At 44.6% G+C, this 450000-nt stretch overlaps 3 protein-coding genes across 8 annotated transcripts; 1 reads left to right on the top strand and 2 right to left on the bottom strand.

Annotated features, from left to right (window-relative positions):
* Positions 1 to 43194: 43194 nt before the first annotated feature.
* sec22c (SEC22 homolog C, vesicle trafficking protein) lies at positions 43195 to 78962 on the bottom strand. Of its 2 annotated transcripts, XM_080213539.1 has the most exons (7): positions 78634 to 78962; positions 73740 to 73951; positions 69187 to 69350; positions 63440 to 63619; positions 58030 to 58148; positions 54498 to 54563; positions 43195 to 52639 (listed from the first exon to the last, which is right to left on the bottom strand). In XM_080213539.1, the coding sequence occupies exons 2-7, from the start codon at positions 73919 to 73921 to the stop codon at positions 52439 to 52441; spliced, it is 912 nt and encodes a 303-aa protein (XP_080069665.1). In that variant the 5' UTR covers positions 73922 to 73951; positions 78634 to 78962; the 3' UTR covers positions 43195 to 52438. The 2 variants fall into 2 exon arrangements, with proteins under 2 accessions (XP_080069665.1, XP_080069674.1); XM_080213548.1 differs by lacking the exon at positions 54498 to 54563.
* A 111765-nt stretch (positions 78963 to 190727) lies between these two features.
* Positions 190728 to 427141, top strand: nktr (natural killer cell triggering receptor). Of its 5 annotated transcripts, XM_080213503.1 has the most exons (18): positions 190738 to 190765; positions 244797 to 244957; positions 310285 to 310365; positions 347908 to 347982; positions 351515 to 351622; positions 359475 to 359519; positions 360267 to 360354; positions 388902 to 388931; positions 389545 to 389690; positions 392225 to 392444; positions 396841 to 396990; positions 402871 to 402958; positions 405242 to 405390; positions 406632 to 409595; positions 412914 to 413006; positions 420583 to 420642; positions 422089 to 422163; positions 426656 to 427141. In XM_080213503.1, exons 3-18 carry the CDS (start codon positions 310308 to 310310, stop codon positions 426753 to 426755), a joined length of 4449 nt encoding a protein of 1482 aa, XP_080069629.1. In that variant the 5' UTR covers positions 190738 to 190765; positions 244797 to 244957; positions 310285 to 310307; the 3' UTR covers positions 426756 to 427141. The 5 variants fall into 5 exon arrangements, with proteins under 5 accessions (XP_080069637.1, XP_080069619.1, XP_080069644.1 ...); XM_080213511.1 differs by lacking the exon at positions 244797 to 244957 and having other exon boundaries at positions 190728 to 190765; positions 420586 to 420642; XM_080213493.1 differs by lacking the exon at positions 244797 to 244957 and having other exon boundaries at positions 190728 to 190765.
* Positions 253437 to 255038, bottom strand: LOC145361718 (5-beta-cholestane-3-alpha,7-alpha-diol 12-alpha-hydroxylase-like). The gene is given in 1 exon segment (XM_080217645.1): positions 253437 to 255038. A coding segment is annotated over 1 exon segment (1530 nt). The 5' UTR covers positions 254994 to 255038; the 3' UTR covers positions 253437 to 253463.
* Positions 427142 to 450000: the final 22859 nt, after the last annotated feature.

Genomic DNA, 450000 nt, shown 5'->3' with positions numbered 1-450000 from the left:
TCACCATCTCTGTGGAGTTTGCACGTTCTCCCCATGTCTGCATGGGTTTCCTCCCACAGTCTGAAAGACGCGCTGGTTAGGGTGCATTGGCCGTGCTAAATTCTCCCTCAGTGTACCCGAACAGGCACCAAAGTGTGGCGACTCAGGGATTCATAGAACCCTACAGTGCAGAACGAGGCCCTTCGGCCCATCGAGCCTGCACCGAACACAATCCCATCCAGGCCCTACCCCCATATCCCTACATATTTTACCCACTAATCCCCTCTAACCTACACATCCCTGGACACTAAGGGGCAATTTCTTAGCATGGCCAATCAACCTAACCCGCACGTCTTTGGACTGTGGGAGGAAACCGGAGCACCCGGAGGAAACCCACGCAGACACGAGGAGAATGTGCAAACTCCGCACAGACAGTGACCCGAGCCAGGAATCGAACCCAGGACTCTGGGGCTGTGAAGCAGCAGTGCTAACCCACTGTGCTACCATGCCGCTCACACAATAACTTCATTACAATGTTAATGTAAGCTTACTTGTGACTAATAAATAAAAGTTTAAAAATGTTAAACAAAATAAGTCTATTTTATCACAGATGAAATCTTCGAGGAAAGGGAAATTGTAGTCTTACTTCAGCCTAATGTTTAGGGCACTGTCTGGTGATTGGGCAGCACAGTGGCACAGTGGTTAGCACTGCGGCCTCCCAGTGCCAGGGACCTGGGTTCAATTCCAGCCTCGGGTGACTGGGTGGAGTTTGCATGTTCTTCCCATATCTCTGTGGGTTTCCTCCCACAGTCCAAAAGATGTGCGGGTTAGGTGGATTGGCCATGCTAAATTGTACCTTGCTGTCAGGGGACGGAGCAGGGTAAATATGGAGAGTTACGGGGATAGGGGCTGGGTGGGATTGTAGTCGGTGTAGGCTCGATGGGCCAAATGTCCTCCTTCTTCACTGTAGGGATTTGATGATGTGTGTGAAACCTTGCAGTTTCTGATTCAATCCTAGCTCAGTGTTTAACTGACAGTCAGAATGTTCCAGGTTTTGTAATTAAGCTGCAGAGAGGAGATTGCTAATTGCCGATCATTTTAGTAAAGGAGTGTCAATATGGATACGATGTGAGAGCCAAGAGTCAGCTTGACATGTCATGTCCCCTGTAGACCTCTAAGCTGCCTGCCCAAGCCTTTTATAGCTGCTTGGCACAATGGTTCCTGCTGCCAATGCAACCATGTGTGGGCACATCAGTCAGGATAGGACAGGACGCTAAAGTCTCAACTCCGATTGGTGCGTAGCATTCTCAAACTCGGAGTCAACAGTTTGTGGGTTCAAGTCCTGCTCTCGGCTAACCTCAAGACTGAGGAGAGGGGGGAAATGGAAGGGGAGGGAGGAGGAAGGGGAGGAGGGGGAAGGAGTGGGATTTGATCTAATTGATTATTGATGTGAAGATCTGGTCTGACCTGGTGTTGTGAGACTTCTTACTGATTTATTATTGTCACGTGTGCTGGGATACAGTGAAAAGTATTGCTTATTGCGCGCCATACAGACAAAGCATACCATTCATAGAGTACATAGGGGAGAAGGAAAGGAGATGGTGCAGAATGTAGTGTTGCAGTTACCAATAGGGTGAAGAGAAAGATCAGCTTAATATACGATTGGATAGAAGGGGGAAGTGGAGGGGGAGGGAAGAAGGGGAAGAAGTGGAGGGTGAGGAGGATGGAGGGGGAGTGGAAAGGGGAGAAGGGGGGAAGGAAAGAAGAGGGGGGGACTGGAGACTGGGGAGGGGAGATGGAGGGGGAGGAGGAGGATGGATGGGGAGGGGGAGCAGGGGGAGGAATGAAGTTGGGGAGGAGGAGGAGGATTGGGGAGGATGGAGAAGTTGGAGGGGGAGGAGGGAGAGAGTGGGGAGGGTGGGGCTGCACTGTCAGAGATGCCAGCTATGGGATGGGGCATCAAAGCTGCCCTCTCGTGAATGTGAAAGATCACTTGTCTTATGTTCTAGTGGCTAGCTGGGGAAATTCTCCCTGCTGTCTGGGACAACATTCGACCCTTAGTCACTGTCACTGTCAAGTTATTACCGTATTGTTAATAGTGGAAGTTTGCAGACCGCAAAATAACTGGCATGTTTTCTGAAATATTACGGTGACTACACTTCGTAAATATTGTGGGTTTTTTGGTTCAACATAGAAACATAGAAGATAGGACTAGGAGGAGGCCCTTCGAGTGTGTTCCGCCATTCACTCCAATCATGGTTACTCATCAATAGCCTAATCCTGCTTCCTCCCCATAACCTGGAGAACCTTAATTTTTCCCCATAATTAAGTCCCGGGTATCACTGCCAACTGCCTGCCTTACAGTTCAGGACTATGCGTGAGTCTCTGTCTCAGCCACTCTGAACCCAACCACTCTGATAAAATCCTGATCACCAGCGAGAGAGTCAACATCTTTTCCCAAAGGTAGGGGAAGTCTAAAACTAGAGAGAATAGGCTTAGGATGAGAAGGGAGAGATACAAAAGTGTCCAGAGGGACAATTTTTTTCACACAGAGGGCGGTGAGTGTCTGGAACAAGCTGCCAGAGGCAGTAGTAGAGGCGGGTACAATTTTATCTTTTAAAGAGCATTTAGACATGGGTAAGATGGATATAGAGGGATATGTGCCAACTGCAGGCAATTGAGATTAGCTTCTGGGTTTTTAGAAATAAAGGGTGGCATGGACGAGTTGGGCCGAAGGGCCTGTTTCCATGCTGTAAACTTCTGTGACCTCTGTAACAGTAGACAGTCCGAGACACATTCCTGAGACTGTCAGACGCTCTTAATGCAGCTAAAAAGCGAAATAAAGTGGAGGGTGAAATGAATGATCAGTCATTGTTAATTTTCCCCACACAATTGCCCATCGAGAGCAGCAACTTATCTGAAAGTGGATTAGCGGCAGCGATAAGCGATGATTTCCACCGCGAACGCAACCCAATTTTCTCACATCTGCTGCATTCCTTTTTCATGCCTTAATCCCTATTGTAGGAGTGCCTCCCAAGAGAGTTTGTCGATTAAAGGAACTCAAGCCTTTGTTGGATCGCAGGGACAGCAGTGAACAATGGCTGCCTCAGTTGAACCGGCTGTCACAAGATTGAGGCCACTGCTCAGAAAGGTGCCGGGGTACAGTTTATAAAATAAAAACCACAAAGCAATCAGCAGATTGGCAATTTCTTTTAAATTCTTCCATGAGGCATAAACGTCACTGGCAAGGACTGCATTCACCGTGAAAGAATGGCAATATAATGTGGAATGTGTCTCAGAGGGGGAGCTTGGTGGCGTTCCCATTCACTGGGATGCTACTGGGACCTGATGGATTGAGTTATAAGGAGAGGCCGGATAGACTGAGATTTTTCTCCCTGGAGCGTAGGAGGCTGAGGGGTGACCTTATAGAGGTCTATAAAATAATGAAGGGCACAGATCAGCTAGATAGTCCATATCTTTTCCCAAAGGTAGGGGAGTCTAAAACTAGAGCGCTAGGTTTATGGTGAGAGGGGAGAGATACAAAAGGATCCAGAGGGGCAATCTTTTCATACAGAAGGTGGTAAGCGACTGGAACAAGCTGCTAGTGGTAGTAGTAGAGGCGGGTACAATTTTATCTTTTAAAAAGCATTTAGATAGTTACGTGGGTACGATGGGTATAGAGGGATATGGGCCAAATGAGGGCAACTGGGATTAGCTTGAGGGTTTAAAAAAGAGGGAGGCATGGACAAGTTGGGCCAAAGGGCCTGTTTCCATGCTGTAAACCTCTATGCTTCTGCTGCCCTTGTCCTTCTGGGTACTCGGGGTAGTGGGAGGATACCGAGAGGTGCAAGGGAAGTTGCCGACCTTGGAATTCATTACCACAGGAAGTAGTTGATGCCAAAACATTGAATGTATTGAAGAGGCGGCTGGATATAGCACTTGGGGCGAATGGGATCAAAGGTTATGGGGAGAAAACGGGATTCGGCTACCTAAGGATGTGCAGGTTAGGTGAATCAGCCATGCTAAATTGCCCCTTAGTGTCCCAGGATGTGTAGGTTAGAGGGATTAGCAGAGTGAATGTGTGGGGTTTTGGGGATAGGGCCTGGGGTGGGATTGTGGTCGGTGCAGACTCCGTGGGCTGAATGGCCTCCTTCTTCACCGTAGGGATTCTATGGGATTGGATGATCGTAATGAATGGTGGGGCAGGGTTGAAGGGCCAAATGGCCACTTCCTGCTGCTATGTTTCTATGTTGGAGTAAGTGTCCACAGATCCCTGAAGGTAGCAGGACAGGTGGATAAGATGGTTAAGAAGGCATCATGGTGGCACTGCTGCCTCACAGCGCTAGGGACCCGGGTTCAATTCCAGCCTCGGGTCATTGTGGTGGCGACATGTTCTCCCCACGTCTGTGTGAGATTCCTCTGGGTGCTCCAGTTTCCTCCCACAGTCTCAAAGACGTGTGGGTTACGTTGAATGGCCATGCTAAAGTTCTTTAAGTTTATTTGTTCGCGTCACAAGTAGGCTGACATTAACACTGCAATGAAGTTGCTGTGAAAATCCCCTAGTTGCCACGTTCCGGCGCCTGTTTGGGTACACTGAGAGAGAATTTAGCATGACCAATGCACCTAGAAAGCACGTTTTTCGGACTGTGGGAGGAAATAGGAGCACCGAGAAGAAACCCACGCAGTCATGGGGAGAATGTGCAGATTCCACACAGAGATACCAGGGCCGGGAATTGAACCCGGGTCCCTGGTGCTGTGAGGCAGTAGTGCCAACCACTGTATCACCATGCCTAAAAAGTAAGTTTCTCCCCATCAGGGGATTGAACCCCGGTCTCCTATGTGACAGGCGGGGATACTAACCACTACACCAATGAAGAACAAATTGCTCATAAGTTTAAGATGGATTAGCAGAGTTAAAACGTGGGCTTACAGGGATTGTTGTTGATGCAGACTCGCTGGGCCAATGGGCCTCGTTCTGCACCGTACGGAGTCTGTGATTAGTCGAGGCATAGGATATAAAACATTATATAAAACTCAAACCAGGCCACAACTTGAGCACTTGAGTTCTGGTCACCTCATTACAGAAAGGATGTCACTGTGTTAGAGAGCAGATTTACAAGGATGTTGCAAAAATTGCAGCAATGAGGAAAGATTGGAGAGGCTGAGATTGTTGAGTTGAGAGGGTTGGCTTACGAGGAGAGACTGAGTAGACTAGGGCTATTCTCACTGGAATTTAGAAGAATGAGGGGAGATCTTACAGAAACATATAAGATTCTGAATGGAATAGACAAGGTAGAAGCAGGGAAGTTGTTTCCACTGGCGGGTGAAACTAGAACTAGGGGGAATAGCCTCAAAATAAGGGGGAGCAGATTTAGGACTGAGTTGAGGAGGAACTTCTTCACACAAAGGGTTGTGAATCTGTGGAATTCCCTGCCCAGTTGAGGCTCCCTCACTGAATGTTTTTAAGGATAGATAGATTTTTGAACAGTAAAGGAATTAAGGGTTATGGTGAGCGGGTGGGTAAGTGGAACCAAGTCCACAAAAAGATCAGCCATGATCGTACCGAATGGCGGGGCAGGCTCGAGGGGCCGGATGGCCTACTCCTGCTCCTAGTTCTTATGTTCTTGTTATTCTCCTTGGAGCAGAGGAGACTGAGGAGAGATTAGATAGAGATGGACAGAATAGGGAGGGGCCTGGATAGGGTGGGTAGGAAGGGCCTGTTTACTTTAGCACCACGGTCAGTGACTGGGAGGGCAAAGATTTAAAGTGATTGGGAGAGAGATTAGAGGAGAGATAGGAAAAAGATTTTTTTTACCCAGAGGGTTGTTTGTGTGTGGGAAGGTCTGGAACACATTAGCTGAAAGGGTAGCAGGACAGGCAGAAACTATCAACTCATTTCTCTGAATTTATACCTCGAGTTCTGTAACCAGCAGAAATATGAGGTTAGAACATAAGAACATAAGAAATAGGAGCAGGAGTAGGCCATCTAGCCCTTCGAGCCTGCCCCGCCATTCAATAAGATCATGGCTGATCTGTCGTGGCTCAGTTCCACATTCCCGCCTTCTCCCCATAACCCTTAATCCCCTCTCTCATCAAAAACCCATCAACCCGCGTCTTAAAAATATTTAGCGAGGCAGCCTCCACCACTTCAACGGGCAGAGAATTCCAGAGATTCACCACCCTTTGAGTGAAGAAGTTCCTCCTCAACTCCATTCTAAACCGCCCCCCCTTTATCTTGAGGCTGTGCCCCCTAGTCCTGCTGTCCTTTCTGAGCAGGAAGAGTCTCTCCACCTCTATCCTATCCATCCCATTCATCATCTTATACGTCTCAATGAGATCTCCCCTCATTCTTCTAAACTCTAACGAGTACAAGCCTAGTTTAGGTTAGGCCCATTTCTCAGCCGAAGCTGACATGATGGGCCGAGTGGCCTCCTTCGGTTCCGTAACATTCTATGATTCTCTGTTGCAGGTTTGGAAAATGCTGTCAGCAGAACCTTCCGGCAGTGCATCTAGCAGAGAAGGTTCACTGGGTTCATAGAACCCTACAGTGCTGAAGGAGGCCATTTGGCCCATCATGTCTACAGTGACCACAATCCCACCCCAGGCCCTACCCCCATAACCCCATGTATTTACCCTAGCTAATCCCCCCGACACTAAGGGACAATTTAACATGGCCAATCCATCTAACCCGCACATCTTTGGACTGTGGGAGGAAACCGGAGCACCCGGGGGGAAACCCACACAGACACGGGGAGAATGTGCAAACTCCACACAGACAGTGACCCGAGGTGGGAATTGAACCCGGCTCCCTGGCACTGTGAGACAGCAGTGCTAACCATAGTCCCGCCCAAGGTTGATCCCAGGAATGGAGGGGTTTTCTTATGAGGGAAGGTGGAGTGAAATTAAAGTTGCCAAAGTCCCAGATGAGCATAGGCTGCTCTTTCTTTTTTGAGAGAGAGGTGTGACTGGTGGCGATTTAACCTGAGGATCAGGCGAGGAGCAAGGTCGAGAAGGAGGGGCCTTCATGAATAACCTCAGCCGGTGTTGGAATTGAACCCACGCTGTTGACGTCGCTCCGCCTCACCAGCCAGTGGTCCAGCCAATTGAGCTAACCGACCCCCTAGAGGTTGGTCCTGTACGTATCGGAGCTTAGGAGAATGAGAGGCGACCTTATTGAGGCATATACGATTCTGAGGGGGTTTTGACAGGGTCAATGCTGAGAGGCTGTTACCCCTTGTGGGAGAGTCTCGGACCAGAGGGCACAATCTCAGAGTAAGGGGTAGCATTGCAGACAGAGATGAGGAGGAATTTCTTCTCTCAGACGATAGTGAGTCTGTGGAATTCTTTACCACAGAGGGCCGGAGCGATTGGGTCGTTAATTATCTTGAAGGTTGAAATAGATGATGGAATTCTCCCGCCCCGCCCGCCACTGAAATCATAGCGGGCAGACGTGGAACATGCAAGTGTCTTCATTCTAATAAAAGCCAGAATTTGACTACAAGTTACAAACTGTTCAAATGAGGTGTACTTTGGAAGTTTCTTCATTGCCGCTGGGTCAAAATACGGGGAACTCCCTTCCTAACAGCACCCTGGGTGTACCTACGCCACAGGGACTGCAGCGATTCAAGAAGGCAGCTCACCACCGCCTTCTCAATTCGGGATGGGATTAGAGTAGATAGGGACTTGATGGTTGGCGCAGACATGATGGGCCAAAGGGCCTCTTGACATGCTGTCCGAGTGCGTGGTGGTGGGTGCAATAAATGCTGGCCCGGACAGTGAGACCCGATCCAAAGAACGAGTGGAATAGCGGGTGATATGTGCAGTGATGGAGGATAATGTACGACGTGGTAAGGTGTCACTTAGCACTTAAAAAAACCAACCAAGGTAGTCAGTTTGTCAATGAGGGTATCAACATGTCACTTACAATCACCCTGAGGAGAATTAGATTTGGACATTACGTAACTGAGGAGGGGATGTGCCACAGTTATTGGAAATAGTTTAGTCGTCGAGCGAAATCTCACCCAAAAAAATGGCAAGAGTATTGGTTCCGGTGAGAAAACCGGTGTGTTTCCCTGCTGAGAAACTTATCCCGATTCTACCACATTCTGCCAAAAAGAAACCAAGGGGGTTGGTGGGGGGGGGGGGTGTGATTTACAGTGTTATACAGAGGGGTGGGGGCTGTGCGGAGATCGAGGCGCCATCTTTAGACAGTGCCCCCATCAGAACCTGAGTGAACCACCCCCCCCATCCCACCACAAAGGCTTCAGGGCCTCACTCCCAATCGGAGTTGGCACTTCTCACCCACCTCCCCCCCCCCACACCCACCCTCCGCCACCCCCGCCCACCTCCACACCCACAGTCTGAGCTGGCACCCACTCGGACAGCATGGCAAGAGGCCCTTCGGCCCATCATGTCTGCGCCAACCATCAAGCCCCTATCTACTCTAATCCCATTTTCCAGAACTTGGTCCATAGCCTTGTATACTATGGCGTTTAGCTCATCTAAATGCTTCTTGACTGTTGTAAGTGTTCCTGCCTCTACCATCTGTTCCGGCAGAGAGTTCCAGATTCCCTCCTTCTCAACCTTTGAGTGAAAAAGATTTTCCTCAAATCCCCTCGAAATCTCCCGCTCCTTCCCTTAAATCTATGCCCCTTGGTTACTGACCCCTCTACAAAGGAGAAAAGTTTCTTCCTGTCTACCCTATCTATGCCCCTCATAATTTTGTTTGAAGTTTAACTTTATTTTATTAGTGTCGCAAGTAGGCTTACATTAACACGGCAATGAAGTTACTGTGAAAATCCCCTAGTTGCCACACTCCGGCACCGGTTCGGGTTACACTGAGGGAGAATTTAGCACGGCCAATACACCCTAGCCAGCACGTCTTTCAGTCTGTGGGAGGAAACTGGAGCACCCGAAGGAAACCCACGCAGACACGGGGAGAATGTGCAAAATCCATACAGACAGTGACCCGAGCCAAGGATCGAACCCGGGTCCCTGGTGATGTGAGGCAGCAGTGCTAATCCACTGTGCCAACCTAAAAACAAAAATATCTGGAATTAAAAATCTACTGATTACCATGAAACCATTGTCAATTGTTAGAAAATCCCATCTGGTTCACTAATGTCCTTTTGGGGAAGGAAATCTGCCGTCCTTACCTGGTCTGGCCTACATGTGACTCCAGAGCCACAGCAATGTGGTTGACTCTCAACTGCCCTCTGAAATGGCCTAGCAAGTCACTCAGTTCAAGGGCAACTAGGGATGGGCAACAAATGTTGATCTAGCCAGCAATGCCCATGTCACACGAATGAATGAAAATAAACTGGGCAGCGCCCCTGCCTCTGAGCCAGAAGCTCTGGGTTCAAGTCCCACCCCAGGGTTTGATGGCCAAGGAAAGTGAGTTCATAATGCACCAAACAGGTTGAGTGTCAACTTGGAAATCCTTCCAAATACGCCAATGACTGGCGATAGGAGCAGGAGGGACTCCTGGTTAGCTTGATGTGGAGTGGCGCCCCTTCAAGAAACAAGTTCCTGGCAACAGACTAGCGACCTGTTCTGGGAATTACTAACTCCGGGAACAGATGAAAGTCTGCCTTAGTGCACCACTCGGTGCGGGAAGAGAGTTGGAACTGGAAGTTTAAAATGGGGGTGGATGAGGAGGGATGTCTTGGGGTTGGGGTTGTAACTCATCAGTGTCCTCTTCCCAGTAGAGCGGTGGAGGTTGGGCCATTGAGGTTGAGTGAGATAGATCAATGACCTACATGGGAGCCAAGGGTTCTGAGAAGGGAAGGGGAGCAAGGACGTGGTGTTAAAGCCAAGGTCAGTAATGATCATATTAAATGATGCAGCAAACTCGAGGGGCCAAATGGTCTACACTTGCTCCTGTTTCTCATGCTCTTAAGTTCTTGAGAAAAATGCTTAGAGGACTGAGCTAACTCTTCCTAATCACAAAATCCTCACAATGCAGAAGAAGGCCATTTGACCCAACAACCAACCACAATCCCACCCAGACCCTATACCTATATCCCCACGTAATTACCCTGCTAACCTCCCTGACACTAAGTGGCAAATTAGTATGTCCAGTCAACATAACCTGCACACCTTTGGACTGTGGGAGGAAACCGGGGCACCCGGAGGAAACCCACGCAGAGACAGGGAGAATGTGCAGACTCCACACGGACAGTGACCCAAGCCGGGAATCGAACCCGGGTCCCTGGCGTTGTGAGGCAGCAGCGCTAACCACCGTGCCACCGCTGTTGGTGTATAACAGTTTATGCCTGAAATAGGGGCTTGTTAACATGCAGGAAAGACATTATGTCTGTCCTAGGCTAGAGACTATGTCAAGAAGCCAGTTTGGTCAGGAAAGTGAGTCTGCAATATTAGAATTCAAATTTCTCTTTAAGCTCTAGTTTACATGTAAATATATGGTGATAATAAAACAGAGTCAGGTACTTATTGCTATATTATACCCAGGTCCCATAAATGCTGTTATACAGTGATCCATTAACACTTAGGCACCATCTTTATCTTTGATTTTCGCATTAATCGCAATAAATTATAGTTAAACAAAGCTACGTTGAAGTGACACTGGAATTACAACACATATCCGACAAAAATGCACTTAACCCTTCTGATCCTTTTTTATTACCTCGGTTATATTGCCCTCCACTCACTTTATTGCTTTCAAACAAACTATTGTATTACAGGCCAGCAAAGACACAGCTGAGTGTTTCTCACACACGCCATCGGGGCAGACAACCTTGCCTCAGAGCCACAGGAACACTACAAGTGCAGAATGAGGCCATTCAGCCCATCGTGTCTGACCCAGCCATAAAAGGGGAAATGGAAACTAGCTGCTCATTTCAATTGCCCTTTTCCAGCGCCAATTCCATGGCCTCGCAGGTTCCAGCACTTCAGAAACATAGAAGATAGGAGGAGGAGGAGGCCATTTGGCCCTTCGAGCCTGCTCCGCCATTCATCACGATCATGGCTGATCATCCAACTCAATAGCCTCATCCTGCTTTCTCCCCATAACCTTTGATCCCATTCACCCCAATATCCAGCCGCCTCTTGAATACATTCAATGTTTTGGCATCAGCTACTTCCTGTAGTAATGAATTCCACCGGGTGAAGAAATGTCTCCTCATCTCCGTCCTAAATGGTCTACCCCCAATCCTCAGACTGTGACCCCCTGGTTCTGGACTCCCCCCACCCTCAGGGACATCCTCCCTGCGTCTACCCTGTCTAGTCCTGTTAGAATTTTATAAATCTCTATGAGATTTCCCCTCATTCATCTGAATTCTAGCAAAAACAATCCTAACCTAGTCAATCTCTCCTCATACATCAGTCCCCCCGGAATCAGTCTGGTAAACCTACGCCGCACTCCCTCGAGAGCAAGAACATCCTTCCTCAGAAAAGGAGATCAAAACTGTACACAATACTCTAGGTGTGGCCTCACCAAGACCCTGTGTAATTCCAATAACACATCCCCGCTCCTGTACTCGAAACCTCTCACAATGAAGGCTAACATACCATCTGCCTTCTTTACTGCCTGCTGTACCTGCATGTTTACCTTCAGCGACTGGTGCACAAGGACACCCAGGTCCCTCTGCACCCTCCCCTCTCCCAATTTACAGACACTCAGGAAGTAATCTGCCTTCTTGTTTTTGCTTCCAAAGTGAATAACCTCACATTTCGGATACAGATCCAGGAGCCTTTTTAAGGTTTTCTTTATTAGTGTCACAAGTACGCTTACATTAACACTGCAATGAAGTTATCGTTAAAAACCCCCTTGTCGTCACACTCCGGTGCCTATTTAGATAGACTGAGGGGGAATTTAGCATGGTTAATGCACCTAACCAGCACGCATTTCAGACTGTGGGAGGAAACCAGAGCACCCGGAGGAAACCCACGCAGACACAGGGAGGACGTGCAGACTCCACACAGAGAGTGACCCAAGCCTGGAATCGAACCCGGGTCCCTGGCACTGTGAGGCAGCAGTGCTAACCCACTGTGGCACCGTGACTTAATGATTCAGCCTCAGCCACCAACTGAGCCAGTCAATTCCAGGCACCCACCACCCTCTGGGCAACAAGGTTATCCTCATGCTCCCTCTAATGTTTTACCAATCACCTCAAGTCTCTGCCCCCTGGTATTTGTCTCCTCAGCTAGGGGATATAAGTCTTTCCTGTCTACCCTGTCTAGACCCCTCGTCATTTTGTACACCTTAATTAAGCCTCCCCATCCCCCCCCAAGCCCCCCAACCTCTCCTCAACCTCCTCCGTTCTAAGAAAACATGCCCAGCCTTTCCAATCTCCCCCCCCCCCCCCCCCAACCTCCCCCGCATTGCTGCAATTTTCTAGTCCTGGCAACATTCCTGTAAATCTCCCCCACACTCCCTCCAGAGCAATTATGTCCTCCCTGGAACGTGGTGCCCAAAACAACACACAATACTCCAGCTGGCGCCTCCCCAGGGCTTTTTTACGCAGCTCTATCATTGCATCCCTGCTTGTGCCTCAGATTGTTTTATGTGATACCTCCTCGCTCAGCGGAAGAGGCTCCTTTCACTCGTTGTGCGCTGCTTTCACAGGTAACCCAGGACGTTGGGGTACTCAGACTGAGGGCGGGCTGCCAATCCCGCAGGCAGTAATATTGGGAGTAATCTGGGAGTAAAACAGGGCAGACTGAAGGAATCTGAGTGCAGTGGGCAGAGTGATCCAGACGTAGTGAGTACAAACACAGAGAGAAACACTGGCATTAATATGATGCTTTTTACAATGTCTCAACAAGCCAGCATGTTTTATAGCTAAGAAGTGGCAGATGGAATACACTGTGGGGAAGTGTAAGGAAGAATAGCAGACTGTTTTCTAAAGGGCGAAAGGCTCCAGGAATCTGAAGCACGAAGGGATTTGGGAGTTCTGGTTCAAGACTCTCTTCAGGTTAACATGCAGGTTCAGTTGGCAGTTAGGAAGACAAATGCAACGTTAGCGTTCATTTCTAGAGGGCTAGAATACAAAGAACAAAGAACAGTCCAGCACAGGAACAGAGCCTTCGCCCCCTCTAAGTCTGCACCAATCATGATCCTGCCTAAACTAAAACCGTACGCACTTACGGAGTCCGAATCCTTCCATTCCCGTCCTATTCATGTATTAGCCTATTTGCCCTTTAAGTGCCAGTATCGTACCTACTCCCACCTCCTCCTTGGGCAGTGCGTCCCAGACATTCAACACCCTCTGTTTAAAATACCTACCTCGCACATCTCCTCTAAACTTCTCCCCCCGCACCTTAACCCTATGTCCCCGAGTACTTGACTCTTCTACCCTAGGAAAGAGTAACTGACTATCCACTCTGTCCATGCCTCTCATAATCTCGTAAACCTCTATCAGCTTGCCCTTCAATCTAGTGAGATCAAACCGAGTTTCTCCAACCTCTCCTCAAATCTAATACCCTCCAGACCAGGCAACATCCTCTTCTGTACCCTCTCCAAAGCATCCACGTCCTTCTGGTAGTGTGGCAACCAGAATTGTACACAACATTCTAAATGAGGCCAAAATAAGGTTCTGTACACTTGCAGCATGACCCACCAATCTTTATACTCAATGCCTTGACCGATGAACGCCTGAATGCCTTCTTCACTACCTTATCCACCTGCGTTGCTACTTTCAGTGATCGGTGGATGTGTACGCCCAGATCTCTCTGCCTGTCAATACTCCTAAGGGTTCTACCGTTTATGGATAATTCCTACATGCATTGGACCTTCCACAATGCATTATCTCACACTTATTCAGATTAAACTCCATCTGCCAGTTCTCTGCCCAAGTCCCCAACCAATCGATATCTTACTGGTTTCCTCTGACAATCTTCTTCACTATCCGCAACTCCACCAATTTCTTTGATGTCCGTGAACTTACTAATCAGACCAGCTACATTTTCCTCCAAATCGTTTATTTTTGCTACGAAGGTCCCAGAACTGATTGCTGTGAAACACCATTATTCATAGCCCTTCATTCAGAAAAGCACCCCTCTACTGCTACCCTCTGTCTTCTATGGCCAAGCCAGTTCTGTGTCCACCTTAGAATCATAGAAACCGTACAGTACAGAAAGAGGCCATTCGGCCCATCGAGTGTGCACCGACCACAGTACCACCCAGGCCCTGCTCCCATATCTCTACATATTTACGCACAAATCCCTCCAACCTACATCTCTCAGGACACTTAGGGCAATTTTTTTTTTAGCCTGGCCAATCAACCTAACCTGCACATCTTTGGATTGTGGGAGGAAACCGGAGCACCCGGAGGAAACCCACGCAGACACGAGGAGAATGTGCAAACTCCACACAGCCAGTTACCCGAGCCGGGAATCGAACCCAGGACCCTGGAGTTGTGAAGCAGCAGTGCTAACCACTGAGCTACCATGCCACCCAGTGAGAAGAGATCTTGAGAAGAGACCTTGCCAGCTCTCTTCTGATCCTGTGTGAGCTCACCTTTCGGACCAGTCTATCATGAGGTACCTTATCAAAGGCTTTATTGAAGTCCATGTATACAACATCCACTGCCTTTCCCTCATCATCACCTTCATCACTTCCATAAAAAAGAGTAGGGATGTACTTCTGGGGCTGTATAAGGCTCTGGTCAGACCCCATTTGGAGCATTGTGAGCAGTTCTGGGCCTCATATCTAAGGAAGGATGTGCTTGGAAAAGATCCAGAGGAGGTCCACTAGAATGATCCTAGGAATGAAGAGCTTGTCATATGAGGAGTGGTTGAGGAGTCTGGGCCTATACTCGATGGAGTTTAGAAGGATGAGGGGAGGGATCTAATTAGAATTTACAGAATACGGAGATGTCTGGAGAGAGTGGACGTGGAGAGGATGTTTCTACTAGTGGGAGAGACTAGAACCAGAGGGCACAATCTAAGAGAGAAGGGATGATCCTTTAAAACAGAGATGAGGAGGAATTTCTCCAGCCAGAGAGTGGTGAATCTGTGGAACTCTTTGCCGCAGAAGGCTGTGGAGGCCAGGTCAGTGAGTGTCTTTAAGACAGAAATAGATAGGTTCTTGATCAATAAGGGGATCGGGGGTTATGGGGAGGAGGCAGGGGAATGAGGATGAGAAAAATATCAGCCATGATTGAATGGTGGAGCAGACTCGATGGGCCGAATGGCCTAATTCTGCCCCTATATCTTATGGTCTGATGGAAATACTTTAAAACGTGGTTTCACTGTTGCAATGTAGGGCATACAGCAGCCAACCTGACAATTTCTTTATGGGAATAGGGTGTCGAAGGGTCATCCAGACTTGAAACGTTGGCTCTATCCTCTCCCCACGGACACTGTCAGACCAGCTGAGATTTTCCAACATTTTCTGCTTTCGTTTCAGATTCCAACATCTGCAGTACGTTGCCTTTAACCCGCACATCTTCAGACTGTGGGATAGAAACCGGGGCACCCGGAGGAAACCCAGGCAGACACGGGGAGAACGTGCAGAACTCCGCACAGACAGCGACCCAAGCCGGGAATCGAACCTGGGCCCCTGGCGCTGTGAGGCAGCAGTGCTAACCACTGGGCCACCGTGCCGATGGTATCCACAGATGGTTCTATTGTGATTGAGTTTCCTGAATGAATCTGAGGCATGGCTGGTTGCACCATCAAACACCTTTCTAACAGAGTTCGGCTGGCCAACTTGTTCAGATAGATTCTAAAGCTCTTCTCTCGCATTGTCCAATCCATACATGGGGAGAAAGCAGCCACTGATTCCATTCTCGCTGCTGCTGTCAGGTAACACTGGGTGACCGAGACTACTTAATTGCTGCACCCTTAGCGACAACACATAAAGGACACAGCAGAGGCAGCTGCGTCCCACAACCACAAAAATAGAACTGTGTTGACAGCCAGTTTCCAGGAAATGGAGGCTCTCGCCACCTCTCAAGCTCCAAATCCAGAAATTTGAGCTCATTATCTTGTCTTAATGCAGCACTGAGGGAGCATCATCTGTAAGCATCATCTTCCTGATAAGACGTTCAACCACCCTTCCCCTACCCCTGCCTCACCCATCCCCTGGGGTGTGGGGGGGTGGGGGGGTGAAAGATCCCACAGACACTATTCGCGGAAGAGCAGAGGGGATCTCCTTGCTCGCTCCGGCTAACGTTCCACCTTGCATTCAAAAATGAACGCTATCAGGTCGCCCACTTCGTGGACATTTGTGGGATCTTGCTGTGCGCAAGCGACTGTCTCATTTCGGACTTAGCCAAAACGACGACACTTGGAAAGCGATGCTCGTGAAGCGCTCTGGGACGTCCTGCGGGCACGATTGGTGGTCTACAGTGCGAAGAGGGGTGGGTGGGAGCATGAATCGGGAGGGCTGAATGGCCCGCTATAAACCCTGTGCGGATCTACAGAGTCCACATTATGTCTGGAAGAGCAAAAGGGCCAGAGGGTGGAAATGGGAATCAGAATAGTTTCAGTATTTTCCTGCCGGGTTACTGGGATAAAGTCAGAGTAGTACAGGGCAGACTGGGGGTTATGTTTTCACAAATTGGTATCCAATGAAAATACAGAAGAGAATTGCACTTTACAGCTAATTAATCGCTTTTTACCAGCCTCCCGTCCATTGTCTACACCTCCCGCTGCCTTGGAAAAGCAGCAGCACCCTCGCTGGACCCCACGCACCCCGGACATTCTCTCTTCCACCTTCTTCCGTTGGGAAAAAGGTACAAAAGTCTGAGGTCGCGTACCAACCGACTCAAGAACAGCTTCTTCCCTGCTGCTGTCAGACTTTTGAATGGACCTACCTCGCATTAAGTTGATCTTTCTCTACACCCTAGCTACGACTACAGCACCACACTCTTCACTGTCTCCTCTCCTTCTCTATGAGCGGTACGTTTTGCCTGCATAGCGCGCAAGAAACTTTTCACTGTATACTAATACATGTGACAATAATAAATCAAATCAAATCAAATTTTTAAGTATTTTCACTGCTCTAGTATCGGGTCCAATTTGTGCACAGCAAGTTCCCACAAAAACTGACATGATAATTGACAAGACCATTTGCTTTAGTACAGCTTCATAGCTCCTTGAAAGTTTTGTCACAGGTGGACACGGTGGTGAAAAAGGCATTTGTCGTGCTTAGTTTCATTGGTCAGAACACTGAATACAGGAGTTGGGACATCTTGTTGAAGTTGTGCAAGACATTGGTAAGGCCACCCTTGGAATACTGTGTGCAATTCTGGCCACCCTATTATAGAAAGGATATTATTAAACTAGAAAGAGTGCAGAAAAGATTTACTAGGATGCTACCAGGACTTGATGGATTGAGTTATAGGGAGAGGCTGAACAGACTGGAACTTTTTCTCTGGAGCGTAGGAGGCTGAGGGGTGATCTTATAGAGGTCTATAAAATAATGAGGGGCATAGACAAGGTAGATAGTCAATATATTTCCCCAGAGGTAGGGGAGTCTAAAACTAGAGGTTTAAGGTGAAAGGGGAGAAATACAAAAGTGTCCAGAGGGGCAATTTTTTCACACACAGGGTGGTGTCTGGAACGAGCTGCCAGAGGTAGTAGTAGAGGCGGGTACAAATTTATCTTTTAGAAAGCATGTAGACAGTTACACGGATGAGATAGGTATAGAGGGATATGCAGGCAATTGGGATTAGCTTAGGGGTAAATACTGGATGGCATGGATAAGTTGGGCAGAAGGGCCTGTTTCCAGGTTGTAAACCTCTATGACTCTGTGTCATGCTGGTTGACAAAAACAACTAGCAATCCAGAGACCCAGGTTCAAATCCCACCTCAGCAGGATGGTGAAATTTGAATTCAATATAGTCTGGAACTAAAAGTCTAATGGTGAAGATGAAAGCAGTATCAATTGTTATAAAAACCCACCTGGTTCACTAATGTCCTTTAGGGAAGGAAATCTGCTGTCCTTACTGGGTCTGCTCTACATGTAGTGATGGGTGGTGGTGTTCTGAAATCATAGATCATAGAACCCTACAGTGCAGAAAGAGCCTTTCAGCCCATCGAGTCTGCACCAAACACAATCCCACCCAGGCCCTACCCCTACATATTATACCCACTAATCCCTCTAACCTACACATCCCTGGACACTAAGGGGCAATTTCTTAGCACGGCCAATCAACCTATCCCGCACATCTTTGGACTGTGGGAGGAAACTGGAGCACCCGGAGGAAACCCACGCAGACACGAGGAGAATGTGCAAACTCCACACAGACGGTGACCCAAGCCGGGAATCGAACCCAGGACCCTGGAGCTGTGAAGCAGCAGTGCTAACCCACTGTGCCACTGTGCCGCCCCAGAATGTGCTGTCTGGGAGGGTGGTAGAGGCAGATTGTCTCAAATCCTTGAAAAAGTATCTGGATGAGCACTTGGCACATCATAGCATTCAGGACTATGGGATTACATAAGAACATAAGAAATAGGAGCAGGAGTAGGCCATCTAGCCCTTCGAGCCTGCCCCGCCATTCAATAAGATCATGGCTGATCTGTCGTGGCTCAGTTCCACATTCCCGCCCTCTCCCCATAACCCTTAATTCCCTTGTCTATCAGAAACCTATCTACCCGCGTCTTAAAAATATTTAGCGAGGCAGCCTCCACTACTTCAACGGGCAGAGAATTCCAGAGATTCACCACCCTTTGAGTGAAGAAGTTCCTCCTCAACTCCGTTCTAAACCGCCCCCCCTTTATCCTGAGGCTGTGCCCCCTAGTCCTACTGTCCTTTCTGAGCGGGAAGAGTCTCTTCACCTCTATCCTATCCATCCCATTCATCATCTTATACGTCTCAATGAGATCTCCTCTCATTCTTCTAAACTCTAACGAGTACAAACCTAATTTATTCAGCCTCTCCTCATAGCTCAACCCCCTCAACTCCGGCATCAGCCTAGTAAACCTCCTCTGCACTCCCTCCAAGGCCAAAATATCCTTGCGTAAGTACGGCACCCAAAACTGCACACAGTACTCCAGCTGCGGCCTCACCAATGCCCTATACAGCTGCAGATTGGAGTTCAGGTGTTTTTAACATGTCGGTGCAGACTCAATGGGCCGAAGGGCCTGTTCTGTACTCTATGGTTCTCTGACGTGACTCCAGGCCCACAGCAATGTCGAATCTCAAATCCTCTGAAATGGAGGGCGATTAGGGATGGGCAATAGAAGCCAGCGATTCCCACTTCCGCTAAAATGAATACATCCTCTGGCTCCGGAAGAATTAAAATCGTGGGATCTTCTACATCCACTGAGTGGTCAATGTCACATCGTGTCCAAAAAAACTGATCCCCCAACCGTGCTGCACTCCCTCAGGCCTGCACTGAAACAGCAGCCTAGGTTCTGTGCCCCGTGGAGCCGGCGTAAGATTTGAACCCACACCTACCGGCACACACAGAGAGGTGGGGGAGGAAATCAGAAAGAAATATTGTTCACTGAGCCACAGCTGACAGCGAGGCACAAGCGTGGGATCTTTCACATCCTTCTGGGGAGGCCGGCAGGGCCACAGTTAGGGCTAACCTGGCAATGAGCGGGGTCCGCTTTTGCGCATGACCCCTGACCTGGAAGCGTATCGCCATTCCTCCGCCACCACTGGGTACTCGCGATGGAAGCGGTTCAGGGAAGGCCCATCCAGCTGATTCCTGAGATGAGGTGTTTGTCTTACCAGGAAAGGTTGGACAGGTTGGGCCCAAAGCCATTAGAGTTTAGAGGAACGAGAGAATGGAACCTAGAATGGGGAGTGGGGGGGTGGGGGGGGACACAGTTTCAAAATGAGGCAACTCCCATTTAAGATTAGGGAGGCGGCGGTGTAATGGTATTGTCACTAATGATCCCGAGACCCCAGGGTAATGCTCTGGGGACCTGTGTTCGAATCCCACCACGGCAGATGGTGAGATTAGTCAGAATTTGGAATTAAAAGTCTAAGGATGCCTGTGAAACCATTGTCGATTGTCGTAAAAACCCATCTGGTTCACCAATGTCCTTTAGGGAAGGAAATCTGCCGTCCTTACCCAGTCTGGCCTACATGTAACTCCAGAGCCACAGCAGTGTGGTTGACTCTTAAAAGCCCTCGGGGATGGGCAATAAATGTTGGCCCAGCCAGCGGCATCCACATCCCATGAGTGAATTAAAGAAACGGTAGAGATGGAGAGGAATTTTCTTCTCAGAAGGCGGTTAATGTTTGGAATTGTCTTGCTCAGAGAGAGTGGGGGCTGGGTCACTGAGGATATGAGAGGCTGAGTTTAGATAGAGGTTGGATTAACAAGGGAATGGAGGGTTCTGGAGTTACGGACGCAAGTAGATCAGGAATAGTCAGATTGATTGGAGGGGCAGGATTGAAGGGCAGAACGGCCTACTCCTGCTCCTATTTTAATGTGTTCTTAGGTTCTAACAGCACTGTGGGTGTTTCTACACCACATGGATTGTGATGGCTTAAAAAGGCACCACCTTCTCAAGGGCAATTAGGGGTGGATAATAAATGCTGGCCTTGTCAGTGACCCCCACCTCGCAGCTTTTGTTTCCCACTCTTTGGCTGTGAAGGGTTTTGGGATGTCGTGAGATTGCTAAAGGTGCTACTGAAAATGCACATCATTATTTCTTTTCTATTTACAAACCGATTCAAGGAGAATCAAAGCAGACGTCAACTGAGTAAGAGCATGGGTGAGACAAGAGAATAGCTGAGACAAGACTGGAATGGAGTAAGCTTGCCTCAACTGGGTTAGGGACAAGACATCAGTTTTATGCATGGTTCTGTTTCAAAGTCCTTTCCCATTTGGACAAGGACAGCAAGGGTTGTGGGGGGCAGACAGGACAATGGAGTTGAGACCACAATCAGATCAGCCATAATCTCATCACATCTGCTTCACTAATGTCCTTTAGGGAAGGAAATCTGCCATCTTTAGCCAGTCTGGCCTACACGTGACTCCAGAGCCACAGCAATGTGGTTAACTCTCAACTGAATCCAGAACAAGGGCAACTAGGGATGGGCAACAAATGTTGGCCAGCAGTGATGCCTGTGCCCCACGAATTAATTTTAAAAAGTACTAGGCTTGAAGGGCCAAATGGCCTATTCCTGCTCCCAAGTCTTATGTTCTGATGTAATTCAACCAGCACACACCTAGTTCCCTAATATGAATCAATTTGACTGTACAAATACTGAAGGTTACCACCTTGAATAGTACCATTTAGTTACTGACAAGGATGGCAATCATTAACCGAAATAGCTACTGGAGTTATCTTTCCTTTCGTTCCGTAACGTGCAAAAATACACAGTGCGTGTGGAAAGATAAAGTTTTGCATACCGGGCTGTAATGGTATCTGTGGTCAAAACGAGGAAATATCCCACTGGAAAATGTGAAGTCCGATTTTCCCAGATGAATTGGAACTTGCGACTGCGAAAGGTCTGGCTTCATTTCCCTGCGTTTGTTTAATTTAGCATACTGGCATCACATGTCTTGCTTCAACAGAAAGAAAGAATGTGTATTTATATAACGCCTTTCATGGCCTCAGTGTGATGTTTACAGCAAGTGGAGCTGCGGTGTTGTAATGAGGCAGCCAATTTGAGCACCACAAACGGGGCTCGTGGTAAACACCAGATAATCTGGTTTTGTGATGTTGGTTTGATGGGATAAATATTGATGTGGAGATGCTGGACCGGGGTAAACACAGTAGGTGTGAGACTTCTTACTGGAAAAATATTGGCCAGGGCAGCATGGAGAATTCGCCTGCCCATCTTCAAATAATGGCACAGAATCAGTTAAGCCCACTTAAGGCCCCACGTGGAGTCTCGTTTTAAGGTCTCATCTTCAAAGATGGCACCTCCAACATAGCTTCAAATTAAGGGGTGGTAATTATAGGACAGATGTCAGAGGTAGGTTCTTTACTCAGAGGGTAGTAAGGGCGTGGAATGCCCTGCCTGCAGCAGTTGTGGACTCGCCAACTTTAAGGGCGTTCAAATGGTCAGTGGATAGGCATATGGATAACATTGGAATAGTTTAGGTTAGAGGGCCATTAGATTGGTTCCACTGGTTGGCGCAACATCGAGGGCCGAAGGGCCTGTACTGTTCTACGTTCTATGTTTTGACAGTCCCTCAGGACTGCACTGGAGTTTTTATATTCATTCATGGGGCATGGGCGTTAATGGCTGGCCATCCCTCATTGCCAAAGACCAGTCAACCACACTGCTGTGACTCTGGATTCAAACATAGGCCAGACCAAATAAGGACGGCAGATTTCCTTCCCGAAAGAACATTAGTGAACCAGATGGGACAATCAACAATGGTTTCATGGTCATCAGTAGATTCTTAACTCTAGATATTTTTATTGAATGCAAATTGCCGTGGCGGGATTCGAACCCGGGTCCCCAGAACGTTAGCTGAGTTTCTGGATTGATAGTCAAGCGATAATACCACCAGGCCATCAGTGTCAGCCTAGATTCTGGAATGGATCTTGAACACAAACCGGAAGCCGGAGGCGAGAGTGCTAACTGCTGGGTCACAGCTGACACTAAGGCTGGAATTTTACTGACATGCCAGCCCCGATTCCGGGATCAGGCTCGTCTCGGGGAACGGCATTCTCCGTTGGCCTCGGGCGGGATCATACAAAACTTGAGCGGTTGTGCTGGTAAAATTCTGCCCTAAGTGTTGTTGGGGAGGGTTTGTGTAAGATCTTTCCCCATTGCTGTTATAATATTAAAACAGAAGATCATCCTTTGCCAACAATGATCGGATTTTGTGGACGATTCCTAATGCTGTGATTGGCTAGCTGACTGGTCAGTTGTAGATAATTGTTTTGGTGTAGACCCGCACCCCCTCTCCCTTTCCTACAGCACCGTTCTATGGAAGTAGGGCAGATGTAACAGATGCACCTTCTCCAGTCCCAAACACCCTATCCAGAGAAAGGCGCATTTGCACTCACAGTCTCAGAATCACAAGGGTGGATTTTCAAGTGAATCTACCTCCACCACATCCCCATGCCAACACTATAGTTAAGAAAGCCCACCAACGCCTCTACTTTCTCAGAAGACTAAGGAAATTTGGCATGTCTGCTACGACTCTCACCAACTTTTACAGATGCTCCATAGAAAGCATTCTTCCTGGTTGTATCACAGCTTGGTATGGGCTCCTGCTCTGCCCAAGACCGCAAGGAACTACAAAAGGTTGTGAATGTAGCCCAATCCATCATGCAAACAAGCCTCCATTGACTCTGTCTACACTTCCTGCTGCCTTGGCAAAGCAGCCAGCGTAATTAAGGACCCCACGCACCCCGGACATTCTCTCTTCCACCTTCTTCCATCAGGAAAAAGATACAAAAATCTAAGGTCACGTACCAACTGACTCAAGAACAGCTTCTTCCCCGCTGCTGTCAGACTTTTGAATGGACCTACCTCCCACTAAGTTGATCTTTCTCTACACCCTAGCGATGACTGTAACACTACATTCTGCACTCCCTCCCTTCCTTCTCTATGAACAGTATGGTATTTCTGTGTAGCACGTAAGAAACAATACTTTTCACTGTATGTTAATACATGTGACAATAATAAATCAAATCAAATCAAATGAAGAAGTGCATTCCAGACCTTAACTGTGGGAGATGGTGACCTGGTGGTAATGTCACTGTACTAATAATCCAGAGGCCCAGACGTGGGCTTAACTCCCAACATGGCAGCTGATGCAATTTAAATTAACAATTAATTGTTGTAAAAACCCATCAGTTCACTGATGTCCCTTTAGGGAAGGAAATCTGCTGTCCTTACCCAGTCTGGCCTACATGTGACCCGGAGCCACAGCGATGTGGTTAACCTTCTAAAATGGCTGAGTAAGCAGCTCAGTTCAAGAGCAATTCGGGATGTGCAACAAGTGCCGGCCTTGTCAGTGACATCCATATCCCACAAAAGAATAAATAAAAACAACACTTTTGTGTGCAAAAGTCAGTCCCTCCTTCCCTTCCTTCTCTTCCTCCCTCCCACCTTTCTCATTTCATTTCTCCTTGCATCTTCCCTTCCTCTCTCCCTCCTCCCTCCCTTCCTCCTCCCTCCCTTCCTCCTCCCTCGCTCCTCCCTCCCCCTCTCCCTCCCTCCCTTCCGTCCTCCTTTCCCCACGCATTCTCCTCCATTCCTTCCTTTCTCGTGCCTCTCAGCGCCAGGGATCCCGGGTTCGATTCCCAGCTTGGGTCACGGTCGGGGTGGAGTCTGCATGTCTTCTCCATGACTGCGTTGGATTCCTTCCGGGCGCTCCGGTTTCCTTCCACACTCCAAAGATTGCTGGTTAGGTTGATTGGCCATGCTAAATTGCCCTTTAGTGTCAAGGGGATTAGCTGGGATAAGTATGTGGGGTTATGGGGATGAGTGGAATCATAGAATCATAAAACCCTACTGATGCAGGCTTTGATGGCCTGAAGGATTCTAGTCTGGTCTACTCTATCCATTGGTGGCAGCAGGCTGTTTTGGGGTTGAGGTGACAGAGCGGTGGTGGGTGGAGAACTTCTGCATGGACCTGAGTTTCCAATTACTTGAAACTTTAATCCGCCATCCCACACTGACCTCCCTGTCCCAGGCCTCCTGCGCTCCAAAGCAGCTGAACCTCAGCTCAAAGAACAATGCCTTTCAATTCAGTATCCTACACCTGTCCAAACACAGCGTTGAGCTAAACAATGACAGATTATAAGCAGCACTCCCACTGGTGAGCAAGTCTGGGTGGTAATGCTGTGTGTTGCCATCCACACCTACTCGAGACATTACACGTTCATTACTGATCCCACTGTCACCAAACATCAACCTCGCCACTTAATCTTTCCGGGCTTCCATACTATCACATTGATTTGATTTGATTTGTTATTGTCACATGTATTAACATACACAGGTTCATAGCTCCTTGAAAGTGGAGTCACAGGTGGACAGAGTGGTGAAGAAGGCGTTTGGCATGCTTGGTTTCATCGGTCAGAACATTGAATACAGGATTGGGACGTCTTGTTGAAGTTGTACCAGACATTGATAAGGCCACACTTGGAATACTGTGTACAGTCCTGGTCACCCTATTATAGAAAAGATATTATTTAAACTAGAAAGAGTGCAGAAAAAATTTACGAGGATACTACCAGGACTTGATGGTTTGAGTTATAAGGAGAGGCTGGATAGACTGGGATTTTATTCTCTGGAGCGTAGGAGGCTGAGGGGTGATCTTATAGAGGTCTATAAAATGATGGGGGGCACAGATCAGCTAGATAGTCAATTTCTTTTCCCAAAGGTAGGGGAGTCTAAAACTAGAGGGTATAGGTTTAAGGTGAGAGGGGAGGGATACAAAAGTATTTAGAGGGGCAATTTATTCACACAGAGGGTGGTGAGTGTCTGGAACAAGCTACCAGAGGTAGTAGTAGAGACAGGTACAATTTTGTCTTTTAAGAATCATTTAGACAGTTACTTGGGTAAGATGGGTATAGAGGGATATGGACCAAATGCGGGCAATTGGGATTAGCTTAGGGGTTTAAAAAAAAACGGCAGCATGGACAAGCTGGGCCAAAGGGCCTGTTTCCATGATGTAAACCACTATGACTCTATGACTCAATGTATTAATATACAAATGTGAGGTAATGCATTTTGTAAGGTCTAATATAGATAGGAAATATACAGTAAATGGCAGAACCCTTAAGAGTATTGATAGGGGTCTGGGTGTACAGGTACCCAGGTCACTGAAAGTGGCAATGCAGGTGGAGAAGGCAGTCAAGAAAGCATATAGCGTGCTTGCCTTCATTGACTAGGGCATTAAGTTTAAAAATTGGCAAGTCATGTCGCAGCTTTATAGAACTTTAGTTAGGCCGCACTTGGAATATAGTGTTCAATTCTGGTCGCCACACTACCAGAAGGATGTGGAGGCTTTGGAGAGGGTGAAAAATCAACTACTAGGGGGCACAGGTTTAAGGTGCGAGGGGCAAGGTTTAAAGGAGATGTACGAGGTAGATTTTTTACACAGAGAGTAGTGGGTGTCTGGAACTCGTTGTCGGCGGAAGCGGATAGGGTCGTGACTTTTAAGAAGCATCTTGCCAAGTACATGAATAGGATGGGAATAGAGCTACGTTCCCCAGAAGGGTAGGGGGTTTTAGTTCAGTCGGGCAGCATGGTCTGAGCTGACTTGGAGGGCCAAAGAGCCTATTCCTGTGCTGTAATTTTCTTTGCTTTTTTGTTCTTTGTTCTTTGGTAGTGTAAGGTATTGTTTCTTGTGTGCTATAAAGACAAAACATACCGTACATAGAGAAGGAGAGGAGAGGGTGCAGAATGAAAGTTTCACAGTCGTAGTTAGGGTGTAGAGAAAGGTCAGCTTAATGCGAGGTAAGTCCATTCAGAAGTCCGACAGCAGCAGGGAAGAAGCTGTTCTTGAGTCAGTTGGTACGTGACCTCAGACTCTTGTATCTTTTTCCTGACCAAAGAAGGTAGAAGAGAGAATGTCCAGGATGTGTGAGGTCCTTAATTATACTGGCTGCTTTGCCGAGGCAGCAAGATGTGTAGACAGAGTCGATGGATGGGAGGCTGGTTTGCGTGATGGACTGGGCTACCTTACACAATGCTTTGTAGTTCCTTGCGGTCTTGGGCAGAGCTGGAACCATACCAAGCTGTGATACATCTGTAAAAGTTGGGGAGAGTCGTAGTGGACGTACTGACTTTCCTTAGCCTCCTGAGAAAGTAAAGGCGTTGGTAAGCTTTCTTAGTGAAAGTGTTGCCATGGAGGGACCAGGACAGGTTGTTGGTGGTCTGGACATCTAGAAATTTGAAGGTCTTGACCATTTCCACTTCATCCCATTGCTGTAGACAGGGGCATGTTCTTCCTGAAGGTAATGACTATCTCCTTTGTTTTAATGTCGTTGAGGGAGAGATTATTGTTACTGCACTATTCCCTTCCATTCTTTCCTCATCTCTTATTGAAACTTGTTACATCTCTAATTTCTCCCAATTCTGATGAAAGTCAGTGATCTGAAATAGTAATAGAGGTTTACAGCATGGAAACAGGCCCTTTGGCCCAACTTGTCCATGCTGCCCTTTTTTTAAACCCCTAAGCTAGTCCCAATTGCCTGCATTGTTTAATTAAAGTTTAAAGTTTATTTATTAGTGTCACAAGTTAGGTTTACATTAACACTGCAATGAAGTTACTGTGAAAATCCCCTAGTCGCCACACTCCAGCGCCTGTTCGGGTACACTGAGGGAGAATTTAGCACGGCCAACGTATCTAACCAGCACGTCTTTCAGACTGCGGGAGGAATCCGGAGCACCCGGAGGAAACCCACGCAGACACTGGGAGAATGTGTAAACTTCGCACAGACAGTGACCCAAGCCGGGAATCGAACCCAGGTCCCTGGCGCTGTGAGGCAGCAGTGCTAACCACTGTGCCGCCCCGCAACTCTCCTCCTCCTCACTGTTTCCAGCGCATGGGAACACCACCACCTAGAGGTTCCCATCCAAGTCGCTCACCATCCTGAATATATCGGCCGTTCCTCACTGTGCCTGGGTCAAAATCCTGGAACTCCCTCCCTAACAGCGCTGCGGGTATACCTACACCACGGGAGGTCGGGGGGGGGGGGGCGGATACAGGGGGGTTCAAGAAGGCAGCTCACCACCACCTCCTCAAGGGGCAATTAGGGATGGGCAATGAATGCTGGCCCAGCCAGCGACCCCCACATTCTGTAAATGAATATAAAAAGCTTCCTGTTTTTATTTCAGATTTCCACGCGTTTTTTTGTTTTTGGCTTTTTAGATCTTTTGACTTGTTGGTGACAGGAGTTTTGACAAAGCCGGAATGTATTGACGAAGTTAATGGCTTCGTATTCCGAGGTGCCGTTAAGACCTTTAGCTGCTTCTCTCTGTCAATCTCTTACCTCTGTTTCCAGTTTCCAAAATAACCGGCTCGCCGAAGGCAGCTCTCATATCGTTTGAGAAATGTACTGGCAAGAAAGGAGCCTTTGAATCTTCCTTTCATCAAAATTCCCCAGACAGTCGCTCCATTATATATTCATTACAGGCAACCTGATACTGTGTGAAGATGAGGAGGAATTTCTTCAGTCGAGGGTGGGTGGAGGGGGATAGAATCTGCAATTCTCTACTGCAGTGGAAGATCAGTCACCGAGTGTGTTCAAGACAGAGATCGATGGATTTCTAGATGTCAAAGACATCAGGGAATTGGGGGATAGCGCAGGATGCTGGCAGAGGATCAGCCATGATCGCCAGCAACCTGTCCTGGTCCCCCCACGCCGACACTATAGTTAAGAAGTCCCACCAGCACCTCTACGTTCTCAGGAGGCTAAGGAAATTTGGCACGTCCGCTTAGACTCTCATCAACTTTTACAGATGCGCCACAGAAAGCTGCGATTTCTGGTTGTACCACAGCTTGTTATGTCTCCTGCTGTGCCCCAGACCCACAAGGAACGACAAAGGGTTGTGAGCGTAGCCCAGTCCATCACGCAAACCAGCCTCCCATCCATTGACTCTGTCTACACTTCCCGCTGCCTCGGGAAAGTAGCCTGGGCAGCACGGCACCACAGTGGTTAGCACTGCTGCTTCACAGCCCCAGGGTCCTGGGGTCAATTCTCAGCTCAGGTCACTGTGTAGAGTTTGCATGTTCTCCTTGTGTCTGCATGGGCCTCTTTCTGCACTGTAGGGTTCTATGATCTATAATCTAAAAGCTGCCAGCATAATTAAGGACCCCATGCACTCCAAATATTCTCCTTTCCGCCTTCTTCCGTTGGGATAAAGATATAAAAGTCTGAGGACATGTACCAACTGTCTCAAGAATAGCTTCTTCCCTGCTGCCATCAGACTTTCAAATGGACCTACCTTGTATTAAGTTGATCTTTCTCTACACCCTAGCTATGACTGTAACACTACATTCTGCACTCTCTCCTTTCCTTCTCTATGTACAGTATGCTTTGACTGTAAAGCACGCAAGAAACAATACTTTTCGCTGCGTACGAATACATGTGACAATAATAAATCAAACCAAAATGATCTAGTTAAACAGCAGAGCAGGGTCGATGGGCCGAATGGCCTATTCCTGCTCCTGTGTTCCCAGTATAATCAAGGATCCCACACACTGTCGGCATGCTCTCTTCCACCTTCTTCCGACAGGAAAAAGTCTGAGGTTGTTTCATCACATTTCTACCCCTCTTCAACTCGAAGCACCAACTCTGTTTCTCTCTCCCGGGATGGATTAGTCATTTTTAGTTGAGAAATGCCAACATTCCTTCATTCGAAAGGCAGTATCATGACCCTTTCTAATCAAGAACATCTACCCAGACAAACAAAGAGCATTCTTTCTAACTCCAAATCTTTCCAGAGGCGTATTACTTTAGTGTATTTTTGTCCTCTCTGTGAGCTCACAAACTAAGTTAAATCAATTGGTGATACGAGAGCTTTCTCTTGCAAAATAGTCACAGCTGGGGCAGGATGTGTTGAAGAGGACCTTGGGCATTATTCCTTTCTCATTCCCGTCACCCAGGGCTAGTGACGTATTCATCTTGCTATTTTTGTTCAGAACCAATTTCCTTTCTACAGCTATTGAATCATCTGATCTACATTCTCCCCTGTACACCTCCACTCTCAATCCCACCATCACCTACACAACCCAGGTGAAGTATGTCCTTCAACTCTCCTCTGCAGCCCTTCACAATTCACCCCTTGGTTCACTGATTAACTTGTTCCACCATCCCTTCACCTTCCCTTTACACTTTGCGGCAATGGCCTTTTGCTGTGGCTTGCAGAAGTGACAGACCAGCGAGATGTCAATGAGCGAGCCACACCTATATGAGGCCGTGCGTCACCCATAGCCATCTCGCCTCATGGCAACCAAGTACTTTTGGAATGTGGACACTGTGGGAGTCAGGGCAGCCAACCTGCACACATCACAGGCCAAGCGGCACCATGGCACAGCGGTTGGCACCGCTGCCTCACAGTATCAGGGACCCAGGTTCAATTCCCAGCTTGGATCACTGTCAGTGCAGAGTCTGCACATTCTCCTCGTGTCTACATGGGTTTCCTCCGGGTGCTCCGGTTTCCTCCCACAGTCCGAAAGATGCGCTGGTTAGATGCGTTGCCCATGATAAAATTCTCCCTCAGTGTACCCGAACAGGTGCCGGAGTGTGGCAACTAGGGGATTTTCACAGTAACTTCATTGCAGGATTAATGTAAGCCTACTTATGATACTAATAAATAAACCTTAAACGAACAGCAACACAATTCTTAATTTAGACTCATAGAATCCCTACAGTGCAGAAGGAGGCCATTCAGCCCATCAAGTCCACACCGACAACAATCCCACCCAGACCCTGCCCCTGTTACCCTACATATTTATCCTGCTAGTCCCTCTAACCTGAGCATCTAAGGGGCAATTTAGCCCAGTCTGACCTGCTCTTGGAGCCACTGTGTTTATGTGGTGAGTCCTGTTGAGTTTCTGGACAATGGTAACCCCAAGGATGTTGACTGTGGGGGATTCAGTGATGGTTACACCATTGAATGTCAAGTAGAGGTGATGACAGTGTCTCTTATTGGTGATGGTCACTGCCTGGTATTTGTGTGGCGCGAACGTTACTTGCCATTTATTAGCCCAAGCCTTATCAGGGTTAGACATCATCTGTCACCACTCTGCCCATCTCGCTGAGGTAAAGGCGTTGCTGCCGAATTTTCTTTCAGATTATGAGTATTTATCTTAGAGGACACAATTCCAGAGGTTCTGTGACTCAAGTGGATAAGTACCCCTGTCCTGCAACAAACGATTCTGGGTTCAAATCCTCCAAAGATTCTTGCTGGCTGTTGGAAGTGTGTTTGTGATTGAGGTCAGTGGGCTGATTACACCTCCCCACTAGTTTGTAGTTTATTTATTTAGTAGTCACAAGTAGGCTTACATTAACACTGCAATGAAGTTGCTGTGAAATTCCCCTTGTCGCCACACTCCGGCGCCTGTTCAGGCCAGTGCACCCTAACCAGCGCGTCTTTCAGACTGCGGGAGGAAACCGGAGCACCCAGAGGAAGCCCACGCAGACACGGGGAGAACATACAAACTCCACGCAAACAGTGACCCCAAGCCAGGAATCGAACCTGTGAGGCAGCAGTGTTAACCACTGTGCTGCCCCCGTACCTTTCCATATGCGATGATACAAAACAAACGATTCCGCAGCAGTTTTGCAATTAAAATATTAAAAGTGCCTCGATCCAAGAGGGCAGCACAGTGGCACAGTGGTTAGCACTGCTGCCTCACAGTGCCAGGGACCTGGGTTCAATTCCGGATAGGGTCACTGCCTGTGTGGAGTTTGCACATTCTCCCTGCGTGGGTTTACTCCGGTTTTCTCCCACAGTCTGAAAGGCATGCTGGTTAGGTGGATTGACCATCCTAAATTGCCCCTTTTGTCAGAGGGGCTAGCTAGGGTAAACATGTGGGGTTACAGTGATGGGGCCTGGGTGGGACTGTGGTGGGTGCAGACTCGATGGGCCGAATGGCTTCTTTCGGCACTGTAGGGATTCTATGATCATCCCGGAAAATGGAGTTAGATCAGAGAATGTACTGTAAATGGGTTAAAGACCCACACCACTGTCAGACTCAAGGCAGTGGATTGAGACTGGAGGGAAGCCACAATGGGGAATGGTGCGGGGTGGGGGGGGGGGGGGGGGGGAGTGATCTGTTTTTTTTCATTGACAGCACAGTGGCACAATGGTTAACACTGCTGTCTCACAGCGCCAGGGACCCGGGTTCGCTTCCCGGCTCGGGTCACCGTCTGAATGGAGTCTGCACATTCCCCCCGTGTCTGCGTGGGTTTCCTCCGGGTGCTCCGGTTTCCTCCCACACTCCAAAGATATGCGGGTTAGGTGGATTGGCCATGCTACATTGCCCCTTAATGTCCCAAGATGTGTAGATCAGGGGGATCAGCGGGGCAAATACTTGGAGTTATGAGGATAGGATCTGGATGGGGCCCAGTGTCGGAGAGTCAGTGCAGGCTCGATGGGCTGAATGGCCTCCTTCTGCACTGTAGGGATTCTGTGAGACAACCTGCCCCCTGGTGGCCTTGTTGAAAGGTTCAGGACGGAGCACAGCCGGCGGCTTTGAGTCAGGCATGTCTGAGAGCCAAAGTCTCCTCTGACAGACACAATCTCCCTGAGCTTCTGCAGCAAGTGTCTCCTTTACACAGCCATTTACCCGCCACGGGGGAATCTCACTCGAAATACAATCCTTTCACTCACTAAACTGAACAAAAAACCAGGATACCAGTGACCGAGGCCACAGGATTTCATTTCACAAATGGTTACGTGCGAGATAGTTGCTGCAATCACTTTCTTTCCTTTTAGAATTTTTGTCCACACCTCCTGTGGAAATGCGACATTCAGACAGGATGGCCCCCAATTTTAACCCTTCACTTGGGGAGAGTGGTGTAAGGGACTGAGATTACGTGAAGTCTGCATAGTAATTTGAGGTCATAAGAACATAAGTAGTAGGAACAGGAGTAGGCCATCTAGCCCTTCGAGCCTGCCCCGCCATTCAATAAGATCATGGCTGGTCTGAAGTGGATCAGTTCCACTTTCCTGCTTTCTCCCCATAACCCTTAATTCCCTTGCCTACCAAAAACCTATCTACCCGTGAATTAAAAATATTTAGCGAGGCAGCCTCCACCACTTCAACGGGCAGAGAATTCCAGAGATTCACCAACCTTTGAGTGAAGAAGTTCCTCCTCAACGCCGTTCTAAACTGCACCCCCCCTTATCTTGAGGCTGTGCCCTCTAGTCCTCCTGTCCTTTCTGAGCGGGAAGAATCTCTCTACCTCTACCCTATCCATCCCCTTCATTATCTTATATGTCTCTATAAGATCCTCCCCTCAGCCTTCTAAACTCCGAGTACAGACCCAGTCTATTCAGCCTCTCTTCATAGTCCAACCCCCTCAACTCCGGTATCAGCCTAGTGAACCTCCTCTGCACTCCCTCCAAGGCCAAAATATCCTTGTGCAAGTGCGGCGACCAAAACTGCACACAGTACTCCAGCTGCAGCCTCACCAGTGCCCTGTACAGTTGCAGCAAGACCTCCTTACTTTTATATTCAATCCCCCTCGCTATAAAGGCCAGCATCCCATTCGCCTTCCTGACCACCTGCTGCACCTGCAAGCTGGGTTTTTGCGACTCATGCACAAGGACCCCCAGGTCCCTCTGCACCATAGCATGCTGCAGCTTTTCTCCCTTTAAATAGTAATCCCTCCTACTATTATTCCTGCCAAAGTGGATAACCTCACACTTGCTAACATTGTACTCCATCTGCCAGGTCCTCACCCACTCGTTTAGCCTATCCAGATCCCTGTGCAGACTTTCCACACCCTCCGCACAATTTGCTTTTCCACTCATCTTTGTGTCATCAGCAAATTTTGACACCCTACACTCAGCCCCCTCCTCCAGATCATCTATATAAATGGTAAATAGTTGAGGCCCCAGCACTGATCCCTGGAGCACTCCACCAGTCACCAACCGCCAATCCGAATAGCACCCATTGATACCAACTCTCTGCCTCCTATTAGGCAACCAATCCTCTATCCACGCTAACACATTACTGCCAACTCCATGCCCCCTAACCTTCTGAAGCAACCTTTTGTGCGGCACCTTTTCAAACGCCTTCTGAAAATCGAGAAACACCACATCCACCAGTTCCCCTCTGTCTACCGCACTAGTCACTTCTCATCACCAGCCTTCAAAGCAACTGAGGCTCCCACCCATGTTGTGTTCAACTGTTCGATTGTCCTGTTTTTGATTACGTTAATCTGGTAACAGATTGATGTGAATATTCTGGAATTTTAACTGGTGTGTGAGTCACCTCAGCTCAGTTTAGCTGTATTTAAAGAGGGGATTTTGGAAGAGCATGGATATTGAGCCTGCACAGGACCAGTGGGAGAGACTCATCCGGTGTGAGACACAGCCAGAGTGAGGGTGAGGCTATCAGGAGCTGAATGGGAATTCAGCACTGAAGGAAGCTTTTTCTCCTTGCTTTCTGACCCTAGGTGTAGCCTTGCACTGCTGCAGCAGCAGAGGACACTAGCTGATCAGTAACTAGTGGCTAAGGTTGCATAAGTATTTATCATTTTTATCACTTATAATCTCAGAGGACGGTTTTATGATTTATAGTTTGTAAAAGACCAACATCCCAGGTGTCCATCAGCTCTCATGGAAGAGATCATAGAATCCCTACAATGCAGAAGGAGGCCATTCAGCCCATCGAGTCTGCACCGACAACAATCCCATCCAGGCCCTATCCCCATAACCCCACACATTTACCCCGCTAATTTACGCATCCTGGGACATTAAGGGGCAATTTAGCATGGCCAACGCACCTAACCTGCACATCTTTGGGCTGTGGGAGGAAACCGGAGCATCTGGAGGAAACCCACTGAGGCACGGGGAGAATGTGCAGACTCCGCACAGAGAGTGACCCAAACCAGGAATCGAACCCGGGTCCCTGGCGCTGTGAGGCAGCAGTGCTAACCACTGTGCCACCCTCCCATCTCCTCCCTACCCTGAATCTGCGTGGTCTTTTTGCCGTCGCAGAGCTTGAAATACTGTCTCTCGACTAGACAGTTCGACAGCTTTTCGCACTGTTAGAATTCTCCCCATGGCTCCAATCGCTAATTTAAACCCTTACTGGAAAATTATGCTCAGCGTAATTGGCGAGACGTTAATTCTTCCTGGGTTTTAAATTGAACCCAGTACCTGAAGGCACAGAGTGTGTGCCAGCCAGTAATAGCCTCGAGGTGCTTTCCAAGTGGATCCACAACACACAGACTGATGTGGGAATTGTGTCAGTCACTGCTTACCTGTGTCAGCACTTTTGCCTTGGTTGATGTCTCAAGTCTGTGCTCGACTGAAAGGAAGGACACGATGTGCAGTGTTCAGTTACATTCGCAATTCCTCAGGTGATGAAGGAGTCCGTTCCCGCAAGTCCTGGGCAACACTCAGACTTGATCGGACAAGTGGCAGTAACGTCTGGAGAACACAAATGCTGGACAAATGACCATCCCCAACAAGAGAGAATATAACTGTTTATGATGGCCACGGGGGTTCGGCAATAGATGTGGGTCTCACGGGGTACGGATTCCCCCGACTGAGTGAACAGACAGTCCCCAATAAGAAAGGAGCAGCAGGAGATTAAAACCAGCCGTCTCCAGGGCTTTTCATCGAGCCGTAGAATCCCTACAGTACAGAAAGAGGCCATTCTGCCCATCGGGTCTGTGCTGACCACATCACACCCAGGTCCTATTCCCATAACCCCACACATTTGCCCTGCTATTCCCCCCCCGACACGGAGCTCATGACCAATCGGCCTAATCCTCCCACATCTTTAGGGTGTGGGAGGAAACCGGAGCACCCGGAGGAAACCCGCACAGACACGGGGAGACTCCACACGGGCAGTGATCCGAGGCCAGGATTGAACCCGGGTCCCTCAGTTACTGATGTTCTGTAGCTGCGGAAGCCGCGCTTTATTCATTGTGTAAGTGAAGGGTGTCGGTGACAGAAGGCTGGCCTCACCGAGATTATTACATTGGCGACGAGGAGTAAAACAAGTTTCTTCATCACTCTGGACAACCTTCATCAAAACAAGTCATTCTCCTCCGGTTAAAAAAACTGCCTGTCTTCAGTAAACCTCAAACCTAGTGTAGAAGATTGGACCCATTACCTCTTCTGGGCTAATAATATTGAGGGAGGTGAAAAGCAAAAATTAACCCAGTTGAGGGTATGCGGGATCTTGACATTCAACACAATATAAGTCTGACCTATCCAGATGCCCTGACTCAAAAACCTTTAATGAGTTAGTAGATTTGGTAAAAGATTACAAAGATTGGGAGCGCTCTATGATACTCCAGCGATGTCACTTTAACACAGCCCGATGAACCCCTGGGGAATTTGTCACTGAAGTTTTGACCAGGTTGTGAAAATTGGCAGGCCACTGTGAATTCAGACCACCCTGAATGACACGTTGTGAGACAGATTGGTATTAACAATGTGGCGGTTCAAAAATTGGTCAAACTCAATCTGGTCCTCAAGAAGGTCACTGAGATAGCTGGATCACCGGAGAACCTAGAGACAGGAGCTCAAGAACTATAAGGGGCTGCAGTGTCCTCCCGTTAGCGGGAGGGACCTCGTTCCTCAAGTATCAGAGAATCCATTACAACGGTGGAGCCCAAGTCACATCACCCAGGCAGCCAAGGAAAGGGAGGGAGGGTCTTAAGACTACCAGGGAACATGTTCCAGAAATTTGTAGATGCCAGACAATGCAAGCAGTGCAAAAGGCCACAACCAAGGCAAAGTTATAGGGACACATAAAACACATGCTATTTGGGAAAGAGGCCAAGGCCAGTACCAGGCTGTGCCTTGCAGGTATATCTACTACCAGATACAGGGGCAATGCAACTAAACCACATCTACAAAGAACAACAAACAGTAAACCAATTGCATCAAAGAACAGTACACCTCAGGAACAGGCCCTTCGGCCCATCAAGTCTGTGCTGACACGGATGCCTCTCTAATCTAATATTTTCTTGCCTCTATTGGTCCATATCCCTCTATTCCCGGCCTATTCATGTATCTATCCAGATGCCTCTTGAACATTGTTATAGAATCAGCTTCCACCACCTCCTCCGGCAGCGCGTTCCAGACATTCACCACCCTCTGTGTGAAAAACTTGCCCCTTAGGTCTCTTTTAAACTTTCCCCCTCTCACTTTCAACCTTTGCCCCCAAGTAATTGACCCTTCAATCCTGGGAAATAGACTCTGACTATCCACTCTATCCAAGCCTGTCATAATCTTGTAAACCTCGATCAGGTCCCCCCTCATCCTCCGACGCTCCAATGAAAACAATCCAAGTTTGTTCAATCTTTCTTCATAGTCCATATCCTCCAAACCAGGTAACATCCTGGGAAATCTCTTCTGCACCCTTTCCAATGCATCAACATCCTTCCGGTAGTGTGGCGACGAGAATTGTACACAGTACTCCAAATGCGGCCTAACCAAAGTCTTATACAGCTGCAACATCATTTTCCAATTCTGATACTCAACGCCCCAACCAATGGAGGCCAACATGCCGTACGCCTTCTTGACCACCTTGTCCACCTGGGTTGCCACCTTCAGGGAACTGTGGATCCGTATGTCTAAATCCCTCTGTATGCTAATATTTCTAAGGGCTCTATCATTTATTGTACACTTTCCTTCTGCAGTAGACCATCCAAATCACATCACCTCACATTTGTTGGGTTAAATACCATCTGCCATCTTTCGGCCCAGGTCTCCAGCTGATTTATATCCTGCTGTATTTGTACAGGGCGTTGGTGAGGCCACACCTGGAGTATTGTGTGCAGTTTTGGTTTCCTTCTTTGAAGAAGGATGTCCTTGCTATAGAGGGAGCACAGCGAAGGTTTACCAGGCTGATTCCTGGGATGGCAGGTCTGTCATATGAGGAGAGACTAAGTTGGTGAGGATTATATTCACTGGAGTTTAGAATAGTGAGAGGGGATCTCATAGAAACTTATAAAATTCTAACAGGGTTAGACAGGGTAGATTCAGAAAGATTGTTCCTGATGGTGGGGGAGTCCAGAACGAGGGGGTCATAGTTTGAGGATAAGGGGGTAAACCTTTTAGAACTGAGGGTGAGGAGAAATTTCTTCACCCAGAGGGTGGTGAATGTGTGGAATTCACTCCCACAGAATGGAGTTGAGGCCAAAACATTGTGTGATTTCAAGAAGAAATTAGATTTAGCTCTTGGGGCTAAAGGGATCGAGGGATATGGGAGGAAGGGAGGGGGTCAGGATATTGGATTTGATGAACAGCCATGATCACAATGAATGGAGGAGCAGGCTCGAAGGGCCAAATGGCCTACTCCTGCTTCTATTTTGCATGTATGTTTCGATGTGTAATTTATTGCGTTTAGTAGTTTGGTATCAGCTGATGGATTTAATATTCGAAATGCACACAAGGTTTGTGCACACTAACACTCTGTCTCCCCCAAGGTGGAAACTGCAGGAGCTTCTGAGTAGAGAGAAAAAAACCACATTGGACAAAGCGGGGGAAGAGATTTGTGCCTTTATACAGCAACTTACCACATCCCTTTGGAATGTTGCAACACATTTCATGCACAAAGTTGTTACCTGTTGCATTATCTCTCTTACTGAATGGTCAGGAGGTGTGGGCCCACCTCCCTCAGGTCCAGAGCAGACACAGGGGAGAGGAATGGGGGAGGTGGGGGAATATTATCCAAGGCTCCTTCAGCATCTGCCAAACCCGCAGCCTCTTCCCACATAGGAGGCAGCAGATGTACGGAATACCTCCACCAAGCCACACACCGTCCGGATTTAAAATACATCGGCCGTTGCTTCATTGTCGCTGGGTCAAAATCCTGGAACGCCCTCCCTAACAGCACTGTGGGTGTACCTACACCACATGGACTGCGGTCGTTTCCCAAAGGCAGCTCACTACCACCTTCTAAAGGGGTGGCACGGCGGCACAGTGGTCAGCGCTATAGCCTCGCAGCGCCAGGGACCCAGGTTCGATTCCTGGGTCACTGTCTGTGTGGAGTCTGCACGTGGGTTTCCTCCGGGTGCTCCGGTTTCCGCCCACAGTCCAAAGATGTACGGGTAAGGTGGATTGGCCACGGTAAATTGATCCTTAGCATCAGGATGCCAAGCAGGACAGATACGTGGGGTTACAGGGATACGACCTGGGTCAGATTGTTGTCAGTGCAGGCTCGATGGGCCAAGTGGCCTCTTCCTGCATACTAGGGATTCTGTGATTCCATGAATTCGATATTGGGCAATATATCCTGGCCCAGCCAGTGACGTTCTTCAGGTTTCTGGGTATCCAGATCACCAACAACCTGTCCTGGTCCCCCCACACCAATGCTATACTTAAGAAAAGCCACCAATGCCTCTACTTTCTCAGGAGGCTAAGGAAATTTGGCATGTCCTCTACAACTCTCAGCGACTTTTACAGATGCCCCACAGAAAGCATTCTTTCTGGCTGTATCACAGCTTGGTATGGGCTCCTGCTCTGTCGCAAGAAGCTACAAAGGACAAAGAACGAAGCCCAATCCATCACACAAACCAGCCTCCCATCCATTGACTCTGTCTACACTTCCCGCTGCCTCGGGAAAAGCAGCCAGCATAATTAAGGGCTCCACGCACCCCGGACATTCTCTCTTCCACCTTCTTCCAGCGGGGAAAAAGATACAAAAGTCTGAGGACACGTACCAGCCAACTCAAGAAAGCTTCTGCGGTCAGACTTTTGAATGGACCTGCCTCGCATTAAGTTGATCTTTCTCTATGCCCTGGCTACATCTGTAACACTAACATTCTGCACTCTCTCCTTTCCTTCTCTATGAACGGTATGCTTTGTATCGCACTCAAGAAACAATACTTTTCACTGTACACTAATACATGTGACAATAATAAATCAGATCAAATCAAAACAAAACCCTATGAAAAAATTGTAAAAATTCCCGATTTGGACTGGATGAGGCCCTGATCTCACAGGTGAAAGGGGAGCATGCCTACTGAATCCTCCAGGCATTCACTCATTTGTATCCTAAATAAACTGTATCCTAAATATCCAAAACAAACTGGAATTGTTCACTGAAAATACTGAGAATATCTGTGAGCCTGCAGAATTGATCTCCAACAATGGTACTGCAGCATCCTCAAGTGGCAACACTTAGTAACTACATCTTGTTGGCTTCCACTCTCAGCAAGCAATCAGGATGTGGATGTGCCGGCGTTGGACTGGGGTAAACACAGTAAAAAGTCTGACAACGCCAGGTTTTAGTCCAACCGATTTATTTGATGGTAAACTCACAAGCTTTCGAGGGGACTCCCTCTTCGTCAGGTGAATGGAGAGTTCTGGCCTCGGACAGAGCATATAAAGCACAGACAGTTTAGAGATTACTGATTAGAATGCGAATCTTTACACCTAACCTGCTGTTCAAGTCCTAAAGTGGCCGACAATGTGTGTGGAAGGAGCACTGATCACAGTTTAAAGAGATGTGTATTGTCTCCAGACAGTACAGTAAGTGAGGTTTTGCAAACCCAGACAAGTCACGGGGGTTACAGATAGTGCGACATGAACCCAAGCAATCAGCAACATGGGTCTTTTCCCAAAGGTAGGGGAGTCTTAAACTAGAGCATAGGTTTAAGGTGAGAGGGGAGAGATGCAAAAGGGTCCACAGGGACAATTTTTTCACACAGAGGGTGGTGAGTGTCTGAAATCAGCAAAAGGTCGCTTGAGATTAATTAATTTGAATTCTTAGTCAGTAAATAGAGCACTGATTTAAGACTCTGACTTTATAGTTCAAACCTATAATATGTCTCAGGAACTGCATTATTTTATAAGGTTTATACAGGTCGGCACGGTGGCACAGTGGTTAGCACTGCTGCCTCACAGTGCCAGGCACTTGGGTTCGATTTCCAGCTTTGGGTCACTGGAGTCTGCACGTTCTCCCTGTGTCTGCATGGGTTTCCTCTGGGTGCTCCGGTTTCCTCCCACAGTCCAAATGACATGCTGGTTAGCTGCATTGGTCATGCTAAATTCTCCCTCAGTGTATCCAAACAGGCACCAGAGTGTGGCGACTAGGGGATTTTCACAGTAACTTCATTGCAGTGTTAACGTAAGCCTACTTGTGACACTAATAAATAAACTTTAAAACTTTAAGAATCCCTACTGTGTAGAAGTAGTCCATTTGACCCATCGGTTTTGCACCGACAAGGAGAACATAAGAACTAGGAGCAGGAGGAGGCCATCTGGCTCCTCGAGCCTGCTCCACCATTCAGTACGATCATGGCTGATCTCTTTGTGAACTCAGCTCCACTTTCCCGCTCACCAAAACCCTTAATTCCTTTACTGTTCAAAAATTTATCTATCCTTGCCTTAAAAACATTCAGTGAGGTAGCCTCAACTGCTTCACTGGGCGTGGAATTCCACAGATTCACAACCCTTTGTGTAAAGAAGTTTCTCCTCAACTCAGGCCTAAATCTACTTCTCCTTATTTTGAGGCCATGCCCCCTAGTTCTAGTTTCATCCGCCAGTGGAAACAACTTCCCTGCTTCTATCTTATCTATTCCCTTCATAATCTTATATGTTTCTATAAGATCTCCCCTCATTTTTCTGAATTCCAATGAGTATAACCCCAGTCTACTCAGTGTCTCCTCTTAAGCCAATCCTCTCAACTCCGGCATCAACCTAGTGAATCTCCTCTGCACTCCCTCCAGTGCCAGTATATCCTTTCTCAAGTAAGGAGACCAAAACTATACACATTATTCCAGGTGTGGCCTCACCAGCACCTTATACAGCTGCAACATAATCTCGCTGTTTTTAAACTCCATCCCTCTAGCAATGACGGACAAAATTCCATTTGCCTTCTTAATTACCTGCTGTACCTGCAAACCAACTCTTTGAGATTCTTGCACAAGGACACCCAGATCCCTCTGCACAGCAGCATACTGCATTTTGTTACTATTTGCTTCTTCTATTTATTAGAAAGTTCACCAGGCTGATATCGGAGATGAGGGGGTTAGCCTATGAGGAGAAATTAATTAGACTGGGTCAGTACTCGTCAGAGTTTAGAAGGCTGAGGGGGGATCTTATAGAGACTTACAAGATAACGAAGGGGCTAGATAGGGTAGAGGTAGAGAGATTCTTCCCGCTCAGAAAGGATAGCAGGACTAGAGGGCATAGTCTCAAAATAAGTCAGGGGTTGCGGGGGGTGTGGGGGGGGAGCAGTTTAGAACGGAGTTGAGGAGGAACTTCTTCACTCAAAGGGTGGTGAATCTCTGGAATTCTCTGCCCGTCGAAGTGGTGGACGGTACCTCGCTGAATATATTTAAGTCACGGGTAGATAGGTTTCTGATAGACAAGGGGATTAAGGGTTATGGGGAGAAAGCGGGAAAGTGGAACTGATCCACTTCAGATCAGCCATGATCTTATTGAATGGCGGGGCAGGCTCGAAGGGCTAGATGGCCTACTCCTGCTCCTATTTCTTATGCTCTTCTGTATTTAAATAATAGTCCATTTTGCTGTTATTCCTACCAAAATGGATGATCCCACATTTACCCACAGTAATAACTAGAATGGGCAGCTTGTCTTATGAGGAAAGGCTGGACGCTCTTGGCTTGTACCTGCTGGGGTTTAGAAGATTGAAACATACAAGATCTTGTGAGGTCTTGACAAGGTGGATGTGGAGAGGGTGTTGGCTGGACTAAAAGCAGAAAATGCTGGATAAACCCAACCAGTCTGGCAGCATCTGTGGAGTGAGAAAGAGTTAACATTGAGTCCAAACGACCCTGCCGTAGAATTGGCTGGAGGCAGGACTCGAGCCCCTCACTCGGGAGGGAGTCCCATCTCAGAGCTGCCGGACAATCAGACTGGCCAAAGCTGTCAAGTCCCTGCAGCGCCAGAGGTTGCTGTGGACAGGACTGGGACTGCAAGCCAAGCCCACAACCAGGGGCAGATTGGGATCTTAGGACAGAATGGGAGGTGGTGGAGGGGTGAATCACAAGGGGGATTGGGGAACTTTTGGAGGGATGAGTCTCAGAGGAGACTGGTGGAGATGAGCCACAGGGGTAGTTTGGGAGAGAGATGAGCCACAGGGGTGTTGAAGTGAGTCACTGTGGGGCTGGGGAATTGGGGTATTGAGTCAGAAGGTGTGTTGATGGTGAGACTGGACAGGGCACAGGAGACCTGCAGAGATCAGTCCATTTTTTTCGGGGTGGTGGGATTCTGGTAAATGAGGCTGCTGATGGTGGTACCAGCTCTCTCCTGTTCCCTGCCCGAGGCTAATGATTAGTTCTCCAGTTTCCCCCTTACCCCGAAACAACTCCTGCCAGCCTGAAAATGGAGGCTGGATGAGGAAACATCCCTTAAGTGAGCTCAATTGGGGCATGTTCCAGTGTAAAATTGCAGATGGCAGGAGCAAAGTGGGAAGGCCAGCTGAGAAGTCCTTCATCCACTTTCCTACCCACAAACCTGCCAGCGAGGTAAAGTCTTGCTGCTTGTTACTAAAGTCCCCAAATAGCTGAACATTGGAATAGACCCAATCCCAGTAGCAGCTGATTTGGAAGGTTTGTAGTGGGTTTATAAGCAAAACTAGAGAGCCATTATTCTCTGCATCCTGGCAATCAAGTTGTCTTTTTAATTTATTTATTATTGTCACAAGTATGCTTACATTAACACCGCAGTGAAGTTACTGTGAAAATCCACAAGTCGCCACACTCCAGCGCCTGTTTGGGCACACTGAGGGAGAATTTAGGACAGCCAATTCAGCAAACCAGCATGTCTTTCAGGCTGTGGAGTGTGGATTTCCTCCCACAGTCCAAGAGATACTGGGAGAACGTGTAGACTTGGCACAGTGACCCAAGCTGGGAATCGAACCCTGGTCCGTGGCGCTGTGATGCAGCAGTGCTAACCACTGTGCCGCCCATGTGTGTTGTTGTGTTCTTTTCAGACTTCAACTGAGATCAGCTATTCTTGTGCTTTGCTTTGGGTAACTTAAGAGTCACAGAGTCATACAGTAGCAGAAAGGCTCTTCGGTCCATCAACTTGGACCAAAATAAGAAGACGTTTGCAGAATAGATCTTTATTTTTCAGTAATTCCTTTGACAATGCATAAAGAAATTTTAGTTTGACATGCAATGTAAATGAGACGGATGGGAAACAAAGCATATAAAATATCAAGAAAGAATTCCCTTCAGTTATTGCAGGACAGTGCAAAATTAATTGTTTTGAAAGCTACACCTTTCCACGCAAGGAGAAAGTTTATAAATATACTTCAAAACAGATTTAACTGTGCCTATCTGTACAGTTTTAAGCTGTAAGATTGTACACGTACCTATGACTGCCACATAAATATCATTTTATTTTACAAACTTTGACCTAGTCCAGAGGTAACTTTGAAAAGACAGCCTTCTGTAACTCTCGTAATACTCAAAAAAGCAGGAGAGAATTTGATGATCCCAGACCCCCTCTGTTTTCTAAACTCAGGCCTCTGCCCCAGATCCTTTCAGTGACTGGTTTCCCTGCTGAGATAAATAGCCTTACACCTTGTCAGCTTCGCTGAATAACCATTGTCCTTGCCGTATAAGCTTTTAAAAAGGAGCGGGGGGGAAGTGGGCAGGCAATTCGACCACCCAGAAAGATTTCAAATGCCACTCCTCGTCATTTTAGAATGAGCCATCTGTGGGTCAGTATGGAACTAGTTTCTGGGTGTCAGTGAGTAGAGGCATGGACTTTGTGTATGCAGTGTTCTAGTGAGTCTGGCTAGGGAGGGGCAGCAGGGTGGCACAGTGATTAGCACTGCTGCCTCACAGCACCAGGGATCCAGGTTCAATTCCAGCCTCAGATCAGTGTGTGTGGAGTCTGCACGTTCTCGCAGTGTCTGCGTGGGTTTCCTCCGGGTGCTCCTCTTTCCTCCCACAGGTCAAAGATGTGCGGGTTAGGTGGATTGGCTATGCTAAATTGCCCCTACTGTCAAAGAGATTGACAGGGTAAACGCAGGCTCGATGGGCTGAATGGCCTTCTTCTGCACTGTAAGGATTCTATGATGGTAAATAATGTCCACATCAGTTTCTTCCACATCGATATATAGCTTGTACTCAGCCATCACTGGAACTGAAGAAGGATCATCCAGATTCGAAACGCTGGCTCTATTCTCTCGCCACAGCTGCTGTCTGACCTGCTGAGTATCTCCGGCGTTTTCTGTTTCTGTGAACCCGATGACTGTACGTTCATTAAACATGACAAACTCCACAGGTCAATGCAACTTCCCAAAAGATACCCACCAGTCAGCCAGCCAATGTGCAAAGCAAGAGCTGGTAAACTGCGGAGATTGAACAAAAGCCCCTATTGCTGTTTTCAAGTCAATAAAAAGGCTGAGCAAATGGAGTAATGTTTTAAGTTTTTTAAAGAAAAACTTTCCGCATTTGGTGAGATTTGCAGCAATAATCAGCCATGAAGCCCCACTGGTGTGTCGCAATATTCCTTCACTTCATCTGTATCTCATCCTCACTATCCTCACTTGAGGCAGATCCCTCCCCACCACCCCAGCAAACCTCCTGAACTCCAGAGAATTTGGGACAATGTACAAACTACACAATGTATGTACTAGTTTAAGTAACATGCCAACTCGCCAATCCAGTAGTGAGATCCACCACACACGCACACAAACAAACACGGGCCCAGGCACGCACGCACACAAACAAACATGGGCCGAGACACGCACACATACACGCACAAACAGGGGCCCAGACACGCACGCACACATGCACAAACAGGGGCCCAGACACACACGCACACACAGGGGCCCAGTCCCAGACACACAGACGCACAGACACACACACACACGAACAGGGGCCCAGACACGCATGCACACACACACATACAGGCCCAGACACGCACGCACACACACAGGGGCCCACACATGCACATAAACATGGGACCAAACACACATGCACACAAACACGGGCCCAAATACACACAATGCAGGGACTGAGGGAGCAACAAGTAGCTGATGCACAAAAATAGAGACATGTTGGTGCTTTCCTATATTTAAAAGTTCTAGTGCTCCCACACATTGCAAAACTTTCCCAGCTCCCTGTAACCCAACTATTCTGCTCTCATGGATACAGGCGGAGGCATCACTAGACACAGGCATGCGGGGCTCCTAACTGGCTGAGCCTGACCTCAGCCACATGCAGCGCTCTTGCTGGAAGCAAGCTGGATCTTCTGCTGCTCCCTTTCTATCACATTTCCTGGAAAATAATTGCAAACTTTCACTTGTCAGCTTGATGAAGACGGCAAAGAAAAACCTGGGTTAAGTTGGAGTCTGGGCGGTAGTGTCAAGAGGTCAAATATCGATTCCTCTGCCTGTCACAGGACACTCCCACTGAAGATAATGGGAATGGGAGCAAGCCTGTCTACTGGGCTGGTTCTGCCATTCAATTAGATCAATGAAAATGGGGAACGCTGTGCTGAGAATCACCCCCTTTATTGTACAAAGTCAAAACCAACCTTCATTCCAATGTCAACAATCCCACGGGGTAAACCTCCACCATACGAACAGCTGCGCTTTCCAATCTACCCCAAAATAGCACCATTCCCCATCGGGTCAATTTTTACAAAGCTTTAGACAAGTCAACAGGTATAAAACCAGGATGCCCTCGTATTTCTCTTACTGCAGTCACTGATGAGCAATTACCTTCCACATGTACTGAGGGTTTGCGTGCTGCTTATCTTCCTATCTAACGCAAGTCAATATAATTTCACACAAATAATTTAAAATCTTATAAAGTTTATAACAAAGAATGATACAAAATGCAGCCTTCGTCAGTGACGAGGCTAGCAAGGATCAGCACTGCTGCCTCGCAGTGCCAGGGACCCGGGTTCAACTCCGGCCTTGGGTCACTGTCTCTGCACGTTCTCCCCGTGTCTATACAGGATTCCTCCAGGTGCTCCAGTTTCCTTCCACGATCCAACGATGTGCAGGTTAGATGGATTGGCCATGCTAAATTCCCTTTAGTGTCAGAGAAACTAACTCAGGTAAATGTATGGGGTTCTGGGGATTGTGGTCATAGATTATAGAACCCCACAGTGCAGAAAGAGGCCCTTTGGCCCATCGAGTCTGCACCGAACACAATCCCACACCCATATCCCTACATATTATACCCACTAATCCCTCTAACCCATGCATCCCTAGACACTAAGGGGCAATGTCTTAGCATGGCCAATCAACCTAACCCACACATCTTTGGACTGTGGGAGGAAACCAGAGTACCCGGAGGAAACCCACGCAGACACGAGGAGAATGTGCAAACTCCACAGTACAGGCTCTGCTCTGTAGGGGATTCTATGATTCTAAGCGTTCGCAGGACAGGAACTTCATGGACTTATTTTTAAAATCAGTGCACAGAACGCGTTTCATAAAATCTACAGTGCAGAAGGAGGCTATTCGGCCCATTGAGATTACACCGAAACAATCCCATCTAGGCCCTATCCCTGTAATCCCACACATTTACCCTCCTCATCCCTCTGACACCAAAGGGCAATTTAGCATGGCCAATCAACCTAACCTGCACATCTTTGGGCTGCAGGAGGAAACCAGAGCACCTGGAGAAAAGCCATGCAGACACGGGGAGAATGTGCAAATTCCACAAGACAGTGACCCAAGCCGGGAATCGAACCTGGGCCCCTGGCACTGTGAGGCAGCAGTGCTAACCACCGTGCCACCATGTTCATTAAGGTCACTTCTGCCCTCAGTATTGCCACGTAGCCACTGCTCACAATTGAGCAGTGATCCAGACTGATTCAGAACCACACTTGCATGATGCTTCACTAACCCAGTCCCCTGAATAAAAACTCTTCAAACCCTACACAATTCCAGATGAACAGCTAGGAGGCAGCACTGGCCAGTTTGGAGATCATTTGGAGTCCATCATTCAAACCAACCTCCCATCCACTGACTCCGTCTACACTTCCCACTGCCTCGGGAAAGCAGCCAGCATAATTAAGAACCCCACGCACCCCGGAATTCTCTCTTCCACCTTCTTCCGTCGGGAAAAAGATACAGAAGTCTGAGGTCACATACCAACCGACTTAAGAACAGCTTCTTCCCTGCTGCTATCAGACTTTTGAATGGGCCTACCTCGCAATAAGTTGACCTTTCTCTACACCCTAGCTATGACTGTAACACTTCAATCTGCACCCTCTCCTTTCCTTCTCTATGAATGGTACGCTTTGTCTGTATAGCATGCAAGAAACAATACTTTTCACTGTGTACTAATACATGTGACAATAATAAATCAGATCAAAATTTACCAGGTAACGAGAGTCCTGGTGCATTATCTGAAGTGGATCTATGGTTAAAACCTAGTCAGATGGTTCAATAACCAGAGGACACTGACGAAGGGCAAAAGACGAAGTGAAGGAAGAACTGAACGCAATGCCTGATAGTTTGGTGGAGTCACGTTCAACGATGGCTTTCAAAAGGAAACTGGATAAACACCTGGAAATAAAACACTTGCAAAGATATAGAAAAAGAACAGGGGGAGTGGGACTAGATTAAATTGCTCTTGTAGAGAACTAGCAGAGGTTAGATGGGCCAACTAGGCTCTTTATGTGCTGTAAATTATACCGTGCATTAGGTTTGAGCAGGTCCCTTTAGCTACGCATCAGCCTGCTATTTAAATTTTAAGTTTCTTAGTGCAGAATCAAGTTGTCACTATTTAACTAGTGCATCACAAAAAATAATCACTCTTGCTCCAAAATCTCTGTTCAAGTTTGGTGATGCTAGAACACCAATGACATCATCCACAGTACCAAATTTATACTAAATTGTTAGCCAAGGCATTACACTTGAAATAAATAAAATGTATAGTAAAAAACTTCTCTCAATAATATGTGTTGTAAAATATTAAAATCCCGCTTGACACCCTGTGCATCAAAACTGAAGTAAGCAGGATTGTTAATCGGATAATTTAACTGCAAAATCACGTTGGGTAAAATCATTTCTTCGTTGTCGCTGTGCCCAAATTTCCAGAAAGCTTTATCTCATCGTGTTTCTTTTAAACAACTGGGCTGCAGTGGTTCAGGAAGATTCACAGAAACTAGAAGCAGGAGTAGGCCCTTTGAGTCTGCTCCGCCATTCATTATGATCATGACTGATCATCAAATTCAATACCCTGATCCCATCACCTTGAGGGTCACTAGGTAAATGCCAGCCTTGCCAGCTATGTCAAATTGGAAATAAATAAACCTCTCTCATTACACAGGTCGTGCTTCTGCAATTTCCCCGACAGATTCTGCTCCCACTACACTTGCGGGATCACATGATGGTCGAAGGATTGGCATTGCTTGATTTAGCAGAACCTGGGTGATACAATAAAAATGGTTTAATTAGTTCGTGGGACATGGGTGTCGCTGGCTGGCTGGCCAGCATTTACTGTTCACCCCTAGTTGCCCTTGGAGGGCAGTTGAGAGTCAACCACATTGCTGTGGCTCTGCAGTCATGTGGGCCAGACCAGGTAAGGACAGCAGATTTCCTTCCCTAAAGGACATTAATGAACCAGATGGCTTTTCTGACAATTGACAATTGTTTCATGGCAATCAGTAGACTTAAAACTGACAACACCCTACAATGGCAGATGATTAATGTGAAGCACCTTTGTAGGCTAGCTAGTGACACCATCATTACAATCACCGCCCATTGGGATCAATGCAACCACGGTGGCACAGTGGTTAGCACTGCTGTCTCACAGCGCCTAGCACTGCTGTCTCACAGCGCCAGGGACCGGGCTCGATTCCCGGTTTGGACCACTGTCTGTGGAGTTTGCATGTTTTCCTCGTGTCTGCATGGGTTTTGTCTGGCTCCCACACTCCAAAGATGTGCTGATGGATTCAGCCATGCCAAATTACCCCTTAGTGTTCTAAAATGTGTAGATTGGGGGATTAGCCTTGGGAAATGTTTGGAGTGACAGGGATAGTAGGGTGTGGGGAGACGGTGTAGGTAAAACACTCCTTTAGACAGTTGATGCAGACTCAATGGGTCAAATGGCCTCCTATTGTGCTGTACGAATGCTATGAAAGATGCATGGCTAGCAATAGTCACAATTCTACCTTTCAAACTGCATTTGCAACGTTGCGCAGCTGTAGCATAAACAAGACAGATTTACCAACTGTTAGGTGTCATCTGAATATCTATGATTTAAACATCGACACGAGATTTCCATTCACGTTCTCAGATGCCAAAGGACTGCCACTGATTAAACATTTTAGAAGATGCCCAATTCATCAAATCCCAGGCCACCCAAAGAATATAACCTTCCCTTTGAAACCTGCTCCATCCTGAGGCATGTGTGCCATCTTGGGTGGAAAGTGAGCTGTAATCCATTGGATCGTGCACCGGACAGGCAGTACCATCCTGGGGCTGAAAAATCTGTCTTTTGGAAGCCAGTGATTGTAACAAGTTGCACTGAATCACTGTGACTGTATCCGAATGGAAAGGTGGCATTCCAGTTTTAGATGATGGAAGGTTTAATGTTTAGAGGCTGAGGAGAGTGCAGGACATGCAGGAAGAATCAAAGAATCACAGAATCCTTACAGTGCAGAAGGAGGCAATTCAGCCCATCGAGTCTGCACTGACCACAATCCCACCCATGCTCTATCTCCGTAACCCCAAGTATTTACCCTGTTAATCCCCCTGATACTAAGGGACACTTTAGCATGGCCAACCCACCTAACCTGCACTGATGACGTTATAATCGGACCTTTCCCCACAGCAGGAGCTCGGGTTTTGATAATATAACATAGGAGATAAACAAAGAACAAAGAACAACCCAGCACGGGAAACAGGCCCTTCGGCCCAACGAGCCCGCGCCGCCGCATCCTCCTACACCTACCCTGCCCTGCGTGTCTGCGAGTGGAACCCCTAACTTAGCCAGATTCAGGGGAGAATAGTGTGAATTTGGTATACCAATCAGCCTAAGAGCACATCTTTGGGGTGTGGGAGGAAACCGGAGCACCCGGAGGAAACCCACGCAGACACGGGGAGAACATGCAGACTCTGCGCAGACAGTCACCTAAGGCCAGAATTGAACCCGGGCCCCTGGCGCTGTGAGACAGCAGTGCTAACTACTGTGCTGCCTGTGTTGCCCATTGAAGGCAGTGACAAAAGGGCAGGTAACCTTTTGGGACTGTGCTGATCGAGAAAGGTCTGGGACAGTCTGGCTTTGAAACATAGGAAGATAGTAGCTCTGACTAGTTCCTTAAAGCAGGTTCCCAAACACTCCAGCCCCACAAACCTAAATGACAAGACAAGAAATAAGCAACTGAAGAGGTGGACACGGCAAACAATGCTGAAGTATTCACAGCACCTGAAAAATATATCTAGTGGTGCAACAGTAAAGAAAATAGTTAGCAACTGGATCAAGATCTAAGAATATCTGACACTTATTTCTAAGGTTTTGCAGAGCACAAACAACATGGGTTTAAATAACTTGGGTGTACTTACGGCAGGAGAAAGGTTTGAGTAGTTTGGTTATAAATACAGGCTCAAAATATCCTCTCCGCACTATTAAATGAAAAACAAAAGCTCCTGTGCCAGATGAGATCTAGAGAAATAACGCTACGTCCTCCCAAAACGGTATAATTATTATTTGAAAATGTGAATTACTGGACTAAATTCCGATATTTTATCTCCTGACCTTGCCCATTAATAAACGCTAATCTATTTTTAAAAAGTCATGATCAAAGTCACACGCACACATATACATACCAACAGGTAATACAGGGCTTCTTCCCTTATTCAAAAACCTTGGGCCAATTTTTGCGCTTGTCAAGGGATGTGTTGTCTTCGTCGGGCATCCGTTCAGGAGACTCAGTGTTGAGCAGTTCCAGGCCAGGCCACAATCTAATACAGTGACAAACTCCCTCTCTGCTGTCCCATCCACTCTCAACTGCATGAAAGAAGACCTCCCTCCCCACCAACATGCAGAAGTATCACTGGATAACATTTTCACATCCCTGCATCAAATTCCTAGTGGCTTACCTAAAATGACAATCCCAATATAATGCAGGAAGTTACGTATAAAGGTCTGGGTCGCAAAACTCCATGCAAAAGATCTCAGGAAATTGCCCCATCAACGAATATGAATCCTGCACAAGGTATGCATGGTGAAAGATCTTAAGACCCAGTCGCCTGAGCAAGGGATTTTTAATTTAACATACAATGTGTTAAAGTCACCTTTGTGTGTTATATAAAGCTATCGCTGATTCATTAGTAGTACTTTATATTTGTAAGTAAAACACACTTCTTATCACCTTTTCCCATTACAAGTTGCTCCATCCACGTTTAGAATGGAACCTGGCCACGTAACCCCGTCACCTTGCAATTACGTCCTCCCCACAGCGGGGGGCACTGCAGGACCAATACAGGCAAAGGTCGTATGACAGTGAGGCACGTTTACACAGCCAATTGCCTTCTTAAACATTGAAGGAGCAATTTATAATGGAGATAATAAAAATAAAGCTAGAATGTGTGACTTGAAGGTAAGGATTGAGTACATCTGCACTTCCCCTGTCCAGTTCTCTCCTTCCCTCCATACCTTGAAAGCTAACTCTTGGTTTCAACTCTCCCTGCACAGCGCCAGAGGACTTTGATCTAGTTGCCTCCGTGGTTTTAGTTTCCCACACTGAACTAGCAGATTAGTGTTAAGCATTTGGAAGGTCGCACACTGCAACTGAGTCATCACCTTCCTCCCCAGCCAAGGAAAGTCCATTTCTCGGTTGATGGGGCTTGCATTTTGGGAACATGTTCCCTCAATGAAGTCTTGAAGGGTTTGGTCTCCGAGGTGAAGGTGACATTATCATTGAACAATATTGAAGGCACATTGGAGGACACTCAGTCACCGATCCTCTCCGGCAGCAAGTGTGATGGTTGGTCTCGGCTGCCCTGGGGTGTCAGACTCCACAGTCATGCAGTCTCTCTGTCAGCTTTCTGGCCAAGATCTGGTGAGTGGACAGGGAAGCCACCCCTATGTGGAAGAAGATCTGCCAAAAGTTCCTCAGGCCAAATAAGTAAGAATTGCATATACAAATGAGAATCAGCGCGCCAGCCGCCTTGATTATTCTCGCTGAGACGTAGAACAGGTACAGGTAACACTAGAAAAGAAATAAAATCAACCGTTAGAAAAAACCCAGTCTTTTGAGTTGATGAACAAAACCATGCTTTATTCATACAAGGCAGTTGAGGTGTAGCTCAAACAATGACCGCCATTGGAACCACTGTCCAGAGATGTGCGGGGTTAGGTGGATTGGCCATGTTAAATTGCCCCTTTGTGTCAGGGGCACTAGCTAGGGTAAATACATGGGATCATGGGGATAGGGCCTGGTTGGGATTATGGTCGGTGCAGGCTCAAAGAGCCGAATGGCCTCCTTCTGCACTGTGGGGTTCTATGATTTATGATTCTATGAAACAGGAAGGCAGGGTAAACACAAATCAAAAACTGTTTGATGTAGAATCATAGAATCCCTACAGTGCAGAAGGAGGCCATTCAACCCATGGAGTCTGCACCAACCACAATCCCACCTAGGCCCTATTCCCATAACCCCATGTATTTACCTTGTGTTACCTTACTTAGTAATCCTTGGCAAGCTTAAACATGAATAAGAACAGGAGGCCATTTAGCCCCTCAAGCTTCTACCATCATTGTCTCAGATCCCAACTGCTCCGTATCTCAACTCCACTTTACCTGCCTTTGATACCCTTACTTAATAAAAAATCTACCAATCTCAGTCCTGAACACTTTAACTGTTCCAGCGTCCACAGCTTTTAGAGGGAGGGGTGTTCCAGATTTCCAAAACCTCTTTTTATGAAGTTGTGGTGGGTAGAAGGCCCTCAGTGCCTCATCGAGGGACCCAGAATCAGAAAGTGACAACTCCGCTGAGAGCTATTAGGAACATCGGAAGTAGGAGCAAGAGTCGGCAATTCAGCCCTTTGAGCTCTGTTATTCTATATCATCATAGCCGATCTCCATCTCATCGTGCCCCTGCTTCCCTGCCTTTTCCCCATAGTTCTTTATTCCGCTTGATCCAACGTTTATCTGTCTCTTTCTTGAATCCACTGATTGATTCTGCATCCACTGCACTCTGAGGCAGTGAGTTCCATAGATGGAAACATAAAAGACAGGAGCAGGAGGAAGCCATTCGGCCCTTTGAGCCTGTTCCGCCATTCATCATGATCATGGTTGGTCATCCAACTCAATAGCCTAATCCTGCTTTCTCCCGTTTGCCCCTAAGTGCTATATCCAGCCACTTCTTGAATACATTTAATGTTTTGGCATCAACTACTTCCTATGATAATGAATTCCACAGGCTCACCACTCTTTGGGTGAAGAAATGTCTCCTCACCTCCGTCCTAAACGGTCTACCCTGAATCCTCAGACTGTGAGCCCTGGTTCTGGACTCCCCCACTATCTCCCATCCTACTCTCACCTGCCTGCGCCATGGTCCCCCCTTGACCCAAGACCTCAGGTATCCTACTGTCAGAAGCCACTGCCATCCCAATGGCGCTGCTGAGTACAGAAGAGCTGCTAGTCTGTTCAGCTCACAATGGGCAGCATCCCCAGACCTCTGGGGTCAGGTTCTTGATCCCAGCAAAACCATGGCACTTGTACTTTGAGCACCTAAATGCAGTGGACCTTTTCAAAAAGAGGACAAGAATCCCATCGCCTTCACTAGATATTGTGCCTCATCCCACTCACAAGTGGGAACATCTTTTGTTATATCTACCCTATCAAACTCTTTCATAACAAAGGATCTTTGGTGAACCTCAGCCTTCTTGCTTCTTTTTGGAGGCAATTCACTGGGACCATCCTTCCTCCTCTCTGATCAAACCCATCTTCCTCTGTTGACCCAGCCTCAATCCACCTGCACCCAGTAAGATCGTGATGTGAATTTAGAGAGGTTTTATGTGCAAAAAGTTTTGTCTGATCAAAGTTAAAAGGAATGCTAACCTTACCTGAAACGCACAGGTAATAAAAGCTACAAGAAATGCGACAACTATCCCTTTTTCTTCATCACCATCCTGGGGAGAAACAGGATTCACAAAAGTAATAATGACAGAGTAACAAAGTACATTTCCACAAGGTAGCAGGAAAGATTCAATCATCCCACTCTCTGAATTCATACCCTTCTGTTAACACGTTTTGTTAAAAAGTAGTGGATCAGGCATTATCACATGACTGAAAGGGCAAATGAGGAGGCAGTTCTAATGAGTTAGACATAATAAATGGCTGGAAGAATAGTGGCTGAGATTTATCCAGGCAAATGTAACTAACTGTGTGCAGGAAGACACACAAATTAGGCATCACACAATCTGAGAACAGAACTGTAAGATCATAGAATCCCTACAGTGCAGGAGGAGGATGAGGCCATTCGGCCCATCAAGTCTGCACCAACTGTTTCTGACAGAGTACCTTATCCAGGCCCTCTCCCCCGCCCGATCACTGTAACCCCACACATTTCCCATGACTAATCCATCTAACTTACACACCTTGGAAGGCTAAGGGCAATTCACCACAGTCAATCTACCTAACCTACACATCCTTGGACACCTTTTTGGAAATCTGCCAGGTATAAATTGATTCAACATTCAGCGTGCCTAATCATTGTAAAGCAGCAGTCAGGCAGCATGGCTGCACAGTGGTTAGCACTGCTGCCTCACAGCGCCAGAGACACGGGTTCAATTCCCAACTTGGGTCACTGTCTGCGTGGAATCTGCACATTCTCCCCGTGTCTGTGTGGGTTTCCGCCGCATGCTCCTGTTTCCTCCCACAGTCCGAAAGATGTGCTGGTTAGGTGCACTGACTGTGCTAAATTCTCCCTCAATGTACCCGAATAGGCACCAGAGCGTGGCGATTAGGGAATTTTCACAGTAACTTCATTGCAGTGTTAATATAATTTATTGTGACACTAATAAATAAACATTAAAAACTTTAAACTGAATTATATAGCCAGAAAGAGCTGAGTACAAGTTGGGGGAGGTCACACTCAAACTCGTATAAAAGGTTGCCAAGACAAAGGGAGATATTCAATCCTGCAGACAGTGCAGAAAGGAACCAGGAGGCTGATCCCTGGTAAGAGAACACTGAACTGTGACAGCAAGATGGACTTCTCAGATTGCAGGGAGACATTGAGCAGTGACTGGGGAGAGGCTGGCAAGACAGGATACTGCCTACCTGGAATATTACTGCAAACCCAATCGAGCTGCAGCACAAACAGCACAGACTGAAACTAATGAGGTGCCATGAATAATATCATAGAGCTCAGCTTCACACAGAGAGATCAATACATGGAATTGATTGAAGGCAGTAATGAAGGCAAAAATCCCGGGAATCATTTATCAATCGGAAACCGTAATGGAGACGGTAACATCTCTGTGGCTGGGAGAGCAGAGATGAGTGCAATTTCTTACCTCATCTGTATCAATCTTGTCAATTAGCAGCTGCTTTCTCCACTTGTTATACTTTAATTTTTAACTCTTCACTCAGATAATTCAATGAGAAAGATTAGCAAGCTCATCTTTTCCCTCAATCAATACCTATTCCTTACACCCACCAAACTAATGTCAGCATAAAATTGCCTGTTTGAAAAAACAATTACAAGGAGAGTAATGTCACCCTTTGTTCAACTAGCTGAGTGTGCACCCCCCCCATACGCCTGCACCAGCCCACCCCCAAACCCAGTACATCTGCACACTTCCACCAACCCCCCTCCATGCATCTAATTCAATAACTGTGCTTTTAAGAGAATAGTAGTAGGTACGTACAAATACAAAATAGAGAAAGGTGAAATTAGAAGCTATACGGAGAATTATAGAACAGATAATAAAAATGTTACACACAGTTCTTTCAAGGAGTTTACCAATAAATCTCATTTCCCCTGCTCCTTCCCCACTCGTCTCACATTTATATTGGAAGGATGTTGAATTGCATTTGAGGGGATGCTGCTAATCGTGAGATCCTAAGCTCATAATAAATAGGAACAGGTGTAGACTATTCGGCCCATCAAGCCTGTTCTTGTTCTGCTATTGAATACGATCATGGCTGACCTGACTGTAGCCTTAACTCCACTTGCCTGCTGACCATTCACAACCATCAAGTCCTCTGGCGCTCAAAAACCTAAGGGGAGGCAGTGGCATGGTGGTATTGTCACTGGACTAGAGACCCAGGATAATGCTCTGTGGACCCAGTTTCAAATCCCACCATGGCAGGTTAAATTTGAATTCAATTTTTTAAAAATTTGAAATTAAAAGTCCAGTATGACCATGGAACATCGTCCCCAGATTCTGGCCTCATCTGATGCCAAGGGTGAGGTTGAGAAAGCAAGTTCAATGCAATCTGACACAGCACTCTGGATAGATTTACCCCTCCCCAGTTGGGAAGTTAACTATGTAGCTTTACTGCTGCCTGGCTGAGCAAAACTAACTCGACTAGAGATAGAACCTGGCATCATTGTGCCCTGCATCAATCAGCCATGGCCCAGCTCGAAGTCAGAGGGTTGAGAGTTCAATCCCACACTAGTACCTTGATTTGAGTTATTATTGTCACGTGTATTAAACATACAGAGAAAAGTATTGTTTCTTGCACACTATACAAAGCATACTGTTCAGAGAAGGAAAGGAGAGAGTATAGAATGTAGTGTTACAGTCCTAGCTAGAAAAGATCAATTTATATTCCATTCAAAAGTCTGACAGCAGAAGGGAAGAAGCTGCTCTCGAGTCAGTCGGTATGTGACCTCAGACTTCTGTATCTTTTTCCCAACGGAAGAAGGTGGAAGAGAGAATGTCCAGGGTATGTAGGGCTCATAATTATCCTGCCTGCTTTTGCTAAGGCAGCGGGAAGTGTAGACAGAGTCAATGGATGGGAGGCTGGTTTGTGTGATGGATTGGGCTTTGTCACAACCCTTTGTAGTTTCTTGTGGTCTTGGATAGAACAGGAGCCACTCCTATTTCTTATGAGCTTTGGATCTCATGTGAAGGACTGCAGCACCACTTAAGGTGCAGTCTTTCAGATGAGAGAATAAAGAGAGGTTACACGTGTGTATATATTTTACACAGACACACACACATGCACACAAAAACCTTACATACGAATCTACAAATAACACCATAAGACATAGGAGCAGAATTAGGCTACTCAGCCCATTCAATCATGGCTGATATTTTTCTCATCCCCAGTCTCCTGCCTTTTCCCCATAACCCCTAATCCCCTTATTAATCAACAACCTATCTATCTCTGTCTTCAAGACACTCAATGACCTGGCCTCCTCTGTGGCAAAGCGTTCCATAGATTCACCATTCTGGCTGAAGAAATTCTTCCTCATCTCTGTTTTAAAGATTCGTCCCTTTAGCCTGAGGTTGTGCCCTGAATCAGGAGCAGGAGTAGGCCACTCGGCCCCTCGAGCCTGCGCTACCATTCAATAAGATCTCGGATGGTCTGATTGTGATCTGTGACATATCTGTGAAAATATTTTGCCAATTTCTCAGTTACCTGGAAATTGTGTTCAATGAGGTGAACTCCACGGATCAGGTTGAGAGCTCCACACATGATATTAAGGATAACCGAGAGGATCCCAACCACACTTGCTGGTTCCAGTCTGTAACTGGGTGCTGCGGATGAATAAACAGCATTTGTAAAGACAGACAATCTGCCACAGCGATGGTCTTATTCACAGACGTGTCAGTGTGACTGCTGCAGCCTGATACAAGGACATCTGCCCTGCAAAGATACCAGGTTTTCGTACTGAGGGATAGATTTATATAGCTTTCCATTTTATTCCTCGTTTCCTCTCCTCTAAGCATCTCTAAGCAGAGATTCATGGAGTTGGGGTGGAAGCTAAAGGCCAAGTCAGACAGAGTGGTTATCTCTGGACTCTTGCCTGTGCCACGGGATAGTTTAGAGAGGAATAGAGAGAGGGAAAGTTTGAACTCGTGGCTGAGGGGATGGTGCAGGAGGGAGGGGTTCAAGTACTTGAGCAATTGGGGCTCGTTCTGGGGAAGGTGGGACCTCTGTAAGAGGGATGGGCTACACCTGAACCAGAGGGGATCAAATATCCTGGGGGGTAAATTTGTGAAGGTTATGCGGAGTGGTTTAAACTGATTCAGAGGGGGGGTGGGATCCTGAGTAGAGGGGGTGAAAGTGAGGGGGGCATAGATGGGGACTGCAATGCACGGCATTGTGGGGGTGGGGCGGAGCAGGGTTTGAAATGCGTATACTTTAATGCGAGGAGTATTCGCAATAAAGTGGATGAACTTGCAGCGTGGACCAGTACCTGGGACTTTGATGTTGTGGCCATTTCAGAGACTTGGATAGAGCAGGGTCAGGAATGGATGTTGCAGGTCCCGGGGTACAAATGCTTTAGTCGGAGTAGAGAAGGAGGTAGAAGGGGGGGTGGGGTAGCATTATTGGTCAAGGACTGTATCACAGTGTCAGAGAGGAACTTTGATGAGGACTTGTCTGTTGAGGTAGTATGGGCGGAGATTAGAAATAGGAGAGGAGAGGTCACCCTGTTGGGAGTCTTTTATAGACCTCCAAAAAGTTCTAGAGAGGTTGAGGAAAGGATTGCGGAGACGATCCTTGTTAGGAGTGAAAGTAATAGGGTAATTGTTATGGGGGACTTTAACTTTACTCATGTTGATTGGAATTGCTATAGCTCTAGCTCGTTAGAGGGGTCAGTTTTTGTTCAAAGTGTGCAGGAAGGTTTTTTGACTCAGTATGTAGATAGGCCGACTAGAGGTGAGGCTATATTGGATTTGGTGCTGGGTAATGAGCCAGACCAGGTGCTAGACTTGGAAGTTGGTGTGCATTTTGGGGATAGTGACCACAATTCGATTACGTTCACCTTAGTGATGGAAAGGGATAGGCATGAACCTCGGGTCAGTAGTTTCAGCTGGGGGAAGGGTAATTATGAGGCTATTAGGAGAGAATTAGGAAGCATTAGTTGGACTAGGAGATTACAGGGACTGGGAACGTCCGAGATGTGGAGATTTTTCAAGGAGCAGCTACTGCGGGTCTGTGATAGGTATATCCCTGTCAGGCAAGGAGGATTTGGTAGGCCCAGGGAACCGTGGTGCAGTAAAAAAGTTGATTCGTTGGTTAGGAAGAAAAAGGAGGCTTATGTTCGGATGAGGCTTGAGGGCTCAGGTAGTGCATTAGAAAGTTTTAGATTGGCTAGGAGGGAGTTGAAGAGGGAGTTAAGAAGGGCTAAAAGAGGACATGAGATGACTTTGGCTGATAGGATTAAGGAGAACCCTAAGGTGTTTTACAGGTATGTCAAGAACAGAAGGTTGGTTAGGGCAAGATTAGGGCCAGTTACAGACAGTAGAGGGAAGTTGTGTGTGGAACCGGAGGAGATTGGAGAGGCGTTGAACCAATATTTCTCTTCGGTGTTCACGCAAGGGGACATGTATGTAGCTGAGGAGGACACTGGGGTGCAGGGGTGTAAAATAGATAGTATTGCAGTTGATACGGGGGATGTGCTGGATATTTTAGAGGGTTTGAAAATAGATAAGTCCCCTGGTCCGGATGGGATTTACCCTAGGATTCTCTGGGAGGCAAGAGAGGTGATTGCGGAGCCTCTGGCTCTGATCTTCAGGTCGTCGTTGGTCTCTGGTATAGTACCGGAAGATTGGAGGACAGCAAATGTTGTCCCATTGTTTAAGAAAGGGAGAAGAGACTTCCCTGGGAATTATAGACCGGTGAGTCTTACTTCTGTGGTGGGTAAGGTTTTGGAAAGGATTATTAGAGACAGGATTTATAGTTATTTGGAGAGTAATGAATTAATTAGAGACAGTCAGCATGGTTTTGTGGCGGGTAGGTCGTGCCTTACTAACCTTATCGAGTTCTTTGAGAAAGTGACCAAAGAGGTGGATAGGGGTAAGGCAGTTGACGTGGTGTATATGGATTTTAGTAAGGCGTTTGTTAAGGTTCACCATGGTAGGCTTCTGCAGAAGATGCAGATGTATGGGATTGGGGGTGATCTAGGTAATTGGATCAGGAATTGGCTAGCAGATAGGAGACAGAGGGTGGTGGTTGATGGTAAATATTCGTCATGGAGTTCGGTTATGAGTGGTGTGCCTCAGGGATCTGTTTTGGGGCCACTGCTGTTTGTAATTTTTATTAATGGTCTGGATGAGGGTATAGTTGGGTGGATTAGTAAGTTTGCTGATGACACCAAAGTTGGAGGTGTGGTAGATTGTGAGGAAGGGTGTCATAGTTTGCAGGGTGACTTAGAAAGGTTGCAGAGCTGGGCCGCGAGGTGGCGGATGGAGTTTAATGTGGAGAAGTGTGAGGTAATTAATTTCGGTAGGAATAACAGATGTGTTGAGTATAGGGCTAACGGGAGGACTTTGAATAGTGTGGAGGAGCAGAGGGATCTAGGTGTATGTATACATAGATCCCTGAAAGTTGGGAATCAAGTAGATAAGGTTGTTAAGAAGGCATACGGTGTCTTGGCGTTTATTGGTAGGGGGATTGAATTTAGGAGTCGCAGCGTCATGATGCAACTGTACACAACTCTGGTGCGGCCGCACTTGGAGTATTGTGTGCAGTTCTGGTCCCCACATTACAGGAAGGATGTAGAGGCTTTGGAGAGGGTGCAGAGGAGGTTTACCAGGATGTTGCCTGGTATGGAGGGGAGATCCTATGAGGAGAGACTGAGAGATTTGGGGTTGTTTTCGCTGGAAAGAAGGCGGCTAAGAGGGGACCTTATTGAAACATATAAGATGATTAGAGGTTTAGACAGGGTAGACAGTGATAGCCTTTTTCCTAGGATGGAGAAAGCTAGCACGAGGGGGCATGACTTTAAATTAAGGGGGGGTAGTTATAGGACTGATGTCAGGGGTAGGTTCTTTACCCAGAGGGTGGTGAGGGACTGGAATGCCCTGCCAGCTGCAGCTGTAAATGCGCCTAGTTTGGGGGCGTTTAAGAGATCTGTGGATAGGTTTATGGACGAAATGGGATTGGTTTAGATTAGTGGGTTAGTGTTTTTTTTTTAAAAAGCTGGTCGGCGCAACATCGTGGGCCGAAGGGCCTGTTCTGCGCTGTAATGTTCTATGTTCTATGTTCTATGTAATGTTCTATGTTCCTTGCTCCGTGATCCTGACAACTTTATTTTTTCTAATGCCTGATTCAAGATGGTGGGTGGCATAAGACTATTTTATTGAGTAGAGACACCTGCCCTTGACAGGGATGTGAAATCCCCATAAAAAGACACTGGGATCTGTAAGAACAGAATCATGTCCGAAGTCTAAGCCACTGTTACAACCCACCAATTAAATAAAGGAGTCAGTCTCCTTCAGTGCGAGGTGGAGACGCCAGCGTTGGACTGGGCTGGGCACACTAAGAAGTCTCACAACACCAGGTTAAATTCCAACATTTGGAATCACAAGCTTTTGGAGCACTGCTCCTTCATCAGATGAGCCTGATGAAGGAGCAGCATTCCAAAGGCTCGGGATTCCAAATAAACCTGTCGGACTTTAACCTGGCGTCCTTTAGGTGTGAGTAGGTTAGGTGGATTAGTGGGGTAAATATGTGGGGTTACGGGTATAGAGTCTGGATAAGATGTTATGTCGGAGAGTCAGTGCAGACTTGATGGGCCGAATTACCTCCTTCTGCGCTGTCGGGATCCTATGATACATTTAAAGTAAGAAGCAGGAGGTTAAGGAGGTTTATGACGAAACATTTTTTTCACCCTAAGAGAGTCTGAACATCACTGCCTGAAAGGGTGATGGAGGCAGAGACCCATAGAACATTTAAGTGGTATTTAGACATGCACATACCAGGCATACAATGCTATGGGCTATGTGCTGGAAAATGGGATTAGAATAGTTAGGTGCTCTGTCTTTGACCGGCGCAGGGTCTTTTTCTGAGCTGTATGGCTATGGCTCTCAGTGTAGGGCAGCAGATGGGGCCATGGACTGGCCTGAAGGTGGATCCAATAACTGTACGGTGAATTTGTTGGCAAAGCGCTATATGGAGGCAATACTCTCCCCAGAACCTTATGGAAAATACTCAACATCCACCTCACAGTGAAGATGCGAAAAGCCAAGGATCATACTCTCAGTAATTCTCTCGTCACACTGCAAAGCCATGTGGAAACCCCACCACCCTACATTACCAAACTGCTAACAGCAGATATGTCTGGCACCAGCCATTGGTGTATAATCATGGCAAGGTCATTCTTTAGTCTACCTTTCACAGTGTTACACTGCAACCTTCTCTTCCTATACTTGAAAACAATAAAATAACCCAAATAGATACTACAAGCAATTCTGTTTAAAAAGGGATGCACAAAATCCTAAATACACACAATAATAGGGTGGCACAGTGGTTAGCACTGCTGCCTCACAGTGCCAGGGTCCCGGGCTCCATTCCTGGCTTGGGTCACTGTCTGTGATGAGTTTGCACATTCTCCCCATATCTGAGTGGGTTTCCTCCAGTTGCTTAGGTTTCCGCCCACAGTCCAGAAAGACATGCTGGTCAGATGCATCGGCCATGTTAAATTCTCCCTCAGTGTACCCGAACAGGCACTGGATGTGGCGACTAGGGAATTTTCACAGTAACTTCATTGCAGTATTAATGTAAGCCTATTTTGTGACACTAATAAATAAAATAAATGTCTTGTAATTACTCATGGGTCTAAAAGGTTTCATGTTCTAAACTTTTTTAATTTAAACTAAATTAATACTAAATTATTTTTGAACTGGTGTTTTAAATATTATTTCTCCCCTAATTAACACAGACATCAATTCCGAAGTCAGCATCAGAGCAGTCTGCTAATATTACTGACAAATCTTCGCTGATCTGACCTGGATAATATAAGTTCTGGGTGTGTTGAGAGCAGAGCGTTATATTTGTCAGCGACATCATGCATTCTTCAGGTAGTGTGATCTGGGCTTACCAGAGTTTGATTGCAAATGTAGGTGCCCATTTGGTGTCCCATTGGGAACCACGATATCATCCACATTCACTTGGCGGGGTGGTGTCAACTTCAGCTCTCTCTGAATATTGGTCACGCTGATTTTTAGCGAAGGACGGTTTGAATAGTTATAGTGCCATTTTATCTTCTGTATCACACTGTCTGCAATTAAATAGAAAATGGTTATTTTAAACCTACGGAACAAAATTACGAGGAAGAAGAACGAAAGACTAAGAAAAGTACTTTTAATGGGAGCTACTTCCCCACAACAGTATTTGAAATGAACAATGAAACTGTAGTCCTGTCTAACTGAGGATTTACTGCAGCCCCCGTTACTCCGCTTATATTAGAGGTTTCCCAATGGAGGCAACTCCGGATTATGTTCCAGGCTCCTGTGACTGCAGATGGCTATGCAAAGGGGAGGCAGTAGGGTAGTGGTTTTGTCACTGCACTAGTAAATCAGAGAGCCAGGGTAATGCTCTGGGACCCATAGCAGATGGTGAAATTGAAATGGAATTCGTATTAAGCTGATCATTCTCTATACCCTAGCTATGACTGCAACACTACATTCTGCACTCTCTCCTTTTCTCCTCTACATATGGCATGTTTTGTCTGTGTAGTGCACAAGAAACAATACTTTTCACTGTATATTAATACATGTGACAGTAATAAATCAAAATCAAATCTATTTGAATTAAATCGAAACCTGGATATAAAGTTTACTGGAATCATAGAATTCCTAGTGTAAAAAGAAGCCATTCAGCCCATCCAGCCTCCCAAGCCCTATCTCCTAAACCCATATATTTACCCTTCTAATCCCTCTGACACTAAAGGCAATTTAGCATGGCCAATCAACCTAAACCACACATCCTTTGAGTGTGGGAGGAAACTGGGGCACACGGAGGAAACCCATGCAGACACGGGGAAAATGTGCAAACTCCACGCAGTCACCCAAGGCTGGAATGGAACTCGGGTCCCTGGTGCTGTGAGGCAGTAATGCTAACTACCGTGCCACCCCACTGATAACCACGAAACCATTGTTGATTGTCGCAAAAACCCATCTAGTTCATTAATGTCGTTCAGGGAAGAAGACCTTCTGTCCTTAACTGGTCTGGCCTACAAGTGAGCCACAGCAACGTGGCTGACTCACTTCAGGGTCCACGAATAAAAACTCAGGGAAGCCACCTACAATATGTGGACGCCATCAGTGACATAACTCAGCTCACGACCAAAAAGCTGACAGACAAGAAAAAAAAAATCAAGAAATAAAAGATCTCTCACCTCACAAGAACTCTTACTTATATTTCCTTTTCAAAAACAAGTGTGAGCAGGTCACAGCAAGTACTCCCAGCTGCTCATGCATTTTAACTAAGGATAGCTGCAAAGGTGATCACAAAGAAATGTACTAAAAGAACACTGTGAAACTGAATGAAACCAAAGGAAAATGATTAAAATTATGGATATGTTGAAAAGTTTTTTTAAGTTTAGAAGATTTAAGTTTAAAATTTATTTATTATTGTCACAGGTAGGCTTACACTAACACTGATGTGGAATTGCCAGTGTTAGACTGGGGTGGGCGCAGTAAGTAGTCTCACAACACCAGGTTAAGGTCCAACAGGTTTATTTGGTAGCACGAGTTTTCGGAGTACCACTCCATCGGCAAGTGCACTCACCTGATGAAGGGCCAGTGCTCTGAAAGTGCTGTGCCATCTCTGATAAAATAAGATTTAACAACGATTCCCTTCCCAGCTATCTAAAATTCGGAAGGTCACAATCATTGGTATTCCCACCTTCTAAGGATTTAATCTGCAGTTGAAAGGGGAGTGGAGGCTGATTCAATAGCAACTTCCATGCAGAATTAAATAGATATTTGAAACAGAAATTGCAGGGCTATGAGGGCAGAGCAGGAGATTGGGACTGCTGCATAGCTATTCCAAAGAGTCAGCACATCCACTATAGCTGTAAAATTCCCTGATTTTTAATTGCAGTGGGAACTTCCCCGAGCCATAGCTCACTGTATAAAAGAAACAAAGTTCTTTTGGGATGAGGGATGAGGAGATAGGCAAGGAACTGCTCTTAGTCTGACCTGAAAAGTAACGTGTGACAATAGAAGTTAAGAGACAGTTACAGAATTACTGAATACTACAGTGCAGAATAGGGCCTTTAGCCCATCGTGTCTGCACCGACACATGAAAGGCCCTAACCTGCCCACCTAATCCCATCTGCCAGCGCTTGTCCCATAGCCTGAATGTTACGATGTGCCAAGTACTCATCCAGATACTTTTTAAAGGACGTGAGGCATCCCGCCTCCACCATCTCCCAGGCAGCACATATTTGGACCATCACCACCCTCTGAGTAAAAAGGTTTTTCCTCAAATTCTCCTTAAGCCTCCCAACCCTCACTTTTAACTTATGTCCCCTCATAACTGACCCTTCAACTAAGCTGTCTTAGTTGAACAGCTGCTTCCTATCCACCCTGTCCTCATAATCTTGCACCTCCCTCAGTCTTCTCTGCTCCAGCAAAAACAACCCAAGCCTATCCAACCCCTCTTTGTAACTTAAATATTCCATCCCAGGCAGCATCCTGGTGAATCTCCTCTGCAACCCTCCAGTGCGATCCAGTTACAGTAAATTTAGTTGTTGTTTTTCAAGAACTCTCTCAACTTACATTCTGTTGGAAGGTGCGATAGGAAACCCACTGCTGCCCTTTCCGCGTGTGTGTGTGTGTGTGTGTGTGTGTGTGTTGGGGGGGGGGGGCAACTGTGCTCCTGTCAGAGGTTTTGGGCACGCACAGTGAAGTGAAGAGTCATTTGGTGGTGCAGAAAGTGAGTATTGCTGGAAAAAAGGCTTCAACATGTCCCTTATTTTCAACAATGTCATAAACCTAGAGAAATACGAGTCCACCACACCAATATATTGCCTCACCTATTTGTTTTTAAATTTCATTCTTGGGATGTGTGTGATGCTATCAAAGACCAGGTCTTACGACCCCAAGTAGGTGTTTGACTTTCCATCTTCTTCAACTGCTCCAGTGTGCGTAATGGTTTGATACAAAACAAGTGTCTTGCTCAGCCACATCATGAAGCAGTTAAGTTCCAGCATAGAAGTGAAATCACATATAAACCAGATTGGACAACAGACTTCCCTCCATAAAAGGGCGGTGGCCTAGAGGTATATTCACACTTCTATCACTCAGCTGATGTTCTGGGGACCCGGGTTCAAATCCCACCATGCAACAGTGGAATCTAAATTCAATAATAAACAAATCTGGAATTAAGAGTCTATTGATGACCATGAAACCACTATCAATTATCAGAAAAATCCACCTGGTTCACTAATGCCCTTTAGGGGGAAGGAAATCTGCTGTCCTTACCTGGTCTGGCCTACCTGTAACTCTAGTGGCACAGCAATGCAGTTGACTCTTAACTGCCCTTAGGCATCTAGGGTGCGCAATAAATATTGGCCAACAAGCGACGCCCATGTCTTACACATGAATAAAAAGAATTTGTAAACCAGCTTGATGTTTACAAAAATCCAGCGGTTTCATGGTCACGATAGTGGATGCCTTGGTGATTATTTTCCAAACCTCGCTGGATTCCGGGGAAGTGCCGGAAGATTGGAAAACGGCTAATGTTACGCCGTTGTTTAAGTAGGGTGGCAGGCAAAAGGCAGGGAATTATGGGCCGGTTAGTTTAACGTCTGTTGTAGGTAAAATGTTAGAATCCGTGATCAAGGAGAAAATAGCAAGGCATCTTGAGGAGAATTGTTTGATAGAGCAGACGCAGCACGGTTTCGTTAAGGGGAAGTCGTGTCTGACGAATTTATTGGAGTTCTATGAGGATGTGTCTAGGGCGGTGGATAGAGGAGAGCCGGTGGATGTGGTCTTTCTTGATTTTCAGAAGGCGTTTGATAAGGTGCCGCACAAGAGGTTATTACAGAAGGTCAGGGGGCATGGAGTTGGGGGTAGGGTGTTAGCATGGATAGAGGATTGGTTGTCAAATAGGAGGCAGAGAGTGGGGGTCAATGGGTGCTATTTGGATTGGCAGTTCGTGACTAGTGGAGTGCCCCAGGGGTCGGTGCTGGGGCCTCAGCTATTTACCATTTATATAGATGATCTGGAGGAGGGAACCGAGTGTATGGTGTCGAAATTTGCTGATGACACCAAGATTGGTGGAATGGCAAATTGTGCGGAGGGTGTGGAAAGTCTGCAGAAGGATCTAGATAGGCTGGGCGAATGGGCCAGGAACTGGCAAATGGAATTTAATGTTGGCAAGTGTGAAGATGTCCACTTTGGTAGGAATAATGGTAGGAAGGACTATTACTTACGTGGCGAAAAACTGCAGCAGGCGACGGTGCAGAGGGACCTCAGGGTCCTTGTGCATGAGTCGCAAAAACCCAGCCTGCAGGTGCAGCAGGTGGTCAGGAAGGCAAATGGGATGTTGGCCTTCATAGCGAGGGGGATTGAATATAAAAGTAGGGAGGTCTTGCTGCAACTGTACAGGGCACTGGTGAGGCCGCAGCTGGAGTACTGTGTGCAGTTTTGGTCGCCGCACTTACGCAAGGATATTTTGGCCTTGGAGGGAGTGCACAGGAGGTTTACTAGGCTGATACTGGAGTTGAGGAGGTTGAACTATGAGGAGAGGCTGAATAAATTAGGCTTGTACTCGTTAGAGTTTAGAAGAATGAGGGGAGATCTCATTGAGACATATAAGATGATGAATGGGATGGATAGGATAGAGGTGGAGAGGCTCTTCCCGCTCAGAAAGGACAGTAGGACTAGAGGGCACAGCCTCAAGATAAAGGGGGGGCAGTTTAGAACAGATTTGAGGAGGAACTTCTTCGCTCAAAGGGTGGTGAATCTCTGGAATTCTCTGCCCGTTGAAGTGGTGGAAGCTGCCTCGCTAAATATATTTAAGACGCGGGTTGATAAGTTTTTGATAGGCAAGGGGATTAAGGGTTATGGGGAGAGGGCGGGAATGTGGAACTGAGACACGACAGATCAGCCATGATCTTATTGAATGGCAGGGCAGGCTCGAAGGGCTAGATGGCCTACTCCTGCTCCTATTTCTTATGTTCTTATGTCACTTGAACTGAAGACTAATTTGCATGTACATTGACAACAGGCTCCCAGCAAGATCACTTTCAAACTGCAGCCATCGGTGATACCAACATTTTTAAAAAGTAGCTGAAATCCGCTACTGCCTGCCTTAGTGAATTCCAACATAGACTTTCAACCACAAAGAAACAACAGAAGTAAGTGCAACAGAAAGTCAAGCTACCAAACATTTTAGAAATCAATGGTGTGGACTGCGATCCAATGTTGAACAAATTAACAGGGATGTGGAGGTGCCGGCACTGGATTGGGGTGGGTACAGTAAGAAGTCTCACAACACAAATCACAAACCGGTGATTATCCCTCTCTCCACATACACCGTTCATACCTGTAAAGATTTGATTATCTGTAAAGACACTTTCCAAACATTCTTCACATTGCAACCCCTAATTATCCTGCAAAAGTGACTTTGCCTATATATGTCCTGTTTGTGAACTAACCTCCACTCATCCGATGAAGGGGCGGTGCTCTGAAAGCTCATGATTCCAAATAAACCTTTGGACTTTAACCTGGTGTTGTGAGACTTCTAACTGTAAATTAACAGAGGGGAAAGGGATGGAAGGCTGAGAGCTGGAAATGGCAACCGGTTAGGGGGGAAAAAAGGCAGAAGACTAACCAAATTCAAGGAAAGCATAGGGCCTCGAAACCACGTGAATTTTTGCGACCTCGAAGGTAGAAACAAACTCCATTCCAAGTTCTTCTAAGAAACAGAATGCCATGGTTGTGGGGTAGTAGCTACAGCAGATGGTCATGTAGGCAATACCCTGCGAAGAGGTAAAACTGGGGAAAGATGAAGATCATTAAAAATACTGCAACGGAAGAGTAAATTTATATCTTAGATAATGCACAACTTAAAATATAATCCTTTGTAAGCTGGGTAGCTCCAGCGTTCAGTTAAATACTGAAATTGTCAGCTGAGCCTTCTGCTAGATTTCTATGATGAAAACTGAACATTAGTGTCACAAGTAGGCTTACGTTAACACTGAAATGAAAATCCCCTAGTCGCCTGTTCGCGTACACTGAAGGAGAATTTAGCATGGCTAATGCACCCTACCAGCAAGTCTTCAGGACTGTGGGAGAAAACCGGAGCACCCGAAGGAAACCCACACAGACAGGGGAGAACATGCAAACTCCACATAGACAGTGACCCAAGCCGGGAATCGAACCCGGGTCCTTGGCACTGTGAGGCAGCAGTGCTAATCACTGTGCTACCGTGTCACCCCAAATCTCGCACCGTAAAAGAGACACCAGGTAATATGCCATATCAGCCACAAAGTAAGTTTAGATGTCTGTTTTAACTGGTCAGCAGAAAGGATCCAGTTCAATTAGAAAAAACTGGATCCGGAACTGTTGGTCTCACTTAATCCAGTGGGTTTTACTTTGGGGAGAGGCTGCTAGCCTGAACATGTCAGCTGAGATCTTGCAGCACTCATAAGCTGTGAAAATAGCTCAGCTTTTGTTCGACATTCCCCTCCTATCCATTGAATCTCAATTTTTTTAATGCTACATTCTGCTTTAAGAATCGATAGCCAGAATAAAAATGTAAAAGCTCATTATATCACAGAGGCCCATCTCTAGTCAAAACCTGGACATTCTGTAGCTAGGGCACCAATACACAACTGCAGTTTCATAAGGCCCCACCACCAACACCCTCAATGATACATCGGAGGAAAAAATGCTCAGAACTCCAAAACCTATTCACAAAAAAGGTGATCAAAGCATAAGACAAGCAAGGTCAGAGGCATAGAGATTGCAATCAGATCCCAAATCTACCATTTTATAAAGAAATAAAGGTAGAGGGCGGCACAGTGGCACATAGAGCAGCACTAGTGCCTCACAGACCCAGGCACAATCACTGTCTGTGTGGAGTCTGCACATTCTCCCCGTGTCTGTGTGGGTTTCCTCTTGGTGCTCCGGTTTCCTTCCACTCGCCAAAGATTTGTGGGTTCGGTGGATTAGCCATGCTAAACTGACCCTTATTGTCATGGGGACTAGTTGGGGTAAATACATGGGTTATGCGGATAGGGCCTGGGTGGGATTGCGGTTGGTGCAGACTCGATGGGCAGAATGGCCTCCTTCTGCACTGTAGGGACTATAAAGATTGCAGTGTTTCACAAAACCAAAATCATTTCTCAAGCTTAGAATGCTGGAGTACTGTTAATTGAATTATGTCTGATGTCTAATTACAGTATGCGATCTGACTATTGTATGCAAATTATGGAACAGCGTTCAAATATTTCCTGGGGGTGATGCTTTAACATGTTCATAAAGCGGAAAGACTTGAGCATAACTTAAGGCATAACTCCGCTTCCCACAGCTGAAGGCACTGTGAAACAATCACATTATTTTATTCTGCAGCTTACAGCAATTAGACTATGTATCACACGCTGGCACACTGAGTCAAACACAGGGAGTGGAGATGAATAGTAATGCAAACACACAAAATGGAGTGATGATAATTCCTCGCTTGCACTGTGCTTTCAGCTGACCCTTTAAGGATGGGAATAGGGGGATATGGTCCCCGGAAGGGTAGGGGGTTTTAGTTCAGTCGGGCAGCATGTCAGTGCAAGCTTGAACGGCCAAAGGGCCTGTTCTTGTGATGTAACTTTCTTTGTTCTGACTAACCTCTAAGCTGTGGAACTACTTCATTAAACATCTCTGCTTTTCAACCTCTTTCTCTGATCCTTTAAATCTCTTTGCCCAAACCTTTGACCATTTAATGTTCCCTTATATGACACTACCAAACAAGTTTCTAAAACATATTCATTCATGGGATATGGGCGTCGCTGGCTAGGTCAGGATTTAATGCCCACCCCCAATTGCCCAGTCCAGGTGTGTTCGGTCCTGTACACCCACAGTGCTGTCAGGGAGGGAGTTCCAGGATATTGCCCCAGCAGCAGTGAAGGAAGAGCAACATACTTCCAATTCGCTAACTTGGAGGGGCAATTGCAGGAGGTGGTGCGCTCATGTGTCTGCTGCCCTCATTCTTTTCATAGAACCCCAAAAGCGCAGGAGGAGACCATTCAGTCCATCGAGTCTGCGGCGACCACAATCCCTCCCAGCCCCTATCCCCATTGCCCCACATATTTACGCTGCTAGTCTGCAAACCTGACACTAAGTGACAATTTAGAATGGTCAACCAACCTAACCCGTGTATCTTTGGATTTTTGGGTAGAGATCCAAGATTTGGAAGGTGCTGTCGACAGAGCATCTTTATAAATGCACACTATTCTTCCTGGCTCTTTACACTATACAATCAGAATACTGCTGTCAACTGGCTCCTGAATTTGGAGGGGACAGAATTTAAGCAATTAATTTTCCTGTTCTTTCACATGCTTCACAATTCATTCTCAGTTGCTTGCTCTCAATCACCGCCCACACAAGCCATAGGAGCGCAATTATCCACCTTCTGTAACTGTTCCCTCAAGGCAGCGGCACTGATCTTTAAACCACTGACGCTCAGTGCTACTGACCAAAGAGAAGGGTCAGTTCACATCCTCCTCCGCGCCTTCCCTAATCGGAGTCGGATTCAACAGGGAGTGGGTGAGTGCAGCCTGTTACACCGCTAGGACGGAAAGAGTCATGAGCTCAGAAAACCGGGAGGGGGAAGGAAAATAGGGAGAATGAATCCAGGGAATTCCCCAACACTCAGCCAGCAGAAAGCATCTGTACTGTCTTGTCTGGGGGGTTGGGGCTCACAGGTGAAGCCCACAAGTCCTCTTGCTGCCAGCCCTGGTAGAGACAGCTGATTTTAAATTCCTGCTGCTCCTTTCCTATTGGGTGAACCTCTGCTTGCCCAATAGGGGAGCTCATAATGTAAAGTTTATTTATCAGTCACAAGTAGGCTTACATTAACACTGCAATGAAGTTACTGTGAAAATCCCACACTCTGGCCCTGTGCGGGTACACTGAGGGAGAATTTAGCATGGCCAATGCACCTAACCAGTACGTTTTTCAGACTGACAGGGGAAACCGGAGCACCCGGAGGAAACCCACGCAGACACAGGGAGAACGTGCAAACGCCACACAGTGACCCAAGCTGGGAATCGACACCGGTTCCCTGGCACTGTGAGGCAGCAGTATTAATCACTATGCCACCGTGCCCCAAGGCCCACAGGGAGATTTACTGACGATCCCCTGTGGGCATCATAATGCTTACCAAGTCTGACCTACATGGTTCCAGATCCACATCAATATGGTTGACTCTTAAATGCCCTTGAGATAGTTCAGCAAGCTACTAAGTTCATGTGAATGGCCTACTCCTGTTCCTATGTTCCTCACCCTGCTCGATAAGTGACCTGATAGCTTGGCACATAGCAGCATGCAGTGCAGCGCCCATCACTGTTATAAAGGCAAAATACTCCAGATACTGGAAATCTGAAACGAACAAAAAATTCAAGAAACGCTCCAAGGATCTTGAGCAGGAAGCAGAGAAAACATTTTGGACACGAGGACTGGGACTTTCCAGCCGCGCTCACCCCAAAACCAGAAAATCCCACCTGAGGTGAATGGTCCATGTCTTACTGCTACGACTCCTGTGGCAGGCAGGAAAATTCTGCCCAAGGTCACACAGCCCTGAAACAATAACCCTGTTTATCACTCCACAGTTGCTGCCTGGCCCGCTGACTTGAACTATAGAATCCCTACAGTGCAGAAGGAGGCCATTCGGGCCATCATAACAATCCCACCCAGGCCTTATCCCCGTAACCTTACATATTTACCCCGCTGATCCCTCTAACCTACGCATCCTGGGACACCAAGGAGTAAATTAGAATAGCCAATGCACCTACCCCGCACATCTTTGTACTGTGGGAGGAAACCCATGCAGACACGAGGAGAATATGCAAACTCCACACAGACAGTGACCCAAGTTGGGAATCAAACACAGGTTCCTGGAGGTGTGAGGCAGCTGTGCTAACCACTGTGCCACCCCAGACTTAGTTCCAGTGTTTTCTGTTTACAAGCTGGCATCACTGAACTCAGCTGCATCGTGGAGGAACGATCGGAATGGGATATCGGCGCTCGAGTTTAAGATTGTATCTCAACCGTTCCGATTCACGACACTTTAGACTCTAAAAGAATCTGGAAGCACTGGTTCCAGGCAATCAGTTAACTACAGCAAGCCACGTATAGTGGTCACATTACTGATGTGTGCAATGATATACTCACTGTATGTGAAGCTGATTGCTCTTCACGGTACCACGGCCAGGAAACTGCCCAAGCATTTTAGACACAATCTTCAGCTGTTTTTTGCACTCTTGCAGCTCCCTGCTGTACTCAAAGTCTGAAGAAGCAGAGAGCGGAAGCCCATCCGTCACCCGGACCACATAGGCAAACAGGATCATCGACATGGTCTTCCTTAGTAGTCATGAAGGCTACCGCTGAAATGACAAACATAACACTTACCAGTAGGCATCCCTTCCACAGACTCAGTGCACTAACCATAAAGTTCCAGGATTCCTGCTAAGATTAGTCAAGTCGCTTCAATTAACCTAGTGTCTTATCCTAGGAATACAGATGTTCCTGACATTCACGGAATTCCTACAGTGCAGAAGGAGGTCATTCAACCCACCGAGATCTTACAGAAACACATAAGATTATGAAGGGAATAGATAAAATAGAAGCAGGGAAGTTGTTTCCACTGGTGGGTGAAACTAGAACTAGGGGGCATGACCTCAAAATAAGGGGCAGCAGATTTAGGACTGAGTTGAGGAGGAACTTCTTCACACAAAGGGTTGTGAATCTGTGGAATTCCCTGCCCAGTGAAGCAGTTGAGGCTACTTCATTGAATGTTTTTAAGGCAAGGACAGATAAATTTTTGAACAGTAAAGGAATTAAGGGTTATGGTGAGCGGGTGGGTAAGTGGAGCTGAGTCCACAAAAAGATCAGCCATGATCTTACTGAATGGTACAGCAGGCTCAAGGGGCCAGATGGCCTCCTCCTGCTCCCTGGCTCTGGGCAGAATGGTCTCCTTCTATGCAGGTGCTTGTGGTGAAGATACTCCAAGAGTTTAGAAGAGTGAGGAGGTGACTTGATTGAATGTAGAAGATTCTAAATGGTCTCCACAAAGGTGTATGTGGAAAGGATACTTCCTCTTGTGGGCGAGTCCGGAACTAGGGGGCAGTTGGACAGAGATGAAGAGAACTTTTTTTTCTCTCCGATGGTTGTGCATCAATGGAACTCCTTCTCAGATGGCAGTGGAGATAGGGGTCACTGAATATTTTTAAGGTGGAAGTAGATCAATTCTTGTTAGGCAAGGGAATCAAAGAATGGGGAATGTGGAACTCAACACAAACAGACCAGCCAACATCTTACTGAATGGCAGACCAGACTCAAGGGACCAAATGGCTTACTTCTGGTCCTATTATGTATGTTCCCATGTCCAATAGTACTAGAAGGTAGGGAGTTTCACAACAATGAAGGAACATCAGTAACTGTTTGAGTGGGACTCATTGGATAGTTCTTGGATCCACCCAGTTGCAATGGATAGAATGACTTCCTTATGCAGTTTAACAGTGATACTAACTCAGATGGTGTGCTACTAACTCAAATGGTGTGCTACTAGAGAAGGGACCTTGGAGATGATGGTGTTCTGCACTAGGCAAGGGGAAATCAGCAAGGGCCCCACTCCAAGTGATTAACTAGTGGCCCTCTACTATAAAGTGAAGGGTGGGGTTGTTATGTGATGGATGGCATTCTGCAGTATGATTCTCCAAAGTCTGTACAGTCACGATCTATATCATACATAAAAAAAAGGTTCATGGGTGAGGTATGTTGCTGCGCACCACGCCCCTGGAACAACAGTATGCCTGCACAAGCCTACACAGTCATAGAATCCCAACAGTCGGAGGCCATTTGGAGGCCAGGATAGCGCAGATATTGAGGTGCAAGGTCAGCCATGGGCTAGTTGAATGGCGAACAGGTTCGAGGGGACAAAAGACCTACTGCTGCTCCTAGGATGCTGTATTCCATTCTTATATTCCTAAAGAACGCCAAGTGACAAACGGAGGCAGCATGACATCAGTCTGCTGTGGCACCATCTTTATTTATCTTTGTTGCCATACAGTGCAAAGCACATAGGCACATAATCAAAAATCAGAACAGCGGCAACAACATCAGACAATATACAAGCAGACATCAGACGATGGTTCAAACAAGTCTTCGAAAAGTCACTATATTTCAGCATCGATATAACTAGTGGACACCACAGGGGTTAATTCTTGGCCCACAGGGTTTTCAAATTTGCTGATGATGCTAAGTTAGGTGAAGGGTATGTTGTGATGAGCAGATTGTGAGACTAATAAATAAATTTTAAACTACTAGTAACAGCCTGAAAAGTGACTTGTTTGTTCCTACTCTTGGTTTTTTTGTCCATTCACCAATCCTCAATATATCGCCTTCAACTCCATGGGCATCTATGCTGTGCAACAACCTTTTGCATGGCACTGTTACTTTTGAAAATTCAAATATATTAGATACAGTTGTCCACCTTTACATACCCTGCAAAATCCAACACTTCTTCTCAACAACAAATTAAAAGAACAACCACAGCAAAGGGCAAGGGAACTCTCTGTACAAAAGAAAGTGCCCCCGAATTCTCAGTTCATCAAATCCCCCAAGAGAAATACGTGTCAAGTTTTTCCTCAATCACAAGAAAATGCCAGAATATTGAGTAGATTTGGTACAGTACCTCTCATGACCAAAGTGAAGTACTTGACAGCCAATCAAATAGATTGGAGATGCAGCCATTGTTTTAATGTAGGAAACCAAAAATCAGTTGGTGCACAGCAAGCTCCCAGAAACAGCAATGAAATAAATGAACTGGGACACTGATTAGTGACTGAGGAGTAAATATTGTCCAGTGGGAACTGTTAGGCTCTTCCTCAAAATAGTTTAATGGTACATCAGTGGGAGCAAACAAGGTCTTTGTTTAAGAGTACATCCAAAAGATAATGCAGCACTCCCTCATTACTCACCAAAAGTGTCAGCCTAGATACTGTGCTCAAGTCTAGAAAGTGATTCGACTGAGGTGGGAGGGGTGAGGGTGGATGGGTGAGAGCTACCACTGAGCAACAGCTGACAGTTACTTTCATAAGACATAAGAAGCATCATATTACTCACAGATCATTGACAACTTGCTATTAATATGTGAACATGAAGAACACTCTCCTGTAAGTACGCTTCACCCCTGAAGCTCTACTCCTTTGAACAGAACAGCAGCTTTTAAGGGGAACTGCTCTACTTTTAACATTTTAAAGATCTTCCACCCAACTCATCCACAATATATGAAACCATTGAAAATTATTTTGTCACAATTATATCGCTCACATCCAGAGTCAATATTATGTCAACCGCACGATGTGCCACTCAGACAATAAGGCGACTACATGCTGCAATGAGTACCAGTGCTGAAATTTCTGGAAGGAGATTTCAAGTACAAAATCTCAACTAACACTTCAGGGGAGCACAACACAATCAGAGGTGCTGTTTTCAGATGAGATGTTATAGAATCATAGAAATTTATCACAAGAGTGGCATGGTAGCACAGTGGTTAGCACTGCTGCCTCACAGCACCAGGTTCAATTCCCAGCTTGGGTCACTGTGTGTGGAGTTTGCATGTTCTCCTCATGTCCACGTGGGTTTCCTCCAGGGACTCCGGTTTCCCCCCAACATTCCAAAAATGTGCAAGTTAGGTAAATTAGCCATGCTAAATTACCCAGTGTACCCAGTGTGCCGGAGCGTGGCGACTAGGGGATTTTTGCAGCAACTTCATTGCAGTGTTAATGTAAGCCTACTTGTGATTAATGAACTTTAACTTCATGGTAAAAAAGTACTTGAGTTTCTATAGCACAGTTCACAATCTCATATCACCCCAAAACACTTTGCAGCAAATGAGGAATTTTTGAAGTTAAGTTGTTGTTGTAACTTAGGAAACACAGTAGCCAATTTTCGCTTGGCAAGCTCCCACCAGCAGCAACATGATAATGGCCAGACAATCAATTTTCTGATGTTGATTGAGGGATAGATATTGATCAGGACACCAGGGATAACTCCCCTGCCTTTCTTCAAAATAGCAGTGTGGCATCTATTACAGCTATCTGATGACTGACGAGGTTTAAAGTCTCATCTGAAAGACGTGTGTTCTGCAGCCCTCTCTCAGCACTAAGTGAGGAATGTCAACCTAGATTTTTGTGCTCAGATCGCAGAGAGGGAGTTGAACTTTGAGCCTTTCCCAGCCAGAGCTGAGAGTACAACTACAGCTGACACACAGAAACATGCATGTCATCTCAGACGGGGAGGAACAAAATTCCCTTTGTACTATTCAGAGAAAAATGTGCGGTGGGAAGGAATATGCACGAATGTAATGGCCAACGTTTATCGCTCAGCTGATACTATTAAAGCAGATTATCTGATTATTAGCAGAAGACTGCTGGCAGTGCAAGAGGTGCCTTCACATTTCCTGCAACAGCGATTACATTTCCAAATTGCTTCAAAGGCAGTCTGGTGGCACAGTGATTAGCACTGCTGCCTCAAAGCACCAGGGACCCGGTTTCAATTCCAGCCTTGGGTGACTGTCTGCAGAGTTCGCACATTCTCCCCGTGTCTGCATGGGTTTCCTCCAAGTGCTCCTGTTTCCTCCCACAGTCCAAAAATGTGCAGATTAGGTTGACTATCCCTTAGTGTCAATGGGGATTAGCAGGGTAAATACATGGGGTACCCACCCAGGCCCTATCCCCATTACCCCATGTATTTACCTTGCTAATCCCCCTGAAAACGCAGAGATAAGTTAACATGACCAGTGGCCTCCTTCTGCACTGTAGACATTCTATGAAGCTCACTGGGACATCCTGAGATTGTACTGGGGGGTTTATTAATGCAAGTTAGCTTGCACTGGTCACTTTAGGGTCTTTCCTTCCAACACCAACACCCCCCCCTCCTTTTCCCTAACCCCACCTCAACTCACACATAAACACAAGCACATACTAATCTGAGCAACTGCAGAACACTCGGACATATCACACTGACCACTGAAATAAACAGTGATTTGGTTACATTATCTCACCTTTTCCTTCTCATTGATGGCCCACTGGGGTTGCGCATGCGCAGTTCGGGGTGCGAATATCGCGCATGCGCCGCTGCCCACAAAGCATGCCGGTGCTTGTAGTTCTGGCGATCGACTTCAGGCTCTCGGCCTGCGGCGGGGGTAAGAGGGGACGCAAAACACCGCTGGAACCAAATCAAACCGGGCTCGCTGAACTTTACGAAGATTTTTTTATTTTTGTTTGAGAAAAATATCCTTCAACGGGGCACCCGACCCGTCCGCGTAAGCTGTTCCGCCTCCCTAAATAAATGGCGATCGGACCGAAACAAATATGGCGACCTTCCCCTTGGTCAACAACTCGCCCGAGGTAGAGGACACGTGACTCTGCCCGCCACCTCTCGCGAGATCTAACCAGCCCCGCTCCCTGCCCGTGACGTAGCTTCACCCTGGAAACTGAGCATGCGCTCTGACGGTGGCGGGAAATTCAATATTAGGAAGGAGCTGGCTGGCTGGATGAATGGGTCAGGCGGTAATGGTATTATAATCACTGTGTCCGCGCACAGTGAGCAATGTTGGCACCTCTCATTTGGAAGAGGGTTTGGAATTAAAAAATTACAGGTAACTGCGTCCAATGAGCTTTCAAAGAGGAAGGTGATGTTTCAGATAGAAAGCAGCACATTCAGAGAAGATAGAAGCAGCAGTTGGTCATTTGGCACTTTGAGCTTGCTCTGCCATTCATTATAATCTATTTTGATTTATTATTGTCACGTGTATCTAGATATGGTGAATAGTATTGTTTCTTGTGTGCTATACTGTATGTATAGTACACATGGGAAAAGGTAGTATTACACTATTATAACAAGGGTATAGTGAAAGACCAACCTAATATATGGTAAGTCTATTCAGAAAAGATGTGTGGGTTCAGTTGATTGCCATGATGTGGAGATGCTGGCATTGGACTGGGCTAAGCACAATAAGAAGTCTCACAATACCTGATGAAGGAGCAACGCTCCAAAAGCTTGTGCTACCAAATAAATCTGTTGGACTTTAACTGGTGTGTGAAACTTCTTACTTAGGTTGATTGACACTCGGGTCAATTTAGCATGGCCAGAGGGATTAGCAGGGTAAATGCGTGGGGTTATGGAAGTAGGGCCTAGGTGGGATTGAGGTTGGTGCAGACTTGATGGGTCAAATGGCTTCTTTCAGTTATGCACTACAGGGCTTCTATGAAAAATCTGATGGTCACAGGGAAGAAGCTGTTCTTGAGTCACTTGGTACGTGACCTCCAGACCTTTTATCTTTTTTCCGGTAGAAGAGAGTATGTCCGGGATGCATGGGGTCCTTAATTATGTTAATTATGTTTTCCGAGGCAGCAAGAAGTGTAGACGGAGTCAATGGATGGGAGGCTGGTTTGTCTGATGGACTGCGCTTTGTTCACAACTCTCTAGTTTCTTGTGGTCTTGGTCAGAGCAGGAGCCATACCAAGCTGTGATACATCTGGAAAGGATGCTTTCTGTGGTGCATCTGTAAAAATTGCTGAGAGTTGTAGCAGACATGTCAAATTTCTTAGCCTCCTGAGAAAGTAGAGGTGTTGGTGGGCTTTCTTAATTATAGCGTCAGCGTGGAGTGACCAGGACAGGTTGTTGGTGATCTGGACATTTAGAAACTTGAAGCTCTCATGGCTGATCATCAAATTCAATATTCTGATCCTGCCTTCCTCCAATATCCCTTGATCCCTTTAGCCTCAAAAGCGATATCTAATTTCTTCCTGAAATCATACAATGTTTTATCCTCAACTACATTCTGTGGTAGTCAATTTCACTGATTCGCCATTCTTTCAACGAAGCAATTTCTCCTCATAAGAACATAAGAAATAGGAGCAGGAGTAGGCCATCTAGCCCTTCGAGCCTGCCCCGCCATTCAATAAGATCATGGCTGATCTGTTGTGGCTCAGTTCCACTTTCCCGCCCTCTCCCCATAACCCTTAATCCCCTCTCTTATCAAGAACCCATCAACCCGCTTCTTAAAAATATTTAGCGAGGCAGCCTCCACCACTTCAACGGGCAGAGAATTCCAGAGATTCACCACCCTTTGAGTGAAGAAGTTCCTCCTCAACTCCGTTCTAAACCGCCTCCCCTTTATCTTGAGGCTGTGCCCCCTAGTCCTACTGTCTTTTTTGAGCGGGAAGAGTCTCTCCACCTCTATCCTATCCATCCCATTCATCATCTTATACGTCTCAATGAGATCTCCCCTCATTCTTCTAAACTCTAACGAGTAGTTCTAGAAGATGTATCCCTTATCCTCAAACTATGACTTAGTTCTGGACTTCCCCTATCATTCCCCCAGGAATCAGCCTTGTGAACTTTCACTATACTCCCTCTGTAGCAAAGGCATCCTTCTTCAGATATGGGCACCAAAACTGCTCACACCAGGGTGAACAGAAAGGGCAACCAAAGCTGCATGAATAAGCATTATTCTCCCCCTCTCTGGTAGTCAATAATACACTCACCAAAATGGTATTAAATTCCTAATTTCTTAACACATGGAAGATCTGAGCATCACCATGAGCAAAGATTTTCCTTTTCGTGGCTGTATTCATTTTCAAATTAATGAACATTCTTCTTCATTTTATCTTTCCCTGCCCCACCTGAAAATGTTCATAGAATCCCTGCTGTACAGAAGGAGGCCATTCAGCCCATCAAGTCTACACTGACAAGAGTTGCGACAAATCTTGCAGGTGCAAGGTTTACTCCACTACAAGGCTAACCCTCCAATAAAAGTGCTTTAACAATAGACTATATTTTTGGGATTTGCAAGTGCAGGTTGGTTGAATAATGTGTGTACGCTTTGTTATGAATAATTGAAGGAGCATGCTGTTTGATTTGATCAACCAATCATTAGGATGTGGGACCAACATATCTTGTATCACATGTTGCCATGGAGATGGGTTGTAGAGGTTAAAAGTTTCCTTTATTTGTTGAGCTGGGTGTTTCTCACAAAAGGCACATGACGTTTTGGTTTGGTGTAGACTGCAGTTCACTGAATTGAGGGAGCCAAAATGAGATGAATGTTAATCTGGCCTGCACCTTAAGCAGGGAAAATACTAATTTAACAAACAACATAGGTTAAAAAAAGGGATGAGATCCTAAAAGCAGAATACAGGGAGCTAGGAAGAAAGTTAAGAAATTGGACCTCAAATGTAGTGATCTCAGGATTACTACCAGTGCCACATGCTAGTCAGAGTAGACATGACAGGATATTTTGGATAAATACGTGGCTGAAGAGACGGTATTGGGGAGGGTTTCAGATTCCTGGGACATTGGGACCGATTCTAGGGGAGGTGAGACCTGTACAAGAAGCTACCACATCTTCTCCAGAGCCTTCAATACATCATTGATGAAGACAAACATCTCGCCAAGGCCATTCCCACACCCCCACTTCTTGCCTTCAAACAACCACACAACCTCAAACAGGCCATTGTTCACAGCAAACTATCCAGCCTTCAGGAGAACAGTGGCCACAACACCACACAACCCTGCCACAGCAACCTCTGCAAGATGTACCAGATCATCGACACGGATGCCATCATCTTATGTGAGAACACCATCCACCAGGTACAAGGTACATACCTTTGCAACTTGGCAAAAATGTCTACCTGACAGGCTGCAGAAAAGGATGTCCTGAGACATGGTTCATTGGGGAGACCGTGTAGATGCTACAACAACGGATGAATGAACACTGCTCGACAATCACCAGCCAAGAGCGTTCTCTTCCTGTTGGGGAACACTTCAGCAGTCACGGGCATTCAGCCTTTGATCTTCGGGTAAGCGTTCTCCAAGGCGGCCTTCACGACACACGACGACACAGAATCGCTGAGCAGAGACTGATAGCCAAGTTCTGCACACATGAGGACAGCCTCAACCGGGACCTTGGGTTCATGTCACACTATCCGTAACCCCCATGACTTGCCTGGGCTCGCAAAATCTCACTGTCCTGTCTGGAGACAATACACATCTCTTTAACCTGTGCTTAATGCTCTCTCCACCCACATTGTCTGTACCTTTAAGACTTGGTTACCTGTAAAGACTCGCATTCCAACCATTATTTTGTAAATTGAGTTTGTGTCTTTGTATGCCCTGTTTGTGAACAGAACTGCCACTCAACTGATGAAGGAGCAGCACTCTGAAAGCTTGTGGCTTGTGCTACCAAATAAACCTGTCGGACTTTAACCTGGTATTGTGAGACTTCTTACTGTGTCCAGGGTATGTAAGAATCCTAATACATCAAAGTAATCACTAAAACTTAAAATCCTAGTTTCTGGCTGTAAAATCGAAGGAAGGGCTGAAATGGTTGTTCTGTCCACCCAGTTCCTGTAGTATTACATGCATTTTTGATAAGACACAGTACAGTTTCTTAGCCAACTTTGAGGTGTCATAAAATGCAGTTTCTTGGAGATGCTTCTGACTTTATCATAAGTCTTAGAATGGGGAAAAAGTACCCTAGGGTACAAGCTTCCAGCCTCCAGAAGTTGCTAAATGTGCATCAGAACAGGATGGTAAGATTTTTAAAACACATTTTCTTTCTTCAGGCAAAATAGGCCCTGAATTTTGGGAGCGCTTCTTGATTGGAAGGGGGTGGGGGGGCTGCTAGTATCCATAAAGGAACTCACCAAACAGGAGGAGCACCTGTGGAGGCTGATGGGTTACTCAAACTCCATAATAAACAGTAGTGATTCAGATCTGGGGCTGAGCCAAGGTAAAAAGAATAGAACATAGAACAGTACAGGCCCTTCAGCCCTCAATGTTATGCTAAGCTATGTCCAAACCCAAGATCAAGCTATCCCACAAGAGATTTCTTTAATCTGTGCTTAATGCTCTCTCTCTTTAACCAGAGAGTAGTTAAAGAGTTTTAAAGAGAGTGCCACATCCCTTTAACCTGTGCTTAACCCTCTCTCCACTCACATTGTCTGTACCTTTAAGACTTGATTACCTGTAAAGAAATCACACTCCAACCATTATTTTGTAAATTGAGTTTGTGTCTTTATATGCCCAGTTTGTGCTACCAAATAAACCTGTGGAGTTTAACCTGGTGTTGTGAGACTTCTTACTGTGTTTATTCCAGTCCAACACCAGCATCTCCACATCATGCTGCTGTCTACATTAACAGGGACGAAGAAGAAAGGGTCGACAGCTTCAAGTTTTTAGGTGTCCAGATCATCAACAACCTGTCCAGGTCTTCCCATGCCGACACTATAGTTAAGAAAGCCCATCAACACCTCTACTTTCTCAGAAAACTAAGGAAATTTGGCATGTCGGCTACGACTCTCACAAACTTTTACAGATGCATCATAGAAAGCATTCTTTCTGGTTGTATCACAGCTTGGTATGGGCTCCTGCTCTGCCCTAGACCACAAGGAACTACAAAAGGTTGTGAATGTAGTCCGATCCATCACACAAATCAGCCTCCCATCCATTGACTCTGGTTACACTTACTGCTGCCTCGGCAAAGCAGCCAGCGTAATCAAGGACCCCACACACCCCAGACATTCTCTCTTCCACCTTCAGTCGGGAAAAAGATACAGAAGTCTGAGGTCACGTACCGACCGACTCAAGAACAGCTCATTCCCTGCTGCTGTCAGACTTTTGAATGGACTTACCTTGCATTGAGTTAATCTTTCTCTACACCCTAGCTATGGCTGTAACACTACATTCTGCACTCTCTCCTTTCCTTCTCTATGAACAGTATGCTTTGTACAGCACGCAAGAAGCAATACTTTTCACTGTATGTTAGTACATGTGACAATAAATCAAATCAAAGAAACTCTCCAAAATGTCTCCTCACAGCAGTTAGAAAGAGTGAAATTGAATAGAGAAGTCGGTGTAAATACTGATGCAGGGCGTGTAAGTGAAGTTATTGCTGTCCCATTAGTTTCCATTGAAGCACATCATTGCAGTGTAGCCAGCCTAATAGTCAAAAAAAACCTCTTGGAGGTTTGAATGCAGTGTGCTTTTAGGCGTATGTGTATTCATTGGGACATCCACAGGATCCCGCTCTAGGACACTAAAGATTCCTTGTGGGTCAATAAATAAAAGCAGGCACGGATTTGTCCAAGATGCACTGCAGAAACTCACGAAGGCACCCGAGACAGCACCTTCCAAACCCACAACTGTTAACATTTAGAACGACAAGGGCAGCAGATACTTGGGAACAACACCACCACCCCTGGAGGTTCTCCTCCAAGCCATTCACCATCCTGACTTGGAAATACGGAATGTGGGCATGCTCGTCACTAATTGCCCTTCAGCTGAGTAGCTTGCTAGGCCACTTCAGGGGGCTGTTAAGAGTCAACCACATTGCTGTGGGTCTGGAGTCACATGTAGGCCAGACCAGGTAAGGATGGCAGATTTCCTTCCTGAACCAGATGGCTTTCCCAACAATTGACAGTAGTTTCACAATATGATGGAGAAAGTCGATGGTAATCCAGTTGATGTGTACATGGACATTATGAACTTTGCCAAGCGGGAAAGGGGAGGTGATGGCTGAGTGGTATTACTGGACAATTAATTCAGAAACTGAGCTAATGCTCTGGGGACCCGGACCAACTACGGCAGATGGTGGAATTTGAATTCAATAAAAGATATCTGGAATTAAGAATCTTCTGATGAACATATATAAAATATATAAAAGTAGGGAGGTCTTGCTGCAGCTGTATAGGGCATTGGTGAGGCCGCAGCTGGAGTACTGTGTGCAGTTTTGGGCGCCGCACCTGCGCAAAGATATTTTGGCCTTGGAGGGAGTGCAGAGGAGGTTTACTAGGCTGATACCGGAGTTGAGGGGGTTGAACTATGAGGAGAGGCTGAATAAACTAGGCTTGTACTCGTTGGAGTTTAGAAGAATGAGGGGAGATCTCATTGAGACGTATAAGATGATGAACGGGATGGATAGGATAGAGGTGGAGAGACTCTTCCCACTGAAAAAAGACAGTAGGACTAGGGGGCACAGCCTCAAGATAAAGGGGGGGCGTTTTAGAACGGAGTTGAGGAGGAACTTCTTCACTCAAAGGGTGGTGAATCTCTGGAATTCTCTACCCGTTGAAGTGGTGGAGGCTGCCTCGCTAAATATTTTCAAGAAGCGGGTTGATGGGTTTTTGATAAGAGAGGGGATTAAGGGTTATGGGGAGAGGGCGGGAATGTGGAACTGAGCCACGACAGATCAGCCATGATCTTATTGAATGGCGGGGTAGGCTCGAAGGGCCAGATGGCCTACTCCTGCTCCTATTTCTTATGTTCTAACATGAAACCGTTGTCGATTGTCAGAAAAACCCAACTGGTCCTTTCGGGAAGGAAATCTGCCATCCTTACCTGGTCTGACCTACTTGTGACTCCAGAGCCATGGCAATGTGGTTGACTCTCAACTGCTCTCCAGGAGCACGTAGGGATTGGCAATAAATGCTGGCCAGCCAATGATGCCAGTGTCCCACAAATGAATTTTAAAAAAGCAGTGTTCTTCATACTGGAGTGGAAGTGCGGTGATGCTGTCAAAGGTTGGTATTAGGACCACTGCTCTTTTTAACGTTAATGAACTGGACTCGGATATGGAGAACATAATTTCAAAGTCTCAGATGATACAAAACTTGGAAATGCAGTAAAGAACGAGGGGGATAGTAACAGACTCCAGAACGGATACATGGCAGATGAAGTTGAACAAAAGGTGTGAAGAGGTTCATTTTGATCCAAGAACAAAGAGAAGTTATACAAGTGAAATAATTTGTATGTAAACAAGTCTTTAAAGATGGTATGACAGGTTGAGAAGGCTGTTAAAAGGCTAAAAGGAACTTGATGGAGGCAGCACGACAGCAAGGAAGTTGTGCTAAACCTTTTATAAATCACTGGTTAGACCTAAATGGAATACGTGACTATTTCTGAGCGCTGCACTTAAGGAAGGATGTCAAGGCCTTAGAGAGAGCACAGAAAAAATTTGCCAAAATGATACTGGAGATAAAGAACAAAAACAGCCCGGGAAACAGGCCCTTCGGCCCAACAAGCCCGCGCCACCATCTCAACACCACCAGACCCCCCCCCCCCCCCCCCACCTCCGCCCACGACCCTTGTCTAATGTTTTATGGCCATCCAGATTGAGGGAAACTGATTTAGGGACAATTTATTACTGCTAATCAGCCTAATAGCACATCTTTGGGGTGTGGGAGGAAACCGGAGCACCCGGAGAAAACCCACACAAGCACGGGGAGAATGCGCAAACTCCCACAGACACCGGCCCAAATCCATGTGTCTGCACAGCAAACAGCGATAGTCACTGAGCTGTCGTCTTGCCCAGTATCTGGTCCAGTTTAGGCACACACTAATGACATGAGGCACTAGGCCAATCTCGAACAACCAAGAGCAGCCCCAGTACGACCCATCGCGTGTATGCCCCTCGTTGGACAGTTGGAAGACCAGTTATATGTAAAGAGAAGAGGTGTTTTTCTTAGAGATGAGAAGTTTAGGAGCAGATTTAATAAGGCTGTTCCAAAGCATTAAAGGGGTAATAAACCTTTCCAGTCACAGAAGGATCAATAGAGACCCTTCATTTAAAATCATTGGCAATAGGATCTGAGCTGATGAGGGTGCGGAGGAATTTACACTGTCTGAAAGACTTGGAGTCCAGTGCCTTTGGGGCTGTAAAACTGTGAATCAAATTGTATGCCTGGGTCCCACAAACATTCAGGAGGATTGCCTTTCTCTTGAATTAAAGAGATTGAAAGATCTGGGCATTATCCAGCCAGTTTGTTTTGTGGCAGGGACAGCTCTAATAGTCCCCCTCTTGAAGCTGTGCAAGATCATTTGCATTTGTGGAGACTACAAGTTAACAGTTAATCAGGCTGCCAAGCCCAAAGACTGAAGATCTATTTGCAAAACTGGCTGGAAGTCAATCTTATTCAAAGCTGGATATGAGTCATGCACACCTGCAACTTGAATTAGACAACGCTTCCCGAGGTTATGTCATGATGAACACACACAGGTTTGTTCCAGCGTAAGCACCTGCCCTTTGGTATGCCACCAGCATATGCTATTTTCCAGACGACCTTGATGATCTTATAACCGGATCGACAGAAGTCGAGCACCTAGCAAACTGAGGAGGTGCTAAATAGATAGCAAGAGGCTGGAGTGCAAATGAAGGAGAAATATACTTTTCATTGCCGTTGATGTAGCCAACATGGGGTACTGTATAGGTACTGTACACAAGGATTACATCCCATGGAAAACAAGGTCAGTATCTAAAAGAGGCACCAACCCCCAAAAGCATCTCTGGCTCAAGTCATTTTTGGGAATGGGGAATTACTATGGGCATTTTTTACCAAATTTGTCAACGTTATTGGTCCCCTTGCTTACGCTGATAAAGGGACAGCAGCTTTGGCTTGAGAAGAACGAAGCTTTTAACAGAGTAAAACATTGCTGCATTGTTCACATTTGTTAGTACATTTCGACCCACCTAAGAAATTGGTGTTAACCTGAGATACCTCTCCATATGCTGTTGTCCCATGAGACAGATGATGGATCTGAAAGCCCAATTGGATATGTCCCGAGAACACACTCAGAAACTGAAGAAGGCTACTCACAAGCTGAGACAGAAGGATTAGCAATAATTTTTTGTGTCAAGAAATTCCACCAGTATTTGTCGGATTGGCACTTTACCATAGTTTCTGATCTGAAGCCTCTCTGGAATCTTTTTTAAGAAGACATGACTGTTCTGCCAATCGCATCTGGGTTGTGCTTTAATTCTCTACGCCTACGAATATATCTTCAATCGCCGGTCTGGAACGCATACCAAATACAGATGCACTCACCTTGCCTACCTTTACAAGACAGTGTTGCACCTCCCTCAGTACCACAGGAAATTGTCGTGGCATTGCATTTTTTGGATACATTGCCAGTCTCAGCAAAACAGATCAAGTACTGGACCAATCGGAGTCCACCGCTGCCGAAGTGAGGCACAAGATACTAATAGGTTGGGCTAATGAGCCAGATCCTGGAAACCATTTGTGTAAACTCGATGGGCCGCATGGCCTCTTCCTGCGCTGCATGGATTCATGTTTTATAGGAAAAGATAGGTTGAGTTGCCAAGATGGTGTCATTCTTTGGAGACCAAGAATAGCCATCCCTGTACCAGGAGGAGAGTTGCTCCTAGTTGAATTACACAGTGCTCATCAGGTATTTCAAAGATGAAAATTCTCACCAGGAGTTGTGTCTGATGGCCTGACATTGATGCTGATATTGAGAACCTAGCCAAGCACTGTGATCAATGTCAATTGCAACTAAGATTGCCTAGTGCAGCCTCACTATACCCTTGGGCTAGGCCTGGCCAGCCATGCGTATAAGACCATATTGACTGGTCTATTTATGGGCAGAATGCTTTCGCTACTTGTTGGTGCACATTTAAAGTGGATGGAGGTGTTTGAGGTGAAATCTCTGACATAATGAACAGCTGAGCTTCAGAACTTCACCACCCTCAATGGTACAAAGCACATTAGGACTGCACCTTAACACCCAGCATGCAATGGACTAGCTGCGCGTCCTCCCAGATGTTTAAGTTTGGCCTAAGAAAGTATTCAGGAGTGACTCTGGAGACCAGAATCTCTCTTCCATCCGAGCCATAGACCACTCCACATGCAACAGCGTTGTTGATGAGCCATGGTCTCAGAATGAGACCGAGGCTCGTGTTTCCAAATTTGCAGGGGAGAGTAGAGGCCAGCTAAAGCAATCAGAAGGCAAACCGGGATGATCTGGAGGAGGGAACCGAGTGTATGGTGTCGAAATTTGCTGATGACACCAAGATTGAGGGAACGGCAAATTGTGCGGAGGGTGTGGAGAGTCTGCAGAAGGATCTAGATAGGCTGGGCGAATGGGCCAGGAAATGGCAAATGGAATTTAATGTTGGCAAGTGTGAGGTGGTCCACTTTGGTAGGAAGAATGGTAGGAAGGACTATTACTTACGGGGCGAAAAACTGCAGCAGGCGACGGTGCAGAGGGACCTCGGGGTCCTTATGCATGAGTCGCAAAAACCCAGCTTGCAGGTGGTCAGGAAGGCAAATGGGATGCTGGCCTTCATAGCGAGGGGGATTGAATATAAAAGTAGGGAGGTCTTGCTGCAGCTGTATAGGGCATTGGTGAGGCCGCAGCTGGAGTACTGTGTGCAGTTTTGGGCGCCGCACCTGCGCAAAGATATTTTGGCCTTGGAGGGAGTGCAGAGGAGGTTTACTAGGCTGATACCGGAGTTGAGGGGGTTGAGCTATGAGGAGAGGATGAATAAACTGGGCTTGTACTCGTTAGAGTTCAGAAGAATGAGGGGAGATCTCATTGAGACGTATAAGATGATGAATGGGATGGATAGGATAGAGGTGGAGAGACTCTTCCCACTCAAAAAAGACAGTAGGATTGGGGGCACAGCCTCAAGATAAAAGGGGGGCGGTTTAGAACGGAGTTGAGGAGGAACTTCTTCACTCAAAGGGTGGTGAATCTCTGGAATTCTCTGTCCGTTGAAGTGGTGGAGGCTGCCTCGCTAAATATTTTTAAGACGCGGGTTGATGGGTTTTTGATAAGAGAGGGGATTAAGGGTTATGGGGAGAAAGCGGGAAAGTGGAACTGAGCAGCGACAGATCAGCCATGATCTTATTGAATGGCGGGGCAGGCTCGAAGGGCTAGATGGCCTACTCCTGCTCCTATTTCTTATGTTCTTATGATTCACGAGAGTCAACACAGTCATTTTCAGTGGATGAAGCCATGTACATGAGGAATTTTGGAAGCTGGTCATGTTGGGTCCCTGGAGTCATTGTATCAAAGGCCAGACCCCTGTCTTATCAAGTGGCTATGATGTGGAGATGCCAGCATTGGACTGGGGTAAACACAGTAAGAGGTGCGTACAATGCCCTTATATGCCCTCTTTATACGCCCTTCTCTGATCAGAACTTTCCACACACCTGATGAAGGAACAGCGTTTCTGAAAGCTTGTGCATTTACTATCAAATAAACTGGTTGGACTTTAACCTGGTGTTGTGAGACTTCTTACTGTGTTTATCAAGTGGACGCAGAAGGAAGAACTGTCTGGAAACACGTAAACCATTTGAAAGAGCGAGAGCTGCCCCAGCAGCCAGCACCGTATAAGGAGCTATATTGTTCGGAATGTTGTCAACTATCTAGGCATTGAAGTACCAAGTCATCCTGTTACAGACACAACTGGCATCCACATGGAAGCAGATAGAACTGAGAGTGCCATGCCTGCAGAGACACCTCTGATTGTGGCTTTAACTGAGAGCACTCAAGGGGAAGACACTTCAGGTAGATGAGGTACACTGCTCCACTAGGAATTGGAAACCTTCTGAAAGACTTAATTTATAATGGACTGGGTTGATGTGTTCAACATTCAATTATTAGGGACTGAGTAAATTAATTATTACCAATTGTATAAAAGAATGGTGCAGCACAGTGGTTAGCGCTGCTGCCTCACAGCACCAGGGCCCAGGTTCCACCCCCGGCTTGGGTCGCTGTCTTTGTGGAGTTTGCATGTTCTCCCTGTGTCTGTGTGGGTTTCCTCTGGGTGTTCCGGTTTCCACCCACGATCCAAAAGATGTGAGGGTTAGGGTGCATTGGCCATGCTAAATTCTCCCTCAGTGTACCTGAACAGGCGCCAGAGTGTGGCGACTAGGGGATTTTCACAATAACTTCATTGTAGTGTTAATATAAGCCTACCTGTGACACTAATAAAATAAACTTGAAAAAAACTTCAGAGAAATTCTAGCTGGAAAGCTCCATTCATGAGCAAAATTCTTCATTTTGTGCCTGTTAACGATGGATTGAATGGATATTATATAAAGACTTTAACTTTGTGAAACATCCCAAAGTGCTTTACAAGCACATTATAAAACAAAGTATGAACCAAGCCATAAAAAAACTTGCGTAACGGCCTGTCATATCCTTGGAACATTCAAAAGAGTTTTATAGACAATTAATTATTTTGAGATGTTATATGGGTAAATGACCATAGCCACTACATGTACCTCCAATAAATAAAAGTAAAATCTTGGAGATCCAAACTAGGAACAAAGTGCTAGAAAAGCTCAGCAGTCCGGCAGCATCTGTGGAGAGAGAAATAGAGTTAAAATCAGAATACTGCAGATGCTGGAATCTGAAACAAAAACAAAAAGTGCTGGAAAATCTCAGCAGTTCTGACAGCATCTGTGGGGAAAGATTAGAGCCAACGTCTAGCTGACCTTCATCAGAGCTCTGTCAATGTTAATAGAGTTAATGTTTTGAGTCCAATATGACGCATCCTTCAGAACTGTACCTCAAAGGCCTAACACAGAAAGCGTTGATTAGCTAATCTGCTTTTTGCTGACATTAGTCAACAGGATAATGCTCACCAACTCTCTGGGAGAATTAAAAACAGGCAGGAAATGCTTAAAACACTCAGCAGGTCGGGCAGAGAGAGGAAATGTCCGGTGGACATTTTAAGCCATTACACTTTATTTCAAACTGGGAGATGTTACAGTTCGGGAGCTTATGAGTAAATACAGCCATGGGAAAGGGGACAGGAAAAGTGAAAAGGGGAGGCCTGTGTTTGAGCAGAGGCCAGGAGATGATTAAGTGGCAGAAGCGAGGAGGAGATATTGAGACAAACAATAAGAAGAAAATATATGAGTCCAAAGATTCTGTGTATTGGTTATAGCAAGATGCATCAGGTAGGAAAGCGATATGTTAAACCTGGTAAATTGGAGAACATTCCCATCGACTAGGAATTTAGTGGAAGGCATTAAGATTAAGGGGAGGAAGTCGCATATTGTTGCCAAACTGGGTAATGCTTTGGTGAAGTACCATGAATCCTACCATGGCAGATGTGGCATTTAAATTCAATAAAAACATCTGGAATTAAAAGTCTACTGACGAACATGAAACCATTGTCAAATGTCGTAGAACCCCATCTGGTTCACTAGGGAACCCTCAGGGAAGGAAATCTGCCATCCTTACCTGGTCTGGCTTACATTTGACTCCACACCCGCAGCAATCTGGTTCCCTATGAAATGGCCTAGCAAGCCACTCTCAAAGGCAACTAGCGATGAACAATAAATGTTAGCCTAGTTAGTGATGCCCACATCCAGTAAATGAATACAAAAAACAGGGATGTACCATTTCAACAGCTATGTATTAGTAGGTGATCCCCATCCCATGTACCTTCCCACACCAGTCTCTGGTGCATGGTTCCCATATTTCAGCATCTACTTTCCAAGTGGAAATAGGAATGGTGATGAACATCTGAAGTCAGCGTTGAAGGCTGTAAAATGCTGAGTGGAAAGAATGATTCCTGGGGTGGCATGTCTGTCATATGAAGAGAGACTAAGTCGACTAAGATTGTATTCATTGGAGTTTAGAAGAGTGAGAGGGGATCTCATAGAAACTTATAAAGTTCTAACAGGGTTAGACAGGGTAGACTCAGAAAGAATGTTTCCAATGGTGGGGTAGTCCACCAAAACTGAGGGTCAGAATTTGAGAATAAGGGGTATATCTTTTGGGGCTGAGATGAGGAGAAATTTCTTCACCCAGCAGGTGGTGAATGTGTGGAATTTGTAGTTTTAGTTGAGGCTAAAACATTTGATTCCAAAAGAAATTAGATAAAGCTCTTGGGGCCAAAGGGATCAATGGATAGGGGTGATCCTAGAAGTCTATAAAATAATGAGGGGCATAAATCAGCTAGGTAGTCAACAGCTTTTCCCAAAGGTAGGGGAGTCGAAAACTAAAGGGCATATGTTTAAGGTGAGAGGGGAGAAATACAAAAGGGTCCGAGGGCAATTTTTTTTCCTCAGAAGGTGGTGAGTGTCTGGAACACACTGCCAGAGGTAGTAGTAGAGGCGGGTACAATTTTGTCTTTTTAAAAGCACTTAGTTGCATGGGTAAGGTGGATATAAAGGGATATGGGCCAAATGCAGGCAAATGGGACCAACTTAGTAGTTAAAAAAGTTGGGCAAAGGGCCTGTTTCCATGCTGTAAACCTCTATGACTCTATGATATGGGGAGGGGGGGAATCAGGATGTTGAATTTGATGATCAGCCATGATCAAAATGAATGGCGAGGCAGGCTCGAAGGGCCGAATGGCCTACTCCTGCTTCTAGTTTCTATGAGTTTCTGTTGTTTTGATCTTCACTGAACCTGTAGAGTTTAGGAGTGACATAAACAATCTCATCAAGCTCCTCTTCCAATTCCATATGGTTCCCAGTCCCTGTTGGCTACCCTCACGGTTGTTTGTCCCATGTACAGAATTCTTATGAGTTGTTTATCTCTCCATCCACTCCAATGTCTTTCATCACTGCCAAGAACTTAATCCAGTCAACCCAATGAAAGTTGACAAAACAAACGTAGCGTATGCACAAGATCATCAAAGTCCAGCCGTATCGTCAGTGTAGAAACCTGTGGGGGTAAATGTAATGCTTTTTTTAAAAGGCAGAATATCACTGGGGAAGCTCAACCACAAATCTCTGAGGTGAACTCCAAAATTAATAAAACGCTGTCATTATTCGGAAGTGCAGTAAAGTTCAAGAAATATGCGAAGGACAGGAGGTAATAAAACTACGAGATGAACCACAGATGTTGATACTTAGATATCAGCTGAGCTGAGTTGGTAGCACTCTAACCTTGACCATCAAAGTGCTAGAAAGATGATGGATGCTTGGCCTCCCTTATGTTTACCGTAGCAACAGCTATTAAGATGGTGCAGTAAAGTTGGAGAATATTCACAAGGGAGCAGTTACAATCTTGCATTGAGTAAATAATGCCTAGGTGTACAACCTGAGTCAGCTCTTTCAATCAATGACAGAAATCTTTAGGGGACTACCAACACAGGAACTGTCAAGCGTGTTACGGTCTTGCTAACTCCTAATGAAAGGCAGATATTTGTTACAGTATAAAGAATGTGGGCCGCACAGCAGGACTTAAAGGACATTTCGATTCTCTCACAAGGAAACTCCAGCTTGCACAGGTTATAATGCTTTTGCCTACAAATTGTTCCACAAATTGTTTGTGTAGTAACTCAAGGTGACATAATGTGGCAAGTAACAAACTAAAGGATTTATTGATTGAGAAGGACTATTTACGACAAAGGGCGTAACGGCACAACTATACTGATTAACCCCTAACAGCACCCTGATTCCAACTGTAGTCTCATAGCCCCAGGGATGAGCGCCCTGGTTCCCAATAGGCCCAGGTTCATGCTCTCACGCTCCACTGGTTCCAGCCTGGCCATGTGGCCTGTGAAAGATCACCCATTAAAGGGGCCATGCTAGCACACTCCTTCCACCCCCTAACCCCTTGGACTCTCTGTGGTAAAACAAAAACTGTTAACACATACAAACAACAATATTACAGGAGGGACGTTAGGGCAAAACAATTCAGATCGTCAGCCAGTCCGGAGACTTCCAGACCCTTGTGGAATGCTGTACCTCTGTCAGGTTCTTCAGTAGCCGATGATACAGGGTCCACTAATGGAGCGGACATGTTAACCACCTCGGGAGTTGGGCCCTCGCCAGCCCCTTCCTCTGTCTCGGCCACCAAAGCCAGAAGCGGCATTGACCCCAGCACAGGCTTCAGAATCTTTGGTTCAGAGGCTGGTACATACAAATGGGATATGGGGACAATTGGCTTGTCTCCTGGAGCTAGCTCTGCTCTCTTGTGTAAAAATTCCTTGCCAAAATGCGGTCGTCTGTGTTAAATAACTGGTTCCATTTTCTGAGTCCCGTGATACTCCATCCAAGAGGCTTGCCTAGCCTCCATCCTCCTCAATAAATATGGAACTGCTAAGTCTAAAAGGATACACTGGTGCTGATCCATTAGCAACTCTGCAGCAGTGAGCACAGTGATGCCGTGCAGTAGGACAGCAGTAACAATGACAGCCTATGAGCCTGCTTTTTTATGGAAGCCTTGAACATCTGCATGTCTCGTTCCGCCAACTCATTCAAGGCAGGATGGTAGGGAGCTGTTCTAACATGACAAATGTCATTACACTTGGTGAAAGTCTGAAATTCACCAACTGTGAATGCGGTGGCACAGTGGTTAGCAGTTCGATTCCAGGCTCGGGTTACTGTCTGTGTTTGCGTGAGCTTCCTCCGGTTTCCTCCCACAATCTGAAAAACGTGCTGGTCAGGTGCATTGGCCATGCTAAATTCTCCCTCAGTGTACCCGAACAGGTGCTGGACAGTGGCGACTAGGGGATTTTCACAGTAACTTCATTGCAGTGTTAATGTAAGCCCAATAATTAAATGTAACACTAATAATTAAACTGTACTTTAGTCCCATTGTCTGATACCAACACTGCAGGAAGACCATGGATCACAAAGATCTGCCTCAGTTTATTAATAGTAGATGTAGCCGTGGTGGATTTCCTGAAGGAATTATAGGCCGGTTAGTTTAACGTCTGTTGTAGGTAAAACGTTAGAATCCGTGATCAAGGAGAAAATAGCGAGGCATCTTGAAGTGAATTGCTTGATAGAGCAGACGCAGCACGGTTTCGTTAAGGGGAAGTCGTGTCTGACAAATTTATTGGAGTTCTATGAGGATGTGTCTAGGGCGGTGGATAGAGGAGAGCCGGTGGATGTCGTCTTTCTTGATTTTCAGAAGGCGTTTGATAAGGTGCCGCACAAGAGGTTATTGCAGAAGGTCGAGGGACATGGAGTTGGGGGTAGGGTGTTAGCGTGGATAGGGGATTGGCTGTCAAATAGGAGGCAGAGAGTGGGTGTCAATGGGTGCTATTCGGATTGGCGGTTGGTGACTAGTGGAGTGCCCCAGGGATCGGTGCTGGGGCCTCAGCTATTTACCATTTATATAGATGATCTGGAGGAGGGAACCAAGTGTATGGTGTCGAAATTTGCTGATGACACCAAGATTGGTGGAACGGCAAATTGTGCGGAGGGTGTGGAAAGTCTGCAGAAGGATCCAGATAGGCTGGGCGAATGGGCCAGGAACTGGCAAATGGAATTTAATGTTAGCAAGTGTGAGGTTGTCCACTTTGGTAGGAATAATGGTAGGAAGGACTATTACTTACATGGCAAAAAACTGCAGCATGCAACGGTGCAGAGGGACCTCGGGGTCCTTGTGCATGAGTCGCAAAAACCCAGCCTGCAGGTGCAGCAGGTGGTCAGGAAGGCGAATGGGATGCTGGCCTTCATAGCGAGGGGGATTGAATATAAAAGTAGGGAGGTCTTGCTGCAACTGTACAGGGCATTGGTGAGGCCGCAGCTGGAGTACTGTGTGCAGTTTTGGTCGCCGCACTTACGCAAGGATATTTTGGCCTTGGAGGGAGTGCAGAGGAGGTTTACTAGGCTGATACCGGAGTTGAGGGGGTTGAACTATGAGGAGAGGCTGAATAAACTAGGCTTGTACTCATTAGAGTTTAGAAGAATGAGGGAAGATCTCATTGAGACGTATAAGATGATGAATGGGATGGATAGGATAGAGGTGGAGAGGCTCTTCCCACTCAGAAAGGACAGTAGGACTAGGGGGCACAGCCTCAAGATAAAGGGTGGGGCAGTTTAGAACGGAGTTGGGGAGGAACTTCTTCACTCAAAGGGTGGTGAATCTCTGGAATTCTCTGCCCATTGAAGTGGTGGAGGCTGCCTCGCTAAATATTTTTAAGACGCAGGTTGATAGCTTTTTGATAGGCAAGGGAATTAAGGGTTATGGGGAGAGGGCGGGAATGTGGAACTGATCCACTTCAGATCAGCCATGATCTTATTGAATGGTGGGGCAGGCTCGAAGGGCTAGATGGCCTACTCCTGCTCCTATTTCTTATGTTCTTATGTTCTTATTTATGAACGTCCAGCCGCTTGGAATGGGCATCTACCAGGATAAGGAACACGTGTCCCAAAATAGGGCCGGCAAAATCTACATGAAGCTGTGACCACGGACAGCTCGGCCATTCCCAAGGATCCATGCTGGTGGTGCTAACACTTGCTGGGTCTGATAACAGTCACATTAACCAACCATTTGTTTGATTTCTCTGTCAATGCCAAGCCACCAGATGTGACTTCTGGCTAACGCTTTCGTTCTGCTCTGATCTGGATGGGCAGGAGTATTCTGGGAGAAGTCGCCGCAGTTACCCTGACTGTATAGTGGGTCAAGGAAGAACCCCTCCAGAGAAGAACATGCAGCAGAGGTGGCAGAGAGACTTCACCCAGGAGCATGCTGGGAGCAGTATACCTGTTGGCCTTTTGGCTAAGATCAAGTGTAGTATTAACATGCTGTGCTTGGTTGAAGTCATTAGGTTACACTTCAGCTTCATTTGAAGCAAATTTTTAAAGCAGCATCTCGGTCTTTTGGCTAAGATGCAAATGAGATCAAACCTTGGAGGTGGAGCTATACCTACTCCAATCAGCTTGGATCATGTAGATCAAGCCCAAGACAGGAGGTGAGAGCCCTGTCTTGTCAGCTTGGATCGGGAACGTCTCAACTTGTTGGGACTCTGAATTGGATTTAATTTGACTTGATTGGATTGGAATAATGTAAACAAAAAAAAAAATTCTGGGAGCAGTTGCTACCCTGACTGTACAGTGGGTCAAGGAAGAATTGGTGTCAAGGAGAAATTTTTTCATTCAAGGATAGGGAATGTGTGGAATTCTTTACTACAAAAAGTAGCTGAGGCCATAATGTTGTTTGATTTCAGGAAGAAATTAGATATACTTCTTGGGGTAAAGAGATCAAGGGAAAGTGGGGGCATCAGGATGTTGAATTTGATGATCAAAATGAATGGTCTGCTCCTGTTTCTAGTTTTTATCATGGAGCAGTGGTCATCGTTCCACAAGTAGTACGATGGCATGAGCCCCCACAATAGCACCCCATCTTTGCAGGTTATCCTTGCATTGTAGATACACTTCATTTACTCTGAGATAAAGACAAAATACTGTGACTGCTGGAATCGGAAACAAAAACAGGAAATGCTGGAAAATCTCAGCAGGTTTGACAGCATCTGTGGAGAAAGAAATAGAGCCAACGTTTCAAGTCAGGATGACCCTTCATCAGAGCTGAAGGCAAAGAAAATCAGACAATATTTACACAGTATAATTGGACGAAGGAAATGTGATGAGAGGCTGAAAAAAGTGCTGAAAGTGTCCATTAAGTGATCCAAATATTTGGCAGGACAAGGGTTCAGATTGCCAGAAGACAACCTGAGGAATGTGGCAGAAGTCCTGGGCGGCGAGGGAGGGGGCTGGAGATGGAGTGCAAGATTTCGGAAGTGGGAGAATAAAAAGTGATAAAAATGGATGAATGAGACTAAAAGAAGAAATTAAAGAAATGGAAATGGGGTGAAGGTGTAGGGGGGGGGAGGGTGGAAGAGTCCCTGCTCTAAAGTTGTTGAACTCAATCTTCAATGGAAGGCTGTAAAGTGCCGATCGGAAGATGAGGTGCTCTTCCTCCAGTCTTCATTGGACTTCACTTGAACCAAGAGTGGACATGTTGGACAGGAGAGCAGGAAAATCTGGGTTCTGTTTGCAGGCGGGCCAACGGTGTTCAGCCAAGCGGTCACCCAGCCTATATTGGGCTCTCCAATGTAGGATAAACCACATTGGGAGCAGAGAATGCAATAGCCCAGATTAAAGGAGGTGAGAGTAGGTCAGTGCTGCTAGAGAGTTATCAACGGTGTGCATATAGAACATAGAACATTACAGCACAGAACAGGCCCTTCGGCCCACGATGTAGCACTGACCAGTTAAAAAACAATGACCCTCTAACCTAAACCAAACCCTTTCCATCCATAAACCTATCCACGGATCTCTTAAACGCCCCCAAACTAGGCGCATCTACAACTGCAGCAGGCAGGGCATTCCAATCCCTCACCACCCTCTGGGTAAAGAACCTACCCCTGATATCCGTCCTATAACTACCACCCCTTAATTTAAAGCTATGGCCCCTTGTGCTAGCTTTCTCCATCCGAGGAAAAAGGCTATCACTGTCCACCCTATCCAAACCTCTGATCATCTTATATGTTTCAATAAGGTCCCCTCGCAGCCGCCTTCTTTCTAATGAAAACAACCTCAAATCCCTCAGTCTTTCCTCATAGGACCTCCCCTCCATACCAGGCAACATCCTGGTAAACCTCCTCTGCACCCTCTCCAAAGCCTCCACATCCTTCCTATAATGTGGGGACCAGAACTGCACACAATACTCCAAGTGCGGATGCACCAGAGTTTTGTACAGTTGCAACATGACGCTGCGGCTCTTAAATTCAATCCCCCTACCAATAAACGCCAAGACACCGTATGCCTTCCTAACAACCTTATCTACTTGATTCCCAACTTTCAGGGATCTATGTACACATACACCTAGATCCCTCTGTTCATCCACACTATTCAGTGTCCTACCGTTAGCCCTATACTCTACACATCCATTATTCCTGCCAAAGTGAATTACCTCACACTTTTCAGCATTAAACTCCATCCTCCACCTCTCGGCCCAGCTCTGCAACTTGACCAAGTCTCCCTGTAGACTAAGACACCCTTCCTCACTATCTACCACTCCTCCGACTTTGGTGTCATCAGCAAATTTACTAATCCACCCAGCTATACCCTCATCCAGATCATTTATAAAAATTACAAACAGCAGTGGCCCCAAAACAGATCCCTGAGGCACACCACTCGTAACTGAACTCCATGTCGAATACTTACCATCAACCACCACCCTCTGTCTCCTATCCGCCAGCCAATTCCTAATCCAATTTCCTAGATCACCCTCAATCCCATACATCTGCAATTTCTGCAGAAGGCACACTTGGCACTGAGTGTGGATCTCAGGATGCGGTGAGAACAGCAGTGCAAGGGGCGTTGTACGTCCAGGAGACACCTGCAATCCTGGGCGGATCTGAAGATGAGGGATGGAACTTCAAGTGGAATCCGTGTGGGGTGTGGTGGAGACGGTCGCTAAGTTAATGTGGTGTGAAAGTGAGTTTTGGTAAACACTTTATCAGGTGCCTCCTGACTAAGAAGGAACTATTAATGGTGGCACGGTAGCAAAGTGGTTAGCACTGCTGCTTCACAGCTCCAGGGTCCTGGGTTCGATTCCCATGCTTGGGTCAGTGTCTGTGTGGAGTTTGCACAATCTCCTCGTGTCTGTGTGGGTTTCTTCCGGGTGCTCCGGTTTCCTCTCACAGTCCAAAGATGTGCGGGTTAAGTTGATTGGCCATGCTAAAATTGCGCCTTAGTGTACTAGGATGCTTAGGTTAGAGGGATTAGTGGGTAAAATATATGGGGGTAGGGTCTGGGTGGGATTGGGTCAGTGCAGACTCAATGGGCCGAAGGGCCTCTTTCTGCACCGTAGGGTTCTATGATTCACTATTCTATGCCTACTTGCTATCAAAAGCCTTTAAAATGCTTCTATAAAATCTGCTGCTGACAATCTCTGTTCCAGTGTTAATATCTCGAGATTCTCAATATAACTTCGCATTCTGAGCACAACTTGAATGTCTTTATGCAGGACTAAATGTGTCCTAACCATTGCCTTGTCCAGATTTACTTTTAACATTTTACTCCTAGGCTGCTATTTAAGAAAGAAAAAACAAAATTTTTATGTCTTTGCAATCGCATCTACAAGAAATGATGTACTTGTGTGAATCTGAGTCTTCAGAACTATTTGTAGGTTATCATTGATTATCTCTCTGTTACTGACATCTGTTACAGACAGGGTCCATTAAGCTTGTGTTGCTTTTCCACTGGAGCTTTTCCATTCCAGACAGGGCAGAAAGTTGTCCTCGATGGTGTCCGGAAACAGTCTGAGGATAGACACAGAGATGATGAGAAATTTCTTCACCCAGAGAGTGGTCAGCCTGTGGAATTTGCTACCACAGGAAGTGGTTGAGGCAAAAACATTGTATGTTCCCAAGAAGCGGTTAGATATAGCACTCGAGGAGAAGGGGACCATATCGGGGGAGGCGGGATCAGGTTGTTGAGTTGGGTGATCAACATAATCGTAATGAAAGGTGGAGAAGACTCGAAGGGCCAAATGGTCTACTTCTATTTTCTATGTTTCAATCCCTTTCTCTGTTAGCTTTTCTTTTCTCTTTACCTCATCCTTTTTCAAATATCCATCCACTTCCTTTGTAAATCACGCTGTAGTTTCTGTCTCGGTAACACTTGTGGCAAAGAACGCCAGGTGCTTTGAAACAAAATTATTTTTATCTACTCTTTCATCTAGCTTAGAGCTGCTTCACAGTCTATACAGTTCCCCCAGTATTATCAACCTAGCCTGCAGAAACCATTTAATCGAACAATCTAATTGGCGGAAGAATGGGCCAGATGCACCTGCTGCAATATTCCATCGACTGAGATTGAGTGAGACAGACTGAGAGAGACCAAGGTGTTGTCTTCCTGTTCACACAAAAGCTGCTTCTGAGTTCTCAAGGTGTTACTCAACCATTCTCTGGATATCCTTCATTGTCCCTTCCTCACTCAGAGACTCGAGCACAGAATCTCGATCAGCACTTTGTTTTACTGTCAATAACATCTCACTGATGTTAAACCAAGGTCCTGTCTCCCCTCAGCTTTAGGCCACCAGACGCCCAGGTTTTCCACTAAACACCTCACTGCCCTGACGGTTTTCACTGAATTGCTCAAGCGTCTCAGTTCTCAGCTCCCCCTGAATCCCCTCCCCTTTCAGCTGTCCCTCATCTTCCTTTTATTGTTGGCAAACCCCCAAGATAAAGGCTCTTGGCACGGCTCTGCTCACTGGGAATCAGAATGCCAGTCATTGCTGATCGTTAAGTGGCAGTCTCAAGACAGTGCCACACGTGCCAGAATCCTGCTCACTAGATTCCAGAGCTGGGAGGAATCTGGGTGAGGAGAGAAGATTGATGGCGGTGTCTGGCAGCAGCAAACAGCACTAGGAAGAGATAGTCAGACAGTGGCATGGTGCCCATTAGTAAACGACCAGAAGCACTAGGTGGCAGGCAAGTTCAACTGAGCCTTGGTACATTCGACCAAAGTTGACTTTGAAAGAGTACGTGCTTTCCTGCTTGCAACTCTGGGTGAAAACAAAATCTCGAGGTACATTTGCTAGTTTAAAATCCAGCTTCTGGCTGAAACTATCTATTGTCGGAACCCATTTTACAAATGGAAATAAATGAGGCTTTTAAACGGAGATTGCTCTAATGTTGTACATTGCAGAGTAAAACTACAGTGGGATAAAGGATTGTGGCTGGGATCCTGCGATCTACAAAGTTCAGATTTTTCAGGAAAGTGAGGCAGAAATGTCTCTAAAATGAAAGTCTGGCTTGTGCGCTCTTTTTAAAGTTTATTTTGTTAGTGTCACAAGTAAGCTTACATTAATACTGCAATGAAGTTACTGTGAAAATCTCCTAGGCGCCACACTCTGGCACCTGTTTGGGTACACTGAGGGAGAATTTAGCACGGCCAATGTACATAACCAACATGTCTTTCGGAGTGTGGGAGGAAACCGGAGCACCTGGAGGAAACCCACGCAGACACGGGGAGAATGTGCAAACTCCACACAGACAGTGACCCCAAGCCGGGAATTGAACCCGGGTCCCTGGCGCTGTGAGGCAGCAGTGCTAACTACTATGCCATCATGCTGCCCATGTTTTCAATAATTGGGTGTCTAATAGGATTGCCAACTCTGGCTGGACGCATTCTAGGAGATGTCATCACATGATCTCTGATCTTTAACCACCCCTCCCTGATACTCCTGCCACTGGCCACCCAACATGTTTACCAGCACAGAGGCCCACCTTCCCAAGGCTTTTCAACATGTCCCAGTTTTAACATTAGAAAATCTAGCCACCCTATCTCAGGTGGACGTAAAAGAAAAGAAGGGCACTTCAAACAGTGTCCTGACCAATAATTATTCCTCAACCAAACTCTCTGAAGAAAGACTTAGATTAATATAGAGTCCTTCATGACCTCTGAACTTCTGAAAGTACACTACATACAATAAAGTACTTGTGAAATATAGTCACTGTTATGTTGTAGCAAGTACGGCAACTAATTTTACTATCAAATAAACCTGTTGGAGTTTAATCTGATGTTGTGAGACTCCTTACTGTGTTTACCCCAGGCCAACGCTGGCATCTCCACATCATAACTAATTTGTGCACAGCAAGCTCCCATAATGTGACAATGACCAGATAATCTGTTCTTCTGAGGTTGGATGAGATTGGATAAATACTGGGTCAGGACAATGGGGATAACTTTCCCTGCTTGTGTTTGAAATAACTATCCTGTTGAATGTAATGTCCTCCTGAGAGTCCAGTCTCAGGTCAACATCTCAATCAAAAGGTGGCACCTCTGACAAAGCGGCAGTGTCTCGGTGCTGCATTGGTGTGCCAGTTTTGATTCAGGTGCTCAACTCCTTGAGTGGAACTTGAACCCAGAGACTCAGATATAAGAGTGCTACCAGGGTTTCACAGATGGGCTAGAAGAGATGGTCTAATCATTATGACGATGATGTTTCTGAAATGTGATGTGCACAACCTGGTTAGTGCATTTCCTATATTGCACTCCACACGTATATCAATGGATGCAAATACTGTGCAACTTGAACCCAGAGCTTCCTACAGCCCTGAGTTACGGGAGGTGTATAATAAATGCAAGTCTTTGTTTTATAGCAAGAAGATTATTTATTCATTCATTCCATTGCTTTGGCTCTTTCGGATCTTTATGTGGAGCCCGACACGATGTTATATTTATTCTATTAGTAACGTCAGTTGAGTGAATCTGAGGTTCGGTTCTTTCAACATGCATGGGTCAGACTGGTAGAGAGGGATATGGGCCAAACATGGACAATTGGGACTAGCTTCAAAACTGGACAAGCATGGACAAGTTGGGCCGAAAGTCCTGTTTCCACGCTGTAAACATCTCTGACTCTATGACATGTGAATTTTGCAATAACGATCCAAAAAAAATGATGTTTGCTGTTTTTCTAACTAATTATCACATTTAATTCACCATAAAATGGTGTCTGTAGGACTGTCAATAAAATGTAATTAAAATAAAAACCCCTGTTGAAGGGTCAGGGGGGGTGCGAGTCAAGTCTCAGACATTAAAGTAATTTAATCATAAATTAGCTACCATCAATCATGTTTAAATTAGATTTTTCATCTCATAATCAGTTAAAATGTGATTGAAGGTAAGCCTAAATCTTCCTAAACCACAGGGTAGGGTCTAATGCTATAAGCGTTGGGAGCTATAAAATGATCATCTGTACAGTAATTTGATCTTTTCACGATAAAATTATGTATAGAAACACTCTTATTTCATTGGTGAATGTTGATTATCTTCATTGACTCTGTCTACAGAAAAGCAGCCAGGATAATTAAGGGCCCCACGCACCCCAGACATTCTCTCTTCCACCTTCTTCCGCTGGGAAAAAGATGCAAAATCCTGAGGTCACGTACCAACCGACTCAGGAACAGCTTCTTCCCTGCTGCTGTCAGACTTCTGAATGGACCTACATCACAATAAGTTGATCTTTCTCTACACCCTAGCCATGACTGTAACACCGCATTCTGCACTCTCTCCTCTATGAACGGTATGTTTTGTCTGTATAGCGTGCAAGAAACAATACTTTTCACTGTATACTAACACGTGGCAATAATAATAACAACAAAATGATCTGAATTCACTGTCATGCTGATCGCATATAATAAACACAATCAACTCTTTGTGTGAATTTTGGGTCTGGGTTTGTTTTGCCTTGACCATAGGAAGGGCCATTCAGCCCTTCAAGTATGTTCTATCATTCATTCAGATTCTGCTGTAATTTAATGATGCCCCTTGTTCCATATACATATATACGTGTATATACGTATGTTATATGTATATATATATATAACATAAGAACATAAGAAATAGGAGCAGGAGTAGGCCATCCAGCCCTTTGAGCCTGCCCCGCCATTCAATAAGATCATGGCTGATCTGTCGTGGCTCAGTTCCACATTCCTGCCCTCTCCCCATAACGCTTAATCCCCTCACTTATCAAAAACCCATCAACCCGCGTCTTAAAAATATTTAGCGAGGTAGCCTCCACCACTTCAACGGGCAGAGAATTCCAGAGATTCACCACCCTTTGAGTGAAGAAGTTCCTCCTCAACTCTGTTCTAAACCGCCCCCCCTTTATCTTGAGGCTGTGCCCCCTAGTCCTACTGTCCTTTTTGAGCGGGAAGAGTCTCTCCACCTCTATCCTATCCATCCCATTCATCATCTTATATGTCTCAATGAGATCTCCCCTCATTCTTCTAAACTCTAATGAGTACAAGCCTAGTTTATTCAGCCTCTCCTCATAGCTCAACCCCCTCAACTCCGGTATCAGCCTAGTAAACCTCTTCTGCACTCCCTCCAAGGCCAAAATATCCTTGCGTAAGTACGGCGCCCAAAACTGCACACAGTACTCCAGCTGCGGCCTCACCAATGCCCTATACAGCTGCAGCAAGACCTCCCTACTTTTATATTCAATCCCCCTCGCTATGAAGGCCAGCATCCCATTCGCCTTATACCTACCCTGCTGAATGGCAGTCTTTTGGCATAGCGGGTCATGCCCTTGTTGCTGAACCAAAGTTTTGGGTTTGAGATCTACGCGAGGACTGTATGGCCAAGGAAAGTGCATTCATAATGTGGCCACAATAGTGTCAACCTGCAAAATCCTTCCAAATATGTCAGTGGCTGGTGGTAAGAGTGGGAGAGACTCCTGGTCAGTAATGCCTGATGCGGAGTGGCCTGCCTCAAGCTATGGGAACAGAAGAAAATCTGCCTTGTGCACCAGTAGGTGTGGGAAGAAAAACAACAACCATACCGAACATATTTATCGTGTTAATATAGATTAACCTAATATGTGCCCGTCCTCAAAATTCAACTTTGTCAGCCAGATATTATTCTGCTGAATGAGTGCAGCATCCCCTCAATAATGTATCTCTCCTGAGGTTCAGAACATAGAACTAATACAGTGTTCTGACCAAGGCACTGAATGATTGAAGCAAGTTCCATTCTTTTGCATTCAAGCCCCTAGATCCTTGCTAATAACCTTGTTTCTGAAAATTTCATGTTTTGTATATATGGACACTTAAATCTCTTTATCTTCTGGGGGGTGATTTGGAACTGTGGAAAAGCAATGTTCAGTTTGATCTTCTCGAATGCAACATGGATGACTTTATAGCTCCCTGCATTGAACACCATCTTCTGTGGTTTTGACCACTCACTTGGTATGTTTAAACAACATGTGATTTCCTGCTCCCATCTACACAGCTTACTGTGCCTCCTAACTGCATAACATCCGCAGACCTGATCACACAACCGTCTACTCCTTTAGTAAAGATGAGGTGGAGAGTGAAACCTTAATGAAGGCCAAGGGTCATACCACTCATTGCATCCTGCCACTCAGCCCTTTTAACCTTACTCTCTGCTTTCCAGCCAGTTACCAAACTATGTCACCAGCGTACCTCAGATTAGCTGCCCTTTTATTTTGGCTCATAATCTCAGACAGAACCTTATCAAATGCCTTCTAGAAATATACATTGACAATACCCATTAACACTTTCCTAACTATCATATTAGTGACCCATCAAAAGTTTCAAGGTAACTAGTTACCTTGCTGCAACTGTACAGGGCACTGGTGAGGCCGCAGCTGGAGTACTGTGTGCAGTTTTGGTCGCCGCACCTACGCAAGGATATTTTGGCCTTGGAGGGAGTGCAGAGGAGGTTTACTAGGCTGATACTGGAGTTGAGGAGATTGAGCTATGAGGAGAGGCTGAATAAACTAGGCTTGTACTCGTTAGAGTTTAGAAGAATGAGGGGAGATCTCATTGAGACGTATAAGATGATGAATGGGATGGATAGGATAGAGGTGGAGAGACTCTTCCCGCTCAGAAAGGACAGTAGGACTAGGGGGCACAGCCTCAAGATAAAGGGGGGGCGGTTTAGAACGGAGTTGAGGAGGAACTTCTTCACTCAAAGGGTGGTGAATCTATGGAATTCTCTGCCCGTTGAAGTGGTGGAGGCTGCCTCGCTAAATATTTTTAAGACGCGGGTTGATGGGTTTTTGACAAGCGAGGGGATTAAAGGTTATGGGGAGAGGGCAGGAATGTGGAACTGAGCAGCGACAGATCAGCCATGATCTTATTGAATGGCGGGGCAGGCTCGAGGGGCTAGATGGCCTACTCCTGCTCCTATTTCTTATGTTCTTATGTTATGACTTACTCTTCATCAATCCATATTACCTCTGTTTGATTAGTTTATACTTCTCCAATTGCTCGGTCACTCTGGTTTTGATAATAACAGTTCAATAGGTTCATAACAAACGCTGGAGAGTCAATAGATTTCTGGTTTCTTGTTCCCTTTCTCACTCATTATTATTTGCAATTTCCTACTCCACAGATAATTTCTGAATCTGGAAATCTTGGGAAAATTGTGACTCTGGCAACTTTAATTCCTTTATCCATTTAACACCCTGCAGCAAAAATAATCAAGAGCTTGAGATTTTACTATCTTAAGTCCCATTATTTTTTCCATTACCAGTTTCTCCTTGCATCACAAACATAGGAACATAAGAAATAGGAGCAGAAGTGGGCCATTTGGCCCCTCAGCTTGCTATAATATCCATTCAACAATATCATGCCTGGTTTTCTACCTGTTCTGCTTCAATTATAAACTTAACACCTTTCTTGCACTGTCCTCCGATCCTTTGACTGCCTCATCCAAAATATAGTGAGTATTGTACTCAATATTCCACCATGCTGTAGAAGAGAATTACAAGTTTTTGTTTCATTCCCTACAAAGCATGTTCATAGAACATAGAACATTACAGCGCAGTACAGGCCCTTCGGCCCTCGATGTTGCGCCGACCAGTGGAACCAATCTAATGACCCTCTAACCTAAACTATTCCAATGTTATCCATATGCCTATCCACTGACCATTTGAACGCCCTTAAAGTTGGCAAGTCCACAACTGCTGCAGGCAGGGCATTCCACGCCCTTACTACCCTCTGAGTAAAGAACCTACCTCTGACATCCGTCCTATAATTACCACCCCTTAATTTAAAGCTATGTCCCCTTGTGTTAGCCATCACCATCCAAGGTAAAAGGCTCTCACTATCCACCCTATCTAACCCTCTGATCGTCTTGTATGCCTCAATCAGGTCACCTCGTAACCTTCTTCTCTCCAATGAAAATAACCTCAAGTCCCTCAGCCTTTCCTCATAGGACCTTCCCACCATACCAGGCAACATCCTGGTAAACCTCCTCTGCACCCTTTCCAATGCCTCCACATCTTTCTTATAATGCGGCGACCAGAACTGTACGCAATACTCCAAGTGCGGCCGCACCAGAGTTTTGTACAGTTGTAACGTGAACTCACGGCTCCGAAATTCAATCCCTCTACCAATAAAAGCTAACACACCGTACGCCTTCTTAACAACCTTATCAACCTGTTCATCCTTCCTTACATAAGATCTTGCGAATATACAAATTAGGAGCAGTAATATGCTGTACATTCAAGCCATTCAATTAGACTGCGGTTGATGTGACTGTGGCCTCGACTCCACTTTCCTTTCCGCCCCCCCCGTACCCTTTGACTCTCCTGTCAATCAAGAATTTATCTAATTCAGCCTGAAAAATATTTAAGACCTTGCCTCCATCGGACACTGGGGAAGAGTCTTTTACAGATTCACCACCCTCAGAGAAAAAAATTCTCTTCCTCTCCAGGGGAGACACCTTGGGCAAAATTCTGTGGCCACACTGATCTAAAAGCTGGAAATTCCCACCCAACTGTCAATGAGGTTTCACATCGTCCGCAACCCGCCTGCTAAAATTCCAGTGGTGGGCGGGATGGGAGAATTCTGGCCCTTATTTCTAAACTGTGTCCCGAGGCTCGTCTCCCGTAAGGGGAAAATATTTTCAGCATCCATCCTGTCAAGTCACCTCAGGAGCTTATGTGTTTTAATAAGATCGCCTCTCATTCTTCACTTGATACAAGCTCAGCTTATCCAGCCTTTCCTCATCAGATAAAGGAGACTCAATTGTGCACAATACTCCAGCTGTGATCTCATCATGATCCTGTATATTTGCACTAAGACATGTTTACTCTTATCCTCCATTCCTTTGTAAGCAGATATATTTGCTTGCTGCACCTATACATTAACTTCCTGTGACTCTTGTGTAAGGATACCTCGAAATACCAGCATTTCCCAAGTCTCTTACCAATTAAAACATTCTGCTTTTCGATTTTCTCCAAACAAGTGGTGAACTTCACATTTCTCCGCTTTATATTTCACTTGCATTGTTCTTGCCCACTCTATTTCCCTGTCTATGTTCCATTGCAGCCTTTTTACATTCTCTATCTTAACTTCCCACCTAATTTTGTGCCATCAATAAACTTAGCTCCTTCACCTAAACTACGGTGGCACAGTGGTCAGCACTGCTGTGTCACGGCACCAAGGACCCAGGTTTGATTCCCGGCTTGGGTCACTGTCCGGGTAGGGTCTGCACATTCTTTCGTGTCTCCGTGGGTTTCCTCCGGGTGTTCCGGTTTCCTCCTATAGTCCAAAAGACTGGTTAGGTGCATTGGCCATGCTAAATTCTCTCTCAGTGTAGAAAATGGATCCGAATGGCCCACTTCTGCTCCTATTTCTTATGTTCCAATGTTTGTGAAACAAGGGAAAACTGGCAATGGAAAAAAATAATGGGACTTAAGATAGTAAAATCTCAAGTAGTTCATTTTTTTTGCTTCAGGGCATTAACTGAATGAAGAAATTAAAGTTGCCTGAGTTATAATTCTAAACTAAATTAAGTTAAATCCTAAATTCTCTCTCGCCGGAGTGTGGCGACTAGGGGATTTTAACAGTAACTTCATTGCAGTGTTAATGTAAGCCTACTTGTGATGCTAATAAATAATTTACGACCTAAATCATTTGTTTATTTAAATCCAATAAGTTCCTCCCCTTTGCTTACTTCTGCCACTGTTCTGTATCCTCTTCGATTGTGAACACAGTGACAAAGGCCCCAGGTCAGGTTTGCAGAATCAGGAGATTTCCCTGCTCAGTGAAAATGGATTTTCGGTTAGGTGGGTGCAAAATGAAATAGGGGTGGGATTCTCCCCATGGTGGATTTCCCGTTGACTCCACCCATGCCGTCAGGAAACTCACAGCGGGGCAATGCTTGTAGGCAAGACCAGAAGCTCCCGCCGCCGTCAACAACCGGAAGATTCCAGCCGGGATTCGGGACAGACTATCCCGGAATGAGTGCGGAGGCAGAGGGTGTGGAGGCAAGACTGGGTGCATAGCCTGGCTTTGTGCTCCGGCCCTCACCCCCCCACACTCTTACTATGGTCCATCCATGCCAACCTGTGCCCTTTCCACCCATTCCCATGGCCCCACACACCCAAATGACAACATAGTGCGCCATTACCCATCTACCATTGTCCTATAGCCCCTATGCCAACTCATACCCCCTCAGCCACCATCGCTTACACTCCCCACCAACTCACCTAGTACCATTGGAAGTCTCTATCCTTGACAGATTTGACACTTCCTGGACAGTTTGACAGCTTTGGCATTTCCATAAGGCTTTGATAGCTGGACAGCTCTTCTACAGTACCCTGACAGCCATTCAGCTCTTTGACAGTTCCTTGACACCTGGACAGCTCTTTGACAGTTCCTTGACAGCTGGATAACTCTTTGACAGATTGACAGTTCCAATGAGTTTGTGTATAGAAAGTGCATAATCGTGTTAACTTTTAACAATCCCAAAGCCTGCCTTACCTCCCCCAAAGTAGGCCTGGGACCTTTTCCAAAGATGCCCCTTACTTCTTTAAAGGGATTCCCTGGCTATACAAACAAATTTGTCTGGACGGGCAAACTTACCGGTTCTAATCTGTACACTCTGGATTTCATCCATCTCCGTGACTCGAGCATGCATAAAACCCAGCCTGACATCAGCCCCGACCCAGCGAAGGTGGGAAACGCTGGGTTCGGAGGCGGGACTTGGAAATTACGCCCACTTTCTGAACTTTCACCAAGACACAGAGCCTCTCCATCATGGTGAAAATTCAGGCCAAAGTATTAGTTTAAAAAGCCTACAATTTCCTTATTGCTCATTACGGCCCGGACTGCCTCCATTTATAATGGAGCACATTAACCTTTACGATTCTTTTCCATTTCATACTTCTGTACAAAAAAATAGTTTTGCAATCTTTTCTGATATTTTTGCATTTCAAGAAGAAAGAAAGTTACAGCACAGGAACAGGCCCCTCAGCCCGCCAAGCCTGCACTGACCATGCTGCCTGACTGAAATAAAAACCCCCACCCTTCCGGGGACCACATCTCTCCACTCCCACTCTATTCACAAACTCGTCAAGACGCCCCTTAAAAGTCACTACCCCATCCCCAGCAACGAGTTCCAGGCACCCAATACTCTCTGTATAAAAAAATCTGCCTCGTATATCTCCTTCAAACATTGCCCCTCACACCTTAAATCTGTGCCCCCTAGTAATTGACTCTTCCATCCTGGGAAAAAGCTTCTGACTATCCACTCTGTCCATGCCTCTCACAATCTTGTAGACTTCTATCAGGTCTCCCCTCAATCATGTTTCTCTAAACTCTCCTCATAGCTAATGCCCTCCATGTCAGGCAACATCCTGGTAAATCTTCTCTGTACCCTCTCCAAAGCCTCCACATCCTTCTGGTAGTGTGGTGACCAGAATTGAACACTATATTCCAAGTGCGGCCTAACTAAGGTTCTATAAAGCTGCAACTTGACTTGTCAATTTTTAAACTCAGTTCCCCAGCCAATGAAGGCAAGGATGCCGTATGCCTTCTTGTCTACCTTCTCCACCTGCATTGCCATTTTCAGTGACCTGTGTACCTGTACACCCAGATCCCTCTGCCTATCAATACTCATAAGGGTTCTGACATTTACTGTATATTTCCTCTCTGTATTAGACCTTCCAAAATACATTACCTCTCATTTGTCCGGATTAAACTCCATCTGCCACCTCTCTGCCCAAGTCTCCAATTGATCTATATCCTGCTGTATCCTCTGATGTTCCTCATCGCTATCCGCAAATCCACCAACCTTTGTGTCGTGCGCAAACTTACTAATCAATCCAGTTACATTTTCCTCCAAATCATTTATATATATTACAAACAGCAAAGATCCCTGAGGAACGCAACTTGTCACAGCCCTCCATTCAGAAATGCACCCTTCTGCTGCTACCCTCTGCCTTCTTTGACTGAGCCAGTTTTGTATCCACCTGGCCAGCTCACCTCTGATCCCACGCGATTTCACCTTCTGCACCAGTCAGCCATGAGGGACCTTGTCAAAGGCCTTACTGAAGTCCATGTAGACAACATCCACTACCCCACCCTCATCAATCATCTTCGTCATTTCCTCGAAAAACTTGATCAAGTTAATGAGACACAACCTCCCCTGCACAAAACCATGTTGCCTCTCACTAATACTTCCACTTATTTCCAAGTGGGAATAAAGACTGTCTCAAAGAATCCTCTCCAATAATTTCCCTACCACTGATGTAAGGCTCATCAGCCTGTAATTACCTAGATTATTCTTGCTACATTTTTTAAACAAAGGAGCAACATTGGCTATTTTTCAACCCTCTGGGATCTCCCCTGTAGCCAGTGAGGACATAAAGATTTCACTCAAGGCCCCAGCAATTTCCTCCCTTGTCTCTCTCAGCATTCTGGGGTGTATCCCATCAGGCCCTGGGGACTTGTCTACCGTAATGTTTCTCAAGAACCCCAATACCTCCTCCTTTTTGATCTCAACATGATTCAAAGTATCATTGTTTTCTCTTTTTTTATAAGTCTTTATCAGCTTTCTCAGTCCTGAGTGGCACAGTGGGATCCGGGTCAATTCTGACCTTAGGTGACTGTCTGTGTGGAGTTTGCACGCTCTCCCCGTGTCTGCGAGGGTGCTCCACCCTCCAGAGGTGTCTGGATTAGGTTGATTGATGTGGAGATGCTGGCGTTGGACTGGGGTAAACACAGTAAGAAGTCTGGCAACACCAGGTTTAAGTCCAACCGATTTATTTGATAGTAAACTCACTACTTACTATCAAATAAATTGGTTGGACTTAAACCTGGTGTTGTCAGACTTCTTACTGTTATTAGGTTGATTGACCAGAGTATAATGTCCCTTGGTGTCAGGGGAATATGTGGGGTTACGGGGCTAGGAGTGGGGCGGGATTGTGGTAGATGTGACTCGATGGGTCAAATGGTCTCCTTTTGCACTGTAGCAATTCTATGATTCTGATTTGCATCTTTCCTATGTTTGTGTCAGCATTTTGTCTTAATAATGTCCCTTACTACCCTTGTTGACCATGATTGCTTAACTACTCTGTAAGATATAAGAGCAGAAGTAGGCCATTTGGTCCATCAGGTCTACATAAGCCTTTTTCTTTTAAGGTTTCTATTGGTTTTGCATTGCACAAAATATTTTGCATGCTTCTCATGACTTATCAGCAAATTTACCCCAAAACAGCTTAGCTTAGTTCACGCTGGTTAACTTGCTTATCATCCCTTTGATATTTTCCCCAATTAAATTTAATTTTGGCTCTCCCTCTTTCTCTCAAAATGAATACCAACATAATTTATAATATGCTCACATATTCTCCCTTCGTTGTCAGATTGTTGACTCATCTTGGTTTGTTACCCATCAGTAAATCTAGTCTGACCTCTTCTCTTGTCAGTTCTGAAACCTATCGGGTATAATTTTAGTCTTTGGGTGATTGATTTAGCTGCCTGTAATACATCTCTCTTGACCAGGAGGAGTGAATATCAATTTAATCATTATTTCCAATCTCCCTTCATTGGTCAGTACATTGAATACAGAATTTTGGATGTCTTGTTGAATTTGTACAAGACACGGGTAAGGCCACACTTGGAATACTGTGTACAGTTCTGGTCACCCTATTAAAGAAAGGATATTATTAAACTAGAAAGAGTGCAGAAAAGGTGGTTTGAGTTATAAGGAGAGGCTGTACAGACTGGGACTTTTTTCTCTGGAGTGCAGAAGGCTGAGGGGTGATCTTATAGAGGTCTGTAAAATAATGAGGGGCACAGATCAGCTAGAGAGTCAATATTCTTTCCCAAAGGTAGGGGAGTCTAAAACTATAGGGCATAGGTTTAAGGTGAGAGGGGAGAGATACGAAAGGGTCCAGAGGGGCAATTTTTTCACACAGAGGGTGGTGAGGGTCTGGAACAAGCTGCCAGAGGCAGTAGTAAAGGCAGATATAATTTTGTCTTTTAAAAGTTACATGGGTGCGATGGGTACAGAGGGATATGGGCCAAATGCGGGCAATTGGGATCCGCTTAGGGGTTTAAAAAAAAAGGTCGGCATGGACAAGTTGGGCCAAAGGGCCTGTTTCCATGCTGTAAACCTCTATGACTCTATCACCCAAAGGCCAAATTGTCCTGAACATCTTTCAGAAATATGGCATCACTTTTATTACTTCAACCCTGCTCCTCTTCCTGGCCGCATAAAAGTTAATATTTCCCATTAGAACCACTTGGTTTCTCCTTGATCTATATACACTCTCCACTTCCTCACTGCTGTCTGCAGATCTGTAGGCAACTCCCAGCAGAAATTTGTATTCTTTCCTGTTCCTTCGTTCGAAACCCTCTGGCCACATTGACTGAAATCCTACCTTTCCACAATGGTAATTGTTACTTTAATCAATATAGCGCCTCCATTCCCAACTGCTTCCTCCTTTCTCAAGATTCTTTAGTCTGGAGTATTTAGCTTCCAGTCATTTAGATAAATTGTGGTGACTTTACAGAGTAGTAATTAGATAACTAACCTTAATTATACAACCGAAATTATTTCACTGAATATAAAATACGTGCTTCATGTTATATTTAATGTTCACACGGTGAATGATTGATAAACCAGCATGTGGTAATTAATTTTGCATAGTGCGTCTACTGTCAGAGGTTTAATATGGTGTGAGCAGTGGGACGTATGCTCTCGGTGTAATAATAATTTCTGTAAACATCATTTCTATTATTCATTTTTTGACGGAGTAAATTTTGTGCTCTTTGGAGAGAGAAGTGTTTATGTTGGCGGAATGGAATATATTTGAACTTGACTGCATAAATCACTACCAAATCAGAAAGAGCACATATTATTTATTTATTCTGAGTATCTTCCTCCTTTTCCTGCAGGCATCAATGGGATTTTCTTCTCTCTAATCTGGATAGAGTCATAGAAGTTTACAGCGCGGAAACAGGCCCTTCGGCCCAACTTGTCCATGCCACTAAGTTAGTCCCAACTGCCCACGTTTGGCCCATGTCCCTCTATACCCTTTTTACCCATGGAACTGTCTAAATGCTTTTCAAAAGACAAAATTGTACCCACCTCTACTACTACCTCTGACAACTCGTTCCAGACACTCACCACCCTAGTGCTTCACGTCGCTAGTGTGCGCTTAAACTGGACCATCTGACGGGCAACACGACAGCTCAGTGACGATCACTGTTTGCTGTGCAGACACATGGATTTGGGTCGCTGTCTGTGGGAGTTTGCACATTCTCCCCGTGCTTGCGTGGGTTTTCTCCAGATGCTCCGGTTTCCTCCCACACCCCAAAAACGTGCTCTTAGGCTGACTGGTGTTAACAAACCGTCCCTAAATTAGTCTTCCCTCAATCTGGTTATAATTCCTTTATTGTGGAGTCCAATAGGCATAGACAAAGGTCACAGGGAGAAGAGGGCACTCACAATGTTAAAATGGCGGCGCGGGCTTGTTGGGCCGAAGGGCCTGTTTCCCTGGGCTGTGTTGTTCTTTGTTCTTTGTTCTATCCTCTGTGAAAAATATTGCCCCTCTGGACCCTTTTGTATCTCTCACCTTAAACCTATTGCTGGAAATTGCTAAAGATTGCTAACATTTTCTATCATTATATAAATGTATCATTCTTATCAACACTTAAACTTTAAATGAAAATGGCACAGATCAGGGAGCAGACCTGGGGCACTCCTGTTTACAGGGTTCTATACCGGACACTGGACAGAAGAAGAGCTTGCTGATTTGGTACACAGCCGTGCCCTTGTGCCCTGGCCAATATTTAACCCTCAATCAATATCACTGAAACAGATTATCTGACTGCTTTGTGGAACATTGTGTGCACGAATCGGTTCCTACATTCCGTATGTTGCAACAGACGCTAACACGTCATTGGGTCATAGAGTCTTACAGCACAGAATGAGGCCCTTTGGCCCATCATGTCCGCACCGGCCATTAAGCACCTATCCATTCTGATCTCCTTTTCCATCATTTGGTCCATAGCCGTGTATGCTATACCATTCTGGCGCTCAACGAGATGCTTCTTAAATGTTGTGAGGGTTGCCACCGCTACCACCCCTTCAGGCAGCGAGTTCCAGATTCCCAGCACCCCCTGGATGAAAAAGGTTTTCCTCAAATCCCTTCAAGATCTCCTGCCCCTTAACTTAATTTTGTTTAATTTTTTTTATTTATTTCTGGGAGGTGGGCATTGCTGGCTAGCCAGAATTTATTGCCCATCCCCTCTCTATTAAATCTACGCCGCCTGGCTATTGATCCCTGTACTAAGGGGAAACGTTTGTTCCAATCTATGCAGAGATATTCACAGATATTTTCCTTACGCCAATCAGAGATCCCTACTTGCTTCAAGAAGAACATAAGAACAGAAGAAATAGGAGCAGGAGTAGGCCATCTGGCCCTTCGAGCCTGCCCCGCCATTCAATAAGATCATGGCTGATCTGAAGTGGCTCAGTTCCACATTCCCGCCCTCTCCCCATAACCCTTAATCCCCTCTCTTATCAAAAACCCATCAACCCGCGTCTTAAAAATATTTAGCGAGGCAGCCTCCACCACTTCAACGGGCAGAGAATTCCAGAGATTCACCACCCTTTGAGTGAAGAAGTTCCTCCTCAACTCCGTTCTAAACCGCCCCCCACTTTATCTTGAGGCTGTGCCCCCTAGTCCTATTATCCTTTCTGAGTGGGAAGAGTCTCTCCACCTCTATCCTATCCATCCCATTCATCATCTTATACGTCTCAATGAGATCTCCCCTCATTCTTCTAAACTCTAACGAGTACAAGCCTAGTTTATTCGGCCTCTCCTCATAGCTCAACCCCCTCAACTCCGGCATCAGCCTAGTAAACCTCCTCTGCACTCCCTCCAAGGCCAAAATATCCTTGCGTAAGTATGGCGCCCAAAACTGCACACAGTACTCCAGCTGCGGCCTCACCAATGCCCTATACAGCTGCAGCAAGACCTCCCTACTTTTATATTCAATCCCCCTCGCTATGAAGGCCAGCATCCCATTCGCCTTCCTGACCACCTGCTGCACCTGCAAGCTGGGTTTTTGCGACTCATGCACAAGGACCCCGAGGTCCCTCTGCACCATCGCCTGCTGCAGTTTTTCGCCACGTAAGTGATAATCCTTCCTACCATTATTCCTACCAAGAAGGTGGCCATCATCCCTGTACCACGGAGAAGCCAGGCAGTGTGCCTTAATGACTATCGCCCAGTGGCTCTGACACCCATCATTATGAAGTGCTTTGAAAGGTTAGTCATGGCACTCATCAACTCCGGTCTCCCACTTCACTTATTGCCGCAACAGGCCCACAGCAGGCACCATCTCCCTGGCCCTACACTCAACCCTGGAACACCTAGATAACAATGACACCTATTTCACACTCCTACTTATTGACAACAGCTCAGCCTTCAATATCATTATCTCAACTAAACTCTAGAGCTAGCCACATCCCTAGTCAAACTGTTCCAGCCATGGGCGTCTATCTGGAAATGTGGAAAGTTGCTCAGGTACGTCCTGTATAGGAAAAGCAGGGAGAATCCACCCAGCCAATTATCGCTCCATGAGCCTAGTCTCAATCATCAGCCAAATGACAAAAGGTGTTGTTGACAATATTAACAAGTAGCACTTCCTCAGAAATATCGCCCTCATTTATGGGCAGCACGGTGGCGCAGTGGGTTAGCACTGCTGCTTCACAGCTCCAGGGTCCTGGGTTCGATTCTTGGCTTGGGTCACTGTCTGTGTGGCGTTTGCACATTCTCCCCATGTTTTCATGGGCTTCCTCCAGGTGCTCCGGTTTCCTCCCACAGTCCAAAGACGTGCGGGTTAGGTTGATTGGCCATGCTAAGAAATTGCCCCTTAGTGTCCAGGTTAGAGGGATTAGTGGGTATAATATGTAGGGATATGGGGGTAGGGCCTGTGTGGGATTGTGTTTGGTGCAGATTTGATGGGCCGAAGGGCCTCTTTCTGCACTGTAGGGTTCTATGGTTCGATGATGATCTGCTCAGTTTGGGTTCCAGGGCTACTCAGCTTCTCAACTCATTACACCCTTCATCCAAGCATTGACAAAAGAGCTGAACTCCAGAGAGTGATTTGATGTTTATTTATTTAGCCAGGTCAATCAATTAAGAACCAGTTCTCATTTACAATAACAACATGGTCAAGAGGCTAATTCCACAGCAACAAAGATCACACAACACTACATTTCTCTGCATCTCTCCCTCAATGTCAACAAAACGAAGGAGACAGTCATCGACTTCAGGAAGTACAAAGGAGAACATGTCCCTGTCTCCATCAACGGGGATGAAGTAGAAAGGGTCAAGAGCTTCAAGTTTTTAGATGTCCAGATCACCAACAACCTGTCCTGGTCCCCCCATGTTGACACTATAGTTAAGAAAGCCCACCAACGCCTCTATTTTCTCAGAAGACTAAGGAAATTTGGCATGTCAGCTACGAATCTCACCAATTTTTACAGATGCCCCACAGAAAGCATTCTTTCTGGTTGTATCACAGCTTGGTATGGGCTCCTGCTCTGCCCAAAACCGCAAGGAACTACAAAAGGTCGTGAACGTAGCCCAATCCATCACACAAACCAGCCTCCCATCCATTGACTTTGTCCACGCTCCCACTGCCTCGGCAAAGCAGCCAGCGTAATTAACAACTCCACGCACCCTGGATATTCTCTCTTCCACCTTTTCCTGTTGGGAAAAAGATACGAAAGTCTGAGGTCACGTAATGACTGACTCAAGAACAGCTTCTTCCCTGCTGTTGTCAGACTTTTGAATGGATCTACCTCGCGTTAAGTTGATCTTTCTCTACACCCTAGCTATAATTAACACTACATTTTGCTCTCTCTCATTTCCTTCTCTCTGAAAGGTATGCCTTGTCTGTATAGCATGCAAGAAACAATATTTTTCACTGTGTACTAACACATGTGACAATAATAAATCACATCAAATTTAACTTAAACACTAAAAACAATAAAATACAAATGAGATGTGATTGAAAATTGACAGTTTAGCAAGTACAAGATATCAAAACTGCTTTTGACCGAATGTGGCATCAAGGAGCCCTGTCAAAACTGGAATCGATGGGTATCAGTGGAGAACTCTCCACTGGTTGAGGTCATATCTGGCACAAAGGAAGATTGTTGGAGGTCACTCGTCACAGCTCCAGGACATCACCACAGGAGCTCCTTGGGGTAGTGCCCTGGGCCCAACCAGCTTCAGCTGCCTCATCAATGACCTTCCCTCCATCATAAGTTTAGAAGTGGGGATGTTCGCCGATGATTGCACAATGTTCAGCACCATTCGCCACTCCTCAGATACTGTACAGTCCTTTTCCAAATGCTGCAAGATCTGGGCAATATTCGGGCTTGGGCTGGCAAGTGGCAACTAACATTTATGCCACACAAGTGCCAGGTAATGACCATCATCAACAAGAGAGAATTTAATCATCTCCCATTGACATTCAATGGCATCCCATCACTGAATCCCCCACTATCAACATCCAGCCATATAATACAAGAGCTGGTCAAAGACATTGGATTCTGCAGACTGTAACTCACCTCCTGACTCTCCAAAACCTGTCCACCATCTACAAGGCACAAGTCAGGAGTGTGATGGAACACTCCCCACTTGCCTGGATGAGTGTGGATGAACAGAGTGTGGATGAACAGAGGGATCTAGGTGTATGTGTACATAGATCCCTGAAAGTTGGGAATCAAGTAGATAAGGTTGTTAAGAAGGCGTACGGTGTCTTGGCGTTTATCGGTAGGGGGATTGAATTTAGGAGTCGCAGTGTAATGTTGCAACTGTACACTACTCTGGTGCGGCCACACTTGGAGTACTGTGTGCAGTTCTGGTCCCCACATTACAAGAAGGATGTGGAGGCTTTGGAGAGGGTGCAGAGGAGGTTTACTAGGATGTTGCCTGGTATGGTGGGGAGGTCCTATGAGGAGAGACTGAGGGATTTAGGGTTGTTTTCGTTGGAAAGAAGGCGGCTAAGAGGGGATCTTATTGAAACATATAAGATGATTAGAGGTTTAGATAGGGTGGATAGTGATAGCCTTTTTCCTCGGATGGAGAAAGCTAGCACGAGGGGGCATGGCTTTAAATTAAGGGGGGGTAGTTATAGGACGGATGTCAGGGGTAGGCTCTTTACCCAGAGGGTGGTGAGGGATTGGAATGCCCTGCCTGCTGCAGTGTAAATGCGCCTAGTTTGGGGGCGTTTAAGAGATCTATGGATAGGTTTATGGACGAAAAGGGATTGGTATAGGTTAGTGGGTCATTGTTTTTGTAACTGGTCGGCGCAACATCGTGGGCCGAAGGGCCTGTTCTGCGCTGTAATGTTCTATGTTCTATGTTCTATGAGTGCAGCGCTGAAGGAGTTTAACATGATCCTGTACACAGCAGTCTACTTGATTGGCAACCCACCACCTTAAACATTCACTTCCCCTATCACTGACGCACAGTGACAGCCATGTGTACCACCTACAAGGTGCACTGCGTGAACTTGCCAAAGCTCTTTTGACAACAAGTTCCAAACATGACATCTAATACCTAGAATGACAGGGGCAATAAATGCATGGAAGTCCCACTGCCTGCAAGTACCCCTCCAAGCCACGCACCATCCTGACTTGGAAACATATCGCTGTTCCTTTAATGTCACTGGGTCAAAATCCTGGAAAATCCCTAACAGCACTCTGGGCGTACCTACGCCACCTGGACTGCAGTGGTTCAAGAGGGCAGTTCACCACCACCTTCTCAAGGGCCGTTTAGGATGGGCACTAAACACTGACCTCGCCCACATCCCATAAAAGGATGAGAATTAATACCTCTGAACGTTGATTTAAATAATGAAAACAAAAGGAAAATACACTCATAGTTTTGGATTTCTTCAGCATTTCTTTTCCTTTTCTCACCCCTCTCCCCAAGCCTCTCGCCACCTTGTGTAAGTGACAATGGTAATGAGCAGACAATGAGTAGTTCAATCTATGTTTAAAACAGATTGGTATGTGTAGCATCTGTTTCACAGCATGCATTTGTCTGATCTGGTCTCAGTAGATCTAAGTTTACAAAAGGCTCGTATTCGAGCCTACATTCTGAAGGCAGGTAAGATTCCGGACGAGGGATTTTGTACTCATTTTGAAGTTAGCCTAGAAATTACAACTGCCCGTTTAGATTTCGGCAGACAAAGACTCAGTTCTGTTATGTCATACACAATGTTAACTCATTCACATTTGCATTAAAATAGCATAGTGTGGGAGAACATGGTAAGTTGTTGTCTGCTGCGCTTGGCAACAATTATTTTTAGATAGCTGTATTGCATTCTTGCTCAGACCCAGCTGGGCTGTGGGTTACCTTATTATAGACCTCAAGAGAATATAGAATCATAGAACCCTACAGTGCAGAAAGAGTCCCTTCAGCCCATCGAGTCTGCACCAACCGCAATCCCACCTAGGCCCTACCCCCCCACCCCACCCGCTAATCCCTCTAACCTACGCATCACAGGACACTAAGGGGAAATTTTAGCACGGCCATTCAACCTAACCCGCACATCTTTGGACTGTGGGAGGAAACCCACGCAGGCACGAGGAGAATGTGCAAACTCCACACAGACAGCGACCCCGAGCCAGGAATCGAACCCAGGTCCCTGGAGCTCTGAGGCAGCAGTGCTAACCACTGTGCCACTGTGCTGCCCCAGGATGTGTTCAACCAAGGTAACTCCGTATTGCCTACATGTGTTGACATATTGGAGCCTTACAATTTTTCCAACATTAATGATTTGTTGAAATATGCAGAAGGAATAAATAAATATCAAAACAAGTACACTAATGCAGAATTTCTGAATCTAAAATATCAATGCATTTATTTCCAATCATTTTCTTTTACCTTTTAGCCAAGCTAAACTGAATAATGATTGAAGGGAGAGTAAAAATAAGTGTGACTTTTGTTCTGTTCTGACTGGATCTCATTCAATAAGAAGTCTGACAACACCAGGTTAAAGTCCAACCAGTTTATTTGATAGTAAACTCACAAGCTTTCGGAATGCTGTTCCTTCGTCAGATGAGTGGAAAGTTCTGATCCGAAACAGGGCATATAAAGGCACACACAGTTTACAGAATACTGATTAGAATGCAAAGCTGATCTTTGGGTAAACGTTCTCCAAGGCGGCCTTCACAACACACGACAGCACAGAGTCACTGAGCAGAGACTGATAGCCAAGTTCCGCACACATGAGGATGGCCTCAACCGGGACCTTGTGTTCATGTCACACTATCTGTAACCCCCATGACTTGCCTGAACTTGCAACATCTCACTAACTGTCCCGTCTGGAGACAATATACATAGCTTTAACCTATGCTTAATGCTATCTCCATCACATTGTCTGCACCTTTAAGACTTGAATAGCAGATTAGCTGTAAAGATTTGCATTCTAATCAGTATTGTGTAAACCGTGTGTGCCTTTATATGTCCTGTTTGTGATCAGAACTCTCCATTCACCTGACGAAGGAACAGTGTTTCCGAAAGCTTGTGGGATTACTATCAAATAAACCTGTTGGACTTTAACCTGGTGTTGTCAGACTTCTTACTGTGTTTACCCCAGTCCAACGCCGGCATCTCCATATCATGGACATCATTCAGGCATGGGCTGATAAGTTGAACACAACATTCACGCCACACAAGTGCCACACAATGACCATCTCCAACAAGAGGGAATCTAATCACCTCCACTAAAAACTCAATAGTATGTCCTTCACTGAACCCTATGCTGGGGTTACCATTGACCAGAAACTGAACTGGGCCACAAGGTAGTTCAACAAAACTGCTCACCAAATTGTTCACGAGGGCAAATAGGAATGGACAATAAATGTTGACCTAGCCAGCAACTCCCACACCTACTGAATGAATACATTTTTAAAAAACTACTGCTTGTATCTTATCCAAATTCTTCACTCTTCCATTTCTTTCATTGCATCCAATTTAGTTAGCCTTTATAGGAAGGGGTATAGAGTATAAGAGCTACAGTTGTACAGAACGTTGGTTAGGCCGCATTTGGAGTACTGCGTCCAGTTCTGGTCGCCTTACTACCGGGAGGACGTGGAGACCCTGGAGAGAGTGCAGAGGAGGTTTACCAGGATGTTGCCTGGTATGGAAGGACTGGGTTATGAGGAAAGATTGAGCAAATTGGGGCTGTTTTCCCTTGAAAGACGGTGACTGAGGGGAGATCTAATAGAGGTATGTAAGATTATGAAGGGTATAACAAATTGTCCCTAAATTAGTCTTCCCTCAATGTGGAATGCCATAAGCATAGACAAGGGTCATGGGTGTAGGGGGGACTCATAATGTTAAAATGGCGGTGCGGGCTCGTTGGGCCAAAGGGCCTGTTTCCTGCTGTTTTGTTCTTTGTTAAAAACTGATGTCTGCAATCCGACAATACAGAAACTGTCCTTTTTGTGATGGGACTCTTCACCTTTTGTTTTTATCCTGATTTTTGTGACTCTGAGGTTCTCCCTGTTATGCTGAGTTAGAGATGTCTTCATCTACAAGTCATAAGAACATAAGAACATAAGAAATAGGAGCAGGAGTAGGCCATCCAGCCCTTCGAGCCTGCCCCGCCATTCAATAAGATCATGGCTGATCTGTCGCTGCTCAGTTCCACTTTCCCGCCCTCTCCCCATAACCCTTAATCCCCTCTCCTATCAAAAACCCATCAACCCGCGTCTTAAAAATATTTAGCGAGGCAGCCTCCACCACTTCAACGGGCAGAGAATTCCAGAGATTCACCACCCTTTGAGTGAAGAAGTTCCTCCTCAACTCCGTTCTAAACCGCCCCCCTTTTATCTTGAGGCTGTGCCCCCTAGTCCTATTGTCTTTTTTGAGCGGGAAGAGTCTCTCCACCTCTATCCTATCCATCCCATTCATCATCTTATACGTCTCAATGAGATAAGTCCCGCATCTCATTAGTCATTCGCACCCATGTAAACATCTACATCAATTTCTTCTTGATTGTTAGTCAAGTGATGAAAGGTGTAATCGACAGTGCTATCAAACAGCAAAAACCTGCTCACTGACGCTCAGTTTCGGTTCCATCAGAGTTATTCTAGCCCCTGACATCATTGCAGCCTTGGTCCAAGCATGGACAAGAGAGCTCAAAAGAGGTTAGAGTGACCGTCCTTGACACCACTACTGCATTTGACCGGCTGTGGTATCAAGGAGCCCCAGCAAATCTGGAGTCAGTGACAATAGGGAGGAACCCTCCACTGGTTGGAGTCATACCTAGTACAAAGGAAGACCACTGTGGTTGCTGGGGGTCGATCATCTCTTTCTCAAGACATCACTGCAGGAGTTCCTCAGGGACCTGGCTTCAATTCCCAGCTGTCTGTGTGGAGTTTGCACGTTCTCCCCATGTCTGTACTGGTTTCCTCCGGGTGCCCTTGTTTCCTCCCACAGTCCAAAGATGTGTGCGTTAGGTTGATGAGCCAAATAGCCTCCTTCTGCATTGTAGGGATTCTTTGATTCAATGATACTGTCCTTAACCCAACCATCTTCAGCCACTTCATCAACGACCTTCCCTCCATATTAAGATCAGAAATGAAGAAGTTAGAATAGAATAGAATAGAATTCCTACAGTGCAGAATCGGGCCATACAGCCCATTGAGCCTGAGCTGACAACGTAAGAACATAAGAAATAGGAGCAGGAGTAGGCCATCTAGCCCTTCGAGCCTGCCCCGCCATTCAATAAGATCATGGCTGATCTGTCGTGGCTCAGTTCCACTTTCCCGCCCTCTCCCCATAACCCTTAATTCCCTTGTCTGTCAGAAACCTATCTACCCGTGACTTAAATATATTTAGCGAGGTAGCCTGCACCACTTCAACTGGCAGAGAATTCCAGAGATTCACCACCCTTTGAGTGAAGAAGTTCCTCCTCAACTCTGATCTAAACTGCCCCCCCTTTATCTTGAGGCTGTGCCCTCTAGTCCTGCTGGCCTTTCTGAGTGGGAAGAATCTCTCTACCTCTACCCTATCCATCCCTTTCATTATCTTATACGTCTTTATAAGATCCCCCCTCATCCTTCTAAACTCCAACAAGTACAGACCCAGCCTATTTAGTCTCTCTTCATAGTCCAACCCCCTCATCTCTGGTATCAGCCTAGTGGACCTCCTCTGCACTCCCTCCAAGGCCAAAACATCCTTGCGCAAGTGCGGCGGCCAAAACTGCACACAGTACTCCAGCTGCGGCCTCACCAATGCCCTATACAGCTGCAGCAAGACCTCCCTGCTTTTATATTCTATCCCCCTCGCTATGAAGGCCAGCATCCCATTCGCCTTCCTGACCACCTGCTGCACCTGCAGACTGGGTTTTTGCAACTCATGCACAAGGACCCCCAGGTCCCTCTGCACTGTAGCATGCTGCAGCTTTTCACCCTTTAAATAGTAATCCCTCCTACTATTATTCCTGCCAAAGTGGATAACCTCACACTTGCTAACATTGTGCTCCATCTGCCAGGTCCTCGCCCACTCGCTCAGCCTATCTAGATCCCTCTGCAGACTTTCCACACCCTCCGCACAATTTGCTTTTCCACTCATCTTCATGTCATCAGCAAATTTTGTCACCCTACACTCAGCCCCCTCCTCCAGATCATCGATATAGATGGTAATTAGCTGAGGCCCCAGCACCGACCCCTGGGGCACTCCACTAGTCACCAACCGCCGATCTGAATAACACCCATTGACCCCCACTCTCTGCCTCCTATTAGACAACCAATCCCCTATCCACGCTAACACCCTACCCCCAACTCCATGCACAACGATCCCACCCTATCCCCGTAACCCCACATTTATACTGCTAATCTCCTGTCTCTAAAGGTCTAAAGGATAATTTATCATGGCCAATCTACTAAACATTTTTGGACTATGGGGGAAAACCGGAGCACCAGAGGAATCCAGTGCAGACCTGGGGAGAATGTGCAAACTCCATACAGACAGTCACCCAAGGCCAGATTTGAACCCCGGCTCCTGGCGCTGTGAGACAGCAGCGCTAACCACTGTGCCACCGTGCCACCTCCTTATTATTACCTTATTATTATCCTCGAGAGAAGACAGGGCATCTAATCAAGGTAACTCCATTGTCCTGTCCATTTGTGTTATCATGTTGGGGCCTTTCAATTTTTTCAACATTAGTGATTTGCAGAAATAATAAATAAATGTCAAAATTTCATTCGCTGATGATTGTATGTTTAGTACCATTTGCGGCTCCTCAGCATTCTGTGCCGATATTAGGCATGACCCGGACAAGACTCAGGTGATAACTGAAAAGTAACATTCACAATACAAAGTGCTAAGCAGTGGCCAAGGATGTACCAAATCCCCAGGCAAGTTCCCCTCCAGGCCACTCACCCTCCTGACTTGGAACTAAATCATCATTCCTTCACAATCGCTGGGTCAAAATCATGGAATCTGCTCCCTAACATCACTGTGGGCTGCAACAGTCCAAGAAGGCAACTCGCTACCACCTTCTCAAAGGCAATAAATGCTGGCCTACCTAGCTACACTCACATCCTGTGAGTTAATAAATGTTTTTCCAAATCAAGAGCACCCTGTAAATTTTTTTTATTTGTTCGTGGGACATGGGCATCACTGGCTGGCCAGTATTTATTGCCCATCCCTGGCTGCCCTTGGAGAGCAGTTGAGAGTCAACCACATTGCTGTGGTTCTGGAGCCACATGTAGGCCAGACCAGGGGGTTGGACAATGAAGAGAGACTAAATAGACTGGGTCTGTACTCGTTGGAGTTTAGAAGAATGAGGGGGGATCTTATAGAGACGTATAAGATAATGAATGGGATGGATAGGATAGAGGTGGAGAGGCTCTTCCCGCTCAGAAAGGACAGCAGGACTAGAGGGCACAGCCTCAAGATAAGAGGGGGCAGTTTAGAGCGGAGTTGAGGAGGAACTTCTTCACTCAGAGGGTGGTGAGTCTCTGGAATTCTCTGCCCGTTGAAGTGGTGGAGGCTGCCTCGCTAAATATATTTAAGTCATGAGTAGATAGGTTTTTGGTAGGCAAGGGAATTATGGGTTATGGAGAGAAAGCGGGAAAGTGGAACTGATCAGCCATGATCTTATTGAATGGCGGGGCAGGCTCGAGGGGCTGGATGGCCTACTCCTGCTCCTATTTCTTATGTTCTTATGATTTCTTTCCTTAAAGGACATTAGTGAACCAGAGGGGTTTTTCTGACAATCGACAATGGTTTCATGGTCATCATTAGATTTTTAATTCCAGATATTTTTTATTGAATTCAAATTCCACCAACTGCCGTGGCGGGATTCGAAGCTGGGTCTGCAGAATATTAGTGGATTGATTTTCTAATGATAACGCCACTAGCCATTGCCTCACCAGTTGTCTCAGATCTGAATGCGTGTCAGTCATCTGCATATGAGTCATAGAAAATGGCACGAATACAATAGCTTTTTATTGTCTCTTATTTAATTTTAAGACGCGGGTTGATGGGTTTTTGATAAGAGAGGGGATTAAGGGTTATGGGGAGAGGGCGGGAATGTGGAACTGAGCCACGACAGATCAGCCATGATCTTATTGAATGGCGGGGCAGGCTCGAGGGGCTAGATGGCCTACTCCTGCTCCTATTTCTTATGTTCTTATGACATTGAGTAAGTTTAAGGAGACAAGCAGAATTTTGATTAATAGTGTGTTGAAGGGTTAGGGAGAATGAGCAGGAGAGTGGAGATGAGGCCGAGATGAGATCAGCCATGATCTTATTGAATGGCGGAGCAGGCTCGAGGGGCTAAATTGTCTACTCCTGCTCCTAGATCTTATGATTGGCCCAGAAATCATCTCCAGCTGTCTGGGTGGTCATCTATGCCAGTAGCTTTGTAGTTGACAGTGGCACTCAACCTCCATTCATCAGGTTCTTTTCAGGGCCCATTGGCGATCTGTGCAGTGTGTTTCAATTAGCTACAGGCATCAAGCTTGTGACTGATGCTATCTTCAGGTATGTCCACACATTTGTCAATTGCTGGACAGACAAGGTGGAGAGACAGAGACTTTGCTGCGATGGCTGGGTTTCCCCACATCCAAGACGCGGTAGGCTGCACTCATGGCACCGGCAGGTGAGCCGGGAGCTTCTGTTAACCAAAAGGGCTTCCACTGAATGAATGTGCAGACCATCTGTGACCACAGGAAGTTTGTGCCCATCACCCAGGCAGCTCACATGTTGCTAACATCTTGCAGCACTCATAGACTCCAGGACAGTTCATTGCTCCTGCACGATTGGATGGATGGCTCTGGGGTGACAAGGGCTATCCTTAGACAAGGTGGCTAATGACCCCACTCCATCGCCCAAGAATGAGGCGGAGGAGAGATACAACAGGAGTCATGCCCCCGAGGGTGGTGGTGGACCATTGGGCTGTTCAGGATGCATTTCAGATGTTGGAGCATTGTAGAGCAATCCTCCAGAGTGTGAATCCTGCATAGTCGAGATATGCTTCTCCCTGCACAATCTCGCTCCGACAAGAGGGGACCCAGTGGAAGCTGAGCAAAGTGAGGCAGCTCCACAGGCCCAGGAGAACAACTCCGGTGTTGGGTTTGAGGCAGAGCCTGGAGAAGCACAGGATAAGGGCAGCGAGGCAGATGAGAGGAACCCTCAGGCAGGCAGGGACATCGGGGATGCTTTGATCCTGTGAACCTTCAGCTAGGTACCCAAGGCATTGACGCTTCCTCATGCCAATTGCACTGTCCTCTTTACAAACAATGATTACACGCGGACCCAACCCAAAGCTCCAGCAGCAATTGCAACCATCCAGCCAACTGAGCCCCTTTATACAAATGAACAAATAATGTAAGTAATATGTGAGGTGATTCATTTTGGTGGGACAAATTTGAATGCGGATTACAGGGTCAACGGCAGGGTTCTGAGGAATGTGGAGGAACAGGGAGATCTTGGGATTCATATCCACAGATCTCTGAAGGTTGCCATTCAAGTGGATAGAGCCGTGAAGAAGGCTTATAGTGTGTTAGCGTTTATTAACAGGAGGTTTGAGTTTAAGAGCCGTGGGGTTATGCTGCAACTATACTGGACCTTGGTGAGACCACATTTGGAATATTGTGTGCAGTTCTGGGCACCTCACTATAAGAAGGATGTGGAAGCATTGGAGAGAGTGCAGAGGAGATTTACCAGGATGCTGCCTGGTTTGGAGGGTAGGTCTTATGAGGAAAGGTTGAGGGAGCTGGGGCTTTTCTCTTTGGAGCGGAGGAGGATGAGACGCAACTTAATAGAGGTTTATAAGATGATGAGAGGGATTGATAGAGTGGACGCGCAGAGACTATTTCCTCGGGTGGATGTAGCTGTTACTAGGGGGCATAACTATAAGGTTCACGTTGGGAGATATAGGAGGGATGGCCGAGATAGATTCTTCACTCAGAGAGTGGTTGGGGTGTGGAATGGACTGCCTGCTGTGATAGTGGAGTCGGACACTTTAGGAACTTTCAAGCAGTTATTGGATAGGCACATGGAGCACACCAGAATGATAGGGAGTGGGATAGCTTGATCTTGGGATTGGACATAACTTGGCACAATGTTGAGGGCCGAAGGGCCTGTACTGTGCTAGAATGTTCTATGTTCTAATGTCACCCATGACAAGCTCCTGTTGTGCCTCCAGCTTACGTCTGTGAATGTTGTGTCTTGGTGACCCTCCCCCAGCAGTGGGTATTGGAGGCAGCCACTGACATTGCTGCCCTGGTGACCATGATCACCATGGCGATCGTCCTCTGGCCAGCAGAGCCTGAGTAGCCATGGCTGGCCATTCCTCAGCCACTGGCAGAGGAGCTGGTGGCCTTGTTCAGGGCGCCCTCAGAGCAGCCCACAGAAACAACATGCAGCTGGTTTGCCAGCGTGAGGCACTTTTGGAAGTACTGCTCTGTAGGGTTCTGCTCCTCCTTTGGGACCTCACCATTGATGGACGGGCACTGAGCAGAGAGACTGGGTTCCTCATCAATCTCCTACACTGGTAGTGACCTCCTGAGGTCAGAGCCAGTACTCTGGATTGCAGGTCTGAGCACGATCCCTGGAACCCCAAGTCTGCTCCTGAAGCTCTCTCTATGAGAATCGCTACTCTCCCAGTGGCGGAGGCTGTGAACCTGGTGTTCGGGGTCAATGCAAAGCTCATTCTCCGCATGGACTTCTCCCTAACAGAGACTGTGGCACAGAGACCCTTAGGATCTCCACCTGATCTCCCCACATCCCACTGGACATCCAGCATCTACTGCCTGATGGACACCTCCAGAGAGTCATCAGCTGCCTCAGATCCAACATGGCCCTGGTCTCCAGCAGTGCACTCAGAATCGATGCCCTGCCTCTGGCAGCTCCTCACGCCAGTGTGAAGTGCCCTCACCATCAGTACATTACCCACTGAGCTGTCACACTATTGCCCACCAATGTGTGATTATCTGCGCTGGTGCCTGGCTCTGGGAGAGGATGTGATGCTGGTTCAGCTGTCTTCCTCAGAGCTTTGGGGGGGGGTTCCTCTGGGTCTTTCGCAGCTTCTGTGGACAGCACATCTCTGGGGGGAAGACAACATATCACCCATTCAATCATCATAACCACTGCTCCTTTACCAGGTGAGTGGAGAGGTAGGTTCACAAACATGGCATGCCTACCTCCACTCACCTGGGGAAGGAGCAACGCTCCAAAAGCTCGTGATTCCAAATAAACCTGTTGGATTTTAACCTGGTGTTGTGAAACTGCTTACTATTCTTCGGTAAAGCAAGGACTTAGAGGAGATGAGACAATCTTGATTTTTTACAGTAATCCCTTTAAGTTTTGTGGAGATGAAAAAAACATGTACCTTCATTTTCACTGCAAATTTCTTCATACACAACATCATACAGAAACTTGTCAGGACTAAACCATTAGATTAATGTGGTGAAATGTTTCTCATCAAGCTGATCAGCAAAAAACATTGGCCTTTTTTAAACAGCGTGCAATGAATCCTGATGGCAGGATTTTAGTTGAACATTTTGTGAAACCACATGGCCAAGCTAAGCATTTATTTTTATCTATAAAGCTTCTGCTCTCTTTTCAGAGGCACGCTCAGGATGTGGTACTTCACAATCTTGCGAACACTCTCCAATCTTGACTGCAAGTATTGCCTTACACCATAAGATCATAAGATAAAGGAGCAGACTCAGACCATTTGACCCATTGAGTCTGCTCCATCATTCAACCATTGCTGATAAGTTTCTCAACACTATTCTCCCACCTTCTCCCTTGATCCCCTTACCAATCAAGAATCTTCCGCTTAAATACACCCAATGGTCCGGCCTCCACAGCCCTCTGTGGCAACGAGTTCCACAGATTCACCACCCTCTGGCTGGAGAAATTCCTCCTTGTCTCAGTTCTAAAGCATCATCCCTTTACTCTGAGGCTGTGCCCTCAGATGGTAGTCTTGCCTACTAATGGAAACACCTTCCCCACATCCACCCTATCAACCAGATTCCCCCCCTCATCCTTCTAAACACCATTGAGTACAGACTCAGAGTCCTCAAACGCTCCTCACACATCAAGCTTTTCATTCCCAGGATTGTGAACCTCCTTTGGCCCCTCGCCAGGGCCAGCACATCCTTCCTTAGATACAGGGCCCAAAATTGCTCACAATATTCCAAATGTGATCTGACTACAGCTGTGTAAAGTACATCCCTGCTTTTGGATTCTAATCCTCTCTGTACTCCCTTTGTCCTTTTAAATAACTTTCAGTAGGTCCTGTCCCAAACTAATTTCCTGCAATAAGTCAATAAATGTGATGGAACAAGGAGAACAGTTTGTTTATAAGTAAAAACACACTGACAACAGGAACTGGAGTTCCCGTTGGTTCGGTTACATAAAGGTTGGCATTTCTTATGACACATTTAAAACACTTCAATTCAAGACAATCTCACTGCTGCAATCACTGCTTACTGCTGGTGGCATTCATGAGCACAGTATGGAAGACCCATTGAGTGACTTCCTGCTGTTGTTAAGTTCTCTTGCTCACACAGGATCTTAATGAAATGAAGCAAAAGCAAGTGCCGTCTCTGGCTTTAACCTCTGACCTGCAACAGTTTGGTCTTCTTGTCAAAGGAAGGATATACATTTGGGAGGTCAAAAGGTTTCTGTGGTTGGAAAGGTTTGGGGAACCCTGGTGTACAGGACATACCTGGACAATTAGGTGTACCTCTCTTCCTTAGTTTTCAATGGAGCCATTTTCTTTGTGGATGGACCTGTTGCCTTTTTGTTTATATTAATTCGTGAGAAACGGGCGTCGCTGGCTGGGCCAGCATTTATTGCCCGTGCCAAGTTGCCCTTGAACTGAATGGCTTGCTAGGCCATTTCAGAGGGCAGCTGAGAGTCAGCCACGTTGCTGTGTGTCTGGAGTTACCTGTAAGGATGGCAGATTTCCCTCCCTAAAGGACGTTCATGAGCCAGATGAGTTTTTCTGACAATCGACAAAGGTTTCATCCCACACCAGGACGGCCTGAGAACTCTTCGCTTCTTTCTTGAAAAGAGGCCTGAACAATTCCCATCCACTACCACTCTATCCACTATCACTCTATCCACTACCACTCTATCCACTATCACTCTATCCACTACCACTCTATCCACTATCACTCTATCCACTATCACTCTGTCCACTACCACTCTATCCACTATCACTCTATCCACTACCACTCTATCCACTATCACTCTATCCACTATCACTCTATCCACTATCACTCTATCCACTATCACTCTATCCACTATCACTCTATTCACTACCACTCTATCCACAATCACTCTATCCACTATCACTCTATTCACTACCACTCTATCCACTACCACTCTATCCACTATCACTCTATCCACTATCGCTCTATTCACTACCACTCTATCCACTATCACTCTATCCACTATCACTCTATCCACTATCACTCTATTCACTACCACTCTATCCACTATCACTCTATCCACTATCACTCTATCCACTACCACTCTATCCACTATCACTCTATCCACTACCACTCTATCCACTATCACTCTATCCACTACCACTCTATCCACTATCACTCTATTCACTATCACTCAATCCACTATCACTCTATCCACTACCACTCTATCCACTATCACTCTATTCACTACCACTCTATCCACTATCACTCTATCCACTATCACTCTATTCACTATCACTCAATCCACTATCACTCTATCCACTACCACTCTATCCACTATCACTCTATCCACTATCACTCTATCCACTATCACTCTATTCACTATCACTCAATCCACTATCACTCTATCCACTACCACTCTATCCACTATCACTCTATCCACTACCACTCTATCCACTATCACTCTATCCACTATCACTCTATCCACTACCACTCTATCCACTATCACTCTATCCACTGTCACTCTATCCACTACCACTCTATCCACTATCACTCTATCCACTACCACTCTATCCACTACCACTCTATCCACTGTCACTCTATCCACTATCACGCTATCCACTATCACTCTATCCACTACCACGCTATCCACTATCACTCTGTCCACTATCACTCTATCCACTATCACTCTATCCACTACCACTCTATCCACTGTCACTCTATCCACTATCACTCTATTCACTATCACTCTATCCACTACCACTCTATCCACTACCACTCTATCCACTGTCACTCTATCCACTACCACTCTATCCACTGTCACTCTATCCACTATCACGCTATCCACTATCACTCTATCCACTACCACTCTATCCACTACCACTCTATCCACTGTCACTCTATCCACTAAAACGCTATCCACTATCACTCTATCCACTACCACTCTATCCACTATCACTCTATCCACTATCACTCTGTCCACTATCACTCTATCCACTATCACTCTATCCACTATCACTCTATTCACTATCACTCAATCCACTATCACTCTATCCACTACCACTCTATCCACTATCACTCTATTCACTACTACTCTATCCACTACCACTCTATCCACTATCACTCTATCCACTACCACTCTATCCACTATCACTCTATCCACTATCACTCTATCCACTACCACTCTATCCACTATCACTCTATCCACTATCACTCTATCCACTATCACTCTATTCACTATCACTCAATCCACTACCACTCTATCCACTATCACTCTATCCACTATCACTCTATCCACTATCACTCTATCCACTATCACTCTATCCACTACCACTCTATCCACTATCACTCTATCCACTATCACTCTATCCACTATCACTCTATCCACTGTCACGCTATCCACTATCACTCTATCCACTATCACTCTATTCACTACCACTCTATCCACTATCACTCTATCCACTACCACTCTATCCACTACCACTCTATCCACTATCACTCTATTCACTATCACTCTATCCACTATCACTCTATCCACTACCACTCTATCCACTACCACTCTATCCACTATCACTCTATCCACTGTCACGCTATCCACTGTCACTCTATCCACTACCACTCTATCCACTATCACTCTATCCACTACCACTCTATCCACTACCACTCTATCCACTATCACGCTATCCACTATCACTCTATCCACTATCACTCTATCCACTACCACGCTATCCACTATCACTCTGTCCACTATCACTCTATCCACTATCACTCTATCCACTACCACTCTATCCACTGTCACTCTATCCACTATCACTCTATTCACTATCACTCTATCCACTACCACTCTATCCACTACCACTCTATCCACTGTCACTCTATCCACTACCACTCTATCCACTGTCACTCTATCCACTATCACGCTATCCACTATCACTCTATCCACTACCACTCTATCCACTACCACTCTATCCACTGTCACTCTATCCACTAAAACGCTATCCACTATCACTCTATCCACTACCACTCTATCCACTATCACTCTATCCACTATCACTCTATCCACTATCACTCTGTCCACTATCACTCTATCCACTATCACTCTATCCACTACCACTCTATCCACTGTCACTCTATCCACTATCACTCTATTCACTATCACTCTATCCACTACCGCTCTATCCACTACCAATCTCCTCCGCCAGGCTAAATTTGTTCTCTCTCTTAACAATTTCTCCTTTGACTCATCCCACTTTCTCCAAATTAAAGGAGTAGCAATGGGCACCTGCATGAGTCCTAGCTACGCTTGTCTTTTTATGTGGGACATTCCTTACTCCAGACCTACCCTGGTCCTCTCCCATAACTCCTTTACTAGAATATCAATGACTATCTTGGAGCTGCTTCTTGCTCTCATCCAGACCTCAAACAATTCATCAACTTTGCTTCCAGTTTCCACCCTTCCATTGCCTTCACCTGGTCCATCTCAGACACTTCCCTTCCTTGATCTTTCTGTCTCCATTTCCGGCAATAGACTATCTACCAATATCCATTACAGGCCCACTGACTCGCACAGCTCTTCACACCCTACATCCTGTAAGGACTCCATCCCTTTCTCTCAGCTCCTTCACCCCTCCTGGGCAGTGCTCAGCCTTTCACAGAGCACATTTCACACTGGACGGTCATTAACTGGCCAGTCAGATGACCAATGCAATCTCAGGCAAGAGCGGGTTTCCAATCCACCCCTCCCCACGCCAACTTCAGGCATGCCCTGGAAGTCAAAATCAGCCTTGTTCCTTTCTCCAAACATCTGGCTATTTTCGATCATCCTTCTCCACCTCATACTTTTGATTGGACATCCATCTCCAGTTAAACTTACGAACGTCAGAGAATTAGATTTTCCAGGTGACTTTTTTGATGCAAGAAACTCACTGTCAGTTAGCTGTCGTAGGTCACTTTCCACAGCTTTATCTAAAGTTTGCATGCAAGTGTTAAGTTGTCCAAATAAAGCTTCTGAAAAACACAAGGATTAATTTGATAAAATATATCACAAAGAAACCACTCAACTGGCGTCTGCCTGTGTTTCTACATCCTCCTCCCATCATTCTGCATCTAACTCTATCAATAATCGCCTGTACAGTGGTTAGCACAGCTGCATATGGAGGGATCTGGTAAAAGGGAGAGGGAGATGATGGGGGAAAGGGATGAGGTACAAGTGTGGAGTTTGCACACTCAATCCCCCATCATGGTCATGCCTCCAGACATTTTTCATTCTAGGGCTGATGGCTATTCACCCCAAGGAGTCCATTAGGCCAATTAAAAGACCATTTTTTTGAATCAGTTGTGGGACATGGGCATTGCCAGCATTTATTGCCCATCCCTTGTTGCCCTTGAAGGGCAGTTGAGAGTCAACCAGATTGCTGTGGCTCTGGAGTCACACATAGGTCAGACCAGGTAAGGACAGCAGATTTCCTTCCCTAAAGGACATCAGTGAACCAGATGGGTTTTTCCAACAATCAACAATGGTTTCATGGTCACCAGTAGATTTTTAAATTCCAGATTTTTTTAAAATTCAAATTTCACCATCTGCCATGGTGGGATTTGAACCCGGGTCCCTAGAACATTAGTTGAGTTTCTGGATTAATAGTCTAGCGATAATACCACTAGGCCATCACCTCCCCCTTTAAGGGCACTCTCTCCTCGTTGACTTGAACTTGTTTGCGCCATCAACAACTGAGTGAGATGAAGGATTCTTTAGACATTGTGGATAATTTTCCACAGAGCTATGACACTGCGCACTGTTTGATTACTATGTATATTAAGAGAAAATGTGTGTTTATAGTTTGGTCATCAACCATGCTTTCCATTATTGTGCACATTTACCCCGAATGTATTTACCTTGTGGATCAGATAGTTTCAGAGTGTTGAATAAATTCAGCAAGCCCAGTCCTGCCTTTCAAAATTAAATCTACAATCACTTACTTTTATTGCATGTAAATAATTGAAAGCCCTTTGCAATTCAAAAATAAATCAAGCAGAACATGCACTGAACAACATGCATGAAGCTATCCCTATATATTTTTAATAAATGAGACCTCATTGTATCTGCGTGGCATGCTTGTGAAATTTCTTTGGTCACGTACTGGGATTAATTTGATCTTTAGACAACAGTTCAAAATGGACAATATCAAACCAGCCAGTTATATGTTAGGAAACCAGAGTTAGGTAGGTTTAATTTAATGTTTCCCGGTTGGTAAGGAAGCTGCAGTTAGTTTTGAGGCTGAACAAACAGTGTTTGTCTGTGCGGGGGTTTCATTTCACTATCCATAGAATCCCTACAGTGCAGAAGAGGCCATTCAGCCCATTGAGTCTACATCAACATCTTACCCAAGCCCCCTTCCTGTCTCACTCCACATATTTACCCCATTTATCCCCCAAACGTACACACCCTTGGACACTGTGGAGCAATTTAAACATGGCCAATCCACCTAATCTGCACATCTTTGGACTGCGGGAGGAAACCGGAGCGCCCGGAGGAAACCCACGCAGACACGGGGAGAATGTGCAAACTCCACACAATCACCCAAGGCTGGAATTGAACCTGGGGCCCTAAAGCTGGTTTGCTAACCACTTTGCCGCCATGTCACCCCCAGCTGAGACTTTATTGTGTTCTGGAGCTTTGGATTGCAGCCTCCCGATAATTGCCTAGCAACCTGTCAGCAGTGCAGACAGCTCCCTTGAATGGAAATCTGTAGCAAATACAAGTCAGTTCATTTTGAGACTGGAAGAGAGGTAGGATAGGGTCTCAGGTCTGCTGGAACCTGATAATGGAGTAATGGTTCAAACAGCTGGCTAGAATTGCACAGAGAACTTTAGTAAGGAACTCGTGGAAGCTCCAGAGAGCTGTAACAAGAATAAGCGGTGGCACAGTGGTTAGCACTGCTGCTTCACAGCTCCAGGGTCCTGGGTTCGAATTCCCGGCTTGGGTCACCGTCTGTGTGGAGTTTGCACATTCTCCTCGTGTCTGTGTGGGTTTCCTCCGGGTGCTCCAGTTTCCTCCCACAGTCCAAAGATGTGCAGATTAGGTTGATTGGCCATGCTTAAATTGCCCCTTAGTGTCCTGAGATGCTTATGTTAGAGGGATTAGTGGGTAAAATATGTAGGGATTTGGGGGTAGGGCCTGGGTGGGATTGTGGTCAGTGCAGGCTTGATGGGCCAAATGGCCTCTCTCGCTAGGGGATCTATGATCTAAGATTTTAGGAAGCCTGAAACTCAGCGATCAGAGACTTTGGAGAACAGATTACTAGTCACAGAACAAGGAAGAGTTGGGACAGATCAGTTAGTGAGAATTACTGGAAAAAGACTTTCAGAAAGTGAAATAACTCCTCACAGGCCGGTGCCCCTTCACCAGATTCCTTTCATTTACAAACTCAATTCCACTCCTAAGAGTGTTTCAGCTACAAAGTCAGAATCTAGAGTGTCAGTAGCCCTGATATTCTTCAATTTCCATACGGGTGAAACTTCCTGATTGAGCGGGTAAGCATTATCGCTCTTTCTGGCAAAAGTAATCATTACCTTAATGAGAGAGCTCATTCTCCAAGGGGCCAACCTCACGGGCTCATTGAGGTCATTAGAAGAAGTTACACTAATAAGTGTTTCATTCCTGTCTGTGAACACATTGTAAAGCAGTGACTGGTATCTCAAAAACCTGACGTTGTGAGACTTCCTACCATCACAAAAAGTGGTGGAGCAATGTAATCTTGTTCAGAGTGCGGGAGGGGCAAATAGCTGGCTTGAAATCCTGGCATGGACTCTATACTAAAGGTGGAGTGAGCATAAGAACATAAGAAATAGGAGCAGGAGTAGGCCATCTAGCCCTTCGAGCCTGCCCCGCCATTCAATAAGATCATGGCTGATCTGAAGTGGATCAGTTCCACTTTCCCACTTTCTCCCCATAACCCTTAATCCCCTTGCCTACCAAAAACCTATCTACCCGTGACTTAAATATATTTAGCGAGGCAGCCTCCACCACTTCAACGGGCAGAGAATTCCAGAGATTCACCACCCTTTGAGTGAAGAAGTTCCTCCTCAACTCTGATCTAAACTGCCACCCCCCACCCACTCCCCCAACCCCCACCCCCTTATTTTGAGGCTGTGCCCTCTAGTCCTGAAAGCTTTGGTCAGCCAGGCCTTTGGAAAATGTGAACCGGATTTTGGAATGTGGATTACTAAGCGAATATTTTGCGATGAGACAAGATATTACCGCTCGTTTCTGGGAGTGGAGTTTAGACCCTCTCAAAAAAACGATCATCTGGGGTAATTTTTGGGAGAAATCTGGAAACATTGACTTTGTGTGCTGATTTTAGCTTCAAATGTATTTTGTCATCCATACTAATCTTAAATCTGTATTGAAATATTAAGTTAAAGGAGGAGTAGGGGAGTTTTGTATCATCATCCATTTTTATGTTGAATAAATTTTTCTTTTGTTAATTAATTAGTGATCCTGTGACTCCATTTGCTCCACGTATGATAAAATAAAAAATAACTAACCATTATGTTCTACTGAGCTTGGGCCCCATTCTGGAATCTTCCAGTCCTGTTATAACACCAACTGGGGTCATAACATATACAGACAAACTGGGTTGTATTCTCGATGATTGTGGAGTGAACTGATTGAAGATTTTGAGATACTAAGATAGATTAAATAGAAACAATTTCTGCTAATTGGAAAGTATAGGACCAGGAGGCAAAAGAACATGGAAATAGAAGCAAGTTTATACTGCATGGTCCCTTGAGCTAACTTCAACACACTCTCTTCCACCTTCTTCCATCAGGAAAAAGATACAGAAGCCTGAGATCATGTGATAATGGACACAAGAACAGATTCTTCCCATTAGACTCTTGAATGGTCCTATCACATATTAAGCTGATCTTTTTCTTCACCCTATCGGTAGCTGCAACACTAAATTCTGCACCCTCTCTTTTCCTTCTCCCCATGTACTCTATGAACAGCTCGCAAGAAACAATATATTTCACTGTATCCCAACACATGACAATAATAAATCAATTCAATTCAGTATCATTATAGCTGATCCTCAGTCTCGACTGTACTTCTCTACCCATTGCCCATATCCTGCGATTGACTAAGAGACCAAAAATCTGTCTATCTCAACCTTAAATATATTCAATAATGGAGTATCCACAAATCAGGCGGGGAGAGAATTCCAAAGCTTCATAGTCCTCTTAGTGAAGGAATTTTCCCTCATCTCAGAAGGGCAGTAACATTTTGGAATAACAGCAATTGATGCCAGATCAATTGTAACTTTTAAATCTGAAACTGATGGATTTTTGTTGACCAAGATATTCAGAACATAAGAACATAAGAACATAAGAAATAGGAGCAGGAGTAGGCCATCTAGCCCTTCGAGCCTGCCCCGCCATTCAATAAGATCATGGCTGATCTGTTGTGGCTCAGTTCCACCTTCCCGCCCTCTCCCCATAACCCTTAATCCCCTCTCTTATCAAGAACCCATCAACCCGCTTCTTAAAAATATTTAGCGAGGCAGCCTCCACCACTTCAACGGGCAGAGAATTCCAGAGATTCACCACCCTTTGAGTGAAGAAGTTCCTCCTCAACTCCGTTCTAAACCGCCTCCCCTTTATCTTGAGGCTGTGCCCCCTAGTCCTACTGTCTTTTTTGAGCGGGAAGAGTCTCTCCACCTCTATCCTATGCATCCCATTCATCATCTTATACGTCTCAATGAGATCTCCCCTCATTCTTCTAAACTCTAACGAGTACAAGCCTAGTTTATTCAGCCTCTCCTCATAGCTCAATCCCCTCAACTCCGGTATCAGCCTAGTAAACCTCCTCTGCACTCCCTCCAGGGCTTATCAGGTTATCAGGAATAACAGATGTGGAGAGTATAGGGCTAACGGTAGGACTCTGAATAGTGTTGATGAACAGAGGGATCTAGGTGTATGTGTACATAGATCCCTGAAAGTAGGGAATCAAGTAGATAAGGTTGTTAGGAAGGCATACGGTGTCTTGGCGTTTATTGGTAGGGGGATTGAATTTAGGAGCCGCAGCGTCATGTTGCAACTGTACAAAACTCTGGTGCGGCCGCACTTGGAGTACTGTGTGCAGTTCTGGTCCCCACATTATAGGAAGGATGTGGAGGCATTGGAGAGGGTGCAGAGGAGGTTTACCAGGATGTTGCCTGGTATGGAGGGGAGGTCCTATGAGGAGAGACTGAGGGATTTAAGGTTGTTCTCGTTAGAAAGAAGGCGGCTAAGAGGGGACCTTATTGTAACATATAAGATGATTAGAGGTTTAGATAGGGTGGACAGTGATAGCCTTTTTCCTCGGATGGAGAAAGCTAGCACGAGGGGGCATATCTTTAAATTAAGGGGTGGTAGTTATAGGACGGATGTCAGGGGTAGGTTCTTTACCCAGAGGGTGGTGAGGGATTGGAATGCCCTGCCTGCTGCAGTTGTAAATGCGCCTAGTTTGAGGGCGTTTAAGAGATCCGTGGATAGGTTTATGGATGGAAAGGGTTTGGTTTAGGTTAGAGGGTCATTGGCTTTTTAATTGGTCGGCGCAACATCATGGGCCGAAGGGCCTGTTCTGCGCTGTAATGTTCTATGTTCTATAATCCTCTATCTTACTAAGTCCCGTGTATTTATCTAAAAGTCTCTTAAAAGACCCTATCGAGTCCACCTCCACCACCACCGACGGCAGCCGATTCCACTCACCCACCACCCTCTGAGTGAAAAACTTACCCCTAACATCTCCTCTGTACCTGCTCCCCAGCACCTTAAACCTGTGTCCTCTCGTAGCGACCATTTCAGCCCTGGCTGCAGCATTATCTCCCGACTAAACTCAATCCCTCGATTGATGAAGGCCAGTACACCATACGCCATCTTAAGGGTCTTTATAAGACCCTTGTCAGACCCCACTTGGAGTTCTGTGCACAGTTCTGGTCGCCTCACTACAGGAAGGATGTGGAAGCTATTGAGAGGGTGCAGAGGAGATTTACAAGGATGTTGCCTGGATTGGGAGGCATGCCTTATGAGGATAGGTTGAGGGAGCTCGGTCTCTTCTCCCTGGAGAGACGAAGGTTGAGAGGTGACCTGATAGAGGTTTATAAAATGTTGAGAGGAATAGATAGGGTGGATTCTCAGAGGCTATTTCCCAGGACTGAAATGGTCACTACGAGAGGACACAGGTTTAAGGTGCTGGGGAGCAGGTACAGAGGAGATGTCAGGGGTAAGTTTTTCACTCAGAGGGTGGTGAGTGAGTGGAATCGGCTGCCGTCGGTGGTGGTGGAGGCGAACCCACTGGGGTCTTTTAAAAGACTTCTGGATGAGTACATGGAATTTAATGGGATTGGGAGTTACAGATAGTTCTATGGCTTGGTAGGTATGGATATGATCGGCCCAATTGTGGGCTGAAGGGCCTGTTAGTGCTGCAGTGTTCGATGTTATATCATATTCTCTATCTGCGATAATGGTTGGAATGTGAGTCTTTACAGGTAATCAAGTCTTTATAGATACAGATGATGCGAGTGCAGAGAGGGTTAATCACAGGTTTAAAAGGTCAGAGGGACCTCGGGGTCCTTGTGCATGAGTCGCAAAAACCCAGCTTGCAGGTGCAGCAGGTGGTCAGGAAGGCGAATGGGATGCTGGCCTTCATAGCGAGGGGGATTGAATATAAAAGTAGGGAGGTCTTGCTGCAGCTGTATAGGGCATTGGTGAGGCCGCAGCTGGAGTACTGTGTGCAGTTTTGGGCGCCGCACCTGCGCAAGGATATTTTGGCCCTGGAGGGAGTGCAGAGGAGGTTTACTAGGCTGATACCGGAGTTGAGGGGATTGAGCTATGAGGAGAGGCTGAATAAACTGGGCTTGTACTCGTTAGAGTTTAGAAGAATGAGGGGAGATCTCATTGAGACGTATAAGATGATGAATGGGATGGATAGGATAGAGGTGGAGAGACTCTTCCCGCTCAAAAAAGACAGTAGGACTAGGGGGCACAGCCTCAAGATAAAGGGGAGGTGGTTTAGAACGGAGTTGAGGAGGAACTTCTTCACTCAAAGGGTGGTGAATCTCTGGAATTCTCTGCCCGTTGAAGTGGTGGAGGCTGCCTCGCTAAATATTTTTAAGACGCGGGTTGATGGGTTTTTGATAAGAGAGGGGATTAAGGGTTATGGGGAGAGGGCGGGAAAGTGGAACTGAGCCACGACAGATCAGCCATGATCTTATTGAATGGCGGGGCAGGCTCGAAGGGCCAGATGGCCTACTCCTGCTCCTATTTCTTATGTTCTTATGTTCAAGCCAGGACAGTTAGTCGGAATTTGCAAGCCCAGGCAAAATGGTGGGGGTTACAGATAGTGCGACATGAGCCCAAGATCCCGGTTGAGGCCATCCTCATGTGTGTGGAACTTGGCTATCAGTCTCTGCTCAGCGACTCTGCGCTGTCGTGTGTCTTGAGGACTGCTTTGGAGAACGTTTACCCGAAGATCAGAGGCAGAATGCCCGTGACCGCTGAAGTGTTCGCCAACAGGAAGGGAACACTCCTACCTGGCAATTGTCACATGGTGTCCGTTCATTCATCGTGAGCTGTCTTCTCAGACAGCTACTGAAAATCTGCATCCATCACACATACTGCAATTTACCTATTTAATCAGTAAGTTCTTCAATTTGTCAGACACAATTTGCCTTCAATAAATCAACGCTGACTGTCCTTGATTAAAGAATGCAGGTCTGACCATCGCACAGTGGAAGGATAGATTGACCACAGAGAGAGTTGGAATCTGGTTTCAACAGAATGAAACCAAGGGTTAATTTACGAGGGGTTGTATTCCCTGGGAATTTAGAAAGTTAAAAGATGATATGATGAAAATTTTCGTGATCTTAAGGGGGACCAATAGTTTAGACAGAGAAATGACTTCCACTTTGAGGGGGATCTTATAGAAACATATAAGGTTATGAATGGAACAGATAAGATAGAAGCAGGGAAGTTGTTTCCACTGGCGGGTGAAACTAGAACTAGGGGGCATAGCCTCAAAATAAGGGGGAGCAGATTTAGGACTGAGTTGAGGAGGAACTTCTTCACACAAAGGGTTGTGAATCTGTGGAATTCCCTGCCCAGTGAAGCAGTTGAGGCTACCTCATTGAATGTTTTTAAGGCAAGGATAGATACATTTTTGAACAGTAAAGGAATTAAGGGTTATGGTGAGTGGGTGGGTAAGTGGAGCTGAGTCCACAAAAAGATCAGCCATGATCTTATTGAATGGCGGGGCAGGCTCGAGGGGCCAGATGGCCGACTCCTGCTCCTAGTTCTTATGTTCTTATGAGGCTAGCACCAGGTAAACATTGGAGGGAATTTCCCATCCTGCCCGCTACGGGAATCGTAGTTGGAGGGTGAGGGGAACGGACCATGCTAATGTTCATTGACCTCTGGGATTTTCCAGCTGGAAAATCCCACCCATTGTCCGAAAATTCAAGTCAGATTTTTCAGGGCTCAAATGAGGAAACATCCTTACACACAAGGGGAGGGAGAAGTTTGGACCTTTCCTGCAGAAACAGTAATTGATGCTGGTTCAGTTGTAAATTTTAACTCTGAAGTTGATAGATGTTAACCAAACGTTTTAAGGGATATGGGAAAGGCAGGTACATGGAGTTGGATCACAGATCAGCCATGTTCGAATTGAATAGCAGCAAAACAGACGAAAAGGGGCTAAATGTCTCGTCCTAATCCTTCTGAATGTTCATTAATTGTTTTTTGAACTCTAAATCACAAGTGACTTGAAATGAGCAAAAATTATAGAATTCCTACAGTGCAGAAGGAGGCCATTCAGCCCATCGAGTCTGTACCAACCACAATCCCACCTAGGCCCTATTCCTATAACCCCATGAATTTACCCTGCTAATCCCCCTGAGGCTGAGAGACAACTTAGCCTGGCCAGTCCATCTAACCCGTACATCTTTGCACTGTGGAAGGAAAACTGAGCACTCGGAGGAAACCCACTTTGACAAGGGGAGAATGTGCTAATCCCACTCAGACAGTGACCCAAGCCGGGAATTGAACCCAGATCCCTGGCGCTGTGAAGCAGCAGTGCTGAACCACTGTGCCACTCCAGCAAACTACTGTTACCCAGCTTTAACCCCTCACCAATCATTACACCAGCTAGTAACCAGTCCAGCCTCACAACCACTGTCATCTTGGGATAGTTGAAATCACCCAATACTATTACCTTGAGTTTCTTATGTATCACACTGAACTATCTGTAGCTCTGAGACTGTATCTTTTCATTGTAGTCCACACCAATTTCCCCGCTAAACTCCTGGTGGCCTAGTAAAAGAGGAGACCAGACGTCAATCTTTACTCATCTTTCCAATTATTCTCAAAACCATTTATTGCAAATGTATCGCCCCTAACTCAATTATCCAAACCTAGCCTCAAAATGTCTCTTTATACTCTTCAGAAAAACTATAATAATAAGAACATAAGAAATAGGAGCAGGAGTAGGCCATCTAGCCCTTCGAGCCTGCCCCGCCATTCAATAAGATCATGGCTGATCTGTCGTGTCTCAGTTCCACTTTCCCGCCCTCTCCCCATAACCCTTAATCCCCTCTCTTATCAAAAACCCATCAACCCGCGTCTTAAAAATATTTAGCGAGGCAGCCTCCACCACTTCAACGGGCAGAGAATTCCAGAGATTCACCACCCTTTGAGTGAAGAAGTTCCTCCTCAACTCCGTTCTAAACCGTCCCCCTTTATCTTGAGGCTGTGCCCCCTAGTCCTACTGTCTTTTTTGAGCGGGAAGAGTCTCTCCACCTCTATCCTATCCATCCTATTCATCAACTTATACGTCTCAATGAGATCTCCCCTCATTCTTCTAAACTCTAACGAGTACAAGCCTATTTTATTCAGCCTCTCCTCATAGCTCAACCCCCTCAACTCCGGTATCAGCCTAATAAACCTCCTCTGCACTTCCTCCAAGGCCAAAATATCCTTGCGTAAGTGCGGCGACCAAAACTGCACACAGTACTCCAGCTGTGGCCTCACCAATGCCCTATACAGCCGCAGCAAGACCTCCCTACTTTTATATTCAATCCCCCTCACTATGAAGGCCAGCATCCCATTCGCCTTCCTGACCACCTGCTGCACCTGCAGGCTGGGTTTTTGCGACTCATGCACAAGGACCCCGAGGTCCCTCTGCACCGTCGCCTGCTGCAGTTTTTTGCCACGTAAGTAATAGTCCTTCCTACCATTATTCCTACCAAAGTGGACCACCTCGCACTTGCCAACATTAAATTCCATTTGCCATTTCCTGGCCCATTCGCCCAGCCTATCTAGATCCTTCTGCAGACTCTCCACACCCTCCGCGCAATTTGCCGTTCCACCAATCTTGGTGTCAAATTTCGACACCATACACTCGGTTCCCTCCTCCAGATCATCTATATAAATGGTAAATAGCTGAGGCCCCAGCACCGACCCCTGGGGCACTCCACTAGTCACCAACTGCCAATCTGAATAGCACCCATTGACCCCCACTCTCTGCCTCCTATTTGACAACCAATCCTCTATCCACGCTAACACCCTACCCCCAACTCCATGCCCCCTGACCGTCTGCAATAACCTCTTGTGAGGTACCTTGTCAAATGCCTTCTGCCTTCTATCCACCGCCCTAGACACATCCTCATAGAACTCCAATAAATTTGTCAGACACGACTTCCCTTTAACGAAACCGTGCTGTGTCTGCTCTATCAAGCAATTCCCCTCAAGATGCCTCGCTATTTCCTCCTTGATGACGGATTCTAACATTTTACCTACAACAGACGTTAAACTAACCGGCCTATAATTCCCTGCCTTTTGCCTGCCACCCTTCTTAAACAACGGCGTAACATTAGCCGCTTTCCAATCTTCCGGCACTTCCCCGGAATCCAGCGACGTCTGGAAAATAACCACCAAGGCATCCACTATCACCTCCGCCATTTCTTTCAGAACCCTTGGATGCATTCCATCCGGTCCTGGGGACTTGTCCACAATCAGTAAAAATTATAGGAGCGTTCACTGAAAGACCTGAAGTGTCCCAGTGGACATCGCATGTTCCTTCTCCAAGGTCGTGAGTGTAGCAGTGGGAGGGGAGCAGACAATCAGGTCAGATGACCCCCTCACCCACCTGCCGCCTAGGCCTGTTAATGGCCTCTTTGGCCTGGCCTAGGAGCGAGCTTACAAAGAGGCCCTCCTTCACACCGGGGGAGTTTCTCTTTATATGGGCTTGGTAATTGATTGAACAGATTGGAAGGTAGCTAACGTAAACCCGTTATTCAAAAATGGAGGTAGAGAGAAAACAGGGAACCAGAGGCAGTGAGCCTAACGTCATCAGTACTGGGGAAATTGCTAGGGTCCATCATCAAGGATGTCATAACTCAGCATTTGGAAGGTAGTGATTTAATCAGGTAAAGTAAGCGTGGGTTTGGGAATGTAGGAATTAGGAGCGAGAGTCGGCAATTCAGGTCTTCAAGCCCACTCCGCCACTCTATATGATCATAGCTGACCTCCATCTCATCCTCACTCCACTTCCCTGCCTTTTCTCCATAGCCCTCTATCCCACATTTGATCAAATATTTATCTATCTTTTTCTTGAATCCATTGATTGATTCTGCCTCTACCGCACTCTGGGGCAGTGAGTTCCATAGATTCACAACCCACTGTGAGAAGAAGCTTCTCCTTATCTCAGTCTCGACCTTCCCCACCTCTTACTCTGCGACTATGACCTCTTGTCCTAGACTGTTCCAAAAGGGGGGACATCTGGTTAACATTCATTTTATCAGTTCCATTGAATATTTTACATACCTTAATCAAATGCCCCCTTATTCTTCTGTACTCCAGTGAGTACAAGCCCAAGCTACTCAACTGCTCCTCATTTGACAGACCTTCAAACCTGGAATCAATCTAATGAACTCCTTCTGTACCACTTCCAGTGCCATCATATCCTTCCTCAAAGAAGGTGACCAAAACTGAACACAATGCTCCAAGTGTTGTCTCACCAATACCTTATACAATTGTAACAATACTTCTCTACTTTTATACTCTGGACCCTTTGCAATTCATGCCAAGATTCCATTCGCCGTCCTTATAACATTCTGTACCTGCATACCCACTTTCTGATACTCAGGCACAAGGACACCCAGATACTTCTACACCAATGCCTTTTGAATCTGATTCCCATTTAAATAGTAATTTGCCCTTTTATTTGTCTGGCCAGATTGGGGAACCTCACATTTGTCCACATTAAACTCCATCTGCCAGATTCTAGGCCATTCCCTTAGCCTGTCAATATCCACAATACTAAAGGGGAATCATGTCTAATGAATCTATTGGAATGTTTTGGGGATGTAACTAGTAGAGTTGACCAAGGAGAACCAGTGGATATGGCTTATTTAGACTTTCAAAAGGCTTTTGACAAGGACTCACATAACAGAGTACAATGTAAAGTTAAAGCACATGGGACTGCAGGTAATGGCTGGAATTTTACCGCCACTCCCGCTCCAGAATCGGGGTGTCTGCGGATCACAGAATGGAATTCTCCGTTGGCCATTGAGGGATTTTACAAGCTTCGCCCAGGCAAGGTCATAAAATACCAGCTAATGTCTTGAGATAGAAAGGTGGTCAGCATAAAGCAATCAAAGAGTTGGCATAAATGGGCCTCCTTCTGAGTGGCAGTCAGTGTCTCGTGGGATTCCACAGGGATTTGGGTTGGGACCCCAACAGTTCACAAACTTTATTGATTTGGAAGAGGGAACTGAATGTATTATCTCCAAATTTGCAGATGATACAGAGATGAGCTGTGAGGGGGATGCAGAGAGGGACACTAAAAGTGCACACAATACTCGAGCTGGGGTCACACCAACTCCCTACACAACTGCAGCAAAACATCCCTGATCTAACACTCAAATCTTCTCACGATGAAGGCCAACGTGCCATTTGCCTTCTCTGCTGCCTGCTGAGATGCTTCAGTGTAACTTGGACAGGCTGAGTGCATGGCAGATGCGGTATAATGTGGAGAAATGCGAGCTTCTCCACTTTGGTAGCAATAATACGACAGCAGGTTGTTACCTGAATGGGTGTAAATTGAGAGAGGTGGATGCTCAGTAAAATCTTAACATCCTCGTGCATCAGTCACTGAAAGTAAGCGCACAGGTACAGCAGGCAGTAAAGGAGGCAAATTGTATATAGCCTTTATAGCACCAGGATTTGAGTATAGAGATAGGGATGTTTTGCTGCAATTGTACAGGGTATTGGTGAGGCCACGCCTGGAGTATTGGGTACAGTTTTGGTGTCCTTATCTGAGGAAGGATGTCCTTGCTATAGAGGGAACACAGCGAAGGTTTACCAGGCTGATTCCAGGGATGGCAGGTCTGTCATATGAGGAGAGACTAAGTCGGTTAGGATTATATTCACTGGAGTTTAGAAGAGTGAGAGGGGATCTCATAGAAACTTATAAAATTCTAACAGGGTTAGACAGGGTAGATTCAGAAAGAATGTTCCCGATGGTGGGGGGAGCCCAGAACGAGGGGGTCATAGTTTGAGGATAAGGGGTAAACCTTTTAGAACTGAGGGTGAGGAGAAATTTCTTCACCCAGAGGGTGGTGAATGTGTGGAATTCACTCCCACAGAAAGTAACTGAGGCCAAAACACTGTGTGATTTCAAGAAGAAATGAGATATAACTCTTGGGGATAAAGAGATCAAGGGATATGGGGAAGAAGGTGAGGGGGGGATCAGGATATTGAATTTGATGAACGTAATGAATGTCGGAGCAGGCTCGAAGGGCCGAATGGCCTACTCCTGCTTCTAGTTTCTATGTGATCACCCAATGAATATGCTCCACCTGTACACTGTTAATTTGTACAATTAACAATTAATTCAGCGTGTGATTAGGAACACAAATGGCTCAAAGGTTCAAATGGCCTACTCCTGCTCTTAATTTGTATTTGTACGTAATTCCTATTTCCTAATCCAGTCTGTATAGATTCTGCCTTATACAGCATCCTTTCTTCAAGATATTCCAATCGGAAATATTAAGCTCCCTGTCTTGTCCAAGGCTGGGACATGTCTCTGTTGTAACAACTGCACGTTATTACTCCACAGTGGTTGATGTTTCTCGCTGACTAATTTTGCTTTGAATGTTTTGCCTGTCTCTTCAGCCTGGCTCCCAATTTTATGCAAGAGGCAGTACTTTTTGGGAGCAGGACAGATTTAGAAAACTGCCAGAAACGGAGTGAGGTTTCTGCCAGCTCCATGCAATTAAAGGACAAATGAATCCTGCACAAGACAGGCCAGATTGACACTCCCTCCTGTTTCCCATAGCTCACAGTGCCAGGTTTTACCTGCTAAATTCAGCCCGAATTAGCACTCTGATCATTAATGAGTCGCAAAGTGTTCTGATTCACAGATCTGGCAGGATCATTGATCTGGTGTCCTGGGAGACCATTTAATCAGATGATTTGCAACAGATTAATCAACAATCAGGATTTCACTGGGAGGAGAAAATGCTGATTTACCAATCCGAGGTCACCGTGAATTAGGAAGTGGGGGGGGATATCGCTTGTTGGATTTGCTTTTCCAGGAAAATGTCCTTAACAGAATGCAAATGTACCTCCTCTGTTCTAGAAAGGACAGAGGCTGAACGCAGGTAAGTACCTGCCAGTAAGCCGAACATCTGCCATAGGGAAAATGTTAAAGGTTATTGTGAAGGAGGTTGCACCAGAGCCCTTAGAAAATGTAAGTGCAATTAGACCAAGTCAACATGGTTTTTTGAAAGAGAAATCCTGGTTGATTAATTTACGAGAACGCTTTGACAAAGTGGGCAGCACGGTGGCACAATGATTGGTACTGCTGCCTCACAGCGCCAGGGACCCGGGTTCGATTCCCAGCTTGGGTAACTGTCTGTGCGGAGTCTGCACGTTCTCCCCGTGTCTGCGTGGGTTTCCTCCTGGTGCTCCGGTTTCCTCCCACAGTCCAAAGAGGTGCAGGGTTAGGTGAATTGGCCGTGCTAAATTGCCTTTTAGTGTCAGGGGAACTAGCAAGAGTGAGTACATGGGTTTATGGGGATAGGGTGGTTCGTGCAGACTTGATGGGCTGAATGGCCTCCTTCTGCATTGTATGATTCTATTCGAAGTAATAACTAACATGGACAAAGGGGGAATCTGTAGATGCGCTGTCCTCGGATTTCCAAAAGGTAACGTTTATTTATTAGTCACAAGTAAAGCTTACATTAACACTGCAAGGAAGTTACCGTGAAATTCCCAGAGTTGCCACAGTCTGGAGCCTGTTTGGGTCAATGCATCTGACCAACACATCTTTCAGACTATGGGAGGAAACCAGAGCATCCGGAGGAAACCCACGCAGACATGGAGAGAATGTACAAACTCCACACAGTCGGTGAACCAAGCCGGGAATTGAACCCGGGTCCCTAGTGCTATGGAGCAGCTGTGCTAACTACCGTGCTGTGCCACATCAAAAGTTACTAAGGCAAGAGCTCATGGTTTAGTGGGCAACACATTATCATAGATCAAGGGACATAGGGCTCATTTTTGGGTTGGCAAGCCCGGGGCTTAGCACTGGCTTGGTGGCTCTGAAATTGAGGCAAACCTGAAAAGAATATGCTGATTATTTCAGTTTGTTCACAGATCCACTGAGGCCTAGGTGATGCAGGGTCCAGGCAACCCTGCCTTCCTGCTGACTTTCATTCAGATAAGGATGGGGAGGAGGGAGCAGTGCAGGTCGGCACAGGCCCAGAGCAGAACTGGTCTGAGCAGCAAGAGGCAGCAGGGTCTCAATAAGATCAGGATGCTGGGGCCAGCAGGGACCACTGCGATGGCGAGCAAAGGCCCAACCACGGGTTGTGGTGAAGCTACTGACAGATGAGGAAAAGGCACTTTGGAATGTCCTGGAATGGGGTTGCACCCACCTGCCAGCTTCCACATGCCAACTTATAGCAGCAAGAGCTTGGAGGCAATCTTACGCCTGTGGCATTTAAGGTCACCGCCACGTTACAGAATCACAGGCTACTACAGTGTAGAAGAGGCCCTTTGGCCCATCAAGTCACATGAAAGCCCTGAACTTCCCACCTAATCCCACTTGCCAGCACTTGGCCCGTAGCCTTGAATGTTATGATGTGCCAAGTGTCCATCCGGGGACTTTTTAAAGGGTGTGAGGCATCCCACCTCCACCACCCTCCCAGTCAGCGCAGTCCAGACCCTCACCACCCTCTGGGTAAAAATGTTTTTCCTCAAATCCCCCCCAAACCCCTCACTTTCAACTTCTGTCCCCTCATAAGTGACTCTTCAACTAAAGGAGAACAGCTGCTCCCTATCCATCCTGTCCGTGTCTCTCACACTCCTGAACACCTCACAATCAGCTCGCTCCTCCGTTTCCTCTGCTCCCCACAAAAACAACCCAAGTCTATCCAACCTCCCTTCATAATTTAAAATGTTCCATCCCAGGGAGCATCCTGGTGAGTCTCCTCTGCGCCCCCTCCAGTACAATCACACCCTTCTGATAATGTGGCAACCAGAATTGCACACAGTGCTCTAGCCATGACCTCACTAAAGTTCGATACAATTCCAACATGACTTCCCTGCTTCTGTAATCTGTACCCCGATTGATAAAGCTGAGTGCACCATATACCTTTTTCATCACCCTATTAACCTGCCTTTCCACCTCCAAAGTTATTTGGCAACGGCTCCTTCTAGGGTTGCACTCAGGACCCGTGCAGTATCTCCCGGTCAATGATACACAAGTGCATCCAGAAAGTGACAGAGTTCCTGTTCAGGAGAGGGTATCAGTTTCATCAATGACATGTTGAAGGCTCCAGAGAAGATGTCGTAGCTTCTCCGCTCCGGGGAAGTACGGGACGACGAAGGGTACTCTGTCCACCGTGTCCCGTGTTTGTCTTCTGAAGAGGTTGGTGCAGTTTTCACTGTGGTGCTTCAGAACTGTCGATCAATGAGTCGAGCACCATATCCTGTTCTTACGAGGGTGTCTTTCAGCATTTATACGTGTCTGGTGCAATCCTCCTCATCTGACCAGATCCTGTTTACACGGAGGGCCTGTTCAAAAGCGGATGGCTTCTTTAGCATGTTCAGGGTGGAAACTGGAGAAGTGGAGCACCATGAGGTTGTCCGTGGGCTTGCGGTACAGTGAGGTGCTGAGGTGACCATCCTTGATGCATGTGTCCAAGAATGCAATTCTGGAGAGTATCCATGGTGAGTCTGATGGTGGGGTGGAACTTGTTGATATCATCATAGAACATAGAACATTACAGCGCAGTACAGGCCCTTCGGCCCTCGATGTTGCGCCAACCAGTGGAACCAATCTAATGACCCTCTAACCTAAACTATTCCCATGTTATCCATATGCCTATCCACTGACCATGTGAACGCCCTTAAAGTTGGCAAGTCCACAACTGCTGCAGGCAGGGCATTCCACGCCCTTACTACCCTCTGAGTAAAGAACCTACCTCTGACATCCGTCCTATAATTACCACCCCTTAATTTAAAGCTATGTCCCCTCGTGTTAGCCATCACCATCCGAGGAAAAAGGCTCTCACTGTCCACCCTATCCAATCCTCTGATCATCTTGTATGCCTCATGTAGTTGTTTCAGTGATTGTTCGCCATGAGCCCAGAGGGAGAAAATGTCATCGATGTATCTAGTTATAGCAGCGGTTCAAGGTCCTTTGATGTGAAGAAGTCTTGTTTGAACCTGTGCATGAAGATGTTGGCATATTGAGATGTGAATTTGGTCCCCATGGCTATCCCGTGTGTCTGGATGAAGAACTGGTTGTTCAGGGTGAAGACATTGTGGTCCAAGATGAAGCGGATGAGTTGTAGAATTGCGTCTGGAGATTGGCAGTTGTCGGCATTAAGTACTAAGGCAGTTGCAGAAATGCCATTGTTGTGGGGATACTAGTGTAGAGTGCCAAGACATCCATTGTGACGAGGAGTGTTCCGAGTTCAAATGCTCCATAGGTGCTGAGTTTCCATTAGAAATCCGTAGTGTCACATCAGAAGCTGGGCGTTCTTAGTACGATGGGATTCAGGATGCCCTTGACATAGCCAGGAGTTCTCACACAGAGTCCCATTGCCCGATATGATGGGACTGCCGGTGTGTTGGCCTTGTCTATCTTCAGAAGGCAGAAGAGATCTCCAAGGTTAAGAGTGTATGGGATGAGAGCTTGGAGGGAGCTCTGAAAGTCCAGATCAAAGGCCTGTTGAGTTGACGGGTGTGTTTTTTGGTTGGATCTGCGGGTAACTGTCTGTAGCGTTCCTCATTGTTCAGTTGTCCGTACACTTCTTTGCAGTAATCCATTCTGTTCAGTATGACAGTGGCCCCTCCTTTGTCTGCTGGTTTGAAGACAATATTGTAGTTGGTTTTGAGAGCGCTGATGGTGTTGCTTTGTGCTTGAGTGAGTACGGCTGGTGAATCTGGCATTGACTCGGCCAACATTGTCTACCTGATAAGGTGCAGGAAAGGATGTCCTGAGGCATGGTACATTGGGGACACCATGCAGATGCTAAGACAACGGATGAATGAATGAATATCGCTTGACAATCACCAGGCAGGGAAACACTTCAGTGGTCATGGGCATTCAGCCTCTGACCTTCGGGTAAGCATTCTCCAAGGCAGCCTTCACGACACACGACAGCGCAGAGTCGCTGAGCAGAAACTGATAGCCAAGTTCCACACACATGAGGACGGCCTCTTGGGTTCATGTCACATGATCTGTAACTCCCATGACGTGCCTGGGATTGCAAAATCTCATTAACTGTCCTGGTTGGAGACAATTCACATTTCTTTAACCTGTGCTTAACCCTCTCTCCACTCACACTGTCTGCACCTGTAAAGACTTGATTACCTGTAAAGACTCACATTCCAACCATTATCTTGCAATTGAGTTTGGGTCTATGTATGCCCTGTTTGTGAACCAAACCCTGCACTCATCTGATGAAGGAGCAGCGCTCCAAAAGCTCATGCTCCCTGTTGGACTTTAACCTGGTGTTGTGAGGCCCCTCACCAGGTAGAGATTGAGAGGCAGTAGATTTAAAACTGAGATGAGGAAGAACTACTTCTCGCAGAGGGTGGTGAGTTTATGGAACTCACTGCCCCATAGCGTGGTGGAATCTGAATCATTGAATGGTTTCAAGGAGATAGATATATTTCCAATTAAAACAGGTTAAAGGAATATGGGGAGGTGGATTTGAGATCAGGAAAAGATCAGCCATGATCTGATTGAATGGCAGAGCAGGCTCAAAGGGCTGAATTTACCTACTTCTATTCCTAATTCCTATGTTCCTATGTTCTTCCATTACACACACCATCTTTCCAAATTGTTTATTGATCGTGAAGTGCTTTGAAATACTTCCTGGAAGAGGTGATAAAGGCGATATACAAGGAAGAAAGTGAACTGAAGAATGAGCTGGCATTTATGTAACACTTTTCATGACTTTGGGACATTCTTTACAGCAAATAACCAAGTTACAACTTGCATTTAAATACAGGAAGCAAGGTGCAGAGCAATGAAAAGCCATGTTGACCCAAAGAAGGGGTGTCCAAAAGCTCGCTCAGAGGTTGGTTTTTAAGGAGGTTCTTAAAGGAGGAGCAGGATGTGGAGAGGCAGAGACTAGAGAGGTAAAACTTTGGAGTTCAGGGACCAAATATGTGAAAGTGGGTCAAAGGAAATTGGAGCTGCAGGAATGGGTAACATTGAAGGAATGCTGAGTTTTTGTAGCATTGAAGAGCTGGAGAAGATTGCAGAGATAGGGATGGATTTAAATATGGTGAAAAGATATTTAAATTTGAGGTATTGCAAACCAGAACCCAATGTAGGTCAGGGAGCACAGGGGGTGGTGGGTAAACTGGATATAGTGCTGGATAGGATGCAGCCAGATGAGCTTTGAGAGTGTATGGAAGGTGGAGGATAGGAAACCACCCGGGAGGGTATTGGAAAGCCATGCCTGGATGTGACAGAGCAGGCTGGAGGGTTTTGGCAGATGGTATGGAGGTGGAAGGAATTGTCTTGCTGATGGACTGGACATGGCTCAGAAGCTCAGCTTGGGATTAAATAGGACGTCAATGTTTGATTCGACCCACATACTAGTCTTTCTTACCCCTTTCATGTAGGTTAAATATTCATCCTCAAAGCTTTGCTGGTACAGTTACATGCCTATGGACAAAGCACATCCACAATTATCCAAGTTAAAGCAAACCACTTAATTGGGCTGCTGTTCCACCAGCTTAAACATTTGTTCCCTAGACAATCGCTCCATTAAAGTGGGAATGTTTGTTCAGGATTGTACAATGTTCAACACCATTCACCACTTCTCAGATACTGAACCAGTCCACGTCAATGTGCAGCAAGACTTGGACATCATTCAAGCTTGGCCTGACAAGTAACACTACGCATGTGACAGGAGGTGACCGTCTCCAAAAGGAGAGAATCTAACCATCTCTCCTTAGCATTCAATGGCATTGCCATCATCGAATCCCCCAACACCAGCATCCTGGGGGTAACCAATGACCAGAAACTAACTGGACTAGCCATATAACAACTGTGGCTACAAGAACAGGCCAGAGGCTGAGAATTCCTGATTCTCTACCTGTCCACCATCTGCAAGGCACAAGTCAGGAGCTGCACTCATCCATTTGTCTGGACGAGTGCAGCTCCAACAAAACTTGATACCATCCAGAACAAAGTAACCAGTTTGCTTGGCACCCAATCCATCACTACTTCTGGTCATTCTATTATAGAAAGGATATTATTAAACTAGAAAGAGTGCAGAAAAGATTTACTAGGATGCTACCGGGACTTGATGGATTGAGTTATAAGGAGAGGCTGGATAGACTGGGACTTTTTTCTCTGGAGCGCAGAAGGCTCAGGAGTGATCTTATAGAGATCTATAAAATAATGAGGGGCATAGATCAGCTAAATAGTCAATATCTTTTCCAAAAATTAGGGAAGTCTAAAATTAGAGGGCATAGGTTTAAGGTGAGAGGGGAGAGATACAAAAGTGTTCAGAGGGGCAATTTTTTCACATAGAGGGTGGTGAGTGTCTGGAACAAGCTGCCAGAGGCAGTAGTAGAGGTGGGTACAATTTTGTCTTTTAAAATGCATCATTGAGAGGAATAGATCAGGTGGATTCTCAGAGACTATTTCCCAGGGCTGAAATGGTCGCTACGAGAGGACACAGGTTTAAGGTGCTGGGGAGCAGGTACAGAGGAGATGTCAGGGGTAAGTTTTTCACTCAGAGGGTGGTGAGTGAGTGGAATCGGCTGCCATCAGTGGTGGTGGAGGTGAACTCGCTGGGGTCTTTTAAAAGACTTCTGGATGAGTACATGGGATTTAATGGGATTGGGAGCTACAGATAGTTCTACGGCCTGGTAGGTATGGATATGATCGGCGCAACTTGTGGGCCAAAGGGCCTGGTTGTGCTGTAGTGTTCTAATGGTAGGAAGGACTATTACTTACGGGGTGAAAAACTGCAGCAGGCGATGGTGCAGAGGGACCTCGGGGTCCTTGTGCATGAGTCACAAAAACCCAGCTTGCAGGTGCAGCAGGTGGTCAGGAAGGCAAATGGGATGCTGGCCTTCATAGCGAGGGGGATTGAATATAAAAGTAGGGAGGTCTTGCTGCAGCTGTATAGGGCATTGGTGAGGCCGCAGCTGGAGTACTGTGTGCAGTTTTGGGCGCCGCACCTGCGCAAAGATATTTTGGCCTTGGAGGGAGTGCAGAGGAGGTTTACTAGGATGATACCGGAGTTGAGGGGGTTGAGCTATGAGGAGAGGCTGAATAAACTGGGCTTGTACTCGTTAGAGTTTAGAAGAATGAGGGGAGATCTCATTGAGACGTATAAGATGATGAATGGGATGGATAGGATAGAGGTGGAGAGACTCTTCCCGCTCAAAAAAGACAGTAGGACTAGGGGGCACAGCCTCAAGATAAAAGGGGGGCGGTTTAGAACGGAGTTGAAGAGGAACTTCTTCACTCAAAGGGTGGTGAATCTCTGGAATTCTCTGCCCGTTGAAGTGGTGGAGGCTGCCTCGCTAAATATTTTTAAGACGCGGGTTGATGGGTTTTTGATAGGAGAGGGGATTAAGGGTTCTGGGGAGAGGGCGGGAAAGTGAAACTGAGCAGCGACAGATCAGCCATGATCTTATTGAATGGCGGGGCAGGCTCAAAGGGCTGGATGGCCTACTCCTGCTCCTATTTCTTATGTTCTTATGTTCTTATGTTCCATGTTCTAAAAAGCATTTAGACATGGGTAAGATGGGTATAGAGGGATGTGGGCCAAATGCAGGCCATTGGGATTAGCTTAGTGGTTTTAAAAAGAGCATGACATGGACAAGTTGGGCTGAAGGGCCTGTTTCCATGCTGTAAACCTCTATGACTCTATGAGCACTTCCTCCACCACCAATGCACAGTGGTAACAGTGTGTATCATCTACAAGAAGCACTGCAACGATTCAACAAAACTCCATCAACAACACCTTCCAGAATTGCAATCTCAACCACCTAGAAGGACAAGAGCAGCAGATACATGAGAACACCATCACCTCCAATTTCCCCTCCAGGTTAGATTCCAAGTCCAAAAGACAAATCAGGTGACAAAACCAGCGTACAAGGGAAAGCTAACCGGTAATATGAAAACAATTTCTATAGATATTTTAGAAAGAAAAAAGTCAGCAAAGTGAGTGATGGTCCTACTGCAAGTGTCTGGGAAATTAACAGTAAAGAACATATGAACATAAGAACATAAGAAATAGGAGCAGGAGTAGGCATCTAGCCCCTCTAGCCTGCCCCGCCATTCAATAAGATCATGGCTGATCTGAAGTGGATCAGTTCCACTTACCCGCCTGCTCCCCATAACGCTTAATTCCCCTGTCTAACAGAAACCTATCTACCTGTGACTTAAATATATTCAGTGAGGTAGCCTCCACTACTTCAACAGGCAGAGAATTCCAGAGATTCACCACCCTTTGAGTGAAGAAGTTCCTCCTCAACTCTGTTCTAAACTGCCCCCACCCCCTTGTTTTGAGGCGGTGCCCTCTAGTCCTGCTATCCTTTCTAAGCGGGAAGAATCTCTCTACCTCTACCCTATCCATTGCCTTCATTATCTTATACGTCTCTATAAGATCCCCCCCCCAGCCTTCTAAACTCCAACAAGTACAGGCCCAGTCTATTCAATCTCTCCTCATAGTCCAACCCCCTCATCTCCGGTATCAGTCTGGTGAACCTCCTCTGCACTCCCTCCAAGGCCAATATATCCTTTCGCAAATAAGGGGACCAAAACTGCACACAGTACTCCAGCTGCGGCCTCACCAGTGCCCTGTACAGTTGCAGCAAGACCTCCCTGCTTTTATATTCTATGCCCCTCGCTATAAAGGCCATGGAATATAATGGGATGGCAAATGAATTTTACAGATATATTTGCACCGGTCTTCACTATAGGGGATACAAGTGATATCCCAGAAATAGCTGTTAAATCAGGAACTGGAAAGGAAAGAGGGAGGGAGGAACTCACCAAAATTATAATTATTAGGGAAATGGTCCTGAGAAAATAGTCGGAGTTGCTGACTAATGCATGAGAACACCACCACCTGCAAGTACCCCTCATGGCCAGGTCCTGATGAATTTCAGTCTAGAGTCTTAAAATAAGTGGCTAGTGAGATAGTTGATGCATTGGTTTTAGTTTTCCAAAATTCTCTGGATTTGGGGAAGGTTCCATGAGATTGGAAAATATTGAATGTAATTCCTTTGCTCAAAAAGGGATACAGACAGAAGGCAGGTGAATGCAGTATAACATGCGAAAATGTAAAATTGTCCATTTTTGCAGGAAAAAAAAATAAAGCATATTACTTAAATGGTGAGAGATTGCAGACCTCTGACACGCAGAGGGATCTGGGTGATCTAGTGCATGAATCGCAAAACGTTTGTATACTGATACAAATAATTAGGAAAGCTAATTGAATATTATTGAAGGTTATACTTCAGTTATAGGAGGGGCGGTTGAAGAAATTTAGAAGGATGAGGGGGGATCTAATTGAAGCTTACAGAATACTGAGAGGCCCGGATAGAGTGGACATGGAGAGGATGTTTCCAGTAGTGGAAGGGACTAGAACTCAAACCTCAGGGTTAAGGGGCGCTCCTTTAAAATTGAGATGAGGAGGAATTTCTTCAGCCAGAGGGTGGTGAATTTGTGGGACAGTGAGTGGCCAGGTCATTGAGTGTCTTTAAGACCGAGATAGGTAAGCTCTTGGTCAATGAGGGGATCAATGGTTATGAAGAGAAGGCAAGAGAATGGGGATAAGAATCATATCAGCCATGATTGAATGGGGGAGCAGGCTCAATGGGCTGAATGGCCTAATTCTGATCCTATATCTTATGGTCTTATACGGTGCATTGGTGAGACCATTACTGTGCACACTATTGGTCTCCTTATTTAAGCAAGGCTGTAAATACATTGGAAGCAATTCAGAGAAGATTTACCAAAATAATATCTAAAATATTGGGCAGTGCAGTAGCACAGTGGTTAGCGCTGCTGCTTCACAGCTCCGAGGACCTGGGTTCAATTCCCTTCTTGAGTCACTGTCTGTGTGTGGAGTTTGCACATTCTCCTCGTGTCTGCGTGGCTTTCCTCCGGGCACTCCGGTTTCCTCCCACAGTCCAAAGATATGCAGGTTAGGTTGATTGGCCATGCTAAAAAAAAAATTGCCCCTTAGAGTTATGAGATGCGTAGGTTGGAGGGATTAGCTGGTAAATATGTAGGGAAAGGGCCTGGGTGGGTTTATGTTCGGTGCAGACTCGATGGGCTGAATGGCCTCCTTCTGCACTGTAGGGTTTCTATGATTTCTATGAAAATGGGAGGGTTGTCTCATGAGCAAATGTAGGACAGGCTAGGCTTGTATTCACTGCAGATTAGAAGGGTAAGAACTTATTGAGTCATAAGATCCTGAGGGGTCTTGGCAGGGAAGATGTTCCCTCCTGTGAGCGAATCTAGAACTGAGGGGTCACCCATTAAAGGTTGAGTAAAAGAAAAATTATTTCTCTCAAAGGGTCACGGGTCTTTGGAACTCTCTTCCTCAAAAAGCAGTGGAAGCAGTCTTTATGTTTTTTAAGGCAGGTCTAGATAGATTCTTTATGAGCAAGGGGGTGAAAGGTTATGGGGGGGTGCTAGAAGGGAATGTGGGGTTGAGGCCACAATTAGATCAGCTGTGATCTTACTGAATGGTGAAGCAGGCTCAAGACCGGCCTGTTATCACTGGTGGTACAATCCTGTGAGATCACCTAAACCACATGGACTGCAGCTCATAGAGTCATAGAGGTTTACAGCATGGAAACAGGCCCTTTTGTCCATGCCGCTCACAGAATCATAGAACCCCTACAGGAGGCCGTTCAGCCCATCGAGTCTGTACCGACCACACTCCCTCCCAGAAGGCAGCTCACCAACACCTCCTCAAGTTCATGCTGGGATTGGGTGATTAATGCTTGCCTGGCCAATGACGCCCACGTCCCTGGAATGAGTTTCTATATAAATGCGAGCGCAGCGTTTGCAGCCAGCTTGCTGTTTATATTTGTCAGTCACCCTAACGCAATCTCATGCTATAATTTTAGCCGAGTGCTGGAATTTACAGCAATAAATTGCAAAGCAGAAACCTTCACTTGACAAGCTGATAGGCAATGTTATTCATCATACCCATTGTGCCAGTGGAGCTGACAGGCCTCCCCTCATGATGTACGACTTTGTTTATACACTGCCATACAGCACCGCAGAGCAGAATCAATAAAAGATGTATCTGTCGGCAGACACAGAGAGACAGGAAATTGTAATGTGAAATCCATGTTTTATATTTATTTACACCTACTGTTTCAGATAGTGAGAATTGTGATGTCAACATCGGTTCCTGCTATGGACCACCAGGAGCTTTCGGGGACAACCAGAGTTTTAGAAAATCTGATACAATCTTGCATTTATATAGCATTTTTCTGATTAGAAGAATTAGAATTCCCCACAGTACATTCAGCCCATCAAGTCTGTACCAATTACAATCCTGTCCAACTCCCATAACCCTGCACATTTACCCTGCTAATCCCCCTGACACTAAGGGGGCAATTTAGCATGGCCAATCAACATAACCAGCACAGCTTTGGACTGTGGGAGGAGACCAGAGCACCCGGAGGAAACCCACACAGATACGGAGAGAATGTGCAAACTCTACACCATAACCTGAGGCTGGAATTGAACCCGGGTCCCTGGCGCTGTGAGGCAGCAGTGTTAATCACTGTGCCACTGTGAACAGAGATCAGAGAGCACTTTACAGCCATGAAGGGTCTCTTTGATCTGATTTATTATTGGGATACAGTGAAAACTGTTGTGCCTTGCGTGCTATACAGACAAAGCATACTGTTCATAGAGTACATAGTGGAGAAGGAAAGGAGAGAGTGCAGAATGTAGTGTTACAGTCAAAGCTAGGGTGTAGAAAAAGATCAACTTAATATAAGATGGGTCCATTCAATGTCAAGGGAATTTTCAACAGTACCTGTACTGGGAGAGTACAGGTACTGTTGAGCCTTAACAGACCACATGGATTTCCACAACAAATCAGTAGTTTCACGGTCACCATTACAAGCATTTTATTCTGGATCTAATTAATTAAATTCCCCTGTACTGCAGTCTGAACTCATGTCTTCATATCATTAATCCAGTAACATAATCACAATGTTGCCAATCCTAACATTGCACAGCCCAGCCTAAAGGTTAGAAAAGCATGACTTTCAGCAAAAGATACCCTGGAGCAGGGCAAGGCAGAGACAGGCAAATTATTATTACAATTATATATCTCCTGTAAAAATTAAGGATAAAGATGGCAAGATTCGGGAACCCTGGATATCAAGGGAGACTGTAAGCTTAGTGAAAAAGAAGAATGAGGCATACATAACGTCCAGGAATTTGAAAATGGATATGGTTCTTGAGGAATACAAAGGTAGCAGCAAAGAATTTAAACAGGGAGGCCAAAAGGGGCCATAAAATGTGGTTGGCAGGTAGAATTAAGGAGAATTCCAGGGCTTTTTATGCATATAGAAGAGGGTAGCTGAGGAAAGGGTAGGTCCACTCAAGGACAGTGGAGGGAATTTGTGTGTGGAGCCAGATGAGGTGGGTGAGGTCCTTAACAAGTACTTTGCATCAGTTTTCATAAAGGAGAAGGATGTGGTGGATGGTGAGTGTAGAAAGGAGGATGTTGACATTCTAGGACATGTTGAGATAAAAAGGGAGGAGGTTTTCGAGATTTTGAAAGACATTAAGGTGGACAAGTCCCCAGGGCCAGATAGGATCTATCCCAGGATACTGAGAGAGGGGAGAGAAGAAATTGCTGAGGCCTTGGAGAAAATCTTTCTATCCTGTTTAGACACGGGCGAGGTACCAGAGGATTGGAGAGTGGCTAACATTCTTCCTCTGTTTAAGAAGGGCAGAAGAGACAATCTGGGAAATTACCGGCCTGTGAACCTTACATCAGTGGTGAGAGATTATTGGAGAAGATTCTTAGGGATAGGATGTACTCACAGCTGGAAGAGAATAGGCTTATTAGCAATAGGCAGCATGGTTTTGTGAAGGGGAGATCGTCTCCCACAAACTTGATCGAGTTCTTTGAGGAAGTGACAAGAAAAATTGACCAGGGCAGGGCAGTGGATGTTGTATACATTGACTCTAGTAAAGCCTTCGATAAGGTTCCTCTTGGCAGGCTGATACAGAAAGTGAACTCACACAGAATCCGAGGTGAGCTGGTAGGATAGATACAAAACTAGCCTGGGTATAGAAAGCAGAGAGTCGCAGTGGAAGGGTATTTTTCCAACTGGAGGTCTGTGATAAGCAGTGTTCCACAAGGATCAGTGCTGGGACCTCTGTTGTTTGTTGGATATAAATGATATTGAGGAAAATGTAGGTGGTCTGATTAGTAAATTTGCAGATGAAACAAAAATTGGAGGAGTAACGGATAGTGAGGAGGATTGTCAGGGGATATAAATCAGCTGGAGACCAGGGCTGAAAGATGGCCAATGGAATTCAACCCGGGCAAACCTGAGGTGATGTGATTTGGAAGGTTTACTGCAGATGGAAAGTATACAGTAAATGGTAGAGCCCTTAGAAATATTGGCATACAGAGGGATCTGGGTGTGCAGATCCACAACCCCTGAAGGTGGCAACTCAGATAGACAAGGTAGTCAAGAAGGCGTACGGCATGTTGGCCTTCATCGGTCAGGGCGTTGAATATAGGAATTGGAAAATCATGTTGCAGCTGTATAAGACTTTGGTGAGGCTGCATTTGGAGAATTGTGTACAATTCTGGTCGCCACACTACCGGAAGGATGTTGATGCATTGGAAAGGGTGCAGAAGAGATTTCCCAGGATGTTACCTGGTTTGGAGGATATGGACTATGAAGAAAGGTTGAACAAACTTGGATTGTTTTCATTGGAGTGTCGGAGGATGAGGGGGGACCTGATAGAGGTTTACAAGATTATGACAGGCTTGGATAGAGTGGATAATCAGAGTCTATTTCCCAGGGTCAATTACTCGGAGGCAAAGGTTGAAAGTGAGAGGGGGAGAGTTTAAAAGAAATATAAAGGGCAAGTTGTTCACACAGAGGGTGGTGAATGCCTGGAACGCGCTGGAAGCAGATTCTATAACAGTGTTCAAGAGGCATCTGGATAGATGCATGAATAGTTAGGGCCACTCAGTTTCAAGGGCAACTGGGGATGGGTAATTAATGCTGGCCTGCCAGCAATGCCCATATCCCATAAACAAATTCTTTAATACTGGAACGGTGGATCATCCAGTCATTGCCAGTGGAAATCAGTGAAATGCAGAGAAACATCGAAAAGAAAAAAGTTTAGGAGCTTTTCGGGCCCTCGGAATGACTGAAAATGCTTTACAACCGGTGAATTGCGGTCACTCACATCGGAGGGATGAACCCAAGCAAGCTCTCACACACATCAATGTGGCAATGGCCAGGTAGTCAGTTTCAGTGATGCTGGTTGAAAGCTTTTTGAGAGCTTTGTCAGCATTTAGGGGTGGCACAGTCACGAGCGCTGCTGCCTCACAGCACCAGGGACCCGGGTTTGATCCCTGGCTTGGCTCACTGTCTGTGCGGAGTCTCCCTGTGTCCGTGTGGATTTCCTCCGGAGGCTCAGCTTTCCTCCCAGAGTCCAAAGATGTGCGGGGTTAGGTGGATTGGCCATGCTAAATTGACCCTGAGTGTCAGGGGGACTAGCGAGGGTAAAGGTATGGAGTTATGGGGATAGGGCCTGGATGGGGTCGTGCAGACTCGATGGGCCGAATGGCCTCCTTCCGCACTGTATGATTCTATTCTATGATCTGGAGCTGGCAGTAAGCTTTGGGAAGCGTTTGCTGTGTTTGTGTGGCGTTGAGCGTTCAGTCAGTGACGGTCCGTAAGCAAGTTCCAGATGTTTTTTTCAGGAACTTGGTCAGTCCAAAATGCTGCTCAGGCTCCGGCCATCACTGCTTCAACAACCATGTAAATAACAGCACTACATATCTCAAATAGGGGAAAGGACCTCATTCCAATCCAAAAAAATCCAGAGAAAAGTCAAGCTGCAAATTAAGCAGCCAAAATAACAGCCTAGGAGAGTTCACACATTGAAGGATAATGTCTCTCTGACGCTGGGATACAGTAGTGCACAAAGACAGCAGGCAGACAGGAGCAGCTGCTGGGGAGGATGCCGAGGAATCGCTGCTATTTTGGAGCTCTGGGTTTGGGCAGGGTTGACAGAGAGGGGAGGGGGTGGTTTGTACTGTCAAACCAGTTCCCAGTCATTTCAAATCCAGGAGAGTAAGAGAAGCCTTCAGCTGCTTTGCCCTCCGGGCAGTGTTACAATAAAAGTAACCGTTTCACTGTCTGGAAAGCACTTTGGGACATTCTGAGGCTGTGAAAATGATATAAATGGGGCGGCACGGTGGCACAGTGGGTTAGCACTGCTGCCTCACAGCACCAGGGACCCGGGTTCGATTCCCGGCTTGGGTCACTGTCTGTGTGGAGTCTGCACGTTCTCCCCGTCTCTGCGTGGGTTTCCTCCGGGCGCTCCGATTTCCTCCCACAGTCTGAAAGACGCGCTGGTTAGGGTGCATTGGCCGTGTTAAATTCTCCCTCGGTGTACCCGAACAGGCGCCGGAGTGTGGCAACTAGGGGATTTTCACAGTAACTTCACCGTTGTGTTAATGTAAGCCTACTTGTGATACCGATAAGTAAACTAAAAAAATACAGCTCCTCTTAAAGCCCCTTTAGAAGAGTACATTTATTAATTAATTATAAATGTAATTAATTAATAAATGTAATTAATTACATTTATGTAATTAATATTTGCGTTAAATCCCTGTGAGCAGCAGTGTATAACTGAACTCCCCTCTCCCCCTCTCCCTCTCCCTCTCCCCCCTCCACTGTAGTGACTGCTCAGAGCTGCGTTCGAGGGGCAGCAGCGTGTGTGTTGGTGAATCCACCTCGCACAGGCCAATGTCCAAAAACAAACCCCTCACAGGAGTTGGGAAAGCACATCCCTTCCTGTGGGGAGTCTCGAGTCAGGCAGAGAAGCTGGGATTGCCCTCCTTAGAGCAGGGAATGGTTAAGGGGAGATTTGAGGTGGCACAGTGGTTAGCACTGCTGCCTCATAGCGCCAGGGACCCGGGTTTGATTCCCCATTCGGGTCACTGTCTCAGTGGAGTCTGCACGTTCTCCCCGTGTCTACGTGGGTTTCCTCCGGGTGCTGCAATTTCCTCCCACAGCCCGAATGACGTGCTGGTTGGGTGCATTGGCCATTCTCCCTCAGTGTACCCGAACAAGCGGAGAGTGGCGCCTGGGGGATTTTCACAGCAACTTCATTGCTGTGTTAATGTAAGCCTTCTTGTGATAATAATAAATAAATAATAAACCCCAGCTGGAATGGGGATTGAACCCCGTGCTCCTGGGGTATCAATTTGATCCCCACCAATTGTCCAGCAGAGTCTGAGTTGTCGTGTCGAGGTGAGGTTTTCCATGTCTGCTGTGACCTGGGTGGTGACGGTAGTCTCTTCCATCACATGACTGACTGGGAGTCCTCCCTACTCTTACCACCTAAGGTTGGCATGTGTTGGAGGGGTTTGCAGGCTGGACCCTCAATCTGTTTGGCCACATTGTGAATACACCTTCCTCGGACATCAAGTCCTGCGGTGGGACTCGAACCTGGAACTCAGAGGCTACCTGTTATGCCTCAAGACCCACTTATACTGAAAAATTTCCTTTCTAAATATAAATAACAATACACATTCACAACATACTAAGAATGGGAGACTGCACAATTATTTAATTATTTGATAGATTTGCATTTGATTTAGTTCTGCACTGTTTTTTTTCCCTGGCTGGCAGTAATGCACTTTATCTCTTTGCTATGAAGTCTACTTCCAATAAATCAGACGCCAACAGTGTGCAGGCTTGCCTGCAATCAATTTACGCAGCATCTCGATATCACCACAACTCTACTCTGCGGAGCCTGAGGCAGAAATTCTACACCGCAGGGTCTGTCTGACCCTTTACACTTACAGGAACACAGTGCACAGCTGGCAACTTAGCTACACGGCCATTAGCGGAACCAGCCCTCCGATTCTGTGGATCAGCCAACTGATTTTGGGATTCTAGGTTCCTGCTAGACGTGGCTCAGTTGGCAACACTCTCAGATGTAGGAACTAGAAGCAGGAGTAGGCCATTTGGCCCTTCGAGCCTGCTCCGCCATTTATTTTGACCATGGCTGACCATTGAAATCAATATCCTGATCCCCCTTCCCCCTCCCCCCCATATCCTTTAATCCCTTTAGCCCCAAGAGCTATATCTAATTTCTTGAAATCAGACAATGTTTGGGCCTCAACTACATTCTTGTTGAATGGCGGGGCAGGCTCGAAGAGCTAGATGAGCTACTCCTGCTCCTATTTCTTATGTAGTGAACTCCACACATTCACCACCCTCTGGGTGAAGAAATTTCTCCTCACCTCAGTTGTCAACGAGGATTGGCAACCCTCCCAGATAGACCGGAATTACTGGTCTCCCGGTGGCCAAGGACAACATTCCAGGAGATTGGAAAGCAATGTTTTCAAAAATCGGTCCCATAATTCGACATCAGAGAAGGGGATAAAACCGTGATTCCCGTTACCCTGAGGCATTGCCACGTGATGCCATCACATCCAAAGCAGGGCGAACCAAATTAGCCGCTAGATCTTGGAGTCAAATAGGTTTTTATAGACTCCCGAGTGCGGTGGGGAGAACAAAGTACTTCTCCTTCCCTGAAGAAACTGGAACATTACACCGTATTCGGTCAAATACTGCCTTGATGTCAAGCGCAGTAGCTCTCACCTCACTCCTGGAATTCAGCTCTTTTATTCACGTTTAAACCAAGGCTGTAAGGAGGTCAGGAGCTGAGTGACCCTGGCAGAACCCAGACTGAGGGTCCACAAGTAGGTTATTGCTAAATAAGTGCCACTTTATACGCCGCTGATGACTCCTTCCATCACTTTACTTAGCAAAGACGAAGGAATGGTGGTACAGTTCCCTGTGTGATTTAGATGGGAACTTGGAAGTGATAGCTCAAAAGGCAACATTTCCCCCACAGCCTTTGGAGCAGGACATTATTGAAAACCGTAAGAGATTTTTGTATCAGGTCGGGGTTGATTGATGGAGGAAATTAAGCTACGATGTCCGACGTTACAAAGGGGAAAGGAATGAAGGCTGCTCCCCTGCTTGAGGGGTATTGAAATCTTGACACAGGAAAGGACTGTTTGGCTACAGGAGTTTTCACTGGCAATATCCCCAGAGGGTACGGCAGTGTAGGAACTTCCCTGGAAGGAATTGTGCCTGTACAGTTTCACAACTGTATTCCTGGCAATTGTCGATGTCCCAGCTGCTGCAGGAAACTTGGGCAAGGTGAAGCTTGTAACGAGCAGATCAACAGAAAAATATCTTGGGGCATTTAAGGGGCTGTTAGATCAGCACATTAATATGCAAAAAATAAAGAGATACAGACCACGGGCGGGCAGAAGGGATCAGTTTAATTTGGCGCCATGTTTGACACACTGTGGGCCGCAGGGCCTCTTCCTGTGCTGTACTGTTCCATGTTCACCATCCTGACTTGGAAATATATCGGCTGTTCCTTCACAGTCACTGGCTCAAAATCCTGGAACTCCCTCCCTAACGGTATCGTGGGTCAACCCCCAGCACGTGGACCGCAGCGGGTTCAAGGAGGCAGCTCACCACCACCTTCTCAAGAGCAACTAGGGACGGGCAATAAATGCTGGCCAGCCAGTGACGCCCATGTCCCACGAATGAATAAAAAGTGTGCGCTGACGTGGTGCTAAAGGATGTGGTATTCTGTACCCATTCATTTGTTTTCATCACAGCCTTAGCAGGGTCATTGGCATCACTTTGCTTCTTCTCTGGCTTACTTCAGTCCTCCCTCAGACTCCATGTCAATGTTATCCCCCAGTCCAATTTCTCTTCTTCCTCTTCTACCTTTGCCTTCAATTTCCCCTTCAGTTGATACTTGGACACAGCTATCAGGTCTTTGTTTCTAATGTACTTACTTAGAACATAAGAACTAGGAGCAGGAGTTGGCCATCTGGCCCCTCGAGTCTGCTCCACCATTCAATAAGATCATGGCTGATCTTTCTGTGGACTCAGCTCCACTTACCCACCCGCTCACCATAACCCTTAAATCCTTTACTGCCTTAAAAACATTCAATGAGGTAGCCTCGACTGCTTCTCTGGGCAGGGAATTCCACAAAGGAACCCTTTGCGTGAAGAAGTTCCTTCTCAATATGCCCCCCCCAGTTCTAGTTTCACCCACCAGTGGAAACAACTTCCCTGCTTCTATCTTATCTATTCCATTCATAATCTTATCTTTTCTATGAGATGTCCCCTCATTCTTTGGAATTCCAATGAGTATAGCCCCAGTCTATTCAGTCTCTCCTCATAAACCAACTCTCTCAACTCCAGAATCAACCTAGTGAATCTCCTCTGCACGCCCTCCAGTGCCAGTATATCCTTTCTCAAATAAGGAAACCAAATTTGTACCCAGTACTCCAGGTGTGGCCTCACCAGCACCTTATACAGCTGCAACATAATCTCGCTGTTTTTAAACTCCATCCCTCTAGCAATGAAGGATAAAATTCCATTTGCCTTCCTAATTACCTGCTGGACCTGCAAACCAACTCCTTGAGATTCCTGCACAGGAACACCCAGGTCCCTCTGCACAGCAGCATGCTGCAATATTTTACCATTTAAATAATAGTCCATTTTGCTGTTGTTCCTACCAAAATAGATGGCCTCACATTTACCAATATTGTACTCCATCTGTCAGATCCTCGCCCATTCAGACTATCGATATCCCTTTGCAGACTTTCAGCATCCTCTGCGCACTTTGCTCTGCCACTCATTTTAGTGTCATCTGTAAACTTTGACACACTACACTTGGTCCCCAACTGCAAATCATCTATGTAAATCATAAACAATTACAGTCCCAACACTGATCCCTGAGGCACACCACTAGTCACTGATCGTCAACCAGAAAGACACCCGTTTACCCCCACTCTTTGCTTTCTGTTAGTTTAACATGGTTTGCTTTCTTCTCTATTTGTGCTGTGTGCCACATAATCAGGAAACAATGTTCAAATCCTATAGGACCTCTCCACTGCAACAAAAAAAGGAGACACTTAATGTGAAATGCTGTGGGCATGAGACTAGGAGATGTATAGGTGTTGGAAATGTGCTGTAAAATACGTGCCTCTGGGCTTGAGTGGCATAGGGAGTCAATGCTTAAGGTGCTGGATGAGGTACCAGTCAAGTGGGCTACTTTGTCTTGGATGGTGTTGCAGTGTTTTTGGAGCTGTGTTCATCCAGGGATGTGCAGAACACTCCACCCAATGTTTCTAAGGCAAGGAAAGATAAATTTTTGAACAGTAAAGGGATTAAGGGTTATAGTGAGCGGGGCGGGTCAGTGGAGCTACGTCCACGAAAAGATCAGCCATGATCTTATTGAATGGCAGAACACTGCTGACTTACACCTGTGCCTAGTGGACAGGCTTTGAAGGGTCCTGAAAGTGAGTGGCTCGCCATATAACGGCTCTTGAAGCCGCGATGTCCGCATAGTTGGTTAATGGTAACTCCAAAGATGTTGGTACTTGTGGATTCAGCGATGATAATGCTGTAGAACTATCAGTGGGAGATGGTTATTGAAATAATCTTGCCAAGGCCAGTCTCCCGTCACCAACGCCCTATACTTACACAGTGAATGATACCCTACTTCCCGGGGCTATGACACCCAAATCAAAGCCCTGGAGACCCTTGACTCCTGGTCCAGATAGACGGCTGGTTTTAATCTCCTGCTGCTCCTTTCTTATTGGGGACTGTCTGTTCACTCAGTCGGGGGAATCCATACCCCGTGAGACCCACATCTATTGCCGATCCCCCGTGGCCATCATAAACAGTTATATTCTCTCTTGTTGGGGATGGTCATTTGTCCAGCATTTGTGTTCTCCAGACGTTACTGCCACTCGTCCGATCAAGTCTGAGTGTTGCCCAGGACTTGCGGGAATGGACTCCTTCATCACCTGAGGAATTGCGAATGTAACTGAACACTGCGCATCGTGTCCTTCCTTTCAGTCGAGCACAGACTTGAGACATCAACCAAGGCAAAAATGCTGACGCAGGTAAGCAGTGACTGACACAATTCCCACATCAGTCTGTGTGTTGTGGATCCACTTGGAAAGCACCTCGAGGCTATTACTGGCTGGCACACACTCTGTGCCTTCAGGTACTGGGTTCAATTTAAAACCCAGGAAGAATTAACGTCTCGCCAATTACGCTGAGCATAATTTTCCAGTAAGGGTTTAAATTAGCGATTGGAGCCATGGGGAGAATTCTAACAGTGCGAAAAGCTGTCGAACTGTCTAGTCGAGAGACAGTATTTCAAGCTCTGTGATGGCGAAAAGACCACGCAGATTCAGGGTAGGGAGGAGAGCTGATGGATACCTGGGAGGTTCGTCTTTTACAGATTTGCATTGAGCTCAGCAGCAAGCAGCATCGCAAATCCTCTGGTCAGCAACTCCAAATAGCTGACAGAAGGCTGGAGTAAATGTTCAAACTGGTGCACAGTTATAAAAGGTGGCCTACATCTGCATGGAGGGAATGATGCACAACGTTGCAAGCTGTTGTAGAAGATTAAATATATTCTCAGAAATAAACCGAAATCCAAAGCCACGGGTCCACGGATCCCTGAAAGTGGCAACGCAGGTGGATGAAGTAGTCAAGAAGGCACACGGCATTCTTGCCATCATCAGTCGAGATGTTGAGTATAAAAGTTGGCAAGTTATGTTACAGCTGTATAAAACTGTAGTTAGGCTGCTTTTGGAACATTGCGTGTAATTCTTCAAGTTGTAAGTTTACTTAATAGTGTCACAAGTAGGCTTCCATTAACACTGCAATGAAGTTAGAGTGAAACTCCCCTAGTCGCCGCACTCCAGTGCCTGTTCAGGTACACTGAGGGAGAATTTAGCGCAGCCAATGCACCCTAACCAGCACGTTTTCCACACTTTGGGAGGAAACTGGAGCATCCAGAGGAAAGCCACGCATGACACAAGGAGAACACCACACAGACAGTGACCCAAGCTGGGAATCGAACCCGGGTCCCGGGCGCTGTGAGGCAGCAGTGCTAACTGCTGTGCCGCTGGTCGCCACGCTCCCAGAAGGATGAGGATACTTTGGAGAGGGTGCAAAGAAAGTTCACCAGGATGTTGCCTGGTCTGGAGGGTTTTAGACATGAGGAGGGGTTGATAAACTTGGATTGTTTTCATTGGAAAGGCAGAGGCTGAGGGGATACCCGATAGAAGTCTCCAAAATCACAGGGTGGATAGTCAGAGGCTTTTTCCCCAGGGTGGAAGGCTCGATTACAACCAGGCACAGGTTTAAGGTGGGGGTGGAGGGGGTGGAATAGGGGAGACGGGGAGACATGCGGGGAAAATTTTTCACACAAAGGGTGGTGTGTGCCTGGAACGCACTGGCAGCGGAGGTGGTGGAAGCAGGCACATCAGCAACATTCAAGGTACCTTGATAAAGACGTGAACAGAGGGATAGAAGCTGCGTATCAGCACAGGTTTGGTGAGCCAAAGGGCCTGTTCCTGTGCTGTGTTCTTCTTTGTTCAAATCAGAACAACGGGTGGATGACTACAAACTGATCTATTTTCACCTCCCAGGGGCCGATGGTCATGTTGAGTGTTTCCAATATTTATTGACTTTTGTTTCAGGTTTCTGACCTTTGTAGTTATTTGGCTTTTTTTTCTCTATGTTAATATCACCGCATTCGCACACTCATTCATTTATCAGACACACATTAGCAGGTCAGCGACATTCTAGGATTTTGACTGAATCTTTTATAGGTTTACTATTCACGCAATCTGCCCCTGTTCATCTGTTCAGGTGAACCAAAATAACAACAACAACTTGCATTTGCATGTTATTTCATCAAAGAACTCTAATTAATCAGTCGAGCAGGACGTCCCTTTCACAAATGGGTGAAATAATAAAATGTAGAATATGGATCTGACACTAACGTTTCAAAAAATGATTTCCCATGGGATGTGAGTGTCACTGGCAAAACCAGCATTGGTTGTTCATCTGTAATTGCTCTCGAGAAGGTGATGGTGAGTGGCCTTCTTGATGCGCTGCAGTCCATGCTGTGTAGGTTCTCTGGAAGGATGAGCTGGATGGGGTAAATGGCCTTCTTTTTTGTACTTTGTGAAGTCATTGACTTCCAAGATATTGGTTTCATGTAAAGCTTTTTGATCGTTTTGAGAGACTAAAAAGGCCCATATGAATGTGAAATTCTCCTTGCTTTTTCTTAATATTCATTGAATTACTTTGATTAGATTTGATTTATTATTGTCACATTGTTCATACACAGTGAAAAGTATTACTTCTTGCGCGCTATACAAAGCATACTGTTCATAGAGAAAGAAAGAAGAATGCTAAGATGCAGAGAAAGATCAACTTAATATAAGGTTGGTCCATTCAAAAGTCTGACGGCAGCAGGGAAGAAGCTGCTCTTGAGTCGGTTGATACATGACCTCAGACTTTTGTATCTTTTCCCAACAGAAGGAGATGGTAGAGAGATGGCATCCTTGATTATGCTGGCTGCTTTCCCAAGACAGCGGGAAGTGTAACCGGGAGGATGGGAGGCTGGTTTGCGTGATGGGCTTCATTCACGACATTTCTTGAGGTCTTGGGCAGAGCAGGAGCCATACCGAGCTGTGATACAACCAGACAGAGTGCTTTCGATGGTGCACCTGGAAAAGGACTGGGGGCTCAAACATCCAGTTAGTGTCAGGGCAGGATGTGGGTGCCAGAGTTTATGAATAGTGAGTGGCAGCATTCCGGTCTAAACATACAAAACACCAACAGGCAGGAGAAGCCCATCAAGCCTATCCTGCACACCATGGTGGCTGGAGCATCAGGGCATGGCACTTCCCTAACACATCCCCTTCCCATCTCCATGTTGACAGGACTATATGTCAGTACTGCCATATAAATCAGGGAGGCTTATTGAAGTTCATGAAATGAAGGCCAATTTTATAGACCGTACCAAGGAATCAGTACGAGTGCAGCCTATATATGGGTAAATATGGTGCAACACTCACAGTAGGCTAAAGCTGAGAATTATTTTTAGGTTAAAAGATTACATCATCTTTTCTGTCTCGCTCCAGCTTTGCTTCTCCTTTCTCTATCTCCCTCCTCTACATTTTCTGCTTGTAGCCCAGATATGATCTTACCTATTTGCCTGTTAACATGATATACAGCTGGTTCAAATCATTCTCTCCATCTGTTTCTCATGTAAGCCAGGATGCCTCATTATCTTTGTCAGATTACAAGAGTCAGCCACAATCTTTCATAACCATTCTTGTCAAGTCAGTAATCGATATCAAAGCACTTACTCAGCTAGATGGCAAAAGCACCACCTGGTCTTGCGCTAGAACATAAATACCAGGAGATCCCATGTTCAAGTCCTATTCCGTGCTTCCAACCACCAACACACAGTAGCAGCAGTGTCCACCTTTTACAAAATGCCCGCAGCAACTCACTAAGTTTCCTCGGTGGCATCCCCGACCTTTCCTTCTCGAAGCATTGAGAGCAGGTGCTGCATGGTTCCTCACCCATAAGACCATAAGATATAGGGGCAGAATTAGGCCATTCAGCCCATCGAATCTGCTCCACCATTCAATCATGGCTGATAAGTTTCTCAACCCCATTCTCCCACCTCTTCCTCATAACCTTTGATCCCCTAACCAAGCAAGAACCTACCTATCTCTGTCAATGACCTGGCCTCCGCAGCCTTCTGTAGCAATGAATTTCATAGATTCACCACCCTCTGGCTGAAGAGGTTCCTCCTCGTCTCAGTACTGAAGGGTCGTCCTTTTATTCTGAGCCTGCACCCTCGGATCCTAGTCTCGCCTACCAATGGAAACCCAGTCATGCATAATTCTCACATCAAAGAAAAAATAATTAAGGAAATTACAGCACAGGAAGAGGCCCTTCGGCCCTCCAAGCCTGCACCTACTATGCTGCCGACTTAACTAAAACCCCCTACCCTTCCAGGGAGCATATTTCTCTATTCCCATCTCATTCATGTACTTGTCAAGACACCCCTTAAAAGTGACCACTGTATCTGCTTCCACTGCCTCCCCCAGCAACGAGTTCCAGGCATCCAGCACTCTGTGTGTAAAAAATCTGCCTCGTACATCTCTTTTAAACCTTGCCCCTCCACCTTAAACCTGTGCCCCCTAGTAATTGACTGTTCCACCCTGGGAAAATGCTTCTGACTATCCATTCTGTCCGTGCCTCTCATAATCTTGTAGATTTCTATCAGGTCGCTCCTCAAACTCCATTGCTCCAGTGAGAACAAACCAAGTTTCTCCAACCTCTCCTCATAGCTAATGCCCTCCATACCAGGCAACATCCTGGTAAATCTTTTCTGTACCCTCTCCAAAACCTCCACATCCTTCTGGTAGTGTGGCGGCCAGAATTGAACACTATATCTGAAACTATATCCTCACTCATTCATTGTCACTGAGATAAAGTCCTGAACCTCCCTCTCCAACAACACTGTGTGTGTAGGTACATGACATGGGCTGCGGCAGTTTAAGCAGAAGGAGCCCCACCAATGCCTCTGGGGACATTGCCAATGCAAATTACATCCTGAACAGGGAGGCTAATGTTACGCCGTTGTTTAAGAAGGGTGGCAGGCAAAAGGCAGGGAATTATAGGCCAGTTAGTTTAACGTCTGTTGTAGGTAAAATGTTAGAATCCGTCATCAAGGAGGAAATAGCGAGGCATCTTGAGGGGATTTGCTCGATAGAGCAGACGCAGCACGGTTTCGTTAAAGGGAAGTCGTGTCTGACAAATTTATTGGAGTTCTATGAGGATGTGTCTAGGGCGATGGATAGAGGAGAGCCGGTGGATGTGGTCTTTCTTGATTTTCAGAAGGTGTTTGACAAAGTACCTCACAAGAGGTTATTGCAGACGGTCAGGGGACATGGAGTTGGGGGTAGGGTGCTAGCGTGGATAGAGGATTGGTTGTCAAATAGGAGGCAGAGAGTGGGTGTCAATGGGTGCTATTCGGATTGGCGGTTGGTGACTAGTGGAGTGCCCCAGGGGTCGGTGCTGGGGCCTCAGCTATTCACCATTTATATAGATGATCTGGAGGAGGGAACCGAGTGCAGGGTGTCGAAATTTGCTGATGACACCAAGATTGGTGGAACGGCAAATTGCGCGGAGGGTGTGGAGAGTCTGCAGAAGGATCTAGATAGGCTGGGCGAATGGGCCAGGAAATGGCAATTGGAATTTAATGTTGGCAAGTGTGAGGTGGTCCACTTTGGTAGGAATAATGGTAGGAAGGACTATTACTTACGTGGCGAAAAACTGCAGCAGGCGACGGTGCAGAGGGACCTCGGGGTCCTTGTGCATGAGTCGCAAAAACCCAGCCTGCAGGTGCAGCAGGTGGTCAGGAAGGCGAATGGGATGCTGGCCTTCATAGTGAGGGGGATTGAATATAAAAGTAGGGAGGTCTTGCTGCAGCTGTATAGGGCATTGGTGAGGCCGCAGCTGGAGTACTGTGTGCAGTTTTGGTTGCGCACTTGCGCAAGGATATTTTGGCCTTGGAGGGAGTGCAGAGGAGGTTTACTAGGCTGATACCGGAGTTGAGGGGGTTGAGCTATGAGGAGAGGCTGAATAAACTAGGCTTGTACTCGTTAGAGTTTAGAAGAATGAGGGGAGATCTCATTGAGACGTATAAGATGATGAATGGGATGGATAGGATAGAGGTGGAGAGGCTTTTCCCGCTCAGAAAGGACAGTAGGACTAGGGGGCACAGCCTCAAGATAAAGGGGGGAGCAGTTTAGAACGGAGTTGAGGAGGAACTTCTTCACTCAAAGGGTGGTGAATCTCTGGAATTCTCTGCCCGTTGAAGTGGTGGAGGCTGCCTCGCTAAATATTTTTAAGACGCGGGTTGATGGGTTTTTGATAAGAGAGGGGATTAAGGGTTATGGGGAGAGGGCAGGAAAGTGGAACTGAGCCACGACAGATCAGCCATGATCTTACTGAATGGCGGGGCAGACTCGAAGGGCTAGATGGCCTACTCCTGCTCCTATTTCTTATGTTCTTATGTTCTTAACATGACATTTTTCTAAGCTCCACTACAAGGTAAGGTTAATTAACCCAGAGTTTCCATGTATGCATCAAGAATGAATAACTCTTGTTTGTTTTGTTAGAGAATGTTGGGAAGATGGGATTGAGCTCAGTTAGGACTGTGCCTTTAAGAGATGTAGCTTTATCATGTTCCTATGCAGGATTTTGTCGGTGCCGTGTTGTTTGTGACCAGTGTCCTTTATTGTTACTGAGGCAGTATAATTGATATTGTGTTGATTTTAATTTGGACTATTGCAGTGCTCTGGGGTTTTGTGGTCCTTTGGGGGTTGCTGAGTGGAGCTTGATATGGGGATGATTGACAGGTCAGGTGATATGCCTCGGGACAGTATTCTTTCCAAAGGAAAGTCCAGTTTTTGGTTTCATTTCCCAGTTGCTGCTAAAAGCTGGTGGGAGAAGGCAGTGTCTCTGTCTCTGTCCAGAGGCTTGTTGAAAGTCTCAGAGATTTAATCCAACATTCAAAGGACCAATTCACAGCAGGTGTTAAGCTGCAAAATCCAGCGTATTTGAGCATACCTCCTTATTGTGCTAAGCCTAGGAAAGAGTGCCCGTTTGTGAGATGTTGTTTAACTTGGGGGTGGCAGGATGGCACAGTGGTTTGTACTGCTGCCTCACAGCGACAGGCACCTGGGTTCGATTCCCAGCTTGTGTCACTGTCTGTGTGGAGTTCGCACATTCTCTCCGTGAGTCCGGGTGCTCCCGTTTCCTCCCACACTCTGAAAGGCACGCTGGTTAGGTACATTGACCCAAACAGACACTGGAGTGTGGCAATTAGGGGGATTTCACTGTAACTTCATTGCAGTGTTAATGTAAGTGACTAATAAATAAACTTTTGCTTTGGAACAACAGAAGCTGTTAAGGTTTACACTGTGTCGTGTTTAATTCTTGTAATTGGTAAAATTTATACTTTTTGTTGAATTAAATCTTTTTGTTATATTTTAATTGCATCCTTAAATAAATTTTATTTGGTAACAGCTTCCTAGTGGAATCATACCAGGAGTGGAACACCTTATGCTCACCCAAAATCAAATGGTAAACTTAGTGTCGAGGTTAACTTTATAAACCACCTTGGAGTTTCTAGCCTGGGCCTTAACAATGACACCCTCCCCAATCCAATCCAACAACAAACCTTCATGCCTGAGGTTTGCACTTGATTGACAGGCATCCAATTTGTGGGAACCAATCACACCAACAACCAATACCTTCACAGGGGAGAGGAACATAGAACATAGAACATTACAGCGCAGAACAGGCCCTTCGGCCCACGATGTTGCGCCGACCAGTTAAAAAACAATGACCCAAGATAAGGCAAGAAAAATTAGGGAGATAAGGCAAAAATTAGGGAGATAAGGAGATAAGGCAAGAAAAATTAGGGAGAGGGAAAAGCGATGGTTCCCATTTTAAACAAACAGTTGGTAACAAGTAACAAAGGTGATAAATTATGGACCTGCATGTCACATCACGCCACAGAGGGCATTAGTGAATTAACAGGGTTCTATCCACCGGCGTTGTGGTCACTCTTCCTGACGCCAGCTTATTATTTCAAGATTTTTAAAATGAAATTTTAAACTTTAATGGTGGGATTATGATTTTATGGCCTCTGGTTTATTAAGGGGCTGCAAGACAGCCCCTTAGACTGACTGGGGTTATTTTTGGAGGGGAGAGTGGTTGAGTGAACAACAGCCATGCAGGTCACATACTTAACTTTGCATGGAGTGATGCTTTGATTTGTATTAGAGTGCTTAAGTTGGAGTTTGGTGACTGAGGGAGTTCAGTGAAGAGGGAACAAGATGATCCTTCCATCTTCTAACTTTCCTCTTTCAGAGGAGTGGTTATTTCTACTGTCCTCAATATACAATAAACTAGAAGAAGTAAACTAGAGGGGGCAATTTAAGGGTAAGTTATGCAGTGTTTAAGCAAAGGAGAGGGGATCTCATTGAAATGTATAACATTCTGACAAGGCTGGACAGATGGATGTCAGGGAGATGTTTCCTCTGGCTGAGGGGGTGGGGGGGGGAGGTGTGAGGGGGCTAGAACAAGGGATCGAAATCTCAGGACACAGGTCAGGCTATTGGGACCAAGATAAGGAGAAACTTCCTCAGTCAGAGGATGCTGAACCTGTGGAATTCTCTGCCACAGAAAGCTGTGGAGGCCAAATCACTGGATATATTTAAGAAGAAAATAGATGGATTGTTAGACATTATAAGGATGAAATGGTGGCACAGTGGCTACCTCACAGAGACAGACCTGGATTCAATTCCGGCCTTGGGTTATCGTGTGGTGTTTGCACAACCTCCCCATTGCTGATTGGGTTTCCTCCACACTCCAACGTTCCTGTTTCTTGTTCCTGTTTCCTTCCACACTCCAGAGGTTAAATTAAGTGGATTGACCATGCTAAATTTCCCCTCAGTGTCCAAAGACGTGTAGGTTTGGTGGATTAGCCATGGTAAATGTGTGGTGTTACAGGGATGGGATGGGGGAAAGGGCCTGGGTAACGTTCTTTTGTCAGTGAGTTGATGTAGTCTTGAATGGGCCGAATGGTCTCATTTTGCACTGTCGGGATTCTATGATTCTCTGATAAAAGCATCAAGGTGTATGGGGAGAGCACGGGAGTATGGGGCTGGGATAGAGGTACAGGATGGTCATATTGAATGGCAGGCTCTAAGGGCTATTTTCTATGTTAATCAAGTTCCATTGTCAAAGTTAATGCTTTGGATGGAGCCCTTCATCAAAATCCACCAAAGATTTGCCTCTTAAGTTTTCAATTACTTGATACTGAGCAGGATTTAAAAAGATCAGTCGTAACAGGCAGGAAAAGCTCAGGAACTCCCAGTACACCAAACGTCTCCAATTTGCATTCCTTATCGTGCTTCTGCCAAAAGGACTTGTATTTATAGTCACCGGCATCCCAAAGCAGGTTCAGCCAATGAACTTGAGGAGTGTAGCTCCTGCTGTAATGTAGGAAGACGTCAATCTGAGAACAGGAAGCTCCCGTAGATAGCAATGTGACATTATCCAGATAATCTGATTGATATTGATTGAGTGATAAACGCTGGTCAGGAGGCAGGGTGTACAACTCCCCTGCTCTTTTTCACAAACTCTGAAAAGGCTTCAGGTTCATGTCTCATCCAAAAGATGGCACCTCCAACAACGCAGCACTCCCTCAGTATAGAAACTACACACATGCAGATGGTGGAAATCTGAAATTAAAACAGAAAGTGCCGGGGGAAAAAACTCAGCGGGTCTGTCAGAATCTGTGGCGAGAGAAACAAAGTTACAGAAACAAAGGCTTTACTCAGCTTTAATGAAGGGTGGCGCCGTGGTTAGCACCGCTGCCTCATACTGCCAGGGACCCTGGTTTGATTCAAACTTGGGGTACTGTCAGTGTGGAGTTTGCACATTCTCCCCATGTCTGCGTGGGTCTCCTCCAGATGCTCCGGTTTCCTCCCACAGTCCAAAGATTAGATTAAGCAGATTGGCCATGCTAAATTTCCCCTTAATGTCCAAAGTAGGTTAACTGGATTCACCATGGTAAATGGGTGGAGAATACATTGAGGTTTCCAGGCTTTAACTCAGTCTGTTTAGCAGGAGGCCTTCTAGGCCTATTGAGAGCAAGGCCATAGGGACATGGGTCATCAAGTAGTTTCTCTGGCTCAGCAATGGGTACAATCTTGGATTATTCATTTACCAGATTTTTGATTTGATTTATTATTGTCACATGTCTTAAACTACAGTGAATAGTATTGTTTCTTGTGCACTATACTGTTACTGTTACTATACAATTACTGTTTGTAATTTTTATTAATGATCTGGATGAGGGTATAGTTGGGTGGATTAGTAAGTTTGCTGATGACACCAAAGTCGGAGGTGTGGTAGATAGTGAGAAAGGGTGTCATAGTTTGCAGGGAGACTTAGACAGGTTGCAGAGCTGGGCCGAGAGGTGGCGGATGGAGTTTAATGCGGAGAAGTGTGAGGTAATTCACTTTGGTAGGAATAACAGATGTGTCGAGTATAGGGCTAACGGGAGAACTCTGAATAGTGTGGATGAACAGAGGGATCTAGGTGTATGTGTACATAGATCCCTGAAAGTTGGGAATCAAGTAGATAAGGTTGTTAAGAAGGCATACGGTGTCTTGGCGTTTATTGGTAGGGGGATTGAATTTAGGAGTCGCAGCGTCATGTTGCAACTGTACACAAATCTGGTGCGGCCGCACTTGGAGTACTGTGTGCAGTTCTGGTCCCCACATTACAGGAAGGATGTGGAGGCTTTGGAGAGGGTGCAGAGGAGGTTTACCAGGATGTTGCCTGGTATGGAGGGGAGGTCCTATGAGGAGAGACTGAGGGATTTGGGGTTGTTTTCACTAGAAAGAAGGCGGCTAAGAGGGGATCTTATTGAAACATATAAGATGATTAGAGGTTTAGATAGGGTGGATAGTGATAGCCTTTTTCCTCGGATGGAGAAAGCTAGCACGAGGGGGCATGGCTTTAAATTAAGGGGTGGTAGTTATAGGACGGATGTCAGGGGTAGGTTCTTTACCCAGAGGGTGGTGAGGGATTGGAATGCCCTGCCTGCTGCAGTTGTAAATGCGCCTAGTTTGGGGACGTTTAAGAGATCCGTGGATAGGTTTATGGATGAAAAGGGATTGGTTTAGGTTAGTGGGTCATTGTTTTTTAACTGGTCGGCACAACATCGTGGGCTGAAGGGCCTGTTCTGCGCTGTAGTGTTCTATGTTCTATGTTCTATGTTCCATACAGACAAACCATGCCGTTCATAGAGAAGGAAAGGAGAGAGTGCAGAATGTAGTGTTACAGTCATAGCTAGGGTGTAGAGAAAGATCAACTTAATGCAAGATAAGTCCATTCAAAATTCTGACAGCAGCAGGGAAGAAGCTGTTCTTGAGTCGGTTGGTACGTGACCTCAGACTTTTGTATCTTTTTCTTGACGGAAGAAGGTGGAAGAGAGAATGACCGGGGTGCATGGGGTGCTTAATTATGCTTTTCTGATGCAGAGGGAAGTGTAGACAGAGTCAATGGATGGGAAGCTGGTTTGCGTGATGGATTGCGCTACATTCATGACCTTTTGTAGTTCCTTGCAGTCTTGGGCAGAGCAGGAGCCCATACCAAGCTGTGATACAACCAGAAAGAATGCTTTCTATGGTGCATCTGTAAAGGTTGGTGAGATTCGTAGCTGACATGCCAAATTTCCTTCGTCTTCTGAGAAAGTAGAGGTGTTGGTGGGCTTACTTAACAACAGTATCAACATGGGGGGACCAGGACAGGTCATTGGTGATCTGGACACCTAAAAACTTGAAGGTCTCGACCCTTTCTACTTCATCCCCATTGATGTCGACAGGGGCATGTTCTCCTTCACGCTTCCTGAATTCAGTGACAATCTCCTTCATTTTGTTAACATTAAGAGAGAAAGTACTGTTGCCATATCAGTTCACCAGATTCTCTATCTCATTCCTGTACTCTGTCTCATCATTGTTTGAGGTACAATCCACTATGATGGTATTGTCAGCAAACTTGACAATTGAGTTGGAGGGGAATTTGGCCGCACAGTCATAGAGTATATTAGGGGGCTGAGAACACAGCCTTGTTGAAGGTGATCATGGAGGAGGTGTTGTTGCCTATCCTTACTGATTGTGGTCTGTGAGTTAGGAAGTGAAGGATCCAGTTACAGAGGGAGGTGCCAAGGCCCAGGCCACGGAGTTTGGAGATGAGTTTTGTGGGAATAATAGTGTTGAACAAAGAAAAAAGAAAATTACAGCAGAGGATCAGGCCCTTCAGCCCTTCAAGCCTGCACCGACCATGTTGCCCGACTTAACTAAAACCCCCTAACCTTCTGGGGACATATCCCTCTATTCCCATCCTTTTCATGTATTTGTCAAGATGCCCCTTAAAAGTCACTACCGTACCCGCTTCCACTACCTGCCCCGAAAACGAGTTCCAGGCACCCATTACTCTCTGTTTAAAAAATCTGTGTGAAAAGTCTGACAACACCAGGTTTTAGTCCAACCTATTTATTTGATAATATACTCACAAGCTTTCGGGGTTAGCCCCTTCGTCAGGTGAATGGAGAGTTCTGGCCTCAGACAGAGCATATAAAGCACAGACAGTTTAGAGATTACTGATTAGAATGCGAATCCTTACACCTAACCTGCTGTTCAAGACCTGAAGTGGCTGATAATGTGAGTGGAAGGAGCACTGATCACAGTTTAAAGAGATGTGTATTGTCTCCAGACAGTACAGTAAGTGAGGTTTTGCAAACCCAGGCAAGTCACAGGGGTTACAGACAGTGCGACATGAACCCAAGATCCCTGTTGAGACCGTCCTCATGTGTGCGGAACTTGGCTATCAGTCTCTGTTCAGCGACTCTGCGCTGTCGTGTGTCGTGAAGGCCGCCTTGGAGAATGCCTTGGAGAAAACAGACCATTGTTCGCAGCAAACTACCCAACCTTCAGGAGAACAGTGACCACAATACCACACAACCCTGCCACAGCAACCTCTGCAAGACATGCCGGATCATCGACATGGATACCATCATCACACGTGAGAATACCATCCACCAGGTACATGGTAAATACTCTTGCAACTCGGCCAACATTGTCTACCTGATACGTTGCAAGAAAGGACGTCCCGAAGCATGGTACATTGGGGAGACCATGCAGACGCTACGACAACGGATGAATGAACATCGCTCGACAGTCACCAGGCAAGACCTTCCTGTTGGCGAACACTTCAGTGGTCACGGGCATTCAGCCTCTGACCTTCGGGTAAGCATTCTCCAAGGCGGCCTTCACAACACACGACAGCGCAGAGTCGCTGAACAGAGACTGATAGCCAAGTTCCGCACACATGAGGACGGTCTCAACAGGGATCTTGGGTTCATGTCGCACTATCTGTAACCCCCGTGACTTGCCTGGGTTTGCAAAACCTCACTTACTGTACTGTCTGGAGACAATACACATCTCTTTAAACTGTGATCAGTGCTCCTTCCACTCACATTATCAGCCACTTCAGGTCTTGAACAGCAGGTTAGGTGTAAGGATTCGCATTCTAATCAGTAATCTCTAAACTGTCTGTGCTTTATATGCTCTGTCTGAGGCCAGAACTCTCCATTCACCTGACAAAGGGGCTAACCCCGAAAGCTTGTGAGTATATTATCAAATAAATAGGTTGGACTAAAACCTGCTGTTGTCAGACTTTTCACTCTGTTTACGCCAGTCCAACGCCGGCATACCCACATCATAAAAAATCTGTCTCATACATCTCCTTTAAAACTTGCCCCTCGCACCTTAAACATGCGCACCCTAATAACTGACTCTTCCACCCTGGGAAAAAGCTTCTGACTATCAAGGCTGAGCTGTAGTCAATAAATAGGAGTCTGACTTAGGTGTCCTTGTCATCTGGGTGTTCCAGGGTTGAGTGCAGGGCCAGGGAGATGGCGTCTGCTGTGGACCTGTTGCGGCAGTAGGCAAACTGTAGTGGATCCAGGTAGTCCGAGAGGCTGGAATTGATTCATGCCATGACTAGCCTTTCGAAGCACTTCATAATGATGGATGTTAGAGCCACTGGCCGATAGTCATTAAAACACACTGCTTGGGTTTTCTTAGTGTCAGGATGATGGTCATCTTCTTGAAGCAGATAGGGACCTCAGATTGTTGTAAGGAGACGTTGAAGACACCCCCACCAGGATCTGAGTGTACGTCTGGGTACCCCATCTGGGCCAGTTCCTTTCTGTGGGTGGATGTGAGCTTCCTTGCAGGGTGTGAAGACAGCAGATTTCCTTCCTTGAATCAATCGACAATTATTTCATTAGACTTTTAATTCCAGATCTTTACTGAATTCAAATCTCATCCTCTGCTGTGGTGAGATGAGAACCCCTTTCCCCCTGTCTTGCCCTTGGGTCTCTGGATTACTAGCTCAGTGACAATACCACTACGCCACTGCCTTCCCTGCTACTCCCCTGTTTTTGATGCCGGCAGATGGCTTTGCTCACCACTTCCTTCCCTGTTAGCTGAGGTTCTTCAAAACTTCTGGATAAATTCTATCAGCTTCTGCTGATTTGACTGATATGCCATCAGGGTTCTGTCCACCCCCACTTGGGAGTAAGAGCTTGAGATGTCCGCCTGCTCTGGGAGAGTGAGAAGTCTCACAACACCAGGTGAAAGTCCAACAGGTCTATTTTGAATCACGAGCTTTTGGAGTGCTGCTCCTTCATCAGGTGAGTGGACCCCATGTGGACTCATCCGATGAAGGAGCAGTACCTCATGATTCCACATAAATTTGTTGGATTTTAACCTGATGTTGTGAGACTTCTTACTGTGCCCACCCCAATCCAACACCAGCATCTCCACATCATGCTGTGGGACAGTCTTGAGAGGCTGCATCTGGTTTGTTTTTACCGCCAGCTTATCTTCCTTGCTAGTCGGGATCTTGGATTCATGAGGAGTTGTGGAGTGACAGCACTATTCTGAGCCGCAGGTGTGGTTATTGCTTGGCAGCTCCCCGGTGGCACAGGAGTACGCATGTCATTTGGCTTGAGAGCATGAAGTCAATCTTCTCCACTGTTGCCTGCCATTTTATGAGGCATTCTCCATCAAAGGATTTGAAGAATGCTATTGCCATGGGGGCCTTTTCCCTGTATTCATCCAGGAGCTATTCACTTTCTGGCACCCAGTAGGGAGATAAAGGTTTATCTGAAGCCCTGGGGAATATATTTGGTCAACTGAGGCAGTTGTAATTTGGCGGAGGTCCATCTTAAAGTGGAGTCCTGGTACCTTAGCCAATATTTGTCACTCTCCTATACCATTAAAAGCTCATGATTTGATTATCATCGCATTTGCTGTTAGTGGCAGCTTGCTGTTCTCAATTTGGTCGCCATGTCTCCAACATTACAACTACAGCGATGAAAGTATCTTAGCGATTGCAAAGTGCTTCGGCAGGGGTGCCCTGAAGCAGCAATAGATACTCGAGAAATGCAAGTTTACCTTTTCCCCCACGATAGCATCACACCAGCAGACAAGGAGACCGGGGATGGAATTCTACTGGCACGTTCGCCCAAAGTTCGTACGATCGCGCCCGATGCCAGCAAAGACTGCCATTCTGCAAGCCTCATCCGCCCTGATTCTGTGGTGGGGGTGCCAGCAAAATTCCAGGCAATGTATGCGTTACGCTCCCAGTTGATATTTTAACTGGACAGGGGAATTCCAGAATGGAATCCTGGCTCGAAAGATCGTAATGATTATTTTTATTCTCTTTGTTTGCTCAAACTGCTTCGTTTGTGTAGAACAAGCATTTTTACAACAGAATCGTTGGTCACTGACTCAGAAAAAGATCATTTTGCAAAGTCAGCATTTCTGGTTGATAATTCTCAGTTTCCAATTTTGTAGGTACTTCTGTTATTTTCTCATTGTCCATTACTGACTTTGATTTATCAGTAATATTACTGGGATCGGTTCTTTGCTTAACTCAATCACTATTCAGCAATGGGTTTTTATTCAGAGGAACAACTTTTGAATTGCGACCATCCCTATCATCCATCTTCTTCTTTATTTCCTCCATTCTGCTCTGAAGTTCAAAAATCTCATTGTTTGTCTCATAACGAAGCTCTAACACTCCATTAGTTTTGCTCTTTAATTCTGCATTCAACCAATTATTCTGATTTGCCAGAACCTCCTTTTCTCGTTCGTGGCATTTTCCATGATTCCTCGCTTACAAATTCACAAAATATAGGAGCAAAATTATAGGCCATTCGGCCCATCGAATCTGTTCTGCCATTCGCTCATGGCTGATATGCTCCTCATCCCCAATTTCTTGCCTTCTCCCCATAACCCTTCAACCCATTACCAACTCAAAATCTGTCTAACTCCTCCTTAAATTTACTCACTGTCCCAGCATCCATCGCACTTTGGGATAGCGAGTTCCACACAACCCTTTGGGCGAAGTAGTTTCTCCTCAACACTGTCTTAGATTTGCTATCCCTTATCCTAAGAATGTGACCTCTCGTCCTAGAGCGACCCACAAGAGGAAGCATCTGCTCCACGTCTACTTTATCCATTTCTTTTATCATCTTCTATACCTCAATTTGATCTCTAAATTCCAGAGAGTATCGGCCTAAACTGTTCAATCTCTCTTCATGTGACAAACCCCTCATCTCTGGAATCAATCTAGTGAACCTCCTCTGAACTGCCTCCAATGCCACTACATCTTTCCTCAAATAAGGGGACCAAAACTGTACACAATACTCCAGGTGTGGCCTTGTATTGTTGCAACAATACTTCATGCCCTTTATATTCTATTCCTTTAACTATAAATGCCAACATTCCATTTGTTTTCTTTATTATCTGCTGTACCTGCATGCTATTTTTCTGTAACTCATGAACGAGGACACCCAGATCGCTCTGTACCAGAGCACCCCAAAGTCTCTCCTCATTTAGATAATAAGTTGCCTTCCCATTTTCCTTACCAAAATGCATGACCTCACACTTATCCATGTTAAACTCCATCTGCCACATTTTGGCCCATGCTCCTAAGCTAACCTGTGTCCATTTGTAAGGTTCTTATTTCCTCATTACAACTTATGGCCCACCTATTTTCCTTTGAGGCATGAAGCTCACCAGAAGTTTTAATTGAAGATCAACTTTTTCTAAGTTTGTATTCTCAAGTCTATCCTTCAGACCGTTCAAGTCCTCATTCCATGTTCTCTGATTGATTCTCGATTGTTCTCATCAGTTCTCTTTTTTCATTCACAAACTCCTCTCTCATACGCAAAAGGTGATTTTTGGTGTTAATCAGATCTTCCTTCAATTGCTCATCATCTCCAATACGTGTCTCATTTGTCTCCACAGTAGTTTGCCAACCTTTATTAAGATCATCGTGACCAACTGCCTGTTGCAATCCAGTGGTTGTTGTATGATTGTCTCCACCGGCCAGATGTGTACCTTGGATGAATCTAATCCTCCAGTAGGTAAATTAGGAATAATTATCGCTATAACAATTGCAGTTACAAAATTACTTCTTAAATTAACGTTACACAAAGGAACAGGTGACCCCTTCCATTAATACCTCTCCCAAGTCCTTTTTCCTTTATAAAAGTTCCTGGAATATAAATTGTATCATCAGTTATCATCCATGATTGATCTGTTCTTATCTCTCAAAGTTTTAATTGGTTTACTTATTTTGTTAGATGAATAAGGGAAAACTTCACCCTTTGAAACAAAACATTCAGACCCTGCGGTAGCCTGGCTTCCTTTCTCTGTACTCAGATAATTCCTATAATCGTAGAATGGTGGTCATCCAGCCCCTAGCTGCCTGAGAAACACATGGCACATCATAACATTCAGGACTTTGGGCCAAGAGCTGCAATGGGATTAGGTAGGAGTTCAGATGTTTCTAATGTGTCAGCGAGTACTCGATGGGCTGAAGGATTCTGCACTGTATGATTGACTTTAGGACTGAGGTGAGGAGAAATTTCTTCACCTGGCAGGTGGTGAACTTATGGAATCCTCTATCACAGAAAGCAGTTGAGGCCAAAGAAGTTAGGTATAGCTCTTCGGGCGAAGGGGATAAAAGGATATGGGAGGAAGGTGGGGTAAGGATATTGAGTTGGACGATCAGTCGTTATCATATATGGCAGCACAGGCTGAAAGACAGGAATGGCCTACAGCTGCTTCTATTTTCTATGATAAGAAGTCTCACAACACCAGGATAAAGTCCAACAGGTTTATTTGGTAGCAAAAGCTACTAGCTTTCGGAGCGCTGTCCCTTCGTCAGGTGTGTGGGAGTTCTATTCTATCGAATATGGTCAGCCCATCATGTAGTGTTAGGTCTTTACTTGGTTAACCTCGACAGTTTTTTTAAAAAGGATGAAAAGTCATTCTTTTCTCCTTGCCACCTTGCTTCTGCAGCCTCATCCCCTTGGTGGGTACACAATAATGTCCTCCGACTGTTCCTGAAGTGTGGGTGGGAGGAGTGGGACGTGCCCTTTAAGGCGGCTGGGCGGGTCCTCCGCTATCCCAGGATGCAGGGCGCGGTGCTGGGGAACAGCGCCATTTGCAGGGCTCCGAGGTGAGCGGCGTCTTTAACTTTCATCGTCCCGGCCTTTCGTTCGCGCTTCCCGGGCGGCGCACAGAGAGCGGATAGGGGGCCCCCCGAGTCCAAACCCAGGCCTTCCGCTAGGAGAGCGGGGTGGGGGGTGAGAGAGATAGGAGTCCCGGGGGTGGAGGGAGAGTCTCAATTTACCCCAAAAACCCCCACTGCCCCTCAGCCCCCTCACCCTCACACCTCACCTCCCCCCCCCTCACCCCACACCCCCCGCCTCACCTCACCTTGGCGTCCCCCAACCCACCCCCCTTCATTTCAGTTCCCCCCCACCCAATCCCAGACCTCGGCCTCCCATGCACCCCCCCCCCAAGACCCCACCCTTACCTTGCCCCCGACCTTTGCCTCGCCCCCCCCACCCTCGCCTCGGGGGGCCCCCCCCAAGGCCCCACCCTCGCCTCGGGGGGCCCCCCCCAAGGCCCCACCCTCGCCTCGGGGGGCCCCCCCCAAGGCCCCACCCTCGCCTCGGGGGGCCCCCCCCAAGGCCCCACCCTCGCCTCGGGGGGCCCCCCCCAAGGCCCCACCCTCGCCTCGGGGGGCCCCCCCCAAGGCCCCACCCTCGCCTCGGGGGGCCCCCCCCCCAAGGCCCCACCCTCGCCTCGGGGGGCCCCCCCCAAGACCCCACCCTCGCCTTGGGGGGCCCCCCCCCAAGACCCCACCCTCGCCTCGGGGGGCCCCCCCAAGACCCCACCCTCGCCTCGGAGGGCCCCCCCCCAAGACCCCACCCTCGCCTCGGGGGGCCCCCCCCCAAGACCCCACCCTCGCCTCGGGGGGCCCCCCCCCAAGACCCCACCCTCGCCTCGGGGGGCCCCCCCCCAAGACCCCACCCTCGCCTCGGGGGGCCCCCCCCCAAGACCCCACCCTCGCCTCGGGGGGCCCCCCCCCAAGACCCCACCCTCGCCTCGGGGGGCCCCCCCCCAAGACCCCACCCTCGCCTCGGGGGGCCCCCCCCCCAAGACCCCACCCTCGCCTCGGGGGGCCCCCCCCCCAAGACCCCACCCTCGCCTCGGGGGGCCCCCCCCCCAAGACCCCACCCTCGCCTCGGGGGGCCCCCCCCCCAAGACCCCACCCTCGCCTCGGGGGGCCCCCCCCAAGACCCCACCCTCGCCTCGGGGGGCCCCCCCCAAGACCCCACCCTCGCCTCGGGGGGCCCCCCCCAAGGCCCCACCCTCGCCTCGGGGGGGCCCCCCCCAAGGCCCCACCCTCGCCTCGGGGGGCCCCCCCCAAGGCCCCACCCTCGCCTCGGGGGGCCCCCCCCAAGGCCCCACCCTCGCCTCGGGGGGCCCCCCCAAGGCCCCACCCTCGCCTCGGGGGGCCCCCCCCAAGGCCCCACCCTCGCCTCGGGGGGCCCCCCCCAAGGCCCCACCCTCGCCTCGGGGGGCCCCCCCCAAGGCCCCACCCTCGCCTCGGGGGGCCCCCCCCAAGGCCCCACCCTCGCCTCGGGGGGCCCCCCCCAAGGCCCCACCCTCGCCTCGGGGGGCCCCCCCCAAGGCCCCACCCTCGCCTCGGGGGGGGGGGCCCCCCCCAAGGCCCCACCCTCGCCTCGGGGGGGGGGCCCCCCCCAAGGCCCCACCCTCGCCTCGGGGGGGGGGCCCCCCCCAAGACCCCACCCTCGCCTCGGGGGGGGGGCCCCCCCCAAGACCCCACCCTCGCCTCGGGGGGGGGGCCCCCCCCAAGACCCCACCCTCGCCTCGGGGGGGGGGCCCCCCCCAAGACCCCACCCTCGCCTCGGGGGGGGCCCCCCCGACCCCACCCTCGCCTCGGCCCCCCACCTCCCTCATGTCTGTGCCCATCCTCTCCCCCAGTTGTCATGTAGAGTGTGCCCCACTAACTCCCCCCCCCTGGTTTCCTGGGCCAGTGCGCGTGCCCCATTAACCCCTTCCCCCCCAGGTTTTCTGGGCCGTGCGCGTGCCCCATTAACCCCTTCCCCCCAAGGTTTTCTGGGCCGGTGCGCGTCCCCCATTAACCCCTTCCCCCCAGGTTTTCTGGGCCGGTGCGCGTGCCCCATTAACCCCTACCCCCCAGATTTTCTGGGCCGGTGCGCGTGCCCCATTAACCCCTTCCCCCCAGGTTTTCTGGGCCGGTGCGCGTGCCCCATTAACCCCTTCCCCCCCAGGTTTTCTGGGGCGCATGCCCCAGTAACCCCAACCCCCACTTGGCCCAGGGCGCGTACCCCAGTAACCCCCCCCCCCCCCACTTGGCCCGGTGTGCGTGCCCCAGTAACCCCCCCCCCATGCCCCACTTGTCCCGGGACGCGTTCCCCAGTAACCCCCACGCCCCACTTGTCCCGGGACGCGTGCCCCAGTAACAACCCCCCCTCTGCGCTCCGCACTTGTCCCGGGACGAGTGCCCCAGTAACCCCACGCCCCACTTGTCCCGGGACGAGTGCCCCAGTAACCCCACGCCCCACTTGTCCCGGGACGAGTGCCCCAGTAACCCCACGCCCCACTTGTCCCGGGACGCGTGCCCCAGTAACCCCACGCCCCACTTGTCCCGGGACGCGTGCCCCAGTAACCCCCCCCCACGCCCCACTTGTCCCGGGACACGTGCCCCAGTAACCCCACCCCCCCCCCCCACTTGGCCTGGGGCGCGTGCCCCAGTAACCCCCCCCCCCCATGCCCCACTTGTCCCGGGACGCATGTCCCAGTAACCCCCCCATCCCCTACTTGTCCCAGGGTGCGTGCCCCTCTAGCGCCCCCCCCCCCCCCCACCCCACTGTTCCCTGGATGCTTGCCCCACTCGCGCCCCTGTAACCCACTGTTCCCTGGATGTGTTCCCCTGTCGCGCCCCCCCCTCTCTTTTCTTGTGGCGTAAACCCCTCCCATCCAGCCAGGGTTTGCTCTTTCCTCTCGGTCTCCTTTGGTCCCTAATTTGTTTTACTGATTTCTGCCTGTACTGTAATTGTGATAAAAATTAAAGTTTGTAGTCCAGATTCAGAAATTGACTAAAATATTATTTTATTTTTACGTTTGACATTTTTTTGCTTGTGTTTCAAACATTGATTCTAATAACGTTAGAAAAATGTTTTTGACTGTAGACGGTAGTTTATGGGTTTTTTCAGTCCCAGGATTACTGTAATACATGTTGTGATTGGGACACATGCCGGCTTTGAGGAGAATATTTTGAGTTTAATCTGGTTTTGTATAAGACCCTTTATGACTTGAAAACATACTGAAGTGAAAAGATAGCATTCATGTCAAGTTTTTCATTGCATGCTTCTTCCTGCCTCAGCACTATGGGTGTGTGAATATTGTTAAATTATTGTCAATATTTCTGTGGTATATTCTGGCAAGTCGTTGCATGTATATTCTTTATTTAACTCTTTCTTTCAATATTCCATCATGAATTGTCTAAATCGATTCATTTGAGCTGGACTTTTCGTGGAAAAGGTTAAACAATGATTTGAAATGTTGTCTAGAGTATTATGTGCAAAAGCACCTTTGTCGTTGACTGAAATTGAAGTTTTATCCTTTTCCTGTTTTGTCTAATTAGCAATGAGAGAGTTTTGAGCCAGATTGTAATGTAGCACAAATGTTATCAATTTAATTTTTGAGTGCAAGTATCTGGAGGTTGTGTGTAAGTAACTTTCACTACAATCGTTCAGATTCCTGCTGCAGTGGAAGTTTTTACGGTTAAATATCTGGGGGTGTGTCATTATGCCCAGTGTCATTTACCATATTTGTTGGGTTGGAATTTGAATTTACATAGCCTTACTCCTGATCTGAGTAATACGCAGGGTTGTAAAGAAACATGGGAATTAGTATTCTCCCAAGTGCAGTGTTTATTCATGCATAAAGAAAACTGAAAAGAATTTTGCAGTTTGTTTTAGTGATTGGATGAAATTTAAAACATAGGGTCATGAGGACACAGGAGGTGGCTATTTGGTCTCTTGATCCATTTTAATTTTAATTGAGGTTTTGTCATGTATGGTAATGTGCCTTGAAAAGGGAGTTTTTGCCCTTTGGGTTGGATGTTTTCAGTACCTTTCTTGTCTCTGAGTTGCCTGTGATTTTAATCCTCCGTAATTTGATGGAATAATCTTCAATCGCAACTGAAATACTTCTGTGTTATGAGAGGTCGGACATTGCGTGTTCTAGAGAAAGTCCAGATCCCATTGTATGGATTAAAGACTCAAATGGTCCTTCTGGTGTTTATGCCTATACTCCTGCCTCATTGTCACTGAAACATATTCATTGGTCTTCCATCTGTTTATTGTTTGGAGGTCAGTCTCCGAATAAAGAAGTGGCCATTTTGGACTGAGATTTGGAAAATATAATTGTTGAGCATGGAGATCTGCGGGTACTCAATTGTTAATTATTTAACATCAGCCATGATCTTATTGAATGGTGAAGCAGTCTTGAAAGGCTTGGTGGCTTGTACATAACTTACATGCTTGACATCGTTATCGTATTTGCCTACAATTTGTCAATGACCACATATGAACTGTTCTGGGATGTTCAAGATTTTATAAAGCTCTATTATAAATAAAAGTTCAGTCTGGTTCCAAACTGGTGATCAAACGGTTGGAATTAACTTGATTTTGTTTTTTTATATGCGCAACTTTTGTTGGGCTAGTTACAGAACTGCCACCTTGAAGTGGTCCTGCGTTGCCTGGCATGTGGTAGAATCCCATTTCATCCTGATTGTCAGCCAATCTTCCATAGCAATGCAAAAGCCACTGCACTTTGAAAGTGGCAACTGTCAGTTCCAATCCTGGTTATTAATAAATGGAAAAAGTACCAGTCAGCAGCTGGAAGTGGCACTGCCATACCATCTTAGCAAGCTGGGTAATTATGCCTGGGAAAAATGCCAACCGTAATTTTGTACATTGGCGATCTGATAATGGTGACTGGAGGAGAACCTAAGCTGAATCAGTTGTTGATTATCTGGCACTGCATTTTTAATCTTTACAGTCTTGTTGAATTCAAAGCTTGGAAATGTTAGAATATTGTATAAATCAATTTCTGTAATGTCATTTATGCAACATATCTTAAATCTTATTGTCAGTGCACTTTAGTGCCTCAATTGGCATTCATGTACTAATCTGTACCAGAAATAGTGCAATTTCCAGAGTGTGATAAGTGTCAGCTTGTGTCCATGGTCGCACACTCTGTCCTAATTCCTGTGCTCATTGACCCACATTGACTCCCAGATAAGTAACATTTTGATTCTTAAAAAAAATTCTCATTTTTTTCCAGATTCCTAATTGGTCTCATCCTTGTCTATCTTTCTAATGTGGATAAATGTGAGGTTGACCACTTTGGCATCAATAATAGGAAGTCATTATTATTATTATTTTAATGGGTGTAAATTGAGAGAGGTGAATAGTCTGAAAGACTTACTGGTTAGGTGCATTGACATGAACCAACGCTGCAGTGTGGCAACTAGGGGAATTACACAGTAACTTCATTGCAGTGTTAATGGAAGCCTTATTTGTGACTAATAAACTTTACTCAGTGAGACTTTGGTATCCTCGTGCATCAGTCACTGAAAGTACAGTAGGCAGTAAAGAAAGCAAATGGTATGTTATCCTTCGTAGCAAGAGGATTTGAGCATACGTGTGGGATATTTTACTGCAATTCTACAGGGTGTTAGCATGACCATGCCTGGAGTATTGTGTGCAGTTTTGGTGTCCTTACCCTAGAAAGGATATCCTTGCTATAGAGGGCGTGCAGCGAAGGTTTACCAGACTGATTCCTGGGACGGCAGATGTCTCTCCTCGTATGACCTAAATTGGTTCGGATTATATTCACTAGAGCTCAGAAGAGTGAGAGGGGATCTCGTAGAAACGTATGAAATTCTAACAGGGTTAGATAGTCGATTCAGAAATAATGTTTCTGATGGTGGGAATGTCCATAACTAGGGGCTAATGGGATCAAGGGATATGTGGGATGGAAAGCATGATCAGAATATTGAATTTAATGATCAGCCGTGATCAAACTGATGGAGCAGGCTTGAAGGGCCAACTGCTGCTTCTATTTTCTATGTAATCTTCAGCCCCACAAACTTCCAAGATATTTGCACACTCTAATTCTGGCCACTTGAGCATGGTAAGTTTATAATTGTTCCACCATTGGCGGCTGTACCTTCAGTTGCTGAGGCCCAAGCTTTGAAATTACTCCTACATCTCCCTGTCGTCTTACCCTGCTTTCCTCCTTTAAGATGTTCCTTAACATCTGCTGCATTAACCAAGCCTTTGGTCACCTGAGCTAATATCTCTGTGGCTTGTTGTATTTTGTTCTGTAATGTTACTGTGAAATGCCTTGGAACATTTTATGTCAATGTCACTATATAAATATAAGTTGGCTTTAAACACACACCTAATCTAAATTGGCACTTTGTTGTAACGCTGAAAGAACCTTGCATTGTTTCAGAAGAAATATTGATGGCCTCACTTTGTTTGAGCGGATGTAAATAATCTCATGACAGAACTCGGATAAGAGCATGCAGTCTTCCTGGTATCTTGTTTAATGTTTAACATTGAACCAGCGCTATCTAACACAAGAACATATTTATCTATTTGATGTTCATGGGATTTGGCTGTGGACAAAGCAGATGCTGTGCCCACTTTGGAAGGAATAATAGTAAAGTGGAATATTATTTAAAGTGAAAAATTAATACATGCTACTGTGCAGAGGGACCTGGGGGTCCTTGTGCATGAATTGCAAAAACTCAGTCTGCAGGTGCAGCAGGTGATCAAGAAGGGGGATGGAATATAGAAACAGGGAGGTCTTGCTGCAATTGTACAAGGTACTGGTGAGGCCGCAGTTAGAGTATCGTGTGCAATTTTGATCCCTTTATTTGCGAAAGGATATATTGGCCTTGGAGGGAGTACAGAGAAGGTTCACCAGGTTGATATCGGAGATGATGGGATTAGATTATGAGAGATTGAATAGATTGGGCCTGTACTCGTTGGCGTTTAGAAATCTGAGGGGTGATCTTATAGAGACATGTAAGGGGCTAGATAGGGTAGAGGTAGAGAGATTCTTTCCACTTAGAAAGGAAACGAACTAGAGGTCACAGCTTCAAAATAAGTTTGGCGGGGGGCTTCAATTTAGAACAGAGTTGAAGAGGAACTTCTCTCAGGGTAGTGAATCTTTGGAATTCTCTGCCCATTGAAGCAATGGAGGCTACCTCGTTGAATATGTTTAAGTCACAGGTAGATTTCTGATTGATAAGGGAATTAAGGGTTGTGGGGAGCAGGCGGTTAAGTGGAACTGAACTACTTTCAGATCAGCCATGATCTTATTGAATGGCGGGGCAGGCTAGATGGCCTACTCCTCCCATTTCTTGTGTTCTTATGTAAAAACCGAGTACACTTCACTGTAATTAATGTAGCTCATTGGATATTTGAAAGATGCTATCCATGCAAGTTTTTGTTTTTAACTCTGTGTGGTAAATGGTGTAACAACAATAAGAGCTGGTAGACTTTGGAAGGAATGATTTGACAAGGAAATACTCAATAAATGATATGATAGGACACCAGGAAGATCTGTGGACCAAAGGGACCTTGGTGTGTTCAGATCTCTGAAGGCGGAAGTTCATGTTAGTAGGGCGGTGAAAAAGGCATACGGGACACTGGCCTTTATCATTTGAGGCATTGATTACAAAAGCAGTGTAGTCATGTTGGAGCTGTAGAGAGCTTTGGCGAGTCCACTGCTAGAGTACTGTGTGCGGTTCTGGTCGCCACATTATCGGAAGGATGTATTTGCATTGGAGGGGGTGCAGAGGAGGTTCACCAGGATGCATTTAAATAATGGAGAGGTTGGATAGACTTGGGTTGTTTTCGTTGGAGCAGAAAAGACTGAGGGGTGACCTGATGGAGGGACATGGACAGAGTGGATAAGGAGCAGCTGTTCCCCTTAATTGAAGGGTCACTCCCAAGGAGACATGGGTTCAAGGTGAAGGCAGGAGATTTAGGGGGATGTGAGGAAAAATCTTTTTACCCAGAAGGTGGTGACAGTTTGGAATGTGCTGTCTGGGAGGGTGATAAAGGAAGGTTGCCTCACATCCTTTAAAAAGTGAAATGTCAAGGAACTGTAGGCAATCTTGGCCAAGCCTCCCTAAACTTTCAGGAATACTTTGAAACCTTTGAAAATCTTCCACATAATTTATTGCAAATAGTCACCCATTTCATGGTTGTGCTCACATTTGATTTGTGTTCTTTCTGTAATTTCACTTTAAGTGCAACCTCCTTGAACAGTACTAGCTGGTTAGTGAACCAGAGACTGTCTTTGATAGGAATGTCAAAAGTATTCAACCTTACCATCGATCTCACAGCTATATAGCTGTTAATATTGGCTGAGCACTTGGCACATCATCACATTCAAGAATGTGGGCCAAGCGCTGGCAGATGGGGTTAGATGGGAGTCTGGGTGTTTCAACTGTGTTGGTACGGGCTTGATGGACTGAAGGGCCACTTCTGCGCTGTACAATTCTCTGAATCAGTATGATGTGGTGTGTCTTGCTTTGAATTCTGTGCTACTGCCTGCGTCATGGTTTGCAGTTTACTGTGATGTATGCCAAAGCTGCTGTTCCACTGACAAATGTTTACCTTTTATACAAGGCATAACAAGTGTGGCCACAGAAGTACGACATGACCTGCTCTGGTGCCTGGGGTCATACAGCTGAATGCAGTACTGTAACTTAATGTTCCTTATTTACATGAAACTGGGGAACTTGATTGGTATTTAACAAAGTACACTTCCAGAATCTAGTTATCGCATAAATAGCAATTAATTGCAGCCTGTGGAATGTTTTGTGGTTGTTGCACTACCCTATCGTCCACTTCTTTCTCCCCTTTGACTCCTGAAGGCACTCGCCCATAATGGAATACAATTTCACAGTTTTCTGGTACCTTGCTCAAGTATCCACTCTTCTGAATAATCGGTCGTACTGTACCTTCAATGTTTCATATGTTTATAATGCAAACCAACATTATGACCTCCCACTTAATGGTCATCTGTTCTTGGACGCTTGGAACAAATAGGTTAAAACTGTTTGGGAAAAATCGAGGAAATTCCCTTCCGACCAATTAAGGTATCAGAGAGCCAGCTAAATCATTGTGACTGTGAATGTGTCCACTGACCCATCTAATCTGTTTGTTGTGACTTTAGCCACAACAAGGAATACATCTAAATAAAAGCAAATTACTGCGGATGCTGGAACCTGAAACCAAAAGAGAAAATGCTGGAAAATCTCAGCAGTCCGGCAGCATCTGTAAGGAGGGAAAAGAGCTGACATTTTGAGTCCAGATGACCCTTTGTCAGAGCTAAAAGGCAAAGGAATACATCTAACCCCCTTTTTCAAACGTTGCAGCAAATTTGGCATCTTGCCTCTTGTGGCCCCTTATTTTTCCTAACCTATCTAGTTCAAACTGTCTACCCAAAGTCTCAGATTCAGTCCAGCCCCATTTTAAACGCTTCCATTTCCCCAAAGCTGTGCTTTTTGAATAAAAAGACTCTACTTCCTAAGCTTGAGGGCTTTTAAACCATGGATAATTTTACTCCACAGGACCCTTTTGAGAGCCTCTATTACTGACCTTATGGGAGGTCTAAAACTGAACACAGAATTCCAGATTAGTTAAAACTAAAGGTTTAGCCAGTGCACTGTTTTGAATTTTAAAGTAAAAATTTATTTATTAGTCACAAGTAGGCTTATGTTAACACTGCAGTGAAGTTACTATGAAATTCCCCTAGTCGCCACACTCTAGTGCCTGTTCAGGTAAATGCACCTAACCACCACATTTTCCTCACTGGGAGGAAACCGGAGCACCCGAAGGAAACCCACGCAGACATGGGAAGAACATGCAAACTCCACACAGACAATGATCTGAGCTGGGCATCAAACCTGAGTCCCTGCTACTGTGAAGCAGCAAAGCTAACCACTGTGCCGCCCATGGAATTTTCTTCCTATTTCCACATACTCTTTCCAATCACAGCAGCCTTAGTGCATTGGTTGACCACCTTCTGTGATCTGTAAATTCTGCCTCAGTGTGCAGATGAAGTTTGGGCATTTCCCAATCCCTTCGCTTTATTTCCGTCATGGGAAAATTTACTGAATCCTGCAGCTGCATTAATAATTAGGTGGTGTTTAGATTGCCAAAGGAAGATCTCTCTTTTTGCAGCACAGAACACCTCTGCTGATGTGGATCCCAAAATCTCTTGAAATGCACTTGATTTGTCAGCATGTGAGTGGTGCTGCCAAGCTCTATCTATTTCTTATCCCTACTTTCAGAGAAGCAGGGGAAGAAATTGTTGGGGCCTTGGCGAAAATCTTTGTGTTCTCTTTAGCCATGGGCGAGGTACTGGAGGATTGGAGAGTAGCTAAAATTGTTCCTGTTTAAAAAGGGCAGAAGAGACAATCTGGGAAATGACAAGCCTGTCAGCCTTCTGTCATTGGTGGGGAAATTATTGGAGAAGATTCTTAGGGACAGGATGTACCCACATCTGGAAGAGATTAGGCTTATTTTTGTCACTATAAAGTGACAAAAATTGGGCAGGGCAGTGGATGTTGTATACATGGACTTTAGATAAGGTTCCTCGTGACAGACTGATACTGAAGGTGAAATCGTGTGGGATCTGAGGTAAGATGGATACTAAATTGGCTTGGGCATGGAAAGCAGAGAGTAGTAGTGAAAGGGTACTTTTTTAACTAGAGATCTGTGATAAGTGGTGTTCCGCAAGGATTAGTGCTGGGACATCTGTTGTTTATAATATACATCTATATGATTTGGAGGAAAATGTAGGTGGTCTGATTAAATTTGCCGCTGACACACAAATCGGAGGAGTAGCAGATAGTGAGGAGGATTGTCAGAAAATACAGCAGGATATACAGCAGGGGGAGGCGGTGGCCTAGTGGTATTATCGCTAGACTATTAATCCAGAAACTCAGCTAATGTTCTGGGGACCCAGGTTCGAATCCTGCCACAGTAGATGGTAGAATTTGAATTCAATTTAAAAAAAAAAATCTGGAATCAAGTGTCTCCTGATGACCATGAAACCATTGTTGGGAAAACCCATCTGATTCTTTAATATCATTTAGGGAAGGAAATCTGCCATCCTTATCCACTCTAGCCTACATGTGACTCCTGAGCCACAGCAATGTGGTTGATTCTCAATTGCCCTTGGGCAATGAGGGATGGGCAATAAATGCTGGCCAGCCAGCGATGCCCATGTCCCATGAATGAATAAAAAAATATGTAAATTGACTGGAGACCTGGGCTAAAAGATGGCAGATGGAATTTAACTCAGACAAATGTGAGGTGATGCAATTTGAAAGGTCTACCGCAGAAGGGAAGTATACAGTAAATTGTAGAGCCCTTAGAAATATTAGAATGCAGAGGGCTTTAGGCATGCCGATCCACACCCCCCTGAAAGTGGTCAAGAAAGCATACAGCATGCTGGCCTTCATCAGTCGGGGCACTGGGTATAGAACATAGAATAGTACAGCACAGTACAGGCCCTTTGGCCCTCGATGTTGTGTGGAGCTATGTCCAAACCCAAGATCAAGCAATCACACTCCCTGTCACTCTGGTGTGCTCCATGTGCCTATCCAATAACCGCTTGAAAGTTCCCAAAATGTTCGACTCCACTATCACAGCAGGCAGTACATTCCACATTCCAACCACTCTGAGTAAAAGAATCTACCTCGGACGTCTCTCCTATATCTCCCACCATGAACCTTAAAGTTATGCCCCCTAGTAAAAGCTACATACGCCCAAGGAAATAGTCTCTGCACATCCATTTCTATCAATCCCCCTCATCATCTTATAAGCCTCTATTAAGTTACCTCATCCTTCTCTGCTCCAAAGAGAAAAGCCCCAGCTCCCTCAGCCTTTCCTCATAAGACCTACCCTCCAAACCAAGTTGCACCCTGGTAAATCTCTGAAATCTCTCCAATGCTTTCACACCCCCTTTATAGTGAGGTGGCCAAAACTGCACACGCTATTCCAAATGTGGTCGCACCAAGGTCTGGTATAGTTGCAGCATAATCCCACAGCTCTTAAACCCAACCCTCCATTAATAAACACCAACGCACTATAAGCCTCCTTCATGGCTCTAGCCACTTGAGTGGCAACCTTCAGAGATCTGTGGATATAAACCCCAAGATCTCTCTGATTCCTCCATGTTCTTTAGAACCATGCCGTTGATCCTGTAATCCGCATTCAAGTTTGTGCTACCAAAATGAATCACCTCGCATCATGGTTAAACTCCATCTGCCAGTTTTCTGCCCAGCTCTGCATCCTATCAATGTCTCTTCGCAGCCTACAAGAGCCCTCCACTTCATCCACTACTCCACCAGTCTTGGTATTATCAGCAAATTTACTAACCCACCCTTCAGCCCCCTCTTCCAAGTCATTGGTAAAAATCATAAATAGCAGAGGACCCAGCACTGATCCCTGTGGTATATTGCTGGTAACTGGCCTCCAGTCTGAAAATTTTCCCTCCAGCACCCTCTTGTCTTCTGTGAGATAGCCAGTAACTTATCCAATCAGCCAAATTTCCTTCTATCCCACACCTTATCTTCTTCATGAGCCTATCTTAGGGAACTTTTTCAACACCTTACTAAAATCCATGTATACGACATCAACTGCTCTACCTTCATCTACACACTTAGTTATCTCCTCAAAGGATTGAATCAAATTTGTGAGGCAAGTCTTACCCCTCACAAAACCATGCTGACTATCCCAGATTAGGTTGCATCTCTCCAAATGTGGTCATAAATCCTATCTCTCAGGACCCTTTCCATTAACTTAGCGACTACCGAAGGAGGACTAACTATGTTATTGCCAGGGTCATTCCTGTTTCCTTTCTTGGAGAGGAACAACATTCACCACTCTCCAGTCCTCTGGCACAATCTGCATGGACAGTGAGGACCCAAAAATCAAAGCTAAAGGCTCCGCAATCTCATCCCTTGCCTCCCAAAAGTATCGTAGGATGTATTCCATCTGGCCCAGGGGACTTATTGACCCTCAGGTTTTTCAAAATTGCTAATGCATCTTTCCTCAAAACATCTACCTCCTCCATCCACAAAAACATGCCCCCTCTCCTTATTGAACCCTGAAGAGAAGTATTTGTTCAACGCCTCGTCTATCTCTTCTGACTCCATGCACAAGTTCCCATTACTATCCTTGACTGGCCCTAACCTCACTCTGGTCATTAAAAAAGAACATAGAAAAACTACAGCACAAACAGGCCCTTCAGCCCACAAGTTGCGCCAATGATAAGCATACCTACTAGGCTTACCTATAACCCTCAATTCTATTAAGTCCCATGTACTCATCCAGAAGTCTCTTGAAAGACCCTATCGATTTGCCTCCATCACCACCGATGGCAGCCGATTCCACTCACTGACCACCCTCTGAGTGAAAAACTTACCCCGACATCTCCTCTGTACCTACTCCCCAGCACCTTAAACCTATGTCCTCTCGTAGCAACCATTCCAGCCCTTGGAAAAAGCCTCTGAGAATCCACCCTATCTACACCTCTCAATATCTTATACACCTCTATCAGGTCACCTCTCATCCTTCGTCTCGCTAAGGAGAAAATATTGAGCTCCTCCAACCTATCCTCATAAGGCATGCCACCCAATCCAGGCAACATCCTTGTAAATTTCCTCTGCACCCTTTCAATAGCTTCCACATCCTTCCTGTAATGAAGGCCCAGTTCATTACCCAGTACCAAGTCCAATGTGGCCCCACCTCTTGTTGGCTTATCCACATATTGCATCAGGAAACCCTGTACAAAGTGTCCCATCTGAATTATTTGACCTACAGAGGTTCCAGTCAACATTTGGAAAGTTAACGTTACCATGATAACTACCCTGTGACCTCCACAACGATCCATAATCTGCTTTGCCATTTCCTCCTCCACAGCTCTTGCTATTTGGGGGCCTATAGCAAACTCCTAACAACATGATCGAACCTTTCCTATTTCTAACTTCCACCCATATTACCTCAGTAGGCAGATCCCACTCAATGCCTTTCAGCAGCCGTTAAACTATCCTTGATTATTCTGCCACCTCTTTTACCACCTTCCCTGCTCTTACTGAAACTTCTATACCTCGGAACTGCCAACAACATTCTTGTCCCTGTCCTAACCATGTCTCCGTAATGGCCGCAATATCATAGTCCCAAGTACCACCCAGACTCCAAGTTCACCTACCTTATTCCTGATGCTCCTTACATTGAAGTAGATACACTTCAACCCACCATCCTGTCTGCCTGTACACTGCTGCGACCTTGATAACTTCCTCAGCATTTCACGACCCTCAATGCTGGCTTTTGAACTAAAGCCCATAGTACAGGGTGTAGGAATTGGAAAATAATGTTGCAGCTGTATAAGACTTTTGGTTAAGCCACATTTGGAGCATTGTGCACAATTCTGGTCGTCGCACTACCAGAAGGGGGCAGAAGAGATTTACCTGGATGTTGCCTGATTTGGAGGATATGGACCATGTGAAGAAAGGTTGAACAAACTTTGTTTTCATTGGAGGAAGAGGGGGGACCTAATAGAGGTTTACAAGATTGACAGGCTTGCATAGACTGAATAGTCAGTCTTTCTTCCAGGGTCAAAGCGTCAGTTACTCAGGGGTATAGGTTGAGAGGGAGAAAGGGGCAAGTTTTTCAGTGTGAATACCTGGAACAAGCTGCCAGAGGAAGCAGATTCTATAACAGCATTCATGAGGCACCTAGCTAGATGGAGGGAATCGGGATATGGACCGCATAGAGGCAAGAAAATATTAGATTAGAGAAGCATCTGTGTTGGCACAGAATTGGTGGGCCAAAGGGCTTGATGCTATGCTGTTCTGTTCTTTGCAATTGGTTTAGTGGCTTACTGGGCTACTTCATAGGGCTTTAGGAGTTAATAATGCTCATGTGAGACTGAAATATGTATAGAATGGGTTAAGATGGCAGGTTCCATCTTTGCGTGAGTGGTGGATTGGGGGGAAGTCTGGATAAGATGCTCTTTGGGCTCTCAGTGCAGAGTTGATGGGCCAAATGGCTTCCTTCTGCACTGTAGGAATTCAGTGATTCTATGGTTCACTCCCTTAAAAGACATTAGGGAAGCAGTTGGTTTTTATGACATAACATAAGAAATAGGAGCAGGAGTAGGCCATCTCGGCCCTCAAGCCTGCCCCGCCATTCAATAAGATCATGGCTGATCTGAAGTGGATCAGTTCCACTTTCCCGCTTTCTCCCCATAACCCTGAATTCCCTTGTCTGTCAAAAATCTATCTACCCGTGACTTAAATATATTTAGCGAGGTTGCCTCCACCACTTCAACGGGCAGAGAATTCCAGAGATTCGCCACCCTTTGAGTGAAGAAGTTCCTCCTCAACTCTGTCTAAACTGCACACACCTTCCCCCCCCAACCTTATCTTGAGGCTGTACCCTGTGGTCCTGCTGTCCTTTCTGAGCGGGAAGAATCTCTCTACCTCTACCCTATCCATCCCTTTTGTTATCTTGTACGTCTCTATAAGATCCCCTCTCATCCCTCTAAACTCTAACGAGTACAGACCCAGTCTATTTAATCTCTCTTCATAGTCTAACCCCCTCATCTCCGGTATCAGCCTAGTGAACCTCCTCTGCACTGCCCCCAAGGCCAAAATATCCTTGCGCAAGTGCGGCGACCAAAACTGCACACAGTATTCCAGCTGCAGCCTCACCAGTGCCCTGTGTAGTTGCAGCAAGACCTCTCTGCTTTTATATTCTATCCCCCTTGCTATAAAGGCCAGCATCCCATTCGCTGCCTTGATCACCTGCTGCACCTGCAGACTAGGTTTTTGCAACTCATGCACAAGGACCCCCAGGTCCCTCTGCACTGTAGCATGCTGCAGCTTTTTGCCCTTTAAATAGTAGTCCCTCCTACTATTATTCCTGCCAAAGTGGATAACCTCACACTTGCTAACATTGTACTCCATCTGCCAGGTTCTCGCCCACTTGCTCAGCCTATCCAGATCCCTCTGCAGACTTTCCGCACCCGCCGCACAGTTTGCTTTTCCACTCATCTTTGTGTCATCGGCAAATTTCGTCACCCTACACTCAGCCCCCTCCTCCAGATCATCTATATAAATGGTAAATAGCTGAGGCCCCAGCACCGATTCCTGCAACACTCCACTAGTTGCCAATCAGAATAGCACCCATTGATACCAACTCTCTGCCTCCTATTAGACAACCAATCCTCTATCCATGCTAACACCTTACCCCCAACTCCATGCCCCCAAACATTTGTGCAGCACCTTATCAAATGCCTTTTGAAAATCGAGAAACACGACATCCACCGGTTCCCCTTTGTCTACTGCACTAGTCACATCCTCATAGAAATCCAATAAATTCATCAAACAAGAGTTCCCCTTAACGAATCCGTGCTGTGTCTGCTCTATTAAACCATTCTTTTCTAGGTGTCTCGCTATTCTTTGGCGGATTCAAGCATTTTTCCAACTACAGATGTTAAACTAACCAGCCTATAATTCCCTGCCTTTTGCCTGCTACCTTTTTTAAAAAGCGGCGTAACATTAGCTGTTTTCCAATCTTCTGGCACTTCCCCGGAATCCAGCGAAGTTTGGTAAATAATAACTAAGGCATCTACTATCACCTCTGCCATTTCCTTCAGAACCCTGGGATGCATTCCATCCGGTCCTGGGGACTTGTCCACCATCCGTCCCGATAGTCTATCAAGCACTACCTCTCTAGTGACAGTAATCGCATTCAGGCCCTCAACTCCTACCATCCTTCTATCCTTAATATCCGGCAAACTATTCACGTCGCCCTCCATGAAGACCGAGGCAAAAAACTCATTTAAGGCCACCGCCATGACAATCCAACAGAACATAATAAGAACATAAGAAATAGGAGCAGGAGTAGGCCATCTAGCCCTTCAAGCCTGCCCCACCATTCAATAAGATCATGGCTGATCTGTCGTGGCTCAGTTCCACATTCCTGCCCTCTTCCCGTAACCCTTAATCCCCTCTCATCAAAAACCCATCAACTCGCATCTTAAAAATATTTAGCGAGGCAGCCTTCACCACCTCAACGGGCAGAGAATTCCAGAGATTCACCACCCTTTGAGTGAAGAAGCTCCTCCTCAACTCCGTTCTAAACCGCCCCCCCCTTTATCTTGAGGCTGTGCCCCGAGTCCTACTGTCCTTTCTGAGCGGGAAGAGCCTCTCCACCTCTATCCTATCCATCCCATTCATCATCATATACGTCTCAATGAGATCTCCCCTCATTCTTCTAAACTCTAACGAGTACAAGCCTAGTCTATCCAGCCTCTCCTCATAGCTCAACCCCCTCAACTCCGGCATCAGCCTAGTAAACCTCCTCTGCACTCCCTCCAAGGCCAGAATATCCTTGCATAAGTACACAGTACTCCAGCTGCGGTCTCACCAATGCCCTATACAGCTGCAGCAAGACCTCCCTACTTTTATATTCAATCCCCCTCGCTATGAAGGCCAGCATCCCATTTGCTTTCCTGACCACCTGCTGCACCTGCAAGCTGGGTTTTTGCGATTCATGCACAAGGACCCCGAGGTCCCTTTGCACTGTCGCCTGCTGCAGTTTTTCCCCACGTGAGTAATAATCCTTCCTACCATTATTCCTACCAAAGTGGACCACCTCACACTTGCCAACATTAAATTCCATTTGCCATTTCCTGGCCCATTCGCCCAGCCTATCTAGATCCTTCTGCAGACTCACCACACCCTCCGCACAATTTGCCGTTCCCCCAATCTTGGTGTCATCAGCAAATTTCGACACCATACACTCGGTTCCCTCTTCCAGATCATCTATATAAATGGTAAATAGCTGAGGCCCCAGCACCGACCCCTGGGGCACTCCACTAGTCACCAACCGCCAATCCAAATAGCACCCATTGACCCCCACTCTCTGCCTCCTATTTGACAACCAGTCCTCTATCCACGCTAACACCCTACCCCCAACTCCATGTCCCCTGACCTTCTGCAATAACCTCTTGTGAGGTACCTTGTCAAACGCCTTCTGAAAATCAAGAAAGACCACATCCACCGGCTCTCCTCTATCCACCGCCCTAGACACATCCTCATAGAACTCCAGTAAATTTGTCAGACACGATTTCCCCTTAACGAAACCGTGCTGCATCTGCTCTATCAAGCAATTCCTCTCAAGATGCCTCGCTATTTCCTCCTTAATGACGGATTCTAACATTTTACCCACAACAGACGTTAAACTAACCGGCCTATAATTCCCAGCCTTTTGTTTGCCACCCTTCTTAAACAACGGTGTAACGTTAGCCGTTTTCCAATCTTCCGGCACTTCCCCGGAATCCAGCGACGTCTGGAAAATAACCACCAAGGCATCCACTATCACCTCCGCCATTTCTTTCAGAACCCTCAGATGCATTCCATCCGGTCCTGGGGACTTGTCCACAATCAGCCCCTCCAGTCTGTCGAGCACCGCCTCTCTAGCAACAGTAATGTCATCGAGACCCTCCAGTCCCACCACCTTTCCATCTCCAACACCCGGCAAATTATTCGCGTCCTCCTCCGTGAAGACCGAAACAAAAAAGTTATTCAAGACCTCAGCCATTTCCCCATTCCCTACCACTAAGTCCCCCTTCTCATCCTCTAAGGGTCCAACGTTCACCCTAGCCAGCCTCTTCCTTTTTATATACTTATAAAAACTCTTGCTATCCTTTTTCATATTAAGCGCTAGCCCAGCTTCATAGTTTCTCCTACCCTTCTTTATCAACTTCTTTGTCAATCTTTGTTGACATTTAAACCTCTCCCAATCCTCTTCTCGCCCACTACTCTTAGCTACTCTAAATTCCTCCGCTTTTAATTTAACACTTTCCTTCACCTCCTTCGTTATCCACAGCTTATTACCTCTCCTCCTACGGTCCTTTTTGACCATCGGAATAAATTTCTGCTGAGCACCGAGAAAGATCTCCTTAAAAATCCTCCACTGCTCCTCAGCAGACCTACCTTGCAACGCGCTCTCCCAGTCCACATTCGCCAATTCCTCTCTCATCCTACCGTACTCCCCTCTGTTCAAACAAAGGACGCGTGCCCGGGAACCCACTTTGTCGTCCTCCATCTGCACCAGAAACTCCACCATACAATGATCACTCTCCCCAAGAGGATCCTTCACCGCAAGGTCTCTAATTCTACCCGCCTCATTACATAACACCAGATCCAAGATAGCTCGCTCCCTCGTCGGCTCCAACACACACTGTTCAAGGAAACTATCCCGGCAGCATTTCAAGAACAACTCCTCGAGCCCACCGCGTCCAACGTGGGTCGACCAATCAATATGCAGATTGAAATCCCCCATAACTACGGCCGTCCCATTCCTGCACCCCGCACTTATTTGCGCGTTAACAGCCCGCCCCACCTCCAGATCATTATTCGGGGGCCTATAGACGACTGGCTTTGTGGTCACTTTATTGTTGCCAGTTATTTTTTATTTCCAGGCTTTTAAAACTCAATTCAAAATGTCAACTTACAGTAGTGGGGTTTGAGCTTGCATTCTTGTATTAGTAGTTCAGGTTTCTGGGCTAATGGTCCAGTAAGACAATCACTGTACTAATACTTCAAAATAAAGACAGTTACTGGAGTCTGTAACAATACAAAATGTTGGAAATCTCTGTCAGCCTGGCAGCATCTGTGGAGAGAGAAACAGGGATAATGTTGAGAGTCCATTATGACTCTTGGAAACTGACATTGAGTGTCTCAACTATTTGCAAACTGCAAATGTTATTTGAAATAATGTGCCTATGTAGCAGTTCCTGGCTCCTTTCACATGCAAGAAGTGTGCCCAAATACAACTCCTGTTAGATTGCTTGACAGCTCCGGAGCTGTGGACGGATTCACTTTGGAGCATCCACAATGCTGAGGAAGTTGTCGATAGCACGTTGAGTGAGTTGGTCACACCGCAGATAAAAATTACTGAGGGAGATATGGAATGGATGACCATCGGACGGAGAAAGAGTAGGAAGGCAGTGCAGGGGTTCCCTCCGATCATCTCCCTCCAAAACAGATATACCGTTTTGGATAGTGTTGGAGATGGCTCACCAAGAGAAGCCAGCCAGGTTCATGGCACTGTGGCTGGCTCTGCTATGCAGGAGGGCAGAAAAAAGTGGCAGAGCTATTCTGATGGGGAGTAAACAGATCTTTCTGTGGATGCAAATGTGATTCCAGGATGGTATGTTGCCTCCCTGGTGCAAGAGTCTTGGAGTGGCTGCACGGCATTCTGTAGGACGAGTGTGAACAGCCAGCTGTCGTGGTGCATATAGGCACCAGAGGTATAGGTGAAAAAACAGATGAGGTCCTACAAGCTGAATTTAGGGAGTTAAGAATTAAACTAAAAAGTAATACCTCAAAGGTAATAATGTCAGGATTGCTATCAGTGCCATGTACTAGTTGGAGTAGCAATGTCAGGATAGCTGAGATGCATGTGGCTTAAAAGATGGTGCAAGAGGGAAGGATTCAAATTCCTGGGACTTTGGAATGGGTTCTGGGGGAGGTAGGACCAGTACAAACTGGACAGTCTGCACCTGGGCAGGACTGGAACCAATGTCCTAGGGAGAGAGTTTGCTGATGTGGTCAGGAAGGGTTTAAACTAATGTGGCAGGGGAATGGGAACCGATGCAGGAAGTCAAAGGGAAGTGAAGGGGGACAAAAACAAAAGGTGATGAGGGGAAAGTGGAAGGCAGAGAAACCAAAGACAGAAATCAAAAAGAGCCCCAGTGCAGACACTGTGGAGAACTCGGTGAATGGGTCCAGTAAGGCTGAGAGAAATAAAACAGTGTACAAAACATGACAGGACATATGGTCTGAGGAAGCAGGGCAGAGAGCAAGGGAAGTCTAGACTAAACTGCACTTATTCCGATGCAAGGGGCCTGATGGGCAAGGCAGATGAACTCGGGGCATGGGACTGGGATGTTATAGCTATTAATGAAACAGAACTCGGGTAGGGGCAGAGCTGGCAGCTCAATGTTCCAGGGCACAGATGCTATAGGAAAGATAGAACAGAAGGTAAGAAAGAAGGGTGAGTTGTGCTTTTGATTACGGTGAACATCACGGGAATATCGAAAGTGGATATATCCAAGGATTTGCCAATGAGTCTATATTAGTGGAACTGAGAAATAAGAAGGGAGAGATCGCTTTGATAGGATTGTACTACAGGCCCCCAAATAGTCAGTGGCAAATTGAAGAGCAAATATGTAAGGAGATCACACAGCTCCAAGAAAAATAGGGTGTTATTTGTAGGGAATTTTAACTTTCCCAACATTGACTGGGACAACCATAGTATTAGTGGCTTGGATAGAGAAAAATTTGTTGAGTATATTCAGGAGGAATTTCTCATTCTGTATGTGGATGGCCTGACTAGAGAGGGGCAAAACTTGACATCCTGTTGGGAAATAAGGAAGGGCAGGTGACTGATTTATGAAGTGTTAGTGAGGGATCACTTTGGGGCCAGTGACCATAATCCCATTAGTTTTAAGATAGCTATGGAGAATGATAAGTCTGGCCCAAAAGTTAAAATTCTAAATTGCGATAAGACCAATTTTGATGGTGTTTGACAGGAATTCCCAAAGTTAATTGGGAGAGTCTGTAGGAAGCAAAGGGGTGTCTGGTAAGTGGGAGTTTTCAAAGGTGTGTTGACCAGGGTTCAGAGTAAGCCCATTCCTTTTAGAGTAAAAGGCAAGGTTGGTAGAAGTAGGGATCCCTAGATGACTTAAAATATTAAAGCCCAGGTCAAAAAGGAGGAGGCATATGACATGTATAGGCAACTGGGATCAGGTGGATCCCTTGAAGATTGTAGAGTTAAAAGAGAAATCAGGAGGACACAAATGGAACATGAGTGCTTTGCTTTGGCAGATAAGCTAAAGGAGAATCCAAAGAACTTCTACAAATACATAAAGGGCAAAAGACTAACTAGGGAGAGAGTAGTGCCCGTTAAACATCAACAAGGTCAACTATGAACGGATCCATGAGATAGGTGAGACCCTGAATGAATATTTCTCACTGATATTTTCTTTTGAGAAAAACATGGAAGTTAGGGAACTTGAGGAAGTAAATAGTGATGTCTTGAGCAGTGTACATATTACAGAGGAACTGGAAGTCTTAAACCGCATCAAGGTAGATAAATCCCCAGGACCTGATGAAATGTATCCCAGGACGTTATGGGAGGCTAGGGAGGAAATTGTGGATTCCTTAGAGATATTTGAATCATCAACAGCTGTAGGCGAGGTGCCTGAAGATTGGAGGGTAGTAAATATTGTGCCTTTGTTTATGACGGGCTGTAGAGAAAAGCCTGGGAACTAAAATCCAGTGAACCTAATGTCTGCGGTGGGTGAGTTGTGAGAAGGTATTCTGAGTGAAGGATCTATAGGCATTTAGAGAGGCAAGGAATGATTGGGGACAGTCAGCATGGCTTTGTGAGTAGAAAATCATGTCTTTCGAATTTGAGTTTTTTTTGAAGGGGTAACCAAGAAGGTAGATGAAGGCAGTGAAGTTGACATTATCTATGTGGACTTCAGCTTTTGACAAGGTACCGACCGCATGAGAGGTTGTTGCATAAGGTTATATCTCACGGGATCCAGAGTGAGGTAGCCAACTGGATGCAAAATTGGCTTGATGATAGAAGACAGACAGTTGTAGAGAGTTGTTTTTCAAAATGGAAGCCTGTGACCAGCGGTGTGCCTCAGGGATCAGTACTGGGTCCACTGTTGTTATTTGTATTGATGATTTAGACGAGAATTTAGGAGGCATGGTTAGCAAGTTTGCAGATGACACTAAGATTTGGTGGCATAGCGGATAGTGAAAAGAGTTACCTCTGATTGCAATGGGATCTTGATCACTTGGGCCAGTGGGCTGATGAATGGCAGATGGAGTTTATTTTGGATAAACGTGAGGTGATGCATTTTGGTAAATCAAATCGGGGCAGGACTTAGTCAATGCTAGGGCGTTGGGGAGAGTTATAGAACAAAGAGACTAGGAGTGTAAGTTTATAGCTCCTTGAAAGTGGCATCACAGGTGGACGGGGTGGTGAAGAAGGCATTTGACATGTTTGGTTTCATTGGTCAGGACGTTGGAAGTCCAGTCGTTGGAAGTTGTACAAGACATTGGTAAGGCCACACTTGGAATACTGTGTACAGTTCTGGTCACCCTTTAATAGAATATTATTCAACTAGGAAGTGTAGAGAAGATTTTCAAGGATGCTATTGGGACTGAAGGGTTTGAAAGAGAGTGAGATTTTTTTCCCTTGGCGCGTAGGAGGCTTAGGGATGATCTTATAAAGGTCTATAAAATAATGAGGGGCATAGATCAGGTAGATAGTCAACATCTTTTCCCAAAGATAGAGGAGTCTGAAACTAGAGGGCATAGGTTTTAAGGTGAGAGGGGAGAGATGCAAAAGGGTTCAGAGGGGCAATTTTTCCACACACTAGGGTGCTGTGTGTCTGGAATGAGCTGCCAGAGGCAGTAATAGAGGTGGGTACAATTTTGTCTTTGAAGAAGCATTTAAACAGTTACATGGCTAAGATGGGTATAGAGGAGTATGGGCCAAATGTGGGCAACTGGGACTAGCTTAATGGTAAAAACTGGGCGGCGTGGACAAGTTGGGCCCAAGGTTTCCGTACTGCGAATCTCTGCGTATGACAAACTGAGCTGGAAGAGCCTAAATAGATTAGTCTGTGAAAGTTGTATACTGTCATCTTTGCTAACTAAATTGCTTATAAAATGTTTAGTGAATAAGATGAGGCATTATAGGGTGAGAATTTCTGACAGGCTTGTGTGAAAAATGTAGTCCACCAATGAGAAAGGCGCTAAAGGAATAAAGGACCAGCAGGTCTGGAAGCATTTGTGAGGAGAGAAAAAAGCTGATGTTTCGAGTCCAGATGACCCTTTGTCAAAGCTGGTCATCGGGACTTAACTTCAGCTCTTTTCTCTCCTTATGTTGGACCCTTAGAGGATGAGAGGGGGGACTTAGTGGTAGGGGATGGGGAAATGGCTGAGGCCTTGAATAACTTTTTTGTTTCGGTCTTCACGGAGGAGGACGTGAATAATTTGCCGGGTGTTAGTGATGGAAAGATGGTAGGACAGGAGGGTCTCAACGACATTATTGTTACTAGAGAGGCGGTGCTCGACAGACTGGACGGACTGATTGTGGACAAGTCCCCAGGACCGGATGGAATGCATCCAAGTGTTCTGAAAGAAATGGCGGAGGTGATAGTAGATGCCTTGGTGGTTATTTTCCAAATGTCACTGGATTCCGGGGAAGTGCTGGAAGATTGGAAAACAGCTAATGTTACGCCGTTGTTTAAGAAGGGTGGCAGGCAAAAGGCAGGGAATTATAGGCCGGTTAGTTTAACGTCTGTTGTAGGTAAAATGTTAGAATCCGTCATCAAGGAAGAAATAGCGAGGCATCTTGAGGGGAATTGCTTGATAGAGCAGGCGCAGCACGGTTTCGTTAAGGGCAAGTCGTGTCTGACAAATTTATTGGAGTTCTTATGAGGATGTGTCTAGGGCGGTGGATAGAGGAGAGCCGGTGGATGTGGTCTTTCTTGATTTTCAGAAGGCGTTTGACAAGGTACCTCACAAGAGGTTATTGCAGAAGGTAAGGGGGCATGGAGTTGGGGTAGGGTGTTAGCGTGGATAGAGGATTGGCTGTCAAATAGGAGGCAGAGAGTGGGGGGTCAATGGGTGCTATTTGGATTGGCGGTTGGTGACTAGTGGAGTGCCCCAGGGGTCGGTGCTGGGGCCTCAGCTATTTACCATTTATATAGATGATCTGGAGGAGGGAACCGAGTGTATGGTGTTGAAATTTGCTGATGACACCAAGATTGGTGGAACGGCAAATTGCGCAGAGGGTGTGGAGAGTCTGCAGAAGGATCTAGATAGGCTGGGCGAATGGGCCAGGAACTGGCAAATGGAATTTAATGTTGGCAAGTGCGAGGTGGTCCACTTTGGTAGGAATAATGGTAGGAAGGACTGTACTTACGTGGCGAAAAACTGCAGCAGGCGACGGTGCAGAGGGACCTCGGGGTCCTTGTGCATGAGCCGCAAAAACCCAGCCTGCAGGTGCAGCAGGTGGTCAGGAAGGTGAATGGGATGCTGGCCTTCATAGTGAGGGGGATTGAATATAAAAGTAGGGAGGTCTTGCTGCAGCTGTATAGGGCACTGGTGAGGCCGCAGCTGGAGTACTGTGTGCAGTTTTGGTCGCCGCACTTACGCAAGGATATTCTGGCCTTGGAGGGAGTGCAGAGGAGGTTTACTAGGCTGATGCCGGAGTTGAGGGGGTTGAACTATGAGGAGAGGCTGAATAAACTAGGCTTGTACTCGTTAGAGTTTAGAAGAATGAGGGGAGATCTCATTGAGACATATAAGATGATGAATGGGCTTGATAAGATAGAGGTGGAGAGACTCTTCCTGCTCAGAAAGGACAGTAGGACTAGGGGACACAGCCTCAAGATAAAGGGGGGGCAGTTTAGAACGGAGTTGAGGAAGAACTTCTTCACTCAAAGGGTGGTGAATCTCTGGAATTCTCTGCCCGTTGAAGTGGTGGAGGCTGCCTCGCTAAATATTTTTAAGACGTGGGTTGATGGGTTTTTGATAAGCAAGGGGATTAAGGGTTATGGGGAGAGGGCGGGAAAGTGGAACTGAGCCACGACAGATCAGCCATGATCTTATTGAATGGCGGGGCAGGCTCGAAGGGCTAGATGGCTTACTCCTACTCCTATTTCTTATGTTCTTATGTACAGATGCTAGATCTCCTGAAATTTTCCAGCAATTTCTCTTTTGGTTTCAGATCCTAGCATCTGCAGTAATTAGCTTTTGTAAAAGAATATGGACTTGACTGTGAATAACTGAGAAAGTGCTAAGAAATGGACCATGCTTAAAATGGAAAAATCAAAGCTGTTGATCAGAAATAAAAATAAAGATGAGAATATGTCCAAAGTTACACAAGGTTTGGTGTTATGAAATTCTATTCATAGAACAAGGAACTGCATGTTTTTAGTTTTGCTGAAACAGATTCTCTTGTACTGGCAGGCGGTGGGCTGCTGACCCCACCTCCTTCCTTCCTTCCTTCCTTCCTTCCTTCCTTCCTTCCTTCCTTCCTTCCTTCCCCCCCCCCCCCCCCCCCCCCCCCCTTTCCCCAATCTGATCACTTGGCGCAGTTGGCCCAGGTTAGCGTCAGAATTAATTACATCCATCTCTGCACTATATATAGTTTGGAGGCTGGTTGGTAATGTAGTTGGGAGCAAGTATGAGATGTAGTCTACCCACTACAAAATGGTGGGCAAAGCTGTGTCATAACCGGCGTGAATCTTTTACATTTGGCAGATTTTAGAATCTTTGTTAATGATCAGTGACTCTTACTCTCCAACAGTGAAGAAATAGTTTTTACAAGCCACCCTTCTCCCATCTGTTGCAAACAGGTAAATGATAAGCATTGTCTTTATCACTCAGCTTGTGTGTTATTGAGCATAATTTTAGCATTACATTTGTGTGGCATTGGGTAATTGATAGCTTTTAGGAGTCAAATAGAAATTAAGTTGAAAAGGCTGATGTACAAAGTGACATGCTTAGCTTGAACCATAAATCATATATGTTTGGTGCTCTTGTCCTTGCTGAGGTTCACTGACTGAAGGTAGACTTGTTCCCCTCTTCCATGCCCTTGCCTGATCATCTTTGGTACCCTTCAGTTAATACAGGCTTATTCCTCGCTTCCCTGCCTGACACTGCAATCTAATTCCTCAGTTACTTTGCCTCTTTAGCACACCTTTCCTAAATAGCATCTTGCCTCCATCCTTCCAGCCTTCAAAGATTTTAAAAAACTCATGTCATACAGTTCTATTACCAGGTGTCTAATCCAGTCCTGTACACTGTATTGAGGTATCTTCCTGGATAAGTAAACTATTAACAGATAATGAGCTTTAAAATGAGCATTATTTCGTGACTATAATTCACATTTTAGAAATCTTTTGAATAATCTAATAATTTTGAATAAAATATCCACATGTCAACTAAGAGCAGTCTGATATTTTATATTAAAAGTGGCCTCTGACCATCTGAATTATGATCTTGATCAGTTGGGCCTGTGGGCTGATGAATGGCAAATGGAGTTTAATTTAGATAAATGCGAGGTGATGCCTTTTGATTGAACCAGGTCAAGACTTATTCAGTTAATAGGGCGTTGGGGAGAATTACAGAACAAAGAGATCTACGGGTACATATTCATAGCTCCTTGAAAGTGGAGTTATCTGTGGATAGCGTGGTGAAAAAGGCATTCAGCATGCTTGGTTTCAGTGGTCAGAATATTGAATACAGGAGTTGGGATGTCTTGTTGAAGTTGTACAAGACATTGGTAAAGCCACACTTCTGGTAACCCTATTATAGAAAGGATATTATTAAAGTAGAAAGAGTACAGAAGAGATATACTAGGGTGCTACTGGGACTTGATGGCTTGAGTTAAAAGGAGAGGCTGGAAAGACTTTTTTCCTCTGGAGCATAGGAGGCAGAGGGGTGATCTTATAGTAGCCTATAAAATAATGAGGGGCACAGAGCTAGATAGTCAATATCTTTTCCCAAAAGTAGGGGAGTCTAAAACTAGAGGGCATAGGTTTAAGGTGAGAAGGGAGAGAAACAAGTGTCCAGAGGGGCAATTTATTAAAGCATTTAGACAGTTATATGGGTAAGATGGATATAGAGGGATATGGGCCAAATGCAGGCAATTAGGATTAGCTTAGGAGTTTTAAAAAAAAAGCAGCATGGACAAGTTGGGCAGAAGGGCTTGTTTCCATGCTGTAAACCTCTGATTCTTAAGCTGTTCTTGAATTGGTTGGTGCATGGTTCAAGCTCGAGGGGTCAAATGGCCTACACCAGCATTTTCTATGTGACCTCAAACTTTTGTATTTTTTCCAATGGAAGAATGAATGAACTGGGTGCGTTGGGTCCTTGATTATGCTGCCCGCTTTTCCTAGGCAGCGGGAAGTGTAGACTGCATGATAGACCGAGCTGTGGTATATTCAGAACGGATGCTTTCTATGGTGCATCTGTAACAGCTAGGGAGAGTCATGCTGAATTTTCTTAGCCTCCTGAGAAAGTAGAGGTGTTGGTGGGCTTTCTTAACTATAAGTCGATGTGGAGAGATCAGGACACCAAGAAACATGAGCTCGCGATGATTTCCACTTAGCCCTGTTAATGTAAACAAGGGCATGTCCTCTACTACGTTCTGTTTCTCTTGTACTCTGTCTCATCACTGTTTGAGATCTGACCCATTACAGTGATGTCACCAGCAAACTTGAAAATCGAGTTGGAGGGGAATTTGGCTGCACAGTCATAGGTGTATAAGGAGTATAGTAAGGATCAGAGGCCACAGCCTTGTGGGACATTGGTAATGCGGATAATCGGGGAGGAGGTGTTGTTGCCTACAGACTTGCTGATCGCAGTCTGTAGGTTAAGAAGTCTGGGATCCAGTTGAGAGGGAAGAGCTGAGCCCAAGGCCGCAGAGTTTAGAGATGAGTTTTGTAGAAATAATGGTGTTGAAGGCAATAAATAGGAGTGTGACACAAGTACCTTTGTTATGCAGATGTTCCAGAGTTCAGTGTAGAGCCAGGAGGATGGTGTCTACTCTGGACCTGTTGCTTGCTCCAGTTTCCAAATGTTAAAGAACAAAAGACAAAAAAAAAAGCACAGGAATAGACACCAAGTCTGCGTCGATGTGCAGCTTCCATCTCTCTGTTCACGTCCCGTTCCTGTGTCTATGAAGATGCACCTTGAACATTGCTAACATGCCTGCTTCCACCACCTCCACTGGCAGTACGTTCTCCGCAGTCTCCCCTAAACATATCCCTCCTCACCTTAAATCTGTGACCCCTTGAAGCTGACCCTTCCACCCTGGGGAAAAGCCTCTGTCTTTCCAACCTAGCTATGCCTCTCATAATTTTATAGACTTTTATCAGGTCGCCCCTCGGCCACCGTCTTTCCAGTGAAAACAATGAGTTTATCCAACCTCTCCTCATAACCTCCCATATGTCAACTGATGTTTTTTAGTCCATGCGTTTCTTTGGTTCATTCTACTAATTTTAAACTCTATGAATTTCTTTAAAGTTCTGCTAATTAGGAGGAATTTCTTGAAAGCGTCATTAAGTTTCACCCTCTTTTTTTCTGTATATGCATTAGAGTAGGCATTCAGCCCCTTGATATTGTTCCTTCATTCAGTCAGATCACAGAACATTACAGCACAGTACAGGCCCTTCGGCCCTCAATGTTGTGCCTAGCTATGTCCAATCCCAAGATCAAGCTATCCCACTTCCTATAATTCTGGAGTGCTCCATTTGCCTATCCAATAACCGCTTGAAAGTTCCTAAAGTGTTCGACTCCACTATCACAGCAGGCAGTGATCCTACACTCCGACCACTCCGAGTAAAGAATCTACCTCCGGCATCTCTCCTATATCTCCCACCATGAACCTTCTAGTTATGACCTAATCTATCTTAGATGTGTACTCCTTGACATACTTGCCTAAAAGAAACTTATTAAACTGTTTTTCAGATTTCCAGTACCACCTGTGTGAAGAAGTGCTTGTTGATGTTGCTCTGTGATAGGTTGTGTGACTCGCCTCTCCATTGTACTACTATGAAATCCCTTATTCCAAGAAAATAATACTATGAATGAGACTTCTGTATCAGAAAGTAAGGGCCACTGAAATCTATACAGCCTGAATAAGACTAATAACCTTTCTGTGCTACAGATAAACATAATGTGGAGATGCTGGTGTTGGACTGGGGTAAACACAGTAAAAAGTCTCTCAATACCAGGTTAAAGTCCAACAGGTTTATTTGATAGTAAACCCACAAGCTTTCGGGGTTTGCCCCTTCGTCACATGAGTGGAGTGTTCTGGTCTCGGAGCATATAACAGCACACACAGTTTACAGAATACTGGTTAGAATGCGAGTCTTTACAGCTAACCTGCTATTCAAGTCTTAAAGACTTCAATAGCAGGTTAGCTGTAAAGACTCGCATTCTAACCAGTATTCTGTAAACTATCTGTGCTGTTACATGCTCTGTCTGAGACCAGAACACTCCACTCACCTGACGAAGGGGCAAACCATGAAAACTTGTGGGTTTACTATCAAATAAACCTGTTGGACTTTAACCTGGTGTTGTGAGACTTCTTACGACAGGTAAACCACAGGCATATGTTTAGGAAAATCATAATACAACTTGATTGGACTTTTCAAGGAAATTAATGCTATAATTTATCTTGGCCTAGGCTTGGAAAAATTACTAAATGTGCCATCAATAGTTTAACATTGATGTTTCTCCATTAAGTGCTATGAGGAGTGCAGAATTTCACTCTGAAATGCTGTAAGCAGCAAATCGAAGTCTCCAACTCTTCTAATCAGTTGACCTAAGCAAAACTCCCAGCCACCAAAAATAACCTATTGAATTTCAGATGATGAGAACAAAACAGCTTGTGCTCTGTCTGCAGCTCAACAGATATTCTGTTTGGAGAGTAAATCACTTCAGGTGGTAAACATTAACTGATGTCAGATCTTGTCTTCCACTTTTTTAAAAAAAAAGCCTGTGCAGCGTATTATTAATGAAATACTCAGCATCCGACTGCTGCAGAATATGGGACTGACTGCAAGGTATTGTCAGTTGAAATACATTGTGCGATGTGAACAGAACTGCTTTTATAATCAGCTGTCTTGCCGCATCCAATTCAAAAACCTTGCGTCCATTTGTCAAAATATAACTGGTATGTAAGCACAGCTCTGACCTGTCCCATTACACTTCCATTGACGCACTTCTGACACTTGACAAATTTATTCTAATCTAAATTGCAGGTGATTGACTTGTGTGAATGTCTTCTATTCAAAACAAGATATTTGGAATGTGTGGAGACAAAATGTCAAATGATGCAACAAAACTTGGAAGACCATACGTGTAACCTTGACAATTGCTAGGGTCAGGTTGGGAACAAAACCAGATATTACAGGGATTGAATTCGTGACTTTACAAACACTAATTGGAGTGACAATATCTTTAAAATTAGCTGGGTACTGTTGCATTTTGTAATAAATCGTACATAACATGGTAATTTCCCCATCAAATCATCTGACCATCTGGGCTGTACCATAAGAGACATAAAAATAAACGTCAAAAACAGCACTTCTGAACATGCAGAAGGTGCACAGGAAGGTGGCATGTTTTGATGCAAAGCATTTTGTTTTGCATTTGTATTTTGGAGTGGGTTCCTAAAACTGACGAGCAAATCTCAAACATGTAAAGCATGTGTGCAAATTCCTCGTATATCGATTCAGCCATATGGCCATTCTAACTCCTCTTGCTGTCAGTCAGGGCAATGCTTAATTTGGATCCTTACACAACACATCCCAAACATGCCACTGTATAAATTGATATGTCAATGAGATAACTAGCTTCAATTTTGCTCAGAATACGAGAGTTAGCCTGCTTGTGAAACGGGGTAAATATGATTTGAAAAGTCTTTGCGTAGTAATTGGCATTGTAAATTACGATTGTCTAGGTGTTGTACTGTCGTGTGACTGCTTGCTGGTATGAGTTCTGTAAGAAATAACAAAGCTGTTTAGTCCATCAAGCTCTTTCCTTCCTTAAACCATGTGCAATCTTTTATCAGCTTACCCAATCACATTTCAAGAACAAAGATTTGAAACGCCTTTCAGAACATCAGGATCTTTCATGGTTTACGGTTAATTAAATATGTAGGAAATAAGCCAGCCAGTTTACACATGGTGTGACCTGGTCATAATGACACTGCTGAATGTGGGAGTACACTAAGACTTGGGGCAGAAACCCGTGACCCCAGCCGGCAATGCAATGAATGAGCACATGATCTATTTTGGTATTAACGTAGAAATTAGGTGTCGGCCATTTGGCAATTCGAGTCTGCACCACCAATAATATAATCGTGGCTGATCACGTACTTTCAGTATTCCTCCTGCTTTTTCTCCATACCCTTTGATCTCTTTGGTCACAAGGGCCATGATCAGCTCCCTGTTGAACATTGGATAAAAACAAATTACTGCGGATGCTGGAATCTGAAACCAAAAGAGAAACTGCTGGAGATTTCCTGCTGAGATTTTCCAATATTTTCTCTTTTGGTTCCCTCTTGAACGTATTTAATGAACTGGCCCCTACAACTTTGAGGTAGAGAATTCCACAGGTTCACAACTCTGGATGAAAAAGTTCTTCCCCATCTCAGTCCTGAATGGCTTACCCCTTCTTCTTAGACTGTGACCCCCTAGTTCTCCACTTCCCCAACATTGGAAACATTTTTTCCACATCTCGCCTGTCCAGTACCATCAGGATTTCATATGTTCCTTTGAGATCCCCCCTCGTTCTTCTAAATTGCAGTGAGCACAAGCCCAGTCGATCCAGTCTCTGTTCATATGTCAATCTTGCCTTGCCAGGAATCAGTCTGGTGACCCTTCACTGGGCTCCCTCAATAGCAAGAATGTCCTTCCTCAGACTAGGAGACCAAAACTGCACACACTAGTTTAGTGTGGCCTCACCAAGGCCCTGAAGAACTGCAGCAAGACATGTTTACTCCTTTACTACAATCCTCTTGCTATGAAGGCCAGCATGCCATTACCTTTCTTCACTGCCTGCTGTACCTGTATGCCAGCCTTCAGTGACTGTTCCACCATGTTTATTCCCAGTCTCCTCTTCCTGTTTGCCAACCAGTTCTCTATCCATGTCAATGGATTACCCAGTACCATGAGCTTTCATTTTTCTCACTAATCTCTTGTGTGGGACCAAAAGCCTTCTAAAAGTCCAGATGCACATCCACTGGTTCACCCTATGGTCACATCCTCAAAAAATTTCTGAAGATTTATCAAGCACGATTTCCCTTTAGTGAATCCATGCTGACTTGGACCAATCCTGTCACAGCTTTCCAAATGCTCAGTTATTGCATCCTTAATTGACTGCAGCATTTTCCCCATCACCAATGTCAAACTAATCAGTTTATCATTCCCAGTTTTCTTTCTTCACACATTTTTTTTAAAAGGTGGGGTTATATTAGCTGCATCCAATCCATTGGAACTTTTCCAGAGTCTATAGAATGCTGGAAAATGATCACCAAGGTGTCCGCTATTTCTAAAGCCACTTCCTTGAGTACTCTAGGATGCAAAACATCAGGCCCTCGGTCTTAATTCCAAATTAATTTTGGAATTAATTTCAATTAATTAATTGAATAAGAAATCCTATTTTAATAATAATAGGATTTCTTTTAGTTCCTCCTTTGTGCTAGCCCCTCTGTCCCCTAGTATTTCTGGAAGGTTATTTGTACCCTCAGTGACAGATCCAAAATATTTATTCAGCTGGTCTGCCGTCTCTTTGCCCATTATGAATTCACCAAGTTCTAACTGTAAGGGACTTACTTTTGTCTTCACCAGTCTTTTTTCTCTTCACATATCTGTAGAAGCTTTTGCAGTCAGTTTTTGTTTTCTGCAAGCTTGTTCCCATATTCTGTTTTCCCCTTCTGAATTAAACCCTCTGTCCTCCTCGGCTGGATTTTAAATTTCTCCCAGTCCTCAGGTTTGCTGCTTTTTCTGGCCAACTTATATGCCTCCTTTTTGTTTTAACACTATCCCTGATTTCCCTTGTTAGCCATGAATGAGCTACCTTCCCCATTTTACTCTTGCACCAGGCAGGGATGTACAGTTGTTGAAGTTCATTCATGTGTTTTTAAATGTCTGTCTTTGCCTATCCAGTGTCAACCCCTTAAGTATCCTTTGCCAATTTATCCTAGCCAATGCATGTCTCATACCATCAAAGTTAGCTTTCCTCAAGTTCAGGGCCCTTGTCTCAGACTTAACTGTGTCACTGTCCATCTTAATGTAGAATACCATACTATGGTCACTCTTCACCAAAGCATCTCGCACCACAAGGTTGCTAATTAATCCCCTCATTATACAATACTCTGTTTAGAATGACCTACTCTCCAGTTGGTTCCTCAACATATTGGTCGAGAAAGCCATCTCTTTCTGCAAAATCCTCCTCCAAATCCAATTTGGGCAGCACAGTGGTTAGCACTGCTGCTTCACAGTGCAAGGGACCCAGGTTCAATTCCAGCCTTGGGTGACACTGTGGAGTTTGCACATTCTCCCTGTGTCTGCGTGGGTTTCCTCTGGTTTCTTCCCACAGTCCAAAGGTGTGGATTGGCCATTCTAAAATTGCCCCTTAGTGTCCAAAGGTATGTGGATTCAGGAATTAGGGTAAATATGTGGGGTTACGGGGATAGGGCAAGAGGATGGGTGGCCCTGGTCAGATGATCAGTCAGAGTTGGTGCTCGATGGACCAAATGGCCACCTTCTGCACTGTTGTGGTTATGAATTCCTCTCTGGTGAGCCGAATCAATATGCAAATTCAAGCCACCTGAAATACCTGCTGTACCCTTACTGCAGGCATCTCTAATTTCCTGCTTCCCTTCACCTGACGAAAGGACTAACCCGAAAGCTAGTGAGTTTACTATCAAATAAATCGGACTGAAACCTGGTGTTGTCAGACTTTTTACTGTCCCATCCTCCTGCCACATTAGTCTAAACCCTCCCAACAGCACCAACAAACACTCCCCCAGGACGTTGTTGGATAAAGGATAATCATTGGCCAGAACATGAAATAGGCACAGGGGTAGACCCCACAGCCTATTGAGCCTGCTTCACCATTCAGTACAATCGTGGCTGATCTTGGGCTTCAACTTCATTTTCCCACCCACTCCCCATACCATTTAATTCCCTGAGAGACCAAAAAAACTATCTATCCCACAGCTTTAAAGGAATTCAATGATGGAGCATTCACAACCTCCTGGGGTACAGAGTTTTTATACACTCATCCCTGTTGTGTGAAGTAATTTCTCCTGATCTCAGTCCTAAGTAGCAGCTTATCCTGAGCCTCTGCCACCATGATTTAGACTCTCTCTAACTAGTAGGAACACTTGCAGCGTTTACCTTATCAAACCCCTCAGAGTTTTGTAGATTTGTGAGATCGCTGCACATTCCTCTTAACTCGAGAATATAAACCTAATTTGCTTTCATCACAGGATAAGACCCTCATCCTAGAACACCCAAGAAAACACGCGTACTGTTTTTTAATTGAAAGTATCATGGAGTCTTTTACCGAGGTTACAGCGGGGTCCTCAGTTTAATATTTAATCTGAAACTGTTCAGCGCTCCTTCAGTACTGCAGTGAAATGTCAGCCTAGATTTTGTTTCTGGAGTGGGACATAAACCCACACCTGCTAACTCTGAGGTGAGTGTGCTACCACCCAGCCATGGATGACCTGTGCTTGGTGAGAGGTTGCACACATTTTTCCTGTCCCATTTCTTCAGGAACTGAATTGAGCTCCTAAATGTTGATCCATTTCTGATTTTCTTCTATTGAGGCTAGTGTGTTCTAGTTCTTGTTACTGAAAGGGAAATAAATGTAAGAGATGAAATCAAGAGGCCATTAATACAAATTGATCGACTACCTGAAGTAGTCTTCTGGGTTGAGCAATGAAAGCTCACAGAACCTCAGAATTTTTACAGCAAAGGAGGAGGCCATTTGGCCCTTTGCATCTGTATGGACCCTCCAAATGAACATCATAACCTAGTGTCATTCCCCTGACTTTTCCCTATACTCCTGCACATTCCACACTTGCAGGCAATGCATTCCAGACTTGCTATGTGCAAAAAGTATTTTCTTAAGACGATTTGCAAAAGAAGCAAACGTGATATAAAATCTTTGTCGTCTTGTTCTTGGTCTTTTCTCAAGCAGGAAAACCTTCTCCCTGACCAGCTCCCTCATGATTTTGAATATATTTCCCAGGGCTGAAATGGTTACCATAAGAGGACACAGGTTTAAGGTGCTAGGGAGTAGGTCCAGAGGAGATGTTGGGGTTAAGTTTTTCACTGAGTGGTGGGTGCATGGAATGGGCTGCCAGCAACGGTGGTGGAGGTGGATTTGATAGGGCCTTTTAAGAGACTTTTAGATAAGTACAAGGAACTTAGTAAGATAGAGGGCTATAGGTAAGCCTAGTAACCTCTAAGGTAGGGACGCATTCAGCACAACTTTGTGGGCCGAAGGGCCTGTATAATGTTGTAGTTTTTCTATGTTTCTATTCTATGTTTCTATCACTATCAAATGTCCCCTTAGCCCCTGCCTTCAAAGAGCACAACCCCAACCCCTCCAATCTATCCGCATAATTGAAGCTTCTCATCCGTGGAACCATTTTTGTAAGACTTTTCAATCTCTCCAGTGCATTCACATCCTTCCGATAGGATGGTGCCCAAAACTATACACAATACTTCAGCTAAACCAATCAAATCAACTCACTTTTATGTCTTTAGTATAGCAAATGTCCCATGGTGCTTTGCAGAGCAGGAGTAAAAAAACATAGAAATGACTGATGTGGAGATGGCGATGTTGGACTAGGGTGGGCACAAGTAAGAAGTCCCACAGCACCAGGTTTGGAATCATGAGCTTTTGGAGCACTGCTCCTTGCTTAGGTGAGTCAAGCGGAAGGAGCCTGAGGAAGGAGCAGTGCTCCGAAAGCTCATGATTCCAAATAAACCTTGGACTTTAACCTGGTGCTGTGAGACTTCGTATTAGAAGTGACTGAAAGCTTAGTTGAAAAGATGAGCTCGAGAAGGTTGTTAAAGGTGGATGGAGGAGAAGCCAAGAGATTTGGGGAGAGAGTAGGCCTTAGATGCCAGAATGCACTGCTACCATGATGCAGTAAAGGGACAGGATTTGTAAAAGGGTAGAGTACTAAAGGATATGGAAGAGGTTGCAGAGATAGAATGGACTGCATACTTGGAACTATTTGAAGGAAACATTTATAAATGTGTTGATGGAATTGTGACCAGTGTAAGTCAGTGGGTATAGGGTGTGGTGTGTATATTTAGAGTTACATTGTATTTAAAGCACAAACAGGTTATTCAGCCTAACTATTTATTTGTTCGTGGCATGTGGGTAATGCTGGCAAGGCCGACAGTTATCACTTACCTCAAATTTCGTTTGAGATATTGTGATGAGTCATTGTTTTGAACTGCTATAGTTCATCAGGTGACATTACTCCCACAGTGCTATTAAAGGGTTCTAGGATTTGATCCAAAATTGATGAAGGAGCAATAATATGTTTCCAAGTCAGAATAGTGAGGTTTTGGGGCTGGTGGTGTTCTCATGATGGAGGTGCAGGTTTGGGATGTGCTGTTGAAGAAATGATTGACAAAATGATTAATGTGGGTGTACTTTTCTCTAGTTGGAGTTGATGGACAGTGACGAGGGCATAAGGAAATTCAATTCCAGTGGTGATGAAAGCATGGATCCGGATTCAGGTTACTGGACCTGAAATGGCAATGTTGCAGAGTTTAAAGTTTTAGTGCCACAAGTAGGCTTACATTAACAACGCAATGAAGTTACTGTGAAAATCCCTTAGTCACCACATTCCGGTGCCTGTTCGGGTACACTGAGGAAGAGTTTAGTATGGCCAGTGCACCTTACCAGCATGTGGTAAGTCTTTCGGACTGTGGGAGGAAACCGGAGCACGGGGAGAAAGTGCAGACTTCGCACAGACAGTGACCCAAGCCGGGAATCAAATCGGGTCCCTGGTGCTGTGAGACAACAGTGCTGACCACTGTCCACCATGCTGCCTGAAGTGAATCATTGAAGAAACAGTTGAATTTCGTTTGTTCGTTTATCCATTCACCTGCTTAAGGATAGGCCGTTGGCTCAATCTGCTGATGCTCCAACCTGAGCCATTTTCTTCGCAGATTTTGTCGCTGATGCTTTGCCATTGCTTCCACTTTCACGGACAGGTTGAGGGCGGCCTATCTCAATCACAACAGAAATTGAACCCTGCTGTTGGCATTATCCTTAACCAAATGCTAGCCATCCGTCCCTTTTGAATACTCTTAAACAGATAAAATAATATTGATCTTCCACATGTGTATCCTTATGATCTTGTATAGTATATTCAGTCATTCCCATCTGTGCTTATCATTGCAATCTTTAACTTTGTACCTAATCATATATTTATCCAGCTGTCTTTAGCTGCTTTTATGCCAAGCCACTGGTTCCCAATTCCCTGCTCTTGCGCAGCTGGCTATAAACCTACCAGATCCAGTGCAAATGTGAAACCTGTGCAGTGGAATTATTGGTGCTTAAAGATTTTGCAAGGTATTAAAGCCAATTTAAAAAGGATGAACAGTTTGATTTTCCATGTATTTGCATTTTATGAAAATATTTTCATGGCACCATTTTTGTTTAAATAGTGCCTACCCCTCGGTATTTAAAAATCTGACCCGTCTCTTTTCAGTCAGGACTCTTATGAAAACATGGTCACTTTTATAAGTCGTTATTTGTAGCTTTGTTGAAGAAAGTTCAGTTAAAAAATACAATATTTTCTGACATTACAATGGTAAAAAGCAAAGTATCAATGCATGTTCATTCTTAATTGAAGAATGAGTCTAGAAACTTGCAATCAGGATAAATGGGGCTGGATCTTGGGGGTAAATAGGAGATTGTTTGTTTGTCTCTTTGAAATCTGACTAGCAAACACTCGTGTAAAAGAGGCTCCTCACATCTGAGGAAGTGTCTTTGATATGCTGCTTCTTGACTTATCTTTTTGTATTCGCAGTGAACTTCCAGCGGTTAATCGATCAGTAATTACAATCTTCCAGTGTCAGTTCTTTGTGGGCCTAGCTCATGCACCAGTTCTCAATCTTGCCATTTGTTATGCTAAAATTGAAGTGCCACTCCATGGGCCTGTTTTCTTTAGATACAATTAGTTTCTCTTATTTGAATCAACTGCAAAAAGATATGCAAGAAGCAACTTCTTTATTTATGCTTGGTACGAATGGCAGAGGGCAGTGCACAAACTTGTGCTAAACTTCATTGCCTCTTCAATCCACTGCTTCCCACCAAAGAACCTTTTCCGTTCATCATCGTTTTTTTGTTGGAAAGACAGTTCCAATTGAGCTAATTCATGGCGTTTCTTGCAAACTGCAATTTGGTACACAATGAGGGACTCCAACTGCAAACACTGGGTTGCCAAAACCTTGCTAATTCAGCAACCATCTCAAAAATACCCTGAGATCAGTAAAGCATGATATGCCTCTATTTCTAGTGCCTTAATTGCTTTTTCAATAAATATTGGTAAAACTCTGAAAAATGGTTTTCCCGAAAGCAACATTGGACTAATTGGTTTGAGATTCCTAGACATATTAGGAACATTATATGCCACATTCCCAGCATTAGCTACAGCTCCGTTTATTCTATGTTACAACTGAGATTGGTGGAGTGTATGTATTATCTAGCTCCCCTACTCCACAAATGGAACTAATTTAAAAGTTCAATTTAGTAACCAAAATGTCAAATTGTTTATCTTCCTAATTGACACCCAGAATAAAAGAGACTTAAATCAGGCTTCTTTTGATAAACTGTGTTTATTATAAAACAAAATTTCAGTTTTAACACATTGGAAGTATTGGTTAACACACATTTGTAATCTGGAAGTATAATTATCACTGCTTCTTAAAAAAAATCCTATAACAAGCGCACCCATGCACAAACCAACAAAGGACAAACAGATTCCTCTCTGCAGAGATAGGAATTATAAAAGAAAAGGTAATATTTGCAGAGTCTTGATACTGTCAATGTGGAGATCCTTCATGTAAAAATGGGCTGATGGTCCCAGTGGATGCCTGGAAGTTCTCACCAATGGAACTTTGGTGCAGAGGAGAATATAGAGCTGAATCAATTCTTTTCTCAACTTTGCAGGTTTAAGTGTAGACAAGTTGCACTCAGATGACAATTCTCTGGCAGCAGATTAAGAACCACACACAAGGCAAGGCAGAGAGAAAGAGGAAGTCTACAAGAATGTAGCCTTCCTTTCTCAGCTTATTCCCTGACGAGACAGATTTCAAAACCAGCGGTTTCAAAACATCAAAGGTTGGCTCTGCCATGTGATTTCTAGTAAGCTTTTGCCTTTCGTTGGTTTTCCCCATCAATTAAAGTGGTGGCAGTTCAAAGCAAACAAAGTGCTATTTTGGTCAGGTGATTTCTTGGAAGAAGCTGGGCTTGCTCCCAGTTCAAAGGTGATCTTGTGGCCTTTCAAAAAAAAGCTATAGGTCAGCATCCAAGTATTTGGATAGTGCAAAGTCTTTCCATATTTAATCAAAATATAGTTTTGAAAGGTATAATTTTGCCAACAAGTCTCATCAGCTTTACCTCTAATTTCTGAGTGTGTTCTTGGGCCTCCTCCATCTGATCCAGATGCCTTGAGTTTCTTTATTACCTTGGCTCACAGTTTTGCACTGAATTAGAAGCTTGGATTGCGAAGATGACCTGTTGGTTGCAGTACGAATGAACTGCTGCTTTGCTATCCTTTGGATATTGCATTAAAACAAAACCTTATTTGTCTATTGAGTTGAAGGGGTGGAAGTTCTTGTGCCTTAGCCAGTAGTCTTTCCTCAACCAAGACCTGGACTGGCTACATGGTTTATGGGACATCTCTGAGTTAGAAACGGCTGTTGTGTTTGACTGTGTTAAACAATAAAATTTTAAAGTCTATACTATCTGTGAAGCATTTCCGGAATTAGCTGTGATAGCTATGGTAATAGCTTGTCTGTGAAGGGTGATGGGAAGTTTTATTAAAGACGAGATGTAAAGATAAATCCTTTGCTTCATAGTTTACTTTTTTATGTTGGAAAAATAAATAGATTTGAATTTCTTTTCAGCTTTTATTTGTGGTTTGAAGAATGGAATAAACTTAACATTATTCCCACTTACTACAGACCCAGTATAAATAAGGCCGCCTACACTGCTTTTTCATTGCTCCCTGTTGTAGCAAAGGTAGGTGTCACTAGTGCCTTGTTTCTTGGTTCAGCACCTTGTTTTGCTCACAAAAGTTAGGAATGTTGCAACTTTGAGGCTTGATTGAAATGCTACAAATGCAGTTTGGAATTTCCCCTGGTCCACTGTAAACAATACGCTTCCAGAGCAGCAACGCTGGAGCAACTTGGAAGAAGTTCCCAATAGTTTCGCCCAGTACACCCAGTTTTTGTGGGGCTGAATCAGTCCAGCAATACTAACCGGAACCACGTAGCACAAAGTTGAATTTGGTTACATGTGGATACACATCCCTCACGTTACCTACAGATTTTGCTATCTTTCTGACTTTGCTTCATTGTAATAGTTGAAGGAAAGTTTCTGCTTGCTTGCTCTCATTTTGATCTATTGATAAACTTGTTGATATCAAAATGTTAAATTTGAGATTATGCAACATTGTTTTGCAATCATAGCCAAGCAGATGATGCAATGTCTGTTTATGTTGACTAAGTAACATTTAGCAATATTGTAATAAGAGATCATAGCATAAATAGCAGTGGTCAGCCATTCATCATCCCGGTACTAAAGAAAAACCAAGCAGTGTGCCTTAATGGCAGTCATCCGGTGACTTTGACATCCATCATTATGAAGTGCACCAAAAGGTTACTCATGGCACAAATCAATTCCATCCTCTGGATTCAGTATAGTTCGCCTACCTCCGCAACATATCCACAGCAGGCACCATTTCCTTGACCTTGCATTCCACCCTGGAACATCTAGATAACAAAGACACCTATGTCAGATTCATTTGTTGACTACAGCTCAGCCTTCAACATCATTATTCCTCCAAATCTCATCTTCAAACTCCTTGGCCTTGCCCTTTGCTCCTCCCTCTGCAACTGGATCCTGAACTTCCTAATCCTCAGACCAAGATCAGTAAGGATAGGCAACAACACTTCCACGATCATCCTCAAAGCCGGTGCCCCAGTAGGCTGTATCCTGAGCCACCTGCTATATTTTACACATCTATGACTGTGTGGCCAAATTCCTGTCCAACTCGATTTTCAAGTTTGCTGATGGCGCCACCATAATGGGTCGCATCTCAAACAATGACGAGACAGAGCACAAGAATGAGATAAAGAAACGGGTATGACAACAATAATCTCTCCCTAAATGTCAACAAAACAAAGGAAATTGTCATTGACTTCAGGAAGCATAATGGAAAACACACCCTGTCAACATCAATGGGGACAAAATAGAAATGCGTGAGAGCTTCAAGATCTCACCACCAACCTGTCCTGACCCTCCTATGCCGACACTAAGAAAGCCCACCAATGCCTCTACCTTCTCAGACAAAGGAAATTTGGCATGTCAGCTATGACCCTCACCAACTTTTATAACTGCACCTGAGAAAGCATTCTTTCCGAATGTACCACAGCCTGGTGTGGCTCCTGCACTGCCCAAGACAGCAAGAAACAACAAAAAGTCATGAATTTAGCCCAATCCATCTCTCAAACCAGCCTCCCATCCATTGACTTTGTCTACACTGCTCACAGCCAGCATAATTAAGGATCCCATGCACCCCATATATTCTCTCTTCCACCTTCTTCCTTTGGGGGAAAAAGATACAAAAGTCTGAGGTCACGTACCAACTGACTCAAGAACAGCTTCTTCCCTGCTGCTGTCAGAATTTTGAATGGACTTGCCTTGCATTAAGTTGATCTTTGTCTATGCCCTAGTTATGACTAACACTGCATTCTGCACCCTCTCCTTTCCTTCTCTATGAACGGTATGCTTTGTCTGTATAGCATGCAAGAAACAACGGTTTTCACTTATACCAATGTGACAATCAAATCAGCTCCTTCAGTCTGCTATCCCCTTTTCAGTTAGATTTTAATTCCACTGTCCTACACTATTCCCTTAGTATCCAAAAATCTATTAATCTTTGCTTTAAATAGACCCAACAACTGAGCATCCACAGCTGAGGTGAAGAACAAATACACTCAAATCTGAGTATGAAATTGCTTATCTCGGTCTTAAATGGATGACTTCCCCTTATCCTGAGATTGAATCCCTGACAGCCCAGGCAGTGAAAGCATTCTTCCAGCATGTATACTGTCAAGCTTCTTAAGGATTGTTTCAATGAGGTTACCTCTCATTCTTCTAAATTCTCGGGATTATTGTCGACTCAATCTCTCCTCATTGGACAATCCTCTTGTCCCAGGAATCAGTCTTTATTGCATTCCTGTTTGGGGATTTGGGTCTGCACTCACTAAAATCACTTTGAATTCTTGTATGGTGAAATGATAGATGAAATCAGGACTTAGCATTTCAAAGCTGGGATTTTGCAGTTCTTATTCATTTGTGCACTTTTCTGATTTCCCCATGGTTCTTGAATATACCTTTTATTGTACAGTAAAGGTTGCAGCTTAATGCAGTTGTAACTGGTAACAACAGCCATTATTTCTTTTCAGTTTTATTATTTCAGTCAGCCTTTATTAGGTGTCTCCTGCTTCTGTACATTAGAAATAGCCTGTATGGTCTTCCCAGCTCCTATCGAGATGTTACCAAACACGATATAACTGAGGTGGTTTATCTTGTCTAACTACTGCTACAGTTCAGGAATAAACATTGCTTTTGATTTCTAACTGAGAAATGAACTGTTTGGTTTGGCTCTGGATAACTTGGGGAGGATAACTACGTAAGGATATACTGGCCTTGGAGGGAGTGCAGAGAAGGTTCACTAGGCTGATACCGGAGATGAGGGGGTTAGCTTATGAGGAGAGATTAAATAGACTGGGCCTGTACTCATTGGAGTTTAGAAGGCTGAGGGGGGAATCTTATAGAGACATATAATGATGGGGCTAGATAGGGTAGAGGTAGAGAGATTCTTTCTGCTTAGAAAGGAAACCAGAACTAGAGGGCACAGCCTCAAAATAAGTGGGGGGGGGAGGGGTGCAGTTTAGAACAGAGTTGAGGAGGAACTTCTTCGCTCAAAGAGTGGTGAATCCCTGGAATTCTCTGCCCATTGAAGTGGTGGCAGCTACTTCGTTGAATATATTTGTCACGGGTAGATAGATTTCTGATAGACAAGGGAATTAAGAATTTTGGGGAGCAGGCGAGAAAGTGGAACTGGTCCACTTCAGATCAGCCATGATCTTATTGAATGGCAGGGCAGGCTCGAGGGGCTAGATGGCCTACTCCTGCACCTATTTCTTATGACTGTGGAATTATAAACACTTATGGCTTCTTAAGGTATTAAACTTATTGCTCTTTAAATGTACAAATTATCTGTACGTGGTGGAGGGGGGTTGGGGGGAAGTTGGTGGGGGGGGGGCAGTGATTAGACAGTCATCAATGCAACATCATGCAAGAAAGGAGATAGATAATCTCTTTGACAGTAGACCAGTTAGCACAACATAATTGGAGATAAAATTAGTTAGCATTTAGAAAAGCATTGATTAATCTGATTTAAAGCCAAACAGTGTTAAATCAAAGTGAAAAACTAGATTGCATCAATGCAGTAGTTGTATTGAGATTCTCAAAAGGTGGTTGATAAAATAGCAAATAAAATTGCAAGGTGGAGATTGAAAGGAATGTTTACAAGACTTGTTTCTGACCCAATGTGAGAAGCGCGATGAAGTGAAAGAACAAAGAAAAGTACAGCCCAGGAACAGGCCCTTTGGCCTCCCCCAAGCCTGTGCCGATCATGATGCCCGAACTAAAGTTTCCTCCATATATCCATGCAAATGCCTCTTAAATGTTGCTAATGTGCCTGTTTCCACCACCATCTCTGACAGTGCCTTCCAGGCATCCACCACCCTATATGAAAAACTTACCCCGGACATCTCCCTTAAACTTCCCCCCTCACTGCCCGCTTGTTATTGACACTTCCACCATAGGCAAAAGCCTCTGTCTATCTACCTTGTCTATGTCTCTCATAATTTTGCAGACCTCTATCGGGTCTCCTCTCAGCCCCTGTCTTTCCAGTGAAAACAATCCTAACATATTCAACCTCTCCCCATAGTCAAAACCCTTCAGACCAGCAACATCCTGGTGAACCTTCTTTATGCACTCTCCAAAGTTTCCGTGTCCTTCTGAAAGTGTGGCGACCAGAACTGCATGCAATACTCCAAATAACAAACTGGTAGAAGTCATAAGTTGGCAAAGCTATGTTTCAAAAAGAAAACACAGAAGTGAATCTGGGCTTTAGAAGCTTAGCGTGCAAAAGCAAGGAAATTATGCTAAACCTTTATAAATCATGCTTATGCCTCAGGCAGAGTATTGTACTCATACTGGGCACCATGCTCTAGGAAAGATTACAAGGTCTTCTGAATTCCATAATGGCTTTAATAGTGACCATCTTGTATTTGTGAACCCTAGTTTCAGACTGCTTCAAAAGTGTAAATGTTTTCTCATCCTCTTAAATCGGCCTCGCAGGTGGAGGATGTGGTCAAGAAGGTGTATGGTGTACTGGCCTTCATTAATCGAGGGATTGAGTTTAGGAGTCAGGAGCAAATGCTGCAACTTTATAAGACCCTTGTCAGACCCCACTTGGGAGTACTGTGCACAGTTCTGGTTGCCTTGCTACAGGAAGGATGTGGAAGCTATTGAGAGGGCGCAGAGGAGATTTACAAGGATGTTGCCTGAATTGGGTGGCATGCCTTAGGTTGAGGGAGCTAAGGCTGTTCTCCCTGGAAAGACGAAGGTTGAGAAGCGACCTGATAGAAGTTTATAAAATGTTGAGAGGAATAGATAGGGTGGATTCTCGGAGGCTATTTCCCAGTGCTGAAATAGTCGCTACGAGAGAACACAGGTTTAAGGTGCTGGGGAGCAAGTACAGAGGAGATGTCGGGATAAGTTTTTCACTCGGTGGTGAGTGTGTGGAATCGGCTGCCGTTGGTGGTAGAGGCGAACCCGCTGGGGTCTTTTAAAAGACTTCTGGATGAGTATATGGGATCTAATGGGATTGGGAGTTACAGATAGTTCTATGGCTTGGTAGGTATAGATGTGATCGGTGCAACTTGTGGGCTGAAGGGCCTGTTTGTGCTGTAGTGTTCTATGTTCACTCTTATCTGACCTGTTCACGGTTTTGAAGATCATGCCACTTCTCTGCTCTTTCTTAGAGAAAAGAGCCTCAAACTTCCCTGTTTTTTAAGAACATAAATAGGAACAGGAGTAGGCCATCTAGCCCCTCGAGCCTGCCCCACCATTCAATAAGGTCATGGCTGATCTGTCATGGCTCAGTTCCACGTTCCCACCCTCTCCCCATAACCCTTAATCCCCTTGCCTATCAAAAACCTATCAACCCGCATCTTAAAAATATTGAGCGAGGCAGCCTCCACCACTTCAACGGGCAGAGAATTCCAGAGATTCACCACCCTTTGAGTGGAGAAGTTCCTCCTCAACTCTGTTCTAAACCGCCCCCCCTTTATCCTGAGGCTGTGCCCTCTAGTCCTACTGTCCTTTCTGAGCGGGAAGAGCCTCTCCACCTCTATCCTATCCATCCCATTCATCATCTTATACGTCTCAATGAGATCTCCCCTCATTCTTCTAAACTCTAACGAGTACAAGCCTAGTTTATTCAGCCTCTCCTCATAGTTCAACCCCCTCAACTCTGGCATCAGCCTAGTAAACCTCCTCTGCACTCCCTCCAAGGCCAAAATATCCTTGCGTAAGTACGGCGACCAAAACTGCACACAGTACTCCAGCTGCAGCCTCACCAATGCCCTATACAGCCGCAGCAAGACCTCCCTACTTTTATATTCAATCCCCCTCGCTATGAAGGCCAGCATCCCATTCGCCTTCCTGACCACCTGCAGGCTGGGTTTTTGCGACTCATGCACAAGGACCCCGAGGTCCCTCTGCACCGTCGCATGCTGCAGTTTTTCGCCACGTAAGTAATAGTCCTTCCTACCATTATTCCTACCAAAGTGGACCACCTCGCAATTGTTAACATTAAATTCCATTTGCCAGTTCCTGGCCCATTCGTCGAGCCTATCTAGATCCTTCTGCAGACTCTCCACACCCTCCGCGCAATTTGCCGTTCCATCAATCTTGGTGGCATCAGCAAATTTCGACACCATACACTCGGTTTCCTCCTCCAGATCATCTATATAAATGGTGAATAGCTGAGGCCCCAGCACCGACCCCTGGGGCACCCCACTAGTCACCATCCGCCAATCCGAATAGCACCCATTGACCCCCACTCTCTGCCTCCTATTTGACAACCAATCCTCTATCCACGCTAACACCCCACCCCCAACTCCATGCCCCCTGACCTTCTGCAATAACCTCTTGTGAGGCACCTTGTCAAACGCCTTCTGAAAATCAAGACAGACCACATCCACCGGCTTTCCTCTATCCACCGCCCTAGACACATCCTCATAGAACTCCAATAAATTTGTCAGACACGACTTCCCCTTAACGAAACCGTGCTGCGTCTGCTCTACCAAACAATTCTCCTCAAGATGCCTCGCTATTTTCTCCTTGGTCACGGATTCTAACATTTTTCCTACAACAGACGTTAAACTAACCGGCCTATAATTACCCGCCTTTTGCCTGGCACCCTTCTTAAACAACGGCGTAACATTACCCGTTTTCCAATCTTCTGGCACTTCCCCGGAATCCAGCGACGTTTGGAAAGTAATCACCAAGGCATCCACTATCACCTCCGCCATTTCCTTCAGAACCCTTGGATGCATTCCATCTGGTCCTGGGGACTTGTCCACAATCAGTCCCTCCAGTCTGTCGAGCACCGCCTCTCTAGTAACAATAATATCATTCAGGCCCTCCACTCCTACCATCTTTCCATCGCTAACACCCGGCAAATTATTCACGTCCTCCTCCGTGAAGACCAAAACAAAAAAGTTATTCAGGGCCTCAGCCATTTCCCCATCCCCTACCATTAAGTCCCCCCTCTCATCCTCTAAGGGTCCAACGTTCACCCTAGCCAGCCTCTTCCTTTTTATGTATTTATAAAAACTCTTGCTATCCTTTTTTATATTAAGCGCTAGCCCAGCTTCATGGTTTATCCTACCCTTCTTTATCAATTTCTTTGTCATTCTTTGTTGACATTTAAACCTCTCCCAATCCTCTTCTCGCCCACTACTCTTAGCTACTCTAAACGCATCCGCTTTTAATTCAACACTTTCCTTCACCTCCTTCGTTATCCACGGCTGATTACCTCTCCTCCTACGATCCTTTTTAACCATCGGAATAAAGTTCTGCTGAGCACCAAGAAAGATCTCCTTAAAGATCCTCCACTGTTCCTCAGCAGACCTACCATCCAACACACTCTCTCAATCAACATTCGCCAATTCCTCTCTCATCCTACCATACTCCCCTCTGTTCAAACAAAGGACACATGTCCGGGAACCCACTTTCTCCTCCTCCATCTGCATCAGAAGGATGCTGTTTTAGTATTTAGTCACTCTGTTTTAGTATTTTCTTCACTTTCTGCAATGTTTCTATAGATATTTTTGTAGTATGGTGAGAGATTGGTTAGAGCACACAAATACTTTACACAAAGTGAGGGTAAGTTAGCTTAGATGGCTAAATACGGTGTTGAATGATGCCAACAGTGTGGGTTCAGTCCTCCATCAGCTGCGATAGTTGATGGAGGGCTGCCTTTTTGCCCCATGCTTGATGCAAAGTGATGCCCCTCAAGCTACATGCCTCCATTAGGAGGATACATCTGATCTCAAAAACCAAACCTAATTACCACTAAGCAGTCATGGGTGAACATTTTTGAACCACAACACCAGGAAAAGCATCCGTAGATACTGAGAACAGGTTCTGAGCAGTAGAACACTCGGTGAATTTCAGTACTTGTCTGCTGCTACTAATGGCAAGAGCAATTCTGAAGTGACACAAGAACAGTTCTGGCATGTTTTTATTTTATTCCATTCTGAAAGCTGCAAAATCAAGGGAGAGTGGAAAGGGCAAGCCTTTAATCCATCTCCTTGCTCCAAAAACCAATTCAGATTGAATCCAATTCATGGACCCCACAAGAGACATCCAAGAAACAACATTGTACCTGATCTTGGGCTTGATCTGACACTGAATCTTAGTCAAAAAAAAATTGTGTATTACCCTCAATATCACAAATTGACTGTTTAATACAGGATACTTTCAGAAAAGGGAAATTGAGGTTAAATGTCATCACTCTGGTTTATTTAATAGTTGAAACTACTTACGGTGACGTAGCTAATTTGTGTGAATCTGCATACTAGTACAGATGATGCAGCATTTTTAAAATTCATTCATTCTGACCACTGTGGATTATGCTTCTTGCAGAAAGTCCCATACGAGTGGATTGCTTTCCTTATAAACTCTCGTTATATCTCTGCTGTGCGTTGTAGCCAGGTAGGTCATGCCTGCTTAGCTCATTCTATTTGTCAATAACTAACTGCAATCCTAGGTGCAACAAAGATTTTGGATGTGTGTGGAGGAGGTGCAGCTTCTTCAGACACTTATCCCATTTTCTTCATTTGTGTCAAATAAGCCAGGCATTTTCCTAGTGATTTTGTAGGAAGAGGAGGAAAAATTAGGGATTGAAGAATAGGAGAAATGATGCTTAAAGTTTTTCCCCAGAGAAGTTTGGAGAAAGTTGTGAAAAAGTGAACAATTATTCACTGAACTTTTTATTTTAATTGCTAATTATCACATTTGGAGACATTCATTCTTCCTCCTTTTTATCATGCTCTTTTGTCCTCTTTCTTGAGTCATATTCTAGCCAAGAGCTCAAGCTTATTTTCCTTTGGAATTCTGGGGACATTTAAAATTTATTGACATTTTCTTTTAATTGAAGAAACAATAAGTTGCTTATTTTGGAGTGTTTACAGCATACTTGAAAAGGTCATTGCCATAGAAACAGGTGCTTAGCCCTCAGGAGCTGAAGTGCTTGGAAAGTGATGAATTATTGAATTAATGTACTTGGTGTGTCAGTGTCTGGTTTGCGAGTTCAGCTGTTCATATCTTTCCAGCCAGTGAAAGCTTCTATGGTTAAAATAGTTCTACAGAAGCACATGGCGGAAGTGGATGTGTTGCTTTTTTAAGAGAAACAATTTGTGATATTTTAAGCAGCACCACTTTATTTTGCAGATACTCAAATTCTAGCACTTGCATTGGGATTAAGGCGCAATATGATTTAAATAATACATAAAATTTTTTCAGTATCAACATCATAGCTTGAAAGTGAGAGGGGGAATGTTTAAAAGCAGTGCAAGGGGCAAGTTTTCCTCGAGCAGTGAATGCCTGAAACGTGCTGCCAGAGGATGTGGTGGAAGCAGATTCTATAACAGTGTTCAAGAGGATCTGGATAGATGCATGAGTAGGCAGGGAATAGAGGGATGCAGTGTGTGTAGCGGCAAGAAAATATTAGATCTGAGAGACATCCATGTTGGCACAGACTTGGTGGGCCGAAGGGCCTGTTTCTGTGCTGTACTGTTGTTCAAAGGAGATTTGCCAGTCTAATTTCGGGGATGAGGGGGTTATCCTATTAAGAGAGACCAGCTCTTATAGAATAGCTGGGTCTCTATTCTTTGGAGCTTCGAAGAGTGAAGGGTGACCTTATTCAAACGAAAATAGATCCTGAGAAGCCTTGACAGGATAGCTGGTGAGATGTTTTCACTAGTCGGAGAGTCTCGGACAAGGGGACATGGCTACAAAATAAAGGGCTGATCATTTAAAATTGAGGTTTGTAGAAATTTCTTCTCACAGAAGATGGTGAATCTCTGGGATTCTCTGCACAAAAAGGTCATGGAGACTGGATTGTTAGAAATACTTCAGGTAGTAATGGATAAATATTTGATAAGATCGAGGAATAGAGGGTTGAGGGGAATGGCCCAGAAAAGGGATCGAGGCCAGCATAGATTGTATTGAATGGCAGGACAGGCTTGAAGGGACCTGCTTGCTTACTCCTGCATCTATCACTTTGTTCTGAAGTTTCAGTTGGGCTCGGAATGTGGCACCCTTGCGTGTATTGGAAGCTACATAATTAATACACAGGGCCATGTTCTTTGCAGACTGAAAGAATATGTACACTTGTGCTTTTTTCAGCTAAACAAAATAAGTGACAGTCATTTGCTGACTCATTCCTCAGAGCAATGCCTTGACCACTTGGTCAAACTGCCTGTTTTTAACTTTCAAACAATAGTTAGCAGTTGACTGTCAGTCACCTGGTGCACTCTCCGTGGCAATGCCTCTGCTTGCCAAGCAATCAGCACTTTCTTCTCTTAGAGTATAAATTGTTTTCCCTTGTATTGGTATTTTTGCAAAGCGTTCTGACGAGTGCAGACAAAATGCTTCATCATGTCTCTTTTCCAGCAGTACTCAAGTTCTGTACTACCAAACATCTAAATTAACTAGACTTGCCTCTCACTGGTGTTTGTTGGCCCTTGTACATAAGTTGGTAAGATGTGTTTTACTAAGTAACAGTCACTCTACTTCAATGGCTTGTGGACGCAAAACAGCGATACAAGTTATTTGGTTCAGGGAATATCTTCAGTTTTGTTTTATTCTGTTCCTGGAAGCATCTTGCGAACAGATGCTGTCCAGAAGCCATTAATAAAGCAAGGCTGTAAGTCTGTGCATAATTTTAAGATCTTTCGCTGAGGAAAAGCATTTCAGAATTTCTCCTTCAGTTGATTGAGGCAAGGGAAATTGCAAAGGATTGTAAGCTGCTTGCAAAGAAAGCTTGTTCTCCTTATTCACAACACCTGCAATTGTGCAACTAACTGCTTCTGACATTTAACTTTGTACTTCCTCCTAGCATTGATTCTGTATTTACATGTGCCTGTTCTGAAAACCTGTGTCGTTCAGAGGGTTCCAGACATCTGCTAAACCGAGAGTAGCTACATAGTTGAAATATCCTTCACTTGACAGCTCAAATTGCCTTTGATTAGAATAGAGGGAAATCTGATAGAAATAGACTTATGATCTGAAAATAAGCCCCAAAGTCAGGACATAGGTGTAGCACAACCAGTGTTGCTGTGTGTAACAGACTAAGGTCAGAGCTGGCAGCTCAGAGCTCGGTAACCCTCGGTGTTGTGGGTTAGCAACAGCATTAAAATTGTATGTTACCAAAGTTTGTCGTCTCGTGGTCTGGGTCAACCCTTCTTCCTCTTTCAACATTAAATCAAGAAATCAATATGGTTAAGTGGGAAAGTGTTGAAAGATATATACCCCAATGTAACTATATATAGGCCGTCTGTATTCCAAATGCCTAAAGCAGGGTTATATACTTACACTTTGAACAGAACATAAGAATGGAATCTTGCCACCCTGTTGGGCACCCAAAAAAATCTCCCTGACCATCTCTATCCTGGAGCTTGATGGGACCTCCACCTTGGATATTGCTACTTGTTATTTTCCTGCAACCACCTCCTCCTTCCGCACTCCATTTACATAAAAACTATACCTTTGACTCTTCCAGTTCTTGCAAATGGTCGTCAACCTGAAACATTTGTTTCTCTTTCCACAAATGTTTCTCGACCTTAGTGTTTCCAGATTTGATGTTCTTTATTTCAAACTTCCACACATAAAATGTTTTGCTTTCGTTTGAGATGAATACCAGGTTATCTGTTTTTGATTGAGGGACGCGTTCTCCAGGAAACTGGGAGAACTTGGTCCTTCTAAATAATACCATAGGGTTTTGTTTTTGTCTTTTTAACTGCAATGTAAAAGAAGTCATGTACGTTCACATTTTTCTATTCCATTGTTATCTTTAAAAAGTAGGGAATTGATTTAATTATTCCTTGTGGTTGTGGTACCGGTTTCCTTTCACCTTTTGTCTGCTTCATTCTAAATCTGATTCTGTGAGCTGGAGAGCTCACTGCATTGTTTTACACAGCATGTTTTGTAAGAAATTGGGTCAGCTTATAGGTGGGCGGAAATACGCAGCTGCTTGTGTTGTACTAGATGGGCAGTGTTACTTCCCTTCAAATTTTCAATATTTAACTGATAGCATGCAGTATTCCAGTTCTGCTGATCGTGACAGAGCTTCTAGCATTAAATTTTCACTTGTGTTTTTTTTGTATTGCTGCATGCACTAGCTGACAAGGAATCTTAAAGTTCTTCTCTGTATTGCAATATAAATTACATGGCTAGGATGTTAATCTAATATTTAAACACTGTCAGCCCTGCAGAACTTGGAAACGTTGCACGAATTTAAACTTGCAATACAAAATATGCAAGATTGGGAGCGTTCATCAAAGAACTCCCTGAGAAGCTGGGTGAAATATTAAATTAGCTTTGAAGCTCCAAAGGTTTTCAAAACAAAATAGTGACTGTGTTTTATTCATGGCTTACTTGGTCATGCTGATCTGCCATTTTTAGCATTCAAATTCTGTGCAAAGTGCTTTTGAAGTGCTGGTTAAGATGGTGAATTGCTGATGTGCTGTAGGGTAGCTTTGTACAGGGTAGCAGAGGTCTTTTTTTAGAAAATTGCATTTTGGAAAATTGAGTACTCGTTTCTTACCCTCCCATCATGGGGAGCTGCCTGTTGAGCCCTGGTACTCGGTTTCCCAGCACCAAGTTGTCATTGTATGTTAGTGGCTGGCCAGGAAACTGTGATTGAAAAAGGCATTGCAATTGAGCCCAATCGTGTCCTCATGCAAAACCTACAGCGACATTTATGTTTTCAAGTAGGTTGCCTAATCGGGAGTGGGAATTCTGCCTCATTAATTTTTCCTCACCTTCCTGTCCTCCTTGTCCTCCCCCCCTCAGCCCAAGAAGAAAATGTGTTACCCCACTATTCAACATAATGTAACATTGTCTTTTTAAAATGGTTATCAAAATGAGAAATGGTTTCCTTCATAGCATAGTCATCTTCTGAGAACTCAACTTTATAAAACCGTACTGATCAGTCGACCAGAGATTTGCTGTTGATTTAACATTAATAATGTAAATGTATGTTGATGTACTTCACTAGATCTGTTATATGGGAAAGATGCTCACGTTGCTTTGATAAAATAACCCATTTCTCCAATGTCTGTAACCTTACACTAATTTTGAGTAAGTGACACATTGGTGAAAATGTAATACAATAGCCCTGAAACTTGCTAGACTTCACAGTCAAATTAAAATTCGATAGTAATTAGTTGAAAAATTAGCCCCACAAAAATAGCAGTTTTATTCTATTTTGTTTCAGAGCATTTGAAATCTAAAAGGCACGTTTAAAATCCCTGCTCCCTGCCTTGAGATCATGAAGGAGTAAGGATATTCAAAGGACACACTGATCACCGCAGACTTGCTCAATAATAAATTCCTGAAGTATGCTGCACACAATGCACTCTGGAAAGTAGCGTTAAGGTTAGACTTTTAAATTCTTTTCATCTGGAGACTATCAGTCATAAGATGCTAACTTTTAAAGGCTGGGAAAGATGTGACTGGTTTCGCTAACTGTTGAGTGCAGTATTTTTAATTATTACTGGTGTGCGGTGGCATTTTAATATCTTGTTACCCTCTGGGCAAACACACCATCTGTCTATCTATGCTGATGTGTTGTCTTGGAGTTGGGAATCCGAGCAATCTCTTTTCTTCGACCAGTTCTCTCTCAAAATGAAATGAAAGGGGTAATGGATTTCTTTTTTGAAGCATGGGCATCATTAGTTTAGTTTATGTTGTGAATTTTTATTTCTATTTGATCTATACCCTTAAATCTCACATCCTTCCACGTGTCAAAAGGGGAAATCCTGATCAATTTTTGGTTAAATTTTCTGGGCAAGGTGATTCTAAATATAATCAAAAACTCTTTTCATTTCCAACCTTGATCCAATGTAAGATGAATATGCAGCCAACGTTTTAGAAGATTGATGTTGCAAGTTAAATCCGGCTTTGGAGTCAAAACACTTAATTGGAGGAAAGCCAATTTCAGTATCTTGAGAGCTGACCTGCCCCAGATACGTTGAAATGAAAGATTCACAGGTAAAACTGCAATGAAATAACGGGCTGCCTTTAAAGAGGAGAAGCTTTGGGCACAGTTGAGGTACATCCCTACAAGGGGGCAAACTCGGGCAACCAACGTCAGGACTTCCTGGATGATGAAAGAGGTGCGATGAAAGGGGGAGGGGGACTGGACTGAACAGAGGGGAAGTGATAAAATCAGAATGGGAAACAAAAATCAAAACAGAATCCAGAAGTGTCTCAGAATCAAAACTATAGTAAAACGACATAAAGAGGAGGGCTGGAACCAATTAGGGATAGAAAGTGGATCTATCTACGTTAGGAAGGAAAAAGGCTTGGCTTATGTACTAGGTTAGTATTTTGCATCTGTCTTTGCAAAGGTGAAGATACTGCTGGATTCCCACCGCGTGAGAAGGTAGTTGAGATATTGGATGGGTTGAAAATTGACAGAGGAAGCATGAGACTATCTGTACATAAAGTTAATGGGTCACCAGAGTCAGATAGGATGCATCTGAAGATGCTGAGGGAAGTAAAGATGGAAATTGCAGAGATACTGGCCATAATTTTGCAGCCCTGCTTGGATTTGAGGGTAGCCTCAGCTGACTGGAGAATTGTGTATGTTGCAGGACAGGCTGCAAGGTTAAGCTCCACATAAAGTGCCACATAATTGACTTGCCAACAAAGGAAAAGCTCATGGAATTAACAGGCAAGTGGATACAAAGCTGGCTGAGTGGCAGGAAACAATACTGGTAAACAGTTTGTTGGACTGGAGAAATGAGTACGCTGGACCCATTGATCGGTTTTAGGACTACTGCTTGTTGACTATTAAATGATTCGGACTTGGTGTATAGGGCATGTTTTCAAAATTTGCATATGAAACAGAACTTGAAAATACGGGCAGCGTGGTTGGCACTGTTGCCTCACAGCACCAGGGACCTGGGTTCAATTCTGGCCTCAGGTCACTGCCTGTGTGGAGTTTGCACATTCTCCCTGTGTCTGCATGGGTTTCTTCTGGATACTGTGGTTTTCTCCCACAGTCCAAAGATGTGTGGGTTAGGTTGATTGATGCCCAATGGGGGATTAGCAGGATAAATGAGGGTTACAAGAATAGGGCTTAGGTATTACTGTGGTGCAGGCTCGATGGGCCAGATAGCCGCCTCCTGTACTGAGGATTCTGTGAAGAACTTGAGGGGATTAATGTTTTTCAAGGTTGATGCAATGGGTGACCACGTGGCAGATTAACCAGTGCTGAAAAATGCAGCTAGGGCATATGAGGAGAGGCAATATAAATTAAATATTACAATTATAAGGGAATGCTGAAACTGGGAGACCTGGGCATTCATGTGCATATTATGGGAGACCGGGAAGGTTGAGAAAGCGGTTTTAAAAGTACACAGGATTGTAGGCTGCTTTGAGAGGCATTGAGTGCAAAAGCAAGGAAGTTATGATGAATGAACCTTTATAAAGCATGGGTTAGGCCTCAGCTGGAGTATTGTACCCAATTCTGAGCACCAAACTTTAGGAAGGATGTGAAACAATGCAGAGAAAATAATGACATTCGGCTCAGGGAAGAGGGACTTTAGAAAACCTAGGATTGTGCTCCTCAGAAGTTGAGGTCGAGAGGAGATTTGATAGTGCTTCAAAATCTTGGGTCTGGACCGCAGAGGGAGAAACCGCTCCCATTACCAGAAGGGTTAAGAATAAGCAGGTACAGTTTTAAGGTGATTGACAGAAGAACCAGAGGTAACGTGAGAAAAAACTTAATTATGCAGCGAGTGGTTAGGATCTGGAATTCTTCTTTATTCATTCATGGGACGTGGGTGTTGCTGGCTGGCTAGCATTTATTGCTCATCCCTAGTTGTCCTTGGAAGGCATCACAAATGTAGGCCAAATAAGGATGACAAATTTTCTTTCCTAAAGGACAATGATGAACCAGATGGGAACATAACATAAGAAATAGGAGCAGGAGTAGGCCATCTAGCCCTTCGAGCCTGCCCCGCCATTCAATAAGATCATGGCTGATCTGTCGCTGCTCAGTTCCACTTTCCCGCTTTCTCCCCATAACCCTTAATCCCCTCTCTTATCAAAAACCCATCAACCCGCGTCTTAAAAATATTTAGCGAGGCAGCCTCCACCACTTCAACGGGCAGAGAATTCCAGAGATTCACCACCCTTTGAGTGAAGAAGTTCCTCCTCAACTCCGTTCTAAACCGCCCCCCTTTTATCTTGAGGCTGTGCCCCCGAGTCCTACTGTCTTTTTTGAGCGGGAAGAGTCTCTCCACCTCTATCCTATCCATCCCATTCATCATCTTATACGTCTCAATGAGATCTCCCCTCATTCTTCTAAACTCTTAACGAGTACAAGCCCAGTTTATTCAGCCTCTCCTCATAGCTCAACCCCCTCAACTCCGGTATCAGCCTAGTAAACCTCCTCTGCACTCCCTCCAAGGCCAAAATATCTTTGCGCAGGTGCGGCGCCCAAAACTGCACACAGTACTCCAGCTGCGGCCTCACCAATGCCCTATACAGCTGCAGCAAGACCTCCTACTTTTATATTCAATCCCCCTCGCTATGAAGGCCAGCATCCCATTTGCCTTCCTGACCACCTGCTGCACCTGCAAGCTGGGTTTTTGCGACTCATGCACAAGGACCCTGAGGTCCCTCTGCACCGTCGCCTGCTGCAGTTTTTCGCCCCGTAAGTAATAGTCCTTCCTACCATTCTTCCTACCAAAGTGGACCACCTCACACTTGCCAACATTAAATTCCATTTGCCATTTCCTGGCCCATTCGCCCAGCCTATCTAGATCCTTCTGCAGACTCACCACACCCTCCGCACAATTTGCCGTTCCCCCAATCTTGGTGTCATCAGCAAATTTCGACACCCTACACTCGGTTCCCTCCTCCAGATCATCTATATAAATGGTAAAAAGCTGAGGCCCCAGCACCGACCCCTGGGGCACTCCACTAGTCACCATCCGCCAATCCGAATAGCACCCATTGACCCCCACTCTCTGCCTCCTATTTGACAACCAATCCTCTATCCACGCTAACACCCTACCCCCAACTCCATGTCCCTCGACCTTCTGCAATAACCTCTTGTGAGGTACTTTGTCAAACGCCTTCTGAAAATCTAGAAGGACCACATCCACCGGCTCTCCTCTATCCACCGCCCTAGACACATCCTCATAGAACTCCAGTAAATTTGTCAGACACGACTTCCCTTTAATGAAACCGTGCTGCGTCTGCTCTATCAAGCAATTCCCTTCAAGATGCCTCGCAATTTCCTCCTTAATGACAGATTCTAACATTTTACCTACCACAGACGTTAAACTAACCGGCCTATAATTCCCCGCCTTTTGCCTGGCACCCTTCTTAAACAACGGCGTAACATTAGCCGTTTTCCAATCTTCCGGCACTTCCCCGGAATCCAGCGACATCCGGAAAATAACCACCAAGGCATCCACTATCACCTCCGCCATTTCTTTCAGAACCCTCGGATGCATTCCATCCGGTCCTCTTCGTATAATTTCTAAACAGTCTATTTCCTGTTGTATCCAACCCTATCTGATATTTTCCAACCATTCCATTTTTGACCAATTGCCAAAGTGAGATGAGGGGCCCCACATCCTCACACACTAAACATTTACTTTCCCAAGGAATAATTCAAATATTTAATTTGTGCTCTCAAGCAGTATTCTGCTTTTTCATATTCCCAGCCGCAATCTGCCACCTATACACCGTCCCTGCTGTGATAAAAAGCTTGTGATTTAAAGCTTTGCTGTTCCAATCTGAATTATTCTGAGTGCTCAATATTTCGCTGCTTAGCTTACTTATTTATACATGTATATCTTTATGGATAACTGCTTCATCAATATTACTAGATAAAGGTAATGTTGTCTAGGTTTTGTGGATTAGCACGGGGAAATGTGCGGGGTCATGGGGATAGAGTGGGTGAGTGAGTGACTCCCTGTCAGATGGGCAAAATGACCTTCTTCTGCACTGTAGAAATTCTACGATTCTATGATAAAGTCACCGCTGTCTATGATGGCCATAGGCTGCTCTCCCCTCAGATTACACATCCTCAATATTAACTGCTAATAAAGCAGCCAGCATAATCAAGGACCCCACGCACCTCAGTCATACTCTTTTCAATCTTCTTTCATTGGGAAAATTATACAAAAATCTGAGGTCACATATCAACTAACTCAAGAACAGCTTCTTCCCTGTTGTCATCAAACTTTATTAAGTTGATCTTTCTCTACACTCTAGCTATGGCTGCAACACTATATTCTCCACTCTCTCCTTTTCTTCTGCCTTATGTATTCTATGTACAGTATGCTTTGTCAATATAGCACGCAAGAAGCAATACTTTTCACTGTATACCAATACATGTGACAAGAAATCAAATCAAATATGACCTTAGTTGTGTATTCACCATAATAACTACCAACACTATTAGCAATTGGGTTATAATGCCTGCCAATATCAGCCTCGTAGCTGAGCACTGTGTTGCATGACAGGTTTTCTTACTATCTGACCGCAGGTCCAGTTGTTCAAGTGAGAAATGCCAAACAAAAATGTTACATAAGACTAACCAAGTATCAGCATGCCATAACACATATTTTATAGTGGCTGTTCAGCTCTGAAGTTCTTCATTATAACACAAACAATAAATGATCGTGAATTCTTGTGTTTAAAGCAAGATTTATTTTAAGAACATAAGAACATAAGAAATAGGAGCAGGAGTAGGCCATCCAGCCCTTCGAGCCTGCCCCGCCATTCAATAAGATCATGGCTGATCTGTTGTGGCTCAGTTCCACTTTCCCGCCCTCTCCCCATAACCCTTAATCCCCTCTCTTATCAAGAACCCATCAACCCGCTTCTTAAAAATATTTAGCGAGGCAGCCTCCACCACTTCAACGGGCAGAGAATTCCAGAGATTCACCACCCTTTGAGTGAAGAAGTTCCTCCTCAACTCCGTTCTAAACCGCCTCCCCTTTATCTTGAGGCTGTGCCCCCTAGTCCTACTGTCTTTTTTGAGCGGGAAGAGTCTCTCCACCTCTATCCTGTCCATCCCATTCATCATCTTATACGTCTCAATGAGATCTCCCCTCATTCTTCTAAACTCTAACGAGTACAAGCCTAGTTTATTCAGCCTCTCCTCATAGCTCAATCCCCTCAACTCCGGTATCAGCCTAGTAAACCTCCTCTGCACTCCCTCCAGGGCCAAAATATCCTTGCGCAGGTGCGGCGCCCAAAACTGCACACAGTACTCCAGCTGCGGCCTCACCAATGCCCTATACAGCTGCAGCAAGACCTCCCTACTTTTATATTCAATCCCCCTCGCTATGAAGGCCAGCATCCCATTCGCCTTCCTGACCACCTGCTGCACCTGCAAGCTGGGTTTTTGCGACTCATGCACAAGGACCCCGAGGTCCCTCTGCACCGTCGCCTGCTGCAGTTTTTCGCCACGTAAGTAATAGTCCTTCCTACCATTCTTCCTACCAAAGTGGACCACCTCACACTTGCCAACATTAAATTCCATTTGCCATTTCCTGGCCCATTCGCCCAGCCTATCTAGATCCTTCTGCAGACTCTCCACACCCTCCGCACAATTTGCCTTTCCCCCAATCTTGGTGTCATCAGCAAATTTCTCATCTTCCATCTGATCAAAATAACTAACTGCAACAGGTGTCAGCCTGTCTCCCTGACTTAGAAAAAAAAACCCAAAGTATGCTCCTAAAACGGTGGCTGGAACACTGTAAATGTATACAGCCATTTGTTAAATACAAAAGTGATTGCTAATGAGAACAAATGATACGACAATTTCTGTTTGTGTACCATCTCTAAATGTAGTGAAACATCTTCGGGTGCTTCAGTAAGTCATGTAAGGAATTATCAAGATAAGTGAAGGTTTTAAACACTGTCTTGAAGGAGGTTAGAGATGGGAGAGATTAGGGAAGAGGTTCCAGAGTTCAGGTCCTTGGCCGCTGAAGACACAGCTGCCAAAGTAAAACAAAATTAAAGTTTATTTATTAGTCACAAGTAAGACTTAGTGCAATGAACTTACTGTGAAATTCCCCTAGTCGCCACACTCCGGTGCCTGTTCAATATGCCTAACCAGTACATCTTTCGGACTGTGGGAGGAAACCAGAGCACCTGGAGGAAACCCACGCAGACATAAGGAGAATGTGCAGACTCTGAACAGTCAGTGACCAAATGGGAAATGGAACCCGGCTCCTGAAGCTGTTCTTGAGTCGTACCAACCGACTCAAGAACAGCTTCTTTCCTGATGCCACTGGGCTTTTGAATGGACCTACCTTGCATTACGTTGATCTTTCTCTACACCCTAGCTATGACTGTAACACTACGTTCTGCATATTCTTGATTCCTTCTCTATGAACAGTATGCTTTGTCTGTATAGTGCACAAGAAACAATACTTTTCACTATGTTAATACATGTGACATTAATAAATCAAATGAAATGAAACGAAATCAAATCTAATCATTGAGCCACACCTAAAACAACTGGAGATGGGGGAAAATCTCAGTACCGGAGGAGCACAGCTTAACTCAGAGGGGAGGGTAAAGCTGTCGGAATAAACGGAGGGAGGGTGAATTTGAAAGAAAAAGGAATGTGAGAGTACAGAGCGCCAATTCAAGTGGCTGATACCAAACTAAAGCTTAGCTGGAAATTGCCCAATATGTTTCAGTGACATTAATACCAAATTGTGCTCAGTTTGCGCACCATTTCAGTTCTTCCTGTGGTGAGTATAGTTCTGAAATTCTCCTTTGAATCAATGGTCATATTTAAAATTGCTATTTCCTCAAGGTAGGAATAAAAGAGAAGATCACGCCATTTTTTGTCAAAGGAGAAATAGTGATTTATTACTTCTGTTTGAGTAAACATCAACAGAATAATTCTTCTCTGCAGCTGTATCTACATTTTAACAAAGGCTACATTCCCAAAGTTCTCCATTGGCAGTGAAAGTGCTCCGGGAGTCCTTGAAAGCACAATTTTCCATGACGGTGAGCCACCACAACATGATAGCAATGGCTCAGCATGCAGCATACTCACATGCATTTCAGCAAGTTGCAAAATTGGTTATTCTCCAGACACCTGAGCCCAAAACAGCCTTGGCTGTCGATCCAGATGCGGCACTGAGGGGGTGCTGCACCATCGACGGTGCCGTCTTTCAGATGAGACTTCAAACCAACCCGGAGCGCTTCCAGCACCTGCCCATTGAATCTGGACAGCAGTCGGTGTGAAGAGGCTGGAGGGTAAATAGGGCAATGGTGGCAGAGTGTTGGTGGATGGGCGATGGGTTGTGGGGGGGGGGGGGGGCGGGGGGCGGAGTGGTGGAGGGGGAAGGGTATGTAAGATTATGATCAGGGGACGAGGGGCAACAAAGGGTGAAGGCAGCCAAGTCACATAGTTCTGTAGTTCCACACTAATAACTCTGCAGAAAGAACTTCACAGAATCACAACAGCTTTACAGCGCAGGAGGAACCTATTTGGCTCAATGAATCCTACAGGCTTCTCTGAAAGAACAGTCACATAAACAGATTTCAAGACCTCGGCATCCCAAAGCAGTTAACAGCTATTGAAGCACTTTTTTCCCTTTTGCAAGCATCCCGATTTGATTAGTGGACAATTTATGCACAGCAAAATCCCACACAAACTTACACATTGAATGGCCAGGAGGTTTGTCAGAGTGGTCGATTAGATGGTTAGGGCATTTGCGCATAAAGCTTCAATTTGCTGAAAGGTGCGTGTGCGTGCGTGTGTGTGGGCGGGGGGCGGGGGGTTGCAAAAAGGCAATAGCAGTAGCGGACACCACCCCCCCCCCCCCCCAACCCACTCCCTGCCTGCCACCACCACCCACACATACACGCACAGGCACGCACAGCATTAAAACCTCAGACAGTATCTGAACTGTACATCGTGACTGGGTTGCATGATCCCAAAACCCCAGCGGCTGCAGTCTAAGGGGGGGATCTCTTCCTGAGGATTCACCAGCTCAAACTCAAAGTAGCTGAGCATGAGGAAGACAAACTGCTTGATCTCATTGGTGGCAAAGAAGCGGCCAGGGCACATGTTGATCCCCAACCCCCAGGGCACGTGGTAGTATTTCAGCTTCTTGCCACCCTTGTAGAACTCCGTTTTCCTGCTGTTGCTGTCTGGCTGGAGGAAGCGGTCGAAGCGGAAGGTGTGCGGCTCTGGGTGGATCTCCGGGTCCATGTGTGACGACAGATAAGGGAAGAGCGCCACCCGGTCGCCCTTCCTCAGCCAGTACCGGCTGCCGTCGGCCAGCTGGAGGCTGATGTCCTCCATCACGGCTCGGACCAGCATGGGGGCGGCGGATAGACGGAGGCTCTCGTCCACCGCACTGTCCAGCACCGGGGTCCTCAGCAGCATGTCCCGGGTCAGGTTGATGGGTGGGGACCCCGCCTTGGCTTTCTGGCCTGTCTCACGTAGGATCTGGTCCACCTCAGCCTGTACCGCTTCCAGGGCCTTGGGGGTGTGGATCAGGTACAGCAGGAGCCAGAATGCCGAGGGGCCGGTGTTGCCTTGTGATGCCCAGAGCAGCAAAAACATGTAACGGCTCTGCATGTTCGCGCTCACCCCTTGCTCCATCATCTGGCGCAGGCGCTCGGAGACCCACCTGCTGATGTTGTCCCGGGTGGCCGTTTTCTGGATGGAGAAAATCTCCCAGAACATTCTCTTGAGCCTCTCGGCCTCCAGCTTCTTCTTGGGCGGCAGGACGTCAAATGACAGGTTGGGGAAGAGGCGGTCGTACTTTCTGAAATGATTGAAGATGTAGTCGGAGTGTTGGCAGTCGTGCTGCTGAGCCTCTTCCTGCTGATCAGTCCCAGTGGCTGGCGTGTTCCCAAAGAGGGAGAGGTAGCTAGCCCTGAACAACACGTTGTAACAGAAGTGGAAAAGACTGTCCTCCTTCCACTGGGAGGCCTAGGCTGTCCCCTGGAGCATCAGCTTCTGCAGGTTGCCCATCATGACTTGGGTCAGCTCCACCAGCCCATCCCCCATCAGGTGCTTGTTGCTGGCAGCCTTCAGCAGGTAGTGGTCCTTAGGTTGTACATGGTACCCGAACACCCTGGCCACCAGCTCCCCTGCAAATTTCTCAAAGTCCAGCTTGGTTTTGGGTGCCTTTGTCACCGTGTCATAGGACAGCGGGTCCATCAGGAAAGTGATGTAGTAGCCTCCCAGTTGCAGGGTGAAAATATCCCCGTGCTTCTTCCACATCTGCTGCAGAAACTGCGCCGTGTTCCTGCGGAAGGGCAGGACGTGCCCCAGCCAGGGCAGGTAGCCGGAGTCTAGTGGAGGCTCACCGGGGCGCCGGCGCCTGAAAATGCCCAGACGGTAGAGCAGGCTGAGCAGGAGGACGGCTAGGGTCAGGAGAATGGGTAGCCAGTAAGACATTTCGCCACTGCTGCTTGCTGCCTTCCAGTCGCTTTGCTGCTTAGCATCAAACCCTCACTGCCTCTCCCAGCCTAAACTGAAATTCCCCTTTTGTCACACTTTAAGAGGGAGGAGTTTTTAGCTCATGACTCATTGCACTAAAAGCCATAGCAGATGTATTCAATAGCTATCTTGTATTTCACAATGGATTTCTATCATCTTCCAGAACTCTTGTTTGGCACATTGCCAGCTTGGGAATAGTGACAGTGGTCTGAAATTTTCAGATGCAGGCTCTCAGTGCTGTGGTGGACCAGAGAGGAAGTAAAATTGGAAACCTTTAGTAAATATTTGGGTGAGCACTTGGAACATCAGAACATTTAAGGATACGGGACAAGGGCTGGAAAATGTGAATTGCAGCAACTTTTGTGGCAATTACTGTCGGTGCAGACTTGGTGGGCTAAAAGGCCATTTCTACTGTGTATGACTCTATGGCTGGAATTTTTCCATCATGATTCTGGGGGCATGCCAGTTTCCTTCTATGTAAATATAGAACCTTTGCTGGAGTAAAGTATCCCAAGGCACTTCATAGAACCGGAATCAAACAAAACTGCCACCTAAATTAAGGAGGCATTTATCATTGAATCCCTACAGTGCAGAAGGAGGCCAGTTGGCCCATCGAGTCTGCACCAACCACAATCCCATCCAGGCCCTGCCCTCATAACCCTACCTAGTCTCCCTGACTCTATGTGGCAATTTAGTATGGCCAGTCAACCTAACCCATGCATGTTCTGGGCACCTGGGTTTGAATCCCACCAGATGGTAAAATTTGAATTCAATTAATATTTGGAATTAAATGTCTATTGATGATCATTGTCAGAAAAACCCATCTGGTTCACTAATGTCCTTTAGGAGATCTGCCTTCCTGACCTGGTCTGGCCTGCATGTGACTCCAGACCCATGTAGCAATGTGGCTGAATCTTAAAATGCCCTCTGAAATGGCCTAGCAAGCCACTCAGTTCATGGACAAATAGCGATGTACAACGGCGGCATCCCTATCCCATAAAATAATACATTTTTAAAAGCTGATGATCCATTTAAATAACACTGGTGGTGGGAAGGCTGATCATTTCTTGGCTGAATGTATGTTGAGTTGCGGTAGGTTAAGAGATTAGTTGAAGTGTCGAGCTCTAAAATGGCAACAAACCATCGTTGCACTTTGGCTGAGATCATGATCTGCCTGTATGTTAGATGTGAACGTGTTAAGCCATTTACTAGCGTGGCCTCTTGGGTGCTTTGCATCAGAAGTTACAGGCACCATTTTGGAACCTTATAAGGCCTCAGGGGCTGCCCAGTGGCACAGTGGTTAGTGCTACTGCCTCACAACGTTAGGGACCGGGGTTCGACTCCTGGGTTGGGTCACTGTCAGTGTGGAGTTTGCACATTCTCCCCGTGTCTGTGTGGGTTTCTTCCAGATGTTCTGGTTTCCTCCCACAGTCTGAAAGACATGTTGGTTAGGTGCATTAGCCTAAACTGATTGGCCTGTAGTTTTTAGGTTTATCCTTCAATTGCTTTGTCATATTTTTGTTGTACCTGCCTATTTTTCTGTCATTAATTCCTTTGTCTGCAGTTGCATGTGAACGTACCTGTTACATTAGGTCACACTGTGATTAACTGGCCACTGGTTGGTGCTGTATATGGTTTCTCCATGTGGGTGTAATTGTGAGAGTTCAACAGCTAAATTCTCCTTCAGTGTCCCCGAACATGCGCCGGAATGTGGCGACTAGGGGTAACCTCATAGCAGTGTTAATGTACACTTACTTGTGACTAATAAACAAATTTTACTTCGCTTTACAAAGCTACAGGCCAGTCAGTTTAACCTGGGAGATGAACAGCCACTTGGGAAGTTTGCAGTTTGATTTAGGAAAGGTTTGTTGAGGCAAATTGTGCTTACCAAACTCGATTGAGTTTATTGATAAGCAGAAGATTGATGAGGCCAGGGCAATGTTTATGGGCTTCCTCAGGGTGTTTGAGAGGGTACCACAGAATAGGCATGCCAGCAAAATCTAGGCCCGTGAAATAAAAGGACAATGGCAGCACAGATGCGAATTTGCTCGACTGACAGGAAACCAGAGAATATCGGTGGACAGTTGTTTGGTCGATTGGAGGAAGATATATAGCAGTGATACACAACTTAGGCTAGTGAGTGGGTTGCATGTGACCATCGGTTGTCCACCATTGATATGTATAGAGAGGTTCTCAGGGTTGGTACTAGGGCTACTGCTCTTCTTGATATATATTCAAGACCTAGACTTGGGTGCACAGGGCGCAATGTCAAAATTTGCAGATTGCACAGAACTTGGAATTATTGTGAACAGTAAGGAGGACGGTGATAAATCTAAAGGGGCATAGGCAGGCTGCTGGAATACAGGATGGATGTGAGCTGCAGGTGGCACGATGGCAAAGTGGTTAGCACTGCTGCCTCACACTTCCATGGATCTGGGTCCGGTTCTCAGCTTCAGTCACTGTCTGTGTGGAGTTTGCACATTCTTGCCACGTCTGCATGGGCTGAATGAGGAACTTCCTCACCTGATGAAGGAGCACTGCTCCAACAGCTCGTGATTCCAAATAAACCTGTTGGACTTTAACCTGGGATCGTGAGACTTCTTATGGGGAAAGAGGTCCATCTAGTGGCAGTAGAACAAAACAACCACAAACTAAACAATGTCTGTAGCCCCTTTTCGTACAAAGGTGGATCGAACGAGTGGGGATAGAGAGAGAGCTTCTGTTATGGCTGAGGAAGTACCTTTATCACCCGCAGACAAGTAAATGATCATGGACACACTTGGTCCCCTTCACAGACATAATAAAAATTCAGCTTTTTGGGAGCATATGGACAAGATAAGGACTATATATCATTTAACACTGGATGATGTAAGAATATTGATGAAAAGAAAGTTAGTGGGACCAGCGTGGGAAATGTTATCTGAAGCATTGAAAGATAGAGAGTGGATAACACAGGGAGGAACAAATGATGATGGGAAGTATGCAAATTACAAATGGGCCCTGAAACAAGCATTAGGGACAGGGACTGCAAATTGGGTTAGGGTAACCTTAATGAGGCAAAAAATAGACAAATCAACGGAAGATTATGCCGAAAGAAAATACCACGCTGTTATGGTACGAAAGTTATAATTTTGCAGGAGACTCAAGAGAGTGAGAGAATGATTCGGTATACAACAAGATTAGGTTCACACTTCGTACCTTTATTTATCCTTACTTATCTATCCTTATTTATCTATGGTATACAATTACATTATACATACAGTATTAAGCACTCAAAAAGAAGAACAGCTACAATTACAGTTTACAGACGGTATTAAGAAGAAGAGTTACGTATATTTACCATCAGGACTGTGCCTTCATCCTTCCAACGACTGGGGAGCCCATTTCAGTCTCGGTGAAGGACCAACACGTTGTCCCGATAACGACCGGGCGATGCGCGCTTATCCCACGGTTGAGCGTCCACCGAGACAATGGGAATCCCCCTTTTTAAAGGCTGAGGAATGAGTTGATCAGGCTCATTCCTCTGCTCTGATATCCAATCAATGACAGTCCTGAGAGTGTTCACGCGCTGTTCCCGAGTACTTCACGCGATTACGTGAGTTACTGTGCATCACCTTTATTTACTTGCTTGTGCAGTTTGGCACGTATACCTTTGTTTATGTACGCAAATTGGGCTTTTATCACCTTAAGAACATAAGAACATAAGAAATAGGAGCAGGAGTAGGCCATCTGGCCCTTCGAGCCTGCCCCGCCATTCAATAAGATCATGGCTGATCTGTCGTGGCTCAGTTCCACTTTCCCGCCCTCTCCCCATAACCCTTAATCCCTTCTCTTATCAAAAACCCATCAACCCGCTTCTTAAAAATATTTAGCGAGGCAGCCTCCACCACTTCAACGGGCAGAGAATTCCAGAGATTCACCACCCTTTGAGTGAAGAAGTTCCTCCTCAACTCCGTTCTGAACCGCCCCCCCTTTATCTTGAAAAACTGCAGCAGGCGACGGTGCAGAGGGACCTCGGGGTCCTTGTGCATGAGTCGCAAAAACCCAGCCTGCAGGTGCAGCAGGTGGTCAGGAAGGCGAATGGGATGCTGGCCTTCATAGCGAGGGGGATTGAATATAAAAGTAGGGAGGTCTTGCTGCAGCTGTATAGGGCATTGGTGAGGCCGCAGCTGGAGTACTGTGTGCAGTTTTGGGCGCCGCACCTGCGCAAGGATATTTTGGCCTTGGAGGGAGTGCAGAGGAGGTTTACTAGGCTGATACCGGAGTTGAGGGGGTTGAGCTATGAGGAGAGGCTGAATAAACTAGGCTTGTACTCGTTAGAGTTTAGAAGAATGAGGGGAGATCTCATTGAGACGTATAAGATGATGAATGGGATGGATAGGATAGAGGTGGAAAGACTCTTCCCGCTCAAAAAAGACAGTAGGACTAGGGGGCACAGCCTCAAGATCACCTTGTTTGCTTATGTATGTAGTCTGGTACATACACAAATAGGGCTTTGTAAGTTTTAGTGTTGAAGAATCTTTAATGTGTTTTTGGATTGTATTGAGTGCCCTGTTAACATTCTGTGATCTAGGAGGCATTGTTTCACGGACCAGACATTGATTACTTCTATTACATTCGGCCCTTGGTCAGCGAAGCAATGCATCATACACTGCTTGTTGCTTTAATTTTTGTAAATAACGACAAATACATATATTACTAATAGTTAAGATAATAATGAATACTAATACTATAACGATAGGATGTATTAATATATTCCACATTTGTTGTGCGTGTGACGACCATCCTTCAAATAAAGACCACCATGAGTGGGCAGAATCTTCTTCAATAATTTTACTAAGGTGCTTCAATTTTTGTCCCGCTATTGCGGTTTGAATAATTAATTTGGTAACGTTATGATAATGTGTTTTGGCCATCTGCTCCAACTGTTTGGATTGATTTAAAATTTGCTGTTGATTTTCTAAAGAAATGGAATAATCTGAATGAAGCACATCCCACTGTATAGAGGTCATTGCATCCGTCGTGGAATAATTGGTTAGGAAGTAAGTCCGATTATGCCATGACCAAATATAAACTTTTTTGACACAACCCGAATAGGGATAATAGGGTAATTGCGGATGCGGGTTCATAGTGGCCACACACAGTGTATGAGGCCCTACTTCAAACAAAGTGTCTTTCGGGTCCTGGTGTGTCCATTTACACACGCCTTGTCCTTGTAGGCACAAATTATCATATCCTGTTCGTAATGAACAAATACGACCTCGGTCTGTCACATAGCAATCAGATATATCATATGTATGATAGGTATCAATATTTAACCACGTTCCTCGTAATTGCAAAATCCAAAATGCCCCTTTTGCAATAATTGGTACAGTATGATATTGACACATGCGATCATAATTAGATACATTATATTGTTCCCATATACCAGAACAAAGAATATCATTGCACATCGTTTTGTCTGCATGTAAGGTTATCCATAATACAGTCGAAATGTTCCATATTTTCCTCCATTCATGGTAATTACCCGTAGTCAGTAATCGTTGCATATTGTGTAACTGTAGTTTTACGTATACTTCCTGTATGTTACATTCAGTCCAGTTTGCCCATTGAGATAGATTTGTCCATTTGGCATCCGAACCATTGGCCATATTTAAGAACAGTTTGGCAGCCAACATATCCCATTGTGCTTGATGCTTTTGTGACTTCAAACCCTGTGGCATCCAAGCAGCCGTGAGTGTAGTCATGTCATTCACATGTCGTCCTACGCTCGCTAGTTTACTGGAGACAGTTTCAACATCAATCGAATTTATCAGTCCTATACCAGTTCCTGTTATACCCAGTATGGCATCATACCAGGCACGTTTTGTTCGACATTTTGGCAAAGGTGGGAATACCATCTGCCATTTCACTAGGGTATGACGTAAAGCGTCCCCCACCAATTCACAGGTATGAGGTATGGGCACTACATGAGCCATAAATGTTTTGGGTTCTGACACCCAAGGTATTCGCACTCCATATGCGCCTCCCCCTTTGATTACAGTGGCGTTTAAAATCTCTAATGGTCTATGATCACTTGTTTTATGACGGAAAGATTCATTCCATTTGGTCTCTGAACATGTTCGGTTTGACAGCCATCCTATACAGAGGGTTACATTGGATGTTGTAGTTACATTCAACTTTCCCTTACACTCTACAATCGGTTTTTTACAATAACATCGATATGGGTCGGACCGGTCCTTCATCCTGGTAATATTACACTTCGACTTAATCCTGTCCATTATGCAGTAAACTTCGCAGTTTCTTCCGGGTCGCACATACAGTATGGGATCGCAGGTCTGTTTGGCAGAACAGGTGAAATTATCCTGTTCTCGTTGTTTGTCCTTTGTCGGCCAAGCGCCCCACAACCCTGATCCCATAACTGCCTCCTCACCGGGGGTCCAGGCCTGAGCACTCAGGAATTCCAAGCAGCACAGCAGCAGTGGTAATAGTTGCTTCATGATTCTGTGTAACAAAAAAAACCCGCACATGACAGGTTAGGATTCCCGTAAATAACATTTGTTAGCAGGGACGTTCACCCATTTCTCCTCTCCTGGTTTCATTATAGTTACTGTGTTATCATGTCCTTGTGCTATAACCTCGGCGGGAACCGGAGGTCCCTCGGATTGTTCTACCCACACCTTAGCTCCTGGTTTGTCTGTAGAACCAAATCCCCCTTCTCCTTTGAAGGTAATTTGTGTCGGCTTTTGGATTTGCTCTAATGGTCCCATGTGTACAGGTTTTATCAAGACTTGAGCAATACGGTCCCCAGCTTCTAAAGGGATCGGTTGGTCAGACAAATTATGCAATACTACTTTTATCGTGCCCTGATAATCGGCATCGATCACTCCAGCCATTACAATAACCCCCTTAAGGGCTAGGCTAGATCGCGGAGCCACCTGTCCATAAAATCCTTTGGGGCACTGTATACCTATCCCAGCCTCAATTACAGTGTTCTGCTGCGGGAGAAGAGTGACCGCATTAATAGCGTAAAGATCAAGACCAGCTGCTTCTGGTGTCCCTCTTATAGGCATTTTTGCGGTATCATGCATCAGCCAAATTTTAACAGGATGTAATATGTTTTCTGTTTCTACATTCTGAATCTTCATTCTGAGGAGAGGAGTCTGTCCCTTGAACAAAGGGCGATTATTTAACCGCATGACCGCGTCCTCCAAACGGAATCGCCACCTAGCCAGATTATTTCCCTCTCCCCCTTTTCGAAGTTGTTGCTTTAATAGCCCGTTCATTCATTCAATTAATCCTGCAACTTGAGGATAATACGGAATGTGGTAGATCCATTCTACTTTATGGTCATCGGACCACTCTTTAATCCGTTGACCGGTAAAGTGGGTATCGTTATCAGTTTGAATTTGCAACGGTATACCATAATATTGTTCTATCAGGTGTAGGGTTTTCAGAGTTGCATTCTGATTAGCATGCTTTGAAGGAAGAGCTATCAGAACCCCTGAATATGTATCTACTGCCGTACAAATGTATTTACATCCTCCACTTTCCGGTAAAGGACCTACAAAATCCATTTGCCAAATCTGGGCTGGTTCCTTTCCCTTTGATAACTGACCCTTAACTACTTGTGGAATTCCCTTCTTCTGATAATGCTGGCACACAGTGCACTGGTGAGCAGCCGTGCGAGCTTCATCCATACTAATACTGATTCCTCGATCAATCGCCCAATTATATGTGGCTTGTGCTCCTAGGTGTCCACATTTTTCATGAGCCCAATTTGCTGCCTGTACTCCCATTGTTGATGGTACCTGTACTTCAGCTATTTTAGCATGCTGATCAGCAGTAGCATTATGCAATGCTTCAGCCGATGTTCGTTTAGTATGCGCACTTACATGAGTCACAGTTGTTCGCACTATCTGTACCTTTTCCCATATACACTGCCATAAGTCTTTTCCCCAAATTTCTTTACTCCGGATAGTCCACTGGTGTCGATACCACGTAGTCATCCACACCACCATCCCATTCGCAACTGACCATGAGTCAGTATAGAGATGGCATTCCCTTATTCCTTCCTGATCTAACACCATAGTAACTGCCTTTAACTCTGCCCATTGACTACTTTTCCCCTCACCCATTACTTTCAATAACTGGTTCAGAGCAGGGTTATAAGCCACCGCTTTCCATTTACGCTTTCCATCTATGTACCTGGCGGAACCATCCGTAAACCAGGCGCGCTGTTTTTCCCCATTTGTCAATTCCTGATATAGCTTCCCCCATTTTACCGGAGATTCTTCCATGGGAATAACTTCTACCATTTCCTCACCCATTTCGGGAGCTTCAGCAACTTGTTCATGTAAGGCAGATACTCCAGTAGGACCTGCTTTAGCCCTGTCAGAGATGTACCATTTCCATTTTAATATACTGGCTTCTTGTGCCCCCCCTATTCAATGGGTACGGGGGTTACTCTGTATCCAAGTCATGATAGGTATCTTAGGTCTGAGTAGCACATCTCGCCCAAGGGTTAATTGCTCTGTTTCTACTAATGCCCAATAGCAGGCCAGGAGTTGTCGCTCAAAAGGAGTGTACCGTGAACCAGGATCAGGGAGCTTCTTGGACCAAAATCCCAACGGTCGCCGCTTACCCCGATCCTTTTGCCATAGACTCCAATTGGCGTAAGTGTCTGTAGCTGATACTTGTAATTCCACCGGACCCTCTACCATTGGTGCTAAAGATACTGCTTGTTGTATCGATTCTTTGGCTAATTCAAAGGCTGCCTGCTGTTCCTGTCCCCAGGTAAAATCATGTTTCTTCCGGGTTACTCTGTACAACGGACCTAATATCTGGGACAAGTGAGGAATGTGTTGTCTCCAATATCCAAACATTCCAATAAACTTCTGGACATCAGTCTTATTCTGAGGAGTGGCAAACCCTAATATCTTTGCCTTAGCCTTCAGCACTATCTCCCTTTCCCCCTTATTCCATTGTATCCCCAGGAACTTTACCGTCTGTGCCGGCCCTTGCACTTTGTCGGGGTTAATCTCCCACCCTTTTTCCTTCATGTGTTTTATTAGATAATTCAGTTGCTGTTTTAACTCGTCCTCACTATTTCCCTGTATCATTATGTCATCGATATAATGCAATAGTTGCATGTCTGGAGGAAGGTTCACTTCATCCAGATGTTCAGCTACTGTGCGATGACAAATTGTGGGGCTATGCAAGTACCCTTGTGGCAATCGGGTAAACGTATATTGTCTCCCATCCCATGTAAAAGCAAATTGTTCCTGTCTGTCTTCTGGTATTGGAATGGTAAAGAAGGCATTTGCTAAGTCGATGACCGCATACCATTCTCCCCCTTGTGCCTGAATTCGTTCTATAATAGATATGGTGTCCGGCACAGCAGCCGTCAATGGCGGTGTATGTCTGTTGAGGGCTCGATAGTCTACTGTCATCCGCCATGACCCATCTGATTTTTTCACCGGCCAGATAGGGTTGTTCCACTGTGTGGTTATTCCCCGTAAAACTCCGGCGGCTACATAATCTTTGATCGTCTCTGTTATCTCAGCATGTCCTCCAGGAATCTGATACTGCTTTAATTGTATTACTTTGGTAGCTATAGGGATAGGGAAGGGGGGCATTTTTACTCTGCCTACTTGTACTGGCCGGGCTTGGATACTCCCCCCAAATTTGTAACACCCATCTGTTAAGTATAGCGTCATTCCTCGTAAGATGTCCATTCCTATTATCCATTCCCGAATAGGTGTAATCAAAACGGTGTATTCTTTGGTAGGGAGGTTCCCTATTCCCAAAATTAGTCGAGTACTTACGGCTCTAATGGATCGTCCCCCAATCCCCGCAATGAAGACCAAAGCCCTGCAAAGTAAACAGCCGGAAAGAGCCTTGGCATAGGAAGAACAGTCAGTTCCCAAGCTCAAAACTTGTTAAAAGAAAGATTACTGCAGATGCTGGAATCTGAAACCAAAAGAGAAAATGCTTGAAAATCTCAGCAGGTCTGGCAGCATTTATAGGAGAGAAAAGAGCTGACATTGAGTCCAAATGACCCTTTGTCAAAGCTAAAGTGCATAGAAAGTGCAAGATATTTATACTCAGTATGAGGTAATAAAAGATGAATCTTAGAGAGACATATGGAAGTCCTGTTGGAGAGAAGAACAGTATTTCTTCAGGACATGCATTTCTGCAGTGAGTTTAATATTGGAACAAAACTTGTTATGTGTGTGGGAAGAAGGGACATATTGCCAAAGACCGCCAAAATAAAGCAGGAAGGAGTTTTAAGAGACAATTGTGGTAAAAGCAGTCATATTGGGTGAAAGGGGGAGGTGATGAGAGACAAGCACCAAATAAGGTGAATGCAGTTAGTAACATCAAGAATCCTGGAGGTAGCTGATCTGAAGAGGCAGCAGTATTCAAGTTAACCGCAGAGGAACTTTGTAAACTATTGAACATGAAATTACAGCTAGCGTCCCTAGAGCCTGATGATGATGTGGGTCTCTGGATGTATGTGCCGGCGACGTAAGCAAAATGCAGACTGAGGATCTGGGGAGGGAGTATGAAAAGCTGGGAATGGAATTAAAAAGTAGAACCGACAAGGTGGTTATCTCTGGGCTACTGCCTGAACCGAGTGCAGACGGGCGTAGGGTTGACAGGATTAAGGAAGTGAATGGGTGGCTCAGGGATTGGTGTGGGAGGAATGGGTTTGAATTTATGGGGCATTGGCACCAGTATTGGGGTAGGTGGGACCTGTTCGGGCGGGATGGGGTTGGTCTGAACCGTGCTGGGACCAGAGTGCTGGCGAATCGAGTAAAGAGGACTGTAGACAGGGCTTTAAACTAATTAGGGGGGGGGGAGGATGCGAGGGTAGGTGATGTTACGAGGTCTAAAGTTAAGGAGAGGGTACAGGTAAGGGAAGAGGCCGAGGATGTCCCAATAATAGAGGGAGTAGGGGGCGTGAGTATAGTTGGTGGCATTACGGCAAATAGGGTCTAGGTGAAGGCTGGGATGAAAGCGCTTTATCTGAATGCACGAAGCATTCGGAATAAAGTGGATGAGCTGGTGGTGCAGATCGACACAAATGGATACGATCTGGTGGCCATTACAGAGACGTGGCTGCAGGGTGACAGGGACTGGGAGCTGAATGTACAGGGCTATCAAGTGTTTAGGAAGGATAGGCAGGAGGGAAAAGGGGGGGGGGGGGTGTAGCTCTGCTGATTAAGGATAGCATCAAGGTGGTAGCAAGGGATGATATTGGAGCCAAGGAGCAGAGGGTGGAATTGTTGTGGGTGGAGATTAGGAACAGCAAAGGGAGGAAGACGCTGGTGGGTGTCGTCTATAGGCCCCCGAATAATGATCTGGAGGTGGGGCGGGCTGTTAACGCGCAAATAAGTGCGGCGTGCAGGAATGGGACGGCCGTAGTTATGGGGGATTTCAATCTGCATGTTGATTGGTCGACCCATGTTGGACGCGGGGGGCTCGAGGAAGAGTTCTTGGAACGCTGCCGGGATAGTTTCCTGTAACAGTGTGTGTTGGAGCCGACGAGGGAGCGAGCTATCTTGGATCTGGTGCTAGGTAATGAGGCGGGTAGAATTAGGGACCTTGTGGTGAAGGATCCTCTTGGGGAGAGTGATCATTGTATGGTGGAGTTTCTGGTGCAGATGGAGGAGGAGAAAGTGGGTTCCCGGACACGCGTCCTTTGTTTGAATAGAGGGGAGTACGGTAGGATGAGAGAAGAATTGGCGAATGTGGACTGGGGGAGTGCGTTGGAGGGAGGGTCTGTTGGGGAGCAGTGGAGGATCTTTAAGGAGATCTTTCTTGGTGCTCAGCAGAAATTTATTCCGATGGTCAAAAAGGATAGTAGGAGGAGAGGTAATAAGCCGTGGATAACGAAGGAGGTGAAGGAAAGTGTTAAACTAAAAGTGGAGGAATTTAGAGTAGCTAAGAGTAGTGGGCGAGAAGAGGATTGGGAGAGGTTTAAATGTTGACAAAGAAGTTGATAAAGAAGGGTAGGAGAAACTATGAAGCTGGGCTAGCGCTTAATATAAAAAAGGATAGCAAGAGTTTTTATAAATATATAAAAAGGAAGAGGCTGGCTAGGGTGAATGTTGGTCCTTTAGAGGATGAGAAAGGGGACCTCGTGGTAGGGGATGGGGATATGGCTAAGGTATTGAATAACTTTTTTGTTTCTGTCTTCACGGAGGAGGACGTGAATAATTTGCCGGGTGTTAGCGATGGAAAGGTGGTAGGACTGGAGGGTCTTAATGACATTACTGTTACTAGAGAGGCGGTGCTCGACAGACTGGAGGGGCTGATTGTGGACAAGTCCCCAGGACCGGATGGAATGCATCCGAGGGTTCTGAAAGAAATGGCGGAGGTGATAGTGGATGCCTTGGTGGTTATTTTCCAGACGTCACTGGATTCCGGGGAAGTGCCGGATGATTTGAAAACGGCTAATGTTACGCCGTTGTTTAAGAAGGCCTTCCTGACCACCTGCTGCACCTGCAAGCTGGGTTTTTGCGACTCATGCACAAGGACCCCGAGGTCCCTCTGCACCGTCGCCTGCTGCAGTTTTTCGCCCCGTAAGTAATAGTCCTTCCTACCAAAGTGGACCACCTCACACTTGCCAACATTAAATTCCATTTGCCATTTCCTGGCCCATTCGCCCAGCCTATCTAGATCCTTCTGCAGACTCTCCACACCCTCCGCACAATTTGGCCTTCATAGTGAGGGGGATTGAATATAAAAGTAGGGCGGTCTTGCTGCAGCTGTGTAGGGCATTGGTGAGGCCGCAGCTGGAGTACTGTGTGCAGTTTTGGGCGCCGCACCTGCGCAAAGATATTTTGGCCTTGGAGGGAGTGCAGAGGAGGTTTACTAGGCTGATACCGGAGTTGAGGGGGTTGAGCTATGAGGAGAGGCTGAATAAACTGGGCTTGTACTCGTTAGAGTTTAGAAGAATGAGGGGAGATCTCATTGAGACGTATAAGATGATGAATGGGATGGATAGGATAGAGGTGGAGAGACTCTTCCCGCTCAAAAAAGACAGTAGGACTAGGGGGCACAGCCTCAAGATAAAAGGGGGGCGGTTTAGAACGGAGTTGAGGAGGAACTTCTTCACTCAAAGGGTGGTGAATCTCTGGAATTCTCTGCCCGTTGAAGTGGTGGAGGCTGCCTCGCTAAATATTTTTAAGACGCGGGTTGATGGGTTTTTGATAAGAGAGGGGATTAAGGGTTATGGGGAGAGGGCGGGAAAGTGGAACTGAGCAGCGACAGATCAGCCATGATCTTATTGAATGGCGGGGCAGGCTCGAAGGGCTAGATGGCCTACTCCTGCTCCTATTTCTTATGTTCTTATGTTATGTTCTTATGTTTTAGAATCATCTCCTCATTCTTGGTTTATAATGGCAATAACTGTATCTGCTGAGAGGATTGCGCAAAAGCATCAGAAGACTTGTGATTTAAGATAGAAAGCAGTTAGTTTTTTGCATTTGGGACAGAGATCTCAGCTGGTGAATATCCACACTGTACATTGCATAAAGACATCATTGGAGTCCTGTGATTGACTTCAGTTTCAGCAAGAGAAGAATTGATGAAGGTTTTTCTTCTTGCTTTCTATGCAGCACAAGCCCTGTTGGAAGTGTGCAGTCAAGGAGACCTTGATTGTTCCTTCCCATCCCAATATAAAGAAAAAAGGAAGCAAAGGAATTTAATCGCTAAGCAAATGAATTACGTACATTTTAAGCAAATATGTGTATCAAGAGTCTTTCTCCCTTTCGATATGTCTGCATCTGGTTGTGTGCTATGTCCGAGGTCTGTTCCATTTGCCAGGTTATACGCTCAATCTTGGGCAAACTGTCTACATGCTACAAAGTTAGGAACATCTCACTACTGAAGGTGCAGCTATAAGTGAACGTGCTAAATCTATCAAGGGTAAGAGTGTGAAGATTCACTGAGAGCAAGGTTCAAGCTCGTTTTGGAAAGTAGTATCTGTTTGTTTCATCTCAACTTTCTTTACTCAATTGACTTTCTTCTCTTACTATCGTCTCCTGAAGTTATTCACTCCTAGCCGAGGTTTGGCCCCATTTAGAAACCTCAGTTATCTAAGTAGACATTATTTCTTTGTAAAGCTTGATTGTAAGAGTGATTAGCACTGCTGCCCCTCAGCTCCAGAGACCTGGGTTCGATTCACAGCTTGGGTCACTGTCTGTATAGAATCTACACGTCTGCATGGGTTTCCTTGGATGCTGCAGCTTCCTCCCACAGTCTGAAAGACGTGCTGGTTAGGTGCATTGGCCATGCTAAATTCTCCCTCAGTGTACCTGAACTGATGCTGGAGTGTGGCAACTAGGAGATTTTCACAGTAACTTCATTGCAGTATTAATGTAAGCCTGTAATGTCAAACTGTTTGATGTGGTGCTGTCTGATTTCCAATGGCATTGTTGAAGGTTGATCAGGAAAATTGTTGAGGTCTTGGTGAGAATCCAGAGCAGATTTGCTAAGATGGTGCCTAGGATGCAGGACTTCATTACCATGGAACCAGATTTCCTCAGAGCACAGAAGGTAGAGGGGAAATTTAGAGCTATTCAAAATCATGAAGGAAAAATAACAAGAAATTGAGTCAGTGTCAGGAGCGCTATTGGTCACAGGACAGAGGTAAATGGCAGAAAAAGGACAAAGCACTCTAAGGGTGGGAGAAACGCATCATTTTCAGAAGGAATTTGGATAATATTTGAAAGGAAAATTTGAGATCTACGGAGGGGAAAAGCAAGAGGAATAGAATAAATCGATAATACTTCCAAAGTTGAAAAGGAGTAGCGGGCTAAATGACATAGCATTTTATAATTGCAGAGTTCTGCATTACCTCTCCTAATCAAATGGCCCTGAGATCACTTGTAGTGACCAAGTGACGTTATTGTTGCTAGCAAGGCTATTGCAAACAAAAATCTCAGTAATTTTAAACCCCTGGCACATGTGATGTTATTGACATAATTAATTTAAATATGGAAAACATATACGTGATAACTGTTCCACATAGCACTGATGTATATCTGATTTTCACTTTATGGATTTAGGGATAGCTTAGAATATTATATCTCCAATCAAGTACTAACTGATATGTATCAAAGACTCAGATTTGAGTGTCCCTTTCATTCCCTCATACCCACGTTCAGCCACGAGGTATTGGTGCCAGTTTTGGAAACTCAATCCAGAATTTGCGAACACTGCACAGGCCGTAGATTGAAGCTAAAAATTTCCCTACTTTGTGTGGCTCAGCTATTTACTCTGCTGAGCCACGTCAGTTATTTCGGGACGTGTGCAGCTCAAATCCTTTTTGGCCAATGATCAGGTAACAGAAAATTTTTATATCTCTCATACCGTAGCTGAATTTGGCTCAGTCTTCTGTACAAAATCATGTTTGCCCATCTGATGGCTTGATATTTATGAATATTCCTTTTGTGCTAAGTCCTTTTGAACGTGTGTGTGTGTGGTTTTTCTGTAAGCGCACAAACTCATGATCATGAATCTTTACTTTTTCCTTTCTCACGTGAAAGCTGTTTGTGTATCAGCCTCTGTGCACACATGTTTTAATATGGAAGTAAGTTACCGCGCTCAGTATGACATTAGAGGAGACAGTGCATCAAATGGGTCTCTGGCTAATCCAGTAATGTTACCACTTTGTCACAGAGGACACTGGGTTCAAACTGCAGCCTGGCAGCCAGCATCTCTGTAATGGTGACCGTAAAGCTGTCATCAGTTGTCACTAAAAACCCATCTGGTTGACTAATGGCTTTAGGGAACAAAATTTGCCATTCTCAGCAGGTCTGCCTTGCATGTGACTCCAGACCAACAATATATGATTGACTCTTTACTGGTCTTGGAAACGGCCCAGCAATCACTGTGGTAATGAGGGATGGCAACAAATGCTGCCTTGGCCAATGGCGCCCACATCCCATGAGAAATAATTTTAAAAACAATCGGGGCAGATGGTGCCACCAATTCCTGAAGTGCTGGTCTGAGGCAGTTCGTCCCTGTGAACTTGTCATTTCACAGTTTTCCTGGAATTAATGTCAATAGATTAAGGTGGTACAGAGAAGATTGGTTATTGGATGCAAGACTGAATAAATTGGGCCTGTACCCTGTGGAGCTTGGAAGAATGAGATGTGATCTCATTAAAACGTAAGATTTGGAAGGAGCTTGACTGGGTGGACACAGGTTGTTTTCGTTTTGGGAATTGTAGAACGTGGGGACAGAGTTGCAGAATAAGAGGACGGTCATTCAGGATTGAGAAATTTCTCTGAATCTTTGGAATTATTGACCGGAGGGTTGTGGATGCTCCATTGTTAAATATATTTAAAACTGAGACGGTCAGATTTTTGGTCTCTCTGGGAATTGAGGGGTTTGGGAAATAGGCAGGAAGTGGACTTGAAGCCCAAGATCACTGTGTGGAGTTTGCACGTTCTCCCTATGTTTGCGTGGGTTTCCTCTAGGTGCTCCAGTTTTCTCCCACTGTTGGAAAGACATGCTGGTTAGGTTGATAGCAATTTATCACAGCCAACTACGTGTCAGGGGGATTATGGGATAGGACCTGGATGGGATTGTTGTTGGGGCAAGCTCGATGGGCTGAATGGCTTCCTGCACTATAGGGATTTTATGATTCTAAGCATGAGGCAATGCATTTGCAAACAAAGCAAAGGGGATACATAGATGGCGGGGTACTGCGAAATGTAATGAATAGAGGAACCTTGAGACTGCATGTCCATAGATCCCTGAAGGTAGCAGGACTAGTAAATGAGGTGGTTAAGAAGACATATTAACCAAGGCATACAATTGAACGTCAGCAGAGGTTATACCAGAACGGTCCTAGATTACTAGTGAGACTGCAGCTAGATTACTGCATAGGCTTCTGATCGCTGCATCACAGGATGGATATGGTTACGTGAGAGAGGACATGGGAAATGTGAGGATGTTGCCTAGGGGGCTGAGTGTAGGGTGACGAAATTTGCTGATGACACAAAGATAAGTGGAAAAGCAAATTGTGCGGAGGGTGTGGAAAGTCTGCAGAGGGATCTAGATAGGGTGAGCGAGGACCTGGCAGATGGAGTACAATGTTAGCAAGTGTGAGGTTATTACTTTGGCAGGAATAATAGTAGGAGGGATTACTATTTAAAGGGCGAAAAGCTGCAGCATGCTATGGTGCAGAGGGACCTGGGGGTCCTTGTGCATGAGTTGCAAAAACCCAGTCTGCAGGTGCAGCAGGTGATCAAGAAGGCGAATGGGATGCTGGCCTTTATAGCGAGGGGGATAGAATATGAAAGCAGGGAGGACTTGCTGCAACTGTACAGGGCACTGGTGAGGCCACAGCTGGAGTACTGTGTGCAGTTTTGGTCGCCGCACTTGCGGAAGGATATTTTGGCCTTGGAGGGAGTGCAGAGGAGGTTCACTAGGCTGATACCGGAGATGACGGGGTTGGACTATGAAGAGAGACTAAATAGACTGGGTCTGTACTCATTGGAGTTCAGAAGGATGAGGGGGGATCTTATAGAGACTTACAAGATAATGAAGGGGATGGATAGGGTAGAAGTAGTGAGATTCTTCCCGCTCAAAGGACAGCAGGACTAGAGGGCACAGCCTCAAGATAAGGGGGGTGTAGTTTAGAACGGAGTTGAGGAGGAACTTCTTCACTCAAAGGGTGGTGAATCTCTGGAATTCTCTGCCCGTTGAAGTGGTGGAGGCTACCTCGCTAAATATATTTAAGACACAGGTGGATAGGTTTTTGGTAGGCAAGGGAATTAAGGGTTATGGGGAGAAAGCAGGAAAGTGGAACTGAGCCACTTCAGATCAGCCATGATCTTATTGAATGGTGGGGCAGGCTCGAAGGGCTAGATGGCCTACTCCTGTTCCTACTACTTATGTTCTTATGGAATGTAGAATACTTAACTGAGGAAAGGTGGGGGTTTCTTCCTTTAACTGTTTATGGGTGGGGGCATTACTGTCTAGCCCAGCATTTATTGCCTATCCCTAATTGCCCTTGAAGGTGGTGGTAAACAGCTGCCTTGAACCGCCGCAGTCCATGTGTTGTAAGAACACCTGCCGTGCTGCTAGGGAGTTCCAGAATTTTATCCAGCAGCCATGAAAGAACAGCAACATAGTTCCAAGTCACCATGGTGTATAGCTTGGGTGGGAACTCGTAGTTGCTGCTCCTATGCATTTGCTTGTTGTCCTTGTCCTCTTTGATAGTGGAGATCATGGGTTTGGAAGGTGCCTTGGTGAATTCCTGCAGTGCACTTGTCAATGGTACACAATCACAATCAAGCAGGCTGTTTTATCCTGGATGGTGTCAAGTTCTTGAGTAGTGTTGGAGCAGGCAAGTGGAGAACATTCCATCACATTCTGATTTGTGCTGTGAAGATACTGGAAAGACTTTGGGGAGTCAGGAGGTGAGTTACTGTCCCCTCCCAGTCTTTGACCTGCTCTTGTAGCCACATTCAGTATGCGACTGTTCCAGTTCAGTTTCTGGTCAATGGTAACCCCCAGGCTATTGTCAGTTGACAGTGTTATTTTATATTGCAAACTGCGGATGCTTCTGACTGTTATACAGCAATAGTTAACCGGGAAAGGAAGAATTAAAACCACAGTTTCTGGTAACTATGGCCCTCCCGCCTCGCCAGGGTCCCAGGTTCAATTCCGGCCTTCAGTCATTGTCTGTGTGGCGTTTGTACATTTTTCCCGTGTCAGCATGGGTTTCTTCCAGGTGCTCCAGTTTTCTCTCTGTCCAAAGATGTGCAGGTTAGGTGGATTGGCAGGGTAAATGCATGTGGTTACGGGAATAGGACAGGGTGGGATTATGGTCGGCACAGAATGGCTGAATGGCCTCCTTCTATACTTCTATACTGAATCTGTTCTTCATCAGGTGTGACTCCAGAGCCCCATCCTGGCTACCATCTTTTAAAAAAGGGTGTATGGTTCAATGTCCTGTGACTGAGATGTCCTTGACTGTTCCCAGGAGTGCACTGCACTACCCTGATCTTACCTGGCTGAGTTGGCAGGTTGGGTGAATTGGGATGGCTGGGTTTCAGGTGAGTAATTTCAAGCAAGCTGATTCAATTGCCACTCCGTCAGATGTTACGGCCCTTCGTGTTGGAGTCTTTCTAATCAAGTTTTCACTGCTGCCGTAGCTCGTATGAGGAGGGATTGAGTCGGTTAGGATTGTACTGACTGGAGTTCAGAACAACAAAGCAGGACCTTAGAAACCTATAAACTTCTAACAGAACTAGACAGGGTAGATGCCTAAGGATATTCCTGATTGTGGGGGAGTCCAGAACGATGGGTCATAGTTTGAGAATAACGGGTAAATCTTTTAGGATTGAGGTAGGAGAAATTTCTTCACCCAGGCAATGCTAAGCTTGTGGAATTCATTACCACAGATCAGTTGAGGTCAAAACTTTGTATGTTTTCAAGGAGTTAGACATAGCTCTTGGAGCGAAGAGGATCAAAGGATATGGACAGAAGGCGGAATCAGGCTATTGAGTTGGATGATGCAACATGATGGTGGAGCAGGCTTGAAGGGCTGGATGGCATACTCTATTTTCTACATTTAGAAGTGGCAGATATTTTATGCTTTAAGTTTATTAGTGTCAGTTATAGGCTTACATTAACACTGCAATGAAATTACTATGAAATTCCTCTAGTCGCCACACTCTGGCGTCTGTTCAGATGCTTAGAAAATGATATAGGTATGATGAAAAATGGGAAAAGCTGATTTTGATAAGCTGACAATACAACTTGGGGGAGAAAAATAAGATGTTTAACTATACCTACAAATAATGCTGTAGAACAACAATGGGAAAATATATTCCACTGAAAGGAACGAAAAGGACCCAAACACAAGTGGCAGTCCATGGATGAATAAAGACACAAGGGAACAATTGAAGGTTAGGAGTGAGGCATTACTGACAGGAGAGGAGTCAGGATAAGAGAAAATACAAGCGATTGTGAGAAATGTCCAAAAATAATTAGGAAGGCAAAGATTTTATCAAGGAACATTAAACAAAATGGTGAAATAGTTTCCAGGCGCATGAACGAAAAAGGAAGGCTGTGGTGGCAACAGGATAATTAAGGGATAGACAGGATACACGGGCTGTAGAGTGGTTAGCACTACTGCCTCTCAGTGCCATGGACCTCGGTTCAATTCTGGCCTTGGGTGACCTGTGTGGAATCTGCACATTCTCTCCGTGTCTGTGTAGGTTTCCTCCCACACACCAAAGACGTGCACGTTAGGTGAATTGCTAATTGCCCCTTAGTGTCACCAAAATATTTGGTTAGCTGGATTATCCATGGTAAATGTGTGGGATTACGGCGATAGCGTGCAGGGAAAGGCCTGGGTAAACTACTCTGGAGAGAGTCAGTGTGGATTTGATGGACCGATTAGCCGCCTCCTGCACTGTGGGGGTTCTATGATAGTGATATTGCCACAGGCAATGAGATGGCACAAATATTAAATTATTTTGCTTTAATATTTACTAGTATCATGAACTATGTTGATGCTATCTGAGTGTGTCCCAACTTGAAACACCAGTTTGTGGTGGTATATAGATTTATTTTTGGAAAGGTGTGAGGAATTATGTGAAACCCAGTGAGAGTGCCCAGTCCAATCATCACATAACACTTAGTAAAAACTACTTATTAAACTAAAGAGAAAACAACTATCATAAGATAATTAAGTATATGAATCACCCCTTGTTCATCTACAATTCCTGAACTCCTTAAGACTGCCCCCATGCCAAACAATATCCAATTAAACAAGTCTAAAAGTCAAATTCAAATCTGGGAAACGTCTATTCCTGGTCCAGAGAAGATAGGTAAAGTGTCTTGGCAGAGGTTTCTGCACTGCCTTGGCTCTAAGACTTAGATGCGGGTCTAACCTCATGGCTTTTGGATGTAAACTGGCCAGTGAGCTTTTACGTGTAAACTGGCCTCCCTACTTCTAAGGGTGCTGGCAGTTGTACCATTCTTCTTCTTCATTCTGTGTATTAGTCTCTCTACATCTCTCAAACTCATTGACTCTAGAAATTAGTATCTCAGTTGTCTTGGTAAGCTGTTCTTACTAATAGGACAATTTACACCTGGTTCTGTTTAGATGCCTACTAATCTTATTGCTGGGAAAATCTTTTGAATGCTGGTTGCTACTGTTGGTAGGCAGGTGTATGTGTTGCTGGGCGGGTGGCATCCTAGTATGCCTTGATAATTTCTTGTGACTGTTGTTGGGCAGATCCATGACACTAGGAAGATGAAATAAATAGATATGACATCAAATAATATAAGTGCATTTAAAATCAAACTGGATGTATTGAGTAAACTGAAGCAACCTGAAGAGGTTAAAGATCCTGATCCGGATGGATTGCATATGCTTATTTTACAAGAATCTTAGGGAAGAGATAACATAGGTATTACTTTTCATTTGATTCCTTTGAAAAATGTTGTAGTGCCATAAAATTGACAGTTAATGTAATTCCTGCATTTAAGAAGGGGTATAGAACATGTCCAGGAAATTATAGACCGAGTAACTGAGCTTTAGTGGTGGAAAAATGGATGGATTCTTTACTGAAGGAGAGAATTGAGGAAGAACTTCTGGAAATGAGAAACATTGCAATGAACAGTCAACATGGATTTCAAAATGGAAAAGCTTGCTTGACCGACCTGGTTGATTTTTGTTTAAATGTGGGATGTGGACCAGTGTTTATTGGCCATGAGAAGCTGGTGCTAAGCAGCCACCTTGAGCTGCAGCAATTCATGTGGTATATGTACGCCTATAGTGTTGTTAAGAAGAGAGTTTCAGGATTTTGACTCAATGACAGCTAAGGAACATAAAAATATAGAAAATAAGTACAGAAGTAAGCCGTTTGGCCCTTCGAGCCTCCACTACTATTCGATATGATCATGACTGATCATGCACTTTTAATATTCCAGTCTAGCTTTCTCTCCATACCCTTTGATTCCAAAGTCACAAAGGCCACGTCCAGCTGTCTCTTGAACATATCTAATAAACTGGCCCCAACCGCTTTCAGGGGCTGAGAATTCCACAGGTTCACAAGTCTCTAAGTGAGACATCTTAGTCCTGAATGGCTTACTACTTATTCTTATGCTGTGACTGAGTTCTGGACTTCCCCAACATTGGGAACATTCTTCCCATATCCAGTCCCACTGGGATTTTATATGTTTCTGTGTGTTGCCCCATTCTTTAAATTCCACTGTGTACAAGCCCAGTCAATCCAGTCTCCCTTCATATGTCAGTCCTGCAATGGTGATATAGTTCTGGGTCAGAATGGTGGGTGATTTGGAGGGGAAATTGTTGGTAGTGATGGTATTCCCATGCCTCTGACACTGTTGTCCTTCTAGGTGGTAGAGGTTGTGGGATTGGAAGGTGCTATTGAAGAAGCCTTGGTGAATTGAAGAGGTAACCAAGAGTAGCAATGGTAATAAATAGATGTAATTCATCTGGATTTTTAGAAGATCTTTGATAAGGTGCCTTAAGAGACGAATAAACAAAATGAGTGTGGAATTAGCAAATGCGTCCGACACCATTGTAGTGAATCGGATTTCAAAGGCGAGACGGACTACAGGAAAGAGATTAAGGGAGTTCATTAGACTCTCTATGTCAATAAAATGAAGGAGCTAATCAATGACTTAGAGTGGAGCACATGACCTGTCTAAATCAGCGGTGTTCAAGCACAGATGGTCGAGAGTTTCCAGTTTCTGGGTGTTCGGATCACCAACAATGTGCCCTGGACTCTCTACACTGATACTATAATTAAGGAAGCTCACCAGCACCACTTTCTCAAAAGGCTAAGGAAATCTAGCATGTCCACTATGACTCAATTTTTATAGATGCACCAAAGATAACACGTTATCCAGTTGTATCACAGCTGGCTCGATATGGCTCTTGCTCTGACTGAGACAGCATGAAACTTAAGGGTTGTGAACATAGCCCAGTCCATCGTGCAAACCAGCCTCCCACCCATTGACGCTGTCCACAATTCCCTCTGCCCCGGGAAAGTAGCCAGCATAATCATGGATCCCATACGCCCTGAGCATACATTCTTCCAACTTCTGTTGGGAAAAAGATACAAAAGTCTGAAAACATGTACCAACAGACTCAACAACAGTTTTTTTTCTTGCTGTCATAAGACTTTTGAATGGTTCTGTTATATGTTACGCTGATTTTTCTCTTCACCCTACCTATAACTGCAACTCTAAATCCGCATCCTATCCTTTCCTTCTTTCCTATGTATTTTATGAACAGAATGTTTGTTTTGTATAGTATGCAAGAAACAATAACTTTCATTATATCCCAGTGCATGTGTAAAAAAAAAGACAGACAACACGGTAGCACAGTGGTTAGCACTGCTGCCTCGCAACACCAGGGACCCAGGTTTGATTCCTGACTTGGGTCACTGTCTGTGCAGAATCTGCACGTGTTCTGCGTGGGTTTCCTCCCACAGTCTGAAAGATATGCTAGTTAGCTGCATTGGCCACACTAAATTCTCCCTCCATGCCCCTGAACAGGCGCCGGAGTGGGGGCAACTAGGGGATTTTCACAGTAACTTCATTGCAGTGTTAATGTAATTCTACTTGTGACACAAATAAACTAATGTGACAATAAATCAAATCAAAATGGGTTGCCAGCTAGCTTCAAGACAGAAAGCAGCGTGGAAGTAAAGGGCAGTTATTTAGATTGACAGAATGCAAAAGGGAGCGGCCCAGAGGAATCACTAATGGGACCACTGCTGTTCAAAACATACGTTAACAATTTGGACTTAAAAGCGATAACAATTACAAGTGCTGGAAAATGGGAATAGAATGTTTTTATTTATTTATGGGACATGGCTGTCACTGGCTCACCAGCATATATTGCCCATCTTTAGTTGTCCTTGAACTGCCTTGCTAGGCCATTTCAGAGGGCAGTTGAGAGTCAACCACACTGCTTTGGGTCTGGAGTTGCATGTCGGCCAGGCCAGGTAAGGACAGCAGATTTCCTTCCCTAAAGGACATTAGTGAACCAAATGGATTTTTCTGACAATCAACAATGGTTCCATGGTCATCAGTAGATTATTAATTCCAGATTTTTTTTATTGAATTCAAATTCTACCAACTGCTGTGGCGGGATTCAAGCCCTGGTCCCCAGAACATTAGCTGAATTTCTGGATTAATAGTCTAACGATAATACCACTAGGCCACGCTCTGAAGAGAATGCAGAGGAGGTTTACAAGAATGTTGTCATGACTAGAAAAGTGTAGCTATGAGGAGAGATTGGATAGGTTGGAAATATTTTCCTTGGAATGAAGAAGGCTGAGGGGTGACTTGATAGAATGGGCAGGATAAAATTGTTTCCCTTGCCGAAGAATTCCAGAACCGGAGACATAGATTCAAGCTAAGAGACAGCTGATGTAGAGGGGGTGTGAGGAGGAACATTTTTACAAACGGTGGTGGGTGTTTGGAATTATCTGCCCGATTTGGTCAAGGCAGGGACCCTAAGCTCTTTTTAAAAAGTGCCTGGATCTGGACCTTAAGTTCTATAAGTATGGCCTGGATGCAGAAAGGTGGGATCAAAAAGGCACCTGCCTGTCTTTGGGCTGGCGTGGACAGTGTGGGCTGAATGATTGCTGCCTGTGCTGTAACTTTTCTTTGGTTCTATTAATAAACTTTTACTGGACAAAAATAATTGGCCAGTCAGTTCAATACTGATGGATGTGAGATTGTACATTTGGAAGGTAGGTCACCTATTACTTGGAAGGTGCAAGTCTAGGTGCTGTGAAGGAACAAAGGGATCTTGGAGTACAAATACATTAGTCACAAAGTTATATCAAGACCATAAAAAATCAAGTACTTGGCTTTATTTGGAGTGGAGTAGAATTGAAAAGTAGGGAAGTTGGGCAAAACCAATATTGAACCTAGGTTGGACAGCACTTAGTCCTGGTCACTATTTTATAAAGCGAGGTGTAGAGGTACTGGAGTGGGTGTAGAGAGGATTTACAATGATATACTAGAGCACATCTTCAAACACCTTCCTTGAAACTCACCTGTTTAAGAGTCCACGTGCTTCCCACCTGGTTATTAATATTTTACTTGCACCATCTTTTGTCATTTAATATTGCTATGGACATGTTTGGAATTCAATGTTTGTTACAGTAAAGTATTACATCTTAAAACTAAGCTGTTACCAATCATAATCTTCCTGTTTTCTCTTTCCATCTTTTGTCTCTTTCTCCATCAGATTTTTAAAATTTTATTACAATTTATGAGCTGATTTCCCTTTGCTGTCTGGACTCTTCTGTGTCTCTTTACTGTGAGGAATATGTTTTTTAAAATCTGTTTCAGTCTGAAAACAGATTTCAAAACTGGGATCAGAAGATACGGTTGCCTTTAGTCTGTGAAGTTTTGTCTGTTTTGCTTCACTGAAATAGCAGGACAAGCTACTTTCGCCGTTTCCGAATCTGATGAGAAACAGAGGATGACTGAATGTGGTGGTAGTGCAGTGGTAGCCCACTTCCTGTTGTCTATTGGTAGGGTGGATTAAAACAGGAATTTTCCATCATTGATTTGCTCTCTTTAGGTGCAAGTCTTTTTCTTCCTATTGTAATAGAGAGGCCCAAGAAAAACACATTCGAGTACATCTGATGCTTCAAAAGTTGTTTTATCTGTTACAAAATTCCCATGCCACATTTCACAAAATGTCTTCAATTTGATTTCCATCTTTGATTTTCAGCATGCACAAACTTTGTAAAAAGCATAGAATCTCCATCGTACAGAAGGGGGCCATTCGGCTGATCGAGTCTGTGCCAGTTCTCCAAAAGAGCAACTCCAGACCCACCTCTGCCCTTCCAGCATCTCTAAAAGGGTATCTTAACCAGGCCTATCCCCGTAACCTTGCACAATGGCCAGTCCACCTAACCTGTGCATCTTTGGCCTCTGGGTGGGAGTCGGAGTACCCGGAGGCAGACACAGAGACGGTGCAAACACCACACGGCCATCCACGGCTGGAATCAAAATCAAGTCCCTCGTAGTGTTAGGCAATAGTGCTAACTGCTGTGCCATTGTGCTGCTGTTGGAAATGCTTTAGCTGACTTTGAGCAGAAATATCATCAATTTTAGTTCCAAGACCCGACTTTAAAATTTTCATAAATTCCAGGAAGCTCTTTCCCTGACATCAGCAGTCACAACCTTCAACTGATATGATGTTGATTTCTAACTTTGTACCTCTTTCATTGCAAAACAAACTGCAAGAACAGGAAAATGACCAGATGTTACAATATATTAATCAAGTAGGTACCAGGATATCATATCCGTATTGCTTTTCACGGAAGTGTGTGTTCCTTATCAAGCTTCAACTTTGTCCTGGCATAACTTCTGAGTTTGCAGAATTGCATGCAAGTAATAGCCCAAGAAGGAGACAATGTAGAAATCAGGATATGACGGAGTGAAAAAAGATACAATTTTAAAATCTGAAATAGTAGAAAATGTAATTTATAAACAGTTCCCAGATTTGTTTGCACTGTTTCCTATTCTTCCTGTCCTCCCTGTTTATATGGTATCTGAAAAATTCTACTACACTTTTTTTCACAGGTAGATTTAGGATTGCCATATTTTATAATAAGGGCTCTAATCATTATATTTCTCAGTGGATTTTAAAACTTTGGGTTCCTTGAGGTGTTTTTTTTAGGTTTTATATTTAGCATCATGAAGAAAATAAAGTGGAAATTAGTCAAAGTTTGAATCAACCCCAAGAAGTTTTCTTTTAACTTCTTTTGTTATTGCTCAAAAGAAAGAGATGAACGTGACGCAGTTAAACGTGATGCAAATCCACAATTTCTAATCGAGCAAGGCTGGGTGGATCATGGACTGCAGTGGTTTAAGGAGGTGGCTCACCACAGAATTGATGCAGCACAGAAGGAGACCATTTGGCCCATCTTGTATGCACCAACTCTGTCAATGAGCATTATGACTTAATGCCTTTCTCCTGCCTTTTCCCTGTAGCCCTGCATATTGTTTGTTTTCAAATAATTATCTAATGTTCTGTTGAATGCTTTGATTGTCCTTGCCTTCACACATTTTTGCAAATCAATTTGAGTCTGTCTGCCTCCCATTCATAGAATTATAGAACCCTACAGTGCAGAAAGAGGCCCTTCGGCCCATTGAGTCTGCATCGAACACAATCCCACGTAGGCCCTACCCCCATATCCCTACATACTTTACCCACTAATCCCTCTAACCTAAGTGTCCCAGGACACTAAGGGGCAATTTTTTAGCATAGCTAATCAACCTAATCCGCACATCTTTGTCTGTGTGGAGTTTGCACATTCTCCTCGTGTCTGCGTGGGTTCCCTCCAGGCACTCCGGTTTTCTCCCACAGTCCAGTGACCCGAGTCAGGAATCGAACCCAGGTCCCTGGAGCTGTGAAGCAGCAGTGCTAACCACTGTGCTACCGTGCCGCCTCTTTTCCTTGATCCTTTTCTGAGCACAAAGTTTCACCCTGTCTAATCTGTCCAGCCCACTCATGACTTTGAACATCTCTATCAAATCTCCTCTTAGCCTTTTCTCCATGGAGAACAGTCTCAAACCCTCCAATCTATCTTCATAACTGAAGTTTCTCATTCCTCGACCCCTTCTTGTGCACTCTGTCCAATGCATTTACATCCTTCCTGTGGTATGGCATCCAGAACTGTAAGCACTATTCCAGCTGAAGTCAAATTAGTGTAATGTATAAGTTCAGCATAACTTCTTTGTTGCTTTATTAACTGCTCTCTCCACCTGTCCTGCCATGTTCAATGGTTTATGCACAAATGCACTTGGGCCCCCCTACTCCTGCACCACCTTAACCCTTTTTATTGTTCCTCCATGTCCTTCCTAGCAGAATGCATCACCTTATACGTCTCCCCATTGACTTTGATCTGCCACCTATCTGCCTATTTCTGTAACCTGCTACTGTCCCCTTTATTCCATGAGCTACAACTTTTCTCAGAAATCTATTGTGTGGCATTGTTACCAGATTGAAAGTCCATGTACATCACATTAACAGCATTACCCTCATCAACCCCTTCTGTTACCATCTCAAATACAACTCCAGCAAGTTAATTAAACACGACTTCCCTTCACAAATTATAGAGTCATAGAGATTTACAGCATGGGAACAGGTCCTTCAGCCCAACCTGTCCATGCTGCCTTTTCTATTAAACCTCTAAATACCAATTGCCTGCGTTTGGTCCATGCCCCTTCTATATCCATCGTACCCATGTAACTATCTAAATGCTTTTTAAAAGACAAAATTGTATTATCTCTCTTATTACCTCTGGCAACTTGTTCCAGGCGCTCAACACCCGCTGTGAAAAAATTGCCTCTCTTCCCTGTCACCTTAAACTTATGCCCTCTAGTTTTAGACTCCCCTACCTTTGAGAAAAAATATTGACTATCTGGTTGATCTGCGCACCTCATTATAGAGCTCTAAGATAACCTTAGCTCTTTACGCTCCAGAGGGGAAAATCCCAGACTATCCAGCCTCTCCTTATAACTCATCCATGCTGACGTTCCTTATCAACCCACATTTTTCCATATGACCACTAATTCTATACCAAATAATTGTTTCCAGAAGCTTACAACTGATAAACTGACTGGTGTGTAATTGTTTGGGCTATCCTTAAGATCTTTTTCGAACATCTGCAATTCTCCAGTCCTCTTGCACCTCCTCTTGAGTCTAGAGAAGACCATGGAAGGTTTTGACTAGCTCTTCTTTCAAGAGCAATTGTAGCTGTGCAATATGCTGGCTGAGCCAGTGACATTCACACCGTAACAATGAACGTATGTTGTGCAGGCACTGTTTTGTGGACCACAATGAAAGTTGCAAAAATATGGTAGAAATTCACACAACCTCAATTCTGCCAAACTCTTGTCAGATGGTGCCATTTATAAATGGACTAGCAGCTCCCAATACTGACTGTCAAATGTATGTTTAAAGCAGCACATATCCAGTTGTATCATAACTTCTCAAAGTCACATGAAAACATCAAATCATTGCTCATTGAGTAATTTTGCATGCTGTACTTTGAACTTAATGATTATTTATGCAATCTTATTAGGAAAACAGAAAATTGTAGGGCTTCCCATTTTAAATTCAGGAGGAAATTATTTTTAACTGAAAACTGTGTGGGGTGGGGAAATTGTTGTGGGGTTTCTTTGTGGTCCCTGTTCATGTGGGATAATGGAAGTTTGAGGCTGAATCAATCCTACCGGATCTACAGTATCCTCAAATGTAGCTGATGTGTAATCAGTCAATCTGTTCATTGGTGAGACCAAGGGAACTGGAATTCTTCTGAGTTGGCTTCAGGTAACCATACAAAGTAATTCTGTTAGTTAGGGCAGTCCTAGATGGAGAAGATTGCTTTGGAAATGTTTTAGCTTGTCCCTCCACAGTTATATTTATCCCTCAGATCATACTAAGAACTTGAATGCCAAGTGCAATGTATGTGTTATGTTGGTTGCAGTTGTGACGCTCGTGCCGTATTCCTTCCTTTTTGGAAGTAATGTGCGCAAGAAATGGTGTCTCTACTTCATTCAACATCCACTATCACATGGATCAGAGAATGTGTATAGTAAGTTTACCAAGTCCTAGCCAGTGATTAATCCTTCAGACAGTGTTAGTGTTGTTCATATAATCCCGAAACTCATTTGTATGCTTTAGAACTATGTTTTTTGTTCTATACTCAACTGTGAAAAGCTAATGATTCTCCTTGGTCTTATTATATCTTCCAGTCCTGTTTGGAAGAATTTCTAATATTTAGCACCATGTTTGATCTTCAAAAGCATTCCGAAGATGTTGCTGACAATTTTCAGTCCCAGTTGGTGTGATATGTTCATGTACTAATTGCCAGAAACTTGTACCTCGCTTTTATTGAGGTTTCTGAAAGCTCCACAATGAATAGTCCTAAAAGCAGATTTCAGTAATTCTTAGTTGTTCATACTGGCAGTGAACAGCATTGGCAAGAAATCTGACAGTGTATGCACTAGGCTAACAACGGATTGCACTGAAGTTTGAATTGTTAGAATAGTACAGCACAGAAGGAGGACGGCATAGTAGTTAGCACTGCTGCCTCTCAGCGGCAGGGACCCAGGTTCAATTCTGGCCTCCGGTGACTGTCTGTGTGGAGTCTGCATGTTCTCCCTGTGTATGCTTGGGTTTCCTCCGAGTGCTCTAGTTTCCTCCCATGTTCCAAGTTGTTCAAGTTAGGTTGATTGGCCATACTAAAATGCCCCTTTAGTGTCAGGAGGATTTGTTGAGTTGATAAGTAGGGTTATGGAGATGGGGGCTGGGTAGGATTGTGGTTGGTGCAGATTTGATGGGCCAAATGGCCGCCTCCTGCACTGTAGGATTCTATGATTCTATAACATTCAGCCCTTCAAGTCTCTGCCAGGCAGAGCAAAATATATTGTGGATGCACAGTTTGAAACTGAAACTGCTTTATTGATTTACTGTTAGTTTCAGGCAGAGTAGACAGAAACCTGCCAGGAGGCTTCTCCTTTTCATATCTTGTTGGCTGTCAATGAGTGTGATCCTATTATATATTTGCAATACATTTCTCTCCCTGCTGCCCTGCCCGCTTACCCACTGCCACATTCCATTATTGAACAAGAAAGTTTGGTAAAATCATTTCATGAGTGGTTAAAGGAACTGATCTCAGCAACCTTATGTTAGCTGTGATTTTTTTCTGTGAGCTCCATATCCACGTGGACCCTGACACCACATTATTGGAATACTCCATTGATCCTGTCTGTCTATTGTAGAATCCTCAGAAGGTCCATTGTGACAATACTGCTACTTTGAAAGAGCTTTCAACTTGAATCTTGCTCCCATGCTCTTTCTCCACGGCCCTGCAAATTTTTCCCCTTCAAATATTTGTCCAAAATCTGTCAGTGTCACTCTTGAAAAATTGTAATTGATCCCAGCATCCACAGCCTTGAGGAGAGTTTCTGATCTCTAGTACCTTTTAAATGAAAATGTGCTCCCTAATTTCACTCTCCTCCCCTAGTTCTAACTTAAAGAATATGCTACCATACAAACACGAGTTAGAAGCAAGAGTAGGTAATTCGATTCTTTTCAGTCTGCTCTGCCATTTAATAAGGTCATAGCTGATCTGATTGTGCCTTCAACTTCACTTGCCCACCTAATCCCATATGATACAGGAACAGAATTGGGCCATATGGACCATTAGGTCTGCTTGACAATTCAATCATAGCTTTTATGTTTCTCAACCCTCTTCTCCCCATAACCTTTGATCCCTTTACCAATCAAGAACTTGCCTATCTCTGTCTGTTCTCGTCTTAAATACACTCAATGACCTGGCCCCCCACAGTTTTCTGCGGCAGTGATTTTCATAGACTCACCTTCCTCTTGCTGAAGAAATTACTACTCATTTCAATTCTAAATGTCATCCCTTTACTCTGAGGCCATGTGCTTGGATCTTAGTCTCCCCTGCTGATCGAAACATTTTGCTGACATCCACCCTATTCAGGCCTTTCATTATTCTGTATGTTTCAATTAGAACCGCCCCCACCAATCCTACAAACCTAGAGTCCTCAAACACTCCTCATGCATCAAGGGATCATTCTCATAAACCTCCTCTAGACTTTCTCCAAGCCAACATATCCTCCCTTAGATACAGGACCCAAAATTGCTCACAATATCTCGATATCCTTTGACTCCCTTGTTAGTCGAGAATTTATCTAAGTCTGCCTTAAAAATGTTCAGCGACCCTGCCTCCACCAATCTAGGGGTACATGTTCCTAGCTCCTTTGAAAGTGGAGTCACAGGTGGACAGAATGGTGAAGAAGGCATTCGGCATGCTTGGTTTCATCGGTCAGAACATTGAATAGAGGAGTGGGATGTCTTGTTGAAGTTGTACAAGACATTGGTAAGGCTAGACTTGGAAAACTGCATGCAATTCTGGTCACCCTATTATAGGAAGGATATTATTAAACTAGAAAGAGTGCAAAAAAGATTTACTAAGGTCTGACTGGGACTTGATGGATTGAGTTATAAGGAGAGGCTGAATAGACTGGGGCTTTGTTCTCTGGAGCATAAAAGGCTGAGGAGTGACCTTATAGAGGCCTATAAAATAATGAGGGGCATAAACAAGGTAGATAGTCAATATCTTTTCCCAAAGGTAGGGGAGTCTAAAACTAGAGGGCATGGGTTTAAGGTGAGAGGGGAGAGATACAAAAGTGTCCAGAGGGGCTATTTTTTCACTGAGAGGGTGGTGAGTGCCTGGCACAAGCTGCCAGAGGGTAGTAGTAGAGGTGGCTACAATTTTATCTTTTAAAAAACATTTAGATAGTTACATAGGTATGATGGGTATAGAGATATGGGCCAAATGCGGGCAATTGGGATTAGTTTTAAAAAAAAACAAGTTGGGCCGAAGGGCCTGTTTCCATGCTGTAAATCTGATGACTGTGACACCGGTCTCTGGCGAAAAGGGTTCCAGAGACTCAATATTTAAGAGCCTAATCACTTGTTGTATCCACGTACCAACATTTTGTTAATGTACCAGGACACTCAGATCCTTCTGCATCTCGGTGGGCAATTTTTGCCCACTCACTTAAACATCAGTATCCCTTTGCTTATTTTCATACCTATTCTTGTGACATCAGCAAATTCAGCAATCATACATTTGATCCCTTTTATTCCCTTTATCCAAGTCATTGATTCAAATTATAGATAGTTGAAGTCTCAGTACTGATCTCTGTGGCACCCCACTCATCACATCTTGCCAACCTGAAAATGACCCATTTATCCCCATTCTTTGGTTCCAGTTAGCAAACTAACTTCTATCGATGCTAATACGTTACCCCCAATGCCAGAGTTCCTATTTGCATAGTAACTTTTGATGTGGTACCTTGTCAAATGCCTTCTGGAAATCTGAGTACAGCGCATCCACATGTTCCTCTTTATCCACGTTGTTCCTTAGTTCCTTGCCCTGGATTCCTCCATGAGGAAATGACAGCAGTTGTTCTAATTTATTGAATTCTTCTATCATTTCAAAGACCTTAGAAGACCCTGATCTTCTAAACTCGAGAATGCAAATTTGTACAGTGTCGTAATTGAACCGTTTGAGTTCCAAGTTCGAGGTGTTTCCCTATAAGATCAAGCAGGTTGTGCACATAAGCTTTCTTTGAAAATGATTTTTGGCACTCGTAATGCAGAATGATGTATCTGGTGGATTATAAAATGTGAATTTAATTATTCATCATGAATTATTTCATGTTTCTCTAATAAATTTCACACAACCCTTAAAGCCCCATTTTCAATACCTTATTCTGGAGTTGTACTTTTATGGGATATTAAATTTGGTACAAATTGTAGGCAAAAATAATTGAATACTCTGAGGTCTATGTCAGTTTGTAATTCAATATGATAAGATAAAGATTTTGGATTGCGTTGTGGCATGTGAAATGAGGATCTGATTAATGGCACTTTAGTCCTACAGTGAACTAAATAGATTGGAACCCAACATGCACTGCCATATCCCCACACTCTGCACAGTATGTTCCCATTCTACCTGTTTTTTTTATCCCTTCAGATCTCCCAATTGCCAAACCATTCATCAGCCCAACTTTAATTTCTGACTGTGGCTTTGTGAAAAATCAGGTAACTGATGGTAAATCTGTTCCAGTGGTAGGATGCTGAGCCACACGTATAAGGGAACACGACTACACATCCTGTTCTAAACAGGATTTCAATTTGGATATTTATGCAGGCATATTTTCACATCAGAAAAAGGATTAAAATCTCCATGTCCCGTTACTCTTAGCTGAATGACAAAATTGAAGATTTGTATCGTTCTGAAAAAAAGAATCAAAGTGGAATTTATTTTAAAAGCAACAATAAAGGGACTCCCATTCAGTGCACAAAATAATCCTTTAAGACAATAGTTACTGAGCTATTTAATCTGTGTAAATGTTGCATGTGGCTGTAGAGTAAATATTCCACAAAAACTTGGTAATTATGGCATGGCGCTGTTTGCAGCAGGGTTTGGGGGGTGGTGAAGAGAAATCTCCAATTGGCAGAGGGAAGGCTGAAGGTTTCTTTGAAGAAATTGGGTAAGCAGCCCTCTTCCTAACCCTGTGTAGTGTTGGAAAATGCTGTGTGTGTGACCGGAACTCTCCACTCGCCCGACGAAGGGGCAACCCCCCGAAAGCTAGTGGGTTTACTATCAAATAAACTTGTTGGACTTTAACCTGGTGTTGTGAGACTTCTTAGTGTTGGAGAAGCCATGGCTGTGACTCCAGCCTCCTATTCACTGTCAAGTTCCCCAGTAGTAACAGATTAAATTTAAAACCAGACTCCTCGTTATTTTTGATTTAATTTGTTATCACATGTATTAACATACTGTGAAAAATATTGTTTCTTGCGCGCTTTACAGACAAAGCATACTGTACATAGAGAAGGAGAGGATGCAGAATGTAGTGTTACAGGCGTAGCTAGGGTGTAGCAAAAGATCAACTTGATACGAGGTAGGTCCATGCAGCAGGGAAGAGGCTATACTTGAATAATGCATTGTGATAGCGTTTAAAAGAGTTAGAATGAACAAGAGTAAAAGATTGATTTAGAGGGTATGCTGGCACAGCTTGCAATAAGTCGTCTTGCTTTAGTGCCATCTTGGGAAAATAAATTATTGTGGGAGCCGCATTTAAATATGTTAATAAAGTGTCCTACTTCTCCACTGCGGGACACCTGAAACCCTCAAGGTTCTGTACTATACAAATTACAATCTTTCTTCCATTGCAGTTTGAACTTGTTCCTATTTTTTCATTTTTAACCCCTGTCTATTGTGGAGCGGGTTAATATCGAGACTTCAGCTTCTGCAAAAAATGCATTATTATTACGGATGTTCGTAGAGGTACACAAATTCTGCTACGTAGCTAGGAAGCATTAACTGCAGAAGGAAATGGGCCTGTCTTAATCTGTGCAAGATTTAAAAGACAACTGTGCCACCCAAGTGCAGGACTGAGCCTGGAACAGCTACTTGATTCTGGGCACACGAACCACTCACTGTAAGATTCAATAAAGAATCAAGTAGATGCTCTAAAAATTGAACCTACTGTTATTGGACAAGGGTGCAGACTGACCAGCTTTTACATACTAATTCTAATTTTGTTAAATATCCTATCATCATGTTGAGCCTTGCCAGATGTTCACCAGACATTAACTACTGGTTTGACTGGCTGCAAAGAGTTAAAAGCAAATGCCAGTCTCCTCCCTGAAGGCCTTCAGTAAATTGCACAGTATATTGCCTAACTATATCAAATTCTTGAGAAGTGCAGATGCTAAATGGGTAATGCAGCATCTGGTTTTCTTTCTCACCTGAGGGAACTGACTATTGCTAGGGTGCAAGCTCACTGGCACTTGTCGTCTCATTACCTTATTCAACGAGTGGTTCTTAATATGAGCCCAGATAGTAAATTGTGATAGACTGTTTGACCCCTGAAGATATCCCAGTCAAACCAATTCTGTTCCCATCAGGCTTTTGTGCTAGCACTTAGCAACAGTAGACTTTGGACAGCAATTAGGAGTAGGAATCCTGACTGATATACTTATGCTGGTGACTGAGGGAGGTTATTATTTTTGGATTCTGATGATTATATATTTTGTCACCCTTGCAAACTGGGCTAAATGGGTAACACTCTTACCTCTGCATCGGGTTATAAGAACATAAGAACATAAGAAATAGGAGCAGGAGTAGGCCATCTAGCCCTTCGAGCCTGCCCCGCCATTCAATAAGATCATGGCTGATCTGTTGTGGCTCAGTTCCACTTTCCCGCCCTCTCCCCATAACCCTTAATCCCCTCTCTTATCAAGAACCCATCAACCCGCTTCTTAAAAATATTTAGCGAGGCAGCCTCCACCACTTCAACGGGCAGAGAATTCCAGAGATTCACCACCCTTTGAGTGAAGAAGTTCCTCCTCAACTCCGTTCTAAACCGCCTCCCCTTTATCTTGAGGCTGTGCCCCCTAGTCCTACTGTCTTTTTTGAGCAGGAAGAGTCTCTCCACCTCTATCCTATCCATCCCATTCATCATCTTATACGTCTCAATGAGATCTCCCAAATCCCACTCTGTCTGACATGTTAATGCAGTAGGAGAGAAATGCTGTGATGTAAGATGGTGTTGCTGCCTTGTGAATGAAATATTAAATTAAGGCCCCCATCTTCCCTTTTAGCGGAACATAAAAGATTCCATGGCCCTATTCATATGGAGGCCTTTGCCAATGTCTATCCTTCAACCAACATCCCCAAAACAAGATTTGGTCATTATCTTATTTCTGTTTGATGTGGAGATGCTGGTGTTGGACTGGGATGGGCACAGTAGAAGCCTCAACACCAGGTTAAAGTCCAACAGGTTTATTTGGTAGCACAAGCTTTTGGAGCATTGCTCCTTCATCAGTTAAGTTACTTCAGGTGACACACCTGATCAAGGAGCAGCACTGTGAAAGCTCACGCTACCAAATAAACCTGTTGGATTTTAACCTGGTGTTGTGAGATTTGTTTGTGAGACCGAGCTGTGCGTAATATGGCTGCTGCAATTCCTTGCATTCAACTTAACTACATTTCAAAAGAAGTTAACTGTAAGCAATCATGTCATTGTGAACGGAGCTGTATAAATACAAGTTTCCCACATCCATCTTCTGCCTCTTTAGTGTCTCCATGTGGAAAGTTCATTGAAATGAGATAGAGCTTCCACTGAAAATTATTTCATAGGGTTCATGTTCATTTTATTTTATTCTGCAAAGTTGAGTTTGTCATTTAGCCAAGCAGAATGGGCAGGGAGCAGTAGTGTTGGGTGAACAGCTGGTCATTCTGAACTGTTCAGCGCACAACTACTGAATGTATTAACAAACACAAACATGTTATTCTCACGAGCCATTACTAACTGGGAAGTTGATCAGAGAAATATACCATGCGGAAAATGTATTCCGGTAACTGCAGCTGACTGCTGTTCATGATTTTGAGGTATTTAGCAGAAATATTGCTTTTTTTAAAGCCATTTAAAAATAATCTGCAAGTTTACCTTTTAAATAAATAAGTGGCCTTAACACCTATCCAATCCACTCCACTAACGAAGGTGCAGCAATTGGACAGTTTTCATTCTGATTGCATTTTCATGACATAAAACATAAGAAATAGGAGCAGGAGTAGGCCATCTAGCCCCTCGAGCCTGCCCCGCCATTCAATAAGATCATGGCTGATCTGAAGTGGATCAGTTCCACTTTCCTGAGCGGGAAGAATCTCTCTACCTCTACCTTAACGCCTTCATTATCTTGTATGTCTCTATAAGATCCCCCCCTCAGCCTTCTAAACTCCAACGAGTAAAGACCCAGTCTATTCAATCTCTTCATAGGCCAACCCCCTCATGTCCGGTATCAGCCTGGTGAACCTTCTCTGCACTCCCCCCAAAGCCAATATATCCTTCCGCAATTGCGGTGACCAAAACTGCACACAGTACTCCAGCTGCAGCCTCACCTGTACCCTGTACAGTTGCAGCAAGACCTCTCTGCTTTTATATTCTAACCCCCTCGCTATAAAGGCCAACATTCCATTCACCTTCTTGATCACCTGCTGCACCTGAAGACTGGGTTTTTGCGATTCGTGCACAAGGACCCCCAGGTCCCTCTGCACCGTAGCATGCTGCAGCTTTTTGCCTTTTAAATAATAATCCCTCCTACTATTATTTCTACCAAAGTGGATAACCTCACACTTGCTAACATTATATTCCATCTGCCAGGTCCTCGCCCACTCACTCAGCCTATCCAGATCTCTCTGCAGACTTTCCACACCCTCCACGCAATTTGCTTTTCCACTCATCTTCGTGTCATCAGCAAATTTCATTACCCTACACTCAGCCCCCTCCTCCAGATCATCTATGTATATGGTAAACAGTTGAGGCTCCAGCACCGATCCCTGCAGCACTCCACTAATCACCAACTGCCAACCAGAAAAGCAACCATTGATTCCAACTCTCTGCTTCCTATTAGACAATCAATCCTCTATTCTCGCTAACACCTTACCCCCAACTCCGTGCACCCTAACCTTTTGCAGCAACCTTTTGTGAGGCATCTTATCAAATGCCTTTTGGAAATCTAAAAACACCATGTCCACCGGTTCCCCTCTGTCTACCGCACTAGTCACGTCCTCATAGAAATCCAATAAATTTGTTAAACATGACTTCCCCTTAATGAATCCGTGCTGCGTCTGCTTCATCAAACCGTTCTTTTCTAGGTGCCTCGCTATTTCTTCTTTGACGAATTCTAGCATTTTTCCAACTACAGACATTAAACTAACCGGCATATAATTCCCTGCCTTTTGTCTGCTACCTTTTTTAAACAGTGGCGTAACATTATCTGTTTTCCAATCTTCTGGCACTTCCCCAGAATCCAGCGAATTTTGATAAATAATTACTAAGGCATCTGCTATCACCTGTGCCATTTCTTTCAGAACCCTGGGATGCATTCTATCCGGTCCCGGGGACTTGTCTATCTTCAGTCCAGTTAGTCTATCACGCACTACCTCTCTAGTGACAGTAATCGCATCAAGGACCTCATCTCCTTGACACAAAATGCAGCAGAACATTTTCATGGCTTTATTGTTGGGCCGAAGAAAGCATAAACTATTCTTTAAAAAAAATGAATAAAACATTCCCCAAGATTTAAATTTCACAAAGTATGAAGTTTTTGGCCAGAAATGTTATCCATGTGCAACCCATCCAGTTTTAAAACACCACTCTTTTTTGTGATTTGGTTGCTGGGAAAAAGCAGATAGAAGAAGATGCATCTTTTTAATTCATTCATGGAATATGGGTGTCACTCTCTGGCCAGCATTTATTGGAAGAAGTCTCTCAACACCAGGTTAACATCCAGCAGGTTTATTTTGTAGCATGAACCACAAGCTTTCAGAGCACTACCCCCTCATCAGGTGAGTGGGAGTTGTTTCACAATCAGGGGCATAAATAGACACAAACTCAATTTACAAGATAAAATTTACAAAATAAACCTGTTGGGCTTTAACCTGATGTTGAGAGACTTCGTACTGTGCTTACCCCAGTACAATGCCGGTATCTCGGCATTACAACGTTTATTTCCCAGCTGCTCGAGGACAATTGAGAGTCAACCATATTACTGTGGCTGTGGAGTCATACGTAGGCTAAAGGAGGCAGATTCCTTTCCCTAAAGGGCATTAGTGAGCCCTGAATGCACTGAAATGTAAAAGTTGCCAAAGGAATGTAACTGAAATAAATGCAAAAAAGTAATGGGTGCAGGGAACTTGCAGGAAAAACCTGCAGGACTTTGTGGGGCAAGAGTAGGAAAGTGAACTGCTGGATAACTTCAGAAAGGCAGAAGAGGCATGATGGGTCGAATGGCCTCTGATAGTCTGTGATTCTATGCTGAAAATCTAAAGCGAACTTGTGGAAAGGTTGGAAATGCTCTGGTTGGGAGCCTTCCATCTCCTAACACATTGCTTAATACTGACGCATATACCATCACCTGTGAGACTTAGGAGTCCCACTCTAGCCAGGCAGTCTCTGTTGCATTTGCTGCAGAGGAAGACATTGTGCTGAGAACATGTACGATTCACTGGCCGTGGTTTTCTCTGGGCCCCTTTATTCGGCCAGCTTTTCATTTCTGTTCACCACTTCCAATTACGGCATGGTGACACAGTGGTTAGCACTGCTGCCTCACAGTGCCAGGGACCAAGGTTTGATTGCCAGCTTGGAAGACTGTCTGTGCAGAGTCTGCACGTTCTCCCTGTGTCTGAGAGGGTTCCCTCCAGTTCCAGTTTCCTCCCACAGTCTGAAAGATGTGCCGGTTAGGTTGATGGGCTATGCTAAATTCTCTCTGTGTACCCGAACAGATGCTGGAGTGTGGTGACTAGAGGATTCTCACAGTGACTTCAGTGCAGTGTTAAGCCTAGTTGAGACAAATAAATGAACATAATCACTGAATTGGTCAGGAGAGTATCTGTGGAGAAAACATAGAAGTTAACATTTCAGATGTGGACATATAAATAGTCTGTGCCAGATCTGACCTTTCCACTAATGCTTCCTGACCTGCTGAACATTTCCAGCATTTTGTAGCTTTGTATATGGCCTATAAACACTAGGACAATAGTCTGGTCTTGTGCAACATTTCCCCCTTGCGGTTGTTTCTCTAAATAGATGATCAGGGTTTTTCCCCAGGGTGGAAGAGTCAATTACTTGGGGGCACAGGTTTATTGTGCAAGGGGCAAGTTTTTTTTTTACAAAGAGGGTGTCGGATGCCTGGAACTCGGGGAGGTCGTGGAAGCAGATATGATGGTGACTTTTAAGGGGCATCTTGACAAATACATGAATAGGATGGAAATGGAGGGATAGAGTTCCAGGAAAGGTAATGAGTTTTAGTTCAGACGGCAGCTTGGTCGGTGCAGATGGAGGGCCAAAGGGCTTGTTCCTGTGCTGCAATTTTCTTTGTTCTCAGTTCTTAGATTTGCATTGGAATTGGGATAGCTGCCTGGGAGGGGTAGAAAGTATCATACAGAATATGATTTTTGGGCATGAAATTGAGTGGAATACTGGATGAGTTGAACCGGTTGCCTGAAGTAAAGGTGTTGTATTTTATCCCTGAAGGCAGCAGTTATCTAATCAGCTATCTAAGAAACCTTAGTGGTTCTGCCTCCAGCCCTTTCAGCACGTTGCCTGCCTTAATGACACTGGCTTCCATACATCATACACTACTTGACAATAGATTTGTCTAGTTTTGAATTGTCTATGTAGTCTGTGGGAAGGAGTCTGGGATTTCTAGATTGCAACTTGAGTAGACCAGATGTATATTCTCTAGAATTTAAGACTGATAGGTCATTTCATTGCAACATAAAATTTGTAAAGCACTTGAGGATAAATTCTCAAAGGATACTTCCGCTGGCTGGGAAGACTTGAACAAAGGATCATGGTTTCAAAATCGGGGATTGGCCGTTGAGGACTCAGGTGAATAGAAATCTTTTCATTCAGATGTGATAAGTGTGTGTGTGTGTGTTATGTATATTTATGTATTATATATTTTAAAGTTTATATATTTTGTATATAAACTTGGAAGAAAATATAGCTGGTCTAATTAGCAAGTTTGCAAATGATACTAAAGATAGTTGGAGTTGTGGATAGTGATGAAAATTGTCAGAGTACAACGGGATGTTGATAGACTGGAAAATTGGTCACAGAAATGGCAGACGGAATTTAATCCGGACAAATGTGAGGTGATGCCTTTTGGTATGTCAAATTCAGGTGAGTGCTACAAAATAAATGGCAGGAGCATAGACGTACACAGATCTGGACGTGCAGGTCCACAGATCCTTAAAAGTGGTAGCACAGATGGAAAAACGTGGTGAAGAAAGCATCTGACATGCATGCCTTCGTCGGACAGGGCATCGAGTATAAAAGTTGGCAAGTTAAGTTACAGCTGTATAAAATGTTGGATAGGCCACATTTCGAATAGAGTCCAATTCTGGTCACCAAACTACCAGAAAGCCGTGAAGCTTTGGAGAGAGTACAGAAAAGGTTTACTAGGATGTTGCCTGGTATGGAGGGTATATTAGCTATGAAGAGAGATTGAATAAACTGGGTTGTTCTCCCTGGAAAGACGGAGGCTGAGGGGTGACCTGATAGAAGTTTATAAAATTGAGGGGCATAAATCCAAAGGTGTGCAGGTTAGATTGATTGGCCATGCTAAAAATTGTGTCTTAGTGTCCTGAGATGCATAGGTTAGAGGGTTAGCGGGTAAATATATAGAGATGTGGGGGTAGGGCTTGGATGGGATTATGGTCCATGCAGACTCGATGCGCCGAATGGCCTCTTTTTGCACTGTAGGGGTCCTATGATAAATGGAGTAACGGTTGGAAGCTTTTTCCCAGGGCAGAAATGACAAGGGGACACAAGTTCAAGGTAAGTGGGGGGAAGGTTGAGTAGAGATGTGCGGGGAAAGTTTTTTACAGAGGGTGATGGGGGCCTGGAACGCACTACCAAGCGAGGTGATTGAGGCAGATGCTTTAGTGACGTTTAAGACTTATCCGGATAGACACATCAACAGACAAAGGATAGAAGAATACAGGCAGTTGGGCTAGATAGGACAACATGATCAGCGAAGACTTGGAGGGCCAAAGGGCCTGTTTCTGTGCTGTACTGTTCTTTGTAAACGTTGTGAACTTTCAAGTTTTCTGTTTAGAAAACTGGATGCTCAGACATTCAAGTCCGAGGCCAGAGATTATTGGTTATAAAAAGCATTGAGTGATATGGAGAAAGCAGAGAAGAGCAGCCATGATCTTCAGGACAAACAAACTCAAAACTAGGAGCATGAATAGACCACTCGGCCCATCAAGGCTGCTCTGCCATTCAATAAGATAGGAGCTGATCTGATTGTAACCTCCCACCCATCCCATTAACTTTTTCACCTCCTTAATATGAAGAATCTATCTCGATCTGGCTTAAAAATATTCAAAAACTCTGCTTCCACAGCCTTTTGAAGAAGAGTTCCAAAGAGACAGCAGCACGGTGGCATAGTGGTTAGCATTGTTGCCTCACCCGGGACCCAGGTTTGATTCCAGACTCCACACTGGGGAGTTTACATGTACTCCCCTTGTCTGCGTGGGTTTCCTCTGGGTGCTCCGGTTTCCTTCCACAGTCCAAAGATGTGTGCAAAGATCTTGTGCACTTTTCGCATCATATTTTGTTTTCTGACCTTTCTATTGGCTTTCATCTTCAGTTAACATTAATTTACTCTCAGAATTAACCTTTTTCTGATCCAGTTGCCAGAGGATGTCACGCGATGCTGCTGTGCTTGTATTATATATGCAGGGTATGCCATTTCCATTCACTTTTCAGAGAAGTATAACCTGGGGTCACTGCAGCTCAAGTGTACACGAGTACACGTGAATCAAATTACGCAATTGTATTCTGTTCTTACACAATTGAAAACGGCCACGAAATGAAGCTACTGGTGATCTCCACCTATATGCAGAGGCTGCAGTGTGTTGCAAGGATCTCCCTTGTTGTGGTACTTTGACAGGAGCAAAGGTTGTTAAGTTTATTGGAAAAATTGATTGTGAATTGCTACGTTCTTGGTGATGTGCTGTGATTTTAATGGAAAAAACATGCTTAACTCTTAGGGAGAAGCTTGAACAAGTTTCACATTGCTAAAGGGTTCTTATTTTCCTGCCCCATGCAGAAAAAGATAACACACCTTTGAAAGTAGAGTGGCCATCTTTAACTGAGAAATCTATCCTGGTCATTTCAAGTTTCATTTTGCAAGATGTCAAAAGGACGTTTCCATGGGGCAGCACGGTGGCACAGTGGTCAGCACTGCTGCCTCACAGTTCCACGTATCTGAGTTCGATTCCTGGCTTGGGTCACTGTCTATGTGGAGTTTGCACGTTCTCCCTATGTCTTCATGACCTTCCTCTGGGTGCTCTGTTTTCCTCTCGCAGCCCAAAGATGTGCAGGTTAGGTGGACTGGCCATGCTACATTGACCCCAGTGTCAGGAAATTAGGATAAATGTGTGGGGTTATGAGAATAGGGCCTGGGTGGGATTGGGGCTAGTGCAGACTCTGGGCTGAATGGTCTCCTTCTGCACTGTAGGGATTCTATGACAAACACTGCACAGGTCCAGTATTTCTGGAGAGGATTGAAGTCTGAATTTAGGTTCTCCCCACTGGTTGAATTCTGTTCTGTTTGCTGTAAATTGTTCTTTTTGTGGATCTTGTACTGTTCTTTCCATGTCTTCTTTCAGGGAGACAATACACGTAATCAAGCACAGATCCAATAAAAAGTTGAGTTATTCACCATCGGGTGAGCAGAACTGTTCTTAGAAGTATGTATTTGTAACTAAAATTATTGCCAGAAATTGAAGAATTTGAACCAGAGGTGCTTTAAAAAAAAATAGAAAGAGATGAAATTAGAGAGGAGCCTTAGCAGGAAGCAGATAACCTGATACAGTCATGGAAAAGTTGGATGCTAAGACCAGGAAAGAAATTGTGAGCAAGTGGGTTGTGTTTTCTGAGATGAAAGCGATGTAATTTCTCTAATCTTTATTGCAACAGCATCCAGTATAGTATAGAAAAGACTGAAATAAATTAGGGATGGGCAGAAAGTGCTGGCCAGCCAGCAACACCCATGTCCCACAAATGAATTTTTAAAAATTCCAATGATTTTAGCTGTCCACACATTGAATTTTATTTTATTAATCGGATGTTGGTGTCACTAGCTAGACCAGCATTTATTGCTCATCCCAACTTGCCCATATGAAGGTGGTGATGAGCTGCCTTTTGAGCTACTGTTGCTGTCCATATGTTGTGGGTACACCCACAATGCTGTTTGGCAGGAAGTTCCAGGATTTTGACCCAGCGATAGTGAACCATAGAAAATTACAGCTCAGAAACAGGCCTTTTGGCCCTTCTTGTCTGTGCCGAACCTTTTTTCTGCCTAGTCCCACTGACCTGCACTTGGACCATAAAATAGATAAGTCCCCTGGGCCGGACGGGATTTACCCTAGGATTCTCTGGGAGGCAAGAGAGGCGATTGCAGAGCCTCTGGCTCTGATCTTCAGGTTGTCGTTGGTCACAGGTATAGTGCCAGAGGATTGGAGGATAGCGAATGCTGTCCCATTGTTTAAGAAGCGGAACAGAGACTTCCCTGGGAATTATAGACCGGTGAGTCTTACTTCTGTTGTGGGCAAAGTTTTAGAAAAAATTATTAGGGATAGGATTTATAGTTATTTAGAGAGTAATGTATTGATTGGAGATAGTCAGCACGGTTTTGTGAAGGGTAGGTCGTGCCTTACTAACCTTATTGAGTTTTTTGAGAAAGTGACCAAAGAGGTGGATGGGGGTAAGGCAGTTGACGTGGTATATATGGACTTTAGTAAGGCGTTTGATAAGGTTCACCATGGAAGGCTTCTGCAGAAAATGCAGATGTATGGGTTTGGGGGTGATTTAGTTAATTGGATCAGGAATTGGCTATCAGATAGGAGACAGAGGGTGGTGGATGATGGAAAGTATTCGTCATGGAGCTTGGTTACAAGTGATGTGCCTCAGGGATCTGTTTTGGGACCACTGCTGTTTGTAATTTTTATAAATGATCTGGATGAGGGTATAGTTGGGTGGATCAGTAAATTTGCTGATGACACCAAAGTCGGAGGAGTGGTAGATAGTGAAGAGGGGTGTCATAGTTTACAGAGAGACTTGGACAAGTTGCAGAGCTGGGCCAAGAGGTGGCGGATGGAGTTTAATGTGGAAAAGTGTGAGGTAATTCACTTTGGCAGGAATAACAGATGTGTAGAGTATAGGGCTAACGGTAGGACTCTGAATAGTGTTGATGAACAGAGGGATCTAGGTGTATGTGTACATAGATCCCTGAAAGTTGGGAATCAAGTAGATAAGGTTGTTAGGAAGGCATACGGTGTCTTGGCGTTTATTGGTAGGGGGATTGAATTTAGGAGCCGCAGCGTCATGTTGCAACTGTACAAAACTCTGGTGCGTCCGCACTTGGAGTATTGTGTGCAGTTCTGGTCCCCACATTATAGGAAGGATGTGGAGGCATTGGAGAGGGTGCAGAGGAGGTTTACCAGGATGTTGCCTGGTATGTAGGGAAGGTCCTATGAGGAGAGACTGAGGGATTTGGGGTTGTTTTCGTTAGAAAGAAGGCGGCTAAGAGGGGACCTTATTGTAACATATAAGATGATTAGAGGTTTAGATAGGGTGGACAGTGATAGCGTTTTTCCTCGGATGGAGAAAGCTAGCACGAGGGGGCATAGCTGTAAATTAAGGGGTGGTAATTATAGGACGGATGTCAGGGGTAGGTTCTTTACCCAGAGGGTGGTGAGGGATTGGAATGCCCTGCCTGCTGCAGTTGTAGATGCGCCTAGTTTGGGGGCGTTTAAGAGATCCGTGGATAGGTTTATGGATGGAAAGGGATTGATTTAGGTTAGAGGGTCATTGCTTTTTTAATTGGTCGGCGCAACATCGTGGGCCGAAGGGCCTGTTCTGCGCTGTAATGTTCTGTGTTCTATATCCCTCCACACCCCTCTCGTCCATGAACCCGTCCAAGTTTTTCTTAAATGTTAAAAGTGACCCTGCATTTACCACTTTATCTGGCAGCTCATTCCACACTCCCACCACACACTGCGTGAAGAATCCGCACCCCCCCCCCCCTAATTTTCCCTTTAAACTTTTCTCTTTTCACCCTTAACCCATGCCTTCTGGTTTTTTTCTTCCCTAGCCTCAGTGAAAAAAGCGTGTTTGCATTCATTCTATCTATACCCATCAAAATCTTATACACCTCTATCAAATCTCCCCTCATTCTTCTATGCTCCAGGGAATAAAGTCCTAACCTATTCAATCTCTCTGTAACTCAGCTTCTCAAGTCCTGGCAACATCCTTGTGAACCTTCTCTGCACTCTTTCAATCTTATTCACATCCTTCCTGTAACTAGGTGACCGAAACTGTACACAATACTCTAAATTCAGCCTCACCAATGCCTTATACAACCTTACCATAACATTCCAACTTTTATACTCAATACTCCGATTTATAAAGGCCAGTGTAGCAAAAGCACTCTTTACGACCCTATCCACCTGTATCCGTATTTCCAGATCCCTCTGTTCAACTGCACTCTTCAGAGTCCTACCACTTACCCTGTACGTTCTACTTTGGTTTGTCCTTCCAAAGTGCAGTACCTCACACTTGTCTGCGTTAAATTCCATTTGCCATTTTTCAGCCCATTTTTCTAGTTGGTCCAAATCCCTCTGCAAACTTTGAAAACCTTCCTCACTGTCCACTACACCTCCAATCTTTGTATCATCAGCAAATTTGCTGATCCAACTTGCCACATTATCATCCAGATCATTGATATAGATGACAAACAACAATGGACCCAACACTGATCCCTGCGGCACACCACTCCATGCTATGAAGTAAGGGTGGTATATTTCCAAGTCAGGATGGTGAATGTCTTGCAGATGATGGTGTTCCCATGCACCTGCTGCCCTTGTCCTTGCAGGTTGCAGAGTTTTTTGCAAGTTTGGAAGTTGCTGTTGAATGAAAAATAACACATGATTATTACCATTTTCCCAGAACCTGTCTCTCCATGCCCCCACTCCCCTCTGTTCTTCCCCCTCCCCTCCCCTCCCTTCCCCCTCCCCCATTGTTTGATTTTCTGTTTTTGGCTCCATGCTGTTGATGTCCATTACCTGCTATGTTCCAATAAGTATGGTTTATAATGCGTCGACTTGCTGCATGATGCAGTTTTGGGTTTATATTGAATAAAGTAGCTGGGCTGAAGCTGACAGCACAAGTGTACGTGTTGACACTCTGAATAGAAGAGCAAAGATTGCATTGTGAAATCTGCTACGTAAGGAGACATTTCAACATGTCAAATCTGATTATTGTAGTTTGGTAGCACTTTTGGAACATGGCAACCTTTTGTTCAAGTCCATAGGAAATGTTTACCTGATGGTAAAATTGAAGCTCGCGCTCCACTTGTTTAATGCAACATTTGTGAAACCATTTTGTAAATTTTGCATGCTATGTTTTTCCCTGATTTGCTGCATATATTTAATCTGAAGTAAATGCTGTAACAAGTATTAGCTTCATCTAACCCACTGATACAGCTGTATCTTCTCATTGGTTATTGCCCAAGTGCTCAGTGTGTTGTCATTGTGGGAAATCAGCACAAAGGGGGAGGATCTTAAGTTCAAAAAGTGACTGGTCACCTGCCAGTAATAGTTCTTATAAATGCTTGATTTTTCCCTCAAACTACTCACTGTGCTGTTGCACTGGGGAGTGTGAAGTGGATCAACGCTGGCTCCGAGCTACCCGGGAAGCCTGCAAAGAAGATAAAGATCGAAGACAGAGCCCTCTGAGGACTTTGGGGCAGATGAAGATTGAAGTTAAGAACCCACTGTGATGCCTGAGTCAATGGTGTACGTTTTTGAGGACGCGATGTTGATGGCACCTTGTTAAATAGCAGTTCCGTCTGGACCCTCAGTCACCAGAAAACTGCATGTTACATTGATTCATTTTAAAGGGTTTAGTGACATTTTAAGCCAAGTAAGTTTTTGGTTATAATTCATCTGACCTCCAGTTTTTTTTTAAGCAGATGCTCACTAAAGCAAAATACTTTGGCCAGAGTTGGAGAAATGTATTTTGGAACGAAAGTAGAAAGTTTAAAGTGATTTCTTTTATTTCTGCAGTGCTGTCCTTTACAGTTAACCTCTGTGCATCACAGGCAGCAGGAATCATAATGCACATGACTTGGTTTGCAGAGGAAGTCTAGATTTCCAGATGACGATCTGGTTGGGTGGGATTGTAGCTGATGATCTTTGTTCAGAGTTGTGGCAAGTGTTGTAAATTCTGTCTCCTCTGGGGGAGTAAGATGGTTTTATCATCGCAAGAACAAATTCCAGTCCTTTTTGTTTTAAGTATATCAGCTCCAGTTCTGAATTTGCCTGAGCTTCCATTTTAGGAACATTTTCCCCAACATTTCACATTTTACATTTCACAGCAAGTTCATTTCCCCAGCTGCTAATGAGCATTCCTCTTAAGTGAATGCAAGAAATTATTGCGATGTTTCAATTTTGTCTTTAGCTGTTTTTAAATCTGCAAAGAGAAGCTATAGCCTAAGGACGGCACAGTGCCTCACAGTGCTTAGGGATCTCGGTTCGCTTCCGGGCTTGGGTTATTGTCTGTGCGGAGTCTGCACATTCTCCCCATGTCTGCATGGAGTTTTTCCCCTGGGTGCTCCAGTTTCTTCTCACAGCCTGAAAGACACACTGGTTAGGTGCGTTGGCCGTGCTAAATTCTCCCTCGGTGTATCCGAACAGGCGCTGGAGTGTGGTGTCTAGGGGATTTTCACAGAACCTTCATTGCAGTGTTAATATAAGTCTATCTGTGACAAATAAATAAACTTTAGGTAAATGTGTGAAAGCAGGCAGATTGCACAGTATTAACACTCCACTGCAAATCTGCACTTCTACTGTGAGAATTGGAATCCAGATGTCCTGTTTTTTTTTTGTCCTGCATTTAAGCAGTGTATCTATTGGAAGAATAGTGCACAGGGAATGGTATAATGTACAAACACCAGTCATCTGGAGTTCCTTTCTTTGTTTAGTACTTTGTTGTATGTTTATTCAGATATGTGAAACTTAATCAGCCTGAGGTTAATGCTACTCTCTGGCAGTAACAGGTGCCTGAGTTGACACTAGGTTGTTAGTTCCTCCCACAGCTGGTTTCTGTTTACATGTGTGTTCATATAGTAAAATTTGACACATTAAACTCTCCAAAGTATAATTAGCTTAGAATAAGGAAACTTTGCCTCACGCCTTGCTAAGAGGGTTTTTATAATCTGCCTCAAATAATTGGCATGGTGAGGTTTTTCCTTCTGCCAGTAACTTTTGGTATCTGCTGAATGCCTCATGTAGAAGCAGAAAAATTCAAAGCGGTCATGGAATCTTTGAGCTTCTAGTCTCTCCTTTCAATTTTTTATATTAGAGTTTGTGGAACGGAGTTTGTGGAGCGGAATTTGATCCGCTGATGCTGCCAGACTGAGTGTTTCCACCATTTTCTGTTTTCGATGTGTTACATTTTTAAGTAAAAAGTCTGACAACAGGTTTTAGTCCACCGATTTATTTGATAGTAAACGCACAAGCTTTTGGGTTAGTCCCTTCGTCAGGTGAATGGAGAGTTCTGGCCTCAGACAGAGCATATAAAGCACAAACAGTTTACAGATCTGTAAACTGTGCTTTATATGCTCTGTCTGAGGCCAGAACTCTCCATTCACCTGACGAAGGGACTAACCCGAAAGCTTGTGTGTTTACTACCAAATAAATCGGTTGGACTAAAACCTGGTGTTGTCAGACTTTTTACTGTTTACCCCAATCCAACGCCGGCACATCCACATCATTACATTTTTAATCCATTTTAATCAATTGGAGTTGAAAATGTTCTTTAATAATGCTAAGATGGTGCATTAAAAACTAGCTCCCACTGGTCTGTAAGCAGATCAAGTTGTGCAATAATAGTTGTCTGATGATGATAGCTCCTACAGTTTTCCATCTAGCTGTTAGCAGTGTGTCTCCTATCGCAAAATAAGAAGTCTCACGACACCAGGTTAAAGTCCAACAGGTTTATTTGGTATCATGAGCTTTCGGAGCTCTGCTCCTTTCTCAGGTGAGTGGAGACTCTCCACTTACCTGATGAAGGAGCAGCGCTGCGAAAGCTCATGGTACCAAATAAACCTATTGGACTTTAACCTGGTGTTGTGAGACTACTTACTGTGCCCACACCAATCCAGCACCAGCGTCTCCACATCTATAGCAAAGAGGATTCTGCCATTGTTAGTTCCTGGCTTATCTGTACTTCAATTTTATAGTCTTGGGTACCTTTACCTAACAAATCCATCAGCTGTAATCACTGTCCATTGCATGAAAAAGTGCTTCCTGATTGGTTTTAAGTGGTTGAGCTCTAATTTTAAAGTTTCATTAACCCCAACATGGAAGAAAGTTTACCTGCAAGAATCCTGTCAAATCCTTTTATTGATTTAAGATGCAAACCGGTCATCTTCGGTTTTGTTCAGTAAAGCTGGGAGGCTGTTAAAATCGTGTGGCAGAGGATTGGTCACCTTGGTTTGTACATCCTTTCAGCCTGTTTGTGTCTCGTGAATATCTTGCGTTTGACCCTATTTCAGGCAGGGTTATATTGAGTGATGTACAGACATGATTTGTGTGGAATACAGAACTAGAAGGCTGGCTCCCTCCTTGTTTTGTTTAGTATTATGAAATTGTATCAGTCCATTTGGCCCATGCTGGCATTTATGCCGCACACAACCCTCCTCTTGCAATACTTCATCTAACCCATCTCCCTTCTCCCCACAATGCTTCCTCTTAAATGCATCATGTCATCAGCCTGAACTGCTTCTGAAACCAAAACACAGAATGCTGGAAAATCTCTCAGCAGGTCTGACAGCAGCTGTGGAGAGAGAACAGAGCCAACATTTCAGATGACCCTCCACAAACTGCTTTATGTTGTTAGCATGTTCCATATTTGACCCACAGTCTGGGGAAAGAAGTTTCTCCTGGATTTTCTATTAAGTATATTAATGGCCCCCTAATCAGGTGACACCAATTCAATTTCTTAGTTTACTCATCTTCCTTGACTTTCGAAGCCATCACTTTCCTGGGCGTAGAACACGTACACCAAAGACCGAAGCTGTCAGCTACATGCTCTATTGTTAATCAATATATAAAACTGTGACTTTTTTTGCCTACTCCTCTCCTTTTAGAGGGAAATAATTTTGCAAAGGAATTGATTACACCTGCGGTGGCACAGTGATTAGCACTACTGCCTCACATTGCCAGGTACCCAGGTTCAATTCCTGGCTTGGGTGACAGTCTGTGCATAGTCTGCATGTTCTCCCATGTTTGTATGAGTTTCCTCTGGGTGCTCCAGTTTCTTCCCACAGACTGAAAGACGTGCTGGTAAGGTGCATTGGCCATGCTGAATCCTCCCTCAGTGGACCTGAACAGGCGCCGGAGTGTGGCGTTTAGGGGATTTTCACAGTAACGTCAGTGCAGTATTAATACAAGCCTACTTGTGACACAAATAAGCGTTGGACAAAACTTTTTAAACATTTAATCACGTCTTTGGAGCAATGGTGCTTTTCGCCGTATGCTGTTATCCAGTTGTATCTTTTCCAGGTATGGTTCTGCGTGGAACTGTGCTGTCCTTCAATTTTTTTTTGAGTGCCACATGTGAGCTGACATTAACAATACAATGAAGCCACTGTAAAAATCCCCTAGTTGCCACACTCTGGCACCTTTTCGGGTACACTGAAGGAGAATTTAGTATGGCCAATGCACCTAATCAGCACGTCTTTCGGATTGTGGGAGGAAACTGGAGCACGTGGAAGAAACGCACACAGACACAGAACGTGCAAACTCTATACAGTGACCCCAAGCTGAGAATCGAACCCGGGCCTCTGGTGTGTGAGGCAGCAATGCTATCTGCTGTGCCAACCTATGTCAGCAGTGACGTAGGAAATGTGTTGCTGAATGTCTTTCAAGATGCAAACAAGATTTTTAAACAATATGCATAGCTTCAGTGATGAAATGATTAATGTTGGAATTTTTTAAATGGAAAGTGTATTTAGAATTTCAGTAGCTTCACCGTGGTGCAGGGACACCGAACACAGTTCAGCAGTCTAGCACAAGCTTACGACTCTGCACTCAGATCTGGAGTCATCCATATTGATGTGCTTTTGTAGGTTCATTGTTGCTAGTGAGACATGGTTGTTGTTGTTTTTATGTTGATGGCTTGCAGGGGGAGATGGTGGCATAATGGTATTCAGAGGCCTAGGCAAATGCTCTGGGGGCATGGGTTCAAATCCCACCATGGCAGCCAGAGCAATTTTTAAATTCAATTAATCAGGAGTTGAAAGCTAGTCTCCATAATGGTAGCCATGAAGATACCATCAATTGTTATTGAAATCCATATCGTTTATAAATATCCTGTAGTGAAGAAAATCTGCCATTCCTACCCCACCTGGCCTTCATGAAACTCATGATGATGTGGTTGACTCCAAAATGCCCTCAGAAAAGGCCTATCCACTCTGCTGAAAGTGGCACCCACATCCCACAAAAATATAAATTTTTAAAAGTGCCATCAGTGGTGGAGTAAACCTGGCACAAACATCATCTGTACTGAGAAAGAAAATTCCTTAAAACCAACTTAATTTGGACTCCAAAGATCCAGATCAGAGACATGGAGAACAAGCGCTGTCTTCTTTGTAGAGGGAGATGTCGTATTAAGGAAGCAGGAGGGGTCTGCAGAAGGACTGGACAGGATCGGAGAGTAGGCAAAGAAGTGGCAGATGGAATATAATGTGGAAAAGTGTGAGGTTATGCACTTTGGAAGGAGAAATGGAGGCATAGACTTTTTTCTAACTGGGAAAATGCTTGGGAAATCAGAAGCACAAAGCGACTTTGGAGTCCTCATTTGAGATTCTCTTAAGGTTAACATGCAGGTACAGTCGGCAGTTAGGAAGACAAATGCAATGTTAGCATTCGTGTCGAGAGGGTTAGAGTACAAGTGCAGGGATTACTTCTGAGGCTGTATAAGGTCAGATGCCATTTGAAGTACTGAGAAGTTTTGAACTCCATACCTAAGGAAGGATGTGCTGGGCTTGGGAAGGGTCCAGAGGAGATCCACAAAAATGATCCCTGGAATGAAGAGTTTGTCGTACGAGGAACGGTTGTGGACTTTGGGTCTCGTTGGAGTTTAGAAGGATGAGGAGGATCTTATTGAAACTTACAGGGTAATGCAAGGCCTGGATAGAGTGGGCATGGAGAGGATTTTTCTACTAGTAGGAAAAGCTAGAACCAGAGGGCACAACCTCCGGCTGAAGGGACGATCCTTTAAAACACAGATGAGGAGGAATTTCTTCAGCCAGAGTGGTGAATCTGTGGAACTCTTTGGTGCAGAAGACTGTGGAGGCCAGGTCATTGAGTGTCTTTAAGACAGAGATAAGCTCTTGATTAATAAGAGGATCAGGGCTTATGGGGATGAGAAAAATATCAGCCATGGTTGTATGGTGGAGCAAACTCGATGGGCTGAGTGGCCTAATTCTGCTCCTATATCTTATGATCTTTCCAGCCTTCCAGCTGGGGTAATGGTGTCTACAGTAGGAAGTCTGACAACACCAGGTTAAAGTCCAACCAATTTATTTGATAGTAAACTCAAGCTTTCGGGGTTTGCCCCTTCGTCAGGTGAATGGAGAGTTCTGGCCTCAGACAGAGCATATAACAGCACAGACAGTTTACAGATTACTGATTAGAATGCAAGTCTTTACAACTAACCCGCTACTCAAGTCTTAAAGATGCCGACAATGTGACTGGAAAGAGCATTATGCGTAGGTTAGAGATGTGTATTGTCTTCAGGCAGTACAGTAAGTGAGGTTTTGCAAACCCAGGCAAGTCATGGGGGTTACAGATAGTGGACTTAAACCTGGTGTTGTCAGACTTCTTACTGTGTTTACCCCAGTCCAACGCCGGCATCTCCATGTAATGGCGTCTAGTCATGGACAGTCGTTCCTGTGCACTACATGTAGCAACATTCCAAATCATTTAGTTTTAAAACCTGACCTGCACATTTAGGTACTGAAGAAATCTTTTCTCTCACTTGCTGTCAGTACAAAAGCAGGCTGTGGTGTGTGGGAATTGGTTCTCCCATGATCCCAGGTAGAGTATAAAAATAACTTGTCAACTCGAGTTCAATGCAGCCCAGTCTGCAAGGAGAAGAAATTTTTAAATCTCTTAGGAAGAAGGTTTTAATGGCAACCAGAATTATGGAAATAAAATTCTAAAAATGTAGGTGAGTAATGCCCAGAGGGAGCAGACCACTGTTTTCTTCAGTCGTTAAGAATTGTTCAGCTTATATCTAAGCTTCTGTTTTGAACTATTGTTAGGTTTTCTTTCAGCTTTCAAATCTAATTTCACTTTTGTGCAGATTCCCTAACTGCAGTCAAGATTCAATAGCTGTGACTTTTATTATCATATCCTTTTTGTTTCAATAACAACACACATTTAATAGTATTAATTGTGTATATTTATGTGGATTCATGATAAATGGTGCTGCCTTTTTGGCTTAGTTTCTTTCATCAGTGCTTCTTCACCAGTTTATTACTAGCCTGTTTAATTATAGAATAGCGATTATCTTGAAGTGACTGTTTAATTGGCTGGTGGAGCACTATTTGAAACAGATGAGTTTGCATATATATATATAATGTGTATATATTCCATCGAGCTCTTGCAGAGTTGTGCTTTCTCTCCTCCTCCTTGCTCTCCTCCTCCTCCCCCCCCCCCCCCCCCCCCCCACCCCCAACACCCGCCCTCGTTTGAGCAATTCATTCATGTGCTGCCAGGCATGAGCTTAGGAAGGGATGTGCTGCCTTTCCTGCTTAGAATAGGTTCAGCAAAAAAAAAGTGGGGGTGGTAGGAAAGGGAAGCAGTGAGAGAAAGAGAACAGACGATTACATGGCTTCAGGAGGAGGCCTCATTCTAAAGCAAGGCAGCTTTTGAGCTTCAGCCGGGATCAACACAGCAATCTTGCTAACCTGCTCCTCTTTGTTCTGACCTAGGTGTACACAGAGTGTATACCGTGATGGGGGTGAAGAACCGCCCGCAATGCTACTTTGATGTGGAAATAAACAGGGCTCCAGGTAAGACTCTTTTGTTCCACTTTTATTGTCAGTAGTTTATCTTGATGAATATAGCATTATTCTGTCATTTTTTTAAACAACAGCTCTGAATAATCCTTGTGGTGTTTCTTGTTATGATTCAACTGTGTTGTAAACTGCTTTATAAATATGAAATGTTGATACTTGGACTGAACAGATGAATTAAAAGCTGCATAAAGATGTTTTTCAAACCCACCTCTGCTTCCTCAAAAATCATAGATCAGAGCGTGTTTAGAGTTTAATTGATTCACGTTAACTTTGACAGTCTTGTATACAAATTAACCACTTGTATTCTTGTCTGCTTTAGAGATTGGTAGATACCTTAAATATTCCATCATTGAATAATGGGGCAGGGTGTGGATCCTGATGGCTATCATACTGAATCTGGAGCTGCCAGCTCTCGGCACCTACCCAAGCATGCAGCTTCAGGTGAATACCGGGGTAACTGATGTGCGAGGAAAGGGCTCACTTAAACTGGCCTTCCCTACCTTTCCTCAAAAACTGCAACAGTTCAAAACCGAGCTGTTTTTAGTTTCTGTTGTGTGATTTGAGGCGCAAGACTGCTTTTTCAGTCCTGAATCACTACTTCGTCTGATGACTTAATTATCCAGATGCTCCCCAAGGTGTAGGAAGATGAGCAGAAATACAATTGTGACAAAATTTACATTGTTGTATTGTGCATCATGATTTATGAGCATTTATTGGACAAGGCTGGAGTCAGATGTTTGCTCCTTATTCCAGATGTTCCTGTAGGGGAAAAAAAAGCTACAGGATAAATTTTGCATGGCTGTCTTGTGCTCATGGAGAGCACAGGCGCCACTCTCAGTGCAAATGTTAGATGTGGAAGGTTGACTTTGGATAATCTAACTTTATCAATGCATTATTATTTTTCCCCCTTGCTGCACTTCTCTCCCAGACGCTCCCTGAAAAGTATGGTTACAGCTCCATGTGTGCTAGAAAGCTTCACTCTGCCTTGGCCAATTGGTCACTCATTATGAATAAGCGCAAAGCTCTCAACAGTCAATTCATAGAATCATAGAACCCTACAGTGCAGAAAGAGGCCCTTCGGCCTATTGAGTCTGCACTGAACATAATCCACCCAGGCCCTACCCCCATATCCCTACATATTATACCCACTCATCCCTCTAACTTACACATCCCTGGACACTAAGGGGCAATTTCTTAGTATGGCTAATCAACCTAACCCGCACATCTTTGGTCTGTGGGAGGAAACCCACAAAGACACGAGGAGAACGTGTAAACTCCCCACAGACAGTGACCCGAGCTGGGAATTGAACCCAGGAACCTGGAGCTGTGAAGCAGCAGTGCTAACCACTGTGCTACTGTGCCGCCATGGTGGACGTGTACCTTTGGACAAGTCATGATTTGTCTTTATTCAGCACTTGCTTTCCACAGAGCAGAAATCTTTATAGGTTTTCTTCTTCCTGCTGCCTTTACCCCCACCTTTCTAGGTACAGAAAACTGAGGCTAGTTCATTCAGCACAGGAGAAGGCCATTTGGCCCATTGTGCCTATGCCATCATTTAGAAAGAGCCACTCAAGTAGTCTCTGTCCTTATGTACCTACTGATTTTTGTTTTCCCCTTCAAGTACTTGTCTCTTTCTCTTTGGAAAATTGCTCGTGTTTGCTGCCACTGTCATTTCATGTAGTTCCATCCCAAATCATAATGATTGTAATGTCCTGATGTGGATCAGCTAACTCAGGCTGAAGTTTGAACCCAGGATCTTGTAATTGCTGTGGCTGAGTACTGCACTGGTCAGTGCCTCTCCATCTGCTAAGGCATTGTAGAGCTCAGTGCTGGTAAATTTAGCATTTGGTATTATTTATAGTCTGATACTGGATTTGTTGGACTTCCTCCTTCCAAATTGGAATCTTTAATATCTCCTTATGTGGCTCTGTGCCAAATTTTATTTGGTAATGCTCCTATGAAGTGCTTTTAAGACGTTTTATTACATTGAAGGTGCTATGTTAATGCAAGCTGTTGCTGTGATAAATCTGTTGAGATCCATTCTGTGTTTAGTGAATCATATTGACAATTTGTTCCACTGTGATTTAAAATTTTATATGATCAAATTTATCACTGCCATTTTTAGGTTAAATGGGAAGGAAATTTTAGGTGAGTATTTTTGTTCAAAGTATTCCTTCATTTTACGTGTCGAAAGATTACAAACTTTTTTGAAAATGTTTGTAAAAATGTGAATTTACTCGATCTTGGAAGAGACTGAGGAGCGAAGCTATCCCTCCCTTCCTGCTGGGTTTATCAGGACATCATCCCCAGAGCTGCTGCTGGGAAAAAAATGCAGAGGAGCTGTGAATTTGAACCAGTGATTGTAGCTGTGCCACAAGCTTGAGTTTTGCAGCCCTAGCCAGAATCCTGGTTTTCTGCAGCTTCAGCCTGCTCTTCTCATTCCCTCCCCAGTCCCTCGCCCTACTCCATGTTTCTTGTATAGTAATTTGAGACTCTAAGATCTTTACGGTGTAACAATTTTTTTAATATAACAACATCATAAAATGCCGTAAGTAGACCATTTTGTTATATATAAAATGGGGAATTACTTGAAACAAAGAAACCATTTTGGTCTTTTCTAAGTTCTCCTGCCACTGTTATGGCTTGCTTACCTAAAAGAGTTTAAGTTTTTAAAGTTTATTTATTATTGTCGCAAGTGGGCTTACGTTAATACTGCAATGAAGTTACTGTGAAAATCCCCTAGTCACCATACTCCAGTGCCTGTTCAGGTGCACTGAGGGAGAATTTAGCGCCATTAATACACCTAACCACATTTTTTCAGACTTTGGGAGGAAACCCACGCAGACATGGTGAGAACATGCAGACTCAGCACAGCCAGTGACCCGAGCTAGGAATTGAACCTGGGATCCCAGGGTTGCCTCATCCCATTTGCATTTTAACTTTATAAAAATCAAACTGTTGCAAAGAATTACGGTCACTTTAATCGCCTGCCCATTCCCCTTATGATGGCTGCATAATATAATTGAGAGAGTTTATTTCAGACAGTTGGGGAGATGAATCAATATGATTGGAGACACTGTAAGGGATTAAAACCAGAGTTCTACAGCAAGCTTTGTGTATGTTCGGTTCCCTCATAACTGCCAGATTCAATAACTATTTCCCATTGTCAGTGTCATCAACGGCCACTTTCTGGAGGAAAATGAAACACTGTTTTTGTAGTTAACGTTTCCCTCAACTTGGTTTGAAGGTAACTCTTCAGAGATTTGTCATAGTTCAACCAAAGTCTGTATCTATCAAGATGAGTTATAAATTATTAAAATATACTTTAGCATGAAGAAATTCAGTTGGCACAAAGTGAACAGCTGATAAGATCTTTAAAGTTTCAATCAGTGTTATAGACATGTTTTAGCTCCTCCCCAAAAGACTAGTGAAACGTGGCCATAAAAATATAAATTTTAATGCAAACTTATGAGTTTAAAGTAAGAGGAGCTAATGATGCACATTAAATCAATCCAGCTTTGTTACTAATAGCAACTGGCGAATGGAAAGGTTATAAATTAGCGAACCATGACATTCGCGTCCAATTAAAGAACAAAGAAAATTACAGCACAGGAACAGGTTCTCCAGCCCTCCAAGTCTGCAGTGACTGAATTAAAACCCCCTACCCTTCTGGGGACCATATCCCTCCATTTCCATCCTAAACCCAATGTCAGGAGTGGGATTTGAACCCATACCTCCAGAGGAGACTGCAACCTAACCATAGCACCTTAGACCACTCAGCCATCCTGACTATGGTTGAAGTTGTTGCATTAAGTCAAAGGCTGTGGGTGTTATTGTGACTCCTTGAGGGCTACCATTAACCTTGATGCTTCTGGGGACAAAACCTCAGTTCCACCTTTCTTCAACAATGTTGACTGTATATGGTAGTTTCCAGAGAAGCTGCTTTCCACACCTGGTAAATACAAGTGCCAAATGTCTGTTGTAGCAGCAGCACCCATGTTCCAAAATGTTTTATAGAGGCAGCAGTCCAGGAAATCACCAGGTTAGGGATGATGAAAAACAAAGACAAAACAAGAATCATTAGATGACACCAAGAACAAGTTTTTGAGAGTTTGGAAACACTTTTAAAGAACAAGGCTGCCTTTTGATTTTATCACAGTAGGCTTGCAGGGAAGGGACTCACCATCTGGAGTTTAGAATAAATAGTTAAGAGGAGTACTCATTTTAATATTTATAAAACAAAGCAGCAAAAGTAAAGAGTGAAATGCAGAAATTGAAGGTGAGAAAATTAATCGCTCTCTGATGCAGGGCTTTTTCGTATCCTGCACAGGAAGAATACTGAGCAAATCTGACATCGATACATAGATATGTTTGCTGATAGAATGGCTGATGGTGCGCTTTAGAAAGATTGAAATTGAGCTTCCACCCAGTTTTTCGACTCATTTTGAACAGGTCTAAGTCAGGAACCAGGAGAGGAAGAGGCAATTTAGCCCTTCAAACCTGCTCTGCCATTAATATGATCATGGCTGACCTCGTCTCAGCCTCAGCTCCACTTTCCTCCCCATCCACTATTGCCTTTCAAACCCTTTCTATTAAAAAACTGTCCACCTCCTCCTTAAATTTACTCAATGCCCTAGCATTCACCACGCTTTGAGATAGTGAATTCCACAGACTATGTGGACCAGTTCCCTTTGAGAGAAGTCACCTTTCCTCATCTCAGTTTTATATCCACCACCCGTTATCCTAAAATTACGATCTCTTGTTTGAGATTGCCTGATAAGTGGAGACATCCCCTCCATGTATACTTTGTCAATCGTCTTTGTCAGCTTAAACATATCAGTTAGACCCCCCTCATTCTTCTAAGCTCCGTGAGTATACTTCTAAACTGCTCACTCTCTCTTCATAAGACAAACTGCTCATCTCTGTAATCAACCTAGTGAACCTCCCCTGAATTGCCTGTAATGCCACTACATCCTTTCTGAAATAAGAGGAGCAGTACTGCACACAGTGTTGTAAATGCATTCTTCATTAATGCAGCAACACTTCTCTTCTGGGGACTTTAACTTTACTAATATTGATTGGAATAGCTGTAGCTCTAGCTCATTAGAGGGGTCAGTTTTTGTGCAAAGCGTGCAGGAAGGTTTTTTGACTCTATGTTGATAGGCCAACTAGAGGTGAGGCTATATTGGATTTGGTGCTGGGAAATGAGCCAGACCAGGTGCTAGACTTGGAAGTTGGGGTGCATTTTGGTGATAGTGACCACAATTCGGTTACGTTCACCTTAGTGATGGAAAGGGATAGGCATGAACCTCGGGTCAGTAGTTTTAGCTGGGGGAAGGGTAATTATGACGTTATTAGGAGAGAATTAGGAAACATAGGTTGGACTAGGAGACTACAGGGTCTCGGAACGTCCGAAATGTGGCGTTTTTTCAGGGAGCAGCTACTGCGAGTCCTTGATATGTATGTCCCTGTCAGGCAAGGAGGAATTGGTTGAGCTAGGGAACTGTGGTGCACTAAGAAAGTTGGTTCGCTGGTTAAAAAGAAAAAGGAGGCTTATGTCCGGATGAGACTTGAGGGCTCAGGTAGTGCACTAGAAAGCTTTAGATTGGCTAGGAGGGAGTTAAAGAGTGAGTTAAGAAGGGCTGAAAGAGGACATGAGAAGACTTTGGCTGATAAGATTAAGGAGAATCCTAAGGTGTTCTATAGATATGTTAAGAACAGAAGGTTGGTTAGGGCAAGATTGGGGCCAGTTAGAGACAGCAGTGGGAATTTGTGTGTGGAGCTGGAAGAGATTGGAGAGGCATTGAACCAATATTTCTCTTCGGTGTTCACGCAGGGGGACATAAATGTAGCTGTGGAGAACACTGGGTTACAGGGTTGTAAACTGGACAGCATTGCAGTTCATAAGGAGGATGTGCTAGATATTCTTGAGGGTTTGAAAATAGATAAGTCCCCTGGGCCGGATGGGATTTACCCTAGGATTCTCTGGGAGGCAAGAGAGGCGATTGCAGAGCCTCTGGCTCTGATCTTCAGGTCGTTGTTGGTCACAGGTATAGTGCCAGAAGATTGGAGGATAGCGAATGCTGTCCCATTGTTTAAGAAGGGGAACAGAGACTTCCCCGGGAATTATAGACCGGTGAGTCTCACTTGTGTTGTGGGTAAGGTTTTAGAAAAAATTATTAGGGATAGGATTTATAGTTATTTGGAGAGTAGTGAATTGATTGGAGATAGTCAGCATGGCTTTGTGGCGGGTAGGTCATGCCTTACTAACCTTTATTGAGTTTTTTGAGAAAGTGACCAAAGAGGTGGATGGGGGTAAGGCAGTTGACGTGGTATATATGGACTTTAGTAAGGCGTTTGATAAGGTTCACCATGGAAGGCTTCTGCAGAAATTGCAGATGTATGGGATTGAGGGTGATTTAGGTAATTGGATCAGGAATTGGCTGGCGGATAGGAGACAGAGGGTGGTGGTTGATGGTAAGTATTCGTCATGGAGTTCAGTTACGAGTGGTGTGCCTCAGGGATCTGTTTTGGGGCCACTGCTGTTTGTAATTTTTATAAGTGATCTGGATGAGGGTATAGTTGGGTGGATCAGTAAATTTGCTGATGACACCAAAGTCGGAGGAGTGGTAGATAGTGAGGAAGGATGTCTTAGTTTACAGGGAGACTTGGACAAGTTGCAGAGCTGGGCCGAGAGGTGGTGGATGGAGTTTAATGTGGAAAAGTGTGAGGTAATTCACTTTGGCAGGAATAACAGATGTGTAGAGTATAGGGCTAACGGTAGGACTCTGAATAGTGTGGATGAACAGAGGGATCTAGGTGTATGTGTACATAGATCCCTGAAAGTTGGGAATCAAGTAGATAAGGTTGTTAGGAAGGCATACGGTGTCTTGGCGTTTATTGGTAGGGGGATTGAATTTAGGAGCCGCAGCGTCATGTTGCAACTGTACAAAACTCTGGTGCGTCCGCACTTGGAGTATTGTGTGCAGTTCTGGTCCCCACATTATAGGAAGGATGTGGAGGCATTGGAGAGGGTGCAGAGGAGGTTTACCAGGATGTTGCCTGGTACGGAGGGGAGGTCCTATGAGGAGAGACTGAGGGATTTGGGGTTGTTTTCGTTAGAAAGAAGGCGGCTAAGAGGGGACCTTATTGAAACATATAAGATGATTAGAGGTTTAGATAGGGTGGACAGTGATAGCCTTTTTCCTCGGATGGAGAAAGCTAGCACTAGGGGGCATGGCTTTAAATTAAGGGGTGGTAGTTATAGGACGGATGTCAGGGGTAGGTTCTTTACCCAGAGGGTGGTGAGGGATTGGAATGCCCTGCCTGCTGCAGTTGTAAATGCGCCTAGTTTGGGGGCGTTTAAGAGATCCATGGATAGGTTTATGGATGGAAAGGGTTTGGTTTAGGTAGAGGGTCATTGCTTTTTAACTGGTCGGCGCAACATCGTGGGCCGAAGGGCCTGTTCTGCGCTGTAATGTTCTATGTTCTATTTTTATACCCTGTCCCTTTAGCAATAAATAGCAGGATTCCATTTGCCTTCCTTATAACCTGCTGTATGTGCATACTAATTTTGTGATTTGTGCATGAGGACACTCTCTGAACCAAAACACTCTGAAGTTTCTCTCCACTTCAATAATATGCCTTTGCATTTTTCCTACCAAAATGCACAATCTCACACTTATTCACATTAAACTCCATCTGCCAAACTTTGTCCCATTCACTTGACCTATCCATATCCATTCTTAGGTTTCTTAATTCATTGTCGTAACTTACCATCCCACCCATTTTAATGTAATCTGCAAATGAGACTATGATATCTGCATCTGAGTCAAGGAGCAGATGAGTGGAAAGGAAAATGCATTTAAGTCCAACTTAAAGGAATGATGACCTTCAATGAATTCCCTTATTAAGGGAGCAAACACAACAGAGAGCCTCTGATTAGCTGCTTTTCAAAGGCTCAGGAGGTCCGGCACGTTCATATAGGAGAAAAGGCAATTCATATGTGAGTCTGTGGTAAGTTACGGAGGAGCTCAGCACACAACCACCGAGTCCGTTTACTGGAGGTGCTGCGTGAGTTGTGCGGTCAGTACCTTGTGCTGTTCCAAAGGCATCTTCCCTACAAGTCAGCATTGCAGTACACTTATATAGCTTCATGGAGGCCATTACTGGATGCTTACTCCTGTCACAATGTACTACTGCCTTATATAAAACATCACAGCATAACACCTCCATCTGCTGACCAGACTCTGAGAACTGAGTTTACAGTCATTGCCAGGGAGTGAACCAGCGCCTGTTGAAAAGATCAGTGGTGTTTTAGCAGGTTTGGGAATTGGGCAACCTTGGATTCTGAAGATGGAGAGGTGCATAATTTGATTGGTGGCATATTTGACTCAAGCCTATCTTGGTTCCATCTTAATTGTGCAGAACCTAATCTGAAAAGTTTGCTATTGTTTGTTATAAAGTAGGAACTTTTATTTTAATGAATAGCAAGGTAGCTTGCAATAGGCAATAAGTAACATCACTTATCCTGAGATCAAAGACTTAAAAATTATCCTGATGTGAGCACATTAGTACAGCTGTACAAGGTTAAATAACCAAGTGCACCAACAGCCATTCTAACAGCAACATTTTGAGGAAAGGTGATTTCTCTGAAACTTAAAAATAGGTTGGCACCATGCTGTGTGCTATGTAATGTGTTCTCACAAAATTTTTGTCTGTGCTTTTAACCTATGTCAATGCCCTTGGTAAAACAGCAGACAAAGGAATTTCATATAGTCAAGCGAACGTGTTTGAAATTCCACTGTGTAACATTAGGAGCACCAGTGGTGTCTGTGCCAAATTTGCAACAGTAATTGTGTTTCTTGCTCTCTCTGGTTGGAGTCTTGCAGCATTGAATGGAATCCATTCATATAGATCTGCACAAGATAGAACCCATGACAGTATAAGGGAAGATTTGGGTTGCTAATTTATTGAGTTCATTACAGATCAGTTTGAATATCACAAAATTTAGCTCGTGAGTCATAGTTTAAAGCTAATGTGGTTCTTCCATTCAAATGAAAATTTATTTAGCAGTCACTGGAAGTACATTAACTTCAGATCTTGCATATGTGAAAGAGGGTCAATGTTTCTTCAAAATATGCTGACGTAGTCCCATTTTGTATTTGGCAAAGATCTGCAATTCATCTGTAGAATTTTACAACCTCAGTAAAAGCACTCATTTCTGTGGCAAGAAGCCAATCTGGTAGTTGGTTCTGCAATAAGATTCTTGCTCATAAATCCCAGCAAGTTCTCGATCAGTCAAAGGAAAATTGACAGGTTAGTGAATTATCACTGGGTTGTTAGTAGGGGCTGGATATGCAAAGGCTGTTATGGAGCTGGGGAATGGCCTGCAGATGCATCCTTTCTGTTAGAAAATATTGCATGACATTGAAACCATGTGAGGATGGGTATGAAAGGCAAGAAATATTTCATCGGTTTATGACTTTTTTTTATTGTATTTGCATCTGTCTGATTGAAATAGTGGGAGAGTTACTTTGAACATGAGTGCAAATCTGTTACCATTATCTGACGAAGAGGGAAACATAACCACTGATTGAAACAGATGAACTAAATTACAGCAATTTCTGTTCTGTTTTTCTGGTTTGGGTCTTGAGTGTTTTCAAACAGTGATCAGAAGATCACAATTAAACCAGTTTGTTCAGCAAGTTTGAGGACCTGTATCTGGAGCCAAATTAAGAATTGCAGACATGGAAGTTTACAAATAAATGATGGGAACAGATATGTGATGCTTTCAAGGCAGCCTTCTTAAAATAGTAACCCATTGAAGGGAGAATATCTATCAGTGTGCAGGGAGGGGGGATGACTTCAAATCATCACAAGGCCTTCCGGAAGGGGAGAGTTTGGCACTTGCTGCTGAGATATACTAATTACTGCATTCTCTGATTTATTGAAGGCGTTTGCTGGTAGATCAGTGGAGTTTGAGAACTTAGGAAGAATCACCCCTCTCTTCAGTATGGAGTACTTAGGCCAGTTTAGATATACCTTCAATCACCCCTAATTTGTCCCGTACTACATTTTTGCTTCACATCTGTTTCTCCTCTGAAGGACTTTCAGATGTTCACTGTTAAAGGTGCTTAGGAAATGAATAGCCTCTGCTAGTCAGTCTCCAAGAATTTTCTGGAAGTTTTTGCATGAATTTTTCCTCATTTTCCCTCTGGTGTTTTGAGAACTTCCTTGTGTCCACTGATTACCAACCCTCCTATCAGTGAGGTTTGTCCTTATTTACTCTGTGCAAGAATCCAAGCCCCTCAATTTTGAATAGCTTTATTGAATTGCCACTTGACCTTCTCTGCTGAAAGCAGAGCAATTCCATATTCCTTTAGTACTCCATGCTGTACACTGTCCAAATCTTAACATCCTTCTTAAAATGGTGCCCAGAATTGATCACAGTAATCTAGCTGAGGCTTACCCACTTTATGAAGGTTTAACAGAACTTTGCTTTTGCACTTTGTGGCTCTATTTATAAGGTCAAGAATTTTGTATTTTTTTTAACAGGCTTATCAACTTTATTCATTCCTAAGATGTGGGCTTTGCTCAGCCAGCATTTGATGCCCATCCATTAATTTCCCTTGAAAGGTGGTGGTAAGCCACCTTAGATCATAGAACACTACAGCACAAACAGACCCTTCGGCCCACAAGTTGCGCCGATCATATCCATACCTACCAGGCCTATCTATAACACTCAATCCCATTAAATCCCATGTACTCATCCAGAAGCCTCTTAAAAGACCCCAGCAAGTTCGCCTCTACCACCACCGGCAGCCGATTCCACTCACTCGCCACCCTCCTGAGTGAAAAACCTACCCCTGACATCCCCTCTGTACCTGCTCCCCAGCACCTTAAACCTGTGTCCACTTGTAGCAACCATTTCAGCCCTGGGAAATAGCGGCTAAGAATCCACCCTATCTATACCTCTCAACATCTTATACACCTCTATCAGGTTGCCTCTCAATCTTTGTCTCTCCAGGGAGAAGAGACCTAGCTCCCTTAACCTATCCTCATAAGGCATGCTTCCCAATCCAGGCAACATCCTTGTAAATCTCCTGTGCACCCTTTCAATAGCTTCCACATCCTTCTTGTAGTGAGGCGACCAGAACTGCGCACAGTACTCCAAGTGGGGTCTGACAAGGGTCTTATAAAGTTGCAGCATTACCTCCCGACTCCTAAACTCAATCCCTCGATTAATGAAGGCTAGCACACAATACGTCTTCTTGACCACATCCTCCACCTGCGAGGCCGATTTAAGAGTCCTATGGACCCGGACCCCAAGGTCCTTCTGCTCCTCAACACTGCTAAGAGTCCGACCGTTGATATTGTACTCCTTCATTTAACCTGGACTGGGAGGTATAGAACATAGAACATTACAGCGCAGAACAGGCCCTTCGGCCCACGATGTTGCGCCGACCAGTTACAAAACAATGACCCACTAACCTAAACCAATCCCTTTTCGTCCATAAACCTATCCACGGATCTCTTAAACGCCCCCAAACTAGGCGCATTTACAACTGCAGCAGGCAGGGCATTCCAATCCCTCACCACTCTCTGGGTAAAGAACCTACCCCTGACATCCGTCCTATAACTACCACCCCTTAATTTAAAGCCATGCCCCCTCGTGCTAGATTTCTCCATCAGAGGAAAAAGGCTATTACTATCCACCCTATCTAAACCTCTAATCATCTTATATGTTTCAATAAGATCCCCTCTTAGCCGCCTTCTTTCCAGCGAAAACAACCCCAAATCCCTCAGCCTCTCCTCATAGGACCTCCCCTCCATACCAGGCAACATCCTGGTAAACCTCCTCTGCACCCTCTCCAAAGCCTCCACATCCTTCCTGTAACGTGGGGACCAGAACTGCACACAGTACTCCAAGTGCGGCCGCACCAGAGTTGTGTACAGTTGCAACATGACGCTGCGACTCCTAAATTCAATCCCCCTACCAATAAACGCCAAGACACCGTATGCCTTCTTAACAACCTTATCTACTTGACTCCCAACTTTCAGGGGTCTATGTACACATACACCTAGATCCCCCTGCTCATCCACACTATTCAAAGTCCTCCCGTTAGCCCTATACTCGACACATCTGTTATTCCTACCAAAGTGAATTACTTCACACTTCTCCGCATTAAACTCCATCCGCCACCTCTCGGCCCAGCTCTGCAACCTGTCTAAGTCTTCCTGCAAACTATGACACCCTTCATCACTATCTACCACACCTCCGACTTTGGTGTCATCAGCAAATTTACTAATCCACCCAACTATACCCTCATCCAGATCATTAATAAAAATTACAAACAGCAGTGGCCCCAAAACAGATCCCTGAGGCACACCACTCGTAACCTTATGAAGTTAGGTTGAGGGAGCTGGGACTCTTTTCCCTGGAGAGACGAAGGTTGAGAGGCGACCTGATAGAAGTTTATAAAATGTTGAGTGGAATAGATAAGGTGGATTCTCAGAGGCTATTTCCCCGAGTTGAAATGGTCGCTACGAGAGGACACAGATTGAAGGTGCGGGGAGGCAAGTACAGAAGTGATGTTAGGGGTAAGTTTTTCACTCAGAGGGTGGTGAGTGAATGGAATCGGCTGCCGTCAGTGGTGGTGGAGGCGAACTCGCTGGGGTCTTTTAAAAGGCTTCTGGATGAGTATATGGGATTTAATGGGATTGGGGGTTATAGATAGGCCTATAGATTGGTAGGTGTTGATGTGATCGGTGTAACTTGTGGGCTGAAGGGCCTGTTTGTGCTGTAGTGTTCTATGTTCATCCCATTGGACCTGCCAAAATGGACCACTACACATTTATCCACGTTGAAGTCCATCTGCCACTTCTCCACCCAGTTTTGCATCCTATCTATGTCTCGCTACAACTTCTGACATCCCTCCAGACTATCCACAACACCACCAACCTTCATGTCCTCAGCAAACTTACCAACCCATCCTTCAACTTCCTCGTTCATGAAAATGACAAACAGCAAGGATCCCTGGGGCACTCCACTGGTGACCGACCTCCATGCAGAAAAAGACCCATCCACAATCACTCTGTCTTCTGCAGGCAAGCCAGTTCTGGATCCAGTAGTACCTTCTCGAACTACTGTAGGCTATCTGGTGTAGGTACACCCACTGCTGTTGGGAAGAAAGTTTCAGTATCTCTCTCAAGCCTTCAGCCAATTCCATTCCTCCTATGTGACATCAAGATATGGCTGGAGGCACTGAATGCTGCAAAGGTAATGGGCCTTGACAACATTCCAGCAGTAGTACTGATGACTTGTCCTCCAGAACTAAGCATGCCCTAAACCAAGCTGTTCCAATAGGGCTGCAATACTGGTTATAGCAGCATTAACATGTGAGTGTTAGCCCTATAAGAGTAGTTTGAAGAATATGTTAGAATTACAGGGCCCTTTTAAAAATGACAAGTCTTGCCTCAGGGTGAATTGAGAGCTGGAGATACTTATTGAACCTTGAGCTTAGGAGCTGGGTTTTTCCCCAGTAGGGAACTGTTTCAGGACAGGAAGAGGATCCAAAGGGCAGAAGCCAACGCTTGTGTCAGAGATATTTGAATCATCGACAGCCGCAGGTGAGGTGACTGAAGATTGGAGGGTAGCAAATGTTGTGTCTTTGTCTAAGAAGGGCTGCAGGGAAAAGCCTGGGAACTCCAAACTGGTGAGCCTAATGTCTTTAATGGGTAAGTTGTTAGGTATTCAAAGAGACAGGACTACAGACATTTAGAGAGGCAAGTCCTAGTTAAAGTCTGTCAGCATGGCTTTGTGAATGGAAAATGAATTGAACTGCTATTTTTCATTGGTCTTCACTACAGAAGCTAATGTAACTCAAGGAAAGGAGAGAAAAAGTGAGACACTCCAGGCCAGTCCTTCAGCATCAGTCGCTGAAAGTAAGCGGCAGGTACAGCAGACAGTAAAGAAGGCAAATGGTATGTTAGCCTTCACAGCAAAAGAACTTGAATATAGGAATAGGAATGTTCTACTGCAGTTGGACAGCACAGTGGTTAGCACTGCTGCCTCAGCGCCAGGGACCCAGGTTTGATTCCAGTCTTGGGTGACCGTGTGAAGTTTGCACATTCTCCCCGTGTCTGTACGGATTTCTTCCAAGTGCTGTGGTTTTCTCCCACACTCCAGAGGTGTGCGGGTTAGGTTGATTGGTGCTAAATCACAACTTAGTGTCAGGGGGACTAGCAGGGTAAATACTTGGAGTTACATGGATAGTGTCTGGATGGGATTGTGGTCAGTGCAGGCTTGATGGGCTCAGTGGCTTCCTTCTGTACTGTAGGGATTCTATGAATTGTATAGGGTGTTGGTGAGGCCACATCTGGAGTATTGTGTGCAGTGTTGGTGTCCTTATCTGAGGAAGGATATCCTTGCTATAGAGGGAGTACAGTGAAGGTTTACCAGGCAGATTCCAGGGATGGCAGATCCGTCATATGAGGATAGACTGAGTCGGTTAGGTGTTAGTTCGAGTTTAGAATAGTGAGAGGGGATCTCATAGAAACTTATAAAATGCTAACAGGATTAGACAGGATAGATTCAGAAAGAATGTTCCTGATGTTGGGGCAGTCTAGAACTAGGGATCATTATTTGAGAGTAAGGGGTAAGCTTTTAGAATTAAGAACATAAGAACTAGGAGCATGAGTAGGCCATCTGGCCCCTTGAGCCTGCTCCCCCATTCAATAAGATCATGGCTGGTCTTTTTGTGGACTTGGTTCCACTTAACTGCCCACTCACCATAACCCTTAATTCCTTTACTGTTCAAAAATTTATCTATCCTTCCCTTAAAAACATTCAATGAGGTAGCCTCAACTGCTTTGCTGGGCATGGAATTCCACAGATTCACAACCCTTTGTGTAAAGAAGTTTCCCCTCAACTCAGTCCTAAATCTGTTTCTCCTTATTTTGAGGCTATGCCCTCTAGTTCTAGTTTCACCCGCCAGTGGAAACAACTTCACTGCTTCTATCTAATCTATTCCCTTCATAATCTTATATGTTTCTATAAGATCTTCCCTCGTTCTTCTGAATTCCAATGAGTATAACCCCAGTCTACTTAGTCTCTTCTCATAAGCCAACCCTCTCAACTCCGGAATCAACCTAGTGAATCTCCTCTGCACCCCCTCCAGTGCCAGTATATCCTTTCTCAAGGAGACCAAAACTGTACCCAGTACATTAGGTATGGCCTCACCTAGCACCTTGTATAGCTGCAACATAACCTCGCTGTTTTTAAACTCCATCCCTCTAGCAATAAAGGACAAATTTCCATTTGCTGCCTTAAGTACCTGCTGCACCTGCAAACCAACCCTTTGTGATTCCTGCACAGACACCCAGGTCCCTCTGCCCAGCAGCATGCTGTAATTTTTTACCATTTAAATAGTAGTCCATTTTGCTGTTATTCCACCAAAATGGATGGCTTCACATCTGCCAGTCTCTCACCCATTCTCTTAGATTATCTATATCCCTTTGAAGACTTTCAGCGTCCTCTGCACACTTTGCTCTTCCACCATCTTGGTGTCATTTGACACACTACACTTGGTCCCCAACTCCAAATCATCTATGTAAATCGTAAACAATTGTAGTCCCAACACTAATCCCTGAGGCACACCACTAGTCACTTATCGCCAACCAGAAAAACAACCATTTACCCCCACTCTTTGCTTTCTGTTAGTTAACCAATCCTCTGTCCATGCTAATACATTACCCATAACACTGTGTACCTTTATCTTATGCAGCAGTCTTTGGTGCAGTACCTTATCAAATGCCTTCTGGAAATCCAGATACACCACATCCACAGGTTCCCCACTGTCCACTGCACATGTTCTCAAAGAATTAGTCAGACATGACCTGCCCTTCATGAACCCATGCTGCGTCTTACCGATGGGACAATTTATATCCAGATGTCTCATTGTTTCTTCCTTGATAACCTCTGTAGTGGGTAAAATGCTTGAATCTAAGCTAACCGGCCTACAGTTACCTGCCTATAATTGAGAAGATAAATTTTCTCACGGAGGGTGGCGAATGTGTGGAATTCAGTACCACAGAATGTAGTTGAGGGTGATTTCAAGAAGAAATTTGGAAACAACTCTTGGGGCTAAAGGTGTCAATGGATATGGGGGAAAGGTAGGATCAGCCATGATATAATGAATGTTGGAGCAGGCTCAAAGAGCCTCTAATTTTCTGTGTTATTGATCTCTGTCATAGGGGAAATGTTGGTAGCTATTATTAAAGACATTATAGCAGGACACTTGGAAAAGTTGAAAACAGTTAAGTAGAGTCAACATGGTTTTGTGAAAGGAAAATCACGTTTAACGAAATTTATTTCAAGAAATGTTTGTGCTGTAGTGTTCTATTGAAGTTCCTTGAGGAAGTAACATGCAGTGGCTATGGGGAACTGATGGATGTACTGTGTAAGGATTTCAGTAGAGCTATTGATCAGGTTCCGCATCTTGGTTATTGCTGAAAATAAAAGCTCATGACGTGGGGGTAACATAGTAACACAAGGAAGATTAACCAACTAACAGGAAAGAGTTGGCATAAATGGGTTAATTTCTGCTGTGCAACAGGAATCATGTTTTTTTTTTACAAAGTGTGTAACTGATTTAGATGTGGGGACAGAAAGTATGGTACTAAATTTGCTGATGATGCGCTGGTAGGTGGGAAAGTAAATTGTGAAGAAGCTGTAAGGCCGCTTCAAAGGGATATAGATAGGTTAAATGAGTGGAGAAAGAGCTGGCAAATTGATTACAATGTGGCAAAATGTGAAATTGTCCATTTTGGCAGGAAGAATAAGAAATGCATGCCATCTGAAATGGAGAGAGATTGCAGAGCACCAAGATGCAGAGGGATTTGAGTGACTTAGTGCATGACTCGCAGAAGCTTAGTATGCAAATATTATTGTTTATTGCGAGATGATTGGTTACAAAAGTAGGGAGGTTATGTTTCAGTTATTCGGGATTTTGGTGAGACCAAATCCCGAGTACTTTGTAACGTTTTGGTCTCTATTTAAGGAAGAACATAAATGTGTTGGAAGCAGTTCAGAGAGGTTTACTCAACTAATACCTGGAATGGGGTTGGGGGGACGGTGGGTGGTGGTGGTGCTTGCCTTAATGAGGAAACATCGGTCAGACTGGTTTGTATCTGTCAGAGTTTACAAGAGTAAGAAGCAATTTGATTGAAACATCCTGAGGAGTCTTGACAGGGTGGGTATGGAGAGGATGTTTCCTCTTGTGGTCGGATCTAGAACTAGGGTCACTGTTTAAATACAAGGGCTACTCATTTGGGACAGAAATGAGGTTTTTTGAGGGCGGTGAGTCTTTGGAACTCTTCCTGAAAAGGCTGTAGAAGCAGAATCTTAATTTTTAAGGCAGAGCTGGCTAGATTTTTGATAAGCAAGGAGCTGAATAGTTATCAGGAGTAGGTGCAAATGTGGAGTTGAGGTTGAACCAGATCAGCCATGACCTTATTCAGTGGTGGAACAGGCTTGAGGGGCCGAGTGGCCTTGGTAGTATGTTCGTATGTGGCAGTTTCAAGATGAGCACTTCTGTATATTGAATTAATATAAAGCAGCGACTGCTCTGATGAGAGACTAAAGGATTCCTTTCTAGTGTCTTTACAAACTCAGGTGAGTAACAAAACACAATTGGAAACTGACCAAGGGTGCCTCGTTTCTAATGAAGATGGAATTATCCAATAAAAGCATCAGTGGACTCTGCAGAGGGGAGGAGAGAGAAGACAAATTACAATAATGACATTTTAATGAACTTTGCAGCAACGATATAAAACCCCAATTGAGTCCTAACAAGATTAAATCCTGTGTGTAATCCATTCTTAAAATGGTAAATCAAAGGCGGTCTCATTTCATATCTGTGCGTCTTGTTACAGTATATCTTTTCTTTTAAAGGCAGCATGTGGCAGGGAGATTTGAAAGCACACCGTTCTAGCATTTAACTAATGAGGTTCCCTGCAGGTAGAAGCTGTCTTGTTGAATGATGAAGCATAGTTTCTTGCAAAATTAGTTGCAGGAATTTTGTAAATGTACGTTTAACATCAGCATAATCAATTTGTGCAGAAACTATTTTACATTTTTGTATTTGCCGGGCTGTCATTGGTGCTTTTGTCAATTAGCATCTGAGCTCTTGTCTGTGAATTTTACATTTTCAGGAATTTGAAAAATCTCATCTGCCAAAGGTTTTATTTGCCTTGGTTATAAAGTAGTGAATCATTTTAGAAAAATTGCATAGCAATGAAATATTTTGGGTAGGTGATATTTAGCATTTATTAATATTTAGCAGCACCATGGTTGTCCAGTACATGTCTAATTGAGACAGATTGGTGAAAGTAGATTAAGGCGGCAAGATGCATCACAGTTTTAGCTGTTTATTTGTGATTTCCATCAGTGAAAACCTGGATAATAATGCAATATTAAGAGTTTGAAGGGCTATGTTTTCAAAAGTTGGGTTTTCAATATGATTGGATGTGTCCACAGGACTGGTGCACTGTACAAATTTCGGAACTACTAGTAAGCGATAACTGCTAGAGAAAAGAGCACAAAAAATAAAAGCATTTGAGTGTCAAAATGAATGCACTTTCACAGTCCCATTTGTCCAAGTTCATGAGGTTAAAAAAACCCACAACCAAACTGGACCTCTTCCAAAAATCAAAAGAGAACTCTACCAACACAAGAAGGTTGTGAACCAGGAGGAACTTGAGATACAGGGTGTTGTCTACACTACTCTGATGAAACTTCATCCGAGTTCAGATAATGATTACACAACCTGATCTAGCAACTGGATACAAGCGGAGTGCGGGGAAGATATTCTGCTGTTAGTGGATGTCAAGCAACATCCTGGTGATTAGGCAGCTCCTTGAACCCTTCAGGAGACACAGCTAGTAGTTGAGTAGGCATAGCTATAAATTACATTTAACAAATTCTGCAATGGTGCCTTGTGCTCACCCATTATAGTGGAATAAGTTTATTAGACTGGACTGCAGCATTGATTTCAAACTTTTAAGTGTGGTGAGCGCCTTGAACCCTATTGATGTGCGCACTTCCAGCGAACTAACATAAGAGACGATCTCAGCTACCCAATAGCAACCAATACAGTTATTGTAGATGTTTTAAGAACTAATATACAGAAACAGTAATAGTATGTCAACACAGAAGAAGTGAAATATGCTGAGACAAACTGGACTCATAGTCATAGGGACTTTCTGTGACCTATTCAAAGGTGCCGAGGGTCCAGAACCTCAACTTTGGACTAGTCAGTGGAGTATAGCAACCCTGAGGGAAAAGGACAGTGGTGTCCTTCTGATGTCCTGGCCAATATTTATTCCTCAACCAACATTAGCTGTTTTATTGTACATTATATTACAAATTGTTATATGTCTCTCAATATGTAAATGACCATGAAATGGCTTTGGGATAGCTTGAGGCAATGAAAATCTCTCTGTAAAAGTATATTTCATTTTTATATAATTTGTACCATTTTATGGGTGGTTTGTGTTTGCTGCTAATCCCTGCAATGCTCTCTCCAAAACATTTTATGTAGCCACTGGAGAACAGAAGATAAACATGCCCTTACATCGGTCTGTAGAAATCAATAAATATTGCATTCTCAGTGCTTTGGAACAGACGCTGAAAGGTAATCTCCTTCCTTCAGCTGTAATAAAATGAATGTGCAGATTGCTACACCGGCAAGCCCATTAGCTCCAGTAATAATCAAAAAAAAACTTTGCAGGGGCATTTTGATGAGTGTACTTCATTTGTTAAATATCATTCACTCACCTAAAGTTCCATTTTGTGCATGGTTGAAGGAACAAAAGAGATACCAAATCATTTTATGGCATCGTTACATGTATATTTCAAGTTTGCACGTGTTGAAGTGCCAGCACAGCCTGTCTAAGTGACCAGCGGTAGTCCAAGCAAATATTGAGCCACCCTGTTTACCTGAGGTAGAATGATGCACTGAAGTCCCAGAATGTGTAGGTTAGAAGGATTAGTGGAGTTAATAGGTGCAGTTACAGGGATGGAGCCTGGGTGGGATTGTTGTCTGTGTAGACTCAATGGACTGAATGGCCTCCTGCACTGCAGGATTCTATCGATGATATAGTAGTTAATGCTCACTATCACTGCCTCGGCAATGATCTGGTGGAACTGAGTACCCACACATTATGAAACCCAACTGATTTTCGTCCCACAAGAAACACACATAAATTGATTCTCCAATTTCATTCCTGTTTTAAGTCATTTCTAGCATAGAATGACACAAAACTGTCTTGTGTCAAAAATTGCTCATTGTGAACAGTTGGCGTGTTGGAGACGTTTTGTTATGAGGAGCTACATGAGTGCAAATATTTTGTATATTGAAGATTCCATGCTTTATGTCTTTGGTGAAAGAACTTCTATATTCAATCAGATTTCATAATAGGAGACAACTGCCACTTAAACCAATCAGAAACCAGCGTGCCTTTGATCAATCAGGTCCGAGGACCATTTCTGGTACTTAACTGACCTCAATCTACTAAAGAATATTTCTGTGAAAGCGGAGTTATCTCTGTTTTCCTCCAGAAAGAAACTTTGTCATATAAAAGGCAGATAAATAATCCAAGAATTTTCACAATCTCTCCTTTCCTGCCAAGAGACAGCATCAGATATCAACCATGTTCTTCAGATCTTGCTTTAACTCTTGTTCAACATTCCGTGACTGCAGTCTAAAGGGCAAATGTACAGCTGTCTAAAAGCCAAGCACACACTGACTCCCATCTCTCCTGCCTTTTGACCCTCATCACTGCTTTCTCCTCTCACTTGTACTCTGAGTGTCTTTTCTCTTCGTTGCGTTCTTCCTGGAAAAAAAGACAGGATTTTAATTTGATTTTTTTATTGTCACATACGTTTATACAATGAAGAGTATTGTTTCCTGCATGCTATGCAGACAAAGCATACCGTTCATAGGGAAGGAAGGGAGAGTGTGCAGAATGTAGTGTTACAATCATAGCTAGTATGTAGAGAAAGATCAACTTAATGCAAAGTAGTTCCACCCAAAAGTCTGGCAGCAGGAAGAAGGTATTCTTGAGTCGGTTGGTACATGTCCTCAGATTTTTGTATCTTTTTCCTGACGGACGGTGGAAGAGAAAATGTCAGGGGTGCGTGGGGTCCTTGATTTTCTGAGGCAGCAGGAAGTATAGACACAATCAGTGGATGAGAGGCTGGTTTGAGTGATGGACTGGATTTCGTTCACAACTTCACAGTTTATTGCAGTCTTGGATAGAGTAGGAGCCATACCAAGCTGTGATACAATCAGAAAGAATGTTTTCTATGGCGTATCTGTCAAAGTTGGTGAGTCGTAGCTGACATGCCAAATTTTCTTAGTCTTCTGAGAAAGTAGAGGCATTGGTGGGCCTTCTTAACTATAGTGTCGGCATGGGGGGACCAGGACAGATTGTTGGTCTGGACATCTAAAAACTTCAAGCTTTTGACGATTTCTACTTCGTCCCCATCGATGTAGACAGGGGCATGCCCTCCACTACACTTCCTGAAGTTGATGGCAGTCTCCTTTGTTTTGTTAACGTTGAGGGAGAGATTATTTTTGTTGCACCTATTCACCAGATTCTCTATCTCTACTGTACTGTATTTTGCCATTGTTTGAGATCTGATCCACAATGGTGGTGTCCTCAGCAAACTTGAAAATTGAGGTGGAGAAAAATTTGGCCGCACAATCATAGGTGTATAAGAAATATAGTAGGGGCTGAGGACACAACCTTGCGGAGTACCGGTGTTGAGGATGATCATGGAGGAGATGGTGTTGCCTGTCCTTAATGACTGCGGCCTGTGGGTTAGGAAATTCGGGATCCAATCACAGAGGGAGGAGCTAGACTCGTTTTGTCTGAGAGACTCATCATCTGCTGCCACTAAACAACTGAGCAGCCACTTACCCTTCCTGGTCCTATGTTACTTTGTAAACCATCACCCTTAAAAACCACTTTTCCTGCATCCTCAGAAGCTACTCCCCATCTCCAAACTCCATTTCCTTTTCAACGTCTTTGAACATGTTATCTTCTCCTGAATCAATGCCCATCTTTTGTATAACTTCAAGTTTGAATCTCTCAATTGGCTTTTCCTCCATCGCAGTCAGGCATTTTAAAAAATGAATAATAAAACCAAAAACTAAGGTCAGTCAGCTTAACATCAGCGATGGGGCATGGAGGACGATTGATAAGTTGAGAAAATTAATTGACATTTAGACTGATGTATTTGTTAAAGGCAAAACATGTTTGGTTAAACTGATCCAAGTTATCTCTTGAAGTAATGGAGGTATTTGAGGGTGGTTGGTATGATGTGCATCTGGACCTTCAAAAGGTATTGACAGAAACACTACATAATTGACTGGCTAGCAAAATGACACCTCAGGATTAAAGGGGCAGTGGCAGCATGGATACAAAATTAGCCAAGAGACAAAGCAGAGAGAGGCAGTGAACAATTACTTCTAGACTGGAGGCAGGTGTTCCAGTGAATATCAGTACCACTGCTATCGATGTACGTTAATGACCTGGACTTGGATATATGTAGTAAAGAAAGAAGATAGTCACAGGCTTCAGGGGGCCATATAGGCACCAACAGGCTGGACATGTATCTGTTGGCGTCTACATGATAGATGAAATTGCACAGAAGCGTGAAGTGAAAAGTTTTGGAAGGATCTAGATAGGCTGGGCGAATGGGCCAGGAAATGGCAAATGGAATTTAGTGTTGGCAAGTGTGAGGTGGTCCACTTTGGTAGGAATAATGGTAGGAAGGATTATTACTTACGAGGCGAAAAACTGCAGCAGGCGACGGTGCAGAGGGACCTCGGGGTCCTTGTGCATGAGTCGCAAAAACCCAGCTTGCAGGTGCAGCAGGTGGTCAGGAAGGCAAATGGGATGCTGGCCTTCATAGCAACGGGGATTGAATATAAAAGTAGGGAGGTCTTGCTGCGGCTGTATAGGGCATTGGTGAGGCCGCAGCTGGAGTACTGTGTGCAGTTTTGGGCGCCGTACTTACGCAAGGATATTTTGGCCTTGGAGGAAGTGCAGAGGAGGCTTACTAGGCTGATGCCGGAGTTGAGGGGGTTGAGCTATGAGGAGAGGCTGAATAAATTAGGCTTGTACTCGTTAGAGTTTAGAAGAATGAGGGGAGATCTCATTGAGACGTATAAGATGATGAATGGGATGGATAGGATAGAGGTGGAGAGACTCTTCCTGCTCAGAAAGGATAGTAGGACTAGGGGGCACAGCCTCAAGATAAAGGGGGGGCGGTTTAGAACGGAGTTGAGGAGGAACTTCTTCACTCAAAGGGTGGTGAATCTCTGGAATTCTCTGCCCGTTGAAGTGGTGGAGGCTACCTTGCTAAATATTTTTAAGACGCGGGTTGATGGGTTTTTGATAAGAGAGGGGATTAAGGGTTATGGGGAGAGGGCGGGAATGTGGAACTGAGCCACGACAGATCAGCCATGATCTTATTGAATGGCGGGGCAGGCTCAAAGGGCTAGTTGGCCTACTCCTGCTCCTTTTTCTTATGTTTATGATGAGGCAATATAAACTAATTTCAAAGGGGAAATGGGGACAGAGACCTGGAGACTGTATAAACTAATCCTTAAAGATGGCAGGACAAGTTGGGCAGTCTTAAGATTTTGATGAATAAATGAGTGTTTGAAAAGTCTGTAACCACAGAACACAGAACTAAAATGATTGTTAATAGAACCTGATACAATGGGAAAAGAGCAGCGAGTGGGACTAGTTGGATAACTCTACCAAGAGCAGATACAGTGAGCCAAATGTTTCTGTGAGCATCAGTGACTTTGATCATGGTGATGTCACTAGTCTAGTAACCCCAAAGCCCAGGCTAATGGTCTGTGGACAGGGGTTTAAATCCCACTGTGGCAGCTGGTGGAATTTAAATTTGATTAACAAAATCTAGAATTGAAAACTAGTCTCTAATGATGACCATGAAACCGCCATTAACTGTTGTAAAAGCCCAACTTTAGGGAAGGAAATCTGCTATCCTGGTTTGGTTTGGTTTGGTCTACAGGTGACTCCAAACCCACAAGAATCTGGTTGACTCTTGCTGGGCCATTTCAAAGGGCGATTAAGTTACACAATTCAAGAGTAATTAGGGATGGGCAACAAATGCTGGTCTTGCCAGTAATACCCATGTTTCATGAAAGAATTTCAAAGAAATCATAGGCAGAGCATCATTACCATAGACTTGTGTTCCCATTCCCACATCATTATATCAAGAAATGCCCTTAAGCTTCCCTCTCAACCACTTGTTCTGCTGTCGTTAGTAACATCATTCATAGGCATCAAGTCAGGTCAGCTCAGAGTCCCTGCAGTGTCTGTGTTGCCAAACTGCTTGTCCATGATCCAGTCCTGGATAAGCTCCAAATATTTCCATCATATTGTCCTATTTGACCACAAACTGACCAGCCAGAGACACGTGTTCCTTCAAAGAACAGTACAGCACAGGAAAAAGGCCCTTCGGCCCTCCAAGCCTGTGCCGTTCATTGGTCCAACTAGACCATTCGTTTGTTTCCCTCCATTCCCAGTCTGCTCATGTGACTATCCAGGTAATTCTTAAACGATGCCAGCGTGTCTGCCTCCACCACCCTACTTGGCAGTGCAGTCCAGGCCCCCACCACCTTCTGCGTTTTAAAAAAAAATGTCCCTCTGATATCTGAGTTATATCTCGCCCCTCTCACCTTGAGTCCATGACCCCTCAAGATCGTCATTTCCGACCTGGGAAAAAGCTTCCCACTGTTCACCCTATCTATACCCTTCATAATTTTGTACACCTCTATTAGGTAAACTAACATCCTGGTAAACCACCTCTGCACTCTCTCTAAAGCTTCCACGTCCTTCTGGTAGTGTGGCGACCAGAATTGGACACAGTACTTCAAATGTGGCCTAACCAGCGTTCTATACAGTTGCAACATCAGACTCCAGCTTTTATACTCTATACCCCTTCCTATAAAGGCAAGCATACCATATGCTTCTTCACCACCACCTCCACCTGTGCTGCCACCTTCAAGGATTTGTGGATTTGCACACCTAGGTCCCTCTGTGTTTCTGTACTCTTGATGGCCCTGTCATTTATTGCATAGCACCCCCCTACATTAGTTCTTCCAAAATGCATCACCTCGCATTTATCTGGATTAAATTCCATCTGCCGTTTCTCCGCCCAATTTTCCAGCCTATCTATATCCTGCTGTATTGTCCGACAATGTTCATAGCTATCCGCAAGTCCAGCCATCTTCATGTCACTCCGCAAACTTGCTGATAACACCAGTTACACCTTTCTCCAGATCGTATATATCACAAATAGCAGAGGTCCCAGTTCAGAGCCCTGCAGAACACCACTGGTCACAGACCTCCAGCCAGAAAAAGACCCTTTGACTGTTACCCTCTGTCTCCTGTGGCCAAACCAGTTCTCTACCCATCTAGCCACCTCTCCTTGTTTCCCTTCTTAACCAACCTGCCATGAGGGACTTTGTCAAACGTCTTACTGAAATCCATATAGACGACATCCACAGCCCTTCCTTCATCAACCGTTTTTGTCACCTCCCCAAAAAACTCCACCAAATTTGTAAGGCACGATCTTCCTCTTACAAACCATGCTGTCTGTCACTAATGAGATTGTTCTGTTCTAAATGCGCATACATCCTATCTCTAAGAATCCTCTCCAACAACTTTCCTACCACGGACGTCAAGCTCACCGGCCTATAATCACCCGGGTTATCCCTGCTACCCTTCTTAAATAACTGTACCACATTCGCTATCCTCCAATCCTCAGGGACCTCACCAGTGAAGAGACAAAGATTTCAGTCAGAGGCCCAGCAATTTCATCCCTTGTCTCCCTGAGCAGTCTAGGATAGATGCCATCGGGCCCTGGCGATTTGTCAGTTTTAATGTTCCCTCAAAAAACATAACACTTCCTACCTTGTAATGGAGATTTTCTCTAACGGGTCAATACTTCCTTCTGAGACACTCTCGGTCAACACGTCCCTCTCCTTTGTGAATACTGATGCAAACTATTCATTTAGGATCTCCCCTATTCCCTTGGGTTCTAAGCATAATTCCCCTCCTTTGTCCCTTCACAACAATCAACTACTTGAATCTGTGTGATATTTCCTACCTTTATCCCTGTCTGCTTTAATCTGTTACTGAAACCTTCGTCTAAGCCTTTGTCGCTTCCAAGCTCAGCTGGATCAATATTTTCCGTGCCAACTACCTGTCTTCCATAATCTGAAGCTCGTTGAACTTTTTGCTATCTGTACCTTAGCCCGCCAGAAGTAATACTTGCCATCACCCCATGTTCACTGACCTACCCAGGCAGGTGCATAGAACATAGAACATTACAGCATAGTACAGGCCCTTCAGCCCTCGATGTTGCACCGACCTGTAAAACCAATCTAAAGCTCATCTAACCTATGCTATTCCAAGATCATCTGTATGATTATCCAATGTTGGCAGGTCCACTGCTGTTGCATTCCTCGCCCTTACTACCCTCTGAGTGAAGAACCTACTTCTGACATCTGTCCTACATCTATCACCCCTCAATTTAAAGCTATGTCCTCTCGTGCTAGCCATCTCCATCCGACGAAAACCACTCAGGCTGTCCACCCTATCTAGTCCTCTGATTATCTTATACGCCTCTATTAAGGCACCTCTTAACCTTCTTCTCTTTAACGAAAACAGCCTCAAGTCCCCTCAACCTTTCCTCATAAGACCTTCCCACCATACCAGGCAACATCCTGGTAAATCTCCTCTGCACCCTTTCCAATGCTTCCACATCCTTCCACTAATGCGGCGACCAGAACTGTACGCAATGCTCCAAGTGCGGCTGCACCAGAGTTTTGTACAGTTGCAACATGATCTCATGGCTCCGAAATCCAATCCCTCTACCAATAAAAGCTAATGCACCCTATGCCGCCTTAACAACCCTATCAACCTGGGTGCCAACTTTCAGGAATCTATGCACATGGACACCAAGATCTCTCTGCTCATCCACACTACCAAGTAACTTACCATTAGCCCAGTACTCTGTGTTCCTGTTACTCCTTCCAAAGTGAATCACTTCACACTTTTCTGCTTTAAACTCCATTTGCCAACTCTCAGCCCAGCTCTGCAGCTTATCTATGTCCCTCTGTAACCTGCACCACCCTTCCGCACTGTCAACATCTCCACCAACTTTAGTGTCATCCACAAATTTGCTAACCCATCCTTCTATGCCCTCATCCAGGTAATTAATAAAAATGACAAACAGCAGTGGCCCCAAAACAGATCCTTGCGGTACACCACTAGTAACTGAACTTCAGGATGAACATTTCCCATCAACCACCACCCTCTGTCTTCTTACAGCTAGCCAATTTCTGATCCAAACTGCTAAATCACCCTCAATCTCATGCTTCTGTATCTTCTGCAATAGCTTGGGGAACCTTATCAAACGCTTTACTGAAATCCACGTACACCACATCAACTGCTTTACCCTCATCCACTCTTTGGTCACCTTCCCAAAGAACTCAAAATAAGGTTTGTGAGGCACGACTTACCCTTCACAAAACCATGTTGACTATCCGTAATCAAATTATTCCTTTCTAGATGATTATAAATCCTATCTCTCATAATCCTTTCCAAAACTTTGCCCACAACAGAAGTAAGGCTCACTGGTCTATAATTACCAGGGTTGTCTCTACTCCCCTTCTTGAACAAGGGGACAACATTTGCTATCCTCAAGTCTTCTGGCACTATTCCTGTAGACAATGACGACCTAAAAATCAAAGCCAAAGGCTCTGCAATCTCCTCTCTCTAGTCTCCCAGAGAATCCTAGGATAAATCCCATCCAGTCCAGGGGACTTATCTGTTTTCACATTTTCCAGAATCACTAGCACCACCTCCTTATGAACCTCAATCCCGTCTAGTCTAATAGCTTGTATCTCAGTGTTCTCCTCAACAATGTTGTCTTTTTGCTGTGTGAATACCGATGAAAAATATCCATTTAGCGCCTCTCCTATCTCTTTGGACTCCAGGCACAACTTCCCAGTACTGTCCTTGACTGACCTGAATCTTACCTAGTTATTCTTTTATTCCTGACATACCTATAGAAAGCTTTTAGGGTTTTCCTTGATCCTACCTGCCAAAGACTTCTCATTCCCCTCCTGGCTCTTCTTACCTCTACACTTAGGTTCTTCCTGGCTAACTTGTAACTCTCAAGCGCCCTAACTGAGCCTTCACGTCTCAACTTGACATGTGTCTTTCTTCCTATTCACAAGCGGTTCAGCTTTAGTAACCCACGGTTCCCTCACTCGACCACTTCCTGCCTGCCTAACAGGTACATACTTACCAAGGACACGCAGTAACAGTTCCTTGAACAAGCTCCACATTTCAATTGTGCCCATCCCCTGCAGTTTCTTCCACATCCTATACATCCTAAATCTCGCCTAATTGCATCATCATTTCCTTTCCCCCAGCTATAATTCTTGCCCTGCCGTATATACCCATCCCTTTCCATTGCTAATGTAAACGTACCGAATTGTGGTCACTATCACCAAAGTGTTCACCTACCTCCGAATCTTAACACCTGGGCTGGTTCATTACCCAATACCAAATTCAATGTGGCCTCACCTCTTGTTGGCCTATCTACATACTGTGTCAGGAAACCATCCTGCACACACTGAACAAAAACTGACCTATCTAAAGTACTCGAACTATAACTTTTCCAGTCAATATTTGTAAAGTTAAAGTCCCCCATAACAACTACCCTGTTATTTTCGCTCCTATCCAGAATCATCTTTGCAATCCTTTTCTCTACATCTCTGGAACTTTTCGGAGGCTTATAGAAAACTCCCCCAATATTTAAAATCCTCATCCATATCCTCCTTTTGACCGCCTTCAACGATCTAGGCCCTGAGCTCTAGAATAATCTCCATCTCACCACCTTCCTCTGCTCCTTTATGACATATCTTATAATCCTTATCTTCCAATCTCCTCTCGACTAAATCAGTTTTTGTCTGATAAGCTCTGGTGGAACATATTGGCATGCTTTCCTGTGTTACATATGCAAGTTGTGGTATTGAGAGAGATTAAAGCTGTAGCAGTAGCAAGTTACAAGACCGTTTTTTAATAATGGCTGTTGACACCCAAGTAATATTTAAATATTGTTCAGAAATGAAACTGAGCTTGATCTTTTCTTGATTGGATGCAAGTATCACTGACCTTGGACTGAGTGGGTTGCCATAGTTCTGGAGTTACATGCAAAGTATATTCAACCATAGTTTTGGAGTTACATGCACACTAGATCAGGTAAGAACCTAAAGGGCATTAGTGAACCAGATGGGTTTTACAGCAGTGTTGTCTCTTGAGACTATTTTAATAATACAGATTAAAGAAATTTATATTCCATCAGCGGCCGTGGTGGAATTTGAACCCATGTCCCTAGAGCAATAGTCTGGGACTCTGGGTGACTAGTGTAGTGATGTTACCACTTTGTCGCTATCACCCTATGACGTGGTTTTCAAAATGTAGTGCGTTATGGAAACCAAGTTGGATCTTATACCACATGTAAAGTTTATTTATTAGTCACAAGTAAGGCTTACATTAACACTGCAGTGACATTTATGGTGAAATTCCCCTAGTCGCCACAGTCCAACGCCTGTTTGCGTCAGTGCACCTAACATTTCACATGAAGGTGGCTCATAACCAAGATATACCTATATACCTTTTGCATGGCAATGTAGAATTGTAGAGACTCAGAAGCAGTGCGTCCAAAAAAAATGGCTGGGTTTGGCTTACCAGTAAAGTGCTAGAACTGCAAGAAACAGTCATGGTCAAAATACATCTTACAATTTACTTTAATGTTTTATGAATTGCACCTTGCAAGTTATTTCAAGAAATTATGCACGAGGCATTCCAACAATTGATTTCTCTCTTTACCTTTTCACACCACCACACAATTCCAATTCCCAAACCCCTTTATTGAAGTAATGGACATTGTTGGTAACCTAGGAAACTGAGACAAGGAGTCAAGACCAGAATAGATCTGTCTGGTATGGGAAATCCAAGCTATATGCTAAAAATATCCTTGCAGACAAATTGTAGTAAAGCATTGCATTTATTTATAAAGTAACATTAAATTCTGCTAGAAACAGAGAAATTGACACTCCTGCTTTGTAGCAGGAGATGGTTTATGAAAATTGCTGGAAGGCACAGGAAGGTGAAATATAAGCAATGCTAGTTTAAGTTTCCTAATATAATGCAACACTTTCCCCCCACTGCTTGTAACCTGGGGAGATGAAGTATTTGTTTTATTCTTCTTGTGATTCTTTTATTAGTTCTTTATTTGGGGTCACAGTTTTCTCCAGGCTAGAAGGTGAGCTGGAAAGCTGCCTGCAGTCCTCTGCTAATGCTGCTGAATCAACTTATTTATTAGAGTAGCCAGGATGTCTGTTCCCCTCCTTTCTGTCTCTTTGACTCGTTACTGAGTAGGATAGGTGAGAGGAAAAACTCTTTTTGTGGGAAGGTGATATAACATGGCCTTCGCTCCCTTCTCACCCTTATCTCCTCTCTCACCTCACACATGTCAACTCCTGCTCAGGTCCTGTTCTTTCCACATCACTTGCCCTCTGGTAACTCACCCAAGTGGCTTCTCTGCATGTGAGCCTGTAACCACGTTGTCAAGCAGCCTTTTTGGGATTAAACATGTTATCTTAAATGGAAAAGCTCCAGGAGGAATTCTTGCCATTTTTTTCCAGGCTAGCCTCAAATTCCCATTGCCTTTGGCCACCAGGTGCAGTTAGCTGCATTCATAATGGAGTCTTCATGTTGCTTACCAGTCTCTCACCCACCAAGGGAGAGCAAAGTAATAATTCCAGTTAGACGATTGCACTTTGGAGTTGCAGCATAAGTGACTACGTGCAGTTTCATTACATGTAATACATTTAACCATTTTCTCTGGGTGAAGGGAAGCATGAATATGTAAAGACTCGCATTCTAATCAGTTTTCTGTAAACTGTGTGCGCCTTTATATGCCCTGCTTGTGATCAGAACTCCCCACTCGCCTGATGAAGGAACCGTGTTCCGAAAGCTAGTGGCATTTACTACCAAATAAACCTGTTGGACTTTAACCTGGTGTTATAAGACTTCTTACTGTAGGAAAATCAGACAAAGGATCTCATTATTTTTTTCTCTGCCTATGGTTCTGGATTATTTGTGAACTATTAATAACATCAAGAAATGCTACTGGTAGTACACGTAATTACAAAAGAGCAAACCACATCTGGGTAGCATGAGGTGATTGGGTTTCCTGGGTTTTACAGTTCATAACTTCTACTCCATCGTCAGATGGGTGTTGAGCAGAGGCACTTCTTAAAAGTGTATTTTATCATTGTCGCAAGTAGGCTTACATTAACATTTCAATTAAGTTACTCGCCACAAACCAGCACCTGTTTGGGTACACTAAGGGAGAATTTAACATGGTCAATGCACCTAACCAGCACGTCTTTGACTGTGGGAGGAAACCAGAGCACCCAGAGGAAATTTACGCAGACACGTGGAGAACGTGCAAACTCCACACAAACAGTGACCCAAGCTGGGAATTGAACCTGGGTCCCAGGCATTGAGAGGTGGCAGTGCTAACCACTGTGCCACTATTCTGGGTGTAGGAAAGTGTTTCAGATGAGTTAACTCGATCTGTGCATAAACACTACTGTTGATCATCTTGGGTTAACTGTCTTTCCATTAGTCTAACCTATTAGCATTGAGGAGAGACAAGAAACCCGTCTGAAATTGAGCTGAAGAAAATCCTGATAAAACTGTTTTGCATTAATGGATCTTGTGACATTCTGAGGAAAGCGGTAATATGGAGAAGTGTGTGTAGAGGTTATAGTTACTGAAAGGGTTTGGAAGAGGTTTGTAAGTAATCTGTTCAGAGGCTATGAAATAAGCATATTTAGATTATTTCCTGAAAAATACATAACATTTTTTCTAAATCACAATGTAAATTATATAATTGACAGTACAACAGAAGGTAGGTCATTGAAGCAGTTGAAAATGGTTGAACTGAGGAATTTCTGCAGCACGAACCTGAAGATGAGATGGTTGGCCCCCAGCAACTGCACTCATCTCCCCTTGTTCCAGTGGAGGGTTTTCACCTCTCAATCCCCACTAACTTTAGTTTTACTTGGATACCAACTACTATTGCCTTAATGCCAGGGGCAGTCACTCTCACACCTCTGAGATTCAGCTCTTGGTGTGATGTCCCTGTTTTGAAATAATGATGTCCAGAGCTGAGCAGTCCTCAGAACTCCAATTGAACTTTGAAAAGCCTATTGGTGTTAGTTACTCAGCCACTTGCCTGAGTTTGACTGAGAGCTATGAACTGTGGCAGGCAGATTCCATGTTGAGAATTCACATGATGTGGGTATGCCGGCGTTGGACTGGCGTAAACACAGTGAAAAGTCTGACAACACCAGGTTTTAGTCCAACCTATTTATTTGATAATATACTCACAAGCTTTCGGGGTTAGCCCCTTCATCAGGTGAATGGATCAGGTGAATCCACCAGGTACATGGTAAATACTCTTGCAACTCGGCCAACATTGTCTACCTGATACGTTGCAAGAAAGGATGTCCCGAAGCATGGTACATTGGGGAGACCATGCAGACGCTACGACAACGGATGAATGAACATCGCTCGACAGTCACCAGGCAAGACTGTTCCCTTCCTGTTGGCGAACACTTCAGTGGTCACGGGCATTCAGCCTCTGACCTTCGGGTAAGCATTCTCCAAGGTGGCCTTCACGACACACGACAGCGCAGAGTCGCTGAACAGAGACTGATAGCCAAGTTCCGCACACATGAGGACGGTCTCAACAGGGATCTTGGGTTCATGTTGCACTATCTGTAACTCCCGTGACTTGCCTGGGTTTGCAAAACCTCACTTACTGTACTGTCTGGAGACAATACACATCTCTTTAAACTGTGATCAGTGCTCCTTCCACTCACTTTATCAGCCACTTCAGGTCTTGAACAGCAGGTTAGGTGTAAGGATTCACATTCTAATCAGTAATCTCTGAACTATCTGTGCTTTATATGCTCTGTCTGAGGCCAGAACTCTCCATTCACTTGACGAAGGGGCTAACCCCGAAAGCTTGTGAGTATATTATCAAATAAATAGGTTGGACTAAAACCTGGTGTTGTCAGACTTTTCACTGAGAATTCACATGACCAGTGTTTCCACAATCTCTTGTTAGCTTGTCATCCTGGGGATAAATGTACCCAAGGATACATCACCACCTCGAGCAATTAAGGGTCAACAATGAATGCTGGCCTAACCAGTGACACTGTCATCCTGTGAACAGAAAATGCCTAGAGTGCAACGAAGTGACCCAGATTTTTTTCCATTGCTTATAATTTGATTTAATTGGTACTCGCCAATTAAATCAACTGGCACTTCAGAGAGCAGTTAATATTCAACCACGTTGATGTGGGTCTGGCGTCACAATCCCAGGATGCTCCAAAGCACCTTATGAAGTGCTATCAAAGTGTAGTTAGTCATTCTTCTAATGTTAGGTCAGATCAGGATGGCAAGTTTCCTTTCCAAGATTGCATTAGTAAACCAGTTTAATTTTTCCAGAACTTTGACAGTTTCACAGTCAATTAGTAGTATCAGCTTTTTACTTCAAGATTTGCTTAAAGACCAAATTCAGGTTCTCCTACTACCATGATAGAATTTGAACTTATGTTTTGCATTACTAGCCCAGTAACGACCAGTATTACTACATATCCCAGACTCCTGATACAGGAAGGTATCCTCAGAAATCTCTGAAAAACATTTCTCTAAGTAACAACATGAGAACCAGGAGTAGGCAATTCAACCCCTTGAGCCTGCTCTGCCATTCAATGCGATCATGGCTGATCTTGTCTCATCCTCAACTCCATTTTCCTGCCCATTCACCATGACCCTTCAACCCATTCCATAATCTCACAGTTATCCATGTTAAACTCCAGCTGCCAAATTTTGGCCCAGTCACCTAATCTATTCATATCCGTTTGTAATTTGCTTATTTCTTTATCACAACTTATTATCCCATCTACTTTAGTGTCATCTGCAAATTTGACTTGAGTACCTTGTATTGCAGTGTCCAAGTCATTAATGTGGACTGTAAATTGATCCTTCAACATTTTGCTCATTAAAATATTTAATTGAATATTGAAAGTGATTAGTCAGTACAGCTGTATGAAATTCATTCCAGAGGGTTAAAGTACGCAGTGTATTAAGTATCTTATTCAGAATTAATGTGACTTTAACCAGTAAATTTTCAAGTTAATAATGTGTGTGCTATAGCTCAAGCCGGTTTCATAAAATGTTTGTAGTTGAGCTGTTTTCTGCTACTTATTCTTCATTTGTGCTTGATTCATTATTAACTAATCAAGTCCTTATCTCAACCAGTCAATGGCATTTATCCAGTAAAGATATAATGCTTTCAGATGTGGCACCTCTGCAGGGCACAAGAACAATTGAACAGGGCAGCACAGGATGAGATCATTCAATCCATCACGTGATCTATATTCCAATAAACCTCCTTAGTGGGGGGGAAATGTGGGCTATGCATAGGAAATTAAAATCTTCGTCATTCTCGTGTTTGCGTCTCAGCCGGGTTTTGATTTGGATGATGTGTCAACTTGACTCCGTGGCAACGCTCTGAATCAGTATGAATGGATTCGAGGCATGCTTCAGCCTCTGAGCGCACAATCTAGACCAGTGACTTTCAAACTACTTTGGATGAGTCTGTTTTCAAATGGGTTGGTGACCATGAACAGCATTGCCATCTAAATTATAATACCACATTAAAACTCCTAATACCTAAATGAGCGTATATTTCAATGTTCTTTGTAGTATGTGGTACCCAAATATTTTTCAATAGTTAAACATTCTCCTCTCTTGAACAAAGCTGAGTTCACCTGGTGCCTTGCAGTTCTAGTTGCCATATTATAGGTGGGATGTGATTGCACTGAAGGAAATGCAGAGAACATAGATTCACCAAGATGCTGCGTGGGTTGGAACATTTAAGTTTTGAAGAAAGGTTGGGTAGACTTGAGCTGTTTGTGTTGGAGCAGACAAGACTGAGGGGTGACCTGATCGAGGTGCTCAAGATTGAGGGGCATGGACAGAGTGGACAGGGAGCAGCTGTTCCCCTTAGTTGAAGGGTCAGCTCTGAGGGAACATAGGTTCAAGGTGAGGGGCAAGAAGTTAAGGGGGGGATGTGAGGAAAAGCTTTTTTTACCTAGAAGGTGGTGATGGTTTGGGAAGTCATGCTTGAGGTTGGGGCGTGATACAGGCGAGTTGCATCACATCCTTTTAAAAAGTACCTCGATGAGCACCTGGCACATTGTAACCTTCAGAGCTATGGACAAGTGCTGACAGATGGGGTTAGGTAGGAATTCAGGTGTTTCTCATGTCGCTGCAGACGCAATGGGCCTAGGGGCCTGTTCTGCACGGTAACATTGTGCATGCTCCATTACGAGAAGAGACAGCTAGCCCACTTTGTGCTGCACATGTGGTGGCCACACTTCATTCCTGGGTCCTAGCTACAGTCATTAACCGTTGCCATGTTGTTCAGGTATTCCCCGGACCCATGTTTGATCAAAGCTGATACTTCAACATGACGCTGAGAGTGTGCTGCTTTGCCTTTTTGTATGCAGACATAAAAGTGCGTAGAACTATTTGAAGAACAACCATTATCTCGGCCAATATTTATCCATAACCAAAAAGGCAACATTTAATTCAGTGCTATTTGTGGGATTGTGTGAAAATTGGAACAGATTCCCTAGGGTGATGGAGGAAGCAGATTGTGTTAATTCTTTTAAATGCAAATCAGGATTCTTTCAGAAAAGAACATTTTAAGATTCAGTACATGAGTAATTAGAATCAAGATGTGGCAAGTGTACCATGATTAAAAGGATTAAGTAATTTTGGATCTGTGATTCCCAAAGCTTTCTATCACTGTGGGTTTTCCTCACTTTCTTTCTATCTGGTTTGTTAACTAATTGATAAGAGATTTATTATCATTAATAATCGGCAACTCCATTATTGTCTCTAGTGACCAGAGGGATGGTAGAAGGCAATCTAAAGTACTCTTATGTTGCCTGCAATTTCTGACTACAAAAGAACACCCAGCAAAAATAATTTAATCGTTATGTCATGCTTTGAGGTATCCTGAGGATGTAACCGGTTTGTTAACCTCATTTTTTTTCGTCAATTAACAAGTGCTTCTTCCTGCCTTTTTTTTTAAAGATGTGTTTTACCAGAAAATAATGACTAATTAAGGCTTCGAGACTTGACAACATTTCTTCAAAGACTGGTTGTGAATATAAAGCCGGAGGATTTAAAATCCTCCTCTGTACCCCACTGATATTTCAGCTTGGAGATTGCTCGCTTGCCTGTGTTTCTGCTGTGCAGTTCAGAAAGGATCACTTGTACCTCCACTGTTCTCTGGCATCATAGCAGTTGTTATCCAAAATACCTCAATGCATCTGTAGAATCAAGTTGTGATGATCTCTGCGAGTTTGCCATCATTTAGTTTGCACCCATTCACTGGCAAGCATACAGAAAAATGTCTTGCCAATAATTTATTTACAGCAGCGTTATTAATGCTGTGTTTATGTTTTGGGAATATGTATGTTCTTCCTTGCGAAAACATTCACGTATAACAAGGTCAGGATTTATAGCTTGCTTGACACTGCGCACTTTAATCCCCGGAATGAATTTTCATGCAGCAGTGCTGACTAATCACATTTAATATTCAATTAAATATTGTAATGAGCAAAATGTTAAAGGATCAATTTACCTGGTCTTGCTGGCTGGGTAGATTATGGCTCTGGAAATGCAGACTAACACACTCTTGGTTCAGTCGTTTAGATTTTGATGCGTAAGAGACTGCCAATTTAACTGCAGTGTCAAAATCACTGCTCAGATGTATTTTTAGAGTTTAGGTCAGCAGCGATTAGTGCACCACTCAAAACTGTGCTGTGTTGCAGCTTTCTGCATAACCATGTACCTATTCGGTCTATAACTTATTGATGTTGAACTCAGCAAGACCTGGCCCTGAGTACTTCAGTACAGAAGGATTCTAGTGGTGCAGGCCAAATGTGTATGCATTTAATACACTAACCTGCGCAGATTTTTAATTTAAATGTCAGAACCATCTCTCTGTGTGTGCCTAGGTGTGTGGAGTAAGTGATAGATTTTAAGTGATAGTAAGCTGAGAAAATAATGTTGTCAGCACGCTTAATCAAGAATGCAGGATATTTGCTCGGGTATTGCTCTGCTTCATTAACACATGACCTACGGTGCTGCTGATGCTGATCAAAGGTATATTTGAGCTGCATATGTTTCACTTTTAACACCCTCCCCCAGAGCACAAGAGCTGATCTGCAATTTTTTTTCTTCTTTCAGTGGGCCGCATTGTCTTTGAATTATTTTCAGATGTCTGCCCCAAGACCTGTAAGAATTTCCTCTTTCTCTGCACAGGTATGTAAATGAAGGTACATTCTTTAAGACACATAACAAGGTTAGCATTTTTGAGCTGTTGAAAGAGAAATGTGTTGGTTACACACTGGAACACAAAACAATAAAATAAATCATGTAAAATAGATGGAGAAAGCAAAAATAATCTGAGAAAAGATGGGTTGGCAAATCCAGCTTAAAACCTTTTTTTGGAACCTGTAATCCAGTTTTGACGAAACGTTACCTTTTTCCTTTTGTACATGCTGTCAGAATTGGTAACATTTCAGCATTTTCTATAATAGTTTTTCTTCTGGAACAGAACAAGGAGCAATAATATTGTTTGTCCTAGTTGGTTTCACTTAGTCAGTTTGGAAGTTCTGGCTTGCTGGCTTATTTGTGGCTCCCATCGTTGGTGGTTTCTGTTATTTGGTGGGAACCATGCAAGCTAAGCTTTGTGGGAGCAGATGTGCCTGCCAGCTGATTTTTTTTTCCCTCTTCCACTCAGCCACTGCAGAATGCTCCATCTAGTGGTCTGGATGGGTAGCTATGAAGTCCTGCCTTTGAAGTAGCTCAGTTAACATGTTGGTTCCATTTCTATTTTCTAGCCATTTAAGTGTTTTGGCTTTCTGTTCCAAGAGGTATTCAGTTGCCATTTCAACCTTTTTAACTGGGGCACATTAGACTACACATTTTTGTAAGTGTTAAGAACAAATAACAGTAGAGCTCAGGAACAGACACTTTGGCTCACCAAACCTGCGCTGACGCATGATACCTTTCCAAAATAAAGACTTCTTGTCTCCACGTGGTCCTTATCCTTCTATTCTCTGCCTCTTCATGTATCTGTCAAGATGCCCCTGAAACGCTGCTGTTGTATCTGCTTATACCACCACCTCTGGCAGTGTATTCCAGGCACTTAACATCCTCTGTGTCAAAACAAAAGTTGCCTCTCACATCTCCTTCCCCCTTTTACCTTGAACCTGCGTCCCCTAGTAACTGACACTTCTACCCTAGGAAAAAGACTCCAACTATCTGTTTTATCCATGCCTCTTATAATTTTGTTAACTTCTATCAGGTTGCCCCTCAACCTCTGATGTTCAAATGAAGACAAACTAAGTTTGTTCAATCTCTCCTCATAGCTAATACTCGCCAAACCAGGCAACATTCTGGAAAATCTTTTCTATACCCTTTCTAAAACCTCCATGTCTTTCTGATAGTGTGGCGACCAGAACTCTCAAATTCAAAGGTATTTCAAATGTGGCCTAACTAAAGTTCTGTACAGCTCCAATATGACTTGTCAGTTTTTATACTCTATGACCCAACCGATGAAGGCAAGTATGCCTTGTTGACCACCTTATTCATTTTGTGTTTGCCACTTTCAGGGAACTGTGGACTTGTACGCTTAGATTTCTCTGTATGTTAGTGCTTCTAAGGGTTCTGCCATTTACTGTGTACTTCACTCCTTCACTAGACTTTCCAAAAAGCATCACCACCTCACATTTGTCCAGATTAAACCTGAGGAACACCTGCACCGATGATTGGCAACGGCAAAAAATAGGAACTTCATGATGTGTGTACACCTAGAAGGGCTCTCCATTTATATGATTAGCCCTTTACATTGGCCCATAGAATAGATAAGGTATCACAAGATTGCTTGCAGAGAAATACTGAGGATCAGATCCTGAACAATGGTGGTGAAGTTAGGAGCGTTGACTGACTAATGGCTGAGTCACAAAGATGAGACCAATAACGTTTTAAAGATTAAGAAATTCCGATAACACCAAAGAGAACTATTGAACAAGATTTGACTTTTTGAAACTTTACTAAAATCCATATAATACAAAATGAATTAACAAGCCAAGAATATTTCAAACGGAGAGGTAACATACTCCTCAATCAATACAACACATATATCCCTTGAGTGGTTACAAGCACTCGCATTACTTCCCACACAAATGTGACACCAGGTGCATCGCAGTCTACAGAACTTGGCCTCCACTACATAAAGTCTCTTACCTCCCACTCAATTATTTCAACCCTTGAGTCACTTTCACAAGCAGCAATATTTCAGCCTAAATCCCTGGATATGGTTGCCATTAACAAGATGCACGCCCTCTCTCTCTGCTTACAACAGTCCTGGTGGTATGGAATGAACCAATTTCTTTGTGATCCTTCTAAATGGTTTGTTCGGCTCTAACAGCACTTCCTATCTGCAGTTATATATCCTTTCCTATCGTTCAACACACACGTTAATTTAGTACCTGCTCTATTCTTGGAGACCTGCTTCACCACAAAGATTTGTTCAAAAGCTGCCAAACAGAAAACTGCTTCATTTGGAGAGAGCTTTGTTTGTTTTTTCTCTCTCTCAAATTCTATGTTCTGAGCCTCCCAACCAAAAACGCAGGCTCACTCAACCCTACTGCAGTTAGCTTTCTATTTACCATTTGTTTCTTAACTGTTCATCCTCGTAGAAACCTCGGATGACGTGGACATTTCTTGGAACCTAATGATGTCATGATAAAGAAATGAATTAACCTTTCAGAACACTGCCCTGTTCAGCCTGATTTTAAAGGGAACATCACACAAAAAGAAGTGCATGCTTTTCTGAAAATATACGGGTCATCACAGAAGGCTGAGAGGTAGAGAAGTAAAAAAGGCATCAAGAGGGGATACCAGGCACTTGAAACAAGGTGCCTGAGACCCCATCACTGATGATTAGAAGATTGCTGTGGAGGGGAATACAATGGGTAACTGGTTCCATTGAAAAGCTCCTTTTTAATTTTTGCTCATCTCTTCCTGGTCACTGTGAAGAATTCATTCTCAAACTGGAATCCCAGTACCCAAGTAGCTCTGTGGGGACAGTGTGTGAAGTCGTCGGATATCTGTCTTGCTGGTACCAAGAGTTCGATTGACCAGCGTGTTGTTTCTGCCATGGTAAATTGTGCTGAAAGGCTTTTGTTTGAAATCCTGTGTGTTATCTAGTGGTAACACTTGCTCTTCTATTAGAACGTCAATGGTATATTCTGGATGGGCAAGGGATCCCGAGTGTGTCAATACTTGTAGGCAAGTGTCCAAATGCTTTGTGAAGGGCCCTGGATCCTGGGAATATTTAAAGTTTATTTATTAGTGTCACAAATAGGCTTACTTTAACACTGCAATGAAGTAACTGTGAGAATCCCCTAATCGCCACACTTAGGTGCCTGGTCGTGTACACTGAGGGAGAATTTAACATGGCCAATGCACCTAATCAACACATCTTTCAAAGTGTGGGAAGAAACTGGAGCACTCGGAAGAAACTCATGCAGGCACAGGGAGAACGTGCAAACTCCGCACAGAGTGACCCCAGCCAGGAATCAAACCCAGGTCCCTGGCGTGTGGCAGCAGAGCTAACCACTGTGCCAATGTGTTGCCTGTATGTATGTATTTGCGAAGGGGCCTCAGCAGAGGGGAGTGTTATTATTTGGAGGGTTTTTCCCATTCAAAACTGTGTGAAACCTACTTGGTGTGCAACTGTACACATCCTGTTTTGTGTGTACTAACATTGTTTTGTCTCCCACAGGTGAAAAAGGATTAGGAAAAAAAACTCGAAAGCAGCTTTGTTATAAGGGCTCCACTTTCCATCGTATTGTAAAAGAATTTATGGTCCAAGGTGGTGACTTCAGTGAAGGTGGGAAAAACATGATTTGCAATATATTAGTTCAGTTGAAGTGGTATCAAGGCTGCAATCACTGTAATGTAGACTGAGTACTTTACTAAAGTTTCTCTGATTTAGCCATTTTGTATATTTTAGCTATTGTAAAATAACTAAAAACATGTCTGAAAGAGGCAAGCAGTTTTTATAACTGCCGCCTGAATGTGAGCTGTCATTGAGTACAGATTGCTGCACTGATACAGTTGAACACTCCACTCCCATTGAGATTGCTCTGTGTTCTGGTGACAAGCAGGTAGCACAATCATGCATGTTTGTGGGTCATGCATGTGCATCACAGCGTCCGGCAAGAAGGATAGCAATCAGCATTGGAACTTGCTGCGTATTTTTTCGTTTTCCCCTCCTTAGTCTGCAAACACCACCAGCTACTGTCCTGGCTATGATGAGTGAAAACAGAGGATTTAAAAATTGTTTCTTGTGGGATGTAGGTGTCGCTGGCTGGGCCAGCATTTATTGCCCATCACATTGCTTAAACTGAGTGGCTTTCAGATGGCATTTCTGTGGGCCTGGTGTTACATGTAGGCCAAACCAGATAATTGTGAGAAATGGTCAGATACTCACTTTTATGATCCCCCCCTTGAATCAAAGACACGGATGAGTTCAGCTAACTGTCGGTTTATTCGATCTTGCAAGAAAGGGTGCCGTCCCGTGGGTACACACACACCTTGCTTTACACAATCATAGTTTATATACATTTTTCCAGATAACAATAGGACAGCCCTCCTTTCTTCATTGGTTACCACTTCCTAATCCCTTTACCGAGTGAGCTCCTCCCTTGTTGACATCCCATTAACTCTAATCCAATCACCCCCTTTAAGGCTTAAATCGTTTTATCTCTCATCAATTCAGCTAACTCTTTTTCATTGTCCTGTAAATTGCTAACACATTTATTTTATATGGTGTAAATTAGTTTGTTTTCCTATCTCTTTTCTGAAGACCCCGGGCGCCTGCCAGTCTCATGTTTTTTTCCTTCTTTTTCTATGTGTTTCATCATCTGCTGGTCTTAGCGTTTAACCCCTTAGGTTACAATAACGGTTCTGTCATGGTTTCCGCCCCAGATGGCTTGACTCAAAAATTACACTACCATCCCTTACAATCCCCCCTGTTTTTCTTACGCTTTGTAATTTTTGACATTCTTCTGGTGTTCCAGGCGTTCCAGCAGGTCAAGGGCCTGTTCATCCAGAGTTTTATCGTCTAAGAGGCTTATCCTCTCTTCCGTCTCTAAATTCATATTTATCACTTTTCCATTCAGGACATCCCCCTTAGTCAGGGCTGTTTCGATTAGCCGCTGAGCCAACCCCCGAACACAAGGGATGATGCCAATACCCCTGCCGTCACCATGAAAGAGACAAGGACGGACATTACTACTCCTTTCCATTTGCCGAACCAAGCTTCCAACCACTTAGTGAGATCTGGGTCTGTACCCGAGTTCTCAGCTAGTTCATTAGCTAGGGTCGTTAGCCCTTCGAGGGCTCGGGTAATTGACCCATCGGGAGCTGTGTTATTTGGGATAAAGGTGCAGCATTCAGTTCCTATCATGACGCATACCCCCCCTTTTTCTGCTAGAATCATGTCCAGGGCTAGCCTGTTTTCCCAGGCCATCCTGCTGGTTGCGTCCAATTGTTCCGCTATCCCGCTTATCGCATTTCGGGTATAATTAACAAACCTCTGTTGATTATAATAGATATAGTTGATCCAATCCACTCCATTTCAGCTGGTTCTTTATCCCATCCCAGCGGGAAGGGGACCACCTGGGGAGTTGGCCGGCTACTAGTGCACGCATAACAGTTACCCTTTCCGACACTTTGTACCGTATATTTGACCCATTCTATCCAGGCGTTCGCTTCCCTGAATCCCGTTTCTATTTCAATGGTCTCTCTTAAATCCTTTACCTCCACTACCCTGATTTCTCCCGAGACTCCCCGGCTAGGGGCGGAGGAGTTCCTGGTTTCGGCCTTTTTGACTGTAACCCGCACACAACACAGGGCCACCCCCACCCTCCCTGTGTGTTCCTTGATCTTGACCCCAAGAACTTGTCCGTCGAGGCCCTCCGTCCCACCGTCGTCTGACTTTTTTATGGTGAGGTAGAGGGGGTTACATTGGTTTAGCTTACAGTCTCTGGGAAAGATCTTCCGTGGAACAAGTGATATTTTCTCGCGAATCCTTAACTTAACGTCTTCATTTAACCCCCCTACTTGACAAGATTCTACTTTCCCCTGTTCATTTTTAGTACACTTTGGGTTCTTATCGAAGACAAGTAATTCTATTTCCCTCCCCTGGTATCCCTTCTGCCCCGTGAGGTCGTCTTTGCAGGGTACCATTCGACAAAGGTCAATCTCAATTACCTGTGCCTGGGGTGATTGGATTATAGTAAGGGAGTACACTTGGGCCGCCTGCCCAACACCTATGCCCCCATAGAGTAAACATATTATTAGTAACATCCCGCTATTGCCGTATATTGCCCAAATTAACATATCAAAAATCAAGTCCAATCAGTTCTTCGCGGTGTGGTGGCCAGGGGTAGACACTTCTTCTGCTGGTTCTGGCACCGGTCCTTTCACTCGAGTGTAATGCGTCCAGCCTTTCTCAGCCGTGCGGATAGCCGTTTCCGTGGTCAGAAGTACCAAGAAGGGACCATCCCAGATCGGTTCTAAAGTCCGGAGTTTCCGGTTCTTGATTAGGACCCAATGCCCTGGCTTGATGGTGTGTATCGCAAACTCGAGAGGTGGTGTCTGTGCCAGGAGTCCCTGTTGGCGTAAATGAGATAGAGCAGACCCCAGGACCTCAACATATTTATGCACAAATACATCGCGGGACTCGAATGTGGGGAGTTCCCCTTTTGGTCCATTAAAGGGGAGACCGAACATTATTTCGTATGGGGACACCCCCAAGTCCCGCCGTGGCTGCGTTCTTATTTGCAGCAAGGCAAGGGGAAGGCACTTGGTCCAGGGCAACCCGGTCTCCGTCCTGAGTTTCGTCAGCTGTTTTTTAATAGTCTGATTCATTCTCTCCACCTTGCCCGAGGACGGGGGATGCCAAGGGGTGTGGAAATCCCAGCTTACCCCCACTGCCTGCACTATGTTCTGTAGGACAGTGGACGTAAACTGGCTCCCCTGGTCTGAATCGATGGCCCGGGGGAGTCCGTATCGTGGGATAATTTGTTCGAGAAGGACCTTGCTAACCTGTGTCGCCAATGCTATGGCGGTTGGGTACGCCTCAACCCACCCTGTCAAGTGGTCCACTATTACCAAAAGATATTTCAGGTGCCCTATGGGAGGGAGTTCGGTATAATCCACTTGGATATACTCGAAGGGCCTATAGGCTGGGCTTCTCCCTCCTTGCTTCGTATTCTGTCTCAGTCCTTTTTTATTTATCTTCCGACAAATTACACAATCTTTCGTGACTTGCTTAGCCACAGTGTATAAACCGGGATGTGCGTACTGACGCAAAAATGCATCGCACATCGCCTGTGTCCCCCAATGTCCTCCCCGATGGAGATGCGACTAAAAATGTAACATCCTCCTTTTGTGGACCCACCTTTAAATTTACCAGGGGTTCTTGGTAGGTCCTTTTTCCGATTCTCCCCTGACCCCTCTAATCAACCTCACATTCCATTTCATAAATCCCTTCTAGTTCCTTCTTAAATTCAGGACACTCTCTTTTGAAGTGTCCCAGTTTCCCACAGTGGTGACACTCGGCCGCCCGGGGCCGGTCACCACCGTAAAATTCTCCTCGTCCTCTACCTCGGCCCCTCCTGGCCCCCCCTTTCCTTCCAACCTCCCCTTGACCTTCCTCTACCTACTGTATATCCTTCATCCGTTATCCCGGTGGACTTACATACTTCCCTAACGGCTGCCACCATCATCTTTGCCTTCTGCTTTTCCTTTACAACCTCTCTCTGAACAAAGACCTTCTGCGCTTCCCGCAATAATTCCACCATGTCCTTCCCACTCCAATCCTCAATCTTTTGTAGTTTTCTCTGGATATCTGGCCAGGATTTCGTTACAAAATTAATTTTTAGCATTCCCTTTCCAATTTCACCATCAGGATCGATTCCTGAATATTTGCGGACAGACTCCCTCAGTCTGTCTAAGAACGTGCTGGGTGATTCATCTTTTCCTTGCCTAATATCAAATGCTTTTGCCACATTCTGCTGCTTGGGGACACGTGTCTGGATCCCCCGAATTATAAGATTTCGGAGATCTGACATGTTTGTCTGCCCTTCCTGGGTATTATGATTCCAATTTGGATCCTCAAGAGGGTATTTTTGATCTCCCCTGAGTTGTTCTTGCTGTTGGTGATCCCTATCCCAAATTTCTATGGCCCTATTTCGGATCATAACTCCTTCATCATAGTTGAATAATATGCTCATCATGGCCTGGAGTTCCCCCCAAGTATACATGCTTGGACCCAGGAATTGGTCAAGTTGTGTCGCTACCGCGACAGGGTCTTCTAGGAGAGGGGGCAACTCCTTCCTAAGTTGTCGGATGTCTGCCGAGTTAAGAGGCACCACCACGAACCCTGTCTCTCTTTGTCCGAAGGGAACCTCCCTGAGGGGGTGCATTTCCACCTCGGGCGCTGAAGCCCCATTATTCTGCTGTTGTTCCAGGGACTGTTTTATTACTAACCTCTCGGACCTCCGCAGACCCTCAACTGGGAGTCCGCCTCCTGCGCCGTTCTCAAGCTTTATGAGATCTTCCCCTTGGGGCCCTTGGGCCCCATTATTATTTGGTTGATATGCAGGGGGTACATTTGGTACAGGAGGGGGTGGCGGCGGGAGGTTGTCAAGAGGGTCCCATTGCCCCGGTCTGCTCTGTGGGATCATTGGATACAGGGAGACTGGCTGTGGCGATCTACTCATCGCGCCCACCCAACAGGCAGCGTACTTACTTTCCTCGGGGTTAAAGGGTTGTTTACTATTAACATATAAATTTAATATCTGACAGACCCAATCCTCATCCGATCCATATTTTGGCCACAATACAGATGGTTTTCGGATTGGTTCCTTCGTCCACACAAAACAACAATATTTTATCATAACCTTCTTTTTTAAGTCCTTAGTCTTTTGGTCCCAATCCCAATTTTCTAACTGTATCCCCAGAGGACTGTCGGGGGGTATTCCCTTTTCATCATTATTATTTCCCGGTTTCCCATCCTTACTCTTGGACGGTTTACCTCCCATGGTTAGTCTTCAGTTGTCGTCTTGGACACAAGTTAATTTATTTGCGCCCTCAGATCAAACTGTCATAACCATAAAGTCAACAAGGAAGAAAATGACTCTCACCCTTAATCAGCCGAATTCCCGGGAGAGAAATTTCTTACCTTGATCCGTGCACGGAGTTGTCCGACTTCTTCCAATGATGTGTATACCCCCTCACAAATTTCAGTCACAGTCCTAGCAGTCCTAGTGTATAGAAGTCATCCGTGTGATTCTCCAGGGTCCAGAATTATCTCAATTGAGTGGTTTCAGATTCCCCTCCTTCCAGGCCAAAACGACGTTTTTACGTGTAAATATACACCAGACGCGTCTTATTCCGTCGATTTGGTCTAGTCGAGGGAAACCCCTGTTATAATTCCAGATCCCGGACGAGCCCCCAATTGTGAGAAATGGTCAGATACTCACTTTTATGATCCCCCCCTTGAATCAAAGACACGGATGAGTTCAGCTAACTGTCGGTTTATTCGATCTTGCAAGAAAGGGTGCCGTCCCGTGGGTACACACACACCTTGCTTTACACAATCATAGTTTATATACACTTTTCCAGATAACAATAGGACAGCCCTCCTTTCTTCATTGGTTACCACTTCCTAATCCCTTTACCGAGTGAGCTCCTCCCTTGTTGACATCCCATTAACTCTAATCCAATCACCCCCTTTAAGGCTTAAATCGTTTTATCTCTCATCAATTCAGCTAACTCTTTTTCATTGTCCTGTAAATTGCTAACACATTTATTTTATATGGTGTAAATTAGTTTGTTTTCCTATCTCTTTTCTGAAGACCCCGGGCGCCTGCCAGTCTCATGTTTTTTTCCTTCTTTTTCTATGTGTTTCATCATCTGCTGGTCTTAGCGTTTAACCCCTTAGGTTACAATAACGGTTCTGTCATGGTTTCCGCCCCAGATGGCTTGACTCAAAAATTACACTACCATCCCTTACATAATGATGGTAGATTTCCTTCCCTAAAGGGCATTAATGAACCAGATGGGTTTTTATACCTATCGATAATGGTCATCATTTGACTTCTAATTCAAGATTTTTATTGAATACCCAGGTCTCTGCATTACTAGTCCAGTGACAATATAACTATGCCACTGCCTCCCCAGACCCAGAACATGGATCCTTCCTGTTCCATACCTCAGTACTATTCTCAGTTGAATAGAAAACTTTCCTTCAATTAAAGTCACAGTGCATTGGGAACATTTTTCTGCTCAGTAGATTAGGAAACCACATGTAATGAATGACTAAGGATGTTGGTTGTATTAGGTTTAAACTTTGCGTAGTTTTGCTTTGATCTTCAACTTTATCCTCATTCTCCTACCTTTCCTTTTAAAGTAGGTCTTATAGAATCCTACACCGCACTTTCTCCCCATCGTGCCCACACTGGCTTTTTGAAAGAGCTATCCAATTAGTCCCTCCCAACTGTACTTTCCCCATAGAACTGTTAAAAATTTGCCTTTCCAAGTATTTAACCAGTTTTCTTTAGAAGCTACTGTTGAATCTGTTTTGACCATTATTTCAGGCAGATCGGATTTCAGATCGTAGCCTGCTCTCTGTCTTGAAAATATGTCATTTATCTCTCTTGTATCAATTGTTGTAAATCTGTCTTCTGATACCCAAACCTTCTGCCAGTGGGAACAGTTTCTTCCTATCAAAACCCTTCATCACATTGCACATCTGTATTCAGTATCCTGTGAACTTTCTTTATTCCAAGTGGAACAATCCCAACTACTTCCTCTTTCTTGGTAACTATCCACTGCATCCTCACCAAAGCTTTTGATATCCTTCCAAAGATGATGTGTCCATAATTAGACACATGAATTCAACAGAGGCCTCATTAGTGGTTTATAAATGTGTAACTTCCTTGTTTTTTATATGCTTATGTGCCTATTCATAAAACCAAGGATCCCTTATGCTTTTTTCAAACTCTTATTCTAATAGCTTCAAAGATTTGTGAATGTGAACGCCCCCATCTCTCTCCTTTTCTTTATGTTGTACAATGTGTTACTTCTTCACGTCAAATCTTTTCATTTTCCTCTACAGAATTAAAGAATTAAATCTTGTTATTATCAATGGCGATCTCATTGAACAGTGTACATATTTTCATTTGCCTAGTATGTTGACAACAGTGAAAGCTATTTGAAAGATGACAAGTTTGCTCATTTTTATTATTTATGCAGTGGGCTTTATTTAAATTGGTATGCTTATTATGTGCTCAGGGAAAGAAAGGGAAGATGCTACATTTTCCATTGGTGATGGAGTTCGGTCTATGGAGGAGGGGTGGTTGCTGGTATCTAACAGTACTTCAGTAAAGCACATCAACAGCCTTGTTCATGTTATTCTCTCAACCTTCCTACTTCTGCTAGCACAAGGTGGCAAGATTTGAGAAACACTTTTGGTGGTGTACTCTTCTGTAACTGAATCGAATGGAGAATGCTGGAACCAAAGATCTTGTCCATCTGTCTGGCAGTGAACTGTAAACCTCATATGAAAGGACATTGGCTGAACCTGACTGCATAGTTCCTGAGTAATGTAATTTTTGTTTAATAGTCACTGTGGAGCCTAGTGTTACTTATACACTTGTGGTTCTTAGGTAATGGACGAGGAGGAGAATCTATTTATGGCGGATACTTTGAAGGTAGAGACATCTTTTTAATTTCATTACAAAGCCCAAAATAATCTGTTGATTTACTAAATAGAAGATTCCCTCTAACAATACGTGAATAGCATTGCTTTTAATTCCCTCACCTGTTGCATGTAGCTAGTGCTTGAAATGTTGCATGCACAAAATAGATGCATGAATTTGGGCTAATTGTTTCTTAGTGTGTTCACTGTTAACTACAAAAAAAAGTGAATTATAAAAGGTAAATTATTATGCAGTAAGCTCGCAACTTGCAGCATGGAGGTTAGGCAATTTATTCATGAGAAAACCTATCATCCTGCCTAAAACTTTCAACATATTCTTTTATTTATAGAGAATGTGATCTTTTGCAAAATGAAAAGGTAAGAAAAAAAAGCTAAGTAACACAATTAAAACACACTCCCTTGCACCCTCCCCAGCAAGTACCGTTATTGGCAGTGAGTTGATGGAATATATGGTCCAGTTTTCTTTATTGCTTGCAGACTTTAAAGGAAAACAAAAAGCCACACACACACACCCAGACAAATTGAAACCGCTCACCTGGAGCATTTAGTGCACTAGTTTCAGTACTGGTAATATTCAAGAATTTGAAATCTGTGTTCCTCCTCAACACAATATTTTAGTGTAATGCTGCGGTGAGGCCTAAAGCAAGGCTGTTGCTCTGTTGTTGGTGCAATTAGTAAATAGACTTCAGCAACTCTGTGGAGCCTCTCAAAGCTGACCAGCTACTCCTCTCTTGGACAGATGAGAATTTTGTGCTCAAACACGACAGGGAGTTCCTGTTGTCAATGGCAAACAGAGGAAGAGATACCAATGGTTCCCAGTTCTTCATGTGAGTATGACTCTTGGTTATCTTACCAGCATTGTATAGTGAAGTGCCATTCATCAGAAAGATGGTTATCCACATAACATCAATGCCTGCAGATGTTGAGCAGTTTGCATTTTTATTGCATCTAGCACATCATTGGGACGGGATAAAACTTTTCCAGTTTTGCATTCCATCAATCATGTTAAGTATAAGTTTTTTTTTGTTAACCTCCGATTTTTTTTTTTCCCCCATATGCCTAGAGCATAAAGATGCCAAACAGCATTTTTTTTTATTACAAAGCCTAAATCTGTAGGAAAGGTCCAAATACTAACCCACTCTCCTGACTTCCCTTTGAAGAATAAGGGAGCAATTCATGGCGAGAGATTTACTGTATTGGCTCCAGCCATCCATTCTTTTTTGCCTTCCCTGAAAGAAGACGAGGAAAGAGTAGATTCATGGCCATGAATTCATCAAGTTCAACATAGCATAAAGGCTAGTGTTCAAATCAGAGACTGCACCAGAGTATTGTGAAACAAATCGCAAAAACTGATAGAGTTCCATTTATACCTCTAAACATCTGAAATATTTTCAAATGTTTTGAGATTTTAACATTCTTGGCATTCTGGTACTTATTTTCCTCTATTTCACTTTTATTTTAATATATTTTCTTTATTTCTTGCTAATACACTGTACTCTGCCTCGTTTGTTTTAATCTGTATCACTGCTTATCTGTTTTTCTTCTACAGTGTCCACGGGGCACCTCTGGCAACAATTTGATGCTGAAGGTTACTTTTCCAGTCAGTCAAGATTTGGGTCTTGAATAATTGCCTTAATGACCAGTTCAGCTCTCAATGTGTTTAGCAGGCTGTACTATCGATATGCCAGTGCCCGATAGGGCACTCACAAGTGACTTAGCTGCTCTGCCATTTAGTAAGATCATGGCTGATCTGATTGTAGTCTCAACTCCACTTTCCTGTCTGCCCCTCCCCATAACCCTTGACCCATTTGCCCATGTATCATTCTTCTAAACTTGACTGGGTATAGGCCAACCTATTCAACCCAATCAGGTAAGCCCTTCATCCCAGGAATAAGTCGAGCAAACCTTTCTTTAAGGCAGTTGTATCATTTTTCAAATAAGACGACCAAAGGTCATAGTGTTCCAAGATTACTTGAATGATACACTGCCTGCCTTCCCAGCAGATCACAAGTATAACATCTGCTGAAGAGGATCTATTTGCCCATCCTTCTACAACATCCCACAGCTCCTCTTCCAATGCTACCTCTTGAGCAACTCTAAATTTTATCCATTATGGCCCTTCTGAGCTTGCATTAGTATAACACAGGAAAGGCACTTCACAGGAGCATAATCAGATAAAAATTGGGCGTCGTTAGGACCTTCCAACCAGAGGTAGATTTTAAGTAGATTCTTGAGAATTTTGGGGGAAAATTGTGGTGCTTAGAACCTAGGTCATTGAAAAAACAGCTGCTGTTGGTGGAGAGATCAATGGGCGATGCACAGGAGGCCAGATTTGGAATCTGACTGGATTCTTGGAGAGTGGTAGGGATGATGGAGATTATAGAGGGGCAAGGTCATGGAAGGATTTGAATGTTAGGATGAAAATTTTAATTATTGATGGACCAGAAAGGATGTGCTGGTCTTGTGAACCTCCTCTGGGCTCTTTCCAAGAATGAACCCTGGAATGAAGAGCTTATATGAGGAATGGATGAGGACTCTGGGTCTGTACTCATTGGAGTTTAGAAGGATGGGGGGAAAACTGCTAGGCCTGGATAGAGTGGATGTGGAGAGGATGTTTCCACTAGTAGGAAAAACTAGAACCAGAGGGCACAACTCGGTCTGAAAGGACAATCATTTAAAACATTTGAGGAATTTCTTTAACCAGAGAGTGGTGAATCTGTGGAACTCTTCGTCACGGAAGGCTGTGGAGGCCAGGCCATTAAGTGTCTATAAAATAGAAATAGATAGGTTCTTGATTAATAAGGGAATCAGGGGTTATGGGGAAAAGTTGGGAGAAAGGGGATGAAAAAAAAAATCAGCCATGGTTGAATGGCGGAGCAGACTCGATGGGCTGTGTCGTCTATTTCATTTCCTATGTCTCTTACAGCCTTAGTAGCTGATGTAGGCCAGTGAGCAAAGTTTGGGTTAGGATGCATTCATGCTCTGGGAAAAACAACACATATGATAATTCTGAGTTGGTCAGCATGAGAAGCTCCATGTTTGGTGTTTGCAGAGTCAAGTGGCCAGTTCCAGGTAACAGCATGGAAACTACAGTTAGTCTCCTAATTTCCTGAAAGGAAATCCTGTTTTTCTGAACCATCCTTTGTTTTACCTACAGTCTCTCGCATTTATATAAAAATACCTTTGCAGATCAAAGTAGTATCTTAAAGTAATAAAGGAAAAGATCTATTTCTGTCTCACCATTGACAATCTCAATGCACATAATGGGTAATTAAGTCCTTTTAAGCACAATGTAATCTCTTAAAATATAAGAAACACGGCAGCTGTTTTGTGCACTATTAATGCAGTGTTGGTGGCACAGTGATTAGCACTGCTGCCTCACAGCGCCAAGGACCCGGGTTCAGTTTCAGTCTCAGGTCACTGTGTGGAGTTAGCACGTTCTCCCCGTGTCTGTGTGGGTCTCCTCCAGGTGCTCTGGTTTCCTCCCACAGTCCAAAGATGTGCAGGTTAGGTTGACTGGCCATGTTAAATTGACCCTAGTGTTAGGGGATTAGCAGGGTAAATATGTGGGGTTACAGAAATAGGGCCTGGGTGAGATTGTGGTCAGTGCAGAAACAGTGGGTTGAACTGCCTCCTGCGCTGTAGGGATTCTATGATCTAAAGCAAAAGGCAAAAACATAACAAGGAGATACTCTATTCTGATACTTCGGTTGAGAGTTAAATATTGGTCAGTACATTAGGGCAAACTCCCCTGCCCTCCTTCATCTTGGTGTCATTAAATCTTTTCTTACCTTCACCTGAGAGGTGATGACTTTGGTTAGAGTCTCATCTCTCATCTGAAATGCTCTCACACAGTGCAGCACTGCCTCGGTAGTGTGTCAACATATCAGCCTAGATTTTTGTGCTCGCGTGCCTTGAGTGGAACTTGACCCTCAGCCTTCTGCCTCCAAGGCAAGAGTGCTACCAGTGAGCCAGAGCTGAAATTTGTTAAACTTAGCTATATCAGCCTGTGCATTTTTACTTCATTCCCTGATAGCATGAATAATTTAAAAGATGTGTGACTTCACAAAGCCCCTAATTTCCATCCAAACAATGACTTTGGCAGTGAGCAGAAAAAGGATCTTAGAACCTCAGAATAGATTCTTTCTCCATGAATTGTAAAGACTGATCATCTAAATCTAGAGATGCACCAATTTTGTTACAACAGCACGTGATTTTCACTGTGCTGATGTTTTGAATCCTGGGTTATTAAATCTTGGGCAGAGCAATTTAACTAGTCCTACATTGCAAGTATCTAATCGAAGCAGCAAGTAGCCAAATGCTTCTAATCCAGAAACTGCAGCCAGCTTGCAGGAAGCCAGTGGAAAACTAAGAGTCATTCTGCAGTTTCTTGGCATCTGTCAGTTTACAACTGATAGCATAAATGCCACATGGAATGTCACATAAATTGCTGTCTATATTTAACTGGATCACATCCCATTACTAAATTAGTGGTCTTGATGCTGTTCTCATGAATGCTAACGAGGGAAACTCCCGTCTCCTTACTTCATTATTTGGAAAATAATCACTAAGGCATCCAGTGGCGGTGGTGATAGTGGATGCCTTAGTGATTATTTTCCAAACCTCACTGGATTCCGGGGAAGTGCCGGAAGATTGGAAAACGGCTAATGTTATGCCGCTGTTTAAAAAGGGTAGCAGGCAAAAGGCAGGGAATTATAGGCCAGTTAGTTTAACGTCTGTTGTAGGAAAAATGCTTGAATCCGTCATCAAGGAGGAAATAGCGAGGCATCTTGAGAAGAATTGTTTGATAGAGCAGACGCAGCACGGATTCGTTAAGGGGAAGTCGTGTCTGACGAATTTATTGGAATTCTATGAGGATGTGTCAAGTGCGGTGGATAGAGGGGAACCAGTGGATGTGGTGTTTCTCAATTTTCAGAAGGCGTTTGATAAGGTGCCGCACAAAAGGTTGTCACAGAAGGTTAGGGGGCATGGAGTTGGGGGTAAGGTGTTAGCGTGGATAGGGGATTGGCCGTCAAATAGGCAGAGAGTGGGTGTCAATAGGTGCTATTCAGATTGGCAGTTGGTGACTAGTGGAGTGCCCCAGGGATCGGTGCTGGGGCCTCAGCTATTTACCATTTATATAGATGATCTGGAGGAGGGAGCCGAGTGTAAGGTGTCGAAATTTGCTGATGACACAAAGATAAGTGGAACAGCAAATTGTGCGGAGGGTGTAAAAGTCTGCAGAGGGATCTAGATAGGCTGAGCGAGTGGGCGAGGACCTGGCAGATGGAATACAGTGTTGGCAAGTCTGAGGTTATCCACTTTGGTAGGAATAATAGTAGGAAGGACTACTACTTAAAGGGCGAAAAGCTGCAGCATGCTACGGTGCAGAGGGACCTGGGGGTCCTTGTGCATGAGTCGCAAAAACCCAGCTGACAGGTGCAGCAGGTGGTCAGGAAGGCGAATGGGATGCTGGCCTTCATAGCGAGAGGGATTGAATATAAAAGTAGGGAGGTCTTGCTGCAACTGTACAGGGCACTGGTGAGGCCCCAGCTGGAGTACTGTGTGCAGTTTTGGCCGCCGCACTTGTGCAAGGATATTTTGGCCTTGGAGGGAGTGCAGAGGAGGTTCACTAGGCTGATACCGGAGTTGAGGGGGTTGAACTATGAGGAGAGGCTGAATAGACTGGGCTTGTACTTGTTAGAGTTTAGAAAGATGAGGGGGGATCTTATAGAGATGTATAAGATGATGACAGGGATGGATAGGGTAGAGGTGGAGAGGTTCTTCCTGCTCAGAAAGGACAGCAGGATTCGAGGGCACAGCCTCAAGATAAGGAGGGGACAGTTTAGAACAGAGTTGAGGAGGAACTTCTTCACTCAAAGGGTGGTGAATCTCTGGAATTCTCTGCCCATTGAAGTGGTGGAGGCTATGTCACTAAATATATTTAAGATGCAAGTAGATAAGTTTTTGGTAGGCAAGGGGGATTAAGGGTTATGGGGAGAAAGCGGGAAAGTGGAACTGAGCCACTTCAGATCAGCCATGATCTTACTGAATGGCGGGGCAGATGGCCTACCCCTGCTCCTATTTCTTATGTTTTGGTAAGCCCCTATGGTGCACAGACGATTCAAAATGTAGGAAGATACAATGGAGTTTTCTTTGAATAGAACATATTGTCTAACTGCTATGATCACATCCCATCTCCACACTATGATCACATCCCACACATGCCTCATCTCTGTTAGTCTAGTTTTTTCTGGACCGGACAGAAGGAGAAGAATTGATCTTAGCTAATGTGTACACATGTTCACTTGATTTCAATAGGTTTTTGTTTGAGATTCAGCTCCAGAACAACCAGACCACATAGGCATGACCCCAGTCTGGGATGCTTAGTTACTGGAGATATTTAAAAAGATCTTGTAAAGTCTAGCATTTGTAATATGATACAGTAGATAAAAGCAAATTACTGCAGATACTGGAATCTGAAACCAGAAGAGAAAATGTTGGAAAATTTCAGTAGGTCTGGCAACATCTATAAGGAGAGAAAAGAGAGCTGATGTTTCAAGTCCAGCTGACCCTTTGTCAAAGCTGAAATTCAGTAGAATTTGTCGCCCATGACTCAGGATTTATAATTGCTGCTTTCAAAAGAGCGTGTTTTACGTTTCTTTGCTATTTAACAACTCAATTTATATTGATGTCCTAAGTATTATGTCCTTCAGAAGTGTGATCACATAATTAGATTTCTTGGGTTGCTAAGTTATGAAGTCATGATAGCATTACTAAGTTACTGTCTCAATCATAGGGATGAAAGGAGAAGGTTATTCAGTTCCTCGAGCCTGCTCAGCTATCCAACTAGATCATGACCGATCATCCACTTCATTGTCATTTTCCCATTGTCATTGTGTGCCAGTTCATACTTGGAAGGGTGACCATTGAGAATTGGTGTACTCTTATGGACTCTTGATCATTTGTACATACAAAGATGCATTTAACTGGCAGAAGATGATTAACTGGCATTTCAAATTTACTACACATACATACCAACTGGACCATTGTAAGTTGACACTTTCTTCACCCCGCCCAGCCATCTAGTTTCCTGGGTACAACAAATAAAGAGAAAAATATAATGGTGTCATCTGCGAGCTTAGTGGTCATAAACATAACACTAGTGCCGTGTTATTCAGTCAGGGATGGTATCAAGCCTCATGGGTGTTGTTGGAGCTGTACTCATCTTGGAAAGTGAGAAGTATTCCACTGTATTCCTGAGTTGTGTCTTGTAGATGGTGGATAGATGAAAGGCAAATCAAGGCAGTATGAGGAACAATTGAATTCAAGGAATCTCACGCCATTTCACTAGTCAGTTCAAACATTAAGTATAGACTGCACAACTCACATTGTTACAAATCAGAAACATTTTCACACTGAATCTAAGTTTACTTCACTTCAGATCAGCCATGATCTTATTGAATGGCAGGGCAGGCTTGAGGGGCTGGATGGCCTACTCCTGCTCCTATTTCTTATGTTCTTAAGTTTGCTCCCTTTCAGCACCCTTTAAAAATGAAAGCTAATTGCAGCCTAAGGAATTGTAGAGTCATTCAGGTGATTTGTTTCGCCGCAGATCAGAAGTTGGAGAGGAGAGCTGGTGAGGAATCATGTCGAATTTGCACAGCAACAGGCCATTTGACCCAACGGATCAATACTGGGTTTTTATCCCATTTGTTTGTGGGGCATGGGTGACACTGACGAGGTGAACACCTCATTTCCTTTGAGAAAGTGGTGATCTGGTGGTTTTGAAATGCTGCAGTCCACACATGGTTCCCTGCACCTTACTTCATTTTGCCATGTCAGCATATTCCTTTCTATACATTTCTCCTTATTTGTCTATCCAGCTTCCTTTTAAATTCATATAGTTTTTCTTTGTGCCCAAATTGTAAAATGTGTTTTGCTGCCTGCAGTTTCCCAGTGAAGTGATATGAAATTGCTGAGTCATTTTTTTCACCCCCAGTGAAGTAAGAAACTCAAATTCGTGCCTGCCATCTCCATTATTCAGTGTATGGATATGTTCATTCTGTGTTGGGCTTGGTTAATATCCCTGATGTTGTTTCACTTTAACTTCCATCTTTCTTGATGAAATGAGATGAATGGCACCTCGCTATATCTTTATTTTGCATCTGTCACATTAAGGTAGGTTGTTTTATCATGTGCATCTGAACTCATATACATTGCCTTTGTTTTCCTCCTTGTAATGAATTCATTACCGAGAAATATATAAACACAGGCTTTTAATTAATTGATTAACTTGCGTTGAGGGGGAAAAGTTACATTATTCAGATGTTAAAAAAGAATACCCAGAAGCTAATCTCTAAGGGCTCTAAAATTTCCATATACTAGTGCCTATAATTGGTAGAGGAGTGTTTTGAGTGGATAAAGCCAATGGTGTACTCCTTTGTAGTGCCAAAGGCGTCAATTTTACAAAGAATAGGAAGTTGAAAGGAAAAAGGACAAGCAATATTACTGTAAATCAGTTAACTTTAATTCTTAATATACATTTCAGTTTGAAATAGTTGGACTATATTTCTTGTAGCCATAAAGCATTGCAGATCACTTAGTCACAAGTGAGTATATTCAGTTATCTTGCTTGTTGTGAGTTGGCTCTTGAGTGAAGTTGTATGGATTCCTTTCACAGAAATTGGAATTAATGTCCACGCATTATAGTTACTATCGCGATTGTACAATATCCTGTAAACTTAAAGTTTGGAGTATTAAATAAGCTGTCTCACCAAATAAATTAACATTGCAGGGCAAAGTTTTGTGTATTAAAGTTTAATTTGTAACACCTATCCAAGTAGGTGTAAAGAATTAAGATTACAATTGAGGGTGCACTATGTCAGGATATGAATGTGAGAGTAAGAGTGTGTGTGTATGTGAATCGTTTATATTAAGGATTAAAATGGTATCTAATGATTGACCTTTAATTACCTGTTACATTGACAGCAAATCCTTCATTTGTTTTGGTAACGTCATTTTGTTAGTTTATTTTCCTATGGCACTGTCATCAAGCTGTTGACCTGTTAAATATTGGCCTGGAACATCTAGTCATAGTTGACCCACCCACAGCAGCAGTGCAGCAATTAGGCCAAGCCTGCCAATTTAGTTTCTTGTAAATATTTGGGTGGTTCCAGTGTGGAAATATAGTGGGGAAACAACACAATGGCCTGCAATTAATTTTAAAATAATTAAAATTTGAATATTACAGGAAATCTGATGGAAGTATACATAAAATAATGAAGGAAGATCAGGGTGGAAGTAGTCTTGGATGGTATATGTTTCAATATAATTGTTATTGGAACAGCTATCTGACAGCAGCATAGTGCTCGAGTCACGTCAACATTTTGACGTGGTTGAAGAAATAGGGCTAAAGGGATGGGTTTAGAATGAACGTGTGAACAAGGATTACTACTAGTAGGAAGGATAAATGCAACAATTGACTTTTTGGCCCCCTGTTCCCATGTTGTAATATGTAGTTCTGCAAAGTGAATTTATTTAAAAGGCTAGTCCAGAACTGCAGAGTAGCATAAACCTACTGGCAATCCTTGAATTATTCTGTTATATGATAGTGGAATCCCTAGAATGCAGGAACAGGACTTCTGACCCATCGAAACTGCGCCTCCAAAACAGCATCGCATTCAGACCCTTCCCTCCACCCTATCTTTGTAACCCCATGCACTTACTGTGGTTAATCCACCTAACATACACATTTTTAAACACTAAGGGGCAATTTAGCGTGGCCAATCCACCTAACCTGCACATCTTTGGACTGAGGGGAAACTGGAGCACCCGGAGGAAACCAACGCAGACATGGGGAGAACTCCACACAGACAGAGACCCGAGGCCGGATTTGAATCTAGGTCCTTGGCACTGTGAGGTAGCAGTGCTACCATGCTGCCCCTAACGATATTTCTTCAGTGGTAGAAATTGAAACATAAAGCAACAAATTCTCTATTAAACCTGTGTATAGACAGATAACTCAGCCACTTGTTCTTAATGGTAACCTTTTAGGGATATTTACCCCATCTTTGGCATAGCATATGGATGAATATTTGGAACTATCCACTCACTGGGATACACCTTATAAATTGTGATTGCAAACAGTTGTGAGTAGCTATTGCATTATTTTGACATGTTAGGAAGGAGTAGTTTGGAGATGTTGCTGAGCTTGACTAAATTTAGAAAACTGAAAACAAAAGCAGTGATGTATCACTTTCTTTCTTGAGTTATTTCAACTGCTTCATGTTATCTGTCTTTATTTATTCTTTCACAGGACGTAGACACACTGGCCAGGCCAATGTTTATTGTCCATTGCTAATTGCCCTTGAGAAGATAGTGATAAGCCACCTTCATAAACCAATGCAGTCTGTCTGGTGTAGGTACACCCACAATGCTGTTAGGGAGTTCCAGATTTTTGACCCAGCAACAGTGAAATAGCGGTGATATAACTCCATGTCTGGATAGTGGATGACTTGGAGGAGAACGTGCAGATGTTGGTGTTCCCATGCATCTGTTATCCTTCTGGAGATCATGGGTTTGGAAGAGTTATCAAGGGAGAGACTCTGAGTTGCTGCAATGCATCCTGTAGATGGTACATACTGCTACTGTGCATCAGGGATGGGTGGAGTGACTGTTCAAGGTGGTGAATGGGGTGCTAATCAAATGCCCTACTTTGTCCTGGTTGGTGTCAAGCTTATTGAGTGTTGTTAGAGCTGTACTTATCCAAGCAAGTGAAGAGTATTCCATCACATTCCTGCGCCCCAGTATGCTGAATCAGCGATGGTGATGCCATTGAATGTCAAGGAGTGATAGTTGATTTTCTTTTTTTTTTTGGAGATGGTCATTGTCTGGTACTTGTGTGGTGTGAATGTTATGTGTCTTATCAGCCGAAACCTGAATATTGTTTGCTTCATTGTCTAAGGAGTAGCAAATGGTGCTGAACGTTGTGCAACCATCAGTGAACATCCCCACTTCTGAGCTTATGATGGAGGGAAAGTCGTTGATGAAGTAGCTAAAGATGTTGGGCCTAGGACATTACCCTGAGGAACCTCTGCAACGATGTCTTGAGATTGAGTTGATTGACCTCCAACCACCACAACCATCTTCCATTATGCTAGGTATAATTACAACCAATGGCAAGTCTGCCCCACTTGACTTGCACGTGTTTCTTGATGCCACATACTGTCTTTTGCTGCCCTGATATCCAGGGTAGTCACTCTCACCACCTCAAGTTCAGTTTTTATCTATTTTTGGATCAAGGTTGTAGTGAAATCAGGAGCCATGTTCCTCTGGTGGGACACAAACTGAGCAACAGTGAGCAACATATTGCTGAGTAACAGCTGCATGATGGCACTCTTGACAGCCCCTTTCTTCACTGGCTTGATGATTGAGAGTAGTCTGCTGGGATGGTAATTGGCCAGGTTGGATTTGTCCTGCTTTTTCTGGGCAGACATGGGCATGCCTTGGCAATTTTCCAAATTGCACGGTAGGTGCCTCTGTTGGAGCTGTACTGGAACAGTTTAGCTAGGGGCATGGCTTGTCCTGGAACACAAGTCTTCAATAATGTTGTCAGGGCCCATAGCCTTTGCATTATCCAATGCCTTCAACCATTTCTTGATGTCAGGTGGAGTGAATCGAATTGATTGGAGACCTGCGACTCTGATGCTGTGGCTCTCAAGAGGAGGCAAGATGGATCATCCACTTGGCACTTCTGGCTAACGATGGTGCCAAATACTCCAGCCTTGTCTATTGCACTGATGTGCTAGACTCTGCAGTCATTGAGAATATTTGTGGGGTGCCTCCTCCTCCAGTGAGTTGTCCACCACCATTCATTGCTGGATGTGGCAGGTTGCAGAACTTCAGTATGATCCGTTGGTAGTGGGATCGCTTAGCCCTTATCTATCGCACGTTGCTTCCACTTGTGGCTTCACCAGTTTGACAACTCCCTTTCAAATATGCCTGGTACTGCTCCTGGCTCTTGGAACTAGGGTTGATCCCCCAGTTTGATGGTAATGGTAAAGTGGGAGATATCCTCTGATTGTGGTTAATTACAATTCTGTTGCTACTAACTGAGTCTCTGGCTCCACCCAGCCAGCTCACATATTTCACCACTACAACCCAGATATTTCACAATGGTTGGAAGATTGTTCTTTGAGACTTTTTCTTGCGTTGTGATGGCAAGACTCCTTTAACACAGTCATAGGTGTGTGCCATTGTTAGCTGCCATTCATTAAAGCTCCAAAGAGAATTGGATATATACTGGAAGGAAAAAATGGCAGTGCCTTTGAGGCAAGAGAAGGGAAATGGGATAAATTGGATAATTGTAAATAGCCAGTACAGGCACAAATGGCCTCCTGAGTTGTATTGTTTTTTATCAATCTCTCTTAAAGCAGTAACAACTTTATCAGATGCAATCCAGATGTTTGCAGTCGTATCGCCCCTTATAGTGATAGTGTGGCAGTTTAGTAGCCAGGCACATGGATGATTTAAGTGTTTTATCGCAAGGAACGAATCAGAATTGGCATGTATTCTCCTTTAATTCCCCTGTGTCTGTTCTATCACACCAAGTGGAAAAATGCCATTGTTTAGCTTATCTTGGAAAGAAGTATAAATTGTGAACTGTCATGAAGCTTGTTAATGACTACATAGTCATAACTATCAACTTGACAAGTTAGCTGCAAGATTACTCCCTGTTACAATGACCTTTTTTTCTCTCCTTCGTGACCATGGGAATTATTAATAATGCTTATACCTGCAAGTCATATCCTGCCCACGGTTTTATTTTTCAAATTTCAAGCACATATAGACCAGAGAAAATTCAGGAGATGGATGGGTCATTCAGCCAGTGTTGTTCAGCCCATCATGCCTGTGTTCATGGCTCTGTCATTTGTGTTTTGTGAGTTTTTTTCTGCTGGTGCACCTTGAACCCATGACTTTAATTTGTTTTAGACTAGCTTCCAGAAATAGACCATTATTTATTACAAAGTGAGAATATTCTGAGACAAGGGCACCAAATTTTTCATAGACTGATAAACTGACTGTAATACTAATGAGCTTCTTATTCTGTGACTCCTGTGACATGTATGTTCAGTAATAAGGGTATTTGCATCCATTTCAATTTGTTAATCTCCTCCAGCACTCTGAGGTAGTGGCCTGTCAGTGTAGAAGTTGAAACCAACACTGTGGAACACAAGCAATATTGTGACATGCATTGAACAAGATGTTTGTTTATTGTGGTAAGGGGTCTGCTTCCTGATGCTGCTTTCCAATGAGCTGTTGCCAATCCCACTTCCTAGTTAGCTGCTCTGGGCCTTGGTTCTCTCATTTCTTTATCCACACACTAAAAACTGCAGGAAACAGAAGGAGAAGTTGATTCCATCGGCAAAAGAGTTGAGGATGAAAACAAAAGAGAAGGAAAAGTCAATAGGCAGTGGGGAACTGATTAGCACCAAGTGACAGAAGCAGTTGTGACGGAGAGATAGTGGAGAAGCAGAAGAGAGTGTAGGGAGACAGAAAAAGAGTACATCATTTGAAACAACTCGATGTGTTTCATCAAGCAGAAGTTGAGCAGGAATGAGTAGAGTTAAGAATGTTGGTCAAGAGATAAATAGTTTATTGCCAATAGCAGTCCACTTCAAACTGAAGCATAGCAGAGCAGTTGGGAAAGAGCTAGAGTCTTTGACTGGGTAAGATGCACTTTTGGAAAGTCAGTGCAGACTCGATGGACCAAATGGCCCCTCTCTGTACAGTATATATTCTATGATTCTATGGAATGAATTTAATATTTGGAACGCACAATGTGATAAGATACCGAGGATTGATCAGTGTTGGGCTACTCCATAACTTGGATCAGAAAACACCAAGTTGAGGGTTTTGTGGGGTAAAGCTGGATATATATATATATATATACTACATATTATATTTGGGATGACACAGTGGTTAGCATTGCTGCCTCATAGCATCAGGGAACCAGGTTCAATTCCCAGCTTGGTTTACTGTCTGTGTGGAGTCTGCATGGGTTTCCTCCGGGTGCTCTGGTTTCCTCTCATAGTCCAAAGATGTGCAGGTTAGATGGATTGGCCATGCTAAATTGCCCCTTAGTGTCCAAGATATGTAGGTCAGGTGGATTAGCCACGGTGAGGGGATAGGGCCTGAGTTGGATGGCCTGGGCTGGCATGGTGGTACAGTGGTTAGCACTACTGCCTCATAACGCTAGGGACCCAGGTTCGCTTCCTGGCTTGGGTCACTGTCTGTGTGGAGTCTGCACGTTCTCCCTCTGTTTGCGTGGGTTTCCTCCAGGTGCTCCAGTTTCCCCTCTCAGTCTGAAAGATGTGCTGGTTAGGCGCATTGGCCATGGTAAATTCTCCCTCTGTGTACCCAAACAGGTGCCAGAGTGTGGTGACTAGGGGAATTTCACAGTAACTTCACAGTATGAATGTAAGCCTATTAGTGACTAATAAATAAACTTTACTTTTTAACAATGTACATTGTTAATCAGAATCGCTATATTTGTGCCCTTTCGCTCAAACACATTCAACAGGCCAAGTTCATAGCAGCAAGCATTTTATCATGATTTTCAGAATCTAATTAACTTTAATTGGAACTTAGTTTGTTCAATATCACTGTTATAAATTAGGGATTTTTTGTATTTGCTGGAATTAAAACACATTGGTCAGTAATTCTACTTTTAATGGCAATGATTTATGTTCAAATCAGTTTAAAATTGCTGTGATATGTGACTTGAATCTGTTGCTAATGGAAATACATGAACAATAGGGAGAAAATATCAGCACCACTTTCTCATCCACTATATCTGTCATAAGCATGGAGGATGTAGTTCTCTGGAAATGTCAGAAGTAACAGAACTGCTTCTGTCAGTAACTCTAAGATTTAAGATTTAAGTTCTCTTAAAAGATAATTTGCCACAGTTTTATTTTCCTGCTAGTGTAGAGAATAAAAAGCAAGCGATATGAAACTTGTGTGGCATATGCATCTTTATATTCTACAAAGAATGCTATTCTTGGATCTCACAAGAACTGTTTGTTTCCCACTTGTTGCTGCATTGAAGATGCCTTAATTAAAACCTTATTTTTCACATGCCAGCTCCCAAGCTGTAGCATGTGGACTTGTAAACTTGTACATCAAACTGATCGGCAGGGCTTCCTCTGTGATTTTTCAGTGCACAGTGAAAGTTCCTTTTTAAAATTTGTGCACAATTTTAAGTGTGGGCTTTTTATGGATTTTCTTTTGAGAAACCGAGAATTATATTTCAGACTTATTAGTTATATCCTGAGTGTGCTATCTGGGAAATTTTTTTCTGTTCTGAAGGGAGGGAAGTTGCTCAGAGCACTGGAATTCAAATGGCACTATGCAGTGAGGAGATGTGCATTTTGAGTATCGCTGCCACTCTATCATAAGCCAGAGTAGAAAACTGGTGAAAATCGAATTTCGTGAAAAGAACCAAACAAACTTTCCAAGAAATGCATGACTTTTATATATAATTTAAAAGATAATTAATTTGGAAAAAATGTGGAATCTAAGATCATTTAAAATTAATAAAATCCTTAACATTTTGTATTACTTTTCATTGAGTCATTAGTTTCAATATGATGACCATTTTTTGAAACCAAATTATTGTGGTTAAAGTTTGTTTTCTTTCAACTGGTTGTTAGATTTCCAAATATTCTAACTGAGCATTTTTAAAACTGATACAAAAGCTTGATTAAACCAAGTAGCCAGACAATGGCTCTTAGGTTCATGTGATTGTAGACTACCTGCCAGGTTTATAATTCTTGTAAAGAATCTGTAACAAATGTAATTGTGGTATATGTCAGTTCTTCATTTCAACATCCTTCACACATCATATCATGGAAAAATCACCTTGGGCAGTTGTACTTTAAATGATTTTTCAAAGTTGGGACATTGTCCAAATTGTCATGCCCACTCCTATGAACAGTATTGGCTGCTCCCCTATTCAATCATAGCAAGAATTAGAAGGCATACATCTGCCTGTCTTTCCATGGGCCTTGATCATTTTCCTCTTAAGTTTGAAAACAACATAATCATTTCTGGATTTTCCCATTGCTTTGTGTTAACACAGCAGGTGATGTGGTGGTAAGCATATCTGATACATACAGACTAACAAGATCCTTGGTGATCTTGTACAGGCAACATTTGAGGCAAAGGAATAAACCGGGGGTGGGGGGGGAGGGAAAGCTAACTGTGGTTCTTAATCCTGATGGCCTCTCAGTGACTTCCATTAATAGGTGAATTTGTATTAATCTATTGGATGCTTGGACTTCACTGTCATGCAACCTGTCCCAACGAGTTCCTAAGCATAGATGTGAAAAGGACCGCAAAAGTGACTGCTGGCACCTATGAACCCATCTCTTGACATGTCATTGTTGCTGGAGAATGGATTTAAATACTGTTCCAAGTGCAGCCAAACCTTTGCAGTCCCTCAGTCGGTTTTGCTGCCGAATCATGTTAGGCTTTGTGATAAATTTGATCCTCACCTTATGGCTAGTTGACCTGATATTAATGCCTTTACCCTAGACCAGGTTGATCACGAGGGTTAGCACAGGAGATTTTAAGCCTCAGCTCCCATACTCGCACCCAAAGCCCTATTTGCCAATATGAGACTTCATTAGTAACAATTCTAGTCAGTGTTAATAAATAGAAAGAAATGATCCATGGTGACAATCGGTGCCAAATGCTTCCCTGAGGTAGATGCTGAGAATCATCTTTCCAATTGCTGTGATGCCTAATGCAATGCTCTCTCCATGCTATTTGTATCTCTATCATTGTGCTGCGTTGTTGATTGACAGAAGTTTCTCTCTCTGAGGAAAAATTTTCACGTGGTTGAGAATCATCTTGACTCATAGACTGCAGTGGTCCCTTAAATTGGATTGAAGGCAATATTTATCCATCCAGTTCTTGGACATTCAAGCTAACAGCTAACCCTGAAGATGCTATGGATCACCAATATCTGGGTCAGAGACAGCAGGAAGAAGAGAACAAAGCCATGTATTTGATTGTACTTGCAGAGGTCAACCTATCCCCCTTCCTGATATCTTCAGTTCAAGGATTCAAAGTCTCCAAGCAACTGCCTGCATACTTCTCTCTAACTTTGTTCCATAGCTTGTTAATCCCAACCTTGGTAGATTTCATCTCAGCTATAGGAGATTCTGAAGCAGATGGAGATGACAACTTGGTCCTAGACAAGGTAGACCAAATGGAGGTAGACAGCAGTTACTTCAGTTAGTCCCAACGTAACGGCACTTACGCTCAGAATCCAAATGCTCTTCACTGGACTGGGAGTCTAAGTTGTAAAAAATATGGTTGGAACATTTAGAACAAAAGACTAGTCTATTTAGTCCTTTAAAGCTCTTTAATTCTCCTTTGTTTGTGCCTAGTGTTACCTAAATGTGCTAAATGTTTTGCCAATGTGATCTCACTGGCAAGTTCAGGAGTCCCATGAAAGCTTAGATGTAGAATTATACCTGAAGGTGTTCTCATGCTGAATTTATGCTCTTAATGATTTTAACTTTGGGAAAAACTTCTAGGGCTAAACGGCCATAATAACAGGTAGATGTAACGAGCAGATTTGTAAACATATTGCCCAGAATTTTGCCATATTGATGGGCTTAATTGTATCACAGTTTCTCTTAGACTGCAGGGAAAAAGCCATTTCACCATCTTTTGATGAGTGGGAAGCCTGATCGCAAGGCACATAACGATGTGGGTGCCCACCAACCTATTGTTAATTCATCCAGAAGAACCCCACAGTTCAGGACTTCAAATGTGTTCAGCAGAGATTTTGCCAAAAAGTCTTAGGCAAACTGACTTCCCATTTACAGGTTAAATCCGCCCTCCTTTTGACTTCTTCTTGACCTGGAACCAACATTTATTCTAAACTTGCACTAAAGTTCATCACAACCAGTTAACAGGAGTTAAATTTCAAGTAGGCCCGCTCCAATATTTACACAACGTTCAGTGTCTACTCCTGGTCCATTCGTCTTGAGAGATTCCAAGTTGCCTTTGCCAGGAGAAATCAGTGATGAAGCAGGTTCCAAATTGATTTCAATCATGTCAGCTAATGGAGCTCACTGATATCTGAACTCAGGATATGATATTGTCATTGAAGAGTTTCCCTGCAACCATGCCTTTAATAACAGATGCCTTCATACAAGCCAGTAGGAAGTCTCACAGCACCAGGTGTTGAGACTTCTTACTATGTTTACTCCAGTCCAATGCTGGCATCTCCACATCATTCATACAAGACTACAGAGCACAGAAATCTTGAACTCAACCCAGCCAACCTCCCAAATGGATTCTAACTTTGAGTGGTACTGCTGACTTTCCACCTGCCTTGTGCTTAAATTGGACAACATGACCTTGGGTAAATGGGATGAGCACTGATCACGTCTGGAGGTGGCATTTATTGTTCTCTGGCCTCGGAAATATGTTGCGATGACATGAAAGTGGATGACAGCCAGACACTGAATGAGAAGGACACCCAGTGCCATTGGATATGTTTTTAGGACACATATCTACCAAAAGGATTTCCTTCCACTGTCGGAGAATCTATCAACTGTTTTTGTTCAAGCACAAACAAAGTTGGAGGCTGGATGAACTCTTTAATGTAAACAAGTGTTCCTGCAAACTATCCTTCATGAATTTTGGGCAGAAGTAACTGATGTGGGAATTATTTGACTGTTCACACACAATCCACATTATGGACTGCACCGATTTAATCGGCAACATTGTCGAGAAGCTTCCCCTCATTGTCAAAAGGTAACTTGAGACCTCCAGAATATCACATCTAACTTTACAACCCCCATCGTTAATCTTTGACCAGATGCATTTCCAAGGCACTCAACAAATCAAGGACCATTTTATCCAACATTCAGTTACTTATCCATGTAACTCTCGATCCCAATCCTAACCGCATACCCATCCAATCCTGTTTTTTCAAAAAAATTTTATTAATCAACATTGTATCAACAGCTTTAACTGAGAGCCATTTCTGAAGACCCTTTGTTCCCTAGAGATTGAGAAAAGAAATATTTTGAGTCTTGACTTGGAAGTTATGCCAAGTTAAGCCTTTTGTCTCCATTATCCATTCTTCTTGACTTTCTAAAAATCCAGGCAATCTCTCCTGAATCCTATCCAATATACAGTCATGTGGAATTAAATTTAGGATGCCAACAATTAAATAATATGTGGCTTTGCTAAAGATTAAATTAACCTCCTTTAGTTTCAGTTCCTTGCAGTACATTCCAGTTCACTATTCCAAAAGAGAAAATGCTGGAAAATCTCAGCAGATTGCAGAGATTTACAAGGATGTTGCCTGGATTGGGAGGCATGCCTTATGAAGATAGGTTGAGGAAGCTGGGACTCTTCTCCCTGGAGAGACGAAGGTTAAGAGGCGACCTGATAGAGGCTTATAAAATGTTGAGAGGAATAGATAGGGTGGATTCTCAGAGGCTATTTCCCCGGGTTGAAATGGTCGCTACGAGAGGACACAGATTTAAGGTGCAGGGAAGCAAGTACAGAGGTGATCATAAGAACATAAGAAATAGGAGCAGGAGTAGGCCATCTAGCCCTTCAAGCCTGCCCCGCCATTCAATAAGATCATGGCTGATCTGTCGTGGCTCAGTTCCACATTCCCGCCCTCTCCCCATAACCCTTAACCCCCTCGCTTATCAAAAACCCATCAGCCCGCATCTTAAAAATATTTAGCGAGGCAGCCTCCACCACTTCAACGGGCAGAGAATTCCAGAGATTCACCACCCTTTGAGTGAAGAAGTTCCTCCTCAACTCCGTTCTAAACCGCTCCCCCCCCCCCCCCCCCCCCCCCTTATCTTGAGGCTGTGCCCCCTAGTCCTGCTGTCCTTTCTGAGCAGGAAGAGTCTCTCCACCTCTATCCTATCCATCCCATTCATCATCTTATATGTCTCAATGAGATCTCCCCTCATTCTTCTAAACTCTAACGAGTACAAGCCTAGTTTATTCAGCCTCTCCTCATAGCTCAACCCCCCTCAACTCCGGCATCAGCCTAGTAAACCTCCTCTGCACTCCCTCCAAGGCCAAAATATCCTTGCGTAAGTGCGGCAACCAAAACTGCACGCAGTACTCCAGCTGCGGCCTCACCAATGCCCTATACAGCCGCAGCAAGACCTCCCTACTTTTATATTCATAGCGAGGGGGATTGAATATAAAAGTAGGGAGGTCTTGCTGCAGCTGTATAGGGCATTGGTGAGGCCGCAGCTGGAGTACTGTGTGCAGTTTTGGGCGCCGCACCTGCGCAAGGATATTTTGGCCCTGGAGGGAGTGCAGAGGAGGTTTACTAGGCTGATACCGGAGTTGAGGGGATTGAGCTATGAGGAGAGGCTGAATAAACTAGGCTTGTACTCGTTAGAGTTTAGAAGAATGAGGGGAGATCTCATTGAGACGTATAAGATGATGAATGGGATGGATAGGATAGAGGTGGAGAGACTCTTCCCGCTCAAAAAAGACAGTAGGACTAGGGGGCACAGCCTCAAGATAAAGGGGAGGCGGTTTAGAACGGAGTTGAGGAGGAACTTCTTCTTCACTCAAAGGGTGGTGAATCTCTGGAATTCTCTGCCCGTTGAAGTGGTGGAGGCTGCCTCGCTAAATATTTTTAAGAAGCGGGTTGATGGGTTTTTGATAAGAGAAGGGATTAAGGGTTATGGGGAGAGGGCGGGAAAGTGGAACTGAGCCACGACAGATCAGCCATGATCTTATTGAATGGCGGGGCAGGCTCGAAGGGCTAGATGGCCTACTCCTGCTCCTATTTCTTATGTTCTTATATTCAATCCCCCTCGCTATGAAGGCCAGCATCCCATTCGCCTTCCTGACCACCTGCTGCACCTGCAGGCTGGGTTTTTGCGACTCGTGCACAAGGACCCCGAGGTCCCTCTGCACCGTCGCCTGCTGCAGTTTTTCACCACGTAAGTAATAGTCCTTCCTACCATTATTCCTACCAAAGTGGACCACCTCGCACTTGCCAACATTAAATTCCATTTGCCAGTTCCTGGCCCATTCGCCCAGCCTATCTAGATCCTTCTGCAGACTCTCCACACCCTCTGCGCAATCTGCCGTTCCACCAATCTTGGTGTCATCAGCAAATTTCGACACCATACACTCAGTTCCCTCCTCCAGATCATCTATATAAATGGTAAATAGCTGAGGTCCCAGCACCGACCCCTGGGGCACTCCACTAGTCACCAACCGCCAATCCGAATAGCACCCATTAACCCCCACTCTCTGCCTCCTATTTGACAACCAATCCTCTGTTAGGGGTAAGTTTTTCGCTCAGAAGGTGGTGAGTGAATGGAATCGGCTGCCGTCAGTGGTGGTGGAGGCGAACTCGCTGGGGCCTTTTAAAAGACTTCTGGATGAGTATATGGGATTTAATGGGATTGGGGGTTATAGATAGGTCTATGGATTGGTAGGTATTGATGTGATCGGTGCAACTTGTGGGCCGAAGGGCCTGTTTGTGCTGTAGTGTGCTATGTTCTATCTGACAGCATCTTTAAAGAAAGAAAAGAGCTGATGTTTTGAGTCCATATGGCCTTTTATCCAAGCTTTGACAAAGAATCATATGGACTCGAAACGTCAGCTCTTTTCTTTCCTTACAGATGCTGCTAGACCTGAGATTTTCCAGTGGTTTTTCTTTTGGTTTCAGATTCCAGCATCCACAGTATTTCACTTTTATCCAATTCATTATTCACCTTGTTGATGAATTCTTCATATTGACTGGATCATGTGAATGAGATATCCCTACCTTATTTAAAAAATCCTTTCATAGTCATAGAGGGTTACAGTGTGGAAACAGGTGCTTTGGCCCAAATAGGAAACACGGCCCATACTCAGATGGTATGAGCACAAGCAACAGAAAGCAGGGCCACTAATTAACTGACCACTTTGACCAAGCTCCTGTAAAAATCCCTTTGTCAGAGTTTTCTGATTTTACAAACTAACTTTCTATTAGAAACACAGTCTTCAATTTAAGCAGGTACTTTGGTTAACCATTGTATGTAGTACCTCCACTCTTCATTGCAGAAAGATGCCTTTTGTTCACTATCTATTTTGTTCTTTCATTTGAACGTGGAAAGTTGCTGCTTGATGTCTAGTGAGAAGCAAGTTTTTTTAGAACAAGATCTTGCTTCCTGAAAATTTACTGTTTATTCTGTTTTGCTTCAGTAGCCTGTACTATTAAGTGAAAGAGTCTGACTATTAGCATTTAATATCTCTTGATATCTTGAGTATCTTTAATACCTCACATTTTTTATGGGGAATTATATTTTTCCCACTGTACTCAATTTGCTTGTTCACTTGGCATTCTCACAAGGTCAACGTTTTATCATGAAAAATTGCATTCCTCTCCATTGTTGAATCTGCACATTCCTCTTTCCCTACTGTCCAAGGGTTATGAATTATGGCCGCATAATACCGTGACATTACAAAGGGGCAAGAGGAGGAGCCAGGCAGCAAGAACTGCCACAGCTGGTCCAGGGGTTGAACCCATGTCATTGACATTATTAAGCGCACACAATTAGCTGAGCTAACCAGCTTTTTTGTGCCCTTTAAGCATTAGTTCCAATTTTTTTTTGATACTGTGGTCAAACAGGGCTGTGGGCCCCATCCTAGATTCTTCCCAAAGGTCATCTCATATTGTCACCTGAAGCAGAACACATTACACTTTCATCATAGGAACAGAAGTACAATAGCCGTTTACCCTGTCAATTTTCAAACATTGCGATTTGTTCATCGCAGCTTTTGATACTCACGGGATTGCCAGTTAAGTTTATGCAACTTACCCTTATATCTTAATCTTGGTGTCATTCTAGTGGAATTAATGCTGCACACCACCACCCCCCTGCAAAGATATCTAAATATCTTTCCTGAACTGAAATCTCCAAAAACAGAATGTAGTACCCATATCTGGTTTCTGACCATGACTGTCTAAAATGGAGCATAATTTCCTTTTTCTCACATTCCAGTCATTTTGAGATATAAAAACAATACTTAATCTGCCTGGTTGTATCTGCTTGTACGTGTAAGCACTCAAATCCCTTTTGTCCTTAGAATTTCTAGTTTCTTGCTGGTTAGGAAATACTCTGACTTGTCTTGGGCCCAAACTGGATGACCACACTTCCCCAGTTGAATTCGGTTTGACAGTTCAGTTAATCTGTCTCTGTCCCCTTTGTAACTTCTTCCTCCCATTTGCACTACTGGCGGTGCCACCCAACTTAGTGTTATCTAAACTGGATCTGTATTTTCTATTGCCATGCCCAGTAGACATTCTTCACCTCGACCTAGTCAATCAGTGTTATCAGGTTCATGTTTCATCAGATTAAGGTCTCTGGCTTCTCAGTGATTCTGTAACTTCAGTGCCTTGGAATATGATTCATCAGATATTCCTTCCTGCACAGTCCTCAACTTGACCATCTTTTCCTAAAAGATGACAGCAATTGGCAAACTGTTTTACAGGTCATGCCTTTGCCCTGTATTATTACTAAAATTGAAACACTTGGGGAAGGCTTCTCAGGAGCTTTGAAGACCCAACTCTGTGCCATACTTACGAGGCTTCGCAAAACAGGATACCATCTCTTCCACCTTTGTTCTTCGTTGCTCTCTGTGTAATTCAAACCACTTGCCTTTTGGAAGGGCATGTGAGGATTTCTCTCTCTTTATAACCTTGGTCCCAGACATTCAACATCCTTACTTTACTTATTCCCGTTGCCTTTCTTGGAGGTGTACCCCACCTTAACTGTTGTCGAGACTCTTGAGCCTTTTCATGTTTTTTGAAGTTGAGCAAGCCCAGCACTGTACTGCCGAAGGTGTTGTTTGGTTTTACAAGCCTGCATGAGTTTTCACACTGTAAAACTGAGAAGAACATGTGCATCATTTGGCTGCTGAAGTTCCCATGGGAATGAATCTAAATTATGGACCTTCTGTTGGTTCATTCTTGGACCACATTCATCTTGATAAATTTATGCGATGGATTACAGTAAGTACTGCTAATATTTTGTAGCCTTTCTGTTCATTGGCTGCACCAGAAGTCTCGGGCTGTAACCCACAAGTGTATTGTAGTTTTGTTTTTAATTACAAAATACAAAACAAGCTCTCAAATTGTGATTGAAATAATATCCTGTATCTCATAGGTCATAAAAATAAGGACTGCAGACTGGGGCACCTGATCACTTTTCTGTTGCGCCGTCAACATTGTCCTTCACCTGGCAAGGCCTCGTATCAATTTCAAAGGCTTGTGTCCAGTTATTTACGTTCCTTCAGGTATGAGGAGAAGGATGCAGTTGTACCCCTTGCACCACAGCCAACAGCGAACAGATAATTTGCCTCCAATCCTACCTGAAGGCAGTGTCTCACAGCTGGGTTACAGCTGTGGTAAGGTTCCACAGGTGCCAACAGCCCTATGGAACTTCACTCCTGCCAACTGGTCCATGAAAGAATGTTGGTACTGAACAGCTTGAAGAGGGCCACAGTCTGCTTGGCAAGCTGAATGCAGATGTAATAGTGGTGGTTTTGAGAATGAGGGGTGGGGTGGGGAAGTGATTCTAGCAGTAGATTTATTTTTAAAAAGCTTGGTTGTGGGAAGAGAAGCAAAAGAGTAATAAAGACATTAATTTGTAAATTTTGTGTTGAAACTGAACAAAATAACAATCTGAAGAAAAATTTTAGAGCCCTCTATCTACAAGCTTCAAGTACATTTTAATACAAACTTCTATGCATCACATTTGTTTTTTGACTGCTTATAAAACAAAAACTATCCTCTAGTGTTGTGTTGACTTTTGATGTCTTGTGATTTAATGTTATTTGTTTTTTTTAAAAAAGAAAGTTGGATTTTTTCTGTCTGGAATGTATTACAATTTTTCTCTTGCCATTTTTGTGTAAAATTTACAGAATCAGTGTTACATCCTGCGCTGCAAAGGTAATGTGCCATTACTCTAAGGCTGTCCTTATTTGCTCAATATGTTGATTTCTCTTGAAAACAAAATGTCTGTGCACTTTCTAAATCATTGTGGAGGGAGGGCAACGGGTCTCATGAAATCAAAAACACTTGTGATTCCTTTAACACCAAACGAGGGGTGAGAAAGGCGAGCAAGAGAGAATAGATTTTCCATGAAAAAGAAAATGTTCAAAACGCTCGGGTCAAGCCGCATCTGTGCAGAGTGGCCGTAGAATCCCTACAGCGCAGAAGGCGGTCATTCAGCCCATCAAGCCTGCACCGATGACAATCCCACCTATCCCTGTAACCCCATGTATTTACCCTGCTAATACACCTAATATTAATGGACAATTTAGCATGCCAAATCCACTTAACCTGCACATCATTGGACTGTGCGAGAAAACCAGAGCACCGGATTAACATTCTGGGCCAAATATCTAGCGTCCTTTCACCTGTTAGTGACATCAACTCTACCTTCCTCTCTCCACAGATGCTGCCTGACCAGCTGAGTGTTTGCAGCATTCCTGTGTTTCAGAGCATATAACTGGTACAGTGCAGGCAACGCTGCCATTAAACGGCTAATGTGGGAGAGGAGACAGTTACTAACCAAAGTAAATTTGTCAGCATTCACCAAGACAGTCAACTGGGAAAACCTGGTCTAAAGACAGTAGTTTGAGTTGCTGGCCTTAGCAGAGGCCATTCAGTTTATTTTTTGGGAACTGTTAGCTCTTAAAGACTCCAATCAGCATCCATTGTCCTTAGTGCAAGACTGGAGCCACGTTAAACCAATCATTAAACTTCAAAGTTATGTCAGGCCTGTGGTGGATTTATCAGGATCCTTAAGAGTCCAATGTAAGACTGGTAACAATCTGGCCTTTTTTAATTCTTTCAGGGGATGGTGGGGGGGGCACTTGTGAGGCTGACATTTATTGCCTATCTCTAATTGACCTTAAGAGGTGGTGATGAGCTGCCTTGAACATGGTGTAGGTACGCTTACAATGCTGTTAGGGAGGGAATTCCAGGATTTCGACGTGTACCTATCACCAAGCTAATAGCTTCACTGCAATGGTAATTGGCTTCACTTTGATATATTAATAGTTGAAATTATTTTGATACGAGGATAGATGGAGAGAAACTTTTCTCTGGTGGTCTCCAAAAATTGAGGACATGAACTTAAAATTAGGAGGAGGTAGCTAGGCATTTCGGGAGATATTTCATCTCACAGGGTAATGGAAATCTGCAACTCTTTCCCACTCAATAAAACTTGAGGCTGGATCAACTGATAACTTCGGTCATGAGATTGCCTAATAAAAATCTGTCAATGATATTAAGAGTAAAGGAATCAAGCAGAAAAGTTGCAGTCCAAATACAAATCAGCCACAGATCTAATTGAATGATCAAACAGTTTTGAGAGGCTGACTGGCCGCCTTTTGTTCCTATGTTTCCAAATATTCTTTCTACAATGGATCTTATTCAAGGTTTCGCAGCTTTATCTATTGTTACCTGGGCACAGACACTTCAATCCAAGAGCACATTGAAGGCAATTAATAAAGTTTTATTTCCCCCACCCCGTCCCTCAGGTACAGGAGTCACTGATCCATTGAAATTAACAATTACTTTTATTAAAAGTTTGATCGGGACTTTGAGTTTCTGTCATATGCAGCTGCTGAAAGCCACTGAACCTCATCAGATATAATTTCAGCATTTTAAAACTGCTATTGCTAAATCCTGCTGCAATCATGCAAGTTAGTAAAAGCACAAAGAAGATACTGCATCTTTAATGCTTAGTACCAGGAATGCAACTTCTGGCCCTAAACTTGACCCTGTTGTAAAATTTAACTTTATTTACAGCACTGGAGAAGTTTATCATTAATCATCAAATTTTAACATTTGATTCAGACTTCTGCGCAGTGTTAACCCTAAACATGTATTTGAATGATATTTTCCTTGAATTACTTTGCCTAAACATGAGAACCAGAAAGAAGGGGTAACTTTGCAGCATCCTCTTGCATACGTTCTGAGGAAAAGTTAGCTTCTTGTTGTAAATGGCTTTCAAAATCAGAAAAGCATTCCTCCTTATTGCAGGTATAATCTGAAATCTTCCCAGTTGACTTTGGATTAGTGTGTCTGTGACCTACTTTGTCAAATGATAAACACAATTTAAGGTGATGTAACTGGAGTCAATTTTAAGTAATCTAGGCGGCACATCCATGTTGTTTAATAGCATAGACTCCAGGGATGATCATTCCTGTCTATTTTCAATATAGCAGAAAGAGCAGCTGTGAAAGTTGCTGTGCAGTAGTTCTTGTTTTGAGGGGAGTGTGTGGGTGTTAATGAAGGTAATGTTCTAAAGCTCCCCAATCCACTGTTCTGAATGCAAACGCTTGTTTTCATGTAAAATTTGTTGTGCATTACTAAAAGCTCTTGTGTCATTCTTGCTTATGGATTCTTTGTTTATAACTCCATGCTGCAGAAGGTTTCTCAATTCTAGATTACTTCCGACAGACACTGTTAGCATCTGGAAATTTCAATCGTCATGGTCCGGTCCAATTAATGTCATTTCTCTGCAGTGTGCTCAGGGAAGATTAGTGTTTTGGCCCTGCACCCATTTCAGGTTGCCTGTCCTTTTGATGCACGATGGAACTGTATGCAATCTCCAAAACCCCTTAAACTGGTTCAGTTAATGAATGTGCAGGATGATGGCAACTTCATTTAATCATCAAAACCAGTCAATCGAAACGAGTAATTGATTCCCTCTGTCTTGCCAGTAGGTTGCCAGTGTAGCATTTTACTTTGGAAAGTTCATACTTGAACGCTTGCCATCTTTGGTAATTAATCATGCCCAATTGACTCTCAGCAAATTGAGTGTAACGGTATTTCTTATCCAGCAGGTGGAGCTCCTCTTTGAGCTGCACCGTTGTAATGTGATGGAGTTTACCTTGGGGACAGCTGGAGACATTTGTAGACACAATAATAGTCTTATTTTCAGAAGGTCAAATTAAGTATATAACAGCAAATTTCCATTAATTCACTGAAGGAATATCTACGTCTGCCCAATATGGTTGTCTTGCTAGTAACTAATTCACAGAAATAGATTCATGACTGATGTATCGTGGGACCTTCAGTAAATCACCAAAAAGCAAAGAGTGTTTTGTAAGATTGCAAAATGTGGCAGAAGTTAAACTTTGCAGTGTTGGGGTGGGGAAAACGTTGTAAAATATGTGAATTTAAAAACTGGGCATGATGAGAATTTAATTGTAACTAATTAAAGTGAGCAGTTTTTTATTCCTCCTTGTACATCACCGTTATACTTAATGCAAGTTATAAAATGCATTGACCAATGTTTGAGCCAATACATGGCTAGAGCTTCCAAAAGAGCGTTTGTTCCTCAAAGGGCCAAAATGTTTTAAATAACAGGCTGTGTTGGGTACGGATACAAATAGAATTGGGAATAATTTGAGGTCCACATCTTAAACACCTGCAGCACCACAGAAATATCCAAACTATATAACACATGAACTTTTAAAATTACCCCGAGTAGGTAAACCCTGTCAGCAGAAATAATTTGAGGGGCCACGGTGGGCAGTAATCACACATTAGAAACTAATCTGAAGGTTCACAAGTATCTTCTTGTCAAATCACCAAATAAATTCTCGGATGATTAAAGTATTTCACCAAAAAGGTGAAACTTTTTTCACGTTATAGCAGAGGCACCAGAACCAGATGATGATTAGCCCCATTGCAAGAGGGGAATCTTTCTCAATTTTTATTGAGACCTGGTAGGTGGGCATAAAATAACATTTGAGCTCCTGGATCAAGATCATAAGATATAGGAACAGAATTAGGCCACATTGAGTCTTCTGTGCCATTCAATCATGGCCGATTATGATTCTCACCCCCATTCTCCTGCCTCTTCCCCATAGCCCTTGATCCCCTTGTTGATGAAGAGCCTTTCTATCTCTGTCTTAAAGACACTCAAAAGCAACCTCCCCCAGCCCCAAACCTCAAAGAAAATCCATTCAAAGTGGAATACAAGGCCATAACTCGCCACTGCAAGAATTTGAGTCCTAGGACATTAATGGGCATTATGGGTTAAATATAGAGAGGTCATCAGCCCAGTGCATGAAGAGAGTTTGTATGTGACTGATTGACCTTTTGAAGGGCAGTTGTTTGAACTAACTATTTTTTCTTTCTCTTTCATATTTTTAAATATTCTTCCAAACCCTGACATTAAAAATGATACCTACCTCTGTGCCTGAATTCGTGACACCCTTCCTATTCTTTTTTTAAAAAAACCATCCTTCCCAAAAATGGATTATTTCAACGGAACAGAACTACAAAGCCAGCTCCACATCTGGATGGGTAGGTTCATTGTCATTTTATTGCCCAAAGATGTTTTAACTAATTGCAGTGCACATAACTTGTAGTCCAAGCTGTTCTCTTTTAATCTGGAGGTCAAACTACACTGCTTTAACTCCAGAGCTAGCTAATGGTAGTGCCGTTGCTGCTGAAGCCTTTCTGATTTATATGATGTGGTTTTCTTACTGTCTTATTCAGTTCAATTAACAGGATGGCTGGCTGTTTTTAAAAGCAGATCCTTTTTGCCACATGGAAAACCATGATCTGATTGGGCGTTTTGCAATTGAGTAGCAACAGTGTTAGCACTGAGACTTATTGGGAATTGTCTGATTTAGCATCTGACTTTGCTGTAGTTGAAAACAAACAGTTCTACATCTGCTATCATGTATTAAAGTTATATATTTACTTGATCCGAAGTCTCTGTATTCAGTTAGAAATTTGCTAGAACCATTTTTGATTGGCACTGCATCCCATCTCCGATGAATTGATTAACCAACCTTGTGAAAACAAATGAACTTTATTCATCCCAGCCTTGTTGATATTAATCTGTATTTGGTATGTGTTCTGTTGCTGTGTAGGAACATTAACGCAAACTCCCGTTTTAACTGATTTTTAGTGTACATGTCGTCTTTGGTCAAGTAATAACTGGCTTTGATGCCATCAAGGAAATAGAAAACTTGAAGACAGATGCTGCCAGCCGACCATATGCAGACGTTAGAATCATTGACTGTGGAGAGTTTGTCCCAAAGTCAGCAATGCATGGTGAGTTTTTTTTTGTTGACCTAGATCTATTCAGAAAGGGAAGTTGTTATTGGTAATAGGTGCAATCGCCTCTTACCATACTGCTCTGACTAATCAGAACAATTTGGTGTTATTTTTAATCTTTCAAGGGATGTGGGCATTGTTGGCAGGGCCAGCATTTGTTGCCCATCCCTAATTTCCTTTGAACTGAGAGCTTGGCAGTTAAGAGTCAAACACATTGCTGTGGGTCTGGAGTCACTTATAAGCCAGACCAGGTAAGGACAACAGATTTCCTTCCCTAAAGGAAATGATAGAGATTGATTTCATGGTTACCATTACCAAGACTAACTTTTAGTTCCAGATGTATTGATTGAATTCAAATTTCACCAGCTGCTGTGGTGGGATTTGAATCCACATCCCCAGAAAATTAGCCTGGATCTCTGGAGTGCTAGTGACATTATCACTATGTCTCTGCCTACCCAGAGATAGATAAGATTTGTAATAGTTTTAAAAAGCAGTGTATAAGATACAAACCCACAAAATATGAGCAAAAGTAGACCATTTGGCCCTTGAGCCTGCTCCACCATTCAATAAGATCATGACTGATCTGTTTGTGTTTTGAATGTCACATTCCATCTAAAGTAAAGGTTATTTATTAGCCATAAATAAGGTTTGCGTTAACACGGCAATGAAGTTACTGTGAAATTCCCCTAGTCGCCGCAATCCGGCGCCTATTCAGGTCAATGACCTAACCAACACGTCTTTCAGAATGTGGGAGGAAACTCATGCAGACACGGGACGAACGTGCAAACTTCCCATACACACGGTGACCCAAGCCAGAAATCGAACCCAAGTCCCTGGCGCTGTGAAGCAGCAGTGCTAACCGCTGTACCACCGTGCTGCCCCCATCTATTCCCAATAACCTTTGATTCCCTTGCCTAACAAGAATCTATTTACTTCTACCTTCAAAAAAATTCAGTGACCCAGCCTCCTCTGCACCCCCCTCCCTTTCTAAGACAGAGTCACACATCCCTCAGAAAATATTTCTCCTAATTTGTCTTACAAGGGTGACTCCGAGTTTTAATATAGTGCCCCCCTAGTTCAGGACTCACCCACAAAGAGAAAACATCCTTTCCATATCTGCCTTGTCAAGACAGTTCAGGATCTTCGATCAGGAAAGATTTTTATAGGATTAGGAGGGATAGCTCATCCATTGAGTCAGCATCGGTGTGATGAGCCAAATGCCTCCTCCATAGAACCATAAAGTCCCTACTCTGTAGAAGAAAGCCATTCGTCTTATTGAGTTTACACTGACTCTGAAAGAGCATCTTACCCCCACCACTCTTTTACCTGTGACCCTGTGCATTTAGCATGACCAATCCACCTAACCAGCACATAAAAAAAACATAAGATCTAGGAGCAGGAGTAGGCCATCTGGCCCCTTGAGCCTGCTCTGCCATTTAATAAGATCATGGCTGATCTTTTTGTGGACTCAACTCCACTTACCCACCTGCTCACCATAACCCTTAATTTCTTTACTGTTCAAAAATGTATCTATCCTTGCCTTAAAAATATTCAGTGAGACTTTGGACTGAGTGGGGAAACTGGAGCACCCAGAAGAAACCCACACAGACACTGGGAGAATATGTAAACTCCACACAGACAGTGTCCCAAGGCCAGAGTCAAACCTGGTCTGTTGCACTGTGAGGCAGCAGTGCTGGCCTGTGCTGTGAAGTTCTGGTTTTACAATGATGAAGAAGACCTTCCATGGTTTAATGCCAAGGAATGTTCAAAGGTCTTTGCACACTGTTTTGCCCATGTCCCCTACATTTCCTCTGGTAGAATGTAAGTTTTTTTTTAAGTTTATTTATTAATGTCACAAGTAGGTTTACATTAACACTACAATGAAGTTATTGTGAAAATCCTGTAGTCACCACACTCCAGCACCTGTTCGGGTACACAAAGGGGTAATTTGGCATGGCCGATCATCCTAACCAGTGCATCTTTGGACTGTGGGAGGAAACTGGAGCACCCGGTGGAAACCCACACAGACACAGGGAGAATGTGCAAACTCCATGCAGATCCCAAGTCAGGAATATAGGCAGCACACTACGCCACCGTGTCACCCCATCTTAAGAACAAGATGCTGATCTGTATAAGTTTGCTGTGCTTTACTGGAATGGCATTCCATAATTGTGTTACTTTAACTCAGCCAGGATGCAGATGGTAAAATGTGAGCCTGAACGTATTCACAGTTCATTTGACATTGGAGCAGCACTGGCTTCACAAAATGTTTGCATGTAAGGAGCCACCTATGGCCACCAACAAGCAGTGTCTCTGACTGAGTTTTTGTTTGTTTCCAATCCCTGTCCTTTGCCAATTATGCTCAATCCCTAAATTGCTGTTGAAAGCGATGTCTTCACATTGGCAGCTGAGGGTTAGAAGAATGAAATGACCTTTAATAAATAAGTTTGAAACACTGGAGGTGCAATGAGCACCTGTCTGTCTAGTATACAGATTACATGGAGCAGTTCTTTATATCTCCCATTTTTCAGTGACCGAACGCAAGAAGAAAGTTGCTGCCTCCTACTCCTCACATGAATCCGAGACTAGCTCCGATTCTTCGACATCTTCCAAGTCCTCAGAGTCTGAGACAGAGACGGAAGAGGAAAGAGAAAGGAGAAGGAAACGGAAAAGGAAGATGAGAAGCAAACATTCAAAAAGACGGAAAGAAAGCAGGAGCAAAAAGAGAAAAATATCTTCCAGCCAGAAGAGGTGCAGTGAAATCTTTACAGCCATTCTATAATCCATGTATATGTGTATTTTATAATTTAAATTACATTGGAGTAATTTCCTAGCTGATATTTCTCTCTAGTCTGGGAAGTTGAGCTGTATTTATATCAGCTGTTTCAGTGCAGCTTTTAATGCTGTATTCCTTTAAAATCACAATTAGTTGAAATAGGGGGATTTGTCCCACTTGTGAGGGAACATTATTACCTTTTCATAATTTGAAGGGTTTGTATATGGTGACCATGTGTTGAGTGGCTTCAAGCAAGACTTCACCAGAGAAAATAATAGGCTGAAACAGTGTATTGCTGAGGGACTGCTCATTGTTGAAGGTGCCAGCCTTCAGATGAAATGCAATATTCCCAGCCTTTTCCAGTGATTCGCATGCATGTTAAAACTTCCCCACTACAGTTAAAAGGAGAGTTTTCCTGGTGTCCAAATGGGCGGCACAGTGGTTAACACAGCTGCCTCACAGCGTCAGGGATCCGGGTTCAGTTCCGGGCTTGGGTGACTGTCTGTGTGGAGTCTCTGCACCTTCTCCCTGTGTTTGTGTGGGATTCCTGCGTGTGCTCCGGTTTCCTCCCACAGCCCAGAGTTGTGCAGGTTAGGTTGATTGGCCGCGATAAATTGCCCATTCGGTTAAGGGAATTAGTAGGTAAGTATATGGAGTTACGGGGATGGGGCCTGGGTGAGATGTTCTGTCAGAGAGCCAGTGCAGACTCGATGGGCTGAATGGCCACCTTCTGTGCTATAGGGATCCTTGCATCAGTCAGTTAGCTGTCCATCAATCCCATTGCTGGCTGTTGGAGCTTGTTTTCTGACAGCAACTGATCCCCTAAAACCAGGGACTCCATTTTCAAAGTATTGTATTTTATCTGAATAGTTTTGAGGTACATTCAGAAATGTGATGACACAACATAAGAACATAAGAAATAGGAGCAGGAGTAGGCCATCTAACCCTTCGAGCCTGCCCCGCCATTCAGTAAAGATCATGGCTGATCTGAAGTGGATCAGTTCCACTTTCCCACTTTCTCCCCATGACCCTTAATTCCCTTGTCTATCAGAAACCTATCTACCCGTGTCTTAAATATATTTAGCGAGGTAGCCTCCACCTCTTCAACAGGCAGAGAATTCCAGAGATTCACCACCCTTTGATAAACTGCCGTATAAATGAAAGATTATTTCTTTTGCTCGTCTAAACCTGTGTTAAAGGTTCAGAATTGAGTTTTTTTTTATTGAAGAATGCATCTGCTCAGAATATACCTGAAATAATTCATAAAGTCCCTACAGTGCAGCAGAAGGCCATTTGGCTCTTTGAGTCCATACCGATGGCAATCCCACCTAGGTCCTATCCCCACAACACCATGTATTTATCCCACTAATCCCTCTAACCTATATATCCTGGGACACTAGGGCAATTTAGCACGGCCGGTGCAGCTAACCCGCACATCTTTGGACTGTGGTGTGTTACACCCAGAGCATTTCAACTGAGACGATGATGGAAATGGTGAGCTACGACAGTGAAGGAGGAGATGTTCTGAAAAGAAGAAAAGTTATGTTAACTTGAAAAGAGCCGTGGTCCGACCGCACTTGAACCTGTTCGACCAAACTGTTCTTGTGCTTTAGATACCAAGTAATGCTGTCATATTTGCAATGCATTAGAGGTGGCCCATCAGCTGCTGATGAGCTTCATTGGAATGAGTCTTTCAGGAGGACATTCTGGCAAGAAAATATTATGCAATTAAATACACATTTTTATTTAGCACCATATCATGGCAAACAGTGCCATAGCGCTTGTTACCGTGAGGTTTGAGGTAGACCTGTTGCAGTCTAGGGGCAGGAGAGAAGAGAGTCTTAACTGTAAAAAGAACAAACAGTAATTTACTGCCTGTGGTTTTTTTTCATTCAAATGTGACACATCGATTCTTAATCGAGAAGTCCCATCTTTTATCCTTAGAACAAAAACAAAGTACCCCAGATTCTGGGAATCTGGAATCTGAAATCTATTCCATGCTCAATTCCCCTATATTCATTATATCTGTTTTGATGAGCTACCTTCTATACTGATGTTTACAATAGACTTTCCCCTCTCTTCACGCCAGGGTTCTCTGCCACCCATGGTTCACAGGGCCCTCATTCTGTTTCTTGCAGTTCGACTCCTACCCTTTGCCCTCCCTCCAAGAACACTTGGAATACTGTCTACAGTTCTGGTCACCCTATTATAGAAAGAATGTTATCAAGCTAGAAAGAGTGCAGAAAAGATTTACTAGGATGCTACCAGGACTTGATGGTTTGAGTTATAAGGAGAGGCTGGATAGACTGGGACTTTATTCTCTGGAGCACAGAAGGCTGAGGGGTGATCTTATAGCGGTCTATAAAATCAGGGGTATAGATCAGCTGGATAGTCAATATCTTTTCCCAAAGGTAAGGGAGTCTAAAACTAGAGGGTGTAGGTTTTAAGATGAGAGGGGACAGAGATAAAAGGGGATTTTTTTCAGAGTGGAGTGTGTCTGGAACAAGCTGCCAGAGGTGGTAGTAGAGATGGATACAATTTTATCTTTTAAAGATCATTTAGACAGTTACATGGGTAAGATGGGTATAGAAGGATATGGGCCAAATGTGGGCAATTGGGATTAGCTTAGGAGTTAAAAAAAAAAGGACGGCATAGACAAGTTGGGCCGAAGAGCCTGTTTCCATGCTGCAAACCTCTATGACTCTATAACTACAACAGGATTCCTCGTGCCCTCATCTTCACTCCATCAGCCTCCACTTTGAAAGGATCATCATCTGCCTTTTTTCATCACCTTGTGTAATTCCACCACAAAATATGAATTCCCCCTCCTTTCAGCATTTGAAAGACCCTGTTTCCTCTGCAACACCCTGATCCACTGCACTTCCCCTGACACCACCTATCAATCCATGGTAACTTCCAATCCTCAACACCTGCCAGGACAAAGCAGGCTGCTTGATTGACACCTCATCCACCACCTTAAACATTCACTTCCTTCACCGCCTATACACAGTGTCAGCAGTGTGTACCATTATTAAAATGCACTGCAGTAACTCACCAAGATTCTTTCAACAGCACTATCCAGATCCAAGACTTCTCTCATTTAGAAGAAGAGCAGCAGAATACCACCAGCTTCCCTTCTGAGCCACACCATCCTGGCTTAGAAATATATTGCCAGCGTTGCTGGATCAAAATCCTGGAAAAACCTTCCTAACAGCATTGTGGGTGCACCCGCACCAGATGGACTGCAGCGATTCAAGAATACGGATCACCATCACCTGCTCATGGGTAATTAGGGATGGGCAAAAAATGCTGGCTTACCAGTAACACTCGCATGCCATCAAAGAGATGGTTAAAAAGCGCAAGTGCGACACTTGTCCTTTTATCTTCACCCGTTCTGTTCTCCAGGACCACAAATACTTCAGGATGAAGTGGAGATTTAATTATCCTTCTTTCAATATATTTGTCTGTATAAATTCCTCATGGTGTTGCCCAGACATTAGGGAAACTTAACACAGATTCAGTGACCACTTTGTGGAGTGTCTCCATTCAGTCTAAGTATGAGTAAGCTTCCAACTACCTGTCATTTTAGTTCTCCATCCCTTTTCCACCCTGAAGTCTTTGTCCTTGCCCTGTTCTGATGGAGCTCAATGTAACCTCAAGGAATTGCACTTCATCTTTCGTTCAAGCACTTCACAGCTTTTTGGATTCAACAGGAAGTTTGACAATTTCTGGTGAGCTCTGACCCCTTATGTTGTGAGACTTCTTACTGTGTTTACCCCACTCCAACGTTGGCATCTCCACACCCTTTTTTTAATACAGCTTTTGGGTAATGATTCTGCTTTCCCATTCACATCAGCTCTAGATCCATCTTTTGTTTCTTTACTCGTTCAATTACCATACCTGCTGATCTTGCATCTTCATCCTTTTTGTGATTTCGTTGCTTCTACCTTCCACCTGATCATGGATATTATATTTTATTCTTCCCCCTCTACCCTACTCTATTTCCCTGTCTATTTTTTAGCTTAAAACCTCTCTCTCTCTTCCAGTTTTGATGAAAGATGATTGAGCTGAAACACTGTTTTTCTCTCTTCACAGCTGCTGAGAATTTCTAGCTTTCTATCCCTTAGTAATTTCCTGTAGATTTTTCTGTAACAACTCATTTGCTTAAAGAAACATTCATTTGTGGAGATAGACACAATTTGGTGCGAGGAGGAATCGTAGCTTCAATTAGTGCACCGTTTTGATCGCTGTTCATTTTATTTTTTGCTCTTGAAAATGTTCCCTAAGATGTATTTAAATGTACTTGTGCGTATCTGTTTACTGCTAACTCTTATGTGTTTCATGAACTTCAGTCTGCTTTTCTTACTCCAGCAGCCACAACGGTGTGGGTGAAGAGGATGAAAAAGACAGAGAATCGAATCCAAAGCGGCAGAAACTATCGGTGAGGCCCGAAGAGATTCCTCCAGTACCAGAGAACAGATTTCTGCTCAGGCGGGATTTACCAAAACCAGATGCTGAACCGTGAGTGAAGTGTACAGGCGCTCCTTTAAATAGTACAATTATTTATCTTAAACAATAATTATTAACAAGAAAGACGTGTGGCGGAATGGTAAGCGGGTGGAACATGGACTGTGTAAAGATCCATTGATCTTGGGCAGGATTTTCCGGTCTTGGGGCAAGTGTGGCCGGAATATCCCGCCCATGATATCGCTTTGCATCAGTATGTGCTAACCTAATGTCCAAAGAACTTGGCACAATGAATTATAATTGGTGAACATGATTTACTCATTCGTGTTTATTTAATTTATTAGCTGGAAGCATCCTTAGTAAGGGTTTCCCAACCAGAAAAAGTTTCCATTTTCACTCTCTCCTGCACGCAACTAATCAGTAAAATGGAATCCGTTATCAAGGTAGTCGTATTAGAACATTTAGAAACTCAATGCAATCAAGCAGAATGAACATTCTTTTATGAAAAGAAAATTGCGTTTAGCAGATTTGTTAGAGTTCTTTCAGGTTGTAACAAGGAGGATGGATAAAGGGAAACCAGTAGATGCAGTGGGTTTGGATTTCCAAAGGGTATTTGATAAAATGCCGTAAATTGAATTAAACATTGGCTCAATGGAAGAAGCCAGCGAGTGGTAGCGGAGGATTGCTTCTCTGAGTGGAGGCCTGTGACCAGTGGTGTGCCACAGGGATCAGTGCTGGGTCCATTGTTGTTTGTCATCTATATCAATGATCTGGATGATAATGTGGTAAATTGGATCAGCAAATTTGCTGATGATACAAAGATTGGAGGTGTAGTGGACAGTGAGGAAGGTTTTCAAAGCTTGCAGAGGGATTTGGACCAGGTAGAAAAATGAACTGAAAATGGCAGATGGAGTTTAATGCAGACAGGTGTGAGGTATTGCACTTTGGAAGGATAAACCAAGGTAGAACATACATGGTAAATGGTAGGACACTGAAGAGTGTAGTGGAACAGAGGGATCTGGGAATATGGATACATATTCCCTAAAAGTGGCGTCACAGGTAGATAGGGTCGTAAAGACTGCTTTTGGACATTGGCCTTTATGAATCAAAGTATTGAGTATAAGAGTTGGAATGTTATGATGAGGTTGTATAAGATATTGGTGAGGTCAAATTTAGAGTATTGTGTGCAGTTTTAGTCACCTAATTACAGGAAGGATATTAATAAGGTTGAAAGAGTGCAGAGAAGGTTTACAAGGATGTTGCCAGGACTTGAGAAACTGAGTTACAAAGAAAGATTGAATAGGTTAGGACTTTATTCCCTGGAGCGTAGAGAATGAGGGGAGATTTGATAGAGGTGTATAAAATTATGATGGGTATAGACAGAGTGAATGCAAGCAGGCTTTTTTAACTGAGGCTAGGGGAGAAAAAAAACTAGAGGACATGGGTTGAGGGTGAAGGGGGAAATGTTTAAAGGTAATATTAGGGGGGCTTCACGCAGAGTGGTGGGAGTGTGGAATAAGCTGCCAGATGAAGTGGTGAATGCAGGCTCACTTTTAACATTTAAGAAAAACTTGGATAGGTACATGGATGAGAGGGGTGTGGAGGGATATGGTCCAGGTGCAGGTCAGTTTTTTGCCTTGGTCTTCATGGAGGAGGACGTGAATAGTTTGCCAGATATTAAAGATAGAAGGATGGTAGGAGTTGAGGGCCTGAATGCGATTACTGTCACTTAGAGAGGTAGTGCTTGATTGACTAATGGGACTGATGGTGGACAAGCCCCCAGGACCGGATGGAATGTATCCCAGGGTTCTGAAGGAAATGGCAGAGGTGATAGTAGACGCCTTAGTGATTATTTACCAAACTTCGCTGGATTCCGGGGAAGTGCCAGAAAATTGGAAAACGGTTAATGTTACGCTGCTGTTTAAAAAAGGTGGCAGGGAATTATAGGCTGGTTAGTTTAACGTCTGTTGTTGGAAAAATGCTGGAATCCGTCATCAAAGAAGAAATAGCGAGGCACCTAGAGAAGAATTGTTTGATAGAGCAGACGCAGCACGGATTCGTTAAGGGGAAGTCGTGTTTGACAAATTTATTGGAATTCTATGAGGATGTGACTAGTGCGGTAGACAGAGGGGAACCGGTGGATGTGGTGTTTCTCGATTTTCAGAAGGCGTTTGATAAGGTGCCGCACAGAAGGTTGCTTCAGAAGGTTAGGGGGCATGGAGTTGGGGGTGAGGTATTAGCGTGGATAGAGGATTGGCTGTCTAATAGGAGGCAGAGAGTTGGTATCAATGGGTGCTATTCTGATTGGTGGTTGGTAACTAGTGGAGTGCCGCAGGGATCGGTGCTGGGGCCTCAGCTATTTACCATCTATATCGATGATCTGGAGGAGGGGGCTGAGTGTAGGGTGTCGATTTGCTGATGACACGAAGATGAGTGGAAAAGCAAATTGTGCGGAGGGTGTGGAAAGTCTGCAGAGGGATCTAGATAGGCTGAGTGAGTGGGCGAGGACCTGGCAGATGGAGTACAATGTTAGCAAGTGTGAGGTTATCCACTTTGGCAGAAATCATAGGAGGGATTACTATTTAAAGGGCGAAAAGCTGCAGCATGCTACGGTGCAGAGGGACCTGGGGGCTCTTGTGCATGAGTCGCAAAAACCCAGTCTGCAGGTGCAGCAGGTGATCAAGAAGGCGAATGGGATGCTGGCCTTTATTGCGGGGGGATAGAATATAAAAGCAGGGAGGTCTTGCTGCAATTGTACAGGGCACTGGTGAGGCCGCAGTTGGAGTACTGTGTGCAGTTTTGGTCGCCGCACTTGCGCAAGGATATTTTGGCCTTGGAGGGAGTGCAGAGGAGGTTCACTAGGCTGATACCGGAGATTGAGGGGGTTGGACTATGAAGAGAGACTAAATAGACTGGGTCTGTATTCGTTGGAGTTTAGAAGGATGAGGGGGGGATCTTATTAGAGACGTATAAGATGATGAAGGGGATGGATAGGGTAGAGGTAGAGAGATTCTTCCCGCTCAGAAAGAACAGCAGGACTAGAGGGCACAGCCTCAAGATAACGGGGGGGGGGGGAGCAGTTTAGAACGGAGTTGTGGAGGAACTTCTTCAACGGGCAGAGAATTCCAGAGATTCACCACCCTTTGAGTGAAGTGGTGGAGGCTACCTCGCTAAATATATTTAAGTCATGGGTAGACAGGTTTTTGGTAGGCAAGGGAATTAAGGGTTATGGGGAGAGAGCGGGAAAGTGGAACTGATCCACTTCAGATCAGCCAAGATCTTAATGGCAGGGCAGGCTCGAAGGGCTAGATGGCCTACTCCTGCTCCTATTTCTTATGTTCAGTGGGACTGGGCAGAAAAATGGTTTGGCACAGCCAAGAAGGGCCAAAAGGCCTGTTTTACATGCTGTAGTGTTCACGATTCTAAAAGGATACTGCAACAAATTAATCTGTTGCAGTACCCTTTCAGGATCATTTTGGCAGGAAGAATAGAAGAGCAGAGTATTACTTAAATTAGGAGAGACCGCACACTGTGTTCCCTGAGGGACCTGGGTGTCCTTGTACACGATTCACAAAGATCAGCCTGCCAGGTACAGTAAGTGTTAGGAAGGCAAACGAGTATTGACCTTTATTGCCAACGGAATGGAAAACATACATAGGGAAGTCTTGCTACAATTGTACAAGAAATTGGTGAGGCCACACCTAGAATATTGTGTAGCTTTGGTCACTTTATGGAAGGCGGGACTAACTTATATTAGAAGCAGCAGTTTATCAAGAGTTCACTAGGCCAGTTCCTGGGGTAAGGGGTTTGTCTTGAGGAAAGATTGAGTATGTTGGGTCTATACTCATTGGAGTTTGGAAAAATTGCAGATGATCTTATTGAAACATGCAATTCTGAGGAAGCTTTAATGGGTAGATGCTGTCTCTTCACAAGGATATCAAGAAGCATGGGACAAAGTTTCAAAGAAAGAGCTCTCTCATTTATGACCAGAGTTGAGTAGAAATTTCTTCTGAGGATTTGGAATTCTCTTCCTCAGAGAGCAATGGAGGGTTGGCTATTGATTACATTCAAAGCTGAATTGGACAAATTTTTGATTGAGAGGGGAGTTGAGGGTCACAGGAAGGAATTTGACAAGATCACACATGTTTGGAAATCGTTACCCCAGAGACTTGTGGCAGCAGAGTCATTGAATATGTTCAAGTTGATGGATAGATTCTTGAACTCGAGTGGTCGAGTGTTATGAGGAACAGGGAAGAAGGTAGAGTTAAGGCCACAATCAGAGCAACCGTGATATTGAATGGAATGGGCTGAATCATCTATTCCTGCCCCTATTTCTTATGTTTTTATTGGAATGAACTGACATCAATTGATTCTGATCTATAGCAATTTATGGATCTATAGCAGCTTTGTTTAGGATCAAGAGCAATTTTCAATGAACGCATTTCTGATGCTGCTGACATTGGGCTGGCACTAAAGCGAACATCACAATAGCTACAATTCTGTCGATGCGGTATTTTGGCTAATTAGTGTTCTCATTAAGTTTTGGCCTGCAACCATGGAATGTTGGAAGTCACAAGAATTTTTAGAGGGAAACATAAAATATCATATTCCAATTAGAAACATAACCTATTGCCAACAAACGCTCTCATCGTTCCTTTTGAATTTTCTTGTGCTTTGGTTTATTTCTTTCCTCAGCTGCTTTTGTAGAAGATTTTTATTTCATTACTGAAGGTAATTTTTCTGTCTTTAATGGGTTGATAATCTTGGTGCTCCACTTCCCCCTACATGAGGAAAAAGAGCCCTTGGCTGTCTGTGTTGGCACGTCAAGTGTTCCCTAGTGTGTTGTACAATGCAGAGGGCACACACACCACACCACACCACACCCCCCCCCCCCCCCCCCCCCCCCCCCCCACCGGGCTCTGCCTGAGCAATGTACTTCCGGCTGCTCTTCCCACTTCCTGTGCTTTACCGCACCTCTGCAATAATTGTCCATTTCCCACAGGAGCCAACTGTCGGGGTGGCACGGTGGTTAAGCACTACTGCCTCAGAGCTCCAGGCTTTGGTTCCTGAGGTTTGATTCCTGGCTTGAATCACTGTCCGTGTGCAGTTTGCACATTCTCCCCATGCCTGCGTGGGTTTTCTCTGGGTACCCTGGTTTCCTCCCACAGTCCAAAGATGTGTGGGTTAGGTGGACTGGTCATGCTAAATTGCCCCTTAGGTGTCAGGGGATTAGCTCGAGTAAATGAATGGGGTTATGGCCTGGCTGGGAATGTGGCCAGTGCAGACTTGATGGGCCGAATGTAGGATTCTATGATTCTATCACATGACCAGTTTAGCAACTGTTTATCTAACAGTTCAGATGGATATTTAATGTTCTCTGGCATTTTCTGAAGAGTATCAGTGCCTTACCCCAGGCTGTAATTGCGCTTTACAGCTGAGCAGCACCAGGACCCCACCCGACACCCTCTCCAAGCCCACTCCAGCCAACCAATGTTATCAATAAGCTGACTGTTCATGTTGTTTGAGAGACCTTGAGCTGTGTGACAATTTTCTTCCACATTTTTCTGTGTAACAATACTGACTCGACTTGAAAAACAAATGTTGATTTGGATGTGAAAAGTTTTGACATGACAGATTTTATATTGATGAATACGTTAATCTAGCCCAGACAAAGAATTTGCATAGGGTTTGCTTAGAATAAGAAAGTGTATTCAAATCTTGGTGATAAAATAATTCAACAGTGAAGAATACGTTTTCCCAGAGCAGTTGGCTTTCTCTTGATTCTTGGGAACCATTTGTAGAAGCGCAAGAAAGTACCCCTGGGTAAATTTTTGTATTTATGAATTGTATGGAATTTTGCAATGTATACATTTTTCATTCAGTTCCCTTTTATCATTTTAGAGTCAAAATTCAGCTATTTTTCCTCCATTACAGAAAAATTCAGGAACCGCCCTCAACTCATAATGATCAGAAACCAGTGGTGTCAAAGTCAGGCCGCAAAATTAAAGGAAGAGGCACAATGGTATACATTTTGCATTTATCATCCTCTGCTGCTTAACTCTTCAAACAGTGGTAGTTCCTTACTCTTTGAGCTTTGGCTTCTACACCCTGATCTTGCTTTTTGTTATAAAAATAAATGAAGCTTATTTTGTGCTTGTATAAAAATCTCTTAAATTTATCGTTGGCTGCAATATTGGAGTTGAAACAAGCAATGTTCTCCCCTTCACAAATATTGCTGACCTTCTGTGTATTCCTAATTGTTTTTTGCCATATAGAAATACAGGCGCGCTCAAGCGGGAGCCGTATACTGTTATTAATGATCCTTTCAGAGAATATTAATCAGAACTCAGTGTAGTTTGACACTGAGCCGTCAGTGACTTCTGTTGGGTGGGTGGGTGTGGGTCTCTTTAATAAATGGCTGATTATCTTGTGGAGGAGGAAGCAGCTTTCCTTTGGTTTGAGTTGGGTTCAAACTTGCAGTGGCAGGTTGACATGGAGTTAGTCTCTGTGGCAGATTCCAATAATATTTTTATTCATTCGTGAGATGTGGGCGTCGCTGGCTGACCAGCATTTATTGCCCATTCCTAGTTAACCCAAGGAGAGTTGAGAGTCAGCCACATTGCTGTGGCCCTGGAGTCACGTTTAGGCCAGACCAGGTGCAGACAGCAGATTTCCTTCCCTAAAGGACATTAGTGAACCAGTTGGGTTTTTCTGACAATCGATAATGGTTTCATGGTCACCAGTAAATTCTTAATTCCAAATTTTTTTTATTGAATTCAATTTCCACCATCTGTAATGGCGGGATTCAAACATGGGTCCCCAAACATTAGTTGAGTTTCTGTCTAGCGATAATACCATTAGGGCATCACCTCCCCAGATTGAGCTAGGCAGTTCCAGGGGATACTCCAAAACACTGATGCTGAACTAGCCAGCTAGTTCATTGATGACATGCAGTAGAGGTGACCCATCACTAGAGGTTTGGCACCATGCCGCTGTGTAAGCTAATGATTGGGAGCCTTGTAGCCTGGTAAGCTCAGTGTTTTTGACCTGTTAAACTTTAGTTGTATCACCACAAATCCTATTACCATCGCTCTTCCAAACCTAATTTCCCTGGACCTGGATAATTGTAATGTCACCGTTGGGTGAAAGGTCACCCTTTATCAGGCAAGTGGAAATGTAACTTAAGTGGAATGCTACTTAAGTAGAATTAGCCATGAGAGTCTTAAGTTGATAGGTTGCTTTCCTGTGTCTGATACCCAGTGTTAAAAGGCATGGTTGTCTTTGGTGATCCCTGAGTGATGCAGCACACTAAGCCCTGGTTGGGATGAAGGTCTCAAGGTTAATCTTCAGTGTATGCTGCATTTAGCTGGCCTCAGCTGCCTTGATAAAAAGGCAGTTGGAGGTGGGCTTGACCTTAAAATGGGGAGAATCAGCCAAGGTTCTTGTGTTGTGAATTACTCCTCCCTATACATAGCCAAGAACAAAAGCAGCATTGCCTCCCTCCAGGCAATGGAAATGCTGCCAATCCTCAAACTCACTAGTACTCTTAGTTTATATGGGGTGTTGTAGGATTATCTGCAGTTGTGCGCCAATATGTGTTGAGTTCTTCAAATGAAAGAAAGGAAACTAGGAAATGAATTAGTTCCATGAATAGAGGGATCAATAATCAGGGGGCTTATTTAACGCAGTTGATAGGATTAGAGGGGAGTTTTGTTTATTATAGACTCTCTACAGTGCAGAAAGAGACCATTCGTCTATCAAGTCTACACAAACTCATCATCTCGCCCAGGCCCGCCTCCTACCCTATCCCTATTACCCCATCTATTTACTTCGGTAACCCCCTAACCTACACATCTTTGGACACAAAGGGACAATTTAGCATGGCCAGTCCACCTAGCCTAAAAAACTTTGGACGGGGTTCAGGAGAAACCTTTTCACCCAGAGTGTGCCAGAAGTCTGGAACTCGTTGCCTGAAAGGGTGGGTGAGTCAAAAACTCTTGTAACATTTAAAAAGTGTTTAGATGTTCACTTGTACTGCTGTAGGGCTAAGGGCCAAGCTCTGGAAAATGAAATTAGTGTAGTCAGAACTTTTGATGGACATAATGGAATGAATGGCCATCTTCTATACTGTTAAGCATCTATGAAGTTTGCGGTGTGGACCCAGATGAGTAGGATAGCAGGTGAAGAAATTAGAAAAGAGTAGAGGGTTGGGGGGGTGTCAAATTCTAATATCCAATTGTCCTTCCAGGCAAAAAGGTTGAGAAATTTATTTTTTTGTAACTTTTTATTCTTTTTTCTGGGTTAGCGCTATCGCACTCCTTCGAAGTCTAGATCACACTCCGAATCAGAACTGGACGAGGAAAGCAGTGAAACACCACCTCATTGGAAGGAAGAAATGCAGCGTGTTAGAACGTATCGCGCTGCCAGCTTAGAGAAATGGACTAAAGGAGACAAGTATGAACTCTCTATAAGATGAGACTTAAAAAAAACATATGGTTTTGTGGAAGGGTCCTATGGACTCAGAACGTTAACTGTTTTTCTCTCCACAGATGCTGCCAGACCTGCTGAGTTTTTTTTCCAGCGTTTGTTGTTATTTCAGATTTCCAGCATCTGCAGTACTTTGATTTTATTGTAGTATTCTGCTTTTGCTACGGTGGACATGCTTCAGTTATGCATCCTTTATGCATATAATTTTACTCTATTAGCTCCTAAAATGTTCTTTAGAGAACCGAGCACCAAGGGAATAGTGTAACATAGGGAATGGACAGAAAAGTGAAGTTGAGACAGTAGATCATCTATGATACCATTGAATGGTCCTTACTAAATTATTAGCCACAAGTAGGTTTACATTACGCTGCAATGAAGTTACTGTGAAAATCTGAGTTGCCACACTCTGGTGCCTGTTCGGATACACTGAGGGAGAATTTAGTATGGCCAATGCACCTGACCAGCACATCTTTCGGACTGTGGGAGGAATCCCATGCAGGCACGGGGCGAACGTGCAGATTCTGCACACACTGACTGAAGGCAGGAATTGAATGTGGGTCCCTGGCGCTGAGACAGCAGTGCTAACCACGTTGCCACTTTATCATTCAGGAGTAGGCCCAAGAGACCATATGCCTGCTCCTGGTTCTATTTCCTACACAAAAATATAATTATCATTATGTTGAATTTTAATTAAATCACATTCTGAATTTGGAGAATTACAAACAGCATTTGTCCAATTTACAAATTCGGAATAAGTAAGACAATGGAAACGAGTTACACCTAGAATCTCTCAGTACAGCTGAGGGGAAAATTACACGCTTGTGTTCTTGGTGAATAACCATTTTTTCATATTTGTTGGGGAATGTAACTTTAATTTATTCGTTCATATGATGGGGGCATCACTGGCTACACAGTATCTATTGCCCATCCCTAATTGCCCTTGAGAGGATGGTGGTGAGCTGCTGCCTTGAATCGCTGCAATTCCTGTGTTAGGGAGGAAGTTCCAGCATTTTGGCTCAGTGACTGTGATGGAATGGGGATACATTTCCAAGTCAGGATGGTAAGTGGCTTGGAGAGGAACCTCCAGATAGTGGTGTTCTTAAGTAACAATGCTCTGTACGAAGAATTAAGTAATGAGAGATGGAATTTTATCTTTATTGACTCCAGATTGACCCTCTAATTAAACTTCTGTATTTTTTCTTCTTCAGGCTGAAGTCAGAGTCACGTCGGTGGAGTGACAGATCTGCTTCACCATGGTCACGGTCCTGGTCACATGATGGTTATTACTCAGATGACCGCAGCAGACGGAAATCCAGCCGCTACAAGAGACCCAAGAAGGAAAGGAGGAAAGTCAAAACTAAGAAAAAATCCAAGAAGCTGAAGCATTCCAGAAGGCATAAAGTGCACAAACACAAGACAAAGGAGACCTCTGTAGCTCCAGAATCTGCACGCTCGCTAAGCTGCAAGACAAAGTCTTCTCTTGAGCATGAGAAGAAATCTCTGTCGTCAGCTTCTTCAAGACGCTCATCAGAAAGTGTGTGGTCTGATTCTTCTAGTCATCTATCTTCTTCAGCCAGTACAGTTTCTCGGTCCTATTCGAGATCAAAGTCTAGGTCTCGATCCAAAGGAAGGTCTAGGTCCAGATCAAGGTCTAGGACCAGGTCAAGGTCCAGATCACGATCGCGATCTAGGTCTAGGTCCAGGTGTAGTTCAAGCTCTATCTCATCCAGAAGTAGATCCACATCCAGATCTAGCTCAAAATCCAGGCACGAAAGGAGGCGGAGTACCAGAACACACTTTGAAAATCTGAATCAAACAAAACTTGATACTTCAAGGGTAGCTGCCAAGGAAAATGAAAAAAATGTAACACTCCCTGCTACGGTTGAAACTGTTCCTGCAGTTCCTCTAAGTGAGAGTCCTCCACCTTCAAGGTGGAGACCAGGCCAAAAACCATGGAAGCCCTCTTATGTTCGGATCCAGGAAGCCCAAGCAAAACTAAGTGAAACAACACCTACGTTGAGCAGTAGAGATTCCAAATGCTCAAGGGAGGATGACCTGTCTCCTTCTTTACGGAAACAGCACCGCAGTTCAGATACCAGACGCCATTACAACTCTGATCGTGAAAGCGATCGAAGTTCAACCTCAGACTATCAAAAGAGCTCAAGGAGCAGAGGGTTTAGTTCCAGGTCAAGAAGTCTGTCGTATTCCAGATCAAGGAGCCGGTCTAGTTCAAGGTCACGTTCGCCAACTAAATCCCCCTACGATGAATCCTCCTACTCCAAGTCATCCAGTCATTCAAATAAATCTGTGGAACTGTGTGTGGCCAGCAGTGAAGAGAAGTATGGCAAAATTCGAAAAAAGAATTCTGTTTCTAACAAACACAGTAAAGATCAGCAAGCAATCTCTGCAGCCAACCATACAAACAAAGAACGTGCCACTGGAAAGAAATATGAGAAGGAGCGTAGTTTGCCGTCTTCACACTGTTCCAGCGAAAGTGACTCAATTGAATATGAGAGAGACAAGGGCAAAACTGAATTAAAAAGACATAATGTGTCAAACTCTCAGACAGAATCTCTCAAAAAAAACCACAGTAGCAAAAAAGTAGAGGGAAAATGTGAACGTCCTAGCAAAATTTCAACTAAGGAACATTCAAATGTGAAGCATACCTCATCCAGTGATCGTTTACAACGACCAAGGAAGAAATCTACAAGGAACAAATTGTCCGAAAGGAAATCCTCTACGGGGTCTCACAGCAAAGACGAGGAAACTGCAAAGAAAGCTCACAAGAAAGCAAGGTTGAAATCTGAGACTGAGTCTGAAACGGAACAGAGTAAAAGCAGCAAAGTGCAATCTGGATCCACCTCAGAGGAAGGAGAAGTGGTGCAGAAATCTGATGGCGGTGAGATTGAAGGGAAGACGTCAAGTCGAAGGCCAAATTCAAGACCCGAGGTGTACAGCGCCAAGTCTTCTGTATCGTCCAGTTCAGAAGTGAGCAGCAGGCACCCATCAGCCAGAAGGTCCTCTGTTGCCAGCAGTTCTTCTGATTCGGCGAGGGAAAATGAGAAGAGGCGAAAGAAGAAGGTGAAGCACAAAGTTAAGAATAAGAAAAAGTCTAAGTCAAAGAGTACGAAGTTCAAAAAGAAAACTGAGAAGAAAAAATCCAAAAAGGTTCCAAAAACAAAAGAGAAATTCCATTGGCAGCCGCCTCTGGAGTTTGGGGAAGAAGAGGAAGAAGAGACAAAAACTGACGGGCCCAGTGCAAGCGATGTGAAATCTAAGGTCAGGAACACACTACCCAGCGTGGGGAGGCACGAGGCTGAAAACAGTGCCGTAAATTGTGCAGCTTCAGTGAAAGCCAGCCACCCAGGCAAAGAGAATGCAGCACTGCATGAATCACCGGCAAGTGCCTCTGGTCTCAAACGGGAAGTAGAGACGTCACCAAAACAGAAGAAGAGTGATTTGGCCAAGGCTGAAGCCGCAGTAGCAAAGCCAGCGGGGACGGCAGATAAACCCAAGCCCCCGAGCCAAAACCCTAAGAACACTACCCCGGAGAAGTCCACTTCCGCCTCGGCAATGCAGAAAGGCAGCGACAAAGAAGCATCTGTTTCTGAGGCTGGAGGTTCCAAAGGAGCAAAAAGCTCAGGCATCAAGTCAGAAAACGACACCTCAGCAGAGAAAGCTGGGCAGAATAAGAAAGAGGCGAACAGCGCTGAGACACTCCCAGGAACCGACATCAATGGGAGCGCGACAGAAAGCGGTACAAGGGCAGAAAATGAGTTAACGGATAGTAACAAATGGAAACCTCTGAAAGTATTACCCAGTGTGCCAACAGCCAGCCCCATCGTTAATACGGAGGTTAAAGTAGAGGCTACTGAATCCGATAACAAACCCCAGGGACTGAAAATAGAAATTAAAAGCAAAAATAAAGTCAAGCCGGGCTCTCTCTTTGACGAAGTTCGGCGAACAGCAAGGATGAACCAAAGGCAGAGAAACCAAGAAACCTCGAGTGAAGAAGACTCGCCGTCCAGAGATAGCAATAGCAGGTCTCGCAGTCGGAGTTCCTCACGTGGCCATTACAGATCCAGTTCAAGAGACAGAACACATTCCCACACAAGATCCCGGTCAACCAGTAGGTCAAGGAGTCGCTCAAGAAGCTACAGTTCTTCTTACAGGTAGGTATGGCCTGTGCAGAGATTGGATCAAAGATTGTCATTTTTATTAACTGGCCTTTAACTTGCAAAAAACTGATTATATTGTTTACCTTTCAATAATAGCGTCTTCTCCCTTCTGTGGTGATCCCTTGCACAAAGTAGCACACTAATGTTGTAATTTCCTATAACAAGCTGGGATGATTTCGATAGATGTGGTAAAACACCATATAAATACAAATGTTTCCATTTTCCTGCCTGTCTTTGATCCAGCTTTATAAATTTGAGAACAACCCTCCACACCCCCCCCCCCCCCCCCCCCCCATTCCGGTGAAAGAAAGTTCAATGCTCCACGGGCACTGAAAGCCCCAATATTTGACAGCTGGTATCTTGGCTATGCCATACAGATTGCTCATTCACAGTTGGCTACAGGATTTGGGCATCCTTGCAAGGGCAAACCATGTCCACTGTGCTGACTTAATTTTTAAAAAGTCTTCCAACTATTAAATATTGCTGAGTACAAAGATATGAATACTGTCATTTTAAAATGCTCCAGTGGCGCACCTTTGGGTGCTATTTAGTCATTCAGTTTCCTGGGGATGGGAACTATCCCAATAATCTACACCATAAAGGACGGAAATGAAGAAAGAAAAGGCTAGAAATACACATCAAGTCACGCAGCACCTGCAAGAGAAAGAGCTAACATTTTGAGGGACACCTTCTCATTTAGTCACATTCACATCCCCCTCATTAACTTCTGAAGATGCTGACTAACCTCCTTGTGCATTTCCAGCGGTCTCATTTTCCCTATCTCCACAATAGGAGCACAGTGGTTAGCACTGATGCCTCACAGCGGCAGGATCCGGGCTCTAATCTCGGCTTGGGTCATTGTCTATGTGAAGTTTGCATGTTCTTGCCGTGTCCCCTTAGTTTCCATGAATGCATAGGTTAGGTGGATTAGCAGGTTAAATATGAGAGGTTACTGGGATAGAGCCCTAGGTAGAATTGTTGGTGCAGATTCGAATGGCTGCCCCATACACTGTTGGGATTCTATGATAACCCTGGGAAATACAGGCCAGTCAACTTAACTTCAGGGGAGAACACTTGAGAAAAAGTTTTAAAGTTTATTTATTAGTCATGTGTAGGCTTGCTTTAACACTACAATGAAGTTACGGTAAATCCCCCTTGCTGCCACATTCCAGTGCCTGTTTGGGTCAATGCACCTAACCAGTACGTCTTTCAGACTGTGGGAGGAAACCTATGCACATGCGGGGAGAACGTGCAAACTCCACACAGACAGTGACCTAAATCGGGAATCGAACCCGGTCTCTGGTGCTGTGAGGCAACAGTGCCAACTGCTGTGTCACTGTGGGTTAATTAAGGAAACCCGACACAGATTTATTAACTAACTTGGATTAGCTAATCAACTAACAGAAAAGGTCCTTCAAAAGGACATAGGTGGAATGAGCTGACATGTGGCAGGTGAAATTTAAGGCAGAGAGGTATGAAGTGATTAATTTTGGTAAGAAGAGCACAGACTTAAAAACAAAGGATACAATTCTAAAGGAGCTGAGGGACTTGGGTGTAAATGTGTTTGAATCGTTGAAGGTGGCAGGACAGATTGAGAGAATGGGTTACAAAGCATTCAATATCCTTTATTTTATTAGAAGGGGCACTGATTAAAAAAGTAAAGGAGTTGTGTGAGAAAGTGGAGAAACTGAGCAGGTCCAGCAGCACCAGTGCTGCGAGGAGAAGATGGGGTAGCACCACTGGGTTAATTGCTCCTTCGGAGAGCCAGCAGACAAAAGCGGAATTGTCCCTTCCCGCCCACCATGGGAATTATAGTGGGCGAGGAGGGCAGACCGTGGAAAAGTCCATTAACCTCAGGCAGGATTTTCCAGCCTCGCTCACTCCAAGACTGGAAAATCCCACTCAGTGGGTCGAGTGCTGCTTATGTGCTGTAATAGTTGTGATTAAATTCATCCTGATAGCAGGGACTCTACACAGAAAAGCAAAGATTTTAACAACATTAAAAGCTGCACAATTAAGATCAGAGCAAGTGGAGTCAGGTGACCAGTAATAAAATGGAAAGCAAGGTGATGATGGAATAGAAACAGAAAGTCGGCATTAAGGTTAGCTACTCACTGGCAAAAGTTAGGAAAAAGTATTTCACAGCCTGGCACTGGGACCATAGTTGATCATCATTTAAATTATGAATGTGGCACAGAAGTTAGAAGTAACGTTTCAAGATTTGTGGACAACAACAAATTTGGAATACAGCTAATAGTGAGAAAGAATGCATCATTATACAATAAAACTTTAATAAATTTGATGAATAGCTGCAGAATTGGAAAGTGAATTTCAGTACAAGTTGATATCCTGTTATCTTTGAGTAGTCAGGGAGACCAGTGCTGGATTTAAAGTCTATTTATTAGTCTCACAAGTAGTCTTACATTCACACTGCAATGACGTTACTGTGAAAATCCCTGAGTTGCCACATTCCAGTGCCTGTTTGGGTACACTGAGGGAGAATTTAGATGGTTAATGCACCCAGCTGGCTCACCTTTCAGACTTTGGAAACTGGCATACCCAGAGAAAACCAACTCAGACAGCAAATTGACCCAAGCTGGGAATCAAATCCAAGTCCCTGGAGCTGTGAGGTAGCAGTGCTAACCACTGTGCCACACCATTTTTTCAGACAGTCTGAAATTCCCAGTCCTCTGGCACCACCTCCGAGTCTAAGAAAAACTGGGCAATTATGGACATTGTCTCTGCAATTTCCACCCTTGCTTCCCTCAGTATCCTTAGGTGCATCTCATCCAGTCCTAGTGCCTTATCAACTTTAAATAGAGACAGCCTGCCCAGTGTCATCACTTTGGGTTGAAACTTGTGGGCTGCCCAGCGTGCAAGATTTCAGTGGTACTCAACAGTGTGCTGGGGGTTCCCTCTCAGAGCTCCTAAATATCCAGAAGCACTATTTTTCCCTGGACAATTGCACCACACTGTGAACCATCCAACAAAGCAATTTAAATAGCTACTTTTGGATGGTTCCACAAGGGTTACACAACTAGTTACTCAAAAAGTTAGAAGAAATAAAATCTCTTCTAACATCTACATGAGAATTTTAAATTCCGTGACCAAACCCCTCATGGGTCTCCCCACACTCCTAACTCCTGACATCCCCCTGCCCCCTTCAGAACATGGGAGGATTCCTAACAATGGGCCCAAGTCTTAAACAGTATTTTTGTCAAATATGAAGCCGAGACTGCAGAATTATAAAACCTAAAATGTTCTCAGTTGTGTGATTTGAAGCCATTCATGCTATAAGGTGATTTATTTCAGGTCACGCAGTTACAGCAGAAGTCGAAGCCGGCGTAGGCACAGCAGAGGTCACTCTAGTCATAGTAGCTCCTACAGAAGCTATAGAAGCCATAGGTAAGCTCATTTCAAATTACTCTTATTAATGATGTTGAATTTTAATTCACCCACTTCCATAGGTGTGCTTCACAGAAATGAATGGTGATTTGAAATTGTACTTTATAACACCTATATTTTGAGTGTAAATCCTTAGAATTCATTCAGAATCTGTATCATGTCCTAGTCAGACTGAAGTTGGCATGCTGCATTCGGTCTTGGTTCTTGGAGTGATTCTAGATTACAAAGGGAGGGGAGGAAGTTATATTACAGTGATGTAGAGCCAAGATCAGATCTCCTTCCAGAGTATTGTGTTCATATTTGGACTATAAAGAATTCGATAAGGTAGATGCAGTGGAACTATTTCCTCAGGAGGATGGATAAAGAATGAGAGGGCACATTCTTAAAATTAGACCCAGGCCAACCTGGAGCAAAATAAGGATGTACTTCTTCACACATGGGTAACAGAAGTGTGGATTCTCTTTCCCCTTAAAAGGCCTTAGATGCTGCGACAAATAGAACTTTCGTGATGGGTAAATCACTCGTCACTTTACCCATGTGATGTAAAGTGATGAGGGTATTGAGGGTATGGAACATCCATGACTCAGTGAATGCCTGAATAGGTTTGAGATCCTGAATAGTCTCCTCCTGTGCCTAAGTTCCTTGCCAAAGAATCATTGCAGATGAGAGCAATGAGACTGAACTCTGACATAGGGGAGAAGAATTGGAAAGAGTAACTAAATGTGCTGGACTTTTCTACCTTTGAAATGAGATGTTCAGCAGAGAAGAATTTGAGTGACGTAATGGGACAGTGGAGGTGGATCTAGAACAGTAATTTCAAATATCCGCATGTAGGAGTATGATAGGACACAGCATTGTGAAGAATTAGGATCCTTAGTGGTTAAAGTTTACGAAAGATGCTAGGGTGTATTTCTTTACAGAGAGACATCAGTGAAATTGGAGTTGAGGCCAGGACTCAGATGCTGTATTGGGGAACATTGATCATCCCTGAGGCTGTAATCAGCAGGGTTTTTGACTACTCATGGAATTGAAGATGGTGCAGGTAGGAATAATAGAGATAAAGGTCAGCCATCTTCTTATTGAGCGGGCCTGAGGGACCAAATGGTCCACCCCGCTCCTGTTTCTCAAACTCTTCATCAAGCATATCCAGTGATGATGCAGAAGGAGGAAATAAGTCTTGTGATGACAGCTTTTTCTTTGCTCAAATCTATGGATGTTGACCAGTAGAACAGACACATCATCGCACTGCAGTATAATGTATAAAAATGTGAAGTAATATAGTTAGTTATATAACACCCTATTCTACTCCATTTGCATTCAGTTCTGGACATCACACCTTAACAAGGTGGCCTTGGAGAGGGTGTGGCACAGATTGCTACCTGACCTCAGAGTTAAATTATGAGGTCACTTTGCATAGATTAAGAGTGTATTACTTTGATGATCTGACAACTTCATAGTCACTAATAAACCACCATTCATTTTTGTGCACCTGTTTTTTCAAAACTAAATTCCTTGATCGTTCCCTGTAACTCTTTGATATTTTTATCAAAATAATCAGAGCTGCTTGGTAGTATTGCGGAATGAAAGGGACATGCTGTCAAAGTTTTTCATCTTGTATTCATCGGGTCAGAATCGCTAGAAATATCCCACGATACATGTTGCAGGGATGTTGAAAATTTCTTCGGGGCTAACCAGATGAATGCAAGATGAAAAGCTTCAGTAGTGTGACTTCTTTTTCAGCAGTACTCAGGATAATTGTCTTTATTTTGTTAACTGTTTTAAGGACCAATTTGGCAGCTGTGAGAGTTGGTAAAAGATGTATTACTCGATTTTATAAATTGCAAGTGAAGTTTGAGACTAAATATTGAAATGAGACTCCTTTCCCCTATCTGTCCTCGAGAAGCCAAAGTTTCTTAAATCAGCACAAATAATATCTTTTGAAAACAGAGCATGGATTTTTGTTTCAAGTTTTCATTCCTCATCCCAAGGTGCCGTCTCTGGAATAGGGTGCAGTTCCACAGGTGCCCATGTCCTCCTGTACTTTATACAATGACTGACAATGATTATTAAAAAGATGTTGGATCTCAGAGGGCAATTCAGCCAAATGCATTCCTGCCTTGACCCAAAGTTCACTTCCTAGCGTATGCCACCTGAAAGCTAAAGCCCTTGGTTGATTTTTGCCCCTCTTCCCCAATGCTCAGGAATGTTGAGGTCCCATGTAGTGTCTCCCACCTGTTGTCAAAGCTGAGAACAGCTCACTTGACTCAGTCCAGGAATCAAATGTCCCTTAGTAAAGATTAAAGCTTATTGTATTTTTTTATAACCATCTTATTGGAGCCATTTGGTGTATTAGTTATTATTTTGCTTCAGAACTATTATATATTTATAAAGTTGCTGTGCACATATTTCCCTCCTGGATTGTTGGCTGCTATTTATTCATTACTTTCATTTAAAAGAATACCCTGCCACCAAATACAAAGCACAGACGTGGTTTGCCAATAGTCCCTTTGGAGCTGATTCCAGCAAGTAATTTAATGACTTGTGCTGTTTATTCTGTTCTGGGTTTGTGCTGGAAATTACTTGAACGTATATTGGAATGTTGTCACGTACAGTAACTGGGGACAAGAGTTTAAAAAGTTGCAGCAATTTAAAGTCAGGTCACGTCTCTCCTGTCGGCTTCAGAAAATTGTGATACTTTTAACCAGCCCCTTTCTTTGACTAAAACAAAAATATTATGCCTACAGCCTCTGGATATTTGTCTGCATTTTGTTACTTCACACCGTACTTGCTATGTGCTATCTTTTGTATATGTGCGTAACGCAATATCAGCCCCTCCATATCCAAGGAAATTGTCTAGCAGTCTGTAAATTGTTCATGCTTCGACTTTCTCCTGTTCTGTTGGCTTATTGCATATCTCTCTACCTTCATGTTGAGCACTGCTTTCATACGGGTTTATTGCTCATTGTATTAACTTTCTTTTTGCCATCAAAACGCCTTCCTTAGTTTACCTTCAGAGAACACTGAAGGGTGGCACAGTGGTTAGCACTGCTACCTCAGTGCCAGGGGCCTGGGTTTTGTTTCCCATCTTGGGTCACTGTCTGTGCAGAGCTTGCACGTTTTCCCTGCGTCCTCCGAGCACTCCAGTTTCCTCCCACAATCCGAAAGATGTGCTGGTTAGGTGTATTGGCCATGCTAAACTCTCCCTCAGTGTACCTGAATAGGCACTGGAGTGTGGCAACTAGAGGATTTTCACAGCAACTTCATTGCAGTGTTAATGTGAGCCTGCTTGTGACACAAATAAATAAACTTTGCATAGTAGCTGTCTTCCTTTCATGGAGAGAATTTCCTGTCCATTGTTATTCCTGGCTTGTGCTGCATTTTTGATTGCTGCATTTGTGCAGCATAATTCTCAATCTCAAGGCGTCCAAAGCATTTTGTACTTCACTTTAAGTGTAGTCACCGTTATCCATGGCAGTGATCGTTGCTCTGTAGAAATGCTAGAAAAATTATCTTGGCTCGTTTCGGGCAACTATTTCTAATTCTGTGCAGTTTAGACATTTGGATTCCGATTTTAGCTGGAGGCAGGAGAGGGAAACAGTGTGCAAACCCTGAAGAAACAGCAGATTTGAGGAGACCGGGATCCTGCACAGTTTCTCCTGGCGCCCCAGCTAGATCCATTACCTATCCAACAGCTGGGAACGAAACTTAGGTTGAAGGGGATTGCAGTTGGAGACCAGTGGGAACAGGAATTGACAGGCAATTGGTGGGAGGAAATCGGGAATTTGTCTACAGTTGGGGAACGGTGATTGCTGGCAAGGGAGACCCGAGGCTTCCTTATGAAGTGGAGAAGAACCCTCCTGTTTTTCATGGCCCATATGGAAACCTACCGTAAAGTTACAAAGCTTTCCTGTCAGAGTCTCTCCTCTACACTGGTCCTGGCAAAGCTAGCCCGACGGGAAGGCCATCATTCATCCATTTGACCCCGTTTCCTTCCTACCAGCATCCCCTGCACCTTCTCAAAGGAGCAGGTTAAGATGGAGACATATCAAGAAGGGAGCAAGCTCAGAGGGACTTGCCCACATTTTAACTGACCCCTACCTCTCTTTCTACCTAATAAGCTAAGTTCAAATCAATATAGAAATTTTTTTAAACTTTTTTTTTACGAAGTTTTGCATACTTTTCTTCTGCCCTCAGTTGGCTAGCAGCATTGCCTTAGCTCATTGAGACCCCTTCAAGCCTATGGTTGGCATTGGGTACTGTGCTAGTATTATTCATATCTCCATTGAATGCATACAACCTGTTGATAGCTTGCAACATTAGAACACATTTCATATTATGCAAATTACTTAAATTCAATAAAAAAAATACTGACCTGGTGTTTATATTTTTGAAAGACTATCCTGCCTGAAAGGATGTTTCTTTTACTGCAAGGGAATTCCAGGTCCACTAAACATTGCTCCTCAAGTTTCAGAGAACCTAACCTAAATGCAGAGTACATGTGAATGATCCAAGACAAATAACTGTCTAAGTGGTGTTTAATGTTTCCTGAAATGGTTGCACATTTATACACAAGGGCACCCTGCTTCAGTGTTAATCACAGACCTGTTTGATAATTACTCTGATGCTGTTCCAAATAGGGGAGCCAGAAATCTGAGGTTTGGGGGCTTTTTTTGCCATGACCAAGTTGTCTTGTATCTAGTGCTAATTTTGACCAAGGGCACCCTAAAATAGTCAGTGGCTGCTGTACTTCCCCTGGGGTGGGAGGAAAATAATGAAGTGTCCACCAAACCTCATCTTTCTGAAAAAAAGACCTTCATAGGTCATAACTTCTGGTACATCCTATACCATCCCAGGTGGCATCGGTATTTCCCATTGAGGACATAGGCAAGCCTGATTCACCTGAGAACACTTACTTCACTTTTACCTAATCACTCATCGAGCTTTACAGCATGGAAACAGACCCTTTGGCCCAACTTGTCCATGCCACTCAGTTTTTACCATTAAGCTAGTCCCAATTGTCCACATTTTGCCCACATTCCTCTGTATCCAGCTTACCCATGTAACTGTCTGAATGCTTTTAAAAAGACAAAATTGTACCTGTCTCTACTACTACCTCTAGCAGCTTGTTCCAGACACACTCTACCCTCTATGTGAAAGAAATGCCCCTCTGGACCCTTTTGTATCTCTCCCTTCTCATTCTAAACCTATGCCATCTAGTTTTAGACTCCCCTACCTTTGGGAAAAGATGTTGACTATCTAGATGATCTATGCCCCTCATTATTTTATAGACCTCTATAAGATCACCCCTAAGCTCCAGAGAAAAATGTCCCAGTCTATCCAGTGTCTCCTTAAATTCAAGCGCTCACCTTGAACGGAAATGCATTTGGAGCACCCATTAGTTAACGGCATGAAAGGAATGTGGAAAATATTCACCTTGTCCCTTGGGTAACTTTCAGTTGGGAGTTAAATCTACTTAGAAACCATGTTGGAGGGGAGCTAACAACGACTGGCCAGCGTCGTTGCAACATTGATTTAAAAAAAGGAAGCAAGAAGTTAGGGGAATTTAGTATTACTTTGATTGGGGAGAGTTTAGAAGTTAGTACCTCAAAGGTTGTTAATGACAGTAAAGGGAGAATGTATCTGAGAACAGTGAAGCAGACCACAAGAGAGATTGGAAAGACTGAGACTGATCAGTAGACTGGGAAATCTGGAGGCAGGTTTAATTTGGCATTGAGAAGTGGGAGGTGATACATCTTGTAGGTGAAAGAAAGAGTGGGTGTGTATGGAAAGACACTGAAAGGTGTGAAAGAATAGAACCACCTTTTCAAATGTGTTATTCTCAGGAAGTGCAGCTGCAGATATGAGGCTGGAAGAAAGATGTATATCCGTTTTACCATCTCCAAAATTTTGCTGCGGTTTATGCCAACGGGATGTTATAGTCTCACCGACAGCACACGCCCACCATCAGTTTTCCAGCAGTGGGGAGTGGGAAAATCTGTTGACGATGGTGAGACTGTAAGATCTCACCATCAGCTAGTAGCACATTGCCTCCCACTGCTGCGAATCATACCACAGACAGGAATGAAAACTCTGGCCAATGTAGATGCATTGAGTGCAAGAATGCAACAGTAATAATGGTTTATCTATGGAGTGGGTTTGGAGGATGTGTGTCGGTGCAGGTGGGCTTGGGGGGGCGGTGTGACGGTGTGAGTGGGTTTGGGGGCGGTGTGACGGTGTGAGTGGGTTTGGGGGGGGCGTGGTTGGGGGGGTTGTCAGTGCAAATGGGTTTTTGGGGGGTGGTGTCAATGCGAATGGGTTTTGGGGTTTTTGGTGCAAGTGGATTTGTAGGGGTGGGGGAGGTGTTTCCACTCCAGGAGTGAGTGAATTATTATTGAACCAGCACCTTGCTGACAGCTGATTGGTTTTATGTTAGGATCTTAGGCTCAATGACCTTTTTCCATAGAATTGCACAAATTAAATAAATTTGCCTCTTTTTTTGAGTGTCTGATGATAAATATAATTTTTTCAAGATTTTCATTGGATGTTTTGACATTGACTTTCACTTCTCACTTTCTGGTGTACGCTTAACAAATAATCTCGATCAAATATTTGTTGTGTCATCCTTTCCCTGTATTTTATTCCATCTACCTCGGTCTGTACTGTCCTCGCCAATCATTAGTGAAGGCCAAAATTGAATCTGAGTCCCTGGCGCTGAGAGGCAGCAGTGCTAACCACCATGCTACCCTAATCTCAGGTTCATTACCGGTTAATGCTCTGAATCAGCCTGGTTTCAGCCGGGGTAATGTTAGAGATGTTGCGATCTCCCTCAGTACCCCTGAGCCAGCCAGGCCTCCTCCTCCATGGCTTCTGCTGGAAAATGCATGTGTGAAAATGCATGGGTTGTAGGCAGGATCAGATGCAATACCCTCCATATTTGAATAAGTTGTCATCTCTCACCATTTTGGAGAGAGACGCTGGCACCAATGGAACTGTTCACCCTGCGAAAGACTGTGGGGAAAAATTGAGTTGGTACAGCTGAATTCATTGGCAAGCACATTCAAATATTTATCTCAAATACCCCAAAAGCGAAGACAATTCTCCTTGGAATATGTGTTAACTATAAACATATACCAGTCAGCAAATCACTCTGAATGCACATTATTATTTTCCCAGTAGCTACACCTAACATGAAGGTGGTGACAGTTCGTGAGCTCTGTGCAATGATTCTGCTGATGTCAGCTGGTACTTATATCTATTCTGAAGCTGTCCTTGCAGGCAGTTATCAAGTGGAAAGTTGAGCAGTCCTCTGCAGCTGATCACCTCCAGCTGTTTTCTCCACACCACCTACCTGGTTGCCACATGTGTTGTGTGGAGCATTAACTGAGACTCACCTCGGGCTGTTCTCTACTCCATAGTTATCGACTAGCTAATGCAGAGAGAGCGCTGCGCTCAGTTGTGAAGTGCAGTACTAATTTGGATAAGGCTGTGTAGCAGATGGCATAAGTTGGAATCAGCTTTCACAGTTATCTGTTTCATGCATGATGGTTTACTTGTCTATCTTTTTTTCTTCAAACAGTAGAACCTATAGTCGAAGTCGTTCTAGAAGCCTGTCTTCTAGACGTCACCGGAGGTCTAGGTATGTATCCAGTGTAAACTACAGCCATTATCACAGCCAGCCACAGAGAATATTTTAGCATTTATGATATTCTTGAGTGTGTCAGTATTGGCCCCAACTTTTTGAGGTAGTGTAGTTTTATGGAAGGTGTTTTTTCTCCTGTTTACTTGAGAAGAGGGCTCCCACACTCTCCCCAGTTTAAATATGGGGATTAGGTTACGCAAAGCTTCTTCAAGGTCGTCCAACTTTGACTGCTAATGGCATGGTTGTTGTTACCTATACTCCAGTACCCTCACTTAGGGTGGATTTTAGAGTCAGTTTTCCTTGAGTAAGAACGTTAAGAACCAAGAGCCTAAAAAGCAGCTGAGCATTTTATCTTGCAAGTATTCAATATTCTCCTTGCTATGGTTTGTACTGTGCCTGCAGCATCTGTTTGGGTTCATAAGACAGCCATCTGATACAGTATACTGCCAAGTACAAAGAAATGTTATCTAATACGGTATACTGCCACGTATAGGGCTAATGAGGAGATGCCAATGGCCGTGGGTGTTTGAATCCCCATCTCCACCCTGAGGTGATTTTCTGTAACTATTGACCAGTCAACATTCTGGCCAGAGTTTGTCAGAGATGGCTGACCTCCGCTATTAGGCATGGTTGGTGCAGCACACTAACATGGATCGATCAGTGCGCCAAAGCCCTGCATGTAGGGAGAGGCAGCTTTGAGAGCTCACTCTGCCAACTTCTCAATCTGGAGAGGTGGCCATGGCATTGTCAGGTCACTGTTGCATGCTTCTAGTTGGCGGTGAAAAGGCAATGTTGACAAAGAGCTGGCAGCATGAGAGGCACCCTGATGTTTTGAGCATTTGGTACGTGCAGGCATCCTCCAGTGATTTCTCATCATCCTCTGTTAAACCCACTTTCTTCCACTAACAATCATTTACATCTCCGTCCCCTCTGGACCTTATTATGTGATGTGGTTAGGGAAGCTCGGAACACTGGTGTTCTGCAAATGGCTTTAGCCAGAGAAGATTGTCACACATCAACTGTATATTAATGCAGACCAGGACAATGGCATTTACTCAGGGTGTAGTGGCTCAGAATGGTGGTTCAGGAGTCTCTGAACTCACCCAGCAGCCCACGTGAGATAAGTGTACCTGGTAAAAGGTTGTAAATGTGCACAGGTTTGAGAGACCTGGAGTTAAATGAAGCCCAAAGTTACTGCAGCTCATATTGTGTTATGTAATCCATTGTTGCAGCCATTGCACCAAAGCTGGCTTCACTCAACTGCCTGGTTTAAGTACAGCAAATGGTCAGAGTGCATTACTGGGTTTCATTGCTGAAGCTCCACTGTAGTGGTTGGTGGATCACTGAATTTTTCCTTCATCAACTATGTGAAATAATGTCTAATTGCACTTAAAAGGATAAATGCATTGACTTGATGGCTGTGATTCTCTCTCTTGATTCCAGGTCTGATTCATATGATAGCTATGACAGCAGGAGCAGGAGTCGCAGCCGTAGCTACCACAAATCTCGAAGGTCCAGGTAAGAGAGTGCTTTCTTTTCCCTCTGTTTTAACACCACTGACTTCCTGTCCTGAAGGTGCTTCTGTAATGCTGGGGGAAGAGGTGGACGGGAAGCATATTTATAAGCTTCCTGACCACCAGCCATCCCCAGTGTCTCATCCATGTGCCCATTCTTGGTGCGTGTGAGCCTAAACAATGAGTGCTGCAGCCCATCAGCATGGGAGACATCACCGTCGTTTCCAATTCCTTTCTCACCGAAAGCCCATAGTCTGCATACATGCAGCACAAACCACTGGATGGCAGAGTGGGCACCCAGCTGTTTATTCCTCACTCTCCGTCACCCTGTTTTCGCTTTGTTTCACTCCTGACTCCACTCTCTTTCCTCCCTCTCTAAAGAACCATAAGAATAACAGCACAGAAGAGGGATATTCAGCCCATCTTGTCCATGCCAACCCAAAGACTCCAGGTGCCCTTTCTAATCCTATCTTCCTATACCTGGCCCATAGCCCTGCAACCTACAGCACTTAAGGCACAGATCCGGTACTTTTTAGAAGAGTTTAGGATCTCTGCCTCCACCAGCAACTCAGGCAGCAAATTCTAGACTCTCGCCACTCTGCATAAGAGAGTTTTTCCTCATGTCCCATCTAATCGTTCTACCATTTAGCTTAGTTTTTGAACTCTCTGCCAAAGGAAAGTTTTCTTTCTGTCTACTATATCTCTACCCCTTACAATTTTGTATACCTCATTCATGTCACCCCTTAGTCTTTGCTGTTCCAACCCCAACCTCTCTAATCCCTCCTTGTAGCTACAATTCTCCAACTCTGGCAACATTCGAGTAAATCATCTCTGCACTCTCTCCAGAGCAATTAATGTGGTGACCAGAACTGCACACACTATTCCAGTTGTAGTCTCACCAGCATTTTATACAATTCCATCATTATTTCATTGTTTTGGTATTTTATGTTTCTGTCAGTGAAAGAGAATTCCTAATGCCTTCTTTACAACCTAATCTACCTGTACTGCTACTTTTAAGGACCTGTGTACCTACATGCCAAGATCTCTCACTTCATCTACCCCTCTCAATGTATTCCTGTTTATTGTTTATTCCCTTTTACCATTTGACCTCCCTAAAATGCATTACCTCACACTTATCAGAGTTGAAATCCATCTGCCACTTTGCTGCACACTCTGCTAACCCATCTATAACATTTTGGAGCTCACAACTATCCTCTACACTATCAACTGCATGGCCAATATTATTGGCGTCTGCAAATTTCTCAGTCATGTTCCCCCACATTCAAGTACAAATCGTTAATATATAAAACAAACCATCAGCCATTACTGTTTGTTACTTGGGATCTAATTCTCCACATTATCCTGTATCCCATGGGCTTTTGCTTTATTGACTAGTCTGCCATGTGGGATCTTGTCAAATGACTTAGTAAAATCTATGTCAACCACATCCATTGCATTACCATCATCGATCTTCCTTATCACTTTGTAAAGAATTCAATTAAATTTGTACAGCATAACCTTCCCTCAACAAAGCCATGCTGACTATCCCTAATTGATCCAAGCCTTTCTAAGTCACAGTTTATCTGATCTCTCAGGATTGATTCTAACAATTTGCCCACCATCAAAGTAAGACTAACTGGTCTATAATTATTTGGCATTTCCTTCACTCTATTTTTAAACAACAGAACCACATTTGCATTCCTCCAGTCCTCTGGCACCTGAACAGCATCTAATGAAGATTGGGAAATAATCCTCAGCGTCTGCTATTTACTCCATGATCTCCTTCAGTATTCTGGGGGGCAATCCATCTGGCCCTGGTGACTTACCCACTTTCAAGGATTCTAACTCCTCTAACACTTCCCCTCTCATGATTATTTTACCCAATATTTCACACTGTTCCTTTTGGATTACCATATACTCCCTTTCCCAAAATTCATTTAATACTCTTCCCGTATCCTCTACATCTTCACACAAATTTCTTCCTCCATCTCAGATCGTTCTCACTTTTTCCTTAACTATCCTTTTTGCTCTTTATGTTCTAGTAAAACATCTTTGGGTTTTCATCAATTTTTCATGTTAATATTTTTTCATGTTAATATTTTTTCATGTTCTCTCTTTGATTCCCTTTTTATTTCATTCAATCCCTATACTTTCTATACTCCTCTGGGCTATCTGCAATGTTGAGTTTTATTGTGACTGTCATGAGCTTTCTTTTTCTGTTTAATCTTCCGCTGTATTTTTCGAGAGAACCATGGGAGTCTTGATTTGATAGTACCATCCTTATTTTTGGAGGGGTCACGTCTGCTTTGTACCCTAAGGATCTCACTTATTAGTGTTTCCCACTGGTTTACCACCAATTTATCCTTTCTGGTCTTATTTGCTCCACCTCCACCAAATCACTAGGTTTTGTAAAATTTGCACTTTAAAACTTTTACTTCTGATTTATCTCTGTCCTTTTCCATAATAATGTACCCTAATCCTTAGAGTACAAAGCAGATGTGTCACTTCACCCATTGCCTGTCGTCTTTTCCCGAGACTAAATCCAGAATCGTCTCTCCTCTGGTTGGGCTTGTCTCGCACACTTCGACAAAAAAAAATTCCTGGACACACAACATGAATTTTCCACCCTTATATGGCTTGAAAGACAGTTGATAGTGGGATATTTAAAGTCCCCTACTACTATTGCTCTCTTATGCCCCCTCCACCTTCCTCCATAGGTTGTAACACACAAGTAAAGCACCATCATCTACTTTAAATAAGCTCAAATCTTCAGAGAGGTTTTCATTATTTAGCGCACACGTTACATATCAGAAAAATGAAGATGATTCACCAGATTGATGTCTGAATTGAAAGCATATACTTATCCAGAAAAGCCAAAGAGATTGGGGCTCTTTTCTCTGGAGTTGACCTAGGTAGACATGAAGAAGCTGTTTCCAATAGGATCTTCTTTTCCCAGGGACTGGTGCAAATGTGAAACATTTTACCACATGAGGTTTGCCAGCATTTATTGCCAGTCCTTGAGGCCATTTAAGAGTCAACCACGTTTGCTGTGGGTGTGGAGATATGTGTAGGCCAGACCAGGTAAGAATGGCAGATTTCCTTCCCAAAAGGACATTTATGTGAAGTGAATGAATTTTTACAATAATTGACAATGGTTTCATGGTCATCATTAAACTTTTAATTCTAGATTTTTATTGAATTCAAATTTGAACTCAGGTCCCCAGAGCATTACCCTGGGCCACTGGATTACCAGTTCAGTGCTTTTACCACTACACTGCCTTTCGAGAGGAGATTATAGCCAACAAGCCCGTGCTTGCAAAATTCAAAATTAATGTCCCATCATGAGATTATTTCCATGCTTAATCAACATTTGCTGAACAATCCTAATTGTGTTAATTTAAAGTTTATTTATTTGTGCCATAAGTTGGAAGTTACTGTGAACATCCCCTAGTCGCCACACTCTGGCATCTGTTTGAGTACACTGAGAGAATTTAGAATGGTCAATGCACCTGACCAGCATGTCTGTCAGACTGTGGGAGGGAACTAGAGCATCTGGAAGAAATCCACTTGGGCGAGGGGATCATAAATTGAATCCAGGTTACTGGCACTATGGGGCAACTCTGCTAACCATTGTGCTACATAAAAAGCACACTGAACATCAATTTAAAATTATCAATTGGCTCTCAGAATGGCACACGTACAAGCGGTAGTAGCCTCGTATATACCCTTGCATACATAAAGAACCTATCCACACATTGCACCTTCAACTAAACCAAAGCTTTGCGGACAGCAATTCTCTGGTTCATTCCCGATGGCAATACCTTGATCTGGTTTGAATTTGAACAAAAGCTAGGCAATTAACTGTTCCCTGCTGTATTCCCCATGGCAACATAGAACATTACAGCACAAACAGGCCCTTCGGCCCACAAGTTGCATCGACCATATCCATACCTACCAGGCCTATCTATAACACTCAATCCCATTAAATCCCATGTGCTCATCCAGAAGTCTCTTAAAAGGCCCCAGCGAATTTGCCTCTACCACCACCGATGGCAGCCGATTCCACTCACTCACCACCCTCTGAGTGAAAAACTTACCCCTGACATCACCTCTGTACCTGAACATCTGTACATCTCTACCAACTTGAGTGCATTTGCCAATCAATCAAGCTTTTCTCATAATTGTTGTTCCTTCTAATCTTGTATATTCTGTCCTCATGAGTGCAAGACAAAAAGCTTCGACAGCATATCACTTTTTTCGTCAATACCTTTATTATTCTTTTAACTGTTGTGAATGTTTCTGCTGACTAGCACTATTGTGAAGAAGATGGGCTGTGACCATCAGGCAATACAACTGTACAGATTATTCACTCTCTCTTGCCCCATAAATCATTTAATACTCTGTAATCCTTACTTCCTCCTCCAAGCTGGGAGACTGTTGGGTAGGCACTCTCACTGACATTTGTCATGTTTTCCCTCCTCTCTCGAATTGAGTAGAAGCTGGGACAGAAGCTACAGGTCGTACCGATCATACAGCAGAAGCGATCGGAGTTACTCTCGCCATCGGAGCCATAGCGAGAGCAGCAGGTACAGCTGATGGACGGAACTCTGGCTTGGTCTGACTCATTCTCGCGGAATGCTTTCCTCCTTTCCCTGCACAGATTCCGAACAATATTTATTGGTGACTGATTCATTAGAACTGTTACTTTCAACGTTGGGGGACAAAGACTGCAGTGAAAAACTCTGTGCACGGTTATTACAGCAGTGGGGGTGGGGTGGGGGGGTTGTTTTGATTTTTCTGTTTTTTCTCTTTTTTTTTGCAAAAGAAATGAATTAAACTCTTGGCGGTTCTTACCGAGAGTAAATGTATTTGTATCTGCAGTTTTGTATGTAAGCAATAATATTTACCTTTAATATGTACTGTACTTAACTGCATTACTGTCATAGTTTAAAGTGAAAAAAAGTAAATTTTCATACATTCTACCTGGTCTGTGTTCATTTTTCCCTTCCACCCTGTATTAAAAGGGTGCATATAAAATAATTAAAATGTATATTTTAAAAGAACGTTGAAATGATTGAAGTATCTTCATATAGTAGTCATTCTGTCATTGTAGACTGATGCGGAATCATATCCCTTTCAGCACATTGGAAATATATCGCCATTCCTTCACTGTTGCTGGGTCAAAATCCTGGAATCCTCCCTCCCACCCCAACCCCTCCGACAGCACTGTGGATGGACCTACCTCACACGGACTGCAGCAGCTTAAGAAGGTGGCTCACCACCCACTTCTAGAGGACAATTAGGGATGGGCAGTAAAGAGCAAAGAACAAAATCAGCCCGGGAAACAGGCCCTTCAGCCCAACGAGCCCACGCCGCCATCTCAACACCACCAGTCCCCCTCTCCACCTACCACCCTTGTCCAATGTTTTATGGCCATCCAGATTGAGGGAAACTGATTTAGGGACAATTTATTACTGCCAATCAGCCTAACAGCACATCTTTGGGGTGTGGGAGGAAACCGGAGCACCCGGAGAAAACCCACGCAAGCACGGGGAGAATGCGCAAACTCCCACAGACACCGGCCCAAATCCATGTGTCTGCACAGCAATCAGTGATAGTCACTGAGCTGTCGTCTTGCCCAGTATGTGGTCCAGTTTAGGCACACACTAACGACATGACGCACTAGGCCAATCTCGAACAACCAAGAGCAGCCCAAGTACAACCCATCGCGTGTATGCCCCTTGGACACAAGGCAGACGGACTTAAAACCTGTGAATGAAAAGGAAAAAAAAATTATTATTGTACCATATTCATTTACCTTACCAGGACGCCCCAATGCTAATGACCCTTATTTAAAACAGTCTCCTATATCCACCCATCTCCAACCCACTCGTGCCTGTCTAAGTTACTCTTAAATGACTCTAGCGTGTTTGCCTCCACCACCTTACTTGGCAGAGCATTACATACCCCCACTACCCTCTGTGTGAAAAACCTCCCTCTAATATCTGTGTTGTACCTCTCCCCCCTCACCTTAAGTCCATGGCCCCTTGTCCTATGTGTCTCTATCATAAAAAATAGCTTACCTCTGTTTACTCTATACCCTTCATAATCTTATATACCTCTATTAGATCCCCCCTCAGTCGGTGTCTTTCAAGGGAAAAGAGCCCCAATTTCTTCAATCTTTCCTCATACCCCAGTCCTTCCATACCAGGCAACATCCTGGTAAACCTCCTCTGCGCTCTCTCCAGAGTCTCCACGACCTTCCGGTGGCCTAACGGAGATGCCCATATCCCATGAAAGAATTTAAAAGAAATACAGAAAAAGAGGCCTGTGGCAGTGCAAACATGGCACTACGACATTCTGCTCAAATCTCTGTTTACACAATTGCACCATTTGTCGAGACTCCAGGCCACAGTTGTGCTCATTGCATTTCCCATGGAGATAGCCTGGAAATATGATGCTGCATTTTTTTTTTCATGCACATTGACACACTTTTCTGATGTAACGTTGCAAAGTCTATTGTGGATTTCAGCGACAGGGCAGTGCCCAAATTGTCTCCCGTTAATGAGTGCAGCTCTGGATTTTAACAAATTTACCTGCCACACAAGAGGCAGCTGTACCTGACAGGAATAGGGCCTGGGTGGGTTGCAGACTTGGTGGGCCGAGTGGCCACAGCCTGCATTGTAGGGATTCTCATTCTCTAATCTCAGCCATGGATCAGTTCAAGCATACTCCCCTCTGTCAAATTCCCAATTGAGAGAACGCAGCTAAAAATCCATGCTAACACTCCAGTATGCTGCAGTATCCAGTACAGGGAGAATGCAGCACTGTCAGAGGTGCCATCTTTTGGATAAGATGTTAAAGCAAGGCACCAGCTACTCCCGCAGGCGGATGATCACATGGCACTATTTCAGAGAAGTATCCTTGCCAATCCCCATCCCTCAATCAACCCCTCAAAAACAGACTATCTAGTCATTATTGCATTGTGTTGTTGATGGGAGCTTCCTGTGCTCAAATTTGTGGCCACGTTACAGCACTACACTTCAGCGTCAGCATTTCATTGGGTCTAGACTGCTTTGAAAGGTCAGGTGGCCGAGTGTTCTGTTTTTTTCATTGCTGTTTGTGAAGCTTTACTCTGCGCAAAAGCAGGTAAGTCATGTTGGGAGTTTGTAGAATTTTGCTGAGGCTTCAGCTGGAGCACTGTGTGCAGTTCTGGTCACCACATTATCAGAAGAATGTGATTGCACTGGAGGGGGCACAGAGGAGATTTACCAGGATGTTACCTGGATGGAACATTTGTTATGAGGAGAGGTTGGATAGACTTGGGTTGTTTTTGCTGGAGCAGAGAAGACTGAGGGACGATGACGTAAGATATAGGAGCATAATAAAGCCACTCAGCCCTTCGAGTCTATGCCGACATTCGATCATGACTGATATTTTTTCTCATCCCCGTTCTCCTGTCTCTTCCCCATAATCCTGACCCTTTTATTAATCAAGAACCTATCTCTGTCTTAAAGACTCTCAATGACCTGGGCTCCATAGCCTTCTGCGGCAAAGAATTCCACAGATTCACCACTCTCTGGCTGAAGAAATTCCTCCTCATCTCTGTTTTTAAAGGACTGTCCCTTCAGCTTGAGGTTGTGCCCTCTGGTCCTAGTTTTTCTTACTAGTAGAAACATCCTCCCCATGTCCACTCTATCCAGGCCTCGCAGTACCCTGTAAGTTTCAATAAGATGCCCCCTCATCCTTCTAAACTCCAGCGAGTACAGACCCAGAGTCCTCAACTGTTCCTTTTAAGACTAATTCTTCATTCCAGGGGTCGTTATTGTGAACCTCCTCTGGACCCTTTCCAAGGCCAGCACATCCTTCCTTAGATATGGGGCCCAAAACTGCTCACAATACTCCAAATGGGGTCTGACCAGAGCCTTTTACAGCCTCAGAAGTACATCCCTGCTCTGTATTCTAGCCCTTGACATGAATGCTAACATTGCATTTGCTTTCCTAACTGCCAACTGAACCTGTGAGTTAACCTTAGAATCTTGAGTGAAGACGCCCAAGTCTCTCCGTGTTTCTGATTTCCTCAGCTTTTTCCCATTTAGAAAATAGTCTGTGCCTCCATTTCTCTTTCCAAAAGTGCATAACCTCACATTTTTCCACATTGTATTCCATCTGCCACTCCTTTGCCTGCTCTCCTAACCTGTGCAAGTCCCTCTACAGTCCCCCCTGCTTCCTCAATACCACCTGTCCCTCTACATATCTTTGATTGAGGGACATGGACAGGGTGGCTATGGAGCAGCTGTTCCCTTTAGTTGAAGAGTCATTCACGAAGGGACATAAGTTCAAGGTGAGGGGCAAGAGGTTTGGGGGGATGCGAGGAAAAACCTTTTTACCCAGAGGGTGGTGACGGTCTGCAATGTGCACCCTGGGAGGGTTGATAGAGGCGGGTTGCCTCACGTACTTTAAAAAGTACCTGGATGAGCACTTGGCAACTAATAACATTCAAGCCTATGGGCCAAGTGCTGGCAAATGGGATAAGGTGGGAGTTCAGATGTTTCTTGTGTGCTGGTGCAGACTTGATGGGCCAAAGCGTCTCTTCTGCCATATTATGATTCTATGAAACTGAATGCTGCATTTTCACCATTACAGCAGTGACGGCACTTCACACAACATTCCTTTGGGTGTAAAATGCTTTGAAATGCCCCAGGCTGGTGAATGGTGTTCCGTAGATGCAAGTTCTTCCTTTACTGACTCCAGTAATTTACTGATTTAAGCTGAAGATGGAATGTGGCCATTAGAGAAGTATGTTAACTTTAATCATTGATTTCTGTCTTGCTTTTTGAGTCATTGCCTTTTTAAATGCCAATCTCATTGCAAATCTGTGTACTATACACTGTTACCCCCTCAGATACAGGGTCAGCTGGTGTTATGCATGCAAACACTTGGATTATTGCACAACCAATCTCCTCTTGTACTCCAACATGATGTGGAGATGCTGGCTTTGGACTGGGGTGGGCACAGTTAGAAGTTTCTCGGAGCACTGCTCCTTCAGCGGATGAGTCCCTGATGAAGGGGCAGCACTCCAAAAGCTCGTGATCCCAAATAAACCTGCTGGACTTTAACATGATGTTGGGAGACTTCTACCTGTAGTCTAATAAGTTACTACAAAAGTAGCAAACTACCACACAACTTTAGTACACAAGGTATCAAAACTTCATTACACACAAGTATGCAACCTTTATTTTCATTATAAACAAGATATCTAACCTCTGGTGTACTTTGTTGTACACCAAGTATTCAAAGGGTATCAAAACCTTGACAAAAAAAAATCCAAACTCTCAGCTTGGACTTCATTAAAGGGAAGTCGTGTCTGACAAATTTACTGGAGTTCTATGAGGATGTGTCTAGGGCGGTGGATAGAGGAGAGCCGGTGGATGTGGTCTTTCTAGATTTTCAGAAGGCGTTTGACAAAGTACCTCACAAGAGGTTATTGCAGAAAGTCGAGGGACATGGAGTTGGGGGTAGGGTGTTAGCATGGATAGAGGATTGGTTGTCAAATAGGAGGCAGAGAGTGGGGGTCAACGGGTGCTATTCGGATTGGCGGATGGTGACTAGTGGAGTGCCCCAGGGGTCGGTGCTGGGGCCTCAGCTATTTACCATTTATATAGATGATCTGGAGGAGGGAACCGAGTGTAGGGTGTCAATTTGCTGATGACACCAAGATTGGGGGAACGGCAAATTGTGCAGAGGGTGTGGAGAGTCTGCAGAAGGATCTAGATAGGCTGGGCGAATGGGCCAGGAAATGGCAAATGGAATTTAATGTTGGCAAGTGTGAGGTGGTCCACTTTGGTAGGAAGAATGGTAGGAAGGACTATTACTTACATGGCGAAAAACTGCAGCAGGCGACGATGCAGAGGGACCTCGGGGTCCTTGTGCATGAGTTGCAAAACCCCAGCTTGCAGGTGCAGCAGGTGGTCAGGAAGGCGAATGGGATGCTGGCCTTCATAGCGAGGGGGGTTGAATATAAAAGTAGGGAGGTCTTGCTGCAGCTGTATAGGGCATTGGTGAGGCCGCAGCTGGAGTACTGTGTGCAGTTTTGGGCGCCGCACCTGCGCAAAGATATTTTGGCCTTGGAGGGAGTGCAGAGGAGGTTTACTAGGCTGATACCGGAGTTGAGGGGCTTGAGCTATGAGGAGAGGCTGAATAAACTGGGCTTGTACTCGTTAGAGTTTAGAAGAATGAGGGGAGATCTCATTGAGACGTATAAGATGATGAATGGGATGGATAGGATAGAGGTGGAGAGACTCTTCCCGCTCAGAAAGGACAGTAGGACTAGGGGGCACAGCCTCAAGATAAAGGGGAGGCGGTTTAGAACGGAGTTGAGGAGGAACTTCTTCACTCAAAGGGTGGTGAATCTCTGGAATTCTCTGCCTGTTGAAGTGGTGGAGGCTGCCTCGCTAAATATATTTAAGACGCAGGTTGATGGGTTTTTGATAAGAGAGGGGATTAAGGGTTATGGGGAGAGGGCGGGAAAGTGGAACTGAGCAGCGACAGATCAGCCATGATCTTATTGAATGGCGGGGCAGGCTCGAAGGGCTAGATGGCCTACTCCTGCTCCTATTTCTTATGTTCTTATGTTCTTAGATACTACCTGAAACGAGGTGATCAGACTCCCTCCCAGTGGGTTTTGTTCCCATGTTTCTGAGTCCCAGACTCAAGGCCTTGCCACTTCTTCTGTGGTGTTAGGACCTGCAGGTTACTGCTGCTGATGTCTCTTGCACTGATCATGTTCCCATTCACATACTCACAGGACAGGCACTAATCAATCACTGCCTTTTGGTCAGGAATGCCCAGAGTTGTATCTTTTCAGGGGGTTTTATTCCTCTCAGGAGAACAATACAAGGAGTCTGTGTTGAATTACAGTCTGTTCAAGGTGTAGCCACGGCCACTCTGCACTCAGCCCCTGTGCCTCCTCTTCACTGCACATCCTGTTCTTTGCTGCTACAGAGTTAGCTTTGAACTTTGCTGGTGTCTTTACGGATAGTCATCAAGCTTCACAGCCAACTGAATCAGGGTAAAGATCCAGATTCTATCCCTGGCCTTGCACTCTTTAGTAGTCCTGATGTTGAGATGTCGGCGTTGGACTGGGGTAAACACAGCAAGAAGTCTCAACACCAGGTTAAAGTCCAACAGGTTTATTTGGTAGTAAATGCCACTAGCTTTCAGCGTTTGCCTTTTTGTCACCTGACAAAGGGGCAAACCCTGAAAGCTAGTGGCGTTTACTGCCAAATAAATCTGCTGGACTTTAACCTGGTGTTGTGAGACTTCTTACTGTGCTTGCACTGGCATCTCCACATCTTGCACTGTTCCATAGGAACTGTGGTCCTGGTTGGTATCTGGTAACATTTTTTCCGTAAAATACACTTGATGCTGAGTGCAATAGAATCAGTTTGTAACATTGAAGAATTTGCTTGTCGTTGGTGTTTAGGCACACATTGATAGATGGGCACTTGGGTGTGTTACCAGAGGGAGGTAATTGTTATGTTTAATAAACACTCAAGTTGATGTGGTTGGCCATTTTTACTTCAGCCCTTTTGGAATGGTACCTTCAGATAAGATGTCAAAGACATTGGAGTGCGTTGGCACAATATATTTGCCACATGATACAATATATCCATTGTTAATAAAAGAAATGCACATGCTTTTGAAAAGGTTAGAGGTTTTAAACCACCACTAATTGATGTCAAGACTGCAAAGTAACTTCAAAGAGGTTTCTGCAAAGTAAGCCTGATGTACACGTTCTTGAGGTGGTGACAACTAACTGTTTCACACAGTGATCAACATTGTCTAGAAATGAGAAGCAGGAGTAGGCCATTCGGCCCCTCAAGCCTGTTCTGCTATTCATTTTGATCATGGTTGATCATCAAATTCAAATTTCTGATTTCTCCTCCCCCCAATGCCTCGAACCCTTTATCCCCGAGAGCTATATCTAATTTCTTCTTGAAATCACACCATGTTTTGGCCTCAACTCCATTCTGTGGGAGTGAATTCCACACATTCCCCACCCTCTGGGTGAAGAAATTTCTCCTCACCCTCAGTTCTAAAAGGTTTACCCCCTTATCCTCAAACTATGACCCCCCACTTCTGGATTACCCCACCATCGGGGACACTCTGAATCTACCCTGTCTAACCCTGTTAGAATTTTATAAATTTCTATGAGATTCTCCACTCACTCTTCTAAACTCCAGTGAATATAATCCTCACCGACTTAGTCTCTCCACGTATGACAGACCTGCCATCCCAGGAATCAGTCTGGTAAACCTTTGCTGCGCTCCCTGTATAGCAAGGACATCCCTCCTCAGATAAGGACACCAAAACTGCACACAATGCTCCAGGTGTGGCCTCATCAACCTCTATACAATTGCAGCAAACACCATTCCCTATACTCAGATCTTCTCCCTATGAAGGCCAACATACCATTTGCCTTCATTACTGCCTGCTGTACCTGTGTGATTACTTTCAGCGATTGATGCACGAGGACACCACAGTCTCGCTGAGTACCCACCTCAATTTACACCCATTCAAGTAATCTGTCTTCCTATTATTGCTACCAAAGTGGATAACCTCACATTTATCCACGTTATACTGCATCTGCCATGCATATGGCCACTCACTCAGCCTGTCCAAATCACACTGAACCATCTCTGCATCCTCCTCACAGCTCACCCTCCCACCCAACTTTGTATCATCTGCAAATTTGGAGATAATGCATTCACTTACTTGTTCCAAATTATTAATATATATTCTCCCCCTTTAATCTCTAATCTCCCCTTTTACAACAGCTGTGCTTCCAATTGCTAGTTCCAAGTTAGAATTTATTTATTAGTCCTTGTTATTCTAGGTGTTCCAGGGTTGAGTGCAGGGCCAGCCTGCTGTGGACCTGTTGCAGCGATAGGCAAACTATAATGGACCCAGGTGGTCCAGGAGACTGGAATTAATTTGTGCCATAACTAACCTTTCGAAGCTCTTCATAATGATGGATTTATTTAATTTTTTACCATCCCCTACCTATTTATTTATTGTCTTTCTTCATTTTTCTTCCCCCCCCCCTACTCTTTCCCCCTACTTTATTCCCCTTCATTTTCCTTTTCTCCCCCCCTTGCTTCCTCTTTTCTACGTTTTATCTCTGTCCCATCTGTTTTCTGCCCCTCTCCCCCCAACATCTTCATCTGTCACAGCTTACAGATTACCTGGCGTCTGGCCATTCACACCCTTTATTCTGGACGGCACGGTAGTGCAGTGGTTAGCGTTGCTGCTTCACAGCTCCGGGGACCTGGGTTTAAGTCCAGCCTCAGGTCACTGTGTGGAGTTTGCACATTCTCCCTGTGCCTGTGTGGGTTTCCTCTGGGTGCTCTGGTTTCCTCCCACAGTCCAAAGATAGAACATAGAACCTTACAGCGCAGTACAGGCCCTTCGGCCCTCGATGTTGCGCCGACCAGTGGAACCAATCTAATGACCCTCTAACCTAAACTATTCCAATGTTATCCATATGCCTATCCACTGACCATTTGAACGCCCTTAAAGTTGGCGAGTCCACAACTGCTGCAGGCAGGGCATTCCACACCCTTACTACCCTCTGAGTAAAGAACCTACCTCTGACATCCGTCCTATAATTACCACCCCTTACTTTAAAGCTATGTCCCCTCGTGTTAGCCATCACCATCCAAGGAAAAAGGCTCTCACTGTCCATCCTATCCAATCCTCTGATCATCTTGTATGCCTCAATTAGGTCACCTCTCAACCTTCTTCTTTCTAACGAAAACAACCTCAAGTCCCTCAGCCTTTCCTCATAAGACCTTCCCACCAAACCAGGCAACATCCTGGTAAACCTCCTCTGCACCCTTTCCAATGCCTCCACATCTTTCTTATAATGCGGCGACCAGAACTATACACAATACTCCAAGTGCAGCCACACCAGAGTTTTGTACAGTTGTAACATGACCTCACGGCTCCGAAATTCAATCCCTCTACCAATAAAAGCTAACACACCGTACGCCTTCTTAACAACCTTATCAACCTGGGTGCCAACTTTCAGGGAGCTCTGCACATGTACCCCGAGATCTCTCTGCTCGTCAACACTACTAAGAGTCCTTCCATTAGCCCTATACTCTGTACCCCTGTTACTCTTACCAAAGTGAATCACCTCACACTTTTCCGCATTAAACTCCATTTGCCACCTCTCGGCCCAGCTCTGCAGCTTATCTATGTCCCTCTGCAAACTGTCACATCCATCCTCACTGTCTACAACTCCTCCGACTTTGGTGTGTGGGTTAGGCTGATTGGCCATGCTAAATTGACCCTTAGTGTCCTGAGATGCGTAGGTTAGAGGGATTAGTGGGTAGCTATGTAGGGATATGGGGGTAGGTCCTGGGTGGGATTGTGGTCAGTGTGGACTTGATGGGCCAAATGGTCTCTTTCTGTACTGTAGGGTTTCTATGATTCTCTCTATGGACAGCTATTAGCAATCTTTTCCCCTGGTTGCTGTGGTTATGACCCATCTTTCATTCCCTCATCCTGTGGTATAAGTACAGAGATTTACAGTGCCCTCTGTCCACACACCAATAATGTGAAGATAAGAATATAAGAAATAGGAGCAGGAGTAGGCCATCTAGTCCTTCCAGCCTGCCCCGCCATTCAATAAGATCATGGCTGATCTGAAGTGGATCAGTTCCACTTTCCCGCCCTCTCCCCATTACCCTTAATTCCCTTGCCTATCAGAGATCTATCTACCCGTGACTTAAATATATTTAGCGAGGCAGCCTCCACCACTTCAATGGGCAGAGATTCACCACCCTCTGAGTGAAGAAGTTCCCCCTCAACTCTGTTCTAAACGGCATCCCCCCCTTATCTTGAGGCTGTGCCCTCTAGTCCTGCTGTCCTTTCTAAGCGGAAAGAATCTCTCTACCTCTACCCTATCCATCCCCTTCATTATCTTGTAAGTCTCTATAAGATCCCCCTCAGCCTTCTAAACTCTAACGAGTACAGGCCCAGTCCATTTAATCTCTCTTCATAGTCTAACCCCCTCATCTCCGGTATCAACCTGGTGAACCTTCTCTGTACTCCCTCCGAGGCCTTTTGCAAATAAGGGGACCAAAACTGCACACAGTACTCCAGCTGCGGCCTCACCAGTGCCCTGTACAGTTGCAGCAAGACCTCCCTACTTTTATATTCAATCCCCCTCGCTATAAAGGCCAGCATCCCATTCGCCTTCCTGACCACCTGCTGCACCTGCAGGCTGGGTTTTTGCGACTCATGCACAAGGACCCCGAGGTCCCTCTGCACTGTAGCATGCTGCAGCTTTTCGCCTTTTAAATAATATTCCATTCTACTATTATTTGTTCCAAAGTGGATAACCTCACACTTGCTAACATTGTACTCCATCTGCCAGGTCCTCGCCCACTCACTCAGCCTATCTAGATCCCTCTGCAGACTTTCCACACCCTCCGCACAATTTGCTTTTCCACCAATCTTGGTGTCATCAGCAAATTTCGTCACCCTGCACTCAGCACCCTCCTCCAGATCATCTATATAAATGGTAAACAGTTGAGGCCCCAGCACCGATACCTGCAGCACTCCACTAGTCACCAACCGCCAACCAGAATAGCACCCATTGATTTCCAAAGATGCCGACATTGGACTGGGGTAAACACAGTAAGAAGTCTCTCGACACCAGGTTAAAGTCCAATAGGTTTATTTGTAGCAAACGCTACTAGCTTTTGGAACTGGCTGTCCCTTCGTCAGGTGGGTGATAATGTCACCGATATTGACATTTGTCATCAGTTGAATTGAAGACGCTCACACGCAGTCTATGAGTTACCCAACAGAGGGAGCTCCTGAGCTGGGTTTCACCTCCAGCCTGACCCAATGAAAGACTCAGAGGTGAACCCCGATTCGGTTTCCCCTCCCCCCCCCCCCCCGTGGAGAATGGAATATTCTAGTGGGAGGAGTGCAGAATTCCCAGTTGGCTGTTGAGGAATATTTTAAAAAAGAAAGCAAATTCCATCATTCAGGTTTAGAAACATAGGAGCTAGAAACAGGAGTAGGCCATTTGGCCCCTCAAGCCTGCGCCATCATTAATATTGATCACGGTGACCATCAAATTCAATATCCTGATCTCCCGTATCCCTTGATCCCTTTAGCCCCGAGAGCGATATCTAATCTCTTGAAATCACGCAATGATTTGGCCTCAACTATTTTCTGTGGGAGTGAATTCCACACATTCACCGCCCTCTGGGTGAAGAAATTTCTCCTCGCCCTCAGTTCTGGAAGTGTTAGCTCGGCGAGGTGAACCCTTCTCCACACCGTCGCCTCAAACAAAACGACAGCTTGCGTTTCTGTGGCACCTTTGGTGGATTAAGGACATCGCCAGCGGCTCGCGGTAGCAGGCCTTTTTGGATGCTTCATCAAACCAACCTCCTCGACCGCCTGTCCTGGGATCTCCTTCAGCAGCTGGGAGTCAAATCCCAGAGAGGCTGCTGTCGAGCCCCTTGTGATGTTCTCAATCCACCAAAGGTGCCATAAAACAGCAAGTTGTTGTACTTTAGGTGAAGGTGTTGGGGAGAAGGGTTTACCTATTGTCAAACTCCGTTGTCTGGGCAAAGTGCTGACTGACAGCAACAAGCAGAATGTTGACTGGTTAGTGAACAAGTTCATTTTTTTGTATTCCTTCGGGAATTCCATGTTTCCAGATACTTTGGTGTATTTTAGTTTGGATGAGGACATCATGTGTCGTCGCCCCCCCCCCCCCCCCCCAAAGTATGACTTTCCGATCTGGGTGCTGGGACAGCAGTGAGCGACTAGTAGGACATTGCAGTAGGAGCCTAGGCCTCAAGGGCAGGAGTCGGCCTTTGCGCCTGCTCTGCTCTTCAGCCTGACCGTGGCTGTTCTGGTTATGGCCTCAACTCCACTTTCCCGTCCGCCCTCCCCAAATCTCAACTCCCTCATCAGTCAAATATCTGTCAGTAAATCCAGTGTCCCAACCTCCACTGAGAATTTCTCCTCGTCGCCATGTTAAACGATAGACCTCTTATTAAACTGTGTCCCCTGGTTCTAGTCTCTCCCACAAGGGGAAACATCCTCCCAGTATCCACCCTGTCACATTCCCTCAGAGCAGGCTGACCAGGTGGTAGGTACAGCGTAATAGCCTCCCCACATTAACGCACCCTTCACTCAGGATCTTGCTACAGGCTGCACTCCACGGGAAGTGTCCTCCTTGCCCTGAGGGGTTACCAGAGAGAGAGAGAGAGAGAGAAAATGAGGGATTGTGAATGCCGCCAGCCCCAGGAGTGTGAGAAGCCGCGGAGAAGTTTTTGGCAAGGAAGTTCTGGGATTTATATTTAGCGTCAATGTGTTCGACACCATCTGGAGTGTCTCTGAGCAGCGGAGGAAATGAAAATGCAAATTGTCAGGCGACGCACACCCAAGACCAGGACTTGAGGGCCCAGCGTTTGTCACTCTGAAGACCACAGTGAGCAACAGGCAGAGAACAGCTGTGGAAAACAGCTGGAGCTCGGTACCAGGTAGCATCAAGCCTAGGCAGTAACAATCGCAGGAGTTGGCCATTCAGCCTCCCAATATCATGCCAGCCCTTTGCAAAAACAATCCAACAGAAGTTATTTGTTCCATTTTAATGTTTCTTTTATTTCGATTGATCTGTATTCTGTGGTTGGGACGGGGGGGGAGGTGGTAGCGGTTTCAGGCTTCCTGTTCCAAGAAATGGAAACAAAAAGCAAATATTGTCACCCTGTCGGTTATTCGGGCTTTGCCCGTCTCTCCGGGTGCCAATTCCACACGTTGACTGCACTCAGCCAGTGCTCTGGATATAAGAACATAAGAAATAGGAGCAGGAGTAGGCCATCCAGCCCTTCGAGCCTGCCCCGCCATTCAATAAGATCATGGCTGATCTGTCGTGGCTCAGTTCCACTTTCCCGCCCTCTCCCCATAACCCTTAATCCCCTCTCTTATCAAAAACCCATCAACCCGCGTCTTAAATATATTTAGCGAGGCAGCCTCCACCACTTCAACGGGCAGAGAATTCCAGAGATTCACCACCCTTTGAGTGAAGAAGTTCCTCCTCAACTCCGTTCTAAACCGCCCCCCCCTTTATCTTGAGGCTGTGCCCCCTAGTCCTACTGTCCTTTCTGAGCGGGAAGAGTCTCTCCACCTCTATCCTATCCATCCCATTCATCATCTTATACGTCTCAATGAGATCTCCCCTCATTCTTCTAAACTCTAACGAGTACAAGCCTAATCTATTCAGCCTCTCCTCATAGCTCAACCCCCTCAACTCCGGTATCAGCCTAGTAAACCTCCTCTGCACTCCCTCCAAGGCCAAAATATCCTTGTGTAAGTACGGCGCCCAAAACTGCACACAGTACTCCAGCTGCGGCCTCACCAATGCCCTATACAGCTGCAGCAAGACCTCCCTACTTTTATATTCAATCCCCCTCGCTATGAAGGCCAGCATCGCATTCGCCTTCCTGACCACCTGCTGCACCTGCAAGCTGGGTTTTTGCGATAGCCGTTCAAATCCCACCACCGCAGCTGATGAGGGTTAAACTCAATTCATTTAACAAATCTGGAATCTAAAGCTAATCTCAGTGACGGTGACCATCAAACTATTGTCGATTGTCGGAAAAACCCATCTGGTTCACCAGTGTCCCTTTAGGGAAGGAAATCTGCTGTCCTTCTGCCAACTTCAGGAAGTGGAAAGGAGAACATGCTCCTGTCTACATCAGTGGGGACGAAGTAGAAAGGGTCGAGAGCTTCAAGTTTTTGGGTGTCCAGATCACCAACAACCTGTCCTGGTCCCCCGCATGCAACACTGTTGTTAGGAAAGCCCACCAACATTACTTTCTCAGAAGACTAAGGAAACTTGCCATATTTGCTACAACTCTCACCAACTTCTATAAATGCACCACGGAAAGCATTCTTTCTGGTTGTATCACAGCTTGGTATGGGCTCCTGCTCTGCCCAAGACCGCAAGGAACTACAAAAGGTCATGAATGTAGCCCAATCCATCACTCAAACCAGCCTCCCATCCATTGACTCTGTCTACACTTCCCCCTGCCTTGGAAAAGCAGCCAGCATCATCAAGGACTCCACGCACCCCGGACATTCCCTCTTCCACCTTCCTTCTTTGGGAAAAAGATACAAAAGTCTGAGGTCACGTACCAACCGACTCAAGAACAGCTTCTTCCCTGCTGCTGTCAGGGTTTTGAATGGACCTACCTTGTATTAAGTTGATCTTTCTCTACACCCTAGCTGTGACTGTAACACTACATTCTGTACTCTCTCCTTTCCTTCTCTATGAACGGTATGCTTTGTCTGTATAGTGCGCAAGAAACAATACTTTTCACTGTATGTTAATACATGTGACAATAATAAATCAAATCAAATCAAATCAAAAGTCCTTATCCTCTCTGGTCCACACGTGACTTCAGAGTCACATGCAATACGGTTGATTCTCAATTGCCTTCTGAAATGGTTGAGCGAGCCACTCAGTTCAAGGATGCCACAGTAGCACAGTGGCAAACACTGCTGCCTCACAGTGCCAGGGACCTGGGTTCGATTCCTGGCTTGGTTCACTGTCGGAGTCTGCGCATTCTCCCGTTGTCCGTGTGAGTTTCTTCCGGGTGCTCCGGTTTCCCCCCACAGTCTGAAAGACGTGCTGGTTAGGGTGCATTGGCCGTGCTAAATTCCCCCTCAGTGTAACCCGAACAGGTGCGGGGGTGTGGCGCCTGAGAGATTTTCACAGTAACTTCATTGTAGTGTTAATGTAAGCCGAATTGTGACACTAATAATTAAACCTAATTAGGGATGGGCAACAAATGCTGGCCCAGCCAGTGACACCCACATCCCATGAAAGAAGAAATAATGCCCTAAATTTATCTTTTACTCTCTATGTGCACAGTTTAGTTGAATTTACCTTATCCATGCAGTGTACAGTTCTATCTCCATATTACAGAATGGATACAGAGGCAATGAACATCGAAACGGGTAAGATTCTGAGAATGGATGCTGGCAGCGGGGTGGGGGTGGTCAGTGCGATGGTGTCGAGGACCAGGGGGCACCATTCAAATATTAAAGTGTCTCCCACTTTAAGACGGAGATGAGGACGACCTCCGCCTCTGAGGCTTGTTGGTGTTTGGAATTCCTTTCTGTGGTCGTTGCTGAGTCACAGATCTTTTTATCGATGAGGAGGTCAGAGAGACAGTCAGAAAGGTGGGTGGAGTTAAGACCATAGTCAGGGGAATCACAATATTATTGAATAGCACAGCAGGCTTGACGGGCTGAATGGCCTGAATGTTTCAATGAAGAACAGTAACTTCATTGCAATGTTAATGTAAGCCTTACTTGTGACTAATAAATAATCTTTTTAAAAACTTTATTTCTTATAATTCTAGGAGCAAAATCGCTGTGCTAGGATGCTACCGGAACTCAGGGTTATCAGGAAAGGATAAGGACTAACATGGCAGAGGTCTCAGCAATGTTCTGTATACAACTGAAGCATTACTTCCCTATTTTGTAATCACAATAAACAATAACATTATATTAGCTTTCCTAATTACTCGCTGTACCTGCATACTAACCTTTTGTGGTTCATGCACTAGGACACCCAGATCCCTCCTCATGTGACAGCTCTGCAATCTCTCACCATTTAGATAATATGCTTTTTTATTCTTCCTGCCAAAATGGATAATTTCACATTTGGCCACATTATACTGAACTTGACATTTTTTTTTCCACTCACTGAACCTACCTTTATCCTTTTGTAGCCTCCTTACATCCTCTTCACAATTTACTTTCCTAACTATCTTTGTGTTGTCAGCAAATTTTGCGACCATACCTCCAGTCCCTTCATCTCAATCATTTATACAAATTGTAAATGTTGATATCCCAGTGCTAATCCCTGTGGCACACCACTCATCACTTCCTGCCAACCAGAAAAAAGACCCATTTATGCCAACTCTGAGTTTCATGTAAGCTAACCAGTCTGCAATCCAGGCCAATATGTTGCCCACTAAACTATGGAACTTTTATTTCCCACAATTTTGGTTTGGCACCTAAATAAATGCCTTCTGGAAATCTAAGCCCAGTACTTCCACTGGTTCTCCTTTATCCATGGTACATGTGACTCCTTCAGAGAACTCCTCTTATTTGGTTATACATAATTTTTCTTTCACAAAACTATGTTGACTCTGCCTGATTGATTTAATTTCATTTGATTTGATTTATTATTGGCACATGTATTAGCATATAGAAAAAATATTGTTTCTTGTGTGCTGTAAGAACATAAGAACTAGGAGCAGGAGTAGGCCATCTGGCCCCTCGAGCCTGCTCCGTCATTCAATAAGATCATGGCTGATCTTTTTGTGGACTCAGCTCCACTTACCCACCCCCTCACCATAACCCTTAATTCCTTTACTGTTCAAAAATTTATCTGTCCTTGCCTTAAAAACATTCAATGAGGCAGCCTCAACTGGGCAGGGAATTCCACAGATTCACTACCCTTTGTGTGAAGAAGTTCCTCCTCAACTCAGTCCTAAATCTGCTCCCCTTATTTTGAGGCTATGCCCCCTAGTTCTAGTTTCACCCGCCAATGGAAACAACTTCCCTGCTTCTATCTTATCTATTCCCTTCATAATCTTATATGTTTCTATAAGATCTCCCCTCATTCTTCTGAATTCCAATGAGTATAGCCCCAGTCTACTCAGTCTCTCCTCAAAAGCCAACTCTCTCAACTCTGGAATCTCCTAGTGAATCTCCTCTGCACCCCCTCCAGTGCCAGTATATCCTTTCTCAAGTAAGGAGACCAAAACTGTACCCAATACTCCAGGTGTGGCCTCACCAGCACCTTATACAGCTGCAACATAATCTCGCTGTTTTTAAACTCCATCCCTCTAGCAATGAAGGATAAAATTCCATTTGCCTTCTTAATTACCTGCTGGACCTGCAAACCAACTCTTTGTGATTCTTGCACAAGGAACACCCAGGTCCCTCTGCACAGCAACATGCTGCAATATTTTACCATTTAAATAATAGTCCATTTTGCTGTTATTCCTACCAAAACGGATGACCTCACATTTACCAACATTGTACTCCATCTGCCAGACCCTCGCCCCTCACAGACTAACTATATCCCTTTGCAGACTTTCAGCATCCTCTGCATACTTTGCTCTTCCACCCATCTCAGTGGAAAGCATACGGACATAGCATACCATTCATAGAGAAGGAAACACAAGAGAGCAGAATGTAGCTAGGGTGTAGAGAAAGCAGGGTAGATCTATTCAAAAGTCTAATGGTAGCAGAGAAGAAGCTGTTCTTGAGTCGGTTGGTACGTGACCTCAGACATTTGTAACTTTCTCCCAACAGAAGAAGGTGGAAGAGAGAATATCCGGGGTGCGTGGGGTCCTTGGCTGCTTTGCCGAGGCAGCAGGAAGTGTAGACAGAGTCAATGGATGGGAGGCTGGTTTGAGTGATGGATTGGACTACATTCACAACCTTTTGTAGTTCCTTGCGGTCTTGGGCAGAGCAGGAGCCCATACCAAGCTGTGATACAACCAGAAAGGATGCTTTCTACGGTGCATCTGTAAAAGTCGGTGAGAGTCATAACTGACATGCCAAATTTCCTTGGTCTCCTGAGAAAGTAGAGGCATTGGTGGGCTTTCTTAACTATCAGCATGTGCCAGCATCGGGGAGGGGAGGGGGGTGGGGGGGTGGGGGGTGGGGGGGGGGGGGGGGGGTGGGGGGGAAACCAGGACAGGTTGTTAATGATCTGGCCACATAAAAGCTCTCGACCCTTTCTACTTTGTCCCTGGTGAAGTAGACAGGGGCATGTTCTCCTTTACGCTTCCTGAATTCAATGACAATCTCCTTCATTTTGTTAACATTAAGAGAGAAAGTACTGTTGCCATATCAGTTCACCAGATTCTCTATCTCATTCCTGTACTCTGTCTCATCATTGTTTGAGATCTGACCCACTACTGTGATCAGCAAACTTGAAAATTGAGCTGATGGGGAATTTGGCCGCACAGTGATAGGTGTATAAGGAGTATAGCAGGGGGCTGAGAACACAGCTCTGTGGGACACCAGTGTTGAGGATGATCGTGGAGGGGGTGTTGTTGCCTATCCTTACTGATTGTGGTCTGTGAGTTCGGAAGTTCAGGATCCAGTCACAGAGGGAGGAACCGAGACCCAGGCCACGGAGTTTGGAAATGAGATTTGGGGGAATAATGGTGTTGAAGGCTGAGCTGTGGTCAATAAATAGGAGTCTGACAGGAGAGTTTTGGATAATCTGAAGTATACGGTGGGTAGAATCTAACAATCATAAATACAAAATAACCACTTAACCATCTGATAGGGATTTTATCAGACACCGCCTCATGCAGAGAGTGGTTACAATGTGAAACTATTTCTAACACGGAGGGTTTGAGGTGATTAACGTTGATGTATGTAAGGAGGAGTGAGTGTCAGAGAGAGAAAAGAACAGATGGGGTGAGTTGGAGCAAGGATATAGGAAAACTCAGATAGGACATTAACAACAGTTCCAACCAGTTAGACAGAATTCAATAAATTCCTTAAAACTCAGAGATTTCCTGACATTAGTGATGCCCCATCAATTTCAAACCCATGACTTGTACCATCTAGAAAGACAAGGGCAGCGTATACCTGGGAACACCATCACATGCAAGTTCCCCTCCAGGTCACTCACCATCCTGACCCCTGAACTCGCTGACCTTTCACCCCTGTACTCGCTGACCTTTCACCCCATACTCGCTGATCTTTCACCCCTGTACTTGCTGACCTCTCACCCCTGAACTCACTGATTTATCACCCCTGTACTCACTGACCTTTCACCCCTGGCTGAGTACAGTAATGCAGACTGACTGAGTACAGTAAGGTGGGGACTGAATGAGTACAGCCAGACAGACTGACTTTATAATTTTCTTTGTCCAGTCGGGCAGCATGGTCAGTGCAGGCTTGGAGGGCCGAACGGCCTGTTCCTGGGCTGTAACTTTTTTTTTGTTCTTTGACTGAATGCAGTAAGACAGAGACTGAGTACAGTAAGACAGAGACTGAGTACAGTAAGACAGAGACTGGCTGAGTACAGTAAACACAGTAAAAAGTCTAACAACACCAGGTTTTAATCCAACCGATTTATTTGATAGTAAACTCACAAGCTTTCAAGGGGACTCCCTCTTCATCAGGTGCATGGAGAGTTCTGGGAATGGGAACTCTCCATTCACCTGAGGAAGAGGGAGTCCCCTCAAAAGCTTGTGAGTTTACTATCAAATAAATCGGTTGGACTAAAACCTGGTGTTGTCAGACTTTTTACTGTGAGTACAGTAAGACAGAGACTGGCTGAGTACAGTAAGACAGAGACTGAGTACAGTAAGACAGAGACTGAGTACAGTAAGACAGAGACTGGCTGAGTACAGTAAGACAGAGACTGAGTACAGTAAGACAGAGACTGGCTGAGTACAGTAAGACAGAGACTGAGTACAGTAAGACAGAGACTGAGTACAATAAGACAGAGACTGGCTGAGTACAGTAAGACAGAGACTGGCTGAGTACAGTAAGACAGAGACTGAGTACAGTAAGACAGAGACTGGCTGAGTACAGTAAGACAGAGACTGAGTACAGTAAGACAGAGACTGGCTGAGTACAGTAAGACAGAGACTGAGTACAGTAAGACAGAGACTGGCTGAGTACAGTAAACACAGTAAAAAGTCTAACAACACCAGGTTTTAATCCAACCGATTTATTTGATAGTAAACTCACAAGCTTTCAAGGGGACTCCCTCTTCATCAGGTGCATGGAGAGTTCTGGGAATGGGAACTCTCCATTCACCTGAGGAAGAGGGAGTCCCCTCAAAAGCTTGTGAGTTTACTATCAAATAAATCGGTTGGACTAAAACCTGGTGTTGTCAGACTTTTTACTGTGAGTACAGTAAGACAGAGACTGGCTGAGTACAGTAAGACAGAGACTGAGTACAGTAAGACAGAGACTGAGTACAGTAAGACAGAGACTGGCTGAGTACAGTAAGACAGAGACTGAGTACAGTAAGACAGAGACTGGCTGAGTACAGTAAGACAGAGACTGAGTACAGTAAGACAGAGACTGAGTACAATAAGACAGAGACTGGCTGAGTACAGTAAGACAGAGACTGGCTGAGTACAGTAAGACAGAGACTGAGTACAGTAAGACAGAGACTGGCTGAGTACAGTAAGACAGAGACTGAGTACAGTAAGACAGAGACTGGCTGAGTACAGTAAGACAGAGACTGAGTACAGTAAGACAGAGACTGGCTGAGTACAGTAAACACAGTAAAAAGTCTAACAACACCAGGTTTTAATCCAACCGATTTATTTGATAGTAAACTCACAAGCTTTCAAGGGGACTCCCTCTTCATCAGGTGCATGGAGAGTTCTGGGAATGGGAACTCTCCATTCACCTGAGGAAGAGGGAGTCCCCTCAAAAGCTTGTGAGTTTACTATCAAATAAATCGGTTGGACTAAAACCTGGTGTTGTCAGACTTTTTACTGTGAGTACAGTAAGACAGAGACTGGCTGAGTACAGTAAGACAGAGACTGAGTACAGTAAGACAGAGACTAGTACAGTAAGACAGAGACTGGCTGAGTACAGTAAGACAGAGACTGAGTACAGTAAGACAGAGACTAGTACAGTAAGACAGAGACTGGCTGAGTACAGTAAGACAGAGACTGAGTACAGTAAGACAGAGACTGGCTGAGTACAGTAAGACAGAGACTGAGTACAGTAAGACAGAGACTGAGTACAGTAAGACAGAGACTGGCTGAGTACAGTAAGACAGAGACTGAGTACAGTAAGACAGAGACTGAGTACAGTAAGACAGAGACTGGCTGAGTACAGTAAGACAGAGACTGAGTACAGTAAGACAGAGACTGAGTACAGTAAGACAGAGACTGGCTGAGTACAGTAAGACAGAGACTGAGTACAGTAAGACAGAGACTGAGTACAGTAAGACAGAGACTGAGTACAGTAAGACAGAGACTGGCTGAGTACAGTAAGACAGAGACTGAGTACAGTAAGACAGAGACTAGTACAGTAAGACAGAGACTGAGTACAGTAAGACAGAGACTGAGTACAGTAAGACAGAGACTGGCTGAGTACAGTAAGACAGAGACTGAGTACAGTAAGACAGAGACTGGCTGAGTACAGTAAGACAGAGACTGAGTACAGTAAGACAGAGACTGAGTACAGTAAGACAGAGACTGGCTGAGTACAGTAAGACAGAGACTGAGTACAGTAAGACAGAGACTGAGTACAGTAAGACAGAGACTGGCTGAGTACAGTAAGACAGAGACTGAGTACAGTAAGACAGAGACTGGCTGAGTACAGTAAGACAGAGACTGAGTACAGTAAGACAGAGACTGAGTACAGTAAGACAGAGACTGGCTGAGTACAGTAAGACAGAGACTGAGTACAGTAAGACAGAGACTGAGTACAGTAAGACAGAGACTGGAGTACAGTAAGACAGAGACTGAGTACAGTAAGACAGAGACTGAGTACAGTAAGACAGAGACTGAGTACAGTAAGACAGAGACTGAGTACAGTAAGACAGAGACTGAGTACAGTAAGACAGAGACTGAGTACAGTAAGACAGAGACTGAGTACAGTAAGACAGAGACTGAGTACAGTAAGACAGAGACTGAGTACAGTAAGACAGAGACTGAGTACAGTAAGACAGAGACTGGCTGAGTACAGTAAGGACAGAGACTGAGTACAGTAAGACAGAGACTAGTACAGTAAGACAGAGACTGAGTACAGTAAGACAGAGACTGAGTACAGTAAGACAGAGACTGAGTACAGTAAGACAGAGACTGGCTGAGTACAGTAAGACAGAGACTGAGTACTGAGTACAATAAGACAGAGACTGAGTACAGTAAGACAGAGACTGGCTGAGTACAGTAAGACAGAGACTGAGTACAGTAAGACAGAGACTAGTACAGTAAGACAGAGACTGAGTACAGTAAGATTTGCAGAGAAGGATCCCAGGCCGGAAGGAGGGAAATGGGCAAAGTACAGGCGGAGACAAGCTCAGGTCAGCTCTTTCCTCAGTGAGTGCAGGCATGCCGGGCTCCAGATGTGAAGCTGCTGTTTACAGATGTCCTGCTTGTGGGCAGACAGGTTTAATGGGCATTCCTCACTGAAAGTGCGGCTCCACTGACTGGATTTCCCTCCCCCCAGTTTCTGTTTGACCTTCACCAATACTTTATTAATTTAAATCCCCTGGGCTCGATTATTTTTAATTTTTAACCTCCTCCTGACTTCCAGAAGGAAAATAGGATTACTTCTCAAAGTAACTTCTGCCTTTGCCCCCTGTGCAGCCGTGCTAGGACAAAGCTGCCTCTGCTCTCCCCACCTCTTCCCCATCCTGAGTTTTAGCGACTGCCCGCCTTTCAAACGCTCATATTTTCATGGTGAAACTTTCTGCCCCCCCCTCCCCCCAGTATAGCACTGCACGTTCACAAGTTAGCACTTTCAGAGTGTTGTGTTTAAATCTTTGCTGTGTTGTCACCTCCTGTTGTTACAAACACACTGATAAGAGCCTTGTTTGGAGATGTATGTTATAGAAACAGGGACGGGGAGAAGGGGAATCTCTCTTTAAGAGCTTACTCCGCCCTCCGGCACTCTGTGTGTGTGAAATTGACAATGCGGAAGTGAGCCAGACTTTTCCAAGTGCAAACTTTGCACTTGGGGAAGTGGCGGGGGGTGAACGAGGGGAGTTCAAAACACAACA

The sequence above is a fragment of the Carcharhinus amblyrhynchos genome, chromosome 2, assembly GCF_965287045.1.
Source record: "Carcharhinus amblyrhynchos chromosome 2, sCarAmb.v2.hapA, whole genome shotgun sequence".
NCBI classification, from domain to species: domain Eukaryota; kingdom Metazoa; phylum Chordata; class Chondrichthyes; order Carcharhiniformes; family Carcharhinidae; genus Carcharhinus; species Carcharhinus amblyrhynchos.
Note: the sequence above shows the minus strand (reverse complement) of the source record. Positions and strands in the feature narration are given on the sequence as shown.

Coding starts and splice junctions, on each gene's coding strand:
- nktr (XM_080213493.1), top strand. CDS start 310,308: ATGGGGGTGAAGAACCGCCCGCAATGCTACTTTGATGTGGAAATAAAC. Junction 347,983..351,514: donor TTTCCTCTTTCTCTGCACAG/GTATGTAAATGA, acceptor TGTCTCCCACAG/GTGAAAAAGGATTAGGAAAA. Junction 388,932..389,544: donor CCAGCTCCACATCTGGATGG/GTAGGTTCATTG, acceptor ACTGATTTTTAG/TGTACATGTCGTCTTTGGTC.
- sec22c (XM_080213539.1), bottom strand. CDS start 73,921: ATGTCGATGATCCTGTTTGCCTATGTGGTCCGGGTGACGGATGGGCTT. Junction 54,564..58,029: donor TCATTGAACACAATTTCCAG/GTAACTGAGAAA, acceptor GTTTCTCCCCAG/GATGGTGATGAAGAAAAAGG. Junction 52,640..54,497: donor TTATTACCTGTGCGTTTCAG/GTAAGGTTAGCA, acceptor TTTCTTTTCTAG/TGTTACCTGTACCTGTTCTA.